The 499,964-nt window shown below is 44.3% G+C and overlaps 1 protein-coding gene, 1 long non-coding RNA gene and 2 pseudogenes across 4 annotated transcripts; 2 read left to right on the forward strand and 2 right to left on the reverse strand.

The window, feature by feature from the left end:
* The first annotated feature begins 11,855 nt into the window (after positions 1–11,855).
* GPC3 (glypican 3) lies at positions 11,856–417,819 on the forward strand. 3 transcript variants are annotated; one of them, XM_087860008.1, is made up of 8 exons: positions 11,856–12,205; positions 42,615–42,776; positions 229,353–230,047; positions 280,861–280,994; positions 292,126–292,251; positions 316,835–316,955; positions 368,219–368,378; positions 417,298–417,819. In XM_087860008.1, exons 1-8 carry the CDS (start codon positions 12,031–12,033, stop codon positions 417,465–417,467), a joined length of 1,743 nt encoding a protein of 580 aa, XP_087716134.1. In that variant the 5' UTR covers positions 11,856–12,030; the 3' UTR covers positions 417,468–417,819. The 3 variants fall into 3 exon arrangements, with proteins under 3 accessions (XP_087716134.1, XP_087716135.1, XP_087716136.1); XM_087860009.1 differs by lacking the exons at positions 11,856–12,205; positions 42,615–42,776 and adding an exon at positions 200,345–200,419; XM_087860010.1 differs by lacking the exons at positions 11,856–12,205; positions 42,615–42,776 and adding an exon at positions 200,449–200,868.
* On the reverse strand, positions 63,777–88,979 carry LOC148106839 (small ribosomal subunit protein eS26 pseudogene; annotated as a pseudogene).
* LOC148106840 (uncharacterized) lies at positions 301,542–321,598 on the reverse strand. The gene is made up of 3 exons (XR_015723426.1): positions 321,123–321,598; positions 319,806–319,946; positions 301,542–302,427 (listed from the first exon to the last, which is right to left on the reverse strand). It is a non-coding gene; the product is annotated as an uncharacterized LOC148106840 (long non-coding RNA).
* Positions 417,820–478,164: 60,345 nt separating the features above from the next.
* On the forward strand, positions 478,165–481,220 carry LOC123796745 (small ribosomal subunit protein eS12 pseudogene; annotated as a pseudogene).
* The last annotated feature ends 18,744 nt before the right edge of the window (positions 481,221–499,964 follow it).

A 499,964-nucleotide genomic window follows, 5' to 3' on the forward strand; every position in this document is an offset into this window, starting at 1 on the left:
AAACAGAGGCCAGCCGCTTTGGCCTTATCTACTTGATTCTAAAATAGCTTGTCAATTTAATAGCGTTCAGGTTGTTTATGCACACACAAGGCCCTTTGAAAAAAAAAAAAACTCTTTTCATGTCGCCAAACAGGCATTTTGAAATCAACTAATTGGATGGTTGTCTGAATTCAACTCGTTGTTTTAAAAATAACCAGTTGTTCCACTGAATTACATTTTTTTACCCCCAAGCCAATTGGTGTGTGTAGACAGAGTTTGAGTCAATCCAGATGGCTGGCTGCATTTTTGACTTGAACTGACTGGATGTTTTGTGGTCAGATATATCCAGCTCTTGATAGCCACTGGGGAAATGGAGTGGAAGGGAAGGAAGGGGTAGGAAAGTTAGGAGAAATTATATCAACAAAAGTTTCCATCTTGAGGGCCGTGGATTCAGACATTTTCTGCAATCAATCCTCAACACACACGCACGCACATGCGCGCGCGCACACACACGCGCACACACACACATAGTTAAGAAAACAGAAATAAAGTAATAACATCCCTCCCAGCTGGCTCTGCTCACGGCTGTGGGTCTTTTCTTTCTTTCTCTCCATGACTTTCTTCACTGCTTGGGTGGCCTGTGGAGGGATTCTGGCAAGTGAGCTTCATAGGTTTAGCCCCCTCTTAGGCTAAATTTTCCTTCCTGTGGGGAGCTCTCCTTTGAGGGACTCTGTGCTCCCCTCGGTCTGTGAAGGCAAGGTAGGAAAAAGAGGGCTTCGGTCAGACCTGTACCCCCTAATTCCAAGCACGAGGCCTGACTCTGACCCGTGGAACCACTTTTCCTCAGGGAAGCTGTGGATTTCCTGTAATGAGTGTAAGTGGCTCTCCCTACCCAGGTGTCACCACTACATTCAGAGAAATTCTGAGTTTTGTATCATGGATAGTCTCCGTAATTAGCTGTCAAATTCCACTGGCCCGAGGAAGTGCGATTCAGAAGATTTCAAAGGCTACTCCATTCGGACTTCTCCTTTTGATTTCTTCATTTACCTTCCTGATAACAGGATGAAAGTAAAACAGAGCCAGACATTCCCTGAACCACTTGAGGCTTTTCACATACAAGGAGGAAAAGGGTCTCCAAACATTTAAAATCCAACTGCAGGGTGATTTCCAAAATGTCTCCTATTTTCTGCCCCCCCCCCAAATTCGGAGTGCATCATATGATACAAACTCGCTTTTCCGCTGCCAACATTGTACCTTTCCTATCTTGTACAAAGGTCATTGTTTGCAGTAAAGCGAAGAGCAACAAGAAATGTTCTGAAACCTGGCCCAGTCTATATGGTCCCCCACTTTTCTCTCTCATCTAGTAAATCCTAAATTGGCATTGTGTTTCATAACATGGCATTTTTCAGGCCTGGCTCTTGAAGGTGAGTATCGATTCCCCCGAGCCTTTCAAAGACATCTGGATAACATTCAAAAGTTTTTGCCTATGACATTTAGGTTTTAAACCACTGCCACATGGCTTGTTGGGCGTTTTTATTTTTTTATCTTTTAGAAATGGACGGATATGACTTGGGTTATGGTCCCATCTCTGTGGCTGACCTGCTATGTGATCTTGGGATCATCACGTTAAGTCTTTGAATCTCGGAGGTTTTCTCATCGATGTTACGGGGGTAATAATACTTGCACGTCTGGTCTGTCTCATGGGGCTGTTGGGAAGAACAATCCGGGTAAGGGACGGGGAAATCCTTTGTGAGAAGCATGAAGTCTTAAACAAATGTAAGAGAGTTGGAAAGGAGACAAGTTAACTGGGGTGATTAGGCAGTCCTGGAAACTGGGCCCTTCCTTCTCAGATCCAGAGTGTGTTGTCAGGCCCCCAAATTGCCCTACGTGGTACCATCACTTTAATCTCTGTTTCTTGGATGTAAACACCCTAAAAGATCAAATTCTAGGGAAAAAAATGGTATGAATAGATATATTGCCTCAGTTTGAAGAACCCATAATAAGATTAGTGCGGGGTAAGGAAACTCGGCAGGCTTAACATTCTGTTAATATCAGTGACGCTGCAAGTGTGTTAAAGGTATATCGCTAATAGTGCAAATCCTGTTTGCAGCAAAACTAAAGTGAGACAGATCTTCTCCCTGGATTGCAGAATCATGGCTGCTTCAGGTGCGAACACAACTGCTCAGAGAAAGATCCTTTGTTGATCTGTTCATCTCAGAGTCAAGAACTAAACGGTGCCTGTGAGAAGAGACAAAGGGACGATCGGCAAATCCATCCTTCATTCTTTGATTTTTCTCTTTAACTGTCTCGGGGTTTCCCATCCTTGAGTGTTGTAGGGGCATCTGATAAACCCCAGATGGTTTAGAAGCACACAGAATCCTGCTTTATATTATCATCTTGTCTAGCTGCCGGCATGTGATTAAGTGACCTTTTTGCCATAGCAGCAGTTACACTGAGGAAGATGAACTTTCCCTTCCACATGTGGGAGAAATGTTTTCCCTCCACATAGAGACTATCAGCCGAGCGCCTGGCATTGTTTCCAGTTGTCAAGAAATCATTGGCCTTTTTCCTGTGAAGAAGAGTCAGTTCGTTGCCTAGTATCGAACAGAAAAAAAGAAAAGTAAATACAGCATGATATTTCTGTAGAGCAGTAAATTAGAAATGGTATGAGTATATGTGAATATGACTGTGAAGTTTCAAACTGGGGTAGATCTGGCTGCAAGCTCAAGTTTGAAAGCTTTTTTTCAGAAGTGAATTTGAGCTCCTGTAGTTACATCCAGGAAATACGAGCCATTACGAAGGCTGGGAATTGAGGGTAAGGCCAAAAAAAAGGGTCTGGAAATGTAATTGTAATTGGGGAGGCCAAACGACAGAGGTTAAGCCCTGGGAAATGGAAAGGCAAATCGATGTCTGAGAATTCCTGGGCCTGTGGCAGGTCTCTTGCTGGAGCCTGGCCATCACCGAGCACCGTTCAGCTCTCATACCCTCCCCGTGGACCTGTGTTGAGGGAGGCTGCAGGAGGGTTGAACTGGAGCCAACAGGGTGTAAAGGAGACCCTCTGAGAGCATATGCCCCCCTCAAACTTTTGAATCCTATAAAATCTTGATAATCTGGCACACCCCAAAGCTGGCACTGTGGCAAACCTGGCAATGAACTTGCAACTAAAAATGCAAGATCTCAGTTAGGCCTGCTCACTCTGGTGGTTAAAAACAAACCTGGATAAGGACCACGAGGGTAAGAATTTTGCCCTAATCGCTGTATCAACAGTGCTTAGAACATAGTGACTGTTCAACCAATGTTGTCTGTAAAAAATAAGGCAATCTTTATTAAAAACAACAAACAGAAAACCTGGCTTTGATGGCCCTTAAAAGAAATAGTCTTCAAATTCATAGGATAATGTGAATACCTACAATGTGCCAGACAATTTACCTATATTAACTCTAGTCCTGGCAAGGACCTTGCAAGGTTATATTTTTCCTAGCATACGGAGAAGCCAAAGGAATATTGCAGTGGACACCAGTATCCTGCCTATCTGTATTCTACAATTAGCATTGTACTGTATTTGTATTATCACACGAATTTATCTACCCATCAATTCATCAACCAAGGTGAAGCTTTTAATCCTTATTTTTTTTAAGACTTTATTTATTTGACACGGAGAGAGAGAGCACAAGCAGGGGGAACGGCAGGCAGAGGGAGAAGCAGCAGGGAGCCCGACATGGGGCTCAACTCCAGGACCCCAAGATTACAACCCAAGCCGAAGTCACATGCCCAACCAACTGAGCCACCCAGGCGCCCCTTTAATCCTTATTTTGTAAGTGAAGGCTCAGCCAGGTAGGGCAGCTGGCCTAAGGTCACTGAGCTCGTAAGTAACAGAGCTGGAATTTGGACTCAGGACTATCTGGCTCCAGAACCCACACTCACTCCACCACACTGCAGGGACTCTTGTGATCACCGTGTTGCAACATCAGTTAAAGCAAGTAAACTAAAGAGTGGGTTGAAACTGACCGGATGGTTGAAGTTACTAGTTACGAATATTGACACCAAAGGAACAGCCCAGGAAGGGCCTTTCATTCCAGAATTACAATTTGTAAAAAGCAGACTCATGCAGGGGTGTGGATCTATATGTTCCAGAGCATACCTTAAAGAGGACAAATCATTAGAGGGGATTTTTGTTGTGCTTGTTTTTAAGAAAGCAAGTTTCACGGTGTGCCGTAGGCCCAGTACAGATTCAACTCCCGTGTATCACCAATTGTGTGTTTTCACAACATCGTACTGAAGTTAAACATGAGAAAACAGAGCCGCAAGGCTAGATCAAATTTCATATACTTTGTTTAATAAGGCAGGGAAATATGCAATATGTTTCAGAAAGATTTCCATAGAAAAGATCGACACAGGTCTTTCAACAGGGAAAAATTAATAATAAGCCCTCCTTAAAGTTTACTACCCTCATTTCCAGCCAGTATAGTAACCTGTTAGACCCCATGCAACAAGATTTAGATAAACATAGTCTCTTAGGTTTAGTACTTGACAATCTTAAAGAGTCAACATCAAAGCCTCAGTTACTTAAAAATTTTAATGACATAATTCTAAAAATCTCCGACTGAGATTTCTGGAGATAAAGAAAATATGATAGAAGTATGTCTGTTTGTATCTCCACTCTTGCAGTATTGCTTACAACAAGCCTGCCTGGGCTGCTCGTTAGGAGAAAAATTAGATTCTAAATATTGTACACAGTACTTTGATTAAGAAGAGCTCACCGATGGACCAACAAGTATTTCTCAAGAATCTCCTGTGGAGACTGCACCCCATTGCTGGTGTGTGTGTTGTGAGAGCTGCATTCAGTTATCCATTCAACACATATGTATTGGGGGCTTGCTATGCTCTAGGTACTGTTCTAGAAGCGGGGTGTAGAAATATAGGATTCCTTCCTTCAGGGAGTTCACAGTCACAGTAACACAGACTGTCAGAGCTAGAAAGAATCTTAGAGAGTCTATAGACCACCTTCCCCAGCTGGAAGTTAAGGAGGCTGTGGGTTCAGAGATATTAAGCTACTGACCCAGGGTCACAATGCTCAGAGTAGCAGAACAAGAATTAGAAACCAGCTCTTTGGACTGCTAGTCCTATGTTCCTTCCATTATTCCAGTCTATCTGGGAAGACAGGATACTCCCGCAAGAAACAACTTCAGAACAATAGCAGACAAAAAGCTGCTAACAAACCATATGGTATTAACCATAAGTTTAACGGGAGTTAAAGGAGGACTGGAGACATCCAACAGAGCTTAAATCTTCTGAGTAATGACATGCAATTTATTTATGGCAGGGGGAGACTTGCTATGCTTCTGACATGTTGTAAGGATGAATGAGATGAAGGCATTCCAAGGAAGCAGTGCTTCCCTCTGGATCTTATCATCTTGTGCTAAGAAGATATGTTGTGGTACACAGGCTAGCACCTCCTTCATTTACAACAGAAAACACGATATAAAATTGGAGGGGAGGGGGATCATTGGTAAAATAAACCGTGAAAGCTGCAGAGTTCAACTTCTGTTTTGCAATTTACACCAAGATCTGCTGGAGACACAAAATCTCCCAAAAACCATATTTAGTCTCTTCTGAGTATTGCTGAATAAAAGTGAGCCAAAGAAGAAGAATGTTCCTATGGGGACATTTTTGTAGGAGCAACCTTTTAGTTAGAAATTTATCTTCAGATGGGCTACATGTTATCAGAAAGTTTTTACGTGTTGTGATTTTAATAGGAGCTCTCCATAAGTAGGGAAGGTGGGAATTTATTTTTGTAAAGAAAAGCATCACAGGGCTTTATCTGAAAAATATTTACGAAGTGCCTGCCATGGCACTGGGCACATCCTAGGGCAATGCTTCTCAGGCTGTAGTAAAGGATTAGTTTATTTTATATTATTTTTATTTTCTATCTGACATGTACAAATACTTGGGGGAAACTACAATAAAAGTGAATGACTAGAAAAACTGAGAAATAAAACCAAAATACAAGACTGTTTTTAAACAATTATGAGATTCAACGGCGGGGCCAACTCATCATGGGCTTACATGTGGCTGCGGTATCAAAATGCTATACAATTTTCTAAAGGCTCAGTCTCCCTTTTTGTACTTAAATTTGGCACAGACCTGTAGCAAACAGTGCAGGGGCCAGCACAGGTACACAGACCACACTTTGAGCAGCATTGTACTAGAGGAAATAGAGAGAGAAGCATAATGAGAACCGATGCTCATCTAAAGCTTACAAGTCATGGCTTGTAAAGCTTACAACACCTCCAGGTGTTGGTACAGCAAATATGGCAGACGCTGGGCTTAGTGGGTAGGCTATAGAATGGTTCGGTACTACTCTCCCCTTCCTTTGGCTGCAGGCCCCCTCCCCCCCCCCCCCACTGCTGCTCAGGAACACACTTCCTCAGGGATAGCCTTTATGATAACTATAGAGTTAGGGGTGGGGTGGGGATGGCCTTTTCTTGAAAGATGCTACTTTTGAAAATCCCCGAGACTTAGAACTGTGGATGGGATTTGGGAAGTGGGATGGGAGAGGTGGTTGAGAAAGCATGAATTGCTCTCTGTGGTGGTGGCTGTCGATTTTCCTCCCCCAAACTGCTGGGAATTCAGGGAGCTCTGAGGATGAGAAAGGACCCTGATGGAAGGAAACAACGTGAGAGGTCAACTGTTGGAGATCCTCTGTTGACCTACTGGAGACCTAGGCTCCAGATCATAAAGACCCAGATTAAAAAAACATAGTAAAATCACTCACAGGTTCTACACGCCATACGACAAGTAAATATATGATATTACCTGAACACACTGTGTTTTTGGGGCCACAATAATTCAAAGCAAAACAAAGGATGTTTTTGCCACTTGGCACATAAAAAACCAGCCTTTAGATTTAATGCTAGCATAGTCTCAACCACCAAACTACAAACCCCTTAAGTTGTTTAGAAAACCAAATATCCTATGCAGGAGACAAAATGTTAGATATAGATAGATACACACACTATATCTGCCCAATCAAAAAAAATCAATGGACTAGGGGTAGGAAGAAATATGTTAGGAATCTAGATCAATACCCTTCATACAAACAAAGACAGAACAGAATAATTTTTTATTTGTAGTAATCAACATGATGCCACAAATACAAATTCCAATAGTTTTTTTTTTCAAGTCTTGGACTCTAGTCTACAAGAACCTCAGTATATTTTGTGGATTTAGTGAGGGCCAAGCATAGTCCCCAGTCTGAAGAGAGACTATCCATCCACAACTCATAATGCAAGCATCTCAGCCGGCCCTATTAATTTTCCATACACACGGAGCCAAACTCTGCCTAGGATTATTATGCAATTTTCAAAATGGCTTTAAGTCTTTCAACTTACAAAGTTACCATTTACATTGCACCGGCCTCCTGGCTGGGATGAATGAATGAACACTCTTTCCCAAAGGACCATAATTCATTCTCTGATCATAGCTTATACATTTGGGAGAATTGGGATCAGTGTGCCTGGCGCCTCCCCTCCTCTCCGCCCCACAAAGGAGTCATACACTGCAAGAGAAGGGGAGACAAAGTGGCTGTGTGCCATAGAGTGCAGAGGTGTGGCTAGGGAGGTGTTGACTGTGAGTAGCAGCGGTCCAACATATAAGCAACTGTCTACATGATGTGATTTCAGGTGCACCAAAAAGGCCTCATTGCCCCTCAGTTTAAACACTCTCTTCCCACTGGCGAATGCCTGGAATTCCACAGTTTGGAGAGCTCTGTTCCTTTGGTTTAAAGCTTTGATCCCTGTTAAAATACCCGTACCCCTGGGTGGGCAGCCCCATTATATGCTATCATCCAGATAGACTGTAGGCAGATGAGTCTGCAAGTTTCTTCTCTGAAAGCCAGTTTTGAGGGCAGGGTGAAGAGGAGAAGGCACTGTGCACCTGAGGGGGGTGGAGAGAGGAGGGCATCATCTGGGGGGGGCAAAGGGAACCGGGCCCAAGACAAACCATGCGTGCGTGTGTGGCCGTGTGCACGGCTGTGTGTGAGCCCCTCCCATGGCGGCAGCTGCTGAACACCCTTTCTTAACTCTCTCCCAGAACCCTTGATTTATGCTGCTTTTGGAGCCATGGAACTAGACTCTCCTCCCAGCTACAGCAAGATAATAGCTGCTGGCTACAGCTGGGAATTCTCGAATTCTTTCAAACTGGAGACTAGGAACGAAAGGTGAAGAAAAGTTCTTCTGAGGTCCGAAGAGGAAAATGGGGCCCAACGGTGTCATCTAAATGCTTCCAATGGGGCCTGAAAGCACAGAACCATGAATTGTAGAAAGTGAACACTGGCTCAATCAGCACATCCTTTTGTGTTTCACGACTGATTGTTTCTCTTTGTCTCTTCCAGCTGAAGAGTAAGAATGAGTCATTGGCCTGACTCCTAACACGAGGAAGGGAGCCTTGGAGGGTAAGATGGTTGTTTATGTAAAAGAGAAAAAAGAAAACCCAATCTTAATTCATAGTCACTCATCTGGGCAGTGGAGAGTACAGAACGGAACAGATTTCAGACTTCGGGAAAGGAAGTGGCTGTTTGTCAGTGAAACTCCGTGTCACTGGATCGGCAGATGGCACCGGATCGATCGCAGTTCCTGACCAAAAGCCTCTTGTTCCCCGGGGTCTGTTCCAGTGCCTGAAATTCCACTGCCGGAGTCATCGCTTGGGGGCTGGAAGGCCAGAAATCCTTGAGAGGCCCTTTATAAAAATGGAACCACTTCTTAAGCCTAGGGGCTCTTATTCACTCCTCCCTTAGGTTGGCTTAAAGCCTTGAAGAAGCTGCTTGGAGGAAGAGCAGATGCTTTGAGGCCAAAGACCGATTTCTCCAAACCTCAGGGCTGGTTTGCCTATGAGCCAGCCCCAATCCTGGATCATTCACATAGCACCCCACAAGTTTTGCCGTATCGTCATATTCCCAATACTCTTTCATGTTTTTCTTCCAGCCGGCTCACGTTTTTATTGAAAGCAATTTGTGCCAGCGCTGTGTGCTTAGCTTTGTCCTAACGCCGTAGTGGGTTAGGTGCACTACTCATGTATATATTTTTCTAATCCACATTAAAATAAATATTGATTAAAATAAAACCCAAAAAGCTTCACTGGCCCACCTATCACCAGGGATTCACACACTTTTCTTTGGGAAGTACTGCCCCGGCTGATACGGAGCATAACACATAAACAAGTTTATATTAAAAATAGGTCTCAGTCCCTCATTTCAAGGTACTCAATACCCAGTAGTTGAAAACAACTGTTGCCTTTGTAGTTACTTGCATGAGCTCTGGAAGATCATGAATTTATGGGAGGTCATGTCTTCCTCTGCAAGGTCATGAAATTCAATCAATGCTTGCCTTCCAATCTGCCCTTTGGTCACAGGGCTCCACAGGTGGAACATATCAAACTCACCAGCCAAATTATGACTCTTAATTGGTGTTTCTTTTAAAGTGGATATGTCATTTGTCAAATGTTCAATGCAGGCGCAGGCCTAGCCCCAGGCAAAATTATGAAGTAGGAGAAGAATGCCAGATACATAGGCGGCACTCAAATGTTTGTTGAAAAAAGAATGAATGAGCCCTCCGTCCTTGACTCCTCTCCCATCCCCCACATCCACCAGGTCACTAAGCCTTTTTCAATCTCCTCCCAAATACCACTGCTAGTTTCCCCCCCCCTTCCACATCTCCTCTGCCCTGGGCCTTTATCGCTTCTGGTCTGGATGATTTTCACAGCATTTTAGCTTGCTTCCAATCCTCTTTCTTCTCCAAGCCATTCTCCACAATCCACAAAGTTGGCTGGAGAGATCTTTTCCTCAGGCAAATGTGATCATGTCACCCTTCTGCTTAGCATTCCCTTAAGCGGATCCCCAGGCTCCTTGGCCTGGCTTCCAGACTGCATCACCTGGCCCTTGTTCGCTCACTTCGCTCACCCTGGCCTCGTGAGCTCTTCTGACCCATTCCCCGCCCCCACCCAGCCTGAGCGGTTACTTGTACTTCCCACCCTCCAATGGGGCCCTGCAGGCTCTCTCCCTGTTCCGTCTCTGTGTCTCTGTTCGTGCTGCTTCTTTTCCCCTGGCCCCCTCCTCGCTGTCTTCTTTTCTGACCTCAACTCCTACTGGCCTTGTAAGCCTGAGTTTAGGGCACCGTCTCTTCTGGGAAGCTTTCTCTGACCTACTCTCTCACCCCTTAGAACACTGCCCTTGCTTCTCTCTTATCACTGACCATGTGCTGTGTTAACATTTTCTGTTTGGTTGTTTTTCCCCATTAGACTTGTAGCTCTTTGAAGTTAGGTACCAAGGGTTAATCTTTGGATCCCCATTGTCTGTTTGCATCGCACGTGTCTGGTGCATAGTAGGAGTTCAGATCTTTGTTACAGAATGAATGAATGAATGAATGAGCGAGCTCCTCAGCAGCCTACCTTTCCTCCACCTCGTTTCTCAGCCCACAAGTTCTGGCATATGACCTCCTCTCCCCTGGCCTGGCACTCCCTGGAAAATTCGTGGTGTGGAGGCTCTCCCTTTTCTTTCCTTATCAAAACCTACTTTTACCTAAATCAGAAACAACACAATCAGATGATAAACTAATCCACACTGAGGTGTTAAATCATATCATTATACGAGTACTTTTTGAGTTCCTAGGACGTGCAAGGCACCATGCTAAGAGGCATGTTGGGGGGGGGAGTCACAGAGAAGAATAAGAGAGTTAAAGATCCCTACCTAGGAGCACGTAGGTAATGACTAAATGCATTCCTCCTTTGAGAGGTATTTCATTTTCAAAGAACTGGATTTCTAATGGAGAAATTTAGGCAGGAGAGGTGGGGATTTGGGTCTAGGAGACAGTTCAAACAGCCTTCTACTCCATCTACGAAACAGGCAAGCTCTGGCTCGATGAATCTGCTGTGTCCAATGATTTTCTAATGAGTTAGGCTGGCGTTAAGCCCCAGGTTATTTTGTTGTCACCAGTTATGCTTTGCTTCATGAGGGGTCACCGGGGGCTATCTTGCAGGAGACAGATTCTTTTAACATCCTGGGATCAGGTGCTTTCTCTGACTTTGTGTGGCTCTTTGGAATCAAACGTAGCAAATCCCACGGGCTTGTAGACTTTTTAGGTACAGGAGTCGAAGATGAGGCAGGCTGTGAACCTCCCCCCCCCCCGCAACGGCGGTCCCCAGCTGCCCCCGAATGGGACTATTCGTGGGTTGGGTTTGCAAACCCGCCGGGGCTGCTGCGTTGGGAAAACGGCTCGAGGGAAGCCCCTCTGAGAGCAGGAAGAGGAGGTGGATTTTGTGCGGAGGAGGAAGACCTCGGGTGGCTCCGGTGGCCAGGGGCGAGCTGCACCAGGCTAGAAGGAGGCCTGTGGCCAAGCGGAGAGGGGCCCCGAGGCCAGGGAGCCCTCACGCACCCCGAGGAAGGATGGAGAGGTTGCAAAAATCCTAAAGGGAAAAGCCCTGCCGGCTGTAGGCCAATGAGCGGCGGGAAGGAGGAGTGAGGCTGGGGAACTTCTCCCAGAGCCAGTCAGAGGGGACGGCTGCTGGGAAGCCAATCAGCGCGCCGGAGCCCGCAGCCCCTCTGCAGTAGTTATGCCAGAGCGCCCTGGGTAGAGCGGCGGCGAGCGGGCAGCTGGGCTGGGCCGCCAGGAGCCACCGCACGCGCTCGGCGCCCTCCTCCCCGCCGCTCCCGCCAGGTCCCCGAGCAGCCGTGCCCCAGCCAACCCCGCAGCCCTGCGCCCCGCACCCGCAGGCTAGCCGCAGCTCGGCGGCCGCCGCCCCCTGGCCGCGCGCTTGGCCTCGCCCCGCCCCACCCGGTCCCCCGTCGCCCCGCCCCGCCCGCCGGCCCCGCCCCGCCCGAGCCGCCGAGCAGTTCCCGCCCTCGCCCCGCGCCCAGGTAGCTGCGAGGAAACTTTTGCCGCGGCTGGGTAGCGGCACGTCTCCCGCTCCTCAGGGCCGCTGCCAGCCTCGCCGAGTCTCGGGACCGCTCTCGCCCCCGCTGCCACTCTCCCGCGCTCTCCTCCCTGCCCGCGAAGCAGGATGGCGGGGACCGTGCGCACCGCGTGCTTGGTGGTGGCGATGCTGCTCAGCTTGGACTGCCCGGGACAGGCGCAGCCCCCGCCGCCGCCGCCGGACGCCACCTGTCACCAGGTCCGCTCCTTCTTCCAGAGACTGCAGCCCGGACTCAAGTGGGTGCCCGAAACCCCCGTGCCAGGTGAGGAGGCGTCCCCGCGCGCGTTCCCCGCGCCTGGCGGGGAGCCGGGGGCGCGTGGCGACCGTACCCCGGGCGCGCTGGCCTCGTGGGGCCGCGGTGGTGCGCCCCGCCGCTGGGCACCTGGGAGTGGTCCTGCGCCCGGGGCCCGGCCAGGTCTACCGGGGGAGGGCGGAGGGGTGAGTGTGAACCGTGTCCGCATCTCCCGGGCTCGCTTTACTGTCAGGGAAGGTGCGGGTAGGAAGCACGGCCGGGAGGGCCTTCTCACGAGCGCCCATTTTTTTGGGGAGGGCGGGAAGGTGGGAGCAGCTTCCCCGGGCCTCGGTAAACTGGCGCCCCACGGCCGAGCCGGTGCCTCGAGCATTTGCCACCCTCGCTTGCACGAACGTGCCAGCGTTTCAGCCGGATCTGGACCGTGGCTACGGCCATTCTCTCCCCAACCTGACCCCCACGCCCTCTTTTTCGCAGCCTGGGTTCCGGGGGTTCGCGGGCCCAAGTGCAGGCAAAGTTGGGGACAGATCTCCGAATCCGCAGTGGCAGGTAGAGTACACGCTGGGGGAAACTTTTGAGTAGGAGGGTCCCCAAGATGAGGAAGACTGAACCTTTCCCTTCAAAACAGCGTCCCTTATCTAGGTTGGCAAAATCGCTTCGAAAACGGTGCTGCTGGCCGGGGAGCAGGAGTCCAAAGATGATTTAACTCCTCCCCTTCTCAAATTCATCTGCCTTCTTGACAGGCTGGACCCTGAAGGGGAGATGATTTTAGGTGGAGGAAAGTTTCCGAACGCCTGCCTTTTGTTCTGCACAATCAGATCGTGTTGTAAGGGCATATTTTAACCTTAGCTAAGGGTTGCCGCTGTCAACAGATGAATATTGATGGCCCTGTGTGATTGACTGTCCCGCGGTTGGACTCCTAAAAGCCTGCCTTAGAATCCAATTAGGACAAGTTGCTACACTGACAATGCGGGCAAGAAGAGTTGGTCTGAAACAGGTTAATTTATCAGAGGTGCGCGCTGCAGAAGCGGCCGGTGGTGTTTGCAAAACCCTGAGACGTCCGTGGCCTTCGGGGTCTCTTCCCAGCCCTTGCCTCTAGCGAGGCGCGCGTCCCGCGCTTCGGAGGGATCGGGGAGCAGCCCTCGTCAAAACTTGGCTCGTGGCTCTCAACAAGTCAGAGAGGCGGGCCTGATGGTTGGACCAAGTTGCGAGTGCGATGCGCGCCCTGTGGGCGCTGCCAGCGAGCGTTCACTAGCAGGAGGTTACCTAGGCAGCCAGCGCGCCCTCAGCCCTCAGCCTTTTCTTTAGGTAGATGAAAAGAGCCGAGCGAGCCTGCTGTTTGGTTGCAAAGGTAATTGGTCACCCCTTTTGGCGACTGAAATGCATTTGCGCATATGTTAAATATTGCGTTGCAGGATTTCGCTCTATGGGAGGGGAGAACTACCTCTTCCACTGCTCTGTGTTAATAACGTACCACGTGGGCGTGTGCGGGAGCTGTAAGGGGCAACCTATGAATCAGTTCCACAGAGCTGGAACAACAGGCGAAATCTCTCTCCCCTCGAAGTGCCGTGGTAATTAGATTGCTCAGGCCAGAGAACACGCTTCTGTTGATAATGTAAAAATTGGTCCTCACAGGATGAGTCCCCGCAAGATGAATGCTTCCGGGGTTGGGGTTGGGGCCACTTTTGGCTGATTCGAAGCCTGGGAGTAAAGGTTGTGCTTAAAAGAAGAAAAAGACCAGAAGGAACACATTGATACTCATTTAGCAACCCCCTCCCTCTACACACACTCGTGCTGGCGCTGGCCCTCCCTCCTCCTCCCCAGCTCTCTGGCTGCCTGCCTCTTTGCAGCATCTGTATACAAGAGTTGGGAGGGCCCACACACTGTGTGTAAGAGATTTGGCCTGGGCTCTCGCCCTGCGAGCTCCCTTGCTCCCTGCCTAAGGATGGCCATGCTGTAGAGAACAGGAATTCCTAATGGGGATTTTTCTTTTTCCTCCAGTATTTCCCAAACTCTGTGGGCAAAATCACTTTCCAAGGGTCTTCATATACACCCAACTTCCCTACTTCACTTCTAGTTAACGAACGTGTGCGGTGGCCAGCACCTTCTAGGTGGCGGACAGGCACCGTTCTGACTCGTGCTGGAGTAAAGCCAAACTTCAAATATGGTGACACCCAGGCAGCTACCATATATCCTGAATTTTCCGGGGGCTGCACAGATTTCCAGCACTCTTGTCTTGCCGTGAAAACCATGTGTCCCAAATTTCCCTTGGGCAACTCTGGTCACTGTAGAATTGGAAACATGGTGAAAATCCTAATGTCCACGAGTGGAAAGAGCTCATCAGTATTTCAGAGAAGAGACGATAATGGCCGACTAAATACAATGGCAAGTGCATCATTTCAAAGTGAATAAATGTGTCATTTGCTGCTGTCGTTCAGTGGTTGGAAATTGAAAGAGAGCTGCAAATTATTTGATAGTTACGAGCCATCAAGATGACCACTTGACTTTTTTTCCCCCATCTATATTTTAAGCCATGTGCATTTTGCCCATGTCACTGTATTAACTGCTAATTAAAGCTCTCTTTGTCCCAGATAAAATGAGATTTGGTCACAGTAAGGAGAAATCCTCAAGAATGTCCTGTCTCACTTAGGGGGACCATTTGGGATTGACTGCTAACTTTGGCCATTAGCTGAATTGGGTTAGAGTGGATAAGGTACATTTCTTATGCTAATATGGATGAGACTAAATGGCATTTGAAATCAGCCAGCCTAAAAAATAAATCACTGGTGCTGACGGGCTACACCAGACTTCCACAAAGCTGATCGAAAGCCTTACAATCTCATGTTCCCATTTCTTTTAGAGCGTTCAAAGGCATGGGATAGCAATTCTAAATAGCATGTCCCCCAAATCCATAGATCTTTTCATACCCCCCCCTCTCTCTTTTTAAGGATTTGTAACTTGGAAAGCACCACAGATGGAAACCAGGCACACAGAGTTAGCATTTGGCAGAAAAATCCATATAACTGACTTTCAGTGTAGCTCTTTTGCCCTTATTTAATTTAGAAAAATTCAGAAAAAAGCCAATGAGCTCATAAGTCTGGATGTTTATTTTGTTTTGCTTAACCTACCCACAGGCGCAATCAAGAATGGATACAATTTTAGGCAAGGAAAGTGAGCTAGTAATCAGACAATGATGTTTCCAATTGTCTCAAGGGAATGTTACAGAAGTCTGAAAAAAAAAATTCCTCTAAACAAAAATCAAGTGTAATTCACTTTATGAATGCCATACACCGCTTTTGTGGGGGGTGTCGGTGAAGGGGACGGCTGGGAATGAGAAAATCAAACAAACCGTGGTAGTGTTGCAACTCCCCAAAGATTGAGGGATCTTGCCTTAGAGCGGGCCCTGGAAAGCGCAGGAACCCATCCCAAAGGCCAAACTCCCATATGGGTCAAAGGCAACCCTGAAGAGCCAAGCCCGACTTGGAGTTTCTCAAAATAGATGAAACACCATAAAAATAAAAATCCGCGCCCCTGCCACAAAGTGGGAGTTTGGTTATTTGTTGTCGTTGTTGTTTTCAAGCGTGAGAACCTGCGGCCGTGTCTGGGTTGCCCGCTGCGGCTCCCCAATTAGTTCGAAGCAGCTAGCGCCCCTGACGTCGGGGGGGGGGGGGAGAACAAGCCCCGGGGTGTGCATGTGGAAGGACTTCCTGTCCCCCGAGACCGCACTCGACGTGCGGGCGAGCAGGTGATGTGTTCGCGCCCTGACAAAAGTCGCATTATTGCACAGTTCGGAGGCCTCCTCGGAGGCCGGTGCGCCTCGATGGCGGAGGCCAGCCCTGACGGGTGGTACCGGGCTGGCCTCGGAGGGCAGCGTGCGGCCGCTGGAGGAGCTGGCTGGCGGGCGCTGGACTGCCAGGCCCCGCGCGACGTGCGTGCGGGAGGTGCCGAGGGGAGGAAGACACAGCCCCTTTTGTCAAGGCGCTCACAGTCTAGTGGGGGAGCCTACGAGTAAACAGGCTTCTCAGGAAACTTGTAGGATTAAATAGGGTGAAAAGGGCTAGAAAATACCTCCAGGAAATTGGCTGAAATGGTCACAATAGCCAGCCTGGGCAAGGGAAAAGCACTGAAGAGATGAAGTGGGAGATAGGGCGGTCGCTCTTATTAGGCCGCCATCTTAAAGAGAGTTTTCCTAATTCTTGGAGCAAATTCCACGCAGGCGTTAGGAGATGCATGCATGAGATGATCCCGATGGATGCTGGATGACACAGATGGCGTCGGTTTTGCAATTTTTTTTTCCTTACGGGCTGGTAGATTGCATCCAATATTTTGATGCAATATTTTTGAGCGTTCTGCTACTTTGATCTTCGGAGTTGCAATGTTTGCTGTTCGCTGTAGCCTAGAAAAAGGCTGCTTATTACCAACCTGGGAAGAAAGAGGCCTGGGTCTGCTATGAGGCAAGACAGAAAATATGTTTTCTCCTTAAATGGCAGCTATCAATGACCACGCCAACTTTAGTGTTTGATGCATATACAAAAGCATGGGTCTTAAGAGGTATCTTATTACTCATTTCTAAGAAAATTGAAGATAATCACTTATAACTTGTGCACACGATACATCATTTGGAAAGAATTTCACTAGGGATCATATTGCTCAACTGAAAAGTTCTGGCATGCTGAATTTGTACATTTTTGTGAATGCTTCCTTTACTCTGATCTCTCGCTTTTTTCTGCATATGGTTATTTGTATGTTTTAGATTAGAAGCTTCTTAAAGGGAAAGCACTGCAGTTGGTGCAGTTGAGCACAATACCAAGAGCACCATAGCACGCTTAGTAAATTATTGACGATAATAGAATTTCTAGATCATGACGTATTCTCTATGAACTCTCAGATACTTTCCTAAGCTCTGCGTCATCTTACTTATTTTAAAAGCCTAAGTCCAGTTTGTTCGGATACACCGTTGGGGTAGGTGGACAAACTTTTTAGGCTACATATTATTTTGCCTGGAGCCAGATTCAGTCTTTCCTCTGTTAGCTGGTGACTCTTACCATCAGGAAGGGCTTATTAATGTTGAGTACCCAGAGAACAAATTGAAATTAGCAACATTGTTATGATTGGCATAGTATCATCACAGATCAACCATTATTATAGCACATAAATTGTAAAGACCTCTCTTAAATCAAACTCTCTTTGATTTAATGTCAGCTAGACCTTTCTCACTGACGTTGACATTGCCGTATTTGGGAATCGAGGTATAACACATGCATGGACCTGTTGAAGTACCTCACACGTTTCTGTAGCCTGGGATCAGAATTTGTGCTCGGGCTAAATTCAAGAGACCATACCAGGAGCCAACATCTATTCAGCCCTAGCCAAGCTTGCAAAGGGGTTTGATGTTTTGGGTAATCTAGGGTCTAATGGAAGGTGTGGGCAGGACCCCCCCCCATCTGCCCATATTTAGCAAATCGTCTGGCTTGAAACAGGATCCCCAGCGCTCCATTAAGAAATGAGCATCAGAGAATAGAATCCAAATCATGGGCCCCAGACTGGCTTTAGAGACAGCATAAGGTAATGGGAATTTACCTTCCGAGATAGAATGACAGGGAGAATGCGAGTCAGAAAGCGAGGTGAAGGTGGGCATACCAGCAGAGAAAATGTGCATTTTGAAATGCTGCGTGTGCGGAGAAAACCCTCACTGGAGCACAGTAGTCTCACTTGAAAACCTTGTTGAATATGCAAAGTAAAGGAGATTTAGTTCTATACTTCAGAGTAGGCCAATTAAACCTCAATTGTCCGAGGGCTAATTATTAGAAATACTTGTCCGCCATTTTTAAACAAAAATGAATCCAGATTGATTACCAAGAAAGGCATGTCCACTTTTGCCTCTCTTTGTGTGTAGTTGGGTAAAGCCTTATTTGAGAGTTGTATTTTTCCTCATGAGTAAAAAGGAGTCAATGTTAGGACCAAATGCATTGCTAGTGTTCCAAACAGTTAATTACTTCCAGTAGCCGAAATTGTATTTATATGCTAGATTAGTAAATCTACTAAGCTCTTTGAAGTATACTTAATAGGCTTATATTGATAAATAATTGATAGGAAGGGAGATAAAATACAAGTGAAAGTGGCAATAAGTAGGGACAGGGAAGTTAAAGTCATTATAAAAGAAACCTCCACTTGCTGTATTCTAGCCATCCACCTGAAAGTTGAATGATGAGCATTTCTCAGAAGTGAGGATTTTGAGAATATCCTGTTTTTCAGAATTTCCATGATGTGGCATGCATTTCTTTTATACATCCAGAATAAGGCAGGATTCTAGACTATAATTTTTTTTTAAAGATTTTATTTATTTATTTGACAGAGATAGAGACAGCCAGCGAGAGAGGGAACACAAGCAGGGGGAGTGGGAGAGGAAGAAGCAGGCCCATAGCAGAGGACCCTGACGTGGGGCTCGATCCCAGAACGCCGGGATCACGCCCTGAGCCGAAGGCAGACGCTTAACCGCTGTGCCACCCAGGCGCCCCTCTAGACTATAATTTTAATCAGCCTTTTCGAGTCTGCCTTTTGGAAATAAGTTTATGACTGGAAAATTAGAAATCCTGAGTATGGCATCTTTAAAGTATGGGTTCCCAGCCATCTATATCTAGACCGTGATCTTCATCTTTGTATCTGCTGTGTCTAGTGAAGAGCATAGTACAAATCATAGGTGCTCAATAAATACTTGTAGACCACATGAATGATTGGAAGTAGAAATGTATTAGCAACGTAAAATTTCTATAAAGCCAATATTTAAGTAGTTGATTCACTTTTACTAATATATTAAGGTTTCTAAAAAAGCAGCTCCTTTTTCAGGTCAAAAATCCATTTGTTGTCTATAGGTAAGTGACAAAGGACTGGTTTAATTCATGCGGCTGTACTATAATTTCCCGAAAGAAGTAGACTAGCCAAATCTTTCCAAGAGGTAAGTGTTCCATGCTCGTTTACAAGGCTATTCTAAGAAGTTTATAGATGAATTAAATATATCGCATATACATAAATGCGTTTATTTACTTTACAGATCTGTGGCATTTAGGTTTCAAAAATCAAGTTTTTCTTTGGTGTTTGGTGTTTCTTACCTATAACATGAAGCTTCATAAATGTACATTTAAAAGGACATAATCCAAAGTGGATATTCAGCCATGGAAATTTTATTGGAGTAGGATAAAGGGCCTCCTGAGAGGGCTCTTAATTTCTGTATGCACTGGGGCAAGCTTTTAAAGTCAGCTGAGAACACTCAACTAGTTGGCTCCCTAGCCATCGGGAGTTCTTTCAGCTAGAGGCTCAACTAGGAAAGAAGGTGAAAAAGAAAGGGGTGATGTTCATTTGGAAATACTATCAGAACTGTGTTTGCATACTTTCTTCCTCAATTGCGGCTCTGCTCCCTCTCTCCCACACTGCATTCTGGTACTTGTGGTATGTATCAGCATCCTGGGATACCCCATTGCTCTTTGTCCAATTTTGGTTTGGATGATTGAAGCTGAGGGAAACGTGGGGAAGAGAGGAAGGGTTAGAGCAACAGATACAAGGAGGACATTCAAAGCCCTTACTCTGGTATGTATCAGAAAGTTCACTGACGCATAACAGCCTGAAGGATTGAAAAACATTTGAATTGGGAAGCTCGCATGTGCATAGAAAATACGGAGATATGCCCCCAAGTGCATCTGGGTCCCAGAAATACTCTATCTGTACTTCTTCTTGCTTCGTATCCACGTTTTTTTGAAGTACATAGCTTACTCATAGCCTCTGCCAGACCCTACAACTGTTGAATGCAGAAGCCATATTTGATTCAGCATGATAGCCTCTAGAGGGGTGAGTAGAGTGCCTTGTACAGAGTTATTAATAAAGGTTGGAGCGAAAGGAAGAATAAACACCTAAAGACACAGTCTACAGTACTTGACCACTGTTGAATGAGATCCGAGGATGGCATATACCTAGAGAAGGACCGAGTCTCTGGATGCATCATTGTCTAAGTTGATCTGCAGTAGGGATTGAGGATGGGGTGGTGGAGGTGAAGCCCATTTATTTGTTCTTTGTGGCCCTGGGAGCCTTGTTTCCCCTCTTTCAAAACTGAAGTCTGGGGAGGAAGTGACAAGGAGAGAGAAATTTTTACCTGCAGGTTTCTCTAAGATCTATTTATTTATTTGGCGGGGGGGAGAGAATCTTAAGCAGACTCCACGCTGAGCGCAGAGCCCCATGTGGGGCTTGACACGGGGCTCGAACCCATGACCCCGAGATCAGGACCTGAGCCGAAACCAAGAGTCGGATGCTTACCTGACGGCACCACCCAGGCACCCCCCTCAGCCCTCTCTAAATGTGGTGCCTGAGGGGCGCCTGGCTGGCTCAGTTGGTAGAACATGTGACTCTTGGTCTTGGGGTTGTGAGTCCAAGCCCCAAGTTGGGCATAGAGCCTACTTTAAAAAAATATGGTGTTTGGATAGGTTTTATATGTATTTATATTTATATACACACACGTGTGTGTATATTCATAGTTTATATATGTATAATATTTGTTATTTCTATTATTTTGATAGGAACAATTTATAATTATGTTATTTAAACTGTTTGAAAGTTGTTAATTATTACTCTTAGTAGTGAGTGTTCTTTCACAACCCTACCTTACATTTGTGTCGTGAAAGCCTTGCTTTCACATATCTTATGTACAGACAATGCCACCACTCATAAAGTGTCCATAGCTTCGGAGTTCTGCTGACCTGCCTGGTTCTAACACACACACCCACATTTGTACACTCATACATACACCCATATAATAACCCTACATCTGTACATCCTTAATAACCTAGGGGAAAAAAAGCCTAACTTACCCTGGGAAGAGATAGGGGTATAGCTTCTCCGAGCTCGAGTCAACCATTTTCAGTTGGTTTGGCCCCAAATTGTTGCAAAGTGAATTGTCCCTGATATCATAGAGCTCATTTATTAAGTTGCATCATTTTCCTAAGTACAGAGATGTGACCCTCATTTAAAGCAGTGATGGTCAACCCATACTGTGAATTTGGCTCATTTTGGAGAATGACTTCTAGCACGGGCTGCATTGCAATGTTGAGCTCCATAGCAATGAGAATGTGACCCAAGAGGCCATTTCCAAGTTCGCTTTCATGGAGTGATTGTACTGGGGACCACATTTAGTTGTTTCCAAAAACAGATGGAGATTCTCAGGAAAGAAACCTACTAATAATGAACTCTATATGCCATCGCTGCATAAATATTGAAAAGTTTTTCATTCATTCTCTCCTTCAGCCAACATTCATTGAGCCCTGATTCTATGCCAGGTACTGAGCTAGGAGCTGATGAATAAGATACAATCACCGCCCAGGGAGGAAGCCGTGGAGCCGGGCACCATGTAGGGATCTGGGGGTGGTTGAGCTATGGACGAGGGGTGCCTAGCTGCCTGAAGTGGGCTGTCACATAAGGTATATGCAAAGGCACGTAGAGACAAAATGACACATTTTTTGGACTGGACTGGTTTGGATTGGTTGGAGGACAGCTGTGGGGGGTAAAGTAAAGAAAGATGAACTAGAAAAGTAAGCAGGAAATGCTGAGGAGTTTCCTTGGGCTGTATCCAAGAATGATGAAGAGCCATGAAAACATTTGAAGCAGAGAAAACGGTATTCAGTATGGAGAATGACTGGCCGGGAGTCTTAGTAATACAGGTGCAAAAAAAAAGCAGGGCAGTAAGTAGGCGAGTAAAAGATCAAGCTGAGACACTAGAGGAAGTGGATCCGGTATGACTTGCTGACTGGACACGAGAACAGGAGGGAGAGTCTAGAACTTCTTGTTTTTCTGGGTGGTGGGACTATGGCACATAATAGGTGCTCAGTAAATATCTGTTGACTGAATGAGTGGAATATAGAGGGAACGTATATTTTTAAGTAAACTCTACCCCTGACATGGGGGCTCGAGCTCACGATCCCGAGGTCAAGAGTCACATGCTCTATCAACTGAGCCAGCCAGGCGCCCCAGGAAGGACATATTTTTAAGGGGTGAAATAATGAGTTTGATTTTGAAGGGGTTGAGTTTGAGGGGTTCTTTGATCCGTGAGGCGGAAATGTCTGCTAGGTAGTCGAGGTCGTGTTTCAGATGGTAGAAGAGAGAAAAATCAGGGCTGGTGATACATACTCGGACATTAACAACATATAGATGGGAACTGAAAGTCTGGGAATAGATGAGATCACTCTGGGAAGTAGTGTATACACTCTTCTGGAGTTCGGAAGAAGCGTAGTTGGGACTCATCAGCATATAGGCTCAAGTTGGAAGTCATGGGTGTGGATGATATTTTCCAGGCTTTTGCATGTGACACATCTTAAAATGCATTTTGCCAACATCTGGTGATTTAAAAAAAACTGCCAAAGACTTCAAGAATTCTCTTGATTAGGAGAAAATATGAGTAGATGTTGTCATGGTCCAAGATTTTGCAAATAAGATAATGCACTACCAAACACACACACACACACACACACACACACACACACACATACACAAGGGTGGGGAGGGGGATGTAGAGAAGTACATTTGAAGCAAGGGATTGGATTTCTTTCATTTCTGATAGCAGTAATTAATAATTTTGCATGCTATTTAAACTGTTTGGAAGTTGCTAATTGTTACTCTTAGCAGTGGGTGGTCTTTCACAACCCTACCTTACATTTGTGTCGTGCAAGCCTTGCTTTCACATATCTTATGTACAGACAATACCACCACTCATAAAGTGTCCGAAGCTTCGGAGTTCTGCTGACCTGCCTGGTTCCAACAGAGAGGCCCCTCGGCCACCCTCAGCCCCCACTGGGGAGCAGCCTCCCACTCTGGAGAATGAAAGCTGTAGTCCGGAGTGGCATAGAGACTGGGCCCTGCTGGCTGCTCTCTGAAACATGTGGTTCCAAGCGAGTACTAGGCATACTTGTGTAATTGGGCTGATCTTTTCTGAAGTGTCTATAGAGATGTAATGTGTTTTGTTGTTGTTTGGGGGGGGGAGAGGGTGATAGAATTTTCTGTTTCTCTGGCATGAAGAGTTTCTTTAATTTCCTTATTGTTCAAGAGGTTGCCTTCATCCAGGCTTCTACTTGCATTCAATGTAAACTTGAAACCCCTTGTTCTCCAGTAGATTTTTTCGAGACCACTTTCAGGTTAATGGAATAGTATGGAAGGGCTCCCGAGGCAAGAGCACAGAAACTACCATTTACTGAGTGCCTACTATGTGCCAGTTGCTTTATATTTAATCTCCTTTAATCTACACGGCAATCCTGGAAGGGAGGTGATGTCATCTCGGTTTTACAGATGAAGAGACAGAGGCCCAGAAAGGCTTATTTTCCCCGAGGCTGTGTAATATGCAGAGCCAGGATTTGCATCCAGGTTTGTCTCACTCAATAGCTCAGGCTCTTCCCAGTGTGCCCACTGGATTCTGAGGGGAAGGAAGATGGGCTGGATAGAAAACATTTGACTTAACTTCCCACACTCCTTTGACTTGGTGACATTTTTCACTCCGGGCCTCTCTCCTCTAAGGCTGATTCTGTCTCTGCCTGTTTGCCTCCTTCCTCCCACCCTCTCTTAGACGCAAGTGCTCCAGTCGTGTTTGTCCTTTTGCCCCTTCTGTTCTCTCTCTGCTCATTCCCACACCCATTCCCATGACTTCATTATCTTCGCTGTTCGAATCACTCCCGTCTCCCTTTCCAGCCTGACCTCTTCCTTGCTGTCCCGTTCAGGATCTGCCAGTCGCCCTGCCGAACATCTCCATCCAGAAGTCCTATCGGGGCTTCCTTTTCCGCAGAGCCAAAAACCAGCCCATCATTTTCTCCTCCCGCCTGCGCAAACCTGCCCCCCTCCAGCATTCTGCATCTGTGGCCATAGCAACTCGGGTGCCCAGACCTGAAACCAGGCAATGATCTTGGATTTCTCTTTGTCCACATCTCATCCCCCCCAAATTAAATGGCTAAGTCCTGTCAGTCTGCCTCCATCATGTCTTTCACGCTTACCTCCTTGGCCTGTGCGCCCTCTGTTTAAGCACAGCAGACCTCAAACTCCTTAACTGAAAGGACCCTGTAGTTGTTGGCCTCCGAGCCTTTCCTGCTGGGCCACCTGACACTCTGCCTTCCATCAGTGCCTGCTCTAGTCCTAGCCACCCTTCAAGGTGGCCGTGCGATGCCATCTGCTGCACGAACCATATCACGGTTCCCCATGCCTAGTTCCCTTTGAACAAGGCCCCCAGTTGATTTGTATGCACGTTGAAGCTTGAGAAGGGCTGCTTCCAAGTGTAAGTTCCTTGAGGACAAGGACCTTGCAGGACTCAGGGGAGGGTCTTGCACATAATAGATCCATGTTCTTTTGATTTCTTGCATTTGTGCTGTGCTTGGCTGTTCATTCATTCATGTGGCCCAGCAAGAAATGTATGGGGAGGGGGAGGATGGGGGAGGAGAAAGAGATTCAGAGAGTTGGGGGAAGAAGGAGGGAAGGGGGAGTAGAATGAAGGGGCTGGAATTAGCCCGTAAGGTCACTAATAACTTTGTGACTAGTTTGGAAAACAATCTTTGCTCTCCCAGATAGTTAGAGCCTCTTGTCTACGCCTTGGCTTAATTTAATGTGGCCAGAGGCAAGTATCTTCGGAGACCATTTTGTTCTTACCCTAGGGACTTCATGGTTTCCCACTTTTTTTTTTTTACTGGCCCTCTGGGGTGTACCTTCTCTGGCCATCCCCAGAAGTCAGAGTGGAACTTTTGAAGCTATTCAGAGGGCCATGGAAGAACTGTGCTCAGTGTTTCAAATAGTCCCTTCTGTTTTCAGAAACCGATTTTCTGCTTTGTTTTCAAACTTCAAAGTTTATTTCTGAAATAAAGGTTTATTTTCCCCTGTGGAATTCTGAAGGTTTTATACAAGTGTTAATTTCTAAAACCTAAGTCATTTCTTGCCTTTGAAACTTCAGTGCTGTGGGTCAATTTAATAACGTTGCCTGAAGGTTCTTTTGGCCTTCAAAAGCTGTCAGATTGCCTTTTCTTTGTTCTTTGGGGGAGTAAAGTTGCCTCATTCACAAAGCTTGAAGGAGTTGGAACCGGCATTTAGTCAATCATTCAGGCTTTCTCCGCCCCTCTGCAATATCCAGTTTTATTTTCAAGCTAGGTCCTAGTGGCAATGAGATGTATCGCCGACTAACAATTCTGGGTAAAATTCTCCAAAAGCTCATCGCCATTTATTTCATAGAGCGATAAGAAGTAGCCCGAGTTACTAGGACACCCGTAGCTAAGGGAGCAGCGGGTGTTCTGAGCACACCCATCGCTGCCCTCCTGGGGCTCAGAAAATCTCCGAAGCTACCAAGCCCCCCCATTCATCATCCGCTGGACTGCTCCCCACAGCTTCCCTTTTTTCGCCTTCCTCCTTTCTACCCTCACGCTCTCTCTCAACTGGTTATAATTTAGAACAGAAGGTGTTTTATGATTTGTTATATTTATTGGATGGTTTTGTGTTTCTTGTTCTCTAAAAAAATTGGAGGAGTGGAATGTTTTATATTTTCCTCTGTATTTTAGTTTTTAAGTTGTGTTTCCTTTTCCTCTAGCTCCTGATTTCCTTTTTTCCTCTCTCTTCGCCCATCTTCCTCTGCCTCCTCCACATCCGCTTGCCCTCAGTGATTCTGGAGAGAAAACACCCTTTCCACTTCTGCCCGCGTATTTGGTTGGGGTACCTGGTTACTTCTCCCGGGGATATTTCGAAATTCGACTCCTTAGTTAGTTTGGAAATGCAGAGTTCTAAAATATGCACCGATGAATTTACATTCCACTTTCTAAGAACTCCGAGTATTTAAAAGGGTTTCTGTACAGATAGCAGCAGGCTAAATATATCCGACTGGAGTATCTCAGATCATCGCTATGTAGTTTACATTCTCTCTCACTTTGTCATAATTCTCAATGAATGCAAATTGCATCTTTGTTCTTAGAAATCTCTTGTCTTCCACCGAATTGCTTTTCCTTTTTCTGAAGATCAGGGAGCCCCTTTGAAACACTGCTAATGTGGGGTGGAATTGACACCTAGCTCACAGGCTGACCAAATGTAGCTTGCTTTTCCCTGATGAAGTGATCACATTTCAGGACATTGTGTCCCTTGCAGGATTTTATTGTCCTAGTTTCAAATTTGACTTCGGGTTAAAGAGCGTCTTCCAGTTGGACTATTCCTTGGCATTTTTTCCCTTGTCTTTACACTTATGGGGATCTTTTGTTTGTCCTGTGTCTATTATCTCTTCCAAGCTTGGCCAAGGCTGTTAGGTTATGCACCTATGTATAAATATTTAACAAGATAAGTTAGACAAAACGTGCTCGGAGATACTTCAGCCCTTCCACCCCCACCCTTGCCTCCGCCCCCGCTCAGTTTTTGTGTAGAGTCACAGATGGTTGCTTTATCTCAGATGTTTAGATTTGGGGGACATTCCTTTGCACTTTGCTTGATGGACACAATGAAATGGAAGCATTTGAGTCAATCTGGACTACCAAAATGGTAGCACCAAGTAACAGATAACATTAGGCTCCTCCTCCTATTTTTTTCCCCAACTGGTTGTCCAAACTCCCCTAAGCCAGAGAGTTTTAGGTATGAGATTGTGTGTTTTTAAAGAAAATATTTTGGATAAAGACTAATGTTCTCAAGTCAGGAATAACAATTAGTACCATTCATTAATCAGGGGCATGTTTTGACTTTGAGTCCTGGCTAGGAAATATAAACTGTGAAAGTCACACATATATATGAACCTCAGGCAAATTTATGACTTGTCAGCCTTTTAAGGTTAAATTCTTAACCCCAAATCGGGGCTGGCTTTATATGTGGAGTCCGGCACATTCCTCTGGGCCACCGAACACCCCCCTCCCCAGCCCCAGCCCTTTGCTTAACAGCAGCTAATGGCCTAATGAGCAAGAAGGATTTCTGCCTCTTATCAGCTGCCTAAACAGCAACAGGAAGGCTGATATACAGAGTACGGGTCAAAACCCGAGTTCTCGAACCAGAAACCTACAGGGCGCAGTTTAAAACTCTGGCTCTGTGGTATCTCTGTAGTTATCAATACCTATCAGAGAAGGAGCTGGACACTTGAGTTCAAACAAATAGCGATAGTTGTCAGAAGTATGAACAGTCTAATTAATTTGGCTAATAGTTCGCTCCCTCTTTGTTTAGTTCTTCTATACATAGCCTCCATATAGGCTTTAATGAGCTTTTAGTTTGCGCCTGGAGGCTGTTATGGTCATGCGGGGGTGTTTGATTGTCAGATGGTGACGATGGAGGCAAGGATATTTATGTTTTGGCCCAGAGTTTGGAAGGGGCTGCCAAATAAACATAAATAGATATCTACTACTACTTTTATTTCTTTGTAAACCGAGTTTTGGAATAAATATGCACTCCACTTGCCACGGAGTCAGAGAGAGCTTTGCGCCTCCTCCTATCGTACTCAGACATTTTTGAGAACGGGTCCTTCCTTGCCTATTTGTTAGAACCACTTGGATTCCAGACTCAGGCTCACATAGAATAAATATTTTAGGGTATTCAGGGCCCATTCTAGTGAAAGCCCCTTGACTTTCATCTTCTGCATTTGCATTTTTTCAGAGACAATAATGAAAACATTTTTTTTCAGATTCTGTCCCGTTATTGAAAATCTTATTTACATAAACAGGCATTGTTGTGGCTTAGGGAAGAATGTGGGGTCCCATTCTTTAGCTCCTTGTATATCTTTGCGAAGGCTTCTCTAAATAGAAGTAATGACGCTTTAGTCTAAGCAGCTTTTCTCATTTAGGTAAGCAGGGTGGTTTGAAATTTCAGTTTACTAGATAATTGAGTCTCTTCTTAATTATTTCAGGCATGCAGGTTGCTCTCTTGATAGTAAAGACCCTAAAAATCTAGTAATCTCCTCAGGCATCCGTTTGGTAATAAAATCCTGTGCATTTTCAGGGGTTAATTTTCATGACAATTGTGCATCCCCTCCCCACCCCCACCCTAAAAGAAATCCTGCTATCTTTTAGGGCCTTGGTCTCCTCACGTCCGCAAAAGCACACTTAGAAATATATGTCACGGTGTTGCTGGAATTACTGGATCTGGAGGAAATTTAAATGTATTCAGATTCATGCTCATTACACAACTTTCATTTAGAGTTTTTAATAGCCTTGTCATATTTCTCAGAAAATCATCTGCCTGACTTTGCCAGACTTGGTGTTCTGCCCTGAATGAAAAACTGAAGATCAGCAAAACTGCAGCCTAACTATCCCCTATTTGATCTCTTTAATCAAAAAAGAAAAAAGAAAAAAAAAGGAAAGAAAGGAAAAAGAAAAAAAAGAGAAAAATCTCAGAGGTCATCTGGGGCAGAGTGAGGTGGGAAAAACCAAAAAAAAAAAAAAAGAAAGAAAGAAAGAAAAAAAAGAAAAAAAAAAAGAGCCCAGGCGGCCTTCACATCTGCTAGTCATTCCCACTGGTGTGACTTCAATTCAGCGAGTTTTTATTGAGCACCTGTGGTGGGGGCGGTGCTAATAATCATTAACATTTATTGAGCCAGGCACTGTGCTAAGCCCTTTATGGGCAACATCCCATTTAATCCCCACCACAGCACTACCAGGTGGGTAACATTATTTTCCCCATTTTACAGATGAGGAAACTGAGGCTTAGAGAGGTTTAGTGACTTGGCCACGGTCAAATATTTTTCTGAAATGAATCACACTCAGTCTGGTTCCAGAGCCGTCTTCCTAGTCACTACTCTTGTGAAGAGCTCAGCATTTCTGGGAATTACTCCTGAAACCAGTTCGGAGAACCCAGACTGTGTGAGGTACTGGGGATTCAAAGTCAAACACTCCACTCGCTCTGCTTTTGGTGGGGGAGGCAGACAGGTAGACAGATGAGGACCTGGCAAGGAGGGGTCTCCCGATCTGTGGAGGGGAAGAAAGGGTGCGGGGGGGGGGGGGGAACCGTGGCTTGAATCTGTGGGAATGCTGTTTCCTGAGTGAGTTCAGCAGCCTGGGGTCATGGGTATTCGATTTTCCTGTTCAGTGAAGGTCATCATCTAGGAGTTGAACTGCCTCAGTGATTACATCAACCTGTTTCCATCACGGCCCCAGCTGACTATATCATCAGGTACCTTGAACCCGGCACTGCTTAGACACACAGGGTCGGCACGGTTTGGGACCTACCTGGCTCCGTAGTTCCCGTGTCACCATTTCTCTCTGATTGCACTTCCCCCTTAAAAAAAAAAAAAGTAAATGAGGCACATATTCCTGAAACAGACTGCTGCGGTCTTGAGAGTTTTCTGAAGGCAGATCATATAAGACTGGCTGCCCACAGGGAGACCCCAGATCCAGGTTTGGTTCGTGTAGCTCCTGGCATTGCCTCTTGGAGCCCACACTGGGCTCTGGGGAGCTCTGAATCCGCATCACCCACGACTTGACAGAAGAATGAAGTGACTATTAACAATTTTTGAATTTTTCAGTGAGATCATGGGAATGGAAGAGAAATCCCCAAATCACTTGTTTGGGTAATTTATTTTGGTTTTTCATAGCTCCCGAAGAAAGCAAGGAGGAAAACAGTCACCAGTGGGCATCAATGAAAAGTCTTTCAGGTGTTGCATTAATAACTTAGATTTTCCTCGATTTGGGGAGACGTTTGGTGCAGGGTAGAGTGGACTCACCAACGTGTGTGTATGTGTATGTGAAAGAGAGAGAGAGACAGACAATATCCTTTAGCTTTCAGTCTCAGCTTACCAAGAACTCCTTGTGTCTCCAAGCTTCCTAAAGTTGCCAACACCCCTCCCGTGCGCTTTCTCCTTCATTAAATCTCTTCCACAGAAAGGGGTTGCCACCAAGTCTAGACTTCGGCGACATGCAGGAGGAGGGCCAATTAGTGGGGATTTTGATTCCCATTACATGAGGGTGGGGTGCGGGGAGGAGGAGGAAAATCTGTCCTTCCCAGTCCTTCAGATTCTCAAGTTCTAACACAACAGTTATGTTGGAGATGTCTAAAATGACCGGGGCATTTACACAGCTATTCCCCAAGATGGCATGAATGCCACAGCGCTAGAGCCTGTCAGTGTAGACGCTCAGATCAGCGGGAGGGTAGGAAAAGGGAGAAGATCAATAACGTGACTTCTCACTCAGGGATCAAGAGTGAGCGTTTGATTTTCTTGCGGTTGCATTTTGCTCGGGTGCAGTGCGCGTGTTGTACTAACAAGGCAGCGGACTCCCTTTTCCACAGGTTCCTGTCGTCGAGAAAGAGGAAAGATAAAATAGAGGGCACGGATTATTTACAGCGGCCGAGAATGTCATTACAAGGTGCAATGGCTTGAAACTGAAATTTAGGTTAGCCATTAGAGCTGGGAGAAGCATCTTCACAGTAAGGGCAATGGCGCGTCGGAGAGATGTGCTTGGGAGCTGGGTAACGAGTATCTCCACAAGTGTCCCAGTCTAGCAGGGAGACTCCACCGAGACTCACGGTTGGGCTGGAGGCCCAGGTGGGTAGGCATCTCCCATTGTTGCCTGACTCTGTTTGTGACTCCTTGCTAGTAGCTTGAAAACGTTGCTTCACGAATCCGAAATATGCCTAGTTTGTGAAGCATAAGAAAAGAAGTGCAGTTGAGCAGTGAGAACGAGGCATTGGGATTGGTCTGAGGACGACTTTTTTAAAGATTTTATTGATGTGTGAGAGAGAGCGAGCACACAGAGCGGGGAAGGGCAGAGGGAGAAGGAGAGAGAGAATCCCAAGCAAGCTCCACGCCCCAGCGCAGAGCCCAATGTGGGGCTCGATTTCACGACCCTGAGAGCATGACCTGAGCCAAAATCAAGAGTTGGACGCTTAACCAACTGAGCCACGGTCTGAGCACTCTCTTAACAGACTTTCTGAAATACGGGCCAAGGACTGAGGCAGTATTAGGATTTTTCGCTCCTTTAAGGCTTCCTCCTTCTTATAACATGGGGCTGTTGTTGTTCAAGTTACATTTGGGCTGTGTCAGTAGGACTTTCTTAGGGCTGACCCTAGATAAAATTCAGTTTGGGTCTCTTTTATCTTTTTAAAAATCTTTCCTTCCTTTTTGACGTTTCCCCTCGTCCCCATCCAGGTGTTTTGGGTTGCCTGCCCACTCCCTTCTTTCCCGTGCTGGACGAAAATCCCAAGTAAACCTTTTAGCCTTGAGGTGATAAGGATATTACTCAAGGGGTGTTGCACTTTAGGACAAACCCTGAGGAAATTGCCTAACCAGAGTACTAACTCGGCCATGATGAAACATTCCCGTACTGCTAGGCAGATAGTTGTAGGTGGGGTAGAGGGAGGGAGTGGGGGTATTAGCTTCCTACAGCTACCATACCAAATTGCCTCAAATTTGGTGGCTTTAAACAACTGAATTTATTCTCTCACAGTTCGGGAGGCCAGAGGTTCAAAATCAAGGTGTCAGCAGGGCCACATTTCCTCCACGGTCTCTAGGGGAGGATCCCTCCTCGCCTCTTCCGGCTTCTGGTGGCTCCAGGCCTTCCTTGTCTCATGGGCTGTGTTCCTCCAGCGCCTGCCTCTGTCTTCACACGGCCTCCTCTTCTCCGTGTCTCTCCTCCGTGTGTCTCTTGTAAGGACACTTGTCATCGAATTTTGGGCCCACCTGATTAATCCAGGACGAGTATTCGTTCATTCATCCAACAAGCATTTGTGGAGTATGTCCTATATACCCGTCACTATGCCATGTCAGGGAATACAAGGATGGCCAAGATATAGTTCCTGCCTCCAGAAATGTACAGTTTAATAGTAGGAATACAAAAAGTGTACCAATAGCTAGAACGCCTAGATTGCAAAATGCAATATTAGAGGTACGAACTGTGCTGTGAGTTCTAAGTTGACGGCTCTTGGGGATTATTTGGTGGGGAGGGTAGCTGGGGTAGAGGCGGCAAATGTGATGAAAGAGACACTTCATGGATGAGAAGGTTTGAAGAGCTGAAGCTCGGGGAGGGGCACTCCAGGGCCAGGAATAGCATGAGCAAAGCCGGGAGGCCGGAAATGGAGCCATGTGTTTGGGACACATGAAATAAGTTTAATTAATCCTCAGCACCATGTCAAGAGGTAAGTGATCTTGTCTCCATTTTACAGATAAGGAAACCAAGGCTCAGAGAGGCAGTAATTTGCCTTTGATCACACCACTGTTAAGTGGGGTTCACACCCCACTGGTCTATCTGGTTTCCCAGGTCCTCCCTTTGCCACTGTGCACCATCCCATCAGGAAGCTCCCTGCCGTTAGTTGGCCTCTGGAGACAAAGGGCTATGTAGAAGAGAATGTGGTTATTACACAGAGTGAAGCTCTGTAAGCCTGAGTCGTTGGCCTTGGCCCCATATCCATGTTCATGTATAGCCAAGTGCTATTGACAAAGCCTAACCCTAGAAAAGCAGAAGAAAATCCTTTGCTATTTTCCGTGTCCTCTCAGTGCCCAGTCTAGAATGAGCTCAGTGACTATCGAATGACCTACAGTTGGGGAACTTAGACCCTCAGCTCTGAAATGACCTTAGCCAAGCCTGGAGTTGAGAAGCTACTTGGGTAAGCCACACAGCTGTTTTGGTAGCAGAGCAGGTAAGAACACTTTAGTCTTGGTAGGGAAGGGCTCTTCCTCTGCCCCCGGTGTGATTTCATACACAGGGGAAAGGGCCTAGCGCTGAGATTGAGCCTAGGGTGTTGAAATTCTCAGCTACACTGCAGGTCTGCATATTTGAAGATTGTATCTGAAAAATAAAAATTATACATCTCCTGAAAGATGGGATCTCCGCTACTTATCTGAGTAGAATAACAATTAGTGAAAGAGTGACTCAGGGAGATAGGGAAATTGCCTTAGTTTAGTCCCTTTGGCAAAATTCTAAACTAAAAGATTTTTTTTATCCCATCTGGCATTGTTCTCCAACCCAGTTTTGTTTTTATTAGGACTTTTCCCTGTGTCTAAAGAGTGTGTGTGTGTGTGTGTGTGTGTGTGTGTGAGAGAGAGAGAGAGAGAGAGAGAGAGAGATTGGGAGAGAAAGAGGGAGAGAGAAAGGGAGAGAAAGAGAGGGAGAGAGATCTTTATGTTGGGCTCTGCAGACTGTTCCTTCATTTCCCCTGGAACACCACTCTTCTAAAAATTGCAGTAGTAGCATCAGTTAATCTGATCTAGTTCCTTTAAAACGGAACTCTCTTGAAGTTCTGACATTGGTTCCAAGTCAAAGGGGAGGGCATCAAGCCCAAACCTCAGCGGGCCCCTTGAGATACCAAGATGAGTCAGTCAGGGGTCTGTGCGTCAAGGAACTTAAATCTGGTGGCGATAAGCCATGCAGATGTAACCATGATGCAAGTTAGAGTGAGAAGTGTCTTGGTAAAGGGTGCAGAGTGCTGTGGGAATCCCAAGGACAGAAAGCTTGTGGAGTACATCTCTTTCTGCTCCCATGAACGCTCACTCCTGTTAGAATCCAGTCCAAAGATAAGTAGGAGTCCATCATACCTCAGTAAAGCTGGGAAAAAAATTGTAAAGATAACAAACAAAAAAGAACCAAAGATATGTGAAATCATCTTGCTGCAGGACTCCCAGAGCTCCTCTGCATCTGGCCCTGGCCACTCTCCACAGCTCGCGTTTCCCTGTAGCCTTACCAGGTTTCCTGGCTGTGCCTGGCTGGGCCACCCATGTTCACACCCCTGTGCCCTTGCTCTCCTTTTTCTTCTTTTTTCCTTTTCCTTTTCCTTTTCCTTTTTCTTTTTCTTTTTCTTTTTCTTTTTCTTTTTCTTTTTCTTTTCCTTTTCCTTTTCCTTTCCTTTCTTTTCCTTTCCCCTTCCTTCTTTCCTTCCTTCCTTCCTTCCTTCCTTCCTTCCTTCCTTCCTTCCTTCCTTCCAGAGAGCACAAGGTGGGGGTGGTGTGCGTGGAGGGGCAGAGGGAGAGAGAATCCTAAGCAGACTCGACTCCCTGCTGAGTGTGGAGCCTGACGTGGGGTTCCATCTCACCACCCTGAGATCATGACTTGAGCCAAAATCAAGAGTCAGACGCTTAACTGACTGTGCCACCCAGGCACCCCCTTGCTCCATTTTCTTGAAGGGTTTTTAAGAAGGAGAATGATGTGATCAGCTATGTCCTTTAGCAGTATCTCTCTGGGGGCTCCGGTGGAGGAGAGCCTAGTAGAGGCAGGAAGACGAGTGTGGAGGCTCTTCTAGCTGTCCAAGTGAAAAGAGGCGGGGTGTGGCGGGACATTTACAATAGAACCAGTGGGATTTAGCAGCATTTCACTACAGGGGATGAGGGTGAGTAAGGTGTCTAGAATGACCTAGAGGTTTCTAGTTAGTTTGGAAGTCCATTTCCTGGACAGGGTCTGTGTCCTGTTCTTTATCGTACTCCTCGGGTTGGGTATAGGCCCTGGCATTCAGTAAATGCCAAAGTAGGCATTCAGTAAATGTTGGATGAATGACTCGTTCACCACTTTGGCAGGCTGAGTGTAATCAGTGAATTTGTATTCCCAGAGCACATGTTGACTGCTGGTTGGGAATGGGGTCCAGAAAGAACCTGTTTGTGGGAGAGCGTAGCGGTCTAGGGATTCAACCTTTCCCGGGCATGAAATGATACGCGGCTAATTGATGGTTGGCAGTAGAGATAAAGGTAATTCATTCTTTAATTCTCAGGCTTAGAGAATGGCTTATCTGCAGGTTGCTTTAAACTCCCAGTACTCCGGTGTGGTAGCGACATTTTGGCCTGCCTTTCCAGAGGCAGAGTCTGTGGCGGCTCCAGGCATGATCTTTGATTTAAAGTCTGAGCTCGTGATACCCAGGTGCGCCCTCCGCAAGGTCGTGGTCTTTCAGGCTAAATAACAGAAGGGTAACCTTCAGCTGGGTTCCCTAAGATGATTTCGTCCACCAGCAATCATCACTTTCCCCACCGGTTTCCAATGCAGTCATTTCTTTCATCTGTATTCCTATCTTGATTAGTGAGAAATTAACGAGCGTGTAAGATTTGATTTAGCTAATGATTAATTAGGGGAAAAGGCACCGTTCTAATAGCAAGTCACTATTATATGCTAAGGAAATTAGTTAATATTTTTGGATGGCAAATTGACTTGTCCTCCGTTTAAAAAAATATCTTTTAAAAGTGTCTGATATGTTTTTTTGTTCATTAGTAGAGCAACCTGCACTTAATCCTTTGGATAATTTTAATAGGCATCTATTACTTTCCCTACAAGTCACGAAGCAACCAATTTGGGATATCATTCATTCTTCTGCTTAATATTGCGTTAATGATGATATTATATCATTTTTTTTAAGCACAATCCACCTTTGTTAGCAAAAAAAAATCTGTTCATAAGGCAGGCCTTGGCAATGAAATGTGTCAAATCATCATCATATATCTATATAGATCTATATATCTTCATCATATATATATATATATGGAAAAGATTTCAATTTTCATTGTTACTGAGCCCTGACGATTTCTCCTCTTCTGTTGCTTTTTGAATATGTTTTATTCTGCTCATAGGAGAGTATAAGGAGCAAGGTCTACATTAATATTTCTTCTGTTCTTTATTGTGTTTTTTAATGGGATTTTTGACAATTTATAGTCATTAGTAAAATTGCAGTTGAGTAAAATAACCAATGTATAGAACACAATAAAGGTAATTAGAGAACCGGCAGGCTGCAAGTGACCTTGAGGGGTTATTTAGTCCATTCCCATTTCCAGGCTCTAAGACTCCTCCTCCTATGCAGCAGTCCTCCTCGCATTCTGCTTTTGCTCCAGAACCGGGAGCGGGCCTTTACTGCCTATGGCGCCAAGCCCGCCGGTTTCTGTCCGCGCTCAAGGCCCTTCACATTCTGCTAGCTGCGCCCCAGATTGCAGCTTCTCTCCAGGCAGGTTAGCCTTGCCTTAGTACGCTGCTGCTGCCAAACCCCTCGTGCCCCTTAGCCTCTCCAAATCCTTCCCACCTAGCTCACGTCCCACCTCCCCTGGAAGCTTCGTTTGGCCCCTAGAGCCTCTGGTGAGCACTCATTTATCTAGCAAATGTTGTCCATAGGACATATTTTAAAAATGAACTTGGTTGTAAATTATCTCAAACAATAAAATACACCCATGTCGAGTGAAGGATTTAATGAGTTTTTTCAAATGTATACACCCATGTAACCCCTACCCCCGATGAAAATAGAGCCTCTTTCCATCACCTCAGAAAAGATACTGCATATTTTGTCACCTGACCCTATACCAACTTTTACTGGTCTCCAGCTAGTTTTGTGTGAAAATCTGGTCTCTTCGTGTGAGTTTTGTATTTATTTTAATGTTACTTAACACGTATTGTGCCAAGAAGGCTAAGAGCTTTACCCGCATCATCTCACTCAATCCTTGCAATGACTCCGTAAGGTAAGTGCTATTGATAATCCCCTTTTAGCGATAGGGACAGAAAGGCATGTGGAATTTAAATGACCTCCCTGGCTTGCACAGCTAGCCAGTGGTGGGGTAGGACTGCATTATAAGCAACTCGACCAGGGGGCCACACTGTGTTTGCTCTCTCCCACCCACTAGTGCCTGCCATGATGCTGATCTCCGGGCCACTAAAACTTGCTGATTTGGAATAAAATCCAATAGAGCAGATGTATTTAGACAGACCCACAGCACATTGTTCACTGTCCTCTCCCAATTAGGGACAAGGCTCAGGCCTGGAATGGGGTCTCCGAGTGAGCAAGTGAGCCTATGACTGCCAGCTCTTGAATGGAGCCAAAACAGAGCAAGGGCCCAAAGGATGGAGGTCAAGAAAGCAAGGCCACAGGCATCCAAGCCTAAGACCTCCCCTGACACAAGAGTACATGTCAGGAAAGGGCCTTCTGTGGTCCACCTGTGGCTTAGCTTCTGGGAGGGGAAGCAACTGCTAAGGGTGTCCAACGTGGGTACACGTGGCAGGAATCCTCCAGGGGAAAGCTACCATAACCCAAATATCCCCTTTCAACTGTCAGACCCAGAACTGGAGCCAGTGTGCAAGGAAGAACATTGCCTCAAAATAACTAGAAATAAATTATTTTATGGTTCCTTCAAGTGAAACCTCTATTTGTGTATCTTCAAGATGTTTGGAAATTGGTTTTTGTGGTATTTAAAAATATTCTTCCAAGATCAAAGTTAAGCGCCCAGATGTAAAATTTTCAGGGTCATCTGTCTCCACTCCTTTGTTTTAGATCAGAGAGACCCAAAGTTTTCAACCAGCGTTCTGGGTCTGCAGCCCTCGTTAATCCAACACTCTATGCACAAGGCTGAATGGGATCAGCAGGGCATCCCAAGGGGATGGGTGTCATTCTCTGCTCTTCCGGAACAGAAAATCGAGGAGAGGAGATTATAGTATAAGGTACTTTTTAATCCTCCAAAGTAAATGGTAACTAGCAGCCCTGTAATGACTTTAGTAAAAAAAAAAATTTTTTTTAAGCATCTGGGAATGCAGTTATTAAGCTCCAAAGACTTGAACCTTTCTGGCTCATTTGAATCGTCAGTTGCTGAGCCTTCTCCTCCTCTCCATCCCAGGCTATATTGCTTGTCTCTATTCCCATTTCCCAGCTGAGTTCCATTTTTATATAAAAAATATGAGCACCTCTCTGATGAGTGTGGTCAACGATTACTTTTCCTTTCCGTCTAACACAGGAGTTATTTCCCCCTTAACCTTCTTTTGTTCCTGACATTCTTAAAGAATGCTGTGCTAATTATTATGTCTTTTGTAGGTTGCAACTGATTTTTTGAATTGGCCTTTCTGCTTTCATTCATACAAGAATGTACCAGTTCGTGGTGTACCTCCTTAGTCATTTGCCCTTGGTTACTTTTTTTCCATCTTGAGATTTGGTTTCCAGAGTAATTCTTTGTTTCGCTGCTGAGGATTCCTCTCTAAATTCTTTCTCTACTTCTTTTGGTTGTGCTTTGTTTCTTTCATGCGTCTGTTCCTGTACTGAAATGGTTCTGTTTCATTATTGTCATTTCATTTAGGCATGTCTAGCTCTCCTGGCCCACTTTGTTCCTTATGTTCTCTTGTGCTGGAGCTTATTTTAAGCTGGCCTGTGAGTTATATGAAATTTACTTAAAACGTTTTTCCCTTTGGTGTATATTTCTCTCCTTCCTGGCTTGGAAATTCTGAATTCGTACCAGCTTGTAGATGTTTTTATTTCCTCAAATATATAGCTAACTCTTAGTCCCCAGATTAGTTGTCCTGGTTTAGTGATTGATCAGGCAGTGGTAACTGGGAGGGAGGATAGATGTTTCTATATGTACATTTCTTATATCTGGATATAACCTGTATCTTTCTTCATGACGTCTGACATCTTTTCCCTCAAATTCTCACTTGACGTTTTGTTCCTTTCAAGATGTTTGGCTCAATGAATTCTTGAGGTAGCAGGAGTTTTTACAGTGATATGAGTTGACCAAGCCAGGGAAGGGGCCACATTCTATGCAGGCTCTAAGTTACTTTATGAGTTATCGTGTCAAAGGCAAACCAAACTGGTGTCATGGTGGTTCAAAGAGGTGGCCCTGGGTTTCTGCAGGTACACTGGGTGGTAATTTGTTACCTTCTCAGACCTAACAACTCCTAGCACTTCCCAGAGGAAAGATCTGAGCCCCATTATTTTATGATTCCCACTAGCTAGAGCTGGTGGCAGTAGGAACACTATCAAAAACTGGAGGTCCTCACCAGTGGACATTTAGAAACACAAAGGATTTTATTTAGAACATTTAATTTATGAATGTATTCAAATACAGATACTTTAAACACACGTGACTTAGGTATCAGTTCACCAAGAAAGTAGATAAAGCATTGCAAAATGGACAGGAACTTGGTATATGGCAAGCATCTGCTCTATAGGATTTTCCTATCTACACGTGTGTCCCCAACCAACCTTGTTTAAATCTAGATTAGCCGCTCTTCCCGAAGGGGACTCTTTCCCTTCGTGGTCCGGTAAACCGCATCCGTTTCTACTCCTAGAATAGCATTGCATTTTGTAACCTCCTGTAGAAAGAACACAGTGAGCTAGAACGAGCTCTGTTTTCCTTTTTCAGAAGATAATCATAAAGCCTTTAAGCTTAGACCGTATTTAAAATCGGTTTAAGGCTTGTCTATGAGATTGACATTTATAGGAGATAAATCTGAACTCTGTGTCTCCAGACCCCAAATTGTATTTTGACACATTAAATATCACCTTTCTATCCAGTGTTATAAATTGCAGCACTGGATTCGGTTTGGTGATATGTATTATCTGTGACTTGACTCCCTTGACTACTTTTGTCAGCTCCCTTGAGGAAGGGGAAGGGGAGAGCTCGAAGTCCATACCCTGGACTCCCAACAGTGATGTCATGTGAGGCAACAGTTGATGAATTTCATTCCTAAATTAAGAAAATAAAACTTGGACACATATGTTAAGGTTATGATTAACTGGAATTCCTAGGGAAATAAGATGTAATAAAAATAAATTTTCTGGTCACTTAGGACTAACTAGTCTCTCACCGCACACCCCACCCCCATTTTTTAAAACCTCGGTTGTTACAAAGCTGTCTAAAATGTCTGCATATGCTTTCTAGCCTTACTTCAGTAAGATTTGATGTTTATTACAGAACATTACTTTGCCAAAGACCTTCCAGGAGTCTTCCCTCTACCCCATATCCATGTTTTATCATCCTGGCTAACTATGTTGCTTTATTGCATTCATTTCCTATGCCTTAGGTATTTATCTCTGTTAACCCCTTTAGACAGTGAGCTCTTTGGGGTAAGGACCGTGTCTCTTTTGTTCAAAGCACTTGGCACATAGCGGATGAGTCCGATTGAGTCCTCTGAGAAGCAGTTGCCAGTATGACACTAGATGTATAGGGGACTTCTCAGGGAAAACCTTTGTGAAGGACAATGAGCAGGGAGCCGAAGGATGCTGGAAGAAGCCTGACACTGTGGTGCAGGTCTGACCCTGTGGAGGAGGGAGGGAAGGAAGGAAGGTAGAAGAGGAAGAATCGGACTGCAGTACAGTTTTAAGAATGTTTTGTCAAGGTCAACGGGGAGTCCTTGAGCCCGAACCCCTGGCAGCAAAGTCCCGTGTCTCACAGACCTTAACATCTTTGCTATGCTCCGTCATCAGCTGGGGCGGCCCCTGGGGATTGTGGCCCGGGTACAACATGGCAGTGAGTTCAGAGCGCAGCAGCTGGGACCATTCGTCAGTTACACGCAGTGCAGTAGGAGATCTGAGATGCGTGGGTTCATGGCCACTGCAGAAGGATCTCGACAAAGGCTGGCTGGAGGGAGAGTCTGAGTACGGTGGGAGTTGCAGAAGAGGAGGGAGATTGGACTTAATAATCACTGAACCCTAATATTTGCTAGTATCGGTGGAGGATATAAAATCATGGGACTCCCCCTCATTTCCTTCGTCTCTCCTCAGATGCTACCTTATGAAAGAAGCCTTCCCTGACTGCCCTATATAAATAGAATTATTGTTGCCACCACCCCCTACCCTAACTCCCTGACTTTGGTTTTTAAACATTAAAGAAAATTAACAGCTTTATTGAGGTATAATTAACATACGATAAAGTACATATTTTAAGGGTATAATTTGATAATTTTGACCGATGTGTACGGCCATGAGAGAATCACCGCAACCAAAATCTTGAATATATGTCACTCCACCAAATTTCCTCACTCCCGCCCCGTCCCTGCCCTCTGTCCCCTCCCAGCAACCACTGAACTGCTTTCTGTCACTATAGGTTAATTTTCATTTGGTAGACTTTTATATAAATGGAACCATAGAGTATGTAATTGTTTTTAATGTGGCTCCTATCACAGCATAATGTTTTGGGGGTTCATCCCCGTGGTAGCCCGGATCAATAGTTTATTCCTTTTTATGGCTGAGTAATAATCCACTGTATGTATATACCACAGTTTGTTTTCCCTTCCTTACTTAGTTCTGTTTTCTCTGTAGTACTTATCACTACTTGACTCTGTGTGTGTGTGTATGTGTATACACAGACACACCCCCATATATATACACAAACTATACATATATACATATATATACACACACACAACATATCATGAACTACATATGTGTGTCTGTATATATCTGCTATATCCACGGTGCTTGGCACGTGATAGGTGCACAATAAAATATTTTTTGAATGACTCTCATCTACTCCCCTGGCTACACTTTTTATTCATATCCTCATGACTTCCATGGGTGCAGAAATGCTTTGCGTCACCAGCGAAGAGCTGAGAATGACAAAGGTTTCAGTCATTGGGAAACTTGGCCGATGATCATTTTTTTTTTTTTTTATTAATAATGATTTTTTATTATATTATGTTAGTCACCATACAGTACATCCCCGGTTTTCGATGTAAGGCTCGATGATTCATTAGTTGTGTATAACACCCAGTGCACCATGCAATACGTGCCCTCCTTACTACCCATCACCGGTCTATCCCATTCCCCCACCCCCTCCCCTCTGTAGCCCTCAGTTTGTTTCTCATGATCATTATTAACTGACATCTAGAACACAAGAGCTGGAACTGCGTGTGTGTGGGGCGGGGGTAGGTTCACTTAAACAAGGGAGGAGGAGAGCCTTTTAAGCGGGAGAGAGATTGGTCGACTGTGAGGGATGCTGCAAAAGGTCACATTGGATGAGGCCTGAGAAAAGGTTCTGATTCCCTAATTTTGGAATAAGCGAGGAGATTCTTCCTTTGGCAACTTTTTATGGAGCTACAAAAATGAAAAGGCACCGTGCGTGCGTCATAAGTGAGGTGGCAAGGACGTAGCTCAAGGGGTCAGAGGTCGGCATTTGAATAGCGCTAGAATGTCGTAGTGGGAAGGGATTTTGGTGATTGTCTGAATGTTCATATTGTCCTCTGGATGTTTTCCTCTGTGAATCTTCCCCCAGACCTTTAGTGAACGACGACAGCAAAGCTTTGATATGATATTGATGTTTTAATCGTTTACCCCAAAAAGCCACACCGGGTTGGCAGACATACATTTCATTAGGAAATCATAACTGGAATTTTGAAAATTGCCTCTTGGTTGTGCTCTCATTCATAAATTATAATCAAGAAAAATAAATGGTAGGAGTGAAGATTAATCTTTTAACGGACAAATTAAATATCGGTGTTCAATGACGTATACTTGGTGCTATAAATTAGTTTGTGCAGAATTTACGAGTCAGACCTAGGCAATTAATTCTAATGGTTATTCAAAAAGAATCAGTCATAAAGATAATTGGGAGAAAGCAGGGATTAGTTTAAGATAAACATTAATTTTAAATAATCAAGATTTTAGTGTATTTTTAAAAAATGCATTGTCTTACCTTGTTTGTTTCGTGTGTGTGTGTGTGTCTGTGCGTGTGTGTGTCTGTGTGTGTGTGTGTGTGTGTGTGAGAGAGAGAGAGAGAGAGAGAGACATTCTGCTTACTGAAACATGAAAAACTTGTTTGTTTCAGGATCGGATCTGCAAGTATGTCTCCCCAAGGGCCCAACATGCTGCTCTAGAAAGATGGAAGAAAAATACCAGCTGACAGCACGGTTGAACATGGAACAACTGCTTCAGTCTGCAAGCATGGAGCTCAAGTTCCTGATCATCCAGAATGCCGCGGTTTTCCAAGGTGAGTGCTGGGGATCACGTTAGATGTGCCGCCCCATGGCATCATTCTCCGGGCACCGGGCTTTCAGATGCTAAGTATAATTGATATATACATATATTTTTAAGTATAATTTATAAACCACCATGCCAGCATTAATGCTTGACAGAGAAACCTCCCAGTGAGTGATTCTGTTTAAGGAAAAACACAGTTTTTAGAGACGCTGTGTTTCACTCTTTGGAGAAGCGAGCATTGTCCAAAGTCATTGTCCAAGGACATTCTGTTTACCTGTGCGCGAAGGCTGCAAATCCCTGCAGGAAGGGTAAATGATATCTTCTCTCAACAAGCCCTGAAGACTGGTTGAAAAAAAACAAAAGAGGTTACTTAAATACCAGTTTTCTCCAGGCGTGGGTTAGATGCTTATGGAACACGCCTGAACTCCTTCTGACCACAGGGACCATTTCCAGAGAGATCGTGAACTTGGCTCGACAGCCCAACGTTTTCTCATTTGTGTGAGTGGTTACCTCTTCTTTCTTTGTGAGTCTCCGTTCTTACACCTGTGTGTGACTGTAAAAGGAGCTGTTGTGGGCTTGCCAGAATGGGTCAGAAATTCCATTTCTCTTCACGAACTTGCAGGACTATCCCAGCAGGATGGAGAGTCCTCCCTTGATTCAGAGACCCAACTAGGGGGGCACCTGGGTGGCTCCGTCGTTAAGCGTCTGCCTTTGGCTCAGGTCATGATCGAGCCCCGCATCGGGCTCCCTGCTCAGCAGGGAGCCTGCTTCTCCCTCTCCCACTCCCCCTGCTTATGTTCCCTCTCTCGCTGCCTCTCTCTCTGTCAAGTGAATAAATAAAATCTTTAAAAAAATAGCTGAGCATATAAGTATGCATCAAAAGAATAAGACTTCAACCCTAAAATCCAGGAAATTCAGGTCCTTGTGACAACAACAAAAGTGAAAACCTTGATAGACTTAAAATGCCTTTTCTCAGTTCTCTCTCTTCCTGATATTTAGAAGCAAAAATCACTAACATATTATAAAAAAAATGATCATTTTGTACTCAATAACTACCCCTGGGTTATTGGGTTTTAAAATGAAAGGGGATGGTCAGGGATTAAAGGAGAAACTCTCTCGCTGTGTCCCTCTCTGTCAAATGAATAAAATCTTAAAAAAACAAAAACAGTAACAAAGACCCAGCTAGGAATGAAGGTGATGAGGTGCTCTGTATGTACTCATTCTTTTAATCTTCACAATAACCTATGAAGTAAGTCTTATTATCAACATCCCCATTTAACCGATGAAAAGCCAAGGCACAGAATAGTTAAGTAACTTGCCCAAAGCCACACAACTAATAAATGGTGAAAGCAGGATTTGAACCCAGGAGGGCCCTGGCTCTCAGAGTCTCTATTTTTAACTACCTTGGTATGCTGCCTCCTGGGAGGGGAAATTAATTACAGACATTGCGGCTTGCTTCTATCTTTCCTGAGGCACAGGACACCAGCTACCTTTTTCTTGCTCTACAGAGAATTGGGGTCAGATAGAAAAATAATGCCTCTGATGACTTGACATTCCAAGTTTGTAGGTTTATGCACCTTGATAAGGATCGACCTCTTTGAATTGTAAGGTAGGTTGATTATAGCTTATTTTGTGTATTACAAGGAAAATCTTAGAATTAGCTAAGAATAGTATTCAAATTAGCTAATAAAGCATACATTCATAATAGTTTCCTGGGTCAAAGCCGCAGGGGATGTTGGGTTGATTATATGAAGTACAGTATAGAAGCATGAGGTATATGTTCACTTATTTATGCGGTCAGACTCTCGTGAAGAGTTTGTTGAGACTAACAATTTGGCGAGCGAATGAATTATTTAAGCTGATTTTAAAAATACATGTACCATTCATGTACTTCTTAGATTGGTTTTGGAGCTGATCTGCTGGCTGAAAGCGGGGTGGTAAGAAGTGATGGGACATGAGAATTGGGTTGAAGCAGAGAGCTGAATCTTACTCTTCAGGGGTGTCCAGGTGCTTTGCAGAATGGAACGTTCGTGATTGGTTTCATTCTCAGAATGACCGGGCCCACCGATGTTATCTGACACCTATGGAGAGTAGCAGGCATGGCTGCCCCTCTGAGGGTCTTGGGTGTCAGCCTTCCCATCTCTGCCCAGTCCTGCATTTTGCATATAGTGTTTTCTAGGCCTGGAGCAGCACAAGACAAGGAGAGAAAGGAAGTTCTGACCAGATTTTGATTGGCTTAGCATGGAGGTTGAACACTCGTCATGTGAACAGAGGCTGGAAAGGGGGGGGCGGGTAGCACCTGCTAGTATCCTCTCTCTCTCTCTCTTTTACTCACACACATGTACACACACAAATATGTATTATTTCTCCAACTGTGAACATAGGCAGGAGGACAGGTCCGGCAAAGGAACATGGCGGCAGCTCAGTGATGTCTGGACTTGCTGCTGGTGCCTTCTACCTCATCACCATATGGACTCAATTCTTTCTCTTGTTTCATTCCCCTATTCTTTCCCTGCTTCACATTTAGAACAAATAAACCCCATAAGAAAAAAGAAACCATGGTCCCAGACCTCAAGGCAATTATGCCATGTTTGTAGAAACATCGCCCCCGAATTCTTTCTGTAACAAACATCGGGAGGGACAAGACTAAAATCAGGGACCGCTGCAAGCTGAAGTCTTATTGATTGCTAAGAAAAAGAGAGCAGCCACTTTTTCCCTTATAATTACTTATTATTCTGACGAGCTGAAATTGGGAGGGCACAGTTGTTTCTTCCTTAAAACACACTCCCTCCCCAAGATTCCGGTAGACCAAATCCTTGCTCCAATATTTCACTCCTATGAAATTTGGTGCAAGCTATTTTCTTCACCACATGAAGCTGAAGAAAGCTCATCTCGATATTGGCCTAGACCCACAATCTCTTTAGGATTCCCTCACTCGTCCACACTGGGGGTATTTAAGCTGTGAATGCTTTCTGCAAATATGTGCACGGTTCCACGAGCAATCCTTACTGCCTCGATTTGGATTTTATGTCTTCATTTGCAAGAAACCTTTGCCCTCATAAATGAGCCTGGGGCCCTTTGCTACAGTGGTTGGAGCGCTCTCTCGCTAATGTTGTTTTGATAATGATGGAAGCATTAAAAAAAAAAGTTCTTTATTTTCAATCTTTGCATTGCCTCGTTTCCTAAATTTAATTTACTTGGATGTGCTAAGTAAAATGGGGCAGCAAAATCGTTTTTTGTTTCTGCTTAATTAATTCTTTTTGAAAAACTCCACTGAAGGATTTTCTTTTCTCTTTTTCTTCTCCCGTACCTAATAATAATTACAATGATAATAATACTAATGGCAATTTATTAAGTGCCTACTATATGATGCTCACTTTTACATAATTCTCTCATTGGATTTTCCCAGCAGTTCTCTGAGGTTCATACTGTAATTATCTCCATTTTACAGATGAGGAAACTCATTGATGCCCCAGCTTCTTCCAAGCCATCATGTGACATGGTCTTCCTTGTTCTTGGTGTGCTTGAGACGAAACAAAATTAGGAAGTTGTAGGATCTGTGGTCCTTGGGACAAAAACTGGCACCGAATTCTGAATGTTTCATCCTCTCTCTGCCACGTCTATACCTTCAAGCCTGGAGCTCTGTTTTCCTTGCAGAACGTCATTCTAACTTTCAAACACATCCTCTCAGGGAGTATTTCGGGGGTATGCCTAGGGATTTTCCTGTATTTTGGATGATTCCAGTCTTCCCCAGGGTGCCACCAACTTTGAGGGAGAACACGCTTCAGCTTTTCTGGAAGTTGCCTAACCCGCAACTTGAGCTGGCTTCTTCCGAGGGGAGAAAGAGAGCGGTTAAGCAGAAGACATCCCTGTGCTCCTGAAATGCCATTGAGCTCCTGCTGAGGGAGTTGAGAGCTTCTCGGGTCCTCGTTCAGTGCCTACTACTGTTCCAAATTTATGCGTGGTCTTTTTACAAGCTGGATTTCCTAGTTGTCTAGCCAGTGGTAGGTAAGGATTTAGGTGGACGGGTTATGGAAGAAGGCCAGAGGGAGGTACCTACGAGCGGCAAGAAGTTATGAGAGCCAGGAAGGGTGGAAGACGTAAAAGTAGACGCAGGGGCTCACGGAATGGGGCGGGCCGGAGGGCATTCAGCAGAGGGGTACATCCGACGTGCCTCAGTAGCCCCTTCGTTACCCATGTCCATAGTGACGGCTGTGAATCAATAAAGCAAGATCAAATTACTTGCACTGTTTTTCTTTTCCTTAACATTTTCATTTGAAGCGGCGAAAAAAATATTGGGGGGGGGGTGTCTGAAGGGCAATAGAAGAAACACTGGCCTTGGAGTCCGAACGGCTAAGTTTTAACTCTGGTTCTATATTGGTAAGCTGTATGGCTTCGAGGGGTTATTTAGACTCCATTAGCCTCGGTTTTGTGATCTATGAAATGGGGATAATAATTACAGTCCCACTTACCTCATGGGGTAGAGGTAATGGAGGTGATAGTGTCTTGAAAACTGTAAAGTACTGTATTCAAGCATTATTATGTAGACAGCTCATTTATGTGGCCTGCTTTACCCCAGGTGGTGCCAGATAAATGGTGCTTTATCATTACAGACTTGAGCCTCCATAAAGCTGGGGGTCATGACGTAGTTCACCCACTTTTGCCCCCTACAGATGATATTCAAACAGCTTCTGTGCACAGGTGGGAGAGCACTTAGGTAAAGTAGCCTTTGAAAAAGGGGTTTATTTTGTACCTTCTTAGATGTGAAAGTTGTGCTGTTCAAAATGTCAATACTGCCAGGAGCAATCCTTTTTTCCCCCGCTTCCCGAAGCTTCTCTTCCAGCCCCTATCCGCTATATTTTACACACAAACCAGCAGCTAGATTGGGAAGGGTTTGTCGTGTTCAGGCCATACATATGTTTCTCAGACCATATTTTTATTGCATTGTCAGGCCCACGACATCACGGTAGTGTTGGAAGTCTTTCTTCTACCTGCTTTCTACAGAGGAGACGAAAAAGACATTTCCACACGGCGGGGGGGTGGTTGTCGGGGGACAGTGTTTCTGTCTGCTGTTCCTCCGCTCTCTTGTTTCCCATTTCCTTCTGCTCTTGGCAGTTCTTCTACTTTTTTTTTTTTTTCTGTCAGATTCCTGTCTCTCCCACTCCCCCTAAATAAAATTGACCTTGGTTAGAACACCCTTTTCCATCAGCTCAGAGCAATTTCTCCAGTCATTTCTGCTTGAAATAACAGTTTAGGCACATTATTCAAGCAAAGCTTTTTTCCTTCACAGTTAATATGTGACTAAATAATTGCTCGAATGTTGATAAACATGTTTTTGAGATTCAATCATTTGTTAATTTAGTTTTTATAATGTTGTGGGGGGTTTAAGTGAGCACTGAACAGTTTTTCTCCATTTCACAATTTTTCCCCTTGACTAGTCTGACAGTTCTCCTGCCCGCGCTCCAGCTCTGTGTGGGCTGAGCCCCACTGAGTCCCTGACTCCGACCATCGTCCATCCTGTCACAACCCTTTCTTCTTTGAAAATAACGTACGGGAGAGAATAATTACACTGATGTCTAATCAGAACTTAATGCATTTGCCAGGGCTAAATGTAATAACATTAAACGGGATAGAAGAATTTTAGGAACGCAAACCATGACCATGAGTGAGGTTATATATCCTCAAAAATGTAAATTATTAATCAAACCACTCATCTGTACAGCAAAGCTCTAGTAATCCCATTATAAAAGGGTGAATTTCTCATCAGAGCCTAGAAGATGCCGGCTTTAATTAGTGTGCTTTTATGGCGCTGACTCAAAGAGATATTTTGGTTACAAAGTTTTTAAAAATGCGATTCTTTAATTATTAGTGCTGTTGGAAAAACAATTGGAAACTGGGTGTTTAAAGTCGTTTTGGTTTTAAACTTAGAACTTTTGGATTCAATTCGGTTTCAAAATTCTGTGGCTTTCACAGAGCCAGAGGCTGGGGGAGTTGTAAACCTTTACTGTGCCCTCTTATTGATTTAGAAAAGTCAGTCATTAGGCTGAAAACTGTTTAATAAAAAGAGTTTAGAAAAATGACTCAGTGTGTGGGCGGAGACTGTTCTGGGGCCAACCTGAGGTGAGGAGATTATACAGATTAACTCTTTACCCCATCCCGTGCTCTGAACACACCCCCTCTGGCTGCCATGCTCCTGCCTACCTTCTCACTAGTGGGCCCAACGAAGCAAATTAAAGGACATTGTCCCTGCCCTCTAGAAGCTTCCAGGAAAAATACCACTTTTGCCTCGAGTGATTACTCCCCACCCTTCCCCCCACTGGGATTTGTTTACTTTCTGAAAACATATGTTCCTCCTCCTCTTTCTGTCTCACTGAGTTGCAGTACCTGATATCTGAGTAATGAAGCATATGTTTGAGAGATTTGAATTCTCCTGTCAGTAGAGTGGAGGTAGAAATGATTTTCCTTTAAGCTGGAAGCGGTAACATAGAAATTAAAAACACCTTTCCCTCTGTGGACTGTGAGAGGCTTCCAGGGGCTGAGATGTGCCCTCATACCCCTCCTTTTTCCCAATCCTGGCTTCCAGTCAGCCACCAGGTCTTGCTTCTTCCTTCACGTTCCCTCACTTCTTCTCCCTCCACCTCCTTCCCCTCTGCCCTCTCTGGGTGTCAGTGGTCTCATTGAGTGCATACTGATGGCTGCTGGCCTCGTCTCTGATTTGAGTTCCAGGCTCCATCAGCTTACACCTAGACTACCAACAAAGGCGGAACTGAGTGTCATGCCTTTGGACTCCTCCATTGGTTCCCAGTCCAGCTATGGAGTGTGGTGATTAAGAGGGCAGGCTCTGGGGTCATTTGGGCTGGGTTTGAGTGAGTCTGGATGGGGATAGGTAGGACAAGTGGGGTGGCTGTGGAGAGGGGGAAGTTGAGGGCTTGGGCCGAGAATCAAACCTCCTCTCTGAACATGTGCTGAGTCGATGGGAGACGAATGGAAAGTCTCCTATTCGAAAGTGTTCTATTGACACCATCTCATTGAAACCTCACAACAACCCTCTGAGGTTGATACTATTATTAGCCTCATTTTACCCCGAGGAAGTGGGGCTTTAGAGAGATTAAGTGGCTTGTCGAAGGTCAGCCAATAAATGGCAGAGGTGGGAGTTGAACTTGGGAAGGCCGCTCCAGAGCCTGGGCCCTTAACCACTGTTTATTATGTATATTGCCTCTGTGTAGTTTGTTTCATGGTCATGGGCAACCTCCCCAGTTCCAGCTTGCTTTCTTGCAAGGGAATTCTGTTGTATTTAATTTAAAAACATTTGCTGAGCAAGTATCTGCCATGTCTGGAGGCAGGCATTGTGGGGGATTCAGAGATAAAAAGTACTTCCTGCTTACCTTCAACTTCTAGAACCCAAGGCTTCCATACGTGAAAAACTCAGGTACAAGGCATCCTAAGAGAAATGCTGTAAGAAACATTTAGCAGTCTTCTGTGGGGGGTAAGGGTAGATTTAGGTTTTGTGGGGCCCAAAGCCTGTACAATCTGGGGGCCCTCTTTAAGAAAAAGACAACAAAATAAAAACTATTTAAAAAACTACAAAAAAATAAAAACTACAAAAAAGAGCCTCTGTGGCTCTTCCAGGAGGAGGATCACAAGTGTGGGTCCCTGCAGCTTAGGTTTTGATAGTTTCCCACGAAACCCGCCTCTGTATGGGAGTGTGAGGTTGGAGAAGATTAATTCCGACTAGAGGGTAGAGGTTCGTGGAGGAGACTGCCTGTATGAATTCCCCAGACAGACATGGCTTGTGATCAAAGAGAAGGGCAGGTGAGGGAGTTAGGTAAATCAGTGCACATCTTTTTTCTAAATTAAATTAAAATTTGAACATTATTAATTGCCTACCAGATACCAGTCTTGCTGGCCTCCCTGGCTAGCCTCGTAGCATCTCAGCCTTCCCTCTCGAAAGAGCAAGATGCCTAGGAGACATGCAGAGAGGGGGCATGGTGTGACAGACGTGTGCTCGGGCTTTGGGGGGAATGGAGTCTAAGTCCCAGCTCTGCTAAATCCTCTCTTTGTGACCGAGAGCAAGCCACTTCTCTCTGAGCCATTAATTAAGCAGGGCGAAATCAGAGGAGGGCTGTGAAGAGCTCAGCCCCGTGCGGGTCTGTACGAATCAGATGCGCGGCAGCCATTGTTTCTGTTATTCCCGGTTGTGTGTTTGTCAGCATCGCTGTAGATGAAGTAGAATATCTGTGCTCTGCGGGATTGATTGGCACATTCCTTTTTTAAAAAATGCTTTTCTACGCTTTAGTGTAATTATAATTCATATAAAAATGTTCCAGTATACCCACTCCTCATCCTATCACTCAGAAAAAACCGCTTGTAACATTTGTATGTGTTTTCCTCCTTTCTCTCTCTGTGTGTGTGTGTGTGTGTGTGTGTGTGTGTGTGTGTGTGTGTGTATTTAAGACTAAATAGTATGCACTTTCTAAATGGTCCCCTAGTGGTCTGAATGAGTCAACGTAACCTCGAGATCTAACTAGCAATGGCAGACTCTGATTTCATTGGGTTGCATTAGGAGAAGAAGGAGAACAAAAATGATACAATGAACCGGGATGTTTATGATGCTTCCCTCCTTTGGTTGAAGTTCTTTAACATTAGTACTGGACCTGATTAACTGAAATGTAATCATTGGAGTAGACCAGATCCCACTGTATTCCCTCTCCTGGGATCCTGTGTTTTTCCTTTCTAATACTTACCAAGTTCGTAGTGATACATGTATGGATATTTTGTTAACAGGGGTCTCCTTTCCTGGAGAATAATCTCTCTGAGGGTAGAGCTTATGTGTATTCTACCCCACTGCTGTATCCTCAGGTGAGATATTAGAAATGACTCACCCCAGGTGAGTAAATGTTTGAAAACACACACACACATACACGCACATGCATGCACGCATTTACACATACACATAATTAAAAGAGGTAGTATTAATAGAAACAGATTTCCAACTCTTCTGCTTCCTCTGCAGCAAGTGCCACTATGACCAAAGAGGAAAAAAAATACAACCTGTTATCTGCAGCATTTATTTTCAGGTTTTATTTATTTTTATTTTTTTAGAGAGACAGAGAGCAAGCCAGGCATGGGGGGAGGGGCAGGCGGAGAAGGAGAGAGAATCTCAAGCAGGCTCCATGCCCAGCAGGAAGCCCAATGTGGGGCTCGATCTCGAGATCCTGAGATCATGACCTGAGCCGAAATCAAGAGTCAGACGCTTAAGCGATGGAGCCACCCGGTGCCTCTATTTTTAGGTTTTAAACTCTACTCAGACATAAGATCTTAAAAGTGTAGCTAATAGGTTGAAACTTTCCCATTTTGAGATGAAATGTCTTATGTTATACCTGAACTTCTGACTCTGCTTATGGCCTCACCACTCCCTGGCTTGCTGGTTGTCTTTTCTTCCAGTCTGATCTAGACTCTTCATCACAGAACACTGTGAGGAAGGCTCAGTGCCACAGATCTACACTTTGTGACCAAGAATCATGAGAGCTATGACACCTGTCAGCTTCTCCAAATATGCTCTTATGTGTCATTCCTGATGGCAACGGGCACTTAAAAGTAATTGAGCAAACTTTGTTTTAGGATATTCTTTTTAAAAAATAAGTTTTGACTCCACAAATAAGTACTACAAGAGTCTCCCTTCCCCAGTTTGTGGTTTTACTTTCCACGGGTTCAGTTGCCCGAGGTACACCCTAGTCTGGGATCAGATGATAGGACAGTCGTAGCCTAACACCATGGCACCATGCCTACGTCACCCACCTCACTTCATCTTGTCACACAGACATCTTATCATCTCACATCGCTATGGGAAGAAGGGCGAGTACAGGACAATTAAATGCTTTGAGAGAGAGCCCACGTTCACATAACTTTTATTATAGTTTGTCGTTATTGTTCTCTTTTATTAGTAGTTATTGTTGTTAATCTCTTACTGTGCCTCATTTATAAATGAAACTCTATCTTAAGTATGTATGTATGTATGTGTAGGGAAACGTATAGGGAAAGACATAGTCTATCCGGGGTTCAGTCCTATCCATGTCTCAGGCATCCACAGAGCATCTTGGAATGTATCCCCGTGGATAAGGAGGGAGACGACTGTGCATGTTTTTTGGGAAAATGAAAAAACACAAACAAAAAAGTGGAAAATAAAATGACCTACATTTTAGCTCCCAGAAGACAATTTCTATTAACATTTTGGTATATAAGCTTGTATACTTTGGTTCAGTATTATACATATATAGATGTATGTATATATTTTTTCAAAAATGGATTATATAGCTTTTTTATGTGATATAGCCTTCTTTCCATGTCAATAATGTATTTCTATAATACAATTGAAATGTAGTATTTAGAGACCCCATAGTACTTAGTCATGTGTCTCTCATATGTTTTTAATCCAACCTTCTCTATTGTTAGAAATTTAGGGTACTTTCAGTAAACCATAGGGAGATAAATAACGTTCATGTAACTGAATATTTATGCACATCCTTAATTATTTCCTCAGGATAAATTTCTGAAACTGGAATTGCTGGGTCAGAGGCTGTATAGTTTTTAAGGTTTCTCACATTTATTGCCTATTTGACTTCCATAAAGTCGTAGCTATTTTCATACTCAATAGCAATATATGAATGTCCATTTGCCTGACCATTTGCCATTTTACAGTAACCCCACTTTGGGTGAAAAATAGTCCTCTTCGGTTACTAGGGAGATTTGATGGTCATATGTACTTTTTATTTTGTGGGTTTTGTTAGTAATATTCTTTTATCATGAAAAAATTTAGCTATTCATTGTTTCTTATTGAGAAGCCCTTTTCTTATTGATTTGTAAGAGCTCTTTATATATTCAGGATGCTAACCCACTTTATGTGTTATAAATTGCATTTACTGATTTGTTTATTTGATTTTTCTTTTTTTATGGGGGTTTAAAAACACCTTCAGTCAAATGTATCAATGTCTTCCTTTGGTTTCCAGTATATTCATTGATTATTTACTGATTGGTAACAGATTTGGCATGAATCAAAGATGTGTTCTATTTCCTGTTCTGACACTAACTGTGAAAATTGGTAAGTAATTTAGTGTCTGAGTTTGCTTTCGTATGTGCAAGATAACACCTGACCTGCCGACCTGCCAGAGTGTTTATGGAACAGAAGAGGTAATGTATATGAAAATGCCTTCACAGTTTAAAGGACTATTTTTATTGTTATTCAGCTATCCCCTGATACTGACTATTAATCTCAACAAGCTCATGTTTACTGTACTGAAAACAGCATTGCCTTTCCTTCCCCTGGGTCTGAGACCTTTCTGGCCACGTAGTAGGAGGTAGTCTTGGTCTAGAAATACACTGGAGTCTGTGCTCTGGTAGTTGGAGAGGTGCTCAGAGGGTGGTGAAATGTTGCCTGCCACCAGTCTCTGCCTGGAGCATGGATTCTGGGCATCCATCTCACCTTCCCAGCTGGGAAAATGGGTTCTGGAACTACTCTTTGATGTAGTATGTGTATTTACTTCCACATGCCCCCGCCCTTGAAGGGTAGCTAACAAAACCCATTCAGTGAGGCCAAAGTGTCTGTTCCTGTCCAACAGAGTAGTAGGTGGGGGAAAACCCAAAAGCCTTCTGTCCACACTCCTATTCCTTGGGGACTAGAAAAACGGTACTCTTTCTAGCAATTAATATTTGCAACAGATACACTGGCCTATCAGATAAATCAGTGGTTTAGCACAGTTTTGTGGTACACATTCTGGGAAGAGTTGTTTATTGGGAAAACTTTTTTTTAAGCCGTGAGATGACCATAATTCTCCCTCTGTAAATGCCAGATTAAAAAAAAGTCCGGCAAGAAAAACAATAAAGTATCTCATGAATCAAAGTAATCATTAGTAGAAAAACAAAGTATGCTCCTTTTGGCAGGTTCTGCCAGATGGTTGAGAAGGCTTATAGTAGGAGAAGATGCTTAAATGGTGCCTGTATTATTTCAAATATAACCCTGAGGGGTTTTGTTTTTGTTTTGATGGGAGGGGAAGATTGTGTATGCTCTCATAACTTAAGCCTTCTTGAAGGTCAGAGGCCTCTGGAAAGTTGGTGAAGTTAGACATTTGAACTCATCTGGGTCACTTCCATGAAGGAGAAGCAAGGTTAGCTTACTGAATGTCTACTGTGTGCTAGGTTTGATTAATCTTGATAACAGTAGCAATACTGCTAGGTATGATTATCGCAATTTCACAAGAAATGAAAACTGGAGTTAAGAGCCATGAAGCAATTCGCCTTAGGCCACATAACCAGTAAGTGGCAGCATTAAGTTTCTAACTTCAAAGTCATTGCTCTCCTCATTGAGCCACACTGTTTTCCTCGCACTTAGAAGATAAAAATAAGCCTTAACAACTCATAAAAATGATCATGATCGGGGCATCTGGGTGGCTCAGTCAGTGAAGCATCCAACTCTTGATTTTGGCCTGGGTGGTGATCTCAGGGTGGTGAGATGGAGCCCCATGTCGAGCCCTGTGTCGAGCTCCGTGCCGGGCGTGGAGCCTGCTTGCGATTCTCTCTCTCTTCCTCTCCCGGTGCCCCTCCCCCCTTAAAAAATGATCACGACCATAGTTTGAAAATTAGAAAGTGCTGTCGGAATCTGTACAGTAACGGAGAAATAAACAAAATACCCCAGGATTGGCCCCCCAATTTTATTTGGCAGAAGGCTGCAAATCCCACTGCCATGAAGGAGTTCTCTGTCGGGACATACTAGGGTGGGTTAACTGTACCCTGATGTTCTGTGGCAGTGTGGTAACCTTTCCTATTTCCTCATAAGAATCAGACACACGCCCTTCCGAGTTCATTTTAGTGCTTTTCAGCCTGACATGGAAAGGGACTGCTAGTCTGACAAACACAATCTGGCCAGATGTTATTATTTTGCACTACATTTAATTTCTTCCTGCCAAAGATTTAGACTTCTTTTCCCTGATAAAGATCAGGGGAAATTGTCTGGTATTTACAAAATCCCATCCAGGCGTATCTGTTACAATGTTCACTTAGCAAAGTTTATTAGATTATTAGGGCTTTAAACCCTTGGGCTCTTTCGTTATTGAAATTAAAAAAAGAAAAACCCAAACATCTTCAACAAATTTAAGTGGCATAATTAGACCCTGGACTTGTGTTACAGGCATTTTGGAATTATGAAAATGATTTAAATAGTATTTGCTTCCTGAGAAACTTGCTGAGTTTGACAGGGATGAAAGGAAAGCGGTTATGCTCCTTTGGTCTCCCGAGTTAATGGGGAAAGTGATATCTGGAACCGAAATAAATTTGCTATAGTAGTATGGTGAAATTATTCCCATAAGTAGTTAGCCATACCACACAGGGCCTCTCTTTCTTGGCCTAGTTAAAATGTGGGCACCACAATATTAGAGGAACATGTGGGTCTGTCACTTCCTTGCTGATGAAATCCATTTAGGGTAACACTGAACCAGACCCCTTAAACTCTAATTCTTGGCGTATACCCAGACTCTACTAGGCCTAGGAAGATCGTAATAGAAATATTCAGTATTTTTGAGATCTAATAAGTTCTGCTTTGTGTACATTGCCGTTTTTCTCAAGGGATTTCACTGTGCTTTGCGTGCAATGATTGTATTTTCATGCATTTTCCAAGTTGGAAGTTGGTGGCACTATTCTTACTTTCCCTAGTGTAGGAATGGAGACAGGGGAGGGTTTGGGCTGGGGATCTAATGAATCAAGATTAGGAGCCAGTAACTGGTCAGGAGCTTTAGCTGTATGGTGTACATGAGACATTGAGGCTGGCTAGACCAAAGCAGTCTAATTATGTTTATTTGTTTTGGAGAGTGGGGTGGAGTGGCACTAATGCAAGCACCAAAATTTTGGAATATCAAACTTTGCTTAAGAAAGAGAGAGGACTGGGGCACTTGGCTGGCTTGGTTAATAGAGCATGCGACTCTTCATCTCGGGGTTATGAATTCAAGCCCCATGCTGGGTGTAGAACTTACTTAAAAAAAAAGAGAGAGAAGACTGTTTAAGAACATTGAACGGAAGTGCTCATTATGCCAACTTGGGCATTTTCTTCTATTATTCATTTACTTGGCATCAGACTAGGCTTTTAACAAATTATGAAAGCCCAGTTCCTCAGAGACTATGTTAGCACTGTCTCACAACTAAGCAGGACCATAGTTGGCCTTTTTCTTCTTATTTTGAAGCCCTTTATAGGAAAACCATAATAGTGCAAACATATGTTTGTACATTAGATATATAGGCCATAAATGCTGAAATGGCAGAAGTGAAGTCAAGGCAGGAGGTAAATATTTTGTAAAAATTAATGATCTAGAGTGAACTCTCATTAATTCTGGCTCTGTTAATTTGAATATTGTGATAATTTGACTTGGACTGAAGTTTACTTTCATCCCATTTATGAAGAAAGAATCTGGTAAACAAATTAAGAGTGTATATAAGATTTGCAGGAAGCCATGTTTAACTTGCTTGAAGGACTTGAGCAAGCCCATTAATTAGCTAATTATAACAAGCTTTGCTTATTAAAGCAAGTCTGATAGAACCTCTCCTTGGAAACACTTTATTAGTGAGTTTGAATTACTCCATGTATGGAAAAATAATAAAAGGTAGTGTCGTGTTTAAGAGAATGGATTCTGGAACAAATTGACTTGAGCTTGCATCTTGTAACCCAGGGGAGGTCCACTTAACCTCTTTAAGCCTCAGTTTCCTCGTCTCTAAAACAGGGACAATAAGGGTGCCTGGGTGGTGCAGTCCGTTAACCATCTGACTCTTAATTTTGGCTCTAGTCGTGTTCTCAGGGTCGTGGAATCGAGCCCTGCATTGGGCTCCGCACTCAGCACAGAGTCTGCTTGAGTTTCTCTCTCCTTCTCCCTCTGCCCCCCACGCTCTCCCTCTCTCTCAAATAAATAAATCTTGAAAAAAATAAAACAGAGATAATAAATGATAGGACCTACCTAATCATACACAGTTGTGAGAAAGAAATGATATGACCTATGTGAAACATAACTTAGAATGACTGGTACATAGCAAGTGCTCAATAAATGTTGGCTGGTGTTTGTTATTCTTGGAAAGTAGTTGTAAATCACACTTCACTAATATTATCTTTTCCTTCATCAATTCAGATTACTGAGACTGTTCCAGGAAAACATCCTATTTGTTGAGGTAGTTGTTCCCGAATTGGAATGGGAGTCCATCTGGGGAAAGTAACTTAATAAATTGGCCTACCTATTCTATAGGCCAAATATACACATGGAAAGGGGATGATTATCAGGTTCAAAGTCTTTTTAGTTTCCCAGGAGGGAAATTCTATTTGTACAGGTTTTATGTTATAAGCTTAGTTGACCATGAGTTCATGTTGTGAAGTTATTTTAGAGCTTGAAAAATACCAAGAGTTTAGGGCGCCTGGGTGGCTCAGTCGTTAAGCGTCTGCCTTCGGCTCAGGGCGTGATCCCAGCGTTCCGGGATCCAGCCCGGCATCAGGCTCGTCCGCTGGGAGCCTGCTTCTTCCTCTCCTCCCACTTCCACTGCTTGTGTTCCCTCTCTGGCTTTCTCTCTCTGTCAAATAAATAAATAAAATATTAAAAAAAAAAGAAAAAAATACCAAGAGTTTAAATATGTCTGAATATTTTACTACAACATTTCAAATATAATCCCTTTTCTGTTATTCTGATGACACTTTACTACACAATTAATAGGTGTTAATTTTGGATGAGAAATTAGTAAATACTGGTAAATAACGCAGAATATAAACATCACCCTGTATCTTAATACTCAGAGATGACCATAGTCAACATAGGCCTTCTACTTTTTCTCTGCATATATCCAAACACACATGTAGATTTTATAACAAACATGGAATCACGCTGCACATGTTAGAAGCAGTGCTAGTGATAAACCAGAGAGTGTACATGTTTCCTTTAGTTATTTTCAGGTGTGCCTTCAAATAAGGCATGAATCTGTGATCACGAGATGGACTTGAACTTGAAAAATTGCATGTAATTTCACATCTGAAAGTCCTCCTCAGATCTGTTTCTGTTGAGACCAATAGTAATTCAGCCCAGAGAATATGGCTTCAATTATCTTTACAGGTCCATTGTAATTCAGAATTGACGTTGTGTGTGTGTGTGTGTGTGTGTGTGTGTGTGTGTGTGCGCGTGTGCGCGCGCGTATGAGAGAGATGGGGGAGGAGACAGACAGAGACAGACAGACACACACACACAGAGGATGCCTGCGTCTGCTGGGTGGAGCTTTCCCCCGTTGTGTGGTCTAGTGACAAGAACATCGGACTGGGGGTAAGAAGATATGGTTTGTAGTTCTGACTCCATCATGACTCACTGGATGACCTTATGCAATTAATTTCATTTTTTCTGGGCTTTAGTTTTCTCATATATAAAATGTGAGGTTGGGCCAGATAATTTCTACAGCTGCTTGCAGCTCGGAGAGTCTGAGGTTTTGTTGTTTTTTTTCAATCAGACTTGCCTGTGTGCCTAGAAGAACCCAAGGCTCTGTGGATATCTTCCTAAAGAGAGGAGAGACGATGAGTCTCAATAGCTTCTTCCGCGCCAGATAGACCAAAGGCTGTAATTTTTAGCCTATCAGGAGTTTGACTTTTGGAAGTGCTAAATCCTCCATTAGGAATAAATGTAGAAGCTCCAGGTTATTTATCGTTATTTACACTTTCCATTCATAACTGTCAGTGTCAAAGTCTCTGTCGACATAACTGCGTCAACGAGGTTAGCTTTAATCAGTTTAGTGGCGGCTAAGTCACAAATATATCGAATAGCCAATCATAATGCAGGAGTCCTCTAAAGCCTGACTGAATTATTTATTTTGTTATGATGAAAATGTCTGGGCTTTATTGGGTTTTCTTTGAAGAACTTGATTTGGCTTGAAGTCTGGAAGATAAAAGATCAGTGATTGTCTCTCAGATTTTTATTCTGCCTTCCTTCAAGGCTTTTCATTTTTCACAAGCCGTTGTTAGCACTTTTAAGTCAAGGTGAGAGAGCTGTGATATTTTTTATCCTAGGGGTTTAAGCATGTGTGAAAAACTTTTATCTTTGATTTCTTGTCCCGTTGCTGTCGTATGGAAGCTATGTGACCTTGAACTAACCACTTAACCTGTCTGAGCCTCATTTTCTTCATCTGTAAAATGGGGATAATCTTAGTCTTGCTTAAATCTCAAATTGTTATGAAACCCAAATCAGATAATGCTTTAGTTGTCATACAAATGTAAGGGTTTTTATTATTAACTTTAAGCTGAGTGCTATTATTTAGGCCCTCGGTAGGTAGGTCAGACTTGATGGGACAGATATGATCCTGAAAAATTATGTGGAAGTCAGTTTTAGAAATCAAAACTCTTCTCTGCCTTACATTATGCCCAGATATATTACCCAGAAAATTTTGTCGTCCAGAGGTCATTAAAAAAAATTTAAGGATTCAGGGATGCCTGTCTGGCTCAGTTGGTAGAGCATGTGACTCTTGATTTCGGGGTCATGGGTTCAAGCCCCATGTTGGGTGTTGAGATTACTTTAAAATAAAATCCTTTTTAAAAAAATTAAAGAATTTGACAAACTTCATATCATCTTCAACCGAAAAAGGTCCAATATTCAAATAAAACATGAGCACTGCAAATCATATTAAATACAATGCTAATAATAGAAGTCCAGAGACTCTGAAAAGGGGAATAATCCATCTCGCTTTAAAGATGCCCAGGACTTATTTGGGGATGGAATGGTGTTGGGGAGTGGGCTGCTGGCATCGGGGAGGTCAGCGAGAGGAAAGGACAGGAAGAAAAAAATGTAAAATCTAGCTCTCCCGAACAGTCCTCTCTGTGTCAGTCCACATAGTTATTACCAACCCCCCACCGCATACTTCCTACTCTTTTTCCACACATCTTTAGTACAGGCAGCGAAACTGTAGATGTGTGCCTTTGTCCTTAAAATAAGTTGTATGGTCTCTCTGAGAATCACTTTTGTTTCCTTTTTTTTTTTTTTTCCTACCAAGCCATTCAGAGGCCCTGCTTACCAGCATAGCAGGAAAGAAAAGAGATAAATACCTAGGGCCAAAGCAGAACACAAAGGAAGCAAGATTAGAAAATTGAGAAGTGTGGAGAGAGAACATCTGAGGAGAGTAACATGGCCACCAGTAGGAAAGGCTTCACGTTCGCCCAGTGAATGACCTCATGTTCAAGTTGAGTCGCGGCTAATTAATTTTCATGTGCTAAAACAAATTTGCATGTATTGAGCATATGCTAACTGAGAGTGACATTTATTGAAAATTGAAGAGCTTGGTGGTTTTATTCCTGATGAGACGGAGGCTGTGCTCCCAGGAGTGATTTTGCCAGCCTTCTAACTGCAAGGCCCTTGGGAAGCTCAGCCCACGGAGAAGCGCTGGCCTTGGAATCAGAACACGTAGATTCCAGCGTGGTTATTCTCTAGCCCTGGGACCTGCAGCCAGCCTTCTGAGCCCCTCAGGATCCTTTCCCACGCCTGCCCCGGTGAGGCTGGGTCTCCCCGCCACGCAGCTCTGCGCCACCCGCCTCCAGCTCCACGCTCCCTCCCCTCTGCAGAGCTCTGACCACGCTAGAAATAACGTGCTTTGGATGGGCCAGGAGGGGCAAGGGGGATGTCTGTCCCCTTCACTGGACCACAGGTGTCTCCAGGGTCTGGTTTGAGTTCCTCTCTGTGTCTCTACCCCCTAGGTCAGTGTTGGTAAAGTGGATACACACAGTAGACTCTCAGTGGATGTTTGTGAAACTTCATGCAATTTCTCTAAACCTGAGGTTTCTCATCTATCAAATGGAGCTACTACATGTCTCATCTATGTTAGTTGTGAGAATATGAAGATGTGTAATATGAAATTACACATTAGGGGCACCGGCTGGTTCAGTCGGTAGAGCATGTGACTCTTGATCTCGGGGTGGTGAGTTTGAGCACCATGTTGGGTGCAGAGATGACTTAAAAATAAAATCTTAAAAAAATAAAGATGCATATTACACCGAAGACCACCGTACACACACTTATGGAAGGGGCTATTACCAATTAGGGTCATGATGTGTAATTTGCTTCTTAAAATATAGGGCTCAATTCGTAATGCAGTTTGGGCAAATTAACCTTCGGAAGAGCAGTTTCTTTGTCCAAAGAGTTGAGTAGACCAGCACATCAGCTTTATCTGGGGTCCACGGATGGGTTGCAGGGGGTCCTTGATGCCCCTGTCATCGTACATAAAACTTTTGGTCTTTGTGCCTTCTTTCCTAGAGAGAGCACATAGGTTAAATCAGATTCGTAAAGGGGTCTATGCCACCCCCCCACTTCCCGAACAGTTAAGAACCACAAAGCTAGTTAGTCTCTAAAACTCCATTCAGCTTTCATCTACTTCTATGAAGAATCCTAGTCTGGACGAATAGATTTCAATTTGTGATTATTTAATGGCCTCAAAAAAGTAGTCTCAGTTATTTTAACCACACTAAGGTCAGGATTCCCAGATGTAATAATATCCACTTGGGTACCGACCATTGGAATATCCTGCTACCACCCAGACGCCTACTTGGCTTGAGGGAAGAACTGTTTCGGATATTGTTTTCCACCTCCTTTCCCTAAGGTGGTTGTTCTGTCCTCACCCATCTTGCGTTTAAGAGGGGCTGGGGCTTGGTCTGCAGAATTAGCGGCTTTACTCATCTGTTTGTCAACCGCGTGCAGTAAATATCCTTCAAAGAAATCGAATAGCCTGAGCCCAGCTGTGTTTGTTCTGAGGATAACGAAGTGACTGTGTACCATTTCCTTCTCTCGGGAAGTGATACAGTTAAAATCCCAACATCTGCAGAAATCGCAAGGTTGATTCACTTGGTTATGTACCCCGAGCTTTCCGTTTTAATAAAGAGAGGCGGAAGTCAACCTACCAGATTGAGTATAGTGAGTAGAAGGAAGTGATCCACCAGACTGGTTTAGAATCCACTGCTGACAACGTGGGCATCTCACCTTCATCTTTGGGAGGAGAGCATCCTCCAACCAATCACTGAGGAGTACAGTGGGGAAAAAAAAAAAACACAACAGGAGGCAGAAGACAGAGTTTTTATTCCTGGCTCCCACACTCAGCAAATAGCGTAGCATTGGCTAAGTCTCTTCCTGATCATGGGCCTCTTGGGCTAGCTGCTATCTAGGGGCCTCTTCCAGTGTTGTAATTATTGTTAATAAGAATTACAATAATAGAGTTTCCATTTATTATCTACTATGTGCCACTATGCAAGGAGTTTTAGAATAAAATTGATTTAATCCTTACAGTAATCCTGTTAAGTGGATGGTATTACTCCGTCTTATGAATGGGGAAAACTGAAGCTCAGAGAGGGTTATCAGTTTGTTCAAGTACTAGCATCTGCCCACCTTTTCCTGATTTCTCCCCTCCCACATCTCATCGTGGCCAAGTCCCACTGGTTAAACCCCTTCTGCATCCTTAAAACCACTGCCCTGGTTTCAACCCTCAACTCTAGCCTGGCCTTTTTAACTGCTTCCAACTGTCTCCCTACCTCCAGTTTTATGCCCTTCCTCTAGGGCCCATCAGTTTGTTTGTTTTTCTTTTTAGAGAGAGAGAGAGGGAGAGAGCAAGTGAGAGAGCAGGGGAGAGGGGCAGAGGGAGAGGAGAGAGAATCTTAAGCAGGCTCCACGCTCACCATGGAGCCTGACACGGGGCTCATTCTCACGACCCTGAGATCATGACCTGAGCCAAAATCAAGAGTTGGATGCTTAACTGACTGAGCCACCCAGGCACCCCCTCCTCTTTCCAGTTTTTACGAAGTAACTCAGGTACCACTTTTTCAGGAAACCTTCCCTGATCACCGTCTCCACTGGATTAGGTTCCCCTCCTCTGCATACCTTGGGTCTGCTTCATTAAAAATAGTATACTAACCAATATTTATTAAGCATTTCCCATCCACCAAGTACTGTTCTCGGCACATTATATGCACTAACTCTTGGAATCCTCACAGCAACCCTATGAAGCCGTAGGCACTATTAATACCAATCTCTACAGATGTTCGGTTCGGTTCGTGTTTGCCTGTGATCACAAAGCTATCACACGTCCGAGCTGGGATTCGAACCCTAGATGCTTTTTCTTGAGAACCTGGTCTCAGCCTCTGGTTCCGGGCTGTCTTTTGCCTCAGTACCACCTTCACCAGGAAGCCCCCGCCTCTGGCTCTTTCCTAAATTACCTTAAAACATAATTGGGATTTATAGAAATAAGTTCAAACAATAGAATTAACACAGTTTGAAGCTGAAAATAAGCAGTTCCCAGGCACGATACGCTTGAGCTATTAAAATGACTCCCGGATCAGATAATCCTACGTGTGCACAAAATCCTACCTGTACACTTTAAAACATTTTGACTTCCATGAGACACGTGGTGGCTCTTTTCCAGGTCAGAAAACTGAAGATAGAGTGATGTGAGGTGACTTGGCTAAAAGCAGAGTTTTTCAACCTCAGCATTACTGACGTTTGGGGCTGGATAGTTCTTCGTCCCCAGGGGGTGGGGGAGTGGGGAGCTGTCCTGTGAATCATAGAATGTTCAGTGGCATCTCTGGCCTTTACCTCCCCCTCTCCCGCGTCATGATAACCAATAATATCATCAGATGTTGTCACATGTCCCCCGGAGAGCAAGTTCACCACCGGCCTGGAGTCTCCAGCTGGCGAGCGGCGTTGGAAAGCTGGCCTTTGAACTGGCAATCCAGTTCTCTTCTTGTTCTGTGAGCTGGCTCCCCGCCTCGTGCTGATGAGGAAGATTGTGGTCCAGGAGGTGCTTTTGCACACGAACCTTTCTTTCATGAAGTGTTCTTTTTATACCATAGAAATGGTTTGGTGATGAACCAAAGAGGAGCTCACAGTGATTTCCTGGGGTGCTTTGGTGCTTGAACCCTGCTATTCGATGTCGCCTGATTTTCTTTTCCTAAACTGTGTGTGTGTACGTGTACATGTGCGTGCATGTTGTCTGGGAGGGTTGGATAGAAGAGGACGTGGGTATCAAAGCTTTGTTGCCTGGAGGCTTATGTGAATCAGCACCTTCTTTTTTCTGAGTTCCCACGTGCCTCACGTGCCAGCTTTTCTCCATCGGAAATATTTCCTTGACAATGTCAAGCATGTCGGTAGGTGCTTTATGTGAATTCACGAGTGAGCCTGTGCTGGTTCTCACGAGAAGGCTTTGCGAGGGTGGTTGCTTCTCCCGGGCTCTTGACCTTGTGAGAAAATCGCTTATTTATAAACGATCCTTCCATGTAGGGCTATGCACGACGCTGAGAACCAGTCTCCTCTCCAGCCCCTCTACCCCGAGAGAGAGAGTGGGGATGCCTCGCTTGGGTAGAGCAGGGAGCCAACGCAGGCCTGGCTGGACTCCTTCAGCCTGCTCCCCACCCCCAGAAATCTGGTGCGAGAGTGGGGATTTCTTCCTTGTTCAGAAAATTTTTGGTATTTTTTCGAACTACAAAGGTACTTTTTCTGATTTGGGAAAACGCATACAGTAGTTAGACATGCTTAATGTAAAAAAAGGAAATTATATATATGTGTATATACATATATGTATATATCCCTCCCCCTCTGTCTTACTATGTTTGCCGACTGTAAACACCGTAGTTTGATGTGTGTCTCCTTCCAGACTTTCCTGCGCATCTGTGTACATACACACACGCGCACTGTGCACTCACACACAGCTCTCCCCCCTGCGTAAACGGACCCATACTGTTTTGCCAACATACTTTTGCACTTCGTATATCTTCGGCATCTTTCAAAACATGTCCTTGAAGCCTTTTTCCTCTTTGAAAACAGCTGCATAATATTCCCACCCATCCACTCCCCTGTCAGCACGGCAGTTACGTGTGTGCTTTCTTTTTTGTTTTTTCCTTCCCTGTTACAGTGCTGAAGGGAATATCTTTATTCACACCTTTTCATGTGCCTGGAGCAGGACCCTCCTAGAAGTTGGAACACTGGGTCCAGGATAAGGTTTCCAGGGGCAGTAGGCCAGTTTCACGCTCTCTGCTGCTTCTCGCCGTGCAGAGAGAGCGAGCCAGGATTTTCCATAGCTCGCTGGGGAAGCTCTTACTTGATCGCACCAGGGTACTGACTGAGCAGTTGGCCTGGGAAACTGTGTTCTCCTCTTCAGCGCGCCAGAAGCCAAGGAACACCAAGCACTTGGCTCTGCTCTGCTCCGATGTCTTGGTGGAAGACCTACATCCTTCCATCCTACTACAGGCCCGAATGTGGAGGGCATTTTTGGTTAGATGCCTCAAAAACTTGATTTTTCTGTTTCCGTCAGCTGGTCAACAGCTATTTAGTGGGCGACTGCTGTATGCCAGGCACTGCTGGGCGTGTTCAGACATGCACGTAGTAGTATTCAGATGTATTCCTCAAAAAATGTAGGTCAGTCTGTCTAGGGACATGCTCTGTGTTATTTTTATGTCTTAATTAAGGGCTCATAGAAGAAATGCTTTGCCATAGATTGAGTTTCAATTATTATTTCACAAATAATCCTTTTAAAGTGGAGTAGGTCGTTGTTTGTTTTTTTGGCCCTGTCCATATAAATCACTCTCCCTATAGAAAAACACCCAATTCTGTTTTCACAGAAGGCAGGGAAATAAGTTGTTTACACATCACCATTTGACTCCCCCCACCCACCCGAGGCCTCATTACAAACACCTCAGCCACTCCCAAGCTCCCCATGCAAACAGGACCCCTGCAGCTAAGGCTTTTGGAGAAAGAAAGGAGTGGGTTTGTCTCCTGCTTCCCTAGTCACTCTGCCTGGTGCAGAATCTTTCTTTTCATGTGGTAATTCACTACCCAGAGGTTTGGCTTCACTTCTGTGTCCTTTTTCAGTTCTATAAATTAGGAAGGTGGCTCCGTAATGTCACCGTATCTCAGAGTTGTCAGGGAGCTTTACAGGTCATTGACCGCAGCCCTCCTGTCTCTGTGTGACTCCTCTGTACGACGTATTCCCAGAGGGCGATCATTTGGTCTTGGAGTGAAAACTGCTTCTGGTGAAAAATCCCCCCTCCCCCTTACGAGGCAGCTCATTTAATTTTTGGTCCGCTTTAATTGCCAGTTCTTATGTTTGTTGGACTCGAATCAACCTCCTTGGAACTCTTTCTCCGTCCTGGTGGCTCTCATGTGGATAAGCTTCGACTTGGTGATTATCCCCCTAAATGTTGGCACCCAGCGTTGCCCACCGCAGAGCACCGGGCAGTGATCTCTGCCTGCAGTCCGCGGGCATACTTTTAGTGAGGCCACCAACCTAAGGCCCTCTCTACTGAGTCGGTGCGTGTTGAACTTGAAGTCGGGCACAGTTCTCTGAACTGTTGTCACCAGGCTTCCTCCCACGTTTGGGGTGTTGGTCTTCTATGAATAGGACATCTTATTAAATTCGAGCCAAGATTCTAGCCTGTTGAGATCACCAGGGTTTCAAAATGGGTTAACTGTTCCTTCCAGCTTCGTGCGACGTGTAAACTAGATCAGTGTACCGCTTAGGCCATTATTCCAGTCATTGATAAAAATGCCGAGCAGAGCAGATCACGTAGGTTCCCCATCAGAGACTTCCTTTCAGATTGACGTTAAGCTATTCACTAGCACCTTTGGGGACAGCCGTCACAGCGGTGAAGGAACCAGCCGGGAGAATTCGTGACAATTCAGAGCAGCCTATCTTGGACGTGACTGCTCACTCTGTCCTAGGCCCTCTGGAAATCCAGAAGCAGTATGTCCACTGTATTCCTCTGGTTTTCAGCCTGACACTCCCATCAGAAAAGGAAATGAGGTTAGTCTGGCATGACTTGTTCTTAATAAAACTATGCCAGCATCCCCCGATTGCCGCTGCGCTTCTGAAACGCTCACAGATCTGCTTGATGATGTGCTCTGAACTCTTGCTTGGGATTGACGTGAGACTGGTGAGACTATCACTTGTGACAGCCGCCTTTCTCTTCCCCTCTCGGAAATACGGGAACCAGAAGGGCTTAGGTTCTGCTCGCCCTCACCACCTCCCGCATACCTGTGTTTCCACAAATACCCCTCTCTTTGTCACCTTTCCCCCTGCTGGGCTGACTTTCTCCTCCTCCCCATTCCCTCGGACCCCTGCCCTCAGTCTTCCCAGGCGAGAGCTACTTAGTGTGGTAATGGGTGCTAATGGGCTAACGTGTTTTTGACAATGAGTAATCTATTTGCTTTTTGAGCAGGGGCCTAAATCCCAACGTGTGATTAGAGTGGTGGTAATTTTGGGCACCATGGCCGGCTATTAATGTAGTGTGGGAGGCTAAAGCCTTTTGTTTCCTCTCAAATAGGTGACTACCGTTTACACCCCGTGTATGGCTTTCTGCCAATTGTGTTGGGGGCGATTTCAAGCCAAATTGATTGGCTAATTGCTTGTGGTCATCCAGCTTTTCAGCTGCCTGTGTAGCAACCCTGGAGGTAATTAGCACTTCCAGAATTGGGGGCAAATTGGTTATTCATGGTCATGGCTTCTGGGCTGCACTAGCTTATAGTTATGAGTGAATCATTTTTACTTTAAAATGATTACTGAGGATTGAGGAGTTTCTTTAACAATTTTTAAAAAGCCATTATGGAGGAGTTTGATATACAATTGCCTTCTAGAGTCATTTAAAGCGGCCAGTTGGGTTCTATATTTTGTGAGATAAACTCATTGGTAGGAAATAGCTTCAAAAATGTCGAGCATTTTCTAAAAGCGACTGGAATTTCAATTGCAGCCCTGCCCCAGCACACACAGTGGAATATTTTCCAGCCAGTGTTATGCTAAAAAGTATAGAATACATTTTTCATTAAGAATGTCTTCATATGTAAATGCCGTGTAAAACCCACCGGTATCTGACAGTGATCCCCGAATTTAGAATCATCACAACTTCAAGGCAATTTCTCTTTTTCAAAAAACATGTTCTTGGATGGTTCGTAGGACACAGGGTGACCAAGCAGAGCATCTCAGGACCCTGTCCTTCCCCCCTCCCGAAACGTGGCATTTGTCAATGTCAGTCAGCACTGAAATTCTACCTGTGGTGGTCAAGGAAGGCCTAGGGTCATCTGCTTATTTGGATTCTTCCTTTTTCATAATTAAGCGGGAGCTGATATTATCATCTTCGGGAGATCCAGCTTGAGGGTGATACGCTCTTGCAATGCAAATAAACAGCAGGTTTGGGCCACTGCCGAGCCTGGGGCTGGAGAGCCTTGGCCTAAGCAGCTGTTGACTTCCAAGTTGTTCCCATGCTGTTCAGGGTGGTCCCCCAGGCCTTTGACCTGCTGGCTGGTGTACAGCCCTCTGCCTTGGGATTCTTCTCGTTTTCCCTCTGCTGTGTTAGATTCCCAGCCTTGACTAATGCTGGAATTCAGGGAAGGCTAGAGGGGAAGAGGCAATAATTCCTTTTCTGTGTCCTCCTGGTCATCAGATAAGCCCTATTCCCTCTTTCAGAATGGGCTGTGGTTCTAGAGATGATATGATTTAGATGATTCTTTCTTAAACTCTTGCTTTGTAGCATCTCAAAGAAGGGGGAGCAGTGCCTGCGGTGGCCTGGGTTCTGTATCTCTGATCAGAGGTCCCAGTCGGCTTTCTCTACTTCCTGTTTTCAGCAAGTTTGATTTTTTTACTTTCACTTGCTTGTCTGTTCTCAGCCTGTCTCCTCTCCCTGACTAAATGGGTCAGATTTTGTTTCCTAAAAGGAGATTAAATTGCTCTTTGCTGGAAAAGATAAACAATCACTGGCATGGTGTGTGTGTGTGTGTGTGTGTGTGTGTGTGTGTGTGTGTGTGTGTGTGTTGGCAAGGGATGCTTGGGCGGGGATTGTAAAGCTTCTTTTCTGAAGTCTGTTTTTAATCCTAATGGCTCTTTGAATTCAAATCCTGGCTCTGCCTCTCTGTGACCTTGGGCAACAGACTTCTGCTCTTAGACCTCGCCTTTCCCTGTCTTTCAAATGAATGAGAGAAGAATCTCATAGCGTTGTAGTGAGGGCCTAGCGAATACACCCGCGTGAGCTTCTATCCACAGTGTCTAGGAAGGTCAGAGGAAAAGGTGGTCAGGGGTGGTGGTGGTGGTGCTTTTGTGGTCACCCCCTTTCACCCTGAGGGACAGACAGCACTGGGGAAAGTTGTTTTTTGCTTTTGACGATCCAGTGTGTGACCCAGAGGAAATTGCACAACCCATCTATCCCCAGTTTCTGTCCCCAGAGAACAAGCTAGATCTTCTGAGTGGGGATCAATCAAAGAGCTGTCTTCGGCAGGGGGAAGTGTCATGAGAATAAACAGCTGCTGCCTGCACCCCGCACCCTCTCCTGCTGCTAAATGACTCTAGGGAAGAGGAAACCAGTCATCAAAGCCTTCTGCCACCTGTACACAGCTGGCAGTTCCTGAGGTCATCCTGTAGTGACGAGAGGAGTTTGGAAAGTCTCCACTGGGCCAAGTCACCGACGTGTACCTTCCCCTAAGGCTCCGGGGCATGCCGCCTCCTCCGTCCTTCACTCTGAGCTGGGAAGCTCCTTCGTAAGCTGAGATGCACTAGTCTAGGGTTCCCCCACATCTTCCACGGTGCCATTTTGGGAACAGCATCTCTTGAGAGATTCTCAGTAGAAAGAAAAGAGTAGGACTCTTGTCCCTCTAGGCTTTTTTTTTTTTTTAAGGAAGACGAGAAAGTCATTTCCCTTGAGTTACTTGCTGCCAAGTGTCTCTCCCCAGGAGATGCAGGCTGTTTCAGCCAGACCTCCCTTTGCCTGGCTCTAAGGTTACCAAGCCAACTGGTGGTGTACAGGGGGCCCAAAGGTAAGATTAGTCCTGTGTTCCGGACGGGGCAGAGTGGCTGGTGACTGCTAGAGGGCAGCAGAGGGCCAGGAGCGGGTCTAGAACGACTTCATGGCCGGATGGTCACCAGACTGGCTGACAGAGCCAAGGACCCCGGGGGCTCCCCATTGTCAGGGAAGAGGCAGGGTGGTCCCCAACCAGGGGAGGCATGCATATCCAAGAAGTTTTAACAGAACATGGCTGTGACCCCTACGGAGGGGTCAACTGGGTTGCTGTATATCCAATACATCATGGTAGGTAAGGCCAGCATTTAGTCAAAGGGGAGGGAAGGCACATAGCCATAGGGTCAAGTTAGAACCAGGGCTGGGTCCGATCTCAACTCAAGGTTGCAGTAATCAGGGTTGGAGAGCTAGAATTGGAATGACTGGGCTCAACCATTCACTGAGGGTCTCTCAAAAAGGCACAGTGATAGAACCATTAAGACCATGGACTTTAGAGTCACACAGGAACTGGGGTTGAGAAGCACTGCCCTGCCACCTCTTAGCGAAGTGACTTTTTGTTGTTACTCGGCCTCTCTGCACCACAGGGAAATCACGCGCATGATGGTGAAGATGTTTCTATGTGTGTATGCTAAGGAAATGTGTGTCGAGTGAATCGTCTTTATCCAGAGGTTGTTCCTTTCCGGCAAGATTGGAGTTACTGATAGTAGCTCCCCACCTCCATGTTCTATTCCATCTGCTTTAGTACTTGTTCTTGTCCCTTGTCTGAGATGGTGCTGCCCGGCCCGCGGGGGCCGGATTGTTAGGGGACCCAGGGACTGTGGGAGAGGGAAATGTTCAGGTCTGTAAGAAGAACTCTGAGATAAGTAAATTCATGTGAAAATCAGGAAAAGAGAATATTTTGACTTATTCTAAAATGGCATCTTCTCTCTATTTTCATGGCTCTTCTTACAGAAACAGCTGAAGCTAAAAGAAAGCCTGATGAAATGAATAGACGTTTTATGAGTCTCAGGCCAGGCAAAAGTGCAGAGTATCTTGTTAAAACTAAGTGGCCAAGTAAATCCAATGCGGTATCCTGAATTAGAGCCTGCAACAGATAAAAGACATTAGGTGAAAACCTGCAGAAATCCAAATAAAGGCTGTGGTTTAGCTAATTGTCGTATGTTAACATTTTAATTTTGACAAATTGTCCATGGTTAGGTAAGATGTTAATAGGAGGGGAAGCTTGGTGAAACTAGCTTTGTGTTTGTTTTTTTTTTTTTTTTAAGATTTTAGTTTTAAGCAATCTCTGTACTAACATGGGGCTTGAACTTATACCCCCAAGATCAAGAGCTGCTGTTCTACCGACTGAGCCCGCCAGGCGCCCCAAGTGTTGTAACTCTTTTATAAATCTAAAATGATTTCAAAATATAAAGTGTTTAAGTGGCGGAACTCTTAACTTTCAACAGTGATGAGCTGTGATTTGTTTTTATTTCACTGCACTGTGTTTGAAGATGTTTCGAAAATACACAGGATTGGGAAGGGGGGCGGATTATGATACTTTCTATCACACACACAGTTTTTTTTTTTTATTTGAGAGAGAGAGAGTGTGAGCGAGGGGAGGAGCAGAGGGGGAGGGAGAAGGACAGGTAGACTCCGCACTGAGCACAGAGCTTGATCCCAGGACCCTGAGATAGTGACCCGAGCTGAAATCAAACCAAGAGTGGGATGCTTAACCGACTGAGCCACCCAGACACCCCTCACATAAATAGTTTTGAACTCTGCCCTTTTTCTTAGCGATGTCCACAGGCCCTTTCACATGCCATTCAAGTATGAGAGCATAATTGTTAATACGCATAGTGTACTGAACCAACTTCTTACTGATGTACATTTAGGTTGTTTCCAACTTCATGCTGGTGTAAATAATACTGCAGTGAACACATGTGTACATATATATCTTTGTGCTCTTTTCTGGTGTTTCCTTGGGAGTGCAGACCTGAAAGTAAAATGACCACATCAGAGAATATAAACTTTTAAAAAGACCTTGATATACCTAGTGCCACATCGGCCTTCAGTAGATTTTACCAATTTATACACCCAGGAGCAGCATGTGAGTGCCCATCTCACTGCATCTTAATCAATAGGGAGTCTTTCCCTATGCACCTGCTCTCACCTGGCCCCCTGCTGGGAATCTCCGGTTCAACCTGTGGTTTTATAATGGCCGGGCTTAGCCTCCTCTTCCCTCATTTTTTTTTAAAAAAGATTTTATTTATTTATTTGACAGAGAAAGAGACAGCAAGAGAGTCAGCACAAGCAGGGGGAGTGGGAGAGGGAGAAGCAGGCTTCTCGCTGAGCAGGGAGCCCAAGGCAGGGCTCAATCCCAGGACCCCGGGATCATTATTTGAGCCAAAGGCTGACCCTTAACGACTGAGCCCCCCCAGGTGCCCCATTCTTCCCTCCTTCTTTTACTATTTTTGTATATAATTCCCTAATATGGTGGCTACCTGGGACATTATCTTTTCAGGGAACATATCGTATCAGTAGGTAACTAGAGATTCTCTTTGATTTCCAGGAATATTGTGAATTTAACATACAAAATTTTGATTCCTTTTGATATTTACACACACACACACACACACACACACACACACTATCACTGAAAGAAGGGTGTTGGGAAAACAAGTGAAAGCTGCCATTTAGGGAGTCCTATCCGCTGGAGTTTGGAGAACACCAACCTGGCATGTGTCATGTTGACTAGAATGCACCATTGCCTAGCACTGTGCGTTCTCATGCATAGTAAGTAGCTTCTCAATAAACAGGACTAATGTCTGAAATATGCAGTAGTGCAGTGGAGGCAAAAAGGCCTAGAATATTCTTGGCGGGGGAAATGTCGTTTTTGCTCCTAGCTCACTGTGTTGGGTGGCAGTTGAACTCAGGGACCTCACTTAACACCAGTGGTTCTGGGGGAGAGAGTCCTGGCCAGCGAGCTGGTGTCCCTTTCTGCACGGGTCCTCTCTGTCAGAAAACAAGCTGCCACCGCTGGGTACGTGGTCCTTTCCACTTCTGTCGCCCTTCACAGTCTCAGATCCTCTCGTATTTATAAGACTGCTTTAATAGTCTTGTCTTGTAATTACATCTGGAGACAGGAGACAGCATCTTTTGATAGTTCAAGTCCTAACGCATTTAAATTGCCCTCCTAATGCTGTAAAAGAGTCAAATTATATATTCTGGTTTGCACTAGACAGCAATAAATGTCAAGGTGCCATCCACTCTGGTACTTAACTCCTTGATGCCATCTGTTTTGGTGTTCCTCACCCGGATGGTACACTAGTGTTTTCCCATCTCCTGGCTCGAAAGGATCGAGTTGGGAGATAAATTTCACTATTCAAAATATATTAAAAGGCAGAAGCAGTTTGTAAACATCGCTTTGGAAAGGTAGCATCGCAATAAAGTCAAGGACAGGAACCTGATTCAGTAAAGGAAACATTTCACAAGATTGTCATCTACTTTATTTTTAAAGCTGCAATAAGATGTAACGACAAAAAGACCAATGATGCATTTCAGCCAAGTGATATGAACTCCTGCTAAACCAATGAAACTGTCAGTATACTATGGTTTCACATTTTCTATAACATACTAGGTCACCTTAGGACACTTAGTCACTTATGACTTTTTACCACTGATGCAAAATCAATTTGGCAATTTATAATCTTACATTTCATTATGAAAGTATATTATTCTGCACGAAAGCTGCTGGAGAAATAAGAGCTTTCTGAAGCCCATTCATTCCTCTCCTGTTCAGGTAGAGACATAAAGGAATAAAACCAATCACGTTATCTGATGTTTTGAGACTTCGAGCAGTTTTTTGATATCTGTGATTTTTTTTTAAAGACGTACCAAGTGTACAATTTCTAACCCCGGATGCAATTCCGAATGTTAGATAAAATTGCGGACCTTAAAAAGTGAGGATTTTGACTGAAGAGCTCACTTTTTCACCTACCTTTTTTAAAAGTTTTGAGTGTGTAGGCTGAAAGAACCCTTGACTTAAGTATGCCAGAGGGCGGGCTTTTTTGGTGTGCTATATTTGGAGTTTGGAGCTCCTCAAAGAGATGGAGCAGATGGTTATTCATATTTAATACCGTCACATTTTTCAGTTTATTTTTTTGGAAATTGTGAGTTACAGAATGATAAACCAGCTGTATTTGAGAGAGGGGTGGGGGAAAAGGAAGAGGAAGGGTTGGAGGCTTCAATATTATTATTATTATTATTATTAATGATTACTATTGTTACACTTGCACTTGGAAATGCCTTCCCTTTTTCTCTCCAGGACAAATATGACACTGCTTTTGGAAAAACCAAAGGCAGTAATAAAATGCACATGACACATCCTTAGTTTTAGGTGCTCATTAGCACAGTCGAGGACAGATCTGCTCTCATAAGATCATACAGCAAACAAGAACATAAGTAACATTGACCGTATAGCCCTTTTCTTCTGTTAGGAACTCGACAAGGGTTTCCTTTAACCCTCTCTCGGGACTATTCATCACACTTGTAAATACAGCTTCCTGACCCCCACCGCCAAGCTTCAGTCACATGTGTGCCTCTGGCAACTATGGCTGCATAAACGCTGGACCTTTCTTATTTTTTAAAAAAAATTTATTTATTTGAGAGAGGGAGAGAGAGCGAGAGTGAGTGCACAAGCAGGGGGAGCAGCAGAGGCAGAGGGAGAAGCAGGCTCTCTGCTGAGCAAGGAGCCCGATGCGGGACTCGATTCCAGGATCCCCTGGATCATGACCGGTGCTGAAGGCAGACGGTTCACCAACTGAGCCACCCAGGCGTCCCAACACTGGACCCTTTGAATGGGATATTTAAATTTGAGCTTTTCTTCCTTTTTGGGTTTAAGTCATGGTCGCAGGGTAGGCAGGGGTGTTCCCTAGTATTAATTTAGATTCAGCTTGTGATGCAGCACCCCTAGTTTGTACGTGATGCGGAGACCGTGCTCCTCAGATACTTGCCTGCCCCCATTGTCCCAGGTATTTCCACTCACTGGCATCTCTCCTATTTGTGTCTTCTTTCTCAGACTACAGTCTGAACACATGAGAACACACCGAATGAATAGATACAGAGGAGGAATTGAGTAATTAAAACGAGAGTCACTTCACACTTTCTGTCTTGCTGAGAAAGGTATTAGAACTAGGTTTAACTGGCTTTCTGTGCACCAGGCATGGGAACAGGCACCCACACCTGCACTTTCTCTTTAAAACTCACAGTCATCCTTGTGAGGTAGGTAATATTAGTCCCTATTTTAGAGACGAGGACTGTGGCTCAGCAAGATGAAGTAATTGGCCAGGGGCACAATGCTAGGACATGGTAGAGTTTAGTGTCCAATTCTGAATTTTGATTCGAATTCCAGTGTTCTAGGGTTCCATCAGGGTTGTTACTGTGATACAATGAAGTCCTGAGAAGCCGGATTCCATAGGGAATGGTAGCACACACCATAATAGGGGTTCAGAAGGTACATGAATGAACAATTTTGGCTGTTTTTAAAATTAGGAATCATTTATTGGCATCATACCTATTAACTTTAGAAAGTTCAAAAATACAGAGAAGATAGAGAAGAAAATAATTCACTCATGATACTAGGACCCAGAGATAACCACTCTTAACAGCTTGATTAATAGAGTTTTTAATAGACTATAGATACACACACACACACACACACATTTTAAACAAGGCTTATAATATACACACCATTTTATACCCTGCTTTTTAAACAACCATCAATATTTTGTGAACATTTTCCCGTGTTATTATATTGGTGTCAACATGATTTTAGTAGTTCTGCAATATTCTGTTGTCTGGGTGTAATATATTTAACTAATCCATCTTGGATATCTTAATGAGAACCAGTCCTCTGGTTCAAGAATGCTCCTCTGATGTCATAAAATGCATGGTAGTGTGGCTTGTTAAAATGTGCCGATACGCATTTCATTATTAGGAAGCTATGGCTGAATGTACATAATGTTACATACTTCTTTTCAAGCTGGTGGTTTCTTAGGACATGGGCCCAAAAGTCTAACTTTCACAGTTTCTGCTTAGACTCCGACAGGCAACACTAAAACCAGTAACCCTCGACAGAAGCAGCTAGAAGGATGATGGCCAAACACAAGGTGTAATTTAAGAGAAACAGAAAGTCTCTTTTCCCTGGAATTTTCATTGGACGAGTCCTCTGGGTCGGGCTACTGAAGACTTTGGTTAAAAGGCAGTTGTTCCTATTTAATCAGTGTTGTGTCTGTTAAAACAGTTTGGTACATCCATAGACTAGAATATTATAAAGCCACTAACGATGTATTCAAAGAATATTTTATGATATGAACAAACGATCATGATATAATGTTAAAATTTTATAAGTAATGGGATATCAAACCAAATATATATAAAATATATATTATAAATATATATAATATATTTATATATAAATATATATATATTTACCCAGTTTGATAAAAAAACACATATACATTTATGCTACAATATCTGGGATTTTTTTTTAAAGATTTTACTTATTTATTTGACAGAGAGAGAGAGACAGCCAGTGAGAGAGGGAACACAAGTAGGGGGAGTGGGAGAGGAAGAGGCAGGCTCCAAGCGGAGCAGGGAGCCCGATGTGGGGCTCGATCCCAGGACCCTGGGATCACGCCCTGAGCCGAAGGCAGATGCTTAACGACTAAGCCACCCAGGCACCCTAGGATTTTTTTTTTTTTGGATGGTAGGATAACAGCTCATTTTTATTTCTCTTTACATTTTTCTGGATTTTTTGAAGATTTTACAGCAATATATATATGTACTATAAAAGAAGAAATAATCTTACTTGAGTGAGGGAAACATCAAACAATTATGCAGTGCTCACATTTTTCAAAAGTAACATTTTTGATTATTTACTATGTGCTAGGCTCTGTACTAGTATCTCAGTCTTTAGAACAACGCTGGAAGCTACCATTATTGCCCTTGTGAGGCAGCCATTTTGCCTAAGACCACACAGCTCGGACAGGACAGAGCCAGGATTTGAACTTGTTGTGTCTATTTATTTCCAAAGCCTGTGTGACATGAGATAGAGTGGGGATAAAATATAGGGAAGTTTATTTATTTTTAACTGGTTGAAAACCAAGCAGTCAAAGCAGTTCTGGGACAAGAAAATACAAGTTGATGGCCAGGGTATAGGTACTGGGCATTTATGCTAGCAAAACCTGGGAGGTCCTTTGACGCTGGGGTTAGCCCAGGGGCTCTGCATCCCTGGGGCTAATAATATCTAACCTCCCAGCGCTTTTGTGAGGATTAAATGAGACAATGCACGTAAAGGGCACCTGACACATGCTTGCTCAATAATGTAGCTAGTAGTATTATTTCTCTTATTTAGGACCTTGCTTGTTATAGGGATTAGAGGCTCCAAGAAGCCCGAGGCAGGACATGTTTACCCTAGTGAATCCTGTCACATCTTAATAGTCCTCAAACATTCCTGACCAGTTGAAATGCCTTTTATTTGAAACTTTCAAATAAACAAGCCCTAATCAGCTTTGTGGACCCCACCAGCTTTTTCAGAAAACTATTCTGCTTCTTGGGGGTTTATTTATTTACTCACTGAAGATAGGGACTTTGTGTAATACAAGGGAAGCAGGAGGTGACTAGTTTGGAGTTAAATAGGCAAGCTTGCTTTTTTCCCCCCCTCTTTAACCTGAGGAGGCTTGATTGGGTTATGCTCCTTTAAGACTCTCCGAGAGTCTGGGAATTTTGAGAACAAAAGCTCTGTAGGGAGGCCACCAAACAGAGAAGGCTCTTCACCAATCTTTGTACATTCTTAAATTTTTCATTCTGTCTTTTCCCCTCTCTTCAGTCCCTCGAATTGAGTGGCATTATCTTGAAGCCATGGAGATTTAAGAAACAAGCAAGGTTGGCCTCTCTTTGTTGAGTTTATGAAAGCCATATTTAGTTTTAGGAGGAATGTGTTTTTCCCTTGGGAGTCCCTTCTATACGTGCAGCCATCAGAAATTCCATATTAAAATCCCACATTTAAGTCTTTACGGCTAAAGTCTGTTCTTGCACGCCTGGACCAAGTCCAGCTGTCAGACTGAGATATTATTGACTTTCTCTTCTCAAGTGAGTGGTTTACATCTGCTGGCTCTATTTCTTTACCACTCATTCCGAAACACCTTGTAATCTGGCTTCTGCCACTGCCTCTTTGCTGAAATTGCTCCCCTGCAGCTTACCAGCTAACTGACTTTTCGCTGAATTCATTGGGGCTTATTTTTCTTTCTCACCCTTGAACGTCTCTCTTCGCTTGGCTTGTGCCCCTACATATATCTGTTTCCCTCCTACCTGTCTGGACATTCCTTCTCTCCTGTTTTGATGGCAGATCCTCCCCTTCCAGCCAAATGTGACTGTGCTCCGAAGGGATGTCTTTAGTACTCTCCTCTCTTCATTCATTGGCGTGGCTTCCACTGAACCACCTCCACGTAATGAACTCTGCAGGTCTGACTCCTTGCCCATGCCCCAGTCCTGTATTTCTTATGGCCTGATGATAATTAAAACGGTCTTGTGGAGTCAGGCGTTGTGCCATGTACTTAATATACATCATCTCCAATTCTTACAACACTCTTCACGGCAGAGAGTCTTAAGCCCATTTTACGTAAGAGGAAACCAGCTCAGATAAGTTAACATACGGTTGTATTTTTCCATTCAGATCTCTAACCATCGACCAAACTCAGCAGGTCCAAAAGAGACTATCTTCTTCTCTGGCTCCAAACACCAAACTCCTTCTCACTTTAAGGTAATGTCACTCTCCTTACTTTCTTTTAAATCACTTGCAGCCTGAGAGAGCTGAAAATCAGACAGGTAAATGCTGTGGAATAATGCCCTCCCTCCCCAGTAAAACCACACTTTTCAAAATCCCCCAAGCCCAACTCATTACGAACTCATGTCTTGAAAATCGAAGTTCAAGCTATCCTACGGACGAGCGATTCCCAAGCATGATGAGAGCGAAGTCTGATCACTTTCTCACACTGCGTGCTCTGGGTTGCCCAGAGTTAAGCTTGATTGGAAGCTCGGGTGGTGCGTTGGCCAATCCTCAGGAAACACTCTTCCCAAGCGGGTCCCTCCCATGGGCGGGGCTAGCGGAGGTTCGGCGCAGTTCCCAGGGCACTAACGGTAGTCCCGCCCCTTTCTCGTCTCTTGGACTAGACAGCCTATTGGAATGCGAGCGATTTGGCCACGGTATTTCTATAGTATCGGAGCAAGTTTCAATTCACTATTTTTTAAAGAAAATTACTTACAAATGTTGGTAGTTCAGTATTAGTAACAGCTGACGCAGGGCTCATATTCACAGCTGATCTGGACATACCAATGTATCGAGACAATGAGTTTGAAACCACTTCCACAGATTTTTAGGGAGGGCCCAGATGCCCACTGGGGAGGGTCAGCTTTCTTCTCTGTGTGGCGTATTTGCTTAATGCAAAGAATTTAAAACCTGATACTCCTTAAGAATCAGAGAATCGAGAAATTCCGCGTGTTTTTGAAGGCGGGTAACAGGACCACCAAGCGCTTACATCTCATTGAGGATTTTCCACGTGCCAAACCAAATGCTTCCCTTGGGCTGTTTTTACTCTGCTAGCATCTTGGTGACCATTTCATTTTTTAAAGGCAGCCATGGCTGCCATCATTTTCAATGGGAGCAGTACAAAAGGTCAGAAGTGCAGGTACGCTGTTCTTGTGAAGTGAGGCTAAAAGAAAGTATAGACCCATAGAGAAATTTCGGTTATCTGTTCGGTACTTCACTTTCTTCCATTAGGAAGGCATGCGAGCCCAGAATTGTGGTGACACCGTTCTTCGATCAGACTTGACTAGGATGGCGGCATGGTGTCACAGGATAAACACATTCAGATTAGCCTTCGGTGAATTTTCTTCTTCTTCTTTTTTTTTTTTTTTACAAGATTTTATTTATTTATTTATTTATTTGTCAGACAGAAAGAGAGAGAGAGCACAAGCAGGGGAGCAGCAGGCAGAGGGAGAGGGAGAAGCAGGCTCCCCGATGAGCAGGGAGCCCAATGCGGGACTCGATCCCAGGACCCTGGGATCATGACCTGTGTTGAAGGCAGATGCTTCACCGACTGAGCCACCCAGGCGTCCCTGAATTATCTTCTTAATAAGGAAATTTTTAATCGGAAGAGCTGGGTATTTCATCACTGGCATGAAAAGAAGATAGAAGGCTGATGTGTTTTCCAGGATTTTAACCTGCATCTGGTTGAACAAATGTGTAAATATGTCCTATGTGCGCTGCGTACATATGTGCTTTGTCCGCAGCTAGCACAGTGCCTAGCGTGTACTTGGGGTTCAATTACAATCTGTAGAATAAATTTGTTCCTTTGGCAAAATGAAGGTTAAATAGTTCTGAGTTTTCAAGACATGTTCCCTATGGTGGTTAGCATAAAGAAAAGTTCAATGGGGGTACAATCAAATTTGAAAAAAAAAAATCACTGAAATGCTTATGTTTTAGGAAAAAAAACTTTATTCCAAAAAGTAATATATTAACAGTATCTCAGCAGGCTCCTTTTTTTTTTTTCTTCTTGGACTATAATATAGAGAGCGTTTTTCACTTTTAACTTAGCACACACCAGTTAGGTCGAGGGCAATGGGGAGGAGGGAAGTTGAAAAGGTCACTGGGAAGCATCCCTCCCATCTGGTCACAGTGGGTCATGGAGGACCTGCATGAGATTCCCTGGGACGCCCCGTATGTTCTTGGGCCATCCCTGCAATTCTTATGTCCTACAAGCGAAGAGATTGGCCTGATGCTGGTTAGAGTCTGACTGGCAGCCAAGTTGACCTGTGATGTCCTGTGCTCCTCTGAGTAAAGTTACTGAATAGAAGCCTAATTACAGCCAGTCTAGCACATGGGAAATCAATTCAATCAAGAAATGGTCCTAAGTACCTACTATGTGCTCAGATTGATGTCTTCTGTGGAAGTGTGAGACATGGTCCTTAACCCAGAGATGCTGAAAACAAGGCAATTACAGATGAAAGAGTTAAACAGGAGCAAGTAGTCTGGGAGGCACAGTTGGAGAAGAACTGTGAAGATCAAGTAGTATAAACTTTCCAGTGGCAAGGCAGGTGGGGTCAGATTAGAAATCGAATTTCCCAAGGTCTGCCGGACAGTTGGTACAAGTTGGAGCTACTACTCAGGTCTTCTAACTCCTAGATACTTTTTTCATTCTGTCATAAAGGTGGTCGTGTGGCATTTTGACACGCTTGCATTGATCAGCTATTTTGAGGCTGGGAACTTTTTGGTGAGGCCATTTTGACATGGCCGGGGCGGGGGGGGGGGCTTCTGCAACACCCTGCAAAACAGACCAATAAAACGTTCAGCTACTTTTTTTTTATTACCAAGTAATGTGCAAAACAGACAGCCTCACCCCATCCCTCAGCTTCACTTCATCCCTCAGCCTTGAGGGTAGAGATTGAGGCTCTGAGGTGGGAGTGGGGGGTCGAGGGGGGAATGGGCGTCATGAATGGAGTAAGGCTCAGAGAAGGGATGAGGGATGGGATAGGGGGTCAGGCACCATCTGGCAGGCAAAGCCCACACCGCCAGGAGTCATGTGTTCTCCACACTTGCTCATCTTTGAAAGGCCATTAATCATTCTGGGCACATTATCTGTTCATTCTCTGAGAATTCTTTTATTTCTTGACTAGTTTGTTTCTTAAAATCTCTGATTCCAAACTTTCAAGGGGCAGGAATGGAATAGGGAGGAAGAGTTGGATCCCATTACGGTCCCCTTGTCCCAGATGCAGGACCCACTGGAAATCCTTGCGTCCGGGACTCAGTTGTCTCCTTAATACTCCATGTAATATTATACTATGGAAAAGTAATCGGTTTGCACTATTTTCAAAAGAATAAAGCGTCAATATCAAGTTTTGAGGGAATAGGACTGGTAGGTTCTTTCAAGGTTTGTCCTCTTTCAAAATCTAACAAACTTAAAAATATGTCTCTTTTTTCTGATTATAAATGTATAAAATTTTCACTTTCTCAATGCAGTATTTAATGTAAAATTATTTTTAAAAATTTGCCCCGAACGGTGAAGGCTATGATGCAGTAAAGGAACACATACTCAGATGTGCATGCTGAAGAAAATGGCAAGTGGCAGTCCCCTATAATCTGGGTAAGGATCGAGGAAAAAGTGTCAGGGAGGTGAGGAATCGACAAGCTCCAGTAGTCCGTGTTTCTCGTGGCTGCGATCACAGTGTCTGCATCCGAGCAACCGCGCCAGAGTGTCAAATATAAATATAGGATGTCTGGTTTTTAGCAAAACATTTGAGAGTCCTTCTGTAATATCCTTGTGCATAAGATTGTGAAATGTGACTGCATAACTAGTCATTAGGCAAATTCACAGCTGGTTGAGCAGCTGATTCGGTGTCATCCTGGAGGAAGATGTTTTTAGTTAAGGGCCAGGGAACAGCTTTTCCCGCTCTACCTGGGCATTCAGTCATTTAACAAGTACCAAGCACTTACGATGTAAAAGGCACCCTACTTGGCACTGTGAGCAAAACAGAGCTGTCCAGATCACGGCCCCTGCCCAAAAGCAGCAGCAGATTCTTGGTCGTAATTGATCACAAAGACAGGCTTTCCACTTTGCAGATAATACAGAGCTGGGTGGCGTAGTTTAATGTATAGGATGACAGAATCCAGATTTAAAATGACCTCAACTTGTAGGAACTCTAGGTCAAAACCTACAAGATGAAATTTAACAGTGATAGATGTAAAGTCTTGAATTTAGGTTTAAAAAATTGCATATGTACAGGATATGAGAGATGTGACTTGGCAGCAGTTTATGTAAAAAGTTCTTGGGGATTTAGTTGATCACAAGTTTAATATGAGCCAACAATGTGGTGTAGCCTATTTTTTTTTTTAAGCAAAACAATTTTAGGCTGTATTAGAAGCATGTGTGCTGATCAGACCACATCTGGAGTATTATGTTCAAGTATAGTCACCACATTTTATGAACATTGACAAAGTTGAGTATATCCAGAAGATAGTGACCAGGGTGCATCTGAAATGATGTCACATGAGAAATGGTTGAAAGAAAGAACTGAGGAGATTTAGCTTTTGCTTCGGGCCTCCGTTTATTTTATTTTTTATTTTATTGTTTTTAAGTAGGCTCCCTGCCCAATGCGGGGCTTGAACTCATGATCTGGAGGTTAAGAGTCGCATGCTCTACCAACTGAGCCAGCCGGGTGCCCCTAGGCATCAGTTTAGACCCTTCAAGTCTTGGTTCAGTTCCCTTGTTATGTATTCTCACACTCCGGACGACCGTCCTGTCTTCCTCCGTAGGCTCAGGCTTTGTTAGAGCAGGACTGGGGCTCTGTGTTCACTGTGACATCTGTGGGGCCTAGTACTGTGCTTGAGACAGGTGGGTCCTCAGCAATGTTTAGAGGACGAGTGAGTAGAATTTCCACGTATGAGGGCCTTGGGGAACAGCTGATGAAAAACTGTAGTGCCTGGCATCTATAGTCATTAAATAAAAGGACAGAAAAGGAACTTAAAAAGTTCCTAAAAGCTTTAGAATGGGTCTTTTTTTTTTTCATGTTCTCCTGGCCTTTGCTAGGACCCGATGCTAGATTTCTGTGTCTGCTTTCACAGAAATCTTAAAAAGCATTCTCTCCAAAAGGAGCATTTAAAAAAATGAGTTCAAGTTCAGGCACCAGTTATCAAGGACATGCAAGGTTTAGTCAAGTGGACGCCCTCATGCATTTCTGGTACAATCCTTTTGGAGCAGCGTTTTGGCAATATGTATTATTCAAGCCCTGAAAATAGTCGTGGTTAAATACAATAGTTCTACTTCTGGGACTTCGTTCTATGAAAGCCATCCTGAATACAGAAAAAAGAAAGCCTTATGACCAGAAGTGTTTTCTGATAACAAAAAAACTGGAAACAACAAAATATTTAATAATAGAGGAGTGAATGGTTATATAAACTGTGATATGTCCACTCGACAGAATGTTACAAAGCCTTTAGAGTTTGTAGTTTTCACGGGATATACAGCTGTGTATGTATAGTATGATATAACTGAGGGAAAATAAACAAATCTAACCCTGTGTGTAGAAAAATCCTGGAAAGTCTCATACCTAAACGTCAACATTGGCTGTTTTTCAGTGTGAGAAGATCAATTCTTTTCACATTTGGTCTCCTTTTTTGCATTCTCTAAATTTTTCTTTAAAAAGCATTTTTACATTGAAGACAGTATAGTGCGCCCTGTTAGGTCTGGGAATAGACCTGCAGAGTCGAGGCATTCAGCCCTGCTGTGTATCACCGGTTTTATCGAGGGCATTCTGAAATTGTGTGCAAAAGACAAACCCAAACAAGTTCAGAGCAAAACTGATTTTCATTCTAAATTTAATGAACTTAATTTTAATTTACTTTAATTCAAAACACATAAATGTAACTACATCATGAACAACTTTAGATCAAGGGTATGTTATTGAACTTCGCAAATGATAGATGATGCAACTCTTCAAAAGAAAAAAAAAAAGGTCAGCATCCCAGCTTCTAGAGAGCCAGGGACCTTTTGCAAAGGGAGATGAAAAAGCACCTTGCTGGTAGCAGGCACGTAATAAAGTCTTGAAAGACTGGCTCCTGGAGGTGAGGGGGGACAAATGAGAGATGAATTGCTAATGGGTAAGATTGAATGTCTTGATGGATACCAGAAGAACCTGGATATCAGGTATTATCCTGTTAAATCAAAATCTGTTTTAGGGGATATTTAGATATTACTCAGATGTAACAAAGTTCAAGCTGTCAGACCTCTGTGTATTGTAAAAATGCATCCATTACAAGTAATTTGCACTAACCCATGACTCTAGATACTCAATTTTCTTCTTCTATCAAAAATTACTAGTAGTTTTGCCAATAACCATTGTTTAATTGTACATGCATCGTTCCTGTTCACAGGCATGTTTTCATGCAAACTTCATTGCGGGCTACATATTAATGCAGCCTGTCCCCTCGTCTTTTTCTAATGACGGCAGGGGTTCTTGGTCCTTGAGTCATTATTGCTTTCCTAATTCCGCTTTAAAAAAAGAACACTGCCCACCTCAGGAAACTGAATGGTTCTGTTTTGTTTGGGATGCTGGGGGAGATCAGCGCTCTACCGGGGGAAGTAACAGGTCCGGTTTCATTGAGAATGTTCAGAATGTTTGAACACCATCTAGGTTTGAAGAAAGTGGAATTTTCACATATGTTAACATTTAGTGATCTTGCTTTTTGCAACTTGAGCTCTACTTAACCTTTATATCTATTTCTGTGGAATTAACTTTCTCCTGTTTTCATGTATATTCCATGTTAAGGATAATGGGGACAGTACTATTACAAAGGTGAATTTAGTAACAATGATTTCTGTTCTTTATTTTTTTTTTGTCCTTTTGTCTCCCCTCTCCTATGTTTTCCTCTCTCTTATTTTAAATATTTCCTTCATCTTTTCTTGTACCACCTTATTTCTGCCTCAATGGGAAGCAAAAACTGTTCTTCAGAACTGGTCAAGTCCCTTGTTTTGGGTTGGGTTTTTTTTTTTAACCCCAAATCTCTGCTAAATGAAGACTTTCATACAGCATCGGATTGCCATTTCCAAAGCCAAAGAATGGAGAGTCTTTGAGAATGGATTCGATATGCATTTTCTTTTAAGATGTCCTAGGCTGGTTGATGCTGACAAGAGACTTTCTGTCTGATAAGCTGAAGGTGTGATCTCCCTGGGATGAGTATTCTTACATGGGGATCTGGATAACTTGAAAGAAAGCTGTGTACTTCAAAGCTCCTTTCACCTCAACCACAGTTAACTTTATAGGCTCACTGGTCTGGCAAGTGTTAATAGCTTGATCATTTGCCTGCAGATAACTCCATTGGAACCTGTGGATTATTTCAGTGGGGGAGAGCCAGTGGGTCTTTGATCTCCATTTAGACAGAGATAGAATAATCCAGAAAGAATTCTATTAGAGTGATTTATGGCAGAGACAGCACAATTTTATGAATGTTCCCCACCCCCAGTATGTCCAAAACATGTTGGCAGGTCTCAGTAGAAGATGTACTCTTTCCATTGTGCCCACTTTCCTATGAAATGGGGTTCTTGGTGACATGATTTTTCAATCCCCCCCTTTTTTTTAAACAAAATGGTTTTAAGAATAAGTGTCTGCTGATAGTTAAACATGTAAAATATTGGTGCTCGGTGAGGACAGGGGAAAACTTTATTTCGAAAGGAGCAGATGGTACCCCATGGGGTGAAGATGATGTGGTAAGTTTGCCTTCTTCACCATGTGCATAAGGTCATGTACAAATGGCCAGAAAGCAAATGAAAGGTACCCTTGAGGCCGTTTGCACTTAGATGTCAACTTTCTTTCAGGAAAGGCTATTTTTCTTTATTTTTGTTTTTATACAAATCTAGGCCCCAATGTTGTTTGTTAGTTTCTCTCTTTTATGGCTGCTTATTTAGTGCTGCTTCATCAAGGGCTTAGGCTTCTCTTTGAAGTATCTGAGTCCTGCGTCTATAATGCAGTTCTTAAAGCCTGTAGTGATTAACTAGGCCGGAGCCAGTAACCTAGCCAGCATATTTTGCCTTAACTGCCTCCTGCCTTCTCAGCAACATTTGAGTCTGGGGGGGTAGATATGCTAGAAGAATTATTGGTGGCGGCACATTCCCTCCTTGGTGGTTGTCTTGGTCTTGGGAACATCTTCCCTGTCTCTCCCTGCGTAGCCAAGGACTCTGTTTTCATAGCTAAGAATTGCCTCCTCCTGTCCTTCTCAAGCTGGCCTGACAGTGGTCTCCGCACTTAGCTTGGTCACTCTCTAGCCTTTCGTGTATTTTCCTTTTTTATTTCCCAATTAGTTTGCAGTGCTCTGGAGGGGGAGACCATGTTTTATAGAATAATTATTTTTTTAAGAATAATTCTTTTATTAACAAGATGTATGTGGTCCAGCGACGCACTTTATTGGTCACCCAGTTTGAGACCAGAGGAAGAAATGATATAAGAAAACAGAGGCCTCTGGAACGTCAAAGGAAAAAAAAAAACACAACTTCAGAGACAGGAAGGATTGGTACTAAGCTCTCCTTGAATACCAGTTAAAATAACGTCAGATATATATATCAGAAAACATAAGCTGGATATAGATGAGAACGTTAATGTTTATTTTAAGGTGATAGCACGGGGAACAAAACACTTCATCTGCACCTCTGCCCTTTACATTGCGTTGGGGATCTGTGCCTCAGTACTGGCACAGCTATTGCTAAAGTTCCCAGGAGCTATGGCGACGGAGATCTCCTGGTCCCTTTGCCATCCGAAGCCCAGTGCCACTCAGATGGCCAGCCCGAGAGCAGGGAGCCCACAGGCCAGGTCATCGATGCCTTCCCTGGTGTTCCAGCTGCAGGCTTCTGTGTGTCTGCTTCTGCCCCCAGTCACTTGTGCCGTGTGTCAGGGTCAGGGCTAAGCGGAATCCAGAGCCTGAATTAGGACAGTGAAGGAGAAGACCGCTGAGCGCTGAAAAGGCAAGTAAGGAGGGAAGAGAGGGGTGGGAATGATGAGAGTCAGCCCTCTATTGGCTCCCCACAGTGTTACCCTTTCCTTTTCCACCAATGACTTGCTGCAAAAGAGATACCAAGTTCAGTAACAGAGATGTGAACAAAAACAAAGTTCAGTGCAGTGTTGTTTATAATGGTGAACAATTGCAAATGGTTGTACAGAGCACAGTATGATAAAACCATTAAAAATGGTGTTTTCAAAGATTTTTAATGACAGTGAAAAATGCTCACGAAATAATATATATGTAAAAAGGCAACATATCTGATCCCAGTTGACTATCTATAATGCACATAGAGAAAATACTATAAGGAAATTACTAGAATATTAATGGAGATTATTTTTGGGTGGTGGAATCATGGGTAGTTTCTTCCGATTGTATATTCTAAAATTTCCATAATGCAGATTTATAATTCTTTTTTTTTTAAGTATAATGACCATTTTATCTTTTTTTTCAGAGAACAGTTTCTCTTCAGTGTTTAAGGACTTAGCTGCTGACATGGGCTTTGGTGGAGATGGTGGGGATAGCACCCGCAGGTCTAAATCAGGGCGGGGGTGGGGGTGTTGGGTCCTTCCGTGCTTCACGGGAGCGATGCTGGGCTAGCTTGCCGTGGGTGGCACAGCTCGTGGAGTAATACAGTCTCACACAACTTGGGATGCACATAAGCACCGAAGACACTCACTTTGGGAACACCCCTGGTGGCAGCAGTCTTTACTGCGGTGCCAGTAATGAACTTGTTAATGGCCTTGACCTTGGGTACACACTGGGGCGCACTTGGTGCCGCAGACAGGCTGTATGTGGCCACAGCCCTTAGTGGCGTGACTGTTGTTCCTTCCTTTCATGGTCCTCTTCGGTTAACTAGAAGACGTAGGTTGGTAAAAAGGTTCAGAGAAGATGAAGCCTCCTACCTTTGTTTTGTTGTATCCCCAGATCTCACGCCTGGAGTGAGGTCCGTGCCTCTGGTGTTCCCTCAGGCACCAGGGCCAGTCTGTTTGGATGGCCTCTGACTCTTAAGAAAAAGCGTGTGAAGTTGCTCCTTCTTGCTACCACTGCCTGATTGCACTTCTTTATTGAAAACACATTCATTTTTTTTTTTTGCACAGACTTTATGCATAGGGCCCTGTATGTGCCAGGCAATCAATAAATATTTGAGTGATTGTTATCTTCTCAATGCAAATTCAACATTTAACATTCAAATACTGAAGTCTCCCTGTGCCAAACCACAAAGAAGTCTCTGCTGGGAGAACGCCTGCTTGAATACTTGGGACCAGCTACTCTAGGTCGACTGGCGTGTGTATGTTCTGCTTCTGTGCTTTAGTTTAAGTGGAATAACCACGAGACTACCAGTCAAATCCCTTGTCTAATGGCCATCTAGAAAATTGGGACCCTCCAATGGCTGATGGGAAACCCGGAATCCTGGAATTCAGTTAACTGTTGATTGAACATTCCTTGAGCTAGGCTTGTGGGTTGGGTCGTGGTGGAGGGTGGGGAGGGTAGCATTTAATTAAATGATGGTTCAGACTCAGACCCTGTTCTCTGGGATGTTACAGTCTAGTAGAGTGGGAGTCCCTAAAGAAGACTGATGATGGCATCCTGAGGAAGACACGCCTTGACACCCAAGAGCCATGCACCGCCCTTGGTTGGTAGTGGCTATGAATGCCAGGCTCCCAAGGTGCTGGAACAAGGAGGAGAAAGAGGAGATGTGTGAGAGACAGTGGAAGAAGGAACAAGGGATGGCCATAAGAAGGTAGATGTGGCCTCAGGGAAGTAGGGCTCCACTCAGTAACGTGCTGATGTTGGCTGGGGCTATTGTGGGGTCAGGGCACACCCTCCTCTGTGTCCCACGCTGTGTGAGACTGATGTTCTTATAATAACCAGAGCCACTGAATGGCTTATATTTCACATACAGGATTCCATTTACAAACAAACGTAAGAAAGATCCATACAGCAATGCCTAAGTATTTAAAAAGTGACTTTTTGTCCAAGAAGACCTCAATCTGCAAATACTTAACAAGGTCAGACATCACGGGGGATACCAGAAACCCACGTGTGTGCCTTTGAGCAGTTTACTTAGCTGAGAAGACCAGATGTAGACAAATGGAAAGTTTACTCTTGTTTTAAGGCAGCGTGGGCCACTCACTGATGGACAGTAATGGCTAGCGGAGCACAGGGGATGGTCAGCTTCCTAGGGCTTTGGGCAGTCGGGAAGTTTCCAGGTTCTTGAGCTGGCCTTGGTGGTTGGGCAGGATTTAGGTTGGCCCCACATAACGCCAGATCTGCAGAAACGTGGTCTTCTGCCCTCTGAGAAGCTGCAGTGTCTGACCTGCTCTCATAAACTCCTCCCCAAAACAGGCCTGTGCACTTAGCAGTAATAAATTGAACCATCAACTCCTTAAAGCACACCTGGTTGATAATTAGCTCAATCACATTGTGTTTCGGTCATTACCCTTGGATTTCCCAAGGATGAGCTTAATTCATCTCCCACATGAAAGTGAGTGCCTGCATGACCCAAACTCAACTGAATAGAATTTCTGTCTCTATTATGTCAATTTAATGCTGTGGTAGTTTTATTGCAAAATAGGTATTGGGTTACAATTTTCCACCCAAATATCTGTGCAGAAATTGTTAATGTGTGCTGTAAAAAGATCTCCAATGGCAGAAGGCTCTCTCTTAAACAGTGCTTGATTTGAAGTCATACAAAGAGGAAACGAGCTGCAACTCTGATTCGGGGAATTCAGAATTGATAAGATGAACTGTTGTTTATTCAGAGATTATGAAGTCAGGTTTTATAGCTTATAAACGTTTTGATGATGGATACAGCCCCTCGCTTCCAAGGGTTTACAGAGCTGATTTTGTGTTTTAACCACACTCCCTTCGCCTCTGACCTGCTGCTGGAGGTGCAGGGATAAACTGGTGGCGTTATGTGCTCTATTACCAAAGGAGGAAGGCAAAGGGGCACCTTTATTGTATCGGATTACTAGCCAGATGCCTGGAATGCTCGCATCTACTCACTGGTTGCTGTTTAAAAGGGAAAAATACAGATCTAACCACTTCTAGGAATGGTGCCAGGTGTCTGTACTAAGGCAACCCAACTCCAGAAGGCTATAAAAATAGCCCCCAAGTAGTAGGTTCCGATTTCCCACTGAGCTGACCAATAAATCCAACAACCAGTTAATTAAAAATGCTGGGAGGGAATGTTCATCCTCCATTACCCACCTGTCCTTGTGAATACTCATTGGTTACAAACCGGAGGCTACAACTTAGCGTGTCAGTGTCCAGATTAGGAAACCCTCTTGTTCCTTTCCATAGCCATCCGGAGATATAAACAGCCAGTGTGGTTGCCTGATACTCCTGCTTGGGTGTCAAGGTTTATTCGAGGCTAAAGCGATGTGAGGCTTCCAAAGACAAACCGAGTTATTTCACTTGCCTTGGGATTTCCGGCACCATCCGGAAGAGCGTATTTAGATAGGCTACCTCATCACTCCCTTGTTCAGGCTATGAATTTTCCTCTAATGTGCCAAAAGCTGATGGGAAGCCTTCCTGCCCTGACTGCTGCTATGAGCAGGATATCACAATAGACTGAGAGGCAAAGAGAGTACTAGAGGTTGAATCTTCTAGAATTTCAGCTTGATAAAGCTTAACAAGAGAATCAGTTCGTAAAGCAAGCTAAAACTTGGACAGAGTAGACCATCAATATCATCCTAATCATTAAAGCCATTAAAAGGTGCACAAAGAGAGTAATAGCTATTGGACTCAGGTTAAAAGCTGGAAAGAAGCGGGGCGCCTGGGTGGCTCAATTGACTAAGCAGCTGGCTCTTGATTGCAGCTCAGGTCATGATCTCGAGGTCCTGGGATCGAGCCCCATGTCGGGCTTCCCAGTCAGCGAGGAGTCTGCTTGAGGATTCTCTCTGTCCCTCTCCCCCTCCCCTGCTCGTTTTTTTTTTTTTTCTCTCTCTCTCTCTCAAATAAATACATATTTAAAAAAAAAAAGCTGGAAAGAGGAAAGCAGAGGGGGTGATGGAAGGTGAGGGAGATGGAAACTCACTGAACACACCTCTGGTCTCCAGGAACCTTCTCTGAAATACCGCTGTTAGTGAATTATGTTTCTTGCAGACTTTTCTTCTTTTTAACTTTGAGGCATTTTGATGGAAAAGAGAGAATGGTAATGAAACTTGACTTCTAGCCAGGGCTCTGTCACTTACAAGTCTGTTTCCATTTCCCAGGGCTCAGTTTCCTCCATCTGCGAACCCGTTGGCCTAGGGATGCTTCGTCCACACCTCAAATTCATGGGACAGTTGGTTTTTGAGTCTTTATGAATTTGGAACTGGAAGTTTTTTAGTAGAGTGAAAGTTTTGGGAGAGACTGCCGAGTCCAAGGGTGCAGAAGCTTAGCAAGGACAGAAACTTCTCTTGCAAGCAAGGAATTCTGCAGTAATCAAGAAGCCCGATGGATTGGGGTGGATATACAGATTGCTTTTATTCATGCTTTTTCGGGCTGCATGTGAGCATGTGTTCGGCTTCAAGATGCTTCTAAAGCTGAAGCTGTTATATGATTTGCTGTGCATTAGCAGGATATGAATTATTAATTCTGCTTATACTTGATCATGCAGACCACAAACTGGGACCCTATCATCGGAGGGTCTAACGCATCCATTTTTCTCCACCAAAATAGGTTTGTAAATTGTCATCAGGTCTTAGACACCAACCCTCTACATAACACCTCTATCTGCTGCTACCTGAGATTTCTTTAATAAGGAATGTCAGGGAGACTCAGAATCACATTATGGGAGAGGAAGTTGAAAGAACCGAAACTTTTTAGCTTGAGGGATTAGAGGTTCAGGGGGCCATGCTGTCTGTTATCAAAAATGTGAAGGTTTCTCAAGTCAAAGTAGAATTAAACTCGGGTGTTTGTGTGTGTGTGTGTGTGTGTGTGTGTGTGTGTGTGTGTGGTGTTGGTGTGAGAGGAGGCAGACTGGGATTAATGGAGGAGAGTTAGGCAGACAGAGTTTTCTCAAGCCGGGCAATAACTTCCCAGCAATCTAAGCTGTTCAAAGCAGGGAGAATGGGCTACCTCAAGGAGGTAGCAAAATTCCCACTGCCAGGCCCCATCACAGAGTTGGGGTTAAAAGTTGGTTTCTTTGAATGGAAGTTGGACTCTGTTTTCTGGAGTCCACCTGTAGGGATCCAGTGGTCTGGGGGTGTCTTTGTTACACGGATCACTTGTAGGGCCCACACCCTGTCTCACTTGTATCCTCAGCACCTAACGTCGGGCCTGACCACAGAAGGAGCTCAGAAAATGTTTGTTGGTCAAGTGATTGAGTGACAGTGTAAGTAACCAATAGAGGCTTTTGGTCCCTAGGTCAAGTGTATTAAATTGGTTCCCGTTTCTACAGTATCTCCCTTTTCTTCAGGCGTTTCTATGCCTTTCACTCATAGCAACTCCCCCACTAACAGCACTTATCATCGTCAGAGCACTAAAGCAGTTCCATCGACAAAAGGCCCTTCCATAGCAACATGGACGAGAGAAAACACGCGAGTTTAACGTTAGGTAAGCAACAGTGGAGTTACACGCACGTCAGGCAGTGCAAACGTGACCATGAAGTCTGGCAAGAATTTCCTGCATTTTGATGGAGAAAATACTGATACAGAACAGTGAAAGAGAGGGCAGTTTAAAATTTCTCTTATTTCCTTGCGGGACAAGAGGATGCACCTTGCAAAAGACATGTCAGCGATTTCTAGAGGTATTTGCAGTTCCAAGGGTAGGGGGTCCATGAACATGTGTCATAAAACTAGAAGGTTGAGACTTTTTTTTTTTTTAAATCAGACCTAGTATGTTCTCCAGGAGATACCCCGAAGAAGGGACAATGGGTAGATAGGGACTTCCGTCCTCAACAAAATGTCATCATGGCACCACTGGACAAGGTTAGAATGTGGGTGTTCCTCGTGGTCTTCTCAAGCTTCCTGAGGGTGAACTCATTTGTGGGGTAAAATGTCTTCCCGACAAGATGCCACGGCATCTAGGAGCTGGAAACCTGCCTCTCATCACCTTGTTGGGTGATTCTATGATTCCTGTTGTTTTTTTTTTTTTTAATCGCTTTAGATGAGACTTTATACAAATAGAGCGAAGGTCATATTAAAGGGCTAAACAGCTAAACCTCATGGGAAAATGCAATCTCTTTCCCCACATTATGGCTGTAGAAACCACGAGAAGTGATAGACCCTTCAACACTATAATCTGATCAGAAGCTGAAGAAGGCACTGATGGCTCTCTGAAGGACTGGGCCCTGAGAAATAGTTGGGCTAGCACCTAATAAAGTAATTAAAGGCGCATATAAATCTTTGGTTGCTTTTGGCTGGTGTCTGACTGTGGCTTTTGCTTAACCTAACCCGCACCCTGCTGGCAAAGCTTTTGCTGACTCGCCACTCATGTGGAGACTGTCTGTTTACCTTCATTTGGTCCCCTCTGAGGTCTGTAAAATTCTCCCCTCGGATTCCTACAGGCAGCCTTTAAAAGTAGTTTGTCAGACCAAGTATCTGCCTCTTTTCAGCCTGACCTTCTCTCGCTTTTGGTGTGGGGTGGCTTGAGGATGTCACCAGAGGAACACTGCTTTGGAGCCATCCTGATCGCCATTTAGTGAAAGAAAAAAAAAAATCCCAGCATCCTGTTTGGACAGATTGTAAGCTGTGACATTAGACCTTCCTGCTATGCAGAATGGCTTTCATCACTCTCCCACCCCATTCAGCAAGGTTAAAGGTCTTAGGAAGGTATTTGACTTGTGGCTCAGACTTGCCCTCACTGCTGAGCAATCATGGGTCTTTTTGCTTGAACCACTTATAGGAGGCGCCAATGGGAGGAGAAGTGAAGGAGCAGAAATGAGTTCATGACAGCATTTGAAATGAAGAGAACATCAAGAGGAAAATAGGATATACACTGAAGGCTTTGCCTATAGGTTTTCTTGTTTGTTTGTTTGTTTCTTGAAGTTCTGCTCAGGAAGTAAAATGGTGTTTTGCTGTGTTTAGTTCAGGGCCAGGAGAGGGAAACTGAAAAAGAATATAATTTGTCTTAGATGAGAAGACCTGCAGAGGCAGGGGCTCATGTCCCTTTGCCATTTCTGTCATGACCCCAAATCTGACATTTTGAACGATGACACTGTAGGTACCTTATCGACTATTGAAAGCTGTTGTGTAACTTTCACGTTAGAAAAGTGTGTGTGTGTGTGTTCTCCAAAAAGGCATTCTGTCCTTTCTTGATTTTATAATATACAAATAATAAAACCACAGGTGTTCATGATATTACCCGTTTTATGCCAAGGTTAAGAAGTCTCAGTCTAGGTGATTCTCAACTAAACTATCTGGGTGCTCTCACTGGGTGTTGCATAACATTCAGAACATTCTCAAAGCAAAATGATTTTTAGTTCATTTTAGGAAATCATTTTACATCTAAAGCCGAAGATTTTTGCAGAACTTTTGGCCAAACAACAACATGCCTCAGAATTTTAACAGTAGCTTTATTGAGATATAATCCACATACCATAAGTCACCCTTTAAAGTATACAATTCAGTGGGTTTTTTGTATATTCACATAGCTGTGCAGTCATCACCATTGCCTAATTCCAGAATCTTTCCATTACCCTTGAAAGAAATGCTATACCCATTAGCAGTCACTCCCCAGGTCCTAGCCCCCTTAGCCCCTGGCAGCCACCATTCTTTCTATCTTCATGGATTTGCCTATTTTGGACACTTTCTGTAAATGGAATCATGCGGTATTTGTCCTTTCATGTCTGGCTTCTTTCACTTAGCATAATGTTTTCAAGGTTCATCCCTGTTGTAGCATGGATCAGAACTCTGTTCCATTTCATGGCTGAATCGTATTCCATTGGATGCATAGACTGCGTTGTATTTATCCACTCATCAGTTGATGCCCATTTGAGTTGTTTCCATTTTTTGCACGCCCAGGAATATATCCAGAAGAAATAACCAACTAGGTACATAGAGAATTAGGGTATTTGTTGTGACATTAAAAAATGAAAAACTGGAAACAACCTGAATCTCTAACATTAAGGGATTGGTTCGGTGATGACACAGCTCTATGGCGGAATACTGTCCAGCTCTTAAAACGGTGTTGTAAAAGAATTTATGAAGATGGTGCAGAATGCTGACAATTTCTTATTAAATGTCAAAATAGCACATAGAGTGTGATCCCACTTTTATAAAAAATGTGTTTGATATGCATAGAAATAAAGGTAGAATCATAGGTAACAGAAAACCATGGTTCTCTCTAGATGGTAGGATTATGACGGTGATTTTTTTCTTCTTTTTTATCTCTATTTTCTAATTTTTCTAGAATTATCCCGTAATTATTTATTGAGTACATAGTATGTGCTAGACATTGTGGAGTGTGCATGTATTTTGTAATGAGGAAATTAAAAATAAATATTATTATTAAAAACAATCCAAAAGGGTGCGTGGGAGTGATATATTGTGTCCCCACGCATACATACACGCCACCTTCTGGAGATGTGACGGGATCTGACAGGCAGCATGAGGCTGTTATGTTTTCACTTCAAATAGATTACAATGTACTGGTAATGACATATTTATCCCATAAGAAAGACATTGAGTCACTGTTTTGGAGTGGTCCTGTGCGTGTCTGCTTGCTCACCGGAACGCCTAGCTCTTCTTTCCCTACAGGAAGTGATTGGAAGTGGAATGTAGAGTTTATTTCCGCCTCAGTGGTGGTCTGACATTTTGACATTTCCTGAACTGCAGGATGTTTGAGAGCAAGCAACTTGGCTTTTACTGAAAAAAATTAATGATACTGCCATTTTTACATAGTGATGGGTCTTTGTAAGAGGACAGAGCTATTCAAGTAGGGAAAAATGAGATGGTTAACAGGATGACAGTAACATAAAGGTCTTGAGTCTGGAGAAAAGCAGCTCATTAAGCATTGATTATCAGCATGGTGTAAACTCTTTCAGAAAGTGTTACTACATTCCATGCCATTGTTGTGTGGAGGAAATTTAAATCTGTGTTCCATTTACATCATAAATGAGATTTGTGTATTCTAATAATAGGCCAGTCTTGCCTTAGGCTGCATCAGTACACACAAATGTGTTCCATTGCTCTGCCTGGCTTGTCACATCAAGCCTGGCACTAAAATTCAGTCACAAAGAGTCACACTCGCTCGTGTGTTGACATAGAACCATCCCTGTCTGGAGATGAAGTCCATTTCGTCCAACTGGAATATGTATAGTTTCCCAGGGACATACTGGAGTTACTTTTCAGGGCAGGCTATAGTGTAGAGCCGAGGTTAAGATTTCTGAGTCTGAAGTCAGACGAACCTCACTTCTAATCTCTGATGAGATCCAGACTCTGCGAGCCTCAGTTTTCTCATCCGTAGAATGGGGATGAAAATCTCTATCTCTTAGGATTGATGCACAAATTAAATGAAGTAAGCTAATCCTTGCAATGCCCTCACCATATTTACATTGTGAGAGCCCAGTAAGCTTTTATAGTTTTAATGAGTACACAAAGGAATTTAAAGAGAATGGAGAGAATTCCTGTCTTTCTTTTTTTCTCCTCTGTTTCTTATTTATTTATTTACTTATTTTGCCTAAAATGGATTGTTAAAATTGCTAAAACCTCAATTTTAAAATATGGGTTTTTAAATTTTTTAAACAGATTTTATTTTTAAGTCATCTCTACACCCAACGTGGGGCTCGAACTCACGACCCCGAGATCAAGAGTCTCACGTTCCACCGACTGAGCCAGCCAGGCGCCCTTAAATATATAGGCTTTAAGGGTATTTTGTAGCACGATGATGAAATACTGGCGTTGGCATGTAGCAAAACAAAGCGCGCAGAGACATATAGCATTCATGCCCAACAAAGCCTGTGACCAGCAACTGCGAAATCATATCTGTGTAGTGTCCTCTAGGTTCTTGCTTTTTCTTGTCAGCCTTTGGCCTTTCATAACGACGAACACATATCTCGATCTTAGCAGATTTGCTTTTTCAAATGAGGTGCTTGTGGGGTTTTCTATAGTTCTTGACAGACTACCAGTCTCTCAGAGCACACCACTCCCTCTCTAACTTGCTGCTTTTAGCCTCCTGGGGGCTCAAGAAGTGGGTGACAGAACTTGTTAGGACTCTGGGTAAAGCACAGTGTTCAGCTCTGACTGAAGATTTGGGTTGGAGGGAGAGGAATGTACATTTTTGCTACTGGAGATAACTTTTCTTTGATTGTATTCGGACCGTTCTCTACCTTCTGGACCCTTGGTAGTTTACAACGGAAATCCAAATAATGTTTCTCAGTAGAATTCGTGAGCCCGTTAACATGAGAGGAATGTTCTTTTGCTCACAAAGAGCGACTGTTCAGGAAACGGCATGTAGCGACCCCCTGACAAATGACCCAGTGCCGCAGTGAATTGTCACCTTGGGGTAGGTATGGCCAGAACCACCAGAAACAAGCTTTCCAGCGTGATGGGTGATGTGGGGGCAAACGTCCTCGGGAAGGGGAAACTTTGAAATGATGTCACATGACATGTTTACAATGGTAAACTATTTAGTGCTGTGGTAATGTCATCTTGGTAGACAGAGGGGCAATATTTCTATCTAAAATGTCCGGTTCATACCTGACAATAGACCCATGTGCAGTTGAGTGGCAGGCTAATGTCTTGAGAGTAAAACTAAAAATGCCAGAAAGCGCCCAATTTAGGGCGGAACAAAATTTTGACTTTGATATATGCCTTCCCTATTCGACATGATCAGTGAACAGTGCCTCTCTGCTGTGCTTTCCGGTGGCTTTTCTTGGACTGTAGTGTGTGTTCAGCATGGGTTGGGCTTCCGAGTGAATGGCTGATGCTAGCTAGCTTTGACATTTATGTGTTTCCATACAAATGACTTATAATTTTCATTCAGGAAGATGCCTGTCTATTTATTAATATGCCCCAGCTTCTCTTGGTAGATACACAATTACAACGTTGTAGCTGGGGCCCTGCAGTCAGAGCAGCGGCTTCTGTAGGCTGCGTAATCTGGGGGCCAGTTGCTTCATCTCAGTGTCCCAGTTTCCTAATTTGTACAATGCAACGAGTGACAGCCATCTCAAAGGCTGGCTATGAGGATTGAATGAGAATATGTGTGAAGCACTAGGACAGCATCAGGACAATCCATCCCTTCATATCACCACTCCAAGCTAAGCTTGGCCTTGATGACTGGCTAAGGAGACTTCCGACAAGCTAGCTAGCTGTGCCTTTTTCTTGTTATTCGTTCTACTCTTTCCAAGGCCCAGGGGCATGTTGCTGTAGAGAGGAATGCGACTCTGGGAAGTGAAGACAACTTGCTCATAGAAAACTCTAGGCAATCATAATGGAGTATCCTTGATGCACCAAAATGAAAACTTCTCATGGCAATCGGTAAATGCAGTTAGAGGCATGAAACTTTGATACTTGTATTTCACGTTGCTCTTTCTTTCTCTGTCTCTCTCCATGAGCACCGTGGAAACTTTTCTTGACTCTGGGATCTCAGTGAGCTGTGCACCAGAGGCTTAATAAACTTCATCTATGAATGAGCCATCATTACCATAATAAAGGCTCACTAATCACTGGTGAAAGCCACAGGTTAATTATTACATAAGGTAATTTCAGGAACTAAATAATTAAAAAATTTAAAAGACCATTTAATATATCTTTGACACAGACAGTAGAAGACAACCTGACTTGAATCATTTAACAGGGGTTTAACAGCTCAGGCAGCACGGGTCTGAAGCAGTTAGTGTATTATGGCCGCAGTGCTGAAAAACAATGTTTCCTCGGGACAAACGGAATCTAGTAATGAAAGCTACAATTGAATACAAATAAGAGAGGGGCAGGATCCTGGGAGAGGAATATAGGTCATCAGTACCTTACAAGGAGACTTGATAGTATTCAGAATTTGAGTGTCTAGATTCCAGAACATATCCAATCTGCTTTTAATTTCAATCCCAGTATAGTTGCTTAAAAGGTTTCTTGAGCTTAATTGCCCTCTCTTTCATGCTCTTGTCCTTCAGGTTAAATTCCTTCTATTTTACGAAACTGGCTTTAAGTTTCCATGCCTCATTCTGTGTCCTTTCAGTACATATGCAGTCTGTATGTAGCGCATGTAGCATTCTATTTATTTAGGTATGTATTTATTTATTTTTTACATTTTATTTATTTATTTGAGAGAGAGTGAGAGCTAGAGAGAGAGAGCACACACAGAGGCAGAGGGAGAGGGAGAAGCAGACTCCCCGCTGGGCAGGGAGCCCCATGCAGGACTCGATCCCAGACCCCGGGATCATGACCTGAGCCGAAGGCAGACCCTTAACTGATTTGAGCCCCCCAGGCGCCTCTGTATGATTCTGTTTAATGGCAGCTTGGTTGTATTAGAACCTCAGAACCTCGAGTTCTAATTTGGCCATGCTAGTTGGGCACCATACATGCTCATAGAAATGAAGGGGTAGGGAAGATTGTGCACAAGGAGCTATTTTGCTGATGCCAGAGTGGTGGTATTTCTACGTAAATACCTCTATAACCTTCTGCTGTAATTGTATTGGAAGGCAATACAAGTGGGATCTTTAAGTACTGAAAGTCCCAGAATAAACACACGGGCAGAATAAAGGTATTCTTAACCTTTTGCAAGTTTTGAAATTTGTTTAAAAGGTGCTTAGGGAAGGGCTTTAATACACATATTCATATATGTGTGTGTATGCATACAAATAATGTATATATGCACACATAAATATATATATGTTTGTACATATACACATATGTTTCTAAACTTATGTGAAACAGATTGTGAAAGCATTTGGGGCAAAGTTCAGAACCTATCTTTTTTTTTTTTAAAGATTTTATTTATTTATTTAGTTTGGTGGAGGGGAAAGAGGAAGGGGCAGGGCGGGAGGGAGAGCGAGGGGCAGAGAATCTCAAGCAGACTCTGCACTGAGTGCAGAGCCCGACGTGGGCCTCGATCTCATGACCCTGATATCATGAGCTGAGCCGAAATCAAGAGTCGGACACTCAATCAACTGAGCCACCTGGGTGTCCCAGAACCTATCTTTAAGTAAATAACTGTTTAGTTTGAGACATTTTGCTGGACCTAGGGATCTATTTTAGCAGAAGAAGGATATGATCTTAGGCCATGAGGAGTAGGGCAAGTGGGAGTAGCTGTGGGCAAATCTATTTGGAGTTCTCTGACCTACTAGGAGTCAGATTGGAAATGAGGCTTTCACGGGGTTGGATAGGCCCTCCTCTACCATGCTTTTCCGCCTCTGAGTGGGGCATATTCCCATGTCAGACCTGTCCTCTACCTAGTTCTCCTCCTGTTTGCACAACTTGCTCAAGGTCACATGGTGAGCTACTGGCAGAGCCAGATTGTAAATTCTCTGTAGGCAGAGACTTGGTCTGTAACTTTGCTTCTGTTGGGAGCCGAGCTGGAAGGCACAATTCAGGTTGCTGACTGAGCACCCCCTGGGCAACAACTTGTTAATTCAAATGGCAGCTAAGCCAGGAAGAGCTATTTAAAATATTTGGTGGCCATTTACATGGAAATCGAACAAAATGATTTGTCTTCCATTCTAGGGGGGAAAAGATGGTGCATCTGAACAGTCGTTTCTAAAGAGCATACCCAAGGTCCAGTGTCCTTCTGGAGCAAAAATAGGCAAATCCAAGCAGGATGTAAGGGCGATTTTGCTCAGTAGCACCTAGAAACAATTTCAGTCAAGGTCCAGATTTAAATGGTTGTTACCCAGGTCAAGCTAGGGATTAGGAAAGGTGGCGGATGAAATCAACTCAGAGTCTGGCACCAGTTACAAAAGGAAGCGGGTCACTGGGTTGTGTTTATAGAGGAAAGAGAATGGATTGTAAGATTGTTATCCCTGGACTCATGGTAGGGGAGGGGGCCCTCATTTGAAGCCTTGGCCCCCAGAGGAAAGGAGCCCAGAGTGTTTTAAGGACTCACACATAATTGGCCATACATTCCACAGGAAGAAGCCCTGCCTCTGGCTACATCCCTCTGCCTGGGAGAAAGGGAGAAAGGAGGAGGGGTCTGCGCGGGAGTGGGGGTTGGGGAGAGGGCCTCTGGCATCCTGTGAAGACGGTTCTAAAGTATCGCCAGATTTTCCAGCCTAGTTTCAGACTTTACATTGAAAACTGGCTGATCTCTAGAAGCCTCAGCTAAAGACTTGTGGAAGTTTCTTTTACTATTGCATCAGTAAGTGGTGGCATACAGCTGCTACAGTCTGGGTTTTTTTTTTGTTTTTTTTTTGTTTTGGTTTGTTGTGGGGTTTTTTTTCTGTTTTTTTGTTTTTTAGTTTTTTGTGGATTTTTTTGGTGCTGGGTGATCTCCTTGTCCTTTGATGTCAAGGTTTTGTGCTGCATTATGGTTTGCAGCAAACACTGCCCCTGACCCTTGAGGGAGGCAAAAAAGAGCTTAGTTCTTCACTTTACTCTTTGAGGATCCAGGTAGCAGAGTGACACATAGAATGTACAGTTTCACTCGCCAGAGGCTTTGGGTGTAGTTCACCGCAGCGAATCATACCTGATGTTCAACATGAAAGCAGAGGCAAAGGAGTCTTCATCAGTATCCAATTAGTAGATGATTTGCTTGCTAAATGCGTCTGCTAATTCATTAACAGTTAGATAAATTAAATTCAATGGAAAGGATGTAAGTTTGAAAATAAAAGGCTAAACATACTCATTTTAACTCTATAGATCAAAATTCATTTGCTGCCTCCCCCCTCCCCCAGCCCCTTCCTCCTTCTCTCTTTCAAACTGTGCACAGCACACAGGCAATTAGAGCTTGCAGGGTAGATTGTTTTTCTCATTTAAAGTATCTCTTGTCTCTGGAAATCGGTCCTCCAGTGGAGCATGTCTGTCTGTGTCTCTAGATGAGTGTCAGCGACAAATGGTGCTTGTGCGAATAATACTGAAGGGGATTGTTGGCGAGAACAGGAAAAGCCCTTTGCAATACTGTGAGGGATTCAGGAAGGTATTTTAGAATCTGAAGGGGCTTAAGGGTTGATTCCGCTGCTGATATTGAATTGCAGCATGACCAAATGATTAACAAACTTGTCTTTCTTGAAATATCTCAGGGCAGAGAGGTTCTCAAGTGATTGCAAATTGGTTAATGACTTTAAAAAACAAGTAACTTTGCAGAGTTTTCCTAAACAGTTGGGGATGCGTAGAAGCCTGGCGATTTAGATCAAGTCAAGATACACGGAACTGGAACGCTGATATTCCTTCTTTGGCATAAATCTCGGAATCAGCGCGACAGTTCAGGGTGATGCTTTGAAGGCTAGTACCTTGCGTTGCTCGAAATAACTTCATTTCAGCATTACTGTCAGTGATGATAGAGGTTGCAACACGTTCCCGCCGTAGCACTTTGGGTTGTTTTCATGGTCTTTCTGTTTTTCTGATCTTTGGACAGATCTCATTCACAATTTCCTGGAAAAACAACCAGTCTTTTCCCACAGGGGAATCACATTATGTAATTTTTCCTTGTTATCAAATGGAAGATTGAATCAGCAAAGCTAAACAGGGCGGCAAGGCAAGTATCAACGCGGATTGGTCTTTTCAGTTTTCAAAAGCCGGTATTCAAACGGGGAAGGTTGTTATTGTTGTAATCCATTCAGTGTGTGGAGCTGAAAGCAATAAGATGATGCCCGTAGGCCTCGATCTTTCCTGCGGAAGATGGGAGAGACTCTGCGGCCCCGTGTGGTTGGTGACTTGCCAGGGAAGTTTCACATTTCTGAGAAACTGGCTGTGGTTGTACAGTTAACATCAGTAGTTTGCTTTCAACTCATATTAATAGGTTGTTGAAAGTTCAAGTGAACGTTGTTGAGCTTGAGTGAGTGAAAAATTATTTAATAGCGTCTGTTAACTAGAAGAGGAGCTCATTCACTGCTAGCTGCCATCAGGATATCTAATTTCTCCTCGAGGACCTGACCTGATTTTCTATCATACGAGGGTCAGATTACCATTTACCTCAAAGTCAGCTACTGTGCTCATAAAAGTTGTGTTTATTTTCTCTCTCTCTCAGATATGTGGCCATAAACACTGGGGTAGAAGCATCACTGGACTTTTGTTCTCCTTTTACGTCGCTCTCTCTTAGTGAAGTTGTCCTGCTTTCTCCCTTACCTTTATGCTCAGTTTAAGGGGATTGTATAGAAAAAAATCCTCTTAAAATGCAATGGTTGACGATGTCAATCTTTTTAAACAGTTTTAACTACGAAAAACTGAAGAGTCTTTAAGTGAAGCAAGGTAGTGATAGATGATTTAGAAAATAATAAGAATTCTTTTTTTTAAGATTTTATTTATTTATTCGACAGAGATAGAGACAGCCAGCGAGAGAGGGAACACAAGCAGGGGGAGTGGGAGAGGAAGAAGCAGGCTTCCAGCGGAGGAGCCTGATGTGGGGCTCGATCCTGGATCGCCGGGATCACGCCCTGAGCCGAAAGCAGACGCTTTAACCGCTGTGCCACCCAGGCGCCCCGAAAATAATAAGAATTCTAATAAGGATTGCATTCTTGTTTTGTTTTTGTTTTTAAAATACAGATCTACTCATTGGATTGCCCTTATTGTTTTCACTCACCAACTATCTCCGTTGATCATTGGACTGATTGACCTCTCAATATCACTGATTTTTGAATTTTCATTTAGATGTTACAGAGCTGATCACAGAGTTGTTTGATTTTTGCATTTGGAGTGTGTCAGGCATCATCAAGCACCCTAACTGTGCTCTGAAGAAGCTTGGATTCTGTACGTAAAATACAAAATACACCCTTGAAGAGCCATGGATGGAAATTTGGGTCAATTTTCTTATCACCAGGATGGGGAGGGAATGGAGAGACAAAGCACTTAACCCTAGACAAATCATTTACTGATGTCTCAGATTTAAAATGTCTCTCTGGATGTATTCTGGCACTTTCTCCCTGAGGTTTATTCATTCCAACTAAGCCGTAGTAATCCAGTGAACACATTTTATTTTATTTTATTTTGTTTTGTTTTATTTTAAGCTGTATGCCCAACGTAGGGCCCAAACTCATGACCCTGAGATCAAGAGTCCCATGCTCTACTGACTGGGCTGGCCGGATGCCCCTCCAGTGTTCTCTTCTCTAGCAGTTTATAAATTCTACATTTGTCTTTATGGACTGGGAGCCTTGTCAGTGATGGGAGACAGATAAATGCGCTGTATCCTCATTTGTCATACTTAGTTGAATGCTCTTTGACTTGACTCCTACAGCCGTGTGGACATTCTAGCTGTGTATCTGGGCAATGCAATGGTACATCCTTTCTCACCTTACAAAACCAGGATGTTATCCAGCTAAAATAACCCCAAGGAGTATTCAACAGACTCTGACCCATTTTATCAGGTACTGTGTTTAAACAGAGAAGAAAGCATAAGAAGCACATTCTGAGTGTGGAAAACTCAATCGAGGCCAACAGAATTGAACGTTCTCAGCCCAGCTCTTTCCAGAAATGACTTTTTTGGGGGTCTCTCCTCCAAACTTGAATTATTTAATTTTTGTCTATAGCAGTGAGGACTTTGACCTCTCAAACAATGATCATATGATCTTACTCTTGTGATATTATTTTAGAGTTTACAAATATACTTACACAAACATCTCGTATCATTTCCAAAATGGAGGTAGAGAAGAAATATTACTTAAAATTATTTTTTCTGATTATAAATGCGATACATTTTTTTAAAAGAAAATTTGAAAATGCAGAGAGTAGAAAAAGATCATAAAAGTCATCTGTAATTTCATCCAACGATAACAAGGGTTCAGTGGTTAATATCTTGGTGTATTTTCCTCTAGTCTTTTTTCTTTAATGTGTGTGTCTGTATTACTGTTTGCATTATATTATGTACTCCTTTGAAACCCCCTTTCCCCATTATTCACTTATTATGAACATTCTAGTTCATTAAGTATTTTTCTAAAACCTCAATTTTATGGCTGCATAGTTTCCGTTGTATGGATATAGAGTAATTTATTTGGACTCGATCATCTGTTTAGATTGTTTCTGACTTTTCCAGTTAGAGCTCATGTTGTGATTAACATTCTGGTACATAAATGTTTGGGTGCGTTTCTGATTCTTTCATCAGGGTAAACTCTTTAAATTTCAGGGTTACTGGGTCAAAAAACACAAATGAAGATGTAAAAATTCTTTAGTATGGCCTCAAAGTTATGCTTTGAGAAGTTGTTTCTGTTTAGTTCCACCGGCAGTGTGTGAGTAGAGAATAGTTGGTATTATCCCTATTTTATAGGTGCAAAAAGCTCAGGTCTAGAGAGATTCCAGGCTTGTCCAAGGTCACATGACTAATATCACTTGTCCTTTGGTTTTCTGACAGTTCAATATTCCTTCCACTCTACCACTGTTGTAGTAATCTCAGTGACAGATCTGTAGTGATTTAGCTGTGCGATTCGTCAAGGGAAACTTAATGTAGCCATGGCCTTAAAATAAATTTACTTCTATTATTATTTACAAACTTTAATGTGTCTGGAATTTGATATATAGGGAGGACTACACATAAATGCATGGCTCACCTCCCAAAGGCATTCTTTTATACTTTCAATATGTTTTCTGACTTGCACCTAAAATATCCAACTGAGAAATAATAGCCTAAAGTGATTTTGTTGTTCTGTTTTGGTCACCAAAAGCTGGTTTACAGTATTATTCTTTGTTAAGTAATAGTCTTTCCAGCCCAGCATGAGGACACTGAAAAGATTACTTCTGTCAGGATTAAATCTGCTCTCAAACCATAGTAAGTAACCCTTAACATCTACAAAATGGATTGAAACTTTGACACTCATTTTTGGAAGAAGGGAGGAAAAACCCACAATTTTTATGTCAAGACTCCAGGATGAGATGGGATATAGCAATTAAAGATGTTCTCCTTAACTGGAACATAACCAAACCAAATGTGGGAAGGAAAACAAACATCTACCCACTCCCCCCACAAAACAAAACAAAACAAAACAAAACAAAACAAAACAGTAGTACCAAAGGACAAACCACATTCAGTAGTCTTCATTTCTTTCCCATAGCATGGCCTCAATTCTTAGAATAGCTAAGCACATGGCCTTTGTCTGAGGATGGTCCATTCACAACTTCTAGGTCATCGGGGAGCCGTATCAGGACCATGCTAAAGACTTCTTGCTCTTTGCCTGAGAGAATCCGTGTGATAACATTGTTTTGCTTCTGGATTCTCAGGTAGGTAGCACATACATTGGAAGTAAAACATTCAGATTCTGAAAGCCGGGAGTAGGCTTTATCTTATTTGAGACTGTGTTGTCTTTAGTATCGCCTTACCCTGGGAGTCCCCCAACCGCCCACCCCAGATGTTTAATAGGTACCATTGCTTCTGGAATTAGGAACATATTGGTAGAAGTCTTCTGTTTGTATCTTGAGAGTGTCTTTGGTTGGAAAAATTCTTTTCAGGTATTAGTGGGGTCTGTATTCTGTTTTAGGCCCTTGTCATTGTTATTTCCAATCATATTATCTCAATGAAACAGGAGTGTATGTAATAGGAATTTTGTTGTATTTGACAAAACACTACAGATGGCTATGACTTGTGATCATGTTACCTTAATTGCCAAAAATATGGTTAATATTCTTCAATTCTTTCGTGTTGATTGAACAACCTTTGGGGTAGATGGCAAATCTCAGTGGCTCTAGTAATAAAGATCTAAATAGCCTAATAGGGGCGCCTGGGTGGCTCAGTCGGTTAAGCGGCTGCCTTCAGCTCAGGTCATGATCCCAGGGTCCTGGGATCCAGCCCCACATCACGTTCTCTGCTCAGTGGGGAGTCTGCTTCCCCCTCTGCCTGTGCCCTTCCCCTGCTCCTGCTCTCTCTCTCTAAAATAATTAAGTAAAATCTTCAAAAAAATCAATAGGCTAATTATATATCTGAATGTGGTAGTTCTTCCATGTTTCGGGAAATAACTATTTTCCCGAGCCTTATTGAGATATAATTGACATATAACAGTATGTGAGTTTAAGGTGTATGATGTAATGGTTTGATATATATATACATGTTGTAAAATGGTTACCACAATAAGGTTAGGTAACACATCCATCATCTCACATAGGAGTGTGTGTGTGTGTGTGTGTGTGTGTGTGTGTGTGTGTGTATGGTGAGAAGTTTTAAGATCTATTCTCTTAGCGACTTTCAAATATACAATACGGTATTCTTAACTGTCATTACAATGCTGTACATTACACTCCCAGAACTCTGTTCATCTTATAATTGGAAGTTGGTACCTTCTGACCACCTTCACCCCAGGAAATGACAATTTCTTATCAAGGCATTTATACTGAATTCAGATAGTGATAATAGTGTAGGTCCCTGTTGCTTAACAATTTTCAAACAGCCCGAACCGCGTTTTGAGTATCTGCATCTACTAAAGTTAGATTCTCAAGAATGTTCGTGTCGTGGTTAGCATCTCGAGGCAGATCTTGATTGATGAGTCCGTTCAGTCCACAACTGTTTCTTGAGCACGTACGATGTGCCAAGTACTGTGCTAGGTTCTATGGGGCTGACATGTAAGATGCAGTTTCTCCTCTCAAGGGGGTTTACAGTCTAGTTGACAAAGAGTCCGTGCACATACCATCCTTTTTTGAGCTAAGTTCCGATGATGGAGAGGCTATTGATAAAAGGATATGAGAGACCATGACATCCATTGCAAGTAAATATAATGGCCTGAGCAAAATCTTTGAGGCAGGAAACATGAGAGTAATGGTTGCCGAAGAAACTATTTGGGCTGGAATAAAATGTCCTTTCTTTTTTCAAGATTTATTTATTTATTTGAGAGAGAGAGAAAGAGAGAGAGAGTGAGCGAGCGAGTAGGGGGAGGGGCAGAGGGAGAGAGAGAGAGAGAGAGAACCCCAAGCAGACTCCCTGCTGAGCGTGGAGTCCAGTGTGGGACTCGAGATCACGACCCTGAGATCATGACCTGAGCTGAAACCAAGAGTCGGACACTCAACCGACTGAGCCATCCAGGCACCCTAGGAATAGCTCCTTAAAAGGAATAGTATAGCAGAAGAGAAAGTTGAAAAGGCAGGCAAGGCAGGGGAGAGAATACCCTCATTTCCATCTCCCAGCTGTTTTCTAGGGCTATATGCCTGGAACTCAATAAATATGAATAAATTTTTACAAACACGTGTCTAATTTAAAGCAACACCCAAAGAACAATATCTTGAGTTAATCTGTACAACATGTGGCATGTAAAATAACCCTTCAGGGTGTCCTCCTTGAAACAGCCCCCTTTTTAGTCTCTGCATATGTCATGTGGGCCACCCAATGAGACCGGTTGGAAAGGAGAGCTGTGGATTAGAAAATTTTGCCAGAGCGGTTAACATCTCATTGGATCAAGCTGAGCAGCTGTGTGATTTCAAACTCACTACTTTCTCGTGAAATGATGTAGCATGGCTTTCTGGATGTTTGGAAGGAACAGTCACTGATCACATGATCTCATATATGAGCCTTTCATATGAGATACACCACTCGCCAGAATCTGTCCTTGACACATTATCTGTCTTTTCTTGTTCTCTCTTGGCCACTGCCTTCATCTGTCATGTTCTTTTAAAAGCAAGATCCTAGAACTTTGCTTTCAAATCAGTATTCTAAGGCGAATTTTGTGATGTTTTGCATTAACGGCGGGGAACCAGGGGTATGGGTGATTGCAAATGGCAGATGAAGCCATTTATATGTGACTTGGAAAGTCTGTTTATACTTACACTTGACTAGGGGTGAGTCTGTTTTTAAAATTCACTTTCAAACTAAATAATGAAGTCTTACTGTAAAGGTCTGACTTGAGCTGCGGAGAGGCTGGCCTAATTTCCTCCAACCTGCTCCGTGCTGGGTAGAGAATAAAAACATCGCCTGTTACCCAACATATTACATACATAGAGCATCGTTCTAAGTCTCACTGGCAAGTGTAACTGAAATATTTTGTTCTGCAGCTCATGACTATTTCTTCTTAGTTTGTCCTCAAGAAATATGGAAGGGACCACAATCAGAGAACTTACAAAGGAAAAGTAGAATAGTTGTGTATAAGGAAATATAGGGAAAGAAATATACACAGAAAATGGAAGGATTGGGGTTCCATGGTATCAACAAATTTTTAAAAGATTGCGTGAAATAAAGGGGTTGAAGCAAAACCAAGATAACATGACATTTAATGCTCAAGAAGTTATTGGTCAAACCAAACCAAAAAGCTCACACAGATCACGGGGAGGGGTGGAGGAAATGTTTCTCAGGGACGAAGAAAGTGGATGTTTTATGCACTCCCAAAATACGATTGCTAAAGATTGGCAGGGCGGCTGAAGCAGGGAGGGTGGGGCAGATGGCTATAGAACACGGAATGGGAGGATTGTAAAATTATTTTTGAAAAAGCAATGAGAATCTTGTTTTTCAACAAAGAGGATATGCCCATAAACACGCAATTGTGATTTAGTGGTTTTTTGGGGATGCAAACTGGATCCCAGGTAAACCTCGGGAGCTCTTCCTGGGTATCATAATTAGAACTGCATCATTTTTATGCTTTCCAAGCATCTGCTCCTGAAGACCAGGGTCTATTTTGAAATCATGCTCATTCAATAAGCCACTGTGGATTTAAATCTTATGAATGTATGTAAACTCTGTTTTTGGGAAGCCATTAGCACCTCTTGGTTTGAATAACGTAATGAGTTCCATATATTTAAACCCGCCGCTTCCCACTCCACCGCCCATTTGACTCTGTTTTAAGCTTGTCTTTGTTTAGTTTCAAAAGTCTCCCTTATCTCTGCTGTATTAGGATTTGGCGAATGAGTTCACTCCACCTCGTCAATATCCATTATTATTTGACAGACTGATTATATCCCTTCTCAACCTTCGTCTATTCAGACTGAAGTGCCTGCGGTCTATAATCTCTGTTCATATAAGCAGCTCCTCCACCCCCTGGAAGATATCAGCTAACTTTCTCAAGCTTTCTTCTGTCTTGTCACCCATGGAGCCCAGAGGAGTATGTTGTAACCGGGTGAAAAAGCATCTTGCCTTACCCCCTGGGCGTCCCTTTGTTCATCTGAATGCTTTGTGGATGATGATTTACATTTCAGTGACGGTCTTTGATCGTGGGGGGAAATACATACATCAGGACCGGCATGGGACCGCCTGCCCTTTTTGTTGGCTGCCCTGCCTGTGAGCTTGCAGAGTTGTCTGTGATGTCTGTTCATTGGCAAAAGAATGCCAAAGGGTAGCGTTCATGCCCGGCATCATCTTTAAAGTCGTTAGCCTTGCATTTTACTTTTGTAGTAAACTGGGATGGCAGCCGGCCAGGACCCATTAACCAAAGCTTAGAAGATTATGTGGTTGAGGTTCCAGCCGTCTGTTACCTGCGCACTTCCTGCCAGTTAGACGACTTTCACTAGGGCTACTTTATGAGGGTATAAAAACTTCTTAGCAAATTCGGGTTTTTATTAGGCACCGCACAGTCCCTATTTCAGAAAGATAGTCTATACCAGGAAACCTAAGGCAAAGGAAAAACTTTTCAGTTCTCTCAGAGGGTGCCTTTTAAACATGTTAGCCGTCTTGGTAGTTGGCCCTAAGTGAGGGAGGCGCTTCTCATTCAGAAGGGATGGTTTTAGCATCTGTGATTTGGAGACACGACAGGAGCCACAGTAGTCAATATCCTGGCCGCAGGGCGTTTAGGTCAGGCAGGTTTCTTCCAGCATCGATGCTGTTCCTACCGGCGAGGGCAGGAATCAGTGGCACCAGGAGCCTCTTAAAGCAACAGGAGTTAAGCCCATACAGCAAAACTGGGGCTGAAAGTAAATAGAGGCTGACTTTGAAGCCAGGAGGCAAATGATCAGTTGAAAGAGCCATGTTCCCTTAAGTTGTGAAAACTTAAAAACAGCATGTGTATCTTCTTTTCTCTCCTCCCTCTTCTCATCTCTGTTTCTCTCCATCCATATCCCTCTCAAGGTCCCATCAAGAGCTCCCAAGGCACTAACACAAATGAAGAAAAGATAGTTGGACGGAAGGAGAGATCATTCTAGTATTTTCGTTGCTTCCTTTCCCACCTCCACTCTATTGGTTGCATGAATAGTTTGAGCTCCAAAGGACCATGAATTATACTAACAAAAACAGGAATGTGTCTTTAATATTAAATGTTTTAGTGACATCAAGGTGCCCAGAGAGGCATTTCGGTAGCCATATACAACTGGCTTTGTCCCTACAAGAAGGTACATTTATATCCATTAACATCCCCTTGACATTTAAATATGAAAGGAGAATTGTCTGAAACTCAGAGGAAAAAAATACATGGGATTTATGGGTACTTGAAACAAAAAATGAGACTTTTTCTTCCTGTCGCATTCCTTTAGTCTTTGAGGAAAACATTGCTTGGTGTGCTTGGAGACATTTAACGTAAGAGGTCACCTGGTATCTTTAAGTTCCTTGGAAATTAAACAGGATGGAAACCAGTTTCAGGACCATACTTCTGTCCTGTCTGGCATCCGTGTAGATCCCTTTGGAAGGGACTAAATGTCTCAGCACCATTTTTGCTATCGTGGGGTTTTCGTAGCTGCTGGGAGGTACCACTGGAGGACGGGGAGCTGCCACTTTATATCACCTAATCGCTTCTTTCATCCGACTTTGTATGTGGTTAAAAGTAGTTGATCTCTTGCCTCGTATTTTTTATTCAAGGCTTTTATGGTTTTAAAGGGAAATTCTTCGGGGAGTGCCGGTTTGTAATATTTGTTGCCAATATTTGTTTAGCATCACCTGTAGGAAAAGGATGGCATATTGGACAAAGATTTATTGTGCACTTGCTCTGCGAGATGTGTAAACCACTGAGCACAGTGCTTATCACATAGCGGGTGTGAGACGATGATCTTAACTCGGTCAGTAGCAGTGGAAGCAGAGAAAAGCCGGAGGTGGGTGTGAAAAACGTCGAGAACATGAGAACTGATAGGGCTTGGTGACTGGATGGAAGAGGGCAAGTGAGAGGAAGGGATGAAGCATTTTTGACTTTCAGAGCTATTAATAACTGGGAACAAGCATGGTGAGGCCATGAGTAGAAGTAGAGAAGGTGGTTGAAGAGGTAAGCGTTGTCTGTCAGTCAGTCACTACAGGAGGAAAAATGGAATGATGATTTTGGTCATCTTGAGTTTGTGATAGGGATCACCCACCTATGGGGAGATGTCTGAGAGGAGTCAGAAATACAGACCTAGAGCTTGGGAGACATGAGACTTACAGAGAGATCCAGAAGTTATCTACATAAGGCATCATAATCGAAGTCATGAAAGTTGGAAGATTTGCCAAAGAGTTTTGAGAAAAAGATCCAGCAGAGAAATAGAGACTCCGAGGACACTTGAGTACCAGAGGATGTTAGCATGGAAGGCAGCGAGCTTGAAGAAGGAGCACTGTCAAATTCTACAGAGAGGTAGAAAAGGGCAGGGTAGCCGTCATGTTCAGCAACTCTGAGGTCATTGGCGACATTTGAGGACCCAATTTCATTAGAGCGATAGGTATGAAGGCCACATCGATTAGAGTTGAGGAAGTCAGTGCTGATTCCTCTTTTAATATATTTAGGAGGGGAAGGGTGGGGAGGCAGGTGTGGTAGCCTGAGACAGGAGGAAGGAAAAGAGATTAGGCCAAGAAACAAATCATGTGGGATGTCTTCTGTTTTATCCAGTAAAGAGAAATGTCATTTGGTAAGAGTGAAGAGGAGAGAAGTGGGTTTGTTTGAGATGGAAAATTGGGGAAGAGTGGAAAATGGGGAAGGTTGAGATTGGCCACCCTCAGAAACGGCAGGTAGTCAGCAAGATATGAATAAACATCAATGACGTTGTTAAACATCAACCAGGACTCAGCTGTACTGTGAGTTTATGCCGTCAAAATGGCAAAATTTCAAGTGTTATTGGAGAGATTCCTGAAATTGGGGAAGGGAGCAGAGAAAAAGTAAATGATTTGGGGATTGGAAAATTGAGGAGAGAGAGAAATCACATGGCAGGGACTCTTAGGGACTACCAAGAGCACTGGTATCCGGTAGAAGAAAAGTGATGACTTAAATCGTACATTTTTCTGCCATTCATTCCCTTTGAAACAAATGAAATCAATTGTCCTTCCAAATGTGGCTTGGAAAAAAAAAAAAGAGGGATTCCCTCCACCCCTAACTTACTGCTATTAGAGTGATGACTGGTACATCACTAAAAAATCAGAGTTGAACATCCGTGTGTGAGAATTCATTGAAGCCACATGCAACATAAAGCAGTGATGTCTGTACTTGCTCAGGACTCCTAGAACCCCCGCAAAAAGTCACTCTCCTTCCCCGCCCTTTGGAAAGTTCATGTTACTGTTCTGCGCTCGTTATTAAAACAGGCTGTGCCGTTCAAGCTCGAAATGTGTTTGTGTTGCCATGGTTTGTGTCAATATTCTTTCCCATCATGCTTACAGTTGCCCGTGTTCACTGAACCCCAACAGGTGGGACTTTAATGTGGAGCCTAAAGAAAGACGCAGGGAAACATCTGTTAGCCTTAGATTCTGTGTGCACTTTGAATGAAGTTATAATTGTGACATTTCCTATTACGTACCGGGGTTGATTTTGCGAGGCATTCCTTCCAGAACTCATTAGTTCTTGCTAGGCACCATGCATCTGATCTAAGATGATTATTCTTGCGAGCGACACAAAAAGCTATTAAATCCAGCTTCTATTTTCTGAGGTGGAGAGTACTGTCGTGTTTGCCTCCAGAGACACCCAGTTTCCTACCATTACATTTCTTCCTTGGGTTTCAAGTGTGCAGAAGGAAAGGATGGGCACAGGGACAAAGAAAGGTGGGTGGTGCTGAACACGGGAAGGAGCTTGAGCTCAGGGAAAGTAACTAGGGAAATCAGGCCTAATCTCATCTCCATTTCCCTTAGGATCCGTGATAGCTGTTTCTGGGGGCTTTTTAGGCTTCTTAGAACTTCTCCGTGTGTGTTATTAAACCTTGTCTGTTCCCCTATAGTTATTAGCTGTAAAACCCTTTACAAAACCTCAAAAGGGTTTCTGGGCTTAAGTAGATACAGATGGAGAGTGGAGAGAGGACCATATAGCTGTGTTCTGCTTGGCAGTGGGCCCAAGAGAAATCCTGTCAAAGAATCAGTGTTGGCAGCGGAGAAGAGGAGGGGGGAGGCCAGCCCGTAGGGCCCGTTGAAAAGAAAGTGAAGGTCGATTTGGGCCCAGAAAGGGCCCAGGAGAGGGTGCCCTGTTCGAAGGCAGCTTCTTATGAGGTCTTCTTTTCCTCTGGCTGGAAATCATCTTCCCTTGCTTTAGACTTGTATCTCTGTAAAGGGGCCTGTGTTTTAGTATCTCGTGTACATTGTTTCATTGTTATCTTGTATTTTAGTAGCCAGTTGTAAACTTGCCTTACCTTTCTGTTTAGAGTCCAAGCTCCTCGAGGGCGGATACTGTGACTTGTTCTTTGTCTCTCCCACAGCATCTGTTCCAGACCCTTGCCCGTAGTGACTACAGATGAAATTTTGAACGAACAAGTATATAGATTATGGTCTGCCCTTTCTCCCATAGATTCCATAAGTGGTTTTCGAGCACTACTATTATAGGACTAGAAGGGAGTTTTGAGAAGGTGGCCTGGGAGCTGCCTATCTAGGTAGGAAGACGAGACACCATAGGCCCCGTTTGAGTCTACGCTAGTGGCTACTTGTTCATGTGTCTTTCTCATTTCCCAGTTGCAATTGTAGCTAATATTCTCTTTGCTCTGAAAACCATGATCTATTCTCCAGCCATTTATTTTCTGGGCCCAGGAAGCCAATAATTTAATATCCGATTCAGTGAAGACTCATTATCAGACCCGACAGTGACAGTGACATGCTCCTTCCTGGGAGCTACTTGGGCTTTTCAAGCCCAAAGAGAATCTTCGAGTCAGTGCTCCTATTCAGGCACTAAATGCCTAGCCTGGGAGCCCAAGAGAGAGAGAGAGAGAGAGAGAGAGAGAGCGAGCGAAAGCGATTGGTTCTTTCCCAGAGGGCCACTTCTATCTCTTATTTCCCCATTCCCTTTTCCAGTTCTGGTGGGTGATGGGACTGGTTTGGGGGCCATAGCTTGATCTCCAAAGAACAACAGGTCTTTGAAAACGACACTAGGTTTTTTTTTTTTTTTTTTTTTTTAAGAATACTGGAGTAACAGAACAGGTTAGCTGAGATTTTTTTTTTTTTTTGACCAGGGAAATTCTATTTCCTGTATTTACTAAGAACGTTATGAATGAGTTACCATGTTACTGTAGGTTAAGATAATCTAGAAATGTATCTGGAAAATCTATTTCAATTACCTTCTGGGTGCTTTTAGTGAAAATAATAAATTTCAAAGAATTAGGAGAGTCATAAAAATAAGTGTTATAAGGGGAGTATGTCTCATTTTTCACCTTCAAAATTAAATATGCACTGTGGAATTATGCACTGTCAGGGTCACTGCTCTGCTTGTGGGCATTAATAACTGCCATAGGTAACTTCTGAAGGAGGTGAAGGGGACCATTTCCCATAACACAGAGATTAAAGCATGCAATTTACTGAAAATCTAAATAAATAGTGACCTAATGCTCAATCGTGCACTAAAAGGGACGCTGCCTCATATTTACAATTTTGCATACGGGTACCCTGTTGAAACTTGCATTTGCATACATATATAAGATATTGATTTTGGTTAATGGAACATGAGGTCATTTCTCTTTAGTTTCTCTCAATTTAAGTATCATTTTCTTTCTCTCCTTATTGCTCACATAGAGGAAGGCAGGAAAATAGCCTCAGATGATTGTGTCTGGAAAATGCTACGGCTATCGGTCTATTTTTCTTTCCATTTTTCATATTTAAATTGTCTCTATACCTTAGTGATCTCAGCAGCTGGCTGCTGCTTAAACCTCGAAATTCGCACGACAAGGAATAGTTACTTCACGGAGCTATGTAAGTGGCTCTGAAATGCCCTCAGACATTGTCCCCGTAGCATTGTCTACGGAACCCAGGGAGACCCCGAGTCCCCGGCCCATGTGAAGTGGCTTGGTTGGGCTTGTTGGGCTACAATACCGTGAATGGCCTGGCCCTCCTAATTGTGCTGAAGGTTTACTGCCAAAATGGTACCAGGGCTTAATGAGATGTGAGCTTCAGAATTTTTAGCTATTATCCTGGTTACTTACCAATTACCACACAGAAGAAAAGACGAAAAAGGCACTCCATGTTGTTGAGACAACAGAATCAACTGATTTACACCCTGCCTGTCCATTTTCATGCAAGCAAACTTGACCTGGACTGCTATTGCAGCAACCGAAATCCGAATGGATTTACCCTTCTATGAGTGCATTTTTCTGTGTGAAAGGCTTCTCGCCTTTTCTCCTCTCCTGTTTGACTCAATAAGAACATACACAGCTCATTATAGAGTAGGTACCCCGTGGAGAGGATTGCTTGTGACTTTCCAATATGAAATGACAATATTTATATGCATCTTTTTTGGTGAAAAGTTGCAAAAGTAATTTATTTGGCAAAATACCATCTGCAGTAGTGTGACCTTAATTACATTGCTTTGTTGGCTTATATGTAAAAAAATAAGAATGACTCTCATTGCTTCTCAATACCCAGATCACACCATGTAATGTTATCCGTTTTATTTTTATTGTTATTTTTTATGTATTTATTTTTTCTTGGGGGGGTAGGGAGGGGAGACGGTGAGAGGAACAGGGAGAGAGAGAATTTTAAGCAGGCTCCACATGGGGCTCGATCTCACGACCCTGAGATCATGACCTGAGCCAAAACTAAGAGTCACACACTTCACCGATGGAGCCCCCCGGGCGTTCCTGTTACCCGTTTTAGAAGTTACACTTCCCATGATAGGTTTGAATTTTTAACTTATAGAGGGAGAAAACATTAATATTAAAATATCTTTTTTGGGGGGCGTAGGATCTAAATGAAAAGACATCCCACAGATAACTGTAATTGAATTTTATTGAAGGAAGAGAACTTGTAAATAGGGCAACAGCTGGACGTGTTAAGTTAAAAAAAACAACAGAAAACAATATCCCATTTAACGTACTAGCGTCTAAGAGGAAGTTTACTGCGCACACATCACACTTGCAATTAAAGAGATCAGAGACGTGCTTTTTCCCACCGGCAAACTGTAATCTGTGTAAAGCACCAGGTACGGTTCCATAAGCCATTGAAATGCAAGGGACTTTGAGAATGAAAGAAGATCCGAAATTAACACTTGTTATTTCAGTTTCATTCACAGTTTGAGGGTTGTGTTTCACACTCTTATTTGAGTAAGATATTTTCTTGCTTCATGAATACAAATTTTCAACGACAAGAAAAAGTCAAATCACATGTTGGTAAATTGTAACACATTTCCCCATAAATTTTCACCAAAACTTCAGAAGTGCACTCCCAAGAAAAAAATATTTTCAAATTGGGCAACGTAGCCAATCTGTCAGTTAGACTTGGGTTCAGGATAGAAAAGGCTGCGGAGATGTGAGTGTTGCCTGTTCACAGAGATTAGGGATGGGGCTGAGCAGCGATCGGGGCCAGGTGGCCCGGGGAGGCGATGAGGGTTGCAGCTGTCTGTACCTACCCACCGGCGTGAGATGCCAACAGCTGGAGAACAAATTTGGTATAAATTCCCAGGAGCTACTGTCAGTTAATGTGAGCCTTCCAGGAACACATACCAAATAATAGCCTACTTTCCTAATTCTATTATGGGAAATTTCTTCAGAGTCAATCCCTGTGAAATGGGATCAGGAACGGCGTTAGTCCAAACCGTGAAGTGAGTGCAATTCGGGTTTCATGCCCTTTAACCTTTTCTTCATCTTTCATCCGTTCTCCTTCCCCCTCCTAAGGTGCTGATGCTGTGAAAGTGCTACCCCAACTGTCCCTACACCTCCCCCCGCCAGCACTACCACCTTGCCGCACCCTTTTGAGAAAATACCCTGTGATCAAGGTTTTGGATCTATTGCCCTCCCCTCCCCTCCCTCTGGGTAAAGTTGGCTGGGTATTCCTGTTCTTCCAGATGCTGTCTGTGTGAAGGGAAATGTGTCAGTAATCAGAGAGGCTTAATGTGTTCTCCTTCTTAGGAGTGTTTCCATGTTAGCTAGGGGGGTGTGTGTGTGCGTGTATGTGCGCGCGCGCGTGCACGGCGAGGCTGGTGGTGGTTGCACAGTTCCCTTAATACAAAGGGATGAAACATACATGGGGCCTCCTCAGCTCTCCTCAAACCCCATCACTTGGGTGACCCCCTTCTCTGCCTGAATAGGAGATGTTTGCATCCGTTTATTCCCTGCCTGCCAGAAATGCAGTTTTAAGGTTGTTCCTTTTGCCGAGTGGAGCCAAGAAGAACATTTCAAGATTAGCAAAATATTCATTCTTATCTAGAGAGAGAGATGGCATCATTCTTCAAAATCCTTCTCTTACTATACTTAAAGAAAATATATTTTTTTTCCTTAAAGCATTGGTCAGAGTATTGAGACCCAGATTTATGACTGTTCTATTGACAAGGGGTTATTGCACACAGATGTTTTATTTGCTGTTTCTAGGGGCTTATCAAAAAGAATTGACTAGCTGTCATTTTCTACATGAGACCAATTACTATTGACCCAGCTTTGCTTATTGTTTTCATTAATGTCTAATCAAAAAATGTTACAGAATGTTCTTAGAACTGATATAAGAAAAGCAGTCCTAAGAAGTGAGTGCGTATCTTTTGTGCTTTCCTAGTGTTGTTAAGCAGAGCCAATGCTTGGTGCTGAGAGCTGTGTGAACAAAAGCATCTTCAGTATGCAAAAATCAAATCCACCAAAGCTATGTTTTGGGGGAGCTGGGGGTGGGGCGGGGAGAGGTGGTAGGCTGCCATGTGCACTTTCTAGATTTGTGCAAGGCCCCGACTATGTGTGAAAGCCTAGGAAACAGTAGGATAGCTTCTGTCTTTTCTATGATTAATAGAGTCAGGATATTTTTTAAAGAAAAGAAGGAAGTGAGACAGGTGTGATTTATGACTTGGCACCTTATAAAGGCGAGGGTTGCCTGTTTGACGTTTGTTATGTGGTCTGTTGGTTGGGTATTACATGTTGACGCATCTTTGTGCTGTCATCTAGGAATGACTGTATTCCTACCGTGGGAGGAGCCCGGTAGATGACATTTGGCGGTTGCTGATTAGACAGGAAGACACATGTGTGACTTATATAAGTGTCCCATTCTTCAAGGGTAGGGTGGAAAATAAAACCCCCCAGTTACGGAGTGGCCCCCCAAAAAATCCCCTTGTCCTAAAAGACCAAGACTGTAGTCAATAAAGAGGCAACGCAAGCTTCTTTCTACATGCGAATATAATTTATGGGTTTGGTTTAAGGAGCTGAAGACTATTTTTGTATGAATTGGGGCTCTTCCTCTTCAGTTTCTTTAAGCAGCTCCAAATATATTTAGTATCATCTATGATCCAGTGCCCGTTTAAACCAGTACAGAAGACATAACCAAACTTTAGCTGATTGAAGTTGGGGGTTGCTGATTTTGTAGAATCAAGAACCCAAAGTTGAAACTACACGGTCACCGGTCAGATTCTAGCTCTTACGGGCCAGATTTCAGATCTGCTAACCAAGTAGGTTGGTTTCATTCTTGCCATTTAAATTAAGCAGTCACGATCACAGCTCCTTTGTTTTTGAGAGCCCTGCGGCCCCAACTTACCCCAAGTCACCAGACTGGAGTCATTTACTGTGATGAGAGTATCTATAACTAAAATTTTAAGCCTCTGCAGTTTTGGGCCTATACAAATAAAGCCTCCTCCCAACTGGGTTACAATGAATATTCCAATCAACTTTTTAAAAAGAAGATTCGCCATGTGTGCTGGAATACGAAGCTGAAGAGGCTGTCAATGTTGATTCCATAGGACCCTCTATAATTAACTTCGTAGTTAACAGCACATCTATTGTCAGGCTGACTTGAGTTAGAATCCTGGTTCTAGCCTTTCTAGCTGATGAACTCTAGATGAGTCCATCTTTCTTGGGCCTGGTTTCCTCATTTTTAGAATGGGTATAGTGACAGGACCTTCCTCGTAAGAATGTTGTCCGGATTAAGTAAGATAATGCGTGCAAACTTGGCACATAGTAAGCACTCATTAAGTGCTAGCTGTTAGCACAATTTTTAACTGTCATGGTAGTTTTTCACAGCTCTCTGAGTGCTGCTTATTTGCTGGCCTTCCTCATTAGGCTGTGAATACTTTCAAGAGAGGACTACGTCTGCCTGACTTTCCTTTGTATTTCTGGCACGTAGCCTAGTGACTGTTATAAAGGAAGCACTCTGAGCCTCAGTTTCAAAATCTGGAAAAAAGGGAGCTAATAATGGCACTTACCCTCATAGGGTTGTTATGAGGATTTAAACTATTACTTAGGCTAACATATGGATGAAAGCCTCAGCGATTCACTTATATACTCGGAATTTACTTTCCTTTTGTAATTCACAGGATTGCCAAGGGTCCAATGATGTAATGCCAGTAGTGCTTTGCAAAGTCACAATCGTGACATAGATGTCTGTGGTGGGTGGGGAGCGTGTCGGTAAATCTCTCTTGAAATTTTTTCTTTGTCAGGAACCTGAAACCTGCACAGACATGCGCTGTCTCCTTTCGAAGCCCTAGACCTTGTTTGCTAATGTCATTCATGGCCACCCAAAGCAGCTGGAGATGCTTTTCCCTTCATCTCCTCCCTCACTCCCCCAGCCCAGGCCCTGGGGTCCCTGGCAGAGCACAATCCCTCCACAATAGCTTTCTTTCACCTAGGTGCACACCTGGGCCTCCCGAGGGGATATTCTGGGAGACTCTGAGCCAGGGAATTTCAGTCTGGAATTGCTGCTCCAGGAATGCCCCCCTCAGGCCCCAGGAGCTCTGCCTTCAGAAATCGTCTCCAGGAAGGCTGGTCAGGGAGAGCAGAAGAAGGGCTGCGTTGTTGCAAAGTGTCTTGGGAATGAAGCCTTGAAGCCTTGAAAAGAAGGAAGATGAGGGCTTCTGAGCATGGCTCCATGGTTAGTATGTTTGGGAAATGGTGGGTGAAACAGAGCTGTAATTCACTAATGTATGATTCTAATCTCCAAGAGATATAGTACATAGGGTTTCCTAAAGTTACTGGACCAAAAGACTTATTTTCCATGGAGTAGTTAATGGGACAAAATGTTACATGGAACCCTCTCTTGGAAATATATATATATTTTAAAGATTTTATTTATTTATTTGACAGAGACAGCCAGCTAGAGAGGGAACACAAGCAGGGGGAGTGGGAGAGGAAGGAGCAGGATCATAGTGGAGGAGCCTGATGTGGGGCTCGATCCCAGATCGCTCCCAGATCGCCGGGATCACGCCCTGAGCCGAAGGCAGACGCTTAACCGCTGTGCCACCCAGGCGCCCCTGCTCTTGGAAATATCCCCCTCACCAGTGAGACTCATTTTGGTTTCCATCTTCCCAAATGACCTCCTTTTCATTAAGATACCGACTGAAACTTTTAGTTTTCCATCTCTCAGAGATGAATCTGGTCACAGTCTAAAAGCACAACGAGAAATGTCAGTAGCGCACAGTGGAACTGGAGCAAGTGAATGCAGGAGTGCGCGGAGGTTCGTCAGAAATGAACCTGGCCCTGGACTAACGCCGGAGCGCAGGGTGGGATGGGGGTGAGCAAGAGAGCGAGAGAGCATGTGCCCTCAGCATCTCTGAGTACAGTAGATGCCAGGCCGACGGGTGCATACGGGGACTGTAATGCAGCCAGGGTACTGCTTGCCAACCAATACTTTCTTTCTAATCGGTCCACTCAGAAAGGGCATATTTTGCAATCCCTCCATCCTTTTTCCAGCTGGATGGCCCAGAGGGGGTGCTTTTGTGTGTGCGTGCACGCTAGAAGGGACCCTTTCCTTACTTTGCAAAAAGGCACACTACGTGCTACGCAGTGGTCCTAAGGGTAATTAATAAGAGGTGGTGTGAAGGCAAGAGTGTCTATTTGGTATTCGATGGGACCGGTGCTGGAAGATTAGTGATTGTTGGGATTTTTCTCTGGGTAATGGCAGCGCACTCCCTCAGCGGCCCGCTTTCCTAAGTTGTCCATTGTTCCACTTATTAGCCTCTATACATACGCCCTGCTCTCTGCACCCAGATATCTATTTATCTCGATAACGATATGATCTCCCATCTACCATACCATCTAAGAATACTGTCTGGCAGACTAAAATATCTCCCCAGCTCTGCTAACGCATTCTTATAACAAGACTAACTCCCCTTCCCCCTTTTTATCCCTTTATCTATAAGTACTTTTTAAAACAAGGGTTGACAGCTTTATTGTCCAGGAATAATTGCCAAAAGGCTTAGTGGACTGTACTTGCCAGTAAAAGGTTATTTGCTGACTTGGGATATGGGTTCCTTTGCTATAGTGTGTCATTCCAATTATGTTGTCGTATTTTGAGCCTCTGGTGTGTGCCTGGTGCTGTTCTAGGTGGGGACACAGCGAACATAGAGGTGGTTCATTGGTACAGTGGTGGTTCTTCCCTATTTGTCATGATGCTTTCGTAGCTATCATCTGGGCCTTCCAGGTAATCCAGGCTGCTCCTTTCATCTTAAAGATGAGGAAACGGGCCCAGAAGGGGGATATGGGTTACCCGAGATCACACTGTGGGTTGGTGGTGAGGACAAGCTAGAACCCAACTTCCCCTCACCCCTAGGCCAGGACTCTTGAACTCATAGCTATGGAGGCTGAATTCATAGGGTAAAAGGGGAGACTGCATTCATATTTGAGTGTTTCCTGACATGTAAAATTTATGTAGATAGCTCTGCCTAGCAGGAGCCAAAGAATGATAATTTAAAAATAGTTCTGTAAACTTCATATCCAAGTTAATTAAACAAACTTTTATTGATCTAAGAGAAACCGGTTAATCAAGTTCATGATTCATTCATAATCAATTTAACTCAATATGAAAATATTTGTGGTACAAGCAAGTGATGGGAGGAAAAAGGAGACAGAGAACCAGAAGAATAGGACAGAAAAAGGGGGATTTAGGGAAGGAAGTGTTACGTGCACGGTGGAGAGGGGTAGATAGGGATGGCTGAGGGTAATCTAAACACAAACATTACACAGTAGATAATTAAATTATCCATTACTCCTTGCTGTATATCTTTCCTGAGTTCAAAGCATTTCACCAATGTTATCACACTCACCATCACAGTATCCCTTTGAAGCATGCAGTAATTATTGATTCCCTGGCCCAAAGCAGAAGCTGTGGAGATAGAGCCTAAAAGTATCGCCAAGCTCTGTGGCGGTAGAACTCACTCATTTAAATAGTACGTCCTTGTTCATGTTGGTGTTCACTAACTCGTCTGACGGTCCCGTCGTTCTTAATTGAGTTTGCATTTTGAGCCCTATGAAGTTAGTACATGTTCAGTGTAGAAGGGTTTTTACCAATATGGAAAACATGAAAGAAGAACATAAAACTCATACCACCATCCTGCTATCCGAGGAAGATTGCTATTAACATTTCAGTGTGTGTTCTTCTGTTTTTAATGCATTGTAATACCTTTCTAGTGCTAAAAAGCAGCAGTATGGTTGCGGGAAGTGTGGAAAATTCACAGAAACGTTAAAAAGAGCAGTAAAATCACCTCTCATCACACTACCCAGTAATAATTACTGTTAACATTCTGGTATATTTCTTTTCACCCCCCCCCTTTCCCCTGTATGCATTCACAGAGAAACATACATTGTTTTACCTCAATGTGATTATGCTGCCTATACAGTTTGATACTCACTATTTTCACTTCATGTTACATTATGAGTAGTCTACCATGTTTTCAGTAGTCTTGAAAACGTTATTTTTAATGGTTGCGTAGAATTCACTCACGCGGCTGTACCATAATTTGTTATGGATGCCCTATAGTGTATTTACCATTTCTCCTGACAACGTATGAGAGTACCAGGCTCAGCACACTCCTTGTCATTGCATGTTATCTCTTCACATCTTTGCCAGTTTTCTAGGAGAATGATAGAATCTCACTGTTTTAACTTTTCATTTCTTTGATTACTAATGGGGTTGAACTTCTCGAAAAGCAGCTCAGTTTTTGACATGTGGCTTTCAACGCCTACTGAATGCACAACTTCTAGTCAAAACCACATATACATGTTGAGGGCTCATGGCTCCAGTTGTGACAGAACAAAGATTGCCTCGGATTGCCTTGCTAATATGTTTTATATAGCGCTGGGCTCAGTGCCACAGCCGCTAAATAAATCATAAACTCCCTGACAACCGGGCCCATGTCTTAATCATTTCTGCATCTCCCATAGCCCCCAGCCTAATGCCTGACACAGAGGAAGCCTTAATAAATGTTTGTTAAATGGATATGGAGGTGGAGCTATTGTGAGCGTCAATGTGAAGTTACTAAAATAGTTTCTGAAGTCTTGACATGGGAAAAAAGAATCCCCGGAGTTAAAATTTAGAAACTATTGCTCAGGGCTCAACCGATCATCTCATTACGAGGAACAATGAAGAAACTGATCCCCTCATACAAGGGGACTTGTTTTTTGTTTTTTTTTTTTTTGCTGAAAAGGAGCCCTTTTGCAGCCGTGATGTCACATCCATTTACACAGCAGCACCAGGATAGAGGAGAGCCCAAAGCAAAGCAAGCAGAGGGGCTCCTGACTGGTTCAGTCAGTAGAGCGTATGACTCTTGATCTCAGGGTTGTGAGTTTGAGCCCCGTGTTGGGTGTAGAGATTACGTGAAAAAATAAAATCTTTAAGAAAAAAGAAAGCAAAGCAAGTAGGAAGGGCCAACTGGCTGCAAGAGGAAATGAATGGATAAGAAGAAAGGGGGGGTGGGAGGATGGAAAGAAGAAATGTGGAGTCTGGAGCTATTTCTCTACATTTCCCTGTTTGGTGAAATGTTATAGGGCATTAAGGCCACAAGGATGTGTGGAGATGGTTCATTTTTCTGAGAAAGAAAATGGGGCTCAAAGAGATGAATTGAGTTGGCCAACATAGTGCATCTTACGTAAGAGCAGAGCTAGGTCTGGAATGAGGGACTTTTTTCTATGAGACCTTCCTTGACGTCCATCCTACTCCCACCTCCCGGCCCCGTATCAGTACAGTCGAGCAGCTTGGACTTCCCCATCCTCCTTGCCAGCTCCGTACTTGAGACGTAGCTCTTGTCTTGCGCTCCTTACATGGCACTAGAGCCATGTTTTTCCATCTCTCCAATAGACTGTGAGCTCTTCGAGGACGGGGACTGGGTCGTCACTTCTGTCACACTGGTATCTAGCATCATACTTGATGCATCTAGGTGCTCAACGTTTGTTCATGAAGGCTCTCATGTTCATTACCAAAGCTGTGCTGTTATGTTTTGGCATTCAGACTCTAAACATCTGGGAATCTTTCCAGTCCTATACATTTTTCAGGCTCTGAATCACTCCCAATAATTTCTGCTAGTTGCTAGGCTTTTGCCATAAGTAAGGCTGTACTTGGAAAGGGAAGAATTAACTCTTGTAGAGAAGTGACAACAGGCTGGGGAAGGGGACTATGAGGGAAACAGAGGAGATGAGGGGAAACCGAGAAGGCTAGAGGACGGCCATATTGGGGAGGAGGAAATGATTCTTAGCGGGGGATCACACCCATTTCACAGATGAGGGAAATGCGAGATGTTACCTGACTTGCCCAGAGTCACGCAGTGCTGAGGTGGTAGAGCTGGAATCCAATTTTGTCTGATTTCAACCCCTCTCCTTTTCCTTGGGTTTTCCATATGCTCTACACTGCCTGTCATTCTACAGTAGTAGCAGGTCACTGGCATTACAAGAATAAAACAGAAGAATGCTTTTTTTTAGAATTGAAAAAATTACGTGTCACTTTCACCAAATATTAACGATATGCCAAATACCTTCTTCTTTTGAGACTTTCCCCTAAATTTCCATGATCATTTTGGCCCTTTGAATTTGCTTATCTATGTAACATAAATTTTATTAATGAAAAACAAGAGCAGTATTTGAAAGCACCAAAACTATGCATGCATTACCTTGCCTGATTGTTGAAGGGACAAAAGGCCAGCCCGTGTGCCGTTACTGGAAATCTGGCCACCTTGAGCCCACCTCCCACACTTTTTGCCTCTCTCTTGGCTCTGCTGAACTCCCCACTGGCTCCACAATCCCCACCTCAGCATGCTGCTCGTCTCTCGACTGGCAAAATTCCCATTTTTCAGACTCTCACAACCAATCGGCGCTTCATCACAAGTGATCAGTTGCTTGGCAGGATTTTTAAAAGTTTAAGATGTATTTATTTCCTCAACAATGAGGAACTCTTGCCTGGGTCTTCAAAGAATTTCATTTTAGCTATGTGTTCTCAAACGTGAAGTGAATACCCACAGCAGTTGATGGCACCTAGCTGGTTAAACAATGCTCCAGACTCAATAAATTTTCTAATTATTCCCGTCCTTTCTGGAGGCGGCCTGGCACCAGCTTTAAGGGAAGGCAGGAAGACGGGTCTGTCTCACCCCTCCACCCCTCAAAGGCCTTATTAAATTACAAATTCCATCTGTTCCCAAGAAGAGCTCGAACTGAATAAAATATTGGGTCATTTGGTTTAATATCTTGACTTGGTTTTGCCTTAATGAATTTTATCATCATTCTGCAAGAATCTAAAGCTTTCTTAGCAAAATATGAGAAATATAGTTAGATGACTGTATTGTGAGATCTCAGACCTGGAAAGGACATAAATAAGCCATTCAGCTCCTCCTGCTCCTTGGGTATCTCAACACCTAAATCATATGTGACTGATCTGAAAAGATTTCTAAAGATAGATATTTTGTATCTTTTTTTTTTTCTCTCTAGCAGTCTGTTCCGGTGTTTAAGTCTGAGTCTCTCTCATGGTCAAGAAGTTATCCCTAATGTTTGAATTTTCTTCGAGCTATGCTTTTAAGCCCAATTGATATGAGCAATTTAGAAATCTTAGGGAGATACATGACATTGAGATTTGCTGAAAAGTACTCAGAGTTGGATTACAGTAGAAACAATGAGGAATCACACCGGTCTGCAGGGATGTAAGCAGAAAAGGAAACAGTACAGTTGATCTCATCCTGGATTTGCATGTAAATAAGGATGAAGCAGGGCATGGGAGGAGGAGAACAACAGGAAGGGAGAGGAGAATTAGTATTAATGTCATTGGAAATGAATCGGTGGAGGAGAAAGATTTTAGGGTAATAGTGTGAAATAATTGGAAGAGATAAGGCTCACTTCAGAGAGAGTAGCAAGATTTAAGGACATAGATTTTCAATTGAGAGAGCAAGATTGACTGTACAAAACCCATGCAATCTCCCCTATAACTAGTGCCCTGGGAAGCAGGGAAGGGAAGTAGATAGACGAAGATATTAACTGGTTTACCAGGAGGGCGGGGGAGTGGTGCAGTATCTTAAAAGCTAAGTAATCCGCTGATTCTGAAGCGCCAAGTGAAGGAAAACTCTTTAATACTGTAATTGGAGTGACGTGCATTATGGGATTTTATTTAACAAGGACCTTTGTAAGGCACTGGCAAAATTAGAAGTCGCATTTGAGAAGTATCTGTTTGGAACAGGTATTCATGTGGGCCAGAGTAAAGGTCTTTCTTGAGGACAGCTGAATTTAAATGAGGGGTAGAATCTTCTAGGGTGGACTCTTGGAATAGCTCATTTAGACAAATGAAAGTTCACGTTTCCTCCTGAATAGTTTCACTGTTTTGAGCCTAATTGGAGATTCTGCCTAAGGAAAGAGAAAGGTGGATTAGGTGAAGAGGGTTGTCTCCTCTGAAGTACGTTCTTGGGTCCCTGGGCGGAGGAGTTGCCATTGGCGAGGAAGGGTGAACTCAGCAAGCGCGTACATCTTATATGTACTTGGCATTGCATGATGGTGGGGCTCCTTACTAAGTGGGACTTGCATGATTCTGAGGTAGCATTTCTTTGTACTGATGTGGGAAGTCTTTGAGGCCAGCGGCTGTCGTCGTAAGGATTACTGAGTACATGCCACGCCTCTGTTCGGTAGAGTGTTATTAGCTATGGCTCTCCAGCCCCCCTCAGAAATTGGACAGTAGTGATCTCTTCTCGTTCTTCAGGCTACTTCCCAGGCTTTGGAGGTCCTGATAATTGTGTGAAGTTCCGAACCTTCACTCTTCAAACCATTTGACAAGTCACTGTGGAGAAGCTAATGAGAATCCTATGAATTTGCCGGGTTTGAACAGTAAAATTTGAACTTTTTTTTTTTCGTCTTAAGCTGTAAGGAAGAGCTCAGCTAGCTTTATTTAAAACAACAACAACAAACGGCATGAGTCAAACCCTAAAGATGAGCATGTGATGAAGAAGAATTTTAGTATCTTAGAGTTTAAATTTGTAATTTCAGGGCTTAAAGTGAAGGTTATTGATTTCATCCATTGTAATATTTTGCACAATAATGCAGACTTGAAATGAGAGAAATAGAGAATTAGGTAAGTTCTTGTCCACGAACTATTGATTAAGTAACAGTATCTTTAAAACCAAGAGATGGCTGATTATACATGACTACCCAAGCAGTTTGCCCAGAGTCCTAGGGATCCATAGATGGGTCAGCCAGGATCTCTGCCCTCAAGGGACTTCTAGTCTGGTCAGAAAGAGAAGACCCAGCCGGATGATAATCCAAAAGGTGCGATATGTCAAATGTGGTAAAAGAGATAAAGCAGAGCCGTACACGTTTAGGAGTGGAGGAGGCTACAGTTCAGTGGGGGTGGGGAGATCAGGTGAGGACTGGCCCAGAGGATCAGGTGACAGTTAAGTGGGCCCTGTCTCCAGCAAGGATCAGGCAGGCTGGGCACAGGAAATGAGATTTTTCTCTTACTTGTTTGCCAGATGGAAAAGATTTGAAAGTGGTTGAGGGGAGCTTACAAAAAAAAAAAAAAAAAAGAGAGAGAGAGAGAAAGAGAAAGAGAAAGACGAGACCAGTGAAATAGAAATGGTTACCTCTTGAGCTAAATGCTAGTATTAAACTTTAATGGAAAGTTATCGTGAATTATGGACATGTTATTATTATATGTTGACAGATAAGGACGGATGTTAAGTACAGTGATCGGGAAAAACGCGTGCCTCTATGGTCTCCATAAAATCTGTCTTTGAATCTTAGAGTTCTTACTGAAATTGCTCAGGAAGTTCTCATAGCCTTGTCAAGCTTAGTGAACTCGTTAGTCTGTTGTCCAGCCTAGTTTATCTTGGTTAGGTGAGAATACGTTTAAAAATATCTTCACTTTCCCTTAGCGATCTGTTGAAGTATTTGACAAGAAGTCTTCTTTATATTTCACCTAACTCACTTAACTGGTATTTTGTCTTATTCTGTCTTCAGTAGAGATGGAGATCAGCCATGTGTTTAATATCCTGGAAGACTTATTAAATGTTTTCCCCATTTTATCTAAGCTTAGGTAATTCCACTGTCATTACCTTAACTCACAAACCTCACTCCCCAACCTTCTGATGATCTTTTTCTTGAAACCTCAATATTCTTTACATCTTTCCTTCCTCCCCCCCCCACCCCCTGCCCAACAGATATTTAGAGAGCGTATCAGTCGCTACGCTAAGCGCGGCAACATATCAGCGCTCCTTCCCCTACAACACTGATGTGTATTTTGCTGGTAATGGGACTGCATGGCCCTTATAGGGACTATATACTGTAAAGGAAGGGTGTGTCTTTGAACCTTATAATTTTAATGACTTTCATGAACAAATTCATCAGTGTCACTGGAAGTGCTGGATTTCTTGTCTGTTTCCAATTGATTTCAGTTTCCTCTGGGAATGTGATCAGCATTGATATTCTTGCAGTCTATCAGCGTGCATGCTTCAGTGCTGCTTTTTGTTTGGTATGGCCACTTCAGTTGGTTTATGTGAAGATTGTGTATCTCCTGGTTCATCTTCCAGTCCATTACCCTTCTCCATCTGTGAGCTCTATGGGAGGAATACCATAGAATCTTTTAGGAAGCAGGGTTATAATGGATTTTTTTAAGGTAACAAATTCTTCTTTCTGTTTGTTCTTTGACTCCCCTTGGCTTCGACCTCTTCTCTTACCCGCCCCCCACTCTATATTTCTTCACACCGCACCCCCCCCCCCAACAAGCACAGAATCTGTGGCCATGAAATATCAGTAGACTCTGATTTAGGCTCGAGTCTGAATTAATTTTGAATTCTTGGCTGCTACAAATGTTGCTGTAATAATTATCGACTACATCTCTTTCCACCTTTGTTTTTACCCATACTGACCGACCTTGTGTAAGAAATACAGAAACTATTCCGCTTCCCTTTTTCCATCATTTCATGTATTTGAAATGACACCCCTCTCTTCCTTCATCGAAGTGGCAACAGTGATTTTCTTTTGTTAATCTGTGCTTCTGTTTTCCGAAAAAACAATCAGAGCCACGTGTCTGCAAATAGCTGTTTCTTTGATCTCTTCTGACTGGTAGTTTTAATACAAATTTCCTTTCTTATGGTCAACTTCTTTTGTACATTAATAGAAGCAGGCAGCAGAGAAATAAGCACAAAATATTCATCCTGATTGTGACTCGTGGGCAACAAATCAGGTACTTCTCGTTGTGCTTTTCTCTGTAAGGGGGCAAAGCCCTGAGGATTAACTCATTCCAGTTTGGAAAGCAGTTCATTCTTATGTTTGAGCGTGACTGAAGAAACATTTCCTGTTTGCAGATATGTGCCTGTGCTAACTGTGGTTGTAAAAGATCTTTCTTTCAGATTTGAAAGCCCTGAGCTGGAGGACTGTCATGGAAAATAGGCAATGGAAAAGCGTCCGAAAATTGTTTCAATTTAAGCCAACTTGTTCCATTTATAAAACTGTTATATAGACAGTTGGATTTCTGCTTTCAGTGAGTGCATGAGCGGTGGTAGCCGAAATTGAGAGCATATGAAATCCACAATTCATATGATAAGATACCCTTCCTGAATAATGAAAATTATGGTAGAGAAATAAATCATCAAGCAGGGATCTGCCTTTCAAGAGTTGTTTTTAAAGGTGTCTATGCCCACTCTGATGTAAGAGAGGATAAAATATCCCCTTTGGTGAGAGAAATAAAAATATTCCTTGCTGCAGATGGCAAACTGTAGAGAAATGCCCTGTGTGTGGTATCATGTGTAATTACATCATTTCATCTTGAAACATTTTTATGGGTTTTGCCTTGCTGGGTGTCTGTTGTCTTTATCTTGTCTCATATGCATACACTCAGTGTATATGTATGTAAACATATAACTTGATTCTATAAATCCATCTCAATGAGGTAATCTTGGCTTTTTCCTCGCTATATGACGGGGAGGGGTCACATACCAGAAATTTCCAAAGAAAGCACATTTAAGCTTATCAGTCTCAAAAAAAAAAAAATTCTGTTACCTATTAGTTCTCATCAGGGGCAGCTCAGGTAATGGAAGCTTCAGAAGGGGTTCTCTGAGCAAAGCTAGTTTAGGTGATGAAGTTTTGTTTGACAAAATGATATAGAATCTTATGATATCAAATCTTAGAATTATTCATCTGTAACTCATAGGCACAGAAAACAAGATCGTATGTATTTATTAGGGTTAGCTGAACTAGAAAAATAAAGCATTCGGGTGGCACTTAGGAAAACAATGTAAAGAAAATAAAAGGAGCCATTTTTCAGGATTTCTGAAAGAAGGCAGTTTTGCAGAATGGACTGAATTCTGCCTTTTCATGTCGGCTATCATTCTGGTTCTCATCCAGACTGGGTCACAAGTTCAGTATAATAAATTTATGATGACTGCAAAACCAAGGCATCCCCTCAGGTCTTTGGAGAGGAATATGGAAAGAGTAGTGGAGAAAACAAATATGTGTTTTCGTTAGCCATGTCGGGTACAAAGGAGGTAAATAGTAGAGTATTCGTCATTCACTTGAGAATGGTGCCATTGGAAAGTGACTCTTTGGCAAGAATTCTGCGATAGCTTCCAAGAGCTAAGTTATGTCTTTGAGGTCCACTGTATCACTGGGGTGAGAGGAGAATTGTTTCCGTATGTGTGAGAGTTAGCCTGCATTTGAAGTTATTTAAAAAGAAAGCAGTTGGACCTCATTAATTCAGAACTCTGTTAATTTGTAAACAAGACTGCCTGAAGGAGCTTTTAAACTGCTTAGGAGAGTAAACTTTTCAAGTACTTTAAAGTAGCGCCTGGGATACTAATTTCAAATACTTATTTGCATGTGAGGCAGAAATCCTTGCCAGGCAAACTTTTCTTCACTTCGCTCTAGCTGGGGTATATACGGGAATCCTTCTGTAAGTCGAATTCCCCCGATCAAAATGATAGCCTATGCCGACGCGCACCTTTGTGCTTTCCCTGCTGTCTCACGAATTTCGGATCGAGATTATAGCAATCTCCACTTACTCCCAGTTGCGGATTAGGGAGGGGTTAGATAGGGCCTCAAAATCAGAACACTTGGACGGAGGTCTGGCCAAAGGAACAAAACGTCTCTTAATATTTTACATGTAACATAGAACAGTGACTTTACAAGGATCTCACTAAAATCAATATCCTGGAAAGTTTGCAGTCCGCAGACAGTGGTAAATGAAAGTTAATTGTACAGCATCCATTAATGCTCGTTTACCAAATACCATTGATAACTCGGTTTACTGAATGTCCTGGTTTTTCCTGTTTTATTTTGATGAACAGTAACAAATATTTATGAGTTCTGCTAGGGTCACTTCTAACCAGTCTTCCGAACTCCAGGGAGTGTGGCATTCAACTAAAAAGAGAATGCTGTGGGAGCCCAAGGTCCTGGGACCCGCTCTGATCTGAGACTTGTACCTTCGCTTGCCGGGTATCTGAGAAGTGGGCTTTCTCTTTCTAGTTCTGTTCCATTTTTCTTGTTAAAGGCTGAAATTTTCCTAAGCTCCCTTCATCTTTGAAGAAAGACAGGCTTCCATTTGAACCCCCACCTTCTTCTTTTTTTTTTAAGTAGGCTCCATGCCCAACATGGGGCTTGAACCCATGTTGTGAAACCCCTTGGATTGAGATTCGCATGTTCTACTGATTGAGCCAGCCGGGGGCCCCTGAACCCGCACCTTCTGTCCTCAGCCAGGCCCATTTGCACCTCAGGCCTAATTCTCATTATTTTAAGTCAGCAGGACTCAACTAGTTTGTAGCTATGCATTCCCCATTCTTTATGTTGGACTCTTGTCCCTTTTTTTTCCTCCCGATTTTCAGCTCCTTCCAGGCCAGACTTCTCCTTTCACCTCCTGTGATCCATTATTAAGTCTCAACTTGCAGTTTCTCCTGACCAGCCCCTTGTCTATTCCAAATCAGCATCTACAAGCAGAGTCATTTGTCTGAACTTGGAAGGCTGCGTTCTACTCCCACCCAGGAAGATGTGAGACCAGAGCAAGAAGAGGGATTTTGTATTCCTGCTCCTTCCGCTGTTGCCTTACCTACTCCCTTCCGAGCCTGCCTCCTCAAGGGTTGGGTCCGGGATTGGTCATTTTTTCTAAGCTTCTTCCCATGGCAAACCTACTAGCTTACTTACCCTTTACCTACAATGACCATATCTTCTGAACTGAACATGGTGGGGGTTGGGGCATGTAGTCTAAAAGGGGACCAAATATTTAAAGTCAGAACTGTAACCCAACCATTTCATCCCCCCTCCTTCCATAAGCATCAGGGTAAAGGAAGTTGGGGAGAGGGTGGGGGGCTTTGGGAAACAAGTCTTAACCTCCCTTTGAATATGAAGAGTAAGCTCTGTTTTTTTCTTTTCTTTTTTTCTTTAGAAGCAAAATGGATTTGCCTAATAAGGTTTCACCAGTATCTATGCTCCATCTCCCATTGATCTAGGGCCCCTGTACAAACATCCCTGGGTTTGTGTCGTTAGTGTGGCCTCCTCATACTCTTTCTTATGGAGAACAAGGAACAAGTACAGTCGACCTCACCAGGGAATGTCCAGTCGTGTTTTTAAAGTTCTACTGGCCTGGAGTGTCACGGTTAGCTTGCCTTTCTTCGGATGTATATTTTGCCAGTCATAGTCCCTCTTTTGGGAAGCATCTGGAATACTCTTTTTGCTTTCTTACGATGATTGTCTTCTGTGAGATCTATCAGCTAGGGCTTCATCACTTGCTAAAAGGGTGTATAAACCAGAGAATGATTCCTGGCAACAGCCATGTAGTTCGTGTCGTGTTAAGATTTTAACTGCCATGCTTTTTTTTTTTGACCTAGACTTGGAATTCACACATCATCACTTCTGCTGTATTTTGTCAGTCACACAGGGCCAGGCCTGATTCATTGTGGAAAGGGACTGGACCAGGGCATGGCTACCAAGAAGTGTGCATCATGGGGGGGGCCATCTTGGAGCCTGGCTACCACCCCATCCATGTGAATGAGGAAAAACCTTCTGAGGACTAAAAATAGAACTAATAATAACAAGACCAGAAGATGCTACTTCTCTGTCTTACTGATTTCTATGCAGAAACTCCTTATGTAGTTTCTGGACTGGCCTTCTTTCCCGATTGTCTTCTTACGTCTTTGCCTCTACTTTGTCTGTTTCCTTCATGCATTCCTTTCTTCAGTCTGCCCTTTCAGTGTGTTTCCTTGGGGGCTTATCTTTGTTTTTTCTCTGTTCTCACTGTGCTTTACCTGGGTGACCTTGTGGGTGCCTCCTGCTAAGGACTCAACCACGTAGCTTCAACCTAAACGTTGTCATTACGGACACCTATCTATAAAAGCATTGCACACCGACCATGTTCAAAACATAACTGACCACCTCTTTCTCTGAGCTTGCCCTTCCTGTACCCCGTTTCTGGATGAATGACCCTCCTCATCACTGGACTGTGAACTCTTTGACAGCAGGGCCAGCTTCTTACTATCTTTTTAACCCCTTCCCCTAAGCTGCTGTCTGGCATGAAGGAGATGTTGGAGTGTTTGCTGAATGAACGTATGCATTGCGAATTCTCTAGTTGTAGGCATCTTTATGCTTAGAAGAGTAGCAGAATGCCAAGCTGGTAAAAATATATTGTAAGAAAACTTTGATAAAATAATGTTTTAAAGGATGGATAATGCATTAGGGTAAAATGACAAAAGTAAATATATACATAGGTGTAATATTTATGGACTGTTTTGAGTGCTTAACTTATTAACCGGAAGAGATGTCTGAGAGTCATTGCTAACTATTCCCTGAGGTTTCAAAGCCCAGTTCTGCCAAAAGGGGGCCCACAGTTGCAGGCATTTTCAGGATGGGAACAGAGCTCTGCCTTTTCAAAAAAAATTTCTATTGGATATTTTACAATGTGGCTCTTTGCAGCCACTCCTTGCTCCAACCCTAGCAGAATGCCAGCTTTCCCCTTTGACCTACCTGCTGTCCATATAATGTACTGGTTCTGAGAAGCTTGGACTGAAACCTCTGTCAAAGGAGAAGAAAAGAGAAAATGGTGGCAGTGGTGATGATGAGAAGGAGGAGGAGGGGATGATGACATAACGATGACAATGATGATGACGACGGTGACAATCATGACGACAAGTGATAATGATGGTAATGATAATGAGGATGATGACGATGGTTAACATGTACCAGTTGTTGTCTAATGTTCTAGGTCCTGTGCTCAGTGGTCTATCTGCATTATCCCATTTAACCCTCGAAACAACTCCATGGGATAAGTGCTACTCTTTTTAACCCCATTTTAGAGATGAGGAAACTGAGGCTCCCAAGATCACACAGTGAATGAGAGATGGATTCAGGTGGAGACTGAAGTGTGTCTGACTCAAGACCTCTCTGTGGCCCCTTCCTTACCATTCAGCTTCACCTTGATGGTTGCCAGCTGCATACTTTTCTAATTTTGCCTAGAATTACCGAACTAGGGAGAACACTATAGGTCATATATGTTGCCTAGAAATCTATATAGGTTGTATATGCTCGTAGAAGACACGAAAGCTTCTGCTGATAGTTTAGTTTTCTCTTTAATTTGAAACTCTCAACAGCTCAGTGAAGTGCCTACAAAAGCTCTTTGTCACCGTTTATGGGAAAATAAGGCCTGAAGCAGCTAAGTGATTTGCCAGAAGTCATCCAGTAAGCTTGTGACAGAGCTGGGACTAGAATCTCGGTCTCCCGAAACTTAGCTCATTGTTTTTTCTTCAATTTTAGTGTTTGCAACCACCTTTCTAATCATCATTAGCCAGTAGATACACATGGCTGTTTATTGTTCTGAGACCTCTCAAAAGATAGATACTTTTAAAATTGGGGAACAAAGGACCCAATATCAGTTATGAACTTGAGAATCACCCCAAAAGTGTCGACTACTCATTTGCCTTCACCCAAGCGCCCTCTTGATTCCTTTCACTTAATTAAAACAAGTCTATTGTCCTAGGATTCCCAGACCCTCCTGAGGTCCTCTGGCAAGGTATGCTTTATAATTTTTTTAAAGATTTTATTTATTTATTTGATAGAGAGACAGCCAGCGAGAGAGGGAACACAAGCAGGGGGAGTGGGAGAGGAAGAAGCGGGCTCCCAGCGGAGCAGGGAGCCCGATGCGGGGCTCGATCCCAGGACTCCGGGATCACTCCCTGAGCCAAAGGCAGACACTTAACGACTGAGCCAGCCAGGCGCCCCCAAGGTGTGCTTTAATACAGCTTCTCCCCACAAGGGGGAGCCAAAAATGATTAGGGGGCTGGGAGATGAAACCACTCAAAGACCAGGCTGGGCTTCTCTCTCGTTTGGTTTCCCACGAAGGCCCTCCAAGCACACAGTCTCCATAAAGGAGAAGCAGACGGTGCTGATGTTGATGGTGGTGTGTTTGTATATGGCCGTGGAATGGGGGTGGGGACTTTTGTCTGAGGAAACTTGGCTCTGACAGACAAAGCCAACTGAGCAACCAGTCAACACTCTGCTCTCCTACCTGTTTCTCCTGCTGGAACTTGGTCTTGCAGAACCACTCTTGCACCGCTGTATGTGGGAATCCGATCGGCTGCTGGCAGAAGCTGGATCCCTTAGCACTCAAACCATCATCTTGCCCCATCAACCCACTGGGCTGCTTCTGTCCCCTCCCACTAAGGCAGTTAAACAGGACTAGGCAAGAGGGCTTCTGCTACTTCTTTTGCAGCAGCTCGGTGGATGGGGGACTCCGTAGGACTATGCCTTTTAGCACCGCTTAGACTTTAGTAAAACCCATACTTCAGCTAAGCCAGGAGCAAGAATGGTTGCTCATGCCTTTGACAGCTACAGCAAACTTCTAAATCTACCTCTGAAGAATAAAGATGGCTAACAACCGGAAGTGCATATGGGGGGGATGGGAGTGAAACCTTTCTCTGTATGTAAAAATTAATTAAACTATTGTTTTCATTGACACCCTGCAGATCTCTTTCCAATCAGAAATATTTAAGAAATTTACATGTGATAATAACTTTCAAATACAATATTTTCAAATGTCAAGTTAATGTGTTCAGGGAGCAAAAAGACTCAAGTACTCAGTATGAGTTTCACATAACATCTGCTTCCACAAGTGCTTTTGGGACCCTTTGAGGCAAAGACAGTAGGGAACCTTGACTTATGTGCTAGACGTGGAGGTGAAGATGGGAACATCCCTCCCATCTCCCTTCATTTTTAGAAATGGAGATGAGGATTTCTAAGTATAACCGATTATTTCAGGAAAAAGCCAAATTATGAATCACTTGAGTTGCATAGGTAACAATATTTATAAATGAAAAATGGGGTTATTTTTGAGGATGGAGAGAAGCAGACTATTACAATGACATATTTTGAATAATGTAACCCCCTAGCTAAGATGTAATTACTGAATTTTTTAAATAGTAAAGCAATAATCTAGTAATTCTAAAAATCCATTCGGCTTTCTATAGGCATTTAAGAATTATTGTTTGTTTTTTTGGCGTGGAAGTAACATCTTTCTCAGTTAGTTTTTGGAGCCTGGCCACTGCTGAATGAAGAGTTCCAGTTGTGCATTGTATTTCTTCTGTATAATTGCACTGAAAGAATACATTGGCATATTGTATGGCTTATAATGAGCTGGAAATAAAAATGGAAAAAAAAGCCACAAATCCTCAACAATGAATTAGTTATTCTGGATGTTTTCTTTTTCAAGCAGTGATACTATATAAATGGAACAAAATGTCAACAAAAAAAAAATCTTGTTGGTATTTAGTGTGAGCATTAAGCTGAAGCCTCCCAGCTACAGAACTGATCAGCGACTAGACTTCTTGATTCTACCAAGGAGGTCCTTCATAGGGCCATTTACCTTCTGTCGACACTTGCCCTTGAAGACAATTGAGGTCCTGTCTACAACTGCCCTTGAAGACGTGTTGAGTTAGGTCTGAGCCCCTTCTTCTCTCACTATGGCCCCAAATCAGGCACTGATGAGGTTTTGTGATCCTGTGGCCCCAGATGCAACCAAAGTAGTTAATAACAGCCGTCAGGAACATGTGCAGTAGTTATGTGACAGTGATTATCTTGAGCCACGAGCAGTCCTTTGATCTTTAGGCTGTACGTTCCTTACGTTCTTCCTGATTCCTTCCATGGATCTTGTAGGAGTCCAGTCCGGGAGCACAGATTGTTAAAAACTGCAAAGGGTCTGGGATTTTCACCTGATTCTCAAGCCAGCATGTTAGTCTGAAACTGTTTCGTGGAGGCTGGTAGGGGGCACAAGACTCTTGGAACAGAGAGGAACAGTTTCTTATTCACAACAGTAGCAGTAGCCAGAGGATCGGCAGTTTTGCCCTGGTCCTCTGAGTCCTGGGACCCACGCGATGATGTGAAGATGGCCAGTGGGTAACTGCACACTCAGTGAGCTGCCCTGAAGGAGAGGGACCCTCAGCTTAGGGAGCTCAAATCTGCTATGATAGGTAGTAAGCACACTGGTCCTTTGCTCCAGAGACAGAAAGACATTATCTTTTTTTTTTTTTGAGTAAATTCTGCCACCAATGTGGGGCTCAAACTCATGACCCCAAGATCAAGAGACACATGTTCTACTGACTGAGCCAGGCAAGTGTCCCCAGAGAGACATTATCCTTATTAGAACTGGATCATAGTCATCTCTGTCTTCCAAAGCTGTACGCAAACGTACTCTTTCAGAGCAAGATACTATCTCTGGATTTCAAGGCTGTTGGCTATACAAGCATTCTTGAAAAGATATCTCGGAACAAAGGCGCTCTGTGCTTCTGTTCGCAAGATGTACAGAAACACAAGCGATCCGTGGAGAATTGTCTCCCAGCGCAGACTAAGGCCAAGATGGCCTCTGAAGAACTGTTGCCTGGTCCGCCCTTGGGCGTTGCTGCTGACAGCATGAAGCACCCCAGTCGTCACCATCATTCCTGTTTTTGCTGTCTGGAAGAGTATCGTTCTGAAGCTACTTCATTACCCCAAACCAAAAAGTCTGGACTCCATGCCTGACTCCATGTTTAGCCTGAAGATTGGAGCCAATGGTCCAAAAGTTACCATGTTACTTTGACTTACCACCATCCTCTCACTTCAACAACAACAACAACAACAACAACAACAACAACAACAACAACAAACTGACCTGATTGAGGCTTTATGTAGCCCCAGCTCAGAGGCTCAAAGTTTTTAAAGGGAAGAACCATTCTATTGGAAGGAAAGAGTTGGAATTTGGAAGCTCAGGCCAACTCCCAGTCCCTGAAGAAAAATCAATCTCCTGACGTAGCCTTTAATAAGCCTCTGGACCAAGGGGTCAGGTGGCCAGCCAAAATATTTCTGTTTATCTGCCACATTTTCCTCATTTAGGTAGAAATGTTATTTTTAAATAAACAAGCTGTACAATCTGAAATTAACAAAAAATTATATTGAATTATAGAGCTGTATTGGTCACAGAGGTCCAGAAATGATTCTGTGTCTTTAAAAATTATTTTGCCTTAAAAATACTTGTTTCTCCCTTGTCTGATTCTAGGACTTCTAACCTGAGAGAAGTCTGTATTGCCAGATTATATTTCATAGACTCTTAAAGTTGGAAAGCATCTTGGAGTCCTCCAGCCTAGCCTGGTCCCTAGGGCAAAGTCCTTGCTGCAGCTCCTTGCCAGAGGGTCATGTGCCTTCTGCTCAGAGAGGTAGCTGGGCCATCAGAGCCCTGGACTGGGTGAAGCCCTGCATCTGTTCTGGGCTCTGCCTTTGATGGGCTATGACACTTTGTGGATATCGCATGTCTTCTCAAAGGCCAGGTGTAGTCAAGCTAAAGAGAGATGCCAGATGATCTCCTGCATGCCTCTAGAGGGTCTTTAATTTCTGGAACATGTGAATATTTAAAATTTTTGAAAGGATGATTCTTTTTTTCCAATGACTGAAGTAACATGTACTTACTTTAGAAAAATAGGAATATATATATATATATATATGTATATATATATTAATGAAAGGATCCTTTTTGACCCTGTTGCCAATTTCAGTGCACATTTTTAGCCTATTTTATTTGTGTGTGTGCATGTGTGATAAAATTGAGATCACAGTGTTCTGTAATTTGCCTTTTTTACTTCAGATAGCATGAACATCTTACCATAGCAGTTGGACTTTATCCTGAAGGCAATAGATAGCCGTTGAAGAGTCGTAAGTAGATTTTCCTATAAGTCATCCCTGTCCAGATCAGAGATAGAGAAGAGAGAAGACCACTTTCATACATTTTTTAACTTGATTCGTTCCATTCTTTATTGCTTTCTGCACAGAAAAAGAATAGCTCATGGTTATCTTCATTAAAGATCGAAGTTATAGATTGTTCTAGAAGTTTAGCTGTCTTGAGATGCTCTATTATTAGCACTTGCATGTGTACATTTATCTGTTATGAAAACAAACTAGAATGGCACATTTGAAGGTATTAATCATGTGGAGACTATTTAATTACACTGCTCTCAAAAGTATCAACTACATGGGGCGCCTGGGTGGCTCAGTCGTTAAGCGTCTGCCTTTGGCTCAGGGCGTGATCCCAGAGTGCTGGGATCGAGCCCCACATCAGGCTCCTCTGCTGGGAGCCTGCTTCTTCCTCTCCCACTCCCCCTGCCTGTGTTCCCTCTCTCACTGGCTGTCTCTCTCTCTGTCAAATAAATAAAATCTTTTTTAAAAAAAAGTATCAACTACAAATATCAAGTCTCACAGCTCCCAAATCAGATATTGGTAACCATTGAGCCAATTTTTCATAACATGTGAGCCAACTGTTACCAAAAAGCTTCTAGTGGCCAAATTCATGTAAGATTCCATATACCTTCAAAAAGATGTGATTCTATATAAATATAGAACCTTTAAAATTTTAAAACCAAGGAGACCAAGGAACCAGAAAGGGTGGATACCATGAGATATCTGGACAAGCCAATCCAATAGTCTGTTTCCTAGCAACAAAAAGTAAACAGGAAAATACATTGGCTTGTATAGTTTTTATTGTTGCTGCAAAAAAATATTTATACTTCTTTCTCCCAGAAAATTTTACCCTGAGACTTATTCTATGGGCCCTTGTGTGAGAGATAATAGGTTACAGTAGACACCTTCCACTACAGTTTTGCAAACGAGCGACAACCCTGTTGAAATGGATGATTCCTATATCGACCTTCTACATAAGGGTGAGAGTGTCATACTAAATCGTAATTCAGTGTAGACATTTCTTTGGAGGCTGAGATAATACAGTCCAGGTACCTGGCTTTCTGATGATTTAATTTCGTCCAGAAATAGAGCTGGGGAAACACAGATGATCATCGAGCTACCATGCCTAGTCGGTTCTTTCTCAAGGGTCAGATGTCTCTAGTGAACCATCCACTGATGATAGCTGGCATAGGAAACGTCAGTCAGGTAACTCTAGGACTCAGGTCTAGGTTGATTCATATGTTTTGAGCAGGTGTTCAATAAAGTTTTGTTGAATGAATAACTTACCAGGGTCCACAACATGGACAGAGTCTTTCTTCCCTCTTGGTATTCTCTCTCTACTAGGGACCACCCTACATGAATCCGTTTTTTCATATACTGCTTGACTTCTCTCCTTATTTATCTCTTTCTTTTAATGATTTTATTTTTTTAAGTAATCTCTACACCCAACATGGGACTCGAACTCATGACCCTGAGATCAAGAGTCGCACGCTTTACCAATTGAGCCAACCAGGCGCCCCCTTATTTATCTCTTGAGGATGATCTCTTCTTTCTTTTCTTTTTCCCAGTTCTACCCTTGAGCAGGTTGCAACTGCCATGTTTCGGGACAACAGCTGTCATAGAATGCAAACACAAGTGCGTTTCAAAAATAACTCCTCCCTTAATTGCAGAAACAGAAAACAGCCAGCAATAAAGGATTGGTTAAATTATAATATAGGAATATGATGGAATCACATGTAGCCGTTAAAAAGATGTCATTGAAGGGGATTTATATAAGATTTTATTTATTTATTTGTGAGAGAGAAAGAGTGAGCACAAGCAGGGGGAGCGGCAGGCAGAGGCAAAGGAGGCAGAGGGAGAAGCAGGCTCCCCGCCAAGCAAGGAGCCGGATGTGAGACTCGATCCTAGGACCCTGGGATCATGACCTGAGCCGAAGGCAGATGCTTAACTGACTGAGCCACCCAGGCGTCCCTGAAGAGGATTTAATAACATGAATATTCATAATATGTTTTTAAGTGGGGAAAAATGTGTGTGTGTGTGCATATACATGTGTTTCTCTTGAGAGAGAGAGAGAGAGAGAGAGAGATCGATCTATCTATAAAGAGGGAAAGACAGACATATAGAGTGTGCCACTTCGGGTGGTAGAATTACAGATGATTTTGGTTTTTTTACATGTGCTTTTCTGTATTTAAAAAAATATTGTATAGCAAACGTGGATTATTTGTGCTTAAACAAAATACATAGGGTGTAAAACTCCTTAGCAGAGAGTACAAAGCCCTTCAGTATGTGTTCACTGTGTATTCCTTCAGCTTCTGTCTTAATGATCTCCCATCCTTTGCTGTATGTCCTATAAACTCCAACCCTATGGCCCCACTTGAATTTTCCAAAATGCTCTGGGATCTCCCCAACCAGACTGCTAGCTCGTGGCAGCAGGTGCTGGCTGGGTCTTAGCCACACCCGTATCTCCTGCCCTTAGTGTGGTTCTCAGCACTTAGCAGGTGCTCAGTGCCTGTTTGTTGAATGAATAGCCAAAGTATCATGTTCTTTTCTCAGTTTTAAGCAGACCCTCCCTCCTCCTTCCAGGCCACCGGTGCACTTCTGCCCTCACACTTTCCGATCGCTAGCAGGGTCATGTATTTGAAATACAAACGGGCAGTCTGGTTCTCAAGTGGTAGACCTCACAGCATACAGCTGGTAGTGATATGTTAATGTGGATAGTCACTGAATGTGTCCAAGGTTATGTAACAACAACCCTTACAGATGTTCTTTCCCTTATACATTATTTAACCCCTAAACAAGCTCATTTTATGAAATCATCCCTTCATTTTAGGACTTACTTTGAATATATACGAGGAAGAAATGATCCAAAGGCATCCTAACTATTAAAACCTGTAGGATCTATTTCCCTCCTGAAACAACATATCTGGCTTTGTTTTCCCCTAAAAGTAAAATCAGACCTCGCAGAGACAGTATGATTTAAACAGCACCACCCAATTAATTTTTTTCTGGTCAGTTTTGTTTCAAAAACAGTAATTAAGCATGGCGCTCTGTAGCATCTATTCTTTCTCTTCCCCAAGGAGAGATTTTGTATTACTTCTCTTTTGTCTTTGCTCAGCACTTCGGCACGTGTGAGTCTTCATTAACCATTCTGAATGTAGGCAAAAGCAATGTGGTAGGAACAAACACAAATCAAGACCACATAAATTAATAATCTTTTTAGTACCATTGTCCTGTGTGCCTTTAGAAATTAATTTTCATACCGGCAAACCAGTTCAAAAGCTCCTGCTTCTCCAGCTATTGTAAGAAACACAAACTTCCTTTGGCAGTTTTGTGAATGATATGGGATCGTTTTTGTCTGTATTTAAGTAGCAGGTATCATATGGATTTATGTAAGGAGACCAAAAATTCACAGCAAGAAACCAGCCACCTGTGTTAATCAATACGGTATGTGGGAAAGTGAAGTGTAAATTATGACAGGTAGAGCTTTTGTTTCTTGTTCTGTCCCTTTCTGACTAATTGGGTGTATGAATTTATCTTGCTAAATCCTAAGGACTTTCTTCAGAAAATATCAGTCAATAAGCACCTCAAATAGGTTTATTAAGGAGGAGAGAGTATCTTCTGAAGAGCTGGGAGCGAAGAACATTGAGCGTGGTAAAGCTTCATGGTTCACAGCAGAGACTCTGGACCTCAGCTGAAATTTGGCTTTAATCCCAGCCTCACCACTTCTCAGCTGGGTCAGTTTAGACACATTGTTGCACCTCAATGTGTGAAATGGTGACAATTCTAGTACTTACCTCTTAGGATTATTGTGAAAGTTAAGTGAGTTAGTATTTGTAAATTACTTAGAACGTGCCCACACTGGGATGCCTGGGTGGCTCAGTCGGTTAAGTGGCTCAGTCAGTTAAGCGGCCCACTCTTGATTTTGGCTCAGGTCATGATCTCAGGGTCCTGGGATCGAGCCCCATGTAATGCTCCATGATCAGTGGGGAGTCTGCTGGAAGTTCTCTCTCTTCTCTCCCTCTGCCCCTCCCCCCTGCTCACTCACACACTCTGTCTCTCAAATAAATAAATTAATTAATTAGAAAAACATGGCCACACTTTGTAAGTGCTAGTATTTTTAAATCTCTAGATTGCAAAATGATGCTATTACTGGCATAATTAGGTTAATTTTATAAAATATTCTATAAATTAACCTATAATAAAATGGACTCTTTTGGTATAGTTTTTTTATTATTTTTTTAAAAGATTTTATTTATTTATTTGACAGAGAGAGAGACAGCCAGTGAGAGAGGGAACACAAGCAGAGGGAGTGGGAGAGGAAGAAGCAGGCTCCCAGCAGAGGAGCCTGATGTGGGGCTCCATCCCGGAACGCTGGGATCATGCCCTGAGCCAAAGGCAGGAGCTTAACGACAGAGCCATCCAGGCCCCCCTAGCTTTTTGATTATTAACACATGCATAAATTCATGTGACTTACCAGCAAAATGAGGATACAGAACAGATGCATTGTTTCAAAAAACTCCCTCATGCTACCCCTTTGTAGCATCCTAGCGCTAACTACTGGCAGTGCTGATCTGCTATCACTATAGTTTTGCCTTTTCCAGAATGTCACTTAAATGACATCTTACAGTGTAACAATCCTCTGAGACTGATAAGTATAGGTTTAACTTTATCAGAACTGCCAAATGGTTTTCCAGAGTGGCGGTACCATTTTGCATTCCCAGCAGCAGTAGATGAGTGTTCCTGTTGTTTCAGGTCCTTGTCAGCACTTGGTATTTTCAGCAGTATTCATTTTAGCCATTTTAGTAGGTGTGTAATGGTATCTCAGCAGTAGCTTTAATTTGCATTCCCCCAGTGGCTAATGATGTTGAACATTTTCTTTTCATGTGTTTATGGGCCATTTATGTATCCTCTTTAGCAAAGTGTCTGTTCAAGTGTTTTGCCCATTTTCAAATTGGATTGCTTGTTGTCATACTGTTAAGTTTCTTTAATATAACATTTTATTTAGAAATAGTTTAAAAATCAGAATAAACTGTAAAAATAGTACAGAGAATTCCCAAGTACCCTTCACTTAGATTGCCCTGATGATAATATCATACATAACCATAGTACATTGTTAAAACCAGGAAATTGACATTGGCATAATACTATCGACTTGGGCATACACTAAATTAGGATTTCACTAATCTTTACATGCACTTTTCTTCCTGCAGTGTTCTACAAAATTTTATTGCATCTGTGGGTTTGAATATACATGAAAATGTATATCAGGATACAAAACTGTTTCATCACCACAAATAATCTCCCTTGTGCTACCCTTCAGCAGTCATACTCCTCCCTCAACTCTAACCTATAGTAACTACTGATCTCTTCTCTATTGCTATAATTTCAAAACTTTGAGAATGGCATGTAACTGGAATCATACAATAACCTTTGGAGATTGGCCTTTTTTTCTCCCAGCAGAGTGCTCTTGGAGATCTCTTCCTTGAGAGCTCTTTATGTATTGTGGATACAAGTCCTTGTAGAATATGCGATTTGTTATATTTTCTTCCAGTGGCAGCATGTCTTTTTGTTCTCTTCCAAGGTGTCTTTCTCAGAGCAAAAGCTTTAATTGTGATTAATTACTCAAACTTATCTTTTTTTCTGTAACAGATTGTGCTTTTGGTGTCATGTAAAAGAACTCTTTGCCTAAGCCATGTCAAAAAGATATCTCCCATTTTTTCTCCAAAATTTTATGGTTTTATAATTTACATTTAGATCCACAATCAATTTTGAGTTAATTTCTGTATAAGGCATGGCTTTGGGGATAGGTTCATTATTTTTTTTAATTTTTAAAAATTTTAAAATATTTTATTTATTTATTTGACAGAACAAGCAGGGGGAGTGGCAGGCAGAGGTTAGAAGGAGAAACAGGCTTCTGCTGAACAAGGAGCCTGATGTGAGACTCGATCCCAGGACTCTGAGATCATGACCTGGGCTGAAGGCAGCTGCTTCACCAATTGAGCCACCCACCTGCCCCAAGAGGTTCATTATTTTTCCATACATGTTTCTAATTATTCCAACACCATTGTTGAAAAGACTGTTTTGGCTCCATTGAATTGCCTTTGAACATTTGTCAGAGCTCAGTTGGTCTTATTTGTGTAGATCTATTTCTTTTTTTTTTTTAAGAGAGAGAGCAAGAGTGCAGGGGGAGGGGCAAAGGAGAGGGAGATGGAGATTCTCAAGCAGGCTCCATGCATGGAGCCTGATGTGGGACTCAATCCCATGTCCCTGAGACCATGACCCAAGCTGAAATCAATCAAGAGTCAGACACTCAACCAGTGGAGCCACTGAGGTGCCCCTGTGTGGATCTATTTCTGGACTTTCATTTTATTCCATGGATCTATACCAATACTACCCAGTCTTCTGTTGAGGATACCAGAGCTTTTATAGTAAGACTTAAAATTGGGTGGTGTGGGGCACCTGCCTGGCTCAGTCAGTAGAGCATGTGACCCTTGATCTTGAGGTTGTGAATTCGAGCCCCATGTTGGGTGTAGAGATGACTTTAAAAAGTAAAATCTTAAAAAAATTGGATGCTGTGATTCCTCCAATTTTATTCTTCAAAATTTTTTTGGTTATTCTGAGTCTTGGATTTTCATAGGAATTTTAGGTTTAGCTTGTCTGTGTGTGCAAAGAAGATCTTGCGTGGATTTTGGATGGCATCATGGTAAATCTATAGATCATTCTGGGAGCAATTGACATTTTTACTATGTTGAATTTTCATGTACTTTGAAGCTCTGTTATTGGATATATACACATTTAGAAATAGTTTTCTTTCTTGTTGGGTTGACCCTTTTATCATTATGTTGTAATGTCTCTCTTTATCCCTGATTGTTCTTTTTGCTTCATACTCTACTTTTCCTAATTTTAATATAGTCACTCCAGTTTTTTTCTTTTTTAAGATTTATCTGTTTAAGCGGGGAGGGACAGAGGGAGAGGGAGAGAGAATCTTAAGCAGACTTCATGCTGAGCATGGAGCCCTATATGGGGCTCAGTCTCATGACCCTGAGATCACGACCTGAGCCAAAATCAAGAGTTGGATGCTTATCCGACTGCTCCACCCAGGTGCCCCCCAGTTTTCTTTTTAAATTTTATTTTTTTTAGTTATCTCTACACCCAACATGGGGCTTGAACACATGACCTCTAGATTAAGAGTCACATGCTCTTCAGACTGAGCCTGCCAGGAATCCCCCAGTTTTCTTTTTAATTAGTATTTACATGGTATGTATGTTATTTTCTATCCTTTTAATTTCTACATATTTGTAGATTCCCCAAATTTCCTTCTGTTATTGATTTCTAATTTCACTCCATTATGGTCAGAATATCCTTTATATCGCTTCAGTTCTTCTAAATTTATTTATAACTGTTTTATGATCTAATTTTTTATCCATCCTAGAGAATGTTCCATGAATACTTGAGGAGAATGTGTATTCTGCTGTTTCTGGAAGGAGCATTCTAGAGACGTTCGTTAGGTCTAGTTGGTTTACAGCATTGTCCATGTCTTCTTTTTCCTTGCTGATCTGCTGTCTAGGTGTATTATATAGATTATGAAAAGGGAGGTATTGAAGTCTCTATTGTTGTTGAATTGTCTCTTTCTTTCTTTAATTCTATCACTTTTTCTTCCGTGTAATTTGGGGCTCTGTTTTTAGATTCAGATATGATTATAATTGTTGTATCTCCTTGATTGATTAACCCTTTACCATCATAAAATGTACTTTGTATCTAGTGAGTATTTTGGTCCGATATTAGTATGGCCACTCCAGCTCTCTTTTGGTTACTGTGTATGTGTTACAGCTACATCGTTTTCCATCCTTTTACTTTCCACATACTTGTTGAGTATTGAATCGAAACTACATCTCGTGTAGACAATATATAGTTGGATCATGTTTTTATATCTATTCCGTCAATGTCTGCCTTTTAATTAGAGGGCTTAATAAATTCCTGTTGACGTGATTACTGATAAGGTAGGATTTACACCGGTCATTTTACTATTTGTTTTTATGACTTATGTTTTCTCTTGTTCCACTATTTTTCATTTCTGCCTTCATTTGTTTTAAATAGATATATTTTACCATGCCACTTTAATTCCCTTTGTCATTTCTTTTGCTATATATTTTCTAGTTATTGTCTTAGTGCTTGTCCTTGGGATCGCCGTTAACTTCTTAATTTATGACAAACTAGTTCAAATTAAAAATAATATACAAAAACTTTGATCTGTTCCTCTCTCTCCTTTATGTTGTTATTGTTACAAGTTACATACTTACCCACTGTGTTTCCATAAACACAGATTTATAATTTTGCTTTATGTAATTGTCTTTTGTTAGGTAGAAGAAAAGAAGAATTATAAACAAAAAATACATTTATACTGTTTTATTTATATTTGCCTATGTATTTACCTCTAACGGTGTTCTTTATTTCTTAATTAGATTGGAGTCACTGTGTAGTGTCCTTTCATTCTGCCCTGAGGGATTTCCTTTAGTATTTCTTGTAGTGCTCTTCTGCTAGTGATGGATTCCCTGGTTTTGTTTATCTGGGAATGTCTTTAATTTCTCCTTCATTTTTTAAATTGAGGTGAAATTCAAGTACCATAAAATTAACCATTGTAAAGTGAATAATTCAGTGACAATTAGCACATTTACAATGTTGTGCACCACCTCAATCTCCTTCTAAAACATTTTCATCAGCTCAAAAGGAAACTCTAGCCATTAAGCAGTTACGTGTTACGTGTTTACTGGGTCAAGTGAAGCCAATCCAAAGATGAAGATTAACTCAGGCCAAAGCAATCTATTTCAACAGAATGATTTTTTGTTTCTAGGCATGTGATCATTATTCATCTGGCACAATTTTCAGGTCCACAGTGGATATAAAGATGAATAATACCTACGCCGGCAGGGGTAGATATCATTACCTTTGTTATGTAGGTGGGGGATCTGAGGCTCAGAGGGTTTGCTCAGCCAGCAAGTGGTAAAACTAGGCCTTGGTCTTAGGTCTTCTGACTCTAAAGTATGTGTATCTCGGTAGGCCCGTATTGCCTTTATCAAGTTCATAACCTGAGACAACAGGAGGGAAATGCTTCAACGGAGAGATAAGGTAACTGTCCGTTCTGCCACAGTTTGAACAGAACTATCCTCCATGTGCTAATATCCCCAAATGATAGATAAAAATGACTGTGTAAAGATTGTCTTGTTGCTGCTCTTCACTTATTTGGGCCACTTAAAAATGTGCCAGGATTACACAGGTATTCAAAATAGGAATAATTGCCTACAGCCTTTACCAGAATTCTTTTGTCCTTCTTAGGAAGTCACAAAGCTTATTAGTCAACCGAGCACACACGTTGTGAGCTGGTGATAATTAGAATATGTTTATATTTCTGTTTGGAGGTTACCCTTGGTCATTAACTCATCCTCATTTTTCAACTATTATGTGTTAAAAAAAATGATTCTGTCACAAATGTTGCTATAGAGGCGTGTGGCTGGAGAGATCACTTTGTATGCATTCGAAAACTTTCGTCCTTTGGTTCGCAGGCACGATCCCTTTTGCAGGACTTGACAAAAGGCGTTGGGGTCTTACTATGTGCTGGCTATTGGACTTCTGGCCTACGTTTTCTCAGTCATGACTTTGAGCAGTCGGTTTGAGACCCTGGAGCCAGAGCGTGTAATCACAGAGCTGCACTAACTCCCACCTGCCAGCTAGCTGTCCCTCTGTCTTTTGTGCTCAGCTCTCTGTAGGCTGCCCAGTACCTTCAAAAGCCCTTGCCAGCCTGATATCATTACGCTCTTTGCTGCTAGCCGAGGACAGCTGGGATATTCTTTCTGTGAGAGAGAGTATGTGAGAGTATCGGGTTCAAGCTAGGTGCCCTAATTAATGATTTCTTGTATGGACTTCTCCCCATTCACTCCGCCCAAACCCATGGCCCCACTGCCTGCTCTGACTTCTGACATCTGTATATTTCTTTACCTCTGTCTTGCCTCTTCAGCTCCCTGACCTCCTGATAGTGCTACCGACTCGTTTGGTCTTAGCAGACTCGCCGGTCCCACAACCCATCTGGTGACCCCAGGTTTACTGTCACTCAAAGTCCCAGCATGTTTTATGGAAAACAAGGTGTCCAATCCTGATTCCTTCACACCAGGTTGAACTGCTGGCTTCTGTTACCCACAGCTAAACTGCATCACCTGGTGGTTGTGATCAGTAAATATTGCACGAATTTGCAGGAAAAAAATGCATTAGCAGCACTCCTGGAAAATGAAGTCAGAATTGACTGTATAAGATCTATATCTTATGCTGCCCGTTACACTCTGGTTACCACTTCTGCTTTTATCCTTAGAACTGGGACACTTACTTCTCTTTAGTTACATTGAGTATCATGACGACACTGGTGACAAACATGGCTTGAAGACGTGAGGTTTCCACGTTTTATTTCTAAGCATTTCCTGAGCAGGCCTCTAAGCTGTCACTGGCTGCTCCCACTGTAGATGAGAGCGTGCAGTTCCGTCGTGGTTAGCTGTGGGGCCCGAACTTGATTTCTCCGTGACCAGAGAGACGGTGAAGAAAACAGCTCAGGCTTAGGCTGGACTGGAAGGACGGCAGCGTAATGGGAGTAGAGGCGAGAGTAGATTTTGGAACCATAGAGATCATGGTTTGAATCCAGACTTTACAGCTCTCCGCGGATGACCTTGAGCAAGTTTCCTTAAGCTCACGGAACCAGTTTTTTCATCTTTAAAATGGAGATAACAGGGGCACCTGGGTGGAGCAGTCGGTTAAGAATCCGTCTCTTGTATCCACTCGGGTCATGATCTCAGGGTTGTGGGATCGAGTCCCGCATCTGGATCCACACTCTGCCCCTCCCCCTGCACTGTCTCTCTCCAAAATAAATAAATAGATCTTTAACAAAATGGAGATGACATCCTAATGGGGTTGCCGTGAGGATGAAATGAGATATTATAGAGAGCACACTTGCACCCGTGCCCACCACCGATGCGCACAGAGGCTGCGTAACTTGCCCACACTCACGCGGCTAGTAAGTTGTAGAGTCCAGTCAGGAATCGACACGGTTTGATTCCAAAGACTCCTGCTCTTTCTACGGCTTTTTTTTTTTTTTTAAACTAGTAACAGGGCGTTTGCGTTGTTAGTACTTAGAAACACATTAGCTCAGGACTGGAAGAGTTCAAACAGTGTCCATTATGCCACTGATCCGATATTTGGTTTCCCTTCATGACATGTTTCACAGAAGCCCTCTAGTTTGTGTGTAATTTACTTAACCTGTGTTGAGCTTATACTCCGTGGCGAAAACAAAAAAACAAAACCCAAAAAACCAGCCCACCCCAGACTGGTGTAATTCAAAGTGTTTAACCCTGTTGGTGTTCTGTGCAGTGGGCACAGGGGAACGGAAGGCGTGACGAGAGTGAGATGCAAGAACAGGGACACAGTTTAATGTCTGCCTCCTTCAGTGCTGGTAGCAGGTTTAAAAAAAAAAAAATCCATCCGTAGAGAAAATCACCAAGGCGATCTCCAGCCCAGCCTTCCTATGAACTAACTTTATCGTAGTGTGCCATGAGGTGGGCTGGGGGTTGTGGCATACCAGTTTGAGAAAGAACCGTTTTGACCTAGACTCAGCTTCATTTTTGCTGAAATGAGGGATCTTGCCAGATTCCCACAGAGATTGGGCTGTCTTTTATTGCCGTAGCGGAGATAGCTATAACTTTACAATTTGCCCAGAGTTTATGTGGCCTATCCACTCTATTGAGCTTGTTAAGTTGTTTGGGTAATTTGCTTTTTTAGCTCCCTGTAACACACGTTATGTTCTGGGGGGCAACCGGTCTATTTCACTCTTCATTACCTGTTGTTCAATAAACATCTAAGGAATTCAAGGTGTTTGGTGCTGGAGCCCCGGTTTAAGTCCTCATCGTTCGGATTACACAGCTCAATCAGTGCTCAGAGTTCGAGTACTTACATTAACTCTGGAGACGCCCAGCTGCTCGGAGACCAAGGTGGCGGGAGGTGGGGGGGTGTCGGGGGGGAGATGGTCCTTCGGTCTCAGCTCATTTCAATTCCATACTTTGGGGAGGATGCTCTTCTGTCTTGTTTAATGTCATAATTTTAAACCACTTGGAATAATATTCTCCTTCGCTTTAATGTTATACATCCATGTGCATGTTCTTCGGTAATTGAAAGGGATATTGGACAAATTTGATCTGTCTAGCTTTGACTTATGCTGTCCTTATCTTGGCCTTTGTGTCATTAAGAAAAACATTGGTATTGATCTTGGACCGTACCACTACATTGTGCTGCAATTTTTCTTCTTTGCTAGTGGAGTATAAATCGATAAAAAGCAGCTGCTTTAGACGAGGGCCAGATACGGTGCTGTCATTTATATATTGTAAATCCAATGATAGCTGATCATATCAGTGCCTCTGCTGTTCCAAACTTGACATGCTTGAATTGTCAATAAAAAAGATTTTACAGTAAGGGAAGGAGAGCTGACAGTGTGAATGTCTGAAAACCCAATGAAGTTCAATATAAAATGAAACAATGAGCTAGGATATCATTTTATAATTTCCAATGGGAAAAAAAATTTAGTGAATCACAGCTGAAATTGGGGATGATCACAGGAGGGGTGGGGAAGCAGGAATGAAAAGCCAGCTAACTTGCATTATAATTTTTGAGAAATCTGAAATGCAAATTTGCAGATGTAAATTTTAGGGATTATGCATCTGTACTCACTGAGTTATTTACAGAAATGGTTCAGAAATTGTCCACCTCCTCCCTTCTCCATGCACATATTTTCTAGTGAGAATACCCAGTTGCTGGGGAAAAGAAACCGGCATCTCCTTCCGCAGGTGTCCTGCTAACTTCTCGTAAGCGATTCGGAAGGAGATCTGATAGAATTTGATCCTGCATTCTTGAAGTCATCCAGTAGAGCTCTGGTTGCACTTCATAGATCCCTAGAAGTTGTCAGATTTGTTTTTTAAAAGCAAAAGCTCCAAATAAGTAGCCATGGAACTTTCTTAGAGAGATACACCTCTCCTGGTATGGGGCCCATCAAACTTCGCTTAGGAAATGAATCTCTTACCCCCTGAAACTTGAGGAAGTCCTGCCATTTTTTTTTCGAGAGACCTGATTAATCTCTTTGTAGATGTGACAGCCTAGAACTCATTTGTATGTTGAAAGGCATAGCCAGTGCCATTGGGAGAGGCCAGGCTGGAACTGATAAGTGGGGGCTGTTTCATTTCAAAGCTGCCGGAGGTGTGTTTGCATGACGTGCTTGCCTCAGTAGTTGTTCTGAATGCATTGGCTTCTGAGAGACGTTTGGCTTCTGCATTTTCTGCTTGGAAACAATTTTCTGAGCCCGTGGGAATATCTTTTGGAGGGCTTATTTTCCAAATTTTCTAATGACAACAGGGTTAACCTGATCTTGTAAACCATGACCAATGGTACTACCAACACCACCAACCAGTGCTCTGGTGTCCGCGCCAGGCACCGAACTGGAAAGGAGATGAATCACCACTGTGCATCTAGGGTTAGACCCGTCTTATTTTCTGATTTTGACTTCAGACAACTCAAATAACATTTGACATTATTCTCTTCGTCCTTGTTGAGGCACGTGATACTACTCACTATCCTCTCCCTCTTTCTGTCAGACGCTCTTCTCCTCTCTAATATTGCTCTTTTTTTTGAAGCTTCTCAAAACCACTTTGGTAGCTTGTTCTTTGTCTCATTCAACCACCTTCTTTTTTTCTCTTGTCCCGGCAGTGGAGTTCTCATAAAGTTCAATCTATCGCTCTCAGGTTATTACCATGGCTACCATATGCTAAGAGTTTTTACAAGTCAGGGACTGACTGTGCTGTTCAAATTACATGTATTATTTCATTTAATACTCACAAAATCTCTATACAAGTCAGCCATCTGAACCCATAGAGAGGAAAAAGGAGGACCGAGAATCTTCTAGATTCTTGGTTAACACTCAGTTTTATTGGCCAAAGAAATGGAGAAATAGTGATCAGAAAGGAAGGTGGGCACCAGGAAGGGCAGGATCCTGGAAGCCAAGAGAAGTTCATGCGATACCCACTGTGAATATGACTCCCCAACCTGTACATCCCCGTCCTCACTTTATTGCTCATGCTTTGTACCAAAGTTTCTGTGGATGGTTTGGGGGGGGGGAGTCACTGACCCTCTGAAATGTGATACGAAATTTCACGTGTGCACATGTATACTGTCTGGGGAATGGGTTTGCAGATTCCACTAGGGGCCCATCAACAAAACAGAGGTGCATCTTCAGGTTCATGCCATACACTTCCCATTGGTTATTTGCCACGGTCCCCTCAAAGTCAGCACATCTAAAACTTCATTTAACCTTTGCCGCCTCCCTGCAAACTAGTCATTCTTCTCACCCTTTGGTGGTACCATTCATCTTCTCGAAGCTTCTAGGATTTACTCTTTCCCTGTTCTTACTTCACCACCTTCTCTTGGGACCTTTCCTCCTACGCTCCGGATTATTGAGGTTTTACTTAACCAGAGTCCTTGCTTCCTAACCCTCTCTGTTTCACAATGATGCCAGACTTATTTCTGGAAAATCGCCCTCCTTACATACAGCAGGATACTTAAGAACACAGTGTGTATGGGCAGCGGAATCAGACCTATCTGGGTTATGTTCCCAATTTCTCCTTTCATTTGCTATGTAACTCTAGTCAAGTTGTTTAATATATATTTTTTTAAAGTAAGCTCTACGCCCAGCACGGGGCTTGAACTCATCACCCCAAGATCAAGAGTTACATGATCTACTGACTGAGCCAGCCAGGCACCCCGATATTTTGGATTCTCATTTTGCCCATCTGAAGATAGGGTGGTGTTACCTGCTAGGCTTGCTGCAAAGACTCAACAGGATAATCCGTGGAAGGAACTTGGCCGAGTACTAACACGTGGGAAGCTTTCAGGAAAGAGTTACTGTTTCTCACTGAGGAACACAACGTGTCTCCCTAATGCTTACCTCACAGCACGTACCGTCTTCTGTCTGATTGTTCAGGCCTATCAGAAGCTGGTCCTGACTGTCACCTCTCCAACCTTACCTTACCCTCTTCAAGGCTGCTTCCTAAGTGTGCTCTTATAATGCATACCTCACTCCGAGCCTCTCCTAGAGCATCTGACCCTATTCCTTCAGCCTTCCTTCCAGTCCCAGCTCCTGTACTTTCCCTGACCGTGGCGGTCCCCGCAAGTTCTCACCATTTTCTCGTTTCTCCCGTACTTCCGAATTGTCCACGCTGTCCAATTAGTACCTTCTAATACACGGCTCTGCATGGTTTGTGCTTTACTTACGGGCTTCTCATGCTGCAAAATAGGAAGCCGTTTGCTTATTCTCTGCTCATTTCATGTTTTCATGTTCGTTTCTTTTTAAATCCAATCCAGGCACCTTGTGGCCAGGGATCAGCTCGGCCCTTGCAAACGTTTCTTGTTACCATGTACTTACTTGGGATATGTGTTGGTTCATTTGGTTGTTTTATCAAACTCAAGTCCGCAGGCAGAGGTTATTAAAAATTTGCTGCCCGGACTTATTTTTTGTGAACTCAGGTATTTGGAGACTTGGAATCCAATGCCAAACTGCGGCTCGGGGAGAGCCAACCCCCTTCTCGGGCGCCTCATTCCCAGAAACATGTGGCGGAGTAAGTGTGTAAGTCCCCCGATCTCCCAGGACTCCGGAACTCTGGGAAAACTAAGAATCTGCTCCAAAGACCTGCCCCGCTTCACTCTCTGCCTTTGCCCCGGCTTGCTTGGGCTTTGACAGAACGCAGCATCTCAAACGAGGCTTACGTGCTGTCCTTAATTGAAACTGTTTGTCTCTCCTAGTGAGCAGACAAGCCTCAGTTTACGAAACCACATCAGCAGATTTCATTCCAGGGTGGGGAACTGTTTCTGACAAGGAGCCCCACAAAGTATGTGTGCTTCAGAGAAAAGGGAAAACCGAGTAAACAAATACTCCCTTTGCTGAAGGAGGATGTGGGTTGAAAATCATATTATAGAGGAGGTATCCCGGAGTGTCCTGGGTAACCAGCCAAAAATTGGATCTGGTTTCTCTTAGCATGGGGTAACTCACCACGCCAACTGACATATTTCTCCAGTGACCTCTACATCCGAACATGTCCCCTAAAAGCACAGCTGTCTGTTCTCCATGCTCCAAGCCTCACTGTATGCCCTAACAGCCTGCAAGATGCCATTCTGCAGATGTTTCTTCAGCATCCCTCGACACAAGGGCACATTAGGCTCCATTACGTTTCTGACATTTGGGCGATTGAATCCCCTCCTGGAGCTCGGGAGTTGCTTTTGTATGGTGCGGGCCATCCGTGCCTGAGAAGCCTGGCCATCGTGGAGCAGCATCCTAATGCTGCCCTTCCACTGTTTTCTACCAAGTGCCCAGATCTGGGTTGATGTTAATTTGCAAGTTTCTATCCCAGGCTATTCTAGTGAGCAGAGTGGGAAGAAAAAACACTGGCATGTCCTCCAGAATTTTAACTAACCAGTGGGCTGTCTGCTGATGGGTACTCCGTGCACCGCTAGCTCCAAACCTTCCCTAATTATGCAGACTCATCAGGAACGTCACCTGGTGTTCTTCCATTTAATGGGTGGTTGTGCACCACACTTCTTTCATTCCACATCAGAATTATTGACATGATATTGACATTCACGGGCAGGCTGGTTTTCTAATGCCAGCCAGAGAATCAAAGTTTTTTTTTTTATTTTTTTTTTATTTCCTGACTTTACCTATCCTTTCAGAAAACCTGAGAGTGTCATTAATACTTAATGCTGCATATAGTGTTTCCACCAATAATACTTTCCCCAGAGATTAGTCCTCAGAGTACACAGGACAGGGTAATTAGGTCTATTGATCTTTGCTACAGCCAGTGTTATCGGAATGGTGATCAACTTTATAAGTAAGATGTGGATATTCATTTTAGCTAAGGAGCTACAACAGCTCTTGTTTCTTGAACATTCTTTGCTCTAACAGAGGCATTGCTAAGCAGCTACCAGGAGATCCCACGGAGCTAAAATCTCTCTCTTACAGGACTGGTATTAGGGGCTAGAAGGAGTAGGTGCTGGCTGTGCCAAGAATGAGAAACCTTGAACTTAAACAGACTTAACCCATGGGGCAAGTTTCATAAAGTCAAAAACTCTGTCAAGGAGCTCCTACCCTGCCATTTAAGTTGACAAGTGAATTCTCTGAAAGAGAGTTTCTCAGGTAAAATGTTCAGTTTAGAACCCTTCTCAGGAGACTCTTCCTTTCCTTCACTGAGCCTCAGAGTGGGGGCAGGTAATAGCTTGTAGCTGGAGATAAGTCTTAAGCAAGTGGTTTTGACAACGGTTTCGGAACTTATAGAGGTAGATAAACATCTACCCAGAGACCCAGAGAGTCTGGGCACTGGGCAGGATTGTTCCCTGCATTGTCTGGCACGTAATTCCTAGAGTCCAATAATATGAGCCCGCTGCGCCAGAGAGAGGCCCACAGGGAGCCAGAACACCTTGTGTTTATTGCATATATTAGCCACCCTGAGCTATTTTCTCTTTGGTGTCCCAAAGATGGATTGTTTTAAGAAAGCAGAGGCTCAAATATTCAGAAACAGTAGGTTCGGTTATCTGGCTGGTGGGGGTAGGGGGGAGGAGGATGAGGGCTAAACTATCAGGCAGGCACATAACAAGTATGCAAGAGTCCAGTTACAAGGGAAATGGTCTACCCAAACTTGAGTCGGGCCCCAGGCAGCAAGATCAATTCAAAGTCAAGCTAGGAAGACCTGGTCTGAGGGCTCCTTTTATCTCCTCGACCCCCATGCCCACCACCCATCCCCAATTTCCTGTAGGGCTTATGTCAATCATGGCCACTGCTTTCCAGACACATCTGTATGTCTGTATACATAGCCCGAGTCAACCAGGTCGAGATCCAAATTCATTTCAGTTTATATATTAACAGCATTTTGTTTCTCAGATGGCTTTGGATTAAAAAAAAAAGTATATGCATCTAGCTAGAATGGTAAATAGTTTTGAGAGGAGACCTGACTGCAAGGTACCTCTTCACTAGAAGTATCTAAATATTTTTATGTGACAAAGTCCATCAGATACACTTAATATCTGTTTCTAGCTTGAAAAAAACCCAATCAAAATATTTAGATTCCAATGAAAGTTCAACAGGATTTTACCCAAATGACACAAATGTTTGTTGAAATTTGGGATTATTTCATCGGTTTAGATATGGCTTTGGGTCTTTACTATAGCTTGCTCTCGCCTTTTTTTTTTTTTTTTAATCCCAGAAAAGGAGGTTTGGGATCTTTCATCACTATTTCCAACAAAATCTCTTTTCCTTATTTGGTTTTTAACTAAAACTCTTATGAAAGACACATTTTAACTAAGTCTAGGTACCTGTTGAAGGATTTCTTTTAAGGAGCCTCAATATTAATGAAGTTACTTAAACCTGAAATTCTCAGGACAAGTTTAAGCTAGCACCTCACGCTCTGTGATTAGTCAGATGGGAATTGTTTGTGGACACCTGGGGGCAGAGTTCGGCCTACAGGAGCAGCTATGTTGATTTTTGTGACTTCAACGGGCTAGTTTTCAGAATTAGACCTTTTTCTCTCAGTTTAACTTTTGTGCCTTGACCTACCCTGTATGTAAATGATGTCTGACGATAAAAGGGAATGAGTCACACCTAAGCAGCAGCGTCAGTGCTCATTAAGCAGAATATAAATAACTGTCTCTAGATATGCAACAAAGATCTAAAATGGCCCCATGGGAGCTAAATTATATAGGAGAATTTCCTGTGTAATTATTCCAAAACAAAAAAACAAAAAACCCGCGCTGATTTCAGCTAGGAGAGTTCTCATACTCTTTAACCAAATCAGTGAGACTCAACTTTATGCTTCCCTTACTCAGACTTGTTGCTTTTTATCTCACTGGTCTTATCCCCCCCTCCCACCCTCCCTCCCTTCTACTCTCTATCTTTCTCTTCCTTCCTTCCTTTAGGAACAAAGCTCTGTAATTTTAAGTATGGTAGCTAGAGCTATGTAATTAGCTAGAGCTGTGTACCAGAGTACAAAGCTTACATTTTTAAATGACTCACAGATAGAGCGATGATATAAATTATTGTCCAAAAAGGGATGTTTTTGAGAGTGGAAGAAAGTACTAAAAATAATCAATGGTTTAGTTGATGTACAAGGTATCAGCTGAGAGGTAGCAGGTGAGTCAGGATGGATGGTCACAGAGATGATTATTCACAGAGATGACTAGGCTGGAGAGGTGAAAGAGGCTTCGGAAAGCATCTGGTCTACCGCCTTTAGAAAAGGAAACAGCCTGTACCCACAATGACTCGTTCTAACCCAGGTCTTCTAACTCCCAGTCCGGGCTTCTGTCAACTACTCCCCGTCCCTCGCCACTGCAGCAAGCTGGAAGGACATACAGTGCGAGCCACCTTGTTCTCATAGTTTTTTTTTTTTTTTCTGTCCGACAAATAGCTTTTCAATGTGAAGCTTTTGAGAGATGAGACTCTCCAGCTTCCCTTCTCTCCAGATCAGTGCCTCAAAACTAAGCAAGTGTCCCGATTCCGGTTGAGCCTCCACTGCAAACTAATTGTGGTCTTTGCCATACCTTTTAGTAGTTGAATTAGGATGGGAAGTTTACAAAACCTAAGCCAATTAGGTATTATAGAAACACTCAGGTAGTTTAAATTCGAAAATACCATTCTTTAAAAAAAGAAATGAAATCAAGTGACTCTTTAACTGATTTTGAGGCACACCTTCCAGACTAGCCATATTTGAGTGATCACCTGCTAGTCAACAAGCTAGGGCTACAGAGTAAGTTTTTCCCAAAATAATGAACTTGAGCTTGCGCATCTGGGTGAGAGGTGAGAATGAGTAATATTCTCAGCTGCACCTGACATGTCAGAAAAGGAACAGAACACAGCTGAAAGAAATTGGGCCAGAAACCTGGATTAAGGTTATATATGTAATGCTTGGTATCTCCTCTTGCCATTATTCTGTGTCTATTCTCTCTTCTCTGTTCACATAGGAGATTCATTTGCCCTGGTGATAGGCAGTGTGGGGATAACCTCATTAATGAAGAGGATGGGCTCCCGCAATACACTTTGTCGTCAGCAACTTTATTGCCATTGGTAGAAATGACAGAGCAAACGCACAGATAGGTTTAAGAATACATGAAAACAAAGACTTACAGAATAAAAATATTGTCAGATCCTAATGGAAATATGGATGTGACTGATACAAGGCCCCAGCATTGACATCAATATCTCACTCCCCTTTTATGTGTAGCTCAATAATCATTTGTTGACTGAATGGCAGTGCCGGATGCCACCATTGATTCGCCACGCCAATGAGTGTTTCCTTTCGTTTGTCTAATGACTCTGCGTAGGAGGAGGTTTTGTGGCCAGCAGGAACAACATTGGCATTTGTTTTCCCAGGGACTGTACACTTCGATCACAGGGCATCAGCTAAGGCTAGGAATTTGGGCAGCTGCAACCCAGCACACCTCGACTGGCCAGGGATGGAATATGAGGATGCCTCTAGTGCCTTCTCCCTATTCTCCCTCCTTTCTTCCTACCTTGTTGGCACTGTCTCCGTTGTGAATTGATCGTCCTGGGACTTGATCCTCTCCCATCCAGAAAACCCCCCGGATATCCAGGCAAGCTAGCCGTTTGGCTTCACAAATCGCAAAGTTTCACAAATGGCCAAAAAGAGCTCCAACATAACTAATAACTTCATTGGAAGTTAGAACATTTGTTGATGGCGGTGTATAAAATTGAGTGAGTGTTGCTGTAGGTCGGTCAAAGATTTCCTCAAGTCATTGGTTTGTGTACTAGTTGGTTCTTCCCGTCACCTTGTCCTGCCTCATATTCTTCTTGCACACTCTATGCAGTTGAGGTGTCTCTTCCTGGCCCTCATTTGGGGTTCACTTTCTAGCCTTGCCCTTACATGCTTGTGGTTTTTCTCCATCTTCTGTCTCTTCTCCACATCGTGGAGCTTATTTAAATTCAGCGAACAGGGATGTGAACAGGTAAAAGAAAATAACCCGAAAGATAGAGTTAAATGCCAATTTTTCTAGTACATTCAGAACATACCTTCATGCAAATACATGTGTTTGTATTTGGGGATACTTGAAGCCAAGAGTCATCTTTTTTACTGTGTATGAAGTTTCATTTTGTGTGTTATGCCTCTTCGTGTGTGGCAAGATATGTAGAACTACAGACAAAGTTGTAGGTGGTGGTGTCATAAATGTGCAAAGCTGGAACAGGTGTTTGGTTGTTTTCCGGTTTTATAATACTTACTCCGTGCTGGGCACTTTAAACACATTCCCGTTGAATTCTCACGACAATCCTGTGAAGGTGTGGAGTCTTGCCCATAGTCTCACAGCCAGTAAGTGGTGGGACAGGAATTGGAATGTAGATTCGTCTGGCTCCAAAGCCCCAGTCTCTTTCCATTATACTGTTTCTTCCAAACATAAATGATTCTGGGTTTTACTACTTTCTGCTATTATAGCATATAAGGACTAGGCATATTTCCCCACTGGCCTCAGTGTTCTTGTGTTCAATTTCTTTATAACCTGACGTCTGTAGAGTAATTTTTCTATTTTCAAAGCATTCTAAGCTTTGATTTCTATTTTGGGATTGGATGACCCTTCCCCCATTTTCTTTCCCCAACACATATGGATTACTTTGAAAAATAAAACTGTCATTTGAGACTAAGAAGGAAAGGCAGAGTGTGTTAAATTTCTCCTTTTCTTGTGGGCATGGTTTTCATTAAGCTCTCTCCCTTTCTTGTAGGGAGCAACCCTGGGAGCCCAGGCTTATGCTTAATTTTGTTTTATGCGGACATGGTCTCCTCCCTGTTCTCAGGGCTTGTTCATGATTGCTTCATAGTAGTAGAGTCCAGTCATGCCAATGGCATTGTAGCGCCTTGGCCTTCAGCACTCGGCCAGTATTGTTAACGAGTTGCTTTCTATCTGTTCTGCACTAAGCACCAGATGTTCATCCTTCAGCTGTATAATCATTGATTTTCCTTAATTCCAAAGTAGCAGGTTGTGCCTTTGTCACATACAGCCAGGTATTAAATATAGTGTACCCTTTTCTTAGGATAAACTTGGTAAAATTTTAGGCTTCACCCTACGAAATTGCTGCTATTTTACTTTTCTTTAAATCTGAAAAAAAAAATGGCCATTTGGTGTGGTTCAAACTAATATTTTAAAATAATACAAATTTAAAATAGGAATATAAAGTGATTCCTCAAGCCACTTAACTACAAAGCTGATGATAAGAATAAAAACTAACATTTATACAGTCCCTGCTATGTGCCGTGTACTTTATATGTAATTTCTCATTAACTCCTCTCATTAAAACCTTAGAAGGCATTATTAATACTGGTAATATTCCTTCCTTGTAAAGGAGTGTGAGATGGGGACAGGGAATTGTTGGAGGGGTAGGGAGTGGACCGGGATGAAGCCCTATAGATGGCCCAGTCTGTGACGTTACCACGACTTTCTGTATTTGTTTGACTTTTGTGTTCGTTGTGTTTTCCTTTGATTTGCAAGACTAAATAATAGATCTGGTGATTCAAAGGCTATAGCTTGAATTCTATTTTTTTAAAGATTTATTTATTTATTTTAGAGGCAGAAAGTGCATGAGATAGACAGCACAAGCGGGGGGGAAGGGGGGAGAGAGAGAAACTCAAGCAGACTCCACACTGAGCGTGGAGCTTGCCCCGGGGCTCCGTTTCATGACCCTGAGATCACGACCGGAGCCCAAAGCAGGAGTCGGATGCTTAACCGATGGCACCACCCGGGCACCCCTTGAACTCTATTTTCATATATTCAGCACAACTCGAGGGCCAACTTTGGCCCAAGTGTGCCTGCTTCTGAGTAATCTGGCAGATCAACAATCTCTCTGAAAAACTGATGATGGAACTTGCTTCTCCTGATACTTCATTGATACTTTAATCAGGACCTATTTTAAATGGACACCATTTGGTATCTAATGGTAAAATTCCATCTTTGCATACAGATAATATAATATTCCTATTAGATTTTTGTAAATAAAGCAGGATATTTCCTAGGGTTCATTACTTTAAAAAATATGTACGTGATGTGAAGAAAAATGGAAAATGCAGGATGGTGAAGGTTTATAATAGATTTTTTTTAATTGTTAGCTTTAAAAAAATTTTTTTTAAAGATTTTATTTATTTATTCGACAGAGATAGACACAGCCAGCGAGAGAGGGAACACAAGCAGGGGGAGTAGGAGAGGAAGAAGCAGGCTCATAGCAGAGGAGCCTGATGTGGGGCTCGATCCTGTAACGCCGGGATCACGCCCTGAGCCAAAGGCAGACGCTTAACCGCTGTGCCACCCAGGCGCCCCTAAAAAAATTTTTTTTAAGGAATATTAAGGTATAAGATTGGGAACAAGTTAGAATTCTAGTTCGTAGAAATGCAAGGGATCTTGGCCCAGGTCTGTTTTTCATGTGAAGAAAAGCAACCTTTTGGGGGGAGCATCCAAGATGGTGACATAGGAAGACCCTGGACTCCCCTCCTTCCATGGACACACCAAATCTACAGCTACATATGGAATAATTCTCACTGAAAAAGGACTGAAGCCTAGCTGAACAGCTCCCTCCACAGCAAGGGATAAAAGGACTACATTAAGATAGAGGCAGAGACAAGGTCTTACCAAAAACCCCTCCCCAGTACGGCGATGCACAATAGGGGGCTTCTTCATTGGTCCAGAGCTTCTCCCTAAGGAGCAAGAGGTTTGTGTCCCACATTGGGCGCCCCATCCTTGGCATGTGCATTGCAGAAGTGAAGCCTCAAAAATGTCTGGCTTGGGAAACCGACAAAGCTCATATCCTGGGGACCTGAGGGGCTGTGGGGATCTGACATACTCCTTTTGAGGGGCTCATGCATAGATTCACCCATCCAGGGACCCAGTACAAAGGCAGCAGTTTGAGAGGTGACTGGATTGTATGTGAAGAAGATTCATTTTGCTAAACTTCAAGTGTCTGTCAGGGGTCAGAGACCCGTTGGAACTTCCTTTGTGGACAAAGGCACAGGGTGTATCATTTTTGCATTCTCCCTCTACCCTGCTAGGACAGGTGTGTGCACGTGGACATAGCCTCATGAAAGCCACAGGCATGTCCTGCCTCCATTGCTCTTCTCCTAAATCATTGAAGCCACAGGTGTGCACCATGCCCAGTGATCGTCCCAGGCCCCACTAAATCCCAGGGCATGCCCCGCCCCAGCACTCTTTCCCTGCATCATTAAAACCTACATATGTGCCCCATCAGTATCTACCACAGCCTCGCTGAAGCTGGCAGGTGAGCACAGTCTACCCAGGGGATGCCTCTTGATTGCCTAGCTCTGGTAGCCAGACGGTCTTGTGTTCCCGGGCCCCACAGCACTGTGGCAATAAGAAAGACCATTCAGAGCAGGCTACCACAGCCAGGGCACTGCATAGACAGCCGACTGAAACACACCCCAAGTCTGCCAAGGAAAAAGGCCCAATTACTTGTCCTGGAGCTTCAACCTGAGAGCTAGGCTTCAGGTTTCTTGCACATCTGAAGGCTCCAGGGGCACTCTCAGGGATTGCAGGCGGGGAGACACCATCTTTGTGCCTTGCCTTGGCCTCCCCATAAGTTCACGGGCCCAGAAAGGAGATTATACATTTGTCTGCAGCCCCAGTTCTTGCAGCTGTCACCCCAGGGGACACCTCCAGATCTGGTCTGGCGGTTGGCAGGATCTACAGTTGTGGTCCCACAGGACGGTATATATTTGCGTGTGTTAAATCGGCTGCCTGAGGATCTGGCTTTCAATCAGCCTGAACAGGTGCTGCCTGAGATCACTCCCTTTGGAACTCTGACTGGTCTTGGCACACCCTCAACAACTGGGACCTATCAAGAATGAATCAGGCTTACACATTTAATGCAATCCCCATCAAAACATCAATAACATTTTTCACAGAGTTAGAACAAACACTCCTAAAATTTGTATGGGACCACAAAAGACCCCAAAAAGCCAAAGCAATCTTGAAAAAGAAAAGCAAAGCTGGAAGCATCACAAGTCCAGACTTCAAGTTATATTACAAAGCTGTAGTAAGCAAAGCAGTACAGTACTGGCAAAAATATAGACATATAGGTCAATGGAACAGAATGGAAAACCCAGAAATGAATCCACAGTTATATAGCCAATTAATCTTTGACAAAGCAGGAAAGAATATCCAATGGGAAAATGATGGTCTCTTCAACAAGTGGTGTTGGGAAAACTGGACAGCAACATGCAAAAGAATGAGACTGGACCACTTTCTTTTTTTTTTTTTTAAAGATTTTATTTATTTATTTGACAGAGAGAGAGAGACAGCCAGCGAGAGAGGGAACACAGCAGGGGAGCGGGAGAGAAAGAAGCAGGCTCCCAGCAGAGGAGCCTGATGTGGGGCTCGATCCCGTAACGCCGGGATCACGCCCTGAGCCGAAGGCAGACACTCAACCGTTGTGCCACCCAGGCGCCCCTGAGACTGGACCACTTTCTTACACCATACACAAAACTAAATTCAAAATGGATTAAAGACCTAAGTGGGAGACCTGAAGCCATGAAAATCCTAGAAGAGAACACAAGCAGTAACTTCTTTGACGTTGGCCATAGCAATTTCTTTCTAGATATGTCTCCTGAGGCAAGGGAAACAAAAGCGAAAATAAACTATTGGGACTACATCAAAATAAGTTTCTGCACAGTGAAGGAAATAATAAAGTTAAAAGGCAACCTACAGAATGGGAGAAAATATTTGCAAATAATATCTCTGATAAAGGGTTAGTATCCAAAATCCATAAAGAACTTATCAAACTCAACACCCAAAACCCAAATAATCCAATTAAAAAATGGGCAGAAGACACAAATAGACATTTTTCCAAAAAAGACGTACAGATGGCCAACAGACACATGAAAAGATGCTCAACTTCACTGATCATCAGAGAAATGCAAATCAAAACTACAATGAGATATCACCTCACACCTGTCAGAATGGCTGAAATAAACAACACAAGAAACAACAGGTGTTGGCAAGGATGTGGAGAAAGAGAAACACTCTTATACTGTTGGTAGGAATGCAAACTGGTGCATCCACTCTGGAAAACAGTATGGAGGGTCCTCAAAAAGTTAAAAATAGAACTACTCTATGATCCAACAATTGCACTTCTAGGTATTTGCCCAAAGAATATAGAAATAGTAATTCAAAGGGATACATGCACCCCAATGTTTATAGCAGCATTAGCTACAGTAGCCAAATTACGGAAACAGCCCAAGTGTCCATGGATTGATGAATAGATAAAGAAGATGTAGTATATATATTCAATGGAATATTACTCAGCCATAAAGAAGAATGAAGTCTTGCCATTTGCAATGACATGGATGGAGCTAGAGTGTATAATGCTAAGAAAAATAAGTCCGTCAGAGAAAGACAAATACCATAGGATTTCACTCACATGTGGAATTTAAGAAACAAAACAAATGAGCAAAGGGGGAATAAAAGAGAGAGAGAGACAACCCAAGAAACAGACTGTTTACTATAGAGAACAAACTGATGGTTACCAGAAGGGAGGGGGGTGGGGAAGATGGGCTAAATAGGTGGTGGGGATTAAAGAGGGCACTTGTGATGAGTGCCAGGTGTTGTATGGAAGTGTTGAATCACTATTTTGTACACCTGAACTAATATACTGTATGTTAATTAACTGGAATTTAAATAATAACTTAAAAAAGAATAAATCAGGCTACTTAGACAATCACAAAGGTTCAAGAGACAACTGAGAGCTAGGACAATGTTGAATGATAAGGTTCATCTCCTACTCAAGGCTATTCCTTCAAGACTGAGAGAGGTAGCTGTTTCACATAATCTGTAGAAACAAAGACAGATAGTCAAGCCAAAAGACGAAATAGAGGAATAGAAGAAGAATAAGACAAAACCTCAGAAAAAGATCTTAATGGAGATAAGTAATCTACCTGATAGAGAGCTCAAAGTGACGGTCATGCAAATGTTCACTGAACTCAGGAGGAGACTGGACGAACACAGGGAAAACATCAACAAAGAGAAAACACAAGAAAGTACTAAACTGAAGTCATGGAGCTGAAGAATACAATAATTGAACTGAAAAATACACTTAGAGGGGTTCAACAACAGACTAAATGAAGCAGGAGAAAGGATCAGTGACCTGGAAAAGAGAGGAGTGGAAGTTACCCAAACAGAGCAGCAAAAAGAAAAAAGGAATTTTGAAAAGTGAGGAGAGCTTAAGAGACCTATGGGACAACATCAAGCAGAATAACATTTACATTAAAGAGGTTTCAGAAGGAAAAGAGAGAGAGACAAGGGGGACCAAAAATTTATTTGAAGAAATAATGGCTGAAAACTTCCCTGACCTGGGGAAGGAAACAGACATCCAGGTCCGGGAAGCAGAGAGAGCTCCAAATAAAATGAACCCAAAGGGATCCACACCAAGACACATTATAATTAAAATATCGAAAGTTAAAGAATCTTACAAGCAGCAAGAGAAAAAAACAACTTGATAATGTATAAGAGAACCACCACAAGACTATCTGCTAATTTTTTAGCAGAAACTTTGCAGGCCAGAAGAGAGTGGCATAGTATATTCAAAGTGTTGAAAGGAGAAAAATTCCAACTAAGAATACTCTGCCCAGCAAGGCTACCATTCAGAATTGAAGGAGAGAGAGTTTTCCAGATGAGCAAAAGCTAAAGAAGTTCATCACCATTAAACTAGCCTTATAAGAAATGGCACTAATTCATAACAAGAACACATTTTTTCCTCTAGGTTACTGTAAGAATGCAGTATGTAGCACATGTAACATATAAAATATGTGTTAATTGACAGTTTATGTTATCAATAAGGTTTCTGGTAAACAGTAGGGTATCAGTAGTTAAATTTGGGGGGAGTCAAAAGTTATATGTGAATTTTCAACTATGTAGAAGGTCAGCACCCCTAACCCCTGCATTTTTCAAGGGTCAAATGTAGAAACACAAAAGACAATGAGAAAGGAATCCAAGCATAATGCTAAAGAAAGTCATCAAACCACAAGGGAAGAGAGCAAGAGAAGAAAGGAACAAAAAGAAAGTACAAAAAGAGCCAGAAAACAGTGAACAAAATAGCAATAAATACCTCCCTATCAATAATTACTTGAAATGTACATGGACTAAATTCTCCAGTCAAAAGACATGGAGTGGCTGAATGGATTAAAAAACAAGCCTCATCTCTACATTACCTATAAGAGAATCACTTCAGATCTAAGGACACACACAGACTGAAAGTGAAGGGACGAAAAAAGATGTTCCATGCAACTGGAAATGAAAAGAAAGGTGGTATAGCTGTACTTATATCAGACAAAATGGACTTTAAAACAGACTGTAACAAGAGATGAAGGGCATTACATAATGTTAAAGATATCAATCCAACAAGAGGATATAACATTTATAAATATTTATATACCTAACATAGGAATACGTAAATATATAAAGCAAATATTAACAGACCTAAACGGAGAAATAGACAGTACAATAATAGTAGGAGATTTTAACACCCCACTTAACATCAGTGGGTAGATCATCTAGACAGAACATCAATAATGATTGGCCTTAAAGGACACGTTAGACCAGGTGGACATAGTAGACATATGCAGAACATTCCATCCAAGGGCAGCAGAATACACATTCTTCTCAAGTGCACATGGTATATTCTCTAGGATAGATCACACGCGGGCCATAAAATAAGTCTTGATAAATTTAAGAAGATTGAAATCAGATCATGCGGCTTTTCCAACCACAGTGGTATGAAACTAGAATTAATCATAAGGCGAAAACAAGAAAAATCACAACTATGTAGAGATTAAACAACATGCTCCCAGACAACTAGTGGGTCAATGAAGAAATCAAAAACCATTAAGACAAATGAAAATGGAAAGAAAACAATACAAAGTCTATGGGATGCAGCAAAAACATTTTAAAAGAAAAGTTCATAGGGCTACATGCCAACCTCAAGAAACAATCTTAAACAGTTTTTAACTTTACACCTAAAGGAACTAGAAGAAGAACAAAGCCAAAAGTTAGTAGAAGGAAGGAAATAATAAAGATCGGAGGAAATAAATGAAATAGAGACTAAAAAAAAATAGAAAAGATCAATGAAAGTAAGAGCTGGTTCTCTGAAAGGACAAACAAAATTGACAAACCTTTGGCTAGACTCCCCATGAAAAAAAAGGAGAAGGCTCAAATAAATAAAATCAGAAATGAAAGAGAAGTTATAACTTACCATAGAGGATTATAGCAGACTACTATTAAAAATTACACACCAAAAAAATTGGACAACCTGGAAGACATGGATAAATTTCTAGAAACCCATAATCTTCCAAGACTGAATTATGAAGAAATAGAAAATCTGAATAGACCAATTACTAATAAGGAGATTGAATTAGTAATCAAAAAACTTCCAACAAACAAAAGTCTAGGACCAGACATCTACAGTTCTGAATTCTACCAAACATTCAAATAAGATTTACTACGTATCCTTCTCAAACTCTTCCCAAAAAATTGAAGAGGAAAGAGTGCTCCCAACCTCATTTTATGAGGCCAGCATTACCCTGATTTCAAAACCAGGCAAGGACATCACAAAAAAAGAAAATTACAGGCCAATATCCTTAATGAATACCAATGCAAACACCCTTAACAAAATATTAGCAAACCGAACTCAACAGTACATTAAAAGGTCATACACCATGACTGAGTGGGATTTATTCCAGGGAGATGCAAAGATGGTTCAGCATACACAAATCAATCAGTGCGATACCCCACATTAACAAAATGAAAACAAAAGATAAAAATCATCTCAACAGATGCAGAAAGAGCATTTGACAAAATTCAACATCCTTTTATAATGAAAACACTCAATGAATTGTGTATAGAGGGAACATACCTCATCATAATAAAGGCCGTGTATAACACACCCCACAGCTAGCATCATACTCAATGGTGAAAAACTGAAACCTTTTCCTCTAAATTCAGCAGTAAGATAAGGATGTCCACTGTGGCCACTTTGATTCAACACAGTATTGGAAATCCTGGCCATGGCAGTTAGGCAAGAATAAGAAATAAAAGGCCTCCAAATTGGAAAGGAAGAAATAAAATTGCCACTATTTGCTGATGACATGGTACCATATATAGAAAACTCTAAAGACTCTACCAAACAAACCTGTTAGAACCAATAAATGAATTCATTAAGGTTGCAGGACACAAGATCAGTATATAGAAATCTGTTGAATTTCTACACACTAATAACAAACTATCAGAGAAATTAAGAAAACAGTCCCATTCATAATTGTATCAAAAAGAGATGGGGAGCCTGGGTGGCTCAGTCAGTTAAGCATCTGACTCTTGATTTTAGTTCAGGTCTTGACTCAGAGTTGTGAGTTCAAGCCCTGCACTGGGCTCTGTGTTGGGCATGGAGCCTACTTAAATTTAAAAAAAGAGAGAGAGAGAGAGAGAGAGGTAAATTTAACCAAGGAGATAAAAGACTTGTACACTGAAAACTATAAGACATTATTAATGAAAGAAATTGAAGAAGACACAAATAAATGGAAAGATATTCCATGCTTGTGAATTGGAAGAATTAACATTGTTAAAATGTTCACACAACTCAAAGCAGTCTACAGATTCAATTCAATCCCTATCAGAATTCCAAATTCTATTTTTCACAGCACTAGAACAAACTTTTCTAAAATGTGTACAGAACCCTCAAAGACCCCAAATAGTCAAAACAATCTGGAGAAAGAACAAAGCTGGCGGTATCACACTCCCTGATTTAAAACTATACTACAGGGGCGCCTGGGTGGCACAGCAGTTAAGCGTCTGCCTTCGGCTCAGGGCATGATCCCGGTGTTCTGGGATCGAGCCCCACATCAGGATCCTCCGCTGGGAGCCTGCTTCTTCCTCTTCCACTCCCCCTGCTTGTGTTCCCTCTCTCACTGGCTGTCTCTATCTCTGTCAAATAAATAAGTAAAATCTTTAAAAATAAATAAATAAGGGGCGCCTGGGTGGCACAGCGGTTAAGCGTCTGCCTTCGGCTCAGGGCGTGATCCCAGCGTTCTGGGATCGAGCCCCACATCAGGCTCCTCCGCTGGGAGCCTGCTTCTTCCTCTCCCACTCTCCCTGCTTGTGTTCCCTCTCTCGCTGGATGTCTCTCTCTCTCTGTCAAATAAATAAATAAAATCTTTAAAAAAAAAATAAAATAAAAATAAATAAATAAATAAAACTATACTACAAAGCTATAGTATTGAATAGCACAGTATTGCCATAAAAACAGACACATAGATCAATGGAACAGAATAGAGTCGTCTCCCCCCAAAATTTATGCATATATGGTCAATTAATTTGCAATGGAGGTGCCAAGAGTATACAACAGGGAAAGGACAATCTCATCAATAAATTGTTTTGGGAAAGCTGGGTAGCCACATGCAAAAGCATGAAACTAGACCACTATCTTGCATTACACAAAAACTAACTTAAAATGGACTAGAATGAAATCATAAAACTCCTAGAAGAAAATATAGGCAGTAAGCTCCTTGATATTGGTTATGGTGTTGAATTTCTGGATCTGATACCAAAAGCAAATCTGTTAGTTGGTTACATCAAACTAAAAAGCTTCTGCACGGCAAAGGAAACCATCAACAAGATGAAAGGCAGCCTACTATATGGAAGAAAATATGTAGAAATCATGTATTTCATAAGGGGTTAATATCCAAAATATATAAAGAACTCAATAGCAAAAAGCAAAACAATCCAATTAAAAAGTGGGCAGAGGATCTAAATAGACATTTTTTCTTTCTTTTTTTTTTTTTAAAGATTTTATTTATTTATTCGACAGAGATAGAGACAGCCAGCGAGAGAGGGAACACAAGCAGGGGGAGTGGGAGAGGAAAAAGCAGGCTCATAGCGGAAGAGCCCGATGTGGGGCTCGATCCCATAACACCGGGATCACGCCCTGAGCCGAAGGCAGACGCCTAACTGCTGTGCCACCCAGGCGCCCCCTAAATAGACATTTTTTCAAAGAAGACATCCCGAAGGCCAACAGACACATGAAGAGGTGTTCAACATCACTCATCACCAGGGAAATGTAATCAAAACCGCAATGAGATATCCCCTCACACCTGCTAGAATGGCCAAAATCAAAAGAGAAAAAATAACAAGTGTTGGTGAGGATGTGGAGAAAAGGGAGCCCTTGTGCCCTGTGGGTGAAAATGGAAATTGGTGCAGCCACTCTGGAAAACAGTACGGAGGTGCCTCAAAATATTAAAAATAGACTTATCATAGGATATGGCTATGCCACTATTGGGTATTTATTCAAAGAAAATGAAAACACTAATTCAAAAAGATACATGTACCCCTGTGTTCATTGGAGCATTTGTTACAATAGCCAAGATAGGGAGCAACCTGTGTTCATCTGTGGATGAATGGATAAAGTATATGTGGTACACAGACACATACACAGACGCACATACGCACAATAGAATACTACTCAGCCAGGAAATAGGAGGAAATCTTACCATTCGTGACAACATGGATGGACTTATGCTAAGTGAAGTAAGTCAGAGAAAGACAAATAAGGCAAATGAACCAACAAAACAAACCTTGTAGATGCCGAGAACAGATTGGTTATCAGAGGGGAAGGGGGCCTGCGAGATGGGTGAGGAGGGTTAAGGGGGTCAATTGTATGATGACGGATGGTAACTAGACTTATTGTGGCAATCGTTTTGTAGTGTATGCAAATGTCAGGATATTATGTTGCATGCCTGAAACTAATATAATGTTATATACCAATTTTACCTCGATTAAATTTTTTTAAGAAAACCAAGCTGAAATCAGACTTAAAGAAGGACCAAGTTGGAGCAGAAAAGAGATAGATTGAGTGTTTTGGCCTCAATGCATTTGAGGTGCTGCTGAGACACCCAGAGGGCTTGTCTGGGGCTCACAAGAAAGGTCGGGGCTGGAGAGAGATGGAGGAGAGCAGGGTTCATAACGGAGGATGGGATGGTCTGCTACAGGTGGTCGAAAATGCAGATTTCTTGGTTCTGCCCTGGGAGGTTCTTAGATGGGGCCTGTTCTTCTGTGTTGTTGTTTTGTTTTGTTGTTTTTCCCTCTTATTTAATAAGCTCCCCAGGCCATTCTGATTTGCAGCCAGGTTAGTTCATTGGCTCATCCATCAAGTCAGGACTTGGCTGTTGCTTTGTTGGCTCCAAAGGGGATCATAAAATGTGAAAGATTCTTCTCCTGTCCTTTCAAAAGAGGGTAGTTTCCAAAGCAAAGCAAGTTTTAGAAATATGTTTTAAGGAAATGTTTATGAAAACTCCAGAGACAGTGGGGCCATTTCCCTTGCAATCCTGGGTTTGATTTGTTTGTCTTTTTAAAGGAAAGGAAATCATTGTTTTGAACTTAACCCAGAATTTGAATGGGTAATTTTTGCATATTTCCCAAAGTCTCATAAAGAGTAATAATTTAGAACAAAGCTGGAATAGTGGGCTAATTTTATTATGTTAAATAAATAGAGTATACTTAGCAATTACTCGTGGCTTCCACACTAAATATACTGTTTTATTTTTTAAAAATAGAGCCCTCTAGAGATGAAAATCATATCTGGACTTCAAGAAAAAATTGTCTTCGGACAGGTACAGATGGTGGGCCATATCTGAGGTTGACTTTTGGGTATTTTCCTCTAAGAGTTATCTCCAGCTCTAAGTGTAATCCCAAGGCACTCCAGCTTTCTAAATCAGATGTTTCTCGTTTGAGACATATGGAATCGTCAACATCCCATTTGACTGTATCGTAGAAGAGAGTACCGTTCCTTTTGGATACACTTATGGCCAGTCTAATCAGATTGAAGGCTGGAGGAAGCAGTGGCTATTATAAGCCCCAAAGGGTTAGAAAGAATCCACGGACTTGTCCTCTCAACCTAGAAACCTAGAATGGGACCATTTTGAACCATGGTACCTGGAAATGTCAATTAGTCTAAATTCTTGGTATTAAATTAGTCTTTAATTCTTGGAATTAAAACAGATTCAGTCTACTTTGGTTATCGACTTAGTCCAGCATTTTGTTTTTGCCAAGCTCTGCTGTAGTCCTATTTTGTGAATTTCTTGTATATCTCTCCAACTCTGCTCATTCTCTCCCTCTGCTGATCTAGACAGCTGTTTCCCCGTGGAGCTGGACACGTTCCCTATTCCCTGGCAGGAATTCTCATTAGATGGGAAACTTGGAAAGATTTCGGAATGATTGATCAGTCACTAGCGTGGAACATATGGATCGTTTATATCGATAAGGTGTTACTGTTGCTTATCTGGGAGCGAGTTTTCAGAACTGTTTTAAATGTGTCATCTGCTTCTCACAAAAGTCCTGTGAGATAGAGGGGGTAGGGTAGGTTTAGCATCACCATTAATAACCGGAAACCAAGGCTTTGGAAGGATCTCAGCCAGGGGTCCTTGCTATTCAGCCTTGCCATAGAATCAGGAAGAGTGATGGATAAGAGAATATATGTTCATGGGCTTTGAAACCAATTTTGCAAATCTGCAGGCATGGGATCATCATCATTCCTAGTTTGTCCATAGGGGGAAAATTAGGAAGCACAGTGTTAAGAACCACACAACTCATATAACACTGTTGAGGCTGGACCGTGTCACACAGCTGGCTCTTAACATAGTATGTTGTTTTGATTATAACGCCTCCTTGCAAAATGCTATTAACTTTTCACAAATTGATGCAGGTAGGTGTGTGTGTGTGTGTGTGTGTGTGTGTGTGTGTGTGTGTACAAACCAGAGTTTCTTGACTCTTCTCTCAATGATAAAGGGCATTTGCTCTTAGCAATGTGCTCATCTTATATATAATATTTAAGATCCAGAATGCATGATCCCGTGAAATGCTCTTTGTGTCCAGAACTTTAGGAAGTTAATTATTCATCTCTGTGTTCTGTTTGTATGGACTCTCACATCGGGGAAGGGGTTAAAGGGCTTGGGATTTATGATGAAGAGTGTTAGAATTTATAATTAAGTGTGTTGGGAATGGCCAACAGAGATGGAGATGTCAGCAGGTGTTAGGTTTTTTTCTCTAGGCCCGTTTTCTGTTTCTTTGTTGCATTCTCTGTCTTGAAGCGCGCGCGCGCGCGCACACACACACACACACACACACACACACACACTCCTGGATGGTTAATTCATTCATGTGCAATTAAACTTCGAATGCAGACTTCATGGAGACAACACGTAAAAAACAAAAGCTTAAGAGACCTATTAGTGAAGTTCATCAGAGTGCCTGAGGTACAAAGAATCTTTACAGTCTTGACAAAATGTATTTCTAAGTGTTCTTTGTTTAACCAAGATGTGCTAATACATGCTGTATTGTATTTTAGTGTTCTTGACCTTTTAATTAAAATCCCTTGAAATGAAAGCTTCAGGAGATGACTTAGATGTAGTCAAAGTTACCGAAGATGACTGTTTGTTAAGATAATGCCAGTTTTGCTGTCAGTTTTTGACAACCACACTTGCTGTTTCTTTCCCTAGAGGGAGGGAAAGAAATGTGGTTTTTTTCCCTTACAAGATTTTATACAGTTGCACTAGACTTTACATGGATTTGCTGGATTCCTAAGCAGAAAGATGCGTATAAAAACACATGTTAGCAAGCATATCTTCATGCAACATTAGACCAACGAACCTCCACGGACCAAAGTAGGAAAGGACCCAGCAGCGGCACAGCTCCATTGCTCAGAATCCTCTCGGTGGGACCTGACAAAAAGCAAAGAATGTATTTCAAAGAGCATCTCTGCATGGGCCAAAGACTGGGACCACCTATCTATCTAATTTCTGTGTCTGCTTCAGATGAAAAGCTCTTGGTGGTAGACATTTCTCTTTGAATAAAAAAGAACCCCCCTTGGTGAATAAAAAAGAAACCCCTCGGTGAACTCTGTTGCCACCATTTTTTCTTGGGAAGTGTTCCTTACAAGAAAGTTTCAGGATTCATCGATCAATTCTGCCTCTCCTACTGACCTTGATCAGTAATGCTCAGAACTCCTAGTTCATTTACCGGGGAGACGCTAGTTTTTTCAGCTAGTTGCTGGTAAGGGAAGATGTCCTACATCGGTACACTTCAGATAAAAGCAGTGATGCTTCTTGGAAATGGACACGTGGACGTGCTTAAACAAAAGGCTTACCTCTCGCATGAAATGACCATGGGCTACTTCCCCTAGGAAAAGATGTGGCCTTCAGCCTGACTCTGCGGCTCTTGTCCTGGACGCGGGTCATCTTCTTTGATGATGCTTTTTAATTCCATTAAATTCCAAGCAGAGTGCTGGCCCTGTTTTTGATCATGCCAGACCTTCCACTGTGCACAGCTCTCATTAGAGAGCTCTCTCTACAGTCTATGCAGAATGCACTTAGGACATTTTCTGCTTTTGCTTTCTGAATCTGCAGCCCACTCTATTATTTGCAAAGCCATTAGCATGTGATTTTTCTTTCATTCTTTTTTAAAAAATAGATGACCACCAAAAGAGATTTCAGAACAAAATGAACCTCCAAAGCCTAGATTGACGTACTCATCGCCTTGCTGCCTGTCTCCACATACCATCATAACCGTATTTCAAGAGTTGTGCTTGCTTGCTCGTTATGATGCAGGGGATTAAGTCAGACCGAGAGTAGGACTTGGAATCCTTTCTTCAAGTTCACGGAAATCTGAGTGCCCTGATTTGTCATCCCTAATATCTGCGCTGGTCTGATGTTTTAACAGTATTGTCCCTTCTCTGCATCAGGAGACTGAACATTTCTGCCATACATTCAGTAAAGTTCTTTGGCTCTGAGGAGCGCTCTGATGGTGGAGGAGATCAGATGAAGCCCAAGAGCCTTCTAGTCCCATGACAGCATCGGTATTTTTGGTCTGTTCCAAAAACTGAATTTGGTTCTTTTTTTTTTTTTTTCTTCACCACCTGAGTTTCTCCAAGACAGTTGATCTTTGGGAATCGAAAGAAAGATGGGATTGGAGGTAGCCCAGGTCAAAGACAGTACAAAGCCATCTCTTCAGAAGGGGGCTGCTACCATTCTAGATGGTTCACACCACACCGGTCAGAAAGCAGAGGCTTCTCTCCAGAGTCATTCGTGTGCCTTTGTGTTGACACATGGAATCATCGGGGCACCTCGAAAGCACTGGAGCCCATCCTTCCAGACAGGGGGCTAGATAAAGTGCTGTTGGAAGACTGCCATTCCTTCTTAGTCTCCGACTTTTGCCCTTTCAGGCTCCAGGGAAGTTATCGGCTAGCTGAAGCCCCCTGTGGGTGTAACATATGTTTCCAAACGAGAAGGCTGGGACCCACGATCTTCTCCTAGAGGACCGTGCTGGCCTTGAATGGGGTGAGCGAAAAGGCATCCAGGAGAGCTTTGGGAGAGGGACTGCTTCAATAAGGATCTAGGATGTAAAGAACAGACAGGGGATTCAAAGAAAGGCATTTCAGGCGTAGGAAGTAAGCAGCGTGATTATGAGGACAGTCCTGTTTGTAGCCCATGTTACTTTAACAAGTCTCAGCCCGAGGCAAAACAAAAATATCCGGGGACTTTTTTGTATCCTTCTGTCTTCACCATGCCCCTCCCCCACCATCTCTGCCCCAGTGTGGGAAGCTTCAGATAAACTCATTCCTCCCCATGTTTAGAGGGCTTAGAAGATGCAAGAACTATGTGCCTTTTAAAAGATAGCAGGCAAAGGGCAGTATTCAAAGGAACGCATTTTTAAGGTAGACTATTTGTTTTTGGTTTTTGGGGCCCTTTTTCTAAAGCAAGGTGTTTATCGTAGCAACAGCAGCAACAAAAGCAACGTTTGAACCGTGCTGTTTACAGAACTCATTCTTGCATATTATTCCATGCACGAGGCATAAGCAGTCTGATGATTTCTGTGTTCTGGTCATCAGAGGTAAATAAACAAGCTAGATGGATCTGCTAAGCTCCGTAAAACAAGCATACCCATCCTCTGTCCCATGGGGGTCAAATACCCGGGCTCAGCATCTAGCGGTTTCGGGGGCCGCTGTAGGAGGCCTCAGCCCTGCTCCTTCCTCTCTTGCCAGCATTGAATTAAAGGGGCAAATTTTTTTATTGAGGTAAAATTGGTATATAACATTATATAAAGGTGGAAAATTTGAGTACCGAGGCACCATCATCGTGCCATCTGTGTGACCAGCACCTCTTTTCATTATTTACGGTCCGATCTTCCAGAGGAGGAAAGCTGCTTTGCTCTATTATTTTAGCTAGATACATCTAAAATGAAGTATAAAAATCCAGTTGAATTTAAAGTTGACCGTTCTTCACTTGGGCTAAATAAGCCTTATTAAAAAAAGGGACTCTTGATGTTTTACCCAGCTTGCTGTACAGAGAAAAGATTTGTCTCCTTGAGACATGAGGAAACTTCTTCAGGAATTTCATCTAATAGCTTTGGGAGGATCGAGAGAAGACTTAAGACGAATGGGAGAAATTAGATTTAACAATCATTTTTGCACTTTAAGCACAAAAACTACGGCACTTGTCCCCTCAGCTTCAAGCAGATGTGGGGAAGTGGGGCTGGTGATCAGAGAAAATTCCAGGGGCAGGTAATAGGAAGATGTTTATTTTTGTGGGCACAAGACCAGGTTTAAGTAAATGTGGCAGCAGGTGATAAATATCACAGAAGTGTACTCATTCTGTCCCCTCTAGGCTTTCTGTGTGCTGGGCATTGTGCACTGGTCTATGGAATGCAGGTGACTGTAATAAGGTCTTGGTCTTGGCTCTTGAGTGCAAAGTCTAGGTGGGGAGATCAACATGTGCCCAGTTGGGACATCTGATTGCAGCGGAGCCCATCTGACTCTAGTTAAGAACTTGGATTTCTATATACAATGGAATATTACTCAGCTATCAGAAAGAACGAGTTCTCAACATTTGCTGCAACACGGATGGCAGTGGAGGAGATAATGCTAAGTGAAATAAGTCAAGCAGAGAAAGATAATTATCATATGGTTTCTCTCATCTATGGAACATAAGAACTAGGATGATCGGTAGGGGAAGAAAGGGATAAAGAAAGGGGGGGTAATCAGAAGGGGGAATGAAGCCTGAGAGACTATGGACTCTGAGAAACAAACTGAGGGCTTCAGAGGGGAGGCGGGTGGGGGAATGGGATAGACCGGTGATGGGTAGTAAGGAGGGCACGTATTGCATGGTGCAGTGGGTGTTATACGCAACTAATGAATCATCGAACTTTACATCAGAAACCAGGGATGTATTGTATGGTGACTAACATAATATAATAAAAAAACTTAAAAAAAAAAGAACTTGGATTTCTAATCCAAGGCTCAGGGGCAGGATTTCTAATCCAAGGCTCAGGAGCAGCCCCAGGGCAATCCAGAAGAACTAAAATTCTGACCGGGAAGCCAAGACAGGAACGCAGGCAAGATCCAGCGTCAGGATGGGCCAGGATCGCTGGAAGTTACCCAGGTATATGAATCACAAGAACTTACCAAAAGCCCAGTTATTGCAACCAGGGTAAAAAGTCAGAGCAGGACTGGAGGCCCAGGGAGACTTGACCCTGAGCGCTGGGCCTCCTGGGAGCTTCCCTAGCTTTGGAGATTATCCCGATGCTAGGCGGGGCTGGCCTACCAGGAGGAGTTCTAAGGAGGGGTTGTCTATAGTCACTCAGAAAATAGCGGTGATGAAATTGAGTGAGTTTAACTGTGGAGACAAAGATAAAAAATGTTAATGATTCTTTGAAGACTGAAAAAAGAAGTTATCTCTGACAGCTTATAAATTGTGCCACTTAAACTGTTGGTTAGTTTGGAAAAATATGTCCTCAGAAATTCTGATTTGAGTGTGATCCCCCAAGTAATTGAGGGAGTGGAATGTTAGAGAAACCTCATCTAAATAAGCACTGAACTGATCTGGAGGAATAGAGAATGTTCCAGACTTTGAGAAGGCTGCCTTTTTAAGTAGTTTCTGTTTTCAGTCTCAGATAAGGTATACCCAATTCCTAATTACCTTGCTTTAACTTAAAACCATTTATCTTCTCCCAGTTCACGCATTTCTCGATACTACTGTAGCTAAGGTCTAAATTGTCAGTACGTTTCTCTTCAGGCACATTTAAGGATTTGTCATAACCTGATGGAGAGTCGTATTTTTAAACTGGGGTCCTTTAAAAACTGTATCAGCTTAGGGTTGATCTTGTACTTACACTTCAGCATACAGAAATGAAATTTTGTTGGTGTGTGTTGGAAATGGCTCTTATTGCCTTCTGAGTTTCAAAAAGAAAAATCTAAATTACTGAAATATTAAACTATGAAAAATGGCTGTAGTCACTGCCATAAGTATTGAGATACATAAGACAGTCAACTTGTTTTACTGTTTTTTTTTTCTTTTTGAAGATTTGAATGAAAAATTACACTTCCCTGGATAGTTTTCATGACAATCTATCTTATCGGACCTAAGCCAGGTTGCTCAGAATAGAAGCTGGAAATTTTCTCTTGCCTCACCCCACCTTGACCAGGCATTGCAACATGAATTTGGAATTGGGACCATGTGTGACCCTTATCCATTTATTTAATATCTAATCCTAGCAAAGCATAAGCAGACTCTTTGCCTTTGTAGTTTTTCATGGCTATGACCACTTTATATGAATTACCGCACGGGAAGGACATGGTCCCTGACAGGCAGATAAAGGATAGTCTTTCCAAAGGACATTGTTCCTGAGGAATGTAACAGCTTTTTAAATGTTCCTTGCTTCTTTTGATTATATCAGTTGTTTTCTGGTTGGAGTAGCCATATGTGTCTTAACTACTAAGTTTTGGATACTTTCTATGATCCACACATGAGATTCTTCTCAGTTGGCATATTTTAGGCTGAAGCCACCATTTTGTTGACTGTGGATACAGGGGCTTGGTTCGGTTAAACAAACACTTATTAAATGGCTCCTTTCTGTGTCAGACTCTGAGGTAAATACTGAGACATAAAGATGAGAGCTACAGGTCCTAGCCTCTAGGGGTTCACATTCCAGTGGGGAAGACACATGGATAAATAGGTATTTTCAATAGATCATGACAGATTCAGGTGGAGGGTTGCAGTAGGTGCCATTGGAGCCAATATGGAGTCATTGTTTCTGCCTCTTGGAATCTGTTCTTCTACTTACTACTCACCAGACAGATTTTTAAATCTTCCCTAAACTAGACTAGGAAACCATGAGCATTTTCAGCCTCTCAGTAGCCAACGTTTTATCATAGGGAAGAGTATCGACAATGGAGATGCTGTGGAGATCGGGTACATTTAGGCTCCGGGATGTCCAAGGCCACTGTGGAGGCAGGTCTACAACCCTGATTCAGGTTTGTGGTCTTTCTCTTCCACAGGGTGGAGACGGAACAGATAATGAGTGGAAGCAGGAGGAGGAAGGGAATGGGAGAAAGCCAGAGAGGTGCTAGGAGGAAGGAGTCGAGAAAATGAAGAGGCACATAATGATCCACTCTTTCCCCTCACCTCCCATCTACCGGCCTTTAAGGCTAAAAAGGTGACTGACCCTGGTGTAGACTTCATATATTTTCAATAAGCTATATTTAGCCGTCTCCTCCTTCCATTCCTTCTTAGCACATTTCACCCAAACGACGAGGCCTCCTTTGTGCTCAGGGACAGTCTCAAGCACTTACGTTTTTATCCTGGAATTCACGGGCCCTGCTCTGTTCTGTGTTTTATTGCTTTCAGCTTACTTCCTGTTCTCTTGATTAAAAACTAAAGCCTCTGTAGAAATGAGAAGAAGTTAACACCGGGGTAGACACCAAGCATTGCTTCCCGGGGTCCACGCCCTGTCCAGGTGAAGCCAACCTAGGGCACTTGGGATTGAAAGCCCCACATGGAACCAGCTTTCTACACACATTGATTTAGAGGCTTTGCCTTTCTGCCTTTTCGGTGGAGTAATTTAAATAAGTTTAGAGCTGTGTATTTTTTTTCTTTCCTTCTGCTGTCTCGTGTGCAGATGGAGGAGAAGCCTCCCATATTAGCTTGGCTTAAGTGATGCTAAAAGGGATACATTTACCGGCACTTATCAGGGGGGCTGACTGAAAATGATCACCTCCGACAGCACAAGATGGACCAGCTCTTTCTTCTTCACCTCCTGAGGGTTGAAACACTGTCAACTTTATTCACAGGAACTTGCAGGGACCAGCCTGTTCAGCCTATCTAGTTCCAAATGAACACTTGAATTCATCAAAAGCTTACAGGGAGGCGACGCGGGTTTATGGAAGAAATACCATACAAAAGCCTCACAGAGGTCCGAGGCAATGATCTAGTTTTGAAGCTAGAGACTGGTGGTTTTCCACACAGATAGATAGGCCGATAGCATTGTGGGCAGCCTGCGGTTGCAGCCTGAGGGGTCGTGTGGAAGACCGGAGTCCATAAAATGACGTACCCGGGGTGCGGAGAGCACATTCTGAGTTTGGTAACTTTGGAAAAAATATGAGGAAAGTCTGCTAGGATATAAGACTCGACGTCTATTTATTAAGAGCATCAGACTTTTTATTTCACAAGAAGGTATGGTTAAAATTCAATTTATATATATCATAGCAGCTAAGAATTCAAAAGCAATAGAAGATGCGATCCCAATAGAAATTCACATATCAAAGTGTGTTGGGTTCTCATTAAGCCCTTAAATTTCTTAATAGAAATTATGTGCATATGCCCACACTTGTTAAGTGTAATAAGTTTTTCTTTATATATATTTTCATGCACGCATTTAATATTGTAGCAGGGTGTTCGATTTTTGGATTGAATTATACCCCTTTGTAAAACTCCCCAACTTGTTATAATGGGTACCATGTTTTAATTAAAATGTGTTTTCACCAAGTTACAATGATAAATTTCTCAGAGAGGCAAATAATCAGCTTGTAAGGTCAACTTCCTTTGATGCCATGAGTTGGTTTTTTTTTGGGGGGGGTGATAACTCAGGGTAATCATAAACCAAAAGATTATCATTATCATTTTATTATATTACTCTAGTTAAAGAGAATCCATCAAAGGAAGATTGCTTTTGGCAGCCCTTTGCATAACGGCCTTTTGTTGCAATGAAACGTGGCTCCCTCCCCTCGTGTGCATAGAACAACCCAGGACACTTCTGGCAGCTGGCCATGGAGTCTGTCCTGGCTTTGGCAAGAACAGATGGTTTTGGGGTCTGTTGTTCACATTTGATTTCCATGTTACAAATTTTGAATGAAGTCTTTACTGAACCCTTTGTCCTGCAGTCTGCAGCTCCTCACATCAGGGGGCAGTTAGGCGCCGTTCCCGACATGCCCATTTGACACCCGAGTCCTGCCATTTATCTGGAACTTGGAGCCCCTACCTCTGGCCCTCTGCTGGAGGGAAGCAGTAAGTGTGCGTATACTGCCCTCTGGTGTCCGGCTCAGAGAGGTGCGGAGGAGCCGGAGCGCCGGACGCCAGGAACCAGGGGGAGACAAACACTTGAGCTCTCACTTAGCGCTTGGCGACAGCTGGGGAGGCGCCAGCTGGAACGCCACATCCTGATCAGAACATGCTCGTGCTCAGTGCCATGGAGCACCGCCGTGGTCCCTAGACTTTCAACTCTGGGGCGGACCTCGAGCTCCTCCGTCTCACCAGCTTCGTTGTCTCGTTGGACACACATTTATTGAGCATCTACTATGCCTTTAGTTTTTAGTCGGACAGATATTTACTAGCACCTACAGGAGCCGGGCCCTGTGCTCCGTAGCTAGGGATACGGCAGCGAACAAGACGCGGTGACAAGGGGGTGCCTGGGTGGCTCAGTCAGTTAAGCGTCTGCCTTCCGCTCAGGTCGTGATCCCGGGGTCCTGGGATCGAGCCCCACATCAGGCTCCCTGCTCGGCGGGAAGCCTGCTTCTCCCTCTCCCACTCCCCTTGCTTGCGTCCCCTCTCTCGCTGTCTCTCTCTGTCAAATAAATAAATAAAATCTCAAAAAAGAAAGATGCAGTGACAAGGAAAAATTCCCTGCCTTAACAGAATTGAAATTCTACTGGCAGGGCCGGGGCTGGAGGGCGAGGAGACAGCCACCAAGGAAATAATAGATGAATGGACAGATGGAGGGATGAAGGAAAGAATGAATAAGGCAATTTCGATTTTATGGTAGGTGCTATGAAGAAAAAGTAAAGCAGGGCAGAGGTAAAGAGGGATGTGGGTGGTGGTGACAGAGACGGTGGTGAGGTAAGCCTCGCCAAGAAGGGAGTGTTTGGAAAGAGAGCCGAATGGAGCGAGGGAGCGAGTCATTTGGAACACGCTGAGCGAGCTGAGGCACAAGAGGGGGAGAGACCGTCCTAGATACTCACAGCTTCTTCAGGGGTGGAGGTCCCACTGGAAGACACGCTCCCTGATTCCAAAGCCAGTGTTCTTCTCGAAGAGCTCCAGTGATGTAAAATAAGAGACAAAAGTGGTGACTGAGCTTCTTCTCTACACCAGGTAGATGGCTAGACATGGGTCAGGAAGAGACACACACACATGGGTGACCACCCTGCCTTGAAGAGGCCCAATGTCTAAATGGTTGTGTCTGACAGGTGTCTTCTGCATGGAAGGGTCGGCAGTTACCCACATGAATGGCACGCTGATTGCTCCAATGTGGCATTGCAATCCCGCGGTGTCTGGGACTAGCCAGCTGAGCGTCGGGTGGCGTTTGTACCTCAGAGGATGGGTTTCCGGGGTAGCTGCAGCATCGGGTCACTTGCTGTTTCTCCCACTACCGCCCCAGCCCTGCCCGGCACAATGGCTGCTCCTTGTATTCTCCTGGATTCCATGTTGGTAGGGAGGGCTGTCTTGGCTGGCTTTGAAAGGAGCCAAGTCAGGGGGACTCTGTGGAGGGAAGGTCTCTATTATTCACAAAGTGGTGGGGTGATGCTCAAAGGTCATCAGATTCAGAGACAGGGTCAAAGCACTAATGAACTGGAACCCTCATCCACATGGCAGTGCAGTCCCTTAGGAGAGACAGAGGAGATGGTTGCCTTTGTGGAGAGCCCGCCCCACGCGCACTTTCCGGCATGCCCTCTGCCCTCCCTGCTCTTACCTCCCAACTCCTGTTCCTTTCATGGAACTATCTATACTGTGTGGTTTGGCCTAGGATCTGTCTTCAGAAGAATTAGTCTTTCTTTCTCATTTCTTTTCGCATAATGGTTCCAAGATTGGATGGGAGGATTTTTCTAGCTGACATTTAAGGCCCAATGTTCATCTCTCTCAGATCTATTATCATATGTAGATATGGTGTCATATCTGACAGCGTAATTACGGATGCGGGTGTGAACACACCAATAGGTGTGTTTTAGGGTTGTGGTAGGTGATTGCTTTGGCCTTTATTTACCTCTGGTTTTTCTACCAGAGGAAAATGCGGTTTTTTTTTAATGAGCATTTTTGGAGTACAGAAATTTCTAGCAGGAAACATGTCCTTTTGAAAGGTAAGTATATTTCATCTTCGACAATAACGTACCCTTTTCTCTCCCCACCACTGACTCAGAGAATGACACATGTGACAATCAAAAAATGAGAGTTTGAAGTGAAATATGATGAGTATAATCTGAGGTCAACTTTTAGTATGGCCTGTGTGAGTGTAATCAATCTCCTGAGGAAGTGATCGCCTCCTCTTTCCGGGGAGAGAAATGTTCCATGTGTCTGGTGGGAGGGGAAGAAATTCTTTGCCTCTGGTGCTTGCTGATATTGAGGACCTCTTTCCTACATGTAGTTCTTTCTCGGGGCTTTCTGATTCATTCCCATCCTCTCTCCCCCTCTTCCTCTTCCTCCTTCGTAAATCAGCCGGTATATCTTTTTTTTTTTTTTTTTTTTTGTGGCAGATCTTCACTTCTTCCACGTCTTTCAGCCATTTGACTCCTCATTTATCAGTTAGCAACTAATTGTGCACTGATGACCCTAGCCTTCTCCTGGCCCTGGCTGGGGAGGACCCTGCACTCGTTGACCTCATTTCATTGTATATCCTGCATCAGCACTGTTGGGGGAAAGAAGGGATAGCCTGAGGGAGCTTACATAAAAACAGTAGTTAACCAGAGTGCCCCCAAGTTTTCAGCTGACCGAGAAATGTCCCTTCCTGGAAATTCTCCACGAAGTGCTCCCTGCTCTCGTTTACCACTGTATTTGCTAAAGTTGAAGGATGGCAAAAGGATCCATGTGTGCTGATTTTAAAATGATAATAGCTTATATCGGCACGGTACTTTCAAAGCCTGTGTGTGCTTGGCTCGTTTTTCTCCCGTGGAGGATATGGGGTGACCCCCGTTTGATGGCGAGGCAGCAAGAGAGTGGAAAGCACTGCAAACTCAGAATCAGAAAACCTGGTCTCGGTTGGTAGTCCATGGAGGTGACAGATGTCCCCTGAAGACTCTGGAAGTAGGTTGTTCTCTGATAATTAAACTTTAAACAAGATGCAATAGATCAAACCAGAGAGATGTCACTGGGAGGTATTAACATTGTTAAAGAAGTAATATGTCAATGAGAACAGAGGCTGAGAGAGTGAGTATAGCAGAGCCTGTCCAGCTCTGTCTAAGGCCGAGGGTGTCAAAGGGCCACTTCCTATGGCAGCTTTGTCTTCATTGTGGACACCTGATGCCACTGAAATTTGACATGGTTTTGCTAACTCGCCTGGTAATGATTCCAGGCTCACCCATCAACTTTCTGATTATGATTCATCCTTTTCACATAGCTTGTCTGTGGACAGTGTGACCAGTGAATGTGAGAATCTGGTCCCCCTAGTAGTAATAATTCACATTGCAAGTCAGTACCCAGGCATTTTAATTATTTATGCCACTTTCTTGGGAGCTTTTAAATTTTTTAAATTTTATTTATTTGTTTATTTTTGCATAGCTCTACACTCAACATGAGGTTCAAACTCACGATGATCAAGAGTCGCATGCTCTACTGAATGAGCCGGCCAGGTGCACCTCTTGGGAATTTTTTGTTTTTTTGTTTTGTTTTGTTTTGTTTTTTTAGCATGAGTCGGATGAGCACCTAGGACACTGGCAAAATCAGATTTCTGGATGGGTAAAGTTGACCAAATTTCAGACCATTGTAGATTTGTCTGAGTGAAGCCTCATGGTACCTGCCTGGTCTGTTGGTCTTCCTGGGGGACATCCTTCCTTATTGTCATGCACACGTTCTTTGGAACATCTAAGAATTTTCGTATTTGTAGGCCGTGTAGCCTTGGGTAAGTCTTTTCTCTTCTCTGAGCCTCAGTGCCTCTTTAGAGCACTCTGGAATCTGTACAAATAAATGTCAGGTGGTAGTGTTAGGAGGAGGAGGAAGAAAAAAACCAGGTGGAGGTTTGGCATCAAAAGTTTGTCTAAACCATATACCTAGCTGATGGCGGCCCAAAGTAGCGTTTGACCCTTATTGTATTCTTCTCTACCAGCGGACGTGTGCAGGACAGGAAGTGGCTGTGACGTGCGGCGGGGGTAGGAAAGCGAAAACGGAGAAAGCTCTTGAGTAGGCGAAGGCACTGTAGCTCTTGTATCAGAGGTGAAACAAGGAGGCTGAGCCCTACCTGAGAAGAAGGAATTTGTCACCGAGCTTTGGACAACTGGTAATAGTGAGAAACGCCTAACCCCACAACTGAGTCCCTCGGTGCCTTCTCCAAGGATCCGAACAGACCCTTAAATTCAAGTTTTACTTCTGCCCACCTTCTAGGTCTTGATCTAGAGCCCAGGAGCAGAGTTTTTTCCCCTAAATTTTTGTCACGCCCTCCCTTTGGTTACTAGATCTCTTTACCTGGGAAGCTAGCGGCATTTCCCTTGGACTATGGCAGATACTTCTAGATCTTAGGTATATATCTCATCAAAAACCTTTAAGGACAGAGACGGAGTCCTCTTTAACTCCCAGGGGCTAACATAATACCTAGAAAAATAGTAATGAAAGCATAAATCACCAACTTACCGAATGAAGGTCTCTTTGTGAGGGGGTATATCCTATCTTCTTCATTCCAAGTCCTGATGATGATAAGAGGAAAACAGAGAGTGGCCAAGGGTCTTGGAACTGGATCATAGGATGCAGAGAGAGATAGAACATCTAGTTCCACCTCCACATTTTACAGATGTGAGCACAGAGGCCCAGAAGATGAAAGCCACTTCCTGAGATCATACAGTTAGTGACAGAGGTGGGACCGGAAGCCAGATCAGCTGACTTCGGATAGGATAGGATAGGATAGGATAGGATAGGATAGGATAGGAGTTGTTGAGCAGAGGACCGACCTCACTGCTACTTAGCAGCAGCGTGGGGGCCTTTCGGCACCTACCACTACTCTCTGTTTAGTCCACCCTGTTCAAATCGCCTTTGTGTTGAAATGGAAATGGTTAATTGGATTCCTAGAGATTCCTTACCACTCATCCAGGGTCTCTCCTGTCTAGAACCAAAGCCCGACTGCTGGAAGGAGTAAAGAATATCCACAACACGGTGGAAAAAATCCAAAAAGTGAATTGTTGTTTCTTACAGTCACAGAATTTGCCATGGGATCCTTGGGAAGTCCGGGAGTGTCCCCTTTCCATGGTTATTGCTAATGAGTGAGAGAGAAAAATGTATATGTTCCGCTATCAGGTTAATGACACAATTGTATCAGATTCCTGACTCCTTTGGTCAATGTTAGAGGCTCCCGTCTGTTCTTCCTGGATGTAATTTTATTAGGCTTGAATAGTGTCGTGGACCAGGGATTTGAATGGCCCTAATTCTTTAAGACTATAAGAAATCCTCTAGAAATGGAATTCTGCTGGGATCCCACTGCTTTGTGATTATTTTCTATTGCTATCAATAGTATTAAGCACCAAGTTATTATCCATCCAACCTGAGAAAGGAATTAAATAACCACTACAGATGGAGTCCTATGGTAGCCCCTTTGTTTTTGTCCACCCACCAGACAGCCTGTGTGCACAGTTATGAAATATTTGACTTTGAACTTTCTATTAGTGAAGATAGATGCTTGATTGTGTTTAAAAATCTTATTGGGTTTTCACACATACTGTATAAAATACGTATCCTTTCTTTTGACAGGATTATGTTTAAAGTAGCCTTTTGATGAGAGACATTTATCTTTTCTAGATCTTTTCTCCCTGGTGACTTGCTGTAACTTTTTATAAATCAAAGGGCTTATTGATCTATAGATTTCATATTATACTGTGCTTGAATGGCTGTTGCCATATTCCTGGAGAAACTGGCTGCCATATAGTCAGGGTAAAACATATTGATTTTCATGGACTACAGTATTTGCAGAAAGAACATGTTGAATTTTAATTTCCTGAGAATGTCAACTCGCCTTGCCTGTCAAGAAATTAATCTGGGGCTGGTGTTTACTGATGTGATATCAGTCTCACATACTTGATCAGACATCGTGTCATCTTATTACATCGATATCTTTCCAAGGCATTGCCAGTTTTTATATTCAGAATCCCATCTCTCCTTCTGAAGGTGTGCGCTTAGCAGTAAGGAAGCAACCAGCAAATGCAAAAACCAGTACCTGGCCCACAATAGGCATTTCATTTTCAATATCATTTATTGAAATCTTACTAATACCTGGTGTGGTACGAAGTTATCCATCTATATTTATATCTATCTATCTATATCTCATTTAGTCCTCAAAATCAATCCCATGAGGTTGGTACTACCATTTCCCTTTCGAAGGTGAGAAACCGAGGCTCAGAGAGGTCGTGTAACTTGCCCATCGTCACACAGCCTGTAACCCATAAAAAGTGGTAGAGCCGTGGTTTGGACATAGTTTACCTGACTCTGGAGTCTACTTAGCTATACTACGTCTGGCCAACAGCCTGGAACTGGCTTCGAGGAATTTAAATCTACCCTGTCTCTGACAAACAGCAAAGACCCCCACCCCCGCCCCGCTCCACTTTCCCAACCAAAGGAGAAAGAGAGAATCACACCTGGCGGGAAGATCTGTGCACAAGCAGTGCTGGGAGCAGCTGTCTCTATCGATAAGCAAAGGTCCCCAAAGGAAGTTTCTGTCAAGGAAGTTGCATACTGGTATGGGAACCTGGATTTCATATGCACCCACCTCAACAGTTCCTACAGATTGACTGTCTCCAACAGGGAAACACCCAGGGGATACTTTAAAAGCAGTATATAGACCAAAGCCCTTATGCAGCAAGGAATGATTGTCCAGAAGAGGCAAATCCAGAGGGACAGAAAGTAGAGGAGTGGCTTCCCCGGGCTGGGGGAGGGGAGTGGACAATGGGGAGTGACGGTAATGTGTCTAGGGTTTCTTTTTTGGGGTGCTCAAAATGCTCTGGAACCAGACAGCGCTGATGGTTGGGCATCTGCAAGCACACACCAGAAACCACAAAATTGTACACGTTAAAGGGGATGAATTTTATGGTATGTGAATTATATCTCAGGTTTTTTTTTAAAAAAAAAAAACGGAAATGTAACATCTGCCTAGAGCACCCATGTCCTTGGGGGTTCACAGTGCTCTGGGATGCCATTTGTGGCCTATGACTTTTGGCCAAACAACAGTGGGTGTTTTTGAGATCAGCTTTGCCCGGGAGCTGGTCAGCATGGGCTCCTAGTTACCGATGGAGATTTTGAACTCCCCAATTACCAATTTGCTATGAAAGTCACAGAGCCAGTTGGGATCCCAGCCTCTCTTCAGGACACTCAGGTAAGGGCTGGGGTTTTTTTTTTCTTCCTTAGAAGAAATATGAATAAAGTGTAACCCCCCAAATAACTTGATTTATCTTGAAGTGCAGCAATTTGCTACATGTGTGTTTGTCAGAAAGCACTAATCAATTCCAGGTCAGAATCAGTTAAAGCACCCCACAAATTGATAGTGAGGTCTTAAAAAGGCTCGGCAGCTTTGGAACGTTAAATTTACTTGCTGTAAATTTGGAATAAGAACATAAAGAATCACTTTCCAGCAAGATGATGAAAATTCATCATGTTCATTATGTGTTTCTTCAGAAGCACACTACATTAATTTTCCAGCTCAACTAAGTGGAGGAAGTAAGGTTTCTTGTTACTAATACGTTGCTCTGATGTTTAGAGAGGCGGTCCAATTCCATTAATGAATCCAATCTGCTCGGACTTGGCGATAGTGTTTAATGTGTCCTAAAAACCCTAATGTTGGGAAGTGTCATACAAACCAATATCAGGTTTTTCCCCCTCCGTAAACCAAGGCCCAGGTGTTTGTAAAACTTAGTTTTGTTTTCCAAGGAGCCAGATGCTTACAGTCCGCTCTCGGGTACCCACATTAATGGAGGCGCACAGAGGCGTGGCCCTTCTGAAAATGGTCTCTATTTGCCTTTGGGGTATGTCTTGGTATTCACTTGACTCTGGAGGATGCATCAGAACGAAGGAAGGAGGAAAATGAAGGGGTTCCTCTGGTCAGCATCTCCTCAAAGCCCTCTTCGGGGACCTGTCCCACTCTAGACTGTGCTGGAGAACCGTAGCAATGCCTCTGAGCCCAAAGGGGCCTTCTGCCAGCTAGGTGAAATAGTGAAGTGTTTCCGTGCTGAAAAGCCCTCTTGCTCAGTTGCAGGCCAGCCTAGAGAAGTGGAAAGAAAGCTCAACTTTGTTAATAAGAACTTGAAAACAGGAGAACCCACCCCAGGACACCTGAGCCTCACTGGCCCATGGCTTCAGGCCCTGTAAAACACAGCTTTCCATCTCCTCTTGAGGGACCCCGGAAAGCTTTGCAAACCGACACCATGGTCTAGAATTGCTTCACACCGCCTGAAATGCAGCCTATGTTCTCGTGGATGGTACCAGCTGCCAAGTAGCTCTAAAAACACAGTCGGGAAGTTCAGCTCAGGAAGGGGAGGTTGCACCTAGGCTTCCTATGGTCCCAGCGCCTCCAGGCCCGCAATCCCCGGCTCGGGCCTCTGTCTACTTGGGCTTTCCTGACCAGGCTGCGTTCTAGAACACCTGTTCCACGAGCACTTTTTTTGGCCGGATGTCTGCTGTGGTTGCCCAGGCCTCTCTGTCCACCCTCTGCCCCCTGACCCTTTGGCGTCTGCCGGCCTCTGCAGGCCTCTTGAGCTCTCAGGGCTAGCCTCTGCTCACCTGCTTCCTTGCTGTCGGAGTTGAAAGCTTTAGCAGCCTGTTTGCCGAGATGTGGCACCTCTTCGTGTGACAGAGCTCTGTTACCATGGCAACGAGGCACCGTCTATATGATAGGCACCCCGTCTAAATCTCTCTGGTCATTTCTTGGTTGTCAGTGCTAATGGAAGGAAGCAGAAGCATGGGTAACCTGATGGAGTAGAGGATCCAAACTTCATCTGTGTTTGATGTTGGAATGGGCGCGCACCGTCCCTCGGGCAGCCGTGGATGAACAGAGACTGCCATGAAGTCTGGTCAGGACTTCCGTTGTATAGTAAGGTGCCAGGGGAGGAACGAGAAGAGGAAGTGGGGCAAAGGAGAAGAATAAGAGGGAGAGAGAGAGAGAGGATAGCGAGGGGCAGCTGGAATAGGACCTGTAAAGAGACATACTGAGACGCTCAGCGTTTCTGTGAATTAAAAAAGGGGAGCGCTGAGCTCTTCCAAGGGTAGCTGGCCTGCTCTGCTGGGCTCTCCTTTTCCTTCTGTTCACGAAATGGCACCTCAGATTTGCATTTCTATCACCATTTCAAGCTTGATTACTCTAACAAGTGCTCCTCAGATAGCCACCTTTTTATTATACTTTCCATAGAGATGAAATTTAGCAAGTGGTAGTAATTACGGTGAAGGTCCCAGCCTCTAGCAGAGAATGTGAGCTCACGGAGCAACTGATTAGCCGTGGTGTGGCATTGGTGTCGGGCCAGGGGCTTCGGGCTAATACTCCGTCTCCCACAGAGAAGATGGAAGGGAATATCTGGGGTCGTCCATAAGTAGGATCCCTCTGGTAGCATTTAGGGCTGTCTCTTCTCAGAGCAATTGCTATTTTGGGAATGGGCTCACTGATGAATCACTGGTTTGCATGATTCACGGAGGTCTTTGCAAATGACAGTGCTTCTGACCCAAAAGGAATTATGGATTTCTGTTCTCGGAAGTACCGGGAAGATTAAAGCCCCCCAGGAACCCTAAATAAGCTGGTGAGGGCACAGGAGAGGCTGAATTTCACACCAGGCAGGAAATGCCTTTCCGGCGAGAGTCATCCCTGAATCTCTTTTGGGCTCTCGGAACCGTTAGTACAGGTGCTTGGCACAGAGCGTGTGCTCACCGTACTCAGGGATGGAAGCTAAACAGGTAAGGGGAGCTTTGTGTTACTGGATTTTCCTGGCCTCGCCCAGTTCCCTCACTTCCTCCTTGCCTCTTCTGCACCTTCCCGGGGCATGTCTTGTCCGAGGGTTTCAGAAGAGGAGTCTACTTCAGCGTATCACTGCGGCCAAAGATCTGGAGATCCCCTTGCAACAGAAGAAGTCAGCGAGTAAAGATAGTGGTGCAAGTCATTTTCTCAGTTTGTTGAAAAAGTGCTTTATTGGTCTCCTGTCAGCCTGGCCTTAAAGTCATTTCATGGAGTCCCCCGTTGCCTCATTCTGAGCCGTGACACCTGGCCCAGCTCTAGCCTCTGTGATCCTGGCAGTGTAGCCAGCCAGCTGTGACAGTCGCCATCTGGCCTGGCCTTTTGCTCTCCCTGCATCAGGACCGACTAATGTGGCAGGGAAACATTCCCATTACATTTTTGTGGACGAGGCAGGCCAGTGGGTTTACTTTTGAAGGGAAGGAAATGAGACCGAGAGAGATTTCCTTCTAGCCGATATTGCTAGAGAACTTTCTGTCAGTAAGGCAGTTGAAAAGAATAGGGAGCTACCTTTATACATGCCAAGGATCGATTCAGAGAGAAAAATAATAAAAAGATATGGAATTAAAAAGGAACAAAATGTAAGGCTGTAATCGGGGGAGGAAATACAATATCTTTCATACCAAGAACATCATTTCTGCAATAATTTTCAATAAGTCAGTGGGAGCATTGTAATTCCACAGGGCTTGAGATATGAGAAAAATAAATATTTGGAATAAGCCATTATGGAGAAAGGTCCCTGATGAGTTGCTATTCATTATGGCTGTACTATAACGCTACTAAAACAGAAATCGTTTGGAGGCTTTTTGGGAAGTTTTCACCTAGGTACTCGAGTTTGTTGTTTTCTTTCCCTCTGGGGTGCCAATGGCCCAAGTAGACTGTGAGGGGTTTGATTGAGGTGGTCATGCTACCCATTGATCTCCTTCTAGGCCATTAGCAGGAGAACATGCTTCTTTTCGAGGCTAAGGACTACATTTCTGGAGGATGGCTGTCACTGAGACTGCATTTCCAGTGTTGTCAAAGCAAGTTGGTAGGTAATTATATGTTCCCATAGAGATTGCTTTCAGAGCTGGGTAATTATTGTGAAACTGACTAGCTGGAACTCACAATTAGCTCAGGTCCAGGCTTCCCAGGCCACCAGCAACTACCTGTCTTTCAGGCAGGGTAATCTTGGACACAAATTGTCTCTCTTAAATGTTCTAAGACACAAAGGCATTTAAATTGAGGTATGGCTGAACTCTCTTCTAGAAAAGCAGAATCTGTTATTAAAACAAAGTACAAACGCAAATATTAGACCATTAAAAAAAAGCCTCCTTGGGGAGGGACAAGTAAGAAGAGGGACGCTCTGAGATAGTTGGGCAGTTTCAAAGTCTGATATAATTAAAACTATTTCTTAAGGCTAAAGAGAAATGAACTTTGCTATTGAATAGTCAGGAAGCTATAAACTGCTTTCCTGGTCTCCAAGTAGCATTCTCTTCTTTTCTTTCCCACTTTCGTAACCCAGAAAAATGTAGTTCCTTTCCATAGCTTATAAGATCAAACCTCAACTCCATGGCATGGCGTCTAGGTGCCTTCCCAGCCTGGCCCCAGCCTGCTTCCAGCCTCCTCTTTCATATGGTCCCCGTAACCATCCCATTTTGTCTATGCACATGACATTTATGGAAAGGTGCCAGGCACAAGCCACATTACTTCACTTTGGTGGGGGCTTTCTTAGTTCACCATGCATCCTACCTGGGCCCCATTAAACAAAATTATGAGGTGCTAAGTGCTTGGGCTGGGGCTGCAGCAACAGCCTAGGGATAAAGAGGGGGCTAGGATGGCGTAGGAGAGGGAGGAAGATGAACCAATGAAGGAATTTGAAGAAACCCCAGCGAAGAACAAAAATGATGGATGTGCTCCGCCTCCTGTTTTTGATTTTCAGCGATTTTCCAAATTCCTATGAACTCCCATAAAATCATGCAAGATGAAATTGGCTAAGCAAGCCATGATGTATTAACCCCATGGAACATCGCTTAGCTAGATGGAAATGTGTCTGTGAAATAGTGTGATTAGTAATTGCTGACATTGATTACTTATTATATGCCAGGTACTGTTCTAAGCATTTCATATATACACGTATTCTTTATTGCGTAACCCTCAGAACAACCTTCTGAGGCGAGGTGCTACCATTATCCTGATTTTACAGGTAGAGAATCCAAAGTACAGAAAGATTAAGTGACTGGCTCAGGGTCACACATCTAGTGAGCGGCAGAGCCAGGATTTGAAAGACTGGATTCTGGCTCCAGAGTTCATGCTATCAACTGCTACACTGCCGTTGTCTCGGGACGTGAGGAAGAACATCAGAAAGTCTGTGAACCCAGCTCCGCATCGATAAAGACAATTTGCAGTGATACAACTGAAAGGATTTAACATTGAATTCATTCTTCCGTAAAGAAGCATAAATTCCTAAGAGAAAGGAAGGAGTGAAAATAGTTTAGTGTCACGAAGGTCAAGGGAAAGCAATTTAGGAAGGAGGATAGCAACAGTGTCAAATGTCAACTGAGTCAGTAATTAACTTAATAACTTGAAGCAAGTCGTTCAGCCTCCTTTGTAATTGTTTCCTCGTCACTAAAATTTGCTACTGCCTTACAGCTATCTTTTGAAGATTAATGAGATAATGTTAATAAAGTCCTTGTGGTTTCCTTCGATAATAAAGACTTTTTTCAAAATACCACGCACAGTTGCAGACCATTTCCTAAGGGGTAAACCGAAAGGCAGAATATATGTGAGTTTTCCAAGTCTTGCACAGTCGGCTAAGATGCTTTATATCTTTCAATTCTGGTTGAGTGGCAACATAACCTGAAATGCCTGGGTATTTAGAGGGAGAAAAAAAAGCAAGGAGGCTGCTCGTTTGGTGCCACGTAGACAAACCAATTGATGGATTGACTAACGTTTTCCTTTTTCAGCATCCATGTGGCGCCGCGTGACCCATCCGCGATGGCCAGTCAGCGCCCTTTGATTTCTCTTTCATTCGTTCACGCGTACCTATTCATTTAGCAAACGTACACGGAGACTCTCCTGTGTCCCCATAGCCTCTGTAGGTGTTGGCGTCAAGATGAATGAGACACGTAGGCTAGCCTCAGAGCGCTCAGGCCGGGGAGGTGAGTTTGCCAGCACAGGCTGTGCTTACATCCAGTGCATACAATTCAGCGTGGGCCGTACACAGAATGTACTGTGGGAACGCCCAGGACAGAGACCAAGCGAGGAGGGCTGTTGGTTCCTTGTCATCGAATTGGAAGTTGGTGTCATCGTTCTCTCTTTCCAGAACAAAATACGGACAGATTGAAAAGCAGAGACGACAACGGAAATTTCTTTTTTCTTTTTTTTTTAAAGACAGAAGAGTTTCTTTTTTTTTTTTAAGATTTTTTATTTATTTATTCGACAGAGATAGAGACAGCCAGTGAGAGAGGGAACACAAGCAGGGGGAGTGGGAGAGGAAGAAGCAGGCTCATAGCAGAGGAGCCTGATGTGGGGCTCGATCCCATAACGCGGGGATCATGCCCTGAGCCGAAGGCAGACGCTTAACCGCTGTGCCACCCAGGCGCCCCGACAACGGAAATTTCTTAACCCTAGCAACTACACGCACAGCACAGACTTCTAGGCTCTAAGGCCCTGTGGTGTCGCAGGCAACACTTGCCACACGAGGGGTTCCCAGCCCATGTCACATTTAGAGCTAGCGGTCGTCCTGTTCCCTCTGATCATGAATCGAAGTCCAGCGCCTTTGTCACATTGTTATTATAACTCTTCAGAGCCCCACCTGCTATTTTTTGAATCATCCCCGGGCCCTATTTTGTTATTATATTCAAACCAAGCTCTCAGAGGCAGCCGAGCTGCCCCACATCAAGAAGACAACTTAGTATTTCCAGGCGACTGTGTCTCTCATGCCTTTGGCTGCTATATTTAACCAAGTTTGAAGTGACCTTTTACAATTTTACCAAGTGAGAGATCATGAGAATGCTGTCATAGGTTTTATGTTCATCTCGCCCTGGCCAAAAAGGACTTGATGATTATCTTAAACTCTCTGTCGTTTATATTATCTAAAAATCACACTGCTGTTTCAATTAATGTCCATCGCTCCGGGTCCATTACTCATTTTGTTTTCAAAATACGTATCTGCAGTGGCAAATGTGATTTGTGCGCATCTGTGCCGGTGGCTGTGTGTAATTTATAGCTCAACAATAAGCAGCCGCGGGGGCGGCGGCTGAGTGGCTAGGACCCATTCGCTCCTTCTTCACGACGGCGTCTTTCATAAAGAAAGGGTACCAGGTAGTTCAGATAGCTCGAGTGATCGTTCCGGGCTAATGCTCTCATGCTCCAGCTCATTGCGGACGCTCAGCAGACCCTCCTGCTTCGGACCCCCTTGAGTTTGGGGTGCGGGGTAGGGGAGAAATCATAAGTCTGCCGCAGTTAATACCTGTCACCCCAAGATGGTGGCCTTCGGGAGTGTGCAGACCTTTTCAAAGGAAGGTTTTTGAGAGAGTTTAACAGATAGTCCACTGTGTTCTTCACAAAACAAGCTTTTTATTGCAAATGGACTTTATAACTAGCTCTTACACAAGATAGTTCTGAAGTCCTTCTCTCAGCAGGAGAGAAAGTGCTGGAAAGTGCTATGATGAATGAACAAAAACCTGGGACTCATGGGACCTGGATTTCAGCTCTTGTTCTCTCAGTTTCCTCATCTGTGAAATGACAAGCTTTGATAATCAGCGTGTCTAGATCTAAATCTGAATCCGACATGCCTGGGGAGCTTGTTAAAACGTAGATTCTTGGGGCCAGTGCCTAGAAACTCTGAATTTATAGGTCTGTGGTAGGGCCTAGGCATTTCCATGTTTAACAGGCATCCCAGGGGATCTTGATATCAGAGGTTTGCAGACCAGCAATGTCTAGAAGTCACTGAAATACACTATTTCTAAGCTCCCTTTCAGGTTTAAACATGTGTAATTCTAATATCAAAGATTTGTAATCTAGGCAGTAGATGAAAATAAGCAGAATCAATAAGAGGAAGCTTATATTCGTATTTTCACGCCAGGCTTTATGTTCTGAACTCAGACTTCTGGGCGTCAGGCCCAGCTGGAAGATGCTGGCAAGGTTGTGGGTCCAGCGAGTGGAGTCAGGGCTCAGAATCCTACCCTGGAAAGGGAAAGTGAGCACTGTGAGGTCACCATCTGGGGGCAAGAATTTGCGTCCAAAGGTCTGGGGCAGGCAGTGAGGCATAGACAGGAGCAGAAGGCTACCTTACAGGAATTGGCTAAGATTTGCAATGCAAGTAAGAAGCGGCGAAGGAGGGGCAGAGACCAACAGAGAAGTAGATAAAGGTGAGTTGAGACCAGGAGAATAAAAATAAGACCTTGGAATGAACTGATGGTCCATGCATTAGTAAAGAAAGACGGTGACTGTCTGGTTTCTGCACCAATTTTTGAGGACATGCACTGCTGTAAGAGGAGGAGAGCAGGTGCACAGGCTGCGATTGGAACAGAAATGTCTCAGGTCAGAAGGTATTAGAGATGCACCTGGCCCGGTGTTCTTCTGACCATTGGAGCGTCGGCGCAAGAGCTGCGGGGAATGGTTCTAACTGGAAAGGGATAATAGCCAGACGGTGTGAACAGAAGGTGGGGGACGATCTGAAGGAGCCCAGGCCACCCAGCTCAGATGACCCAGAGGGATCTGATAACGTGTAGTAGTGAACGACAGTCAGGCGGCTTCTGGAATCCGTAGCTGAACATAAAGGTTGATAATCTTCCACACGGAGCAATGACCTGTATGGGTACGTTTTGCTGCTTCTGTTGAAAGCCTAGAAGAATATGGGCATCCCGTCTTCAGTGCTAGCAGTAGGGACACTCTGTGGACCTCCGTGTAGCGGGAGTGGGCCAAATGGTGCCGGAGAAGGGGTCTGTGAAGGGCTGAGGCTTGAGAAATGCTTTATGCCATCCCCGGGAAGGCCAGGAGGGGGAGCCAGTCATTTGGTTGATGCCCTATAATCTTCGTCATGAGCTTGCTTGAGACAGTGTTTTGATCAGAAATAGCAATGAATTCAGTTTATAATATCTCCTCAAGTTTTCTGCCGTATATATTATTAGAAAGATATATTTAGAGTAAACTATAAAAATAACTCCATAATTACAACCCTGGAAGTTGAATGTATCATGGACTGAAAGGGCTTCTTTGATTTGACAGAAAAGATGCATTTGACCATTGTTCACTGGGCTCACTTGTTGATATTTGCCACGCACACCACATTTTTTCCCTTCTGGGAGGCTTTTTACGTTCCATTAATTCTGTGGTCTTATCCTTTCCACAGATAACCTTTAAAAATAGTTCTGGGTGTGCGTCTCTCTTGAAGCCCATAAGCCAACACCCCTTTTAATTTTTTTTTGTTTTGAAATAAATATATACTAAACGTCGTAGTTATCAGCTCTCATGAACTAATGTCTACAATTTTCAGAATGTTTAGAGGTGGCTGCTTAATAGCTGACTTCTCTGTTGCCGAGGTATCTCTTTTTCAAAGCAGGGTTCCCAATTTTGCCAAAATCACTCACATAGTTAGTCGTTTATGTCCGCTCCCATAATTTTCCTGTCAATATACAAATTCTTTTGCTTTGTCGGGGAAAGACTGTATAGTCACTGACCCCTGCACAATAACAATTTTTACAGTCTTCTATGCAGAAATGGATTTCTTTTTGACAATTAAGAGCTGGGCAGGCTAGACAAAGTGCATTCTCTTGAGCTCCAATGCTAGCAAGATGGTCAGTCTTATCTGGCTGTTTATACCAAGCTTCCCATGTCTGGAAATGTGTAGTTGGGGCCTGGAAGCTACTGCGTGGGGCCTCCCCCAAGAACCTGAAAATATTGGAAATGAAATTGCTCCGGAAGAGTGAGGCTAGAAAATCAACAAGTCATGACTGAGTACAGAACTACACAAATTCCTGTGACAAAAGAACCACGTAGTCACATATTTCTTTGTAGAATTTTGTAAAGCATAAATGTAGGAAAAGGACAGGAAGCATGTTGCCGAAGGTTGACTATTATTGGTAATAACTGGCGGGAATATGGGCGATTATTATTGTACTTCTTTGAACTTTATGTTTTAAATTTCAAAAAGAGAGAGAGCAGGACTGAGACAGAGACAGACAGACTGAGGGCCTCCTAGGGAAAAAAGACCAGACAGTAGCCTGATTGACAGCGTAACATACTTGAAGAAAGAATGTGTCAATCAGGGAGTGGGGGCAGGGGTGGTGCGGTTGGTCATGAAAGGGGATGAAAAGGAGACAGTCACAAAGATTGTAGCCCTGAGCACCCCCCCCTCCCCCGCCCAGGGAGAGAGACTGACTTGTACAGCTCTGCACCAGGCACAGACGCAGCGTAGCAAAGCAGTTAGTGAGTGGGTTCCCATACTCGGACTGAGTCGGGTTCCTGTCTCTTGCCTGCCACTCCCCAGCTTGATGACCTTGGGCAAGAGGCCACACCTTTTAAAACCTCAGTCGCTGTCTGTAACACGGAGATTTCCATAATGGTGCTTACCCATAGGGCCTTTGTGAGAATACAAGGAGATAATTTCTGTATCTAGCACAGTGCCTGGCACATCGGAGCCCCTCCTTAAGTGTTAGCTGTTGTTTTACTATGGTATTGTAGCCTCCTATGTATAGAGACATATTTTAACAGGATGCCACTATTCAACATTCAAATCTTATAACTTGAATCAACATCGATTCCATGTTTATTGAGCAAGTTGTGGATTATAATTTGGCTTCCCGTGTTGTCTACCAGTAGGGAGATCATGTGAGGATCTGTGCCTTCGTGAATTATGTTTGTCATTATAAAGTGGTACCCTGGCGTTCAGCTTTGATTCAGCAGTCTTTGGAGGGTTTGAAAGTATGGATTCAATCAATCTGGGACATTGTCAAAATTGGGTTTGGATTCCCCAAACCCTGGGCATTTTTTTTTAATTTTGGAGATTGTGCCCTCTGTGATCTCAGTTGAAGTGAATCCACCCCTGAGCAAAATATATACTTGACTTCAAACCTCATGAGGTTTCCTTGAAGCCAGTCTTCCAGCATCTTCCAGCCAACTTAGCTCCCTTGTTTCTATCAGAAATTCGACAGAATAAAAATAAAAATTTCATGCTCTCTTTTGATGTTGTTTGAAATATCGGTAATGGTGAATATGCCATTTCAAACTACCCTCCCCTCTCCGTCTCCAAGGAAAACACGCTAGGCACCCATGCTGGGCATTGGAGAGAGGAGCTGAAGAGCTCAGGCTTTGGAACCAGATAGACCTCGCTTTGAATTCTAACTGTGTGGCTGCGGGCAAGTTACTTCTGCTTTCTGAGCCTCAGTTTTCTCATCTATAAAATGGGAAGAAGAGTACCCTATGTCATAAGGTGGTTGCGGGGGTTAAGTGAAGTAATAAATGTAAGGGGCGTAGAATAGTGCCGGGTCCAAATGACTGTGCCGTGCGTCCTGATATTAGTTGCTGCCGAGTCATTATAGAACCGGTCTGCTGCCATCGTGTTAGCCGACGGTACTCCACCTGGGTTGTCAGTATCCGCGCTAGCTCCAGGGAGGCCGTGGCCTTCTTAAACTTTATTGAAAGAAAAGGGGGCCCACAGCATTTGTGGGGGGATGGGCGATGATGATAAGATCAGCCAACCTGGGCCAATGATAGAGACACGGTTCCAGCTAGATCCGGACCAATCTCGGTGAATGTGTTCACTGGGTCGCTTGTCAGCAGCGGACCTTTCTTGGTGTAGGTATGCACTGGCAGGACCCACCAGCACCTCTCTTTACGATCAATAACATTAACATTCTCATCTGGCCCGCCTCATTTTGTGGAAACAAGTTGGCAAGCTCAGGTGTGAGCCAACCCCCGTGGCCCCTTCGGCTAAAAACAACATACGGTATACCCTTGGGCTTTGACTCCAGTGAGCATTGAGAAATGGCAGACAAACTCTTCTGTCGTTTTTTTTTTTTCTTTTGACGGCAACGTTCACTGAGCTCCGTTGGTGTTCTCTGAGAGGCACATGGAAAGGAAACTGAAAACTGAACACAGGAAGAGGAGGAGGACACAGGGAAAAGAGGCGTGTTAGAATTGGTCAGCATATGAGTATTCGTAGCTTGGGGTAAAGAAGTTCTGAAAAGCTTAAACACCTAGCATGGGAGTGGGGCAGGCTAATTATGAGCTGATCACAGGGGATGACTGGAACACCGTTTGTATCAATATTCCAATGAACCATCGACATCATGGTGTGCCAGGACCAGACGACATCCATAGGCCCCTCCATACTCCCTGCCCAAAGAATTTAGAGCCGAAAGAAGAATAGAAAAGCATCCACTTCTCTAATTTGGGTCCAGTCATTCTGGGCCAGCGGCATTACCCTTAATGACTTCCAACCATGGACAGATTTTTTTTTAATGATTTTTTATTATATTATGTTAGTCACCATACAGTACATCCCCAGTTTCCGATGTAAGGCTCGATGATTCATTAGTTGTGTATAACACCCAGTGCACCATGCAGTACGTGCCCTCCTTACTACCCATCACCGGTCTATCCCATTCCCCCACCCCCCTCCCCTCTGAGGCCCTCAGTTTGTTTCTCATAGTCCATAGTCTCTCATGTTTCATTCCCCCTTCTGATTACCCCCCCTTTCTTTATCCCTTTCTTCCCCTACTGATCATCCTAGTTCTTATGTTCCATAGATGAGAGAAATTATATGATAGTTGTCTTTCTCTGCTTGACTTATTTCACTTAGCATTATCTCCTCCAGTGCCGTCCATGTTGTAGCAAATGTTGAGAACTCGTTCTTTCTGATAGCTGAGTAATATTCCATCGTATATATGGACCACAACTTCTTAATCCAGTCATCTGTTGAAGGGCATCTCAGCTCCTTCCACGCTTTGGCTATTGTGGACAATGCTGCTATGAACATTGGGGTGCATATGGCCCTTCTCTTCACTACATCTGTATCTTTGGGGTAAACACCCAGTAGTGCAATGGCTGGGTCATAGGGTAGCTCAATTTTTAACTTTTTAAGGGACCTCCACACTGTTTTCCAGAGTGGCTGTACCAACTTGCATTCCCACCAACAATGTACGAGGGATCCCCTTTCTCCACATCCTCTCCAACAATTGTTGTTTCTTGCCTTGTCTATTTTTGCCATTCTAACTGGCGTAAGGTGGTATCTCAGTGTGGTTTTGATTTGAATTTCCCTGATGGCTAATGATTTTGAACATTTTTTCATGTGTCTGTTAGCCATTTGTATGTCTTCATTGGAAAAGTGTCTGTTCATATCTTCTGCCCATTTTTTGATTTGTTTACTTGTTTCTCGTGTATTGAGTTTGAGAAGTTCTTTGTAGATCTTGGATACCAGTCCTTTATCTGTAGTGTCATTTGCAAATATATTCTCCCATTCCGTGGGCAGCCTCTTAGTTTTTCTGACTGTTTCCTTGGCTGTGCAGAAACTTTTAATCTTGATGAAGTCCCATAAATTCATTTTATCTTTTGTTTCTCTTGCCTTTGGGGATGTATCATGAAAAAGGTTGCTTTGGCCGATGTCGTAGAGGTTGCTGCCTATGTTCTCCTCTAGAATTTTGATGGGTTCCTGTCTCACATCGAGGTCTTTCATCCATTTGGAGTTTATTTTTGTGTACGGTGTGAGATAGTGGTCAAGTTTCATTCTTTTGCATGTAGCTGTCCAATTTTCCCAGCACCATTTATTGAAGAGACTGTCTTTTTCCTATCGGATATTTTTTCCTGCTTTATCAAATATTAGTTGCCCAAAGAGCCGAGGGTCCATTTCTGGGCTCTCTATTCTGTTCCATTGGTCTATGTGTCTGTTTTTGTGCCAGTACCATGCTGTCTTTGTGATCACAGCTTTGTAGTACAGCTCGAAATCCGGCATTGTGATGCCCCCAGCTTTGTTTTTCCTTTTCAACAGTTCCTTGGAGATTCGGGGCCTTTTCTGTTTCCATACAAATTTAAGGATTATTTGTTCCAGTTCCTTGAAAAATGTCCTCAGTATTTTGATCGGGATAGCATTGAAAGTGTAGATTGCTCTGGGTAGCATGGACATTTTAACTATGTTAATTCTTCCGATCCATGAGCATGGAATATCTTTCCATCTTTTTATGTCTTCCTCAATGTCTTTCAAGAGTGATTTATAGTTTCTAGAATATAGGTCCTTTACGTCTCTGGTTAAGTTAATTCCAAGGTAACGTATGGTTTTTGGTGCTATTGTAAATGGGATGGATTCCCTAATTTCTCTTTCTTCGGTCTCGTTATTCGTGTATAGAAATGCAACTGATTTCTGAGCATTGATTTTGTATCCCGCCACGTTACTGAATTGCTCTATAACTTCTAATAGTTTGGGAGTGGCTTCTTTTGGGTTTTCTATATAGAGTATCATGTCATCTGCCAAGAGAGACATTTTGACTTCTTCTTTGCCGATTTGAATACCTTTGATCCCTTTTTGTCGTCTGATTGCTGTTGCAAGGACTTCTAGTACTATGTTGAATAATAGTGGCGAGAGTGGGCATCCTTGTCGAGTTCCTGATCTTAAGGGAAAGGCTTCCAGCTTTTCCCCATTGAGAATAATATTTGCAGTAGGCTTTTCATAGATGGCTTTTATGAGATTGAGAAATGTACCTTCTATTCCTACACTCTGAAGGGTTTTAATCAGGAAAGGATGCTGTATTTTGTCAAATGCTTTTTCGGCATCGATTGAGAGGATCATATGGTTCCTGAGTCTTTTCTTGTTGATATGATGTATCACGCTGATTGATTTGCGAATATTGAACCACGCTTGCATCCCAGGTATGAATCCCACTTGATCGTGATGGATAATCCTTTTAATGTACTGTTGGATTCTATTAGCAAGTATCTTGTTGAGGATTTTGGCGTCCATATTCATTAGGGAAATCGGTTTGTAATTCTCCTTTTTGAGGGGGTCTTTGCCTGGTTTGGGGATCAAGGTAATATTGGCCTCATAGAATGAGTTTGGTAGCTTTCCTTCTGTTTCTATTTTTTGAAATAGCTTTAGGAGAATAGGTATTATTTCTTCTTTGAATGTTTGGTAGAATTCCCCAGGAAAACCGTCCGGGCCTGAAGTTTTGTTATTTGGAAGGTTGTTTATCACTGACTCAATTTCTTCATAATTAATTGGCCTGTTTAAGAAATCAATTTCTTCCTGTTTCAATCTTGGTAGTTTATAGGTTTCCAGGAAGGCCTCCATCTCTTCCAGATTGCTTAGTTTATTGGCATATAGCTGTTGATAAAAATTTCTAATAATCCTTCCAATTTCAATAGTGTTCGTCATGACCTCTCCTTTTTCATTCATAATTTTAATAATCTGGGTCCTTTCTCTTTTCTTTTGGATAAGTCTTGCCAGTGGTCTGTCAATTTTATTGATTCTCTCCAAGAACCAGCTTCTAGTCCTGTTGATCTGCTCTACTGTACTTCTGGTTTCTGCTTGATTGATTTCAGCTCTAATTTTGGTCAACTGCTTCCTCGTGCATGGATGAGGCCTGTCCCTCTGTTGCTGTTCCAGCTTCTTGAGGTGAGAATATAAAAACTGCATTTTAGATTTTTCTATTCTTTTGAGTGAGGCTTGGATGGCTATGTATTTCCCCCTTAGGACTGCCTTTGCAGTATCCCATAGGTTTTGGACTGTTGTATTTTCATTCTCATTGGTCTCCATAAATTGTTTAATTTGATTTTTGATTTCCTGGTTTATCGAGTCATTCCTGAGCAGGATGGTTCTTAGTCTCCAAGTGTTTGAGTTTCTTCCAAATTTTTCCTTGTGGTTGAGTTCCAATTTCAGAGCGTTGTGGTCTGAGAATATGCAGGGGATAATTTCAGTCTTTTGGTATCGGTTGAGACCTGTTTTGTGTCCCAGAACATGGTCTATTCTTGAGAATGTTCCATGGGCATTAGAATAGAATGAGTATTCTTTGGTTCTGGGGTGTAGTGTTCTATATATATTTATGAGGTCCAACTCGTCGAGTATGGCATTCAAAGCCTTTGATTCTTTGCTTAGTTTTTGCCAGGGTGTTCTGTCTATTTCTGATAGTGGAGTGTTGAGGTCCCCTACTATTAATGTATTTTTATTTATATGTCTCTTTATTCTGGTTAAGAGTTGGCTTGTGTATCTTGCTGCTCCCCTGTTGGGGGCAGATATATTTATAATTGTCATATCCACTTGTTGAATACTTCCTTTAAGAATAATATAGTGCCCTTCTGCGTCTATAACTATAGTCTGTAGTTTAAAATCCAATTTATCTGATATGAGAATTGCTACCCCAGCTTTCTTTTGAGGTCCATTTGCATGAAAGATGGTACTCCATCCCCTTACTCTCAGTCTGAATGCATCTTTGGGTTCGAAATGAGTCTCTTGTAGACAGCAAAAGGATGGGTCATTTCTTTTTATCCAATCTGCAACCCTGTGGTGTTTTAGGGGAGCATTTAAGCCATTAACATTAAGACTGAGTACTGAGAGATATGATTTTAATGATGCCATGTTGCCAGTAAAGTCTTTGTATTGGCTGTGACTTTCTGTTCTGTATCACTCTTGGGGCCTTTTTACTTTTATAGAACCCCCCGTAATATCTCCCGTAGGGCTGGTTTCATTGTTATGAAATTGGTTAGTGACTGGCGATTCTGAAATGTCTTTATTTCTCCATCAATTCTGAATGACAGCCTTGCTGGATAAAGGATCCTTGGCTGCATGTTTTTCTCTGAAAGAGCTTTAAATATGCTCCCCCAACCCTTTCTCTCATTCCAGGTCTGTGTAGACAGGTCTGACGTAATTCTGATGCCTTTGCCTTGGTACGTGAGAAATTTCTTTGCCCTGGCTGCTTTCAATACTGTATCCTTGGATCTAATATTTGCGAATTGCACTATGACGTGACGTGGCGTAGGTTTGTTGTGGTTGAGCTTGGGAGGGGTCCTCTCTGCCTCTTGGACACGAATGTTTGTTTCCCTTGCTAGATTAGGGAAGTTTTCAGCTACAATTTGTTCAAATATCTCTTCTAGACCTGTTTTTCTCCACCCCCTCGGGGATGCCGATGATTCTAACATTGGATCATTTCATTGAGTCAGTAATCTCCTGTAACCTACATTCGTGGGCTTGGATTTTTTTAAGAGCAGCTTCTATTTTGGTTTTTTCCTCTATTAACCCATCCTCCAATTCACTAACCCGTTCCTCTGCTTCTGTGACCCTGGCCATCAGAGCCTCTAGTTTTGCCTGCATTTGGCTCATAGAATTTTTAATTTCTGTCAGATTCGCTCTCATTTCTGTCCTTAGGGATTCTATATTCTCAGTAACCTTTTCGTTAATAGTTTTTTCAATTCTACTCATCATTTTGACCATCGTTACTCTGAATTCCATTTCTGATACTTTGGTTACATCCATATCCATTATTTCTGTGGCAGAGGCCACAGACTCACTGTCTTTTCTTTGCTGGCGGGGGGGGGGGGGCTTCTCCTTCTTGTCATTCTGATGAGGAGAGGTTGCGGGGTTGTCCAGAGCCCAAATTATTGACTGGGTCCCAGGCCGTGCCCCTTGTTTTATAGGGATCTTAGGGATGTGGGCTTCTTCTTTAAAGATTCTATTTATTTATTTATGTGGCAGCCAACCAGCGAGAGAGAGGGAACAGAAGCAGGGGAGTGGGAGAGGAAGAAGCAGGCTCCCAGCGGAGGAGCCCGATGAGGGACTCCTTTCAGGAACGCCGGGATCACGCCCTAAGCCGGAGACAGGAGCTCAATGACTGCGCCACCCAGGCGCCCGGGTTGTGGGCTTCTTGATTTTTCAGCCTGCCTTCTGGGGGAGGGGCCTGCCGCGCCGATACTCAGGCAACCCTGTTTGGTTAGAGTCTCCGCGTCCCCTGCGAGGGAGGATCGGGATGGGCACTCCCTGAGCCGGTATTTCCAGGCTTTTGTTCTCTGGCGGCTTTCCCTGGCGGTTTGCTGTGCCTCTTCTGAGAGTCAGAGCAGCAGCGGCCGAATTTCAGCCTCTGTCACTGAACAGAGGGATTGTGACCCGTTCTCTACTAATGTTCTGGCCACTTTAACTCTGTTACTGTTGGTGCTGCTCAACCCTGCAGCGTCCGGGATGTGCGCCCCACACCCGGCGTCCCAGCCCTCACTTCCAGGGCCGGCGCGTCTCTGTCCTTTGTGTTTCTAACACTGCCAGCCGCCAGCCGCCCCGCGCGCGCTCCCGGATCTCCCGGTCTCAGTCTGGATCCAGTGAGCGCACCGGGATTCCGGGGTTCCGCGAGATGCCTGGTGGCGCGCGCACCCGGCTCACGGTCTCAGTCTGCTGTTTTGCGGGTGCCTTCCGCGAGCCCCGCCAGCTCCCCCGTGCAAGTGGCTACCGCTTCCCGGCGCCCGAACGCGGCGGCTCCCTCCCCCTTCCGTTTATCTTCCGATATCTGTGCACAGTTTCATGGCTCCCCGCTTCGTACCTCAATACTCAGTGCTGGAGATGTTCATTTGTAGAGATCCAGATGCGTCTTCCTGCGTCTCAGGCTGGTTCCGTGGTTGTTTAGGCTGGTCTGGTACCTATCCAGCTCCACTCGGGGACCGGCTGAAAAAGGGGTCTCCTACTCCTCCGCCATCTTAACTCCCGACCCATGGACAGATTTTGGAAAATGACAAAATTGAATTTTAATTCATCTTTTCTTTTCTTTTCTTTTCTTTCTTTCTTTTTCTTTCTTTCTTTCTTTCTTTCTTTCTTTCTTTCTTTCTTTCTTTCCTTCCTTCCTTCCTTCCTTCCTTCCTTCCTTCCTTCCTTCCTTCCTTCCTTCCTTCTTTCTTTCTTTCTTTCTTTCTTTCTTTCTTTCTTTCTTTCTTTCTTTCTTTCTTTCTTTCTTTCTTTCTTTCTTTCTTTCTTTCTTTCTTTCTTTTTTGTGGCACATGTCCCCAACTGGAACAGTAACGTTCTGAGGGGCTTCTCCTTGTCTCTCTTTAACTGGACAGAATTTTCAGTGATGTCAGCTCTACTGTCCTAGACCCCACGAGCTGGAATTTATAGCTTGGCTGGGGCCAGTTGGGTCAGTGAAGGAGGACACAGTGCGATTGTGCAGTCTCCCTTTGCCCAGAAATCAGGGCTACCCCCCAGGCCCGCATGCAGGGCCCCCAGGCACGTTTAAAGAAACTGCTCGGCAACAGGATAAGAAGGCCTCATCTCATTAGGGAAAGTGACTCTAGCTTATATTTTAGAGATTTTCTTTGAAATGCCCAATCTCAAAATCAGCTTTTTCCAGGCACTTTGCCAAATTACAGCAATGGCCCATTTTAAAAATGCCCGTTTCAAATACGCTCTCTTGAATGTAACACTGTCGCAGAGGTCGTCCTGGCAGAAAGCCACTTTAGGCATCACATCACTCCAAGCATTATTTTAAAATAATGCCCAGGCTTTTAGTAATTTAGGTGTTGTTTTCTTTGAACCCAGAAAACGTCAGTGTACCAAAAGCAGACAGAAATGGCGCTGGCCTGGCCAACAGCTGGTTTTCCTTTCCCACAGATGTTCCCTTTACGTGGATCGAACCTTGAGAGTGTAAAGGTCCTTTGTTCGTCCATCTGGGTCCCGTGTCCTATCTTCCACTGATTCACCCCCTGCTCCCCACCCAATTCCCTCCCAGATTTAAATACTAAGTTGCATTTGGGGGAGTGAGAGATGGAGCAGTTAAAAGGAAGGAAGTCCACTGTGACCTACTCAGGGCGAAACTCCTGGAAGCTGTGAGGAGGAAGATGAGGAAGGTGAGGAAGATCCCATGCGCCGTTTTCTCCCCTAACGGGAGGAGCGGAGTCACATGGGCTGCTGGAGGTTTGCCAAAGAGAGCTCTAAAAATCACGGGCTTGGGACTGCTGCAAATAAAGGCTTGCAGTTCGCGAGAAGCTTGGGGACAAATGGCAGCAAAAGGTGTCCGTGTCTCTGATGCTGCGAGTAGCCGAGCTTGCACTGAGCGGCGGGCTTCCTGTTGTTAGCTCAGGACCCGGGGCTCTCGCACACGTTGCAATAGGGTGGCTGCCAAGAGGTGCTCAGCCGACCCAGAATGCGAAGCTGAATCGGGCACTTGTATTTGTGGGGCTGCTGCCTTGTCCTTCTGCCCACACCCTCTTTTCTTCCAGGTTGTAATTTTAGGATTATTTCAATCACCGGCTCTCCATTTTGGGAACTTCCTGTTAAGCCCATGCCCACATTTTGTTAAAATAATCATCTGTTCACGATTGTTCGGAAGGTCAGATTCCATCAGGCCACCTCGTCCTTAGTCATTAGCATCCCTTGGGATTGCTTTATCATACAATATAGACCGGCCTGGTGGCCCACAGCATCACTCCTTTGTTGCTCTTGACTGTGTGGCATTTGGCATTTTCTACAAGGAGCTGTTGCACGTGCTTTATGTGGTTTTGTCTTAACGCCCATTTAAATTGCAAATCAATGAGTTTTCAATAAAACAGATGTTTCTCTAACCCACTTCTCAGGATTTGCACTAGGGTTTTAGGCTCTTCGGATAGCAGCTGAAAGCCCCAGGCATTGCTACAGACCAGAAATCAGGTAGCAGCCAAGCCTCAAAATTTAACTAGTTGGTGCAAATAGATACCAGTTAATAGTCCGTCCAGGCCTAGAGAGATGAGATGGCTTGCCCCCTAGGTTATACTGGTGCTGTGGTGTCTTTGACTGCATCTCACCATTCTAGATATCAGTAGAATTGATTCTTCATCTAAAAACCAAAGTGGAGCGGGGCACCTGGGTGGCTCAGTTGGTGGAGTGTCTGACTCTTGGTTTCGGCTCAGGTCCTGATCTCAGGGTCGTGGGATCGAGCCCCGTGCTGGGCTCCGCACTCAGCGCCAAGTCTGCTTGAGATTCTCTCCCTCTCTCTTTCCCTTCCCCTCCACCCCTCCTCTCACTCGGACTTGCACACGTGCACGCACTCCCTAAAATAAATAAATACACAAAATCTTAAAAACCAAGGTGGAGAAGGAGGTGACATGGGGTACGAAGGAGGAGAGAGATCACAGATGGTACTTAAGTATGTACACGCTGTATTTTTGGATACATGGTAATAATTTTCTTATTAAAAGAAAGGCAATGTTAGAAAGAGATTGTCGAACACCTGCTGGAAGAAGGAAGAAAAGCTTGATTCCTGAGGCAGTCCATGGAGTCCCCTTTACTGGAGGAAGAATTCCTCATTTTAGGTGCTCAGTAAATCGTGAAACACTTCCTCTTCTGCATTAAACATTTTGACTTGTTGAGAAGCATCAGCAGTTTTCAAACTTTGCAGCAGTCGAGGCATAAATGCAGATGCTGGTGGCTGCTCCATTGCCTTGATGGCCCAGTGGGAACAGTGAGGGGAATGGAGAGCACCCGGCCCAGCGTCACCGGGCCATCTTCGGAGTAACACTGCCATCTTCCTACCAGCTGACTTGTTTTGTCAGTCTCAAAACAAGAGATTCACCCCTGCTCCCGTCCCCGTTCTCTCCCAGAGTCTCATACCAGACACAAACACACAAGACTCCATTCTAAGGTGGAGGCAAAAGTCATTTTATGAAGTTTATAGAATATAAGAGCAGTGTGCCAAAAATAAAACATTCCTTCCAAGCTCAGGGGAAAGCCATATGGTTGACCCGTTGCTGGTGTTCTAGCCCTGCTCACCCACCCCTGACCTTGGCTGCGGTCACTGTTGCCACGGCCGGTTGAGTGTACCTGCACAGCTCTCTCCCCCTGAGTTCATCAAGCCAGCCTTCACGAGTCCCCTGGCCTTCTCCTTCCCTGGGTTTCATGTGCTGATGTCCCCTGCAGGAGACTGAGTCCCGACAAATGGCCAAGATCCTGGCCCCCGAGTCTTGTCTGCCGGTAGCACTTTGAAGGAACTCTGGCTCAAGGGAGGGCCTGGCCTTTTTGCAAAGGCTAGCTTTTCAATTAAATACCGTAGTTTTATGATTAGAGCTGAGAGCTCTGAGATTTGATACCCATATCAATAATCCCTAGGAAATGCACAGTATTGACCTTTTTCACTTATTTTCTTATAATTTCCATTTGCCATGGCTATAAGGCACTGCAGGCAGCGTGTTTCTAGGGAATTACCGTTCTTGGTAAGTAGTTGGAATCATTCAGACTTTTGCCTTATTCCTCACGTCTTACCCAGGTTGTGGAGTTTTTTTCCTGAAATGTCCAGTGAACCCAGTGCAGCCCAACAACTGAAATATTAAGGGTTTTTTGTTTTGTGCTTGGTTTTGTTTTTAGAGTTGAACCAAAAGGAAAAGAAAACGGGGTCGGGGGGAGTGAGGAGAAGCTACCCATACCCTGAGGCATTATTGCATAGTGTTTTAATGGGTACGCTCTGGGGTCAGACTGTTTGCATTCAAATCTTGGCTTTTCTACCTACCCATGGTATAACCTTTGGCAAGTTGCTTGACCTCTCTGTGCCTCAGTTTTCATATCTGTAAAATAGTATACCCACCTCGTAGGATGATTCTGATCATACACGAATTAATTCACACAAAACCCTCGAAATACTGCCTGGCAGAGGTTAAAGCTCCGTGGATGTTGGCTCTTATTATACCTAAAGCCAATCTTTAAGTGCTATGCACTAGTTTCCCTAGAAGGAAATGGATGTAATGGGAAAAACATTACACAGATAGGAGTCCTGTGTTGGTACACGTAGCCATATGCCTTAGAGCTGATCTTAGCTTCAACCACTTTATCTGTGAAGTTGGTATAATAATAATTCCCTGAACTACCGTTAGCACACATGCCTGCGTGTGCACCCCCCATACATACACTCACACTGACTTCCGGGGAGCACACATGCCTGCGTGTGCACCCCCCCCATACATACACTCACACTGACTTCCGGTGAGCACACATGCATGTGTGTGCACCCCCATACATACACTCACACTGACTTCCGGTGAGCACACATGCCTGCGTGTGCACCCCCCATACATACACTCACACTGACTTCCGGTGAGCACACATGCATGTGTTCACCCCCCCATACATACACTCACACTGACTTCCGGTGATAGATAAGGAGGAGAATTAAATGAGAATACACATTTCTAAACTCTGAAATGACATGAAACATTCAGTTACGGTGCTCGTGTTGCCGTATATACTGTGTATACTTAGGTTGTAACAGATTTTCAGAACAAGGTGTTTTATGCTTTTCAAAGGAAATAGGCCATCCAGTACTTGGTCATAGCTGTTACTGCGAGCCTCCAGGGCACAAGGAGCATTTTGTTTGCATGTTTTATTCACAGTCTGGCAGACAGTGTGCCTTCGGTACATATTAAATGGAAAAAATTTAGTTTTATACAAGTGAAATCAATCTAATGATACAGCTAAGATGCCTCAGACATGGTCTTTAAATAGGTTTCTAGCAAGTGGTTAATATTATTGACTTCCCATAATGTCAGGGGCCTGTAATAATTTAGGTCCCAAACAAATTGAAATTTGGTTTAGACACACTTCTTAAGAGACTGTGTTATGGTTCAGTGGGAGAACCAATAGCTCAACCCTTTGAGGCTTGGGATCTCTTAGCCAAGATTTACCTTATCTTTCACAAGAGAGAAGACAGTCATCGCATGGCTCTCTGGGTGTAAAAAGTGAAAAGAAAATTGTTATAAAGAGTGCGCAGTGAGTACTTGTTGAGTATGTGAACGAATAAGGCCTTGGTGGGGGGGAGTGTGTAGAAATTCTAAGTCGACTTAGATCAGGGAATTCTCATTAGTGAGAGGAGGAAGGATGGGAACACATCTTCCAGTAACCGTGGGGAGGAGGAGTCTGGTGTTTTGTAATCACCGAAGCTTTGGCTGTGAAGCACTTGCAGAAATACACAGTGCCATGGAAATCCTTAATAACGGGTTACAGACGCAGTTCTTTCCAATAACAGTGGTTGCATAAACTGCTGACAGTTGACCTTTCTTAGGGTACTCATTTAGGATCTAAGTGGTTAAAGGAAGAAAGAAGAGCAGACAAGAGCAAGACTGGGTCAAAGGAACACATTAATTGTCCTGACAACACAAAAGACTCCCTAGTTGTTGTGCTCTTTCTTTTTGAAATCTAAAGGTATATTGAAAAGAAATACAGGATTTTATTAGATAAAAGCACTAACAGGATGTTTGCATTGGAACCTTTAAATAAAGCCATTCCCTTTCTTAAGGGAGTAGAATCTTGCATTCAATATGTCTTCAAAAGCCCATTTTTATTTTCCTGTGCTATGGTTAGGAATAGCAGGTGGTTCAGAGAAGAAACTCTTTAGCTTCGATGTATGGAATTATAGTCACACACTATAAAAAGAAAATTTCACAAGTCGAGAAGACAGTAACCAGACCTAGAATGTCTTCGTGATTTTTTGGTCTAGCTAAGACACAAGCCATTCTTCTCATGAGTGTTTGGAGTTATCCATGTCCGGTCCCCATAAACTCTTTGGAGAAGGACCTTTTTTTTTTTAAAGAAAAAATTTTAATTAGTGGAATGATTTGATGAGCCCTGGGGGCTTTTTCACTATTCTTTGTGGGTTCTCAGAGTGACTGTAGAACTTCCCTTCCTTGGATACTATCAGGCTTTCTTTTGTAGAGACTGATCTGCAAGCTCTGAGAATGCGACCCCAGTGCCTCTCTTGGTAGGTGTTATTTCTTCACCAGGGGAACCTTGGAGAGGTAAGAATATTTCCTAATCAACCAACGGTTGGCTCATTCAAGTGAAAGCCTGGGAGCCAGTGAAGAATGAACGAAGTCTAAGGATCATGTCTTAGGACTAACTCATCTAGATAATAGGGCAAGGTATGGTCCAGCCTGAAAAATTCTGGCCCACAATATTCTCCTATAAGGACCAGAGTTATTCATGGCATGTTCCCAGTAAAATGAATTCCTGATCCCCAGTGTCTTCTGTAAGACAAACCGTCTGGAGTTGCCCTCCATTCTTCTGTTTCGCCACCTTCCTGATTTTCCAAGGGTGGCTTGTTCCTGAATGCAATGTGAAGACAGACATATGTCTTCTGAGCTGTGATGAAGCCAGCCTCATTAGGGCCTAATTTTAAAGTTGTTATATGCGTTTGACCAAAATTTTTAAGATATGGCTGAAGGGTAAAGAGAGAAAAGATTTTGGAAGGACAGAAAAGATTTTGGAAGGACCATGCATACACGTGCAACCTCAGGCCCTGAGAACTGTGGGGAAGACAGTGTTGGGCTCCTGAGTCCCTGCCAAGGGTCTGGCCGTGCACAACTACCAACACTTCTAATAGTTGCTACTCAAACCCGTGAGAATACATCACTGAAGTGATATTTTCACTGGAGGTGGTAGGTATAGGTCCTGTTTCCCTCCTCCTTATTTATCTACCTGCCTATTTATTTACACCCTACCTCGTCCCCCAAAGAGTGTAAAGTGCCCTACAAAAGTGCACATTAATAAAAGCAGAAGACAATGCAACCCAAATACATAGGGATAAGTGGTGCCAGGACTAAGGTAGGAGACAGATGCGTGACCTGAAATTTATTATGGCTCATAGAGGCAGGCCATAAATTTCGTCTGTATGTTCTAGCAACACACGTGGAGAGGGAAAATGATTGGATGACTGTATCACAGTGTCCAGAAGGTTAAAACAAACTCGTGGTTCAGACAAGCTAGTGGAGGGTAAATGATAAGAACTAATTGGGTTGATGGAGCAAAGGGGTGGCCAACTGTTGCAGAGAAGACGATTAAAATGATTCATTCGAAGAATCCTCAGACACGAGACATGAATACCCTTAACTACTAATCATCTTCTCTGGTCTCTGATAGCCTTTGGGGGGAAATCTATACGTACCTATGTATGTATGTATATATGTTTCTATCTACCTATGAAGTGATATATGTAACAGCCCTTGAAAAATACATTACTTTCACTGTTTTCCACTCATTTCTTTACTTCTAATTGACGTACCTTGGTATTTAGAAGCCTGGCGTATGAAAGTTAAAAAGAAAGCCTACATCCACTTACAGTGTGGCCATGGGCCTACACAGATAGATGGCTCGTATTTAACAGCAACTTATTTCTAAGCTTGGTCAATTCTAGTTAATGTGGAGCATAAAATGCCAGGAAAATGCAACAGAAGTTGGAGAAACCCTTTGAGTATCTTCTCTGTGAACTATTCTAGAAAACCTGGGGGCTTTTCTTACAGCCTAAACTTGCCATTTTTATTTGGCTGAGTTTTTAAAAAGTATTCAGTATTTGAAAATAACACTAAAACGTGTTGCCTGTTTGTATGTTTTGGTCCGTTAACTTTTTCTGGTGGTTTTCCCAATTAAGATTACATTGATGCCAGATGGCACCTATGGTGTGCTGAAACTTCCTAGCTCGTGAAAGAAATGTCAAAGCAGATCGAGGAAGAAGACAGAGTGAGTGAACACTTTCCGGTGGTTCTAGTCACCAGTCACATCGAGGACGAATTTCCAAGGTCCAGTTTTTCTCATTAAAAAATTTGTATTTTAGAGTAGTTTTAGATTTAAACAAAAATCAGGCAGATAGTACAGAGTTCCTGTTTGCTCCCTCTCCCCTGCGCACATTTCTTCTGTTATTACCATTATTAGCATTAGTGGAGTACATTTGTTATAATTAATGAACCAATATCAGTACATTATTATTAGCCAAAGTCCATAATTTACAATAAGATGCACTTTGCGTTGCACAGTTCTGTGGGTCTTAACAAAAGTATCATGTCTTGTATCCTCCATTAGAATATCAAACAGCACTATTTCACCCCCCTAAAAATTCCCATGCTTCACCTGTTCACCCTCTCTCCTTCTCTACCCCCAAAGCCCTGGCAATGGCTGATATGGAAGGGCCTTTCTTAGGGCCCCCTTCGATCCACGTTTTCCAGAAAGTCAAATAGTTGGAATCATGGTCTATAGCCTTGTGCGAACGTGTTTTCAACTACTCCACTGGGTAAATATCTAGGAGCACAAATGCTGGATCACGTGATAACAGTATGCTTCGTTTTATAAGCAGCTGCAAACTATCTTCCAAAGTGGCTGTACTATTTGACGACAGCAGTGTTGCTCCGCGTGTTCGTCAGCGTTGGTAACATCAGTGTACTGAGTTTCAGCCGTTCTGATGTGTACTAGCACCTCTTTGCTGTCTTCGTTTGTAATTCCCTAATGACATATAGCATCGAGCATGTTTTCTCAGGCTTATTTGCCACCTGCAGATCTTGGGTGAGATATTGATCTATCTAGATCTTTGGTCCATTTTTAGTTGGGTTGTTTGTTTTCTTGTTGAATTTTAAGAGTTCGTTGCGTGTTTTGGATACGAGTCCCTTATCAGTTATGTTTTGCAATTTTTTCCCTCAGTTTGAGGCTTGTTTTCTCTTTCTTCTAACAGATGTTTTTCTCTTTATTCTCTTAACATCGCAGAACACATGCTTTTACTTTTTAAAAAGTCCAACTTACCAATTTTTGATTTCGCGGATTGAACTCCTCATGTTGTATCTAAAACCTTATTGCAAACCCAAAGTGGTCAAGGTCTCCTCACATGTTATTTGCTAGAAGTTTTATAGTTTTGCATTTTATATTTAGGTCTACAATCCATTTTGAACTCATTTCTATGAAAGATAGAATGTCTATATCTAGATTTATCTCTTTGCATATGGGTATCCAATTGTTGCAGAACCAGTTGTTGAAAAGACGGTCCTTTTTCCATTGAATTGCCTGTGTCCTTTCTGTGAGTCTTTTTCTGGGCTCTGTTTTCTGTTCCATTGATCTATTTCTTTATTCTTTTGCCAATACCATGCTGTCTTTATGACTTTAACTTTATAGGAGTTCTTGAAGTCTGATAGGTGCCAGTCCTTCGATTTTGTTCTTCTTCAGTGTCACGATGGCCATTCGGGGTCTTTTGCCTTTCCATATAAACTTTAGTATGGATATCCACAATATAACTTGCAGGGAGTTTGATTGGGATTCCATTGAATCTATAGATCACGTTGGGAAAGATTGACTCCTTGGTAATACTGAGTCTTTCTGTCTATAAACATGGAGGATCTCTCCGTGTGTTCTTATACATATTTTGTTAGAATTATGCCTAAGCATGTAACATCTTTGGGGTGCTTATGTAAATGATATAGTGTTGTCAATTTAAAATACCAGTTAATTATTGTTGATATATAGAAAAAATAGACTTTTGTATATTAACTTTGTATCCTGTGACCTTATTTAAATCGTTTATTAGTTCACAGAAAATTTTTTGTCAGTTCTTTAGGATTTTTCTACATAGTCATGTCATTTGTGAACAAAAACAGTTTATTTCTTCCTTCCCAATCTGTATGCCTTTTATTTCCTCGTCTTGTTGCATTAGCTAGGACTTTAAGTACAATATTGAATAAGAGTGCTGAGAGAGACATCCTTGCCTTGTTCCTGATCTTACGAGCAAATCCTCTAGTTTCTCACCATTAAGCACAATGTTAGCTATAATTTTTTTGTGGGTATACTTTAGAACACAGAGAAAATCCCCCTCTCTTTCTCATTTGCTGATGGCTTTTATCATAAATGGTGTTGGATTTTGGCAAATGTTTTTCTCCACCTATTGATATGATCATGTGATTTTTCTTTTTTAGCCATTGGTATGATGGATTACATTAATTGATTTTTGAATGGTAAGCCAGACTTGCATATCTGAAATAAATCCCACTTGGTCATAGTGTATGATTCTTTTTATACATTGTTTTGGATTTGATTTGCTAATATTTTGTTGTAGATTTTTGCATTTATGTTCATGAATGATGTTGGTCTGTAGATTTTCTTTCTTGAAATGTCTTTATCTGGTTTTGGTATTAGGGTAATGATGGCCTCATAGAATGAGTTAGAAAGTGTTCTCTCTGCTTCTGTTTTCTGGAAGGCATTGTAGAGAATTGGTATCCTTTCTTCCTTATGTTTTGTAGAATTCACCTGTGGAAGCATCTGGACCTGGTGTTTTCCTTTTGAAAGGTTGTTACTTATTCACTCAATTTCTTTAATAAATACAGGCCAATTTAGATTATCGGTATCTCTTTGTGTAAGTTTCGGTAGTTTTGTCTTTTAAGGAATTGATGCATTTCATCGATTTTATCAAGATTATGGCCATAGAGTTGTTCATAATATTCATGTATCATTCTTTTAATACCCATGGAATCAGTAGTACTGACTCCTCTTTCATTTCTCATATTAATAAATTGTGTTTTTTTCTCTTTTTGTATTAGCCTGACTAGTTATTTTTAAATTTCATTGATCTTTTCAAAGAACTAGCTTTTGGTTTCATTGGATTTCTCTATTGATTTTCTTTTTTTAAAAGATTTATTTATTTATTTATTTATTTGAGAGAGAGCGCGCGCGTGAGCGTGTGCACACACAAGTGGGGGAGGGGCAGAGGGAGAGAGACAGGCAGAGAACCTCAAATATACTCTCGGCTGAGCATGGAGCCTGACTCGGGGCTCGATCTCAGGACCCTGAGATCATGACCTGAGCTGAAATCAAGAGTTGGACGTTTAACTCACTAAGCCACCCAGGTGCCCTGTTTCTCTATTGATTTTCTGTTTTCAATTTCATTGATTTCTGCTCTAATTTTTATTATTTGTTTTCTTCTACTTGCTTTAGGTTTTTCTTCTTCTTCTTTCTCTTGTTTCCTTTGGTGAAATCTTATTAAGTTGAGATCTTTTTTCTTTTCTAATATATGCATTCAATGCTTTAAATTTTTCTCTAAGTACTTTTTTTGCTGCATCCCACCAATTTCTTTTTTTTTCTTTTTTTTATTAAGGTTTTTATTTTAATTCCAGTATAGTTAACATACAGTGTTATATTAGTTTCAGGTGTACAGTATAGTAATTCAACAATTCTGTACATTATTCTGTTCATCATAAGTATATTCTTGATCCTCTTCACCTGTTGCACCCATCCCCCCACCCATCTCCCCTCTGGTAACTATCAATTTGTTCTCTAAGTTAAGAGTCTGTTTCTTGGTTTTTCTTTCTCTATCTCTTTCTCTTTTCCCTTTGCTCATTTGTTTTATTTCTTAAATTCCACATATGAGTGAAATCATATGATATTCGTCTTTTCTCTGACTTTCACTCAGCACTAGCCTCTCTAGCTCTATCCATGTTCTTGCAAATGGTGAGATTTCATTCTTTTTTATTGCATCCCAATTTCAGTAAGTTGTGTTGTCGTTTTAATGTAGTTAAAAATATTTTTAAATTTCTCTTAAGACTTCTTTGTCCCATGTGTTATATAGAAGTGTGTTGTTTAATTTGCAAATGATTGGATATTGTCTTGTTATCTTTCTGTTATTGATTTGTAATTTAAATCTATGTAGTCTAAAAATATTCTTGGTATGATTTCTATGGATTTAAATGGGTTAAGATGTTATGGCCCAGAATGTGGTCTAGCTTGGTGAATGGTCCATGTGAGTTTGAGAGGAATGTGTATCCTGCTGTAGGCGGATGACGTATCCTATAAATATCGATGAGATCTCTTTGATTGATGGTGCTGTTCAGTTCAACTATATCCTTACTAATTCTCTGCCTGATGTATTTGTTAGTCACTGAGAGGGATGTTGATGTCTCCAGCTATGGTTGTGGATTTGTATATTTCGCTTTATAATTCTGTAGGTTTTTGCTTTACCTATTTTGATGCTCTGTTGTTAGGTGCCCACACGTTAAGGATTATGTCTTCTTGGAGAATTGACCCCTTTGTCCCTAATAGTTTTCCTTCTTCCAAAATGTGCTTAGTCTGAAATTAATTTAGCTCTTCTAGTTTTTTCTTAGTGTTAGCATGGTACGTCTTTCTCTATCCCTTTATATCTTTTTATTTAAGATGTGTTTTCTGTAGACAGTCTATAGTTGGGTCTTGTTTTTATATTTACTCTGATAGCCTCCATTTTTTACCTTGTGTATTTAAAGATTGTATGTTTAAGTAATCTCTACCCCAGACGTTGGGCTGGAACTTACAACCCTGAGATCAAGAGGTGCATGTTCTAAGGACTGAGCCAGCCAGGTGTCCCTACCTTGTGTATTTAAACCATTGACATTTAAAGTGATTAGTGATGTAATTGGATTAGTAGCCACCATGCTTGTAACTGCTTTCTATTCACCGCACTTATTCTTTGTTATGGATGGTTTTAACCTTCTTTCTCTGCCTTCTCTGGTTTTAATTGAACATTCTTTATGATTCCATTTTTTCTCCTCTCTTAGCATATCAATTATACGTCTTTTTGAAAAATTTTAGTGGTTTCCATAAAGTTTGCAATATACATTTTAAAACAATTTTAAGTCCACTTTCAAATAACACTATATTGCTTCACTGGTAGTGCAAATACCTTTTAACAGACTATTCCTAATTTCTCCCTCCTGTTCCATTCACATCCTATCATCACCAAATACATTGTTGCTATTATCGCTTTGAACAGTTATCTGTTAGATCAGTTTTTTAAGGAAAAATAAAATATTTTATTTTAGCTTTATTTATTCCTTCTCTGATGCTCTTCGTTTCTTTATATAGACCCAATTTTCTGACCTATATGATTTTCCTGAAAAACTGCTGCCAACATTTATGCAAGGCAGGTCTACTATGTCAATGTTTTTCTATTTTTATTTGTCTGAGAAGGTCTATATTTTTCCTTCCCTTTTCAATAAAAATTTTGCTGGAAACAGAATTCTGCATTGATCAGATTTTTTTCTTTCAACACTAAATATTTTCACTTCCCTCTCTTTTTTGAGAAAGAGAGAGAGAAAGAATGGTGGGGGGGCAAAGGGAGAGAGAGAATCTTAAGCAGGCTTCATACCCAGCACAGAGCCTGACATGGGGCTCAATCTCACAACCCTGAGATTAAGATCTGAGCTGAAATCAAGAGTCAGACACTTGACTGACTGAGCCACCAGACGCCCCACTTCCCTCTCTTTTGGTTTGCATGGTTTCTGAGGAGATGTTCGATATAAATTTTATGCTTGGTCCTCTATAAGACTTTTTCTTCCTCTGGCTTCTTAGAAGACTTTCTCTTTCACTTTGGTTTTCTGCAGTTTTACTCTGATATACCTGGGAGTAGGTATTTTGATACTCAACCTGCTTGTTATTCTCTGAGCTTCCTGGGCCTTTGGATTGTGTCTACCATGAATTTTGTGAAATTTTTTTCTATTATTACCTCAAATATTTCTTCTGCACTGTTCTCTCTTCCTTTCTGGAATTTCAATGACACACATTCTACACCTTTTGAATTTGTCTCACGGTTCTTAGGTATTCTTTTCTGTTTTTTCTTTTTCTTGCGCCATTTTGGTTTGGGAACTTTCCATCGATATTTCTTCAAGCTCACTGATTCATTTCTGTTTGATTTCTGGTTTTGGTTTCTAACATCTCCTTTTGATATTTCTGACATTTTCCATCTTTGTATTTATATTACCCAATCTGTTCTTGTATGTCGTTCACTTATTTCATTATAGCCCTTAATATGTTGATAATAGTTATTTTAAATTTCCTGTCTGGTATTTCTAAAATCTGTGCCGTATCTGATTATGGTTCTGATAATTGCTTTGTCTCTTCAAACTGTTTTTCTTACCTTTTAGCATGGCTTATGATTGTTGTAAGTAAGGCATGATATAGGCTAATAGGAACTAAGGTGATTACACCTTTAGTGTGAATTTTCATGGACCTGGGCTCTTTAATGTTTGCTGTAGCTATAAATGCCAGAAGCTTTAGTTTTCTATAGTTCCCTTGTTTTATTTTTTTTCTCACCAATTGTTTTTGGGTTTCCCTAATAACTCCTTCTTAAATAGGGTCTTTGTCTTTCTGGTGGTAAATTATAGGAGGAATAGAAGTGGTCTGTAATCTTCTGATGAATCTTAGGCTTTCAGTGAGTCTAAGTTCTTGGGCTGTGACCTTCATAAGGTTTTCTCAGCTTTTGTTTTTTCCCTTAAGATAGAACAAGAGAGCTAGAGGGGGCTAGACTTGTCTAATTGCCCTTTTACCAGGTATATTAGGCTTTGGTAAAGTTGCGTCCTTTGGAGATCAGGTATTTGTTACCGAGAATGCTCATGGTGTATTCCTCAATTATTACTTTTCCCCTCCCCCTGCCTGAAAAACAAGGAGACTTTTCTTAGATCTTCACCATGAGAACTCTGTATGCTTCCTGGAGGTAAATTCATGGAGGTGTGGGGAGCTCGTAACACTGGGGGCCCAGGAGCTTTTAGGTCTCAAGCTAGTCCACATTTACCCTCTGTCAATTTGTCAAAATTGCCCTTTAAGTGTTCCTACTAGTTTATGGCTCTAGTGGCTTCTGCTCCAGGTAAGCTGATCGCACCTGTGATTCTCTGTGTTTGCCTATCTTCCCGTATTTCAGGGTGGCAGTTTGCCCTGGGACCTCAGTTCCCTGACGGATCTAAGAAGAATTTTTGATTTTCAGTTTATTCGGCTATTGTCTTGTTGTGGAGGATGGGAACAATGAATTCTAAGTTCTTTACATGTTGGAGCCAAGACCAGAAGTCTCCCAATGTCCAGTTTTCTAGGGTGATGCATATTGTAAGATTAATAAGGGGTTTGGTGCTAGACTGCCCTTCATTCAAATTCAGGCCCTGGCATTTCATTAGAGGTGGTACCCTGTGCAAGTCATTTAACCTGTCTGAGCCTCAGTTTCCTCACCAGTCAAATAAAAATAATTCCAAATACATATGGCTAGGTTAAAGTTAATTGAGAGGACATACATGAGCAAGTTTATCACAGATCCTGGCACGTACACTGCAGGTACCTCGTAAATGTTACTTTCCTTTTTCCATTGAAGTACCTGTGCTTGAAACCAAGGACCATTTTGAATCCAACTTGTTACGTGGCATTTATCCTAGGAATTTAAAAAGTTTGTGTAAAGTATTTGCCATTCTTACAACGAGGGGAAAGATGCTTTGAAAAACGAACCTCCTTCTGTAAGGACTGCCCTAGTCTTAATGGCTTGAAGGGAATTCAGCGGTTCCTTCGTTCCTCTCTTCCAACCAGAATTATGACCTCCTTTTTTGAAAGTATGCAGCCTGCAAACGAAAAGGCCCATGAAAACATATTTCTTTCTGTCTGGGTCTGAATACAGAAACATCATTACCAAATACTAGAGATGGTCATTTTGCTACAGTGGAAGGCTGTATGGCCAGAGCTTGGGAGGGTGGTTAGTAGGAGAAGTTGTTGAACCACTTAAAAAGAGAGATAATAAATAGCCTGATTGCAAAATTCACTATCAAGCCACATCTGGAGAACTGTGTCCCTTTTGAGTACCATAATTTAAGGAGGAGGTGGACATGACTAGAGTGTGTCCAAATAGTGGTGTCTGGGATAGTGGTGGGGGCATCTACAAATCTAGAAAACTTACTATATTGGGATGTATATTAACTCGGTTTATTAGCTCTATTTATCTGTATCATTTATCTTTTTATATATGGTAAAACATATTTTTTTGTTCAGTGCCAAATTTTTCTTTATAGCTCTGATTTTTACATTGTTCCAATCTTTCCTGGACATAACTCTTGACTCCTTTCCAGGAAAGAGAGGAAATCCTCCCCTAGCTTAAGTGTACATTATTATCTGACCCCCCCCCAAAAAAAATCAATGGGTTGAACTTCCTTGCAGTAATTCTAGCCCTTGACTTCATTTCATGAAACCTCCAGTTGCCAACCTCAAGCCGAGCATCACTTTTCACCTCACCTTGGTTCCTATAAGTCCCCAAGGAGCCTTCGCTCGAGCAGTTATGGTTTGGTCTGTTGTCCTGTGATGTACAAGTAAGGGGGTTGGGCAAAACCCAGAGATGTGCTAAGTGGATTCCGAGCTGTGAAAGTTAGAGCAGGGAGCACATGTGCGCTTGAGGTTAGATGTGAACCCGCAGCCCTTTCCCCCTGCAATATGCATTGTTGTTATTCTTTTTGCAGAAGAGTTCATGATCTTTTGTAATTTTCTTTTTCTATTGATCCAGCAGTGCTAGTAACAGAAACTTAAAAAAAAAAGGTTATGGCAGTACAGTCTATGGAATTTCACTGTCATATATCTTGCACGTTAGAGAACACATGCACTGTGGGCTAGAGATGAAACTTGCCTTGTAGAGAATTCATTTTAGGGTAGCAGTCCTCCTTCCCTTACCTCATGCTGCCCCAAGGCAAAGGTGAAAAAGCACGACTCTGCTTTGTCGGTCTTTCGGCTGCAATTTCTTCTAATACATTTCCATCTGGAGAGGCGAAGCCAATGGGAAAATAATGAGCTTTTAAAAGAGCTTAACTTTCTACAAAGGTTTTTGAGGATATGTGTGTTGGCTCTAGGGCTGAGGGCAGCTAGAGTGTAACCATCGCTGGGAGACACTAGTCTGAAGCTGACTGCTTCTACTTTGCAGTTATGTGACCCTGGGAAAGTGCTTAAACTCTCTTGAGCATCAATTCCATCAGGTATAAAATGGGGATCACTGTCTCAAATTCAGAAGATTGTTGTAAACTGTAGATATCATAATCTTCTTGGAAATGCTTTGTAAACACCAAACCATACAGCTCATGAGTGCTATTAAGATGGGATGGTCTATCATTTATCTCCATCTACCCAGCACTTCTATACCCCGGCACCTAGCACAGAGCCTAGTATATAATAAATGATTGGTAGCTGAAATTAGACTGAATGAATAGTTTCAAATCTCCACACTTCTGATGATTTTAAAGCATTCGTTGACTGGTCCTTTGTATGGGGCTGGATGATCTCTTGGCCTCATGGCCTCATTCAACCTTTAGATGCAAGGATTGAGACTAGAGTAGCATGTGGGGTTAGGAAGAAATTGCCATAAAATAGATAACTTTTTCCAGGCATTGCCTTATGTTCTAAACAAAATAGAACAAAACAAACAAATAAGCAGATAGCAGTTGATGGAAATGAAGATTAACTTTCTCAAGTGGGCTTGGAATTACAAGGGCATCTGCTCACCATTGCCGGGCATGTCATTAGCCCAAGGGAAGACTCTAGCAAGCGTGTTCTACCTTGCAAGGGATCTGGGGCAGATGGTGGTGGCACAACCTAGAGCTCACTTCTGCCACAGATGACTGTGATATCGGACTAAGTGATCCCAAGGAGCTGGTGGAGCACAGTCTCTCTAGCAGTCTGAAAGTAGTAATAATTGGATTTTTCAAGGCTCATGAATTGGCATCATTTAGACTACATCTGTCATGGACCTTTGCACTTTGGAAGGAAATGGAAGAAAGTACTAAGTTCATTTTAAATGTCTCAGGAAACTTGGTTATTTTTGTTTGTTTTTAAGCTGTCTTATTTCTTGAGAAACCTATCATTATGGTTGTTTTCCCTTCCCTCATATAACTGTGGAACTCTGATTATTTGGGATAATTTGTGTCTGGAGTGTTTCAGTTTGGAGAAAATGAGATGATATGACATCACTACTTTCTTTCTCAAACCAATGACACTAATTGGGCCTTATGCCAGGGGGTAGGGGCAGCAGATGTAATCTTGAATTTGTAGTCTCCGTAGAGTAGATAAGGTTTCCAAGCCATGTGGAAGCCAAACTTTACCAAGGAAGCTTAGCAGTCATCCTTCCAGATGTTCAGCTTGCAAATACCAGAGGCGTTATTTGTAATATCAAATGTATAGATAAGCGCGTGGATTGGTTTTTTTTTTTTTTCCATCCAGATACCCATTTTGGGGATACGTTCCATTTCCAGGTCTAGCAATCTGTCAGAGAGCTCCCTTTAAAGTTATCTTGAGAAAATCTACCAAAAATGATTAAATTCGTGATAACTTTTATTCTCAGCTAAGAACTTGCCTCTCCTCCGGGGCTGAACGGGCTTAAATTGTTATGTGAGTTTATATGGTGGTATATGGTTTGTTGTCAAATATTTATCTCTGTCTAAAAATGAAATGTCTTGAAATACATTTTCTTTTTAACTGAATAAATCAATGAGAGAAAGAGAAATAACTTCTCATTTAGCCAATTTTTAATCAATATTTTCATGAGAGGCTGAAATGTTAACCGAATCCTGGCTTTTGTCATTTGAAATACAATTTGTGTGTTTAAGAATTTATGTGCGCATCAGGGTTTGGACTTCATGTTCAGAAAGGAAAATTGATTTATAGGAGCAAACAGCCGCAGGGCTAGAGGCAGTGCCAGAAATGAATATGAGTCAATTATTTAAGGCAAATGGGACTTTAATCACCACAGCAATAGAGAAATCTCAAATTCAATTGCACCCTGGGTTTTCAAGCTTTAATTTGTGGGCATTTCTGTATCTCTTATCTTGCAGAGGCCTTTGAAATTGTTGTTCGCCACGCCAAGAACTACACCAACGCCATGTTCAAGAACAACTATCCGAGCCTGACCCCACAAGCTTTCGAGTTTGTGGGTGAATTTTTCACCGATGTGTCTCTCTACATCCTGGGTTCTGACATCAACATGGATGACATGGTCAATGAATTGTTCGACAGCCTGTTTCCGGTCATCTATACCCAGCTCATGAACCCCGGCCTGCCTGAGTCAGCCTTAGACATCAATGAGTGCCTCCGAGGGGCAAGGCGTGACCTGAAAGTATTTGGGAATTTCCCCAAGCTTATCATGACCCAGGTTTCCAAGTCACTGCAAGTCACTAGGATCTTCCTCCAGGCCCTGAATCTCGGAATCGAGGTCATCAACACAACTGATCACCTAAAGTTCAGTAAAGACTGTGGCCGAATGCTTACCAGAATGTGGTACTGCTCTTACTGCCAGGGACTGATGATGGTCAAGCCTTGTGGTGGCTACTGCAACGTGGTTATGCAGGGCTGCATGGCGGGTGTGGTGGAGATTGACAAGTACTGGAGAGAATACATCCTGTCTCTGGAAGAACTGGTGAATGGCATGTACAGGATCTACGACATGGAGAACATCCTGCTTGGTCTGTTTTCAACGATCCACGATTCCATCCAATATGTCCAGAAGAATGGAGGAAAGCTGACCACCACTGTGAGTAGCAGTCTGCAGTTTTCTGAGGAATTGGGTCCTATTGGGGTGGGGCATCCTGGCCAGCATCGGGTGCTGATGGAGAGAAGTGAAGGGAAGATTAGGGGATAGGCAGAGATGATAGAGGGACTGAATGATCTCATGGAGCTAGGCAGCACATTAAGACCACAGACTATGGATGGGGCGCCTGGGTGGCTCAGTCAGTTAAGTGTCTGACTCTTGATTTCAGCTCAGGTTGTGATCTCATGGGTCGTGGGATCAAGTCCTACATTGGGCTCTGAGCTCAGCGGGGAGTCTGCTTGAGATTCTCTCCCTCTCCCTCTGCCCCTCCCCCTGCTCGTGCAAGTTCTCTCTCTCTCCACCCTCCTTTAAGATAAATAAACAAATCTTCGGAAAAAACAAAAAGACCACAGGCTACAGAGTCATAATGCCTGGTTTGAATTTTAGTTCCACCTACTTGCCTGCTGTGGGACCTTGGGTAAATCATCTTATCTTTATGAGCCTTATATGGCTGATTCATAAAATAAGGCTAAAAAGAATATCTTCTTCATAGGGATAACATATGTTAAAGCATTTAGCATATGCGTGGTCCATGGTAAGTCTTCAGTCAATATTAGCTATCATTCCCATTGTTGTAAGTCACTGTAATCCTCATGACAACCCTGTGAGGTGGGCGAAATTATCTCCATTTCATAAATGAGGGAACTGAAGCTCAGTGAAACTATAACTCACCCCAGGGCACCCAGCTCTAGTTAGTGGAAGAGCCATGATCCAGAAATGGATCAGGTTGCCCCTGAATTATGTTATCACCAATTTTTCTGATTCTGATTTCATGCTCATGCTCTTAATCGCATATATCACATTACCCTTTTGGGTGGTGACTTTAAACACAGGAGGCCCAGCCAGAACCCACTAACTCAACCTACGCAAGAACACAGGTGAGGCAAAGCATCCACATTCTCCAGCGGTTGTCTCTGCAGCCGTGGTTATGCCAGTCTACCCCTGATGGGCTTTGTGATGGGGCCAGGGCAGTTCTGTTAATGGGGCAGCAGTTGGCTTGGTTTCAGTCACATTGTACCTGCCGAGCTAGAGTGTGCACATTTAGAACCGCAGGAGGCACCCACTTTCCAGCGCAGAGCAGAGCACACGGCCAAGAGCTACCAGCAGATCCCACGAAGGGGGTCGTGACTGATCCCTGAACGCCGCCAGCTTTGTAGATGGAGGCGGCGAAATCGTCTACTACGCTACCGTTGTTGAACTCCAGCCGCATTCCAGGTGCTCTGTTGGCCAGTTCACATAATACTGTTTCACAGCAGCCCACAAGATAGGTCCGTATTGTCCCCATTTTACACAGGGGGAAATGAAGCTTAAAGAGCTTCAACACCTTGCGCAAGATCTCAAAGCTGGTAAGGGGAGGTGGGGGAACTGGGATTCAGACCCAGGCTGGGCTGGCTTGGTTGACACAGGCTCCTCGCTTCTACACAGTGCAGCTGCTGTGTACTCGGAGCCATTGCTTACCCGGAATGTGGAGGGCAGATTGGGCCATTTAGTCTGTCTTTAAACTCGGGAAATACAAAGCGATAGGCATAATTGGTTTCTTTGGTGAATTAAACTAGGAAGGAGGACGGAAATGGTGCAAGCTGCGGCATGGCTACTCACGGAGCTGCTCTAATTGCCCCATTCACAATGTTAGCTATTTAAAACACATTTACTGAGAAAATATTTTATAGTAAAATGAACAGAAATGTCCTATCTAACGATAGTGTTCTTCAGTGGCTAATTATTCCCTTGACTGCTTTATAATTTGAGGCCAGATTCTGGGGCCTTCTACGAAAGTAAATCTCACAGAACTAGAAAAATGAAAAGTCGATGTGTTCATAAGTTCACCCACCTGATAGTGATTGAGGGCCCACTATGTGTCAGACACAAAGCAAGGGTGCCAGGTGTGTGGAGATGTCTTTAATAAGAGGAAAAATGAGGAGACAACATTAAAGACAGGGTATGGGAATGTTTAAAGTTTGCCTCTGATTGGTCACTTCACGGCAACGTCATGAATCTTGAAAACATGTGTTCTCCTCTAGTGCTTCCAAACATAAAAAATAGGGTGGGGAGCCAGTAAGGGGTTAAGGGCACTGTTTTGATGGGGCTCTTGGCATGAAGGTTTATTTAGTAAACATTTATTAAGCATCTGCTTCATTCATGGCACTTTGCCAGGGGCTGGGTAGTCGTAGTTACCCAAGATGTAGTTCTTAAGTCTTTGAAAGGTCAGTCTAGTTGACAGACACATGTGTAGCTGAATAAATTTCACCGTAGTGGACATTTCACCATAATGTGAATGTTGGAAGGGCCATGAGAGATTAGCTAGTCCAATCCCATTGATCTACAGATGAAGAAATACAGTTCAGGGAGGCTTGCCCGAAGTTATATAATTAATGGAAGAGCCAGAAGGACTAGAATCCAAGGTCTTCTGCTGCTTTAGTCTAGCGATCCTCTTTCTACCATGCTGGTCTGTCTCCCATTAGACCCTCTAGATTTTCATTCTAAAACCTTCACTAGGATTTTGCAAAGACATCATGAACTTCAATTGGATAGCTATTTCAGGGTGCCAGACCTGCTGTATTTTAGGTGCATACGTGTGTGCGTGTGTGCGCATGCACGCGTGTGCAGGGGGAGTACGTTTCATGTCATTATCATTCAGGAAGAAAGGCCTTGGCTGTCAAGAGGTGCTCAGTGATGCAGTCCCTTTCTGTTTTGGCCATTAAGGGCCTGATTGCTCCCAGCTCCCAGCTGGTTATGAGAGCGTGACGTCTGCCTTCCCCAGGGAGTGCCTGCACTAGAACAGAAAGCATATGTAAACCCTGCCTTGTTACTGTTTTATGACCACCAACTCTAAGTAATATGTCCCAAATGGTGGGGGTGGGGGAGTCATTGGCCAGGTGTGAGCCAGCCCGTACTCTGTACAGGCCAGAAAGAGGCTGGGCCTTTTATGGGGGGTGAGGGGAAGTGAGGGTTGGGTAGACTGCAGAAGTCTATTCACGTTAACAGCCCCGCAGAATGCCCCAGAGCAAAAGCTGATTTAAAACTAAAGCGTTAATGAGGTTCTGCTGTGGCACCCTCACCTTCCTGTTGTGATAAAAAGTGAAATCCTGCCAGTCTGTCCTGCTTGAGGTTAAGTTGTGGTGAGAGACCTCTTTGGAAATATGCTCCGAGCTCTGATGAGACAGCCTTTTTAGGCAGTTGTAAGCCGGGCCATAAGTTCTGCCATGCGGGGACTTTGCTCCTGGCTTCGGTGGCTCCCGTCTACCCCAGATTATGAAGGACATTTTGGTCTTCTAAGTGAACAGGGCACTATTAAATTTTTGTAAGTAACGGCCTGGTAATGCTTTCATTTTCCCTAAGGTCGTTTTCATTTCTTCCACCTTCCCAGAGGAGGCGAGCGAGTGAATGTCGGGGCTGTTCCTCGCTGGCAGCTCTCTGGAGTGATAAGCATCTGGTTCCCAAACTGGGCTCATCATCGCTGTCACCTGCGGAACTTGTTAAATAGACTCCTCGAGTCTACCCCTGGGGATTCTGGTACCACAGGTCTGTGGAGAAGCTGGAGAAGTAGTCATAGAATTTGTCATCTTAAGAGTGCCCCCAATTGATTCTGATACTCCTTTGGGAGCAAAGCTAGCCACCTTGTTTGGAGGATAAGGTAAGGCCCAGAGATTGGGAGTGAATGACAGTGAATGGCAAAGCTAGGATCTCTGGTTTCTCACCTCTAAAATGGGGTTGATACACGGAGATGAATTGCAATGCTAGGTGCGAGGTACCTGGCAGCGTTCAAGGCACGTGGCAGGCGCCTACTTAAACCCGGTCCGGTACACGTTCCACTACATTTTTCTAAATGCCACACGGACAAGGAGTTCTTCTTAAACTTCGTTTTAAGTGCCAGGACATTTCATGTCATTTTTGTCCAAAGAAGTGAATAAAATATTGTGTGAAAGTATGTGTGTGTGTGTGAGACAGACAGACACAGAGACCGAGAGAGATTGAGAGAGAAGAGGGAGGAAAGAAAGGCAAGGAGACAGAAAATTTGCACTGAAATGTCCAAGGAGGTTTAAAGGATGGGCCTGTAAATAGATCCGTCTTGACTCGTCATCTACATCTGTGAACTAGGTTAAATACCATGGCTCCAAGTGAGTGCTGAGCAGGTTTTTGCTAGTATTTGGGTGAGAGCATCAGTGTTAAATTCATCAGCACATTATTGAATTCCACATCTTATACCTTGAAGCGAATACAAATATGTACAGTCATCAGAACGTCTATTTTCAACATTGTTGTCGCACCACAACCACGTTGTCAAATGCCACAGTCTTCTTTTAAAAATGTAGTTGTTTTTATTTGGAAACCATTGTGATTGTCATGACCACAGAGCAGTGTACGGATTTGAGGCATAACCATTGTGCTTTTCCTATCCATTGATTAATTGATTAATAATCAGCAGTTTGGATGTTTATTGCTCTCCCAGAAAGTTTCCCAAAAGTCTCTATGATTTCATTTCCTTTCCATACCCCCCTGCAGTCGTTGCTCACATATCCTCACAAGGCTGTTTGCACTGTCAGTTTTTCATTTGTACATTAATAAGCACCGAAATGCGGAGCCACCACGATAGACACCAGGAGCCGCAAGGAGTGGTGGAAAGAGGACCATGACTCTGTTGCTCTGCTCAGGGGTCACTTGGCTAGCAGGTAGCAAAGCTAACACCTAAAGCCAGACCTGTCGGACTCCAGAGCTCATGCTTTTAACCGTCACTCTGTGGCTCTCTCAAATACTTCACCTCTGTCTTCACCAGAATCTCGATTCCCTGGACCGAGGCTAACTCGGTTTTTACCATCTTATTTAATATCCTGTCTTACTCTCCACTGTTTTTCCAGCTGCACAATCAGGTTTTGAATTCATTCTCCGTCCTTGGAGACTCTTGCTATAGTTTTTCCCAATGAAGGACCAAAAGGCATGAGATTTTTAGTCTTCGTAACACTGAAAGGCACAGAGAAGTTTCTAGGGGAAGAAGGACTGTTTGTGTAGCTGATGAAAGAGCCAGTCACACAGCGAAACGACTTTGCCCAGAATCTATGTGAGGAATAGCTTATCTTCCCGTGGCAATGTCTGGAATCTGCCCATTAGACCAACAGATGGTTTTTAATGCATTTGCCTTTGATTCTGCCCCTTCACGCCACATCTGGGTCTCCGTTATGGAGTTTTCCTCAGCAGGAGCGTTGTGTACTAAGAACCTAACCTACTCCGGTATCCAAGTACATCCATTTCCTTTGCTAGAATTTCTGTGGCGAAGTCAGTATTTATGTGTGCTAGGAAGCTCTGGGGAAGATTCTCTGTTGATCGTCAACAATAATTCACTCTATCAAATTCTTATATTTTGCTGTCTGTGTGAGTGACTGTAACTCATCAGAATTTCCAAGATGAGCCCTCCCTTCATCTCCGTTTTGAAGGCTGAGGTCGTTTCTCAGGTGTCAAGATGTCAGTGTTTCTCTCCTCGTGCTATCACTTTGGACTTTCATTTTTTAGTCTCAGATAGAGATACCTTGTCTGAATTCATACAAGCTATTTTCAGTACAAAGTGGTTTCAAAGTGATACAAATAAGTAAACGACTCACTACCTAATTAGTGTCTGCAGGTCAGCGTCTAGAACTGTGGTAAGCAACTTTATTTGCATGAGGTCCATTTCTGGAAAGACAAAAAATGTTTATAGGCTGCCATTCTTTCTTCGCTCACAATAAAAATAGCTTTAGTGGTTCCCATGGGGGGAAATATATAGTTTTTAAACATAGATTACCTACTTACTGAAGAGAAGCTTACAAAGGAAAAAATCGGCACCACTTTCAGGCACTAAATGGTAATTTCGGGGCACATTTCAAACAGTGGTGACACAGGGGAAGCTTTTGTACATGCTTCATCCTCAAATTATATATATTATGGCTCATATTAGGAAATTAGGTGGGCCCTTCATGAATCTAGAATTACTCACCTTTACCTCGGCAAGAGGTGGCAGCATGATTACCAGTTGTTCTCTATGTTCTGAATCTTTAGAAAGATAGTTTTCCTTTCTGTGGTCTGTGGGCTGATGTAGCAAGACCACGTCCTCAGGAACTGTGAAAGATCAGAGATTTATACCCTAATTGCAAGCTAACATGTTTGTTGGCCACACGGTTTCATGGATGCTGGTTAAAGACACGAGACTCCCTGGCTCAGAGATGAGGGACAGTTTATTTCTCACAGCGGTAGTGGTAGCCAGAGTATCAGCATCTGTGCCAGACCCCCAAGCCCCGATTCCCGTGGGCTAAGGCAAAGAGTTCGAGATGACTCCCGCACACACAGTGAGCCGCATTATAGGAGCAGAGCCTTGAGCTTCGGGAACTCAGATCTTTGATAACAGGTGGTGAGCTTGCCTGCTCTTTTCTCTGAAGGGAGGCACAGTCTCTGTCTTCCGAGGCTGTCCACTATTCAAGGGCACTGGAAAAAGATCCTAGGGGAAAAGCGCCCATGTGCATACAACAGGCAGAAACCCAAGAGGCTAGCAACACAGGATCCCCCAAACTTGGGTGCTGCGAGAACCTCTCAAGTTCACGGTGCTTTGGAAGGATCCAGCAAGGCAATTAAAAGTTGTGGAAGATGCCGAGCTCAGCCCTGACTCGTTGCCAAAAGGCAGCACTGTGTGCTCCCTGTTGGAGGGGAGCAGAAAGCACATCCACAGACAAAACAGGGGCAGTTTTCCCAGCTCTTCAGAGAATAGTTTAAAAAGAAAGTATGCAAGGGGCTCCTGACTATTGCCTCGCTGTTAGAAGCTCTGCTGCTTGAGCTCTTCAGCTCCCACTCCCCTGCTCTCTCTCCGTTGCTCTCCATGCTGTCATTTCTTTTCTTCCTGGTTCAGGCTCTGGGGTTGGGAGTTTTCTATCGCTAAACGGCTCGGCCGAGTGATGTTTTCACTCTCACTGCACTTCTAAGGTGGTCATCACACGCTAGGACTTACGTGGAGAACTGATTGGTCCTCAGAGTCCATTAGAAAAGGTTGGAATATTCAGGAATATTCGCCCAAGTGGGCAAAAGTCCACAAAGATCACCCCATGACCTGATCTTCCGAGAATCCTTGTGCTCCCGGCATTGGCCATGAAGAGAGTCCAAAATGCCTTTTCGGTGTTGAGGGGCCAGGGAATGGGAGGATCGTGAGAGCAGCCTCGTACCTGGGGAGGGCAGACAAATGCCCGGATGCTTGCTCTCTCCATGGTGACGCTGGAGCACCCCAGAAAACATGGAGCCCTGTACACGGCGTGGTTCGCCTCTCCCCACCTGGAATAAGGTTACTCTTGGCAACTGTAGTGCGACATCATTCACGCACAAGAGCACCACTGGTAACCTTGGCTCCCTCGCCCCCCGCCCCTCACACCTGTGCGTTCTGCTACCTTGCTCAGGTCTCGGGAGACAACTGCTTTCTACCTGGACTGTTTCGGCACAGGCAGTCTCCCTGCCCCCACCCGGAAAATTGAAAACATATTTTGAAGACCACAGAAGCATGTTTACATAAAGTTACCCTGCAGTACAGAACTTTCCTCCAATGGGGTGGTTATAATTTTGCTGTAATCAAGTGCTTCACAAAAAGGGCGGAGACGAGGGACTTTCGGGGCACATTTCTTCTAGCAGCTGGCACAATTTTCTGAGTGCTGATACTGGGCACGGACTGGGGCTCACAGTTTACCACTCCTTTCCTTGTGGGAGGGAATGCTAATAGGGTAAGACAAATTACCTCTGTTTTGGTGAAAGTACAGACTTCTTAATGTCCTTTTAAGACATCCCTTTGGGGACTGGGGTTCAGAATTCATCAGACTTCTCCAAAGAGATGCTGGAATGGGCATGAAGGATCTTATTGGGGTGATGGAATGTTCTAAAACTGGTTTGTGGCGACGGTGGCACAACTTAAGTCAATTTAATAAAAATCATTAAATCGTACACTTGACATGGGAGAACTGCACGAATCCAAAAACACGCCTCAATACCATTGTAAAAAAAAAGATTTCATGAAATAAAAAACTGTGGAATTAATATATAAAGCATTTCAAATACAGCAACATATAAGCACACTATAAAACAGCTAGTAAAACAATACTTGTATAAATATTAACCATATCATTCAAATAAATTACTATATAAAGTAAAACAGAAACAAATAAAAGCAAACACTGGAAGCTAGAAGACCAAAAAAAATGTCCCTTTGGGAAGTACATAACCCAGCAAGGGTGCTTTCATATTTCATACGGGGGTGGGGGATGCGGGAAGGTTGATGCTGCCTTCTTATTACCCAATTCAAATCCTTTCGGAAGAATATTCAGAAAGCGAATTAATTTTTCCTTTTTTCATTCCACTCCGAATGCCTGAAACAGATAAAGTAGGAAACGGAGTCATTATATTTGGGCGCTGTCTATTATCATTTACTGACTGAGAATCTATCTAAGCCTTGCTGCTTTTTGCAGATAATTAATTTTGTTCCTAAATGTAGGAAAGAGTGATTGTAATCAGTATGTTTGTACTTTCAGCCACAAATAGAGCCCATCAAAGATATGCAGTACAAATAAACCTCATCAAATATGCAGCCCAAGCACTGCTTGAAGTTAATGTGCTGTCTTTTTTTTAAGAAAAAAAATGTATGTATGATTTTTGAAAGTCATTCTTGGTATTCTTATGTAGTTAATAGATGAACTCCTCTTTTTCTAACTCAAGCCCACACTCGGAATTATTTTTATCCTGAAATCTCATAAACTCAAGCTCAAGGGGACTCTTTGCTTTGGCATGGAAATCAACTTGTCAACATACACATATTTCTGAGATCTGGGTGTGGGTTTCTCTTATGCTTCTAGAAAATTATAATAATCAGATCGAAGTTTGAGGTTCAGGTTCAGGATGAAACCCAAGAGCATGGTTATTTGTGAAGGACTCCCTCTAAGCTCTTTAGAAACACATTTTGTGCTTTTTTTTCTGGCCGCCCAGCACCCCTCCCCCTACCCCACCAGCCTCTGTTCTAAGCCTGTCCCTTGTCCCTCTCCTTCACAGTTGTACCTTGCTCCGCGTCTTGTTGGTTGAGGCCCTGTAGCTGAAAATGGTGTTTAATCATGGTCCCGTCGTCCTGGGAAGCCCATTTCTGCTTCTGCTGATTCTCTAATGTGTTCCCTCTCCTGAGAAGCAAACTCACTTCACTTAGGGAAATTATATATCATCAGAAAACACTTCAAAAAGCTTATCAAGGGCGGAGATCTTAGTCCCTGTGGTGCAGGTGGAGGTGGAAATATGTAAGTGTACGTGGGACCTTTTCATGCTTCTGCAGTTGCCTGCTGTGTGGCTACGGTGGAAATAACATCAGCCTCGGAATGAGAAGAGCGAAGCAGTGTCTCCACCTTGTGCTGCTGCAGGAAGTGGCCTGGCAGAAGTGAGTTAAACTGCGTGGTGCCGAAGATCGTGACGATGAGTGTGATCACGGAGCACTTGCCGCGCGCCGCACACAGGTCTAAGCTTTTTACATGAACTGACACATTTAATACGAACGACGATCCCGATTAGGAAAGAATTCTCAGTTAGGGCCATTTTCCAGGTAAAAGAACGGAGGCAGGGAGACTTGAAAGTAGGCGCCAGCCGCAAGGCTGCTTCAGGGGCTCTCTCCGTTGCGGGGGCTCCCGAGGCCCATCTCTTGCCCAGGACCAGACCCGGTCTCAGACTGTGTAGAAGCCTGGTTCCCTCTGCTGGTGGGCGCTGGCTGACTCCGTGGAGGAGAGGGGGAGGGAGAGCCAGGAAGTTGCTAAGGGGCTCGCATCCCTGCCTGCTCGCTCAGTTCTAATTCTTCCTGTTTCCTCCATGTGGCCTTGAGAATAGCATGGAAACTTCCAATGGGCTTAGCCTTTCTTCTCTGCTGTTCCTCATACTTGTGTTAATCCTAATTAGATTTTTCTAAATCTGCTTGGAGCTCAGACTTCCCCCAGGATCAAGGGCTAGTCCATTTTTTACCTTTTCTTCAAAAAAAAAAATCCATTCTTGATGAGCTTAGGTTGAAAATATACTTTAAAAAAATATATGGTGCCTCCATTTCCCCCCTTTCAGATCGGAAATCCAAAGAATAGTGAAAAATACCAAGCGCTGTGGGTTTCTTATTCTGCATTAAAAACCTGCAATGATCTCTTTCCAAACATGGAAGGAGTTCTGTGATAACTGTGGTTCTGACTTACTCCACTGTCCCATTCGCCTTAAATTCTTCATGTAGAGTGAATGGGCTTCTTCACTGTAGCAACTTTCTAGAGGATTTTTCTTTTACAATTATGAACACTTTAAATCACCTTTGAACAGTCTCTTCCCAAGTTTCCTAGACATAAAGTACTCTAAACAAAAGAAAACACTCAATTAGTGTCCTTACTCCAATTAAAAATAAAGCAATAATTGTGATAAATTGGCAAATCAAAGTTGACAGAAAGAAGGTATAGAAGACCTGTTACATCTCCTTCCTGTATGAAAAGGATGTTAACAAGTTCCAGGTCACAGAGGGTAGAAGACGACACACTGGCGGAAACACTTCTCTCACACATCTGTGTTTATCAAGGTTTAAAGTCTGTTTCCTCCCCAACCATTTCTTCGGAATCTGTAATCCATTGATTGAAACAAAATTAATGCATAACTCAAACTGCTCTGCTGTGAAAAGCCCCATTCAGAATTGTCTCGCTGTGGTTATCATTGACCAAAGAGTCTTCGAGACACCAGGAATAATAAATTACAAGGAACATCCATTTTCAACAGCACCATGAGATTTTTAAGAGCTAAGCTCTGGAGAGGGAAAGCTGAGTCAATACCCCACACGGGAATGGGTCAACTTGGTGTTGCAAGGAGCAGAGTAAGAAAAGGTCGTGTAGTAGGAAGAACGCCGGCTTGGGGGGTTAAGATGTAAATCTCTGCTCAGCCTTTCCTTATCTTAGTGACCCTGGGCATAGTACATCATCTCCATGAATCTTCGCTGCTTTATCTATAGAATGGGGATACAAATGCCAAACTCTGGGGGGGGCGCCTGGATGGCACGGTGGGTTAAGCCCCCGACTGCTGATTTGGGCTCAGGTCACCATCTCGGGGTTGTGAGGTCGAGCCCCACGTTGCGCTCCGCGCTCCGCGCAGAATCTGCTTGAAACTCTCTCCCTCCCTCTCCGTCCCCCCATCGCCACTCTCGCTCTCGCTCTCTCTCTAAATAAATAAAATCTTTTTTAAAAAGCCAACCTCTGAGAACCACTGTGAAAACTGGCGATAGCGCCCGGTGCACAGTAGCGCCATCAAGTCTGACCTGTAACGTGATCTGTCTTCTAAGCGGCAAGACCAAGCGGCCTTTTCTTTCCAGGTCTTCCTCGCACTGGGCGGCTCATCTCTGCGGTGCTCTCCTTAGCAGCCCCCGCACTGATAAATATTTACCGAGCCCCTGGGGCAAAAACCCTATGCCTGCAGCGGGCAGCGCAATGATCAGCAAGCCGTGCCAAGAAACTAAACCAGCTGGATTGCAGCAGAATTTCCGGATTCTTTGCCTAATGTTAGGGTGCCTGTTTCGGATGAGGCCGTTCATCCAGGTACTCCACATTCGTCCTGACGACTCGAACCTTCTACTAGTCTTTGCACTCACAGCTCGGTGTGGCCTTAAGCAGGTTTGTTTGGCCTGTGGGACTATAGGCCTGTGCTTCCGCTGGCCCAACTCTGCCACTGGAAACCGTGTTCCCCCCAGATGTTCAGTGACTTGATTCCCAGCCAGGCAGGACAAGTTGAACATACAAGTTTCCTAGCTGCTCTCACTGGGCTTCAGAGAAGACTCCTGCTTAAAGGGCAGGGTGATGTATCTAGATTCCTGATGGGGATTTTGAGCATTTATCTTCTTTTGCTCCGGTTTAGTGCTGAAATCCCAGGGAGGGGAGGGAGGACGCCAGCTGTGTTGTCGGCTCCTTTATTTTCGAGTGTGTATGATGCAGTATAATGCCAAATTGCTTTTACTGGGTACCACTGTTAAATGATGATTAAATTTAAGTTGATATAAAAATGAGCCGATATCTAGTACATACCCTTGGGATAATTTAATGATATCCCCTTGCTTGAGATAACATCCTTTTATTAAATCCCTAAATTTCCTTGTCTGTTCTTATCCATCTTGCCCACTCAGAGTCTCTTCCCCCTGTAGAATGATAGGCAGCCACCTTTCTGATCCCTGGAATTGGGTTATCACTCTATTTCTTTTGATGGGGGGAAAGAGGAGGAAGCAAAGGGAGCTTGGGAAAGTAAAAGGAAGATGGGCAGTGAGCCACACCATTTGGAAATGTTTTTTTTTTTTCCTACGTGTCCTCTGCAGTTTTTTGCTTAATATAATCACTGCCCCAGTCAAGCTAGCACAATACAAATAAGTCACAAATTCCAGATTATAAAAAATACAGAAAAATACAGGGGCGCCTGGCTGGCTCAGTTGTAGAGCACACGACTGTTGGCCTCAGGGTTGTGAGTTCAAGCCCCATGTTGGGTGTAGAGATGGCTTAAGGAAATAAACGAAGTACAGAAAGATACAATATATCTCAACTGTGATTTACTTGCCGTTCTCTTAAACCAAGCGTCCGTTTTAGTGTGTGAGGCTACCATTCTCCTCCCCTCATCCCCTAGTAAACGATTTCTCAATGGAGTAGGTGTTTGGTTCTTCTCTGAAATCAAGCTAAAGGGGAATGGAGTTCCTCCTCGGGATAACGAGCCATCGAGTAGAGAGAGCATGAATCTCCACCCACAAAATCAGAAGTATAAGAAGTACATTCATTGTTATTTTCTTGCTTTCTCTTTTTAGATGATAGACTTTTTTTAGAGCACTTTCAGGCTCAGAGCAAAACTGAGCAGAAAGTACTGAGTTCCCATGGACCTCCTGCCCCCACATCCTCCCCAGGCTCCCCTAGTCTCAGCATCCAGCACCAGAGGGATACATTTGTTAAAGTCAGTGAGCCTACATTGACACATCATTATCACCCAAAGTCCGTGGTTTATGTTAGGGATCACTCTCGGTATTGTAAATTCTATCAGTTTGACCAATATATAGTGAGGCATTATAATATCATTCAGAGGAGTTTCACTGCCCTAAAAATCCTGTGTTCTGCCTATTCATCCCTCCCTCCCCTCTAACCTCTAGCAACTGCTGATCTTTTCACCATCTTTATGGGTTTGCCTTTTCCAGGATGTCATATGGTTGGAATCCTACAGAACGCAGCCTTTTTAGATTGGCTTCTCTCACTAAGTACTATGCATTTCAAGGTTCCTCCATGCCTCTTCATGGTTTCGTAGCTCAATTTTTTCTAATGCTGAATAATATTCCATTGTCTGAAGCATCTTTTATTTTTTAACCAATTTAATTTCAACTCCAAATCTTTGTTTCCATTGGGTTAGTGGTAAATTCCACCTCATTACCTTTTTCTAAAAACAGGCTTTGTTGAGATAGAATTCACATGGAATACATTCACCAATTGACCCACTTAAAGTGTACAGTTCAACGGTTTTTAGTATATTCATGGAGTTGTGTATCCATCACCAAAATCAATATTAGAACAGTTCGAGCATTCTGAAAGAAACTCTATACCAGTTAGCTGTCACTTCCCATTCCCCATTCCCCTGGCGACTGCTAATTTACTGTCTCTCTCAATGGATTTGCCTATTCTAAACATTTCATATAAATGAAATCCTACAATATATGGCTTCTTGTGTCTGGTCTCTTTCACTTAACATAACGTTTTCAGGGGTCATCCAGGCTGTAGCATGTATGAGTACTTCATTCCTTTTTGTGGCTGAATAATATTCCATCGTATGGATAGACCACATTTAGTTTATCCATTATCAGTTGATGGACATTTGAGTTGTTTCTGTTTCTTGATTATTATTCATAGTGCTACTATAATCATTCATGCACAACTCTTCGTGTGGATATATGTTTTCATTTCTCTTGGAAATATACCTAGGAATGGAATTGTGGGTCACACGGTAACTCTAGGTTTAACCTTTTGAGGAATTGCCCAACTGTTTTCCAAAGCAGCTGAACCATTTTACTTTCCCACCAGCAGTATGTGAGGGTTCCAATTTCTACACATCCTCACCAGCAATCGCTATTATCTGTCTTTTTTTATTATTATTATAGCCATCCCAGTAGGTTTGAAGTGGTATCTCATTGCCGTTTCAAGTTGTGTTTCTCTAATGACAAATGACGTTGGGTTATTTTCATGTGCGTATTGGCTAGTGATGTGTATCTTCTTTGGTGAAAGGTCTATTGAGATCCTTTCCTAAATTTTTTTTAAAGATTTTATTTATTTATTTGACAGAGACAGCCAGCGAGAGAGGGAACACAAGCAGGGGGAGTGGGAGAGGAAGAAGCAGGCTCCCAGCAGAGGAGCCTGATGTGGGGCTCAATCCCAGAATGCTGGGATCACGCCCTGAGCTGAAGGCAGACGCTTAATGACTGTGCCACCCAGGCACCCCCTTTCCTAAATATTTAATCAGGTTATTTCTCATTTCATTGTTGAACTTATATATATTAAATACTAGACTTTTATCAGATATGTGACTTGCAAATATTTTCTTTCATATGGTGGGGTGACTTTTCACTTTCCTAATAATGTTAAGACATTAATGTTTATGATTTGGTGAAGTCCAATTTATCTATTTTTGTGTATATGACATATCTAAGAAACCATTGTCTAATTCAAACTCGTGAAGATTTATACCTGTGGTTTCTTCTATGAATTTTTATAGATTTAGCTCTTACACATAGGTCTATAACCAATTTTGAGCTAATTTTATACACTTAATGTGAGGTGGGGTACAACTTTATTCTTTTGCTTGTGAATACCCAGTTGTCCCAGCTCCATTTGTTGAAAACGGTAGTGTTCTTTCCTCCATTGAATGGTCTTGGCACCTTTGTCGAAGTGAATGGACTGTAAAAGTATGGGTTTATTTCTGGACTCTGAATTCTATTCTATCGATCTACATGTTTATCATTATGCCAGTACCATGCTGTTTTGATTACTCTTGCTTTGTAGTAAATTACAAAACTGTGAAGTGTGAGTCTTCCTACTTTGTCGTCTTCCAGATTGTTTTGGCTATTTGGAGTCCCTTGCGATTCCATTTCAATTTCACTAGCAGCTTGTCAATTTCTACAAAGAACTCAGCCGGGATTTTGATAAGGTTTGCATTAAATCTGTAGATTGTTTGGGGGAATATTGCCATCTTAACAACATTAAGTCTTCTGATCTATGAACATGGAATGTCTTTACATTTATTTAGGTCTTTTTAAATTTTTTTTCATTATTGTTTTGTAGTTTTCAGTATACAAGTTTTACACTTCTTTTCTTAATTAAATTTATTCCTAGTATCATAGTTTTGTTATTGTAAATGGAATTATTTTCTTTTTTTTAAAGGTTTTATTTATTTATTTGAGAGAGCGAGAGAGCACAAGCGGGGGCGGGGGGGAGGGAGAGAGGGAGAAGCAGGCTCCTCGCCTCAGAGCTCAATCCCAGGACCCAGAGATCAGGACTCGAGCCGAAGGCAGACGCTTAACCAGCTGAGCCATCCAAGTGCCCCTGGAATTGTTTTCTTAATTTAATTTTTGCATAGTTCATTACTTGAGTATAGAAATACAACTGGTTTTTGTATATTGATGTTGTACCTGGTAGCACCCTGAACTCATTTAATTATTTTAATAGTTTTCTTTTGTTTACTCCTTGATGTTTTCTGTATACAAGATCATGTCATCTGTAAATGCAGATGGTTTTATTTCTTTCTTTCCCATCTGGATGCCTATTATTTCTTTTCATTTCCTTTCCCCTCCCTCCCTCCTTCTCTTTCATTCATTCATTCATTCATTCATTCCTTTTTCTTCCTCTTGCTGTCCTTCTTTCTTGCCTCATTACTCTGGCTTGAAACTCCAGTACAATGTTGAACAGAAATGGCAAGAATGGGTATCTCCATCCTTTTCCTAATAGTACATGAAAAGTCTTCTGTCTTACCCCATTAAATATAGTGTTAGCTGTGGGTTCTCCATAAATGCCCTTTATTAAGCTGAGGAAGTTCACTTGTATTCCTGGTTTGTTGAATATTTTTATTATCAAAGTATGCTGGATTTTATGAAATTCCTCTTCTGCATCTAGTTTATTTCTCCTTCCTATTTTGTATGTGTTCTTTATTCTATTAATATAATAATTATACTGATTACCAGATGCTAAACTACTCTTATATTCCGGGGATAAAGCTCGCTTGGTCATGGTGTCTGATCCTTTTTATATGTTGCTGGATTTAGTTTGCTAGTATTTTGTTGAGGATTTTTGTGTTGATCTCCATAAGAGATACAGGTCTGTAGTTTTCTTGTAGTCTCTGTTTGGTTTTAGTATCAGGGTTAATGCTAGCCTCATAGAATGAGTTGAGATGTGTCCCTTACTCTTATTTATTTGGAAGAGTTAGATAAGGATTGGCATTAATTCTTCTTTAAGTGTTCAGTAGAATTTGCCAGTAAGGCCATCTGGTCCTGGGTTTTTCTTTGTGGAAAGATTTAAATTGCTAATTCAATCTCTTTATTTGTTTTAAGTTCATTCACATTTTCTATTTCTTTTTGAGTCAGTTAAGGTAGTTTTGTCATTTTAGGAATTTGTCCATTTCATCTATGTTATATAATTTGTTGGCATTTACTTTTTTTAGTGTTCCCTTAAAACTCTTTTGATTTATATAAGGCTGGTAGTAATATCCCTTATTTCATTCCTAATTATAGTAATTTGAGTCTTCTTTTTTCTTTTTTGATTCAGTCAGTCTAACTAAAAGTTTATCAATCTTGTAGATTTTTTCATGGAAAGAAAATTCTTTCTCTATTCTTGATTCCACTAATTTCTGTTGTAATGTGCTATTTCCTTCCTTCTTCTTGGTTTATTTTTAATGTGCTCTTCTTTTTCCAGTGTTATAAGGTGACAGTTTAGGCTGTTGATTTGAGATCTTTCTCTTTTTTCTCCCAAAATAGTCGTGCACAGCTATAAATTTCCCTCTATGTGTTGCTTTAGTTGCATCCCATATGGGCTGGTATATTTTCATTTTCCTTAATATCAAAGTATTTGATCATATTCCTCGTGATTTCTTATTTGACCCTTTCATACTTAGGGTCTTAGAGACTACATACTTGCCAGTGTATTGTTTAATTTCCTCATATGTGGTTACTTAGGAGTATGTGGTTTAATTTCCATATATACGTAGATTTCCCTAATTTCTTTCTGTTATTGGTTTCTTATTTCATTCCATAGTGGTTGGAAAACACACTTGGTATGATTTCAGTCCTTATTCACTTATTGAGACTTGTTTTATGGCCTAGCATATAATCTATCCTGGAGAATGTTCCACATGCAGTTGAGAAGAATGTGTATTTTGCTGACATAGGATGCAGTATTCTATAGATGCCTGTTAGGTCTTTTTGGTTTATAGTGTTGTTCAAGTCTTCTGTTTCCTTGTTGGTGTTCTGTCTAGTTTTTTTTTTATCCACTATTTAAAGTGGGATACTGAAATCTCCAACTATTATTGCTGAATTGTTTATTTCTCCCTCCAGTTTTGTCAGTTTTTGCTTCATGTATTTTGGGGCTCTATGGTTAGATGCATATGTTTATAAATGTTATATCTTTCTGATGGTTTGACCCTTTTATCAGTATAAAATGGTCCTCTTTATCTCATACTATTTTTTTTTAAAGATTTTATTTATTCGACAGTGATAGAGACAGCCAGCGAGAGAGGGAACACAAGCAGGGGGAGTGGGAGAGGAAGAAGCAGGCTCATAGCGGAAGAGCCTGATGTGGGGCTCGATCCCATAAGGCCGGGATCACGCCCTGAGCCGAAGGCAGACGCTTAACCGCTGTGCCCCCCAGGTGCCCCTATCTCATACTATTTTTGATCTAAAGTTTTTTTTCCCTGATATTAGTATAGCCACTTCAGCTTTCTTATGCTTACTATTTGCATGGTATATCTTTTTCAGTTATTTTACTTTCAATCTATTTGTATCTTTGAATCGAAACTATGTCTCCTGTAGATAGCATATAGTTGCATATATTGTTTTATCCAAGTTGGCAATTTCTCTTTTGACTGAAGTATCTAATCCATTCATATTTAATTACAGATGGTGTCTGACTTAGGAAAGTTTGACTTACGATTTTTCAACTTTATGATGGTGCGACAGTGATATGCAGTCAGTAGAAACCTTACTTCAAATTGTCAATTTTGCTCTTTTCCTGGCCTAGCAATGTGTGATACTCTCTTACGATGCTGGGCCGCGGCAGTGAGTTCCCAGTCAGCCACACGATCATGAGGGCAAATAACCGAAACACTGACAACCGTTCTGTCCCCATACAAGCATTCTGTTTTTCACTTTAAGTGCTGTATTCAATAAATTACATGAGATATTCAACACTTGATTGTAAAATAGGCTTTGTGCTAGATGATTTTGCCCAACTGTAGGCTCACGTAAGCGTTCTGAGCACATTGAAGGTAAGCTAGGCTAAGCTATGATGGTGCATAGGTTTGGTGTGTTCAGTGCATTTTCAACTTAATATTATTTTCAACTTTTGATAGGTTTATCAGGATGTAACCCTGTCACAAGTAGAGGAAGACATATACTGATACGGTTAAATTTACACCTGCCATTTTATGCTTTGCTCTCTATAGATGTCATATCTTTTTGTGCCTCTATTTCTCCTTTGCTGCTTTCTTTTCCCTTAAGTGATTATTTTCTACTGTATCATTTGAATTCCTTTAAAGATTTTTTTTCACTATTTTTTGGTTATTTTCTCAGTAGTTGTTCTAGGGGTTACAGGACACAGCATGACTTAGAATCTACTTCAGGTTTTTACTAATTTAATTTCAGCAAGGTACAGATATAATGGTCATTTGGTTTTCCTCAAATGCCCTGTCCACTCATGGCCAAATAACTGTCTACTTATTTTGTCAGAGTTTGAAGATGACCTGTTATGTTGGAATAGGCCCCAGGGTAGTTCTTTACTCTCAGTTCTGCCAACTGATTCTGACTCTCATTTTGCAGCCATCCACTTTTCTTTTGCTCAGTCTTCATGGAATTCTAATTTGCCTCTCTCCCTACAATTCAACATACTTTATGCTTTCTTTTGGCCACATTATATCTCACTGTGACATCTAGGTTAGTACTGTTCAATAGAAATGTGATTCAAGCCATATACGTAATTTTACATTTTTAAAAGCCACATTTAGTGGTGCCTGGGTGGCCCAGTTGTTAAGGGTCCAAACTCTTGGTTTTGGCTCCGATTCTGATCTCAGGGTCATGAGATCGAGCCCCTCGTCGGGCTCTGCACTCAGCCGGGAGTCTGCTAGTCTGCTTGAAGATTCTCTCCCTCTGCCCTTCCCTGCACTCCTTCTCTCTCTAAAATGAATAAATAAATCTTTTTTAAAAACCCACATTTAAAAAGTAGGAAGAAATAGGGGCGCCTGGGTGGCTCAGTCATTAAGCGTCTGCCTTCAGCTCAGGGCGTGATCCCAGCGTTCTGGGATCGAGTCCCACATCAGGCTCCTCTGCTGGGAGCCTGCTTCTTCCTCTCCCACTCCCCCTGCTTGTGTTCCCTCTCTCACTGGCTGTCTCTTGCTCTGTTAAATAAATAAATAAATATTTTTTTTAAAAAGTAGGAAGAAATAGATCAAATTAATATTTTTATTTCATATGATCTGTTCAAAAATTAGCATTTTGGCATGTGATGAACATTTTTTAAATTGTTAGTGGGATATTTTATATTCTTTTTTCATCACAGCTTGGGCTAGTCACATTTCATGTGCTCAGCGGCCACATGATATAGATTGGACCCTGCAGTTCCGGCCTCCCCTTTGGGAAGGAATTCATAGGGCAGTGCTGTAAAGTGTATCTGAATTTCCTTGCAGTACTAACAATGCCAGTCCCTTCCCAGGAAAGCCACTTTCTACCAATACAACTAACTGCCCTTCTCTCTGCTCTGCTGAGAAGTGCCCACAAGCAAAAGGGAGTAAGTCAAAGCAAAGTGCGTGTGGTCTACTACGTAACTGCCCATCCAGAGCTCATTTTCAGGCAATCACAAATTAGTTTGTGGGAACTAGTTAATATTTCAGTTAATGGTAGTAGTTTTTTATATCTGTAGAGAATACAGGGTAGAAATTTAAAAGCTCTTTCAGATTTGCCATGGGAACTCTTGATACCAATAACCCAGCGTGGATCACCTCCAAAGGACTGAACCAGAGGCCCAAGGAAGGGGAAAGCTACAGAGACTGGAAAAACTGGAGCCCTCCACAGACCTCTCCCTCCTGAGCAATGTATTTTTTTCTTTTTCTCGCTAGAGATTAGGAGGTGGTGAGATGAGTGGAGCCATCTGTATGTCTGCCCCAATCTCTCCCTGTATCATTTTGTCTGATTAGACTCATCATAAGGATGATTAAAGGTTTCTTGTTACTTGAAAATTGCTTATTCTCACCTTACCTTTGCTCTTTAAGGAAGAGTTACCGCTTGCTCATCCAGTTCTTAAATTTTCTTAGCCCTTCAATTCCACGCCTACCCTGTTAGCTTAAGATTGGGGACAGTCCAGCTGGACTAATCGAGGCCTCTGACTTCTTGTAAAGTTATGCATGCTCTCTGCTCTCATCCATTTTCTCAACGTTGTTTTCCACCTGTTACTCTGGCTTTGACAGTAAGTGGCTTAGGATTTAAGTTCTCTTTTTGCAAATTCCACAGTCTGTCATTCAAACTCTTTGCCCGGAAGCTCCTTTCTTCTTGCCCAAATTCTGGGATCAAGTCCCTGAGCTCATAGTTTCTAGATGTTTATTTGGGTCCCTAAAGCTTGTGGCCTGATTCTGTGGGGAGATCTAAATTACCTGCCTCTTTCTCCTTCTCTTCCTTCATTCCCTTCTGTTAATACAGCACCTAGGTTTCTCGGCTGAGAGTATTAGCCAGAAACCCTACCCCACACCCACCCCAGCCCGCTTTCCTGGATCCTGGTCTTGGATTTCAAAGTGACAATAGAAGAGGAAGAAGGAAACACTCATTGAATGCCACGTTCAAGGCCGTGTCTGACGTTCAAGAAGCAGCAAGTGAAGACATCTATTTGAGGAGCCTTACTCTGCAGAATGGAAGAGCCTACTGGATTAAAAGAGGCAACAAATCTTTCAGCGGGGCAGCTAGAAAGCCTTAACCTAGACAGGGCGGACATTTCCTTGTTTTATCATTCCAAGCCAGAATGGGGAGATGTAGTTGGTCGAATGTGGCAGACAAGCCAGCGAGGGAGAAAAGTGAGGGTTAGAAGCATAGCAGGCAAAGCAAAGGCAATATGGCTGCCTGCTGTAACATCTGCAAGTTCTGGGATCAAAGGAAAAACCCATAAATACTTCAAGATGTTTGCTTTGTACTGTTTAGCTAATTGGTCAAATGAAACACCAACTTATAAGGGAAAGTGAAAAACTTAAGTGTCGAAATGTAGACAAATAGTCCGGCTTAGCACATGCCCACATGCCCATAAACGAGCCTGAAACTTCATTCTTGGGATTGGCCTCATGGCATTTTTGTCAAGCGGGGTTCTCCTGTCAGCAGCGCCGCGGGCAGTAGCCTCGCCATCACAAGCTCCCCTTAATGGTCTGCTCTGCAAAGCATCCTAAGGAAACACTGACCTTGGGTTAGACCTTTGTTTCTGTTATCAAAGCCTCTCCATCTCTGATTCTGGAAAATGTTCTCCCTTTTCTTGGTCTCTCCTCCTTACCTTTGTCATGCAGGTAATATAAAGGTGGTTTTTTTTTTTTGTTTTTTTTTGAATCAGTTTTTTGCTTTACGTTTAGAGAATGCCACATTTGGAATGACCCTCGAAGACCTAGTCTAGTCTCTTCACTTTGAAGCTGAGAGCACTCAGGCATATGACTTGAGGCAAAGGATTTGCAGAAGGTGAGCCAGTTAATGTCAAACCAGGGTAGAAGCTATGGCTTCTGACAAGCAGGCCAGTACTCTTTGATGTGACACAGCGACTACACTTCTGAGGTTTGCTTTTAGAATTATTCTACCTTCTTCTACCTAACAAGATTCAAACTGGAATCTAAGATGCTCCTTGATTTTCTTTGCTTTTTGATTGTCGGATCCCTAGAAATCACAATAGGTGCATAATTGGTTTGGATTTCAATGCACAGAGTATTATGAGCATTTTTATGGGAAGAAGAGAAATAAAAGAGGCAGAAGATGAAATTTCTTGCCAAGATATTTTTGACTCCGTGTTTTTACAAGTTACCTGAGAAATTCTTTATGCAAAAAGAATCAAATATAAATATGTAATCGAGGCCAGGAAAACCTCGGAAGTATGGCTCGCTGCAGAACTAGTGAATAGAAACCCAGTTTTGTCTCTCCCTGTTTAGACCCTTGCACAAGTCCAAGCAAATCAATGTGAAAGTGTTGCTCAGAATGTGCCCCTGTTATAGCCAAGTAAACGTCAACGTATGTAATTTACATAACATGGTTGGGCAGGAACAAAAGGTATCTATTGGGCCCTGAGGAATGATTCTATTTCATTTGCAGATGAGTACTACAGAGGTCATTGAAAATGCAAGATGCAAATCATTGTTTTTTCTGTCTAGAAAGCATTTTTCCCCCCTCGGTTTGGGCTCAGCCTGTTTTATTCTCTTGTTTGCGTGCATGCTATAGTCATTAGTACAGTTGAATTATAGAATGACCTACACCGTGAGACTGTTAGGCTGCTTGATTGAAATTATCTTTATAATGGAAATCAGAGAACACTTTTAACCTTGTTAGAGCACCACTGTACTGTTGATTAATATATAAAGCGAGTCATAAATTTCACAGTGAGCTATTTATTTCCAGACAATCTTGTGAAAGCAGTTTGGGCCAAAGTACAGAAACTTTCTTCATACCTTTGTCAGGCTGACAGTAATGATTCTGATTATTTCTAGGACTTTCAAAGTGTCAGTGTTAATTAAACTAATGCTTTAAAATATGGGTGGAAAAGAACATTTGAATATTATATCTTAAATGTTTGACAATGTGTACGAAGCTTCTTTTGTTACCTGGTTAATTTCAGAGAACTGACTTCATCTGATAAAGTTTCTATTCCATAGCAAATGCTTGCTGATTCAGTGGCAACAGCCAATATTACAAGGTCACAGTTTCATCCATATATTCAATGAGTATTTGTTGAGTACTTCAGATAGGTCCTGCACTCAATCATTGATATGAATAAAAAGATGTAAAAGGGAGCGCCCGGATGGCTCCGTCGGTTAAGCGTCTGCCTTTAGCTCAGGTCATGATTTTGGGGTCAGGCCCCGCATCGGGCTCCCTGCTCAGTGGGGAGTCTGCTTCTCCCTCTCCCTTTGCCCTTCCCTGCCCCACTTTGTGCTCTCTCTCACACACACCCTCTCTCAAGTAAATAAATAAAATCTTTTAAAAAAAGATGTAAAAAACTAGTACCTGCCCTCAAAAGAGTTCATGGTCTAGTGAAGGATACAGTCACAGAAAGAGAGACGACCTATGTATAGACATTTGGAGGAGACAGATTAAGGGGGTATCTAACTTAGCCTGGGGAGATCAGGGAAAGTGTCCTAAAGGACTTCTGCCTGAATGAAGGCTCTTCCAGCCACTGAAGAGGCGAGGGCAGGGTTTGTGGCAAATACAGGACTGGTGGCAAGGAACCACAGAAGCATGGTGGAGGTTTAAGTGGAGACTAGGAATAATGGAGGCAAGGGGCTATTTCTCACTTTCAGAACTCATCCTATGGCCCAGACCCTGTGTTTGGCAATACTCGGCCACCCAGATCCTGACACCTTGCCTTAACCCTGGCAGAAAGGACCCTGTTCTACTGCCTTTCCCTGAGCCTCCCCCACCCCCTGCCCCGTAGCTGGCTCCAGCAGCAAGAAGGCAACACGGTGGCTGGAGAGGTCAGGCCTCCCACACGGGACCAGCCACCTGCGTATACGGGAGGTTTGGAAACAGGAGCTTGTATATCTGGGAGGGCCTGGATTATTTCCAGAAAAGAAAAAAACAGAAAGGTTTGGTGGGGAGGGGAATTGATCTTGTTTCTAAAGAAACCCCTTTCTATAAAATCGTATCCTTGCTTTTAGACTCCTATTAGAGGAATGTACAACTAATTAAGAGACCTGAACATCATTAATCATTTTTTTACTTGAGTTTTATGAGTAGTAATTTAAAACAGGAAAAAAAAAAAGTCTTCGTTGAAGTCACTGGTAGAAAAGCTAACGCACAGCCTTCCAGGCACATTGCCCTTGCCCGCTCAGGCTGTAGTCACTCATAAATTGCCTACAAATAACTAATTGCTCGTTTCCAGAGTAAAACATACTTTCCGTCTCAAATTGGATACATAGCTTACAAAGTCAAGCGATAGGCAGTGTTTGCTTTTAGAGAACGTTGCTAAAGGCGGTACTCAACCAGATGGCCTAGGTGGACACGATGCTGAGGCCATCAGGCCGGTTCGGTGGACTTCGAGCGAGCGGGCGTAGTACACTGTCTGCGACAGTAGAGATTCACGCCATGACTTCTGGCTCTCGTTTAGAGCGACTGTATCCCAGAAGGGAACTGTGTTCCCTGTCTACACATTTTCCTGTTCCTTCTTCTTCTCCTCCCCCCCCCACTCCTTCCCTTCTCCTCTCTCCTCGTCTTTTTCATTCTTCTTCAAGAAAAATGTGCTGGCGAGAACGGATTGCGGTTTCCTTTTGAGGGAAATCCTGCCACAGGGTGTTTTATCCCCCGAGGCAGATCTGTCACTGAAGAAGCCAAGCCACATTGCCACAGAGGCCATTGGCCCAGGAGTGTAGCTGTTTGCATGCGGCTGCGGTGGGGGACAGGGGGCTGGGGGTTGCGGGGGGGACACTGGAGCAAGGCTTACGCCTTTCCCTTGTCTTCAGGACAGGTTGTAGGACTCAAAGTGGAAACTCAATAAAACTTTCAGAAGCAGCTAAATAGAACCTAGAAGGCTTGTTTCCCTGGAGATGGGGAGGCACCCTATGTCAGTTTCATGTTTTTAATCAAAAGGCCAAGGCTTCATCTAGATTGTAGTAATAAGTATTTGCTTTCCAGAGATTTTCATTGAAATGACAAATGTCTTTCCTTCCACTATTTCTCATGCATTCCCCCCCCCATTAGAGAAAAATCCAGTACAAAGTAAAATGCCCTTAAGAAGCTCCTAGAAGAGAACCTCCTGTCTGATGTGCCCTCGTTCTCTGACCTGTTTCCGAGGGAGACCTTACAGCATTTGGCTGCCTGAGAAGCGTTGGAGCCCAGGCTGTGGCCGGAGCGGTACTGCGCGCCAGACCCTTAGAGCTCGTTCAGTCGGATTGCATAATTGGGCCGGCGAGCAAGCGGGGAACCAGAGCAGGGAGGAGAGATGTGTATAGAGAACAGGAGGCTGGAGATAAGTGTGGTAAGAAAGAGTCAAGAGCAAGAGCATGGGGCGCCCAGGTGGCTCAGTCGGTGAGGCGTCTGTCTTCGGCTCAGATCATGATCCCGGGGTCCTGGATGGAGCCCCGTGGTGGGCGCGGAGGCGGCTTCTCCCTCTCCCTCTACTCCTCCCACCCACTCACGAGTGTTCTCTTGTGCTCTCTCTCTCAAATAAATAAATAAAATCTTACACACACAAAAAAAGAGGTAGAGCATAAAGTATGTTAAAAAGCACCCTGTATTGCTTTTTTAGATTTTAGGAAAGATTATAAGGGGCTAGAGAGTGGGGGGGGGCAGCAGAGATGGAGGAAGGGAACTGCCGTGTATTGAGCCCCTTTTAGGTACCAAGCTCTGTGCGAGGCACTTCATGTAGATTCTTTCATTTGACCCTCACCAGAAGCACACAAAGTGGGACTTACTGTCCCCATTCTACAGATGAGGAGGCTGGGGTTAGAGAAGTCACATCACCTACATTTTCTTTCCCTCTGAGAAGCAGCAGCAGGAGACCTGGGACCTTGCCCCCTGCCCCCGGCCCATGTTGCCAAGTTGGTAACCTGAGAGCAAATACAAAGACTGGCAGACCAGCCGGGGTGGGGGGACGGTGGTCAGTACACCGAGAGGAGCAAATGAGAGGGAGGGAAGCTAGATCTGCAGGCAGTTTCTGGTAGGAAGAGCACATGGGTGCCCTCGCTTTTTCAGTGGACAACGTACAAGGTCACCCAGGTACGAAGTGATGCCCGTGGAGGATGCGTCTCAAGTCAAGTCCTCATTACAGAGTAAACAAAGATTTGTGAGCATGGAGGCGGGTGGGGAGAAGGAATGTTCGAGCACACAGGATCAAGAGTTTGGATGGTAGAGAGAGGGGAGAGTGACTGCTCGATGGGAGGGGACCCCATGCGAAGGGCATGGGAGAGTTGACACATCAATAGATGGGCGACTGAGAAAGTGAATGTGTACGTGACAGCCGAAAGACTCCAGGGAATACCTCAGTGCTTGGCTCGCTCTTCGGCCATTAGTGTAAGGAACGTTTACATGCAGTGATGCGGACAACTGAACGCTAATTCCACATCGTCATTCTACTTCCTGCGTCTTTATTATAATGATTTGATTATTTGCTTTTTTAAAGGCCTCTGTTGACTCATTAATCCAGGTCACCTGTCTTGGAGTTGCTACCTGAGGCAGTACCCTAAGGGAGGCCCACCCGGAGGCCCTTCGCAGAGGACTTAGAACCTGAATGCTAGTGTGGTCTTTTGTTGCCGAGCCGCCGATGTCTGGATCAAAGCAACCCATTTCTAACTCATGTATGTTATTAGCTCTGGCAGGATGGCAAGACGCGAGTCAGATACTGTTTTGTGTATCAGAGAAACCTAGATAAGCAAACAGAGAAGGAAAAGATTGCCTTTATTAGAAAAACAATCTTTCGTGACCTATCTTAGCAGCGAGCAATGCATTTTTAATAAAACTGAGCAGATAGAGCATTCATATGTCCGGTCTTGCCCCCCCTCTCCGGCTCCAGATATGTATGGTTTCTTGACACCAGCAAGAGGCCCACTGATTTGACAGTTAATCAAAAGTTGCTAAAGGAAAGTCAATACAGAAGAAGCTAATCATCATCCTGTCTTTTTCCAGTGACTCAATGGGACTTCCCGGCTCCGAGCTGCCTGTTCTCTATGGCACTGTTACTAACGGTAGAACCGGTGCCCTTGTTGTAAAGGGTGAGAATCTCATTTTGTTTCTCTCTGTCTTGATAGAAAGCTGGGGGCTGACTCCTTGGAAGAGCTGGGAGAATTATTATCACCAGCTATGTGTAGCCAAGTGTGGCCTTTCCTCCCTCTCTTCTTCGGTCATATTCACAGTAATTCATTTCTTTATCACACCTGCCCTCCTCTGGCCTTCTGTCTTTGAGGCCCCGCTCTCACTCCCTGTAAAGTGACTCCAAAATGAAGTAATTTGATTTTTCTTCAAGTGGAACAATATGTTTCAGGCGTCCCCCATCCAAATGGTTTGTGCTGCTGCCATGGATTAGGAGTTTATCATCGAAGCCACTAATTTTGTGCACGCTATCCCCACGTGGGAAGGATCCCATGGGACGATGGGGATTTTTGCTGCAAGCCCCTTTCCTCCTTGGAACGGACTTGCTCTGCAAATCCTCTTGTGTTATGCAGAGGCTAAATGATTTGTCCAAGGTGAGTCTGTAGCAGAGCTGAGATTATTTCTGTGTACGATATTCTGGGCACCAGAATATTGAAAGCGGGAGGAGACTCTCTGTGGCGCGACCGTCAGATCTGCTCTGAGCCCCAGCTGCCTGCAGATTGTGCTCTCCTGACAGGTTCCGGCCTGTCTGATCTGATGGTGCTTCACAGGAGCCCCATGTGTGTCTCCCCCAAACTATTCTTCACTGTTATTTGTCACGTTGTATGCTAAATTATGAAGCCTGTTAAAACATCATGGTACAGGGACCAAAGTTCTTGTCCAAGTCCAAGAAAGTCATAGTTTCTTATGGCTGTTGCCAAACATCCAGGGACAAAATGGCGAAGTGACAGGGAAAGAAGGGAAATGACTTCTCCAGGCCTGCTCCTAGGACTTTAAGACGCCAGAGTTGGGAGTGATGCTTTAATCCAGTTCCCCTTCCCTGCTTGTTTCATGGTGAGGAAATGGAGGCCCAGAGAAGAGAATAGACCTCACCAAGGACACGAAATCCCAGCAGCCAGGCTAGGACCAGAGTGCTGGATGTGTTCAACCCTGATTCAGTGACTCAGAAAGAGTAAGAGATGGCTTTGGTAAAGTTCAAATCTGGGGCTTCCAAGATCTCGTTCAAGTAAAGTTCTCCTTCTACTTCTGCATAAATAAAAGCGGCCTCCACTTTTTAACCTCCAGGTGCAACAGGAGAGTCATGCAATGTGGGTGTTACTTGAGACCATTCCTTGTGAAGGGAGAATAGGGAAAACAGTTGGCCAGGGCTCTTTCTCTTGCTGTTTGGTTGCTTTCTCCGTCGTCCTAAAGACCACAGTTTCTTAAGTAGCCTTCAGCTGGCTGAATCTGGGAGCCTCAGTTACTCCATGCAGGGCTTCCTCAAGTAGGGACTATAAACAAACACATTAGGGTTTGGAGTTGTAGGCCCCGGTTTCAAGAACCTATTTTGTCTTTTACTAATGGCGTGGCCTTAGGCAGTCCCCTCACCTCTTGGAACCTCACTTCGTAAAAATAGGCATACTATCTTCCTTCACGGGGCTGGTTTCCAAAGGTCCTGTGATAATATGTGATAATATAACATGTGATAATATAACATGGACAAGCACTTTGGAAAGAGTAAAAGGGCTATACCCATCCAAAGTGTTGGTTATGGGGTTGCCTACCATACATATCTCATGAAACTAGTCTGGAATGTGCTCAGTTCTTGGATGATCTATGTAAGCACTAGAACAGCCATCTCTCAATTATCCGCACCAATGGTGGGGCAGAGGAGCACACAGATAATACGAAACAGCAAGTCCTCGAGATGCCATTTCTATTTGAGCTTCAAATGTATCGTGTTTGGAGAAGCTTCTGAAATCTGCTTCCCGAGAGCCAAAGTCTGCTGTGGAATTACCCGAGCACACCCAGCGTTTCCGGGAGCAGGCCGTGGGCGAGTCCCTGCCCTCCTGTGGGCCCCCACGCCCTACCTCCAAAAGGGAGAAGGTCCTTAACTGACCTCACGGTCCCTGCGAGCTCTGATATCCATGTGTCTGTGAGTCTAAACATATGGCAGCAGAGCAAGGCCGGGTTTAGACGATGCCCAAGGCTTTGTGGCTGGAGTTGTGCAAATACTAGGGAAGGGGATCACGAACTGCCCGAATGGTACTGCCTCACTGATAGAATAAGCGGAGAGATAAGTGAGTCCGGGATGGACAAAAGCTGGCTGATGTTTAAGGAACCGGGCAAAAGAGGAGATTGGAGAAGTGGGTGAAAAGAACACGTAGAGGCATAAAGGGTTGGAATGACAGCAATGTCCAGTGCTGCTCTCGCAGAAGAAATGCAGAAGACAAGCCTCTGTGCTGTTCCTGCCCAGGGTCACGATGCTTCTCAATTCACCTGATTTGTTCTCTCCTTTCAATCATGTCCTTTTCAAAATACATCTCAAAAATGTTTCTGAGCTATTATGATTATAAGTTTTGCTAAAAACCAATCAGCAGAGGTCTGTCTACAGTGCGGGGCAATCAGCAGAGACTCAAGGTATCGGTCAGAGACTATGTCTTTATTTAGACAGACTGAGGCTAATGGGTTTGACTGAAGTCACATTCGGAACAGTCTCGAACAGCGCCGCTGCCTAGCGGGTACGCGGCGTCCTGTACAATTATAGGAATGGTGCACGGTTAAATACAGTGTTTTTAATGTTCTCTTGAGAAATGGAGGCTGAAAATGATGTATGTTGCACTCTAATTTTTTTTCCTTTTAACTCATCTAGTACTCCTTCAACCTGTCAGAATTTAACAACCATGATAATAGCAGTTGAGTAAAATAAGCTTCAAAATTGCGCTCTCTTGACATACCATGCTGTGTGATGGTAGCTCGCACGCCAGGTCTTCTTGTAAATTGGGACCCCAGGGCCACTGTTGTATGTGGTTTGGGATTCTGTGATAAGGTGACATGTAATGTTGCGTGGTAGTCAGCCCCAGTTTCATACGCCATGCGTTCCCAGAAACTATACCTTAAATCAGACTCAAGTCTTCACTGTAGAGAATGAATAGGAAGCAGACACGTGAATAGCAACAAGCTGTGAGAAATGAAGTACAGGTTCCTATTGGCCAGTATCAGATAAGTGGCAGACTATAGAGTGGCTCGTCAGACTATATCCATGTATATGCGGTTATGATTATGATTATGATACTACTACCAGTATTTTATTGTTAAATTGTAAGCATTCCTTAGATATTCACAATACTAAACCCTCATCAGATATACGAATTGAAAATATCGTCTCCCATCCTGTAGGTTGTCTTTCCACTTTCTTGATAGTGTCCTTCGAAGCCTGGAAGTGCTTTAACTTTTACGAAGTCAAATTCACCTCTTTTTTCTTTTATTGCTTGTGCTTTCCGTGTCATTGCCAAATAAAGCCAAGGTCACAAAACTTTACGCCTGGTTTTTTTTTTTTTCTAAGAGGTTTATAGTTCTGGCACTTGAATTCAGGTCTTGATCCAATCTGAGTTCATGTTTTGTGTGTGGTGTGAAGCGGGCCTTCAAACTCAGGAATATGTTCCTGGATCCAGCTTGCTAGGCTTCCGTTGAGGATTTTGGGGTCTGTCTTCATAGGTGATATTTGTATGCACATAATTTTCTTTTCTTATGATGTCTGTCTAATTCTCATATCAGGCGCTACCAGCCTCAAGGGATGCTCACTTTTCTTACCAAGAGTCCATCGTTTTCTTGACTAGATGCCCCCCTCAGATTGCTGCCATCCTTTTGTTGATTTCCAGAGCTCTGAAAAGTTGACTCTGACCATTTTTGCCAGTTTTTCTCACTGCTCTTGTGGAACAGAGAATTTTCCCAAGTTCTTATTCTGAAATTTTTGCTGATGTCCTATTACTAATATATTAATACATAGGCTCTGTAGCATTTTATGGCTAATCATCCATTCAACAAATCAACATTTATTAATCACCTAACAAGTGGAGGGCTTTGCTGAAGATTGGAAATACAAGCACGGAGGCTGCTTGAGATTCTCTCTCTTCCTATGCCCCTCTCAACCACTCACGTGCACGTGCTCGCTCTCTCTCTCAAAATAAATAAATAAAATCTTTTAAAAAAAGAAACTGCTTTTGTTTGTGCTCTCACGAAGCATACACTCTTGTGGAGAAAGAGGTTAAAAGACACAATTACAATTCCGTGTGATAAGTGCCATGAGGACAGAAATACAGTAGGAGATTATAGAATGGGATCCATTTCAGACTTGGGGAAGAAGGAAAGGCTTCTGGAAGGAAGTTAAAGCAAGGGGATGGTTTCCAGGCAGAAGGCAGTGCATGTGTAAAGGCTCGTGATGCTATGGAGGAACAGAGCATAGAATGTTATGGAAGGAGGGTGGCATGAAGCTAGGAGTTTCACAGGAACAAGATCATCAAAGATCTTGTAAGTGAAATTAAGATATATACTTGATCCTAAAAAAAAAAAAAAAAGATATATACTTGACCCTAAGGGCTATGGGAAGCCGCTAAGGAGTTTTAAGCTGAGCAATAACATTATCTTTGCTATGACTCCAGCATATAGAACACATAGTAACTGGTGAACTAATAAATTATTATTAATAAATAGTATTTTTAATTATAACTAACTTAATATGTTTATAATTTACTTACAACTTATTATTTTCAGATTGTTCTGGGTGTTGGTATAGACCAGCTGTTTTGGTGTCAGGACTCTTAAAATCATAAAAATTAAAAATTATAGAAACCCCAAAGAGACTTGTTTATGGGAATTATATCTATGGGCATTTATCATATCAGAAGTTAAAACTGAGGATTTAAAGTAATATTTGTTTACTATTTCATTTAAAATACTACTAATAAAGTCATCATGTGTTCACATGTATTTTTTTCTGAGGAAAAAGATGTGTTTTCCAAAACAAAATATTTTAGCGGGATGAGTGGTATCGTTTTACATTTTGCAGATCTCCTGAATTTCTGACTTAATAGCAGACAGCTGGATTCTCATATAAGCTTCTGCACTCAATCTGGTTAGATTGATGAAAATTTGGCCTCACACAGATATACAATTGGGAAAAAAAAGGGTTTTAATATGCTTTTCACATAATTAAGGCTATTTTTCTCTGATACTATGCAAAAATTTGACAAGTGATAGTTTCTTAAAGGTTAGCCGCAATATGGAATCTGAAGCTATATCATTTAACTTTTTATTTTCTGTTACAATAAAATCTTTCTTGTACTTGGAGTAGATATTTAGCCATTGTGTGATTTTGTATCGTACTGCATTGGTCATTTGAAAAATACTGGTTTGCTGAGTTAGGGATATCCACCAAAGGTTAACAGTTCATGGTACAACATCAAAATAGCATAAATGTTAATGTCACTACATTCTCATCAGAAAAGCCTTTAAGTATTGGGAGGCTGTCAAGCTTGCAGTAAAAGATACGTTTTCCCAAATTATAATTTTTGGTGAAAAAGTTTTAAATTATTTTTTAATTATTTTTTAAAGATTTATTTATTTTGGGAGGGGGGACAGGCAGAGAGAGAGGGAGAGAATCTCAAGCAGACTCCCTGCTCAGCCCAGAGCCTGACATGAGGCTCAATCTCAGGACTCTTGAGATCATGACCTGAGCCTAAATCAAGAGTTGCATGCTCAATCGTCTGAGCCACCCAAGGACCCCAAGTTTTTTGAAAGAGATTGTAGAGAATTGGTATAATTTCTTCCTTAAATGTTTGATAGGATTCACCAGCGAACCCATCTGGGCCTGGTTTTTTTCTGTTTTGGAAGGATGTTAATTATTGACTCAATTTCTTTAATAGATACAGGCCTATTCAGATCATCTGTTTTCTTTCTTGTGTAAGTTATGGCAGATTATTTCTTCCAAGGAATTGGTCCATTTACCTAGGTTATCAAATCTGCGGGCATAGGGTTGTCCCCCATAGTATTCCTATGGACATTTCTAAGTGGGTTTCATTTCAATTTTCATAGGATCTGTAGTGATGTCCCCTTTCATTTCTGATGTTAACAATTTGTGTCCTCTCTCTTTTTTTCTGAGCCCAGCTAGAGGCTTATAGAGGTTTTTGATCCTTCCAAAGAACTAGCTTTCGGTTTTGTTGATTTTTCTCTATTGATTTCCTGTTTTCAATTTCATTGATTTCTGCTCTAATTTGTGTTATTTCTTTTCTTCTGTTTACTTGGGATTTAATTTGCTCTTCTTTTTCTAGTTTCCTAAGGCAAAAACTTAGATTATTGACTTTTGAACTTACCTCTTTTTTAATATATGCATTCAATGCTATAAATTTCCCACTAAGCACTATTTTCATTGCATCCCAGAGATTTTAATAAGTTGTATTTCGGGGGCGCCTGGGTGGTTCAGCCATTAAGTGTCTGCCTTCGGCTCAGGTCATGATCCCAGGGTCCTGGGATCGAGCCCCGCATCAGGCTCCCTGCTCAGTGGGAAGCCTGCTTCTCCCTCTCACACTCCCCTTGCTTGTGTTCCCTCTCTCGCTGTCTCTCTCTGTCAAATAAATAAATAAAATCTTTAAAAAAATGAGTTGTATTTTTATTTTCATTTAATTTTCTTTGATCCATGTGTGAGTTAGAGCACATGGTCTAATCTCTGAGTATTGGGGGATTTTTCCAGTTATCTTTCTGTTATTGATTTCTAGTTTCATTTCACTGTGGCATGAGAACAGACATTGTATGATTTCTTTTCTTTTAATTTTGTTAAGTTGTGTTTATGGCCCAGAATATGGTCTCTCTTGGTGAATGTTCCATGTAAGCTGGAGAAGAATGTGTTGTCTGCTGTTGTGGATGAAGGAGTCCGCCTATGTCAATTGTATCCAGCTGATTGATGGTGTTAAGTTCTACCGCGTCCTTACTGATTTTCTGCCTGTTGGATGTGTCCATTTCTGAAAGAGGGATGTTGAAGTCTTCAAGTGTGATAGTAGATTCATCCATTTCTCCTGGCAGATCTATCAGGTTTCGCCTCATATAATTTGATTCCCTGTTGTTAGGCACATACATGTTAAGAACTGTTATGTCTTCTTTATCATTATGTAATGCCCTTCCTTATCCCTGATAAATTTTCTTACTTTGAAGTCTGCTGTGTCTGAAACTAATATAGTCACTCCTGCTATCTTTGGATTAGTGTTAGCATGATATATTTTTCTCCATCCCTTTACTTTTAATATTTATGCGTCTTTATATTTAAAGTGGGTTTCTTGTAGAAAATATATACCATCAAGTCATGTTTTTTTATACACTTTGACAATCTCTTTTAATTGATGCATTTAGACTATTGATATTCAAAAGATTATTTATATACTTGGATTAATATCTACCGTATTTTTTACTGTGTTTTCTATTTGTTGCCCTTGTTCTTTGTTCCTGTTTTTGTCTTTCACTATTTTTCTGTCTTTTATGGTTTTAATTTAGCTTTTTATGTGATTCCATTTTTTCCTTTTTTAGTATATCAGTTTTAGTTCTTTTTAAAATGTTTTTTAGGGGTTGCCCTAGAGTTTGCAATGTACATCTACAAATAATCCAGGTCCGCTTTCAAATAACACTATGCCACTTCATGAGTCTTGTAAGTTCCTTATAATAGCAAAATAATCCCAATTCCTTCTTTCTGTCCCTTGTATTATTGACATTCATTTCATTTATATAAGCATATGTAATGATACATGTGTAAGATATATACGTTAGCATACATAATCAAACACACGGTTGCTATTAGTATTTTGAACAAACTTTTATCTGTTAGATCAGTTAAGAATAAGAAAAAGTCTTTATTTTTGTTTTACCTTCGTTGGTCTCTTCTTCAATGCTCTTCTTTTCTTTATGGAGATCTGAGTTTCTGACCTATATTATTTTCTACCTCTCCATAGAACTTCTTTTAACATTTCATACAAGGCAGATCTACTGGCCACAAATTCCCTTAATTTTTGTTTGCCTGAGAAAGTATTTTTCCTTCATATTTTTTAATTGAGATGTATAATACATACAATATTGTAATCGTTTCAAGTGTACAACATAGTCGTTCATTTATTTACACTACAAAGTGATCACGATAAATCTAGCTACCATCTGTCACTATGCAAAATTTTACAGTATCATTAACTATATTCCCTATATAAAATCATTAACCATATTCCCTAATACATGGTATCCCTGTGTCTTATTTATTTTATTACTAGAAGTTAGTACCTTTTAATTCCCATCCTTTATTTTGCCCATCTCTCCACTCCCCTCCCTTCTGGCCACCACCAGTTTGTTCTCTGTGTCAATGAGTCTGTTTCTGTTTTGTTTTGTTTGTTTTGTGTTTCAGATTCCACATATAAGCGAAATCATATGGTATTTGTCTCTGTCTGACTTATTTCACTAGGTCCATCCATGTTGTTGCAAATGGCAAGATTTCATTCTTTTTTATGGTTGAGTAATATTCCATTACATATGAAGTGTGTGTGTGTGTGTGTATCCATTATATATATAATCCCATCTTCTTTATTCAGTCGTTGATGGCCACTTGGGCTGCTTCCATAACTTGTCTATTGTAAATAATGCTGCAGTGAACATAGAGATGTATATACTTCTTTGAATTGGTGTTTCATTTTCTTCAGATAGATACTCAGAAGTGGAATCGTTGGATCATATGGTAGTCCTCTATTTTGTTTTTTGCGGAACCTCCATACTGTTTTCCACAGTGGCTGCACCAGTTTGCATTCCCACCAACAGTGCATGAGGGTTCCCTTTTCTCCACATCCTCGCCGACACTTGTTATTTCATGTCTTTTGATGCTCGCCATTCTAACAGGGGTGAGGTGATAACTCATTGTGGTTTTGATTTGCGTTCCTCGCCTTCACTAGTAAAGGTTAAGTTTTCAGGGTACAGGTTCTAGGTTGGTGACTTTTGTCTCTCAACACTTTAAATATTGTACTCCACTCTGTTCTTTCTGGCATAGTTTCTGAAGAAAAGCTAGATGTGATTCTTATCTTTGTTCCTCTATACGTAAGGTGGGGTTTTTTTTCTCTTCTGACTTCTTTCACGATTTTTTCTTTATCTTTGATTTTCTAGAATTTGAAGGTGGTATGCCTAGGTGTAGTTTGGTTTCTTTTTGTTTTCTGTTCCTTTGTTTTTGTATTTTTTTAAAGATTTTATTTATTTATTTATTTGAGAGAGAGACAGAGAAGGCAACAGAGATAGAGCATGATTGGGGAAGAGAGGGAGAAGCAGGCTCCCCACCAAGCAGGGAGCCCAACATGGGACTCGATCCCGGGACCCTGGGATTATGACCTGAGCTGAAGGCAGCCGCTTAACAGACTGAGCCACCCAGGCACCCCTTCTGTTCCTTTGTTTTACGTTTATCCTGCTTGGTGTTCTCTAAGCTTCTTGGATCTGTGGTTTGGTGTCTGACATTAATTTGGGGAAATTTTCGGTCATTATTTTTTCAAATACTTCTATTCCTTTCTCTCTCTCTTCTCCTTCTGGTACTGCCATTATGCATGTATTACCGGTTTTGTGGTTGTCCCACAGTCCTTGGGTATTCCATTCTGTTTTGTTCTGTCTTTGTTCTCTTTGCTTTGGGTTTTTTTTAAGATTTGATTTATTTATTTGAGAGAGAGCGTGCACACATGTGTGCATGAAGGGGGAGGAGCAGAGGGAGAGGGGGAGGGAGGGGAATGAATCTTGAGCAGACTCCATGCTCAATGTAGAACCCAACATGGGGCTCGATCTCACAATCCTGAGATCATGACCTGAGCCGAAACCAAGACACGGCTGCTTGACTGACTGAGCCACCCAGGCACCCCTGCTTTTTGGTCTTGGAGGATTCTATTGCTATATCCTCTAGCTTAAACTTTTTTTCATCAGCTGTGTCCAGTCTACTAATAATCCTGTCAAAACCATTATTCGTTTCTGTTATTGTTTTTTTCTCTTTAGCATTTTTTTAAAAATTCCTTAGGATTTCCACCTCTCTGCTTACATTGCCAGTCTTTTCTTGCGTGCTGTTTTCTTTATCCATTATTAATAAATCATAGTTGTTTTAAATTCCCAGTCTGATTATTCCAACATCCTTGCCATGTCTGGTTTTGATGTTTGCTCTGTCTCTTCAAATTGTGTTTTTTGCCTTTTGGCATGCCTTGTCATTTCTTTCTTGATAGATGGACATGATGTACTTGTTAAAAAGGATTGCTGTAAATAGGCTTTTAGTAATGTGGTGGTAAGTAGTAGGGTGAGGGAGAGGCGTTCTATAATTCTATGATTAGGTCTCAATCTTTTAATGAGCCTATGCCTCTGGACTGTGAACGTCACAGGTGTTTCTGTTTTGTTTTGTTTTTTATCCCCCATCAGGTGGTGCAGGATGGCTAGAGTGGGCTAGAGTTGGGTATTTTCCTTCCCCAGGTGAGTTAGGCTCTAATAACACCCCAGCAGATTAGGCTTTGGTTAACTAGTTCCTTCTTAGAGCACGACTTGTCGAGAAGAACAGAGTGCCCTGGTGTATTTCAAAATGGTTCCTTTTCTCCTCTCCTCGCTGGAAGCCTGAAGGAATTTTTCTCTGATATTTACTGTGGGAATCTGCTCAGGCTCCTGAAGGTAAATTTCATAATATTGTGGAGGTCCCCTTATGACAGGGTCTCCCTGGAGATTTTAACTCTTAGAGTTTTCTGCACTAAGCTTCCAGCAGTTTGTCAATTACAATTCCAGTTTTCCTACCCCAGCACTGGGTCCCAAGGTGGTTTCTGCTTCTGATTCTCTGCTCTGGTGAGCTCTGACTCCCTGTATTTGCCTGTCTGTCTCTCCAGTCTTGGTGACAGGGGTTTACCCTCTGTCCCTCTGTCCTTCCTTCTCTTATGGATCCAAGAAGAGTTGATTGTTGGGGCGCCTGGGTGGCACAGCGGTTAAGCATCTGCCTTCGGCCCAGGGCGTGATCCCGGCGTTATGGGATCGAGCCCCACATCGGGCTCCTCCGCTATGAGCCTGCTTCTTCCTCTCCCACTCCCCCTGCTTGTGTTCCCTCTCTCTCTGGCTGTCTCTATCTCTGTCGAATAAATAAATAAAATCTTAAAAAAAAAAAAGAAGAGTTGATTCTTCAATCTGTTTAGCTTCTTGTTAGGATGGAGTGGCAACTTCTAAGTTCCTTATATGTGAAACTGGAAATGCTGATAGTGCAAATTTTATCATTGGCTACAAACAGTATCAGTTGTTTTTTCTTGAAGTAATAGCCTCACTTTGTTCCTTTTAAAGAAAACGCCTGCCAAACACTCAAGCGTGAATAACATTAGTTTGTCTGTCAGTCTTTTACATAAAAAATAATGTTTCATGAGAAAAGTGCCTAGTTCGTCTCAACTCTATCATGCATGGGCTTCTCCTCTGGATGGTCATCATACTTCAGTATGTCGCAGAAGTACTTTATGCATACTTTCCATTTCACCACACATAATATTAAAAAAGACATGTTGTCAAGAGTCAAGATTTACTGAAATTATTTTGTACTGCTTCTCTTCAAGTTCCTTCTTAAATGAAACCGGATTTTTTATTTTTTATTTTATTTTATTTTTTAAAAAGATTTTATGTATTTATTTGGGGGGGGGAGAGCAGAGGGAGAGGGACAAGCAGACTCCACACTGAGTGTGGATGGAGCCCTAAGTGGGGCTCGATCCCACAACTCCAAGATCATGACCTGAATTGAAATCAAGAGTCAGACTCCCAAATGACTAGGTCACGCAGGCATCCCTGAAACTGAATTTTTAAACAAGTGGGAATGCTTAGCCGTGAAAAATAAAATGATTACCAAAAGAGTTTGGTGCCACTCCCCCGACTCATGCCATTGCCTTTGCACCATCAGTGTCAATGCCCTCACATTTGCTTAAGGATAAAGCATGAATTTCAACAATGTCACTCAACACTGGGGATATTTCAGCACTACTCATGTTTCGCCCCCAAAGCTCTCACTTATAGATCTTCCTCAATGATCAGTTGGTGCTGATACTGGATAAACATAAGCAAAACAACAAATCCAGCTCATGTCTGTAGATTTGTCTATTTGAAAGGCAAAAACAGTTCCACTGAGTCGCTATTAATTCCCCATCTTTATGTTTGCAGCTAAATCCTGAATTTGATGAGTTAGTTTCTTTCATTGGATGGTAACATGATTTCCTCTGCTGACTCTCTACTCAGTAGACTTGCGGCAATGTCAACTCTACGATGTTGTTGTTTTTTCAGAAATACCACCAATTCTTTTTTTTAAGTTTTTATTTAAATTCCAGTTAATTAACATACAGTGTAATATTAATTTCAGGTATACAATACAGTGATTCAGCATTTCCATACACCACCCTGTGCTCGTCACGACAAGTGCGCTCCCTAATCCCCATCACCTATTTCACCCATCCCCCCACCTCCCCTCTGATAACCACCAGTTTGTTCTCTATAGTTAAGAGTCTATTTCTTGGTTTGTCTCTCTCCCTCTCTTTTTGCCTTTGTTCATTTGTTTTGTTTCTTAAATTCCACATAGGCGTGAAATCATATAGTATTTGTCTTTCTCTGACTTATTTTGCTTAGCATAGTGCTTTCTAGCTCCATCTATGTCATTGCAAATGGCAAGATTTTTCTCTTTTTGATGGCTGGGTAATATTCCATTGTGTATATATACCACTTCTTCTTTATCCATTCATCAGTTGTTGGATACCTGGGCTCTTTCCATAATTTGGCTATTGTAGATAATGCTGCCATAAACATCGGGGTGCATGTATCCTTCTGAATTAGTATTTTTGTAGTCTTTGGGTAAATACCTAGAAGGATTATGGGATAGTTCTATTTTTAATTTTTTGGGGAACCTCCATACTGTTGTCCAGAGTGGCTGCACCAGTTTGCATTCCCACCAGCAGTGCAAGAGGGTTCCCCTTTCTCCACGTCCTTGCCAACACCTGTTGTTTCTTGTGTTGTTGATTTTAGCCATCTGACAGGTGTGAGGTGATAGTGTGGTTTTGACTTGCCTTTCCCCGATGCTGAGTGATGTGAGCATCTTTTCATGTGTCTGTTGGCCATCTAGATGTCTTCTTTGGAAAAATGTCTGTTCATATCTTCTGCCCATTTTTAAATTGGATTATTTGTTTTGTGGGTGTTGAGTTTGATAAGTTCTTTATACATTTTGGATACTAACCCTTTGTCAGATACGTCATTTGCCATTATCTTCTCCCATTCCTTGATTGTGTCCTTCGCTGTGCAGAAGCTTTTTGTTTCGATGTAGTCCCAGCAGTTTATTTTTGCTTTTGTTTCTCTTGCCTCAGGAGACATATCTAGAGAGAAGTTGCTACCACCAGTGTCAAAGAGGTTACTGCCTGTGTTCTCCTCTAGAATTTTTATGGTTTCAAGTCTCACATTTAGGTCTTTAATCCATTTTGAGTTTATTTTTGTGTCTGGTGCAGGAAAGTGGTCCAGTTTCATTCTGTTGCCAGTTTTCCCAGCACCGTTTGTTGAAGAGACCGTCTTCAACATTATCCCCGTTGAATATTCTTTCCAACTCTGCCATGTTCGTTAATTTCTCCACGGTTGTGTGTGCTTCCTCAGCTACCATAATCCAGTGCCCCACACAAAGCTGTAGTGGCTTTTCCATTTCTATTCCGAAAAAACTGTAACAAACAATTTTGACTTTTACATAGTTCATAGCATCTACTTTTAAATACTTCATTCCTTTTTCTTTAAACTCTGAATGATTTATTTCAAGATGACTCTACACCTTAGGCCGCACTATAGGAGTATTCTGAAATGTTCTGTTGCATCAGACACAGCAAGATAAGTTATTAGTGTCTGTAAGGCCGAAGGAATGACGGCTTTTTGTCATATTCTTGTTTCTTAATTATGGTTGCAATCTACTGTGTAAGTCCATCTTTCTATGATTCAGAGAACTCTGATAGGTCAGTTTAACACCTTTTAGCATCTTTAGACCTCGACACGGCAACCAGGGATTGAGCAAGTGAGTCTTCTAATCTCCCTTTTTGAAGCCAAGCATCCATCTTTAAATATCAGAAAAATATGTTGTAAATAAATTGTATTATGTTCTATAATGACATATAAAGATCTTTAATAATGACAGTTACAGTTAACTTTAAAACTTACATGATTTTTCAAAAAGTATTTCTAAATATTACAAGAAAGACTATAGAGTGCATTTACCTCTTTTTTAAAAAGACTTATTTATTTGAGAGAGAGAGCACAAGCGGGAGGGGGAGGCAGAGGGAGAGAATCTCAAGCCGACTCTGCAATGAGAGTGGACCTCGAGGTGGGGCTTGATCTCATGACCCTGAGATCATGACCTGAGCCAAAACCAAGAGTCTGACGTTTAACCAACTGAGACACTCATGTGCCCCAAAGGGCATTTACTTCTTATGTTTTCACGTAGACACAAAACTTCTAGATTTCAAAGTAACAATTTATTAAATGAGAATGAGATTACAAAGATTATAGTAGACATCACCTAAGTAACCAGTAAGAGCACTAAGTACTGAGAATAAATTAACCTCTGAAAAGTGCATGTATTTGTACCCTAAACCAGCTATTGTAGAAACTTTTAGAATGCACACGCACATATTCCAGAGCAAGGATTTCATTACACATTATGTAGCCTCTGGAAAATTCCTTTATATATTTCTGAGGGAATAAGAGTGGAAAGGGCAAACAAAGTCTGAGTATTATTATGGAAATAGGTTTGACCTCTAGAACTTCCTGAGAGGGTCTCAGAGAACTAGAGTTAGAGGGGATGAGTCTGGGGGAGGTCAAAACTGGAGCTTGGGAGGCCAATTAAGAGGATGCTGGGATGATCTTTGTGGCATTGGCTCTCCAATCTGCATATGCATCAGAATCCCCTGGAGGGCTTGTTAAAACAGATGGCTGGACCCCACTCCCCACCCTTCTGCTTCAGTAGGTCTAAGACTGGGCCTTAAAATCTGCATTCGTAACAAGTTATCAGGTGATACTGATACTGCCCATTTGGGGGCCACACTTTGAGAACCGCTGCACTGGGATCTTGCCACTCATCTCAGAATTCACCCTAGACTTACTGTATGTGAATCTACATGAATAAGACTCCCAGATGATTTGTATACATGTTAAAGTTTGAGAAGCACTGTTCTAAGAGACAGTTAATGTTATCCTAGACCTGAGGATGAACAAAAGTGCACTGGGTTAAAAGTTATTTATAAGACAGGGGCGCCTGGGTGGCGCAGTCGTTAAGCGTCTGCCTTCGGCTCAGGGCGTGATCCTGGCGTTATGGGATCGAGCCCCACATCGGGCTCCTCCACTGGGAGCCTGCTTCTTCCTCTCCCGTTCCCCCTGCTTGTGTTCCCTCTCTCGCTGGCTGTCTCTCTCTGTCAAATAAATAAATAAAATCTTTAAAAAAAAAGTTATTTATAAGACAGGAAAAAAAAACAAGGGTTAAAAGTTATTTATAAGACAGAAAAAAAAAAACAAGACTTATATGGCTGGACATAGGGGCGCCTGGATGGCTCAGTTAAGCATCTGCCTTTGGCTCAGGTCACGATCCTGGGGTCCTGGGATCGAGTCCCAACTTTGGGCTCCCTGCTCATCAGGGGTCTGCTTCTCACTCTGCCCCCCTGTGCTTGCTCATGCTCTCGCTCTCTCTCCCAAATAAACAAATAAAATCTTTAAAAATAAAACAAATAAATGGCTGGGCATAGGGAGGTGCGGGAGAGGGAGAAATCAGATATGCTTTGGTTTCCACTGAGTAGATAGGTAATTATTCCTTTCTGCTGGGACAGGGGACGCAAGCAGAGGAGTGCATTCATAGGAGTGGTATTTGAATTCGGTATTGAATGTTTTGGCTACATGAAGTTCTCTTTTAACCCCCGCCACATTGGTCATATTGGCCATATGTGATTAAGCAATACTGCCCTGGGCTCCTGGTCCTGGGAAGGGATTGGTATTGCATGAAAAGTGTTAGGCACACGTGCAGGATTCTATTTTCAACTCAGAATCCCCTTGTGGCAAATATAAGTTAATAAAAGGCAAGTCTCTTCCACAAGAGGGTATTGAAAACCTGTCTCCCATCCCCATAGCATCCATCGTCATGCAGGTTAGAGACACGGGGTGACCAGCAAAGATTATTTGCCACCAGTCAGTAATTGGGGTCCTGAAGAACAGAAGGGGCTATTCCAGGTATCCCAGAGCAAAGACAAGAGACTGTGTGATGTACAGACAACGCCGGCAAGCTCAGTGTGGTTCCCGTTCAGAGTGGGGACCCAATCTCATCAGACCCTTTCGCTGCCTTCCAAAGTCCCCAGTTAAAGAACTCCTCCAAGTCTTACTTACAGCTAGTAATGTACTCAGCCAGCTGAGCCAGGATTCTAACCTGCAAGGCGGGCTGCAGAAGATGAGCAGTCCCCACTTACAGAATGAATGAGTCCGATTTCTGTCTGGAGGTGGCAGACTTTGCACTCCATCTCCTACTTTATTTGACCCTCACACAGAGACTAGGCACGTCCGGCAGTGTTGTTTTTTCCATTTTGCAGACGAGAAAGCTGAGTTTGAAGGAAATTAGAGGACTTGTGTAGAGTCATTGGAAGAGGGAGAGAATGGGACTAGAGCCCAGGGCTCCTGACTCCAAATCATGTGCTCTTTTCACTATAGTGTATAATGCTGTAGTCCACTGCACAGCCGACTGGTCTGCAGGACAAGTTCCCTTTTTGGATCCCAATTTATTTAAAGAGATGACTTGAGGGACGTCTGGGTGGCTCAGTCGGTGAAGCGTCTGCCTTTGGCTCAGGTCATGATCCCGGGGTCCTGAGATCGAGTCCCGCATTGGGCTCCTTGCTCAGTGTGGAGCCTGCTTCTCCCTCTGCCTGCCGCTCCCCCTGCTTGCGTCCTCTCTCTCACTCTCTCTCTTTCTCTGACAAATAAATAAATAAATAAAATCTTAAAAAAAATAGAGGGATGACTTGAATGGAAGGTTCACATAGTGACACCTGATTTCCTAAAATAGCACGATTCGTAATGCATTACAGTTTATTAGCGACTTTTATTTTAATGGTCAAGCAATTAATGATGAGTTACAGCAAAACGTCTGTGGCAGAAAAAAAAAACACACATTGTCACCAGGTCTGTTCATTATCCTCTGTGCTCTATATCCAGATCAATCAATAGTTAATTAATAATGATGTGCTTCCTGAAGTACAAGGTTATAAATTATTTTAATGCTCATATGCATACTTTTTGTAGGAAAAATGAGTGGAAAATGCCTGCCATGCCCATCTCATTGTAAGAAAATGTATGTAATGATTACAAGCATATAATAAGAATGGTTTGCCCAGCCAAATGTTTGTTCATTTCTGTTAATCAGTATTCATTTGAGCTACTTTCATGCAGTTTGTGGAAGCAGTGCAATCAGTTGAGCAGTGTGGCAGATTTAAATCAGTAATAAAAGCCCTGGGGAAATTAACAAGACAAAACATTAACCACAGACTAAACATTAACATATATTAGCATTTTTATTATACCTGTAGAATTGTTAAATGGACATGGTTACTACTATTAAAAAGTTTATGTTGTATATCACATAATTTCAATGTATATTTTGTTTTAAAACTTTTTAGATTTAATTAAATGAAATTGAACAACAGCGTAATAGACCATTCAACAAAATGAACTGAAGTTCATTATTTTATTTCAGCTGGAAACTTATGGAATTCCCATCCTACCCTATCCCCAAGCCCCCAAGGTATCCTAAAACAGATGCCTCGGGTAATACTCGTCCAGTGTGGACCACGGGATCAGAGTGGGTATTTAAATTGCATAACCATAGAGGAAGTTTTAGGTTTAATTCTTCGGAGTTCTGATGAATCCACTGATGACCAAAAACTAAATTTCCACCAATTATTTAGCAACAGTTCTCAGAAAAGCACTCTTTGGGGCCACAGTAATCAACTGGATTCTAGCAGAAAAGTTATTCCGTAATTTAATAAAGCCGCAGAGATCCTCTAGATCCCCTCGAGCCTTGGCGAGCTCGGGAACAGCTCTTGAGAGGGAAGGAGATGCACTGATCACCGAGTACAATTCTGTGAGATGGCCATCTTCATCCTCAAAGGCTGTCGAATTTCCATGGGGAAGTAGGATAATGGGACCTTCTCTCTTTCTGTTTCTGTTTCTCCCCTCCCCTTCCCCTTCATATTATGGGCCATGTAAGTTAAATCACACACACACACACACACACACACACACACCCCTCTTACTTATTTCTTGAGAAGGAAAATGTTGGTGTGCCTGGTTGGCCCAGTCAGTACAACATGCAACTCTTGATCTTGGGGTTGTGAGTTCAAGCCCCACGTTGGGTGTAGTTTACTTACCTAAAAAAAAAGAAAGAAAGAAAAAAGAAAAGAAAAAAAAGAAAACAATGTAAAGCCTTCCCTTCATCTGATTTTTTAAAATCAAGCGCAAGATAGATCTGTAGGGCTAGTTAAGAGTGAGAGAGAGTCAAGATACTCTTTAATGTATTTGCGCCCCTTCCCCATTTTCTCATCTTTTGCGCTATTGGAGCTAAACAGGCTTAAACCTGTTGCATTTTTGTAGCCCTAGGATCAAGCAGGAATCTCCATTTGGGGAAAACTATAAAGAATATCATTGGGCCAGATATCAGACTAGACCTGGGATTAAATCGTAGGAATTACAGATTTTGTAGCCAACCCAAGAATCTGACTTCAAACAGTTAGTCAGGGTCCAGGGACAGCCCGCAGGCAGCAAGCTGCAGGTGGGACACACCTGGGAACCACCTCTCCCACAGAACCAACCGGACAGCCAGTGCTTTGGGATGATGACTAATCCACTCATACCGGGCAGGCCAAAGAATTCAGATCACTCCACTAGAAATACTGCCTGAAACTCCGGTTAAAATTGGATGTCCGTTTTCAGCTTATCATTGATAACTAGCCCTTCTTTAAAGTATGTTTTTTAATCCTTCATAATCATTACTCTTTTCCAGTTAGGGATGGGATGCCCACAGGACCACAAAACTGGGCCACACTTAATACTGGGAAGCCCCAGAGTCTATCGTCTTGACAGAGATGGATGGCACAGGGGGAAAAATCAAAAACAAAAACTCGGGGCACCTGGCTGGTTCAGTCGGTGGAGCAGGTGATTCTTGATCTCGGGGTTGTAAGTTAGAGCCCCACGTTGTATGCAGAGATTACTTAAAAATAAAATCTTTAAAAAATAAACTTAGGTTTTGGAGTTAGGCAGATCTGGGTTCAAGCCCTAGCTCTGCCATCTACTACCATAATGACTTGGCTTCAGTTCCTTAACCATTGTGAGCCTCAGTTTCCTTATCTCTAAAATGGGGTCAACAATACCAGGTCCATATCCCTCAGAGGGTTGTAGAGCTCACCATCAAGAACAGAGACTAGATGGAGAAGTTATTAGTAAGGCACGAGCCTGAAGTCAGGTATGTTACAAATGGGAGGTATTGGAATTGTTAAGAAACTTACAACATAGACTTTCTCTGCTCAGTCACTCAGGAGGAGAGATCAAGTCTGAGTTGTTTTTTTACTTATTTAATTTTTGTCACCTGAGAGCTCCCAGAACCAACAGCAAATGGGGCCTGAGAACCAGTATAGTTAGATTTTAACGAATGGGATATCTGCATTTCTTGACATGTCAGTTATGGGGTGCTTGTGTGAATTGCATCGAACCCAATGCTTTGCATGGTTTCAAAATCTTTGGCAACATATTCTACTTGAAAAGTCATTTTCAGGGGCACCTGGGTGGCTCAGTTAGTTGAGCCTCGGCTCTTGATTTTAGCTCAGGTCATGATCTTGGTGTGGTAGGATCAAGCCCTGAGTCAGGTCGGGCTCTGCCCTCAGGGGGAAGTCTGCTTGTCCCTTTCCCTCTGCTCCTCTCCCTGCTCTCTCTCTCAAATAAATAAAATCTTTAAAAAAAAAGTCATGTTCACCTTTTTCTTTCAGAAGAGTTCAGAATCAAATGTGATACTTCACATATCTTATCTTCCTTTTTTGCATGAGACCTGAGTTACAGGTGGCGTGAAGCTGTGGGACCAGGTCAAAAGGAAGTCTTGCTATGGGTAACAGGTAGAAGTGGGATGGTAGGGCTGATCTCTTGAGGCGCAGTCTACTGGGTTCTTCACCATACGTTGCTGGGCCCCCTAGTAGTATATTCTCCTCGTGCATGTGCAAAGCCAGTGCTCTGGGCCCTGCTTAGAAAAGAATGGTCCTAGGGTTGCTAGGATGACCTGCTGGCCTAGATATGGTCAGAAGCCCTGCCACCGCTGTCTCCTCCTCCTCCTCCTTCTTCTTCTTCTTCTTTTATTTTTAAGATTTATTTATTTATTTGAGAGAGAGAAAGTGCACGGTAGGGAGGGGCAGAGGGAGAGGGAGAGAGAATCCTAAGCAGACTCCCCTGATGAGCACAGAGCCTGATGCGAGGCTCGATCCCATGACCCTGAGATCGTGACCTGAGCTGAAACCAAGAGTCGGGTGCCCAACTGACTGCGCCTCCTGGGAGCCCCGAGGCCCTGCCTTCTTAGGTTTCAAGTCTTGTAACACCTCAGACCACCATTGCTTTCCCTGCCGTGGGTTCCAGCACATGAATAAGGGCACCATTAGGAATCACAGTTCATGGAAAACGAAAGGGTTTTCTATTCCAGGTCTATTGATAGAGACACTCACCTATCTAATAAATCCACTCTCACTAACTGAATTTCAAGATAGCAGCATCCTTGACCGGGCACATTCGTCAGTGGAAGGAAATTAGATTGCATGTGTTATTTAAGACTCTAAGCTGCTTCTTGAGAGGCTGGCGCGTCTTTAGCAAGTGCAGCCGTGGAGTGAGACCCAGGTCTCCGGGCATCACCCGATGTTGCCTGAGTGCGAAGCTGAAAGGACCCTTCTAATGTGAATACTGTGTCTCTTTGTAAATTACGTGTTTTTCTTTTCATGGCCACCTCTCAAAATGAGCTCATAATATTCACCTACGGCTCACACAGTGTGGAGGTGAAAGCTGTGGGGAGAAGAGCCCAAAGGGGGGGGTCAACATTTGACAAATGCTTTGTATATGAGAAGAATTTGCTTCATGGTAGATTTGTGGAAGAAAATACAGCCCGTCTGATAAGATGTGGCAGATTTCAGATGGGGGGGTGGGGGCGTTGGCAGGACGCCATTGTTTGCCCCTTACCCCACACGGAGCCTTGGGAAGTCTGCCCGATAATGCCACATTGGGTGGCTTGGGAAGAAAGGTCACACTGGCTACATTCTCATTTGTTCTTAACCTTCCTACTTTTGCTTCAGCTGCACCCCCTTTCCAGTAGGGCGGGAGGGGAGTTAGAAACTTTAAAGCCTTGCTGCGGCCCAATTAGCATTCAGGGATACAAAGGGCAGACTTTCAATGGGGAGGCAGGTTTCACAGCTGCGGTTTGTGAGTAGACAAGCTACTATGGAAGATGTGTGAACGATTTTGATTTCCATGCTGGCTTTGGAGCAGGTGTCAGTCAAGAGAATGGGCCTCGTGCTCCCGAATGTGCTAAGAACACTTTGATCCTGGTGAAATAGATTCTCACACTCATGTACATTCACGGAGTAATAAACAGAGATTTATGGAGCGGAGATCAAGGTTTCGTTCCACGAGTATTCACCGGTTGTGTGACAAAGTAAACATGTATATTTCTATGAGCATAATTTTAGGATGCACGGTCTGCCCTCAGTTATTCGTATCTGCCTCGTAAACTTTGGAAGTGATTGGAACTGAACTCCCCAGTCTAGCCAGGCAGCCCCCTCGCCTAAAGCACCATCAATTCGGCTAAACTCAGAGAATACAGATTCTTCATTTGAAGTTATTATCAGCCCGAGTCAAAGAGCATTTCATAAACACATCTGCAAAATTCAATACCATACATTCCACAGGCAAATGGAATATTTCAAAGCGTCTGCAACTTTTGTTTCGTTCCCGTTAAGATCTACTACTGAGAATAGCTGGTCTGAATATCAGACAATAGGTGCCATCTTTCATCAGTGGAGCTGATGACACTACTGACTCTAGATTCTTCTTTTCTAATTCAAGAATTGATTTATATATGGAAAACTTTCCAAAGCTCTACAAACCAAATGCCATTTTTGCTTTTAGAAAGACCTAGATAGCTTCATAAATGTTTTCGGGGCTATCTTGGGAAATCCAGAAACGGATGACCACATGCAGCCCGTGGCCTGTCAGTAAAATGGCACGCCAGACCTGATACTAGGGGTCTCCTTCAAACCATTTCAGTTAATTTGCCTTTACTGCATGCCTAACAGCATGCAGAATTCAGTCTGAATTCCATGGAGGTACAGAAGTACCAAAGATATAACCTCTGTCTTCATCAGGTATTTCTAATATTTTTCCTAAAGTATACAGTCTCTGTATTCACCTTAGCTATGTTGGCTATGTTTTTGAGGACTGGGAGTTCCTTTTAAAAAAAAGAGAGAGAGAGAGTATAAGCAACTGGAAACCAAGCATCATCTTCTAAGGAGGTGATATTGTTTAAGCTTTCAAGTCAGATAATGAATCCACTGTGTATTTGCCACAGGCAAATAACTTAACCTCCCCAAACCTCCGTTTCTTCACCTATAAAATGGGGGTGATAACATTTAGCTTAGTGTCTGGCATTAGGGAGACGTGTTAATACCTACTTCTTCATATAGAATATATATATAGACTATAATACATACTCCTTTATCTTCACTTTAGACTTACGTCTGAAAGCGCAAAAATAGAAATCTGCAAGTAATTGAACTGGATCATTTAGAATTGAGATAAGAAAGCTGATGCCATCTTTTAATCATTGCCATGTGGAGTGTGAGAGAACTAAGCTTTGGAGGGAGGCATCCGACAAATACTTTGGAATGAACAAGTGAATGGCTAGAGAAAGGAAGGAAGAAGCAAGAGGAAGGAAGGGCGGAGGGAGGGAAAGAGCGAGGGAGGAGAGAAGGTAGGCTTTCTGGAGCACCTGTGTTCTTTAGTACTCTCGGTCCTGGCCTTATTCAAAGATACGTGATTCAGAGCTGACGGCACTGGCTATCGATTAGTTGGCTTGCCTTCTTCCTTCCCTCGGGGGTTTTTACGAAAGTCAGATGAGCAATTACATGGACATTTTTCTGAATGCTCTACCCTGGGTCTCATAACAAAACTCTCCGTACGGGAGGCTGCGCTGCTCCATCAACAGGCTACTCCACGCATCTCTTACAGCCCCTCATCTCCCGTATCGGTTCTTCCTAAACTTCGTAATTCCCACTTGTGAACTTCTTCATTCGTATAAATACTAAGGGCCATTGACAGGTATCAATAGCCTAAATCTTGTGTAGAGGGTCCTCTCAAATGTGCAGTTCGTTGCAGAGAAAAAGCATTTTTCATCTTAGGAAACCTTTGAATAGGCTGTGCTCAGAGTCCCCACTGCCACAGTCTTCAGCCTTCTTTTCCACAGATGGCTCTTTGCCTTAAAAGCGTATCACCTTTTAATAGCTTCGTTCTGCTCTTTAAAAAGAAATTGGGGAAGAAATTGAAGTGCATTTCAGAATTTGTTTCTACTATCGTATCTGTGAAAGTATCACATAATCATATTGCATTTCGTTTTCAGATTGGCAAGTTATGCGCCCATTCTCAACAACGCCAATATAGATCTGCTTATTATCCTGAAGATCTGTTTATTGACAAGAAGGTATTAAAAGTTGCTCATGTAGAACATGAAGAAACCTTATCCAGCCGACGAAGGTGAGAGGGTTTTTTTTTTTTCTCTATTTCAGCATACAATTAGCAATTGTGTTGTCAGGTCAAAAACCTTTGGAGTGAAACTTCTTAAATACACATTATTTGGTTCTTTTGAGTCGAGTCTGATTAATTAAATTCTACCATTTGTCAGTGCTAAAGAAAAAAGAAATCGTGTTATGTCTAAGCCATATTCAAATGGAAAGTGCCCATATGTGAGTATCTAACCCAGCAACACAGGGTGGAACGGACTTCTCTACTCAAGGTATTTATTGATTAAACAAAACGTTTTCTGCTTATGATCTGGTCTCACAATTTTATGGCTTCGCTTGTGACCTTCCGATTATTAACAGTGAGTCCAGGTCAAGTTCACCAGAGGGAAACTGGCAAGACACTCACGTGTATACACATACTCCTCATGCTATGCACTCTTGTAAGTATATGAAATGAAGGATTCAGTTTCTGTTTCTTAAGACTGCAATCAAGAGACTAAATTAAAGTTTGTTTCTGATTCTCTTCATTCCTCCTCCCCTCATCCAGATGACCTCTTTCCCTGTTCTAGTTTCAAGGTTACAAATAAGGGGTAGACATTAGCTGGAAATCCCAACACAAATGTAGGAAGGGTGCCTTCCCAAAAGGACTACGCATGTCCCCAAGCCTGCCACTGGCTCAGTAACAGCCAGACATGAGCTCTGCTTCCTGATGACTTTGAGGGAATTGGGAGAGACTAGACTACAGATGGAAAATTAAGAGATGAAATCAGCAGGGGCGCCTGGGTGGCACAGCGGTTAAGCGTCTGCCTTCGGCTCAGGGCGTGATCCTGGCGTTCTGGGATTGAGTCCCACATCGGGCTCCTCTACTGGGAGCCTGCTTCTTCCTCTCCCACTCCCCCTGCTTGTGTTCCCTCTCTCGCTGGCTGTCTCTATCTCTGTCGAATAAATAAATAAAATCTTTAAAAAAGAGAGATGAAATCAGCAACATCTCAGACGTAGGCTGAATTATACCATTCATATCCATTTATTACAAGAGGTTTTGAGGTGAAGTGAGAGAAGGCAGTAAGGCTGCTTGAGAGACAGGCCTCCAAAGCAGCATTTCAGGAAGTCCCAGTTTCTACTCTTTTGTTGACTTCCAACCCGAATGGATTTCTAGTTTCCCTGTAGCAACAGTTTTAAAGTGTGACTCAAGGACCCAGGAAGTCCCCGAGACCATTTTCAGGGAGTCTGTGAGATGTTCCTTTTGCTGACTACATATCCATGTGAACCTGTGTTTTATTTATATACTTCAACCAAAACAACACATTGCAACAGATTGAACGCAGAAGCCGATGGGAGATTTCAGCTGTCTCCTATGAAGCCAGGCCAAAGATATTTTGTAAAAATGCAAAAACAATATCACTTTCTCACTATTTTTTCATAAAAATAGTATTTATGTTAACACATAATGGCTCATTGTTAGTTTAAAATTAATAAGGAAATAATTTTCTCCCTGAGTTTTAATTTCTTTTTTTTTTTTTTAAGATTTTATTTATTCGACAGAGATAGAAACAGCCAGCGAGAGAGGGAACACAAGCAGGGGGAGTGGGAGAGGAAGAAGCAGGCTCATAGCGGAGGAGCCTGATGTGGGGCTCGATCCCATAACGCCGGATCACGCCCTGAGCCGAAGGCAGACGCTCAACCGCTGTGCCACCCAGGCGCCCCCTGAGTTTTAATTTCTAAAGCAGTTAAGTACAAAGGATATATATCATATAAACAAAAGCTCTTTGGGGCCCTCAATCTTTTTTTTTTTGGTAAAGATTTTATTTACTTATTAGACAGAGAGAGACCGCCAGCGAGAGAGGGAACACAAGCAGGGGGAGTGGGAGAGGAAGAAGCAGGCTCCCAGCAGAGGAGCCTGATGCGGGCCTGGATCCCAGGACTCTGGGATCAGGACCTGAGCCGAAGGTAGATGCTTAACGACTGAGCCACCCAGGCGCCCCCCCCCAATCATTTTTAAGAGTATAAAGGGGTTGTATTAGTTACCCACTGCTACATAACAAATTATCCCAAAACACAGTGACTTAAAACAACCAACATTTATTATCTCACAGTTTCTGTTAGGCGTTCAGGAGCAGCTTAGCTGGGTGGTTGTCGGGCTTTAAAGAAGTTTCGGTCAGTTTCTGGGGCTGTAGTCATATAAAGTGTAGACCTACTTCCAAAGCGGCTCACTTAGCAAGTTAGTGCTGGTTGTTGAAGGGAGGCCTCAGGCCCTCACCACGTGGACCTTGGCTGCTGGCTTCCCCAGAATATGCGCTCCGTGGAGGACAGCAAGGAGCAAGCTGTGATGTCTTTTCTGACCTAGTCTGGGAAGTGACATACTGTCAATTCTGACATCAAGTTGTTAGAAGTGAGTTCCCAATTCTAGTCCACACTCAAGGGGAGGGAAATGAAATTCTGCCTCTAGAAGGAAAGAGCATCAAAGAATTTGTGGACGTATTTACAAACTGCCACAGGGTCCTGGCACCAAGATATTTGAGAACCATATCCCTGTAGTATAGGGGATCTGTGGAAAGTTTTTGTCATTCTGGGAAGACAAAATCTGGTCATTTCTCTAGACCTTCTTTAACCACTGACTTTCCTTTGTCTGTTGTTCTCCATTGTTTTCACGCTTTGCCCAGACCACCTGAGAAATTAACCTCAGTCATTGACCTTTACCTAGGGGAAACCCCTTGCATATTGCACCAAGGTGAATAATTTATATTTATATTGTACTATTATAATATATAACACATTACATATTAATATTAATAATGAAGAATAGATATACAATGAATTACTAATACATCAATATTTATAATTATATATAATTTGTAATTACACTATTTATAAATAACATACAAAAATAAAATATAATACAAATGTATTATATTATATCATACTATATAATTATTAATTAAAATTAATAAGAGGGGCACCTGGCTGGCTCAGTCAGGGGAGCATGCAACTCTTGATCTCGGGGTTGTGAGCTCGAGCCCCACATTGGGTGTAGAAATTACTTGAAAATAAAATCTCAAAAAACTTTATTTTTTTTAAAGATTTTATTTATTTATTTGACAGAGAGAGAGAGAGACAGCCAGCGAGGGAGGGAACACAAGCAGGGGGAGTGGGAGAGGAAGAAGCAGGCTCCCAGCGGAGGAGCCCGATGTGGGGCTCGATCCCAGAACGCCAGGATCACGCCCTGAGCCGGAGGCAGACGCTTAATGACTGACCACCCAGGCGCCCCCTGAAAAAACTTTTTAAAATAAAATTAAATTAATAAGTGGAATGTTTAAATTATAAATTACACTTATATATTATAAATGTAATAATATGTTATATATTTATATCATATTATACAATAATATGTATTTTTATATCTATTGCTTTATTCAACTCTGCAGAAATTTAGGAAATACCTAGTATGTGCCAGGCTGTGTCCTGGGCATCAAAAATCAAGACACAATCTCAGCTCTCCAAAGCAGTCTAATGTGGAAATAGACTTAAATGCCAATAATTCCAGAACAGTTTTATAAAGGCAAAGAGTGTCCAGAGTCTATCCCTAGAGGCAGCCCACAGGAGGAGTGAGAGCCTCTGCCCAGGGAGTTAGAGCAGGCCTTCACAGAGCAGGTGGTGTATGAATTTGTACCAGAATCACGTAGAGAGCTTTTTCAAATGAAACACACCACCCCAGTCCCATTTTGAGACTACCCTGCCAACCTAGACACATTTATGAGTAAGTAGGAGGCCTTACTTTATCAAGGCCCTGCTGCCATGGCCTCTGTCTTGGGCTCTTGTGGGACCCACTCCCTATTGCCTTACCAGCGAGGGCTCTATGGTATTCAAATCCTCCAGGGAAAAAAGAAACCGATGAATGGGTTCTCGGCTGGGCACCCAGATTGGCACTTTGTTCAGATTACTTTCTGAACTTGCTGCTAAGCCCCAAAGAAAAGAAAAGATAGTAAGAAAAACTACAGAGCCTGTAGGCTTGAGTAAGGGATGGTCGAGCAGGGCTCCTTTGGGTGTTGGGAGCACGAGCCCGCCCCCTGATGCTTCTCGTCTTTTGCAAACTGGAGCCTTAGCGTCCAAGTCATTCCTCCTGAATTCTCTTGCAGAATAAGAAAGTGAAACAACAGGAGAGTGTCTGATTTCATTTAACTCCCTCCAATAGGCATTGTAAACCCTCTTAGGGAGAGGGGAGACTCGAGGATTAAGATGATCTCTTGCTCCATGCCCTGGCCCCCACAATCTGATGTTATTAGGAGGGCTTGGTTTGGGAGAGTGTTAGTACCTCTATAAATTTCTCGGTATGTCCTGCACAGCATTTCGCACTGTCCAGAAAAATATGTGTGCCTCCAGCACCCCTCACACCATGCCCAAGCTCCATCCTCCGTGGTTAAAAATATGATAATTGGAAAGTAACCCTATGGTAGCTTTTCGTCTGTGGAGGTTGGGAGCAAGCTGTCTGAATCTGATTATGAGTTGAAAAGCCCTTCGCCTTATTAAAATAACAACACACAAAGAAATGCAGGATCCCTTTGGGAGCATTCAGAAGTCATCTGTTTGTTTTGTCTGCCCCCAACTGGGTAGTTTGCAACACGCAACTAATTTTAGAAATAGCTTAGTTCAATTTAAAGGCGATTTAATACTCAACCGGCGGCCTGCGTATGGGAGTCAGTGTTCCATTAAGGTAGAAATATTGAAAATATCTGTCATCAGATTTAAAACGGGGTAGGACAAGATGCACAAGTAAGCAACCAGAATAGAGGCAATGCGATTTCCAGCCCTTGCCAGCGCTCATGTCTTCGGCACTTCTCAGCGGCAGCCTCTCCCTCCTTGGGCCTCCTAACAGGCTCCTTCACCACTTCCCATATGATACTGTTTACCTTGTCATTCGCGCAGCCCCCTAAAGTTTGGTGGAACACGTGAGCGCTATCTGTCCTTTTTCTAAGCCCCACATCTCAGTCGAATAGTCCAGAATAGTCCATCGTGGCCCAACTGCTAACGTGTGAGAAAGTGGCTCAGTCCCTCCACCCTGTGAAATTGCATCTGTGTGTCCCACCCTTCCCCTTCCTGCGCTGCTCCTCCTCCCCTCCCCCCTCTGACTTGGTCTAAAGGGGCAATGGATTAGGTGACACTAGTAAATGACCTAGAAAGAAAAGAACAAAAGCCGATCTCAGCTCCCCGGTCCAAAATCAATGCTCACTCCCACTCCCTCTCAGCCTGCTGCTCTGGTTTGGCTAGGCAGCTTTGTAAGCTCCGTGGTGCCTTCCACCCTCCGAACAAAACAACAAAGTATGTCCTGAATGAATCAACGAGTTTCGGGTCTGGTACAAGTCATTCTGCCCTAAATAGGCCTCTACTTCTTTCACCATTTGTCAACACCATCTATATGCTAAGCGTTGTGTACGGATTAGGCTCTGATGAATAGAAAGAGCCCCTCGCCTAGTTAGGGGGAGACACCCACAGATAATTTTTAAACACAGGGGGCAAGTGTTATCGCAGAGCTGTGTTCAAAAGGGTGGCGGCACTGTGGCTGGGGAAGGTAGCAGCTCTCCTGCGAAAGTCAAGAAAGGCTTCTTAGAAAAGGGAACTCTTGAGCCCGGCGTTGGCGGAAGATGAGAAACTCAACAGGTGGAGGAGAGAAGAGACGGTGTTCCAGGCAAAGGGAACAGCATGAGACAAAAGTACAGGCAACTCTTTGGAATGGCAGAAAATTAGAGTTTGGGATCAGACGGTGGAAGTTTCTCTGCTGCAGAGAAACGGGTTTACCTGATCCTGCTTCATTCCCGTTATAATGATTGCAGGTTATTTGCTTTTCTGAGTTTTCAGTTCTTTTTTTTTTTTAAATAATTAGCTCCTATTACTTTATATTAAGAAAAAAAGAACCTTAATGATAAAGGAGGAAAGTTCAGGATCTGCAGTTGGGGATGAAAGGCCGTTTTTACTCGTAGTGGTTTCCAATTAGTGCTGCTTTGAGGCCTGCCCAAGCAAATCACCGCAAGAAAGCCAAGGGAATCCCCTCCCCCACGCCCCAGGAAGGGGGCGCTCCTCTTGAGGACGGTGGGAGCCCTCCAGGGGAGATCACGTGCACCCAGCCGCAATATTTCAAAATGGCTCGTGCATGCAAAGGGGCCCTGTCCTTTAGTTCCACATTTAACACAGTGAATAGAAAGCTCTGTGAAGAGACCTTTTTTTTTCCCTGAGCAGACTGCCGTAAGCAAGTGTTGGGTTTGACCTACGTGAGAGCCCTAGGCTCGACTATTTATATGTCAAGTGGTATGTGCGGCATGCGCCTATTAGAATAAAATGGAATGGGAATCAAAGAACATTCCCTTCAATCAAATTGTTTTTCCTATCCCGGGCAACTAATTGTCCAAACGTTCTATCCTTTTTTTTTTTTTTTTCCTAGAGACAATTCTGTCGAGCAGACTGCCTTAGTTCATGGGTGGAGGTTCCTTTGTTGTCTGTCATGGGCTACTAGCACAAAGAAAAGAAATCTGGACTGAGTCCTACATGGGTAATTAATATGTCACCTAATTTCGTTGCAGGTATCTTTCTTTAAAGAGAGATACGGAAATATTCACCTTGCCTCCTTTTAAGATTATAAGCAGAGGGATAGGAGGCTTTATTTAAGGAAAGATAAAAGCAAAAGACCCTCCATTGCCAGGCCAGACGGGGTTCAGGAGTGAGTGACAAAGAAGAGGGGAAATGAGAGAGGCCCAGTGAACTCGGTAGGAGGTAAACTGCGCCTGTCACACTCCGCTGCTCTCAGGGCTGTGGTGTCCGAGGACATTATCACCTGTTGTCGCTCCCTTTTGAAAAGCTCATTAACTCTCCAGCAGTTTCGAAAGGCTTTCTTCTAGCCTGCAAAATAGGGCGTCTGGATTTATTTTCAGAACTCCAACTTTCTCTTGGAGACTGAGGTCTAGTTTCCCTCCCACCGTCTGTGGAAGGTTTTACGTGAAGGTATGGCCAGCCCTGTGGCACCAGTTTGCGGAGAGCCCCGCTCTCTCTTCTCCCAAACGTGGGGACTGCCTCACCCCCAGAGGCACCGAAAGTTCTTTGAGAACCTGCATTCGCTTCATGATTCTCAGGTGCTTTTCTAATCAAACACACGCTGGATTCTAATGCGAATGATGTACACTGAGAACGAAAAAGAACTCCGTGAACTTGCCTATCCAGAAGGATAGGTTTTAGAGGAATAAACATAAAAGCCTACTGGAGAGCCAAGTCTAGAAGGAAATCTATCCAAATATTCACAGTGATTATCTCTGGCTGGTAGGACCATGAATAGGGTTTTTTTTTTTCCTCCTTCTACCTTTCTGTATTTTTTAAATTCTCCATAGTGAGCATACATTTCTTTTACAAGGAGAAAGAAAACCAACAGACCTTATTTTAAAGGATGAAGGAAGGAATAGATTTTAATCATTGTGTGCAGCTCTTGAAATTTTCTATTCTCGCTCCTCGCCCACGCTTCTAGTTCACATCGAGCCGCATCTGGCCCTCTTGACCGTCTCCGTCCATTGCTCCAACGGACATCCCTTGTCCTAGTAGACGAGCCTCTCTTCCTCTGAAACGTATCTCACCCCCTTCTCTACCCTTTTTTGGGGTTATATCTCAATAAAGCTGGTATAACACACCATTCATCCATTTAAAGTATGTAATTCAAGTGTTTTTAGTATAGTCACAGACTTGTGCACCCATCACCACCATCAATTTCGGAACATTTTCAGCACCTCAAGAAGCCCCATGCCCGTTAGCTATCATTCCTCAACCCTCTTCTCCGCCCCCCCCCAAGCCCTAAGCAACCACTAATCTACTTTCTGTCTCTATAGATTTGCCTGTTCTGAACATTTCTACTCTATTTCTATATGGTAACTCCTATACTTGACTTTGTAAGGAGTCGCCAAACTGTTTTCCACAGCAGCTGTGCCATTTTGCATTCCCACCAACAATGTGAAGTTTCCACTTCCTCCACATCTTCAGCAACACTTGTTGTTGTCTGTCTTTATTTTATTTTATTTTATTTTATTTTATTTTATTTTATTTTATTTTATTTTATTTTATTATTTTTTGAAGGTTTTTACTATAGTCATCCTAGTGGCTGTGAAGTGATATCTTACTCTGGTTTTGATTTGCATTTCCCTGATGACTAATTGACATTTAACTGGACTTCCTCTTGGCCCTCCACATCCGATTCTTACACACACAGATCCCTCTGAAGGCCACCACCGTCTTACCCGGCAAAGATCATTTGAACTGCTTTACCAGATTAGCCCAGGGGGTTACCCAGCCCTGTAGCTAGCTCGTCTTTGAAAAAGAATACCAGGAAAAATAGGTGGGGAGAGAACATGGCTGTGCTTATTAATACCCACCTCAAACGATGAAAGACTTATCCATCTTGCACATAGAAAATAGTTGCCTGGAACTTGAAAAAAAATCTTAATTATCTTGCATACTATCTGAAATATAATATATATTTCATTAAATATTCGTATTCTCTTGGCTTATAATGATGGTAATATTGACCATGATGGATGTCATGGGGGGTTACTTTGTGCCAGGGACTACGCTGAAGAATTTTCGTGCATTTTTCTCAGTCATCATAGAGACCTATCATTAGCTTCATTTTACAGTCAGGGAAACTAAGGCCCAGAGGAGTATAGAATTTGCCTAAGGTTTCACTGCCAAGTGAGTGAGGGAGTAGCGGGTATTTGACACTTAGTGGGTCAGACTCCAAAATCAGTGCTCTTACCTACTACTCCTAACAGGTTTTCAGGGGCTGTTTGGAGACTCCAACCATCATTATAGTGTGGTTGCTCAATGAAACTGTGTTCTGAATTCAAAGCAATTAATCCAGAAGCCAATGTTTCAAACACAATCTCTTCCTAGGTCCATCCTGTATGTCCTGTGGTGGTAATGACTACTCTATGACATGGGGTGGCCTTTTATGTCCCCAAGTTACCTTGCTCAAGTTTCAAAGAGATTCCCCCGAGTTCTAGAATTTGATGACCCAGATTGTGTTCACATTATTCACATTCTTCGCAGTTTTTCTTAGACGTTTATCTTGACCCCCCCCCAAGTAATATCTTTCCATACTAAAGTGAGAGGTCTTATGTTTACGGCAGGCCCCTCATCCCCTTGACACTTTGACGGACCCTCTCTGAATCTTCTCCAGCTTGCCAGTGATCTTTATAATCAGCGCAGAAAACTGCAAGGGTTCAGGGGCTGGGAGAAGTTCAGAGTGGCTTTGCTTTTGTTTTGTGTGGGGGGGGGGGTTGGTTTTTTGTCTCTTTTAACTTCTAGGGAAGTCAAATTGGAAAGCTTTGCCATGAGTTCAATTTTTCTTGCCATGTGCTATCTTACAGAGGGTTCCGAGGTAGGAGGAGGCCTAAGGGAAACTCTTTCATTAAAGAGCAGGCCGTCGCCTCCCCTAGACTAATGGCCATATTCCATTTCCTCCTGGAGTGGGGGGAATTACTCAGCCTCGGCCTTTCCTCTTTCAGTTCCCACTCTTGGGAACTGTATTATTACCTTGTAAAACAGAGCATCTCTCCTATTAGCGTTAATTGAACCCATCTTTTTCCTGTTAGAAACTATAATGTTGACTTTTATTTTCGGAGCCCTGGATTGAGCCTCTTCACTTTGGAGGCTGACGGAGCTCAGCCACCAGCAGTAGGCTGGAAGGGGCTTTGAGCATGGCAGGAAGCAACTGTTGGGGTGTCGGGAGTTACAGATATCCCAATAACCTTTCTGGAGTTGTTCTGTCCATCACCCTGGCTTTACTGTGACCCGAGCCTTTGTGAAGATGTGCTGAATATTGTAAGTGCTCTCCCTCTTCTAAATCATCAGTTGAAACAAATCGTTTTATGGTAATAAAGTGGAAAAAATGCAAGAAAATAATTTCCACCAGGCTTCCTCTTTTGGCCAGATCGGAAAACAACCCCCAGAAGGCTTTTCTGGGCTCAGGACTCCCACCAGTGTCCAAATGAGATTCAGGCCTCTGGCTCCCCCAGAGGCCTATATATCAGGCCAGTCCATTCTTAGCCTGGAGACAGTATTGAATAATTACTCCACTGCCAGCAAATTCCCTGGCCGGAGTCTCCAAAAACTTAGTAGAGACTTAAGATAGACTTGGTTATGAAGAACGCTTTAACTTCCTTTCTTTAGAAAAATAAAGAGTATTTTATTTGCGTTTGTTTGCCTTCGGACATCTGTTGTATAGATATTTTAATGTTTCTTTATAAACATACCCACTTCTCTCCAGTCTATAGTGTGTTATTTTGTGTGTCCATGTACATCTGAAACAAGAAATTTTGCTGGGTATTTATGTGTGTGTTTATATCTATTTGCATATGTAATGTGCTTGCTCGCTTCTTCTCTCTCTCTCTCTCTCTCTCTCTCTCTCTCTCGCTGTCTCTTACTCTCGCTCTCACTCTCTCTCTCTCCCCCCCACATATGTCTTATATGTAACATAAAAGCCAAAGCAAATAAATAATAAAATATACTAGGATCCACCCCCTCCTGCCTCCCACCCCCCCATAGTTACCGCAATATACAGACAAAGAACAAAGAACCCTTCCTCCTCTAGCAGATGTGAGTTCCTCTGACTATATTGTCAGGAGAATTTCATAGAGCGTACACTGCTCTGAGCACCCTGTAATTCTGATCTGCAACTATTAGCCCGAGCCTATATGGAAAGGGGGCCATCTCTAGGGTAATAGCATTGTAAATTACAATCAATGCACTCAATTACACCCAGAAACCAAAAGATATGTAGTGCTCCAGTGTGCCTTGTAATCAGTACCTTCGAGAATGTAGGTAACAGCATTCTGAACAAAAAATGGAAGCCGAACGTGTAAGAAAATGAATGTTAGAATTAAATCATCCTTCTGATAGGAGCAACACCTTATATGGCAAGCAACTTTTTTTCCCTAATATCATTTTATTGATTTAAAAAAAAAAAACTAAATTGTGGCCTTGTAGCCAAGAATGTCTTTTAAAATCATTTATTGCTCTAATCAGCCTGGCAGAGCCTTTCTGTCATGCTGATAAGGAAATTAAACTTTTCTCATACTGGGTTTACTTGCCTCTTATGCACAGATGCTTTCTTTTTCTTTCAGGGAACTAATTCAGAAGCTGAAATCTTTCATCAGCTTCTACAGCGCTTTGCCTGGCTACGTCTGCAGCCATAGCCCTGTGGCTGAAAACGACACTCTTTGCTGGAACGGACAAGAACTCGTGGAGAGGTAATTTTTTTTTAATGTGAAATATAGCAGTATTTGAGAAATACTCATCGTATGTCCATCTCAAGGTTAGTTATGTCTTCTCTCTGCCTTCATTAACTTCACAAGAAACATTCTAGAAACAACATACATGTGAGCATCTGTGACATGCTTCTTCCATCTCCCCATTATGTGGACCCTTATTTAGTTATTGGCTTGAAGAAATCATATACACATTAATAGCTATCGTTTAGTGAGAGTTAACTATGTATGAAGCACCACGCTAAGTGCTTGTCTGTATTAACTCTTTTCATCCTTACACCCACCTTCCGAGGTAAATGCCATTATTTTTCCCCATTCTATAGATGAAGATGGAGGAGAGAAGAATGGGGAGGGGAAAAGGAGTACCATTTCACTGAGCAGTATTGCTGAAATGGTTGATCACTGAGTGTTAGTGTAATCTGTGCTAACATTTGTCATCTGTGAAGAATTTGCTCATCACTGGAAAGGAAATAATCTATATTCATTTATTCAGTAAATATTTACTGAGCACCTTCTAAGCACCAGTCATGTTGAAGTGAACAAAACAGGCAAAATTTCCTGTCCTCCCGGAACTCTCATTCTAGTGGGCTAATGGCGCTCGTAATCACCATTGCTTCCCATGTGTAAGGAGTAGTTTGGGATTAAGGAACGAAATCAGGAAGGTAGAATGCTTTGGAAACCACAGGGAGCTGATGAGCAGACTTCCAAAGCTATTTGTCCAAGTGGTAGCGTCTTGAACTTGATACTTGAACTCGAGTTCTGAATCTTTTACTAATGAGTCGCTTAACCTAGGGCAAGTGACTTAATCTCTCTGGGCCATGGTTTCCCCATCTGAAAAGTGAGATGGTTGGATTAGAACCTTCTAGCTCTGGCAGGCTGTGGGGTTTTTTTCCCTTACCGGTTCGTTCATTCATTCATTCATTCATTCACTCATTCATACATTTATGTTTTGAGATACTATGGGTTAGGCACCAAGCTAGGTACCAGGGATATGAAGCTGAGGACAGGCAAGTTACCTGCTTTGAGGAGCTTCCAGGCTAGTGGGGACCAACATCAGGGCATGGGATAATTAGTCATGGTGCTAAAGGGAATGAATCAGCCATGTAATGTAACGGACTAGAGGAAGGCTTCGGAACCCGATGAACGTGGGTTTACATCTCAGTCCTGCTACTTACAGTGTGGGGCCTTGGGTGGGTCACTTAATCTAGAAAGTCCCAAGGCCCCTGACTGTAAGGAAGGGCATCTCACAGGGTTGTTGTCACTATTAGGTGAGGTCATAAATGTAAAGTCCGTAGCGGACTGGCATATACCGGAAGCTTAGTTCATGTTTCTTCTCTTCTCCCTTTCTTCCTTCCTCCTCGACCCCTCCTCTTCCCCACGCAAGGCAGAACACATGCCTGGAAGCAGCTTGTTTCTCAACTAAGCTGTTTTACTGACCTGGGACAGTGAGAATGAGGTGCTAATGGGATGAGGCATTGAACTTGCGTGGAGATAGACTTCCCTCCAGCAAATGTAGATCAGGCTACAGGGATTAATGGCCCCATGCATCCACTCCACTTGGAGGAATAGTATGTATTTATTATTCTAAAAGCTCATCAGGTTCTAAGTAGAATCATGAAAATGTACTTAACTGTTATGACATATTTTTTTTAAATCGTCAGAGAAAAGCAGTTGGCGTTTGGCTTTATAAAAAGCAGATGCTGTAAAACAGGTATAAACAATATAATCCTTAAAAAAGAAAATGCCCACGGGTCAAATATGTGGTTCTTGCATAAGCTTCAAGAGAAACCTTCCCAGTGACTTACCCACCGGGATGCTAATATGGTAAAAATGAACAATTCCCGAATACTAATTTGTTTCAAACAGCCTATCTCCTTTTTTTTTTTTTAAAGATTTTATTTATTTATTCGACAGAGATAGAGACAGCCAGCGAGAGAGGGAACACAAGCAGGGGGAGTGGGAGAGGAAGAAGCAGGCTCATAGCGGAGGAGCCTGACGTGGGGCTCGATCCCATAACGCCGGGATCACGCCCTGAGCCGAAGGCAGACGCTTAACCGCTGTGCCACCCAGGCGCCCCCAAACAGCCTATCTCCTAACCACGGTCTGTTCTTCAAGAGAAAATGTTAGCTAGCAACACATTTATTTGCTAATGTAGTCATTCATTTCTTTCTTCATTTAACAAGTATTTGAGCAACTACTATATATGGAGTGTTGATATGGGTTTGTTTATTGTTGTGATTGTTTAAGGCGAATGTTGGAACCCTGCTGGATATACCTTCTATTGTTCTTCAAGAAAAACAAAATCAGATGATCCAGTTTTAGTCTATTCGAAAGAATTTCTTCCCAAGCCTATGTTTTTTGAATTAGTGGGATTTTTTAAACTTGAATTTGGTGCATATAAACTACTTCATGCCCAGTATGCTTTCAGGAAGCATGTTGCTCGAGAACCAAGAAAGTCCTCCCCTGTCAAATGGTGGAATCCAAAGCCTGCTAAATTTGAATGAGTCTAAAAATTAGCCAAGTGTGCTTTTGCACCATTAAAATAATTCCGTTAACTGAATTTTTTTTTGTTTCACTTCCTGGCTTTAAACATCTCAGGATATCAAACAAAATAATAAAATAAACAAATGGTATAGTATAGGGAAAAGGTATTATTTCAAACCCAAATTTATATTTCTGAACAATCTATTGTTTTAAAATAACTTTTATTGTTGATATGTGCTATCTAGGGAGGAAAGGAGGGAGGGAGGGAAGGAGGGAAGGAAGAAAGGAAAGAAAGAAGGAAATCAAACATATTTGTAGACAGTATAAGGGTACTGTAATCCAGGAAGTGACTCTTCCTTGGTTAGTAACCTCAAGGTTATAATTAACCTATACTTAAATTACTGACCTAATGCGATGATGGGACTAGGGAATAGTGTCAAACTAGATTTTTTTTAAAAAATTACTCAGGAATATACATTTAATCATAGGAAGTTCTGTAGCCTGGGGACATGTGTGCCCTCTATTTGTACCATTTATAAAGATTAGCTTCACACTGCACATCCACTCTAGAGTAAAACCTCTTTCCAGAGCTTTTCACTGAATTTCTCATTTCGTTCAGTCTTAAGTAACAGTTGCCACTTCCCATTGTCAAATCAGGTGTAACTTTGTTATCTTTATAGGTTGGGTTTGTATTCTTTTCAAAGTATTTTACTTTTTGTCAAGAAAACTTATAAAAATCAAGGATCCTGAAAGGAAACAGAACTTGTCAGTGGAGACACCTGGTTAAAAGGAAAATATTGATGCTAAAGAAAATATGGATCAATATCCATGGCCGCTGGGTCGTCAGAGCCATTTACACCCTCCTTCTCTGAATGTCCATACAGACCACTCGACTTTTCAGGAGTTCGACAAGTCACTGTCTCTCTAAAAATGGTCGTATTTCACATCCATTCAATTGTTAGCTCTTATGAAACCAATCAACTGAAATATGAATGAAGAGAATGTTTTCACAGATCTAGTCTGAGGGAGTACCACATAAGCCTGTCATTTGTCCTTGTAACCTCCCCATCACAACCCTCCCGCCCTCCCCCCCCCCCCATCTTGGCTTGAGGTAAACATTGGCTCCGGGATTTAGCTGAGAAATCTTGGAATCAGCAAATTCAGGCTCGTGTGAGGTACACTCTATCATCTGAGCCACCATGGATCCTACAGGCAAAGATTTGCTACAGTTGTCAAAGGCGGAAGACCCTCCATCTTTTGTCTTTGTGGAACTACAGAGAGATTCAGTTAGAGCGTTTCTGAGAGCAAGAGAAACATAAAGAATCCCATGGGAGTAAGTTAACACTGGGCTTAACAACAGGTAACCGTGGGCTTTGCCTGCATTGGCGCTGAAAACACCTGTATGAAGAGGGAGCAGTTCAGTAAATACATCCCCATACACCCTCCTCATACCCCCCTTTCAGGCCCGTTAGGCCGAACATCTAGATCGCGGACTAAAATTTTCATTCTTCTGAATGGCTTGATACCATCTGGAAGGGAAGCCCCATTTTGCTGTTGAATCAAGTTGATCTTTAAGTTAGTGTAACAGAAACTACTCAAATTTATACATGTGCAACAACTGCTAGTCAGAGAGGAAAAAAAGTGCTGTCTTGTCTTGACATGTAGCATCTGATAATTCAAGTTCATTCCACAAAGATGGAGCACTTCTTATACCCGGGGCCCTGAGGGGGCGGAGTGGTAAGTCGAATCCAGTGCCTGCCCCTGCTGAGGGGTTTACAACTTAATGAGAAGAAAGGAAGAATCATCAGCCAGTCTCCTTCCCCAGCAGTCCAGGGAGACTTCGGTTCAGAGGCGTCAAAGCAGAGGCTCTAGCCGTCTGTGTGTGTGTGTTATTGAGGTGAAATTCACATAAGATGAACCACTCTCAGGGATGTAATCCGGTGGCATCTCGTACATTTGTGATGTTGTATAATCACCACCTCTACCTGGTTTTAAGACAGGTGCATCGTTCCAGAAAGAGAGCTTGTGCTCATTAGCAGTCGCTCCCCACTCCCCCCTCCCTCAGCCCCTGGCATCCAACAGTCTGCTCTCTGTCTCTCCGGACTTACCCGTGCTGGATGTTCTGGACAGAGAGAACCATTGACTTAGTGTCATGTGTTTGAGGTTCATCCGAGTTGTAGCACGGATCAGTACTCCGTTCCTTTTTATGACCAAATAATGTTTCCTTGTCTGGATGTAGCACGTTTTGTGTATCCACTCATCAGTTTTCTACCCGTGTGTATGTGACCCCTGAGCGACTCCTGCTCTGGCAGGCTCCACGCACCCCCTCTGGATTCAGTGTGGCTCACACTTCACCCGGATGACAGGGCAGCCAAGCCATCAGGACTCCCAGCCCCAACATCTTAGACCACCTCCTAAAGGCTAGCCCCTCCCTCACCTCTCCTGCTCTTTACATCCCTCTGCAGTTTATCTCTGGAGTCTTTTTTCTCAGCGCTGTGCGTGTGGTCAACCAGCGTCTCCTCCAATCAGCACACCTCCCATAGGGTTTGATGCGTCCTAGTGACTTTGCGGCTTCTCAGTTCTGTATATACAAACGCTTGTATTTTGTGGCATGATGCCTTCGTTCCCTTTGTGATTCAGTCCCGGCTGCGCTTGCTCCTTGTCATGTGGCTGGGCCGCTTGGGCCTGCATCCAGATGTCAGCTCCAGAATATTGCCGGTATCTTCTTGAAAGTTCTACCAAGCCACTTCTTCCCATTATGACTCAGTAGATCCATCTCATATTTTCTCAGGATGACTCTGGGACGCTCAGCGACGTGAGGTACCTGGCATTAGAGAGTAAACTCCCTGGGATCGGCAGGGGCACATTCACTGAAGGTGACGCCTTTCCCTCCTCTCTGACCTTACCTCCCATTTCACCTGAGAAATTACACACACACAAACACACACACACTCACCAGGAATTCTCCCTCATTTCCACTGCTCAGACAAGTCTCCTGATGTTCATAATGCCTCCTCAGAATTTCTCTGCTTAGTTGGAAAGGCAGAAGCAGGAAGGCACAAAGCAATTATCTTAGTTCTCAAGGAGTTTTGTTCTTGTCACAAGACCTATTGGATGTTGCAGAAAAGCAGGGTAAGGAGACTGTTTCTCTCTCTCTTCTGCTGGGTTGGGGGGATAGACTGCCATATCAACCAGCAGGAGCGAACACGCTATCCCTGAACACCCAATTCCTGACACATGCAATATAATTTAAAAAGTGAGAGCAACGAGGGGCACCTGGCGGGCTCAGTCGGTGGAGCGTGAGACTCCCGATCTCAGGGTTGTGGGTTCGAGCCCCACGTTCGGTGTAGAGATGACTTTCCAAAATAAATACATAAGTAATCTTAAAAATGAGAGCAACAAAATGGCTTCTTTTGCCCCTATAATCTAGGAAAGGTGAGGGAGAACAGTTGATTGTTTTCATAATGCCCTTATTTTAAGAACACTATGTTTTGAGGCCTTTGGTGGAGAGGGACCAATTCCTAGTATTAACAAGTCTTTCACTGGTCTGTGGAACTAAATGGGAAAAACTTCAGAACCTTCGATTTGATGGTAAAGGAATTAAGTGAAGATAAGACCTATACAGCACCGCGTACACGTGTACAGACACACAGATACGCATGCACAGCTCCCTGCAAGCACTTCCGAAGAGGCTAGCGATGTACAGCAGTCGCTATCTGTATCTCCCCTGCTCTCATGCTAAAATAGGTGATTTGTTATTTGGGTTTTGCTTGTTTGTTTTTTGGGTTTATGTGGTGGCTTTTCTCCAAATGGCTCAAGGCCATGTACATAGAACTTTATTTTCTGAATCAGACTTTATTTTTAAGTCGTCTCTACACCCAACATGGGGCTTGAACTCACAACCCTGAGATCAAGAGTCACATGCTTCATGGACTGAGCCTTCCGGGCGCCCCCATCCAACCTTAAATATAGGATAGCCGATGGAAGCAGCAATGGGGAAATAAATATATAAGGCAGAATACAGAGCCAAGAGGAAGGGGGCACAGGAAGGAAAGTAAACAATGGATAACAGACACCGTATTCAAAGGCATTGAGTCAGGTCCTAAAGTCGTTCGATTCCGAGTTCGGGTAGGTACAAGCCAGACTAAAATCACGCTGAGGCCAAGGCTTAGTGGCTCTCCTTAGCAGTCCCTGTCGTGATGGTGGGAGAGTTAGAGACCCAAGTACGGTCTTCAGCATCCCGGCCCTTTCTTTTCGCGGCGACTTCCCCCGCTTTGCCCGTGACCCGTGGGAAGCTCCGCTTACAGAAGGTCGGCAAGAGGGGAGAATGTTGGTGTCATCAATGCCGAGCTCCACAGTTCTTGGTCGCCCTCAGACATTTTTGGATTTCATTTCTGCTTCAGTTTTTCCGGAAGCAGGAACAGGACACTTTATTCTTCCCGATGTGGGGAACCGCTGTGTTCGCCCGAGTCCGTGCCCTAGAAGGAAGGTACTGACGTGTCGTACTGCTTGCTCGGATGGCAGTCTGCATCTTCTACCTTGCTCCACATGAGTCAAGGTTGTTCGTGGAGCGGCTTGGAAGGAAAAACGGATCCTGTAGAAAAGGACTTCATTTGGTATCGCGTGAAATGTTTACGGCAGCTCAAGATTGTTTTAAATCCTGGTAAGGTGAGGGGCGCCTGGGTGGCTCAGTCAGTTAAGCATCTGCCTTCGGCTCAGGTCAGGACCCTGGGGTCCTGGGAACGAGCCCCGCATCGGGCTCCTTGCTCGGCAGGGGAGTCTGCTTCTCCCTCACTCTCTGCGCCTCCCCCCACCCCTGCTTGTGTGCACGCGCTCTCTCTCTTTCTCTCTCCCAAATAAATAAAATCTTTTTTTAAAAAAAGTCCTGGTAAGGTGAGACAGATATGTTTGGAGTGTACCCCCATGTAATAATCCCTCTAAGAGTTTAGATTGGCATATTTTTCATCAGAGCTTTATCTCAGAAGTAGTCTTTAGTGACAGGTATTTTTCAGGACCTACTCTATGGCAATACGTGACATTTATCCCTTAAGATTATGGTGTCGCATACAGTGGCTCTACCTTCACAACTGAGTGAGGAAAAACCCAGCTCATCCCACTGACTGACAGCTTCATATGCTGTGCCGTGTTTGGGATGGGCTGTCCTTTATTACTGTCATGTCTGGGGTAGCAGGAGACGTCGTCAAGGCTCCATACTGATGTCTGTCCCCACCTGTTGAAGGCTCGCGGCTTATTACTATAAACAGATTGGGTCCTAATTAGTATTATGCCAGCCCCTCCTGTGCTCAGTCGGATCATTTCATGATGTGGAGAACATTGGGGGTCTTCAAGGCTGGTCTCGGAATATCCGTACCCTCAACAAGTAAGTACCCCCTAACAATCTCTCTTTGAAATGTGATTCTGATGGGGGGTAAGGCTTGTCTCCTCTCGATCATGACTCGATGCCCCAGGGCTCTTTGAGCCCAGAAGGCTTAGGAGATGTGTTCCTGAAGGGCTACCACTGCTTTTAGGAAATTATTAACATACTGGAGTCTCTCCTGCGGTCTTATTACCCCCTCTAAAGCCAGTGCATGGGGAGGTCAGAAACTGATTATATGGATGCCCCCCGTCCTCAAAACCTCTTTCTACATCTTCTTTGGGAAAAGCCTTGAGGGCATATGGCCAGTCTTTGTGGTCTGCAAACTGTTGGTTCTTCGCCAGTTGGTCTTCGGTGGGTAGGATTATAGTAAGAAAACCCTGAGAGGTTAGCAAACATGAGCCAGGTGACTGGTGCCTCTTGGGAATAGTCTTTAGAATGATCCAGATGGAGATTTTATTTGTTTTTTTAATTTAAATGCAATTAATTAACACATAGTACATCATTAGTTTCAGATGTAGTGTTCAATAATTCATCAGTTGCGTGTAACACCCAGTGCTCATTACACCACAGGCCCTCCTTATGCCCATCACCCAGTTACCCCCCTCCCACCGTGCCCCTCCCCTCCAGCAACCCTCAGTTTGTTTCCTAGAGTTAACAGTTCGCTCTCTCTGATTTCATCTTCTTTTATTTTCCCTCCCTTCCCCCCTGGTCCTCTGTTTTGTTTCTTAAATTTCACATAGGAGTCAAATCATAGGATAATTGTCTTTGACTGACTTATTTCGCTCAGCCTAATACCCTCTAGTTCCATCAGATGGAGATTTTAATCTTGGTTTGGACACTGTGTGCTTCGGGCAGGTCATTGGACATCAAATTCTGTGACCACATTTGTAAGATGGGGATGATACTTTACAGCATTGCTGTGAAGATGTGTTCCGGCAAGTAGGCATTGAAGAAACGAGAGCCTTGCTGATGTGATCACATCACTATCGTTTGGTTGAACAGGCCAGGTAAATGTCGAGAACAAGGGTGAAGAAGTGTAGGCCATTCTTCCTATAAAAGTGAACTGGATTGGGGAGAGATAGCCACAAGTTTTTTGGAACCCAACCGTTGAATGGGGTAGCTGATCAAACATGTTGGTACTTCTGGCAGCCACTCACTCAGTATCAAAGAAAACAGGCTCTTAAGACTTGGGTGTGTGAAGGACAGGGAAAGGTCTATCATGGAAGCCTTGCTTTGGAGGCTCCCACCGATGGGCCAGCCCTCAGACCCCTCTAGCTCCTCTGATGCTGTGACTGTTGTGGTGGTAATGATTCTGTTCCCCTGCAGGCTGCAGGAAGTGACCAGAAGGTGCCCCTTCTTTCCTTCCCCCAGAGTACCAGCTCTTGGTGGAGCCTTTGAAGCTCAGCTCTCCATGTTTTTGTCCTTTCCTCCTATACTTAAGCAAGGGCACAATATTGTTTGCGTTTCTGATAACTTGTACTGAGAGACATACAGCCAAACAGTTGGGGGTTAACAAAAAGCACACAGAGGCAAATGTCACCATTATATGGCGATCACAAGACCCAGCGTAGTGGTGTTTAAGCGCGTAACTTTGGCATCCGCCAGCCTGGGTTTGGATTTCTGCTCTAGTGCACACTAGCTCTTTCTCTTCCCCGAGTCCCTGTTTCCCCATCCGTACAATGGAGTTGATCATTTCTACCTTAACGGATTGTTGAGAGGACTCAGAGGGATGGTGAAATGCAGAGTATAGCGCCTGGAACACAGTAGGCCCTTAAGAAATGGTAGGTACGATTTCTGTGGTTCAGGGAAAGAAGCCTATAGAAAGGCCCTTGCAATTTTTTCACTGGAAGATCGCTGGAGCTGGGCCCGAGTTTAGCTCCATTCAAGGACCCATTGCTTAATTCTTCAGGAAGATGGCTTCACCCACTCCCTCTCATTTTTAACTTATTTCCTCTCCTTTCTTCAGAAACAAAACAAAACAAAACAAACTCCATCTTTGGTCCCAGTTGGTGCACATTTGGTTGGTGTGCCTTGGTCCTAGTTGGTGGGCATTCGAGGCCACTGGACAGCAAGTGAGAGAGATTTGCGTCTAAGGCGAGGTACCGGGCTGGCCTTCCTCCTTGCATATTGCATTTTATAGCAAATACGGCTTTAAGAGCTCCTCCTAGGATTTCCTACTTGTGATTAACACAGGAATCTTCCTCAATTACTTACATTAGAAACCAGGACAGGTCTAGTTGTAGGTCAGGTCAAGTTGCCCAAGGCTCTAATGTCCTTTCTGTCACTCTTGGCTTAACCTGTGTGGAAAAGGAGAGAGATCATTAAAATCAGTTGTGATCTCCCAACTTCTCGAGCCAATGAATTTTATTCCTTTACATGAACATGGCTTTGATCCTTGACTTTGTCGCCTTTATAATGAAGTTGCATTTCCCCATGAAGGAAACATGCTAGTTGGTGGCTCCAGTGTCCCGGGAGCTTCCTACTCTTTGCCCCCTCATATTTTAGTGATCCCCACATCAGGTGATCTTAAAAACCACCCAAACCGTTAACTCTTGCCTGGTTCGAGCCCCTCATTTGCACAGCTTCGGGCCCAGAGCTGGGAGGTGTCTCTGTTCCACACGAGCCAGACTCAGCTGTCCTCACCCGAGGTTGGGGTACATCAGCTTTGGATGGGAGGGACAGGTAGGAGGGTTGTGCTTCACAAGAACTCAGGCCAAACACTCAATCTCCAACTACTACTAGAGAGGGTGAAGCCAAGGACTATTCTAGAAGGGGCCAGAAAAAGAGCTGTTGGACTGGCTTACCCCTACCTATCCTTAACTCAATGGCATCTCTACTGAGAAGCCTGAATCCTCCTGCCCCCTGCCCTAGTCTGGGTTTAGGACCCCTCAGCACCTGGGTGCCCCTCTAGGGTGGCTGCAGTTACCGTGTGTTGGGATTTTCACACATGTCTGTCATTACTAGCTCCTTCTCCCTGCATATCCTCATTGCTTAGCTGCCCCTGCCACAGAGTAACCTCTCCAAACGTGCTTCTTGAATTCAGTGGGTGAATCGATGAACATTCTCGTGGCTTAACAAACCTGAGTTCTAGACCTGGCTCCCCCGTGCTATCCCTGTGCGCCTCTGGGTGCGCGGCTCAACTCTCTGGGTTTTGTCTTCTCCTGTGAAATGGTGAAATGAATGCCTCCTCCTTACTACCTCTGCGGGGTTGCTGCGAGCCTCCAATAAGAAAATGCATTTGAAATATCTTTGAAAATTATGAAGCACCCTGCATTTACTAAGTATTAATGTAGAAAAAAATAGACCAAATATGGCGGGAGGTTCTGCCCTGAATCAATGGAACTGTGTGTTGGCTAATTAACACAGCACGACCAGGCTCTCCTTACAAATGCTCTAGCAGCTTCCTGGGTGTCTTCTCTCTCTCTCTCTCTCTGTGCATCTTTCCAGAGACATTACCTTTAATTTTTTTTTTCTTGAAATAAATCCACCTATCCCCACAGAATTCTGTTTTTAAACAGGTCAGTCCATGGTGCTGAAGAAACCTTTTGGCCCCGGATAAGAAAATACTTGGAGGGATTGGTAGCATCGGTTTAAATTAATGAACAGTCTGAGTGACAGCCATTTTACAATAAATGTAGTTTTATTACTTTCAAACACATGTAATAACAGCCCTGGGAATAGAACCTAGAGAAAGATAGCCTGCATCAGCGAATCAAAGCAAACAAATAAGAATCCGTGATAATGAGCCTATTACTGGGTAAACGTCCTGCTAAAGACCGTCATCCTCAAATAGGCTAAGGTTCCCCTGCTGAAATCCTTTTATTTAAGAAATGCTTTTTCCCCTCCCTTCATAGATAGGAGAAAAGTCCCATTAAAAATGGCTACCCATGGGGCACCTGGGCGGCTCTGTCGGTTAAGCCTCTGACTCTTGATTTTGGCTCAGGTCCCGATCTCAAGGTCGTGAGATCGAGCCCTGCCTTGGGCTCCGCGCTCAGCACAGACTCTCTCCCCCTCTGCCCCTCCCCCCACTCACTCTCTCTCTTTCTCCTTCCCTCTGTCCAAAACAAGTAAATAAATAAAGTCTTTTAAAAAATCGCTACACATGGCTTCTGGGTAACCCAGCTTTTGCCAATGCCAGTGGATAGCATCTAGCAGCAGTCCTCTGCACTCTGGCCCTAACAAATAGTAGTCCCAAACAGCAAACACGCTGTGGCCCCTACAGGGATCCACTTGTCCCAGTTTGCCCGAGACTTCTCCTTTTGGGCACAGAAGGTTCTGAGTCCTCAGTCCCTGGCAAAGCGAGACAGCGGGTCACCTACTGCCTCGGGACGCCCCTAAGTGTGGAGGAAAGGTGCAGTCGTAGGGGGTTTCCACTGGAGGGATGAAGGCGGGCTGGGCCACCTGCCGCTCACCCATTCTGTTGGTCATTCCGCCTTCACTTTGGAACTTCTCTTACCATTTCCTCCCTGAAACATGTTGATCCCGTCTGTCTTCCCTGTGCCCCCCAAAACCTATCTGAGGCTGTGGCCAAACTTCAGAAAGTAGGACTGAGACAGCAGCAGTGGTTAAAGCTCGTTCATAGCTAGCATGTCTGTGGTGCTTCCCATGTGCCCGGCACTGTGCTAGGCACCTCGTGGGCGTTAACTGAGCTGTCTTCACAGTGGCCTTCCGAGCTGGATGTTTATTATTACCCTCATTCTACTGATGAGGCTAGCTACCCAAAGGCCGCAGCACTGGGGGGATGGGATCCAGGCTCAGGTAGTCTGTGCCCCTCTACTCACGACACTGCCCTGCTTCTCAAATCCCTGTCTGCCTCCGAGGTTAGCCCCCTCCACGCGATGTCTACACACATGGCTCCTGTAGTAAAGCCATCACCGGTGTATCCCCTCTGGAGCTCGGGAGCCCTTGTAAGAAGAGACCCTCTTAACCCAATGCTGGAAGTCCATCCAGCCTAGCTCCTAGGTCTACCATGACCCGGTGTGCAACCTTGGACAAGTCACAGCCCTTCAGCTTTTTATTTTATTTATAAAATGAAGGAGCTGGACAGAGTGACCTTGAAAGCTCTTTCCAGTTCTAACAGGCTCTGAGCTCCTATGACAAGGATATTTGAGGGGGAGGGAGTCAGAAACAAGGAGGAAAGCCATCAAGCCGCCTTGATGACTGGGAATTTCCAGTTCTTTCCCTGATGGCTTCCCAAACAGACCAAAGTGAGAGCGCTTCAAAAGGAGCCCCCGGGTATAAGCACTCTCCTTAGGATGGCAATGAACTCTTTGTCTGACTCCTCTGGGTATCTCTGGGGCTGCAGGGAAGCAGGTGGGGTGGCTGTGTGAGATGTTGTCGGAGTTGTTCTCAGTTTCTGATATTGGAGAATTTGGGGTGAAATTCATATAATTAAACCTTAAAGAAAATGTTTCCCGCCATAGTACCACATAACCCCAAAGGGGCTTCTGAGCAAGAGAAATGGAATTCACTGTCTGTTGCTCCAAATGGTCTTTGACACAACCACCTGGAATTGAAATGAGAAGCCCTCTAAGCACAGAGATATATCAGTGAGGGGGGAGCTCCATCGAGAGAAGTGCCGAGGGCTGAAGGGCAGGTAAGAGCAGAGGAATACAAAGTGGCCGAGCCAACCGGCAGGAGGGAGACAATTTTCGCTCTCTCCGAGACCCTCCGGGCTAGAGAGCTAGGCTAAGTTTTGACCTAGTTGTCCTTGTGTGCATTGCCGTGAGCTTTTATGAACTATTTATGTAGCCGTTTTATAGTTTACCAAGTGCTTTACAGTCACTTTTATTTGGCTTAGTAAAGTGTTCCTGGAATGCCATCGACTTTATGGTCAGGAGAGTCCCCTCTCGTTTGCGTGGTACCTCTGTGCGTCCAGCCTCACACAATGGGCCGCTTGTTCCAGCAGGCGGGCAGGTGCAAAGAGTCAAGGCGCTGACGGCACCTGCAGCCACCGGGGCGGTCGGAGTGGGGGTGGTTTACACTCCCGTTCACCTTTCCTCTCCTCTGTGATTGTGTGGTTTTATTTTATTGCTGGCAAGCAGAGAGTGGCAGTGCCTGGCTTGGATCTGCCCAGGGCACAGCTCTTCTGATCGTCGGACGCTGGCAAATGGTAGGCCCTTTTCCCTGTGCTCAGGGGCTCTGTTCTAGCTCCCCTGCCCGGGGGGCACCAGTGCCACCGTCTTCCATCAAGCAGACCTACGGACCGTGCTTCCTCCTGCCAGCCCGGGGCTCTGACTGCAGCCTGGATTCGGGGGCTCGGGGAATGCTTTTAAAGGAAGAAGACAGCAGAAGGAGCCATTGCACTCTCTGCAGACAAGACTTTTCAGTGTCCTTGGGCAAGTCTAACGCCGAGTCACTGTATTCTTGGGGGGGGGGGGTTCCTTTGACCTCCCATCAGCCCCCGCGGCACCCTCTGCCAAGCACGCTGGGCGTCTCGACGGAGGCTGGCGTGTGTGTAGGTGGGGCAGGAAGAAGTAGAGCTTTACACTCTAGGTCACAGATTTGCTGGGAAATCCAACACGGTCACCAGGCAAAGATTTCATTTGCTGAGGACCAGGTTTGCCACAGCCAAAAGCAGGATCTGGGCTTCATGGGAAGTCCAGATTAGAGATAGTGGACCAGAACATTGGAAAATTCGGGACCTCCAGCTACCGGGGGGCGGGGGGGGGTTGTGGCTGAGCTCGGGGCTATGTAGATGCTTCACAGGGAAGTGTTGAGTAGACAGCACTTGCATTCTGTTACTGATGGAAGATGGCAAATCCTTTCTCTGATGCCCAGAACCGAGAACCTAGAAACTTCGCCATCAGATTTGAAACTTTTTTTTTTTTTAAATAATCTCTACACCCAATGTGGGGCTCAAACTTATAACCCCAAGATCAAGAGTCTCATGCTCTCCTGACTGAGCCAGCCAGACACCCCTGAAACTTTCCAAGTTACTGCCTTGACCATAGGAAATATAACAGGTATATCGGAAGATGGGTTTTCTCAGCAGTAGAATCACATTAATTTAGACTCAGAAGCGAACTGAAGTTTACACGCGGAGAAGGATTGATTTGCTAGTGGTGTGTATGATGGCTGGGCTTGGCGTGGACGCGCACTGCCTGGTCCATGGGGGATGGGGCAGAGGCTGGAAGGAGTGGCGCTTGGGCTGTGGGAACTCACCCGTCTGGCTGGCCCAGGTGGGAAGTGACCCACCACCTAAATAATGATATTCACTGGGGCCCAGGGAAGGAACCCTGCCTTTCTCCAGGTAGGCATTCGTTTCCAAAGTGGTGCCATCTAGGGGGCGGGACACAGTGGCCGGTTTTCCTGGCAAGGCCCGGACAGACAGAAGTCCAGCGTAAGGCAGGTTCTCCATGGCTGCAGATTGGGGGATGGGAGGAGGTCCCAGAGGGGAGACAGCTGACAAGACCTGGGCAGGGAAGGTTAGAGTCTCCCCCATACAACCTGAACTTTGGGTGAGGCGGTCAGTCTCCGTTCAGTTCAACAGGCATTTATGGACTGCCTACTGTATGCCAGGCACGGGGTGAAGCAGAGGACTGACCCAGAGACAAAGACAGACAAGGAAACCAGGACAGAGTTCAGGTGGCACAGCCCAGGGAAATCTAGCTGGCAAGAGGAAGTCATGCCTGAACCTCTGGGGTTCCCTCCCCAAACAAGAAAGACCGGCATTGAGGTGCAAGACTAATTCCACAGCCTGGGGCCTGACAGGCCAGTCAGCGAAGTGATCGCCTTCCTGCCTTTGTCACCACTGGCTCAGGATCTGGGTAGGCCTAATCCTGTACATTGAAGGCTTTGAGGCCTGCACATGAGTGTGGCCAAGACAAGAGGAACTGACAGGCAAACAGTGACAGGAATAGTGAGCTTTCCTTTCAAGTATGTCGGCGGTTCCTATTCACGGGAGCGCAGTGTGTCCTCCCCTCATGATCTTTGGGGGGTCATTAATAAGGTTCAGTGGGACACCCGAAGCAACACCGAGGAGGTTTCCCTTTGTTACTGCACATGCTTGAAACACAACACGAGGGAAGAAAAGAAGCCCCCCTTTCCCCTAACCCAGACGTGCTTGCCTCTCAGACTGGTCAGCGAAGTGTGACTGTAGGTCGAGTTTGAGGGTCCCAGCCTTCATTTTGCAGATCACTGCGTTGAAGAATGGCTGTTTGTTGCGGACCCCACGGAGAGCAGAGACGGACACAGCGGTGTCCTCAGGAGAGTGATTTGAAATAGCGTGTGGGTGTTTTCAGGAGCCACTGAGTTCATGACTTGTGACACCCCTGCAAAGTGGGAGCGGACAGTTTTGGGTCACAGAGAGGAGCAATGTGAAACGCGGGGGGACAAGTGAGTGGGTTGGGCTTCTGACACCCCAAGTTGGTCACTGCCCTGGGCCTCAGGAAATGATTTGTTCTTCAGCGGATGACAATTAAGTTTGAACAATTTGAAGTCCTGTCCGGTTAAGTCCCCCTTCCCCCTCCCCCCAGAGGCCCTGTCCCCTGGAAGCTAGCCACGCACACGTCACTGCTCAATCACAATCCGAAAGAAAGCGTTGGCTGCTTTTGGCCTTGCTCACTCCTCCCTAATCCTACACCATCGGTGGCCCTGCTTGGACTTGGACCTTAGCTGGGGTGTCCTTACAACCTAGACGCTTCCATTTCTTTGGGTGTCTTCAGCGCGGGGATGAGCCAATCTGAAGCTTCCCCTGACTTTCTTCATCCTCCCTCCGGAAATCCTTTTCGAATAATGTTTATTGTACACTGACTGCATGTCGACACCATGTTCAGCGCGTTCGCATGGTAAGAGCGGCCCTCATCTGGGTGTGCTGGGCACTGTTCTCAGCACATTGCCTATGTTGTCCCAGTTTACTAGCTTTCAGGCTATCGATTCGTCCTCCTAACAAGGCAGGTGGCATCATCCCCATTTTACAGATGAGGAAACTCCAGCCCAGCGGGGGTTTCATGATTTGTCAAAAGGCACACAGGGAGTGGTGGAAACTAGCTTGGGAACCTCCGTCTCGATGACAACGCTGGTGCTCCTTCGGCCACGTGACGCGGCCTTTCTAAACTGTGGGATGTACTCGTGGTCTTGGTAAACTTCGTCTACTAAACAGAATTTCACAAACTAATTCCTGATCACCATTTTGACCATCCATTGCTTTGCCACAATGCCGTCACGGGCTGTGGAGGTCGGTGACCCGTTCTCTGACTCCTTTCTCGGCTCTTCTGTTGGGGAGCGATACAGCCCTGTGCAAGTCACAGCTGCAGGGACGCTTGGCCTCTCTGGGCCCCAGGCTGCCCATCTGTAAGTGGAGGGCATCGGACTAAATGATTTCGAGGGTTCTTTCCAACCCCGATATTCATTCCCATGAGTTAAAATCTAACTGGGAAAAAAAAAACCTAACTGAAAAACAGGTAAAGATCATTTCCTTTTGGCTCAACTCCAGTGGGACGAGAAAACATCTGGTTTTCTGGGCTAGTTCTCTGGTCTAGAAGGACTTGATAAATGAGTTCGGGGTGATTGAATAATAAATCCCCACCGCACACGCTGTCCTGTGACAGCCCCACCCCCGGTTCCCGAGCTTCTGAATTACATAGTTCTTTCTGGTTTTGTAAGAGTGAAACTGGGTCGAAGTCCTCTCCTCCTTGATATGTCCTCCCTCAAGGACACCCCCCCCAGAGAACCCTGCGCCAGGGCCTGGCATCCGGGCTGCTGGTGGTCGGGCTCCAAGCCCAGAAGGCAGTCCTCACCGGCCTTCCCACACCCCGGGCTCTGCCTAGCCCGCAGTCTCACTTCGGCTTCCTTATTTACTTTTCTCTCTCCCTACCTTGAGGTTCCTCTGCAGAGTTTCTTCCTTGCACCAATGTTCGGGTGATCCCCTCATCATCAGCCTTTTCTCTCTGCGTTTCCTTCTCGGTGGGGGGCTGCTCCCCACAACCAGACTCTCCTCCCCATGGCGGGTGATTTTCAACTTCTCACACTTTCCTCACCATCTGGAAAATATTCTTTGCTTCTCTAGGTTTAAATGACTTCTTGAGTATATTCCAAGACCAATCTTTCAGTCCCCCCCCACCCCTCACGGGGAGCTTTGAAACTAGGTGAAAAACAGATTCTAATACAAATATTCCCTTATATAGCTAATGCCCACTAAATGAGATAAAAATGGATCTACATCTCTCCGGTTTCTTCTCTAGCTTTTACTTCCTGGCTGTTGAAATGTATTCATAATTAATTTCTGAAAGGCTGTTGTTTGAGAACAGAGGGGCTTCTCGGAGTATGGTAGATATATGTTTCTGGCACTCTCCTGGTTGAAATTTGCTCTCAAGTGGTACTGCTGTGCTGACAAATATGGAAAAGATTTTCCTTTAAATATGTGCATAAATAAATAAGAAGCAAATTGTTGCTATCTTTATTAAATGCATTTACAGAACTCAGCTATTTTCACCTTTGCTTTATTTTTCTGTTCATTTATGGAAATTAAGACTGCATCTTGGATAGAAAGAACATTTTTTAGGCCTCTTAACAAGATGGTTTTTCTACCCTGTGTTCTGGTTTGTTTTTAAAGCTATTTATACTCTTTCAATTATCCCATTTTTCCACAGTGATTATTGTGGCTGGAGCACTTTCCAAAGAAACGAGCTGATAAATCAGGGGCTGCATATGCAATACTGCAGTATTTCCATAAGATGGCGCTCTGAGAATGTGAGCTCTGTAACTTAACGTCTCCGTCTAACCTGGCAGCAAATTAAACTTTAGTAAAATCACATATTTGGGGGTTGGGGGGGAAGTTAGTCCTTCTAAGACTTGCTCTCAAACACTTGCCACCATTCTAATGCCTAGGGGAAGAAGGAAAGTGAATTTTCTAGCAGTCCCCCTGCCTTATATCCGGGCTAGCAATGTTGGAAATCAGCAGGGTGCATTTAAGGGACCTTTTAAAGAACAGACTTTCTTCTAAAGGGGCGATTGTGATACTAACAACTTGTGCTGGTAGAAAAGCCCCTCTCTGGGTCTCAGTTTCTTCACCTAGCAAGGAGTGCATTGGGCGAGATGATCTCCTAAGGGTGTTTCCGTTTCTAGCGATTTCTACATTTGAGTTCATTGATTTCTTTCCGCTACACCCTTGCTGCCTCAGCCAGCACAGAAATGGGAAGAAAAGATCGCCCATTTTACGCTTGTTTGACTCTATTCCTCTTCTACAAGTGCTCTCTTTGCTTCGACTGTCCCAAGACAAGCATGCCCAGATGTCCTGTTTTAATTAGGTTCCTTTTCTCTTTATGGCTTTTGCACCGATACCCCCCTCCTCCCCCAGCCTTGACCAATCTGCCTGAACAGAAGCATGACCCCCTTTTCACTTCACAAGTAGGGATTTCTTGGCATTATGGCAGTCATTTTTGGGCTAAGCAGATCCCAGAGTGGATGGAAAAAGGCAAAGACACCGCATGTAATACTTAAAGGTGACACTTCTTAGATCACATGTAACATATCCAGTTAAGCAAACTTGAAATTCTGGAGATAGGAACTTCTCTCTATTCATTTTTCTTCCTCCGCTGCCTGGTATTCATTGCCAGAACCATGTCAAAGCTTTAGGAAAGAAGAATTCCTGAGAGAGGACAATTAATCTAATTAGAGATGAGTGTCACTAAGTAGATAACTCATCATTACGACCCTCCATGGCCAGAAGTGTCCCCGTTCCCGGCGCTCTGGGCAGTCTGTGGACAAGGGTCGTGCTGTGATGGCTTGTCCTCGTTCAGAGCCTCTCATGACCCCTACACGCCCGTGGAACACAGGGAGCCAGTGGAAATGAAATGCTGACTTAATTAATGCAAAAACTACGGAGACACCCCTAACAGAGTCCCCCCGGGGCTTGAAGCGGAGCGTGCATGTTCATAAAATTCCCCGAGGGGGCACATCACATCTGCCACATTGCGATAGCCAAGGGGACGAAGGCAGAGACGCATTAAACACAACATTCTCCTACATTCCTTTTCCTATTGTCCTTAGAAATTTTCAGATCGCCTTTGGTGCTTGTCTAGTGGCGAGGTGGCGGTGGTGTGGTGGATTATTTATTTCTCTGACCTCAATACCGTATCTCCCAAGAACGCAAATATTTCCCTGAATAGCAATACTGTTGGATCTGTGTTTGGGAGAAGAAACTCCATACACGGGGCTCTCCCTGAGGGTTTTAAAGGGCAAGCCCAGGAATTTGCTGAGTAGGTGAGGAGAACCGCTGTTGCGTGCCCTGTGCCGAGCCTTGGGGACCGTTACAGGGAGCTTGTGAATTGTCTCCTATGGGGAGCAGTGCGGTGAGGAAATGGCAAATACCTAGTCGGTCTGGACGATTTCTAAGGAAGCAATAGCAGCATAGCGGTTAAGAACAGAGGCAGCTAGGGGCGCCTGGCCGGCTCTGTGGGTGGACCATGCAACTCCTGATCTTGGGGTTGTGAGTTCGAGCCCCACATAGGGTGTAGAGATGCCTTGAAAAAGGAAACCTTAAAAGAAAAGAACACAGGCAGCTAGAGATGGACTCACAAGGTTTCAAACTCCAGCTTTGGTATCAACTTACTGTGTGACTTTGGGCAAGTGACTTCACCTCTCTGTACCTCTATTTCCTCATCTGTGAAAAGGGCTGATGATAATAATAGTGTCTATCTCATTGGGTTGTTTGGAGAAGTCTGTGAGATGCTGCATGGCTTTTCTTCTTAGAGCTTCAAACAGTATCTGGCACCAAGAAAGCACTCGATACTGACAGCTCTTGTTACTGTAAGTGCCATAAGGTGCTCTGGGTCGTACAAAAGAGAACTAACCAAGCCTCTGCCTTCAGAGACCTCCCAGATTTTATGGGCTGGTGAACGGAATGCACGTAAGAGGAACACGAACAACTCGGGGCGCTCCCCACAATACAGTTACACGCAAGGCCAACAGGTCAGGATATGTCAGAGTGGCTCAGGGATGCCCTCAGCGCTTTCAGGAAGGGGCTTTAGGCACCCACAGAGAAAGCGAGAGAGCCCTTGAATGACTTATTTGCCTCCTTGTGAGAGAAGGTGCTCTTACGAATGTGCATTCATGTTCACAGCCTTGCTGGTCTACCGTCCTTTTGAGGTAGGTGGGTTGGCGTTACCGCCCTGAAGAGTACAAAACATATAGGCTGGGTTTCGCCTAACGAAGCAGAGTTGGCGACATGACGATAAGCATCTGAGGTTTGAAGGCGGTCCGGGGTGACATCATATATATTGCGTTCTGTCAATACGCATTCTGTCCTAAGAAGTCACCTTCGAGCTGTGCTGCTAGTAATGGCCACCATAACTCTTACCAAGAAGAAGGATTTCCCACAGGCCCTGCTTTTAATTTCCCTTTCCCTTCCTTTTGTTTTCTCTTTTGCCTTTAAGAAAATTAACTACTATATAAAACTTCACTCGTTAAACTTTAAATTATTATAAAGACGTAAAAATGTACAAGATATGGAAGAACATAAAATCAAATTAAGAGTTCCCTAACATCTCCCCTTGCTCACCAGATATAACTGCTATTTCCATTTCTTAAAAATGTTCTGCGTCTATCTGGACACATATAAAGTACAGGAGAGTCATGCATCTGCAGACCTGTTTTTACCCCAAATGGAATCACACCGTACAGTCTTGACCACTGCTCGTATCTGCAACAGTGTATCCTGGATTTGGCCCTGTGTCAACACATAGAGATCAACTTCGTCCTTTTCACGTCTGCATGATATTCCATTTAGCATTCATGGCTTTTAAGATTCCATTCTGTATTTTGTCAGGGTAGAGAGGTGGGAAACAGAACTGATCAGGGTGTGGGGGAGGTATTGAGACATCTAAAGAGATCGTAAAGTTTTAAAACAGTGCCATGAAAATTTAGCAGCTGTGGGAATCAGTTGGCTCAGTACTTTGGGTCTCTGCTTTGCGGAATACAGAAAATAAAGGCAAGTTTTAGGTCGAAGCCACAGGCCAGCTCTTCCTAACACTTCTGTAACCAGAAACCATGCTTAATTTGCTGAAGTCCTTTGAGGATTTAAATAGCACGGGGATAGAGCGGAACAGTGGATGCTATTTCAACTTTCAAAAAGTTTGGCAAGCTTTTCAACCCAAAGCTGTTTTTAAAAAATTGAGTCACCATGGGAGTGGAGAGCAGTGTTTTGTCCTGGCTCCTGATCCTTATATTGGAGATAAGAAACAAAAAAAATAGAGCAAAAGGGACACTTTTCCAGATGGCGGGAAAGAATACAGTAGGGCTGCAAGGGATCAGCTGGGGGACTAATTTGATTTAATATTTATAGGTGATTTGGAAGAGGGACTATAGGGCAAAATCGCTACGTTGGCAGATGTCTTTACACTATTCCAATAAGGATCATAGTCTTCAGGAAGACGTTTGTTTTGTAGGAACAGACATAAAAGTGGCCGGCAAGCTTCGATATGAATAAGCGCACGGAAACGTCTCTGGGGACACATTCCTGAAGTTCATTCCAGAAGACTTAGAATAAGCCTTACTTCTTTATCTGTGAATAGGGTCTCTGCTTCAGGCGTCAGTAGGTACAAAGAAAGACACGATGAGGTTGCTGGTATCATCAGGAGGGAGATGGTATTTAAACAGCATTATATGAACATAAAAGAGGAGGCTAGTAAGCTGATTGCCACAAGATATATCAATAAAGAATGCGGCTTTGCGTTTCTTGAATATAGCCCCAAAGGCCATTGGTGTTTGCTGGTTCGTGATCTGTGTATTCGCTAATCTTCAAAGTTAAATAAGCGGAATATGTTAGGCTATCATTTCAGAAGAAATGCAATCAAATATTCTCTTCAACTTTACTACAAAATATTTTCCTTTTCATGGGGTGCCTGGCTGGCTCAGTCAGAGGAGCCTGCGACTCTTGATCTCAGGGTTGTGAGTTCGAGCCCCATGTTGGATGTAGGGATTATTTTTAAAAATATATTCCTTTTCATAGGATGACTTTAAATTATGCGAGTCAGAACTAGATTTCCTGACCTCCTCTGCTACCACACGTCTTTTCCAAAGCATGCCCTGAATATTGGCAGATACATTCTATCATGGAAGGGAACACCTAACAAACCCACATCAATATCTTCTGAAGTTGTGGAATTTTTGGTAATAAATAATAGAGATGTCTACCCTACGCTTGTCACAGTGTGGTTGAGAAGCTCAAGTAAGCTGAATGATAAGAAACTGCCTTGTACAAAAATACAGTACTATTAATTATTTACTGCATGTCGTAATTTGGGATTACGAAGTGAGGCGTGCCTGCGTGGCTCAGTCAGTTAAGCATCACCCTTGGGCTCAGGTCCTGATCTCAGGGTCCTCAGATGGAGCTGCACAGCAGGGAGTCTGCTTCTCCCTCCGCCCCTCCCCCTCCCCCTGCTCGTGCTCTCTCTTGCGCGCACTCTCTCTCTCTCTTTCTCAAATAAATAAATAAATAAAATCTTAAAAAAAGGAATATGAAGTGACAAAATTCTAGGAAATTATCCTTTATAGCCATTTACGCAAATGTGCGAAGATTGGTATACAAGGATATTCTTTGCAGCATTGTTTAGATTAGCAAATTTTTAGAGATAACTCCATTGTTCATCAGGGATTGGACAAATAAATTATGATGTAGAATAAGGGCAAGATGGTTACTTATGTTCTGACATGGAAATATGTCCAAGATACATATTAAATGATTAAAAAGTTGCAAATCAGCATGACTAGTATGCTCCCAATTCGAGTTAGAATTATGTGTTAGTAGGGGCGCCTGGGTGGCACAGCGGTTAAGCGTCTGTCTGCCTTCGGCTCAGGGCGTGATCCCGGCATTATGGGATCAAGCCCCACATCAGGCTCCTCCGCTATGAGCCTGCTTCTTCCTCTCCCACTCCCCCTGCTTGTGTTCCCTCTCTCGCTGGCTGTCTCTATCCTGTTGAATAAATAAATAAAATCTTAAAAAAAAAAAAAGAATTATGTGTTAGTAAAAGTGTGTGGAAACCCCTAGAAGAATACATATCAAACTGTTAGTCATGCTTCTCTCTTGGAAGGATAGGATGATAGGGGAACTTTTACTTTATGCTTTCTTTATTTCTGTGCTGTTTAAATTGTTTACAATGAACATTATTATTTTTGTAATTAAAAATACAAATAAAAGAAGCAAGAATTTGCCCTCAACCAAACTATCCTATTGTAATGGGGGGGAAGGGTGCCTCCTGAAAAGAAACCCAACTCCAAGGCCTACAGGAAATGGTGGGAGGAGGAAGTGGAGGAGAAGGAAGAGGTAAAGACCATACAAGGGTCTTTTTCCAGTGAGTAGAAAGCACACTTGGAGTTAAGGTCCCTGCTGTGTGCTCCCCTAAGACCCAGGACCTCCTTGACACAGCTCTCAATCACTCTGAGTTGCCATTGGCCCTTACTCTTCCACACCGGATCCAGAACACAATAAGAGGGGAGACTTTGTCTGTCTTGTTCATTGTTGTATCCCCAACTCCTGGGGGGAAAAAAAGGATGCTGAATCAATATTTGTTGAATGTTGACTGTTCTCCATTGCAAATAGACTCTATGTGGAGCGGTTTTTCTTTTGCACCATAGGCCATCCCGTGGTCTAAAAGGCTGAAGAGAGCTTGTGGTCAGCTTGACCACCGTCGTCAAGTATAGTCAGCTTTTCTTATGCTTGGGACCCTCGTGTGACCAACCTTTTCTTCACCTTCCCCTTTCCAGATACAGCCAGAAGGCAGCGAGGAATGGCATGAAAAATCAGTTCAACCTCCATGAGCTGAAAATGAAGGGCCCTGAGCCAGTGGTCAGTCAAATTATTGACAAACTGAAGCACATTAACCAGGTAAGTGGTCTACCAAACAAAAATGGAAATGGGGGAAAAAAATAAGGGATGGACAGTGTCTGCTGTTCCAGTTGTGTTCTTGGGCTTTCGGACAGGCAGCCGTTCTCCATTTTCTTCAAAGATTCTTACTGTTGGGGTGCGTGGGTGGCTCAGTTGGTTAAGTGTCCGACTTGTGATTTCATGCACACACCTCTCTCTCTCAAATAAATAAACTTAAAAAAAGATTCTTTCTGTTAAAAAGGACGTCTGACCCTTGTTTTTCCACTCCATTTTTATTTTAAGTTTATTTATTTATTTTTTCAGTGATCGCTACACCCAACGTGGGGCTTGAACCTATGACCCTGAGATCAAGAGTCACTCACTCTTCCAACTGAGCCAGCCAAGCACCCCTTCACCCCACTTTTAAATTATAAAGATAATATTGTAATAGAGAAAGCTTGGAAAATAGAGGAAAAAATATTTCTCACAATCCCAGTACTCTAACCTGTTTTCATTTTTAGCTCTTCTTTTCTAATATTTGTTCAGAAAACCACACTCACACAGACTTGTTACATAATTGGAACTACACAAGTGATTTATAGTTCTTAAAATTAACACTATATTGGAAACACTTTTTCATGTTGTCTCCAGTCTTCATATTAATCATTTTTTGTGGCTGCCTAAGATTTCTTTAAGTATTCATCATAATTAATCAGCTTGCTTTTGCTGGACATTGAGATTGCTTCATATTTTTTACCGTCATAAATAAAGCTACCTCTTCATGCATGGTGCCTTCTCCCGATCTTAGATCATTTTCTTAAAATGTCGGTGTTATCAGGTTAAAGGATATGAGCATTTTAATGCGTGTTTCCAAATTGCTTTCCAACGGGGCTGTGTATCAGCTTTCACTCCCACTAGGAAGATACTAGAAGACCAGCTTCATGGCACCCTTGCCAACTTCTGACTCACTGCCATGCACAGAGACACCCACAGATTCCCTTGACCTGTACACAGAGTTTTTCCTCTCATGAGGAGTTTAGTAACTAGGACACAAATAGAAGTTAGTTGTACCATCTGCTTGTGATTGCTTTGCGGCCACAATTTAAAAAAAAAATGCCACCCAAAGTGCCACCGTATACCAGAGTGACAGTGTTCCTGCTCTGTGATCCATGGGTGGGAGGGCCCTGGCACCAGTGACTTCTATTTGTAGCTTAGAAAGAACTTAATGCAACTAAAATCCTTATGCAGGGACAGAGGTTTGTGTATGAAGACACTGGCATGGTTTTATTTTTTAATACGAAGGTTAGCAGTGACATTTTTGTGGTTCTTAGAAAATGTTTGGAAGGGCTTTCTAATGGTGGTATATTTCACTGCAAATGGCTTTGCGAAAGTATTTACAGCACGCTTGGGAGTGACTCCTCCGGTGCCTGGTAAAGTGCGCTGCACTCAGTGAGCCCTTAATAAACAGTCGTTAGTGCTGCTGAGCACATGATCATGGCCGGCGTTGCCGAAAAGTTCCTTCTTTCTGTGAATTGACAACCTCACGAGGTTCTACAAAGCTAGATGTAGTGTGATTTCCCCAGCGTGCGTCTCTGAAGGGTTTGGAGCACAGGGACGTGTAAGGCTGGGACAACAGCGGTCACTGTCCTCCGAGTAATTTCCAAATTATCTCTAGCCAGCTCTGTCTGAGTGGCTCCACTCAACTGGTTAGAGGCCCCCCAACACACACACATATACATGCACATGGGTGAGGCCGAACTCTCAGGCTCCATCACTGTGCCCCTAATCCTACAAGAAGAATAGTGTCAACAGATCTCTTTGGTCAATGGACCTGAAGGAACACCTACTATGTGCTCGGCCAGGTGCCGGGGCCTTTGGGATCCACAAGAAGTTGAAGCCTCTGTATTCATAGCTTCCTTGGAGGGGAAGCACAAGCAGAGAAAGGCCCGAGGTGCGCCAGAACAGGACAAGAAGCACCGCAGAGGGGACAAGCGCGCCGAGGGCTGCCATGTCCAATGAGCAGGTAAAGACAAAGCCAGGGAGTGGCAGGCATAAGAAAGATCAGAGGCCTGCGGGTGGACCCCCACGGTGGAAGAAGGGAATGCCGTACCATATCTGATGTGGGCTTCTAGGGGATCCAGTGGTCACTAAAAATACAGCCTTGTAGCGAAGACATTGAGTGCTTGATGTCATACAATGGGAGACCATGTGGGCTCGTGGGAGGAACGTGGGCTGTTGGATCCAGCTGGGTCTGAATTTGGCTGTGTCTCTTATCAGGTATACAACTTGGGGCAAGTCACTGGACCTGAGCTTTAGTTTTCTCGTCTCTAGTACAGAGAGATACCAAAACCCCTCTTACAAGGTTCTTGTGAGCATTAGAAATTTATCTATACCCCCATTATAGAAAGCTTAAATATAATCACAGATATAATGTATTTTATGTATTATATATTTTTACGGAGATACACAAATATATATAATCGTATATGCCCGACAGACAATAAATGGCAGTTAGGACGATTATAATTCAGGATTTCCTGTGTAGGCAGGACTTGAGTTTGGAAGGGAGCATTATTCCAGTACTTTCTGCCAGGCTATCTAATCTGCCCCCCAGTTTTGTGTGGTTGGGCATCCCTTTGATGTATCTCCTCTTTGCTCTCCATATTGTTTCCTTCCGTCCCCCCCCCTCACTTCCAGCCACAAAGGGGAAACCACTTCATGGGTAGGGAGGTGTATATTATGAGAGCTGAAAAAGGCACTGTTGCAATTTCTTTCTCCCACCTCTGCCATGAATGTGTGTGTGAACATTTTTGGTTCCCTTACAAATACCATTGAGCAACCGACTAATTCTCATTGATAGACCAGTTTTACCTGTTTAAGTAGAGCTGTGAAAATTGCTTGGGCCCCAAACACCCACAGTGACTTCTTTTTCTCATCTGTCTTGCTTTACATGGCCCAAACACATTTGTTTTCAGACCTTCAATAAAATTCCTGTGTGGGCTGTGATTCAATCTGAAAGTGAGACATTTTAAGAAAGTCAAAGAAGAACGTTACGATGATGATAATGACGGCAGAGAAGAAGATGATGACGAGCCTTGTTCGTAGAGCACTTAACCATATTTCAAAGCGATTTCGTGTTCTAAAAGTCTAACTGCTTGTAGTGGGAAAAATAGTCAACCTGGAAAGGTATGAGATATAGTCCTGTCACAGAATCGTTTCAAGAACTCGTTGTTACCTTTGGACATTATTTAGTCCTTCCTGACCCCTGCAGGGTAAGTGATATATAATCGTTGTCCCCTTTTTATAGCTCGGGAAACTGAGGCAGAGAGCCATCAAAGGCTGAGTGGGCATGCTGCCAAAACATCCAGGGAGTTCTGTTGAAAATTCGATCAATCATCCAGATGTTGTTTCCTATACACTGCCAAACATCTGGATTCACTGAATGCCTGACTAAATTGACCTGAAGTTTTAGTGATTGGAAGGGGGGAGGCGGAGAGGATCAACTTCACTTGCCCAAGTTCACATGTAAGTGAGTGTAATGCTATGTTCCTAGGCCCCTTGCTGGGGGCTGCATCTAGTAAACGACCATAAATGCAGAGCCACCTCCTTCTCTCTACCTATGCGTGGATGCCCACGTGCGTCCATCCAGATGGACCGCAGCGGGGCCATTTATGAGCATGTCCCAAAATAACTCTTCACTTTCTTCCGTGGAAATTCTCAGCTGCCTCCTTTCAGTAACTGGAAATAACATACTCACTAAGGGGATAAAGTAACATTATTTCCATATTGACGGTCCCATGGTGTAACCTTGAGGGGCTGGGTTTAGGGTCAGGCCCGGGGCCCCTTTCCTGGGAAGGCCTGCAGGTGTGGAATGGCCTCCCCTCCTCCTTCCAAGCCAGAGTTCATGTGTAACATTCCCACGATTGGAAATGAGGACCTTTTTATTTCCTTTTCAGTTTCTAATTTGTGTGAGGATTTATTGTCTTGTGTTAGCAGAGCAATTGAACTCCTTTAAGCCCTCAGTGTCAGTTCTGAAATTTGCTAGGCCAAATTGCTTTTAAAACACACACACACACACACACACACACACACACACACACGTTTTGTTTTTGTTAGTGTTCTGCTCCGAGGCTCCTACATGGAGAGAAGACCCCCCAAATAGCAAGAATGATCACACTACATTCTTACCCAGATGATACTGTGGGCCATTTGCCCTCTGACCGAGCTCTGTTGGTGACATTTTCTCTCTCCTTAAGAGCAGCCGTGTAGTTATGTGAATTTAGCGGTCCCCGAACTGCTGTCCGTTATTCTTCGCAAGGAAAATCTCGCTGTTTGTTTTTTTTCCCCTGTTTCAGTTCCGGTTCAAATGAAATTCCCAAAATTGTTTCCCTGCCTGTTGTAAACAGTTGCAGCCAGAGCGGTCAATACCTGCCCATTTGGTGTCAGAGCTTTTCATTCAAAGTTGGATAAAGTCTCATCTGTTCGGGATGGTTGAAATGTCCTACTGAATGGTGGGGGAGTGGACGAGATGGCCTCTTTAGATTCCTTCCAGCCGTGTGATTCTGTGATTTGTGGCTCAAGGTCAGCCTTTAACCCAGCACCCTCTTGTGAACAAGTCTTGTGACTTTATTCTCTGCTCTGCCACTCTTTTTAAAACACCCTGTTCCCAGGTCACCCCTTTCTACTTTGTAACCTCTCATCTTTTCAGAGATTGTTCTCTTCCCACCAGTCTTCCAGCCTGGGCAGATGGAACTTCAACTTGCCCTTCCCCCCCACCCCAATTCTTCTGTCCTGCTGCCTTGTTCTCATTAGGCTATGAAAACATTAAACGAGAAAACCACTTTTGCATTTATCACCCCTAAAGTTTCCCTCCTCCGGGGCCAGATGGGTGACTGGTCTTCGGATCAGGTTAGCCACGTGACTCCATAGGAATGATAATAATTCCGCCATATAATGGCGCAGTACGGTTCAGTTTGTAAAGCTCTTTCGTGTACATTAGATGAACTGATTTTCACAATGGCTCTGAGAAGCAGGCATCATTACCTCCATTTACCAGATGAAGAAACGGAGGAGGGCATGGGAAGGCCAAGTGAACTACAGATAGGAAGTTGGAGGTCTAGACCTAGGATCCAGGGCCACTGATTTCTGTCTGTGCGCTCTTGCCTTCTGCTTCTTTGAAGCCACGGCCGACCTTGTGATGGTTAGCAAGATCTAGACATAAAGGGTGTGCAGCTGTACAAGTAGCAGAAACCCCTTAATTTGTCTAACAACCTCCAGGTCCCTGATACAGTCATTTCTATGGTTGAAGCTCTGAAGTCATCAGCAAAGGAAGAATAGGCATGTCATCTACCAAACCTCAGTTAGAAGATTCTTAGAAAACCAACCACCATGCTATCTGGTGTGGAAACTGGGACACTTGACATGGCTTTGAGTCAGGCACAGTACACAAACTCTCTGTTAGCTATTTCGAATTTATAAAATGATGGCAGATGGTCAAAGAAAATTTAACATGTAAAACAGACAGTGGGATAACTCCATTTCCACCCTCCTCCATAAACACCTGAAAAGTATTTTTAAGATGCCTGACAGATGACTCCGGTATCATGAAAAAGACGCTGGCTTTTGAAATAGAAAGTTAAAATTTTTAATAAGTTAATTAGTGAAGTTGTTAAGTGTCAGAGAAGTTCCCAGGACATTCCTTAGCATGTGATTTAAAAACAAAATCTGGAAATGAATATCAGGCATGATAGAAAACACTCTGAGGAAGTTTTTTCAGAGTCTTCCCACAATAAAAACAGTGAGAGTCGTAAAACACTGGCCTAGTCCAATGGTTGCTAGAAAAGCCAACATTGATCTAAAATTTCGAAATAAAAGGGGAGAGCTTTTGAGAGGCAAATTTAAATAAAAGGCCTTTCCAAATGGAATTATGTCCCAGTGTCTGTCACACTTTTTCACATACAAATAGCGTGGCAGAACTTTAGGAATGGCCATTTCCATATGGAGCCGGAATGTGTGTGTGTGTGAAAGCCAGAGTAGCTACAATGGCATGTTAACAAGAGCCAATGAATGACTTCTGAGTTACAAAAGGACAATGTGAGTTGGTCTTTAAATACCAGACCTAGACTCTGTGGAGCTAAACATTATTTCATGAAGTAAAAGGGAATTAGCCGATGCATTCCAAAACACATTTATCATTAAAAAATCTTCTGTCATTTTGCTTAATAGCCTGAAAAATAATTACAATGTCTGGTGGCTTTGGGGAGCATGTGTTTTTAATATCTTAATTACTATGTAGAGTTTAATAACACTGCAGCAAGAAGAATTCCCAAGTTTTTCATATTAAATTTATTGAAAATGAACTATTTGCTATATTTAGAAAATATAGGATGAAAGGTACTTAAATTGGGTCATGTATTTTAGTCCTTGCATATGAAATGAAATTACTCAAAAATGGAAGATGAGTCAGGAGTGGCAGGCCAAAATGTTATTGGTAGCAGTGTTGGGATAATCTTGACTTAGCAATGAAGGGAAATACGGTATCTTTTTTCACTGCAGTATTGTACTCTCTCGAGTGTTTTGTTTTAGTTAGAAGTAGTGGACCTGTCAGGGGCTCCTGGGTGGCTCGGTTGGATGAGTGTCTGTCTCTTGATTTCAGCTCAGGTCATGATCTCAGGGTCCTGGGATCGAGCCCCATGTTGGGCTCTGTGCTCAGTGCAGACTCAGCTTGTCCCTCTCTCTCCCCCCACTCTCACTCTCTCTCTCAAATAAATAAACAAATAAAATTTTTAAAGGGGGAGGGCCTGGGTAGCTCAGTCGTTAAGTGTCTGCCTTCCACTCAGGTCATGATCCCAAGGTCCTACGATCCAGTTCTGCATCAGGACCCCGGCTCAGTGGGAGCCTGCTTCTCCCTCTCCTGTTCCCCCTGCTTGTGTTCCCTCTCTCGCTGTGTCTCTCTCTCTGTCAAATAAATAAATAAATAAAATCTTTTTAAAAAGGGGAGGTACACCCAGGTGGCTCAGTTGGTTACGTGTCTGACTTTGGCTCAGGTCATGATCTCAGGGTCCTGGGATCAAGCCCTGTGGTGGGTTCCCTGTTCAGCAGGGAGTCTGCTTGTCCCTCTGTCCCTCCCCCCACTTGTGCTCTCTCTCTCTCTCTCAAATAAATACATAAAATCTTTTAAAAAAGAAGTACTGGATATGTCAGCTATGGAAAGACAAGCTCTACATACGACAAGAGAACTCAATCAAACTATAAAGGTGACCAAATTTACGAAGTTAGAGATATATTTCCAAAGTATCTCTGAAATCCATAAGGTCTCATATTCTATTCACATTTACCTCCTGGCCAAGCACAGCACATTTTTTTAAAGATTTTATTTACTTATTTGAGAGACAGAGAGTGCATTTGCACACACGAGTGGGGGCGAGGGGCAGAGGGCGAGGGAGAAGCAGACTCCCCACTGAGCAGGGAGGCCAATGTGGGGCTCGATCCCAGGACCCTGAGATCATGACCTGAGCCAAAGATAGACACTTAACCAACTGACTGAGCCACCCAGGGGCCCCTGCAACACATTTTTAAAAAATAAATAGTTACAAATGGTTGTTCTCTACCCCCATAAACCTTTACTATAAGCGGTGTTTCAGTAAATGTACATTCAAATACTATTAGAGAAATTCAGAGGTAACTTTTTACCGGGCTATATTTATGAATACGTATCTTGCCTCTGGACCGTCAGCTCTTTAAAGTCAGATCATGCATATAATTCTCTGTTTCCTATAGCACCTAACATACTATCATGTCTAGAGTAGGCACTGAATATAGACAACATTTTGGTGATCAGTTTATTCAAAGGATTCAACCTCGGCTGCTCAATTTCTTTCTGAATTTAGATTCAATTTAAGGCACTCCTCACATTCGATGTTAAATCAGTTTTTGTGCTAAAGGGCAGGGTTACGTAAGTGCAGGGTTATAGTTAACAGGGGTCTTTAGGTCATAGGGTCCAACCCTCTGGTTTTACAGATGAAAAAATTAAAGGCAAGAGAGGGAAATGACGTGTCCAGAGTCATACTGCCAGAGAACGGCGACGCCGAGCCTGGGAAATGAGCACATTTGTAGCTTGCAGTGCCATCGCTGCGGTTCCGAAGGCTCCCGTGTCAGGCAAGACGTGCTTGCAAACACGCAGGCACAGTTTCCTCTACGGTGCTCCTGCTCATGGCAGAAGCCCATACTTCAGCAGTTCATCTTTGGAACCAAAAGCAGAACAGCATGAGGCAGGAGCTTGCTAATTATTTATCTCTTATTATGGATATTAACCAGTGTTTGGTCACAACAAGTACACCCTGGGGCCATTGCCTCCCTGAACCCATGGAGCAGTGGCCCGTGCTGGCACGGTGGGGGATGGGCTCGTCTGCTGGGATCACTGAACCCAGAGCAGGCAGAGTCCAGCAGGACCTATCGCTCACGGCCTTCTACACCCCCTCTCCCCCTCCTCCTCCCCGCCCAGGGTCTGCCTCGGGCTCCCTCCCGTCCACATCCACGTTCAGGAGCCAGTCATCCTTTCACTCTCATGCTCTGGATCTCAGCTCCTCCACCTTCCTGGGCCCCCCTGTACTAGTTTCTCTTAGTGCCTCCTCCCTCCTTCCAGAATGGCCAAATTAGCATCCTGTTAGTCAGTGGGCTTCTGTGCCAGTTAGCTCGGTTGTTCAGGCCGTGTATTCAGATTGTGTTCCAGAGGGAGTAGAGATGTGGGAGATGTGCTGTGGGGGTTGTTCTGAGTCCCCCATTCCTATTTTAACCGGAGCCGCTACAGTTTTAAAATCTGCTTTACATATCCGTCTTCTGAGTGAGATTTCCCTTACACAGAGGGTTCCGACTGCTAACACAACAAAAATTTCAGGGTGCCCTTGAGGCTGACATTAAAGGTTTAAGCCCAGATGAGCCATTTTTTCATTCGAGCATTCATGCAGCGGATCTCCCAAGTACCTACGACACGCAAGGCCGGTCACAGAGTGCCTTCCAGTCCCCGTTAGCCACCTCCTAAAACGAACTGTTGGTTGAAAGGGGGACCAAATGGGAGAGTGCGAATGGCTTGGTGGAGATATTATTCCTACTGGAGGTGATGTTCCTGTCCGAAGGCCCATGTTCTTGTACTAGTGAGCCCTTTAGAAGTATCTCCTTTGAAGCTAAAGACCAACACGTCTCAGTTTTCCTTGCCCGTGCCATTAGGATTCTGACAAAATCCAATGCGAATGAAACTAGCTTGTCTACACAGAGCAGACACTTTTGCCCCCGGGGTGGCAGTCCTTTGTTCGTTGGCTCAACCAAACGTTTGGCCTCGGTCTTGTGCATGCCTGGGGTTGAGACCTAACCCTGTGCTGGAAACTTATTTGACACGTGACCAGGGATGTTTCCGTGCTCTGTGTGGGCTCTGTGTCAGGACTTAGTAAAGTGTAAAATAATAATAACGGAGTCAAGTCTGTATCCCTGACTATATGCTTGTCTTAGATGGCAGCTGTAGTGATTTTTGCATAGCAACTGTTAAATGGAGTAATTCCAGCAGATTTCTAATAAATGTCAAAGTGAAATTTATCTCATTATTAATACACACTGGAATATGTCAGATAGTTTCCTAATGGGTTAAAGTATGACCGTCTTTGTTTAATTAGTCGATCTGGATATTATTTTCTTCAAAGTCCATATTCTGCTAGGATATCAGTTTTCAGAGTAAAATCTATTCTGTATTATTGGCGAGCAGTTGACAAGACCAAAAAAAAGCTAAGAGAATTACTATTGTGGTCTGTCATAAATAATGAGGGTCAAGTTCACAAAAGACTGGAGAGAGACCCGATTTTTTAACCTTACCTTCAATAAGGGGTAGAGGGGCATCTGGGTGGCTCAGTCTGTTAAGCATCTGACTCTTGATTTCAGCTCAGGTCATGTTCTAGGGTCATGAGATCGAGCCCAGTGTCGGGCTCCACACTGCTGAGCGTGGAGCCTGCTTAAGATTTTCTCTGTCTCCCTTTCCCTCGGCCCCTCCTCTGCACTTGTTTGCTCTCTCTCTCTTTTTCTAAAAAAAAAAAAAAAACATAAGGGGTAGATATTGAATTGTGGAAACCACAAATCAGGGAGACAGTTATCACATCTTAGTAAAATTCTAGACTAGATTCTTGGAGAGCGTGAGCTTTTAGAAGCCACCGTGATGATTCCTAGGAGCCACTGTGGGCTCGCTCAAAACAAACCAAGCCATTTCCTTTTTTTGTGTGTGTATGTGTGTCTGATTTTGCTAGATCAGGGGAATGGCACAGACACGACATACCCACATCTCAGCAAGGTGTTTGACAGAGATTCCTATGATCCTTTTTTTTTTTAAAGATTTTATTTATTTATTTGACAGAGATAGAGACAGCCAGCGAGAGAGGGAACACAAGCAGGGGGAGTGGGAGAGGAAGAAGCAGGCTCATAGCGGAGGAGCCTGATGTGGGGCTCGATCCCATAAGGCCGGGATCACGCCCTGAGCCGAAGGCAGACGCTTAACCGCTGTGCCACCCAGGCGCCCCCCTATGATCCTTTTTAAACAGGTGACAAGTAATGTTGGCTAAGTAATCATATAGTTCGATAAATGTATAGCTAATTAACCATCATATCTGAAGAATATTTTCTTAACATATCAGTGTCAGCCTGGAGAGAGTATTTTAGTTGTTTGCTTTGTACTTGACCCTTATTGCCTAAAGTTTTTACCAGTGACTTAACTGAAGACAGAGAAGGCATAATTTTAATATCTAGTGATGGCATGAAGCTACATGGGGTTAGCTAATACATAGATAACACAATCAGGATCCAAAAATATCTCAGTGGGCTGGAATGGCACAGGAAACTAGCAAAGTGAAATGTTACAAGGATAAATGCAAACAAAGTGTTATATGTAGATTCACAAACTTGACTACATAAGCACAACGGGGGAAACCCAGCTTAGTAGACATCTCTGTTTTTAATTATGATGGAAACAGCAATAAGGAGCGATGAAACCTTCACTGACCCACAAGAATATATCTCTCAAATAGAGTGATCTCTTAGCAGCTCTTTGGATGTTGTGGCCATTATTGGCACGGTGAAGGGAGACATATATGTACATGTATGTTGGGGTGGGGCAGGGAGGGGCATGGAAGTGAGTGGCTGGGAAAATATTCTCTATTCTGTTTAAAGGTTCAAAAAGACTGTTTTAGGATTATAATGTTCACTGCTCCACCTGAGTGTTGGTTAAACAAGTACTACCTGCTTTAGTTGTTAAGTCTTACTGGTGGGTGATTTAGGATCTGGGTGAAAAATCTGGGAGCCACAGCACTGTGTAATCTAGTCTGGGGAAAGTACAAAGATCTTAGAACCAAAGATAGATCTCTGTTCAAATCACAGGTACGTCACTTTGTAGTTGCCTAGATTTAGGCCAAATTATTTAACTTCCTGGTACTCAACTTTCCTAATCTGTGAAATGGGCATACAGTGATCTATCTTGAAGGGTTAGTACAAATGTTAGAGATAGTAACACTCAATATGTTGTAGCTACTCTTTTTCTTCGTACTATGATGGTACAAAGAGTTAGCATAAAGGAAGATCCATAAAGGGAGTGACCCCTTGAGTGGCTTGATTCTCTGTGCCTCAGTTTATCAGTTTTGGGAATGGAGAGACTACAACTTTTCTGGTTTAGATTGTTACTTAAATGATTTAAAATTCTAAATATAATAATCTAAATCCTAAAGATTCTTGGAAAAATATATCTAGCCAACCTTCGACAGATTTTTGAACTATTTAAAGTTTAGTTTGGCTCAAAGTAACTGAATGGAAAATGAAGATGATAAATTTTTTAAAATTTATATATATGTATATATATATGAAGGAGTGTGCGTTTAAATCAAGGTCTTCAGATTTTCCCAAGTTTGAACTCTGCCCTGAAGTGGAGGATCTATAAATAGGCAGTCTGCCCTTCGAGATCTTACCACATGATCCAGAAGTCCCATTTTATCTTCGCCCCACCAGGACCTTTCATGGAAGGGGGGTATCAAGTGAAGATACTTCAGAGCTATAAAGTCAGGACAAGTTAATCTGCATTCCTTTTGCATTTTGCTCTCTGGTTGAAGATGGTGAGAGGTTCCTATATTTAAAACCCGGCTGACATGATATCCTTATTGGCAGATGTCTCCCAGGAGGTTTTTAGAATGATTCTGAGCGGCATATAACATGTTCGTGAGTGTGTGTGTGTATTTCACATGCCGACAGAGTAGAAAGAATTCACGGGGCTTGGGACTACTGAGCTTTCTTGAGACACCATCCCTCTCAGCTGTTGGGGTGATGTCACAGATGCCAGGAACACTGCCTAGGCCCCACTTCCCAAAGCTCTATTTTGCGTCGCAGAGCCTGAGGCAGACAAGACCCAGTCCATGGGCTCTACCATCAAAGACCTTTGGAATTTGTTAACCACAAGCTGGGACCAGCAACCACTTGTTGTCTGGGCAAAAGGAAAGCTGCCCCCTGCTGCCTGAGCCTTTGTCCCTACCTGGGATGCCATGGAAAATGGGGAAGGAATCCAGACTCATTAATGAGCTAATACAAAAGATGAAGCCAAGCTAGAGGCAGTTCATTATAGCTGCATATGGATTCTTGAAGGCCGTGTGAAGGATCTCCAGATCAGGACCCGGCAGGGCCCGTAGCCTCTTGTTAGCCAGACCCAAGGAGAGGATGCGAGCGTCCCTGTGGGGAGCAACTTCCATAGTGCTGACTTCTTTTTCAGGGCACGCCGCTCCTTTGAGCTATTATGTAGCAAATTGGTTGATCAATAAATACAATCTGATAACCCATGGTACAAATTATGCTTAAAGCTACCGGTTTCGTTATAAGATGCTGAGAGGGAGCTCGGCTCTGAGCTTCTACTTGGTCGAGTGGCTCTTGTTCTTGTCTGTTGTTCCTGGAAGTCACTTACACCATGACGACTACTTCCTTTCATTAAAGCTTAATTTATTTAAGTCATCTCTACACCAGTGTGGGGCTCAAACTCACGACCCCGAGATCAAGAGTCGCACGCTCCACCGACTGAGCCAGCCGGGCGCCCCAAACCATGACTATTTCGATGATTCCTTTCAAACTGATACTCATTAGGCAAGAAGCAAAGTAAAATATTATACACACACACACACACACACACACACGATCGATAACTTATATATCATATATATATAAAATCTGTTCACCATTGATTTAGCAGTTAGTCATTGGATGTCCATGTTGCATATAGTCCCGAGTTTAGTGGGCTCTGTCGATAAAGATATAGACACAGTTATCGTCACATATGCATATATCATTACCATTTGCATTCGTTTGTTCAATATCGAGCAGCTCTGTGTGCCAAGCACTAGGGGTAGGGGCTATGGCTATAGACAACGATCCAGACAACTTAAATCCAACCCTTGCTTTCAAGGAGGAGGATGAAAACATACCTACGTAGCTATAATCCAAGGCCTAGCATAAGTGTCATAAGAGAAATAGAAACCAAGGACTAGGCTAGCCCCGAGAAGGGAAGGATTAATTCCTACCAAGGGAGTTAGACAAGACTTCAAAAATAAGTAGCCTTTAAGCCAGGCTTTGAAAGACGAGGAGAATTTTGACAGATAGCGGTGGGAAGAAAGGATCTTCCTGGCAGAGGAATGTGGAGTGAGCAGTAGCACAAAGGCATGAAAGTGTATCGGTAAGTAGCCTTAGTCTAGAAGAGTCTGAACTTTACTCTGTTAGCGGTGGAGAGCCAGTGAAGGGATTGGAGGAAGAGAGTGCCATGGTTAAACTCTGCCGGGAACGTGGAGGGAGGTTTGGAGATGAGAAATGGGAGGCAAGGAGTCCGTTTAAGCTTGTAGGGTCTGCAGAGCAGAGAAGTAAGGCTCGTTACTAAAATTCATTAACCTTCCTTTCCAATGCCTGGTGGAGCAGGTTAGGGGATGAGAACTGCTCTATCCCCGAAGTCAGGCCAATCCTCATTTGGTCATTAATGGGGACATAGGAAGGGCGGTAACTTGCAGTGGTTTGGGTCTCCGACGAGAAGGTAGCATGGCGTGACCTTCTCAAAGCAGACCAGTGCCGCATCCGGGTCCCACAGTAGAAAATGAAAAGAAAATTCTAGTACCTCCACAGAGAGCTGTCCCTCACTGAAGCCTAAGTAGAAGTTCTCACAATGAAGTATTTAGATTCCCTGATGAATGTGTTAACTATTACTTTTTAATCAATTTGTTACACACTTTTTTTTAGTCAGGATTCCAATTAAAAGTGGCTCCTTGGCTGTTGAATGTTGAGTGCCATCCATCCGTTCCCTGAAGGCTCAAAAATTACCAAAACTGTGAGAAAGATTGAGAGAGATTATAGTGTGTTTCTTCAGCTGCCACTGTGGGTGCTTAGATGTGCTGGAGAGACGACTGTGTTTCGTGACAGCCTCACAAAGAGGAGTGGGGGAACCCGAGGGAAGCAGTGACTGTTCGCCTTCTCCAACCTTCTTAAAACACATTTTCCCATTTGTTATCAACTCCTGTGTTTTTCTAATTATGGCAGCTGCTCGTAGTTGGTGCTGTTTCCCTAGAACGGTCTCCAAGAGCTTTATATACTTTCCATATAGGACCCCGCCTGTGAATTTCACCCAAGCACATGCTGACAGTGAGCTGACCTGACCTTTCACCAGGGCCGGCGGGCTGGCACCCGGCCCTGCTGCTTCTCCCCCCGCACCCGTCCTGCGCCCTCGCTGCTCGGAGCAGATGCTAAGAAGGCAGATCAGGTGGCTCGTTCCGTGTAGAAGCTTGTTTATAGCACTTGCACCAAGGGGAGCGTCTTGTCTGCCCCACTCATCACCGTCTCCTCTCCGAATAGAACGGTGCCTGGCACATAGCAGGCGACCAGTAACTCTTGCATGAATCTGGGAAGGCTTCTGTTCCAATTTGTGACTTGGCTGTTTTCCTCCCGTTTAGGGAGACAGTCTCCCTCTAACCGTGATGCTTTGCCTGTGCCGCCATTGCATTTGGGAAGCAGATAACTCGTTTCCTGGTTTCGTAGGTACGCAGGTGGAGGGAAATTTTGCTCCAGAACGGATCCTCAGCATCTCAGCAGCACTTGATTTGGATTGGATGAGAAGATTTGGGACTTTTGAGCTGATGAAATTTGATGAGATTTTGGACCGAGAGTTGATGCTGTAATGTGCTGAGATTTTGAGGCATGTTGTGATAACATAAATGTACTTTACACGTGGGATGGAGATGAATTGGGAAGAAAATGTGTGTGTGTAGATAGAACAGAAGCAAGAGAGTGGGGGGGGGTTCTTTCCACCATTAAAACAATTATAGAATGTTACATTGGGGTTTTGTCTTCAAAGTATATACAGAATATTTCAAGTCTCCCAAGAGTCATCCTGAATATTTCTTTCTGCCTTGACTTAAAAACAGATTTTGTTTATTTTCTCCAGCCTTATTGAGATGCAATTGATATGTAACACTGTGAAGGTGTACAGTGTCTTGATTGGATACACCGAAGCATTGCGATATGATACCACCATAGCGTTAGCTAACACCTCCGTCACATCACATAATCACCATTTCTTGTTTTGCGGTAAGAACATTTAAGATCTCCTCTCTTCCTTCACCTTCTTGAGCAATATGGTGGAATGGTACCATGTCTTCCCCATGAGTTCTCATTCCATTTTGCAGCAGGTGCTCACCTTGATAGAACCTGGAAAATCCATGACCTCTCTACTTGTTCTTTTCTTTTAATCTATTCTTTTTTTAAGATTTTATTTATCAGAGAGAGAGAGAGAGCATGAACAGGGAGAGGGGCAGAGGGAGAAGGAGAAGCAAACTCCCTGCTGAGCAGGGAGCCAAGCAGGGCTCCATCCCAGGACCCTGGGATCATGACCTGAGCTGAAGGCAGACGCTTAACTGACTGAGCCAACCAAGTGCCCCTCTCTCTACTTGCTCTGTCTCCCTTGTCTGACCTTCACTTGGTGGCTATGCTGTGGCTCCCATCTGGTAGAATTATTGTTGATGGAGATCCCAGGCTATGGCCTACTCTCTCCTCCTCTGCCTGTTCTGTCCTGTAAAATATGGTAGTAAATGAAGATGGAAAACCTATTTTACCTGTCAAAGGTCAGTTTGTTGAAGTTGGAAGAGCTGAGATAAAACGGTAATCTTTGTGTCTATTTTATTTCTAGACTCCAGTCTTCCTGGGTCCTGAAGTCCTGCGGTGACTCATGTCTCAGTGTTAGGTAGCTAGATGCTGGGAAACTTTCTGATTTGCAGGTTATAAAAATGAATAAAGTGACCAAAATACTTAGCACCACCTCCCTTGTTGACACAGACTTGTCATGCTTTCTCCCAGGAAATAGTTTCTCTGAGGAAGGACAGGTGCGTCGGTGATCTCGTCTACCTTCGGCATATTCTCCTCTCTGGACACCACTAGCCCTGACCTCCCTTTCCCATAGCCAGTCAGCAAGTGCTCGTTCTTTGTAACATTATTTGTCCGAGATCCTTTGCCACCCCTCCACCACTAACCTAACGCAGACATGTCTGACTTCATCATGCACTCCCCCTTTGGGTATGGAGACTAGAAAAATCAGTGAGACACTTCCTGCCCTTGGCTTCTTATGTCTCTCTTCTTAGAGCGCTATGGTCTCCGACAGGACGTATATTTTGCTTTATATTTTGCTTTTTGTTGACCCATTTGTGTAACTTCTGTCTCTACCACAAAAATACTTGCTGCCTCCCTTTTTAAGTCCCTGCCTTACTTGTCTCCCACGCTCTGAGCAAGAGGCACCTCTTCCCCACAACTCTTCACCCCCTTTCTTCTTATCCACCCACTCTCATCTTCCACTTAATTTAGGAATTTTCCCTATACGTTGAGGTTTTTTTTCTCTATCCCCTTAGTGATTCTGTCTTTAATGGAAAGTAGTAAAAAAAAAAATGACCTGGAGAAAGACAGTGATCAAGGCCAAGTGGCATTTATCGAGTACGCGCTGAGTGCTGGTACTCCACTGGGTGTTTGGAAGCATCGAATAAAGAGCGCCATGCTTGTTATATGCTCCCTTCGAGATTAAAAAAATCCATAATCTATAAATGCTCTTGGCTAGTGATGATGAACAGCAGCACTTTTTTTTTTCAAAGCAAAAACACCAGAAGTTTGGAAAGGAATTCGCAAGTTGTGTTGTAATGCAACTGATCTCTTTCTTCCTGAGAAAGTTGGTTTCTTGCCAAAGCGTTCAATTCAGGCCCACGCAAACTGGGTGTATTTATAGAGGGCCAAATGAGGAAGAGAACATGGTAAACTTTCCTCCCCAGTACAGCAGACAATGGCAAACAACCACCAGGTAAGTGGTACGTAGCACAAAAATTGGGGAGCCAAACACCATCCAGGCACAGGGCAGCTTGACATCGGCTAGGGTGAAGGCCCCCCCACCCCCTGCCCCTAGTGTTCTTCTGGATGATGGCAAGCCCTCAGGGATTTGGGGGGCCCTCTCTATCTGGGGGGCATCTAGGACACTGAACCCACTACAACTACCTCTAAATTCTTAGCATGAAGAAGTTAATGAGAAAATCATAATCTCTGCATTTAAGTGTTTTAAAGTTTGGGAGGCCCTTTTATTTACATTGCCACATTTATTTCTTACTACCACAATGTGAGCTTGCTATCATGAATATTCTCTTCTATAGATGAAGAAACTGACACTCAGATTATAACAAAAAGGTTGACCTTACTCTGAATTCCATGATGTTTTTTCTCCTCTGTTGAGGGAAGAAGAACGATGAAGGCGGTCTTATTATCTAGATGGTCACTTGAAGCGGCCTCTAGCAATTTCTTCTAAGGAAAGAGTATGACAATCCACCAAGATGAATAGGAATATTTCAGTGGTGTCGTTGGCCATAGCAAAGAATTAAAAGCAACCCAAATATCCATCAGTAAATTTATTATGTGAACTATGGCCTTTCCATACAACGGAATAATCTACAGCCTTTTAAAAATATTTTTTAAGATTTTATTTTTAAGTCATCTCTACACCCAACGTGGGGCTCGAACTCACAACCCCGAGATCAAGAGTCACACGCTCTACTGACTGAGCCAGCCAGGCGCCCCTAAAAATATTTTTAAATACTGTTGTGCATGGAAAGATATCCATGATACACTGTTAAGTGAAAAAGCAGCTTATGAGACACTATTAAAGTACAATCCAATTTTTACCAAAACGGGCACACATATATACATATGTATGGGGGAAAAGTCTGTAAGAATATATATCAAAACATTAGCAATATTACGGTAATTTTCTTTTTCTTTTCCTTTTCTTTCTTTTCTTTTCTTTTTTCTTTCTTTTTTTTTTTTTTTTTTTTACCTCTCTGCCCTTTGCCTCCATGCTTTAAAAAATTATTTTTTGGGCACCTGGGTGGCTCAGTGGGTTAAGCGTCTGCCTTCGGCTCAGGTCATGATCTCAGGGTCCTGGGATCAAGCCCCGCATTGGGCTCCTTGCTCAATGGACAGCCAGCTTCTCCCTCTGCCTGCCACTCCTCCTGCTTGTGCTGTCTCACTCTCTCTCTCAAATAAATTTAAAAAATTAAAAAAAAATTCTTAAAAAAGATAAAATAAAAAATTATTTTTAGGGGCACCTGGTGGCTCAGTTGGTTAAGCATCCGACTCTTGATTTCAACTCAGGTCGTGACCTCACAGTGTTGAGATTGACAACCCCCCCCACCCCCACCCCACAATCCAGGCTCTGCGTTCAGACGGGGGTCTGCTTGAGATTCTTTCCCTCTGCCCCTCCCCCCACTCACGCTTGTACACATGAGCTCGCTCTCTCAAATAATCTTTGAAAAAATTTTTTTCATCAGAAAAAGCAATAAATCTGTTATGATTTAAAACAAACATCTTGAATCGGATGAGGACAAACAGAAGACTGAAACCACAGTGGACCAAGTCCAAGTTCTCACACCTTCCCCATTGCCACCTTTCCTGGCCATCTCAGAAGTAACTGAGGCCGGAGAGGAGGCAGCAGGAGAACCATCTGGCCTGGTGGCCTCCTGACCACTGTTTCAGTCTCAGGATCCATCCCCTTAGTGCCACAGGCAGCATCAGGGGCCTTCAGAAAAATGGCCCCACCCCGGAGACATGCGGCCTCATGACCTGCTTCACCCAGGACCCCTTGCTGACAGGCCCACTGAGACATGTGTGCACAGTTAGAAGTGGCCCCCAAGCTTCTGAGCTTCCCAGAATAACCCAATATTAGTCCATCGTTCACAAATGGGCCCAAACGTTTTGGAATCTATTTCTACTTTTTGCCTGCCCTACCCCTGAGGGAAATGAATTCCTTAAGTTTAGTGTTTGATATTCAAAGTAGGGCCTCCCTTCATCCAACATGAAATCATCTCTTTCAAGTTCGAGGGGGTACCCCCCTAATTCCAGTGTTCTAGGACATCCGTTTGTGGTCACCATAGCCATCGACTGCATTCACTTCTCTGATTTTCCCCCTTAGCCTTCATCTTTCCAGACTCAAGAGGCCAATGATTTTAGTCATCATGTGACTTTGCCTTGTTCCCCACCCTTCATTGTTTTATTTCCCCTTCTCTGGACAGTTTCCTTTTCCATTTTGTCTTCTTTAATACGCTACCAGCAGAACGTAATCCCCAGTATTCTGGAGGTAACGTCCAGTGGCCCTAACATCAGCACTGCAGCTTAAAATGAGCTTCTCTCTCAGTGGGTAGCTAAATGCAAATATGAGAAGTTCAGCTTTTCATGAGAGGAGTCTCATCATTAAAGAGCTGCGAATTCTCCTCTGTTTTTATCTTCTTTGAGAGATGCATCCGCCATCCCCACTTTGTATTGTCTGCTACACCAGGACCCTACAAAACCCCAAACTGAGTTTGATTTGGGGGGGAACCCTGAAATCAACACAGTAAATGGCCCTTCCCAATGTAATCTTCAGGCTGTATGAAATAAGACAGCCCTCCTTTCTCAAAGACCAAAGATAAGGCCATCTGACAGCTTTGCCACGTCGGAGACTTCCAGTCATTCCTTTACACACGTGTAAAACCTTCAGACTTGCTGGAGAAAATAACCTTTATTTCAGAAAATAGCTTTGAAGTTTGAAAATCAAAGCAGACCAGCTGTTTCTCAGCACAGAAAGGACTTTTCCTAAACTGCTAGAAAGCTAATAAGGCTTTCAAAGGGCAGTGACAACTTCCTCCAATGGCAACAGTACAGGGAGCACTGGGGCTGCAAAAAGCTGTTACAACCAAGGCGCTGAGGGGCTCTCCAGCCCTTCCACCGTGTGCGCCCCCTTCTCCCTTTCTCTCTGCGCCCGTTTTCCTCCTTCCCTTTTTCACAGTCCCCTGGCCTCTTTCTTGATGTTCCTTACCTTCCTTCCCCCACCCCCATCTCATCTCCCCACATCTTTTTTTTTTTTTAACCGTTTCATTCCCCAGACTCACTGTAGCCTTGATCTGGAGTATTTTAATTCTTCATTATTTCTATTAAATGGCGTTTTCCTTCCCCTGTTCTTTTTTTTTCCCCCCGAAAGGAGGGGACGTGAAGATTCTATATCTCTTCCACACACACAAAAACCAAACTAAATCAAGTGGCTTCTTATTTGCGTGTGGCCCCACTGGATTTTTTTTCCCCCTGTGGGTCACTGGCCCACGACAGAAAAGAGGTCCCCACCCTTGCACCAAGGGGTCTTGCCAATTTCATTCTTCTTCTGAAAAGGGGATGAATACAGTATGGACAATTAGTTACTGTGGGTGGAGAAGGAATTTGACTGGAGGCAATTTTCTTTGGAAAGAGATAGGAAGGCACAAGAGACGGCAATGGTTCTACTTGTGAAAAATAGACGGCATAAAATCGCTTGGTGGAAAGTTCAGCTGAGAACAGGAACATCTGGGGCTTATTCATGGTTTTTCAGAAGTTTTTTGAAGCTTTTTTATTAGCTGGGTTGACCTCAGATTGAGGAGGAGATTTTTCAACTGTTAAACAGTTTTTTCTTTGCATTCCTAAAGTCATATTGTGTTCAGCTTGTTAATATCTGCACAGGGGGCCTTGGGCCCAGTCGGCCCAAGCAGCATGCTTTCGGGACATATTTCCCCATAGCTGTTATTTCCCTTTCTTGTTGAGGATTTGCATGTGTCCCTTTCATCCAGGCACACAGCAGATTCCTCCACAAATAATTGCATTTGACATCACAGTTGTTAGAGAAAATTCGGGGGGGGGGGAGAAATCCCCATTTCCCTCACACTGAGGCAGCTGGAGGGAGGAAGCAGGTTAGACAGAGAAACGCATAAACATACCTGGAATGTAGCAGCAGGTAATTCCGTCTGTGTTAGTCACGATAACAGCTTGCATGTTGGAATATCAAGGGTGTAGATTCCAAGATGTCTAGAACTCAAAAAGAAAAGAAAAGAAAAAAAACCACAACACCACAAATCAACACCTCGCATCCCATTGACTTATGGGGTCTGACGCTGGAAACATTGGCTAACATGTTTAGTTACTATCCCAGGAGCGTGTGCCAAGGCACTTTCCCACATTTTTTTTTTTCTAGAAAGGATTTTAGGTCATTTCTTTGGAGCTTCTGGTGGCCAAGGCAAGAGCATCTTGCAGGGAGACCCCAAACCCAGGTTCTGATAGGCTGAGGGTGTCATCAGACTGCACTCCAACCCAAGTTCCTATTACTGGGACTCTCAGAAGGCTGACTGTCGGAAAAGGAGTGGTTCGTTCGGGGTGTGATGGTGTTGAGAAAAGCAAAAAATAATCTATGTACTAACACTATGACCAGAAATAAGTTTCTATGTTCTGTGGCTAAAACTCTTGGAGGTAAGTCAGTGATTTGGTTTTTTCTTTTTCTATTAACTGGCAGGCCCACAAAGGTTCCGTGCAAGCGAGAAAATTTAAACAAATTTCCAAATATTTGACATTTGAAAATGTGGGGAGTTATTCGGACACAGATGTTCTGTGTTCTGTGTCGGGTTTATGGTCCATGCCAGGCTCCTTGATTAACACACAGACAGTTCAAGAAATCGACACGTAGCACTTGAGCTTCTATTCTAAATACATTTATTGTTTATTCAGCCACTGAGTGCCAGGCTCTCGGTTAGGCCCTGGGAATCTGGAGAGGCCCAAAAATGAATCTGATACAGTTCTACCCTCAAAAAGCCTTTGTCCTCATCGAGGAGAGAGACATAGGCTCAAATAATTATAATACGGGGCAGAATGTGATTGGGATTTTAAGACAGGTCCAAACAAAGTGCTGTGGGCGCACAGATGAAACAATTAGATTTGGCCAAAGGGACTGGGGAAGAATTTATGGAGGAAATGACATAGAGACAACTCCTGGAGGATAAATAGAATTTCAACAGAAGAGATCGCTCAAGGTGAAGAGAACACCATGGGCAAAGCATGGCGGAGTGAAACTGCAGGGTCTATTCGGAGAATGGGGAGTAATAAAGGTGTGCACAGAATTGTAGGAGGCAGGGTATAGACAATGGGCAGTTACAAATTTGAGTTAGGAGCCCAAGAGAGAAGTCTAGACAACAGAATTTGTCAAAAATTCAGAACAGTATCATTCCCTTGGAACCAGGTCTTTTGGGAACAATATTAGAACCTAGCCTCTGCTCTTTGGAGGTCCACAATTAAATTAAGAGGCAAGTCATTCATTTATATCTACCCTGGAAGGGGCACCCGGGTGGCTCAGTCGGTTAAGCATCCGACTCTGATTTCAGCTCAGGTCATGATCTCAGGGTCGTGAGATGGAGCCCCGTGTTGGGCTCTGCACTGGGCATGGGGCCTGCTTAAGAGTCTCTCTCTCTCTCTCCCTCTTCGTCTCCCTCTGCCCATCCTGCCCCTTTTGCGTGTTCACATTCTCTCTCTCTAATAAAGAAAAAAAATTAAAATAAATCTATTTCTGCTGGGAAACAGAACAACCTACGTAGTGGAAGAGTGGATGCAGGAAAGCACGTGATATGTTATTGGCGATCTGTTTTCGAGGCCAATCTGGAGCCTTGGTATGCCCCCCCATTCAAATGTCACACCCTTCCTAGACAAACACTGCCACAAACCACGAACAGACTTTATTCATCAACACTAGTGGTTGGGAAGGCAGGGGACAGAGGAGAAAAGGTTGACAGGCAAAGGAACAAGCAATTCATTTTTAGGTTGGAGAATGAGAAAATTAACTGATCGTAAATTCCAGGTGATTGGTTTTTCTCCTGCTTTATCATGAATAAAGGACCTGTTCACATTTTGAAAGTAGCACTTCAGAGTACAGAATGCAATAAGCAGGCAGGCCAAGTTCTCCCTTTGTTTTTATAAAGGTGTGAGAATAGGAAGTTTGTCTGACCCACATATAGACTCCCTAGGGGACAAAAACCCTTCTCATCACGTATGAACACATAGGTATTTGACACTTCCTGCGGCACTAAAAATAGGTTCAATTAAAATAATTTACTAATGACTCATTTTGAGTGCCAGGTGCTTACACATCTTTGTTATTTTGCCTCTAAGAATTCCATAAGTCTAGAAGATAATCCTTGGGTGAATTAATGTTGCCCCCAGTAGAGTTTCTTTCTGGACACCATTATGTAAGCCCCCGTGGAGGGCCTTGAGGAGAAGCCCTGGGGAGAGTGTGGTTTACAAAGAGTGAACTTCCTTTCTCTCCCTTTGAATCTGGTTGGCTGACGCATCTGTCACCTTTTAAAGCCTTCTTCCCAGTTCATTTCCATTCCCCTATACCACAAGGACCAGTGCACCTGTCTTGTACTGGAAAGGAAATAAGTGTCAAAGTGAGAACAAAATAAGGACAATTGGCTCATTCCAAGTTCATGTGGGACTGCTGCACAATTGCTCTTCCCACTGTGGTAAGGTGGCGGGGGGGGGACTCAGCCGCATGAGCAAGGAGGGTGAAATCGGGGCTTGTGTCCCCATCTACTCTAGCTCCGATCCCTTTATTTATTTGTTTTTACAATTTTCATTATTGAAGTAGAGCTGACCTACAGTGTTATATTCATTTCAGGTGTACCACGTGGTGATTTGACAAGTCTATACATTACTCAGTGCTCTCACCACGATAAGTGTAGTTACCCAGCTGTTGTCCCCTTAAATCACCCCAAAGCGTGCCAAGTTCTTATTCTGAAGTGGATTTTCCAGAGAGCCTACCTTCTGAATAGTGAGGGGAGATCTGCTAGCAAGTCACCTCCCCCTCCTCAAAACAGGATCGGGCAACAGTGAAGAGTCAGGGCTTCAAGGGCCTCCATTTTGAATAAGATGTGATACCAAGGTTGCAATGACTTTTGGGCATTGAAGATCCTGTAGCGTTCCTTAAAGGAGTTGTTTGCCCTGACCTCCTTGGCCCAAGTTCACATCTGGTAATTGCATCTGTTGACACTGGCTTCCCTTGTCCTCTCAGCTGCGTGCAATATTGCTTCTCGCATCCTGTCTCAGACTGTTGGATAGTGTCACTATGTGCTATTAAACAGCACTTGCATTTCACCCAGCGGGGAATGCATGTGGAAACCCTTTGGGAAGAGTGGTGCTATAGAAATGTCGGCTCAACAGCAGTTTTTCTTTTGTGAGCCAGGAAGTGGAAGTGTAAGAAACAGATCCCAACACTGTTCAGCCTAACCGTTCATGCGGACGGTGGAGTCGGCAATGACCAGATGCAAGGCCAGATAGCCCAGGGGTCAACAAGACCCCTTATCAATAGGGAAATGAAAGCAGAATGTTTTTTTGAAAGTCATTTTGGGGGTGCCCTGTGAGTTTAGAAGAACATCTAAGGAATTGGGGGGTTTTCCGGAAAGTTGTTCACTTCCATTTGTTGGGGTCTCCGCAGTTGACAAAGTGCTCTTTATGTACACGGACACGTTGAATTCCCATAGCTCCATGGGGCCGGTATGGCTATTATTCCAATTTTACAGCACAGGGAACTAGGGGTTAGTAACATTCGGAGATCTTAAGGTCTCACTTCTAGCAAATGGAGGAAACAAAAGAGATAGGAATCCAGGTCTCCTGACTCCAAATTCTTTACCCTTTGCGGCATACCATAGCTTAGTGAGCGTGTGGAGTATGGTTTGATGGCCGAAGCATGGATCTGGCATACCTCCTAGATACATTTTAAACATTGAGTTACTAGAATTTGGGGGGATTCTGGAAAGCCCAGTTTTGTTTGTTTGTTTTTTGACACCTGAAGGTTAGGACCAATTTCAAAATGTTAACTGTTTTAAAAAACAGAAATCTTTCTAAAATAGACATGCTCTAAGTTGTTACCACAGTGTCAAAGATTCTTTTTGGCTACTTGGGCCTTTGGCTGTGTCACAGAATAGCTCAAGTTAAGTACTGCCTCACTGGGGCATTGTCATTTTCTGGGCACTCCTGCATTGTTGGATAAACAATGGTATTTTGCATCCATAAAAGAGTGAGTATACGTTGGAAATGACTAGTTCTACAAAGTAGTTTACTCATCTGATGGGATCTGTCTGTTCCAATATAAATTTATTGCCATTAAATACTGGCTGTGGGAGCTGTGAGTATGGAATTAGGTAAGAGGTAGAGAAAAAAGCTCATGCATACGGTAGAAGAAAGGCGTATACACTGAGCAAAGAAACACATTTCCTAGGGGGCTAGGCAAAATAAAGCAAATATGGAGAAAAGTGAGAGACATGCGGATAGAAAGGAGAGCTTGCACAAGAGTAGTGATTGAGTTTTAAAAAGTGTCACCTTGAACCTCCTGGAATTAATGTGTCTCCTGGCTGGGGGCATAATTATGGTGGCTGAAAGCTAGGTAGAATAAGGAAGGAGTCTGGCAAGACATCACTGGCTTAAAGATAGCTAGCTTCGTCTTCGGTTTTGACTTCAAGGGCAGGCATTTTCATCCAAGCTTGAGTTCCTCCCTTGTCACGCTGACTAACATAATTTCTCCCTTTTTGCAAAGATATTTGTAACCATTTTATTGAGATATGATTTACAAGTCATAAGATTCACCCATTATAACTATACCTACCATCCAAAGAGTTTTAGCCCATTTAGACAGTTGTGCAATCAATACGTCAGTCCAATTGGGAACATTTCCATCACCCCAACAAGTTCCATCATTGCCTGTTTGCAGTGACTTCCAACCCCCAGCCCCAGGCAACCACTCAACTACTTTCTGTCCCTGCGGATTTTCCTTTTTCTGAATATTTCGTACCAGTGGAACTATACAGGATGTGGTCTTCTGTGTCTGTCTTCTTTCACTTAGCGTAATGTCATTGAGGTTCATCCGTGTTGTGGCATGGAGCAGGACTTTGTTGCTCTTTACTGACAAGTAGTATGTCAGTGTCTGGAGAGACCACAATTTGTGTATCCATTTACCAGGTGATGGACATTTGGATTGTTTCCACATTTGGACTATGAAAAATGCTGCAGTGCACATTCACATACAAGTCCTTGTGTCGACATATGTTTTCATTTCTTTTGGATAAATACCCAGGAGTTAAGTAATGGCTGAGTCGTATGATAAATGTACAGTTAACTTTTTGAGAAACTGCTAATAAACTCTTTTCTAAAGTGGTTGTACCATTTTGACATTTGCGCAAGCAATGTTTGAGGGTCCTAGTTGATCCACGTCCTATTCAACACTTGGTGTCATTCTTTGAGAATAGACTTTCTAGTGGGTATGTAGTGGTATCTCGCGATTTCCATCTCCCTGGTGAGTCATGAGGGTAAGCATTTGTTCCTGTGCTTCTCAGCCACTTGTATATCTTCTTTGATGAAGTGCCTATTCAAATCCATTTACATGGATATTTTATAGTGTAAATAATGGGAGGGAAGTAGGGAGAATGTGACTCTGCTAAGAGGTGTTCACACTCCTCCCTTTCACACTTTAATTAACTTTTGTTTCCTTTTGCAGTTGTTTTGGGGCTTTATTTGCTTTGTTTTGAATAAATAAAGGACTGAAGTGGTCTATAGTAATTCACTGGCCTAAATTGAATTTCTGAGGACATGGGTAATCTTCTTAGTGGAACAGGAGTTTCTGCACTCCAGGGCAGAGGTCAAGTTACCTGAAACCGCTTTAGGTGGGATGTTACAAATTGCTCTCATGTGTCTGTCATCTCATTGACTCTTCGCAGTGGCTCTAGGAGGTAATGTCTTGTAGTCATCTGCCTTTCACAGGGCAGACTCTGATTGGACAAGTGACTTGCACAAGTGTAACCCATTGGTCAATCAGTAGAACTGAGTTTTGACCCCAGCTCTGGCTGCCGATCCTCTACTCTTCCCACTGCAGCAGGCAGCCACACTTCAAGGTCCGCTTTGGTTCCGTGTGTCAGAACTCCAGCAAAGCCCAGACCAGCACCTTCAGGGTATCACGTGTGGGAATGGCAGCCGGACAAACTTCCGGAAGCGTTTCCTCCATGACCTGATTGAATGGTTTTGCCTATTTACCCTTGGCCCAGATGTCTGGGTCTCTGTATTACGGACAACCTGATTGTAATCTGGAAACAATGAGGACTCAGAACATCTGTGGAGAGAAGGAAATCTAACAGATGAGCTGGCATAGTCCGATTGGAGACTATTTTAGGAGCAAATCAGTTTACATAGAACCAACCAAACAATGTTCAATTGACAAAATGCTGACTTGCAGGATCAAAATATTGTAAAACAATATTGAATGGAGAAATGAGAATACTGATGTATTTATTACTGGGGAAATTTATTTTTTAATTTATTATATTCACTGGCCCCTAAGGTTTTAAGAATGTTTCATTGCAGGGGGTGGTAACAGTTCTGTGTCAGTCAAGGGCATGTTTTTAAACATTTTGCCTGTTCGGACTCAGAAAACACTGAAAATGCACCTGAATTTTGGTATTGTGATGTCCATATGAAGACTCCCAAACTGTCTCACATACTCAGATGCAGGGCATGCACACACACGCGCACACACACACACACAGAGACACATTCTTTGTTAGGCGATATGCCTTGATTGGGGTTGGAAAATATGGTTATTATTACTGGGGCATGCAAGAGAAATATATAACACAATCCCTTCCTCTGAGGAGCTTACAAGTAACAAAGCAGTCAATAGTCAAACATAGAAAACAATTAGAAAATAATGTAAGGCAGAACTGAAGAAACCGCTAAATTGAGCACAAGAACAATAAGAGTTGGGAGAAGGAAATGATCATGGGAAGCCGGGTGCTGTGGCCAAAGCATCCAGCATGGTAATGGCCCTCTGTTTAGCATCAACTGTATTAAACAACGAAAATTACGTACTACAGGTTCATCGTAGACATTTAGAAATTACAAATAAACAAAAATAAATTAATCCACTCCTAATCTTACCACCCAGAAATAACCACTGCTTGGACACGTGCTTACTGTATATTGTGCTGCTTTTAAAAATGTTAACTGTTCTTTAAAGAAATCGATAAAAACTCCTCTATCTTGAAAAGCAATCATTATCATTCATTTGTCCTGGCAGTATATCCCCAAGCGTGTTCCTCAGAATTTTTATTGGTGTGATTTTTTTTAAAAAAAATTTTAAATTCAATTAGCCAACATATAGTACGTCGTTAGTTTCAGATTATTGGTGTGATTTTTTAAAAAAGAATTCCTCCGACAAGTATATGAAAAGATGCTCAAAATCACTGATCCTCAGGGAAATGCGAATCAAAACTATAATGAGTTACCACCTATTTGGATGGCTACCATCAAAAATAAAAAATAAAAAACACCACAGAAAATAACAAACGTTGGCATGAACGTGGAGAAATTGGAACCATTGTGTGCCGTTGGCGGGGTTGTAAAATGGCGTAACCACTGTGGAAAACAGTGTGGTCGTTTTTCAAAAAATTAAAAATGAAATTACCATATGATACAACAATGCTATTTCTGGGTGCAGATCCAAAAGAATTGAAAGCAGAATCTCAAAGTGACACTTGGACACCCATGTTCACTGCAGCACTATTTATAATAGCCGAGAGCTAGAGCAACCCGAGTGTTCATCAATGGATGAATGGATAAACAAAGTGTGGTATGTGCGCGCAATGGAATGTTATTCAGCCTAGAATGAAAGCCTGTCGCTTGCTACAACATGGCTGAATCTTGCAGACATGATGCGAAGGGAAATAAGCCAGTCACGAAAGGATAAATACTGTATGATTCTACTTATGTGAGGCACCTAGAGTAGTCAAATTTCATAGAGGAGAAAGCAGAACAGTGGTTGCCAGGGCTGAGGGGAGCAGGAATGGGAAAGTTGTATTTCAGTGGGTACAGAGTTTCAGTTCTGCAAGAGGAAAATGTTCTGGAGACTGGCGGCAGAGCAGTGTATACATGTATAACACTACTGAACTATTCATTTAAAAATGGTTAAGACGGTAAATTTTATGTGATGTGTATTTTACCACAGTTTTGAAACTTCTTTCAAAAGCATTCCAGATGCTCAAATAAGGAAACCACAGATTAAACAAAATTTGTTTGTTTATAGCAGGACTTCTCAGAACCTTTAACACGCTAATGTGCATTATGACTCTCCAAGAAGAGATGTAGCAAAACGTGTTTTCCCAACTTATGTGACCAGGGATCTCTTTTCCCAAAGTTTTATGGAACTGGGGAAGTGTATTAAGGAGTATACCTTAGGAAATGTTATTACAAAGTCTTGGCGATTTAACATCTTCCCTCTCCAATAGAGATTTTATTTCAAGCAGATACCCGGGGTGATCAGTGTTTATCCCAAAGGAATGTGTTACTAGAGACAGAATGGCAAGCCCTGCAAGTGTCTAAGAAGAAAAAGAATTGGGGGCACAGAGCCACCCAGCACCTCTCAGATCTCTGCTTGTCAACAGCCAACTGTCCTGCCTAGTTGCAAGGTCAGCCCCGCATTTTGGCAACCATGAGAAGAGGCCCTCAAATTTAGCAACTGTTCTTAGGAGGAATGATCTTCAGTGTCTGATGATAAAGTTTCATGATTTCATTAAGGCATCCCGTCATTCCAGTACGGATAACAGGCATTTCCAAGCAGGAACTTGAATGCAGTGCTAGAAACTTCGGATGGACAGAATTCAGGTCAAGGGAAAGATCATTCTCTGGGTTGAATATCTTCATGTGTAATTCAAAACGCGAGGTTGCCAGTAGGTTTAAATGTACTGTAGTTGAGTTGAAGGAGGATGTCATGGTTAAAAGCCAAGAATTTCCTCTAGGAGCAGGTGAAAAAACAGCTGACATTCCCGATTGTTTTTCTAAGTGTTTAAAATGACTTTTCCAGACCTAAAGCCTGTAAGCATTTTATTAACATTTGATTAGCAATTATTCCTTACTGTGTTGAAGCTGAAATTAGGATCAGGTTTCTTTACATTGCCATCAAAAAAAAAAAAGCCCAAATAACTCAACTTGCACAAAGAATCATTCCAAAATAATTTCCCCTTTTCCTCTCCTTAGCAATCTCAAAAAATCATGGACTGTCAGAGCTGGGAAAGACTTTGAACTCATGCAGTCCAATTCCCTGCTTGTGTATGTGGGAAAACCAAGGCCCAGAGAGGAGAAGAGATTTCCCCCAGGACCCAAAGAGTGGCAGAGCTGAGAACACTTGACTGCTTTTCTAGTGCTCTTTCCAATACACAGATCTGTGGGGACCCAACATCGCTATGACTCCAGGTCAAATTTGTTTATAATTTATTAGACGAATGAATAACAGGGGTTTTATTTGAATGCCAGAATGCAATTTCTCTTAGGTAATACAATTTGTAGGCTAAGCACGAAACTTAAGATCTGAAATAAATCAGTGTTCACAGCATGTAAGAATGTACAGTCAACTATAATGTGACATTTTGTTTTATGTGTAAACATATAGCAATTAGGTCACATATATCCACTGGAATTACTTGGTGGCTTTGATTTGTGTGGATGCCCGTGGCAGATTTATTCCAATTCTAAAGGGGATTGTTATTGTGAATTATCTGGCTTTGTAGGAACTCTGTATGATGCACCCTATTTGTAAGCGAGACACAGACCATGCAGCTAAATTAAAAGCAGGAAATAGTTGACTTGACTAACGTCAAAAAGGTGGGATGGTGTAAAGAGGAAGCCTAGTAGAGGCGGCTTTTTCATAAGAGAATTACTGGCTTGGTAGTAATTTGCAGTATTTGCAGGAAGCATTGTACCCCAGGGCATTATGCTTCCCCGGGGGCCCACAGAGGCAGTCTGCATTTTCCCATAGACTGCCCACAGAAGCATTTGTCTTTATATGTTTGGGCTATGTTTGGAATTTGCCTTTTTAATGTTTTTGTAAAAACAAGCTCCAAAATATTGCATGTGGTGTCCTAAGATGCCTGTGGATTGGAACAGATAAACCTGTGAATCACCTAACCGCTTCTAGAAGTAGGCCCGGGTTGAATTTGTACTCATCGGACAGAAACCAGCATCATTCGTTTTAAAGGAAAGAGCGTAGCTATGTTCCAAACGCATTGGCTAGTAATATTTCTTCTGTAAGATGAAGCTGGAAATATGATGGAAATTTTAGCAATATAACCACTTCATATGCTGAGTTTCCCGTTCGGTATCCATAGAGTCATTCACGCAGCCCCTATTACTATTAACAGGAGGAGTGAATTTAACTCCCCCAGGAAACCATAACCTTCCAATATATTATTCACAGTTTCAGAATCATTTTGATTTTCTACCTCAAGAATTTAGCCAAATGAGAACTATTTACTGAACTCTTTTTTTTAAAACCAGTACTTCTTCATGTGCTAAAACTCTGCAGGCTCTTGTCATATCAGAACTAGCTACATTGCTTCTCCTTGCATGACTCGTTTTCCCATCATCTGAATGAGTACTGAAAGCAAATCCATGAGAGACTCTTGTGGAAGATTAAGACCACTGAGACTTTGGTGTAGTAAGATATTTGATAGGCTGGTATAATAGTTTTCAGGCAAGTTAAAATAGAAAAATAAAATAGAGGCTCTCCCTTAAGATTATCCTGAGAAAATATCTTTTCACAGGAGTGGACACCAAGTCATATCTATAAAGAGTAGAATTTTCCAATGACCCCTTTAGTGCCGACAATGGGAAATTTAGTTCTAAATTTGAGGTTGCAAATTCTTCCCAATTGGTTGGTTCCCTTTTTAAAAATTTCTTTTTATTGAGATAAAATACACATACTATAAAACTCACCCTATTAACGTGTATAATTTAGTGGTTATTAGTATATGGAGCAAGTTGTATGACTGCCACCACTGTCTAATTCCAGAACATTTTCATCACCTCAAAAAGAAACCCATATCCATTAGCAGTCCCCCCCCCAACCCTCCCCAAGCCCCTGGCAACCACTAATCTACATTGTTTCCATGGATTGGTCTATTCTTTTTTTTAAAAAGATTTTAGTTATTTATTTTAGAGAGCGTGTGGGGGGAGGGAGGGGCAGAGGGAGAGCGAGAGAGAGCCTTTTGTGGGGCTCAACCCCACAACCCCGAGACCATGACCTGAACCGAAACCGAGTTAGGCACTTAACTAACTGTGCCAACTGGACGGCCCTGGATATCTCTATTCTGAACATTTTGTATCAATGGCATCATATAATATGTGGTCCTTTGTGACTAGCTTAGCATAATGTTTTCTGGATCCATGTTACAGTAGGCATCAGTACTGCATTCCTTTTTATGGCTGAGTAATGTTCCGTTGTGTGGGTATATACTGCATTTCGTTTATCCACTCGTCCACTGATGGGCATTTGGGTTTCTACCTTTTGGCTATTGTGAATAACGTTGCTATGAATATTGGTGAACAAGTATCTGTTTGAGTCGTTGGTTTCAATTCTTTTTGGTCTATATCTAGGAGTGGAATTGCTGGGGCATATGGTAATTTTTATTTATACATATATATGTATATACATATGATGTATGTAATTTTATATGTATATGTATATATATACATAACTTCATTAAGTTATATATAATAATTTAATTTATTAAAGAGCTATGAAACTGTTTCCACAGTGGCTGCACCATTTTATATTTCCACCAGCCATGTAAGAGGATTCCACTGTTTCCATATCCTAACACTTGTTATTTTCTGTTTATTATTACTGTTATTATTATTATTATAGCCATTTTAGTGAGTGTGAAATGATATCTCATTGTGGTTTTGATTTGCATTTCACTGATGACTCATAATGTCAGGCATATTTTCATTGGCCATTTCTATATACTCTTTGGATATGTGTTTTTCCAGATCCTTTGTGTATTTTTTAAATTGGGTTATCTTTTCATTTTGACTTACGAGAGTTCTTTAGATATTCTGGATACAAGACCCTTATCAGATCTGTGGTTTGCAAAAATTTTTTCCCCAGTCTTTGGGTTTTCTTTTTACTTTTTTTCCTACTGTCACGTTTGCCTCACTCAGGTTCACAAAGATTTACCCCTGTGTTTTCTTATAAGAGTGTCATAGTTTTTAGCTCTTACATTTTGGCCCTGGGTCCATTTTGAATTAAATTTTGTATATGGTATGAGGTAGGGATCCAAAATATTCTTCTGCATTTGGATATCCAGTTGCCCCAGCACCTGTCTTTTATTTCCTGTTGATCTTCTGTCTAGTTCTATTATTGGAATTGGGGTAATGAAGTCTCCAGTTATTATTTATAAATTGCCTGGTTTTCCTTTCAATTCTGTCCATTTTGCTTCATGTCTTTTCAAGCTCTGTTGTTAGGTACATATACATTTATAGTTGTAAATTATTGGTGTATTGACTCTTAAGCATTAAAAAAATGGCCTTATTTGTCTATAGCAACAATCTTTGTCTTAAACTATATTTTGTCTGATATTAGTATAGCCACTCTAGCTCTTTTTCAGTTACTGTTTGCATGGTATTTTTTTTTCCATCTTTTTACTTCCAACCTATTTTTGTCTTTGAATGTGAAGTGTAGCTCTTATAGGAAGCATATAATTAGAACTCTGCCCTTAGACTGGAGAATTTAATCCACTTACACTTATGTCATTACTGATATGATAGGACTTACATCTGTCATTTTGCTCTTTGTTTTCCATATGTCTATGTCTTTTTTCCCCCTCTATTCCTTCATTACTACCTTCTTCTGTGTTAAATAGGTATTTCCTAGTTTATCATTTAATTCCCTTGTCATTTATTTTATTATGTTTTTAAAGTGATTTTCTTAGTGGTTGCCCTCTGGGTTATAACTAACATCTTAATATATAGCAATCTAGTTTGGATTGATACCAACTTAATTTCATTAGTATATAAAACATCACTACTACATAACTTTGTTTTCTCTCCACTCTGTGCTGTTATTGTCATACAGTTTACGTGTTATACATTATAAGTGCATCCACACATATTTATAATTATTGCTTTATGCAAGTGTCCTTTCAAGCCAATAGGAGAAAGTATTTGCTGAACAAAACACAATATTATTTATGGAGTTACCTTTACTGATGTTCTCCATTTTTTCCTGTGGCTATTGTCTAGAGTTGTTTCATTTCAGCCTAAAGGACTCCCTTCAGCATTTCTTGAAGGGCATGTCTAATAGTGACAAGCTCCCTCAGCTTTTGTTTATGTGGGAATGTCTTAATTTCTCCTTCACGTTTAGAAGGACACTTTTGCCTGATATAGAATTCTTCATTGACAGCTTTTTTCTTTCAGTGTTTTGAGTGTGTTATCCCACTGCCTTCTTGGGTTCTTGGTTTCTGATGAGAAACGGGCTGTTAATCTTCTTGAGTATTACTTGTACATGATGAGTTAAATTTCTCACTGCTTTCATGGTTCTCTCATTGTCTTTGACTTTCAACGCAGAGGTGTGAGAAATAATAGGCTTGGATAATTATTTAACATAGAGCTAGAAAGTGAAATTTCACAAAGCAATATGACGAAAGAGTATGCTTCTCTAAAAGCAAGGTAATGTTTTTATGTACAGGTTTGGCCTGTATAAAGGAGATATTGTCTTAATGACAAAAATGAAGGCACTCTTTTCCCAGTTGAGTTGATGGAAAATAGACCTCATTTCTGGCTAGAATAAGAAACAGAAGTCAAGCTGGAGTAGGATAGAGCAGGACATGTTTTGGAAAGGAGAACTGATTAACATTAACATCAGTCCCCTGCAAACCCCTGTGGTCCTCCAGCTTTTATATTACTTATTAAGATAGTTATATATTTGATTTCCATTAATAAAGGTATCTGCATAAGCATGAGTACCTAAGTGTGTGAATTCGTTGGGCACTTAGTCCCGGTATTGTGGGTGGTGCATTTATAGCAGAAGGTCTCTGCACTGTCAACTCACAGATGGTAATGCTGGAATTTAGTTCAAGCTTGTGGAATCATTACATACAACTTTACCAATGGTTACACTGTATATGTTCCTGACTCTTTCTGGAAACATGAAAACACAAGATGTCCACCATCTGAAATGTCAGGGTAGTCCTTAAATAAGGTTGCTATTTAAAGATGTATAAATTACAACCAGCCCACCAAATTTCATCTTTGGGACAGCAACATATTTGAAGTTTTGATTTAGCTGAAAGCCACCATGACTTAGGAATCTACCATTCAGTTTAACCAAATCGATCAAATGTTTAAATGTGTATAAGAGAGTAGGAAACAAAATGGAATTATGTTTAATTGAATGCAATTGCAAGGATTTCAGTATGATTAAGTTTCTCTGAGATGTTTCAACTGGAATTACTTGGAAATAGACAGAAAGAGATGAATGGAAGAATTTTTTGTTTTGGTGGGTTGACTTATCCACTTGAGTAGAAGAGATTGAGGTGCCTGTGTGGCTCAGTCAGTTAAGTCTCTGACTCTTAATTTTGGCTCAGGTCATGATCTCAGGGTCATGAGATCGAGTTCCATGTCAGGTTCCGTGATGGGCATGGAGCCTGCTTAAGATTCTCAATCTCTCCCCCTCTGCCCCTCCCTACCCCCTGTTCGTGCACGCGTGCTCTTTCTAAAATTATTAATTAATTAATTAAAAGACTGGATGAGATGAGGACTTTAGAAGGTATTATTCCCCTACTTTCCCACACCTTCTAGAGAAGAACACCTTATATTTCTTGAGGGCAAGCTCCATGTTCTTTCACTACCACTTACACATGCCAACCTGGAAGTTGGCTGCCACATGCTCGCAGGGGCCATATTGTCTCAAGTCCCTTTGCCTCTTTCTTATCTTACCTGCCCTCAACTGATTCTCCTATGATATCCCCAAGGATTAGGCAGAAAGCTAGTGTTACTTGCAGCACCGATACGGTTGAAAAGTTCTACCAACTATTGCCTTTGTGGTCTTGCTGTGCTCATTTGTAAAATGGGGCCATTGGAGCATATCATCTCTCAGGCCCTTTCTAACTCACTTACAATTCCAAGTCTATGACTTAAATCCCTTAGTAACATGTTGAATATAAGGCTGAGCACTTCTGGGTCCTCAAGACGTCTAATACCTCCATTTCTCATACAGGACACCATCCTGTGGGGGGTGAGTTCTCTGCTTCCTAACCATCTCCTTCCCTGTTGTATCTAGCTAGGGCATAGTAGTTGATTTCTTCAAAGATGAAAATCACCATGGCTGTATCCAGAAGTATGTTGACGCAACATGACATTCAGAATGTATGCATATTATCCAGTATATCAAAAGAGGTTAAACATTGTGGAGGAGAGAAACAATTAACAAAATGTTAGCTGACTATGACTAAAAGGAATCCCAGAGGATGGTGGAGAAGCACATGTTAGAACTGGTCAAGATGCTCTTACCTACTAAGCTCAGTGAAGAGAAGCAAAGAAAGGTGGGACCATAAATGTGTGTTGGTTACAACCTATTATAAGCTGTCCATTTTCTCTCCCACACTTACATTCTCTTATTTCTGCAACTCTATCACTACTATCATCACCCAATAGTTTTGTGGGCTAGGGAAGGAGTCCAGGTAAGATAGCCAGCCAAGCACTTCAGTCCCAGGAGCAAGCAAAATGTACGTACCCCATCCACCAAAGAGAACCAACAGAGAAAATAATTCACCATAATCTTTACCGACATATACCTGGCCAAAGTAGCACAGGATCAAGCCCTGTCCAGCACTGGGTACAAATTAGCCGGACTTGGTTCTATGAATGCTCTTTCCAGACCTTGTAAATTCTAGTAAGCTTCTTAGGAAAAGCTTACTAGAGGAATGGATTCCTAGACAGAGCCAATAGGAGAAATGCTTGATGGGGTTTGGAATTCAAGAATAAGAAGCAATGATGAGAGAGACCCAGATGCAAATGGAAGTGATTGTATCTTTACTAGCCTTCAACTCTGTGCTTTTTTCAGAGAAGTGAAATTAAGATATGCTACCAAATGAGAAGTACACAGATAAACTGAATTAGTGAGTGCTTTACTTAGGGGATAAACGGTGAGTTTGAAGGACAGTTTCGCCAAATGCTAAGTAGAAATTATTTTGTAAGCACATACATTCAACCCAGCAGAAAAGTCTGCAACTAGAATTTCTGGATGTAAAATTGCCTTAGCTCACATTGGAAGAATGATCTCCAACTACTGATGTTGAGATTACTAGTATCAATAATAAGTAAAAGTAAAATGACTGTGATTTTTTATAAAAGATCATCTCACCAAATTGACAAGGTAGTGAATATACTCAAAGTGTTAATGGCCAAGCTTGAGTTGAACTACAACATTTGGTGATTTCCTTTAAAACCGTATCCTAGGGGTGCCTGGGTGTCTCAGTTGGTTGGGCTTTGGCTCTTGATACTGGCTCAGTTTGTGGTCTCAGCATCGTGAGATTGAGGTCTGTGTCAGGCTCTGTGCTAGCGTGGAGTCTGCTTAAGATTCTCTCTCCCTCTCTCTGCCCTTCCCCCTGCTCTCGCACACTCTCTCCCTCTCTCTCCTAAAAATAAAAATAATAATAATAATAAATTAAATAAATAAACTGTATCCTAAACAATTACCAAAAGGCAGGGCTCAAATTCTTTTGCTATTGCCATTTCACATTCCTTCATCCTCTGTTTGAGCACTCCATTCAAACCACTCATGGTACTGAAAGGCAAACTACACCATGATAAGGAAGGACTTAATCATTTGGTAGCTGCAGTGTGTAACTCGGGTTGTCCACGGCCCTCATAAAATTCCAGTGCTCTACTCGTCTTCTGCGACCAAAGCGTTACAAAATCTATACATGGTGGATCCAGAAAGAGCCAATTATTCTAGCATCTTTAATGCTGTGTTTACCCAATGAAGCACTGTTTTAGAATACATCCCAACTTATCATACTTGAAAGAATTACCTGAGCATTTTTTTAAAGATTTTGTTTGTTTATTTATTTATTTATTTATTTATTTATTTATTTATTTGAGAGAGGGAGAGACAGAGCATGAGCAGGGGGGAGGAGGCAGAGGGAGAGGGAGAAGCAGACCCTGAGATCATGACCTGAGCCAAAGGCAGACGCTTAACCAACTGAGCCACCCAGGCGTCCCCCAAGCATTTCTTAAGTTCATCTTCACTCAAGGAGTAAGGCTTAAAAGTATACAAGAGCACCATTCTTTTGCTGCTTCTATTTCAACCTTTCAAAGTATGTCATTAAATATGAATATTATAATAATTTTATTCATGTTTCCTGTGGGAGCCCATTTCCCTCTTAAGATTCTGTAGCCCAAAACTTAGAAAAGGAAAGGTTTGAAGTTCTCTGACCTCCAAGGAAATAATAACGAGAAACTGAGAATCTAGTTTTTCATCACGTCCCAGCTAATTTATTTATACCAGATGTACCAGTTCATTTATTATACTTCAGAATAATACAATTTCACTGTAATTATCTGAAACCTGTTTTAAAACTCCTATTTTTCAAATAGTATACCAGAGTAGGAGAACTCTTTTCACTGAAAACTTATTTTTAAATCCTGATCTAGACCTAGTCTTTAAAGGAAAAAAAACCTTTGACAGGAAAACTAGAGGTATCTCAGTGATCCTCGGTGGGCGAGAGGCCTTCCAGAAGAATAGTGAACCATCATTCTCCAGTCATTGAGGTTGATTCTTCAAGCCCCGTGCTTGATGACATGGCTAACTGTGGTTCATACACAAAGGTTATTTTTAGAGGCAAGAATTTTCATTTCCCAAAAGTATAACCACAAGATGTCTATTTGGAATGAATCCGATTTATACACTAGGACAATAGTAGAAGCTCAGACCAAGCCTGTGTAACCTCCGTTCCCTGAGGAAATATGTAATATCCCAGTACACCCTCACCCTGGGACCCTTGCCCTCTGGCTGGCTGAGGCAATTCCTTTGGAAACCAAGTGGTCCTGGGGAGAGGGGGGGTTCACAGATGTCTTCCAAGTAAGTTTTCCTTATAGAAACAGTTCTATTTTGTCCTTGTGGCTTTTCACGGTGACTTAAAACTGACACAGGGACAACAAGTCGCTAATCTTCAACAGCGGTGGTGGCCAAAATCAGATGCTTTCAGAGAGAAATTGGACTTGCTGCCACCACACCTGGTGGACCAGCCTGAGCTCACCCCCTTCTCCAGTCCAGGCCCGCCTTGACTCCAGCCTTATCACTGGAACCCTACTTCGAGGGACTTTTGGCCCCTTAAACTGAGATTTAGTCAGCTAAGTCCAGCGACCTTAAAGGAAGGCATTACAGAGCCCAGAATTAACACATACAGGCTGACTTACCTAGCAAACCGAAGATTCACTGGGGATTGGAAGAGGCTCGCTGGGTGGCCTTGGGAACCCCATCCAGCCACTCAGTGCTTTGCTTGGCCACATCCCTTTGGGTTAGTTGGTTCATTTGCTTGAAAAGACCGATTTTCTGCCTTCCTCTTTGACTTTACCCCACTTTTTTTTTTGTTAAAGATTTTATTTATTAATTTGACAGAGAGAGACAGCCAGTGAGAGAGGGAACACAAGCAGGGGGAGTGGGAGAGGAAGAAGCAGGCTCCCAGCGGAGGAGCCCAATGTGGGGCTCGATCCCAGAACACCGGGATCACGCCCTGAGCCGAAGGCAGACACCCAACGACTGCGCCACTCAGGTGCCCCACCCCACTTTTTTTTAAGTAGGCTCCACACCCAACGCGGGGGTCAAACTCATGACCCTGAGATCAAGAGTCACCTGCTCCACGACGGAGCGAGCCAGGTGCCCCTGACCTCACCTCACTTTATCAGAGGAGGAGGCTCCCTCAGCTGGGGCAGAATGTGGGACCTGCCTCTCAGGGTTGCCCTAATAAAGTGAAGGCTGGTAGTCAGTCACTTAATCTCTCTGTACATCTGTCTAGCCTCAGTGTATCCAAGGGCTCCCGGGCAGGAATCAGCTATTTCCAGACCGGAGCAAGAGTAATGGCTGCTCAGATCAGGGTTGCAGAGACAGAGATTGGGAGAAATCATAAGTTGGTGAATCAACTGCTTATTTATTTTGTTAACCCCTTGGCTCATTCATTCTGTCAGTTACCAAGCATTTCCTGAGTACCTACCATGTCTCAGGCACTGCTTGGGTTCCAGGACCATGCCTGCTCCCAGTTTAGTGATGGAGTACAGAAGCTCTCCTCCCCGACCCCACTCCAAATCCTACCGACCTTACAGTAGCTACCCTTAAACAGTTGTCATGCTAAAAATGGGTACGTTGTCTCACATCTCTCTCCACAACAATTCCCTGACTCGTGAAATGAAGCTAATAATGCTTGCCCTGCTGCCTCATGTGGGTCCTGAATGGATCAACTGAGAAAACAGATATGGAAGTACTTTTCATTATAAAAATAATAAAACGCTGATCAGAATGACACATTAAGATTTTTGGAGGGCCTACAGTGTTCCACAGAACAAGCCCTACCCAGGCCGTAACTGAATGTCAACTAACACCAACAATTCCGAATTCGTCCCCTTCGGAGATTCAGATTTTAGAACAATGTAGATTTTACGGGGCACCTGCGTGGCTTAATCAGTTGAGCGGCTGCCTTCGGCTCAGGTCATGATCTCAGGGTCCTGGGATCGAGCCCCACATTGGGCTCCCTGCTCAGCGGGGAGTCTGCTTCTCTCTCTCCCTCTGGCACTCCCCCTGCTTGTGCTCTCTCTCTCTCTCAAATGAGTAAGTGAAATCTTTAAAAAAAAAAAGGAAAGAAAATTCCATGTTTAATATATATATATGTATGTGTGTGTGTGTGTATATATATATAGGTTCTAATATATACCATTGTGTGAACACTTACTGTGTGCCAGATACTGAGCTCAGTGCTTTACATGGATTACCTCATTTAATCCCCACAGCAAAGCACTGTGGGGAATGGGTACGGGTATTACTATACCCACTTTATAGATGAGAAACATAAGGCTCTGAGGGGTTAAAGAACAACTTGTTTATAGCAACGAAGCTAGTAAATGATAGAGTCTGCATTTGAACGCAAGTTTTCTCAAGTGTGAGCTTTTAATCAGCGTGCTCTACTTCCTCTGGGAAAAAAATAAAACTGTACAGGTCTAAGCTATTGGTAATATTATCATAAATTGTTTATTTTAAAGAAGTGGACAGCTTCCTAAAACTGCAGAGAACCATTTCTACCATGGAGAGGGAGCCCCACGGAAATAATTTTTGTTTTGGGTTTTTTTTTTTTCAAAGATTTTATTTATTTATGAGAGAGCAAGTGCCTGAGCAGGGGGAGGGGCAGAGGGAGAAGCAGACTCCCCGCTGAGCAGGGAGCCCAACGTGGGGCTCGATCCCAGGACCCCGAGATCATGACCTGAGCCAAAGACAGACGCTTAACCGACTGAGCCACCCAGGTGCCCCTTCCACCAAAATAGTGTTCGTTGTTATCTCCAGTTTGCTTCTTTCACCTGCTGGTTTGTTTGACTAGCTAGACGCTTATTTCATCGGGAGGACTTATTTGCACAAGTTTCAGTGCTACGTTAACAAACATAAAGTCAAAAGCGGGGAGCTGCAAGTGGCAGAGAAAGCGTGCGCTCTGAGTAGGAGGTGGCCCGGGAAGCACTGCCCGGACAAGAGCGTCTCTGGGTGTGGGTGGCCTTCTTCCTGATGCCATATGGAAACACAGCCGCTGGCGGTCCCTTCGCTCTCTGCGCGCCCTTAGTGCGCAGACCCTCCCCTTACTGGCAGCATCCAGATGGGTTTCCTCGGGGAGCTCCAGTGGCGCCGTGGGTGAGCGTGCGGTGCTCAGATAGAAGGGCTTCCTCAGACTCTTAAAAAGCTGCCCCCCCAGCCTTCTTTCTGGTACCTCCGTGTCTGGCCGCAGAGTTTACTTGTTCGGCCTTAAAAGCTTTTCGCGTCTGCTTCTGGGGCTGCTTCTGCTCTCCTTCTCCTCTCCTTCCTCTTCAAGATCGTCATTATCCTCAGCAGCAGAGTTCACATGTTCGAGAACTTACTGTCTTGCCGAGCAACATGTGAAACACCTTCCACGCCGTCGTCTCTTTATTTGTCCACTCATCCATTTAATGAATATTTACCAAGCATTTACTTCGTACCAAACACTGTGCTGTATACACACGGGTAATCCAAACAGACCGTTATCCCTTCTGTTAGTCTGGTGGAGGTACAACAGGGGAATCTGTAATTACACACTGTGGAAAGTTCTGTGACAGAAGTCCACATGGGACTGTGAACGGTGAGCGAATAGCTTTAGCTTCCATCTTACAGGTAAGGAAACTGAAGCTCAGAGACACGAAAAAAGTTGCCCCAAGTCACACAGCTCGTAAGTAGGCTGAGTGGAGATTCAGACCCTTGCTGGGCAGATTCCAAAGCTCACACTCTTAACTGCGAGACTTTATTGCCCCTCCGATGTGTGAAGTGCAGATAGAGCCATTAATTGTAGCCCTGCGCGCTGGGGTTCTGGCTTCATCTCAAATGTGCGGGCTTGCAATTGTTTCCAATTAGTTGTGGCTGTGGTTTGGTGCATTTGTTCAAAGAAAGCGTGCACGCAAAACAGAGGTCACATGCCCTAAGCCTTGCGGATGTGCACGACGTAGAAATACTAATGGCATTCCAGAAAAGCTGGGCTTCGTTGGGATCACGGCATTTGTTTCCCATTAGCTTATGCTACTCAAAGGCAAACAGTAAAGCGTGTGTTTACATTGCTGTGGACATGGAAATCTGGGCCCCCCAAAGCATTCCTTGCAGGTTGTATAAAGCCGAGCATCCAAATAGTTCAAAATCAGTTTGGTAAGCCCAGCTTAATAGCTTTAAAATGTAACCCGGATTCCAGTTATTGAAAAACTGCCCAGAGAGAGGTACGTGAGTGGCCCAAGGAGACAAGACCAGCAAAAGCCCCCAACTATGTACCAAGCCCCATATTTGCAGTTCTCTCTTTTGTTTCTGATCCTTTATTTTTAAAAAGCTGAAGAGCTTAAGGGCAAGAAAACTCTTAGCCATGTAGCAGCAGTAATGGAATTTTTCATTCTATTCTAACCAGCTGTCTGAAGCTTTTCAAAACAAACCTGTTTGTGATGAGCTGGTTTGGTTATTTAAGGCGCAGTAGATGGCGAGGCTGGGAAAAACAAGTGGGAGGCATCCGATGCCATTATCCCTCCACCTCCGCGGGTCTCCCACCCAGTAACAAGAGGCTGGCTCATCCAGCTGTAGTTCATGGCCAGCATCTGAGAAGGTGGGATTGAACTGGAAAGCGGCTCAGGTGAAGACAGTTAAGATGGCAGAAATGTGAAACGAAGGCCCCAGCTGATGTCTTCACTTAACCCAGCATGTTTTTTTGAAGAGGTCTGGGCTTGGAAGCAGAAGCCGTTATTGTTAATGAGGCCTCCATCACTTACTCAGTGACTTGGTCAAGTCGTGTCCCCTCTCCGAGCCTCCGTGTCCGTGTCCTCCCGCGAGGGGGGAGAGAGGGACGGCAGTCTTCCTCGTTACGCAAATTGGCGGTGAGGATCTGAGGATTCTGCGAGAGAACATATGTTAAGCCCTAACACACTGTGTGGCTGATAAGGTTCATATCTTTGCAATCAAGATAATTTCAAGAGGCATGTTATTTATACCATATAGAGAGATCAAGAGTTGCTGCTCTTGCTGGTCTAATTCCAGCATATTTGATCCCCCTAAGAACAAGCATGTTCTTTGATCTTAGTTCTCCTGCCAGCCAGGCACGAAAAGGTTTTGGCCAAATCACATCGTCCCGTGCCACAGTATTCTTTTGTTATCCTGGTTATCGTTTTAAGAACATGAAGTTGCTATATTCTAGGAAGACTTTCTTTCTCTCTCTCTCTCTTACACCACGGTTCTAATTTTCTTAAGTAATTATTCCAGGCTTTTTGGTTCCTTTTATCACACAGTCCTGGGTACCTGTTCCAAAGCTAACTTTAAAATATTTCACTTTCTAATCAAACAAAGTCACTCACCTTTTACACAAGGGTATTTTCATTAACTACAAAGACAAAAAGGTCATGATGTCCGTACTTAAGTGAAAAGGAAATCATCAGATTGAATTTACTTTTCACAAAAAGTGGTTTGAAGAGCACGTATTAAAGAATTCAAACACACGAGGCTGAGGTGACTCTTTACCAAACATGATTTTAGAGGGTTTCTAGGAAGTGGAGTGACACTGGAGCAGCCTTTCTTAAAGTGGGAACCGTGGTTCACTCATGGCAAGATGGCGGGAGACCGATCCGGTTAAAAATGCAGATCTGTGGTCTACCTCAGGCCTACTAAATCAGCAGCTCTGTGGATGGGGCCTGGGAACCTGAGTTTTTAATCACCTAGGATGCTCCCATGGTGTATAAAAATGTACATATTCTTTTCTTTATTTTTTTTAAGTCATCTCTACTCCCAACACGCATCTTAAACTCATGACCCCAAGATCAACAGTTGCATGTTCTACCGACTGAGCCAGCCAGGCACCCCTAAAAACTGTATAAACCCTTTCAGGGCACCTGCGTGGCTCGGTCGTTAAGGATCTGCCTTCGCCTCAGGTCATGATCCCGGGGTCCTGGGATCGAGCCCCGCATCGGGCTCCCTGCTCAGCAGGAAGCCTGCTTCTCCCCCTCCCACTCCCCCTATTTGTGTTCCCTCTCTCACTGTGTCTCTCTCTGTCAAATAAAAAAAATCTTTTAAAAAAACAACAACTGTATATACCCTTTGACCCAAGAATCCTATACTAATGGGAAACTAAGGAAATAAATCCAAAATATGGAAAGAGTTGTGTGAATGCTCCTGATGCTTCATCTTTATTTATAAGACCAAAAGAACTAGAAGTAATGTCAATATTCAGTATTAGGTCATGGTTAAGTGAATTTCAGTAGATTCCTTAAAGGCACCGTGTAGGTGTTTTATCACATTTAAAGCATTACAACAATTCTCTGAGGCTGGCATTATTTTCCTCATTTCACAGATGAGGACACTGAGGTTTAGGGAGAATAAGCAGCAAGGTTAATAGGCGGGGGGAAAGCTAATAAAGGGGAAAATCAGGAATCTCACCCTAAGTCAGTCTGATTCTCAAATCCAAATTCACCAATGTGAAAATACAGACATTACAAAGAAGCCTACCTTTGAAAACACGAACGTTGTTTATTGGAGTTTGGGAATTGGGGATTTTTCTGTATTTCTCTCTCCTTTCGCCTTTCTATATTACACGGATACTTAGATAATTAAAATATTAGATTATAAAATAAAAATCGATAGTATATATAAGCAACTGTGATAGTCTCATGTGGCTCAACCAGAGTTGCAAGGAGGCTAGGAGCTGTGGAAAAAGCTGGCTGTGAAAAAAAGCCTGTACGCTTCCTGCTAAGGTCTGCCAAGCAATGCGTGGCAGAAATGTCAGGCTTCTGGAATGATGGTGGGGGAGTGGAGTGAAATCAGCAGACCTGTGTTTTAATAAGATAGTTTATATTGATAATCATTATTCTGAGCCTTGGCTTTTAAAAAGCTCACAGAATTGTGTCCTTTGAAAATGGTAAACAGTTCATCAAAAGCATTAGGCACCCAAAGTTAGCTGGTTTGTGCGCAAGGCCCTCATAACTTCCTTTTCATAAAGTGAGTGTTCAGTCTGGAAGACATTGGAAAGAGTGAGAGAGGGGACAGAAAGGTCAATATTGTGAATTGTAATTAGCTGATGTGATTTCTGTGCCAAATTCCAGGCTGTACTCAACCCACAGTTCTCGCTGGCAGTTCCTCGTCTCTGACGCATTACCCTTCTTTCAACACTCTGAAGCCTCAGACTTTTCTTTAGGACTTTCGCCTTAATAGTTTTCTAGGTTTGAATTTGTCAATGTGTGCGGGTCAGGCTCATCAGCAAATGGCTGTGTGTAGTGGTTTCAACATACACTATAATCCTTCGATGTTGAACTTGTCTCCAAAATGGGAGCCATTGAGGACTAAAGAAGTAATCTCACTGGCAAAGTTTTAAAGGTGTTTTTTTTTTTTTATTGTACTTAAAAAAATTGAACTACCAGAGAATACTGGGGGCATCGTACATGAGGCTGGAAAATGGCCTCTCAAAGATTAGCTATTGATTCTTAGGCAAGGTCATCCAAAAGCATTCAGCTATTCATTCACAAGTTCTTCTATCATCCATCGGTGCGTTCTCATTTTCATGAGGTTGTAGCAGTAGCTTTGAAAGAATTAAAGATACCATGCCACTTTATTTTGCTTCCATTCCGGAGCGCATTTACTGAGTGCCTACCGTGTGCCAGGCACTGCCTGAAATGCAACGAGGTTCAAAGAAGAAGACTCGGCCCCTGGGCAGCTCACAGTCTAGTGGTAGAGTGACGTCACATGTTCACGTAAATAATGCCAGGCTGCATACATCAAGCACTATTTAGGAAGTACAGACAGAGGAAGTGGTGGTGGAAGAAAGAAAGGGAGAACCGTAATGACCATGTGTGGTAGCCTGGAAGGCTTGATTAAGGAAGTGGCATTTGAACTTGGCTTGAAAGGATGGTGTGCTTTCAACAGACGGCAACGAAAACAGCTCATATTAGGTGATCAATTAATGTTTGCCAACGGGACTAATGATAGGCACAGAGACAAGATGCGCTTGAGAAATAGCAAGTTCTCTAATCTATATCTAACCGCAAGCTCCCCTTAAGGGAACAGTTCTTATTCAGGGAATCTCATCACATACACGAAGGATGTATTTTTGAAAATTAACCTAAAAATGCTTATGTCAAAAGCAATTTTCTCGTATAAAATAACGGTAAATGAGAGTTGGTCAAACTAGAGTGATATTATAGTCTAGATTAGCAGTGTTCAAAGAATGGTGTGTGGACCCTGATAATCCACGAAGCCTAGGGAGCCACAAGGTCAAAATTACTGGTACAACAGTACCAAGGTGTTATTTTGCATTTTTCACTGGGTTGATATTTGCACCGATGGTGCAAAAGCAATGGTGAGTACAACTGTTAGCAGCACAGTATGAATCAGAGCAGGGACACCAAACTGTATCCAGGAGTCATTATATTCGTCACCGACATACAGTTACAGGAAAATAAAAGGCAGTTTCACTTAGGAATATCATGGCTGGCCATTAAAGAAAAATTATCATGGCTGGGGCACCTGGCCAGCTCAGGCAGTGGAGCACGCAGCTCTTGATCTTGAGGTGGGGAGTTTGAGCCCCATGTTGGGCATAGAGATTACTTAAAAAAAAAAAAAAGCAGTTATGGCCAAAGCAGGAAAAATGATTAGTTTATTAAACTATAATTCCTGAGTGTCCTTCTAAAAAATATTCTGTGTGGGGTGCCTGGGTGGCTCAGTCAGTTAAGTGTCTGACTCTTGGTTTCGGCTCAGGGTGTGATCCCAGGGTCCTGGGATCGAGCCCCGCATCAGGCTCCTCTGCTGGGAGCCTGCTTCTTCCTCTCCCGCTCCCCCTGCTTGTGTTCCCTCTCTCACTGGCTGTCTCTCTCACTGTCAAATAAATAAATAAAATCTTTAAAAAATATATTCTGTGTGTATGGGGCACCTGGGTAGCTCAGTCAGTTATGTGTCTGACTCTTGGTTTCGGCTCAGGTTGTGATCTCAGGGTCCTGGGATGAAGCTCCGCGTAGGGCTCCACGCGGGGCATGGAGTCTTCTTGAGATTCTCTCTCCCTCTCCCGCTCGGGCTCTCTCTCCCTCTCTCTCTAAAATCAATCAATCTATTTATCAGTCTTAAAAGCACTATCCTGTGAAGTAGACGTAAGGTATTTCTGCTGCAAACCATATAGATGTGTGTCTCAAGGGAAAGCATTTGTAAGATCATTTAAGCTATTAGCTAAACTGGCCTCATTTTCATGCAATGCTATTTTTATTCGAACTGACTGACAAACTATGGTTATCCAGACTTGAGTATTTGCTAGACCTTTTCTTTGAAAGGAACAAAGAGAGCCCCTTAGTTGAAGGAAAAGCTGGTAGTATTTGTTGCCAATGATAAAATTTAAACTTTCAAGAGAAAATCAAAATTTTGGAAAACTTGTATCTATCACCATGAGCTTGAAAGCGTCCCAATACTTAGACTTTTTCTAATGAGATCGCAGGTGATGTAATTAATGAATGTGATTTTTTAAATGTATCAGATAATGAAAGGCATTGACATCCAGAAGACCCACATAGCTCAGTGAACCAGTATTTTTGGATGACCCCTGTATGATGAGACAAATGGGTGAAAGGTCCACTCGAAGTTCAGAAGACACCAATGGATTTTAATGTAACAGAACATGAAAAGTTGACTCATGTGGTTTCATATTCCACATTGCAACTACCTTTTCCTACTTGTTGTTTTTATGAAGTATCACTGGAAAATATCCACAGTTATCTGAAAAGGGTACTAAAATACTTCCTCTTTTCCCACTACATATCTGTAAAACACTGGAATTTGTACAAATATTTCAATCAAAACAACATGTAACAACAGATTGGATGGAGAAGCGGATATGATAATCCAGCTACCATATTAAGCTGGACTTCAAAGAGATTTGCAAAAATGTAGAACAATGCCACCCTTCTAACTATTTTATGTCAGGAAAAAATATATTTCTTTTTCATTAGAAAATGTTATTTATGTTAACACATCATGGGTTTATTACTGTTCAGTTCAAACTAGTTATTAAATATTTTTTACATTTCTCATTTATAATTTCTAAGATGGTAAATGTCAATAGATATAACTTGTATAAAACAGAAGTTCTCTGGGATTCTGGACAAGAGTATAAAGGGGCCCTGAGACCAAGAGGATAGAGAATCACTAGGCTAGCTTATCCTAGCCTATGCGTCTAGATTACACATTTATTTTTTTTTAAGATTTTGTTTATTTATTTGTCAGAGAGAGAGAGAGAGAGCACACAAGCAGGGGGAGCTGCAGGCAGAGGGAGAAGCAGGCTCCCTACTGAGCAAAGAGCACAATGCGGGACTCGATCCCAGGACCTTGGGATCATGACCTTAGCTGAAGGCAGACGCTTAACCAACTGAGCCGCCCAGGTGCCCCTATATTATACATTTAGATGTGTAGGATGAGTTGGGGTGGGGAGGGTCAGAGAAGGGATGCATTAGAACAGCAGGGTGGAGACGGTGCTAGAGTGGGAGATGGTAGGTGGCTTGGCTTCTCCAACACCAGTAGAGGTTGCTGGACTTTTCTTTCTTTGCTTGAAAAAAGAAACAAACTCACAGTCACATTTCTCTATGGTATATAGCCTGTTCCCAGTAGATCTGGGGGTAGGAGCTAAATCACAAGTGGAGAACATGAAAGTATACTTTGCAGTGACAGTGAACACAGATAATAGAAACCACAGAAACCGAGATATGTCCGTGTATGCATCTCTTTTCTGGATACCTCTTGTGCAATTACAGAAATCTCACTTTTGGTAGATCCAGCATCTTTTCTTGGCCATTATTTAGAAGTATGAGGTGGGCCCAACTTTTAGGGCTGAAAATGGGTGATGGGGCAGAAATAGAGGACACTGGAATACAGCCGTGGTGAGAGATGGCAAGGAAAAGTACATGGAGTCTGAGAACTGCCCTCAGAGACCATTCATGCTGTGAGCTGGGCTTCTGGGTCAGCGGAGAAATTTGGGGGAGGTGGGAGTCACCATAAAATTAAAAAGGCGTTGGGGAGCTTGGGTGGCTCAGTCATTAAGTGTCTGCCTTTAGTTTGGGTCATGATCCCAGCGTCCTGGGATCAGGCCTTGGGTCGGGCTCCCTGCTCAGTGGGGAGCCTGCTTCTCCCTCTCCCGCTCCCCCTGCTGTGTTCCCCCTCTCGGTGTCTTTCTCTGTCAAATAAATAAATAAAATCTTTAAAAAAAAGGCATTGAGTACATAACTGAAAAGTCAGACACTGAGCAGCAAAACAGACATGCCTCTTAGTAGGCATATTGTCTACAATAAAGCAACATGAATTTCAAACCACCTTATGGAAATTGTGAAAGAGGGAGAGATTTTTAAAGTTCTTCTAGTGATCAAGGCATGGCATGTTGGCAATTAATCATAAGTATGTATTTAAAATGTGTGTAAAATGCCATTGCTAGTCTCTTCATCTGGTAGGAAGCATTTGTTGTTTGAATTTAATGGAAATTTCATTGTAGGAGGCTTCCATAGGGATCTTTTCTGATCTTGGTGTCCTCTCAGCCTATAAATATGCTTAGTCTGTCACATCTTAAGTTTCTCTTCAGTGAGGTCTCCTAGCATGGAGTCTTTCGGGGACTTAAATACCATGTATGGGAGGTCCAATGCGGTATACACTAGCTACTGGGTGTGGAAGTAGCATGGAGGAGTAGAGAATCGTGTCAAATGCTATCGAGCATTCTAGAAGTATAAAATTCCAAAGAATATAAGCAGTTGGGATGCCGGGGTGGCTCAGTTTGTTGGTTTTAGCTCAGGTCGTGGTGATCTCAGGGTCATGGGATCGAGCCCCACCTTGAGCTCTGGGCTCAGCACAGAGTCTGCTTGAGATTCTCTCCTTTTCTCTCTCCCTCTGCACCGCTCTCCCGAAAATAAATAAATATTTTTTAAAAAAGAATATAGGGGTGCCTGGGTGGCTCAGTCGGTTAAGTGACCAACTCTTGGTTTCAGCTCAGGTCGTGATCTCAGGGTCATGAGATCGAGCGCCATTGGGCTCCCTGCTCTGTGGGGAGTCTGCTTCTCCCTCTCCTTCTGCCCCTCCCCCATGCTCTTGCGCTCTCTCTCTCTCTCTCAAATAAATAAATCTTGGGGGAAAAAAAGAATATAAGCCGTTCACACTTACCTACATTTGAAGATGGTTTTTAAAAGATTCTGTGTAACTCATTCAACCTTCTTTAATGCCTCCTGTTCACAAGACACTGTCTTAGACCTCCCTGAGAAATCTAAATTGCTGCTACATTTCTGGTCATTTCTTTCAGCTCCTGAGAACCATGTCTGTGCCCAAAGGTAGAGTTCTGGATAAAAACCTTGACGAGGAAGGGCTTGGAAGTGGCGACTGTGGCGACGATGAAGACGAGTGCATCGGGGGCTCAGGGGATGGCGACAGGAAAGTGAGGAACCAGCTCCGCTTCCTTGCAGGTGGGTGCACGCGGCAGCTGGCATCCGAGCCCAGATGGCCAGGCTCCCCAGTTCAGCACCAGTTGACTCTGCTTCCTCTAACTTTTCAAAAGTCCCTGCAATCTTGGGGGTCCAGTGAACACCAACAATGGGGTAACTCCAGAAGGAAGCATAAACGTACTGCTCTTGTTTCTGTCTTCATACCATTGCCCACATTTATTTCCGTATAGATCCTGCTCTTTTGTCCCTCCTTAAATTACACCCGTCCCTCCACTGTATGTTAATTATACTGGAATTAACATTTAAAATTTGCATTTTAAATATGATGCAGTGACAAAAAACTAGCTTTGGGGGTAGAGCAAACTTGGATTTGCGTTCTGGCTGCCGTCCTCCTAAGTCTTCACTCCCTCGTCCGTCAAATGGGGATCAATACCCCAACTTCATAGGACTACTGGAGGAGTACATCAACAGGGAACATTTGTAAAGCATCTAGCCTGGTACCTAGCACGTACGAGGTGCCCCGTAATCGTTCGTTTCCTGGAATGAGATCTTTCACAATCCACGCATCCCCCATCCTCTCTGAATTGCTAAAACAAACGCTGCCAATGCTTTCAAGAAATAGTCTGCAGTGACTCCCAAGTTCCGCTCCTAGGGCATAACAAGATCACTCAGAGGCCAGCATCTAATAATAAGTAAACATAATAGAAGCCAATGTTCTCTGGACGTTAACCAGACTCCAAGCTCTGTGCCGGAACTTTGCCTGCATTGTCTCGTATCATTTCCACTATGAACGAGGGGTGGTGATTCCCACTTTACGGATGAGAAAACTGACGCTGGAAGAGGTCGAATAACTTGCTTAAGGTCGTGCGGTCGCTAAGGGCAGAGTCAGGATTCAGAGCCAGGCAGTGAGATTTCAGAGGCCTCTTTCGGAGTAATTCTACTTTGAGTCTTCTTTCTCTGCTCATCTAGACAATTGTAAAAAGACCAAAATCTGCTTTGCATTTTGCCCCGCAGAACAGCTCTCAGTCATTTAACGGTTGACCAGATGATTCGCCAAAATGTTAACTGGCTCCAGCACAGTCCTTGGGACACACCACTTTTCATCCTTCTCCAAATATGTCCCTGCCCACCCCTCCTCTCTCTTTCCTGCCTATAAGCCACGTCCCTATCCATTTCAAAACGCTACTCCACAATTCCATGACGACTTAACTTTTTTAAACAGTGTCTGGTAGGGGACCTTGTCAAGGGCCTTTTCAAAATCTAAATAGATTACATCCACTGGTTTCCCTTTGCCCACGTCGCACATTTATCCTCTCAAAGAATTCTAGTCAATTAGTTAGGCATGATTAACCCTAAGTGCTTTGTAAACTGTAAAACACCACACAAATGGTGGTTAATTTAATTTACAGGAAAAATGATGCCTTACTCCCAATAGGTTACACTTGCGTAACATGTTCAGCGATCCTACCGGCCTGGAGCTCCCTCGATCCCCTTTGAAATGCTTCTCATAGAGAGGAGACTCGCTGGCAATCCGCCAGGCTCATGGCACAATAGCTATTTGGAATGACAAGCTCTACGCTTTGGTCAGCTCTTACACAATTTTACCCCAAATCTGGGTAGATGCCATCTGGTCCCTGTGATTCATCAACGTCCACTTAGTCAACCAGACTTGGAACACTGTGTGCGTTTACTGCCATCTCACTTAGAACTTCCAAAGTTTTCCTCCAAAACACAACTTGGGAATAAAAAATTAAAAAAAAAAATCAAGTCTCAGAGGAGGTTCAGACCTTCTTTTATCTCCTCTTGTCCCCGAACAGACCTTTTACCCTTTTCACCATAACCAGCAGGCGGTCCTCCTGGCTGGCTGCCCTGGCTCCCTTCTTCCCTTGTTTTCTTGCACTGGATGAAGTGCAGGCCACCTCTCTTCCTGACTTTGCTTCGAACTCCCACATGTCCCAGGGCAAGCCCCCTTCCTCTTCTTGAAAGTCAGTTTCTCCATTTGCGAAACAGAGAAAATGCGCCGTCCTCGCGGGCCATGCTGGTGCCGGCAATCCACGATCGTGTTCTTCCATTTGGCTTGAGTCCCTGGAAGGGTGCTTATTGGAGTCTCGGGAACATCTTCCTCAGAGTTTTGTTCTGACCTCTTAGGTCCCCTGCTCGCTTACTTCATTTTTTTCGGTTATGTAAGACTGGCAATTCAGTAACATCATCATCATCATCAAATCGTCCACGCAAAGCATTTGGCTCGGTGCCTGGCACCTAGTAAGCACTCAAAAAATGCTATCTACTCTTAAAACGACGGCTCCGTTGCTGCCACTGCTGACCTCTGGGAGCTCAAAGAGCCTGCACATGCAGCTTAGAATGAGCTTGTTTTCTTAGGTTTTTGGCTTAAGACCCATAAAAGGCAATTAAAACCGGGTAACCAACACTCAGCAGTATCCCCAGTACCCCTTGCTGCTCCAGGTAGGCTCCGTGGCCCAGCAACATCTGTATACTCCGGGAGTGTGTTAGGAACGTGGGCTCTCAGGCTCAAGAACGACCGAATCACAGGTCATGTGAACAGGAGCCCCGGGCGATCTGTTTGCAGCCCTTCCCGCCTTCTCATCGAGCACGTGTGGCATTTAGGGTTCATACGTGAGGCGTCTAAGAAGCCACCAAGCTGGCCCCCAGGGAGCTAAGTGTTTCGGGACGTAGAAAAGAGGCCCGAGGCCCCGTCACCCACATGAGAGATTAGGAAACATGGGTGCCGGTTGTAGCACGTTTCCGCACAGCGGGACCTTGCGCAGGTTATGTAGTCCTCTGAGCCCGTTCGTCCAGCTAGAAAGTAGGAATACGCCTCCTCGCCCACCTCCACGAGATGTGGAAATCAAAGGTGATGATGAGTGTGGAAGTGCTTTGCAACCTGTTGAGCTTAGCTCTGCGGATATTTATAACACCCGGGAGACTGTTACTATGAATCTCCCATCTCTGGAAGCTCTTTGGCTTTCTCAGCATCCCTAGCTCGGCACATAATTCCTGCAAAGATAGACGTGAGCCCAGGAGTTAGAAAATGCTTTTGCACTGAGCACCATGTTCAGCCTCCCTTCCAAAGACAGACCATCCGCGATGGAGCCGGTGCAACGAACTGTCTTGTTGCTGGGCTGCATCAGCGCTGTTCCCAGTTACCGGCCTTGTCAAAGCCCTTATTGTAAGCTGGTTGGGAAGCTGGCTGCTGCCAGCACTTTGGCTCGGGCTGACTCCTGAGAAGCTTTGCAAGCTCTGGCCAGGTGGCCCTAGCCAAGACATGATGACTAAGCATCTTAAGCATCTGCCCCCTCTCCGCCAAGTCCCCACTCTCACCCACACAGTGAACCACATGCACATGCGCATGTACTCACGTAGGTGCATGCGTGCGCGCCACCTACACACACACACACACACACACACACACACACACACACACACCTGCTCTTGGAAACAATTGAAACACGCTCACAAAGCAACCCAGCAAGAAACACCCATCTCAGAGATCTCTTCCACCCCCTTCCACCCTTGGCTTGTGCTTGTTCCGGCTTGCACTATTCCATGGGTACAGCCAGAACATTCTGGTGAGCCTAATGTCTTTATCAGCCAAAGTCAGAAAAAGAAGATAATGTTGACTCAGGCTGGGTCAAAGACAGGGGCAAGTGATCACGGATGCCATGGAAGCCTCGTTCTTGGGATGAGAGAAGTGGAAACAGGCCAGAGAAGATAAACACATTCCTGGTGGCTACTCGGGTGTAGGGTGGCTCGAGCCTGAGGACAGTGGTGAGCTGAGGACGAGGCTTCACGAAACACGTCTTAGGCTCAGAACTTGAACCAGTATTAAAACCAAATGGATGTTTCTTACCCATTTAAACAGATGTTTCTTGTGCAAGTGTTCACCCTCAAGAAACTTTCAGTTTCACCATGTCAGTGTGGGGACTGAAAAGAGAAAACCTGCCACTTGTTCCTGGGCTGGGGGTCAGGGTGAAGGTGAAGTCCAGGCCCAGGCAGGTCCCTTTGGCCATTTGGCGCTGTCGCATCCAGGCGTTGTGAGGGGAAGCAGCTGTCCACTCTGCCCCACCAGTCACCTCCTCCCAGCGGTGCTGGAGCCAAGCCATGAAGACGCACAGCTGTGGGCCCCATGAGTCTCTACGCTCAAGATTTCCTCCTTGCTGTTACTTTACAATCTGGAGGCAAAAGAACAACTAAAACAAAACAAAAAAACAGCATTTAGGAAATGTTTTTAGGCCAATGATTTTCATTCATCTTTTTAAGTGCATCGAGGGCAACCTTATATTCTGACTTGTAGCAAGCCTGTGCGCGTGGAGGAGGTGAAGGGCTCTTCAATAGCTTACCTCTTCTGAGTTGTCGAGTCAGACGTTCGTAATGCGGGCCGGCAGTCACATTGTATGAATAAATTCATTAATGGCTTGGTTTGGCTGGTGAGAAGGATAAAACCAATGGAGGAACCGTATAATGGGCCTTTTCTCATGGGTGACATCTGCAAGAGTGTAACGTTTTAGACCAAATCACATGGCTTGCCAAAGAATAAGTAGAAAAGTTTGTAGAGGAATGAAATGTCCGGGGTTTTTTTTTTATGGGAAAGTTGTTGAGTCCTGTTCAGAGATCAAAATACATATGGACACAGATATATATCTATTTATACCACCCTATTGGTCATAAGTCCAGTAATAAATTATGGCAGTTTTCCCAAAATGTATCCTATAGTTTGATAGTCCTACTTCCTCTGCACACTTTGCCGGAATTCTCAGGCAGCAACTTGTAGTGACTCCCCCCCCCCTCCTTTCTTGGGATATCAATCCCTCAAACATGTGACCCCAGTGTAAGGGGACATCATGTCATTCGCTGTGAGGTGGACCCCAGCTGATGGATACATGCGATACCCTACTCCCTTCAGGCTGCTGACACTTGGGACATTCTGGGAAGGAAGGGCATTTCATCTACAGAGTCAAACACAGTCTCAGTTCAGTCTCTGCCACTTGCCAGTCTTGTGACCCTGGACAAAGTCACTCAGCTCCTCTGAGACTCAGTTTCCTCCTTTGTAAGATAATGATGAAATATTTCCTGACCTGCAGGGACACCAGGGTGGCTCAGTTGGTGAGCGTCCGACTCTTGGTTTTGGCTCAGGTCATGATCTCGGGGTCCTGGGATCGAGCCCTGCATTGGGCTCTGTGAGCAGCAGGGAATCTGCTTGAGATTCTCTCTCCCCGTCTCCCTCTGCCCCTCCCCCCCAACTCATGTGCTCTCTCCCTCTCAAATAAATAAATACATCTTTAAAAAAATGTTTCCTTGCCCACTTCAAAAGTTGTCAAATGAAACACAGGTGACAAAGGGCATAAAAGGACTTTATAAACTGTAAAGCAGTTTCTCATTTAGGGTAATATTATTAATATTGTTTAGTACCATCGGGTTATAAGTTTTAGTTGCCAAAAGCCTGTAGCTAAAATTAGAAAAATTAAGTCCCCAGTGTTCTGGCCACAGCAATTTTCATTATAATATGCTCCTTCTTCTCCCTCCCCAAGATGGCGTTTTCAGTTACTCATTAACTTGTTTCTAGCCCAGTGAGAAGGCATTTCAACAATGACAAACATGTCTGCTGAGTTGTGCAAATAACCACCGTCACAACAGTGGTAGTCACCTACACCTTGCAAGAATCACAGCTAGTTATGTTTTGTTTCCTTTGGTGTGAGTGGGGCGGTGAGGGCAAGGGCAGACGCGAGTTGGGGAAGGTCAAGAAAGGGCCTGTGATTTTTTTTTTCCATTCTATCTTGCTCTTAGCTCTAAGCAATCTGCTTTCGTGCCTTGATCTTTTCGAGAACAAACACCACAGGGAAGCCGAAGGAAGCAGAGCTCACTATAATAGCACTTCACGCTGATACAGACCAGGTGGTTCTTGCTCACAGATGACGAGACAGCCAGTCTCATCTAACCCCAGAGCTCTGGGCCGTTTCCATGGCTCCCAAAGACAGATTTTGATGTGAGCTTTAATATCAGTGAGGAATATTACCTGCCTGTTCAGTACCTATACCCAGAAAAGGCCCTTCTCCATGCTTTAGTGTGGCCTAGGGATTTAGTACAGGTAAACTGGTGATTCATGAGAGTAAGGGAAGGTATAAAAACTTTCCATAAATTACCATAACGAGATGCTTTAAAGAGTGTGTTTCTTATTATTCGTGAGGAGATGTGCAGGAGGGGTTCACTTTTCTAGGCCTACTGCCCCGGGAAACTTCCCTGCCTGAGCCATTAGGCTAGGAGGCTTTTATCAAGGGTCACGCTGCGATAAGGCTGGTGGGCCTTACATGGAACTCTAAGAATTTGGGGAGCCTTAGGGGGGTGTGAACAATTTGCGGCCATTGTATTACAGTTTATGCTCAGTTTCAGATTAAAAGGAAACCGTTGAATATACGAATCTGCCTAAATGGTACAATTGATTTTCTCTGGATGAAGCCATGTTGGCCAATCTAGTGACAGCCTCGACTAAATTGTGGTCATCTAGTATGATGGAAGGGAATGCGAGGGAGAGATGCAACACTTCGCTGGTAGAAAACTGGAGGAGGAACCAGCAGGAAGGTGGCAAGCCCAAAGCCTCTAGCTCAGCTGAAGCCAGCCCTGCAAGATACCATCCACAAGGGATCTGGGAAAGCAGGGCTGTATGCCATCAACTGGGAAGTACCCCCCTGCGAGAAGAAATACCATCTCAGAAAGAGAAAGAGATGTGAGGTCTAATGAAACCTGTGTAGTGGCCCTGAACGATGGTCTCTTGCATGAGCCCAACCCGGAGGAGCCCGGTACGCTGAGGAATCGTGAGCCAAGACAGCAAGCGAAGGGGTCAGGGGCCGCCAGTCCCGGGGGCTGCACGTGGAGATCAGATATGAAGCCAGGCTGAGGTCCTGCTCTAACGGGAGGAGGGACTCAGAGCCACCAGATGCTTTGCGATCGCTGACCTTCCACGAAACCCCTGAAACTCCCCACACAGGCACGTACATCTGCACACATGTGCACACACGCCCCCAAGTCTCTTTCCAATTCACACCATGCTGTGCTTTAACTTTGGTTATAATACGGCAAGAAGGTGTAGCCAATTATCTTTTTCTCCCCGTCATTTGCCTGTGGCAAGTGCAAGGAGATGTCTAATTTGCTTTGGTAGGAATAAAGTTACTGGCAAGTTTTTGTTTGGTTAGTTTTGTTTTGTTTTTTTCCCCCTGTATGGTTAGTTGTTTTGAAAGGAAAACTTGTTATAGTGCCTGCCTACGTACACACCTGGCTAAGAGATGTTTAATGATCCATGGCACTTACAGTTCTTAACATTTCTAAATATACTTACTGAATTTTAAAAATTGCCTTTTGATTTTTTTTTAAACAATCCTAATGGGATGGGTGAGGGTAAATAAGCCTTTAAGGTGAGACTGGGAGACCAGTACAGACAGAATCTCTTAATTTGTAGCTCGTTGATGAACTTAAGCAGTAATATAATTACTGAATAAATAAAAATCAGCAGAGGCTGTTCTGTAAATTCTGGTGCCAGAGAGGAGTCTATGGCCAGAGCTGGGAGCAGTCTCATTAGCAATTTCAGGATGGGCTTCAGAACAAAGTCATGTCCTTGACTAACGATGAGCTCTTCAGAGAGCAGAAAGCAAGTCTTGTTCATCGTATATATAGGCTTACCAGCTCTCAGTCACCTACCTCTGCTCCCTTCCCCTGCCTTGCCTTGTAATTGTCACTTAGTAGATGTTCAATAAATATTTCATTGATCCATATGCTGTGTTTACGTCTCAGCATTTGCTTCCTTTTGCCTCATATTTGGCAGGTTTTAACCTCACTGCTTCTTTAATTAGCCTCCTCAAAGTAGCCTTTGACTTCTAGCAGCTGACACTGTGAGCAGAGAGCTGGGCGCTCCCTGTTCCGGTCAGGACAGGAGGCGGGGCTCCTGCGAGGCGGGCAGGACGGGCTGTGTGAGACGGACGTCTGTGGTCTAGCGTACCCCTTGAGGGGCGTGAGCAGGACGGTGAAGAATCTGCAAACAGGCTTAGTGGAAGGGGAGCGAGAGGAAGTAGTGATGAAAAGAATTAGGGAGTGTGAATGTGGTCTTCTAATATTTTGAGGTCTCGCGTGTGGAAGATGAGGGTGATCTGGAATGAATACGTGGAATTTACAAGGAGATCTGTTTTGACTGAGAAAAGACTGAACTTTCTAACCCTTCGAGCTGTTTCTCAGTGACATGGATTGCTCTAGGGAACAATCAGCTCCCTGGCTCTGGAGATATTTGACTAGAGATTAACTAACCATCTACCAGAAAGATAGCTGGGTGAGGGTGGGGTGGGATGTCAGAAAGGGAGCAGATACCTACGTCATGGGCTCTTGACTTCCATGGTCCTGAATAGCTCTAGATGCTATGGTTTTATGATGATTCAATCATACCAAGAGAGCGAAAGAGAACCAAGATGGTAGAACAATCCAATGAGGCGATTTTTCTGGCTGGGGGGAGGAAAGAGAAATGGAGAAGTTATTCTCTCTCGTTGTATTTGAGCACATGTCACCAATTATGATTTTCTGCAACTTTTTTCCTGAACAAATGGATCCTTTGAATGACAAGAGATTTTTTTCAGGGAGCAATTCGTTTCAACATTGTGTCTGTCACTCATAGCCTCTAGAACTCCTGTTCTCACCTCTCCCCAATTATTTGCAGGCTTGTGGCCTCCCTGTCCCTGTGTTAGAAAAGTCAACCGGGTTACAGCCCCTCCTCCAGCTACGAGGTTAGCCCTAATGGCAGAATGGTCAATATCAAGGTTGTCCCATCTACACCCATCTCCCGCATCACTCTCTCCTTCTGACCCTGGCCTCACAGAATAGACCAGTGCATCTCAAGTTATCTGTGGGGAAGGACTAGGAGGCAGGGGGTTTGCTCCTCCTGAATCTGTCATGGACCAATAGTTTTGTAAAATATAATAAAAATGAATTGCTACAAAAAGGAAATCACAAAAAGGCCTACAAAATATAAGCCACAGTTTTAAACTAGGAGACTCAACAGACCTAAAAAATCTCTCTGTCAAATTGCTATAAAAATTGCCAAGTGCTTACTTCCAATTTCTGTGCTTGTCTCCTCACAGATTGGCAAAAAATAGCAGAGCAGCAGACCCCCCTCTGAGTAGGGAGGAGTAGCCTGCTGTCGGTGTCTCTGCCTTGTCTCCCCCTTCCTGTAGGAGCCAATGGTGAAACAGACTCCAAAGCAGCAGTTGAAATGGGGGTGAGGGCAGCGGTGCGCTGCTAGACCTCCGTCAACTAGCTTGATATTGACCAGGATGGAAATATTTACACCACAGAAAGCAGCAGAAACTACAAACCAGGGCTTGATGTCTTGTTTTGTTGATCGTCTAGACTCTAACTTAAGAAAGTGATAGGAAAACGTTAGCAGTGTGGATTAAACTTTAAATCGTGTTGGCTCTGTAGCCATTACGTTGCGAGGAGCACAGAGCTTTGAGGGCCTGTTCCTCAGTATTTGAAAACTGTTATCCGATTTAGCAGAGAAGTCACTACCATCGCTGATGAAGGAATGAGAGTCCAACACATATCTTCATTATTTTCTTTTTGTTCCTTAATGTAAACCAATATATCAGCCACTGTTCTTGCAGGAACCACACTTGCTTCTCAGTCACAACCCTGGTTTGGCTACCGACGTAAGAGCCTGGCAAAAATCAATGAAAGGATTCCGTGAGAATCAACCGGCTCTACGGAATTTATAATAAAGCGTATTGTATATTTTTTATTATTTGGAAATTGTGTGTTCTGCCTCCTTTATTCCATCAACAGTTAAAATGAGCTAACACGCATGCTTTTTTTCTTTTTCTTTTTCTTTTTTTTTTTAGAGCCATTCGTTAAACAGTTACCAGTGTACCATGGGGTGAAGGGGTACTTCGGAAGATTTGTTTTCCTTCCTTCATCTTTAAAGGTTCTAGGCTTAACTCAATAGCTTTTTCCACCACAAGTGAGGGAAAGTTTCTCTCTTCCAAAGTTATGCTAGGCAATGCAAGAGCCCCTCATTTTCAGTTACTCTGAAATCTAGGATTCCTTTGGAATCCGAGACTTGGAAACTTCCTAACTTGGAAACTGTTAACCAGAGCCATAAACTTTTTCTTTTTTCCCCTCAAAACCCCTTATTCCCTGTTGAGGTCTATGGGCTCTCACTGCAATCTCTCTGCTTCACTGCTGGCAATCTCATCAGTCCCATCCCACAAGGTGGGTGTCTCGTAGGCCAGCTCATGGGGCACTGAGGTGAGGACCACTTTCAGAGGCCAGTCTCCCCGTATCAGACGGCATTATGACCAATGAATACCGTGTGCTGCCATTAGCCGTGGTTGCCCGGAGCAGAACTCCTAATATCGGGTTACATTTTGTTGGCTTGGTAATCACTTTTTTAACCACCGACCATATGGGCAGAGGTTGGAAGGAAAGCTAAATTTGGAACACACCCCCACTCTCCTTTCCAGCATTTCTTTCTTGTTTGTGCCAGGAGGCCACATATTACTCATACTCCCATACAGCTAGAGGTCTGAGGAATGAGGTTCTCCGCAAAGGTGGTCGGATTGGGGACTCAGAGGGTGTCTCTACCAGGATGCAGGGGTGTGTAGGAGCGTCTGTGCTCGGCCTCTGCAGGTTTCGGAATCTGTCTGTGACACGCAGTCCTGGAAGGCTAAGTCCGTCAGGACAAGGAACACGGGGACTTTGTGTCTGTGGGCTCATCACGTCTTCCTCATTTCTAGTCAACATCCAGAGATCACGCCTTTCTGCACTAATATCTTTCTGACTCAGGCTTTTTGGAGCATGGGACCATGAATTTCTCTCTCCATTTAGTTTAGTTCTTTTTTTTTTTTCTGTTCTAGCTTTCCTTCTCCCCATACACCAGTTTGTATGGAATGGTAGGGCAGGGAAGGTGATGTGTTTGGGTCAGCGGTAACGATTTGGACCGCATCCGTGGAAAGCATGTGCATTTCAGTTCTAGGATGCCCTGAACCTGAATACCCAAGTCACACGTTAGCCTAAACCAGTACTTTCAGCCCGTCAAAGGGATTTAGAACCAGGTTTGGCTTAAGGAATGAAAACTAGACTGCCTTCCTTCAAAGAGAGCTTGTGGCCTTCCCACTGACTCCTAGCCAGCTTGCAGTCCGACGGGCATTCTCCTGGCTGTCCCTGGATTCCGGGCATGAAGGAGGGGCGGTGAAGCCAAATCCGTCAGCCCAGCCTTTCTGATTCTGGCCCCGGCTTATTTCTCCCACCTTGGCTCCCACTAACCCCTGCCCCATCCTGTGTTCCAACAACCTTGAAATTCCCACTGTTCCTGAACTTGCCGTGCTGCTCTTTAAGGCCTGCCTGGGCCTTTATAAATTCCTGTCTTTGTGATATCCAAAAAGCACTCAGCCCAGGGCCTGCCCCTTAGTGGGTTCCAATAAAAGGTGGCTGTTAATACTCTGCACATTAGCCCGTAATGGTTTCCCTTTCTCTCCCTTTAAAACTCAGCTCAGATGTCGCGTCCTTCTCCGTGAAGTCTTGCCCTAGACAGAGCACTGTTAATACCCATTCTAGCATATTTATTGGTTTGAAGCCAGGCGGTTCCCGGCGCCTGGCACGGAACTGGTGCTCAGTAAGTTTTGGTTGCATGACTCTGGCCGTACAAAAACCAACTAGCACGGTACCTGCCCACATATGCTCCTAGGCTGCTTGGGAGTGGTGACAGGAGGCGGGGAGGACAGACACCTAACTAGATAATTATAATGTGATATGCTTAAAGCACCGATTGCAGTGTGCACGGGGAGTTTTGGAAACACCAAGGAAAACCTTCAAACCCAGCCTGGGGTGGTGAAACACTGAGCTGAGTCTTCAACAGTGTGTAGGAGTCAGGCGAAAAGGAGAGAGCATTGCATGCTGGGAGGGTAGTATAAGACAGGGAGGTGAGAACGAACATGGTGGTTCTGGGAACAATATGCAGTTTGGTGTGGCTAGAGCAGCAAGAGGCAAGAGGTAAGCCTGGACGATTCGCGAGAGGTCAGATCATGAGAGCCTTCTATGCCCTCTTAAGGAGCTTGGCCTTGATCCTGTAGCAGGGTCTATAAATTCACAACATAGAGCTCATCAGCCTCCCCAGCCACCACCCCTCCTATGGCAGACGTTAATAATTAATCACAGCACCCCACCGCACTGGGGCCAGATGTGACCCCATAATCCTTCTCAACATAGCACTGCAGGGAACACCACCAAGAGATGGAAGGCAGCCCTCTGGTTGGCTGTGCGTGCACGTGTGCGTGTGTGTGCGTGTGTGTGTGTATGTGTGTGTAAGTTGGGAGTATGAGAGAGTGCAAGTTATGGGAGAATTATTACTTGGTCAGAATTGCATTTTGGAAATCTTCACGAAGAAGAAATCTTTAAGAAGAAGAATCAACAGAGCCTGATGTTCAGAGGGGGCGGGATGAGGGAGCGAGAGTAGTCAAGGACAAGGTCCGTGTTTCCACCTTGGGCAAATGGGCAGATGCTAATGCCATTCAGAGAGAGAGCATGATGGGTTTGGCATGATAATAATAGCTCACTTTTTGAGTGTTTACTATGTGCCAGGCACTGTTTTAAGCATTTGACATGAAGCAATTAATTTTACCTTCCCAACAACCCTGTGCGGTGGGTACCATTATTATTATCTGTTTTGCAGCTAAAGAAACAGCACAGAGAGATGTAAAATATTGAAGAACTAACAAAATCAAGGGCACTGAGGGACACCATGAGGGCAGGAAAAGCTGAAAACACATCACTGAGTCATTTGAATGAATATGGATAGAGCCAGCCAGGTCACCAGGCACCCAGGCTAGGGTTTATCAGTTCATCTTAAATGTTTTGGAAACCAAAGGATTTATTATTCTTGGAAGAGGCCCACCACAATGTGTATAAATCCATCCTGCCTTCACCATGTCTGTTCTGCTCACAAGGGCAAACATCAGTAGAAATATGAATTAAAACAAGCCTACCCAAATGATGACCTCAGTGGTTTCCAAATGAATTTTCAAACATAAAACACATCTAGCATTTGTCAAATTAAAAGGGCAAGGTTAGAGGAGTATTGAATTTTAAGACAACACATCACATTAAATTGTGCTGGTTTTTTTCCAGTGATAAATCTTTTCTTATTTCAGCAATTACACTATGTACGTATGTGTGTGTGCATAAATGTATAGATTTGCTCCATTTAATAACTTTGTACTTTCCAAAGCACTTCCTCACCCCCTGTTGGAGCGTTCCCGTCAGGAATCTAGTTGCTTTAAGGAGCAAGCTGTTTCAGTGGCTAATAGATGTGTTCTTACTTTCTTGTTAGCTTTATGGCTTCTCTCGCTATGTGGGCCACGTCAGTGTCACAGCGGCAAGCACTCCCAGGGCTCAGGCACCTTAGCCAGGAGGTTACAAATGTCCATGCCCTGCAGCCAGAACATGCAACTCAGCACTGGGGTCAAGGTGCAGTGAGGACTCTGCTGCCCGGGATTTCAGACCCCCCGGGCCATGCTGCCTATTAACTCTGAACTCAGACCATGAGACTGTGGATTTGCTAATGATCCCACAGTGTCCTCTGGAATTTTTTATAGCTATAAATGAGCTACAAATGTGCATCTTTCGCCTGAACATGTCAGTCTCATTACCACCTCTTTACTTTTGCTCAGACCTTTACACCTGCTGGCAGTGCCCTCCATTCTCCTGCCCTAACGCCTCCCGATACTTCAAGACCCACCTCCTCTACAAAGGTCACTCTTGATGACCGCAGCCTTCCATGATTCTCCTTCTTTCCCCAAACCCTTATGTCCACTTTTCTGTATGTAACAACAACAACCAACGAGCAGATGGCGATTTACAAATAACTTTCAAATTCATCGTCTGATTAAATCCTTCTTACAACCCTGCAAGGTCAGCTTTAATGTCAGCTCTTATAGAAGAGAAAACTGAGACTCAGAGGGTTAGGTAATTTTCCCAAGGTCAACGGATAGTCAGAGCTCGAATAGGAGTCCAGATCTTTCTGATAACAAAGCCCACTTCTGTAACCACCTTGTTTCATGGGCCAACACTTACAGCTGATCAACATTTGTTGATGACCATTAACTTTTTCCACGGAGCTGATGCTCAGAATCAGAATAACCTCAGCAAAGATAGTTCAGAGCCTGTCTGGCCTTCTGGGGGTGAGGTGGCATAGGAAGGGGCTGAAAGAGCAGTGCTCAGCCCAGTGGAGTTGAACTATTTTGAACTACCAGGAGAATTTTCTCTTTTCTCCATTTCTCTCTCTCTCTCTAATCTTTTTATTTTTAATGTAAGCTCCCCACCCAACGTGGGGCTCAAACTCATGACCCCGAGATCAAGAGTCGCGTGCTCTACTGACTGAGTCAGTCATGCGCCCCTTTCCTCCCTCTCTACATAGACATATACATTCCCCATATCTTTCTCATGAATTATAGTTCCTCTGGGAGCCTGAGCCTGGGCCCAAAAAGGAGGGACTGAAGAGCACATGGTGTTCAAGTAATTCACTCCTCTGCTCCACTTGAGAGCTGTAATTATTGATCCACACACAGCGCATTCTTGCGCTCTGTGACCATCTGGCCTAAGTACATCCTAGGCTATCATTTGCTGGGGTGGCAGTTGGTTTGGACAGCTTATCCCGAAGGTAGCTTTGGAAACCTGCATAATCTTGGTTCTGGGAGACTGAGCAGGCAGCCAGGGTAAAGGCCCCATGCACTGTTCTTGGGCCCAGTGCCCCAGCTAAAATAATACATTTAGAATTATTCATTATCCCTGCAGACCAACTCTAAATTTTAAATTGTGTGCTTGTGAGCGAGCCCGGCTTCTTATAGGTCTTTGGTATGTTCAAGAACTGCATGTTACAGAGATTCCTAATGAATGTGGGAGTGTATCTTATTCTAGCAGTAGTAGTAACAATGATAATAGTAGCAGTCAGAAACAGAACAACACGTACCACTGGTCTCTCCATGCTGACATTGGCCTAAGTGAGTATTAACACATTCATCTCCCCAACACCCTTGGAAAGGCCGGTAATACTATAACTCCCATCTTATAGATGGGAAAAATGAAGCTCAGAGAGATTAAGTAAATGTCTCAAGGTCACACGACCAATACATGGTTGAGCCAAGAGTCAAACCCGTGCCTTTTTGGTTCCAAAAGCCAGGAAACTACATCAATACTAGACTCTGCTGTGACGCCTCCCTTTCTACCTCATGGTCCTCTTACCTGCACCATGGAAGCCTTTCATTTGGCACCCACAGCGGCCCACAGGCACTGTTTCAGCCAGTGCTGAGGTCAACAAAAGGGTAATGACCAGCATTCAGCACTAAGGGCCTGAAACTGGTCGTTCTAACCATACTGTGCTCCACTGGCCAACCCTTGAGCCTCATTAGTCTCGGTTCTCCCCACAAAGAAGATAGAGATAAGAATGCAAATGGAGTGCGTGGGGTGATATGACTAAATTAATTTGATCATCCTGGACTTTTGCAAAGACATAGAAGGGATCTGGTCTAGTATAATCTCTTTTCCTTGGGCCAAGACATACAAAACTTACAGTCAGCTTTGCTGGCAAGCCAAAGATTGGAGATGTTCCATAAAGAAGAGGTCGATTTTAGAAAATCTACAACCTTAGCTAAAAAATATAAATTTGTTCATGGAGAAGTCTAGTAAGAAATGACCAACAGGTCTAACCAACTTGAACCAGTGGTTATCTTTGGTTCGTAATATGTGGCCAATGAGAATTGATAATTTCCTCTGCATAAAGAATGTTGCTTTTATTAATACAGGTCTCTATGGAATCTCATTTTATTTATTTTAATTAATTAATTAATTATATATTTTTTTAGTAATCTCTACACCCATAGTGGGGCTCAAACTCATGACCCCAAGATCAAGAGTTGCACGCTCTTCCGACTAAGCCAGCCAGGTGCTCCTGGAATCTCATTTTAAATATGAGCTGATGAACTGGTCCTTTCATTTAGTAACAGCTTTATTAAAATATAATTCACATTAACTATCCATTTCAACCGTTTTAAATGTAGACTTCCATGGGTTTTAGTATAGTCACAGAATTGTGCAACTATCACCACAATCAATTCCAGAACATGTTCAGCACTTTAAAAAGAAAACCATATTCTGTTGCCATTACTCCCCACCCCTCACCACCCCCTGACTCTAGGTAAACACTAATCTACTTTCTGTCTCTATGGATTTGCCTATTCTTGAAATTTCGTATAAATGGAATCATATGTGGTCCTACTGTAGATAATGCTGCTTGAATAAGATTTTGTGCAGACATGTTTTCATCGCTCTTGGATATGTAACTAGGAGTGGAATTGCTGGGCCCCAAGGTAACTGTATTTAATAGTTTGAGAACTACTAGAGTTTTTTTTCTTCAAAGTGGCTACTGTATTTTACATTATCACCAGCAGTGAGTGTTCCAGTTTGTCCACATCCACATCCTCTTCAACATTTGTCATTACCTGACTTTTCTGAATACAGCTGACCTAGCAGGTGTGACATGGTTTCTACCTTGTGGTTTGGATTTGCAGTTCCCTGTTAACAAATGATGTTGAGCATCTTTTCATGTGTTTATTGGCCATTTGTATATTTCTTTGGAGAACTGTCTGTTTGGTTGCTTTGCCATCTTTAATCGAGTTCTTTTTCTTTTCACTGTTTTAAGTGTTTTTTTAATATTCTGGATACAAGACCTTTATCAGATGTATGACTTGCAAATGTATTCTCCTGCTCGTGAGTTGGCTTTTCACTTTCTTGGTGGGTAGCCTTTGAAGCACAAAAGGTGTTAATTTTCATAATGTCCAGTTTATCGATTTTTCTTTTGTTATTTATACTTTTTGTATCATATCTAAGAAACCATTGCCTAATCCAAGGTCAGGAAGATTTATATCTATGTCTTATTCTAGGAGTTCTATAGTTTTGATTCTTATATTTACATCTTTGATCCATTTTAGTTAATTTTTGCATATGGTGTGAGGTAGGGGTCCAGATTCATTTTTTGCATTCCCCAGTTATGCCACCACCATTTGTTGAAAAGACTATTTTTTCTCTATTGGATGGTCTTTGTACCTTGTCAAAAATCAATTGATTGCAAATGTGAAAGTTTATTTCTAGACTCACGATTCTATTCTATTTTTATATACTTATGCCATTTCCACACTGTCTTGATTACGTAGGTATGTAGTAAGTTTTTAAATGGGGAAGTGTGAGGCCTCCAACTTTGTTCTCCTTCTTCAAGACTGCTTTGACTATTATGGGTCCTTTGAATTTCCACATGAATTTTAAGATCAGCTTGTCAATTCCTGCAAATTGTAGTTCAATTTGGGGGTGTCAACATCTTAACAATATTAAGCCTTCCAGTCCAATAGGGTGGGTTTCCATTGATTTAGGTCTTCTTTAATTTCTTTGAACAAGTTTTGTGGTATTCAGAGCATAGGTTTTGTAATTATCTTATTAAATTTATATATTATGTATTTTATTCTTTTTGATATTATTATAGAAGAAATTGTTTTCCTAATTTAATTTTCAGATTGTTCTTTGTAAGTTCTTATATAGAAATACAATTGATGGGTGCCTGGGTGGCTCAGTCGGTTAAGCGTCTGCCTTCCACTCAGGTCATAATCCTGGGGTCTTGGGATTGAGCCCCACACCAGGCTCCCTGATCAATGGGGAGCCTGCTTCTCCTTCTTCTTCTCCCTCTCCCTGCTGCTCCCTCTGCTTGTGCTCTCTCACTCTCTCTCTGTCAAATAAATAAGTAAAATCTTTTTTGAAAAAGAAATACAATTGATTTTTGTATTTCTGCTTCCTTGTTGAATTCATTTATTAGTTCTAATAGGTTTTTAATGATTGCCTCATAATTTTATTCACACTCAATTATGTTGTCTATAAATAAAGACAATTTCACTTCTTCCTTTTCAGTCTAGATGCCTTTTATTTTTCTGGCCTGATTGCACTGGCTATAACTTCTAGCTCAATGTTGAATAGAAGAGGCAAGAGCTGGCATCCTTCTTTTTTCTGATCTTATAGGGAAAGCTTTCGTGCATTCACCTTTAAGTATGATATTTGCTCTGGGTTTGTTGTGGATACCCTTTACCAGTTTGAGCAAGTTCCCCTCTATTTCTAGATCATGAAGTGTTTTTATCATGAAATGATGTTGAATTTGGTCAAATGCTTTTTCTGTATGTATTGAAATAATCATATGGGTTTTTGTTTATTCTATTAACATGGTATTTTATATTGTTTGCATTTTGTAAGGTAAACCAACCTTGTATTCCTGGGATAAATTCCACTTAGTCCTGGTATACAGTACTTTATACATGTTGCTGGATTTGTTTTGCTTCTATTTTGTTGATAACTTTTACACTCATATTTATAAGGGATATTGGTCTGTAGTGTATTTTTTTTCTAGTTTTTGAAAGAGTTGTTAACGATTGCTGTTAATTTTTTTTTAAGATTTTATTTATTTATTCGACAGAGATAGAGACAGCCAGCGAGAGAGGGAACACAAGCAGGGGGAGTGGGAGAGGAAGAAGCAGGCTCATAGCAGAGGAGCCTGATGTGGGGCTCGATCCCATAACGCCGGGATCACGCCCTGAGCCGAAGGCAGACGCTTAACCGCTGTGCCACCCAGACGCCCCGATTGCTGTTAATTCTTATCTCAACATTTGGGAGAATGAAGCCATCCAGACCTGGGCTTTGTCTATTCAGATTTTCTATTTCTTCTTAAGTCAGTTTTGATGGTTTGTGTATTTCTATGAATCTATCCATTTCATCTAGGTCATCTAATTTGTTGATTTACAGTTTTTCATAATATTCCCTTTATAATCCTTTAAAAAATTATTTCTGTAAGGTCAGTTGTAATGTCCTTTATTCATTCCTGATTTTAGTAATTTGGGTCTTCTCTATGTTCTCCTTATTCAATCTAGCTAAATGTTGTTCAGTTTTGTTGTACTTTTAAAAGAAACAACTTTTGGTTTTATTGATTTTCCTGTTTTTATTGTTTTCCTGTTCCCTGTTTCATTCATTTTACCTCTAATCTTCATTATTTCCTTCCTTCAGGTTGCTTTGAGTTTAATTTGCTCTTCCTTTTCCCATGTGTTAAAGTGGAAGACTCAGTTATTGATTTGAAATATTTTTTCTTGTTTCATGTAGGTGATTATGGCCATAAATTCCCCTCTAAGCACTACTGTCCCTGAATGCCATAAGTTTCAGTATGTTGTATCTTCATTTTCATTTATCTCAAAGTAGTTTCTAATTTTCCTTGTGATTTCTTCTTTGATCCAGGTTTATTAGGATTGTGTTGTGTAACTTCAAAATATTGGTGAATTTCCCAAATAACTTTCTGCTATTGATTCCTAATTTCACTCCATTGTGATTGGCAAACATACTTTGCATGAATTCCATCCTTTTAAAATTTATCAAGGCTTATTTTATGACCTAGTATATAGTCTGTACTGGAGAATGTCCCATATACACTTAAAAATATCGTATATTCTGTGGTGAACTGGTCCATTTTATCTTCAGGGTTGATATGGAGATGTAAAGTACTTTCTCAGCTTCAACTTCATAGTTTAAAACAAGATTCAATCAATAATCCTTCTTCCATGTCCTTCTGAAGAGGGCATGTGATTCACAATTACCATTTGATTTCAGGATTGAAAACAAACCTACAGGGGGGCGCCTGGGTGGCACAGCGGTTAAGCGGCTGCCTTTGGCTCAGGGCGTGATCCAGGTGTTATGGGATCGAGCCCCACATCAGGCTCCTCCACTGGGAGCCTGCTTCTTCCTCTCCCGCTCCCCCTGCTTGTGTTCCCTCTCTCGCTGGCTGTCTCTATCTCTGTCGAATAAATAAATAAAATCTTTAAAAAAAAAAAAGAAAGAAAAAAAAGAAAACAAACCTACAGGAAGTCTTCTTTCCACTTCAGTTCTTCTGCCTTTTAGAAGCATAGAGGCAGCACTTAATTTTCCACAAGGAGATTTTTCATTTTGTGGTCTATCCGAAGTAGTCTGTAGCTTTCAGTCTTTCTGCTATCCCTTCCAGGCTGATGCTACTGATGTAAGCCAGGACAGAAGAAAGGGGATTTTGAATATCTGAACATGGTGGTTTGTTAGCCTGTTACCAAAGCCGTAGGGACTCAGTAGCATGAAACCTACATTCGACTAATGTTCTCAGCCTCCTTGATGACCAAATCAGATCAGCTATAGAAAATGGCTATCAGGACACCTGATAAAAGTAGCCAGTCTAAATGCGTAGAGCACAATGGCTGAGTATGAGTGGGTGGATGAAGTCAAAAGTGATGCTTTAATTGTCCATTGGTATCATTTATGCCATTTTTTTTAAGAGCTGGCTATTCCTCAAAAAATAAGTTCTGGAACTAATTTCCTATTTTAAATGGTGTTCAATATTGCCTTTTGTCAGCGAAACCATTCTCACTTGTAGATTTATAAGGTAATGCAAATAAACATCAAAGAAATAAAAATATTATGATCAACCAGGATGTGGGTTTCAAGACAAAAAGAAAAAAACTTGATTTCTTTTCATGATTCTAAATTCTCATACTTATGCCATACACATATGTATAAGTTTATAAAACTATGCAATAATAAAATCACAGACTTTCACAGTAGGTAATTTTAAGATTGAAACACAGGAGAACCATTTCTTATGAGATTTTTTTGAGTTCTTATATGAACGCTCTTAAAATCCAGCCATGGAATATCCTGTCTCTAAGTAATAAAATTGGGTACACTGGCTGCAGCAATATAAAGATGGCGAAGGACCAACATGGAATGGTGAATCACTTTAGGCATTTGGTCATGGCGCCAAAGACCAGGCTCTCGGACCTAGACTGTGCATCTAATTATCTTTCAGTAAATCAAGCTAGTAAAGGCAGTGAATCTCATGCTGAGAAAAGATGTAATTCCCAACTCAATGGGGCCTAATTCTACTGGGAGTTTGGAGAATGGATGCCTTTAAGGGAATTGTTTTGTTCAACCTAGAATGAGTCATCAGCCCATTTCATATTATATTCATTAATACCTCTGTTTTAAAAGTGTTCTCTTTTTTGTACAAATGATGTTTCTAGCATAACCAAAATGTATGTAATCTAGAAATAACTTCCATCTGCTAATACTTATTATGCAATATGGAGATGGCTTTTAAGAGCTTACTGTCTGTATCTATAGGGACACTACATGGATAGGTGTTTATGGCCACATATGTCTCACATTTAACCATAAAATGGATACCAACATCCACCCAGCACGGAGTGATTTGAAATACAACATTTAATTCCCAAATGTTAGTTTTGCTCAGAAAAATATAGAAGTTTTCTGGTTGGAGAAGAATTTATGGAATGATGTTTCAAGGCTATTGTAATTAAAATTGTATCTTTAGTTCAATGAAAGCTCCCATCAATAGTGATGATGACGAACAAGGTACACAGCCGTGGACTGTCCTATAAGGAAAGGCAACTCTTGTCCCCAGCTCCCAGGAACTACTGGGATCATGGTTTCTGAATATCTCACACACACATACACACACACACGCACGCACACCAGCATCCCATTGTTGGCTCTAAAATCTTCCTTCCTGGCTGGAGACAGAAAAAGAGCAGAGACCAGCAGATCTGAAAGGACTGTGGCTCTAAGGTTAAAAGCTGATCTGTATCTAAAAACTGCTCTAGCTTGTTCATGTCTTCATCCATTACTCATTTTTGCATGCCTTCTGCAGTTTCACCCACTCAGCCTTTTCAGTCTCATCCCTTGGTTCTCACACAGTCCAGCCAAACTGTTTCCTGAGTATTTTCCCTTTTTCCATACCCCCATGCTCACACATATGCCATTTTTTTCTCTGTTGGGAATACTTCTGTCTCTCCTTCCACTTACTCCTTCCCCTTAGCCTCCACATATCCAAACCTACTCATGCTTTCCAGCCCCAATTTAAATGCTTCTTCCTCCATGAAGTCTTCCATGATCTTAAAACACTCCTACCCAATCCGAAATTGATCGCTCCCTCCTCGAAACTTCTTGTTCCTCTGTACCTGGTTGAGGCAGTGTGACAGTAGGTAAGAGCATAGCCACTGACAATTTTTTTTTAAGATTTTATTTATTTATTTGACAGCCACTGATGAATTTTGTAGCTTTGGACAAGAATAGTCTCTGAATCTCAGGTAAAATAGACATAGTAATACCTGCCTCGTAGGATTCTTGGAAGGATTCAATGAGATAGTGTATCTAAGAACCCACACAGTGGATGCTCTATCAATGTAGCAGTCCTCGAGGGCAGGGAACGTGTCCTGTTGGCACTGAGCATTGTGCTGGCCCAGAGTGGGTACCATGTGAATGTTTGTGCAGTGAATAGGCACCCATTTAGTAATGGGAATGTGGCAGAAAGGGAAGACAGGCTTTCCAGACATCTGGGAGGTGATCCGTTATGTCTGTCACTTGCCTTCCAGTGGCTTCCTTGTTAGCCTATAAATGGGAGCTGCCCTTTGTGGACTGTAGCAGCTTTCTCTCTTCCTAAGTTGGGGATCAGTCTGAGCAAGGAAAATTGGGTGCTCAATGCTTCATTTTAGCCTTCTGGTTATTGTCTGAGCATTTGTTCTTCTGTGTAGGGCTTGGAGCTTATCCTTTGCCTAAAGACTAAACTCATTCAGAGTTTTGCAGTTACACTTTGAACCAATTTCAGCTGGTTTGGTAGTTTGTTTATCCTTGGCCAATATGACTTCCTTCTCCCTCACAATCTCTTTGAAAGATTCCATAAAGTTTCGGTACGTTCGAAAGATCCCGAATTGTTTTATGTGTAAATAAATAAGAAATGCTTTGGTTTTTCCCAAAGTTCCCCTCTGGTAAAGTCAAGAGGAAAACACGTGTTATAAATGGGCCCTAGTTTTTATTTGTTGGATTTGGGCCTCTCCGCAATCCCTTTTTGGCAGATACATGGAGTAGGTTGAATTCCAAGTGGACTTTCAATTAAACTGCCTTTCTATATTTCCTTAAGAAAAGTGCTCCTAGGGAAAAGGGGAAAGAATCTTCAGTGCCAAAGACACTGGTCAATACTTTTTGACCACATTTTCAGGAGATAAAGGCAAGGATCCATCCAAACATAAGTCAAGGAACTCTACTGTAAGAAAAGCAACTAACTGGACGGGCTCTGTTATGGACCATTGGCCTGACTGCCAAGGAGAATGTGAGTTTGGTCCTTCCCAGGCAAAATGTGCAACTCTTTACTGTTCTCAGTTCTCAGAATGGCAGGATGTTGTCCCAGTGGGGTGTGGTTTGAGCACACCCAGACATTTGGCCATGATTTTTAAGTGTTCAGGGCATTTAGTCTGTTGTTTCTCTTTTCTTGGAGCCATGGGAAAGGTCTCGTGGGTGAGACAGACTGGATATGCAACACTGTGTCACGGTGCCATACGCATCCTCTTCACTCAAGACCACACCGGGATGGGAGGGACAGGGTCCGCCTGGGAAGCTCAGGGTTCCACCCATGGCCTGGTGCACAGTAGGTTTTCACAAAGTATTTGACCAAATGGAAAGCACTTGCCTGACAAGGATGTTTTCCTTATAACTTTCTGTTGATATCAGTGTAGGAGAAATGTTGGGGAAACACTCATTGGCCTTCCTCTGCCTTTCTGACTCGAGACGATTCCTGCTTAAAAGTCACTAAAGTTGAGGGGCCCCTGGGTGGCGCAGTCGTTAAGCGTCTGCCTTCGGCTCAGGGCGTGATCCTGGCGTTGTGGGATCGAGCCCCACATCAGGCTTCTCTGCTATGAGCCTGCTTCTTCCTCTCCCACTCCCCCTGCTTGTGTTCCCTCTCTCGCTGGCTGTCTCTATCTCTGTCGAATAAATAAATAAAATCTTTAAAAAAAAAAAAAGTCACTAAAGTTGAAAAGGAGGTAAAGGCTGGGAGAAGAGTCCCTTTTTAGTTTTACTCTATCTTAGCTATCTCTACTTGGGAGTGACTGGCATCTGGGCACACTTTAAGGTTTGGGAGTTTGTTAAGCATTCATTAGCTTGAACAAATCTCTTTCTCTGGCCTGGAAGCCAGGATTGAGCCAGATCACAGTGTACAGCGGAATTGCCTCCTTGGGCTCTGTGTGTCTGGTGGTGAGAGGCGAGGTGAAGTTGAGGAGATGCGGCCTGCTCTGTAGGAGGAGGAGACCCGAGACCGTGTTTTGGCCTAGAGTCTGCTCGCCTTCACCAACATAACCCAACTGGTGAATATTTGACTTGCATGGGACACCAGCAGCTCCACGTGTATGTTACACTCAACATGATACTCCACGTGGTCTCGGTAGGTTTCTTAGGTTAGTTGCAGTACAGCTGAGGATTTCAGAAGTGGTGGTACCAGTACATGTATAACTTCCATGTCACCACCATGTTGAGAGTATTACTATTATTATCATTAAAAATTGAAAAGCCAAGATGAGCTCTGGTGCCACGTGCTGTGAACAGATGTGCCTGCATATAGGTCAGGCTTCATGTGTCCTCTCTGTAGGAGGGCCACTCTGCTGGGGTCTGGAAGTGGGTGGCGGTTCCTGAGCTATACACCTGAATTCATCACTCCCTCTCCTGGCATCTGCACTCTAGACAAAAGGCCCACCCATCTTATTAGAAGACGCAACGTCATCCAAAAAGTTGGCAGCCTTCAGAAGAATGCACTTGGCCAGCAGTGCACACTGGGGGGTGTTATGATGGAATCTGGCAAGCTCTACATGTAAAGCTCGATTGTGTTTAAAAAGAAGCTCTATGGCTGCTCCTGTTCTGGGCCTACTGTTTTTTGGAAAAAAATTGAACAGTCACTCTTCCAATTTTGATCAACAAGTATTTATTGAGATGCCCCTGATAGCAGGTTTTCTGTGAGGAAGCTTGCATCAGTGCCATCATTTAATGCCCTCAGCGGTCTTGGGGGGTGCAGGTCATGATGCTCACTTGAGAGATGACAAATCCAGGGCTAACAGAAGTAAAGTGACTTTCCCCATGTCTTACTGTTGGCAAGGGGTAGAGCTTGGATTTGCACTCAGGTCACTGTCTTCCTTAAACTCTCAGGAATTCTTTTTCCTTCTTACTTCAAATCATTTCCTGGCTCAGCTCAACCAAAAAGCATAAATCCGTTAAGGGCTCCAGAGTTACAAGTCCCTTGGGGATGGGCCATTTAACCAGCGTTAGTGGTGACCTTCAGAGTTTCCCAAGTTCCTCCCCAGTTCATCACATGCAGAGAGCTTGAGTATCAAGACCTTACTGATGGTGTAGGAAGCTTCCCTCTTCTCCACTAACTTGGGAAGGCACAAGGCAGGAAGAGAAGGTGCTCGGAGAGAGGGAATTCAGTTTAGCCAGGCATTTGAGCCCAACTCACAGATTCGTACTGAGCACCTACTGCGCCCCTAGCACTGTGAGGATGCAGAGGCTGGGTATGGCAGCGCTTGCTCTTTAGGGGGAAGGAAGGTACAAAAGAATCAGAGAGTTTGGATTTAGACCTATGAACAGCAGTGAGGCGCTGCGGACTTCCGAGATATGACAACTCCCAAGGTATGCTTTTATTTGTCCCTACGAGGCTACTGTGGGGGTCAGAAGTGGAACGTGGGGTCTATCTGGGAAGCACGTGGGGCGCTGGGTGATGGAAAGCCTGACTATACTATACCGAGGTATTAAAGATGGGACAGTTTCTGCATCTTTGCCTAGCACCTCCCATACATGTGAAATCCCACAGTTTAATGGAAAGGATATAAACCATCTGCAGCAACATATTTGTTTAAAAAGGAGACATCAGCATGAAGACTTAGCAACTTTGAACCAGTCGAAAGAAGAGCATCTGCCTGATATTTTCCTAGTGGTTCTATTGATTGTTCATCTTCCATTCTTCTTGTGGTTTGTTACTAGCGTATTTGTAGTGGATCTGCCAAACAAAGCACCAAGAGGAAAAAGCGTTTGTAAATTATTAGTTTAGAAAGATGAAAATCCGTACCAGACTTAAAGTTCCCTATAGCTTGAGGCCACTGACATGCACAATCAAGTACATATAATTTTGAAAGGCCTTTTACACCTTGAGGGCCTAGTGAGGTTGGGAATCTTCCGTCCCTGTCCACCTTTTCACGGAATGCTTAAATTTATTAGGCACCTACTGTATGCCAGACACTGCATCTCCTCACAGCAACCCTGTTTGACAGGCGAGGTAACTAGGGCTCAGAGAAGTTATGTAACTTGCCCAAAATCAGTGTTGAGACGGAGTAGAGCCAGTATTGGCAGCCCTGTCTCCTGGCTCCCGGTCCAGGACTTTTATCACTGAACGTGCTACTTCCCTCTCAGGTCTATTTTGTACTCCTGGAGTGTGCACGATATGATATGAAGCCCTGGAAAGGGATGAGATTCTCTGATTTGCCCATGACTGTCTGTCACCACTTAAACAAAACCCAGGGCTTTGATGAGTGGGAGCGCCATGTTGAGAGAAGTGGGGACTGATCGGGCAGTGCCAGCCCAGGAAGGTTGCCCCGATCGGCTACGAGATAGCATGAAGTCATCCAGTCTCCTCAGAGGATGAGGAAGGGCTACAGGGCGAGTCAGATGAAGACAGGAGCAAAGACACACTTGTCTTCTCAACTTCTCAACTTCTCAAAAGACACACTTTTGCCCCAGATAGAAGCATTAACAACAATGTGGCTATCAAATTTCTTGGTGCGTACAGATCCTGGTCACTTCTGTGGTGGACCCATCTCTCCTAAGAAGCTGATGGGCTGATAGGAGAGTTCAAGGTTGATAAATGGGCCCAAACCGAACTAACAGTGGCAGGTCACTGGAGGGTAGGCCCAAATCCCAGACTTGATCCTGCCATCCCTCTCATCTCAGTTGCTCTCCTAGGTTATGAATCCATAATTTGGAGTTGGCCTAATCTCTCCAGCACACTCTTCTCCAAAGTACTTCTAGAAGCAGCCTGGGAGTGGGAAATGGTTGGCCAGAGCCCTACTCCTACCTCAACAGAGGGCCGGGGCAGAGGAACACCTCATCTGTAGAAATGGTCTGGGTACGTACACAGTGGAAATAGGAAGTTGGGTTGAGTGTGGCTGAATAAAGTAGTCCCTGATGCCTGGACCTGGGGTCCTGGCTGTGGAGGAATCAAATTTAGGGAAACTTTGTCAGAAAATGAAGAGCCAAGGACACCGAACTGCCTCCAAAAGAAAACACAAGTATTTGAACTTTGTTATTTCAAAAATACCTGATGTGCTAGCTGTCGTCTTTTATCAGTAATGAAGCTGTAAGGAGTGACAACTTGATTTATATCTGAAAATCTAGAATCTGCATTTTAAAATACTTCCTGGAACTTTATATAGGAAAACATTTTGTTTTGGGGGCACCTGGCTTGCCCAGTAGGTAGAGCGTGCGAGTCTTAATCTCAGGGTTGTGAGTTTGAGCCCCGCATGGGGTGTAGAGATGACTTAGATAAATAAACTTTGAAAAAAATTTCATATCTTTAGTTTTAACTATGACCTGTAACTCGTTCTTTATTTTCTCATTCGAGCAGAATTTGCAAGAATGTTCATTTTTATTTTTTTAAAAAGATTTTATTTATTTATTTGACACAGAGAGAGCGAGCACAAGCAGGGGGAAGCTGCAGAGGGAGAGGGAGAAGCAGGCTGCCCATTGAGCAGGGAGCCTGATGTGGGGTTCAATCCCAGGACCCTGGGATCATGATCCTGGGATCATGACCTGAGCTGAAGGCAGACGTTTAACCAACTGAGCCACCCAGGCACCCCAAGACTGTGTTTTTTAAAGATTTATTTATTCCAGAGAAGGAGAGAGACCAAGCGTCGGGGGGAGGAGCAGAGGGAGAAGGAGAGAGAGATTCAAGCGGACTCCGCACTGAGCGTGGAGCCTAACACGGGGCTCGATCTCACAACCCCGAGATCACAACCTGAGCCAAAACCAAGAGTCGGATGACCAACCGAATGCACCACCCAGGCGCCCCTGCAAGAATGTTTTTAAAGTTTTTCATGCTAAGTACAGGTAACTGCACATATTCAAACTCCGTCAATCTAGACACAAATCAGTCAGACTGACTTTCTAAAAAAGAAAGTTGAATCCAACGAAACAGCTCTTTGGTCTTGTGTCCATAGCGTTAGATTGCCAGCTTGCCTTTTTTTTCTCCCCCTACAGGTTTTGGAATCTTGTAGCCCGGCTTCATTTATTGGTTCCTAAACAAAGTTTAAATACACCCAAACTCAGCCTTGCATAATTCTCCCCTACTCCTCCTCAGAGACCCAGACAGATTTCATTATCCTTTTTCTTTCTCCCTGTTCCCAACCGTTTCCCTCTCTTTGGTCCACCAACTGGGACACGTGCAGTATCTCTTAATTCCCTCTACAGTCCGTGAAGGCAGTGATATTGTGCCCATTTTGCAGATTAGCAAACACAAGCTCAGATTTAAAGGACTCTGGTCACGTAGCCGGCAGGTCCGATGGAGGTGGGAGAAAGAGGGTTAGGAACCTGGGACACTCAGTCGCTTGCGCTGCCTTTTCGAGATCCTAACATTCGCATGGTGGCTCTGGGGTTCTAACTAATCTTGTGGAAACAGATTGGCGTCTAATCAAAACGGACCTGCCCATGCAAATTCCATCTAATTACTAATGACTACATTAACTACATCGCAGGTGGAGACTGAGGCACGGGCATGAGCGAATTTATTCTTGGGAAAATCGAGACCAGAACCTGCTACCTCTGCGGGGATCTGAACCAGGCTCTCTCCTCACTTGAATGCTGCTTAGAAAGGTTCTCGTGACTCCTGTGCCTGTTCGATTTCCCACAAATATCCCAAGATGCCCTGAAGTTTTTCAGGCACGATTTTCATTCTTTCTGAGTTCTCTTAAAGTTGAAACAGAAAGCCGCTGTGTGGGTGCGCGTGTATATTTTAGAGCTCTGTGCTTTATGGACTATGGCTCGAAAACCTCCCAGGCTAAGGTCTTACAAGCTTCAGTATTCGATGCCATATGAGTCCTGTCATCAAATATAAACCGAATTCCCTAATGGGAAATGTACTTGTTCTGGAACACTGCCAAAAATAGTCCAAAGAAGACACTTGAACTTGGCTTCCCCAAATATCTGTGATGACAAATGATCAGGTGTTCAATTAAAACCACAGAACTGATGTTTAATTCCTATTGAAATTGTTGCAAGGGCTCCAAGTTCTAGCCCTCGTCCACTTTACATGCCTTCCCCCTAATTAACATAAAGAAATTAATGTCTTACAAGCTTCAATATTTGATGCCATATGAGTCCTGCGGATATTTCAAGGGAGAAGAAATGTAAATAGAATGAAATTCTGAAGCAAGATTACTGATATGACAGAACTAAAGAGCTTGGGAGTGTGTGAAAGTAGTTCTTTTCTTCCCTTTAATAAGTCCATTACTTGCACTTGGGCATATTTTAAGGTCCTTTTCATGCTGAATCTAGAGTTGAGCATGCTTTGCATTTCAAGCTTTGTCTATGAATCAGTAGAAGCCAAAGTTATTTCTGCTTTAAAATCACAGGAGCCAGGAACAGCTAATCTCTTTTCATTCTGAGTTCCTTACATTATTTTACTGGACAAAGTTTGTGTTGGCTACAAAACAGGCCATTCATAACATCTATGAGAAGGAATTTAGGTAAGAATGGAGAGAGATTGTAGGATGTAGAAAGACTCCCTCTCCTGAGGCCATTAAGAAATTCCAAATTGGCAGAGTTTTGAATAGTGACATGGCATTAGCCTTGCTAATTTCAGTAATTCAAGCTGATAGCCTCTGTTTACCAAGCTACTAGATGAAACCTTCCCATAACCACAGTACCCGGACTGGACGGGCTTCTCACCCAAGGTGAGTGGATATTTTAGAATAGGCGATGGGGGGTGGGGAGGTGAAGGGCGATCGTGGCTAGCCCAGCGGTGCCTCTCAGTGAAAAACTCTTTGGAAAGTAGTGTATGTCTTTACTTCCTCAGTCAGACCTGTCCGACGTTGTCAAAGTAAATTCTCGTATCTTTCTTTAAGCAGGAATGAGGGTACGAGACACAGGATTTGTCACTTTCTTATCTCATGGCATCTGACCTCTTTGACTATCTCTGTCTGGCTCTTAATTGTGTTCATTTCAATTATCGGGACCGGCAAAGTAACCCATCCGAGTTTGTTTGTCTGTTTTTAAGTGGGAATACATTCACTCAGCAGTTCATAAAATGTGCAAATAAACTGACAGATAGTTAATGGCAAAAACCCCAGGGGAAAAGGAACTCCGTTTTAAAGGAGTCTACATTTAAAAGACATTCTCCTAAATCGCTCTTGATGAACCGGCATCTCACATCATGCTGGAAAAATGTACAGAGGGAAATCTTCAGAGCCTCGCAAGCTGAGAAAGTAGAAAGATTGCCGAGTGTTTGAAAGGGTTTAGGGTTTCAGGGAAGAGCAGCTGCACCCCACCGCGCCCCTGCTCAGATACACCGAACACCAGCCAGGCCAGGCGGGCGGTGGCAGTCGCCCCAGCGCTGCGCTGTGAACCCGAACCCGCAGGTAAGGGGGCAGGGCTGGGGACCCACACCTTCTGCACGGCAGGCCCCCGGGGGACTGACTCGGATTTCCTGTCAGTCACTGAGTAGGACCAAAGCACAGGATCCTTCCCTGAACACTTCGGGTCACCAAACAATAAATATGAGAGACAGACAGACAGACAGATGGAGCGTGGGAGGGTGGACGTAAAAAGGGGGTTTGGGGGCCATGTGAAGGTTTACTTGGGTTCCTGAGCAACGATTCTTCCGAGAAGGGTCTAATCGTCATGGTTTTCTCGAACAACAAAAATACCATGCTTGCGGAGCACGGGAAGGTTTGTAAGTCATATTAAGCCTCTTAATGCACTTGAGAAGTAGTAGGACTCCGGTAGTGGTTAACAGGGTTCTCTGCTTAGAGGCCCAGCAGTAAAGGGCTGTGGATCCGGCTTCCCCGGATTCCCCTTCTCACAACCCTCAACGGGCTCCCCCTTCCCTCAGAGTTGCCCCCACGCTTGGTTCGTGCCTGTCTTGGGGCGCTCCTCGCTCCTCCCCTTCCAACCTGGATCCAACTTTTCTTGGTACAACCATCTCATCCTCCTGACAGCATGGAGAGCTTCGCGAGGGCAGGCTCGGTGTCTTCTCCTGTCTCCCCTGGCCTGCCGGTGCCCAGGACATCAATAAATGTTCTAGCACTCGCCGAGTGTTTCATTAGTTCACGACATTGGCCCCACCAGGCTCAACCCAGACCCTCCCATCCTCCGTGGCGGCCATCTCCACCACTCATCTGCTTCCAGGCCTTACTAGTGAGAACACAGTTAAACCAAAGTGTCGTAGAGGGACTCAGGTAGTAGTAAAGACGAGGACCCAGAATCAGATCCATTTCAACGCTATTTCCCCCCCAAAGTCACCCTGGAAATGGCAAGGGTTTGAAGAGCTCTCACAGAAGGAAGCTATAGAGGAAAGAGAGCAAAGTGGGGTGAAGGGGGCAGGCAGAGGGAGACTGGCCGGTGAGGAACGCTGCTGGAGTCTGTGGTCCAGGCCCTGCACCCTCTGAGTGCTTGCTGCCTGTCCGCCTGTCCGCCTGTCCGCCTGCCTGCCCGCCTGGCGGCTGGGGCGTGAGAAAGGTGAAACCAACAAAAATCAAGCTGAAAAGGAGGCCTCCTAAAATTGGTTTTAGGCTTAATGCAAAGGAGAAAGATTTGGGGATTAACTTACCTTGTTAGTCGAAAGTGGCCTTTGGATTTCTCTCCTGGGTGACCTACACTGTAATCTGTCTCTATGGCCCTCTGTTACTACATCTTCCATTTGGGAGGAAATCACAGCGACTGGAGAAGCTCGATTGACGATTGACTTCCTCTCATCTCTCGGCAGAGAAATGAAACAGACAACAGAATTTCTGCAGGACACGGGGAGACCTGATTGGGACAAATCGATTGAAGAAAACAATCTCTATTTAAGGAGAACACACCTTTAATCGTGCTAATCCCTTTAGCAAATTGCTTTCTCTGGTGACATTGCATACCCAATTACAGTTTGCTCATTTTGATTTTCCCTTTACCTGGTTGCTTTGCTGCTTAGGTAGTTGTGGGCTGGCCGGCTGAGCAATGAACTTATTACTGGCCTTAAAAATTCTTGGCCACCTGGATCTCGGGTTAGAAATGTCACCACTCTTGGAAGTGAATCGCATGTCACCAGACAATTATCTTTCCTTTAGCACTTCGTCAAAAGGCCTATTTTCTACGCCTTAATGCTTAGGATTCCCTTCTCTGAGAAGTTTCCTCAACATCCACCTAAAATCGGGAAAATCAAAATGAAAAACATCAGCAAGATGGGTGTAACCAAGGACCGTAGGGAACTTTATGTACGAGGATGTGCTCCACAATCCAATTTCTGCAGTTTAGCGTAATACTGGTTTTAAAGATGAACACACGCTATTGCCAACTCACATTCAGCAGTGAGTCACTGAACTTGCAGCTTGTCGTTATGGCCCTCGTGCCCAGCCAGATTTGGAATGGCATAGTTTGTTTTAAATGAATCGGGTTTGTTTTTTAATAGCTGTTGCATTCGGGTGATAACATTCTAAGATGATTTTTCCCCAAAGATTTCCTAATACCATCCTATGTCTTGATAGCCTCTACATCATCTTTTTAAGAAAAAAAGAATACATTAATCTCCTTTCTCTCAAATCTTCTCCAGCCAACCTTTCCCACCTTCTGTCCTACTGTCCTGCAAGCTAGCTCCCAGGCAGCCTCTGTTCCTACATGCCAGCTTTATCCTAGCAATAGACCTCCTAGAAATATGCCACGTATCCAAAAGTGTGTGTCTGGAGGATGTTCACAGCAGTATTGTTCGGGCTTGGAAGGAAGAGGCGCAAACGGAATGCCTCTCAGTGGGGAAAGAGCTAATGGTGATATTCATACTATGGAATTTCTTGCAGTGATTAAAAGAATGGGGCCGTTCTATGTGTATTAATATACAAAGATTTCGGAGAGATTGTAGCATATGCATATGCATAGAAAGTACCAGTATTTCTTTATTTACCAGTCATTACCCCCGTGGAGTTGGGGGGGGAGTGGTGAGGGGGGGCTTTCTTTGTTGCTCTGTATACTCAGGTGTTGTTTGAACCTTTAGCTTCAAGAATGCATTCATGTGTTGAGTAGTTTAAAAATTAACAAAATAAAAGGACCCTATCAACTGTGCAGAGGATAGTTTGCATGAGGACAAAACAGGGAGGCTACTAGTCCAGGTGAGAGATAATGAGAGCATAATCTAAGCAATCCCAATGCAATGGAAAGGAGAGGCATTCACAAAAATAGTAAGGACACAGAATTTACCTGATGCGTTCATTAATTAGACCCGCAGCGTGAAAAAGTAGGAGCTATTAGGGAGTCCTGCAAGTTTCAGGCTTGGGCAACTGGGTGGCCGTTAAGAGGCAAGCACCAAACCAGGCGGGGAAGGGGCAGGAGAGGGGGCACTTAAGGGACTAGAAATGCCGCATTGTTTGTGGCTTGTTGGGTCTGAGTTGCCCGGGAGCCGTCCAGGTAGAAATGGCCTGGGAGCAGTTAGACCCCCAGGCGGATGTCTGAGAAAGAGAGAGATTTGGGAATCCTCCTCAGTGATAGCTAAAACCAGGGGCACTCAAGAGAACATTCAGGAAGACTCATAAAGTGGGAAGAGTGGAGGGTCGAGGAAGAGATTAGAGAACACCCAGCTTTAAGAAAAACAGCTTGAGGAATCTGATGGTCTGGAGAAGTAGAGGAGCGACTGAAGGGAGCAGCGACCGGAACTAAAGGGAGGCCCAGCTTCAAAACAGAGTGACCAGCAGTGTTGTATGCTGCCCGAGAGCTCAGAGGAAAAAGGCAAAAGACTCCATTGAAGGTTCAACTGTAGATTGGCTCATATGAGGGATCTTACCGGGTATTGGACTAATGAAAATGCCCAGAAATTGAATTATGATGACGGGGCATTTACCCCTTTACCGCTAAATTCACTGAAAATCATTGAGTTGTACACTGGAAATGTACTTGAAATGGGTGAATGGTATGGTATTTAAATCATACCTCAATAAAGTTGTTGAAAGGGATGCCCTGGTGGCTCAGATCTCCAGGTCCTAGGATCGAACCCCAGGTAGGGCTCCCGGCTCGTCAGGGAGACTGCTTCTGCCTCTCCCCCTGCTCATGTTCTCTCTCTGTACTCTCTGTCTCAAATGAATAAATAAAATCTTTTTTTAAATATTAAAAACAGGTGCACCTGGATGGCCCAGATGGTTAAGGGTCTGCCTTCAGCTCATGTCTTGATGTCCAGATCCTGGGATCAAGCCCCATGTCAGGCTCCCAGCTCAGCAGGGAGTCTGCTTTTCCCTCTCCCTCTGCCTCTCCCCCTGCTTGTGCTCTGTCTCTCTCAAGTGTATAAATAAAAATCTTTTTTGAAAATAAGTAAATAAATATAAATAAAAAATAAAGTTGTTGAAAAAGTAAAAATGTGGGGGAAAAAATGCATGGGAATTTAGTGTGGGGCAGGCTGTGACTCCAAGGGGAACTTCCCAGTCTAATCTCTTCTTCCGAACTGTCTGGAAAAGCCCCCATAAGCTAAAATGACAGGAATCACGCAAGAAACTGCTGATGCCACATCCTGATTCTCTCCCAACTTCTTGCAGTATCAGAAACCACTTCGCATTTGGTTTGCTTTTCACCAAGCAATGAATATTACCACCCTATTCCTTGTTTTCCTTGGGATAATTGCAGAGGAGCTATTGTGTTTATTTCCATTATTTTTTAAGCATATGTTTCCTGAAGAAGTTTAGGGTGCCAGGCTCTAAGGCCCCAACTTCCATCTTTTGTTGTTGCTGTCGATTGCGTTTTGATATGTTTAAACATGGCTTCTCTACTGGCCACGTAAGATCTGTTCACTCTGATGTGCCCTCATTCATTTTCCTTTTTTTTTTTTTAAGTCTTGATTTTACTTCCAGTATAGTTAACATCCAGGGTAATACAAGCTTCGGGTGTACAACAGGCGATTCAACACTTCCACACTTACTCAGTGCTCATCATGGCAGGTGCCCTCCTTAATCCCCCTCCCCTGTTCCACCCATCTTCACCTTCCCATGCCTCTATTATGCTCACAGCATGACACCTTGTTCTTCTCAGATGCTTTCCTTCTTCATTTCACTTGGCCAATAACGAGATGCATTTGTCTTGGTTGATGAGCACATTTGATGTATCCGTAGATAAATAAAGCCAATACCCCAAATTCCTGCCCCCTTCTTCATTATAAGGAACTGGGGCTGCCCTTGGCTCTACTTCATTAAAGTACTCATTTCTTGCTAGGTGCATCTTCTTTTCATTTTGGTTTAATATCTTCCTGCTGCTTTCTCTACTCCTGCGTAGTGATCTGGCTGCCACCCTTTGTAGTAGAATTTTCCCTTTTCCTTCTTACATCTGCATAGCTGTGGGTTTGAGCCACTTGGCATCTTTTTACCTTTCCTGGCCGCCCTCTGGACTTGCCTACATTGTTCTAAGGCCCACGGAGCTATTTGCACGAGGATCATCCAGCTTTTTCTCCTCCGTTGCCTTCCCCTTGGGTCCTTTCAACTTAGGTCCTAACCATGTTCCCAAAATGAATTTTCTCCATCTGCCTCTTCTCTTCTTCCTGTGGATCCTGAGTGATACCATCATATGGCTGCGTTGACCAAGATGTCTACCCCCTGCGAATTACTACGAATTGTTTAATATTGGTAGGGAGAAGATTCCGTGTAAACAGTTGCTGAGTTCGTTGCCCCATCTTCTGTGTAGGCAGTGTCCTCTACGGACCATCCCATACCGTATCTGTGCATTCCAGTTTGCCTGAGAAATGTTTACATTATTTCTGAGACTTAGCCCCTACCTTCGTAAGCTGGACAGACGATGTGGTTCTCTCTCCCCACTTTAGGCAGGTCAGGAATTACTCCCTTAAAATGATGTCTTGGTTGATAACTCCTTGGCAAACTTAAAGCCCTCCTCTCCAAGCCCACCGTGGTCTCCAAAAGACACCATCCCTTTCTTTGAGAGAGGCTCCAAAGCAGTCTCTTTAGATTCTTCAGCACACAGTATCTGTGTCAAAGGGAGGAATGCAAAGGTCACTTGAACCCGGGCCCTTCACCCTTTACCCCTGCCACGAGACCTTTAAAGACCAGAATGAAATCCTGGAATCTCAGGGTTGGAAGGGTCATCAGATGCTATTTACCTTCACCCTCATCCTATTTAGACCCCTTTACCGATATTGCCACCAATGGCTGTCCACACTCTTCGGGACCACCTCCAGAGATAGAGCTCACTGTTTAGGGGCAACCTATGCAGTTTTCAGATTGCACAAATTATTACAATGTTCTTTATTTGAGTCCAAATCATTTTCCCCTTAAGAGAAAGACAAGGTCATGAAATAGTGACTACACTGATATGGCGGGCGCCCAGCCGGCTCAGTCGGTGGAGCGTGTGATTCTTGATCTTGGGGTCGTGGGTTCAAGCCCCACACTGGGTAGAGAGATGACTTAAAATAAAAATAAAATGGCATGGCAATGAACTGAGAAGAATCTGAGATGGAGAGAGAAGGGACATTACAGAGGGGGCATGGGCAGGTGCAGGGGTGGGGGTGGGGTGGGGGGGTCAGGTAGGACCAGGGAAATGGGATACTAGAACCACTTCTAAAACAAATAGAACCCTGGTGAGAGGTTTCAATTCGAAGTGGGAAGGAACAGAAAAACATCTTTAAGATTCAAAATCCACCAGAGGATTCCAGCCTTGCCCCTTGCCTGAGGATATGGAGAACATCACAGTGGAGACCAGAGAGAATGCTTAGTAGAGCACAGACTAGACAGAAGAGGAGAGAATAATAGTTGGACACAGGAAATGAGTTTAAAGAGCAACGGGAAGAGAAAAAGGAGTGAAGAGAAGTGGAAAAGGGGGGAAATGAAAACACAGAACTTTTAGGCAAGGGCAGTGTCTTTTGCTGGCAGCCATCCTGCAGAGCTCTGCAAGGGGAGAGGGCGCCGGCCTGCGTCGGTGTGGGGACAGAGAGCTCATTGTCTTGTCCTATCACAGCCAAACAAGGGACTTCACGAGCAAAGCTGTATTTTGATGTCACACACCAGGCGCTGATATTTCAGTCACCAGCAGCACCCCCGCCACCATGAGGTAAAGGGCAGGGTGCGGCCCAGGGACAGGTAGGTGGCAAGGCAGAGGCCAGGGTCAAAGGTATGGGAACCCTATGGTGAAGTTTCCGAGTAAGAAAGAAATCAATGGAACCGGCTCACCAGAAAACCTGTTTCCTGCCCAGCATGGCCCGCGGAATGCCGGCTTGTGTCAGCTGCTTACATAGCAAGGCATCAAGTTCCAGGCAGCAAAAGGGAATGAGAAAAGAATCTGTGTAGATCCCATGCACCCCGAGTGCAGGGAACTGATGCTGGGGTAACGAGAACTGGCTGTTGTCAGCAGGGCTTCGGAATCTAGAGGTCGGGGTTGGGGCCCTGCCATTTGCTGCCTGGGCCGCCCCACCGCTGGCCCTGCCTTTGTTTTGTCTTCACCACAGCTCCGGGGGACTCTTTGCCCCAAGGAAATCATCAGGTCACGGGGAGAGACTCTTTGGGAAGGGTGTCTGCGTAGGGAGCCGCCCTGCACCTGCCTGCGCTCTCAGGAGACTGAGGATAATGTGTTCGTTCAGTCAGCCAGTCAAGAAGCATGTCTGTAAGCGCCCGAGCTAGCCAGGTTCTGGGCGGCGGCCACGGGGATGAGGAAGACTCGTTTCTTACTGTGATGGGGCTCGTAGTCCAGCCGAGGACGGGAACGTAGAAATAACTCTCCTATGAGACAGGTGGAGATGAACGCTATACTAGAAGTACAAGCCAATGAAGAGCCAGAGAGGGAAGGAAGGGATTAATTTTGGCTGGGGCAAGATGGGAAGGCTTCCTGGAAGAGGCATCATGTAAGACCATCCCAGGCTGCGGGAACAGCATGGAGAAAGACATGGGAGCTTCCAAGAATTTGCCTTTTTCAGCAAATGATGAATGCGATGGTATGACTCCAGTATATTGTACTTGGAGAATTAGGTGGGCAGTCGAAACTAGAAAGCAAGACAAGGTGAGGAGAAGCTCGTGAGTGCTAAGGAAATAGGACTTGATCCCATATCCAGATATCCAGTAGGGAGCCATCAAAGGATTTTGAGGAAGAGACAGATATGATTTAGGAAGAGAACGTTGTCTTGTTCCTGCTGTCACAGACTAGAAGAGTCCTGCCTCCTGGACCGCGGTGGGCCATTGGAGAGCAGTGGGTCTCTTATTCACCCAGGACGCTGAGGACCACAGGGGGATTGGGAGGTGAGAGGGGTGAAGAAAAGCAAGAAATGGCCGAGAGCACCTGGGTGAATGTGAGAAGGGGGACTTACTGACAACCCCGACTCGAAGATGGGAAGGTAGGAAGATGGAGCCAGTATGACAATGTGTTCTTCCAAGTAAACCGAGGGGAAAGTAATCACAATTCCCCAAATCCCACTGATGATGATGGAGGCATTTCACAGTTGGAGAGTTTTTAAGGAAGAAATTCAGATGCTACAACTTAAGGAGCTTTTTTTTTTTTTCATCTTTCATTTATGAGGACACCTGCCTGCTGTTGATTTCTGGCCTGCAATGTTCTCACAGCCAGGCTGAGTGTTTTCAGGGACTCGAGCCATTTGGACCCACTGGCTAGTGTACTAATAATTTTCTCTGCTGTTGGCCATGGCCAGGACATTGCAAGCATTTTAATTCTTGGGTATGTGTTTTGTAAGATCCACCATGGCTTATTAAAAATGGAAGATTATCACACATTGTGTTTTCCCGTCCAAGTATATATAAAACCTTGCCCCAAATGCCATCACGGTGCTTTTCATTGAGGGTCTTGGAGCCTGGGCTCCGAGGGACTACAAGGCCCCTCCCCCACTCTCCTGACATCTCACCAGCAATTGGATTTGGCTACAATAAGTGACATTTTCTGTTTTCCTTCTGTATCCTCAAAGCCCACTGACACATACCTCTGTAGCGGCGTCATGCCTGAAATTTATATTATAAGCAGAGCTCCGTGAATCTAAACCATTCAGTTTGTTAAAGAAATGAAGACAGAGTGTATCCGTTCATTGAATTTTTTTTAAAGATTTTATTTATTTATTTGACAGAGAGAGAGACAGCCAGCGAGAGAGGGAACACAAGCAGGGAGAGTGGAAGAGGAAGAAGCAGGCTCCCAGCAGAGGAGCCCGAAGTGGGGCTCGATCCCAGAACGCTGGGATCACTGCGCCAAAGGCAGACGCTTAACCACTACGCTACCCACGCGCCCCCATTGATTTTTTTAAAATATGGTTTCAGCTTAGCATCATTTGTGTGAGCCACAAAAATAAATGTAAGTTTCCTGAGCTTGGGTAAAAATTAATATAGCTAGCCTCCGATTAAAACCCTTGCCATAGGGGCGCCTGGGTGGCACAGTGGTTGGGCGTCTGCCTTCGGCTCAGGGCGTGATCCCGGCGTTCTGGGATCGAGCCCCACATCAGGCTCCTCCGCTGGGAGCCTGCTTCTTCCTCTCCCACTCCCCCTGCTTGTGGTCCCTCTCTCACTGGCTGTCTCTCTCTCTGTCGAATAAATAAATAAAATCTTAAAAAAATAAAAAACAAAAAATCCTTGCCGTAAAGTGCCTTCTTCTGCCATTCCCCACTGAGGAGTCGCATCTGCAATTCTAGGCTAGTGTCTAAGTAGCCATTCGTTTTAATTCTTTTGGACAACTTGAATTTCAAAGCGCCGACGGAGTGCCGTGTGGGGGTGGGTGCTTCGGTATGGGGTCCTTTCCCACAGCCCTCTGCAAAGGGAAATACCAGCATAGCAGCGCACTCCCTTTAGGAGCTGGGACTTGCCCCAGATGCCATTATCGTTTGGTTTCTATAGGTTTTTTTTTAATCGTGGGAAAATATATATAACATAAACCCTGCCATTTACACCATTAAGTGGACAACTCGGTAACATCAATTACATTCAACATGTTAGGCCACCATGACCACTATTTCCAAGATTCGCCCATTCTGCCCCTTTCCTATGATGGAGTCATATTGTGTGGTAGGTTGTGCGTGGCGTCTTTCACTGAGCATCATGTTTTCAAGCTTTAGCCATGCTGTGGCATGTGTCCTATGTCCCCTTCTGTGGCCCAATAATAGTGCATCGTGTCAATGTACTGCGTCGTGTTCATCCGTGCATGCACTGATGAACACTTGCCTTGCTTCCACCCTTTGGCCGTTGCGAGTCATTGGCTATCAACATCGGTATACAAGTCTCAGAGGGTCTAGTCGAGGTTGTCAGTGAGTGCATCAAGGATCACGAGAATACAGCATTTCCAAAGGCTGTCTCGAGCTGCTTTCTGGACGCACCTTCTCACGCGGCGTGGTTGTACAGACTAGTGAGGTATTGGGACTCGGTCTCCGGGGCACGGTGAGGTTGACAGTGCTTCGTTTCACTTACTCTCAAGCTTCTCCAAAGGCTGATCAGGACTCCATGAACCCATATCAGCTCCCACTTCTCCCTCCACCCAACACTGTTTTTTCGCCCGATCGCCCTACTGAACTTCTCCCAACGGTCTATCACCGTCTAGTTGACACTCTCGGGCCACTTCTCGGTTCCTTACGTTGCTCAACCTCTCCATAAGTCCTGGACCCTGCTAGCCCTCCCCGCTCTACAATGTTCTCTTCCCTTGCCTTCTCTAAGCCTGTTCTCTTCAAAAATCCTCTCCCTGGCGCTTGCCGAACAGTGTCTCTGTCCCGCGGGGTGAGGTCATTTCTCCTGTGGGCAGGGAAGGCTGTGATGAGGCGTGATTGCGGTGGAGCTGTCCGGCAGCCTGGGTGAGAAGGGTCTGTAGACACGAGAGGAGGAGTCGGGACACTCCTGCGGAAGGTGATGATAATTCTGGAGCCGGTGGAGGAGGGCCGGCGCCCACACCACCCACTCATGCTGCCAGGGTTTCTAGGACACAGTTGTTCTGTTTCTGGGAATATGACTTGACTCATGATGTACCTAAAAAAGTATAGTAGTGGCCCATGTTATAATAAGATTCTATAGTAAAATGCTTTAATTTCCAAAGGGATTAAGTGATATTTTTGCTTGCTCCTTTCTTAATGGCTAAATGCAATAGTGAAGCACTAGCCGCAGTCAAATCCCCTAGAAACCATTTTGTTTTTAAGTTTTCTTTTCTTTTTTTTTTTAAGATTTTATTTATTTATTTGACAGAGAGAGAGACAGCCAGCGAGAGAGGGGACACAAGCAGGGGGAGTGGGAGAGGAAGAAGCAGGCTCCCAGCAGAGGAGCCCAAAGTGGGGCTCGATCCCAGAGCGCCGGGATTACGCCCTGGGCCGAAGGCAGACGCTTAACGACTGAGCCACCCAGGTGCCCCTAGAGTCTCTATTAATATTTTATGAGGGCACATGGTGTGTACAATTTTTTTAAAGATTTTATTTATTTATTTGACAGAGAGAGAGACAGCCAGTGAGAGAGGAAACGCAAGCAGCGGGAGTGGGAGACGAAGAAGCAGGCTCCTAGTGGAGGAGCCTGATGTGGGGCTCGATCCCAGAACGCCGGGATCACGCCCTGAGCCGAAGGCAGACGCTTAATGACTGAGCCACCCAGGCGCCCCAAGTTTTCTTTTTTTTAAGATTTATTTATTTCAGAGAGAGAGCACAAGTGGGGGAAGGGGTGGGGCAGAGGGAGAGGGAGAAGCAGACGCCCTGCTGAGCAGGGAGCCCCACATGGGGCTCAATCCCAGGACCCCAGGCTCACAACCCAAGCTGAAGTCAGACGTTTAACCGACTGGGCCACCCAGGCGCCCTGCCATTTTGTCAGAGCCCCAGGTAAGGGCAGTTACTGTGGTGCTCTCCTCTCGACAAGGCCGTTGTCATAGAAAAGCCTAGCTTAAGTCATTAATGAGGAACATGTGAGTCAGAATGTCCAGCGTTGGGTAGCGTACGAAGCCCAGATGACCCAAGTATCCTACCAGTGCTTTTAAGACCTTCCTACCCGAGGACCCCGTACGTCAGTGAGGCTCCCGAGGGTCTGGGACATAGCCTGAAGGTCCTCGTGAACATGAGCTGCTGTATGAAGTCTTTTTTTTTTTTTTTTAAAGATTTTATTTATTCATTTAACAGAGATAGAGACAGCCAGCGAGAGAGGAAACACAAGCAGGGGGAGTAGGAGAGGAAGAAGCAGGCTCCCAGCAGAGGAGCCTGATGTGGGGCTCAATCCCAGAACGCCGGGATCACGCCCTGAGCCAAAGGCAGACGCTTAACCACTGAGCCACCCAGGCGCCCCTGCTGTATGAAGTCTTAAACGAGTCTGCAAAGAGCGCATTTCTCCTCCATCATACAGCCTTGCATGTTTTGTATAAAACGGGGTATGCTCCCCCGTATGTTGAGGAGGAAGCAGGCCCCGGCTTCCTGCACCCACGGCCCCCTGCAGTGTAACCTGAAGAGGCACATACCCCGGCCTGAACCACACAGGCCTCTAAGAGGAGAGGCCGTGCCCATACCACTGGGGAAACCGCCGCGGTTGTTCACCAGCCCAGAGGAGGCTTGCGGGCTGGAATTGGCTGTAGGAAATGAAGTGGGCATCTCATTGCCCAGCCGTCTTCTGGGAGAGGCCGGCGGGTTCTTCCCAGAATTTACAGGCTGCAAAATCGGCAGCTCCCTTGTTTGTCAAGAAAGCGCATTGTGAAATGGGCCCATTCTGAAAGGAGTCCCACTAGAGCAATTAAAACCCAGAGGCCCCGAGGGTGCCAGCTTCCTCTCGTCTGATCTATGAAGAAGAAAATCTAGACTCCCAGAGACGCCAGGGTCATTAGCAAAGTCACTCTCTTCTGCTTTCAAGTCCAAGGAGTCATTTCACACCTGAAAGTTCACAAAGGAGCAGGGGTTGAAGTGGCAGGCGGAGGGTGGTGTGGACGGGGCGGGCACGGAACCCGAGATCTGTGTGGGACTCCAGCGTGAATGGCAGCGCCCGAGGGCGTCTGTGGGAATGGGCAGCGGAGTGAGCAGTGGTGCAAGGCACACGATTCCTCCAGAGATTTCCCCGCTTTCAGCCTCTGGGGTCTGCCAAGCAACGTACTGAAGGTTTCACGTATTTCGTGTTTCACAGATTTCGTATGTCTTGGGAGCCAACTGTACCCAGCAAACGCGAACCGCGGGGCTAGCAGTATTGCTCTGTTTCTATATTAGGGCCGGATCGGAGCCATCTGCCGGCACAGGCGTAGCAAGGAAGAAACCCCCGTGCTTGGCTCAAGAGCAACATTCTCTCCCCTGCTACCAGCTCTCCTTTCAGGCTGGCCCGCGAGGTCTGCCTGCTGGTGCGGGCGAGGCCCCCCTGGCCACGCACCACCTTCCTGATGCCCCCCCCCATCGGAGGGCCTGCATCTGCATCCCTATTATGCACCCAAGACTCCAGCGGCTTTGGAAGGGCTCTCAGGCTCGTCTCACTGGCTGGCAGACCCTCTCTGGCTGCCTGTGTCTGCCCTCTTGATGTGCCCCGGGTCCGGCAACTTCTCCCCCAAACTCTGTGTGCATGGGCCTTGGGGCAAGTTATTCTGCCAGGATTTCAAGAAAAGCCAAACAGTCCCGTGCAGATTTATTTAATGCCAGCGTCTCTTATCTGAGATTAGATCAGCTCAAGAAGACAGAGGAGTCAGAATTCGGTAGCTGATGAACAGTCCAAGAGAAGCAGTTGATTGCCACCCTTGTTTCTAGAGGGTCCTGCGGGGGACGGCCCCTGGGCTGCTGTGAGTGGAGGAAAGACTGCAGCCGGCAGCACACTGTGTCCCTCCCTGGGCCCCCAGAGCCTGGGAATCTGAGAGAACTCACGCTGGAAAGACACGCAGAGTTCTTCTGGCCCAACGCCCTGATTGGAGCAGATAGAATGAACGAAGTCCAGAGTAGAGGGAAATGACTTGCCCAAGATGAAATAGTCAGACAGTGGCTGAGCCGGGCCCGGAGCCCAGGGCTCCAGACTCTGAGAATGGGACAGCCTTCCCTGGGAGCTCACCTAGGCCACTCTGGATAACTAAGGCTGGAGGGTTCCCCACACAGTGCTTTGCCCAACTCAGAAAAACTTTTCTTTTTTTAAATTTTTTTCAAAGATTTTATTTATTTATTGAGAGAGAGCGCTAGAGAGAGAGAGAGAGCACACACAGAGGGAGAGGGAGAAGCCGACTCCTGGCTGAGCAGGGAGCCTGACGCGGGGCTCCATCTCAGGACCCTGGGACCATGACCTGAGCCGAAGGCAGATACTTAACCGAGGGATCCACCCAGCCACCCGTCAGGAAAACTTTTCAACACAAAGTGCAGACCTTGATGACTGATGATTATTTTAAAGGGATTATCTAGGAGCAGCTGGCTGGCTTAGCTGGTGGAACGTGCAGCTCTTGATCTCTAGGCTGTGAGTTTGAGCCCCACATCGGGTGTAGAGCTTACTTAAAAAAAAAAAAGACTTTTTTTTGCCTCTGTGCATCCAAAAGAGCAAGAGATTCGGCCAGGGTTCTTGTTCTTGCCATGTCTGCTCGAACGGGTACGATCTGATCCAGAAATATGGCCTCGTTATGTGCCGTCAGTGTGTCCGTTGGTGTGTCCATCGGTACTCGAAGGAAATGGCCTTCATTAAGTTGGATTACATGCCCTTCCTTGATATCCTTTCAAGATACCTACCTTCATGCCAACTCGTTGCACATAAGATAAAAATACCTCAGTGATGGGTGTTCCAATGTGAATAAAGAAATAAATATAAAGAGAGTATCTAACGTGCGGCACTAAGCTGAGTATGTAAATAGTATAGATTGTTGGGTCTACCCTCTGGGTATAGGCGAACTGATTACAAATAGAAACCGATTTTTGGATTTTGTAGGAAAATCTCCTTGCTGGCCCGAATGGTTCTGATTTTTGGATTCTGTAGGCAAATCTCCTTGCTGGCCCGAATGGTTCTCACTGACAATCAACAAACAATTTATGTGCGTTTTACAGTATGTACCTAATACAGCAAAGATATGTTCTGGAAAGTCACTGATAAACACAAAAATATGAATGACTTAAAAGAGAATGGTTTAAGATGATTCCCATAATAGATCTGGTTTGTAGCAAAATGAAAAAGTTTTGATTTGGTGTAGATTTAGCTCCTTTGTAGGTTTTTTTTCTAAAAAAAATTATATTTGCTACTGGCTGATCCCCAAATACTGTTCCCACAGGCTTCTTGTTTTTTTTCTAAGACAAGATGTCTGACAAGTCTCTCCCACTTAGGGCTATCCTCCAAACTGTTAACAAAGATCTTTCTAAAAAACACCAATCAGGTTGTGTGAGTTTCTTACTTAAAAACCTTCAGTGGCTCCCTATTGCCCACAGAGTAAAGTCTTAGCATTTCCAATCCACCATGATTTGGCCCTTATTTGTCCTTCCTGCTTTACCTCTCGTCACCCACCATGCAACACACACCCTAGGTTCCCTCCCATCATAGAGGCTGCTTGTTTCTACTGAGCATGCACTGCCTACACTCTCTGAGACTGACGGTTTTGCTCAATCTGAGCCCCCTGCCTGAAATGAACAAGCGTCTCCTTCTACTCTGCCGTGGTCCCACCCATCCTTCATGGTGTCGACCATATCCCAGTTGTTCTGAGAACTCTTCTCAGATTCTTCTGTTTGGAATTTTTCTCTCCCTGCGGTGTTTTGCTTGTGCCTTTATCTGAGCCCTTACTACCTTCTGCCGAGTGTCTAGTTGGTTTCTCTGTTGGTCTGTTTTCCTTGTCAGAGTGTGGGATTCCTGAAGGCAGGCATTAAGTCTTTCTCCAGCCTTCTAGATCGACGCTTGGGACATTGTAGGCTACCATTAAGTTTGTTGAATTAAATTGGGTGTATTTTCCCTGTCCAGGAGTATATCCACATTTACCTTTGACCAAAACCCTATTTCCTCTGTCTCCGGAGTGTTTCATTGTCATGCTAAGCTGTCCCCTTTGTCTCCAATTCCATGATGGTGGCCTACTGCTGATTTCTTCAGGGAAATGGAAGGGACATAATTTCCATTCTCAGTCCCCAAACCCAGAGCTCTTTTCAGAATTCCACAAAGCTTAATAAGGCTACTCAGTCAAGTACGTGATCACTTTTATGTGGAAACATTGACTTTTCTCATGCTCTTGAGTTCTCTTTGGCAATATATATTTTACTAATCAAGGCGGCTTTTTTTTTTTCAAGGAAAAAATCCATTACTTCTTAATCACTACAGTTTATGGTATACAAAATTGTTCAAGAGATGGTACAGCTTCCTGTGAGGCTCAGAGTTGGACCTGCGTTCAGACAGCCCCTCTATCACCAGTTGTGTAAATATGGGCCAAAAAAGGAATCTGATTTGGAGCTTCCTTGTCAATAAAATGGGAATTATAATGCCTACCTGGCAACATTGTTGAGAAGGTTGAATTAAATGAGATAATGTATATAAATAGCTTAGCACAGTGCCTGGCCCACAATGAGGACTCGGGAACTGGTCGTCATTTTTATAATTCCAAAACATAGGGCCCAAGAGATAGAAATAACAAACGATGTCTTTGGTGGCAAAGGAGATTCGAAACTTCTGGGCTTAGCATCTGCTAGGTATAGCGTAACCGCTCTAGTACGCGAAACAGTCCAGTGTTTGCGGATTATTTGGAGAGCAAGATAAATAGCACAGGGGCTGAGTGGTAACATGAATAGATGTTGTTTCATCCTGACGTTGGGCAAGGGGAATATCCGGAAAAGGAATCCGAAAGCAAGGCTAAGAGTTCGCTCGTTCAGGTCAACCCTAAAAATACTCCTCTGCATTTAAGTTGAGAAGTTGCCTTGCAACTCAAGGCTGGGCTTTCAACAGCTAGAGCCATATGTGGTCTCAACTTTGGTGAAATCCGATCGGGACCTGAGCCTGTGCTGACCCCGGCCTTCGCTTGTGCGCTGCGAATAGTTCACCTTGCTGAGAAAGAGGTCTGACTTCCAAATAGAGCGCAGCTCTTTGTTCTCCTCTTCTCTTTCTTTTCTTTGTGTGTATTTATCTTATGGGAAGAGGGAATCCAGACTAGACTTGGCCGAGTCACTTTTCCCTGGGTAAGAGGGTTCTCTGGAAAATTTGATTTGAATTCTTCTTGGAACTCCGGGAGAACAACTTTCTCAGCTTTAGAGAAGCTAAATGTAGTCAGACTCATATGTATTAAAAGGTAGGACATGATTTCTTTGTACAGCAACGAAAACTAATTGTAGTTAACCACAAAATAGAAACATTGTATTTAATATGACAAAGGTATCAATAAAATATATATTCAAATTAAGAGGAAAAACCTTAATACCCATCAGGTACAAAGGCAAAGGATATGAACTGTCATGCATTAAGAAATGTAATCAGTCAACTAAGAGAAAAAGTTGTTCTGTATAGTAATCAAATATGTGCAATTCAAGAAACCTTGATATATCACCTTATGCTGGATATGGTATCTTTTTCCAGTTGAGGCCCAGTACATTTGGTTCCCTCGTCATTGCTGGGCAAGTGGAAACTACGGTAGCCCTTTTGGAAAAGGAGCATTGTGTGATCCCCCTGGCTTTGATCACCTTGACCTTGCTGCCTGCTCTAACCATTGCCAGCCTCGGAGCGGCCCTGGTCCCGGGCCCTGCCCTGCGTGTGTCCTGGGCCAGCTGAGTCCTCACACTTTCTTCCTGTGACTTACTGAGTGTTTCATCCCTTGTAAGAGGAGCCCTTCCTTCCCCTTCCTTCCTCCCCTCTGTAGAATCCCAGTCATTCCTCTGTGCCTGTTGCCCTGTATCTCAGTGTCCCCGAGGGATCCTTCCGGCTCCACTGGCCGCAGGACAGTTGGCTGGTGAGGGCACTCACATCACACCGCCTTCCCAAGCTATTGAAATAGAAACGTTGGCGACTGAGTCTAGAAAAGCCAAGAGAGTCGATCCGAGTTCTAAATCTGGAAAAACAAAGCTGAAGGAAGCTGCCCTCTGGGCCAGGGCTGGCCATCTTGCATTTCCTGACAAACCACCATCTATTCAGACTTGCCTTCGGAGAGACGTTCATGTTAGGCCAGTGCCAACACCCCAATTTCTTTTCAGAACCATGAACATATGTCATAAGTGGTGGGTGGTCAAAGAAGGAAAACCCTTACCCATCGGCCTCTTCTTGGTCTTTGCTTCGTAGCAGTTTAAATGCTATGCATTAGATCGATTTTGCTCTGTGCGTGTGTGTTTAAGGGGGGGTGGTGTGAAAAGACGACATAAATCAAAGAAGAAGTATTTGGGAAAAATAACACAACTTTCAATGGCAAACTATCCTATCCTCAACTCTAATTCAAGCGAGGTTTCCAGGAGAAAGTCTGTGCGGCGCAGGGCCCGGGAGAGGCACACTGGGGGTCTACAACGTCCCTTGCCCCACGGACACACAGACACACAAAGGCACACACAGAGTCACCCACCCAGCACCTTCCATTTCAATACCAGTGAGATTGGAGGAAAGGGAGCTTCAAGCACAGCCTTGCCTCGGGGGACATGGCTCAGAGCTTCCCACCTGCCCCCTAGGGTGTGGGTGGGGGGAGCCAAAGGGCCAAGGGGGGTAGCCAGCCTCTGCCAGTTGGTGCGACCTTGGGAAGGAGCCCCTCAGGCCATCTCCTTCCTCTGGCTTGGGGGGGGTCCACCCCCCCCCACAGCCCTGGCTCCTCAGCCGGTGGCCTTCCTTTCCACGGAAGCCGGGGCACCCCGGCAGTCCAGACCAACGCCTGAGCCATGACTGGCGGACACCCGATGCCGGGGAGTCATCCCCAATTTCAAATGCTTCTTTTCTTTCGGCAGAACTGGCTTATGATCTGGATGTGGATGACGTGCCTGGAAGCAAGCAGCCCGTGAACCAGAAGGACAACGAGATAGCGGACTCCCATAACCTGGGGAATGGCCACTCCCCGCTGAAGGTTCTTACCAGCTTGGCCATCTCTGTGGCGGGCTTCTTCCTGCTGGTGCACTGACTTCCCAGTGCGTGGCGGCCGTGCTGCCCGGCGGCACCCTGTGGCCTTCCTCTCTAAAGGGAGCCACCTTCTTATTTTTCTCTATTTTTTTATCTTGTATACCTCCTCCAGCCGTTAAGTAGAAGACCAGCCATGTGTTGTGTTTTCGAAAATCAATGGTGTCTTTGAGGAAGGTAGATATTAGTGGTAGTGTAGATCGTCTTTTTGCAAAGAAAAAAACTCAAGTTGTGCCAAAGTATTTTCCTATGTTTTGTTGCTAGAACATGGTTACCATGTCTCCCTTTCTCTTTCTCTCTTTCCCTTTGCATGGATTTCTTTGGAAAAAAAATAAATAAATGTTCAAATAAAAGTGCATTGGGTCTTTTTTTGTAAGCCCTCGTTTATGATGACCACACAGTGCTTTTCCTCCCCCTTGCCCAGCTTTCTGTTCAGTATGGGGAAAAATCCCATCAGGCATCAATGAGGTCCTTCAACCCTACCCCCCTGCCAACCTGTTGGTGGGGTATCAGTCCTGGCCCCGAGCCCTGGTCAAAGCCCCCCCCAACACCCTCCCAGTGCATAATTTCCCATGGAAATCTTGAGTTAGAGCATTCTTGCCAATGAACAAAAGGTATCCCAAAAATTTCACCTGTCTGTTTTTACAAATTTCTCTTTGCTGAAAACACTTCACCCAAAGAGAAACCATCCGTGTGGGTCACGTTCAATCACACGATTACCATCCTTCCTTCCCCCAACCCAGAGATGTGGGCCCAAGAAAGAGTAATTGTGCAAAGAACTAACTCCCAAGCTTCTCTGCTGCTGTCTTGGGCTTGTCGTCTGTCACCCTTCTCCAGGGACATGCCCATGGCAGGGCCAGCAGTCGCCCTGGGTCAGGCCACAAAGGTGGGCATCGGGAAAGCCATGATTTCTAGGAAGTGACCACGTTCACTCTTGGCTACGGGTGAGTTTATCCAACACTTGTTTCCTCGGCAATGCGGTTTTGTGTACCCGTTGCATGTCAGGTACCATACCAGACGCTGGAGGCAGGAGAAATCCAAACCGATTTGATCCCCATTCTCCCAGAGTGGACAGTCTGGCGCCAACACGCCATACCAGCTCTTTGTCGACTGTCGGCTGGTGTTCCCACAGAAATCTGGGTCTTACAGATGCAACATCGCAAACCATCATGGCGCCAGTGCTGATACCCGGACGTGCTGCTGCCAAAGAGCTTCAGGAATAACCAACTTGCCGCTGTTACAATGCCTAGCATATGGCTCCTTTGCCAGGTCAGGTCAACAGAAACGTTATTGATTCTTTCCAATGAGCAGGAACTCCACTCCTACCTGAGGCAAGGACGGGAGAGGCTGAATGAGTATGAGAAAGAGAGGGTGAGCCACTGTGAAGGAACACGAACAAAGGTCAAGGAAGGAACCGGAGAGTCCCCTTTGATTCTAGAAGGTGGTCCCAGCAAGGATCTCCAATTTCTGTCCAATGGCCAGAGGTCACCATGCAGGATGCAGAAGGTGTCATTTCTCACAACGTATCATTCCCCCCTCCTGCTGTCACCAACATGCTTCTGACAGGGTCTCCTGCGGACCACAGGGCTCCAATATTTATTTTCATCCTCTGCAGAAATTCTCACAAACACAAATTGGAAATGTTTGGCTTAGTGTTTCCTTCCGTTGCTTTCGCTGAAGACTACAATCAGTTGTATTTGTTAATATGATTTCAGTGATTTGTAGCGGTTGGTAAGACTGGAAAGGGAATTATCTTTGTTTTTCAAACCATCGTTATTCCTGTGTTTGAATGGAATTTGTACACATCTTTGTTCTTGGATTCAGGAAACCTAAATACTGGGCAGGTTTGCTCCCGGGCCCAGGAGGGCGATATTACAACAACACAGGGGCCAGAAGAAAGAGCTAGAGCCAACTTCTCGCCTAATAATTGTCCCTGTCATTCTGCAGTAAGGTTTTTATTTAATGTGGCAAAAATAATTTGTGGTTCCAAGACCAGGTTTTATGCCTGCAGGCAGTAGAGGACTGTTCTAAAGTCCGTTCCTCCTCTCTGGAAGGTGAAAGGGATTATCAGCTTTTGTTGTTTTTATGTATTTATTTTTTTAGATTTTATTTTATTATTTTATTTTTCAAAAGGGAGGTGGAGGGGCAGAAGGAGAGAGAGAGAAAGAATCTCACGCAGGCTCCCGCCGGTAGAGAGGAGAGGCAGGACAAGAGGCCTAGGCCTTTGTAGCATCATTGTCTCGCCCGGTGCTGGGTCACGTATGTGCTGTTCCCGTATGCTTCTCAGGACTTCGCCAGCCTGGGGCCATATTTGACATACTTCAGTGCCCAGAACATGGCCCTAGCCAGCCAGTGTGTCTGATGCCTTGGTACACTGTCTGCCAGCTTGGGTCCATCAAGGCTGAGTGGTAGGGGCAGAGGACACCTCTTCTGGGATACGCATGGCCTGCTGGCTTCAGCTAAATGGTCGGGATAAAAAAGGGTAAACATACCCCGTTACAAACCAGGGATGCTCCACCGTCTTTTATTGACGCTTTATTCCACCCAATAGCCGGTCTCTTCACTTTCCATCCATGCCTTTCCCTGCCCTTCTGTATTTTTTCTTCCTCTCGTTCAGAATCCAGTTTCACAGCTAGTTACTGGCTTTTCATTTTTGAACTTTTTATTCTACCCTCTGATTTAAACTTCCTACACGTGAATTATGGTAAAATGACTGTTTTGTCCTTAGAATAAGCCTGGCAGCTGGGAAGTTGCCCCATCGTGCTGGAAGTTTCCAGGCCTCCTTCTCATTTGAATGCACGTGTGAACCTTCAGCAACTCGTCTCTGGTATTTGAACAAGGTTAAATCAGGGAATAACCTGTGTAATCCCTAGGCTGGAAAACACCTGCTGGCTCATCCCACCATCTTTGTTTGATGACTGCCTGGGGCAAGGCTCTCACTGGCTCATAGAGCAGACCATTCGGTTCCTGGACACCTCCAATTTTTAGCAGATATGTTTTATTCAAAAGCAATACAATAGGTAATAAAAATTCTAATAATAGAGCATTATATAAAGTTTTAAAAATGACATGTATCCCATAATTCCATCACCGTAGATATTTACTATTAAATATTTTATCTATATCCTTCTAGGCTTTCTTTCTCTGTATATGTATATTCACATCCATGAGATTATACCAGACATACAATTCCATAATATGAATCAGGCTTTATTAGGTTAATCCTAAATCTGCCTTCCTCGAATTTTCACCCTCGGGTCCCGGCTCATCCAGAGCGGCCAACATGAGTAGTTTTCAGTCACGGACTCTTGCCCCTTTCTGGATTTGTTTTCTTGTTGTTGTTCCAAACAGCTCCCTCGGCCCCTTCAGCCCTGCCCCGCGCTCCAGCGAGTCCGTGGTCCTCGTGTGCTGTGCTGCTGCTCGCTGAGCCCACGGGGCCGCGGGAGCCCGCGCACAATGGAGCCTGGGTGCTTATGTCTCCACAGCAGCCCAAGACCTCCACCAGAGCGGTCCTAGAGCTCGGACGCTCGCTCAGAAGCCGCGGTACGCTCTGCGTGAAAGATGAGCGTGGGGCCAACTGAAACCCCCAGATGTTTTTGCAACAATGGCGGCCAAGCCGGGTCTCTTCTATCCCAAACTTGTGTAGTTGATTTTTTAAAACTGAATTCCAAGGATTTTTTATTTTACTTGTCTGTGTATTGGGGCAGACACTATACATCGTGTGTGTGTGTGTGTGTGTGTGTGTGTGTGTGAGAGAGAGAGAGAGAGAGAAAGAGAGAGAGTGTGTGTGTGAGAGAGGGAGAGTATGTGTGTGTGTGTGTGTGTGTGTGTGTGTGTGTGTGTGAGAGAGAGAGAGAAAGAGAGAGAGTGTGTGTGTGTGAGAGAGGGAGAGTATGTGTGTGTGTGGTGTGAGTGTGTGTGTGTGTACTAGGTTGGAGACATTTTTTTCTTGCCAAGGCCACATGTTTGAAAGTCCTCTTTTGAAATTGCTTTAGAGCCAGTTTATGTACCATATACAAAAATTAGCCTCATTTCTTTATAGTCACACCTTGTTTGGAACCAAAAATAATGTTCTTCAGCTTCGTCACCCACCTCATTCACGAGGTTTGCTGCCAAGTGGCTTTTAGCTGTTTCCAAAAATCAAATCTGCCTTCAGGAAACAAAGGCCTTCCTGAGAAGATTCCAAGGAATGCGCTATGGGCTATGGAGGGTTTTTTCCCAAAGAAAAGTTCTAGAGAATTTGAAGATAGTATCTCTTGGAAGGACATAGCCCTAGTCTGGATACAGGTCTGCTAAGGAACCAACAAAATCAGCTCATTGCTTTTCATTCACTTTTATATATTTAGAAATAAATATATCGACATTGGCTGATTCACGTTAAAAGTAGAGTACAGGGCTGGCATACAGTTGGTGTTCAATAAGTGTTTGATGAACCCAATATTCATTATAGAAGTATTTATTGAACAAAGCTTTGTGCCAGACCCTGTGTCATGTGGGTTTCATTCACATGTATTGAAGGAGACAGGCAAGAAATCATGGTACAGGGGGCGCCCGGCTGGCTTGGTTGGTGGAACGCGCAACTCTTGATCATGGGGTTGTGAGTTTGAGCCCCACGCTGGGTGTAGAGATGACGTGAAAATAAAATCTTAAAAACAAAGTTAGTCACGGTACAATATAAAAGTTATAATAAGGGTGTCCGTGGGATGCATGGGAGAGCAGAAGTCAGTGGGTCAGGGATATAACCCTTGAAGAAAGTGTAGAAGAAAGGATATGAATTGTCCAGTGTTTGCAGAAAGCATAGGAGATGACTTGAAGAAAGTGTCAACATTGTCCACATTACCAAGGGGGGAAGAGTGTCTCAGGCAGAGCAGCAGGACCCGGGTCCAGAGTGGATCCCACCCGAGGCTCTTCATTGAAACGAATTAAGATATATTCACAGAGGACAGCACACATTTCCCCAAAATACATGCACGCCGAGGGATACACACTGACCACATTAAAATGGTTGCCTCTGTGTGCGAGTGGGAGGAAGGAGTTAAACAAAGCAAGAGAGGGGGCTCGTCTTCAGCAGCTCTGATGATGGACCATGAACTGAACTGCCCCTGTAGCTCAACCCTTTGTACCTGAGGCCACAAACACAACCAAAGTCAAAGAAGGGAGAGAGGGACAGGAAGAGGGAGGAAAGATGGCGGCACAGGATTCCAGGAGAAACATCTGTCCAGGGGCCTACCATAGAGTAGGCACTCAACAAATACATGTTGAGAAAATAAACAAATGAGCCACGTGGTCTGCCTCAGGCTACATGGAACTATTGGCCAAGCAAAGAGGCCCTCAATTAGGTGTCACGTTTGCCACCGAGTTATGTCTCCACCTAGCGTTTTGGAGGTGATTCTGAAATGAGTCACTTAGCGGGAGCCTCAGTTTGAGACAACATGTTTAAGAGCTCTTCCAGACAGATGATAATTAGAGCTTTCTTTTGGGGTGAAAACCTCCAGTTTCCACACCATTAGGCAATGAAATTGTCATACTTCTTGTGCTTCGTTGGAGTCCTGACCTCACCGTGATCCTCCCACGCCTTCATTTTACAGATATAGAAACAGAGGCCCAGAGAGGCCGACAGACATACCTAAGGTCACACAGCAAGGTGGGTGCCAAGTCAGGACCGACTCGGAGCCTTGTCCATCGCATTAGATACACAGCAGAAAGGGCAGAATCCACAAACGGCGACTTCGGGGAGCTGGAGGCAAGGCTGTTTGGAAATCTGCGTGCATACGGACAGACTTCGTTGTACCGATCTTCATTTTTATTCTCGTGGCAGTTAAAAAACAAAAATCTCTTATCTAACAAAACACATTGCCTTTCCAAATGAATGCGTTCAAGCCAGGGCCTGCTTCAAGACGTTTAATGTTGCCCTTACAAATTGGAACCCGGGGTGCGGGAATTCCATCATCCTCGCGAAGACTCCCTGTCACAACAGAAGCATTGTTCTCCTCACTCATACTGTTTGGTTTCGTGCCTTTTCTGTAAGATGTTAGGTATTTATTTTGTTTTGTTGGTGCTTTTGTAATCAGTCTAGACATGGGCCTACACCGAACCATCCAGGAAGCAGATGAAACTCCCACAGTGGAATGAGGTAACCCCCTTCGTGCCGTTCTCTCCGGGGAAAGCAGGGCGGCAGCTCCCCTCAGGCAGCCCCCAAGCCAAAATGTTCAGGAAAACGACCACAGAACAGACCGAATTCGCTAATGAAGCAGGGAGGACGTGTTCTGTCTCTGAAAATACTCCCACTCCCACGGTAATCTTCACTTTGTACCTGAGATGAATTTGCTGCCCACATTGTTGCCGAAATGCTGTCTCACTGCAGATGGAAAGTCTCTCTCTGTGCAGGGGCCGGAGAGACTGAGGATTTGTAAGCTTTAGCCTGGACGGAGAGCAAGACAACAAACAAGGAGGGGGATAGGGCACAAAGTACGGGGATTTAACGCAGGTAGGTTTCCTCTGCCCTCTTTAAGCAAATTGTTTTAGAATTTTTTTTCCTGTCGCAGAACAAATAGAGGCCTGACTTATGTTTCACAAAATTCACGGGGCTGATTACATGTACTTCATTGTCAACGAATAGTAACGCTGTTTCACCCTCCTGGAAAATCTAAAAAGGTTCATCCTTCCCGCAGAGCCTCCCTGACCCCATCTCTGTGACCAGAGAAGCTTCTGGAGCACAGGCAATTCCAAATAAGGATGTGTCTTCATGGGGCGCCTGGGTGGCTCATTCGGTTAAGCATCCAACTCTTGATCTCAGCTCAGGTGTTGATCTCAAGGTCTTGAGTTCAAGCCCCATGTTGTCTTAAATTTTTTTTTTTAATTTTTAAAAAGTCTTCAGCTTACGGTCAATGAGACCTTTTAGCCCGGGATCTCGCACAGCACTGAGCTCCACTTCTTACACAAGGCAGTGCCATTGAAGCTCATGGGATGAATGTCAGTGGCCACCAAGCACCAGCCAAATGTGAAATTTGACCATAATCCTCAGGTTTTATTCTCTCACAATTTTCTAGAACTTGGGTATGGCTGCAGTTGCAAAAACAGAACAGGGCAAAAATGTTGTCTAGGAACAACAGCAAAAATAGGGCTGTTTGCAGACGGCCACGGACTGTCTAAACTTCTAAGTGAATGTCTTTTCGAACTCCTTATTTAGAGCAATCAGAGTCCTAAATTGTCAAAGAACGATTCGGGGCTTTCCCAATATGTTTTGTTCAGTGTATCTGGCCAGACTTTAATTCTGGGAATATCAGTAAACTGTGTATGTGTCATACAGAAAGCAAAGGGCATTTTTTTTTTTGCCAAATCTGTTGGATTATAAAGAGTTTGCCACATCACAATTTTTTCAGCCCAGAAGCTCCTCGTTAAATATTGTTCTTCTATTATCATGAATATTTATAACACAGTTTTGGGCTTCTAACAAACTAGAATCTGTCCCAAATTGATCAACACAGTCTCCTTTCCAAGGGTAGGTTTGCCTCCCCTCAGTTCTTGAAGCGCTGATAAACGTTGGTAGTTTCTCTGTCATCAAAATGGTTCTTTGTAGTGTCGATGGCCTCAGTTCCTGTGATTTCAGACACACATTTAGTCCTATGGCCCCTGATCATATAACATCTAGGGTTCCCCAGCATGGACCCCTCACATGAGTTCTGAAAACACCTTACAGAAGTGTAGAAGTTTTAGTCAGTGTCCTCTCACCGCCCATCAGCGGGTCAGCCAACATATCAATAAGAACATTATAGGGGCGCCTGGGTGGCTCAGTCGGTTAAGCGTCCAACTCTTGATTTTGGCTCAGGTCATGATCCCGGAGTCCTGGGATCGAGCCCCACATGGGGCTCCGTGCAGGGCGTGGAGCCTGCTTGAGGATTCTCTCTCTCCCTCTCTTTCTGCCCCTCCCCCACTTGCGCTTTCTCTTTCTAAAATAAATAAATGAGTCTTTTTTTAAAAAGAACACTCTAGTAGATTCTCATCACAAGGAAGAAAATGTTTGTAGCTATATGAGATGATGGATGTTAACTAAACTTCTCGTGATAATCATTCCACAGTCCACACATACATCATACCGTCATGTTGTGCACCTTAAAATTATACAATGTCAGAGGTCAATTGTATCTCAATAAAACTGGGAGAAACCATTACATATTATGTTCTTAAGTCCTGTACTGCCTACCCAAGGCCTGCCCTGAGGCTCGCATGAGGGGATGGACAGGACAGCGTTTGGAATGGTTAGATACATCCGCTAGAGGATTCGAAAGAATAAGTATCAAATTTTCGATGTGAAGAAAGCTAGGCCTGCAGCCTGGGAAGCCTCAGCTCTCTGGGGCCTTTGTACCTGCCCAGGGCCCCATGACATAACACAAGACCCTACCTGTCTGAGGAGTCTCCTCAGCCTCCAATGGGCAGTGGTCCTTGAATCAAAAGAATCTCTCAGAAACATCACGAGAGAAGGCTTATGACTTCCAAACCTCCTCCCTCATCACCCTCTTCCACGCATTCCGTACTCGAAGCTAGGAGGCCAACTCGCAGAAGGAGAGGAAGATGGATACTTAGAGTTGAACGCTGGCTTCACTGGAAGCCAACAATCAATGTTCCTTGGAAGGGAGTGTCATTGAAAATCGTCAGCCGAGGCCAATAGCCCACATGACCATTGCAAAAAAACGGTTATTAATCCGTCTCGTCTCATCCCTTATTTCTCCTGAAATAGCCTTTTTAAAGCCTTGTCCGAGCAGGAGAAATCCAGTCCCCCCTTCTTTTGCATCTAGAGACTCATGATTCATTTTCAGTTGTCTTCCAGCACCCCTCTTATTGGTCACCTTTGTTTCATCCCTTTGCTAGGGCAGGAGGTGAGGCCCAATGGGATCCCACCCATGACAGTCACCCCCAGGAGACGGCCACATCCAGCAGAAGTCACCGATCAACAGTCAGTCACGAACGAGGTTCCCGAGAGGGCCAGTGTTCGTTATAAAGATGAGTACCGGTTACAGCCCAGCAGGAGCCGGGGAGCGGGATGAGGAGTGTCTGAGGATCAGGTTATATGTAGCCAAACTGTGAGGGGAGCTGAGGCTTCCCAAGAGTTGACCAGAACAGCTGAAGCTTGTGCTTTGAGCCAGCCACAGACCTAAGGAAAAAGGTACTCATGTTCTCCAAGGCCCTGCCAGGCCTGTCCACCCAATTAATCCTAACGAGAGCTTGAGTTACAGAGTGACTTTTCCCAGCAGTGAGGCAGGAAGTCCACCCGCTCACATACCCACATCCGACACCCCCTTCCCAGCGGGAGCCTACGGCTTGCACGGGGAAGCTTTGCCGTGATTCCTTTCTCCTTGTGTTTGGGCTTGGCTGTGTCGATGCGCGGCTCCCCCTCCTCGTCTGTAAGCCACAGGCCTTGCTCCTGTTGCTTGAGAAAACACCTTTCAGCCCGGTCTGTGCTCTGAAACACAGTGAGTCACAGGCCTTCTCGCACCATCTGGCCCCAGCCCTTCCAGGAGTCTGGATTCCCAAGCGGGATGGAGCCGGAGGCCTTCTGAGGGTCCCATCTTCCTTTTCGGCCTTAGGCTCCAAATGGCATGTCAGAGCAGCTGAGCCCACTGTCCTCCGTTGCTGAGCTCCTCCGAGGTGCCATCCGGAATGTTCCCGGGAGTCCAGATGCAACCGGAAGCTTCTGAGCAGGCAACCGGCCAGGACTGGTTTCCAGTGCCGTCCACATTCTTCCTCTCTGAGTTCTCCGGAAGCTGCAGAGCTTAGTGTTTCTTATCCAAAAATCTTCTGGCATTTTTAATTTGTAATAATTCCAAACCCAGTGAACATTCTTATAACAACTGAGATTTGGGAGAGAGGGTGGAAAAAAGGACCGGTTAGATGATTAAGGGCATACTCACTCCTAGGTGCTGATTTTCAAAGGGAAACGCATTTGATGGCCCCGTTTGAGCTCTCAGGGAGTGTTGACTCCGTGCCTGAACCCCACACAGCTTTTCTATTGTTAATCGGGGTGGCTGCTTTGGATGGTGGAGGCGTAGGGTTGGGGTTGCCAGGCGCTGGGATCCAGTAAGGCTGGCCTGGGTCTGGGAGTAGCTGAGCTTATGCCTCTCACACAAGGGCACTGGCAGAACTCGCTGCTGCTGCTAGCCCAGGGCCCAGAGGGTGGGTTTCCTCACTCTTGGCATGTGCTGTTCTGCATGCTGCATCCAGAAGGAGATGGAAATCATCCAGGGACAGAGCAAACAGGCCCTTGAGGTCAACTAGCCCAGTCCCCTCAGCCAATAGATGGAGAAAGTAAGGCCCCAGGGTAAATGAGGGACATGGGGAGAGTTCTAGAGCCTAGGGCCTCCTGGCTCTCAGTCCAAGACTCATCTGGTTCCTAGCCCAAGAGCAGGATCAGAAACAAGACAGCATCTGCCAGGCCAGAATTTGGAACTTTCTCCATATCAGAGTCCCTGGTTTCTTATCTCTAACCCCTCCTGTCACCAGTGCTTGTGACAAAAATCAGACCAATAAATACCTTGCAGAATCTTTAAATTGCCCGGAGACTGGAAGACAAGTAAACTAGAGCAGTCGACAGGGAACCTATTAGAATAGGCATTTTCTTTGAGTCCTAAAAGACATGAATTTTCCTTACAGAAACAGATGGAGATTCATTCCAAGGGCCAAGGAGAAGAAAAAACACATTTACTTAAGTGGCATGGCCTCTTTCTTCTTCTATGACTCAAGTACAGGCTCTTGCCTCTGCCCCTGGGAGCTTAGTAATGCACATATCTGGAGACCTGCTTCTCACATGTCTGCTCAGTCCTTCATTACAGGGAGAGAGAATTCAACTGCTGGATCCAGAAACTATTTTCCAAGAATAACAGCATATCTGGCCCAATTTAATGCTTTCACTTCCACTTGCTGGCAGAATAAAGAGGCTGGGCATTCCCTTTTATCCACCCCCATCACTGAGGTTTGGCTAAGACCCTTCTCTGGAAATCTCAGCTCCAGGAGAAGTTCACACACTTGGTTTTTATAAAACCAAGGGGAGATGTTGACAAAGGCAAGAAGGTATAAGTGAGGAGAAACTAATACCCTCCCTACAGTAGGAGCTAATAAGATTGGAATCATAACCAGCAATGCTAAGTGATGGAGCCACAAGGACGTGGCTCAACCCCAGCCTCAGTGCACCATTCCAGAAGCCCTGGTGTCTGAGTATGGGGAACACTGCCTGAGAGATTATGGGGAGAAATTGAGCTCCTCTAGAGAAGAGTCCAGACACTATAGAACCATCTGGACTAGAGAAATCTATATTTTCATATCAGCTCTACTGTCACAGAAAACCATGGACCCATTTACCCTTCCCGAGACATGAATACCATCGGTGAGAACACAGAACATTAGCAGCTCACAAACTCTAATGGGCCTGGGGGAAAACTATGTAAATTGTGCAAAAACAAATCTTGTGATCATCTCACTTCAGTGTACATTGAGTTTTTATCTTATATATTTTTTAAACATGACAGAGTGCTTAGATCTTGTAGTTAGCACTGAAATTTTGGAAGAAAATCTCTTCGTTAGTCAAAACCTCCATTTTAGTTCCCTCCAAACTAGTTCTTAAACCTTTTTGGGAAGGGGGAGGGAGACAATGAGGGGTGGCCTGAGATTTCTTTGAGAATCATATAAAAGTTTAGGTCTTTCCAGAAAAAAAGAAAAAAAAAACCCACATAGATACGCTGTGATAGGCAACCTCTAAGATGGCTTCCAATATTTTCTTGGTATTCACACCCTTGAGTAATCCCTTCCCCTTGAGTGTAGGCTGGACTTAGTGACTTGTTCCAAATGAATTTGATGTGGTAAAAGTGGGGGGATTAGGTTACAAAAAGACTATGGCTTCCTTATGTATATTTTCCCACAATAATAACAATAATAAAAGACTGTGGCCTCCATCTTGCTGGTTCAGTCTCTTGCTCTGTAGCTCACTCACTCTGAGGAAGCCAGCTGCCATCTTGTAAGCTGCACTGTGGAGAGAGTCACATGACAAAAAACTAATGTCTCTGGTCAATCGCTAGCAAGGAACTGAGACCTGCCAACAGCCACGTGAGTAGAAACAGATCCACGTTCAGTGGATTCAGCTGTCAGATGAATGCAGCACCAGCTAAGCCACACCTGGATTCCTGACACACAAACCTTGTGATAATAAATATTTGGTTTTTAAGCTGTTAAATTTGGGGATCATTCATTAGGCAGCAATAAATAACTAATGCACACCCATGTGCACAAGATTTTACACAGATGTTCAAGGGATTCCAAGACATCCTAAATCTCACTGCATGGCTCTGTCACATTAACTCCACGTTAAAAATCTCTGGACTGGGGGGCGCCTGGGTGGCACAGCAGTTAAGCATCTGCCTTCGGCTCAGGGCGTGATCCCGGCGTTATGGGATCGAGCCCCACATCAGGCTCTTCCGCTGTGAGCCTGCTTCTTCCTCTTCCACTCCCCCTGCTTGTGTTCCCTCTCTCGCTGGCTGTCTCTATCTCTGTCGAATAAAAAAAAAATCTCTGGACTGGGGGCACCCGGCTGGCACAGTCGGAGGGGCATGAAACTCTTGATCTCCAGGTTGAGAGTTCGAGCCCCACACTGAGTGTGGAGACTACTTAAATAAATAAAAACTTCAAAAAAATCCCTAGACCAATGATGACCAATAGAAATATGATACAAACCACAAAGATATTTTAAATTTTCCAGTAGCCACATTAAAAAAGTAGAAATAGGTAAAAATAATTTGAATAGCATATTTTATTTAAACTAACATATCTAAAATATTATCATTTCAATGTGTAATCAATATTAGTATGATTTATGAAATATTTTCCATTTTTGTTATAAATCTTTGAAATCAGTCACGTCTTTCAATAACCAGTACATCTCAATTTGGACTAGCAATATTTCAAGTGCTCAATAGCCACAGGTGGCCAGTGGCCTCTGTAGTGGACAATGCAGCCCGGGACTGAAATGAAATTCAAATAATGAACAAACTTTGACTTCAACAAACTCTGGCTATCATTGTACCTACTACCTGATAGGGAGGCTAGCAGGGCCTGTTGCTATTGAAAAAGCACAAAGTGGTAAAGATGGCAATACTCTCCAAAGCGATCTACAGATCCAACACAATTCCTATCAAAATCCTAGCTAGGTTTTTGGGGGGGGGGTTGGCAGAAATTGACAAGTTGATCTTAAAATTCATATGGAAATGCACAGGACACATAATTACTAAAACAATATTGTAAAAGAAGAACAAAGTTGGATGAATGACACTGCCCATTTCAAAACTTACTACAAAGCAACAGTAATTAAGAGAGTGTGGTACTGGAATTGGATTGCCATATAGATCAATGGGACAAAATTGAGAGTCCAGAAGGAACTTACATATCCATGGTCAGGTGATTTTTTAAAAGATTTATTTATTTATTTGAGAGAGAGAGAAAGCAAAAAAAACATGAGCAGGGGCAGGGGCAGAGGGAGAGGAAGAGAGAGAATCTCAAGCAGACTCCCTGCTGAGCCCAGAGCCCAATGTGGGGCTCCATCTCACAACCCTGAAATCAAGAGCCGAAACTAAGAGTCGTAGGCTTAACCAACTGAGCCACCCAGGGACCCCAGTGGTCAGTTGATTTTTGACAAGGGTGCCAAGATCATTCAATGGGGAAAGAAGAGTCTCTTCAACAAATGGTGCTGGGACGACTGGATGTTCACATGCAAAAACATGATGTTGAACCCCTACCTCATACCATATACAAAAATTAACTCAAAATGGATCAAGGACTTATATGTGAGAGGTAAAACTATAAAATTCTTAGAAGAAAACATAAGGGTGAATCTTTATGACATTGGATTTGGCAATAGTTACTTAGATACAACACCAAAAGTACATGCAAAAAAAAAATGAATGAAAGAAATTGAAATATTGGATATCATCAAAATTTAAATGTTTGTGCTTCGAAGGATGCCATCAAGAGAATGAAAAGACAACCCACAGAATGGGAAAATATATTTTCAAAACGTATGTATGATAAGGGACATGTATCTGAACTATGTAAAGAGTTCTTAGGGGCACCAGGGTGGCTCAGTTGGTTAAGCATCTGCCTTGGGCTCAGGTCATGATCCTGGGTCATGGGATCAAGTGGAGAGTCTGCTTCTCCCTCTCCCTCTACCTTCCCTGTCATTCTCTCTCTCTCATGTTCTGTCTCTCAAATAAATAAATTTTAAAAATCTTTTTTAAAAAAAGAATTCTTACAACTCAATAAAAAAGCAACCCAATTTAAAAATTGAGCAAAGAATGTAATAGACATTTCTCCAAACATAGACAAATGGCCAGTAAGTGCTTAAAAAGATGCCCAGCATGACCATGAGCCATTCAGGAAACGCACATCAAAACCACCCTGAGATACCACTTCACACGCACTGGGATGACTATAATTTTTTTAAAAAGGAAAATAAGAAGTGGTGGAAAAGGTGCGAAGAAATGAAAACTCCTCTACGTTGCTGATGGGAGTGGAAAGTTGTGTAGCTGTTTTAGAAAATAGTCTGGCAATTCCTCAAAATGTTAAACAGAAAGGTAATCTATAACCCAGTATATACACTCCTGTGTATATACAAAGAATAATGAGAAGTAGGGACTCCAACAGATACTTGTACACCCATGGTCACTGCAGTATTGTTCGCAATAACCAAAAGGTGGAAACAGCCCAAAGTCCCATCAGTGGATAAATGGCAGCAGATAAATGGCTAACCAATGTGGCCTAGCCATGTGATGAAATATTATTCAGCCATGAAAAGAGATGAAGTAGTGACACGTACTACAACTTAGATGAACCTTGAAAACATGATGCTAAGTGAAAGAAACCAATCACAAAAGGCCATGTATTATATGATTCCATTTTAATGAAATGCCCAGAACAAGTAGAGACTGAAAGGAAATCAGTGTTTACCTTGGACTGGGGGGCCGGGGGAGAGTGGGAGTGATGGCTGGTGGGTACAGGTTTCTTTTGGAGATGTTGAAAATATTTAAAGATTTATTTACTTTATTAGAGAGAGAGAGAGAGCAGAGGGAGGGACAGAGGGAGAGATAATCCCCAAGCCGACTCCCCGCTGAGCATGGAGCCTGACACAGGGCTCCATCCCAGGACCCCGAGATCATGGCCTGAGCCAAAACCAAGAGTTTTGGCTGATGGTCAACTGACTGAGCCACAAGGGCACCCCCCAGATTTTATCCAATTAGACAGTGGCGATGGCTGCACAGCACTGAACATGCTAGAAGTTACTCTACCGCACACCTGAAACGGGTAAAATTTACGCTATGTAAACTGTATCTCAATAAAGCGATAAACAAAGCTCTAGTGGCTCGTCGGGTATCCTCGGTGATACCGCATCACCTCCATTCTTTTCCGGGGCCATCTGGAGAGGCTGCGTGGAACGGTGGAGAGGGGGAGGGACGAAGGCAATTAGAGTTAGGAGCGCTGCTAAGTGCCAGTCCCCGTGCGGTCACCTCCCTCATCTCCTGTAATCTGTGCTCTGGTTTTGCTCATCTTACATACGTGGGAACCCAACTGGTTGGGTCAAAGCCATGCAATGAGGTAAGGGGTGGAGCCGGGAGTGAAAGAAAAGCCCTCCCTCTCCAAGTTCTCGTTCCTTCCGCTCTCCCATGCGCCTCTGGGAAATCGGCCTCGCCCGGAAGGACAGGTGGCCTCGCTCGGTATCAATGGCGCCGCGCGAGTCTCAGCTCCACGGCGTGCAAGCCGGCTGTTCGAACCCTGGCAGCCGTTGCAAACTCAAACGCCCCCTGGGGCTTGGCAGGTCTCGAAGGAGGCGGGGCTCGGGAACGGCTGTGGTGAAGGGAGACGACGCAGCTCGCCCGCAGGGCAAGGTGGGTACCGGCCCCAGCTCGCTGTGTGTCAGAGGGTCCCAAGGCCCTGCGCTGGCCAGATCCTGATTTTTTTTTTCACCAGAAGCCAGACCTGTGGCTGCTAAACGTGGGCCACTGATCCAGAGTTTTAAACCATCTCTGGGGCAGACCAGTCATTTGCACGGGGATTCTACCCGAGGGCCCACCCGCTTGCAGGTCTGAACGCGCCCGTCTCTGCGCCTTCTGGCTTTCGCATCGTCTGGATCTCTCCGCCGCAGACCTGATCGTGTGTGCTGCGGTGAGTGCAGGGTTCAAACACGGGTTTGCTGGGTGCCCCGTGGCATTCTCCCTGTGGGAAATCAGACCACAGAGAACAGCGTCTGTCGGCCCCGGCTCCTAGTCTGCGAGGCCAACGGCCGAATATGGAAGACACTTTCCCTTCCCAGCGTGGGCGTGACTTGTCCCCGCGCTCTGCCCGGGAGAGCTGGGCGGGTGGGTAAGGACGTGGGTGAGCTGCCAGCTGCCTGGACGGCAAGTGGTGTCTGGGACTCCGAGTTTTCAAAATAAGAGGCCTGGTTGAATGTCTCCTACTAGGCCCCACCCAGTGCGGTAAGAAGGTGGCATTTTGAAGCCCCCACTCTTCCCTTTCTCCAGAGAGTAGGACGGAGCCAGGAGTGTGTACAAGGAGCTCTCTGAATTGTTAGCTTTTCGCCGTGGATGTTGCCATGAATTTTGTGATTTCGTCAAGGAATAGGTGCTACCTTATCCTTCTGGTGGTTTGGAAGGGATAATGAATGAAATGTGATGCTCATATCTGGCGTTTAAACACACACATTCATGGCTCCAGGAGAGCCACAATGAAAGACAAATTCTTTTTGGCCAGCAATTCCCCAGTGCATTATAGTGGTCACTGGAAGCATTATAAAGTCAAAAAATGTACAATGTTTCCACAGAATATTGTTTCTTAAGATTTTATTTATTTGAGAGAGAGAATGAGTGGGGGGAGGGGCAGAGGGAGAGAGAGAAGCAGGCTCCCCACTGAGCACAGAGCCCGACACGGGGCTCGATCTCAGGACCCTGAGATCAAGACCTGAGCCGAAGGCAGACGCTTCACGGACTGAGCCACCCAGGTGTCCCCTCCACAAAACGCTTGATACTGATTGATCTTCTTTGCTACAGAGAGAGAAACCTTCCAGTAAAATCTAAAGGGTTGGGGTCCAAGAGGACTCTGAATTGTCATGGCCAAAGTCTTTCCTACCTCACTGCCATTGACTGACCTCGGAGAGGCTGCGCTAAAAGCCTGGACAAGCTCAAGGCGGGGCCCCGGGTATCCGGCCTACTCCTGAGAGGCTGATTCTTCTCAGGGCCCTCCTCTGAGGCCTATGGAAGCGTGTACCAAAAACAGGAACCAACCGTGTCGTAGGCATTGCTTGGCCCCCCCACAACCCCTGCATCCCCATCTCCCAACTCTGCAGAATCGTCCAGAAAAAACCTGTCTTCACTCCAGACTCTCCAGCCCTCAGACGTCCATCTAGCTGGGCTCCCCAGTTCCGTGCCCAGGCTTCAACAACCTCTTCAGGATTCGCTCCTCTGACAACACCAGCTCACCCTCTCGATGACACCCATTCTTGCTCTTCAGAGGTATGGTAGGCCAAGATAGGGCCCCTTGAAAGATATGACATCCTAATTGCCAGAACCTGTGCATGTTTCCTCATGGAAATAGGGTCTTTGCAGGTGTGATTCAGTGAAGGGTTTTGAAATAGGGAGATTATCCCGGATTATCTGGGTGGGCTCTAAATGCAATGACAAGTGTCCTTAAAAGAGGGAGCTCAATGAGATTTAACAGGCAGAAGAGGAGGAGGCAATGTGACCTGACAGGGGGACAGAGATTGGAAGGCTGTGGCCAAAACCTGAGGCGTGCTGGCCCCCACTAGAAGCTGGGAGGCTAAGAAGCGACTCTTCCTGAGAGCCTCCAGGGGGAGCGCAGCCCTGACAACACTGTGATTTTGGACAAGTAACCCTGATTTGGGACTTCCGGCCTCCAGAACTGTGAGAAGAGAAATTTCTGTGGTTGTTTAAGGCACCGGGTTTATAGTAATGGGTCACAGCAGCCACCAGAAACTGATAGAGGAAGACTGCATCTCAACTTCAGGCAGGACCCCTTCCGGGGTCCCCTAGCAACATACCAAAGAGGAGAGACCAACAGAGCCAACAAAGGCCTCGGTTCTTTAGGGTGAGATTTGGGGGTCCAGGAACCTTAGAGAATGCCAGCGAAGAAAGTGGATTACTTTCTCTCAAGTTCCACAAGCTGAGAACTTACAGGAAACACAAGAGTGGTGAAGTGCTTTATGACAGGACTGTCCTCCAAGCAGACTCATTGGCCGGCATGACCCTCCGGGGACCTGGTTCTGATGCTTCCAGAATCTTCCTGGCAGGTGGGTCAGAAAGCACTAACCTACAAGTATGTTGCATAAACTTGTTTATCCAAAGCAAAGCCGCTCTCTCTTGGCCTCAGTTGCATCCTGCTAGCATCTGGGGAGCTTTTAAAAATCCCAACACTCAAGTTGCGACCTAGACCCATTAGATTGGGATCTCTGGGGATGGGCCCCAGATACCAGAGTGTTTCAAAGCGCCCCAGATGACCCCCACATGCAGCCAAGGTTGGGGACTGCCGCTTTGGCTGCAGCCCTCAGCCCAATCCATCTGCTTACCTAATGCAACCCTGGGAGGTCAGGATGGAGGAAGACGAGGAAAAAGGACCTTTTGAGATCTCCCATTCAGCCCAGCTAGACAGAGGGAAAGAAAAGCCAACAGTGAATGGAACAAGAAGCTCTTCTGAGCCCCCTCTGAGGACCTCCCGATGAGCAACCCAGTGGGATAGTGCACCAGACAGTCTTAACCCCTGGTGGGTATTCCAGAAGCACCTATTGACAGGCTCCTGGTCCCCTGGGATTGGGAAACGACCCTGAGGTCCTGGGATTGCTTGGTTTAAAATGGCACAAGTCCTCAAGCTGACAGGGCCATCCCTGGATTCAGTTGTCCTGATAGAAAGCTCGTGTGGGATGTCCTCAGAGCAATGACCGACCCCCTCCTCTGGCAGAAAAGGACTGAAGACAACAAACTCTCCTTTCTCCTCCCCTTCCAGAGTTTTCTTCCCAGAATAATTACACTGTCTGTATAGAAATCGGACTAGTCACTGTCATTTCCATGAACTATGGATCACTGATGCTTGGTGATCACACCCTGTAGAACCAAGTGGAAAAACTGTCATGCGAGTCTAACGAACTGGGTGTGAGGTTTGCTTTCCACATGAAACTCTGTTAGCAGTCTTCAGTTGCTGGTCGCTCTCATAGTGCTGTCCTAAGTCCACAATCCTCAGATATTACAGGGAACAGTTCTTCCTGGTTCTTGGCTCTCCTGAGTAATGGCTGCCGTCCGTGGAGTCACCAACACTCAAAGCAAATTTCTGTGTCTGAGAAATTTGTAACTTAGAAAAATGCCAGGCGGGCCTCCGAGATGAGAAAAGGGAGCCTTGGAGCAGGCCGACTGGAATAAAACATGACCAAATTTGCCCCTTCCTTGCGTGTTTTATAGCTGCCACACTCACAGCAGCAATGGCGCTGGTTTACCGTGGCAACTGGAGAGCGGCAGAGCAGCTGGGAGCCCATATAACGAAAAGGTGGATTTGTGTTTTCGGTAGCCAGCCAAAAATAATGAAGCTGAAACAGTCCTCAGAGAGAAAAAGGGCTCGGCCAGGAATGTGTGGGAAAACAAAACTACTCTGGGCCGCTCCAGCTCAGCTTGGGAGAAGAGAGAGTGTCCAGAAGGTCGGGTTTCGAGACTCTCCCAAGGAACTCACTGCAGGCCAACCGCTTTGCTCTGAAGTTGTTGTCCAAGAGGGAACGTCAGGGCTTTGAAGATGGAGAGAAGAAATAGGTCGAGGCCCGGCTCCATCCAGCTCCTGACTAGACAGGGCAAGTGGAGTCACCTTGGGCCATTGCCGTGTCCTGGGGGAGATGGGTGGGGAGAAGGGCTCCCGCAGGGGTGGGAGAGGGGAGCAGGGTGGGCGGTGGGGCCAGCAGGCCAGGAAGCGGAGCCTGAGAAGCAGTCAGAATCTTTTGGTCACAACTTAATGGCATTCCCCTCAGCTGAGGTAAGGGGGTTCCTGTGAGAAGCAGATGAACAGCTCCTGTTTACACAGCTAGTGATTTTGTTGTCTAAGAAAGTTACCATTAATCAAATAGAGTGTATTTTGTTCGGAGTCGGATCCTTTTGAAAATAAACATCTGATCTTATTTCACTAGACATCCACCGTTGCAGCCTATTCCGAATCGATCAGACTTTGTCGCTCTTCAAATGCCACATTAAGTACATTTTATATGATGGCTCCCCCTCGCCCCACCCCACCCCCAACAAAAAATTCAAACTACAGCCCCCAAACCGGAGCACTGAAAATCGCGGCCTTTGTGTCTTTGGTGGCAGCTGGTGGGACCGGCTGAAACTTCAAGAGGCACGTTACGTTTGCTGACCATCAGCTCTCCTTCCGGAACTCGAGGATTGGAGAGCCTGTAACACCACGTTTCCTTTGAAATTCCAGGGTGTGCGCGCTGGCAATAATGTTTTCCTCGTGGACATAACTAATTTTAACTGATTTTTGTGTACCCAAGAAAGCACCATCAGCCCAAAGTTCCCAGAGCCTAAATAAATAGAAGTTGAGTTGGTATGTGCATTTTTTAAATGTTTCAAGCATTCCAACTCCTATGGAAATACCCACAATACATTTCAAAATGACACTGAAGGAGAAGAGTACGATCTCAATCTGCTCGTGTTTTAACTAATGGAGCCCTAACAACTACCCAAGAGAAACGTTATAATGAAGTTAATTAAGAATTAATGAAGTTTACTAATTAGTAATTAATAAAGCTCTCACAGTGTGACACCTGACATTTAGTTCCGTGATTTCTTTTTCTGGTTCCAGATGTTTTTTAATTATAGAAAGATCACTGGCCCCATAAATGACTCTCTTCCATCTTTCCAATAGCCGTTGTTGATCCGTGGGCATTTTTTCGCTCTCTGTGACTCACAGTAAAGGTCATTTTTCTTATTCCTTTGATGTTCACAGATGCATTTACATTCGAACAAATCCACAAAGCACCAGGACCGGCTACAGAAAGACACACGTCTTTGGAAATATATTTCAGATGGGGATGTTTTAGCAAACGCCCGTATACAAATCAGCCGGGCCTAAGATGGCGTTCTTAGACATAAACAGTGGGGCAACGAACGGCCTGGCCCAACTGAAGCAATCAGAGTTCCAATACACAACAAATTAGTTTCGCACCAAGGGAAAGGTCATTTCTTTAATCCATGTCTTTGGGGAATGTACACAAATGTCATTCTTCCCAACCTACGTAATTAAACAGTTTCACTGGTGTGGCCATTCACTGTTTATTTTCCCATTGGGTAATGGAAGGATGTTAGCATCAGGTGACAAGGAGAGAATAAAGACAGTTGCAAATGTGTGCATGATCCACCCCCCACCCCGCGGGTGTGTGTGTGCGCGTGCGTGTGCTCGTGTGCGTGCCTGTGTGTGACAAGTGGCTTTCCCTCTCCCTAAGGGATCCAGGAAAGGCTTGCCTCAGACCCCAGGGCCAGAATCAACACCAGAGAGCCTCTTCGCCAGGGAGGATTGGCGGCTCCAGCTTTCCTACCTCCCTACCAGTGCGGCCACTGGGTTTAGTTCTGGAACGACTGCTCGCCTCGCAAAGCTGGCAGCACAGGGCGTCACTGGGCACTCAGCTGGGAGCTGTGGCCCCAGGTAGGGTGGAGGACGGAAGCACAGGACTGGGAGTCAGACACACCGGGGTTACGGTCCGGCTCCCGCACCATGTGACCTTGGACAGCACCCGCTCTTGTCTGAAGTTCATATTGGCCTCTCTGAAAGGGGTAATAGTGCAGAAGGCAGAGGCTTGTTGTGAGGGTCCCATGAGGTGATCCGCAGGAAGCACGGCTAGCAGCATCCTGGCAGGAAGTGAGTGCTCGGTATGCGGGCAACTCTGCCTCTAAGGGCCAAGGAAGATTCCAGGGCCTGCGCGTAAGGGACGGGAGGAGCTGGGATTGGGATGGGGCACGTGGAAGGACTTCTGGGGTGGCTGGCAGAGCCCCATGCTGTGTCCTGGGTGCAATATTGTGTTGTTATGTATCTGAGTTGTACTTCATAATAAAAAGACTACAAAAAATAAAGGACAACAAATATTTGTCTTGGAAGGAAGGAAAGAAAAGAAAAAGAAAGGAAGGGAGGGAGGAAGGGAAGCAGGCCTCTGACTCAAGAGCACAGCCGATTTCCCATTTTGCCCATGAAAAAACCTCCTTCCACTCATCCTGGACCACTTGGTCACTGCTGACCATCCCCCTCCCTCCTCCGGCCACTCCAGCCACTGCTTCTCTTGCTCCCTTTTCTCGGCCGGCTCTTAAGTATCCGTGGCTCCCATGGTCAGACCTGGGCCTCTTGATCTTCTCTGCCCCATCTCCCCGGCGAGCTCCTCCTCTCCCACGGCTCCCGTGATTGGCTGCATGCCAGGGCTTGCCGACACTCAATCTCCCATTCCGGTCCCTTCCTTAGGCCTCAGACTCCTTCTAAGCACCTCATCTGGCCATTGCCACCTGGACATGCAAAGGCGCCCAGACTTCACACGCCCACATAAGGCGCTCCCGGCCTGCACCTGGCCATGAACTTTGGTTTTAAGTCATCTCTACCCCCAACATGGGGCTCGGAGCCATGATCCCAAGATCGAGTCACACGCTCTACTGACAGAGCCAGCCAGGCGCCCATTTATTTATTTATTTATTTTAAGTAAACTCTGCCCTTGGCTGTGAACTTGTAAGCACACCAACCAGCTCTTGCTCTGCCCTGCTGGCCCCCGGCGCAGGTGAGCCCGGGGCCCGTGCCACCATCTTCAGCCCAGATCTGGTTTCTCCTGCCACTTTATCCTGTCACCACTCTGGTTCCGAAAAGGTCCCCACCTTCCCGAATTCCTGTCTCTTCCCTTGATTCAGACCTCACACCCCCCCGTCGAGTTCCACGCAGACGTGCTGTTCTGGTGGGTCCTGCATTGCCTTGAGTGAGCCCCGTTACACCAGTCGCCTTGTTGGTCCAACCCAATCCAGATTCTAACACCGATATGCACGGTGTTCTTCTATTTGCCCCAGCTCTGTGATTGGGAGAGAGGTGCTCTTGCTGAGGTCACAGGCCCTGCTGAGATGGGCCACCACCACTGTCCTTCCAGAAAAGGTATGGGGGACACTATTCAAAACCTTGACTATGTCTTAGAGCTACGCACCTGGTCATTGTAGACAGAGATTTTAGTCTGGGTTACACAGAAGGGAGAGAGGTGTCGGCCGTGCTGAGGAAGGATGAGCATTCAAGATGCGTAACCGTGCTTGGGTTAAGGAAGAGTCCACATCCATGACTGAGCAATGCCATCACTTACTGGTGGTGGGCAGCAAGAAAACCAACCCATCCTAGTCCCAGCCTTCCCCATCTGACCTGTCCTGAGCCTTACCAAGGCCAGCGACTGTTTTGAATGCCCCTAGAATGACCAGGGACCAGGTGTGTATGTAGACCCATGTGAAAATGGACTTGGGTCCAAAAGGACTCATGCCAAGGCCCCCTACATTGTAACCTCATGCCCCTCCTAACCACTTTGGACTCCAGGTGCTCCAGACAAACACCAGCCAAGCCCACTCTTCTCCCTGTCCCACGCCAAGCAGTCAGGGTCCCCACCAGCTTCTCCCTACCACCTCTGAAGAAAGAACTTAGACTTTTTTCTTTTCTTCTCCACTTAGGTCTAAGAAGCTTGCTAAACTTGACCTATGGAATGGATACATTTACTTCCACCTGCCCCACCATCTATTCCATCCCAGTAAATAACACCGCTGTCCACCTACTCACACAATCCAATCAAAGCACCATTCCTTTTTCGGTTAACAGCTTTCTTTGTAACAGGTATCATTCATATGTCATAAAATTTAAACTTTCCAAGCATACATTCAGTGATTTTAGCATATTGACCACGTTGCGCAACAATCACCGTTACCTAATTCCAGAACATTTTCGTCGACCTAAAAAGAAGCCATGTGCTTAGCAGTAGTCACTCTTCATCAGGCCCTACCTCCCTCTCTTGGCCAATATAGTAGTCTGCTTCCTTTCTCTGTAATTTTGCCTATTCTGGGTATTTCGTGTACTTGGAGTTATTACATGTGGCCTTTAGCGTCTGGCTTCTTTAACTTAACCATAATGTTCTCAAAGTTCACCCACATGGTAGCATGGATCTGTATTTATGACTGAGTAATAGTCCAGGTATAGGCATAAAATTGAGCTTAACCATTCATCAGTCGATGGGCATTCGGCTTGTTTCCATTTTTCGGTGATTGTGAATGCTGCTGCTATGAACATTTGAATGCAAGTGTTTCTTCAAATACCTATTTTCAATTCTCCTGGGTATATGTCTAGGCGAGGAATGGGTAGGTTATATGGTAATTCTATGTTTAACTCATTGAGGAACCGCCAAACTCTTTTCCATAGTGGCTGCACCGTTTTGCACCCTACTAGCAATGTATGATGGTTCCAATTTCCCCACATCTTTGTCAATACTTGTTATTTTCCTTTTTTTATAAAGGTTTTTTTTTTTTTTTATTTTAAGTACCGTCAACCCTCCAACATGTGGCTCGAACTCACAACCCCAAGATCAGGAGTTGCACGCTCACCAACTGAGCCTGCCAGGTGCCCCTTTTGTTTCCTTTTTTTAAATTGTAGCCCTCCCAGTGGGTGTGAAGGGGTACCTCATTGTGGTTTTGGTTTGCATTGCCCTAATGACTCATGATGTCAAGCATCTTTACATGTGCACGTTGGCCATTTGTATCTCTTTTGGAGATACAAATGTCTTCGTGAGTCTCCTCTCCTTTTGTGGCGTTTCTCCTTTGGCTCTCTTGCACCTCCTTCCCCCTGCTTCTTAGTTCCCTTCTTCTTAGACTCCTTCGTGGGCACCTTCTGTTCTGTCTGCCCACCCCTCAGATTTGATCTTCCCTAGCGTTCTATCCAAACTGCTTTGTTTGTTCTCACTCCACACACTGTCTTTGGGTGATCTCACCTGCCCCATGGTTTCACCTCCGTCTCCAAGCTGGCAACTCCCAGATCTCTTTCCTGGGCTCTCGGCCCATATATCCAGCTGTCTCCCCGATGGCTCCACTTGGGTGTCTCACGGCACCTCACACATTCAACGTGCCCAGACAGCACTTGCCCCTCTCCCACCATTCCAGAACTACTCCTACTCTGCTCGGCCACACGGGCCCAAAACCCTGGAGTCTTCCTTGGCTCTTCATTCCAAATTTCTGATCAGTAACAACAGCCTACATATTCTACTTGGGGAATGTTTCCAAATAGACCATATGCCCAACAAAGACTTAGAACACTGAATTATTTTCTGGCCTGGCACTCTAGGTAATAAACTACTCAAATAGAGTATGCTCATAAAATATTTTCAGGTGTGCCTGGGTGGCTCAGTCGTTAAGCGTCTGCCTTCGGCTCAGGGTGTGATCCTGGCGTTATGGGATCGAGCCCCACATCAGGCTCCTCCGCTGAAAGCCTGCTTCTTCCTCTCCCACTCCCCCTGCTTATGTTCCCTCTCTCGCTGGCTGTCTCTGTGTCTGTCAAATAAATAAATAAAATCTTTAAAAAATAAAATATTTTCAATTCCACGGAGTACTTGACCTGTCTGAAATCTACTTCCTAGGTTAGGTATGAGAGGTGGGGCCCCTATTTCTGGGTTCCGTTTCACTTCTCTCCATGCCTACTACCTCTTCCCTTGTCCATGACTTCATTGTCTCTCACCTAGACTACGACGAGAGTCTCCTAATTGGTCTCCCTGCCTTAGTCTCTCCTAGTTCTGAAATCTATTCTCTACACTGACAGCAGGGAAAACTTCCAGAAGCACAGTGCTGATTATGTTGCACCCATTAAAAAAAATAAAAACTCTTCAATGGTTCTCCTTTGACTACACATATAAGCTAAAAATCTAAACTCATAGGCAAGTATTAGGGTGGCTGGCTGGCTGAGTCAGCAGACCATGTGACTCTCAATGTCAGGGTTGTGAGTTCCAGCCCCACGGTGGGGGTAGAGATGACTTACAAATAAACTGTTTTTAAAAATAAATAAGTAAACTCATAGGCAAGTATCGAAGATCCTTTGTGATCTGGCCCATACTGACTGTTCCAGACTCATTGATTGATGATCCTGCAGGGGCACTAAACCACCTGCCATGCCAAGAACGCACTATTCTTCATCGCCCTCTGCCCCTTTGCTCATGTTCTTGTTCTGTCTCCCTTGTTCCCTTCCTGTCCCACTCCCACAACAACTGACAAACTTTTATTCTCTAAGATCCAGTATAAATATAATCTCCTCTGCGAAGCTTTCTTGAACTTTCCCGGACGGTTAGTCACTCAATTCCATTTCGTTCAGCTAGCACACCCTCAGCTCCTATTACGCGTCCTGCGATATTAGGCACAAGGGTACAATAACGAGGAAGTATACAGGTTCTGCCCTGAAGGAGCTCACAGTACTGGGGGGGGGGTCATGTTAAGAAAAAATGACCAGACAGCATGGTCAATGCTGTGGAGACAGGGTTCTACAAAAGCAATGGAAACCCCTAGAAGGCAGTCAATAAACCCACCTGCAGGGGTCAGGGAAAGGTACCGTGAAGAGGTGAAGCGTGAGCTGTGTCTCCAGAGAGGTTGTGAGGTGAGCTAGAGGATGCAGAAGAAGGAGCGAGCTTGAGAAAGGAAATTCTGAGTTTGGTTGGGTCCGGGGCACCTGTGGGGCATCCAGAAGACACTGAGAAGGCAGGTGGAAACACAAGGGGTCTGGAGCTCAGGAGACGCTTGCGAGGTGCTGATGCAGATTCGAGAGGTGGCCACACTTGGTAGGGGGAGCCTTGAAGGGGGCTGGGGGGTAAGCCTGGGAGGGAGGCCAGTGCACACCTGGCCCCTTTTCCACGGGCTGCTGCACTCTTACCTCTCACATGCGCTTTGCGCAGGACAACTACAATGTTGAGTGAAACTCAGGGGCATAGGTGGAGGCTTGCCCGTGTCAGCATTTCTCCTTCTCCCCCAGCTCCTTCTTTACTGCCTGGCATACAGTAGGTGCCCAATACCTGCTTGAACAGCAGTCACTGAGATGCGGGCTGGATGTCCAGCGACTGTAGCTGTGAGGGACCATCACATTCGTGGTTGTCTTCCGTGATGCTATTAAGGACCTCAGAGCCTTTGGGATGGGACCCAGAATAGGTTAGGGAAAGGGCTCAACCGGGAGACGAGGGCATCAAGAAACAGAGGCACATGTCCTCCTCAAAGGGCTTTCAAACGAATAAGGTCGACACTGCCCCTGCCTCACCCGCCTCATGCTGGGGTCAGTTGTGGCACCCTCAGGTCGAGGCTAAAGTAGAGCGTGTTTCTGGAAAGGTGGGACAAACTGGGATGCGGGAGATGGCAGGTTTATTTCACTCCTAGCCCCTAGTGTTGCTGAGGTCAGGCAGGCGGCGGGGACTGAGCTCCAGCAGAGACAGCCCTTCCGTGCACTTCTGGCGACTGGGTCAGGAGAAGACTAGGGAGAAAGAGTCCCCCCCACTTTGCCCAAGAGCCTCCCAACTTAGGTCCGATGCACCGGACCCCGGGCTTTGACAAATACAGACCCTGGGAAGCAGAGAGGGCCTCTGCCAGCTGCCTCAGGAGGGCTCACGAGGACCAGATGTCTTGTCACTGGGTGTGGGGAGCTCAGCACTCAGTGCCTGAGCGGACCGGTACTGCGGGGAAGGGCCGTGGGCTTGAGGCTTTCACCCGCCCAAGTGACGCTTGATTTTCAGTCAACATTCTGCTCTATTTGCTTTATATCACATCGACCCATCCCTTAATGCAGCCATCAAGCAGTCTTATGTGGGGGGGTTATTTCCGCAGAAGCTGCAGACACAAGTGCTCTCTCGTCCTGAACACCTGGCATTCACGTAATTCACTAGCACGGACGATGCGTTTGTTTCTCTTTCTGTTATTTTGATGGTTCTACACCCGTGCATCACAAGGTCCTATCAGAAAGGGAAAGTGGAGGCACTCGTACGCCCCTTGGCCCACTCCACTGCCCACTGCCGACTGCATTCGGAGGTCATCTGCCTGAGGAGCTCTTGCATTTGCAGTGGACGCTAAGGGGACATCTGCAGATGCCGCGGACGCTACAGTGGAAAGAGCTGGTGGGCTTTATTGACTACAACAAACGCTAGAGAGGGCGCGATTCCCGGGCGCCGGGTGGCTCAGGAGGTTAAGCATCCCACTCGAATTTGGCTCAGGTCCTGATCCCAGGGTCCCGGGATCGAGCCCTGCATCTGGCAGGCTCCCTATTCGGCGGGGAGTCTGCTTCTCCCTCTGCCCCTCCCCCTGCTCGTGCTCTTTCTCTCTCTCAAATAAATAAATAAAATTTTTAAAAAAGAGTGCCTAATTCCTTTCAGGTACAAGGAAGGTCCCGCTGCAGCAAACCTCGGGGGGAGGGGGACGGGAGGAGAGAGGAGGGTGTAGGAGTAACCAGGTTGACATTTAAGGGTACAGAGTCAAGCTCCATTCGCTCCCGCCCCACTAAATCCTGTATTGCAGTAGTTTCAACCAGATGATGAAGGTTGACCTTTGAACTCTCTGTGGAAAAAGCAGAGCGGACACCCCAGGAGATGGCTAGACGTCAGGAGGGGCCCCTCAGAAGGCAGGTCCCCAGCCTGGAGACACCCAGGACTTCGAGCTTAGGCAGGATGCGCTCCCTGCTCTCAGTACAAGCACGCATGTCATGCTCGGACTGATGAGGATCTTTTAAAAGCTATCTGAAAGTTGAATTTTTTGCCAAGTCCAAGTGCCCTTCCCTCCCAGTTTCAGTGATTCAGGGCGGTCTGATGCCTTGGTCATTACAGAAGGAGTTCTGTCCTAGAGAAAACTGAAGGCTGAAATGTGGTTAAGGTCAGGGCTTTATATAGCCGGCAAGGCCCTCCCTTCTCTCTTCCCAGACTCCAGTCTCGAGCTACACAGAAGATGCCCCCACCCAGGCCGACTATCTTTAGCCGTGCCCTGCTGACGGCCCAAGCTACCCAAGTGGGTCAGATGCCACAGCCAAGGGCAGGGAGCCTCTCCTCCATGGCGGCTACTGACCCACAAAACAAAAGTCAATTGTAGGTCACACACAATTATCAAAAGTGACTTCTGTTTGCAGCAACTGCCTCTTAAGGGGAAGGGGAGGTTGGTGGGGCCCTGTTTCTACCGCCGAGCAACCTGCACCAGGTAATTAGGAAAGTGGACCAAACACTGATTCCACATGCGTTCTACTTTACAGATCGGTTTCATTCCTTCTGGTGGCTCGAACGAGGAAGGGTATGGAAGAGAGTGCGGAAAGGAAAACAACTGGGAGGGAAAAGGAAGATAGAAAATGATTGGAGGGGCACCTGGGTGGCTCAGTCAGTTAAGTGTCTGTCTTCAGCTCAGGTCATGATCTCAGGGTCGTGGGATTGAGCCCTGCATTGGGCTCCCTGCTCAGCGGGGAGTCTGCTTCTCCCTCTGCCTCTGCCCCTCCCCCTGTTTTCGCTTTCTCTCTCTCTCTCTCAAATAAAATAAATAAATGAAAATCCTTTTTTAAAAATTATTGAAAAAGATAAAAGTGGAGGGGTGCCTGGCCGGCTCAGTTAGTGGAGTGTGTGACTCTTGATCGCGGCAGGGTCGTGAGCTCGAGCCCCAAGTTGGGTGTAGAGATGACTTAAAAAAAAAAAAAAAGTAAACGATAAAGGGGGAAGGGAGGCAGGGGTTGGCAGCTGGGGTACTGAGAAAAAGAAACTGGCAGATAGAAAGGTAAACAGGTAACACGGAAATGGGAGATAGACACAACAAGGGAAAGAAAATGAGACAGAGAAGAAAGGGCCGACACTTTAATTTTATCGAGGGGGAAACTGAGGCCCAGGAGGGGAAGTGATTCAGCCAAAGACCCGCTGCTGGTTAGTGCTTGAGCTGAGGCTGGAAGTCGGTCCTCCAGACTCCCGGGTCAGGAGCATGCCCATCCCAGCATAGGCAGCCTACATTCCAGACTTTCTGACAGTGTTTATTCAGGCAAGAAGTTACATGATGAATCTGAATTTAGTGGTGAGCAGAAGCCCCAGATCCCACCAGACCCACTCCGGGCAACCGAGAGCCCCAGCGTCGTCAGAGCCGGAAGCCTCGGGCCCATGGGCACTGCCAAGCGAGGGGGTGCCCGGCAGGGGCTTGCTGGGGTCCCTGGGCTGACGGGGGCCCGCGGACACGGCTCCCTGCAGGGGCCCGTGGATGGATTCCCTTCGGCCGGAGGAGAAAGCTAAAGCACGGGCCGCATATCGGTTCCTGCTCGGGGTGGGGCGCAGCGGCGGGCCCACCGGCAGCGCCCAGCACAGAGACGGACACCGGACAGCAGCAGAGGCTCCCGGGAAATCGACGCGGAAGGGGTGAAGTCTCCCCGGCCACAAGCTGACCTTGGGCTCCCTCCGGGTTGGCCTCTCGGCTCTGCCGACCCAGAGCAAGAGAGAGGTCCGGGCCAACGCCAGGTTTGTCTTTCCGTGAGGGCCCCTCGGGCCTGACGGCTCCAGCAAGTACTTTGTGGTGACCCCGAAGTCTGTGGCCATTCACGAGCAAGCCCGGTCTCACCTGTCTCTCTCCCGCAGCTTCGCAAACTTGCGACTGAAGTCTCCCAGGGCTGGATATAATTAGGCACGGAACCAGAGGTTCCTGAAGCCTGCCATATGCCTACATATGTATCCATACGCATGTGCAGAAAATGCTTTTGATCCCCAAGTCTTCTATAGAAAAGCTGCTTATAGGGAAGCTTCTTAAAAAGCCCTCATCTAAGTGGCACTTATCTTTTTCAGGAGTAAATCTGGATTTAATTCTCGCTCGGCCTCATGCAACCATACAAGCTAAGTTCCTCACCCGTCTGTTGTTCTGCTCTCAAAACCCTACGGAACCTTCCTTCAGTTCAATCACCGGCTCAGAGTCATGTGATCTGGGGAGGCTGTGGTGAATGTGACAGAGTAAGTGCTGGGAGTAAGGACTGAAGTGTCCTAGGTGGCGGCAAAAGCTGAGTAGACTGACTAGCACATAATAGATGCTCAAGAAATATTTGCCGTAAGAGTCCTTTGCTATCAGTCGACCCAACGTGATTTTGCTGAAACTCCCAGAGACAAAGTGACTTGCCCAGGATCAATCAGCTGGTCGGTGACACGGCTTCCACTAGGTCATGGGTTGTTCATACGAAAGGGGACTTTTTAAAAGTGGACTCCTTCTAGAATCACCGTCTTCTAGGATTGCCAAAACGATCTCCCTGAACCCAGCAGCCAATGATAGGCTGAAGGTGCTCGCGGTCACCGCCCACTGGATTCCGTCCCGCCCTCTGGCTCCACACGGGAGAAGCCACGTCCTTCTGCTTGAAAAAGATTTGATGCAGGTCAACACAGCCTCTCCAAAGCCCCGGATCCTTCAAATGTTCTCCACTCGCCCCATCTCCGCCACCCTCCTCTGGCTCATCGAAGTCCCTCGGACAGTGAGGCCCAGAGGCAGGCGCCACCCTCAGAAGGGGACAGCCTGGCCAGTGCAGGGGCAGAACGGGCTCCTCGGCTCCTTCCTCCGGATGTTATCAGATTGTGTCGGCTGATTCAGCAGCACGTGGCACCATCCGCCCTTACTTGACGTGTGGTCACCTCAACCAACTCCCCCACCCCAGGGACTTTTGCACAGAACTGTCGTCAAACTGTGTCTCCCTCATCTGGTCTTCGTACAACTGAATCTCTGTAAACTCGGCACAGCACTGTGTGTGTGCCGCAGGATCCAAGTTCCGATCCCTGAAGCAAGACGCCGACAAGTAATTCTGGGCGGAAGGCCTAGGGCTAAATGTGGAGCCTTGAGCTAAATGTTCTTCCACATTGGCTTTTTTTTTTCTACCTGCTGTATTTCGATCTGTAAGAAAATTAAATAGGGATAATTTCTGCAAACCACTGGCACTTAATGGTTTCACAGATAGCAAACGTTATGTTGGGAAGGGCGGCATTTATTAAGTGACAATTGTGTGCCCAGCGTTGTTAAGTGCTTTATAGATATTACCTCATCCCTCCCAACAGAGGTGGGATCGTTATCTCTGGTTTACAGACAAGGGAAATGAGGCTCAAGAGAGTCCACTGTTATGAAGCGGAAGAGCCAGGATGGGAACCTAGCTCTGATGGACTTCAAAGGCCATGTTTTTTCATTTGCACTAGTGGTTCTTAACCTTGGCTGCACATTAGAATCACCTGGGGAGCCCTAAAACCTCCCGACACCCGGGCCCTACCCCGGGGCCAATTAAAACCGAGTCCCCGGAGGCAGGGTCTGGGCCTGAGTAGGTTTTAAAAGCTCCCCAGGTGATTCTAATGGAACAGTAAACCAGCCGCTTTCGACCAGGGTGCATCAGCCCGGCGTGCATGGGAGTGCCAGAGCGAGGCTCTCCACGCTTGTGGCCCCGGCTGCTTCAAAAAGCAAGACTGAAGTCATGAAAGGCTCTAGCATCCAACACACGGCGACGGAGAGCCCAAGCCTGGGGCTCCCTGTTCTGACAGAGCAGGTGAGGGCAGCCACGGCAGCTCCAGTCTAACTTCGACCTCTCGAAGCTTCTGTGGTTCATTCCTCCGAGCCATGTACCTTCTCCTGACTGTCTTCAGTTCTAGAAGACAGGCCCGGCCCATCTCCTGCGTGACCAGCCTGCAGGTAGGTCCTCGACGTTCTTCACTGCGGTGGGGCGTTTCGGTGTGTCTTTGACGGATCAGAACCAAAGTCCCGGGGTTTGGGTTCCTTCTGAGAGGTCGGCCTGGGGGAACGGAGACCCTGTGTAGATAAGAGTCCTTCCTGTCTTCCTCTGGCTGCTCCTTCCAGGGGCGAGCTCCTGATCAAGGGTTTTCAAAATTAGCAACGGACATGATGCAACTAAGAAAATAATTTGTGTATTAGCAGGAGGTGCAAATCCCCAAAGAGCCCATTGGGGGAAAAAAAAAAGACATTCTGAGTCAATGGGAAGTTGTAAAACCCAGCACCGTGAGAACAAAGGGCGCAACCATATGGAATAGCTTATGGGAGGCAGGGCAGCGGAGCCCGCGTGGGAACAGCGCGGGCTCCGGAGAGACACCTAGATCCGTTCGGAGAAGCCAGGAAGCGCTGGGGATGCGAAAGAGCCGAAGGGGACGTGGTTGGAGGAATTGCTCCAAAGAGGGGAGAGTTCGGCTAACCATCGTCTTCCTGCTCGTCCTGCACTTTCTGTTTTTCCTGGAGGTCGCGTGGGCACGCTGGTGGCTTGCTCACCGCCCGTGGCTCCCGTCCTGCCTCCGGTGCTGGCCGGAGTGGCTCTTTTGTCAGCAAATCCTGGATGTGGGTTTCCCCTTTGACAGCAGTCGGGGCCGTGTGAATAAACCGTGTCTCTCTCAGAAACCGGGATGTGATCCCAGAGTCAGAAGGAGCCTCAATGGTCAGAAGTACTAAGGAGCCAGGTCAAGTGCTGAGGGAAGTGAGAGTGGTTCCCTGTCTAATTGAGGCAAAACACACATGGTCCCTTGGACTGTGGAGAAAAGGGGACCACAGGGCACCTGGCTGGCTCAGTCGGTAGAGTGTTCGACTCTTGCTGTAGGTCGGGGTTGTGAGTTCGAGCCCCACGCTGGGTGCGGAAGTTACTTAAAAAATAAAATAAAATCTTAGGGGCACCTGGGTGGCTCAGTCCGTTGAGTGTCTGCCTTTGGCTCAGGTCATGATCCCAGGGTCCTGGAATCGAGCCCCACATGGGGCTCCCAGCTCAGTGGGGAACCTGCTTCTCCCTCTCCCTCTGCCTGCCACTCCCCCTGCTTGTGCGCTCTCTCTCTCATAAATAAATATTAAAATAAAATAAAATCTTTAAAAAGGGGGGGTGGAGTACCAAGTGGTTTTCTTTTTCTTTTCCTTCCTTCCCTCCCTCCTTCTGTTCTTTTTCTTTTTCTTTCTATCTTTGTGGCCCTCAAGGAGTGAGGTAATGTCACCCCTGCAGACCTCGGTTTCTCCCCTGTTTGCATGGGCAGACACCACCAAGAGAGACTTGGAAGATAAACATAACATGTCAACACATTCAAAATGTTTCCCTCGCATGGATCTCATCTCACACTTCTTTCTAGCACTGGAGCCATGCGACATTTCCATGGGAGGAAAGTCTCAAAATAGCAAGTAGTAAACGGCGCCAGGGAGCCGGATGCAGCTTTGCCCTGTGCCAGCCCTCAGCCTTGCTCCTCTCCAGAGGGAAGCCAGCTCTTTCCAGCCCCGGACGGCTAAGCCAGGCGACGGGGTCAGATCATCCATGGCAGGTGTCACACCCCGGAATAAACCCGAAGGAAACAAAGAAGAGCATACAGAACACTCAAGGTGTGATTGCTCAAGGGGCGGTGCTGGCTGGCACGCCACAAGGAAGCCCTGACCGTGGGACTGGATGGTTAAATCCCAAGCATCCTTGGATCAGCAAGGAAGGTGAGAGAGAGACCGGAAGGGGCCCCGGGAGCTGCTGGATCAGGATACTTCTCACCAGGAGGGACTGAGGGAGATAACCGCGCTGTTTATTCAGGCTACAGTGCTCATTTTTCCGAAGAAATCTAAATGAGTTAAAGAGAGGGGGAAAAAAATCATCATACTGGATTGAGTCCATCACTAAATATTTGGGACACATGCTGAAAGGTTAGAAGCAAACTCCTGCAAAGAAATGATTGCTGGAATGAGGGAGTTGGCTACCAGAGGAGGCCTGGGACGAAGGCCAACAATGACCCGAGAGAGAATGGGGAGCAGTGAAATGATCCATGAAGTTTCTTGGCATTTTCCAGCACTCCTGGAAAGAGAGCGGCTCATCAACTTCACTGAAGAATCTCCAGACAAATAGCTCAACTGTCTCCAGAAATGGGCTGGAAAACAGGACTGAAAGCTGTGGAATGACTATTTCACGTCTGGGGTCTGGGGCTTTCTACGGCGGTTTGGGGCGCCTCCGACCCCATTTGCCCTAATCTTCAAGGTCACACCCGGTGCCCGCCGATGTCCCAGGAGTGGTTTTCCCCGGCCCTGCCTGGACCTACCTTCTCTCCCAGCCTCCGTCGTGGTGAGGGAGTGGATTTGAGCCGGCGATCTCCTTTGCCTCAAACACAAAAACCTACCAAAATTAGCCCAAGTGGCGTTTGACCGATTTTTCCAACAGAAACCTCACGAGGAAAGTGGGAGAGGGACCAGTATAGTCAGCATCCCGTGAGACCGAATTTACCCCAGAGCTAGAAAAAGTGTCAAGAGCACATTTCCTATTTGGCCCTGGGGTCACCCCATGGCTATGGGACTGTCCTTCCAGGACTTAGGGCCCCAGGTGCTGTGAGCCAGGGCTGAGTGGCCCGGGGCTGGCACAAAGAGGGGGACAGAGAAGTGGGTCCAGGAACAAGGGCCGATCCGGACCCGCACTGCGAGCCAGAGTACAGGCCAGAAGGTATATGAGAAAAAAGCCGAAGAGACCCCAAGACACTGGCATCTCCGGGCCTGGCCCTGCTTGTGGGGCCCTCCTCCACTCTGGGGGTAAAGGTGTGCAGTGAAGGCTGCCCTCCCGGTGAGGACAATAACCTCACCGGCACGTTATTACATGTGGTGGAGACCGAAGTACGTACTCCCGCCCCCCAGGAAGAGATCAGAGTTTAATGTGGGGGAGCCCGACCCCCAAAGCAGCTGAGGCAAGACTAGAAACGGAGGGGCAGGCACACAGGGACTGCTCACCAGCATTCTCCAGAGCAACCGGAAGCTTCACCGCAGGGCTACTTTCATGGCAAGACGCTTGCGTGCACCTTTAATCTCTGCTCCCAATCTGTGCTTGAAATTTACTTTAAATGCACACTTTCTAAGGATTTCTCCTACTGAAGCAATTTGTGAATGTTAGTGTGGGCTTTAGCAAAGCAAAGCGATTGTGCTGGGGTTTTTTTTAAAAGATTTTATTCATTTATTTGACAGAGAGAGAGAGAGAGAGGCAGGCAGAGGGGGAGGGAGAAGCAGGCTCCCCACTGAACAGACAGCCCACAGGGCCTCGAACCCAGGACCGTGGGACCACGACTCCGGCCGAAGGCAGATGTTTCACCAACTGAGCGACCCAGGGGCCCCATTAATTGTGCTGTTAAACCCCGAGTAGCACAGAACTAGCAGGTACCACTGAAAACATCTGATGGAAAGGGAGTCTCTCACTTTCTCAAGGCTAACGGATTGGGAAACCCTTAGCAACAGGGCTTTGGGGTTTCAATTCAAAGTGCTCAAGGGAACAGACCATTCATATTGGAGTTCTTTTGTATCAGCCAGGGGTGGGGTAGAGAATGAGGGGTGGACTCCTGAAGCTGGGGGAGCGTGGCCCGGTCAGCACACTTTGCTCTCTCTGGCTCACAGCCCCCTTCAGCACCAGTGGAGAGGGTGGGACTAGAGCGGGAGCCGGCAAGCGTTTTCTAGGAAGGACCCACTAGTAAATAATTTTGGAACTGTGGTCTCTAGCATATTCTTTCTTGTCTTTTTGTAACAACTTTATTGAGATATAATTTGCATTCAGATCATACGGTTTCCCCATCTAAATATATAATTTAGTGGCTTTCTGTGCATTCACTGCGGTACAGCCATCACCATAATCACCTATTTTAAAGTTTTACTTTATTTTATTTTAATTCCAGTGTAGTTAATGTACGGTGTTGTATTAGTTTCAGGTGTACAATAGAGCAATGCAACATTTCCATACATCGCCCGGCGCGCCTCATGACAAGTGCCCTCCTCATTCCCCAACCCCTATTTCCCCATCCCCCTCACCCACCTCCCCACTGGTAACCCTCAGTGTGCTCTCTACAGTTAAGAGTCTGTTTCTTGGTTTGCCCCTCTCTCTCAAAGTTTTATCACTACGAAACATAACAAACCTGCACCCATCAGTAGTCACTCCCATTTCCCCCCTCACCCCCAGCTCTAGGCAATCACTAATCTACCTATATAAGTTTGCCTTATCTGTTCGTTTCATATAAATGGAATCACAAAATGTGTGGTGTTTGGTAAATGGCTTCTTTCACCTAGCATAGCGTTTCCAGGTTCATCGTGGGGCAGCATGTATGAGCATGTCATTCCTATTCATGACCACGTGGTACTCTATTGTATGGCCATGCTTTGTTATGCTTTCATCCAGTGATGGACGTACGGGTTGTTTCCACCTTTGGACTATTCTGAATAACGCTGCTGTGAGCATCCACGCACAAGGCTCGTGTAGACCTGTGTGCTCTGTTCTCTTGAGGCTATACCTAGGAATGGAGTTGCTGGGCCACGTGGTAACTTTACGTGTAATCTTTTGAGGAACTGCCAAACCGTACTACAGATTGACAGCATCATTTGCCCATCCCACAGGCAACCTACACGAGTTCCAGTTTTTCTGCTTTCTCACTGACACTTAATTATCTGTCTTTTTTATTATAACCATCCTGAGTGTGAAGCTGCATCTCGCTATGGTTTTGGTTTGCATTTCCCTAATGGCTCATGATGGCGAGCGTCTTTTCATGTGCTCATTGGCCATTCGTATACCTTCTGTGGAGAAATGTCTATTCAAACCCTTTGTCCATTTTTTAAATTGGGTTGCTTGCCTTTTTGTTGAGTTGGAAGTAGGCTCTTTTAATAGATATTCTAGATACAAATCCTTTCTCAGACATATGATTTGCAAATATTTTATCCCATTCTTTGGGTTAAAATTTTTTTTTAATGTGAAAACCGGGGTGGCTGGGGGGCACAGTCGGTTGCGTGTCCAACGCTTGGTTTCTGCTCAGGTCGTGATCTCAGGGTTGTGGCATTGAGGCCCGCCTCAGGATCCAATCTCAGCACACAGTCTGCTGGAGTTTCTCTCTCCCTCTCCCTCTGCCTCTCCCTGCCACACACTCCTGCATTCTGTCTTCGAAATAAATAAATACATCCTTAAAAATAAATAAATAAACGTAAAAACTGCTCCAGGTGCCTGGCTGGCTTAGCCCATGGAGCATGTGATTCTTGATCTCGGGGTCATGAGTTCAAGCCCCACACTGGGCATGGAGCCTACTTAAAAAAAAAAAGTAAGTAGATAAGAGTATGAACTAAGGATCTTTCTTTTTTCTCTCTTTTAAAAAAAAAGATTTTTATTTATTTATTTGAGAGAGAGAGAGAGAGAAAGCACAAGCAGGGGGAGCAGCAGACAGAGGGAGAAGCAGACTCCCTGGTGAGCAGGGAGCCCGATGTGGGACTCTATTCTGGGACCCTGGGCTTATGACCTGAGCTGAAGGCAGACGCTTGACTGACTGAGCCACCCAGGTGCCCCAAGGGTTTTTCTTTAAAGAGGAATAAAGGGAAAGGTAAGCAATCCAAAATAGTCCTTTTTAATTGGGGAAAAACCCCTCCAAACTATACCTTGAGTTTAGCTTTCTCTCTACTGACCGTTCTATAGAAGTATCATGTTTGCCTGGAAATAAACCCTCATATCTATAGTCAATTGATCTTTTTAAGATTGATTTATGTATTTGAGAGAGAGAGTGTGTACGTACAGAGCAAGGAGCAGAGGGGAGAGGGACAAGCGACTCCTTGCTGAGTGGGGAGCCTGACGTGGGGCTCGATCCCATGACCCCAAGATCATGACTTGAGCCATAATCAAGAGACAGATGCTTAACCAACTGAGCCATCCAGGCAACCCATATAGTCAATTAATTTGTAATGAGGATGCCAAGACCATTGAATGGTGAAAGGATAGTCTATTGAACAATGGTGCTGGAAACACTGGGCTTGCACATGCAAAAGAATAAAGTGGACCCTTACCTTACATCACATACAACAAAAATAAAATAGATCAGAGACCCAAATTTAAGAGCCAAAACTACAAAACTCTTAGAAGTAATCACAGAGGGTTCTTTTAAATGGCACCAAAATCACAGGCAGCAAAAGAAAAAAATAAATAAATCGAACCTCATCAAAATTGAAAACTTTTGTGCATCAAACACTATCAAGAGAGAGAAAAAACAATCCAGAGATGGGAGGAAAGATTTGCAAATCATATATCTGATAAATTCTAAACCTCCAGAAGGATCTAAGAACCCCTATAACTCAAAAACAAAAAGACAAACATGCCAGTTAAAATGGGCAAAGGACTTGAAGAGACATTTCTCCAAAGAAGATACACAAACGGCTTATGAGTACATGAAACGATGCTCGACATCATGAGTCATCAGGGAAATGTGATTCAAAACCACAGGAGATACCACATCATACCCAGTAGGGTGGCTACAGTAGAAAAGGAGGGGTCGTAAGTGTTGGCACGGAGGTGGAGAAATTAGAATCCTCACATATTGCTCGTGGGAAGGTCAAACGGTACTGCCTCTGTGGAAAACAGCTTGGTGCCTCCTCAGATGTGAAACATAGCCTCATCCTCCGCTCTGACGATGCCACAGCTACGTATGGCCCCCAGGAATCAAAAACAGGGACTCAGACAGGTATCTGTACCCCCAGACCCACGGCATCATGACTTACGAAGGTGGAAACAACCCAAGTGCCCATCAACAGGTGAGCGCATAAACAAACCCCGTACAATGGGACATTGTTCAGCCTTAAAAAGAAATGAAGGTCCTACATATGCCACAACTTTGGATGAACTTGGAAAACATCGTGCTATGGGGCGCCTGGGTGGCTCAGTTGGTCAAGCATCTGCCTTCAGCTCAGGTCATGATCCTGGGGTCCTGGGATCGAGCCCCATGTCAGTGGGGAGCTTGCTTTTCCCTTTCCCTCTGCCCTTCCCCCCTGCTTGTGCTGGTTCTTGCTCTCTCTCTCTCTCTGACAAATAAATATAATCTTTAGGAGAAAAAAACATTGTGCTAAATGATATAAGGCAGACAGAAAAGGCTTGGATGATTCCGCTCGCATGAAATATCTAGTATGGGCAAATTCATCGAGACAGAAAATAGATGAGGGTGACCAGGGCCTGGCGGGAGCAGGGGGATGGGGAGTTAGTGCTTCATGGGTACAGAGCTTCTGTTTGGGGTGATAAAATATTTTGGAAATAATAGTGGTGTTAGTTTTACACTGTATAATTAATTAATGCTACCACATTGTATGCTTAATGGCTAAAATTGTTGCTTTTTTATCACAATAAAAAACAGAAAAAAGACGTATTCTTTTTAACCCCCATGAAGTGAATTGTTATGGTGAAGAGGGTCTGAGGGGTTAATGAGCAAGTCCCTGGGTCAATTGGATTAAGAATTCCCAAAGAAAGAGACAGAGGAAGGAGTATACACCAGGCAAACAAGAATGCCACTGGGAAGCAGACAGCAGAAGCCTCTCAGGGAGTCTGGGACCCCTGCTGCCCATCGGTCGGAGGAAGTAGTTCAGGTCCACGAACCAGCGTAGGTTCCTCGGGTGCTTCCAGTCCGGTGTCTAGGGACCTTGCCCTCCGTTCTTTGGTCGGGGCGGGGTGGTTGCAAAGCTGAGAAGTTACAGCTATCATTCAGCCCAAACGAGACACCAGTCAAAGGTGTCCGGAGCTGTCAGGGATCATTCGGGGGACCGGCTCTTGCCTGATCTCAGGAGCCACACAAGAAAGCTTTGTGTGGAGATACAGTGAGACAGCCGAAGTGCAGAGGACACCAAATTCTGTGGCCACCAAAGAGGAAGCCGCACCACTCGGGACCCAGGGGTTGGAGATCTGGATAGGAGGCCGGGTGGGGAACAGCGCTGGAGGCCGTGCTCCCTACGCGTGAGCCGAGGCCGTGTACCGAGGGGCCAGCACGACTGCCGGAGGGGGGTCTCATGACCATGTTTAGCACCTGGCTGCCACTCGGGCCCTGGACTGTCCCGTGGTCTAAGGTGGACCTGGACAAATGAGAGCTACCGCATTCATTCTCGTCGGTGTCTCAGATGAAACGTGTCTGTTTCCATGTGGTTCATGAGACCACGGGAGTCCGTGTCCTTTTCTGCTCGTCTCCCAGCCCCCCAGTGTCACTACTGGCGACTCCGCCACTGAACTACTCGCGCGTGCCTGTGTGACGCGGCCCACATCCTGGGACCGGTTCTTACAATGCTAGGGAATGGAACGCATTTCTGCACAAAACTGGCGTTTGCTCTATATTCTCTAGGTCTTCTAGTTTGAGTCTCGTGTTTGTGGAGCCAAATGCTTGCCTGGCTTCCTACCTTCTCCCCGTCCTACCCTGTGGTCCCCTGGAACTAGCTCCCCGCAACACCCGCCCCCTGCTGTTTCCTTCTCCTTTTCAGTTTCAGGAAGGGCTCCTGTCTGCCCACCTGCTCTCAGTCCCGCTGCTTACCCTCACCGCCAGGCTTGCATGGTCCCTGATCTGGGCCCCCTGCGCTTTGCCCCCTTGCTTTATGCATACGTGTCACCCCGGGAGTCTTTACTCTAGTCCATCCACCTGCTTCGGAACTCCAGCTCTAATTTGAATGTTTCCTCTCTCCCGACTCACTCAATGATCACAGTTGCCTGGAGTCTTAGCTCTGATGGGTGACACCCTTCTTACTCCGGGTGACAATGGAACCGAGCCATAAGCCCAGCCCTTTTAAATAGAAAATAGATCTCTTAAAGGTTGTTCCAAGAGGCCTAAAATTATAAAGTGATGACCAACATCCCAAGAACACATTTTACCCTCAGTTGCCTTTGGAGCTAAACACAGTCACAAAACATTCATTGGCAACAATGGTTTACCCAATAGACAAACTCAACCCATGCTCAGCGCTATGAAGTGAGGTACCCCCCCCAAAATAGTTGAAATCACTTGAGATTTGGTGTTTCAAAAATAGAATTGAAGGAGTCATTGTGGAAAACCCAGAACTTTGTTGGGTTTCCTCATACCTATTTTTTGTTGAATATTATTTTTAGTTGATTTACATGTATCAGCAAGCATCCTAATTTCTCCACACCTAGGGTCTCTAAAGGTTTTTATAAAACGCTGGATGGCCGCTTTGTGCCAGAGACATGTGGATTCCCCACAGTCCCATTGGGAGTTATCTAGGCAGTGGGGACAAGGTGAAAAATGGTCGAGTTGAGAAATGGGTGAGGTCCAGGTTGGGACATTTGCTTCAGGCCACCTCTCGGGTACAGAGGCTGAATAACTGAAATTCAAAGCTAGAGCAAGGCTAAGACTAACAGACGTCCAGGTTCAGGTTTCAGCGAGTCACAGAAAGGCAACTTAAGTTCAAAGAACAGGCATTTGGCTCTATTTTTTTTCTTTTTATAAAGAGCTCTTATGAAAAGAAAGTTAATTTCTGTGACTCATAAACAGAAGATCTCCAAAGCTCCATAAGGTTTCTATGCAATTATGTCAGAATGACTTGATGAGAAAATCAATAATCCCATGCTTCCTCCGAGCGTATCTGTGAACACGGCATGCACTTCATGAGAGCAGGGCTAAGGGATGGTGTTGCTTGTCAAGGAAAGAAGGGGGCTCGTTCTGCTTAATAACGAGAGCATCTCTGTGTGCACCAGGACGCCCAAACTTGACTTTGCCCGTGGTTGGCTGCTAGCCACACGGTGAGAGCATTTGTGAGAAACGGCAGCTTATTCTCCAACCCCTAGGTAGGTACAAGTTGGGTTGCTAAGAAATGATGGCGGTAAGCCATCTGGGGGGTTCCAGGTGTGGAAAAGCCAGTGACCCTCTGCATCAGGAATAGCTGAGAACAGAGAGTGCCCTCTGGGACCTCACAGCACTATGATAGAAAATACGAGATCAGAAGAGAAGACAGGCAAATGTCCAAGAAAGACTCTAATATTTACACATTATCTTACGTGACTTCTACATGTTACCACAGCATCACAGGGGGAAAAAATCCTTTCTGCAAACATGAGAAACGTTACCTCCAAAGAAGATGTCAGTTGTACATAAGGTTCAAAGAACACACTCATTGCAATATCCCCAGCGCCTTATTCTTACAAATTGTTTCTGAAGGTGATGCCAATAGCCAGTGACCCCGAGGGAGCTCCAGGTTGACTGTAGCCACCCTCCACCCAGCTTTGGAGTCCAGCCTGCTCCTTGTCTCCGAGGGCCTCCTAAAGGAAAAGTACACGTGAAGGGGGCCTAGCGTGCGGGAGTTCTGAGGAGTCAGAGCGGCACAGGGAGACCAGGATGTGAGCAAGACAGACAGACCAAGACAGGCCAAGGGGAGGGCAAAGGGAGGAGGAAGCACCATTTCACTCAGGAAGGATGGATCCTCTCCTCCAGGTCCAGCTCCGGCCCTGAGAACAGAAGCGAAGGAGAAGAGACCCAAACTAGCTAGGGCCCTGCCTCCATGTAGCTGTCTGGACCCCTTCCTTTGGCCAAAGGTCCACTAAGGCCTCTCCTATAAATTCCAAGCTCATATATCCAACTGTCTACCCAGCTCCTCCACGTAGATGTTGGATAAGATTCTCCAACTTACCATGCCAAACCCCAAACGCCTGATCTTAGTCTGCCTCCTTCTTCAAACCCACCCACGGTCCTCTCAAGCTCTCTGAATGCAACTCTGTTCTTCCAGTTACATCAAAGACCTGGGCGTCCTTCTTGACTCCTCATTTTCTCTCAAACCCTACATCCAATCCATCAGTAAATACTGTTGGCTCCACCTTCAAACTATGTCCAGAATCTGATCACTTCTCATCTCCACCACCCTGTCCCTAGCCACCATTGTCTCTGTCCTGCATGATGGCAATGGCCCCCTCCATGCTTCTGCTTTTATTCTCCTATACTCTATTCTAAACATGGCGGCCAGACCAATCCACTTAAACTGTACTCAGACCATGTCACTCCTGCCGCGGCTCCCCACTCGATTAGCAGTCAAAGCCGAAGTCCTAATCATGGTCCACGAGGCTGTAGGTGATCTGGCCTTCCATTGGCTCTTCTTATACTGCTTCCCCCTCATGCATTCCACCCCAGCCACAACTTCCACATTGTTTCTTGGAAATGCCAAGCAAACTCTTATTTTATTTTATTTTTTTTTTTTAAAGATTTTTTATTTATTTATTCGACAGAGAGAGAGAGACAGCCAGCGAGAGAGGGAACACAAGCAGGGGGAGTGGGAGAGGAAGAAGCAGGCTCATAGCAGAGGAGCCTGATGTGGGGCTTGATCCCATAACGCCGGGATCACGCCCTGAGCTGAAGGCAGATGCTTAACCGCTGTGCCACCCAGGCGCCCCCAAACTCTTATTTTAAAGCCCTCTTTCTGAAATTCTCTCCCCCACCCCAGATCCATATGGCTTGCCCCCTCTCCTCCTACAGTTCTCCACTCAAATGGGACCTTATTTAAATGACTCCCTGGCCCCCGTATGGACATTTGCAACTCTTTTCTCAAGGCTCCCTTTCCCTTTACCCTGCTCTGTTTCTCTCCATAGTGATTACCACTTATCACATAGCTAGTTTAGCTTTCATTCCTCCAGTATATTTGGGTCTCGAGATGGCAAAAGTTAGACTTCCTTCTCTGCAGGAGGTTGGGGCAGGGAAACCTACCCTTTTCTCCAGAAATATCCCTCTGTGTCCAATGTCTCCTGTGCCTCCTTGCAAAGCCAGATTTGTCGAGAAGTTTGGGGTGGGGTAGGGGTTGGCCCCACTATTCGGGACAGATCACAACCGGCGCAACTGAGCTGAACAAGTGCTGGGCTCCCATTCAGTGGGTTCCGCAGTTCGGGGGGGCCAGCTCTGGCCTCCAATACTACTGGCCCACCCCAGTCTCCTCTGCTGCCTGTCGCCATGAATCTGTAAATTCTACTGGAGAAGGGTCCTTCTCGGTTGTGTTCACCTCTATTTTCCTAGCACCTCTATCAGTGCTTAGAACATAGTAGGTGCTCAATAAGTCTTTGTAAGATGACTGAACGGATGAACCCACGAAATGACCCAGCAGACCAGGGTGGCCTTGCCTCCTACCTGCTTCTGAATCATAGCTCTTTCTACATTCTTCTCACCCAACCTGTTGGCTTTCCCTGGCTTGACTTTCTCAATTCTTTTTTGTGTCCGGCCTCCTACTATACCTTTTCCATGTCTCCTCCCCATTCCCAGCCCACAACCCGAGTGCTGCCTGGACTGCGAGCACAGTTGGCAGGGGCCTCAACCACAGCCGGCCTATCTTGCTCGCTGGAGAGCCTCCTGTGGGGCTTGTGCCGTACCAAGTGCCTTACACACATTTTATTTAAGCCCGAGAACGATACGTGGATCACATCTCCAGACAAAGCCAGCTACCCTCCACGTGCCCTCAGATCAGGCCTCCTCCCTCAGACCAAGGAAAGGGGTGCTTTTTCTGCCCTTTGTGCCCTGTTGACCCACCCACCTGTCCTTCCTTGGCTTTGCTTCCCACGGTCCCATTCAAGTGCCTTCACGAGAAACCTCCCAGAGTCTAACCCACCCCAACCATTGTAAGGCCCAAGTTCTGACTCTCCAGGATGCCTCGCCCTGAACCCACCTAGGGGATGACCCACCGGAGGACTGAGGCCCGGATTTCAGCTACCAATTGTCGCAGATTCTCCCAGAGCCCCAATTCCCATCTCATCCCCTGACAATCCAGCCCAAGGGACCCACATCACTGTGTAGGGCATTCTCTGTATGCTTTGTCTCTAACCAAAGATTTAAAAATCTTTGCCTGGGAATGGAGTGAAAAGCATTTTTGAAATATTCAAAACATGCATCTCCGTTCCTCAATGAGAACCAAAGCCGAAGATGTGACGTTTATAGGACATGTCAGTGGAAAAGATTACTTTTCTTAAAATACATTTGTTAAATGATAGGTAAAACAGCAAACGGATGGGAACCTACAACTGGGAGACATCACAGGAAGGGGAAAATATGATTTTTATTATAAACATATGCATTTTATTATTTCTCCCAGTGAGGATCGGGATTGAGAATCTGCAGCTGTGACAGGGCAGGGAGAGCGCCGTATTTTTAGACCTGTCACTTTAAAATATACCTTCTCCTGCTTTGCGGCAGCCTTTCTCTAAACAAGGCCCTCTTGGAGCCGGAACACAGGCGAAGATGAATATACATGGGAAACGAGTGACTAGCTCCCCTGGCCCTCGGCAGCTCGGGCCACACTAGAACTTGGCTCGGCAACCCCTCCCCCCCGCCCCCGGCACCCAGGCCTCGATCCTGCCCGCCCCCCTCCTCTGGAACTCTGGAAAGCACCAGGGCTGCCCCACCTCCCTTCTCTAGTCCTACCTGGTACTGAGTCCTGTTGGTTCTTTCCCCAGAAGCCTCTTCTGCTGAGTACAAACGAGGGGCTACTGCTGGGGTGGGGGGCGCCTGGGTGCTGTGGACACATTTCCTTTCATCTACTCCACTTCCCCCAAGAGGTGAGCTCGGGGATTCGCCCCACTTACGGAGAAGGAGATGAGGTGCGGTTTCTCACCCCAGGTTAGGCAGCTCAGAGGTGCTGGATGGAGGGTTCGAACCCAGGCACGGCCGACTCTGAAGCCGCTGCCCGCGCCGCGCCGTAGGCTGTGCTGTGGCTCCATCAGGCCCCGCCAGTCCCGAGCGAGGCGCTACCCAGCCAGGGGCCACCGGCCTGCGGTCCCTCTGCCCCACCACTCCGACCCCAGCACTGGCGCTCGGAGCTACAGCCCGTGCCACAAATGCGTCTTTCTCGACCTCTCCGCCTTCCTGGGGTCCTGTGAATTCCCTGGGCATATTCCCGAATCCTCACCCTGGCCCCGAACACCCTTCCTGAGCCCACCTTACTCACCAGCTTCTCTCCAACGGTTACCCTTCCTCACCTCCTCCTCACAGACACCCACGCTGTTTCTGCTCATTCCTGCCTCAGTGTCCCCGCTGGCTGCCATGCCCCCCCCAAAGGCCGTCCCCCTGTCCCCTGATCAGTTCCTGCCCACACCTGCATGAAGGACCCCACAAAGAGGCGAGCCCTCCCATGGTGGGGTCCACTGCTTGGGTCTAGCTCCCTTACCACATCTTCGAATTGTCTCGCGTGGCTCTCTTCTGCCTACAACCCACTGACACCGTCCTCCTCTGGTGTCTGGCCTGGCACCCTGTCGGGGCACAGAGCAGGTGCCCAGTGGTTTCTGGCCTGTTTTGACTTGAGGCTACAAAGTAGCAGGCTGATGGGGTTTCCCCAAAGCCGAGGGGGTGTGGGGGGGCGGGGGGAGGGATGTGACTTGGAGGGGAGCTACCACTTAGTTCACAGCCGAGCCAGCATCTCCACACCCCAGCTAGCTGTCCGGGGCGCTGCAAAGCACTGGGCCCGGCCTCTCCACCAAGTGATCTGCTCTGTCCGTGTCCTGAAGTCAAGCAGCCCTTTCTTCCTTGTGGCATCCAGAACCAAAGGCCTGGCACAAGTGGGAGTGACAGGCACTTTATTACCCGCATGTCATCGCCTACATGGGGCTGCTCGGCCGACAAGAAGATGAGTTCTCCAGCCACTTTGCAAATGCCTGAATTATGGGTTTACTCAGTCTCTCATGCTGCCAGGCTCCACATTTTCGTTTACTGCTCTTGTTACCCTTGGCGTGGTTTCCGTGCCGGGGAAGGCAGAATTCTCCCAGGCTCACGGCTCCCTAGGGACTCCAAAAAATACCTTGCCTTAAACTCCAGCTCTTCTGTGGTTCAGAGGACTCCGTACCCCTTCCCCCGCCCACCTGCCCACGGCGCTGTCGGGGTCTCAGGCCCACGGAGGACCGTGGAGTCCACATCCACATCTTGGTCCTTGTTTTCAAAACCATTTCCTAGTGAAATATTGTCATTTTGGGAAACAAGTCTGTCAGGAAGTCATTTCAGGCAAAAATCAAACCCACAGCGCTCCACACAAACAGGCAGCCTGCAAAGCCCTTCAGCAGGGCTCCAAGAGCTGCCATTTGGAAGGGAGGTCAGGAAGCGGAGCGTAAACATCTGGTGTTCTAAAAGGCTGGCCTGGGGGCTGTGTGCAGATGTGAGAAGCCACAGGCCCCGGGGCCTGGCCCCTGAGTACCTTCTCCTTATTTTTTTTTCCCGGGATTGATTTTTGGCCACCGGGGCACTGAGTCACCCAGACCTCAATTAACACTGGAAATGCTACTCAAACAGATTGACTATTTATCAGGGCGATGGGCCATTTTCACTGAGTATTTATTTTTTAATTAGCCAAAGTGCTAATTTGCTTAGCATTTCTTGGCATAATTGGTGCTGAGAGGTCTTTGAATCTTCAGATGGTCCCTTTTGTCACTCACTTTCCAATTCACGCTGGCTCCTTGGGCATTTTGCAGAAATGGATTAACTCCGTATAGTCCAACACCTTTGTTTCCTGCAACTAGTGTGAAAACAAGCACTTTGACTCCTGGAGTGTCTCAAAAAGATGAGTTAACAATAGTAGACTCTTCTCAAAACACCTTTCATTGAAAAAGCGCACAGCGTGTCTCCCGAATGTTAACTACTTAAATCTCCCCCTACACCTGCATCCAGATAGCTCTCCCTGGATGAAATGTAGTCCCATCTAGAGTCAGATCCCCATGAGGAAGCTGTAATTGCTGGAGTTGCAAGTTGATGGACAGATTTTGGTTAACATCCAAAAACTTGCTAACGCTGTAACGAGATCTTCATTGGAGGTCCCATTGGATCAAGATCTCCCCCCAGCCCCACCATCTAATTGGAAAGATGATGCTTCTAGGCCTGTTTCTCAAGTGTAACCTATGGTCTGTAAGATGCCTTCCCTTTTCCAGTGGCTGGCTTAAAATGCGAGAACAGGATGTCCCGACGGTTGGGTGAAGATCCCAGCCAGAGCAAAAAGCAAATGGGAGGTGGAGGCAAATGCTGGCGCAATGCATTCTGGCTTGACTGCTAAAAGTGCCCCAGATGTTAACTAAGAGAACTGGGAGCTCTGCCGCTGGCCTGGGCAAAAAGGGATGTGGCTGGTAAGGAATCCAGCCACTTGCTATAAGAAGGAAGCTGGGGGACTCCCGGCTGGCTCAATCAGTAGAATGTGCAACTCTTGGTCTCGGGGTCATGAGTTCGAGCCCCAGGTTGAGAGTAGAGATGACTTAATTTAGAAAAAGAGAGAAAGAAGATGTGACCACCGGGGGGGTGGTGGTGGTGGACTCATTTCCTCTTTTCATCATTCAATTTATGATACATTAAGGATTCTTCCAGTCTGCCTTATTCTCCCCCTCCAAAGGCACTTTCCCTCACACCCCTTCTATAGAAAGGCAAGGCTCAAGAAGTTCAACATGAAGTGGATTTCTAGGGTGTTGGCCCCGGGGGAGTGATTTGCTTGCTTGTTTGTTTTTACCATGGCTCTCCCTCCCTCCCTTGGGGAAGCTTGGCTTACTTGGCAGCTGACCTTGGTAGAGCCTTCAATGCTACTCTGCAATCTTATTTTCGTCCGTAGTCATCTGGCCCTCCGATTCTCCACGATGGTGGCGATGACGCATCCCAGACTTATCACTCTTCAGGTCTCCAGCCCCGCCTCTGCTTCCCTCACTCTTGACAGGGTGCCTTGCCAATGTCCTACAGAGCTACATGCTATGGAATATGAACTTTCTTCTTCCTTCCCCCGTCTTCAGAGTTATCTGTAGGTATGTGTTTCCAGAACTGTCCTTTCTTCATTTCCCTCCAGTGTCAGCAAGCGGTGTCCTACCTCATCTCTGTGTCTTGATGTCAACCCCTTCCCGCTCTGAGTCCTTGATACGTGGCTCATCATGTCTACTTCCTATGTCTTCAAACTTTCCCTCTCTGCTTACCCCCCACCCCATAATTATGCTTAAGTTTCAATTTGGGGGACTCACCTTCTTTCACTTGCCTTTTAAATGTGGAGTTCCACAGGGCTCTGTCCCAAGATGCTCACAATCTCCCTATTGATCTCATGCACTTCCATTGTTCAAATACCTCCAAAACACCAAATTTCTCTCCGATAATACTCACTACTCTCTCCCCTCGTTTTCTTATGAGCTCCAGGCCCGTATTTCCAAATGCCTTCCAATGACAGCTCCACCTAGATATCCCATAGGCCTTTCAAACTTTGCCTGTCCAAATTAAAGACATCTTTCCCACCTCCCACTCTCAACTGGGTCCTTTACCTGTTTTCCCTCTCTCATTGATAACAACAGCAACCAGACACCTGGGTCCAAAACCTGGAAGTCACCACTTATGACTCCCTGATTTTGCACATTACATTGGATATTTACCTGATCATTCTACTTCCTTAATATCACTGTCTGATAATTCCATTCTCTCTGTCCATATTTTAGTAGTCAGGTAGTCGTGTCATGTCAATTCTACCTGCTTAACAATTCCAGTGGCTCTGTTCTTTATTCACCTCCCAATTTACTTATTTTTATTTATTTTTCTAAGTAGACTCTATGCCCAACGTGGGGCTCAAACTCATGACCCCAAGATCAAGAGTCATAGGCTCTACTGACTGACTAAGCCAGCCAAGCACCCCCACACTATTTTAGTAGTCACCTAACTGGTCTGCTTGCCCCCTCTAGGCCCCCCTAATCTGTGCCCCATACTGTAGAAAGAACAGACCAGTCCTTCCTCTGAACTAACCCGGCACATTATCTTCCCTCTACTAGAAGTCAGTCCTCAGAACAGCACATATTATATGTTGCAATTGTCTGTTGACATGTCCGTGAGCCTCCCACTGGATTCAGAGTTGCTTGAGGGCGGGCTCACTCTTTAATTTGACCCACCGTTAATTCAGAGTAAATAAAAGTGATTCTGTTTAGTTGCATCTGATAAAAGACACTGTCGCCATACCTACCAGAATGGCTAATATTGAAAAAGACAGATAATACCAAGTGTTGGAACAACTTGAACTCTCTTACATTGCTAGGCAGAGTATAAATTGGTACAAACACATTGGAAAAGCAATGTGGCACTATGACAGCTAGGTAGATAGATGGAGAGAGATATATATCCTATGAATAAGCCAGATTCACTTTTAGGTATATTCACAACATAAATGTATACATACATGTACCAAAAAGATATACACAAGGGCATTCACACAACACTATTCATCGTAGCTCCCTAATGGACACAACACAGATGTCTGTTAACAAAAGAATACGATACGGCATTGAGAAGGAAAGAGCGATTTCTATTAAAAACGCGTGGAGAAATCTCACAATGTTGTGCGAAAGAAACCAAAGGGACTAATACTACAGCATTCCATTCATACAAAGTTAGAAGACACGCATGATTCCTCTATGGCATTAGCTGTCGGGTTAGTGACCACCCCTGCAGGGGAACGCATGACTGGGCGAGCACCTGGGAGGTTGGTGCTTCTACAACGCCGGCAACGCTCCAGTTCTGGATCTGGGTAATGGCCACATAGCTGTGTTCAGACTGAAAATTCATCAAGCTGACGCTTAGCATTCGTGTGCTTCTTATGCATATCTTATACTTCGTTGAAAAGTTTACTTTAAAAATTGCGTGTCTTGAACAATAGTAGTCATCTTTGCAACTTTCTAAGAGTTTTTCTGGCTTTGAAGGTGTTTCGCGTACAAGTTGTCTCTTGAAATCCTCTCCTCCATTTCGAGGACGCCTTTCATCTCTTGCGTGGTCTGTTGCTGTTCTCCAGATGGGGCTCTCTGCTCTTCATCTGTCTCCTCCTCTCCACCCGCACTTCGTCCTCTCCACTAACACCCACATCTGTTCGCACCCTCCTCCTCTACTCGAAAATCCTTTAGTGGATCCTCTTCATGGAACAAAGGCATGGAAACATAGCCACGGACTGGAAGACGGAGGTCTAAGAGAAGGAGGCGTCAGTGAGGACACTTGGCAGCTGGGTGACGTAGGGGAGGTGTCCTGAACAAAAATACGAAAGGCAAGAAGGTGAGTAAACCCTGGAGGGGAGTGATGGGCTCAGATTAGTCCATACTGAGTTCAAAGTTAGTGGCTAACAAAATTGGGTGGAGGATCCAGGTCTAAAGATCTAATCCAAGATTCAACATACTGGAACAAGTTGGGTACGTAAGGAAGAGTAGTGAATCAACACCTCGGATCAAACCTACACAAAGAGAGACGGATTTGAGAGAACAAGGGGTGACTTCTCATCAGGTGATTTTCTTTCTTTCTTTTTTTTTTTCTTAAGACTTTATGTATTTATTTGTCAGAGAGAGAGCACAAGCAGCGGGAGCAGCAGAGGCAGAGGGAGAAGCAGGCTCCCCACTGAGCAAGGAGCCCGATGTGGGACCCAATCCCAGGACCATGAGATCATGACCTGAGCCAAAGGCAGACGCTTAACCAACTGGGCCACCCAGGTGCCCCTCATCAGGTGATTTGACTCTGAAAGAAGTTATCCCCTCCGCTAGAGTTGATCGCACCAGAAAACTCAAATCAGTGCAGCAAATAATAACTACATTCCACTAACCCAGTGCCCACTCCTCACGTCGTCCATGTGCACTTAGCACTGGTCAGGATGTACAGCTGCAAGGGCCACCCAAAAGCTGCAGTGACGCCCAGTGTACCGCAGAGCTATCTCTGTGGCCTGCCTCAGCCCCTGCGCAGACTCCAGGGCGGGACTCCTTCCATCACAGTCGTTAATAGCCGGGAGTCCGCAGAAGAAACCACAGTCCCATCCCCAATCCTCAGCTCCTCCCCAAGTACATAGGGCTGAGAAAGAGACACTGTTCCCTCCACTCAATCATGGCAGCACGGGCATGGTGCTGAGGCCCTTCTGTGGACCTTACCCTCAAAGGTAACCCCTCCCACTATCCCCTTGTAGATCAAAACTCTCGTTTTTCTTTCTTTTTTTTTTTTTGAAGATCTTATTTATTTATTTGACAGAGACAGCCAGCGAGAGAGGGAACACAAGCAGGGGGAGTGGGAGAGGAAGAAGCAGGCTCCTAGCGGAGGAGCCCGATGTGGGGCTCGATCCCAGAACGCTGGGATCACGCCCTGAGCCGAAGGCAGACGCTTAACGACTGTGCCACCCAGGCGCCCCAAAACTCTCATTTTTCAATCAGTCTTCAGTTACGTTCGCCAACCCTTTATTCTTAAGCCCAAAATAACTCTTTTTTGGTATTTATTATATATTGCCCAGATTGGGTTGGGGGAGAAGCTGGTTGTCATACATATATACATCTATAGTATATTACTATTTTAGTTATAAGAAATATATATATATGTTATATAAACACATTTGGATATATACACATAAAAAATATATATATATGAAAAAATGGGGCACCTGGCTGGCTCAGCCAGTAGAGCATGCAACTCTTGATCTCAGTTATGAGTTCATATCCCATGTTGGGTGTGGAGCGTACTTAAAAACATATATATATATGTGTGTGTGTGTATGAGTTAAAGATTTTATTTATTTATTTGACAGAGAGAGAGAGAGCAGAAGCAGGCAGAGTGGCAGGCAGAGGGAGAGGGGGAAGCAGGGTCCCTGCTGAGCAAAGAGCCTGACATGGGGCTTGATCCCAAGACCCTGGGATCTGACCCAAGATGAAGGCAGATGCTTAACTGACTGAGCCACCCAGGTGCTCCTACTTAAAAAAATATATACATATATATTATATATGAAAAAATGTAAGGAAATATACCAAAAGGTTAATAGTGTCTTTTAGAAATGAAATTATGGGTAGTTTTATTTTCTTCTTTGTGTTTCTCTATGTCATATCATTTATAAATGCACATACATTATGTTTTTAACAAGGAGAAAATTCCCCAATGTCTTCTTTTACTCAAAAATTAGAAAGCATTTCCACTTCCGGGGTGGTAGTATAAGCTGTTAACAGCATAACCTCCTTGAAGATAGCAACTACAAACTCTGAGAAAAAAAATAAAAGGAAAAAGAAAGAAACCTAGAGATTCTGGAGAGTAAAAAACAAAACAAGGGGCCCCTGGCCAGCTTGGTTGGTGGAGCACATGACTCTTGGTCTCAGAGTTGTGAGTGTGAGCCCCATGTTGGGTGTAGAGATTACCTAAAAATAAATAAAATCTTAAAAAAAAAAAAACAGGCAGATTTTGGATGGGAGCTGAAATGGGGAAGAAAGGACTGGCATGGGGTGAATTTCCATTTTTACAGCTTATAGTCTGAGCCCAGATTACCATTGCAGCATGGCACAAGACAGCTGAAACTCCAATAGAAAACCTTACACCTTTCTGGCCTGAAGAACCAGATGTCAGAACTCAGGGTAAGTACAGCCGCTTGAAAATGCCAGGAGAATCCTGGAAAGGAGAGAAGCAGAACAGATAAGCTCCATATTCTGTGCATAAACTTAGCCAAGGTCTCTGGCTGACCCCAGGACCCTTGAACCACACATGCCTGGGGCAGATTCAAAACACATTACAGCTAGGGCTAAAAGATGTGAACTGATAATTGAGCTGATGTCTTCCATAGGTGAGATAGAGTTTGCAGTCTGAGCCTAACCAAGTTAATTTCTTGCTAAAACAAAAAACATCAACATTTTTGGAGGAATATACAAAAATCCAGAGTCTCTACAAACTCACAATTACAGTGCCCAGTATATGATCCGAATGACCAAATATACAAAACCAAAACAAACAAACAAAAAACAAAAACAGGGGCACCTGGGTGGCTCAGTCAGTTGAGCATCTGCCTTCGGCTCAGGCTGTGATTGCAGGGTTGTGGGATCGAGCCCCGCATGGGGCTCCCTGCTCAGCGGGAGCCTGCTTTTCCCTCCCCCACTCCCCCTGCTAGTGCTCTCTCTCTCTCTCTCTCTGTGTCAAGTAAATAAATAAACCTTCAAAAAACAAAACAAAACCAAAAAAAACCCCCCAAAATAGGAAAATGTGTCCCACCCACTCTCAAGACAAAACACAATCAGCTGAGCTCAACACAGGGATTACCCAGAAGTTGAAATGATCAGGCAAAGACTTTGAAGGAGGTATTATAACTCTGGTCAATGAGTTGAAGAAAAATACGCTTGTAATGAATGTAAAAAAGAAGGAAATCTCTTTTAAAAGATTTAAAAGAAAAAGAAATTAGAAACTATAAAAAATGAATGAAATTCTAAGACCAAAAATATAGTATTTGGGGAAAAAAACCCTGAATGGACTCAAGAGAAGCATGGAAAAGACAGAGAAAAAGTGAGCAAATGTGAAGAGACCACTAGAAATTCTCTGGTCTAAAGAAGAGAGAGAACAAAGATCAGAAAATAAAATGACCAGAGCCACAGGGATCTGTGAGACAGTATCAAAGATCTAACATACAGGGAATTGTCCCAGAAGGAGAGAAGAGGGAAGAAAAAACCTTTTAATAATGGCAAAAACATTCCAAAATTTGGTGGACACTAGACTGGCTAAATGTGAAGAAAACCATGCCTAACCCATCATAATCAAGTGGATGAAAGCCAAAGATAAAGAGTGAATCTTGCGTGTAGCCAGAGAGAAACCAAATATTGTATAGAGAGGAATGAGCATTCGAATGACCATGGTCTTCTTCCCAGAAACCATGAAGGACAAAGACAGTTGGAACATCTTTAAAGTGCTAAAAGAAAAGTTGTCAACCCCAAATTCCATAACCAGTGGAAGAATTCTTCAAGAGTAAAGATGAAGGGCACCTGGCTGGCTCAGTGGGACAGTGTGTGACACTTGATCTCGAGGTCACGAGTTCGAGCCCCACCATGGGTGCAGAGATGACTTAAAAGAAAAAATATTTTAAAAAACAAAGTAGGGGCGCCTGGGTGGCACAGCGGTTAAGCGTCTGCCTTCGGCTCAGGGCGTGATCCCGGCGTTACGGGATCGAGCCCCACGTCAGGCTCCTCCACTCTGAGCCTGCTTCTTCCTCTCCCACTCCCCCTGCTTGTGTTCCCTCTCTCACTGGCTGTCTCTATCTCTGTCAAATAAATAAATAAAATCTTTAAAAAAAAATAAAATAAAAAACAAAGTAAAGATGAAACAAAGACATTTCGGGTGAAAGAAAACTAGGAGAACTCGTTGTCAGGAGACCTGCGCTATAGGAAATAAGTTCTTCAGACAGATGGGAAATCATACCAGAGGGAAACTAAGGAAAGAATGAAGAACATATGCAATAGTGCCCAAATATAAACTCGGTAATCAAAGTATTTAGCCAAATGTCTAGGTATAAAATACTGCAAGGGGCTTAAGGGCTTACAAAAGATATCGAAAGGATTTACTGAAAAGACGGGATTCACATAGTATCAGTAAAGCCATAAGCAGTTTCCTACTATTAAAGGCATGGTTAGTCTCCCTTCTTCTTCACTGTAAATACGTGAAGGCTTTAACCAGTGTGGCTGAAGGAGGCGTCTCAGAGATGGTCGAAATGGATCATTTCATATATGACTCAAGGAGGTCTTTGTTTCACGGTGGCCAGTCTGTACTGGGATGGTGACTTCTCTCTCCTCTCTTTGCCATTTTTAACGAAATCTGTTGCTTTTCTACTTGTCCGCAGGGGATACACGTGCACTGCTGAATACCTGGAAACTTCCAGTTATATCTAGAAGTGTGATTTACATATAAAACTCCAATGAAATGTGCTTGTTAAGTTTTACTGAATTTAGAATAAAAATTACGATGAAATAGTATTTGAAAACAATTATAAAAATCACTTTCAAACACAATACCGAAAGAACTGTGGCTGTGATATTTCTTCTATACACTGTTAATGCAAATTGCTATGACCTTCTTGAGAAGCAAAATGTTAGCAAGAACTTAAAAATGTTCATCCCACTTTGAGGAATTTCATTCATTAAAAAAACCAAGAAGGGGGCACCCAGCTGGCTCAGTCGGTTAAGCATCTGATCTCAGCTCAGGTCTTGATCTCGGGGTTGTGGATTCAAGCCCCTCATTGGGCTCCACCCTGGGCATGGAGCCTACTTCAAAAAAGAAGAAGAAGAAGAAGCAGAAGCAGCAGCAGCAGGAGGGGGAGGGGAAGGAGAGGAGGAGGAGATGAAGAGGAAGAAGCGGAAGAAGAAGAAGAAGAAGAGGGAGAAGAAGGAGAAGAAAAAGAAGCGGAAGAAGCAGCCCTGCTTATGAAGGTGTTCAGTATAATGGCAAATAGAGTGAGGCTGAAAACAACCATTCCCAAGAGGAGGGAGATGACTAAGCAAACACCTGTCCATTAAAGGGATAGAATATTAGGGAACTATTGGGGCACCTTAGTGGCTCGGTCAGCTAAGTGTCAGATTCTTGATTTTGGCTCAGGTGATGACCTCAGCGTTGTGGGATCGAGCCCTGCGTCAGGCTCTGTGCCAGGCGTGGAGCCTGCTTATGATTCTCTCTCTCTCTCCCTCTCTTAAAACACATATTAGGAAACTATTGAAATACATTATGAGAAAAATAAATAATAGCACATAAAAACATGTGTACTCTGATGCTCGGTAACAAAAGCAAATTACAAAATTACGTGCTTATCACGATTATGACGGGACACATACACATATTAATTTATTTGAAAAACTTTATTGACCATTTACTTTTACCAGGTGTTGTATTATGTGCAGGAGACATGAACGTGAAAAAACATGGGCCCTGCTCTGCAGGAGATTCAGTCTAATTGCAGGTCATACAATCAAAGTGAAAAGTGTGGGGCACCTGGCTGGCTCAGTCAGCAGAGCGTGCGACTCTATCTCAAGGATGCGGGTTCAAACCCCATGTTGGGCGTAGAGATTCCTTACAAATAACATCTTAAAAAGAAGCGAAAAGTGTTATAATCCACAAACTGCTTTTGGAGGGCAGAAGGAACATTAAAGCCCACTGAAAAGTAAGGGAAGACTTCACAAAGGAGCTAAGATATCGGCGGACGATAATGAGAGGGAATATAAACAGAAATCAGTTGTATCAGTGCGGAAAGATTAGCAGTCATTTATCTTTCCACTTTCTAAGTCTTTATAATGTTAACTGTTTTCATAATGAAAAAATTGAAGCTGTAAAAATAAAACCTTTTACATCTGCTACTGTGGGAAAGCTGCGTGCAAAATAAACCACAAATATACTGTAAAAATAAAGAAAATACATTTTGAAAGAAAACGTAAAAGGCTCTCTGGACATCTTCCTCCTGATCACTTCACATAGGGATGGGCCAGACAGCTCTCCTGAGTGGGCAACGACATTTCCTGGCCCCCCCTAGCATGACGCGACACTTACAACGTCTACCCCAAATGGTGGCCGACTTACCTCCTTCACTAGGTTTATTAATAGTCTGGAGTCTTCAGTTTGGGGTTTCTGTTTTGTTTTGTACCTGAAGCTAGGAAGTGGCCATGCCAGCAGAACTCCTCAGATTTCCAGGGGGCAATACGAGTTTCGTGGGTTGAATGGTTGCCCCACGAAAAGATGTGTCCGTGTCCTAACCTCCAGAAACTGTGATTATGACCTGACTTGGACAAAGGGTCTTGGCAGACAGAATTAAGCTAAGGATCTTGAAATGAGATCACCCGAGATTTAGGATGGGCCTTCTAAGAGAAAGGCAGAGGAAGATTTGGGACGGGACACATAGGAAGAGAATTGTGTGAAGACGGAATCAGGAGATTGGAATCATGCAGCCCGCAGACGAGGAACGCCAAAAGCCACCAGGAGAAGAGGCAAGGAAGCTGTGATGGTTAATTCTAAGTGTCACCTTGGCTGGACCACAGGATACCCAGATACTTGCTCAAATATGATTACTCTGAGCGTTTCTGTGACAGTGCGTTTCTGATGACATTAACATCAGATCAGAGGGCTTTGGGTAAAGCAGGTTGCCCTCCGGAAGGTAGGCAGGCTTCATCGGAGCAGTTGAAAGCCAGACTAAAACAAAAAGATGACCCTGCCCGCACCCCCAGCAAAAGAGAGTTCTTTAGCCTGCTGACTTTTTTTTTAAGATTTTATTTATTTATTTGACAGAGAGAGAGAGAGGCAGCGAGAGAGGGAACACAAGCAGGGGGAGTGGGAGAGGAAGAAGCAGGCTCCCAGCGGAGGAGCCCGATGTGGGGCTCGATCCCAGAACACCGGGATCACGCCCTGAGACGAAGGCAGACGCTTAATGACTGAGCCACCCAGGAGCCCCAGCAGGCTGACTTTCAACTTGATCTGAGACATTATTAGCTCAGGCTTTCAGCATCCAACTGGAACATTGGTTCTGCTGGGTCTCTCTACCCTGCCAGCCCACCCTGCAGATTTTGGACTTTTGAGCCTTCACATTCCTTATGATAAATCTCTCTCTCTTTCTCCATATAATATACATATATCCTATTGATTCTGTTTTTCTGGGGAAGCCTAACACCCAAGGATACTCCCCTAAAGGCTCTAGAGGAAGATAGCTCTGCCGACACCTTGATTTCAGACCCCTGGCTTCTGGAACTGAGAGAATGCATTCAAATTGTCTTGAGCTTTCCACTTTGTGGTAATTTCTTATGTCGAAAGTTAAGAAACTCGGAGAGTGACCATGGCTTCTGACTTTTCAAGAATCTGGGCCAGGAGGCCTTTGGACCATTTTCAGAAACATGGACTTCCATGGGCATTTTTATTTTATTTTTTTAAGATTTTATTTATTTGAGAGAGAAAGAGAGTGCACGAGCAGGGGGGAGGGACAGAGGGAGAGAGAGAAGCAGGCTCCCAGCTGAGCAGGGAGCCCCACATGGGGCTCGATCCCAGGACCCTGGGATCATGACCTGAGCCGAAGGCAGACGCTTCACTGACTGAGCCACCCAGGCGCCTCTTCCATGGGCATTTTCACATCCAACGTAGGAGTTAGGGACATGTGCAAGAATGAGAAGTCACGACATCATGGAAACACCCACACAGACCTGGATTCAAATCCTGACTCTAGCACTTACTGCCTGGGGGTGGGGGGGAGGAAGCGTAAGAGCCTCACTCAGCCTCCGAGAAGCTACGTCCTCATCTAAGCAATGACGGGTCCTATGAGGAATGGACATCGTGTAGGTCCCGTGCCTGGCCCACGGTACTAATGGTAAATTGTGCCTCTTCTCCTCCCCCCAGGCCCTTCTTGTTCCCCTGTGAGCTCCATAGGCAATCCCATCCGGCCTGACATCCCTTGACTCCGGCCAGAATGCCTGAACCATTTCTCCAGCTTGTGTAGTGAGCACCCTGTTCTTGTCTCAGGAGAAGGCACCCCTTTAACCCCCCCCAAAAAAATCCTATTCCTCCTGAGAGGCACAGCTCATGCTCCCCTGCCCCAGGAGGTCTTGCAATGCCCAGGCCAGGGTCCTCCCACCCTCCTCTGAACTCCTAGCGCACATTCTCTGAACAATTCCTCTGGCTCTTAGTGGCATCTACCTTTTACTCCCTCTCTTCCTGTCTGTGCAGCCAGTTCCCAGCACGCCGTCAGGCAGTTTGGGAACTGGAAACCATTTCCCACAGAAACAATGGGGGATGGATGATTATCAGACTAGCGAAAAGAGTACTCAATACTTAACTGTGCTTTGAGCTTCTGGAAAGCAGGCCTCACATACATTCCAAGTATTATAATTATGATCCGTTCTGCATAAGGAGAAGCAAGATAGACGGTGGCCCTCTGTTCTGGCGGCACCATCTTGCACCGCCGCCTCCTGGGCTAATATCCATCCAGCCTCGGCTTCCCATGTGGTCCCAGCAAGGCCACCCACCTGTCGCCCAGGGCCCTGGGGCCTCTGGGAGTCTGACTCACGGTGCTAGGAGGGGCTTCAGAGAGTCACCAGGGCCAGTCCCCTGCTGTCAGGCAGGTCAGAACCAGACCATGCACCCAGGCGGGTGGCCGAAGAGGTCAAGAGAACGGCCACCGGCCCAGTTGGGCACCTGGCACAGGGCTGAAGTGGCCCGACAGCACGGAGTGCTTGCCCAGATGCACCAGGGAGGGCATCCGGGAGGAGGGGGCCTCCTCGCCCTCGTTTGTGGCCTGGTGGCAGTGGCAGCAGGCTGCGGAGGGACTGGAGGAGCCGGCCTGGCCCACGTGGAGGCCGAAGTGAGCCTGGACACCTCTCCCGGGACAGGGCTGCCTTTTTCAGCCCCAGCTCGAGCCTGGACAGCCACCTGCCCTTTCACTGGGATGAGGCTCAGAGAAGGGAGGTCCCTTCCTCTTGCAGCTCGGGGTTGGGGGGGACTCTTCCTCTGGCCCACAGGGAGAGGAAGAGCAGCTGAGCTTTCTGTCTGGGGCTCAGAGACAGGATGGAAGTCGGGTCTGGGTTAGTCCATTTAACTCCAGTTAGCGTCTGCTCCCCGACCCTCGAACTAGCATTATCAGCCTCACCTGGGAACTTATTAGAAATGCGGACGCCCAGGAGCGCCTGGCTGGCTCCGTCCGGTAGAGCATGAGACTCTTGATCTAGGGCTCTTGAGTTCAAGCCCCGGCACACTGGGCATCGAGCTTACTTTAAAAGTAAATAAATAAAACTTAAAAAGTACTGCAAAAACAAAACAAACGAACGAAAAAGTCTCGCTATTAAAAAAGGGGGGGAATAAAAAGAAATGCAGACTCCCAGCCCCCACCTCACGACTTCTCATTCAAAATCTGCATTTTAATGAGATCCCCAGGTGATTGGTATGTGCATTCAAGTCAGAGAAGCCCTGCCTTAATTGTTAAAGGCAGACTGGAATAAAACCTCCATTTGCAATTTGATGATCTGGGACGGCAACGGTGGTTCCGTCCACGGTCAAAACATAAAACCTTCCGAGGCCAGGTTGGGGTCAATCAAAGCCAAATCCATTACAGCCCCGCGCAGCCTCCCCAGACACTCAAAGAGGTGTAATTTCCAGCTGGAATACACAAGGGACTTCTGTGATGCGTGTCCATACCCAGCGACTGCTGGGTATTTCTATATGTGTTTATCTTACCATCAACTAGACTGTAAGGTTTAAAAGGCCAGGAATCATACTGTATGAGTGTATATATTATGGGAGAAAAAATGGTATATAATTAGCACAAGCTTTGAAGTAAGCGGACCTGCCTTCCGGGCCCAGAATTTCCACTACCTTACTGCGTGGTCTTAGCCATGGCACGCGGTCTTTGGGAACCTCGGTGTGGTCACCTGTATCGCTAGTAGTAGTGAGAGCCTACCTCCCAGGATAGTTGGAGGATGAAATGAGTAAGCATCAAAAAGGTACCCAGTAGGGGCGCCTGGCTGGCTCAGTCGGTATGACCTATGACTCTAGATATCGGGGTCGTGAGTTCGAGCCCCATGTTGGGCATGGAGATTACTTTTAAAAAAATGTACCTGGTAGCGCACCTGGGTGGCTCTTCGATTAAGCATCTGCCTTTGGCTCAGGTCATGATCTCTGGGTCCTGGGATTGAGCCCCGGGTTGGGGCTCAGTGGGCAGTCTGATTCTCCCTCTCCCTGTCCCTCCCCCCATTAATGGTCTCTCTGTCAAATAAATAAATAAAATCTTTAAAAAATTAAATAAATAAAAAATGCGCCTGATAAACAACAGGCACTCCATGAAACAGCTCCGCCTTTCCCTATGAATCTCCGTCCCTCCAGGGCCTAGCTCCAGGCCAGCACATTTTAAATGCTAAATAAAAACACACCAGGTAAATAAAACATGCTAGGTAAATAAAAATAGGCTAAGTGATGGACCCCTTAGATGGTCCTTAATAAACCGCATTTTAAATAAACAGCTCTTACTGTTAAAAAAAATCCTTTGAGCAGAATTTTGGTCTAATGCCATTTAAATGAAAAACAACCACCACCACTAAGGAAAGTTCCCTTAGGCACTGAGGAGATGAGGACTCAGGGGAGTGGAGCTAGTTTTAGCAGGAGATGCGTACAGGGTCGTGAAGGTGGTCCAGGTGAGAGGTTGCAACTGCTTGGACTAAGGTCATGACAGGAGGTGTAGGGAAATGACTGACTTCAGAGTGTATTTTCAAGATAGTCATGATATGGCATATTAACATTCTTGGGTACATTAAGTTAGAAAATGGATGTAAAAGTTTTCTCATATTTGGGGTATCAAGATGATAGACAACTCTAAAAGACTAGAAATAAATCATGCAAATAAAAGGGTTATATCCTAAGGTTAATATAGAGAGTTCTTTAAATTTCTGCTCAAAATTAAAGACACAGTAGTCTGTAAATTTATTTTTACTATTAATCTTTTTATTGATAAAGTGAAACATGTTGAAAATTGCAAAAAAAAAAATAACTTGTAGGGTGCCTGGAGGGCTCAGTCAGTGAAGTGTCTGCCTTTGGCTCAGGTCATGATCCCAGGGTCCCGGGTTTGATCCCCGCCTGGGGCTTTCTGCTCAGCGGGGAGTCTGCTTCTCCCTCTCCCTTTGCCCCTCCCCCCACCTCGTGCTCTCTCTAGCTTGCACTCCTTCTCTCAAGTAAATGAATAAAATCCTTTAAAAAATAAATAACTTACTGTTTTCCTGTTTTTCCAAATATCAACGCAAATCATCCTCGTTGTGGACATTTTTGGAAAACACAGGAAAGTATAATAAATAGCCAGCTCTTTACAGAGGCTCGAGGGCATTCAAGACTCAGCTCCAGCCCTGGCCCGGAGGAAGGCCCTGCTGCCGGAGGTGTCCTGGACGTTAATACTGCTTTACAAGAGGTGCGGAAGCCCGCCTTCATGCAGGATGGCCCAGCACCGGGAATTCGCAAAAGCTGCCAGAGCCTTCGACAAGGCCAAGCCCACCTTTGTGTGTTTGCATCCAACTGTGACGAGCCTGTGTATGTCCAGTTGGTGGAGGCCCTTTGTGCCGAACACCAAATCAACCTAATTAAGGTTGATGACAACAAGAAACGAGGGGAGAGAGGAGCGCTCTGCAGAACGGACACAGGGGAGAGCCCCCCGGCAAAGTGCTGGCTTGCAGCTGTGTTATAGTGAAGGACGACGGCAAAGAGTCTCAGGCCAAGGATGTCATGGAGGAGTACTTCAAATGCAAGAAACGAACAAATTAAAAAGTTGGCTCTTGTTCCTCAAAGGAAAAAAAATCTAAAATTTGCTATATTACCAGCATCCAGCCACATACCATGTTGATGCTAACATTTTGGAATATTTCCTTCCATTATTTCTCTGTCTCTTATATTTATATAATATAAATATTACTATCTCTTTGATATTTATATAATATAGATAAAGAGAGACGGTGGAGGGGGGTAGGGCCACCAAGCTGGCTCGGTCAGTGGAGGGTGTGACTCTCGATCTCAGGGCTGAGTTCGAGCCCCACCTTGGGTGCAGAGATTACTTTAAAAAATAAAATCTTTCGGGGCACCTGGGTGGCACAGCAGTTAAGCATCTGCCTTCGGCTCAGGGCGTGATCCTGGCGTTATGGGATCGAGCCCCACATCAGGCTCCTCTGCTGGGAGCCTGCTTCTTCCTCTCCCACTCCCCCTGCTTGTGTTCCCTCTCTTGCTGGCTGTCTCTATCTCTGTCGAATAAATAAATAAAATCTTTTTTAAAAAATAAAAATAAAAATAAAAAATAAAAAATAAAATCTTTTTTAAAAAGAGAGAGAATCTGAATATGAAGATCAAAATAATTACCTGTTATTACTGTTGTTTTATACAAAAGTTTCTTGGTCTCAGAAGACAATGGGCCAGCTGGGTTTCCTTCCTCGCTGAGCACTGAGGGCTCTGGAAACCCAGGCCTGGAAACCAGCCACACTAAGACATTTCCCTGGTTCCGTGGCTCACCTCAGATCGCCATGTGATGTGTGCTATGTAACCATGCTTTAGAAGAGAATATGCCGAATAGAAAGTGGGGAAGTAAGAACACATCTGAACTGGTGATCAGTCCAACACAATCCATGTTTCAAACCCAACGGCATTTTCTAGCAAAATAAGGAGAAGTTGAAATAAGGGGCTGGGAGACAAGTGCCTTTGAAAACTGAACTCTGGGGGCACCTGGCTGGCTCAGGCGGTGGAACGTGTGACTTTTTTTTTTTTTAAGATTTTATTTATTTATTTGACAGAGAGAGAGAGACAGCCGGTGAGAGAGGGAACACAAGCAGGGGGAGTGGGAGAAGAAGAGCAGGCTCCCATTAGAGGAGCCTGATGTGGAGCTTGATCCCAGAACCCTGGGATCACGCCCTGAGCCGAAGGCAGACGCTTAACGACTGAGCCACCCAGGCGCCCCGGAACGTGTGACTCTTGATCTCAGGATCGTGAGTTCGAGCCCCACACTGGGTGGAGAGCTTGCTTTAAAAAAAATAATAAAATGCGATTTCTAAAAAAAAAAGCAAAGCAAAGAAAGAAAACTTAACTCTGCTTTGTCTAATATAAACCCTCTAAGCCCACACAGTTTCTACTTTAATTGGGAGAGAAAGAGGCGGTGCTTGAAACTGAGCAGGAAACACATTCTTTGATGGATCTAGGGGAGAGGAAAGCATGTCTCTCCATCATTGGTCTTTCTCCGCCCAGGCCTGACCCCAGGCTTTCGTAGCCTGGATAAATGCTGTTTCTCTTCTGTCCTTTGTCCAAATATTGGTCTTGATCCTAAAGGCCCTAGGTTTGAAGTAGGTTGGCAAGGTTTCGAATCCTCCTTTCTGCCACTTGTAATACACATCCCTGGCCTTGGCTGCCACAGGGAACCCCTCAGTTTCCACATCTGTAAAATGAGGATAATGATGTTACCTCTCTCCTTGGGTTATTATTCATTGAGATAGCCTCCAAACCGTGGGCACAGAGAAAGTACTCAATAAATGAGAGAGTGCAGGATTCCCTCCTCATTGTACCCGATAGACTCTGTAGCTTCACCAAATCCTTGAAGCTGATTCCATGCCTGGAGCCCAGGCTCTTCTGCTTTTACCTGGTCCAAACCGTTGCTTCTAAATCCATCTTTCTCACACCTGCAACTTGGGCCACATTGAGGGGGTTGGCCCTGCCATTTTCCCCTCCCAAGCTCATCCCCCACTGCCCCGTCCCTTCCTCCCCACGAAGCACTTTCATCCATTTCTTCCTCTCACCAGGTCTCCCTGAACATGAGGACGGGACAAACTCCCAGGCTTTATTCACTAAGCCATCCTTCTTCATTCAAATCCCACTCACTTCAAAAGGCTTGCTTAAAAAACAGACAAAACGAGTAATCAAACTCAAGGGGGATAAAGGTGCTCCCCTCGCTGTAAATCACAGCATAGTAACCGTGGAAGAACGAAACAACCAAGTTTTACAAAGGTGACAGCCCGCTCAGAGAATGCGCCCCCGCCGTAGGTAAGAGCGCATATTGGTTCAATCCCTTCGGACGCATCCGGGCAAGAGTGATGGAACCATGGACATGCTCATACTCATTAATCCTACATTTCAATTTCTAGGAGGTGACTTTAAGGAAATGGTAAGAAATTTGAGTGAAGGGGCCCCTGGGTGGCTCAGTCAGTTAAGTGTCTGCCTTCAGTTCAGGTCATGATCCCAGCGTCCTGGGATCAAGCCCCGCAATGGGCTCCTTGCTCAGCAGGGAGCCTGCTTCTCCCTCTGCCTGCCACCCGCCCTGCTTGTGCACTCTCTCTCTGACAAATAAGTAAATAAAAAAAGAAATTTGGGTGAAAAGACGTTATGCTAATACACATTCCTGGTAGTGTGAGTTACAACAGAAGAACATTGGACACCACCGAAGGGCCAACAACAACAAAATTGTAACGTACATCCTACTGGATCCCCTAGGTGTAGTTCGCGGTTACTAAAATAATAAGGACTCTGAAGCATCTACCTAGAAAAGTTTACGGTGTGAAAAGCAAGGTACTAAAAGCGTGAGTGTGTGTGTGTGCGTGTGTGTGAATATAGAACTAACTAACGGAATGAAAGCTTTGGGAAAGGACTCAAAGAACACAACGGAACTAACACACAGCAAAATACTACCAGCCTCTGCGTTTGGGAGTTGTAATTATAAATGGGGAAGGGTTTTTCTTTTGCTCTGCTTTCCAAAGGTTCTCTAATGTGGTTATAATACTGTTATAAATATATGTAAATTATATATGTTACTTTTATAAATATGTATCTGAAGCCTCCCTGGAATTAAGGAATTCCGAACAAGGAGTTCCCTTCCCAAAGAAAGACCACCAGGCAGCAGCCCTCTCCCCGGGCCACGTCAGTCAAACCGCCAACAAACCAACCCCCCAAGGGACCCTATTTTGGGCTCTGCTAATCCCAAGGCCAGCGCCCGGAAGATGGGCCGGGTCTGCGCCCGGGCGACGTGGGAACCGCTCGCTGCATCGCGGGCCTGCCCCGAAACACCTGGAGCGGCGGAAATGCGAGGCCGAGCTCGGTCCCCGGGCGTCCCACGGCCGCCCTCCGCGGCGCTCGGCCAGCGCCTGGGGGGAGGGCACTGCAAGCGGGGTCCGGGAAACAAGAAAGCGTGGCTACCCACATCAGGAGATGCCCAATCGGGGCAAAAACTTCGCGGGAAGCAAGTTTTAGTGGCAATTTGGAAAACTGAAAGCAGCAATTCAGGTGTGTGTGCCCCTGCAGTGATTGGGAAGGAGGGCTGTGGCTATGCCGCGGACTGGATTTTGGAGACAAAGGAACTGGATGGGGGCCGGGGTGTTTTAGCGCTGGAAGGGACTTCTAGGGGGAAGCCTGGAAGGAACTCGGGTTTCCAGAGTGCTGCCTACTATGTGCCAGACGCTTTAAAAACACGATCCCTTTAATTCTCAGCGTACCTCAGTCAGGAAAATTATTATTGTCCTTGATTTTACCGGGGGGTGGGAGAGGGGAACTGAGGCTCAGAGACTGTCTGTCCAGGATTCCACACTGGCCAGTGGCAGAACCAGGGGGCAGGCCTCTAGCTGTCCTGGGCTCCGGGGGCCCTTTCCTCTAGGTCCAGGCCAACCCCTTTCTTTTGAAGATGAGAAAACTGAAAGCCATCGAGGGTAAGTGATTATACGTTGTTGCAGAGCACATCTGAAACTCTTTTCACTTGAAGTCCTGCCCTGTGATCCCCGGCCCAGCGCTCCTTCCGCCACCCCCGGAGGCCTCTGCCCTACCTGCTTCTAGCAGGTTCCCCTGATCAGGAAGCCCAGGTCGGTGTCTGTGTGGGTTCTTTGCGATTTGGGACTCACTATTATTAACGTCACTATTATTTTTATTTCATTGGATTGTTCACTTATGTATCTCCTCCCAGGCTGGGAGTATTTGTGGAAAAACATTATCTGTAAAGTAAAGAACATGTAACTGGACCCATCAAAGCTGTTGGCCCTGGGGCTTTATGTTTGAAACTGAAGTCTGCACGACCATTGAGCGTATTATCTGGATGATATCTAATACCACCACTTTGGAGTGTGAGAATGAACTCTTTTCTTAAAAGAAAAAAAATCAGAAAAGAATATTGACCTTCCTAATGTTTCCCAGCACAAAGAACTCTATCTACTGTACATTCCAAGACAGACCAGACCAATATGTTGACATGCTGAGCTCGGATTTCATTCCTGAAAATCTGGAACCTTATGCTGTATAAATAACATGATCTTTTCCTTCGTTCGAATCAAGAGAGAAAACAATTGCTGGCAGATCTTGGAGTTTGCCCTCCCCCTAACTGTCCCCACAAGTCCTAACTTGCTACCCACAAGTCATGACTCGCATATTTTCATTTGAAGAGTTTTGAAATGTTCTGGAAATCATAGGGGGAAAGAGAACCAAATCCTCCTGAGAAATAGAGTAAGGGGAATTTTTTTGTGTTAAAGAAAAAAAGAACATAAAGGCGAAATGTCTTGCATATATGAGTGTATATGGAAATAGTTAATGGGACTCGATAGTAAACTTTCTAGCATAGCCTTGTCAGATATAGAAGCACTGTCAGATCTGTCCTCATTGTTCAGAGGCAGGAATATGCCCAAGGCCATAGAAGGAACTGGCTAACTTGGATTTCTGGTTATGTGCTCACTTCTCTGGGCAAATCAGAAAATCTAAATACCTAAAGGTGTTTATATTACCAAAGTTACTGTTAGAAGTCGTTATAATTCTAAACATGTTTAGAGGTCTTAGAGTAGTGTCATGTTCACTGCTGTTTAAATTACAGTCAAACCCTCTGATATATTTCTAGATTATTTAAATAATGTGTTTTCTTTTTTTAGAGAGAGAGAGTGCGTGTGGAGGGGGGAGGGGCAGAAGGGGGGAGAGAGAATCTTGAGCAGGCTCCATGCCCAATGCCGGCTCGATCTCACAATACAGAGATCATGACCACAGCTGAAATCAAGAGTCAGATGCTTAACTGGCTGAGCCACCCAGGTGCCCCTCTGGATTATTTAAAAAGCAAGAGATCCAAGGGCAGTGGCCATGCTTTATTCTTCTTTATATTTCTGTGCCTGGCACCTTGTGTCATTTATATAAACCAGTTAAATCAATTAAATAAATGGAAATGAGCCTATTGGCTAATTGCTAGGCTATTTTCTGAGGTGCGTGCTCAGAGACAACGGAATGTACTGTAGAGACAGACAGAGCTGGGTTGGAAGCTGAGTGACCTTGAGTGAGTGATTCCAGGAAGTGTCTTGGGAGGAGAAGCAGAGCCTGACACTCCACTGGCTTTTTCAGTGCAGACTTACTCCCCTCTAGTCCACTCTTGCCAGTATGTCTTTCAGTAGGTTCTCATTGTCATCAGGATCAAGTCCAAACTCCACATAGGGTCCTCTGTGGCCCGTCATGCCAACCCCATCAGCCAGGTGTCCCCCCACTGCTACCCCCCTCTGCCCTATGCTGGAGCCTTAGGGTTTCAGTCTTTGCTCCCCACCCCCTGAGGCCAGATGATAGATGGCTCCATGCTTCTCCCTTGAACACCCACCTCTCACCTCTTCCTGGCTAGTGAACTTCTACTCATCTGTTTTTTTTTTAAGGATTTATTTATTTATTTTAGAGGGAGAGAGAGAGAGAGAGAGAGAGAGCACAGGTGAGTGGGAGAGGGGCAGATAGAGATGGAGAAAGAGTCTCAAGCGGACTCCACGCTGAGCTTGGAGCCTGATGCAGGGCTCCGTCCCACGACCCTAAGATCGAGACCTGAGCTGAAGCCTAGAGTCAGACGCTTAACTGACTGCACCACCCGGGTGCCCCCTTCTACTCATTTTTTATCGAGTCCTCAAGGCATCTCCTCCAGGAACCTTTTCTCATTTTGGAATGCCAAGTGCAGCATTCCCTTTTCTCTGCTCCCCCAGCACCCTGTAGGTGTCTGTATATAGCACCTAGCATACTGGATTGCAATACACTGCTTGGAAGTCTGTGTCCCCTGCTCAAGCGTGATCTCTTTGACGGCAAGGACTGAGTTTTGGTCATTTCTGAGTCCCTGGTGCCTGGCACAGCGCCTGGCCAGAGTAGCCTAGCCCAGCTACTGACGTTTAAGCTACGCCAAGGAGGAGGAGTTTTTAATGGGTGAGACCAGAGCAAGCGTCCATCCTGTATGGGTGTTTTTCTTAGTTGGGGTCAGAAGGAAAGACTAGGATATTTGGGGGCTCCTGATCTCCATAGAAGGAGGATTTTTTTTTCTTTTTCTAGAAACATTTGGATAATAGTCAAATGTCACTGTTGCCTGGTCTTCTCCCCATGTCCCACCCTTCCAGTCCACTGCCACTCTGCCCCCTGCCTCCACCCCCATGGTAAGGCCTGGTTTTCTGTGAGTAAGGTGTGGGGGCAACGGTTAGCTTTGGAATCCTATCAAGCATTACAAGATCTCTCAGGAGATCTCACCCATCCCGCAAAATAGCAGCCTCTGGAATGGACGGCCTTCTAGAATGAGAGCGAAAGCTGGGATCCAGAAAGATGTGCCAAGGCCAGCAGTAAGAGCATGCTACCAGGAACTACAGTTTTACTGTGTTCAATCACACAGTAAAGGTAACAACTAACAAAGTGTCCCCCAAAGAGCTTGAGTTCACCTCTTTGAATAAATACAAGAAAATAAAGCGGAACAATCCATTACTATAAGCAAAGGATTCTGAGTGCTTTATTTTTTTTGAAGATTTTCTTTTTAAGTAATCTCCACACCCAACATGGGGCTCGAACTCACCACCCCAAGATCAAGAGACATATGCTCCACGGACTGAGCCAGCCGGGCGTCCCTTAAGTAGATGCTTTAAAGACATTTGATCTCTGTAGGAGGGCCAGTGTGTTGTTAGCACACATTTGATATTACTTTGACTTCCAAACCCATTTCCATAGACGTTCCAAGGCAGCACTATCCAGTAGAACTTTCTAAGACGCTGGAAATATTTTATATTTGTGCTGTCCTGTAAACACAGACGAGCTCTCTGAGGGAGAAGGAAAGGTAGGGCCCCTGCAATGTGGCGAGTGCAATGGAGGAGCTGAATTTTAAATTTTTCCTAACTTCGGTGAATTTACATTTAACTAGCTACATGTGGCTAGTGGTTAGCATATTGGACTGGTACAATTTCAAATCAAAGGTCAGCCCGGTCAAGGCCCCAGTCACCTTGCCACATAGAGTACGGCCTCTGGCCAGCTTTCTTTGAGCCAAGCAGTTTTTTAAAAAATTGACACAGACACTTTCCTGAAAAAGTTGGAAAAATAAGGAAAAATGGAAAACTTCATTATCCCCAGTCTCAAGATTATTACGGCCACTGATGCATTTTGGTGCATTTTTTTCCCACTCTGCCCCCCTTGCTCATGAGGATCTGGACCCCCCTTTTTTTTAAGATTGTATTTCTTTATTTGACAGTGAGAGAGCACAGGCAGGGGAGTGGCAGGCAGAGGGAGAGGGAGAAGCAGACCCCTTGCTGAGCAGGGAGCCCGACATGGGGCTTGATCCCAGGACCCTGGTATCATGACCGGAGTAGAAGGCAGACGTTTAACCGACTGAGCCACCCAGGTGCCCCAGGACCCCCCGTTTTTTAAGGTAATCTCTACCCCCAACATGGGGCTCAAACCCAGGACCCCAAGATCAAGAGTCCAATGCTCTACCGACTCAGCCAGCCAGGCCCCTCCAGAGTTAAGATTTCAAAGGCTCTAGTCTCTTGTTAGTCAGAAGGTCCTTACAGGGCAACAGTAGACTTGTGTTCCTCAGCGGCCCTCAGGGACCCTCAGGAGCAGCCAGGGCTGGTCATCTGTGGCCTGACGCCTGTGCGTCAGTGGGGGTGAGGCTGCTCGCCGCGGCATGGCTGACCACCGTGGCGCCCCCAGTTTGGACTAACTGGGGGGAAGAGTCCTCTGTGTGCTCTAGTTTCATGTCCTGTCCTGTTGTTTAACTTCTAAAAACTCTCTTCAAGAGGTAAGTTCTGGAATAGCGGAGCTGTGAAGTTCCCTAGCAGAGGGCCAGGGACTGAAAGAGATGGGATCCCTGCTTCTTGGCTCCCAGTCCAGGGCTCCTTCCCCTCAATCACTGGTCCTTTCAGAAGCTTTCCAGGTCCAGGGACTAGGGCCACTGCCTCCTCCTCCCCCGCCCCCCACCGCCACAGCACTGCAGCTGAGGAGAGGCCCGACGGGGGCAGAATGCCATGTGCTTATCCTCTCCCAGATAGTCTCCTCTGTTTCGTCTGTTCAGCAAAGTGGGAGCAAGTGCCCGACACCATACCTGGCCTGTGTCACTTGGAAGCCCCAGCCAGAGAGTGAGGGAGGTCACCATTGCCTCTCCTCAGTGCCTCCCATCACTACGACAGGCCTGCTTGCCTGTTCCCACCATTCCCTTTTTTCTGGGCCTTCTTTCTCCCAGGCCTTCTCAGAATGGCCTGGTTGAAACCCGAGCCCAGTTCTTTCCCACACAGGAAGGAAAGGTTCCCACAATGGAGGCAACCTTTTTAAAGACTCCCATGGCACACCAGAGGGAGGGCCGCATTCCTCCAGAAGGCCAGTCATGGCCCCAGCTAGGGGGTAGGGTAATTTGCCCACACTCTCCTGCCCCTTAAGGGGATCTTTCGTGGCTACACCACACAGGCACGACTCTCCTGTGTCTTCTTACTTTCCCTGAGCGCCCTGGCCATCTTGTGATCTCCAGTATTTTGGAAGTCGGGACCCTATTGCTACTTTCCAAATCCCCTAGCCCTGTTTGCTCCCAGTAAATTTAAACAACTGCATGAGTGGGTCTAAACTCCCCTTTGTGCTATAATTAGGCTGGAACAAGGCTCACCCCAGGACAGAAATACTGTACGGGGCGGGTTATAGACCGTGGCTGGTCCCCACAGTAGGGAAGTAGCGACCTTTTGAATAGGAGGATTAACACATTAGCACATAGATTCCTGCTTCCGGGGAGGGTTGAATTCTAGGATAAGAGCTCCAGCTTGTCCGAGATGGGGGAGGGGGGGAGCCGAGCACACTAAAGACTCTGTGTTCCTGGGGAATCTGGGGAGGGGGCGGTCAATGCGGGAAGAGGCCGACAGGTACTGGGGGAGCACAGCAGCTCCAGACCATCCCTGGCTCAGTGTCGTGTGTGGAAACCACAGACACTCCGGAAGGGAAAGCATTTCCTGTCATCTTTCTGCCCCTTCTTCCCTGTCAGGTGGTGCTGGGGCGGCCCCAAGAACAGGAGGGTCTGGAAAGCAAGCGGCTGTGTGACCTCGGGCAGGTGCCTGTGCCTCCCAGGGCCCGTCTCTTCGTCTGTCTGTGTACTAGGGGATAGTAACATCCACCTCAGGGGACTGTTGGGAGGATGAAAAGATAACGTAAGAAAGCACCTAGAAACAAGTAACACCCAACAGGCCCTCAACCAATGGTGATGCCTCACACTCCAACACCCTGCCTGCCACCCACGTGGGCAAGAACTTCCTCAGTAGATTCTCCCCTGATTCTCGTCTTTGACTCTGTTTCCAGCTTCGCCCCAAGACAGTGGTTCCACTTCTGTCCCCTCTCCTTGCCCATTCGCATCTGGGGCCCGAGTAGAGGTGGGTGGGGTCCCTCCCAGCTCCCCGTGCAAAGGGCTCAGTCCTGGACTGCCGCCTTAGCCCTGCTAGTCTCAGGCGATCTCGTGGAAAGCAAGCTCTTGATGTCCTCAGCGGCCAAAGGGGAGGTGGGTGGTGGCCGGTAGGGGACCCCCAGGGTCTTTGTACCCACTCATGGAAGTACATTGAAGTGGGTCCTGAGGCAGCAAGAGAGGGTATAAACAATCAAGGGGCCTCAGTGCGTTGTCAGTGGAGATCTTCACATTCACGGAGCACATATGTTCCAGTGGTGGGCTGAGTCTCTGCTTCTTTCATTTAATAAGTCCAGGTTCTTGAAAAGTCTTTGTAAGTTGTAGATGGAGATGGATACTCCCTCCCAAGTGTGAAGTATTATCATTGAAAATAGCACTCAAAAATCTCGACTGTTTTCTTTAAAATAAATATTCATTTAAGGGCCGAATACACTTACAACTTGATGGCGCTCAAGATAGCGCTCCGAATCTTCCTCTCAAAGCCCACATCTCCAGATTGAGCCTACCAGGCCTGAGTGGCTGAATTCTGCTTTGTGAATAGCCACTTTTTCAGAGAATGATGATTTGTGTAGGGTCAGAGGTCAAGAATGCTAATTTCACGTCTTTTACTCTTAGAGTACCTTTAGGGGACCGGCAAGCTAGTGAAAAATGGTTTGGAGTTTATAAATGTCTTGTATTTACTTGCCAAGCTTGCTTGGTGGCAGCTCTTCCTTGGGGCCGAAGAATGGACTTGCCTCGGAGAGGGGCCTAACAGGTGGGATACTACAGCTGTGCCTGGCCCGGCTGGGCCAGCCCCAGAGGGCCCGCCTGGCACCCAGAAAGTCCAACATCAGAAGGAAGGCCCCCTACCTGGAGTGCCCAGCTCCCCCAGGGTCAAAGCAGGAACGTCCTAGCTCCGCCCAGGGCGTGCTCGGTCTGAGCCACGCCTCCTCCGGGACACCGGCTTAGGAGACCCGCCCCCCCTTCGGTTTCTAGGGGAAGAAATCCCCGTCCTCTGGGCCAGGACTGGCAGCGGACCCAACAGCCACGGAGGTGGGGATGCCAAGGTCTCATGTTTAGTCACTTTGAATCATGGGCGGTGAGGGCTTTGGTTTTGCAAATTTGGGCAAAGAAGCAGGATATGTGGTTAGGAAGACAAAATCAGAAACTTAAACACTCACCCACATGGAGAGCTCATTACCTTAGCAGACAGCCCATTTAGATTTTAACAGCTCTGGCGGGTTAGAAAGCTCTTCCTTATATAGAGTGGAAATCTGCCTCCTTGTAGCTTCTACAGTCCCTCCTTCGGGAACCACGGGGATGAAATCTGTGGTTTTCCCCCACGGGCCTGAGGAGCCTTGTTCCCCAGCCCCTGAGAGAAGCCGCCAGTCTCTAAATCCCATGGCATCTCAGGGCTTCCACTGGGAATCCTTCCCGACCCCAGGTGAGCTCTCCTCCACCCCAAGACAGAAAGGCGGCCCTGAATTTCCAGTGTGAACCAGCACGTTGTGCTTGGGCTAACACGGTTGACGAACCCTTAGCCGCCAGAAGCAGATGTCACACGAAATCCCGCAGAGGGAGTGCTTTTACTGTGGTGGTGGTAGGAGCACGCAGAAGAGAGCAGGTGGTTAGGTCTTAAACCTATCTGAAAAGGTCAGGCTTTTAAAGTATCTGCGCGTGTGCCCGCGCGCTCCCCCTCCCCCCACCTCCTCCTGCCCCCTCCCTTTGGCTTCTATCACTTTTAACAGGCATTTTGCTGTCAAAGACTCAATGCCACAGAAGGTAATCTGGGCACGTGTTGTGGAGGTAATTATCTCCAGTCTACTGCAAGAGATGACTGAGCACCCCCCCCCCCCGCCACCTCCCCCACCCCCATCTGCTCACAGCCCGGCTCTCCCCGCTGAACCGCCCTTGGCATGCTTGTACTCCCGAGTTCATCTTGCTTTGAGCCAACCAGCCCACCAGCCAGCGAGCCAGCTAGCCACAGTCACCAGTGAATGCCACTTAACACAACTTAAGCGGAGGCTTCTAACTAGCCTGTGGACCAGGTCCCCAAGGTCAGACAGTCCGCTACTTCGATAGAAGCTATGCCCTGTGTTGAGGACTGTTGTAGTCGCCCTGAGAGCGACAGGGAACAAAAGAAGTAAAAGCCAGGGGCCCTTGTCCCCGACGGGTTTACAGGCCTAATTAGTGATCTCCAAGTGACTCTCTTCAGAAAAGATTTAAGGACACTTACAAAACAACATACAAGTGGGTATAATAGGGAGAGAAGTGAGTCAAGGGGAGAGTCTAAGTTCCTTGAGGGGAGGGCCCTGCCTTTGTGTCCCTCCAGGAAGGGCCTCTCCACTTCCTTATTAACCTTTTGTCTGGAGCCTTTAAAAGGAACTTTAGGCTGGCCAGCCTCCTCTTTCTCTCTGGTCTCAGGCTCGAGGATCAAGTTGACAACTGTGGGGACTTCATTGACTTTAGATGGGGGTATTTCAATATCTTGCTGAGATGACTGAATAGGCCTTTGAGGTACATCCATTTGGAACTCTGCATTCTGGCCAGGATAGGAATGATAAAGCTTTCCTCTTGAGGGTCCTTCCCCTATCGTTTCCTGCTTTAGAATAAGAATAGAAGTAATAATAATCATAACAGCAGCTGCTCATTATCAAAGCCCTAGTCTACGCGGGGCACTTTACATATGTTATTTCGTACTATCTGTCTTTTATTCCTTCAGAAGCATCTGTCTGCAGAAACAAGAAGGCATTCATTCCCTCCGCTTAGCAGTGATGAAAACTTACCCAGAGGCCTGGGTCCAGCCTGGGGTTTTGCAGGATGGTGAAAAACAAATCTCAAGAGGAAACAGAAGAAATCAAACAAAACAAAACAACAACAACCCACCCACGGAAGGAATAAAAAGTTTTGAACGGACAGGTGAGATCCTACTATGCATAAATTACGGCATCAGAGCCACATCTCCCTATAGCAGAATACTGGTGAAAACGCTGGGCGGGGCTACAGGTACTGAAAGCAGCATCTAGAGCAATTGAGAAAATGAGATCAATCCTTCCCATGTGTGAAATGGATTTTTGAAAGTTGGTATGACACTTCGAGGTAAAAAAGGAAGGGAGCTGGGGCTCCCAGCTGGCTCAGTTGGTGGAGCATGGGACTCATGGCCTCAGGGGTTGTGAGTTCGAGCCCCACGTTCGTTCAGGGGAGAGTTTACTTAAAAAAAAATAATAAATCTCCCCCTCCCCAAAATTGAAGGGTGCTAATACATGTCATCTGTATTTTGTGTTCAAGATACTTTTAATCTTGTGGCCCCTGGGTGGTGCAAGCAGGTGAGCGTCCGACTCTTGCTTTCAGCTCAGGTCATGATCTCAGGGGCATGAGATGGAGCCCCGCATGGGGCTCTGCGCTCAGCACGGAGTCTGCTTGAGTTTCTCTTTCTCCCTCTCCCTCTGCCCCTCCAGCTCCTGCTGTCTGTCTCTAAAATAAGTAAGTTTAAAAAATCTTTTTTAAAAAAGATACTTTTAATCTTCACAACCACTCTTTGAGGAAGACGCTATTTTTATTCCCATTTTCCAGATGAGGAAACAAGCCTGGAAAGACGAAATAATTTTCCCAAGATCACATGTGAACCAAGTGGCAGAAGGTGCAAACACAAGCTGACCCAGTTCCAAATCTAGGATCCTTTGCGCTGCATCATAATGCTCTCTAGCAATGAATGAGTTAAGCCAGACCAGGGGACAGCAGAGGACAGACCCCAGCTGTGTCCGTCCAGCTTCAGGTAGAGAGCTCAGCTGCTCTTCCTCTCCCTGTGGGCCAGAGGAAGAGCCCCCAACCCCGAGCTGCAAGAGGAAGGGACCTCCCTTCTCTGAGCCTCATCCCAGTGAAAGGGCAGGTGGCTGTCCAGGCTCGAGCTGGGGCTGAAAAAGGCAGCCCTGTCCCGGGAGAGGTGTCCAGGCTCACTTCGGCCTCCACGTGGGCCAGGCCGGCTCCTCCAGTCCCTCCGCAGCCTGCTGCCACTGCCACCAGGCCACAAACGAGGGCGAGGAGGCCCCCTCCTCCCGGATGCCCTCCCTGGTGCATCTGGGCAAGCACTCCGTGCTGTCGGGCCACTTCAGCCCTGTGCCAGGTGCCCGGCTGGGCCGGTGGCTGTTCTCTTGACCTCTTCGGCCACCCGCCTGGGTGGGTGGCCTGGTTCTGGACCTGCCTGACAGCAGGGGACTGGCCCTGGTGACTCTCTGAAGCCCCTCCTAGCACCGTGAGTGAGTCAGACTCCCAGAGGCCCCAGGGCCCTGGGCGACAGGTGGGTGGCCTTGCTGGGACCACATGGGAAGCCGAGGCTGGATGGATATTAGCCCAGGAGGCGGCGGTGCAAGATGGTGCCGCCAGAACAGAGGGCCACCGTCTATCTTGCTTCTCCTTATGCAGAACGGATCATAATTATAATACTTGGAATGTATGTGAGGCCTGCTTTCCAGAAGCTCAAAGCCCAATAAGAGTACTTTAGCTTCTCAGTCAGTCTCTCACACACAGAGGCACGCACACACACTTTAAAGAGCAGGCCAAAAAGTGTTATAAATAAAATTCTAGAACATGAGTGGGAGGAATAAACAGGAAAATTTCACTGTAAGAGATGAAAATGCACTAACTTCTTGCAGGATGGCATCACTCAGCCAACCCACAATTGTGCTATTAATCAGAACCCAGGCGAGCTATACTGCGGCTCTGCTCGGGCTTTTTCCTTTCCCTGTCGATACGTGTTAGAGACGGTGTAAATCCTGGTGGTTTTCGGGGTAAGGCTAGCAGGAAGAGTGAGAAGGTAGTCTTCATGGGGATGGTAAGAGAGCATACCCTGGTGGGTCACACTTAACGTAGCCACGCATCCTTTCCATCCAGCCAGACAGGCCTCGGAGCTGCCAACCGCATAGATGTGGCTTACTGGCTCTCCCCTCCCTCCGTTTGCACTCTTCCCCAAGCTGACCGTCCCCCACTCTCCTCTCTGCCCGTCTCTGAATCCTCATCCTCTAGACCTTTGTTCAAGGCATTCCGTTTCTCTAACAGGCCCTCCTATCCCTTTGAGATCTTTGCTGTGGCTATCTCCCCTCGCCTGGACCCACCCCCGGAAGGCCCGGTGACCTCACCCCTCCGCTGATCATGAGGACCACCGGCTATCTGGAGCTAACACACGCTGCCCGCCTTGTGAGTTAGTGGCACGGTCCCTGCTGACAATGCGTGCTCCTGGCTGACAGGCCCACTCCATGGCTTATTCCCTGTTCATAATAGGTGCTTGACACGTGACCTTTTTCAAAACTTTCAAAGCAAAGCCGTCCAGGAGGCAGTCCTTGTGTTGATGCCTTTAATTGAAGATGCATAATTCACTAGATGGCCGTGGACATGACTCATAACTCCTGTGACAATTCCTCCAGCAGTTCATTCTCCTTTTGGTCCTTTCTCTCCCCACCCTACCCCTCCCTATTTTTGGCTTAGTGTTTGTGATGGGCTAATAATTCATATTTTTCAGGCCAAGGTAGTAGTTTCTAGAATAACTTTCATAGCTCTAGAACTGCTTTCGGTTCTTTTCTACAAACTCAAGAAATGCACACAGCGAGGTTGCTAGGAAGGAGAGAGACTTTTTTGTTGGCCTCCACAAATTAGAAATAAAAGAGCCCTTGGGAAAAGATTGGTTCTGAACAGCTCAGAAGAACTCTTAGAGAATCTGCTAAATAATATTTTTGTCTGCTGTTTGTAAATGTGACTCGTTTTGAAACCATCTGTCGTGCAGTCCTTTGCAGAGAGCTGAGAAGTATTTAAATCTGTGAAAATGAGTATATTTTTGTATATACCAAAGCAGTATTTTAATGGGTCCCTGCTGCATGTTGTCCAGTGCATTCTTTGAAACATGATTTTACCCAATTGTCAAGTAACATTTAAAATGGAATTCAAAGAAGGGATGTGGCAGTGAATGGAGAGGGTGTGGTGCGGTTTGTAGCTGTGTTTCTTCACAGAACGAGCCGAGAGGCTGCGAGGCAGGTGGTGGAGCAGGGTTTCTTCACGGGTCGGGGGGTAGGGTTGGAGTTTTTGCTGCTTTTCCTCCTGCTTAGGGAAGCAGCCCTTCCCCAGGTCGGGGGCGGGGCGGGGGAGGGGTGAAGAGGGGGCCAGGACACCATGGCCAGCTGCTCCTCATTTCCTAGTGAAGTTCTAGCTTTGCGCAGCCGGCTTTGGGCATGGCTGACAATTCAGCACCTCCACCTTTATAACATCGCTGTTTTCATTGCTGCCCTTGGTCCCTGTGGCTAATACCCCAACTGAGCAGAACCCAAGAGGCTTAAATGACTGGCAGTGGCTGCAGCTGTTGTAGCAAGAAATTGAAACATCCTTGAAAAGGCTTCCTCATGTTGAATGGGGAAAGTAGGCTCAAAGAAAAACTTTCTCCAAACACCTGTGAGACGAATCATCGGTGTTTCACACATGCTGCTGTGGGTCATGAGTTTTCTCTTGGGGGATATGTCTTGTGTTCCCACTAAAATTGTAAGTTTCAGGGCGCCTGGCTGGCTCAGTCAGTAGAGCCCATGACTCTTGATCTTGGGGTTATGAGTTCAAGTCCCACGTTGGGGGGTAGAGTTTACTTAATAAAAAAAAATTTTAATAAAATTTTAAGTTTCTTGAGGGCCAGCATCTTTTCTAGGGCAAAAATCAAGTGTCAGAGCTGGAAGGAACTCCAGAGCCCCAATCGCACAGATGAGAAAATGGGAGTCAAGAATAAGTGGCAAAGGTAGGACTCAGTCGGAGGACTCAGATTCACAGCCCAGTGACTTCTCCCCATGCCATTCTCCAAGCAATGCCAGAGACAGACTACTCAGCTACTGCCCCACAAAAGGCAACAGGATAGAACCTTCTCTTAACAATACCCAGCCACAATCCGTGATAAAAAGTAGTATGTCAAGGGGTGCCTGGGTGGCACAGTCTGTTAAGCATCTGATTCTTGGTTTCGGCTCAGGTGGTGATCTCAGGGTCGTGAGATTGATCCTTGCGTCAGGCTCCGCACTCACCACGGAGTCTGCTTGAGATTCTCTCTCCCTCTCCCTCTGCCCCTCCCACTTGTGTGCGTGTGAGGTGTTTCTCTCTAAAACAAATGAATAAATCTTAAAAAAAAAATAGTATGTCAATACCCTAAAGAATCGGAAACCAGTGCTATGAATATGCAGCGTTATTCACATAGCTAACAGGTGGGAAAAGCCTGAATGTCCATGAGAGGATGAATGGATTAACAAATTACAGTATATACACATGCAGTGAATATCCTTATAACTAATGATTTAGGCACCTCCCTGGTGACTGCCTTAGGATAAATTCCTGGGCATGCAAAAAGTGGAAACAATGCAAATGTCCACCAAGCAATAAATGGATAAATAAAATGCATGTGTCCGTACGATGGAATATTATTCAGCCATAAAAAGGGATGAAGTGCTGATGCATGCTACAGCATGGATGGTCCTCAAAGGCATGCCGCTACGTGAAATGAGCCACACAGGGACCAATATTGTATGATTCCACTTGTATGTAATGTCCAAAATAGACAAATTTATAGAGACTGGAAGTAGGTTAGAGGTTGGGAGGGGCTGCTGGGAGGAGTAAGTGGGGAGTTATTGCTTAATGGGTATAGAGTTTCTTTTTGTGGTGATGAAGATTTTTTGGACCTAACTAGAGGTGGTAATTGTACAACCTTGAATTCCTTGACTCATAGTACCTAAAATATTGACTAAAACCAGCAAATTTTCAAGATCATATCATTTGTATACATTTATTAAAGATAGACAAATTAATATGAATCCATACTTTAAAGGAAGTAAAATTAGGAGTCATAGAAATTAAATTTGATTATTTAAAATCAGAAATTTGACTTCCGATTTTAGAAAAAGAAGTTTTTCTCTTTTTTGGGGCACCTGGGTGGCTCAGTCGTTAAGCGTCTGCCTTTGGCTCAGGGCGTGATCCCGGAGTCCTGGGATGGAGCCCCACATCAGGCTCCTCTGCTGGGAGCCTGCTTCTTCCTCTCCCACTCCCCCTGCTTGTGTTCCCTCTCTCGCTGGCTGTCTCTCTCTGTCAAATAAATAAATAAAATCTTTAAAAAAAATAAATAACGCATTTTTTTTTAAAAAAGAAGTTTTTCTCTTTTTTAAACTCTTTTTATTTATTTTTTTAAAAAAGATTTTCTTTATTTATTTGACAGAGAGATAGGCAGTGAGAGAGGGAACACAAGCAGGGGGAGTGGGAGAGGAAGAAGCAGGCTCCCAGCAGAGGAGCCTGATGCTGGGCTCAATCCCAGAACGCTGGGAATACGCCCTGAGCCGAAGGCAGACGCTTAACGACTGAGCCACCCAGGCGCCCCTAACTTTTTTTTTTTTTTAAGTAGGCTCCACTCCCAGCACAGAGTCCAATGTGGGGCTTAAATGCACGACCCTGAGAGCAAGACTTGAGCTGAAATCAAGAGTCCAATGCTTGCCTGACTGAGCCATCCAGGTGCCCCAATTTTTTTTTCAAATGTAAAGTCTGTGCCCAATGTGGGGCTTGAACTCATGACCCTGAGATCAAAAGTCACATGCTCCACCAACTGAGCCAGCCAGGCGCCCCTACAAGTTTTTCTTGACACTTCATTTGTAGCTGCCTCCTTCCCTTGACCCTGAGAAGTCAAGGGAAGGTTCTCTTGGAGGTGGTAGATGTGAGTGGGCATAAGACCCTTCCTGGGTTCTGCCCACTTTTGTGCACCCTCCCTCGCCCCCCCCACCAAGCCTGCGTGCTGGAATACGGCCCTGGGTGCTCTGAGAATGAAGAAAATGTTGGTTCTTATTATCCAAAGTCAGACTGGGTAAGAGAAGCGTGTTATGTGAACATGAGCAGGGAGGGAC

This window comes from Ursus americanus, chromosome X (genome assembly GCF_024610735.1).
Source record: "Ursus americanus isolate L20-20 chromosome X, mUrsAme1.1.p, whole genome shotgun sequence".
NCBI lineage: Eukaryota > Metazoa > Chordata > Mammalia > Carnivora > Ursidae > Ursus > Ursus americanus.

What these genes read in the sequence shown, in the direction of transcription:
- GPC3 (XM_087860008.1), top strand. Translation starts at nt 12,031, where the DNA reads ATGGCGGGGACCGTGCGCACCGCGTGCTTGGTGGTGGCGATGCTGCTC. An exon ending in GAATGCCGCGGTTTTCCAAG is followed by an intron (nt 42,777 to 229,352) that starts GTGAGTGCTGGG and finishes CTTATCTTGCAG; the next exon opens with AGGCCTTTGAAATTGTTGTT. An exon ending in AACTGAAGCACATTAACCAG is followed by an intron (nt 316,956 to 368,218) that starts GTAAGTGGTCTA and finishes CATTTCTTTCAG; the next exon opens with CTCCTGAGAACCATGTCTGT.